General features: G+C 45.9%; 3 protein-coding genes across 3 annotated transcripts; 1 reads left to right on the top strand and 2 right to left on the bottom strand.

Moving 5' to 3' along the window:
• Positions 1–30,417: 30,417 nt before the first annotated feature.
• Golph3 (golgi phosphoprotein 3) lies at positions 30,418–58,416 on the top strand. Its single transcript, XM_032898762.1, has 4 exons — positions 30,418–30,911; positions 47,132–47,263; positions 50,998–51,112; positions 56,487–58,416. The coding sequence occupies exons 1-4, from the start codon at positions 30,687–30,689 to the stop codon at positions 56,909–56,911; spliced, it is 897 nt and encodes a 298-aa protein (XP_032754653.1). The 5' UTR covers positions 30,418–30,686; the 3' UTR covers positions 56,912–58,416.
• Positions 58,417–68,260: 9,844 nt separating this feature from the next.
• Pdzd2 (PDZ domain containing 2) lies at positions 68,261–299,365 on the bottom strand. Its single transcript, XM_032898761.1, has 24 exons — positions 298,736–299,365; positions 169,745–170,246; positions 158,109–158,251; positions 155,116–155,248; positions 149,736–149,891; positions 128,341–128,452; positions 120,250–120,395; positions 116,678–116,797; positions 115,786–115,900; positions 111,434–111,507; positions 111,100–111,331; positions 109,990–110,107; positions 107,807–107,939; positions 100,660–100,741; positions 99,239–99,273; positions 98,192–98,348; positions 95,850–96,625; positions 92,331–92,475; positions 81,067–85,051; positions 80,212–80,329; positions 77,112–77,213; positions 76,288–76,558; positions 74,592–74,726; positions 68,261–70,870 (listed from the first exon to the last, which is right to left on the bottom strand). Exons 1-24 carry the CDS (start codon positions 299,209–299,211, stop codon positions 70,707–70,709), a joined length of 8,430 nt encoding a protein of 2,809 aa, XP_032754652.1. The 5' UTR covers positions 299,212–299,365; the 3' UTR covers positions 68,261–70,706.
• A 25-nt stretch (positions 299,366–299,390) lies between these two features.
• On the bottom strand, positions 299,391–447,911 carry LOC116895999 (translation initiation factor IF-2-like). Its single transcript, XM_032897023.1, has 2 exons — positions 447,356–447,911; positions 299,391–299,569 (listed from the first exon to the last, which is right to left on the bottom strand). Exons 1-2 carry the CDS (start codon positions 447,909–447,911, stop codon positions 299,430–299,432), a joined length of 696 nt encoding a protein of 231 aa, XP_032752914.1. The 3' UTR covers positions 299,391–299,429.
• Positions 447,912–495,333: the final 47,422 nt, after the last annotated feature.

The raw sequence follows: 495,333 nt of genomic DNA, 5'->3' as shown, positions 1-495,333 counted from the left end.
TCAGGTATATTATTTCCAGGTATCATTGTGATGTTCTTTTCTTTAAAAAATTTTTTAGATTATAATATAATTACATTTCTCCTTTCCATTTTCTTCTTCTAAACCCTCCCACACACTCCCGTTCTTCTTCAAATTTGTGGCCTTTTTTCCCACTAATTGCTATTGCATGAATATATGTCTGTGCACACACACATATATCCCTAAATATATATATATAGGCCTGTTCAGTCTATATAATGTCATTTGTAGCTGTGTTTTCAGGGCTGACTTTGGGCACTGGACAACCAGTTGGTGAGCTCTTCCCTAGAGAAGACCACCTCCCTTACTACCCTATTTCCTCAGTTGCCCATGGGTCTTTGTGTAGGGTTGGTGCTTCTTGGGTTTTTCCTCGTTCACTTTGGCACACCCGTTGGTGTTGTCCTTGCTCAGCTCCCATTTGGCCAGTCGTGTTGGTGACTCTGTGAGTATAACATGTGACATTGCTAGGACACACATTCTCACAGAAAACTCCCCAATCCTCTGGCTTTTACAGTCTGCCTGCCTCCTCTTCCTCAATGCTCCCTAAACTATAGATGCAGGGGTGTTTTTGTTTTTCTAGATGTATCTGTTGGGACTGGGCCCTACAACTCTGCATTTTGATTAGTTTTGGTTTTCTATAATAGTCTCCATCCATTCCAAAGAGAAGTTCCGTTGATGAGGAATGAGAACAACGCTTATCTGTGGGTGTAAGGACATTTTGCTATAGATTATCTGTGGGTATAAGGGCATCTTGATAGGGATTCTGAGAAGATACATTTTCAAAGGAAGCCACCAGAGCAGAGAGGAGAGAGAGAGAGAGAGAGAGAGAGAGAGAGAGAGAGAGAGAGAGAGAGAGATCATCAGTTTAACAGCTCACATAATGTGCTACAGACTTCCTGATTACTTTCAAGGTAGAGCTATGAGGTCTCTTTGCCTTCACCCCTAGTCTTCACATATTGGAAGCAATGCCTGAAAAAGTCTTGAGAAAGGCTCCCAGGACAGATGTTATCTATGTGCTGCTTGACTACCAATCATGAGTTGTATAGACTGGGGCCTCCTGGGAAGGCAATTTGGGTAGCCAGGGTAGATACATCACCTTAACTTTATATTAACATAATACTAATATAAATATTATATACATAATATAAAATATATTTTATATAATGTGTTAATAATTATAATAATATATCAAAGCAATACAAATAAAATTGACATAATAAAAATAATATAAAAATAGAAAACTAATGTAACATAATTCATAAATACTCATTTACTGTGAACACCTACCCACAATTATACTGGTGTCTTTTCTTTTACCGTATCAATAAGAGACTTAGAAATAGCCATTTGTTAACTTAGTATTACATATGAATAGTTGAGTACTTTTAAAGGAGCCTTCTATGTAAGGTATACAGCCAAGTGCCTGTCACAGGGTTGCTTAGCAATATTGGTATTTCCTTCTAGAATGACTTTCTTCTGTTTGGTTAATTGGTGAAGGAGAATGAAAACACTGGCTTTTACCAGTCATATACATTTCCCAAGAAAACTATGTTATACAAGGTCTTTTTCTCTCTCCCATTTGGCTGAGCTCAATGCTGCCTTTCCATATTGACCAACTTTCTCCTTTCTAGTAATTGTATCACAGATCTTATCCTTAGAAATGGACGCAAGTGGAATCATTCCTTTCACTCATGTAGTTGGATCCACTTATTAAAATATCAAAGACATTAATTGTCATGGGTAATTGTGGTGGCTTGAATAGGTTTGGCCCCCATACATTCATGCGTTTGAATGGTTGGCACTATTAGGAGGTGTGGCCTGCTGGAGTGGGTGTGGCCTTGTTGGAGGAAGTGTGTCATTGTAGGAGTGGGCTTTGAGGTCTCTATGCTCAGGCTCTGCCCAGTGTGGAGAGAACCTCCTCCTGGCTGCCTTCAGACCAAGGATGTAGAACTCTTGGCTCCTCCTCTAGCACCAAGTCTGCCAACAAGATACCAAGCTTCCCACCATGATAGTAACAGACTGAACCTCTGACCTGTAAGCCAACCCCAACTAAAAGTTTGCCTTGGTCATGGTGTTACAGTAGTAAACCCTGAGACAGGAATAATTACATTTTGAAGGATGTAACATAGAAATGCCTGTGGTATAATCTGTAGGCGATAAAGGTATAGGCTTGAAAACACACCAAAAACCATGATTTAATTTATATAGAGATGTAGAAAAGAAGTACAAGGAAAAAATTTCAAAATGTCAAGAGATGTTCTGGGAAAGCAAAGTAATAGAGTCTCACTATGTACGATGCCTGTTTAGAAAAATGACTTCGTTACTTCATTTTTTTTCCTGCCTGTAGGTGTTTTGCCTGCGTGTGTAGTCTGTGCATCACTTGTTGACGACCAGAGGAGGGGATTGGGTCCCTTGGAACTGGAGTTACAGATGGTTGTGAGCCACCATGTGGGTGCTAAGCATTGGACTTGGCTCTGCTGAGAGAGCATCTCCTAACCCCGTCAGCAATCCCTTCATACAGTTTTGAAACTGGTCTTTTTTCTACAGTGAACTCAAAAGTTACTCACTTTTCCCACTACTACTTTGTAAGCAGGAGACAGAAACCCAGTGCAGTTCTGTCCCCCCCACACCCCACACCCCAAAGGAGGAAACCATGGAACTTAAAGAGAAAACAGTAGTTACTGGAAACACATGCAAATGGCACCGATGCTCCTACCTCCACTCAGGGTCCTTTGTCTTCGGGCTTTCTTGGTTCGTCAACTTAAGCAGACTTTCTCAACTCTCCTGGAACTGTGACACTTTAATACAATTCCTTGTGTCATGTTGACCCCAGCCATGAAATTATTTTCACTGCTACTTCATAACTGTAATTTTGCTACTGTTGTGAATCCGAATGAAAATACCTCAGATCCCCATGAGAGGCTCATTCAACTCCAAAGGGATCACAACCCACAGGTTGAGGCCCATTTTTATTGCTGTGGGTGAAGAAAACCCTGTACTGACAGACTCTTACTCTGTAATTTTCAGTTCTGAGACTAACATAGACTCAGTTTCACCTGTTCCCAGATCCAAGGCATCAGGGTAAGGTTTGAGAATGGCCCAGGCTTAGTCCTGTTGCCAGCCAACAGCATTAGGAAGCTAGTCAGATATTAGCAGGTCAAAGGAAATACCATTCCTTCAACAGCAGCAGCTTGCAAAACCAGTTCTGAACCTGCAGGACTTCCATTACTGGTCAAAAAGAATGGACCTGAGTCATCTTTCTGGTCCTAGATGGAGACATGATATCTAAACTGCCCAGAGAGCACAAAAGTATCCAGCTGGAGGCCTTCTGGTAAGGAAAAAAGATGAACTGTCAGGCCCCTTAAGAACGAGTCCTGAGGGACCTGGGTGTGGTACAGCACACCCGGAATCCCATCACTTGGGAGGTAGAGCCAGGAGTGTTAGCTGTGGGCCATTGTGGGCTAAAGAGAGGTCAAGTCAGCCAGGGACAGGGCAAACAAATAAAGAATGCAGTCTGGGCTGGGGAGATATCCCAGAGGGTAGAAGTACTTCCGAGCAAGCAGGAGGCTCTGAGTTCTAGTCTTTCATTAAACAATCAACCCAACTGTGGTGATGCACACGCTTAATCCCAACACTCAGGAGTCGGAGGCAGGAGGATCTCTGTGAGCTTGAGGCCAGCTTGGTCTACAGAGTGAGTTCCAGGACAGCCAGAGCTATACAGAGTAACCCTGTCTCAAAGAGAGACAGGGAGAGAGAAGTGAGGAGGCTTTAGAACACAACAGCACACACCCAAGACAAAGAGTCACACACACATCGACAAAAGAGCTAAAGAGAGGATTTAGAGGGTTGCAAAGAGCCATTGCTTAAAGAACATAATTTATAACCAGGCGTCAAGATTTCGTGAAGTTCTTTTTTTTTTTTTGTTAATAAGCCCTTTTTAAAAAGATTTATTTATTTATTACATATAAGTACACCGTAGCTGTCATCCGACACACCAGAAGAGGGCATCAGATCCCATTACAGATGGTTGTGAGCCACCATGTGGTTGCTGGGAATTGAACTCAGGACCTCTGGAAGAGCAGTCAGTGCTCTTAACCACTGAGCCATCTCTCTAGCCCAGCTCTCCTTTCTTAATGAATTTTTCTTTTGTAAATAACATTATAAAATATAATGAGGAGCACCGTTTAGGTTTAGGGAAGAGGGAAGAGTGGGGACAGGATTAACTGAAGATTGCAAGCACCCTTGCTCCTAGTAAGCAAGCTTAGCTAGAAGTAAGGAGATGTGGAGGCTAACAGTTTGTGAGTTAAAACTGAAAAGGAGACAGACTCCATCGTGCTGCTAGAAAGACTCCGCCCCAAGGGAGGGACGTCTGGGAAGGAGTAGTGGATTACCACATTGAGGGAATAATTATTCTATCCTTTCCTTAGCATGTCTTCAGGTTAAGTAGCTTTGTTGGGGGTGGGGTGAGGATGGACTCCTGCCCAAGTGATTGACAGGCCTCATTGTATTGACTCTTAAAAGGAAGAGGCAATAGTACTTATTGTTTTGTGAAGCTCACAACCTCAGGTCTCTCTACTCAAGGCCAGAGGTTGAACTTAGATTCTATTTTTTTGACTAGAAGGAAGTAGCTTTGCCTTAAAGGGCCTCCACAAGGCCCCGATACTTCTACCATTTTCTGTGGTGATTTAAATGCTAAGAGATGGACTGAAAAGGTAGCTCAGTGGGTAAGAACTCTGTACTGCTTTTGCAGAGGACCTGAATTTCAGTTGCAGCTCCCAACCACCATAACTTCAGCTCCATGGGCACAAACACCGCCCACACACACACACACACACACACACACACACACACACACACACACACACACACAAATATACATATATAAACATAATTAAAAATAAAAATAAAATCTAAAATGCTAAGGACTGGCTAAGGAAATGGCAGGTGGGCTCCAAATCTGGGAGAAGAATTCTCTGATAAGTCCCTTTTTATAATCACTTCATAATAAGAGCATGAGAGACTGGGAGTAGTAGTGAGAGCAGGGGTGTTTCCTTTATGACTTTTACACAGCCAGGTGTCAGCCCAGAATGGCAGGCCGTGCTGGTTGAGTACAGAGGAGAGTTTTAAAGCCCTTCCTTGCTCATAGGGAAGGGACAGTCACGCAGATTGTCTCTCAATTGTTGTGATAAAAACACCATGACTGGAGGCAACTTGGGAGGGAAAGAGTTTCATCGAGCTTGTAACTCTCGGTTCACACTCTGTCACTGAGTGGTGTCCAGAAGGAACTCAAAGCAGAAGAGTGGAGGCAGGGACTGAAGTGGGAGCTATGGAAGAGTGTTCCTGCCTTGCTCCTATGGCTTGTTCATCCTGCTTTCTTACACCAGCTCAGGGATGGCGGCTGCCTGCAATAGGTTGGGCCCTCCCACATAAATCAGTAACCATGAAAATATTCCACAGGCTTGCCTACAGGGCAATCAGGTGGGCACATTCCCAGTGGAGGTTTCCTCTAGCTTGTGTCTTCACTGGCAAAGCACCCAACCAACCCAATGGCTTCACCTCTGTTTGTTTTAAAGCTTGTCAGGCACATAATCATGGCGTATCTTCTCCTCAGGTTGTTAGGCAAGCTTGTCTCTAATAACTTTTTACTCTAGACACCTAGGGTTCTCCCCCCACCCCCTCTGCCCTGGGGTGTAGCTAGACTACCAAGAGTTTGATGGGGTTGTTTTCTATTTATCTGTATTTAGACCAAAGCCGACTTAGGATACTTTACTTTGAGAATGAGTATCAAATTTTATTTCTTACAAAGCCAACCATAGGGGTCTACATCTCTGTAACCAAGTCTGAGAAGGCAGACACGGACTTTTACAAGGATCTAGATCATGTACATGGGATACCATGCTTCATCTGTTGGAGATAACAGGGCAGTCAGTGTGTTAAACACTTAACAGGTGTCTTCACTCCTGTGACACGCTTTTCCTCTTATCTGTCAGGAAGGCCACTGTAAATGTTCAGAGCAGGCATCAGGGCCCCTTTCTCTACCACTACTCTTCTGTCTTAGTTAGGGTTTCCGTTGCTGTGAACAGACACCATGGCCAAGGCAACTCTTATGAAGGCAAACATTTCATTGACGCTGGCTACAGTTTCAGAGGTTTGGTCCATTATCATCATGGCGGGCAAAAATGACAGCTTGCAGTCAGACATGGTGATGGAAGAGCCAAGAGTTCTACATCTTGATCCGAAAGCAGCCAGGAGGAGACTGGATTTCACACTGCACAAGCCTTAGTATAGGAGACCTCAAAGTCCACCCACACAGTGATGCTCTTCCCCCAACAAAGCCACACCTCTTCCAATAAGGCTACGAGTCCTAATAGTGCCACTCCCTGTGGCCCAGCATTCAAACACAGAAATCTCTGAGGGCCAAACCTATTTAAACCACCACATCTAGATGAAAAATCCTCAGTCTAGGCCTGTAGTGTAGTTGACAGAATGCTTGCCTAGTACGCATGAGGCCCTGGCACCACATAAACTGGGTATGATGGCACACGGCTGTGATCCCAGGACTCAGACGGTGGAGGCAGAAGGAAAAGAGATTCAAAGTCATTGTTGGCTTTATATCTAGTTCAAGGAAAGCTTGGGATGCATGAGAGCCTATCTTAAAAAGAGAAAAGGCAAATAAAGAAACGAGGAGTGGAGAGGAGTGGAGAGGGAGGGGAGGGGAGGGGAGGGGAGGGGAGCGGAGAGATCTATCCACTGAGAACAAGATGTTGGGATAGGGAGCAAAGACAGAGTCTGGCTCCTACTCTCTCTGCTCCCAGAGTTCCAAGAGTGAACTCTACAGTTCATAGAACTTATTTGAGGAATCCGAGAATAGAGAGGGTCATTGTCATAATGGGCTCCTGGCTTTTGTAGGCCCCCCAGACTTCAGCACAACCGACTCCATGATGCAGTACCATTCAGGCCATAAAACTCAGTATGTAGACAGCACCACCGGCCAAAACAAAAACAAAGACCCAATCCATCAATGCCCATAGATCTTGGAAAGTCCCTAAATGTACTAATCTTGCTTTTTTGGCTTCTGTAGTTCCGCTTCTAGCTAACTGTTCTTGTTAACTGAAGTATGTCGAGCCAAGATATGGACTTTGTTCTTTAAAGCTCGCCCTGAGAAAGACTCAGTGCTACACTGGGATCCTGACCAGGTACAGTTGCCAGAAGCTAACAAAGACTTCCTATTGGCTTAACTCCAAGTCCAAACAATATTCTATGGTGGATACCCTGTAACCATTGGCTCCCCTTTCCTTTGTGGCCCAAGGACAAGAGGTGCTAGAACAGGTGGTGAGGTGGGCTGTGAGGGGAAGATGTTCTGTGGTGGAAGAAGAAAGCAAGAAGAAAGCAACCAGGTCATCTCCGTACCCTCACAATGCTCTGAGGGAGTCCAAGGAGTCTGGGAGTCGTGTGTAAAAGACACACAGTTTTGAAGGCCAAGGAAGAGCCTTCTTGTCAACAAAATTTTCTCAGTTCAACCTTGAGGTCTCTCTGGAGTAGCCCTGGCTCTGGCAGGTTTCTGGGGGAGTTCCATGATGTTTGTGATGTCTCTTTTAGGGTATCATTTTGATTGGTTGGGTGGAATACTGGGATCCAAACCAAGGCCTTGATTATGTTAGGTAAGCACGATTCTACTGAGATCATATCCAACCCTTTACAACATTCTTATTTTGAAGCAGGATCTTATTAAGTTTATGACCCAGCTAGCCCCAACCTTCCGTTTGCTATGGCTCATGTATGTGTCACCATAGGAATAATTCTTTTCTTTTTGTTTATGGCTTGTGTTTGTTTTCAAGACAGTGTTTCTATGTTAGCCTCGACTGTCCTGGAATTCACTCTAACTCACTCAGGCTGGCCTTGAGCTCACAGAGGTCTGCCTGCTTCTGCCTCCCAAGTGCTGGGATTCAAGGGGTGCCTTTTTCACTCCCTGTCTTTTAAAATGACATTTCAATTTATTTATTGTATTATGGGGAGGAGGTCACTCGTGTACCATAGTGTCTGCTTGGAGGTCAGAGGTCAGCTCGCAGGAGTGAGTGTCCTCATTCTAGCCTGTGTAAATCAGGTTGTCAAGCTTGGCAGAGGGTGCCTTTACCCTCAGAGCCATCAGTGTAAGTAGGTTGTATATAGCCGTCCCATAGGAAGGAGGCTGCCAGGAGATTTATTTACGTATGGCAGACGTGGGCTGACACATGAAGAATCCAGAGGAGGCAGAATGGACTGCATGCAAGGATGACCAAATTCTGTTGCCAGGGTGAAGAAAGTTCAACTTACATTTAATTGTTAATTGTCTGTTTGATTTTGGAAGTGTTGAGGATTCAGCTCTTCAGGATTTTGCACAGGCTAGGCAAGTGTTCTTCCACTGAAATTTATACCTATTACATTTAATATACCAAATTACACTTAAAATACATGTGGAGGTATAAAATTACAGGAACTCCCTACAGTTCTCCTGCCCATGGCTATCTCTTAGTAGGTCTTGAGCCTTTCTCCCTCTACAGAAGTCAAAGAGAGAGAGAGTGAGAGAAAAAAAAAACAACAACCCTAAATCAAGTAAATTGGCAGTTCTGCCCCAAAATAGAGATTATGTTTTCAGACAAAGGCAGAAGGAAGGCTTTAGATGGCCATTAAGTCCAATTATACTTGGCGAGCATATGTTTTTGCACTGCAAAGTTTGTATTTTATATAATAAACCAGCAAGCGTTACTTAGTCATACAAATTAAAATGTGGTTGAAAAGTCATAAAATTACACCACAAAGATTTCATGACATTAGAGGTTAAACTCAGATTAGGAGCTGGGGAGCTAGGTAAAGTGCTAGCCCTGTAAAGTGTAAGGACCTGAGTAGGGTCCCTAGCACCTACTGAAAAGCTGGGTGTGGTGGCCCTTACAATCCCAGTGCAGAGGAGGCAGAGACAGTGGATCCTTGGTCCTCATTGGCCAGCCAGCCTCCTTGCACACATCCAAGCCAATGAGAGACTCGGTTTCAAAACACAAGAAGGATCACACACACACACACACACACACACACACACACACACACACACACACACACACACACACACACACACACACGCCAGCACACACACGCCACACACACACACACACACACACACACGCACACACACGATAAGATTGTCTTCTCTAGGCAACTCCTTTTTTTTTTTTTTTTTTTTTTATTAACTTGAGTATTTCTTATTTACATTTCAATGTTATTCCCTTTCCGGTTTTCCAGGCAAACGTCCCCCTAACCCTTCTCCCTCCCCTTCTATATGCGTGTTCCCCTCCCAGCTCTCCTCCCATTACCACCCTCCCCAACAATCATGTTCACTGAGGGTTCAGTCTTAGCAGGACCCAAGGCTTCCCTTCCACTGGTGCTCTTACTAGGATATTCATTGCTACCTATGAGGTCAGAGTCCAGGGTCAGTCCATGTATAGTCTTTAGGTAGTGGCTTAGTCCCTGGAAGCTCTGGTTGCTTGGCATTGTTGTACATATGGGGTCTCGAGCCCCTTCAAGCTCTTCCAGTTCTTTCTCTGATTCCTTCAACGGGGGTCCTATTCTCAGTTCAGTGGTTTGCTGCTGGCATTCGCCTCTGTATTTGCTGTATTCTGGCTGTGTCTCTCAGGAGCGATCTACACTTCTGCACTTCTTTGCTTCATCCATCTTGTCTAATTGGGTGGTTGTATATGTATGGGCCACATGTGGGGCAGGTCCTGAATGGGTGTTTCTAGGCAACTCCTAAATCGGCCATGTGTGGGATTCTGCAAGGCTGGGCTGGTAGAGAGTGCTTGGAAGTGTCACCAGTATTTTTAACTTCGCATGCAGGCAGTAATTGGCCTTTTCTGCACTGATCTCTCTCTGTTGGACTAACGTCAGCACTCATGACACAAACACAAAGCTGGAGGACAAATGTATGCTGACTGGGGGGCTGGAGAGATGGCTCAGTGGTTAAGAGCACCAGCTCTTCTTCCAGAGGACCCACATTCAATTCCCAACATCCACATGACAGCTCATAATTGTCTGTAACTCCAATTCCAGGGGATCCAACACCCTCACACCAAAGCACATAAAATTAAATAAATAAAAAAATTAAATGTATAGATATACATATATGCTGATTGTCTTAGTTACTGTTCTATTGATGTGAAGAGACATGGTAACCAAGGCAACTTGTAGAAGCATTTAATTGGGAGCTTGCTTATAGTTTCAGATGGTTAGTCTGCGATCATCACGGTTGGGAGCGTGGCAGCAGGTACATGCTGCTGGAGAGGCAGCTAAAAACTCATAGCTGATCCTCAAGCTGTAAGCCAAGGAAGAGAGCCTGGGCCTGACTTAAGCTTTTGAAACCTCAAAGTCCATCCCTAGTGACACACCTTCTCCAACAAAGCCACGCCCACCCCCAAAAGGCCACACCCACCCAACAAGGCCACACCCACTCCAACAAGGCCACACCCACTCCAACAAGGCCACACCTCCTATCTCCAAACAGTTCCTACTGTTGGGACCAAACATTCAAATGTGAGCCTGCGGGGGTCATTCTCATTCAAATCACGCTAATGAAAAGAAATTATTCAAATCTGACTCAAGATGCCAATTATTTCATTTTCACTCGGATTATCCTGCATACTTTAATCAAGAATTTTCCCTGCCCAGTTTTTTTTTTTTTTCCTTCCCCCAGCACTAAGGACTGAACCCAGAGCCTTGTGATACTAGACGCAGCCTGGCCAGTGAGATCCCCTACCTTACATAAAAGCAAATTATATCCTTACTTTTCCTCTCCACATCCCCCTAGGTCTTCCAGTTCAGCAGGACTGGGGAGAGAGCTCAGCAGGTGAAAGAAAACACGCGCAAGTATGAGAACCCAGGTTCAAATCCCAAACCCATGCAAAAAGCCAGGCGAGACAACGCAACCCTGCAGCTCTGGTGCTGTGGTGCGGCTGAGACAGACAGGTTTCCTGAGATTTTCTGGTAGTTGGCCTAGCTCCAGGGTCAGAAGGAGACCCAGTCTCGTGGAAATGAAAGCAGGACACAGGGTGTCTCTCCTCTGGCCTCTGTGTATAAGGGTACATGCCCATACCACACAGATGTACGCTACAGGCTTCCAGATGTACACATACACCCCTCCTCCCCCCCCACAGAACCCATTCATTCATGCTGTTAGGTGAATTCACAGAGGTGAAGGGGAAGACGTGCAGGTCAGTGAGGAAAAGATAGACTGAAACACTTGCAATCTCCACAGTTAAAAAAAAAACAAAAAACAAAAAACAAAAAAACAAAAAACTTGGAAGCAGTGGTCGCTGAATCTAGAGATAATGTCTGCTAAGGGACAGGTATTTCCTCAGTCCGTTTGTGTTTCTCAGGAGACAGCTTTGCCATTTGCAAGGAGAAAATTATAGGTATTTAGTGGAGAAACCAGATAACACGTGGATCAGGTGATCATCTATCTTTAACCGCTCCAGGGGCCAACTGCCGGGACACCTCCAGCTAAGATGCGGAAAGAAGCCATTGTGTGGGCACCACTTGGCTTACCTCCTCCCAGGGGACCCCAGACCCCCATCAAGGCATGAGGAAGCACCAGGCTGCAACAGCTGGGGAACAGTCCTCAAACCAACTGACCCCGGTTCTTTAAACTGCAGTGTGGGGATAGAGATGATGAAGAACTGCTTCGGGTTGAGAAGATGAGGGCGTGTGAGATGGCAGGCGCAGTGTATGAAGGCCCCTGGTGGAAGAAGAGAACCCTGGCTTCCTGCATGGTGTCCTCTGTCATAGGCTTCATGTCTGTGCACCACATGAATGTCTCAGACCCACAGAAGCCAAAAGAAGGGATCGGATTATCTAGGATTGGAATTATAGGTGGTTTATGTGCTGCCTGGTGGGAGAATTGAAGCCAGGTCCCCTGGAAGATGAACTGCTGAAAGAGCTCTCCAGGCCCTGATTCCTGATCTCTTCTGTGTGAGAGTGGGGTGGGGCAGGTCCTGAAGTACATACAGAGGCCAACCCCAGGTATCATTCCTTTGGAGCCATCCACCCCTTTCTCTCTTTCTCCCTTCCTCCCTCCTCCCTCCCTCCCTCTCTCCTTCCTCCTTTCCTTTCCTCCTCCCTTTCATCACTATGTGTGTACATGTGTACCTGTGTGCACACATGTTGGAGGTCAGAGAATGACTTCAGGGTGAGTGCCTGCTCTCTATCTTGTTTGAAACAGGCTCTCCTGTTCCCCTCTTTGCTCAATCTGTAATGGACATGAGCAGTCAGTTGGGATAGCTCATTGCTTTGGGCCCGGTGTTTGTTCGTGTGTATTTTTATGCCTCTAAGCCCCGCGAGGACCCTCTTGTCTTTATTCCCCCACCTCCCAGTAGGAACTCTGGGTTTTATGTGGATTCTGAGGATCTGAACTCTGATCCTTAAGCTTCCACTGCAAGTGCCTAATTCACTGAGCCATTACCCCAGTCCTCATCTTGTTTTGGGGGACAGGATCTCTCTTTAGGTCCTGGGGCTGGCCAGTGAGCCTCAGAGATCTGCCTGCCTCAGCCTCCCCAGAACTGGGATTACAAGTGCTGGGCTATTCTTCCCAGTTTCTTGTCTATGGGTTCTGGGTACTGAACTTGGATGTCCATGCCATCCCTCCAGCGACTGCAACTACCACTCTAGTGAATATCGTCCTCTCAGCCTGATGGCTCTTGTCCCTGGTGTCACCTGAGGATTTTTTTCCTAAAGTATCCAGCATAAAAAATAAGCTATGGTGTCCACTCTTGCTGAGTTACCTAACTGGATAAAGAAAGCGGGTGGGGGAGTTCCGAGTCCTAGAGTGAGTTTCTACCACTGATAGGGAGTAACTTCCAGAGGAAGGAAATAATGTAGACATACTAGTCATAAAGATGGGCCACAGTGATTTTACGGATAGTCCCCTGAGAGAATATTTCCTGTGGGCATCTTGGCTTTACCTGCGTGCACACCGTGATGGTTGCACAGAGGTGGAATCACTTGAGACACTGCTCTCACCTGAGAACTGCCTCTGTGATCCCAGCCCTTTGGAGGTGGAGGATCAGCATTTCAAGGCCATTCGTATACACGGCCATACACAGAGAGTTTAAGGCCAGCCTGAGCTATACCAGACCCAAACTAACCCCCTTCCAAACAAGACATTTTCCTCAGAACACTCCTGTAGTCTCAGGGAGTTAAGTAGTGTGTGAGTGCAGTGTCAGATCCTGCTCTGAAGGAGGCTGAAAACTTTTTCTCCTCTCTTGATTCAATTATTTGTTTTGGTTGTTTTTTCTTTTTTTAAAGATTTATTTCTTTATTTCATGTATTGAGTACACTGTAGCTGTCTTTAGAAACACCAGACGAGGGCATCGGATTCCATTACAGATGGTTGTGAGCCACCCTGTGGTTGCTGGGACTTGAACTCAGGACCTCTGGAGGAGCAGTCAGTGCTCTTAACTGCTGAGCCATCTCTCCAGGCCCCTTGCTTAGTTTTTTTTTTTTTTCAAGACAGGCTTTCTCTGTGTAGCCCTGGAACCTGCTCTGTAGGCCAGGCTAGCATTGAACTCAGAGATCTGTGTGCCTCTGCCTCCTGCATTGATTCAGTTCCTTCTACGTATTTTACCCATTTTGCATGCCCGGGGATCAGACTCTTCGCCTGTGCACATAGCAAGCACTCCACACAGAGCTAGATCTCTAGCACCAACAGCCGATTTCTGGTAAGTCTTTCAGTTCTCTATTCCTCATGACTCAGTGGTCACAAGTGCCCCACAGGGCATTGGCAGAGATAACCCAGGGCTAAAGGCTCCTTTTCAAGATAGGTTCCATACACGGCCAGTTGCCTGAAAGAGTTGCCAGTTGCCAGCGAGAGTTATGGTACACAGCCCTCACTCCCTGTCCACATGAGCTTCCCACAGGGCACTGCATTGCCTTACAACTTGTTGGCTGTCGTCCTAGAGTCAGCATCCTGAGAGAACAAAGCAGACTGGTGTGTGTTTTCATAGTCTAACCCCACACATTGTGTAGCCAATTTTCCTTACACTGCCACAGCTTGAGGCAGTCTCAGGGGCTGCTATGGCTTCAAAAAAAACGGGAAATAGAAATCACACCTGTTGATTTGGGAAGGACATAAGGGAGTGAAAGAGTCTAAGCATATAGACTCCGTCACAAGTCTTTGGTTTTGAGAAATAGCATAGACAGATCTGGTTAACAGGCTTCAAGTTGAATACAGGCACATACAGTTGACTCTCTGCCTTTGCAGGTTTTGAATCTGCAAATTTAGCCATTGTCCAACTAAAGAGCATGGGAAAGAAATTAAGTTCTTATCATTATTCCCTAGCAATGCATTATGGCAGGTTTGTACTTGGCGTTGACATTTTATTAGGTACTAGAAGTAACCAGAGGGCTGGGGAGATGACTCAGCAGGGAAAAGCTGTGGCCACCCAACCCTGAAAACTTGAGTTATATCTGTAGATCTCATGATGAAAAGAGAGAGCCGTCTCTCCAAAGTTGTCCTCTGACCTCCACACATGTATCATAGCATATACACAGGGAGGGAGAGGGACACACACACACACACACACACACACACACACACACACACACACACAGAAAGACAGCCGGATACAGAGAGAGACAGACAGTTGCCCTAGGATTGTACCCTTTGAAGAGGAGTGCTGCCCTGTGGCGGGTAATGCATGGGGAGAAACAGAGAGCTGGAGAGGATACAGCAGAAAACTAGTGATGTCAGCTAAGGACAGTGGCCATGGGAAGTTGGCAGATATCATTTGTTCCTGCCATAGCACATTTATAGAAATGAGGCTAAATAAAGTATGGCGACAGTTGGAGATGTTTGCACTGCTGCAGAGTAAGCAGAAGTAGCTGTAAGGGAACACGTGGATTACATTTGTACAGGAAGACAGTCGACAGGAAGAGAAAACAGGAGCCAACACCTCACTCAACAGGCAGATCCACGGGGGCAGGAAGTAGAAGACGGTGTGCTGGGGTGGGTGGGGGAAACATCTGCTAGTGGACATGCATTTGGGGAGAAAGGGGATGATGAAAGTGGTCTAATTGTTGGGGTGATGGCTTATAATTTTGTGACTATACCAAGAGCCACTTGTACCATTTGGAGGAACTCTGCGGTATGTGGGTAATGTCTCAGTAGAGCTGACATTTCAAAAGGCAAACATGGGACTGAATACAAATGCAAATACACACCCATATAAATTAAAAACAATCTGCTTCGTAGAACAAATAACATATGACCGCAGTGTTAATCTACATCCCTGTGCTAATTCCCACATCCTGTGACTCCTGCGGATTTCTGCTGTGTCTTTCTGTGCCTCATCCAGCTTGACTCCAGGGGTGGGCCTGGCTGAGTTGAGAGAATGTAGAAAAGACAACCATATAAACACAGAGAAAAGCTGCAATCAGGTGGGGACTGGGCTCCCTAAGATGAAGACCTCTCAAGAGTCCACAGTCTCGGTGTGCTTATTATACACAGGCGAACAGGGAGCTGAGGAGACTGCAGACAGCTGAACACGGAAGGCGGCAGGTGTGGCCAGCCTCGGTAGGAGCAGTCTCTGTTGGGGAGCAGTCTTAAAACCACAGGGCTGAGAGGTGAGGGGCTGGGGAAGAAAGCCACCGTGGACATTTTCTGCACGCATTATCTACATCTGCAGTTGGACCAGGAAGGAAGGCCTTGCCATTTTTTTTTTCTTTTTTTCTTTCTTTCTTTTTTTTTTTTTTTTTCCGGGGCTGGGGGGCGGACCCAGGGCCTTGCACTTCCCAGGCAAGCGCTCTACCACTGAGCTAAATCCCCAACCCCAGCCTTGCCATTTCTTATAGTTCTGAGGCATTGGGGACCATGGCATGGCTGTGGCCTTGTCACCAACACACTTCAAATAGCCATCACAGGTGTTTACCCCATGATCTGTCTCTCAGCTGATTCCAGATCCACTTACGGGGACAATGAAGATTAGACATCATAGTTTTTTAAAAACTCACCTTGAGTAAGTTACAATTACAAGGCCATATTAATGTATTACCTTATAACATGTCATTTGTATTTATTTTTTGGTATTGATTACATTTATTAAAGGCATCTGCAGCTTTAATCCTGCAATCCTAAGCACCCCTTGGTATCCTATGGTCTGACAGCTTCAGTGAACAGTGCCCCTTACAACAACGGCAGACGCTGAGATGTTCTGCTGTTCTTTTTTGTTACTTGGTATTCCCCTTCATTAAAAATAGATTTTTTTTCCCACAAAATATATCCAGATTACCGTTTTTCCCCTCCTTCTACTCCTCTCAGTTCCTCCCGCACCTCCCCTCCAATCCACATCCACTCGCTTTCTTCGTCTCTCTAGAAAAGAGCAGGTTTCAAAGAGATAACAACAAATCATAATAGAAAATAGAATAAGATAAAACAACAACGACAAAAATCAACAACAAATCATGTCGAAGTAACGAGACATGACGAGATAATCATGACGAGATAACCCAGCAGAAGAAATAGATTCCCAAGAGAAGGCACAAGAATCGGAGATCCCCTCCGAGGGGATCTTTACACACCGAGGAGTCTCAGAAAAATACTCAGCCGAAAACTCTAATGCGTACGCGGAGGACCTGGCTGTGCACACCCGCGTCAGCCTTTGCTGTGGCTTCAGTCTGTGTGCGTTCACTTGAGCCTTGCTCACTTGATTCAGAGGGCCTCTGTCCCCTCTGGTTCTGACACTCTTTCTGCCTCCTTTGCCATGGGCCTCCCTGAGCTCCGAGGGGAGGGATTTGATAGATGGATGCCATTTAGAGCTGTGTGTTACAAGCTCGCTCTCCTTTTCTCTCTGCACAGTGTGGCTCCCTGTATTTGCTCCCGTCTGCTGCAGGAGAAAGCATCTCTGATAATTATCTCCAGCCTTTTACTCCCTCAAACAGTGCTGAGGCGTTAAACACCTTTATACGCCGTCTCACACATAGGCAGATCGGTCCAGGGTATGTGTACGAGGAGAGGAAGTGCAATGTTTTATATTTCTACCTGAAATGGATAACAGTTCTGATTTCCTGCCCTTTTTTTTTTTGAAAAGAAAATGCCTCCATGACATGAGGCTGTACTGGGGCTGGAGAGATGGCTCAGAATTAAGAGCACTGGTTGCACTTCTGGAGGACCTGGGTTCAATTCCCAGCACCCACATGGCGGCTCACAACTGTCTGTAACTCCAGGATCCAACACCCTCACACAGACATACATATAGACAAAACACCAATGTGCATAAAAACAATTAGAACTTAAAAACAAATCAGGCTGTACACAACCCTGTATGACATTTCCTTAATTAGTGATGGATTGGCGAGGGCCCAGCCCATTGTGGGTGGTGCCATCCCTGGGCTGGAGGTCCTGGGTTCTATGAGAAAACAGGCTGAGCAAGCCAGGAGAAGCAAGACAGTAAGCAGCACCCCTCCATGGCCTCTGTTTCAGCTCCTGCCTCCAGGTTCCTGCCCAGTTTGAGTTCCTGTCTTAATTTCCTTTAATGAGGAGTAATGATGTGGAAGTGTAAGGCAGATAAACCCGTTCCTCTCAAGTTGTTTTGGTCATGGTTGCATGGTCACAGCAATAAAAACCTTGACTAAGACAAGACAGTTGGTTAATATCCTACTTGCCACATGTTGGCTTTGTGACTTTCTCCATGTTAGAGTTACTGCTTTGTATAAAATCAGACATATTATTATAGACGTTAGTTGTTCTGGATTTTGAGTAATGTCTCTGTCCGTGATGTGACGTGCACGCATGCCAGGTGCTCCTGTGTAGGGCAGAGGGACAACCTTGTGGAGTCTGTTCTGTCTGCCTTTGCATAGGTAGTGGGTCCCTTTGACTCACCGAATCAGCTCACTAGACCAAGACTTCATCTCTAAGGCCATAAAACAATCCAATCACAGCGTTCTATGCCACATTTATGACTTTCTTACCAAGAACTTTGAAATATTTATTAAAATTAAAAGTTGAACTGGGCAGTGGTGGCACATGCCTTTAGTCCCAGCACTCAGGAGTCAGAGACAGGCAGTTCTTTGTGAGTTTGAGGCCAGCTTTGTCTACAGAGCGAGTTCCAGAGCAGCCAGAGATACGCAGAGAAAACTTGTCTCAAAAAACAAAACCAAAAAATTCAAACTGTAACCAATGAAACAAAAAAAAAAAAAAAAATTTGAGATAGGATATGGCCCCATGCCTGCAGTCACTCTAGGGAAACTGTGTTGATTAGCTTTACTAATTATTGCAACAAAACATTTGAAAAAAACAGCCTAGGAAAGAGGGGAAGGTTTATTTTCACCTACAGTTCTAGCTGAAAGTCCATCCTGGCAGGGACAGCATGCCAACAGGGTTGTGAGGCAGCTGGTCCCACAGCGGCCACAGTCAGGAAGCAGAGGAGGGAATGCTGAAGTCAGCACACGTTGTCCTTCTTACTGAGGTATTTCCACCTCAGGGAGCTTAATCCGGAAACTCCTTCAAAGACATGCCCAGAGGTTTGCCTGCTGGGCCATTCCTGTCAAATCAAAATCAAACACCACAGAGGCTAGGGCAGATCACCGTATGAGGCTAGCTGAACCATACAGCAAGATCCGTATTTTTTAAAAAAGTAGGAAAAAAAAAAAAAAAAGGAAAACAGCTAGCAGTATTTCAGGTAAATACTGAGGTCGAGTTGGTTTCCTGTTGTAATCCTTAGCAGTAGGAAGGAGGTTTGTTTTGGTTTATACTTCTGGAGCCTGGGAGGTTTGAGATTCGTTGCCTGAATCTGCATCAGGTGACAGAAGCAGTCCTGACAGTGAGGAAGAGACAAAGAGACAAAGGGTCAGACATTTTACAGCTCATTCTTGGAAACTCTGAAAAGTTCTTGTAAAAAAAAAAAAAACTAATTATCACAAGGAACACATCAATTTCTCAAGACCCTGCCTCCCAACTCTATTATGTCACTAAAACAAATTTCAACATGAATTTTGCTGAGGACAAACCATTCCGAGCCCCAGCAGCTTATTGGGAATATGTCTAGCAATATTTAACACTAGCATGTGAAGACTTTCATAGATAGCAGGCACTGCATACAAGCAAAGCGTAAACAGCTCCTTTAAAATATTTGACATACAATCATGGGGATGTGTGGATCCCCAGTGTCTAGAATGATGGCCTGCCTATAATCCCAGCACTCAGACGGTAGAGACAGGAGAGCGCTAGAGCAAGCCGGCCTAGGCAGGCTAGCCAGACCAGTGAGGTCTGGGCTCAAGTGAAGAAGAATTGAAGAAGACACCTGATATCAGTCCCTGGCCTTCACTGAGCTTGCTCTCATGTGTATGCACAGGAGCCTGCATATACACATGTGTGCACTCGAGCGCGCATGCACACACACACACACACACACACATACACATACACATATACACACATGCAAAAATAAGTGTTAAACACTTTTAAACCTTTAACAAGTTATCTTGTATATTAGGATTAATATTTTTGTGCTATCAGGTGATTTTTGGGGTGGGATGGGGCTGGAATTCATTATGACACCTAGGCTGGTCTTGAACTTATGGCAGTCCTCCTGTCTCAGCTCTAAAATCCAGAATACAGACATGAGTTACCACACCCAGCTTGCTGTCAGGTAAATCCTGAAATGTTTGAAGATTTGAATTTGGGCAGTCTTAGAAAGGAAAAGAGGAGTTCCTCTGGTTTCCACTCAGTGCATCTGGACTCACCCTGGGGTCTGTTTTGATGAATAAAATGTAGCAGCCTGGGGTCTGTTTTGATGGATAAAATGTAGCGGCAGCAATTACTTCTAGACAACTTTTGAGCCTTGCGAGTTCTCTTCTGGGAACTCAAATGAGGGCAACCTACTCTAGGCATAAGGGTTAGCCTACAGCCATCATCATTCTATCTGTGGGTGAGGTCAAGTTCATATCAAGGTCAAGCAAAACGCAGCTGTGTGCGTGACTCTATCAGACCCCAGCAAGCTGCCTGGTTGATTCCAGCCCAAGCTACCAAACCACAGAAGAGCAAGCAACTAAAATAAGCGTTATGAACCACTAATTTAAAATATGGTTTGCAGTAAATAAGTCCATAACATTTTCTAGGGAGTTATTGAATTAAAAAGAAAAAAGAAAATAAAAGGAAAGTCCATGATATGATGGAAGAGGAAGTTTATTGTAGATAAGTGAGAGAGCGTAGCCGGAGGCAGACACATCTGGAGGGGACCAGGAGTGGACGTGACCCTGAGCCATGTGGGGAGAGGGGGAGGGGAAGGGAGAGGGGGAAGGGAAGTAGTAGCCCGGAGGCCTAAATGTATAGAGGTTAGCCAAAATGGTTGGGTTAGATAAGGAAGAGGAGCCATGCCCCCTGGGCTGGAGAGTTCAGGGTAGTGGGCAATGTTTGCAACCGGGAGAGCCCTGTAACAGGTAGGAACTGAGGGACAGAGGGAGAACCTCGCAGCCAGTGTCCACTTTGATATGTAAAATAGGCATCTCAGCCATTGTCCCAGGTTTGAAACCCAAAAGTTATGAAGAAGGAAAAGTAGCCAAAAACGCTGAGACATAAGTTTTGTCCCATTCACGTGTTGTCCATCTCCGTTCTGTAAGATTCCTGCTTGCTGTGGTCGGCAGACCCTAAGCTGAGTCCCCATGGGTGTGCCTGCCTTTGTATCCCACCCTTCCCTTGAATGTGATTTAACACTAAGGTGTGTTTGTGACCAACAGAGTACAGTTGAGGATATCTGTGATCACGGCAGTCAGGTAGCTGAGGCAGGAGGATCTTGAATTCTAGGTCATCCTCGGCTACATAATGAGACCTTGTGGGGAGAAACTTTACCAATAGATTATGGCAGCAGTGTTGGGGTGCCCTCCCTTTGTTTATGCTTCGTTATATAGAGTGTGGTGCCGGCAGGCTCTCCCTGGTAGCGCAAGTCAATGTGTTGAGGAAGGTCACGTGGCAAGAAACGCTCCTCAGACCGGAAGTTCCCTTCCAGCTCAGGATCGGCAGGCAGCAGCAGCCCTTCTTTCTATAGCCTTGAGGTAAATAAAGCAAGCTGAAGTTAGTTTTTTAAATTTTTGTTTTTGTTTTTAACTCAATGGAGCCTGCACATAGAAGACAATGCAGATCAGCTTGGCAGTCCTGTGAGTTCCACAGAAGGACATCTAGGTGCGTAGATAGGTGTCTGACCAGCACGACTGTGACAAGCTAAATCAAGGAGGGTGGGGGGACTGGAGAGATTTCTCAGCGGTTAAGAGCACTATCTTCCAGATAGTCCTGAGTTCAATTCCCAGCAACCACATGGTGGCTCACAACCATTTGTAATGGGATCCCATGTCTTCTCTGCTGAAGAGAGAGACAGTGCACTCACATACATAAAATAAATCTTCTTTTTTCCTAAATAATAGTAATAGGTGCTGCCAGACCAAAGCAGACTTCAGGTGAGTCCAGATGTGATGGGTGGAAATAGGTAGACTCCATCTCTTTTTTTCCTTCTAAAATGGCACAAAATTCAAATGTGGAAAACACTTCAGGATTTACCTGACAGCAAAGTGGGTGGTCCATGTCTGTAATCAGAATTTTAGAGCTGAGGCAAGCCTGGGTTTCATAGGGAGTTCCTGGAAACCAAACCAAACCGAATCGAACCGAACCAAACTTTTAGCACCCATCCTCTGCTGCTCACAGACGCACACGAATGCACACGCATACAAGAATAGCAGCAGGATTCTAGAGTTCCAGCATTCTGGTATTTGAGGCAAGAGAATTGACTGTGAATTCGAGGCTCTCCTGAGCTACGTGGAGCTTTTCCAGTCATCTTGGCCTATATATGGAGAACCAAAACAAGCAGAAGAGAAGAACAGAATAGCGTGTAGCTGAGTTGAAAGGGCCTGGGGCTCAATCCCTGGGCCATGTGAGGCCATGGGGTGGGGGTGGGGGACCCACTCTGTATAACACTGCAGATAAATTACTACAGCTGCTCAGAAACAGCAGCATTTGACCCAGTGACCTGGAAGCAACCTTTACTCCTAGAACAAAAACAGGTGGAGTGTGAGGAAAGGGAGATGGACATCTTCGCTACAGAGGGTAGTTTCTTCCTTATCACATCCTGATTTCCCTAAAACCCTGGGCAAGAGGTTTTTTGGTTGTTTTTTTTTTTATTTTTGTTTTTAAAAAAAAGGTTGACTTGAGAACCTGAAAATCATTCATTCTGAGAAGGTGGGCAAGGAAAAATGCAAAAACAAAACCAAAAAACCACTATGTATATAGATTATGCGAGAGCCTGTTTTCCTGGGCAGTGAGGACATTTCTGCTGAGCTGTGTAGCAGAGATACAGAGAGCAACATAAAGAAGGCTTTACCCATTGCTGGAGAGATGGTTCAGAGGTGAAGAGCACTGACTGCTCTTCCAGAGGTCCTGAGTTCAATTCCCAGCAACCACATGGTGGCTCACAACCATCTGTGGGGGGATCCGATGCCCTCTTTTGGCGTGTCTGAAGACAGCGATGGTGTACTCATATAAATAAAATAAATAAATAAATCCTAAAGAAAAAAGGCTTTACCCAAACCTGAAGGTGAGTTCCAGAAGATTGCTCAGCAGGATGACAGAAAGGTCTTGCTTGGACTGATAACTGTGCGTCTCTCTAGGTCCCATCTCTACCTCACGTAGAGCAGAGTCAGCCTAGACATCAGAAGGCTCTCTGATGATCTCAGTAGAAAGAGACCGAACTTCACTTGGTGAAGTGACATGTCACCTCTAGACTTCCAGGAATAATAAGTAGGCTGTCAGAAATGCTTCAGCATGGTGGCCGACCTCCCCGGAGTCCTTTAAATCATGTAATTCTGCAAATGTGTGACAAACTGCTGTGAAGCTCAGCTGTTTTTCTATTGTAGCCATTCTGTATCCCTGTGCTGTCTATAGTATTTATTTCTGCAACATAATCTTCAGTGCTGGGTTCTATACTGGTTCCAAACTTTAAAACCTACTCCAAGTTTATTGGCTCAAAACCAAGAAAGAATAATAATAAAAGAAGACAAAGTGCTTGTTAATGAGTTCGTATGTAGAGTGTGCTGCCTGTAAGTCCTTTGAATGTGCTCTCAGGGTACATTCTCAGCGCAAGGTAAATCCTTAAATAGGAACCACATGTGATTCCCAAGAGCAACCCAAACCTTACCCAGGCACCACAATATATTGATTGGTTGATTGATTGATTGATTTGCTTCTTGAGAATAGGTTTTTCTGTTTAGCCCTGGTTCTTCTGGCTCTGTAGACCAGGCTGGTCTGGAATTCACAGAGATCCACCTGACCCTGCCTCTTGAATGCTGGGATTAAGGGTAGGTACAACTGCCATGCAGCAAGACACCTCAATTTTAAACTATGTTTTTCACTGGATAGTCTTACAGACTAAGTACTAAAGCTGGTATATTTTAGTCTTTAAACAAGATATTTAGCTATTTAAATTAAAACGTGTAAAGATGGTTTGAAGTATGTTTAAAATATCATAATTTTAGCCAGGCATGGTGGCACATGCCTTTAATCCGAGTATTTGGGAAGCAGATGCAGGTGGATCTTGAAGAATTTAAGGCCAGTCTGGTCCACACAGTGAGTTCTAAGACAGCCAGAGCTACATAATAGAGAGACCTTCTCCCAAATAAACATGGATGTGTAGGTTAGAGGACAACTTGTGGGAGTAGTTCCTCCCCCTCTGTGTGAGTCCCACAGATTGAACTGGGGTAGTGGGGCTTGTCAGCAAGCATCTTTAAACACTGCCCCATCTTACTAACCCCAACAGTCACTAACTCTCAATGATTTGATGAGTTATGAGTCTGCATTGACACTGCTGTCTACTTTAAAACACAGCCTCTCTGACCAAGGTTGAAAGCAGCATTAGTCTATGGATAGAAACGCATTTATTTTGTAATTTATCAAAAATTATACAATTTAGAATTATAACACACAGCAGGGCCAAGAGAATAATAACAAGAAGTTTTCAAATTCCTGGCATGTTTCATTTTGAGATTCAGGGGCAATTGAGCAGGTATTCTCATGTATTCTTTGTGTTTTCAAAATTAGAGTGTTTGCTTGTGCGCACACACCCATACAGGTGTCCACTCCAAAAAATGACAGCCAAGCTCTCAGGTTCCAAATAAGACAACTTCATCAACCTCCTTAAGGCTCTGGGCCTAGCTCAGAGGCCAGGTTGGAGATAACGTGAGAGCTGGAACATGTGCAGGAGAGCTCTAATATGTCGTAGTCTGGATATGACATGGCCATTGCTCTCATGAACTTATTGTAGCTGTGATCACCTGCACACGACAGACACAAGATCGAGCCAGTCAGCATTCCGGCAGGTTCCAGGAGGGACTCTTCAGCCTCCACGTCTAGCCGAGTAGTTGTTGGCAATAGTTAGCTTCTAGAGGAGAGGAGTCATCTTTTGTGGTGCGACTGCAGGTACATTGCTCATGTTCCTGTGAATGGCCTCCCGTGCATGAGTACAGCACTAATTAGACTCAGTTGGCTATTTTTTATTAAGGAAGGGAAAGGGAAGATGGAAGGGAGAGCGGTCAGGAAATCAGGGGGATTAGGATGGATGAGTTGGGGGTGAATACGATCAAAGCACATTGTGCGCATGTATGAAATTGTCAAGACATAAATAAAATTTTAAAAGATTGCAAGCAGAAGAAAAGAACAATAAGGGAAAACACATTCCATATATATATATATATATATATTATTTCACATATTCCATCAATTATATATTATCTTGGAACACACTACTACTCAAACCTAATCCAGGTGCTGGAGAGATGGCTCAGCGGTTAAGAGCACTGACTGCTCTACCAGAGGTCCTGAATTCAATTCCCAGCAACCACATGGTGGCTCACAACCATCCGTATTGAAATCCGATGCCCTCTTCTGGCCTGCAGGCATCCATGCAGGCAGAAAACTGTATGATGTATACATAATAAATATTTTAAAAAAATAAATTTTACATACTGCAAATTTTATCCCCTTCAAACAGAATTTAAACATATTCAAATACATCACTGTGATCAATTTTAGGACTTTCTTTAACCCCTAAAAGAAACCCATACTCCTTAGCGTTGTCACCCATTCTGACACGCTAGGCCAATATTTACTTTCTATTTGTACAGATGTGCTTAATTCAGGATATTTCACAGAGCCCACAATATATAACCGTGACTGTTTTCCCCCTGCTTAGCATGTCTATAAGGGTTACTCGTGACAGCATGTTCCTTATGCATTTTTACAGCTAGTGATATTCTTTTTTTAAAAATAGATATATTTTATGTATATGATTACACTGTAGCTGTCTTCAGACACACCAGAAGAGGGCATCGGATCCCATTACAGGTGGCTGTGAGCCACCATGCGGTTGCTGGGATTTGAACTCAGGACCTCAGGAAGAGCAGACAATTTTCTTAACCACTGAGCCATCCCTCCAGCCCACAGCTAGCACTATTCTTTTTTTTTTTTTTTTTTTTTTTTTTTTTTTTTCCCCGGGGCTGGGGACCGAACCCAGGACCTTGCACTTCCTAGGCAAGCACTCTACCACTGAGCCAAATCCTCAACCCCAGCACTATTCTGTGGTATGGATATACTATGGTATTTGCCCATCTGTCAGCTGATGAACGTAGTTGTTGTCATTGTTCGTTATTCCAAACAGTTCTGTTGTGAGCATGTACATGTGCTTTTATGTAAACAAGGTTTTCACTCGTCTGGGTATTTATCTTAACTGGAAGGATTGGGTTGCGTGGAAACTGTTTAATGTTATGAAAGACTGACAAACTGTTTTCCAAAGTGTCTTCACTTTTTGAATCCCTACAAATACTAAATAAAGGTTTATATTTCTTTACATCCTTGACAATGTTATCATAATTTTTATTAAAGTCGGGTTTAAACCCAGGTCCCTGCATGAGCATCTACTCTATGAAGGGCTGGAGTATTCCTCAGGGATTAAGAGCACCAGCTGCTCTTCCAAAGGTCCTGGGTTCAGTTCCCAACACTCACATAGCAGCTTACAACCGTCTCTAGCTGCAGCCGCACAGTATCTGATGCTCTCCTCTATGGTGCAGATATATGTAGACAAGCAATGCATATACATAAAAAAATGACTCTTTAATAGGAAAACGTCCTTTAACAGTGAACTAACGGGCTGGAGAGATGGCTCATCGGTTAAGAGCACTGACTGCTCTTCCAGAGGTCCTGAGTTCAATCCCAGCAACCACATGGTGGTTCACAACCATCTGTAATGGGGTCTGATGCCCTCCTTCTAGTGTGTCTGAAAACAGCTACAATGTACTCATATAAATAAAATAAATAAATCTTTAAAAAAAAAAACACAGTGAACTAACGCCCAGGTCCACTTTACCTATGGTTTTATTTAGTACATCTGTCTCCTTAGCTTCATGAGAACTGTGATCATGTGTCTCCTGGCTCTCGAACATAAACTCACTGCTTGGCACAGTGATTGCCAACAGAAAACAAGTATAAATGCTTGTTTGATGACCTAATAAAAGGTTCTAATCCTTGGTTGCCATTTGCCAGACGTGCTGTGGAGAGCCGATTACTTCATTTTCTAGAAACTCTCTTTTCTCCGGTGAGATGGGTGTTTAGTCTGGATTGCCTAGCAAGCTGAAGCAAAGGCTTCTGGGGCACAGTCCTGCTGGGTAGTATAGTATAACTATAGGAAGGAAGGGTCAGGAATTGGGAAGGGAGACGAAAGCACGGTTGAGCTTCTGAGAAGGCATGGAACCTATTTTTCAATGATCCGTTGGAGAAGGCAGGTGTGGTGGTGGTGCTTTGTCTGAAATCCTAGCTCTGGGGAGCCGAAGGCAGGAGACTGTGAGTTTGAAGCTAGCCTGGGCTACATAGAAAGTTCTCAGCCCAGTCTGGAAACAGAATAACACAAAACTTGTTTGGGGACAGAAGGGAAACTGTTAGGCATCAACACAAATGCTAATTCTTCATGATTCTAGGCCCTCCAGATAGACACAGGTGTGGCTCCCCAGGCTGCAATGTGATGGTTGGAGCCCACATGGAAGTGGCCAGCACAGCAGCAAACTTATCCTGGAAGGGAAGGGGAAGGGGAAGGGGAAGGGGGGGAAGGGGAAGGGAAGGGGAAGGGGGAAGGGGAAGGGGGAGGGGGAGGGGAAGGGAAGGGAAGGGAAGGGAAGGAAGGGGGGAAGGGGAAGGGAAGGGGAGACTAGAAGACATACCTGGCACATATTTGGCGATCAATCAATATAAAAAGTTATGGTCCCTTTAGCAAAAAATATTTCTATTAAAAATTTTTATTGATTGTGAATTTCACATAGTGCCCCTGAAAACCACTCATCTCCCTGTCCCTCCATATCTGATCTCTGCTCTTGCAACATGCCCTCCCCCCAAAGAAAATAAACACAACAAAACCGTCTCGTCGTGGAAGCTGTAGTGTGTCACAGTGTGTCGCACAGCATACTCTTTTGCCCAAATAGCTTTACTTGCCTATGTTCATTTTAATGAGTCGTTGGTCTGGTTTGAGACTTCTGGCTTCTGCTACACTAGCAATACTGGATCCTCACTGGGAACCTCTCAGATAGCCTCTTGTTGCCCTGTGTCATGGAGATCCTGCAGCTTTGGTTTTGAACAGCCAGCTCCTTCATGAACTCCAGCAGTTCATAGATGCGGTAGATGTTGGAGTTGGTCAGCTCAAAGCCCTGGACCTGGGCCTGGCTGGCAGCAGAGCTGCTCAGCCCTCCTGTTCTCCTGCCCCACCATAACCAGCTTACCGGCTTTGTCCAGGCGAGAGGTAGGGACAGCTCTTCTGCCTATAGTAGCAGTCAAGGATCAGGCCTGGCTCTCCTGAGTTCATGCCACTGGGACCTGCTCTCCCGTGCCCACACCACCAGGGCTAGCTCTACCCCATTACCCAGGTGAGCTCCTGGGCCTGCTCTCAAATGCTGTAGCCAGCGAGGGGTGGGGCTGGCTCGCCCTAGAAATATTTGTTTCTTAAGTCTTCCTCTCTTTGCCCCGTCTTTTTCTTCCCTCTTTCCTTTTTCCTTCCTTCTCCTTTTTCTTTCTTTTCTCTTACTGAGGTGCAATATGAAATGTAATTGGTGAGGAGGCTACCTTTGGCAGGCCCATGTCAAAGTGTGCCCCTGAGTAATTCCACCACACAGACCTGGTGCAAAAGAGGTTTTTATTCAGGGAAGAGAGAGGAGTGATAGATAGATAGATAGATAGATAGATAGATAGATACATACATACATACATACATACATACATACATACATACAGTAGCACCTAAGGAATGATCACATAATTTGTTGTTTGTCTTGCTTCTGTCTCCCACATGCTGAGACTAAAGACAAGCACAGTACCACCCAGCCACAGTTGTTTTAAATGTGGGGAAGGGGACCTGGGGAAGGGGACCTGGGGAAGGGGTAGAGAGGCAGGCAAGAGGGTATGTAGACATGTAGACAGATGGGAGCAGACTCGTGAGGGCAGGAAAAAGGGTGGGGTGGGGGGGTCTACATGGTAGAGAAGTACCAGGAACACACAGGAGAAAAAAAAAGGAAGCAAAATTATTATGAAGTCTGAATTGGAAAGTCATGTACTGGCATACGAATAGACAAATCCAGAACATAAGAGTTATGTTTGGGGCTGGGGTAGGGTGGAGAGTGGGAATCAAGACATCTACCGCTTGAAGTTTAAGTCACATTCAAGATGAAGGTGACTGGGATTCACATTTAAAACAACTGTGGCTGGGTGGTGCTGGTGCTGTGCTGGCATCTACCTACCTACCTGTCTGTCTGTCTGTCTGTCTATCTATCAAATCTATCTAGTGTTATATCTGTGTTGCTCTTACCTGTGCATGAACTTGGAGAGGCCGGAGGTTGGCCTCGGGTATCCTCTTTAACTGTTTCACAAGCTTCCAAGATCTGTCTTTCTGAGCTCCCCAGGGCTGCTATTATAGAAATGTACTTGTGCCCATGAATTCTGGGATTTGAACTTTGCTCCTCACGAGAGCGCAGCAAGCAGTTTACTCACTGAGCCCTTCACTGGGCCCTCACAGTTTCTGAGGCAAGGTTTCTTACTGGGGCCTAGGCGCTTGCCCATTTTGCTAGGCTCACTGGCAAGGTAGCCTCCAGGAATCCGACTCTGCCTCCCGGATGCCAGTTTCTAATTTGTCCTCAAGCACTATACCCACTGACCACCTCGGCAACGAAGCTTCACATTTTACCCCATTTAAAAATCTCCATCGGGAGAGGAGCAACTGGCTCAACAGGCCCAGCCTGTATACACAGCTTTGTACTTTTTGGATTTAACCTTATGAGTTAAATAACCAGTTAATTTACAAAGAACATTTAAAGCCAGTTGGCAAAGAATGACCTGAAAGGTGAAGGAACAAAAAGGTGACGTTATTGGAAGAAACTGGCTGAGGACAAAATGTTTTTGCAGGAAAAAGGGTTGAGGGTGGGAGGACCTACTGGGACTTATTGTCCACCTAGGAGTTGAGACAACGTATTTATGGGGGTTGGGGCGGGGGAGTCTGTCTAAACCTGGTTTACTCACTGCCTAAGGTTACTGTTTATTTTAAATAATACTGGATGGATCTACGATACTGTTTTTGGATAATGTTTTCTCACAAGTCCCGCCCTTCTTCTTCTCCAAACCCCTCTCGGGTTTGGCAGCTTTTCCTTTAACTTGATTTGCACAAACTGCCAAGCACGCCAAGAGGATTTAACCTAGTAATTACATCGAAATAGATTTAGGGCTACAAAGACGTGGCATGAAACTCAAGAGGTTTACTGTCGCCATAAAAGGATCCTAAGGTCAGCTGTACAGTTCGCCGTGGCTACTTTACAGCCGCCGTCAGAGGTAGGGAATACAAAGTTTTACAAACGCAATTCGTCAATTTGTTTAACCTCTCTACGCCAGAGCACAGTACATGAACACCTTTTGAAGCCCGAGAGTTAAGTTCCTCAGGCGGAGAGCCAAGCCCTTCCTGTAGGTAGTGGGGACCCGGGGCTACATTGGCTCAGCGCCTCGGAGGACTGATCCCCGGGGATGCTAAGGGCTCAGTAGGGTCCGCCCTCGCCTGGTCAAGACTTCTGGGATCCAGGAGAGGTCTTGCTGGTCGCTGGCGCCAGGATGGACCAGGAGCATGAACTGTGAGGCGGATGAAAGCCGGGGAGGCCACCGATCCCAACCACACTTTTCTAGACCCAGGGTTTGGCTTGCTCAAGAGCTCAAGTGTCCGCTGGGGCCGGAGGCGGCTAGCCACACCCCTCGCTCGCGCCGCTTCCGGCACCCCGGCCCCGCCCCGCGCCGGCGCTGCCACATCCTCCGGTGACGTCAACGCGCGCCGCCATATTGGGAAGTGCCACCGCCGCCGCCTCCGCTCGGGCTCCAGGGCTGTGTGGGGCCACAGCCGCGGGCTGAAGGCTCCCTTGTGTACCCCATCGACGCCTGGCGCGCCCGCTTCGCTCAGACCCGGCTCCTCATGACTGCCTTCGGACCCGCAGCCCACGGACATCGCCCCAGCTCCGAGAATTAACACGGAAGCTCCTGGGGCCGGGACCGTGAGGGAGAGCCGGCCGGTCCCGCGTCCCTGTCGGTCCGGCGCGGCTCTTCGGCTGGAGCCATGACCTCGCTGACCCAGCGGAGCTCGGGCCTGGTGCAGCGGCGCACCGAGGCCTCGCGGAACGCTGCCGACAAGGAGCGGGCGGCGGGCGGCGGCGGCGGCAGCGGCGAGGATGAGGCGCAAAGCCGCCGCGACGAGCAGGACGACGACGACAAGGGCGACTCCAAGGAAACGCGGCTGACCCTGATGGAGGAGGTGCTCCTGCTGGGCCTCAAGGACCGAGAGGTGCGGGCACGACGGGCCGGGCGGGGTGGCGGCGGGGGCGCAGGACCCAGGTGGCTCCAGGTGGGCGCCGGCCGAGGCCTCACCTGTCCCTGGTTGCGGAGCCCCGCGACCCTGATCGCCCTACTTGTCCCAAGGAATGTGGGAGTCAGCCCCTCTCCGGCGGGGCCCTGTGTGTTCCAGATCCTCCCAGTACCGAGTGCTTGGGGTTTTTCCTTCCTCTGTTCACAAGCACTCTTAGTTCCTAAGTCTTGGCAATCTTTGCTTTTCTTTTTCGCTTTCTGCCGCAAATGATTGCAGTTCCAACCCGACACTGTTGAGATCCAAAGACCTGGGGCTACCGCTGCTCTCAAGTGTTGAGTTTTTGCAGCTTTTAAGACCTGGGAGAGGTTCACGGGTCGGTCTACTTGCTTTCGGCCTCTTTCTTATGTAAAACTTGAGTTGCGGCATGCTGTTAAGAATTAGCAAAGTTATTTTACTGAGCATTGTTTTAAAAAGTCAATACCAAGTTGTTGTAAAACCCTGGAAGTAACTTTAGATGAACTTGGTTTGAGTGAGCGAAGAGTTAGTATTATTGTTAGTAGATCTGTTGTCTCAGTTTTGCCATTTTAAGGGAGGGCCTGTGAAGTGCTGGGAAAAAAATACCAAGTTTGAGCTTTGATGAAAGGCTGCAAAGATTTAGGCTTAAGTTGTATTCTGACGTTTGGAACGGTCCCTTGCACCCCAAATATTTAGGAATTTTACACATAGAAGTTGAAAATATGCTAGTGACCGTCTCTTTAATATCTATAATCTATAATCATCTATAAAGGTGATTATTTTTAAAGATAGACTTGCAGGTTTGGATGTTTCATAAATCGCGTACGATGAGTTGGCCCGGAAGTTTGTTTTGTTTCAGTGTGGTAAAACTCTAGACAACACATTTTATGAGTCAGACAGAAAGGTATTAGATCTTGTTTTTAAATGTTTTCAGAATTCAGGAAAGAGGGCAAACAAACAAACAAGCAGAAAACCCAATTCATCCCTGTAAAACAGTTTTCTAGTTCCTCAGACTGAGCAGCGGTAGAAAGATGAGTTTTTCCAGGGACTGTTCGTGATTCCCGGATATTAGATACTACACGGGGAAGTGCTTCTTGATGCCTTAATACCATTCAGCTTGAAGACGCTGAATGGCCCTCTGACTGTAAAAGGGGCACAGTACCTGTTTAATTACAGTTATAATGAGGAAAGCAAGTGTGTGTTTCATTTTTTGTTTTGGGGTGAAAAGCTAGATGTTAGTGCAACTTTAGGAAGTATTAGATTTAGAAAGCAGATTTCTTGTAATACACATTTATCTTTCCCTCCCTTCCCACTTTGGAACAAAACAGATTATGAGACATTTTTACAAAATACAAGAAAAGCTAAGTGAAGGCTACATTCCTGGGTCAGCATTTTGGTTCTGTGCAATAGAACTCGGTAAAGCTACAATGGAACAAAAAATTGGTTTTGGTATTGTCGCATTGAGAAACTGGTGAGAAAGTAAGTACCTTTTATTTTAGAGTCCTTACTCTAACTTTCTAAGATAAAGCTGTCAGCAGTTACTTTCCTGTGATTGGTTCCCATGAAAATAATCTGAAGATTTTTTTTGAAATTTAATGCTACTACAACATTTATCTAGTTTTTTTCAAAGAGTTGAAGTTCTTTGATGCCAGGTAACTGGAACCATCTGTTGGGGTTATTTTGTATAAATAATAAGTATACTTCATAAGTCATGGCCAAGGTTTGGGGGTGAGGTGGGCATTGATTTTTAAAAAATGTAGGCATGACCAAGAAGTGGTGGTGTGGCGGGGGTGGGGTTTGCATTGTCATCTTGGTTTTAGAATTCTCTTGTATGTAATTCTTCTTTCATTAAGTGTTTTATACTAGTGACCAGTTCTTTTTTTTTTTTTAAGATTTATTTATTTATTATGTGTAAGTACACTGTAGCTGTCTTCAGACACACCAGAAGAGGGCATCAGATCCCATTACAGATGGTTGTGAGCCACCATGTGGTTGCTGGGATTTGAACTCAGGACCTTTGGAAGAGCAGTCAGTGCTCTGAACCTCTGAGCCATCTCTCCAGCCCTAGTGACCAGTTCTATAAACGTATCATCTACTTTTTGAGGGAAGTTCCCCCTTGTCTTTTTTTTTTTTTTTTTTTTTTTTTAAAGACTAAGTCTTGGTTTCCTGCCTCTGTTTCCCTATTCACTTAAGCCTGTTTGTTAAATATGTTATGAACTAAAGTTGTAGGGCTGGGAATCTAGCTCAGTTGATAGAGAACTTTGGACGGAGTTCTGAATTTGATACCCTTCCCTGCACAAACTGGATTTGGAAGCTCATGCCTATAATTCCACTTGGAAGGCAAGAATATCAGAAGTTCAGGGTCATCTTCGCCCACATAGAAAGAGGCCAGCCTGGGCTCCCTCCCTCCCTCCATTTACTTTCTTCATCCATTTACTTATTTATTTTTGAATCTCAGGGCTTCTCCAATGTAGTCCTGGCTGTTCTGGAACTCTGTAGACCAGGCTGGCCTTGAATTCACAGAGGTCCTTCTGCTTCTGCCTACAAAGTGCTGGGACTAAATGACATGTGCCACCACTGCCTAATAGGATTGCTTATTTGTTTCTTGTTTTTTTTTATTTTTTTTATTTTTTTATTTATTTATTTTTTTTTTTAAGATAGGGTCTAGGGTTGGGGATTTAGCTCAATGGTAGGCGCTTGCCTAGGAGGCGCAAGGCCCTGGGTTTGGTCCCAGCTCGGAAAAAAGAACAAAAAAAAAAAAAAAAAAAAAAAAAAAAAAAAAAAAAGATAGGGTCTAATGAAGGCCAGCCAGTGAATCCTCTCTGGATCCTCCTGCCTCTCTCTTTCAAATACTAGGGTTACCGACAGCTTCCAGATGGCTTCTTGAAGTATCTCCTTTGTGTGTGTGTGTGTGTGTGTGTGTGTGTGTGTGTGTGTGTGTGTGTGTGTGTGTTACAGTTTTATCCAGTCAGGAAAAAGAGTAGTAGACTGAAAGGGCATTCTGGAGACCTTTTCAGAGCAGCCTTCTTGTGTGTACTGAGTTCTTGAATGTTTTTGTTGTTGTTTTGTTAGTCTGGGTTTTCTTTTTTAGTTTTCTTCCTGTTTTTTTCTAGTGTGTTTTTTTTTTTTAAGCTTTTTTTCAGTCACCTGATTTTCTAAGGTTTAATAGCTTTTAGTAACATCCTCTTTAAAGGTGCATGTCTAATGTTGTTAAGAGCTCTACTGCAGTGAAGCTGAAAAAGTGTGTAGTGATTAAGCTGGGTTTGTTTAGAGAAGAGATGATATTTGGCATGCCTCAGATGTACTGTATAGCCTGGTAGTTCTTGAATTTGAGGTCTTCTTGAATTGGTGACCCTCCCCTCCCCTCCCTGCCTCCTCAGGACTGAGATGATAGGGTGGGTGTGCCCCAGACTTAGGAAGTTTAAACCATGAAACTGACTTTCTTGTTTTCACACTGTCCCCAAAGTCGAGTTCATTTTGAAATTACTTGTAGAACACAGTACTTATCAAGATGTATAACTGTTTTGTAAAAATATTACCACTATATATGAAGTTAATGTAAAATAGTTCTGTTCTCAAATCTGTAAGACAGTTTATTCAGTTCATTTTCAGAATTTCAAGATGTGTTAAAAGTAAAAAAAAATCTTATAAAAGCTTCAGAGTTTTGAATTTTATAATTTCTTTTCTAATAATTATATTCCCTTTATATTTTTGAAGGGTTTGAATTTTCATCTCTTTAAGCCAAATATAAAATTTAGAGCCTATATGAAAAATAAGTTGTAAAGATTGCAACCTGTTGGTGTGCTACAGTATTGCAATGTAACCTTGTGTGCACACTACAGTGTCACAATGTAGCATGCACTAACACTCATGTTAGTGTGCTACAGTATTGCAGTGTGACCTTATGTACACACTACAGTGTTATAATGTAGCATGCACTAACACACACACACACACACACACACACACACACACACACACACAGAGAGACTTGAAAACAGGATAGTTCTCTTCTTGTTTTGTAAGCATTAGATTTATAGGAGTAAAGTGCTGGCTGTGCTGGAGGAGGATCTCAGTTTGGGTAGCCAGAACTCTCATAAGCTGGGTCTGGTCAAGGCCCTTCTGTAATTCCAGTGCTCCTGAATCAATATGGGTGCTGCAGACAGGAGAATCCCTGGAAGCTTCCAGGCTTACTTGCCTGATGTGTGCAGCAGTGAACAACAAAAGAGCCTGTCTTGAGAGGTGGGAAGGGGTCCAGTTGGAGATGGCTTGGCTGAACTGACTCCTGCAAGCTGTGCTCTGACCTACAATGAAATAAATGGTGTGTGTGTGTGTGTGTGTGTGTGTGTGTGTCTGTGTGTGTGTGTGTCTGTGTCTGTGTCTGTGTCTGTGTCTGTGTCTGTGTGCCTGTCTGTCTCTGTCTGTCTCTGTCTGTCTGTGTCTCTGTGTCTGTACGTGTAAATGTGTCCACTGTAAGATACAAACAAATAAATAAATGTAGCAAAATCTGGATGTTAGAAAGCAAGGGCTGAACTTTGAGGTTAGTCCTGTAACTGCCCAAATTGGCACAGCCACATTCACACATGTATATACATGCACACATTCATACATGAGATAGAGCAATAGAAAATAGTAGAATCATATTATTGTCCTTAGTTTTAGTGTTTTGATGGTGCTGGGGATTTAACCCAGGCCTTGAACCTGCTAAATAAGCAGCACTCTAAGCCAAACTACAAATCCATATGTAAGTATTTGGTTTATTTGCTTACTTTATTAGAGAAATTGTTCACTTGGTGTCAATAGATGTAATTAAAATTTTTTGCTTCTATAATTGGCTATCTCACCTTGTACCCCATGACTTAGTACATGTTCTAAGTAAATCATATACTTACTGAAGGTAATATTATTTCCAAGAGAATGAACACTAATTTTGGGGATGGTATTGGAAAAAACGTCTTCTTTTTGTGTATAGAGCGCTTAGACATCCAGCATGTAAATAGTCCATCATACATTCCACAAGGGGGGAGATAATGGGATGGTGATAACTGGTGGAGAGACAGAGGTTTCTTACCACAGAAAGCATTTTTGGTTTCTTTGGTGGAAATCATACTACATTTTGGTGTATGTGGCAATGAGGTTGGTACCCAGGGTTGCAACCCTGCCTACATGGTCTGAACTACATCCCTTCCCTAGAAATTTTCAGTGAAAGGGGGCAGTGGGGCATCCCTTGAGAGGCTGAGGCAGGGGGACTTCTGATCTCAACACTTAGAGGTCAGTCTGCACAACATAGCCCTTTTCTCAAAGAACAACAGACTCTATTGATAGAAATTTTATTTATAACAGAATTTGACTGAGACTAGTATGACTTGTAGAAAGTTACTAGTTAAAATTTTAGTAGTGATTTTTAGAGAGCATGGAAGATAACTTGTATCTGTCCACCCCTGGCTTTTTGAGAAAGACTAGAGATTGAAGAGCTTACAGTCAGTTTCTGGTGGGTGGTTATTGCTCCTTGGGATTCTTTCATGGTCAGGACTGAACTTGGGGCCTTGTGCCTGCTGGATTCTCTAAACCGCCATCCTTGTCCTACCCTAGTTCCCCTTTTCCCTTTTTTCCCTTCTTCCTTTCCCTCCCTCCCTCCCTCCCTCCCTCCCTCCCTCCCTCCCTCCCTTCTCCCTTCTTCCTTTCCCTCCTCCCTCCCTCCCTCCCTCCCTCCTCCTCCCTCCCTCCCCTCCCTTCCTCCCCTCCCTCCCTCCCTCCCTCCTTCCCTCCCTCCTTTCTTCCTTCCCTCTTCCCTTCCTTCCTTCTTTCCTTCCTCCCTCCCTCCTTCCTCCCTCCCTCCTTCCTCCCTTCCTTCTTTCCCTCCCTTCCCTCCTTCCTTCCTTCCTTCCTCCCTCCCTCCCTCCCTCCCTCCCTCCCCACCCTCCCCTCCCCTCCCTCCCTCCCTCCCTCCCCTCCCCTCCCCTCCCTCCCCTCCCCCCTCTCCCTCCTCCCCTCCTCCTCCCCCCTTCCCCCCTGCCCCTCCCTTCCTCCCCCCTCCCTCCCCCTCCTCCTTCCTCCCTCTCCTCCCTCCCTCCCTCCCTCCCTTCCTCCCTCCCTCCCCCCTCCCCTCCCTCCCCTCCCCTCCCTTCCTCCCTCCCCTCCTTCCTCACCCCCCCCCCTCCTCCCTTTCCCCCCCCTCTCCCTTTCTCCCTTCCTTCCCCCTCCTCCCCCTCTTCCCCTCCCCCCCTCCCTCCCTTCCCTCCCCCCCCCCCTCAGATTTATATTATTTTATGTGCAAGAGTGTTTTACCTACGGGTATGCATGTAGCATGTGAATGCCTGGTGCCCTTGGAGATCAAGGCATCCCGGGCTTCAGATCCTCTAAAACTGGAGTTTTGTGGATGGTTAATGAGCCAGCATGTTGGTACTAGGAACTAAACTTGGGTCTTCTGCAAAATCAGGTGCCCTTAACTACTAAGCCATCCCCAACCCCCTAGTTTCAGTGTCTTAAATACAAATGGACCATATTTAAAAAAAAAAACAAACAAAAACAAATTACATGTATTGAGTAGGGTTTGTCAATTTCTGAGACCAAACAAATTTAATCGATAATTTGTTTTCATTTAATCAAAATATGATACTCATGTGTCAGTCTCTTTGCTAGGTGCTGAGGTTTCTAAGGTTTTTAGCTTTTGAGGGACATTCAGTATTCATAGGAGACCGCTCTCCAGATGATTTTTAGTATGATTGGATACTGACTTTAGAGGAAACAGAAGGTGTAGACTAGGGACTAGAGAGGAAGCCTCAGATCAGGAGCCAAGGGACTATTATCCTGGTTATATTTTTATTGCTGTGATTTCAACAAACAAACAAAAAATAACCACTAATGGCAACTTGGACAGGAAAGGGTTTATTTCAGCTTATAGTTGTAGTCTGTCTTGAAGGGAAGTCAAGATAGAAAATGTAGGCAGGAACTGAAGCAGAGCCACAGGGATACTTCCCCCTGGCTTGCTCAGTTTGCTTTCTTAGATATGTAAGAACACCTGCTGGAGACAGTGTCACCCATAGCGGCCTGGGTCCTTCCACATCAATCATCAATCAAGAAAATATCCTACATGCTTGCTTAAAGGATAATCTTACAGGGACTTTTTCTCAATTTAGGTTCTGTGTTGTGGCTGTAGTTTGTGTCAAATTGACAAACCAACCAACGCGAATTACCCCTGGTTTTGACTTCTATCTAGCTTTGTCTTTTTTAACTCCTCCTTGAGAGAACTAGACTAAATGGTTTTGAATTTTTAGACTTCATTGTTTCCTGGTCAAAACAGACCTCTATTTGTGGTCTGTCTAATAACCCGTTATAGAACCTAAGGGCTAAAAAGGACTTAGGCTTAAAAAAAATGCTGTTGGCTGGTGCTTTATATACCCTCTTTACTCTCCCTCTTTCAGTTCGGAGAATCAAACTCCAACCTTGAGCAAACCACAGATCCCAGCTTCCACCATTGCCCTTAGCTCCTGACCATCCTGGTGGACATGAGACCTTAGTGAATATTTACTCATTCAGTTACTTACCCATGCCTTTTCACTGAATCTCTCTCCCTCTGTGTGTGTGTGTGTGTGTGTGTGTGTGTGTGTGTGTGTGTGTCTCTGTCTGTCTGTGAGTGACTGTTATTGTCTCTGAATCTGTGTCTCTCTGTATCTCCCCCCACCCCCAGGTGTAAAAGTATCCTTCCCCCTCGGCTTTTTTGTAATCCCAAACCATCTGGGCTAGGAAATCTGGAAACCTCAAGTATTTTGGTTTCTTTTCCCTAGATGTAAGCCCTAATGGTTGTTTCCATTATTTCTCCTCTCTGGAATACTGTTCTCTCTGGAGGTATCAGAAGCCCCAAACTCACCACTCAGTGACTTCATGGCAGCTGTGTTGTATAAAGTGATGGTGTAGTTGGCAGGCAGGAAGTCTTGTTTCCTTATGTCTTCTGGTCCCCAACAGAAAGCTTGGGAGGTGCTTTGTCTCTTTTGGCCCTTGTAATCAGTCCTTCCCACATTTCGATTATCTTATTTCCTCTTTGTTGGTGTTTTATTTTTTTAGGGGAAGAGAATAATCTTTACTGCTTTCAAGGCCAGAATCTTCACAGAGGTGGCTAAGACAGGATTCTACACTCTTTAAAAATTATTTAGAACATGCCTTCTGTATTTGTGTTGGGTGTGTGGGGTGCTGTGTGGAGGTCAGAGGACAACTTGGGTGAGTTGGCTCTCCCTCCACCGTGTGCGTGGTTTCTGGAGCTCAAACTGGACTTACTAGGTCTTGGGGGTGGCAAGTGCTTTGACACACTGTTTATTGTTGAGACAGGATCTCAGGTGCCCTAGGGTGGCCTCCGGCTCTGTGTGGCTGAGGATGTCCAGGAACTGACGATCCTTCTGCCTCCACTTGTGCAGAGTAATGCCAGGTTGGGGTTGCAGGCACTGTCCACCGTCCTTGGTTTATGTTAATACATTTGGGATAGACAGATATCCCAGTTGAGTTAAATCTCTAGCACTGGTCTACAGCCCTTTAAAGATATTTTTCCTTTTAAAAAATAAAATGTTATATGTAATTATACATAGTGTAAGTAACAATGAAAAACAACCATGAATTCGAAACAGCAAGGTGGGGAGTGTGTGGGATGGCTTGGAGGAAGGAAAAGGAAAGGGGGAAAGATGTAATTGTATTGTAAACTCTAAAATAATTTAAAAAATTAATGTAATTTTATTTGTGTGTGTTGTGGGGAGGGTCATATGCCTATTATCCGGCTGGCAACCAAGCTCCCAGGATCCATTGTGCTAGGGTTACAGGCACGTGTGACCGTCTCTAGCTTTTATGGTCCTAGATGATTGAACTCCAGTCCTGGTGCTTTCACAGCAAGCAGTGTTACCCACTCAGCCATTCCCCAGTCCCTACATTTCCTCCCTCATTTCCATATTTGTAAAAATCTTTACAATGTTGGGGATTGAACCCAGGGCACTAATATGCTAGGCAAGTCCCTGTCAGGGAACTGCATCCTTAGCTCTTCTTCTATGTCTTATTTTGAGACTGTAGCCCAGGCTGGTCCCAGACTTCTTGATTCAAGTGATCCTTCTGTTTCAGGCTCTCAAGGGTTGTTACTTTCAGGCTCCAGGTGCTCTGTGCTCCTGTACTTGGAGATATTTGTGCATAGTGAGGTACAGGCTGTTACTTAACAGACATGAAACAAACGTTTAGACACGACACAACAGTAACGATAGAGATTGTGTATGGGATAGAGTGTGAACAGGAAGTTAAAAGCTGGGTTGATACTGGAAGTGGTGGTAGGTTTTAAAGACAGTGCTTTAAAGAGGACTTTTAGAAGATGTGAGTGTAGAAAGTAGTAGAAACTAGAAAGCAAAGTCACTGGTCTCAGAGTACCAAAAATGTCTATAGTTTACTGCTCTGTGTGCATGCACATGGCATGTTATGTATACTTTTTACAGGTCACATTGCAACTTGTGAAAATGAGTTCTCTCTACCATGTGGGTCTTAGGACATCAAGTTTGTAAACACCTATCTCACTGGCCTGAAATTATTAGAACTTGTAAAATTTGTTGCCAGTCTTGGATGGCGATTAAAAGATACATACTTATTTTTGACCTGTATTTAACTGCACTATATGCATGTGATGCCTCAAAAGATAAATTTTAAAAAATGAATGATTACTAGGATTTCACTGTCCCTATAATTATGGGAGAGATGGGGTTGAGTTTAAGGCACGAGAATAGTAGGAATATGCCTTTTAAACAAAATACAAGGAGTCTGTATATTTAGGAAAGTATAAGCTACCAAAAAATATAAAATAAGGACTGGAAACATGGCTCAGCAGTTAAGGGTGTTTGCTGCTGTTCCAGAGGACTGGAGTTGAGTTTCCAGCTCAATATTGCCTGTAACTCCAGTCCATGGCATATGGTACCCTCTTCTAGTCTTCTTGGGTACCTGTATATACAGATACACACACCCCAAAATCTTGTCTGGGAAGAGTGTCTCCATGATAAAGACTCTTGCTTGGTGTGTGTGACACTGTATTTTCTTAGTACTGGAAGAAATTAAACCAATTAAACAAAAAATGGGAGATATACAGTTCATAATTGACCTTTATTCATTCAAAATTCTGCTTGTGATAATTATTTTATGCTAATTATTGTGCTTAGGAGACAGATACATAAATACACAAAGATGTATGTACATGTGTATAATTACAAACTGTGATAGCTATGCTGAAGAAAACATTAGAGGACTCTGTGTGAAAATTACGTTAGGGGCAGGGCACAGTGGGGTCCTTCCTAAGAAATGCTGTTTGGTGAGATCCAAGGATTGAGAAGGGTCAGGCTTGGTGGTGATAGCCTATATGCAGAGGTTCGTTTTGGCTTTGAGAAACAGAAAGTTGGTTCTTAGGTATATCATTTGAAAATGTTTTAGTGTTTCTAGTGTCTTTATCATGTTACTGATAGCATCTTAATTATTACCGTATAAGTTTGAATAGTCTTCTTGTTTTCTTCCGTTTTTCTCTCAGATCTATGCAGAAAAGTCTAACATGAAGATGGCCACTCAGTCAGTATTACTGCGAATACTGTTCTAACCTACTTTAAAAAGTAGTGTATGTGAAAACATACATATATGCATACTTATATAAAAATGAATTGGTTTTCCCTATAGCCCTGGCTGTCCTAGAACTCCATCTGTAGACCAGGCTGGCCTTGAACTCACAGAGATCTATCCACCTGTCTCTGCCTCCCTAGTGCTGGGATTAAAGCTGTGTGCCACTACTGCCTGGCTAGTTTCCCAATTTTCTAATAATCTTTGCAATGGGATCATTAAAAGATGTTTTTATTTATACCCCTCTTCCTTACTAATACAATGTTTATTGTTTTCTCTTTGTCAAACTTTGAGCCAGCTACTTTTCCCAGACTTGTAGGTGTGGGAGTGGTGTGCAGAAAGAAAAGGACATGCAGGGTAAGGAAGACACAGAAGGCCCATGGGAAGTGGAAGTGGAGACAGCTGCTTCTCCTGGTTAGGAGGATGGCCAAGGCTAACATCAGGCAAAAGGATGACCTATTGTGTCTGAGAAATGAAGTCCAGAGATGAGGACTCCCCAAACCAGCCTCAGAGCCAGCTACCTGACTGGCAGCCCCCATCCCAGTGAACTTGGCTGCTGTGTTGATGGCCTTTGAAATGGCGCTGACTGGTTTGGAAGCTGTGGGTAGGCATGAGTGAGGTTAAAGGACATGGGACTATCAAACTGCTGAGGCTCTTAAGTTGTGAGTGTCTGATCAGTCAGTTCAGTACCACTGCAGACACCAAGGAGACTGCAGGTAAGCCTGGAGTAGGCATACATTTTAGGGGGTGAGGGACCAAGGCAGGAGATCCATTCCTAGAGCAGAGAAGAAAGGCTTCTTATGTTTTGAGAGTCTCACTTTGTAACTCTGGCTGACTTGTAACTTGTTAGTTATATAGACTAGGCTGGTCTCAGAGTCCATGGAGCCACTCTACTCTGCTGGCATAATGCTGTGATTAAAGGCGTGTATCTCACACCTGGCTCTTAGTTTTGAATGTGTGTGTCTGTCTCTGCGTGTTACATACATTGAGTGCAGGAACCTTTGGGAGGCTACAGGTATTTGATACTTTTGGAACTGGAGTTACAGGCAGTTGTGAGTGGGACCAAACTCAAGTTCTCTGAAAAAGAAGCACTTAACCACTGTGCCTTCTCCTCCTCATCTCTTCTCTATTTTGATTTAAAACCTGGTTTCTAGAAAGTTACAATATTTTGTAAGTTGTGTCAAAAAGTTTGGCAAATGCTGAGTTTACTTTTATTTATTTTTAGTTTGGTTTTGTATGTTTTGTTTTACTATAAGTGATAAGATCAGTGTCTTTGGGGTTGGGGATTTAGCTCAGTGGTAGAGCGCTTGCCTAGCAAGCGCAAGGCCCTGGGTTCGGTCCCCAGCTCCGAAAAAAAAAAAAAAAGATCAGTGTCTTTGTGCATACACTTTTCTATGCATGATATTCTGTAATATATCTTAAGGTCTATAGTACTCTGTTGAAGGACTTGAATTTCTTTTTCTTTTGGCCCCATCTCACCTTGTTTAAAATTGAGAGGCTGTCACTGTGTAGACCAGCTGGCCTGTAATTTTCTATGTAGACCAGGTTGGCCTTGCACTCATGGAGATCAGCTTGCTCTGCCTCCTGAGTGCTGGGATTAGGATATGCACACTAAAAAATAGAGACCGTAGGGCTGGAGAGACATTTAGCCCTTGCTGTTTTTGCAGAGGGCCTAGGTCAGGTTTCCAGCACCCACATAGTTATTCACAACCATCTATATTGTCACTTCCAGGACATTCAGTTCCCTCTTCTGGCCTCATCAGGCACAAGGTACACATGGTGTGTACATGTACCTACAGGTGAAAACTCATATACATGAATTAAAACTAAAAATTAAGTATTTACAATACAAACCTGCATTTATGTTTTCATATTATTTTAAATTCAGGTCATATTTCATTTATCATATTTTATATTTCATATAAATTATAGATCAAGGACAATTTTCCATTTTGTATGTATTTGTATACTACATAAAATGTCTTAGAACATCTGATTGTTGTATTCTTTTTACTAAATAGACTAGACCTTCAGAATGTGTTTATACTGTATTTCATTGTGAGTGGCCAACTCGAGTTCCTTCATCTTAAGATCTGAAGTAAGTAGTGTGGTTCTTCACCCTCATGGCGAGTCCTTGTTGGCACTTTTGAGAGCTTCTGTTCCCATTCAAGTCAAGCCACTTGATGAGAGGAAAGAAAGCAGGCAGTTGGAAATCCACACATATGATGGTCATTGCTGAGAACAATTGGGTTGGAGGTTTTCCTAGATGTAGTCTTGTCCTTGAAACTGCCATGGCGAGGGTGATTATGTCTTTGAAATATGTCCCCTTGCCTCATTTGTTACAGTACAGTTATTTCTGCTGCACTCCTTGACTGAATGGTATATAGAATGGGAAAGACAGTTTATTTCACTTGAGTTTTATACAACATTATGAGGTCTGCCCTGAAGATTGACAGTTTGTTTTGACAAGGACCTGAGGACCCACAACAGCAGAAGATTGATCTGCATAAGATGCTGTAGTCCCATTCCTAGCAGCTGGTGTTCTGTTAGAAAAGTTGCTGCCTGTCAGGGAATTAGTAGTTTTTAAAGACAGTTTTTAAAGCTAGACAGTGCAGTGAGCTGCATATGCTGGAACTGGAGTGCATTTCACCTGATCAGTACAGTATAGCCATGCTCTGTTGAATGATTCGGGCTATTTTTGATCCATGCCATGTTTGGATTCTTGTTTGTTGGGGATAGTACTTAACCTGCTTTATCTTGGAATGTCTGTCCTTCCTGATAAAACTTTTTTAGAAAATAGGGACTTTTTTTTTCTTGTTAAACCACACTTTTGAAATAATGCCTCAGATTGTTCTGAGGTGGTCTTCTGATTGAAGGTTGGGGTTGTCGTCTGTGCTGTGAGTGAGGTGAAGGACACTATCTGTAGCCACTGAGCCTTTTGCTTTGTTTTGCTTCCAGGAGTAGTAAGAGTTGGGTACTACCTGGATGCATTATTTATGTATTTGTTTATTTTTTATTCTCTCAGAGCTGTGTATACAAACACAACTAGTTAGTTCTACCTCTTGAACTAAAAATGTAGCTGCTTGGTACTGTCAGTTTTTATTAGTCTTTCCCATAGATTTTAAGTACCTTATTAAAAGTGGCTGACTTGCTTTTGCTAGATAGGAGAGATTTTTGCTGGGGATACACATAAAAATGCTGTGAGTATGTAGTCCTCTAGTAGGCTCTTGTACTAATTTCTTTTAGAGAAACAAGGCCAAGTTTTTCTCTATCTCCTGACTCAGCAGTTTCCCTGCTAACTTGTTTATACCATACTCTGTCATGGATTCACTGGAGAACCAGGCTGGCTGACGTTGATTGCAGTCACTTGGTACAGTCCTGGTCTACATTGCCTCTAAGATACTTAATCCCCTGTAGCATTGTTATCTGGTCAGTTATCTCTCTCTCTCTCTCTCTCTCTCTCTCTCTCTCTCTCTCTCTCTCACACACACACACACACACACACACACACACACACACACACACACACACACACACACACACACACACACACCCCAGTTCTTTTGGGTCAGTTTTCCTCAGCTTAAAAACAAAACCTCAACAACAAAAACTTTCTCTGACAATTCTTGATCATGCTTTTGTAAACTCATGATATGAATTTTACTAGGAGGTTATCAAAACACTGGACTACTCTGTTGCTTGCTTCGTCTCTTGGCTTTATCTATCTTGTCTGTTTCTCATAAGTCCCAGAAACCTTGGCACAAATTTTTTTCCCCCCTTAGGAGCTGAGGACTGAACCCAGGGCCTTGCGCATGCTAGGCAAGTGCTCTACCACTGAGCTAAATCCCCAGCCCTGGCACAAATTTTTTTTAATCTTTTTTTCCTCATCTATTTTGCACATGAGTTATTCAGTTTTTCACTAAATATAACTCTGAACTCTGTAGTAAAGACCTTCTTTTGCCAACACATCTCTGGTTAACGCATGACATGAGAACAGTTGAGACATTTGAATTTAAGCCCTCTTCTATCTGTCATCAAAGATAAACTGCTAAACTCTGTCCAGGTGGATTTTCAGACTTGTATGGCTAACCATACCCATTTTACTTTATGAAGTGTATATTCTGTCTACATTTTGGTGTTTTGAGTTGGAACCACATTTGTGTGTTCAGGCCCCTGAGAAACATAGAGCTGTAACTTAACTTCATGTGGAATCAATTCCCAGACTTCCCACATCTTTAATTGTTCCAGATCTTGATTCCCTCTATGACTGGTTGCTTATTCCCTCTGACTCATTGCTTAGTCTGACAATCTTCATTTTAGCAAATCTCAAAACTAGTCTACTTCCTTGATTTCACATTGAAATCGACCTTTTTGATGAAAAAGAAACCTTTTTTAAAAATTTTATAAGTACACTGTAGCTATCTTCAGACACACCAGAAGAGGGCATTAGAACCCATTATAGATGTTTATGAGCCACCATATGGTCGCCCCAAAAGAAACCCTTTTTTAGACAGGATCTTTTTGTTATGTGCTTCTGGTTATCCTGGATCTCACTGTTTAGAGACCATGTGTATCTATCACAGATATTTACCTGCCTCTGCCTCCTGGGTGCTGAAATTAATAAACATGCCTGACAAAACTAGTTTTGTTTATTCCCTTTAGTTTTCTTTAAATGATCTCCTGCCAAAAGCTCTTGTTAAAAGTGGTATTTTGAACTAGAGAGAAGTCACTGACTGCTCTTCCATAGGACCTGGATTTGATTTCCAGCACCCATATGGCAGCTCACAACTGTCTGTAACTCCACACACAGAGAGATATAATAAATATATAGCCAAAACACCAATGCACATAAAATAAAAATAAATAATTTTAAAAAGTGATATCTTGGGAGTTGCACTAAAGTTCCTGCATCATTAGTGAAGTCCATACTCTAGTGGTCAGTCGTCCTCTTAAATATGGGCTCCTCACTTTGACCTGGGTGAATTCCAGGAAGCCTTCTCTATGTGGTACAGGCTGGCTGTCTGGAAGGCTGGAGGTATAAGCCACCATGCCTGGACTGGATTTTTATTTATTTAAAATTGTTAGTTTATTTTGTGTATATAAATGTGTGTTTTGTTTCTATGTATGTCTGAACTATGTGTATGCCTGGTGCCCAAGGAGCCCAGAAGAGGGCATTGGATCTCTGGGAACTGCAGTTACAGTTTTGAGCCACCATGTGGATGCTAGGCACTCTGGTTCTATGTAGGGGCAGTAAGTACTCTTAATCTCTGAGCCATCTCTCCAGCCCTGACCTTGAACTCTTGAGCCATTAGAATGCCTCCGTATGCCCAGTGCTAGAATTATAGGGTGTACTACCCTGCCCAGCCTGACTTCTATACTTCGTTGTTATCCGTGTGTAAGAATGTGGTTAAAAAGACAACCCTTCCCCAGACCCCAGATTAACAACATGCTAACAGTGCATCTTAGCGTTTTGTTACAAGAAGACATATGTGGCTTTGGCTAAAGATATTTTTACTTTTGACTCAAGGTAAATTAGTTGTTTTGTTTTCTTTGTTCTTTTTAAATAGGGTTACACATCATTTTGGAATGACTGTATATCATCTGGATTACGTGGCTGTATGTTAATTGAATTAGCTTTGAGAGGAAGGTTACAGTTAGAGGCTTGTGGAATGAGAAGAAAAAGTCTTTTAACAAGAAAGGTAAGAGGACTTCTGAATAATACCCTCTTTACAAGAATTGTTTTCTGTTTAAATGATGAATATTTCTAATAGCTTTACAATATTTAAATAGTTTAAAATTGTCGTTATTGGATTGCATTCTTGGTTTTTCTGTCTTTTTGCATATGCAACATGATGCTACTCACTGTTAGGATTGATGACCACTGTGCTTTAGGGAGATACCCAGTTTTATTTGCTTCTGAAAAAGTCGTAAGTTTGAAAACCTTGATATGACTTTTAAAAAAATCCTGTGGAACTGAATTACTCAGGAAATTAATCTTTTTGGAAGACTGATTGATTTTTATTCCTCTTCCTATGGTGAAGGTGTAGGTGGGTACTTTTGTGGTAGAACAGGATATAGTTTTTGGATTTTTTATCTTCAGACTCAATCTCAGAGGTTCACAGTTTCTCTTCCGGTCTGTTTTTTGCTTTGGGCATGGTATTTCAAAACCATTTTTTCTTCTGTAGTTGTATTATATTTGTAAATCTAAAAATTAGGCCAGAACCAAATATCTTGTTATTGTTTAGTTTTGTTGTTCTTTTGTTTTTTTGTTTTAAGACAGTCTTTGCTTTTTAACCAAGGCTGACACTTGCTGGTCTTGATCTAGAGATCCTCCCACCTGCACCTCCAGAGCTCTAAGATGACAAGCCCGTGCCCTCATTTCCTATTCTGAATACTGTCCGACTGATAAAACCAGAGTGGTCATTTTATAAGAAAGCCAGCCAGCCAGCCAGCCATTAATGTGTTAGTGAAAAGAAGTAATGCATGAAGTAATATGACCTAAATAATAGTAGTTGCTGGGTTGTGGTCAGAAGAGACTTGTTTCCTAGCCATATGCGCTTATTAAGTCACTGTAGCTCTGAGTGATGTAGATAATGCTGGAAGAATAGTCTATATGACTTAATAAGCTTTAAAAGTAATTGTTGATTCAATTAAGATAATCCACATAGTCAGAAGACCAAAGGCAGCTGTTTTCCTTGTTCTTTTTTTTTTTTTTAAAGATTTATTTAATGTATGTGAGAACACTATAGCTGTCTTCAGACACACCAGAAGAGGACATCAGATCCCATTACAGATGGTTGTGAGCCACCATGTGGTTGCTGGGAATTGAACTCAGGGCCTCTGGAAGAGCAGTCAGTGCTCTTAACCGCTGAGCCATCTCTCCAGCCCCTTCCTTGTTCTTTAGTTCTCTTCCTGAAAGCCAACAATTGCAATCAGTGGCTTGGGTGTTTTTTTTTTTGTTTGTTTGTTTGTTTTTTTTTTTTTTTGTTTGTTTGTTTTGAGATAGATTTTTTTTTTATGCAGTCCCATCTGAACTGGAGCTTGAGAGATCCTCCTGCCTTTGCCTCCTGAGTGCTGGGATTAAAGGCGTGCACTACCACTTCTGACTGTCTTCAGTTCATTTTAAAGCCATCTTAACAAATGACCACAGCCTTAGTGGTTTTCTCCTTCGGAGGCCAGTTAGGAAATGTACTCGTGTTATGTTTTCTTGAAGGCTCTAAGGGAGAGTCTGTCTGTGGCCTCTCAGTTTTGGTTATTTTATTCTTGCTCCTTAGCTTCTGTCCATATGTCCTTATGGCCTGCCTTGTGTCACATCACTGCTGCATAACTGACCTTGAGCCTCTCATAAAAGATTGCAGCTCCCACAGCATTTCTCGTTTTATGAATCTAATGTTTTCTGTTAAATCCCTGAGGCCTTTTTTAAATTCTTTTATCTATTTAATGCAATTCCTCAGAGGTCTTGTTTTATCTTGTTTCCATTTCTTCTGTGTTGGGGTAGCAAGAATTTATTGAAGCAGAGTATACTTATTTGGAAGCCACATATATTCTTGAAATCTTTAAAGGAATTAGAACTTGTTTGAATTTTTTTTTTTTTTTAATTTGAGCAAGAACAATGAAATGTAGTAAGATTTGGCTCCTGGAGAGCTCAGTGTGCAGCTAGGACTGAAGGGACCATAAGTGTTGCACTTAAGACTCAACTGCGCACTGTAGAAAGTGAAGCTCTGTGGCACCCCAGTGTGGAGTGCAGAGGTCTCATGAGGCTCCATCCCTAGCTGAGGAGCAACTGATGGCTGCTGGGGGAGGTTGGCCACTGGTTGGCTGCTGCACTCTGATGGATGGCCTCACACAGGCAACACTGCTAAGAGACAGTGGGTTATTAAGTGTGCGTGTGGGCATGGAGGTGAGAGAACTGTCGGGAGAAGGGAATGTGGAGGATTTGGGTTGCATATGAACAAGTTACAGTGTATCTATGCTATGAAATCGTCAAAGAATAAAGGAAAGTATTCCTAAAACATTAACGTTCAAGGCCTCTAGTCAAGAGACCAACTATTACAAGAGAAAGATGGTCAGACTTGACTAAAATCCTGGCAGGGACAATGGAGAACATGAATCGTGAGAAGGGCTTAGAGCAGAACTTAGGTTCAGTCATGGTGCATGAGGGAGGTGGATGATGAGGCTAGATATTGGCCACAGAGGAGGGAGGGGAGAGAGGGAGGAAGGGAAGAAAGCAGGTCACATGGTCACATCACAGACACAGGATTCATTTTTCCTGAAGATCTTTTTCTCCCCTATAAAACCTGGTCTAGGGCTGGAGAGATGGCTCAGCGGTTAAGAGCACTGACTGCTCTTCCAGAGGCCCTGAGTTCAATTCCCAGCAACCACATGGTGGCTCACAACCATCTGTAATGAGATCTGGTGCCCTCTTCTGGCCTGCAGTCACATATGCAGGCAGAATGCTGTATATAAAATAAAAACAAAACAAAACAAAACAAAACAAAACAAAACAAAACAAAACAAAACACCCGGTCTAACTAATCACCATGGAGCGACTGTTCTGAATGATGTTTCTGAATCTGTACTGCCCAGTATATTAATCATGCCACTTTTATAAATTAAGCTATGCTGTAAAAACACCTGGGGTTTTTAAAAACAGTATTGGTGAAAACTGAAGAGGGCAATCATGAGCTACTGAGTGCATGCTGGGAACAAACCTGACTCCTGGGAGAGCAGCCAGCATGCCTAACTGCTGAGCTTTTTCTCCGTAAAGGTTTTAATTTCAGATTGAGAGTCTGTCCTTGCCTCCCCACCCACAACCCCTGTATCTCTGATCCTCTTGGTGCTAGAGACTGAGTAACTTTACATAATCAAACCTGTTGATGGTTTCATTAAGGCTTCTGCTAGCAATGACAGTATAAAAAAATCTTTGTTGTTCCTAAAACTATATTCCCCCTTTATATCTTTTATTGAGCATAAGTTCAAGGGAGCTAGTTCTAGGCAGGGTTTCTATGTGTAGACCTAGGTGTCCTGGAACTCACTCTGTAGACCAGGCTGTAGATCTGCCTGCCTCTGCCTTCTGAGTGCTAGGACTAAAGGTATTCGCTACCATGCCTAACTCAGGGGGAGCTATTTCTTAATTTTTTTCTTTTTGCTTTAATTTGTCAAAATTTTCTTAATAACATTTATTGAGAAAATTAGCTTTTTTAAAAACTTCTATGAAATGCCTTTAGTATGTTGAATTCTTCCATATAGTTATGTCTTTCTTTGTCCAAGACTTTAAAGATGAATGAATTTCTATATTAAATGGCTCAAGGTTAAGCATCAAATGAAATGATAGTAAATGTACAGTCTTTGAGCATGAGATGTTTACTTGCTTTTCATGTAGTGGTAGAGGAAGAATGTCCCAGTGGATCATTTCTGAACCATTGTGTTTCAGGTGATCTGTAAATCGGATGCTCCAACAGGAGATGTTCTTCTTGATGAAGCTCTAAAGCATGTTAAGGAGACTCAGCCTCCAGAGACAGTCCAGAACTGGATCGAGTTACTTAGTGGTAAGCTGATGTGTTAAAAAGTAAACATTGAGGGGTTGGGGATTTAGCTTGGTGGTAGAGCGCTTGCCTAGCAAGCACAGGGGCCTGGGTTCGGTCCCCAGCTCCGAAAAAAAAGAAAAGAAAAGAAAAAAAAGTAAACATTGAATTCTGTTTAGAGAAGTTTGTATCCTTACTTATGGAAACGTGGTGGTGGTGGTGAGGATGATAATTCTTTAAAAATTTTATCTCCATTTGCAGGAGAGAGCAGATATTGAATAAAGTGGATACTCTTTCTTCAAGCTCTCATGTTTGTTTGTTTGTTTGTTTTGATTCGCAGTCTCCTTACTGTGTAGCTCTGACTGAACTCCAACTCAGATCTACCTGCCTGTGCCGCCTAAATGCTAGGATTAAAGGCCTGCACCACCATGCCCGTCTCCAGTCATTCTTTACCTAAATTAATTGGTACAGTTTACTCTGTTCAGAGTGGGCCATGCTGTGAGGAAATCTTATGAACTATAAATTCTTTCTTGACCTTATGTTTTATGTACCAGTGGGTCATTTGGCTTGTTCAATCTGGTTATCAGTGTCTTGATCACCTGATTTCCTTTGACAGGGCATATACCCCAAACCAGTATTGGCCTAGGGGTTGGGTTGATAAGTTAAGGTAGTTGTATACTTAACTAGTGAACACTGCATAGCTGCTGACTGACTAAATCTTACTAGTGTGAGTGTTGACTGAACCTGGTTCAGCTTGAGTTGCTATTGTATCCTTCTCACTGGAGTGAGCATTGAAGAGATATAGAGCATATCCATTGGATTAGGCCAGAATTCATTAGGCAAATATTTAGAAATATCCTGTACTTTTTAGATTGGCTACAAATGCCACCTGCTTCCTATTTAGCAGACGATGCCAGTTAGTAACTTAGGATTTTTATCAGGGGTCATGGTTGTGGTGGGGTGATCATGACCTGGCAGATCAAATATGCAAGAGTCCGTTCTCTCCTTCACCATGTGCGCCCAGGCCAGAATCGAGACCATCAGGCTTGGCTGTAGGTGGCTTTGTTCGCTGAGCCTTCAAGGTGCTTCCCGACCTTTATGACCTTTTAAGTATATAGGACTGTAGCCAACTTGGAGGGTAACTCATCTTTTTTTTTTTTTCTTTTTCTTTTTCCTTTTTTAAAATTTTAGTTGTTTTAAAACTGTCTTCATTAATGGTGAGTCCTTGAGGATCTAGATATACAGAGCTCTGGATTTGATTCCTACCCTGCACTGTAGATATATCGTCAACAGAAAGTGTGCGGTGTACTGTCGGAATGCTGTGTTACATGGTACTGACACAGGTCTATGAACCCAGAGATACTTGTAGCTCAAAGGGCTCTTAAACCTGTGTGCCTAATAATTTAATATTTATGATTCTAAAATTTTGGTAGTTCAGAAAAAACTGAGGAAACTTTTAGAAGTTGAAGGAGGAAGTAGACCTTGGATTAGATCTTTACAGGCAACAATTGCACACACCAAAAGGAAATGTACCTTTTCAGGAGGATTAGAAAGGGCCAGTGAGAAGGCTCAGCATCAGCAGATAAAGGCAGTTGCTGCCAGCTTGGTTACCTGAGTTCAGTAGATGGCCGAGATGTTGCCTGAGTGTAAGACCTGTCCTGTCTGACAGACTGTTGAGACACAGTTGTGTTAGACGTAATTCTGTGAAAATGTAAATGTATTCAGACAGTAATACCTAGTTAGTTAGTGTTGCTAGGGGATAGTACATTAATAACTTACAGATTAGTGTATGCATAGTTAATTGTAGAAGTAAAGGAGATTGGCTATCATCCTAAGTTGTATTAGTTGATTTCTCCAAAGTCAGCTAATACATCTTGTCTGATTCTAGCTTGGGGTTGTTTGCCTTCCTGACAGTGGTTCTGGGAAACAGTTAAAACCCAAACCCCAAACTGTCAGGGGATTAAGTAGGCACTTCGGTAGTGGATTGGTACAGTTGAAAGTTGGAAGTCATCCACCTTTGAAGTCATCAGTGCTATGCACCTATGCTGTTTCTCCTATTCTTACTTAGGATGTTTGGTTTTTCTGGAAGTCTAGGTGTAACTTGTGAGGCCCTTCCCCTATAACTTTCTTAGAGATAACTCTTAATATTAAATCATTTCTAATGCCTCATTTTGTTCTTAGGACCACATTTTCATTTTATTCTAGTCGATAAATTAAATTATGAAGACTTCTCTCACTAATTGTAAATTATAGAGAATAAGAAGTAAGTCTTAAGATGTTTACACACTTGGTATTATGATTTCTAAGAACATAAACCTTATCAGGTAACTTGCTTTTGTGTCTTTGTGTATGTTCGAGTACACACACACACACACACACACACACACACACACACACACACACACACACGTCCACACACATGCTCACCCACCGCCACTGATATTTTATTTGAAATGTTTCTTCAGATACTTAAAATGGCCGTAATTACTAGTAATTCATAGTACCAGCCTTTTATCATATTCTTTAATTTCTTTTCCAAAGTAAATTGCAAAATTTTAATGGTTGTTCCACAGGCCAAGGAAATGGCCCAGAGGGTAAAGGTACTTGCTGACAGGCACGAGGACCTGAAGTTGACTTTGATTCCACATGATGGAAAAAGAACCAACTTCTGCAAATTGTCCCTCTAACCTGCATACTTGTAGCATGAGTCTCATACATGTGCACACACATACATACAGAATAATGTAATGAAAAGCTGTCCCAGATAATTTATTCTTTATAGCTCCTACTTGTCTCTTTGTGCACATTTCTTTTAAGTTCTGTAAATGTTATACTAGCCCTCTTCAAAATCCTTGTATGCTGGTTTTCTCATCTTTGCTGTTTCTTCTTGTTCTTGACTGATTTGGTCGGCTATTTCCATTCCCCATTAGTTTGGGAGCACATTTTCTTCTTTGCAAATCTAATGTGTTTTGTTGCTATTGTTGTCTTAAATTGAATACTCAGCATTGTGAATACTAGGTTAAGTGCTGAACCTTGAGTCTTTGTCTAAAGAATGTTAAAATTTTAGGGTGCCTGCCTGGCATGTGGGTTCTGAGTTCAACTTCAGTGTTGTCTGCCTTCCACTCTGGGGGAAATCATGTTGGCTTTTGCTTTGGTAGATAGACGTTTAAGATACTTGTGGATCAACATGCTTTAAAGCTTGGATAGAGTAAGTAGTTTTCACTTGAGACTAGTTCAGCCTTGTTTTTACAATGTGGCCTTTCTGGGTCCCCTATGTCTCAGGTATTTAGTCAGGGCTTTTCACCTCAAGCTCAGATTTTCCTCATCTTGCTAAAAGCTCTTGGCATTGTCCAGTTTTTTTGATATTTGTCTTTTTGCTTAGCTTTGCAGTTTCTCACTTCACCTTGTGTGGTGTAGTATTCTGAGACTAAAGAATACTGTGCAGGAGCTGGAGAGATGAGCACTGACTGCTCTTCCAGAGGTCCTGAGTTCAATTCCCAGCCACATGGAGGCTAACAACCATCTGTAGTGAGATCCGGTTATCCCTCTTCTGTGTGTCTGAAGAGAGCAACAGTTGGTTTGTTTTTAAAAAGACTACTGTGCAGGTCTCTAGACCTCCAGTTTCTGCCTTGCACCTTTCGGTTACTTCAGTTCCTGATATCTGACCTCAGACTTGGGCAGGGTGACTGAGTCAAGGGTGACTGCTGTGCTTGGAATTGTCTCTGTTCCCTAGGATGTGCCTCCACCCCGGGGGTCATTAGGTTTTGCCTGAGCATCATAGTTTTAGTATTCTTTATGACCAGTATCTGAAAAGTCACTTTCAGTTTTTCTTATATTTCTAATAACAGTGAGAATTCTTGCTGTCTAGGATAGTCTCTGTTTTTATTTTATGTCTCTGAGTGCCCCAGAATGAATGTATGTGTACCTTGTGCCTGCAGAGGTCAGTGGCCATTGTTTTCCCCTGGAAATTGGAGTTAGAGGCGGTTTTGAGGCACTTGATATGGGTACTGGGAATTGAACTCTGATCCTGTGTGTGAACATCATGTACTCTTAACCCACTGAGCTCCTATCAAGGATATTTTTTACTGTTAGATAACAAGTAAAATTGTTTCTGTGGCCATCTGAACAGTAACATATCCCAGGGTGTCAGAGACTACTAGTTCTGCCTGGATGCTGACAGTGTTCTGTGCCGTGTAGGAAGAAATTACTAGCCAGCCACTTATGGGTGTTACTACTTAAAATGGGGCTCGTAAAGCTGAAGGACTGAAGATTGAAGTACATTTTAGGTTTATATTGCTCCATGTTACTGGGTTCAGTAATTCCACCCAGCTTAGTTTTAGGTTGACTGTCTTAGTGTTCCAAAGTTCAGCCTTAAGTCTTTACTATACTATACTGACTATAGGTGCTTGTGGTTGATTTTGATTTTCTACATGCTCTAGTTTAGAAAAGTACTTTGGGATTTTTTTCCCCCCAAATTGCAAAAATAGTTGTCATTGGTGATTATTTGGAAGATACAGTTAAACTTGATAATGCTTAGTTTAACTAAATATTTGTCTCAAAAAAAGAAGTGTTTATAGATAACAGGCTTCAGAACTGTGAAAAGAATGCTGGGCAGTAGTGGCGCACACCTTTAGTCTGCACTCGGGAGGCAGAGGCAGGTAGGTCTCTGGGTTCTAGGCCAGCCTGGTATATAAGTGAGTTCCTGGACAGAAAGGGCTACACAGAGAAATCCTGTCTTCAAAACAAAACGAAAAAATGTGAAAATGTTTTGTTCTCTTCAGGAGTCAACTTTATATAACTTTTTATCATTGTCCACACAAACTTTGCTAAATACCCTGTCTTTGTGCAGTTTTAAGAGTAGCTTGTAACCAGAGAGCTGTGTTTCCCTTTAGTCTGTTGAAGATTGGTATTTGTAGAGACTTGACTTTCTGCTTTTATAGTGTAGAGGGTTTTTGTTTGTTGTTTTGTTGTTTTTCGTGTTACTGAGCATTGAGTTTGGGGCCCTGTGGTGCTTTCATACTGTAGAACCGTCTCCCACCACACTTGAGATCCTCCTGCCTCTTCCTGGTGCATGTGTGCCCTACCACACATGCTTTATCGCATGCCTTTTGATAACAGCCAGCGCAGGCAGGAACAAAATTTAATATTTGGTTCATTCCCTTGTAGAATAAGGGTGACTGAGGCTTGAAGACTACTTTCAGTTCAGACCTTTGAGTGGCTGCTGTGCCTAAGAATGTGTGGACTGCCTAGATCCCAAAGGTCTGGACTCCATGATTTAGTGTGGAAGGGGCAAGAAGAAAAGGTCTTTACTTATCTAATAATGTGTGTGTGATTTGCTGCTGTTGTAATTTAGCAAATATTACCCACCATTTCTAACTTCTGCAATGTTCTTATTTAGGTGAGACGTGGAATCCATTAAAATTGCATTATCAGTTAAGAAATGTACGGGAACGATTAGCTAAAAACCTGGTAGAAAAGGGTGTGCTGACGACAGAGAAACAGAACTTCCTCCTGTTTGACATGACGACACATCCTCTCACCAACAACAACATTAAGCAGCGCCTCATCAAGAAGGTACAAGAAGCTGTTCTTGACAAATGGGTAAATGACCCTCACCGGATGGACAAGCGCTTGCTGGCCCTCATTTACCTAGCCCATGCCTCGGATGTTTTGGAAAATGCTTTTGCGCCTCTTCTGGACGAGCAGTATGATTTAGCCACCAAAAGAGTACGGCAGCTTCTCGACTTAGACCCAGAAGTGGAGTGTCTGAAGGCCAACACCAACGAAGTTCTCTGGGCCGTGGTTGCTGCGTTTACCAAGTAACTGTCAGAATGCAATGTTTCCTTTCTCTCATGTGAACCAGTAGCTTTTCTTCTATTGACTCTGGTTTTCTGCAGTTTGTACTTTCCCACACTAATAATTGGCTTTTGTTCTACAAAACGGTGGGTGGCTATTTCTTTTTGTATGTACGCAGGATTCTGCTGGTACGAGAGGCCTTCCTCTTTCTGTTTGTAACCAACCTTATTGCCATATTGGCACTTCATTCCCTGCTCATTCTCACTGTTTCCTGTTCTGGGTCTCTGGTGTACTTTGACTTTCAGAGTACCTCTAGTCACCCGCCTCATGCACAGCGCTTGGATTACCTCAGCTTGCGTTTTCCCACATGTGCTTACTCACCTGGCCTTCTGCCTACAGTTCACACAAGTCACAACCAGGCCTTCAACTCACCAAAGGTAAATATCTGTATCTATTAGGACATTTTATACATAGACCTCAGTTGAGATGTATACTTAGCAAAATTATTTTTAAATTGAAACAGCACAGTAAATACATAATATAAAATGCCCCTTGAACTTTTGCTTCCTATGTAAATCTGTTGTATGATTACAGTTGTTATAATTTTAGCTATTAAATCATAAAGGTCCAATTGTTTCACAAAGCCAGTTTGGAATGGGCTGCATTCCACTTATGCTGTATATAGTTTGAATTATATATGAATCGCCCCTTCTTCTGGCCACCTCTGCCTCGTTTTAGTATTTGAAAAATTTAATTGTGCATCTGGTGCCCCTCACTTGCTTCATTCTTTGTTATTTGATGGCAAAATAGACCTCTCATCATTGAAGGAGAGAGAAGATGTGTGACTCCTTCAGGGCTCTTTGTGAGCTGTGTTCCTCATGATAGTCTGCCTGTGCATCTCTTTTGGGACTTTTTTTTTCTTTAACTTTTCCTGTTTTATGATTTCTATAGGAAAGAGGCTTGTGACCAGTACTAATCTTGAGTACAGTTTTTTTTTTTTTGTTGTTGTTGTTTTGTTTTTCCACTTTTCTGTCCTTAAGTAAATTAATGTCTGCTCTGAAATACCGTTTACCTACTCATCTTTTCTTGGAGAAAAGAAAATCAAATATCAGTCCTAGCAGATGTGCATGTAATTTGGTAGCAAGTAACGACTACGACTTGACGATTAAGAATTCGTAACAGAAAGCTCTGCTGTGTTTTAATTTTTATATGCAATTATGATAATTAGCACACCTTAAGACTATCAACCTTTGTGTTTTAATGTTGATTTTATTCATTATCACTGTTTATTTACTATCAGTTTCATAATGTAAATATTATACATTGAACAAATTAAATGTCAAATTTTTATTACTATAGTTCATGTTAATAGTGGGGCTTTCAGGTGTCTAGAAACTTTTGGTGAACATTTGATGCAAAAAGACTAGATGCGTATAACTTTAGAGTTGAATTTTAAGGGAGTCCTAATATGTATACTATCTTTTTATCTGGAGTAATAAATAAACTATGATCTTGAAAGTGCCTGAATCAGAGCAAGCATGTCATTGGATTTTTGTGTTATTTGCTTTGCTTTAGGTGAAGTTTTACTTAGTATGGCACGGTAACATTTCAACTGCACGTCTTGGGTAAACTGTGTTGAAAGAGCCAGCTAGGAAATGCTTACACTTGGCATGCCACATACGGTGTTTGCTGCAGAAACTCAATTCTGCTGAATGAAAGCTGTCACTGACAATACAAATAAAAGGCGGTAAAACACTAAGAAAGCAGGCAGTTTTTGCCACTAAATGGGTTTGCCATCCCCTTTATAATGATATGTAGGGAAAGATATTAAAATAGCCTGTTTCCTTCCTAAAATGATACTACCATTGGCAATAAATAAAGATTTTTTCTTTTTTCTTTCTTTTTTTTTTTTTTTTACAAAAAGCAGAAAACTGACACTAGTACACTGAAATTAAAGAATAAATTAAGAAAATTAATTTTGTTATTTTATGAGTATGAGTGTTTTTTTTGCATGCTATGTATGTGTACTTGGGGAGTGCCTGCCAGAGGCCAGAAAAGTGCATCTGGTGTGAGGCATGTGGTGCAGGGAACTATACCCAGGTAGGTCCTCTGCAAGAGCAGTGAGTGCGATTAACTGCTGAGCCATCTCTCCAGCCCTCCTCCCCCCTCTTTGTTTTTGAGACAGGGCTTCTCTGTGTAGCTTTGGCTGTCTTGGAACTCACTCTGTATATCAGGCTGTCCTTGAACTCAAGAGATCTGCCTGCCTCTTCCTCCTGAGTCCTGCTGGGATTAAAGAGGTATGCCACCAGCACCCAGCTGTACTGACATTTCTTTATTTGGTGAAGCTTTTACTGTTTTTCTTTTGCAGGAGTTTAGAAGTAAAGTAACAGGAAGAATAGATGTTTGTAACAGACTTACTTAGACAGTGATATATAGGCACTGGGGTTCTGGCCTGCACCTCTCTGTATTTCAGGATGGCGTGTACACTTGACTCAGCCTCTGAGTGGCTCCAGTACCAGAGGAGAAACTTCTACCTGTCTGCCTGGCTCTCTGTTTCTGTATCTCTTAACTCATCTCATCTTTATCTTTTTGTCTCAGTGTCTTGGAACTCACCATGTAGACCAGGCTAACCTCAAACTCACAGACACCCACCCACCTGTGCCTCCCAAATGTTGGGTTTAAAGGAGTGCACCACCGTGTCTGGCAGGAGCCTCTTAAAAGCAAGAATGATGGCTCTAATGGAAATCATTTTTCTGTGTGCTAGCACTAGTATTTCTTTCTGCTCATGTCACAGTTAAAAGCTGTTACCCAAGGTGGCAGAGGCAGTGGATTTTTATAAGGTCCGTGTGGGTGCTTGCTGTGTCTGAGAATGAACAGTTACTCTTTTTTTTTGGCTTCTTTGTGCAGTGTTTAATTGATGAGCTTTCTGTTAGAAACCACACCAAACCTGAGCTAGTGCAGTGGTCTGTCAGAAGCTGTGTGGAGACATTCTGTGTGCCTGCGAAGTCCTGCGACTTCTCATTCCTAGTCGGCTCAGATTCCCACGTCTAGGAGCTACCGAAACCCTGATCCCAGAGTGACTGAGTAAACAGGGATGGCATCCACTTACACTTTTTCCTTTCCTACTCGGGCACCAGGAGGGGGCTATTTTCTTGAGAGACAACCAGAGCAGCAGATATGCAAAAAGTTCTTCAGGCAATTTAGAGGATATACTGGTGTAATTTATTTAAATGATAGGGATGTGAGAGATTGGCTTCTTTTAGAAGAAGCATAAATATGTTTAAGGGCCTAGAATACTACCACTCTGAGGCAGAACTGACTAGGAACTTCTGATTTAGTCCATCATTAGGCTTTTTTATTTTATTTTTTTATTTTAAGTACACTCATTTACTTGTACATATGTCTGTGTGAGGATATCAGTCCCCTGGAACTGAAGTTACAGACAGCTGTGAGCTGCCATGTGGGTGCTCGGAATTGAACTCCAGGTCCTCTGAAAGAGCAGCCAGTGCTCTTCACTGCCAAGCCATCTCAGGCCCCAGGAGGGCATATAACTCTAAGTGCCCTAACTGATCACTCAACAAAGAAGCATGGATCTGGTGAGTGGTACCCTTCAGCCTATTGATCCCAGGGTTCATGCCTGTCAGGGGCGGCTGGGAAGTAGGAGCCATGCATTTGTGTGAGATATTTATGAAGTTCATTTAACCTAAACGTGTGGCCTCCACGGTGGATGTTAGAGCTGCTGCCAGTTACGGCACTCCGTCCTTCTCTCGTCTTGTCGCATAGGACTGACAAACGAGTCCTGGACAAGTCTTGTAAGGTCATTGTGCCATGCATCGAGCAACCCTGGCAGAGTGTTGTGTCTTAACCTTGAAGTGTTCTTCAGGGAGCTGTGGGTGGTAACATGGTTTTAATTATGCACTCACCCTCAGCCTGACCTGGGTGTGCATTTACACCCAGAGTGGATAGACACCAAGGACCGCTGAAGTGTAGTGTGCTTAAAGTAAACAGTGTCTTTTTGAGTGGTTCCGTTGTATAGTTTAGCTCCCGACGGGATTCCTCTTTCATACTCGGTTACTGGAAGTAGTGTTGAGAATACAACTTTATATTCTCTGATTTTTGTAGGGAAAACTCACAGTTGAAAATAACCAGTGATGACCAGCTGGTTTCTAGGGTCTGTGCTGACTTAGTTACCTCTACCAGTAACATGGATATTGGCCTCCGCACTCATGGAGATGGCATGGTCAGGGTTGGCTTTTGCTCAGCTCGTGTGGCAGCACCAGCAGGTTGTTAGTGTTTAGTATCTTTTTAAAAAATTTTTTTTATTAATTTTTATTTATATGAGTACAGTGTAGCTGTCTTCAGACACACCAGAAGAGGGCATCAAATTCCATTACAGATGGTTGTGAGCCACCATGTGGTTGCTGGGATTTGAACTCAGGACCTCTGGAAGAGCAGTCAGTGCTCTTAACCACTGAGCCATCTCTCCAGCCCCTAGTGTTTAGTATCTTTACTGGTGATTTGCATTTTGGTTGCAGACTTTGATTTGTTCTTCTCTCATATTTTGTAATGAGCCTTATGTATTCATTTTCAGGACTTATGCCTGTGTTTGCAGTGTGACTGGTTTTCTCAGTCGGAAGCATTGGCATGTTGTTTGCTTTTTTTCCTTAATATCAGGAAGGTAGAACATACAGTGCTTGAATGTGGAACCAATGGAGTGGTTTCTTTTTTAACTGAATTTTATGCATATCACGTATATGAATGTTTTGCTTGCCTGTGTGTTGTACCATGTGTGTGCCTGGTGCCACAGGCCAGAGGAGGACGTCATGCCTCCTGGGACATGAGCTACAGATGGTAGTTGAGTTGCCATGCGGGTACAGCGAATTGAACTTGGGCCTCTGCAAGAGCAGTGGATGCTCTGAATCTGAGCTGTCTCTCTGCACCCAGTGAGTGGGACTCTTAATTGTCGTGCTAAAGATACTTGCCTGGGGGTTAGAGTATAGACTAGCTATTCTTTTCCAGGAGATATGATTAATAATTGGAAAAACCAAATATGGGTTATAGATATACCTACATACGAATATTTTACTAAAAGTAAGGTTAAAATAAAAAAAAAATAGGTTAATGAGTTCAGGCAGATATACTTAAAGCTGCTGTTAGGGTCACAAGAGAGCCTTGGGAGAAGCTGCTCAGGGGTACCCTCCAGCTCCAGCCTTCCTGTCCGGGTGTGTCTTTGATTTCCCTTTTTCTACTCAGGTCTTTCATTTCTTTAAATCTGTAGGTTCTCTCGGAATGCTTCCTTTTTTTCTTCTTGTGAAATGGTTGTTCACGTCACTGGAATGTTTGTCCTATGGAATTCAGACTTTTCTGACTGCATGGTGTAACTTAATGAGTTTTTTTGTGTTTTGTTTTTTTAATCTCTCAGGAACTGGGAATTGACTCTGGAGGGTGTCCAGGGTTTGGTTTCCTGTGTCAGCGAGACTCTTTTCTAGTGGTGGTGTGCACTTTCATAAGGAGACACATACATACAACCTTTGTGCCATTATCCACCTGGTGATGAATTCTCATTCTGGTTTCTGGTTGTCTTCCTCTGCACTTTCCCCTTGCCCCTATTCTCGGTTCCTCTCCCTTTTGAGACAGGGCTGCCTTGAAACTCAGGGTAGCCTGGGTGTCCTGGAATTACAGCTATGAGCCTATGTCCCCAGATAATCCTCGAGTTTACGGGGATGGTGGAGTGGCATCTTATGCCCTATAAGGCTTGTTATCTCCAGTACCTTCCTGCACATTTCACAGGGGAAGGGTAGGATACATTCTTAGAGCTTACTTGCCTGTTTTCAAAGAAGAGTTAACTTCCTGATCCTGCCTAAAGAATTTATGACATCAGCAGCTGGAGAGATGGCTCAGCTTGCAGAAGACCAGAGTTGGGTACTTGTTTACAGTCACCTATAACTTCAGCTCTGGCTTCCATGGCTTCCTGCACACACATGTACATGAAAGGCAGTTGTTTATATGTCTAAATAAATATATATATTTATAGTTGTTTAATAGCTGTATACCTAGTTGTGTACATCATATATTGCCATAGACATTTTATATATTCTATTATCCACATTAATACTCAAACTTCCTATCTTTGGACAATTCTCTTCAAAGATCTTTCTAAAAGACATTTTCTGAGGGACTGGAGAGATGGCTCGGCAGTTAAAAGCACTAGCTGCTCTTTCAGAGGATCTGAGTTCAATTCCTATCGCCTACGTAGCAGCTCACAACTGTCTGTTAACTCCTGTTCTGGTGGGATCTGACACCCTCATACAGACATTCGTGCAGGCAAAAAGCTAATGCACATAAAAAGAAATTAAAAAGAAAATGCTTTCTGTCTGGATGAATACAGTTCTGCTAGTGAGAGAGAGGGAGGGGGAGGGAGAGAGAGACAGACAGACAGACAGACAGACAGACAGACACCGAGACCTTTTAAGAGTTTCTTCTTCCACCTTGGGTTCTGGGGATCAGAATCAGGTCAACTGGCTTTAGAGATAAATGTTGCCACCCACAGAGCCATCTCTGAAGCCTGGTTCTTCTGATTTATCTTATTACATAGTTCCAGTAGTCTTTTGATGACCTCTTGGTGTGCGGCAAGAGATTCTAGGTTTACTTTGTACATTCCTACCCCATACTTGGAATCATCAATGTCTCCAGTGAGCCAGATTGTTTTCCATGACATAGTGCTTCAAGGCTACACTTTGTTCTCCTACTTGGTGTACTGCTTCTACTTCGAGTGTTGCTTTTAGAGAAAAAAACCTGAATATGTGTTTTCATGAATAAAGACGATGACCATCTGGAGATGGCAGTGGCGATACACTCAGATACAATTAATGTTCTGAACTGTACTCTTCTAACATTTTATGTATTTTACTATATTGACCAAAAAATTTAAAGTACTTCATGGCTTTCTGTTGATCCTTCAGATTCACATGTAGAGCTGTGAGGCTTCTCCTTGTCTTGTCCATATCAACAATCTAGTTGTCAAGATTGGTGGGGAGCAAATTAAAATACTGTATTTGTTTCTTCTCTTTATACTCACAACATCCTTAGAGCAGAGTTTGTTTATTGGCAGTCTTGGATTGAACCTGAGACTTATGTGCTGGTCAAGTGCTGAGCTGTGCTGCAGTTTACCCTCACCCCTCACTTTTGGTAATATCTGCACTGTAAGAGCATCCCCTTTGTGCCCTACTACTGTTTTAATCTTTGGCACTCCTCAGGTGCATACACTTACTGCTCATCGAGAACTGTCCCTGATTGTGCTCATGTCTCCTCAGAGCTGTGGCCCTCTAATACACAGTCTTCATAATACAGTTGTGACCTCCAATCATAAAACTACATCCCAACTAATTTTGCTACTGTTCTGAGTTGTAAAACCCGTGTTAGCCCACAGGTTTGAAGACCACTGTCCAAGAGCTTCCTGTCTGTGAGAATGTATCCCAAGCTTTTGTATGCTGAGCATAGTCTGTGGCCTTTCCTTGGAAGTCAGTTGGGTTAAAATTTTTCAGTCACATTTGGTTTCTTTTCTGTTTTGAACGTTCTTTTTGGTATAAAGCATTCTCCTGGTACTTGTGATATTCTATCTCTTGTGAATATGTTCTTGTCTGTATGCCTTCTGGATATTTCTCCCAGTATTAATACAGAGTGTTCTGGTGCTGGCTGAAAGTGGTAAATTCTTTTAAGTGGTGTCTCAATTTTTTTTTTTTCTCGTTAATTTCAGGCAAGTTGGCTTTTAGTATTCTGCAGTCCCACCATTGCATCTTCTATTCTTTACATGTGTAGGTATGTGCATCTGTTGTGTGCATGTGTGTGAAGGACATGCTGATGTAGGGTGTTTTCCTCAGTCATTCTTCACCATATATGTTGAAGCAAGATCTTCCATTTGAGCCCAGAGCTTGTCTCTGTGACTGGTGTAGCTTTGCTTGTGGTTCTCCCTCAGGTTTATTTTGTATTGGCTTCTAGACATTTCCCCCTTTTGTTCTCTTGTCTTTCTAAGGTATTGGTTTGCTATTTCATTAGGAACGGGTGTTTCTAATGACTCTTCTGACCCCCCCCCTACCCCCAGTTGTATGGGTTTATTTTGTTGTTGTTTTAATGTTCATGTTGGTCATTCTCAGGAACATCACCTTTACTTTTGGTGTCTCATTGGTCTGATGCTCACTATTTAGGTAGGTACTGGGTAAGGGACCCTTCACCCCGTTTCCATGTCTTCAGAGCTGTGGTTCCAAATATACACCATACCTGGCTTTTTTTTTTTTTTTTTTTTTTTTTTTCCCAGAGCTGGGGACCGAACCCAGGGCCTTGCGCTTGCTAGGCAAGCGCCCTACCACTGAGCTAAATCCCCAACCCGATACCTGGCTTTTTAAATGGGTTCTGAGCCTACATAGCACAAGCACTTTGGACTGTGCTCTCTTCACTTGTTTTCTATACAGGATGTTGCCATGCAGTGTGGGCTAGCCTTGGACTTGGAAGTGATGAGCCTCCTGCCTCTGTCTCCCAGGTGCTGGAATTACAGATTTGTATCACTGTGCCTGGCTGCCTCCCAAGTAAACATTGGTCTTGTGCATATTTCTAGTTTCATGTGGTCATTTTATGTCATTCTTATGTATTTGAGCTCATTTTGAGGTTTAAAGTCACAAAGCTGGAGAGATGGCTCACTGGTTAAGATGGCTCTGTGGTTAAGAGCACTGACTGCTCTTCCAGAGGTCCTAAGTTCAATTCCCAGCAACCACATGGTGACTCACGAACATCTGTAATGAGATCTGATGCCCTCTTCTGGTGTGTCTGAAGACTGTACTCAGATAAATAAAATAAATTAAAAAAACAAAAAACAAAAAACAAAAAAGCTCACACAGTTCTTTTCCTGGGCATATCTCCTTTGCACAGGATTTAACAGACTTTAACTTCTCTCTTATCAACATGAATTCTTTGTCTTCTGAAGGATAAGGATGGAGGGCATTTGCCTCTAGGTATGACTTTACCTGAACTATCTTACTCATTTTGGTTTTTTTGCTGTCCGTTTTATTTACTTATGTATTATTTATGGTTTCTCGAGAGAGGGTTTCTCTGTAGAACAGCCCTGGCTGTCCTGGAGCTAGCTCTGTAATCCAGGCTGGCCTTGAACTCGGAGATCCACCTGCCTCTGCCTCCGAGTGCTGGGATTGCTGGGATTAACGCTGTAGTTTTGTTCTTTTGGAGACAGGAGCGCAGTACCTCAGGCTACCTTGAAGTATGGGTGTGCTCCAGAGCGGTGCCTGCTTGTCACCACACCCAGTTGGTTTACATCTCGTGACCCCCAGGGGCTCATATACTCTGGAGGCTTGGCCGCCGTGTGGCCCTGGTGGGAGGTGGTGGCTCTTTAGGAGGGTCGCACACCCCCAACCCCCGGTGGAATTCTGGAGCCTGTCCCTTTTCTCTCTCATCTTTGCCTCCTACCTACCGTGCCCATCATTCTTGGCCATGGTTTGTGCTGCTGTAGAGCTAAGATGGCGGAGTCAAGTGACTTGTACATTTGTTTGATCAAATGTTTATCAGTTGTGTTTCTGTCCGTTTTATTGTTCCATCCCACTCACACATTCGTATTGCTGGATTTAACAGAGTTCTAAGCCTACCATGTGCCCAGGACTTGTCAGCATTACATTCTCTGCATCTTGTGGTGCTCATCCCTTAGGCCAGGAGAGAGGCGTCTGCATGCTGGCTGGCTCGGTGCTGCACGTCACATGGATGGGGAGGAAGGATCAGGAACGTCGTGGAATGATGGCACCTGTGGCCTTTCTGAGCTACGTGATAGGCTGGATCTTACCTGGTGGCTTCACGTGAGCTCACTCTTTGCCTGTTACTCTCTGACCTGCCTAGACTGCCACTTGCTGTGTGGGACAGGAAAAGTTATCCACCACCCCCACCTTCAGCTTCCCCTCCCCCACTGTCCCGAGGCATGATGGGGATTCCAATTTGAGCACATCCTGTTTCAAGTCTGGAGCTTTCTCCAAGGGTTTCGATGGCATTTTTCAGAGCCCTCACTTCAGAACTGCCACCTGTTGTGCCTTTTCTCATTTAGAGAGAAAGGTGTCCTGTACCGTTCTCTTTAGTTTGGTCTTAGATCTTACTGTACACGCTGATATAATTTTCCAAATTCATAAGACAAGCTGGTGTTTTTTCCATGCTGTTTCATTAGTTTCTCTTGTTTATTTCAATGGGCTACAGAGGGAATTGCACTCCAAGTGTTCTCTCTGATAAGACAGTCAGACCCTTACTCTTTTTTTTTTTTTTTTTTTTTTTTTTTTGGTTCTTTTTTTGGAGCTGGGGATCGAACCCAGGGCCTTGCGCTTCCCTAGGCAAGCGCTCTACCACTGAGCTAAATCCCCAACCCCAGACCCTTACTCTTTTAACATATTTATTTCATGTGCATTGGTGTTTTACCTACATATATATCTATGTGAGGGTGTCAGATCCTCTGGAACAGATGGTTGTGAGTTTCCATGTGGGTGCGGGGATTGAACCCAGGTCCTCTGGAAGAACAACCAGTGCTCGTTCTCCAGCCCTGAGAATGTATATTGTTGTTGTTGTTGTTGTTTTTTTAAGATTTATTTATTTATTTCATATATGTGAGTACCCCATCGCTGTCTTCACACACACCAGAAGAGGGCATTGCATTCCATTACAGATGGTTTCGAGCCACCTTGTGGTTGCTGGGAATTGAACTAGGATCTCTGGAAGAGCAGTCAGTGCCCTTAACCACTGAGCCATCTCTCCAGCCCCAAGAATGTATATTCTTGCCTCCTTTGTAGTATTTGTCTCTTCAGAGCCTTAATAGAGAAGATGGTTTTTATTTTACCCTGTGAAGCAGGACCCCAGAGCAAGGATGAGGAGGAAGATAGGCTTTTCTCTGAGGAAGAGAAAACTTTCGTGAACAATGAGAGGAAAACCTGGCAAATAATTGCTTAGTGGCAAAGAGGGTCGGGTGGAAGTTGGAAATCGGGAATTTATAGTGGCATTCTTCATTGTGGGTGTGGGATGTGTCAGTAATAGCAGACATAGGTTCCAAGACTCTGGCCAGGATCCAGGCCTAGCTAGCAAGATAGGCCAGTCCAGCGCGCGCGTGTGTGTGTGTGTGTGTGTTGTCTGTTGTGAGAGGAAGTGTGAATGGATCAGGCTTAAATGGGAGAAAGCAGCAGTTGCTAGTGTTGTTAAGATGTAGTGCTCAGGGATCTGTGAGAGCCAGATGGACACATGTTAGAGGTGTGCTGCTTCCCCTCGCCTCTTACCTGTATAGGTGATACGGAATAAACAGCACAGTAAAAAGAGCCTTGGTATTACTCATCGCATAAAAACGAGGCAAAGCCAAGTAGTAAGCAGTGTTTATTTTTTGAAAATTATTTAAAAAATTGTTTACAGAGAGGTGGATTTACATAACTTGGCAACATTTTTAAAATGTACAGGCCATTTCATATTTATTGCACTTACTCTTTAATATATAAGGCATTTTATCTTACATAAATAATGTATAATGTACAAGTGTGGTGCCAATTAAAGTCAACCCTACAATGTAATGCGATATGTGTGGGAGGGTGGGAATGAAACCCAGCCTACGTGAGCCTTCACGATATTGTCTTACAACTACGATTTGTATAACACATTTTACCTCATAGCTTACTGTGAATGACTGACCACATACAAAGAAAGAAAAAGGGTTAGAACAATACCATTAGTGTTCACTGCAGGAAGTGTGGGGATTTATTAGACTAATCAGCAATACTAGTCATGCCTTGAACACTGAACACAAATAAATAGCTTTCTATCTCAGGGTCAGAGACAGGGCTAGCTCTTGCTTCTTCCCTTACATTCCCAGTTAGCTGGGGAGACCTGGAAAAGATCCAGGCCAAATGCTTGATGACTTAACATGGTATAGTAAGTCCTCCGTGTACTCTTCAGATAGGAGCTCTGGGGACACTTGGAAAGAGGCCATTGCTCCCGGAAGTCCTGTCTGTTCACAAAGGACTTAATAGGCATGACTGTAAAGGAGTAGAGGCAAACAAAAAGGAAAGAAAAAAATGGTTTTCCGTGCTGACTTAAAATTATCATTCAAGTAAGAAAGCAGAAAACTGACCCTTGAGACTTAAACGACAACCTAGCATGCACCTTGCACTGACGTCTTAAGAGTATCCTACTTGTAACTGTAAGGAAAAGTAGATGCTAAGCCAGTTTTCCTAGCTAACTCCTGGACTGTAGTTTTCTCTGTGAGACCTGTTGAAAATGAGCCAGGTATATAGCGTCCGCCTACGGGCCCTCTCTTGGGTCCTCTGCAGGCGGCCAGCAGGATCGGGCTCAGATGATGATGTACGAAGGCAACAGCAGCTCAAGCACCTCAGCCGTCTTTCCCCTAGACCCAGCTGTTAACCAGATCGGCGAAACCATAGCATTGCGCATGCGTGGTTTGAAAACGAGGTTTCCACCCAAGACCCCAGGACCCAGCACTGGGTGGCACCACCTGAGGAGAGGGTGGTGAACACTGTGCAGTCCTTTTCCTTGAGAATGACTCACCCTGTTTTTCCATTTTCCTTGTTTGGTAAAGGAAGCTGGCGAGGCTTTGGGATTTAAGAAAATGATGGTCAGTGCAAAGGGAGGAAAAGCCAGCTTGTGGGGAGGAAGGGCTTCGAAGAAGTTCACGGCAGCCAAGCCGGAGGAGTTTTACAAGCAGCTTGAGTCAGAATGATCTGTGGGACCCTAGTTTTAGAAGAGGAAGAGTTTGCAAAACAGGAAAAACCAAAATAGCAAGAAGTTGAACCACCGCAGATCTCTGTCAGGGAAGAGAGCTGGACTGTAGTCCAGCTTCTTTAGGTCTGGAGGGGAAAGGAGAAAAGCTAACAAGAAAATTTCCCCGAGGAGGATGCTCAGAGGCTCCTCAGTCTGGACCACAGAATGCCTATGTTTGCAAGTCGAAGGATTGAACTCTCAAATTCCTTTCCGGTGGTAGTGGTGGTGGTGGTGGTGGTGGTGGTGGTGGTGGTAGTGGTGGTGGTGCATGTATGTGTGTGGAAACAGAAACACGCTGACAACTTTGCCTGCTTTTGTGTTGATCAGCCTTGAATTCGACCATGTACTCAAGTTTGAAAACTAGATGCAAGGTGCTTTCAGGCTAGAACTTCCTCCCAGGAAGGGAAGCTCCCAGCGACTTATTGCAACTCGTCAGAACTGTCGCTCTGGAACAGCCTTATGACTTACACTCTGAAACAGAAAACCATCAGAACTTCCTAGTTCGTATCATACATTACGTTCATTAAAAAATAGCACTTTTTCTTTTTCACTGTTGGGTGATTCCTGAGCTCTGCCTAACAATTAGGTCATAAATTCATTTTCTTTACGTCTCATTTTCCTTTTCAAGGTAACATACGTAGCTCTGCCTTCCACTGCATGTACCTAAAAGCACTGTCATTTACTTACAAAATTATATAAATCTACATACATATATCATTTTCGCTGGGGCATTTGTGTTATCCTCTGGTCCCTACTCACCAGGACTGATGCTGGGAGAGGTGGCAGGAGGGAGGTGAGGGTGCAGCTAGGTGTTCCAGATGAAGAGCACGTCCGCTCTTGATCCGAGGCACTGAATGAAATGATGCCCTCCCAGCCCTGACGGTCCAGGTAGGTGGTTTCCAGAGTTTGGGCTTCATTGTAAAAGTACAATCATGGAATCTGTCTAAGCTGTTTGTTGATTTAAGAACCCATCGTTTAGAGAAGTCGTTCTGGTAAAGAAGTAAATCTAGGGAAGGAGATCCCTGTGAAAAATTCACGAATCCCTGTGCTTTCTGATCACTAGCTGCACGGGCCCTTCTGGAACAGACTTCATGATGTTCCAGGCATCGAAGTGCACCAGTCCGACCAAGGGCTTCCCATTAATGGCTAGGATCTCATCACCCGCTTCTATTGTTCCAGCTCGTTCGGCCGCACCGCCTGTCAGAACAAACGCAGAACCCACTGTTAACACCTGCATCTTTAAAAAGGCAGCTAAAAGTTTAAATGGGAAATATTCCTCAATGATGTTTCTGTAGTCTTAAGCTAGGGGACTATTTTCCTTTTCTCTCTTTTAAACAGACATTCTCTCTTTATTTTGTATTATTTAACAGTCCCTCCAATATAAACAAGTCCCAAGCCCACAATTCACAAAGGGAAGACAATGTATTTTATACTAAAGAACCACAAATTCGGGGCTGGGGATTTAGCTCAGTGGTAGAGCGCTTACCTAGGAAGCGCAAGGCCCTGGGTTTGGTCCCCAGGCTCCGAAAAAAAAAACCAAAAAAAAAAAAAAAAAAAAAGAACCACAAATTCCTTTTTTGCCACTGGACCACTGCCGTCGTGAGTCACATGCACATTCCAGGGAAGGGCTTGTCTCAGGGTTCTCTACTAGCTCTAGCACATCCCCACCTGGCTGGAGTTGATGTCTGACTATGAAAGAACAGATGTATGAACTGGCCAAGAAAGGTCTGACCCCCTCACAAACTGGTATGCTCCACAGGGGCTTTGTTTTTCCTAACAGTGTCATTTGGTTGAAAAAGTCGTTCATAAGCATCTTGAGACACACAAAGGATACAGATTTTAAATTCTGCCTGATTCGCCTGGAGTAGTGTTTACCAGCCAGTATGTTATAAAACTTAGCGGTGGGTCCTCCCACTCCAGTCTGAATCATTTGCAGCCTCTGTAACGGTGGTGTAAAGTCTGTGTACTCAAACAGTAAAATCACTTTAAATTAAAAACACAGCCTCATTAGCAAATACAGAGTTGGTCAAAGGAAACCAGGAAGGAATGAACACCAACAAACATCCAACAAGCTCTTAGAAACGATATCATCCAAAATGTCAGCTGTCTGGCTTTGAGTATCACAGATTACCTGCTCATCAGGTCGTGGGGACTGTGGTGACAACGTTACCAACGTACAGAGCTTCCCACACTCCTGTATTACAGCTTTGTAGAAGCTAAAACACATTTACGAGCTCTCATCAATCAAGCCCTCCTCTCTCTCCTCCCTGCTACTGTATACAGACCTAAAGTGCATTGGGGAAGAAAATGTTACCGCAGAAAAGATGCATTGAAATAGAAAGTTCTGAAGGCTGGAGAGGGGAAGGTAACTTTCTTAGAAATCTCAGATCTCAAAAAGCCGAGCAGATGCATGTTTCTGAAGCCCATTTTAGGTATTTAGGGCTGACAAGATGGCTCAGTGGGTAAAGGTGAAAGGCTGATTCCTGAAGTTTGTCCTCTGACCGCCATGGCCAGACACAAGATAATAAAAATGCTAAGAAGGTGCTGGAGAGATGGCTCAGCAGTTAGGAGTGCTGTTGCTTTTTGAGAGGACCCGGGTTCAGACCCAGCTTCACTTCCCAGCACCCATATCTGGTGGCTTATGATCACCAATAACTCTGGTATTGGGGGCGTCCAACATCTGGCCCTCTGGGCAACTGCCCTTGCATGGTGTATACCGTACACATTTTTTTTGAATCAGAAAAAGTGCTATTTACGTACCTGTGATTGCGGTTGATTACAAAAGAAGGTAAGAGCCTGAGAGAGAAAGGACTAGAGATGAATGCCTACCTGTTGGGCTGGCAAGGCTCTCTGGGCTCCCATTCTGTACCCTGCACTGCTCTGCCTGAAGCCGGGACTCTGGGTAGCCTGCCTTTAGCTTCTAATGGGCTCTCAGGGGACCTTGCCTCCTTCTTCTGCGAGCTGATACTTGTGTGAGTACGCTTACATGAATCGCTTCATGCTTCCCTTACGCCATTCTCTGTTCTGCCTCTCTTAGTTTAATGAGTGAGTATGGGGGATCTCCTCTCCTAGTACTGCTTTGACTATGTATTGCACACAGCATGCCTGGCTCCAGATTTGTGCCTGTTTTCTGCTAGCATGTGGGGCCATAAACAGAGACAGCCTGTCTTGGATGCTAGTGTAAGCTACCACACAAGCTGTCTTGCTTCTAGTTCCTGTCAGGGGAGGGTCCAGTCCTTCCCATTACTGGATACCTACCTTTGGCAGTCCCACAGAGTCAGGAGGTGCTCAGCCCCTACACTTGGGTGGGCCTGTAAGCTTCGGTTCTGATTGAACATTTCTGAGCCAACACTACCATGGGCTTTGTTTCTCCTTTCTACAGAGATTTGATTTTGTTTTGTTTTCAGACATGGTCTTCCTGTGTAGCTCTTCCTGGCCACAATCCTGCCCCTGTCTCCTGAGTGCTGGGACTGCAGGCGTAAGCCACTCTGCCCAGGTGGAAAGGTTTTATAATTGCCTAAGACGCGAGAAATTTATTGTTCACATGTATTTGGCAGAGACGGAAGACAGACCTAGAATGATGAGATGTGACAGGTTCAGGGAAGGGCCAAGGATGGCTTTAGTTTGGGAAGGTGAATCTTTCAGAGATGGTCTTGTGATAAAGGCTCTACCCACTGGGAAATCCTAGAGCACACCACTTCGGCCTAGGCCGGCATCTGCTGCTTATTCTTGGTCCCGTGGCTTCTTGGGGTGTACAAGTTGACAGTTTTAGCCTCTCTTCCCTAATTTATTTTTATTTCTTTAAAGCATAGCTCATATTAACATTGTGTCTGGAGTGGAGAGATGTTTCAGAGTAGCCATGTAATTACAGAAAGAGACTACAAGTTCAGAAACTTGATCAAAGCAGATTAGTGAGGCAAAAGCAATTAGATCTCTATGAGTTCCAAGCCAGGCTACATGGTGAGACCCTGTCTGACAACACACACACACACACACACACACACACACACACACACACACACACACACACACACACAATCTTAAGCTAAGAACAACCAGTTTCATGTCTACATCCTCTAACCATAAATGAGTTTTGGGGGCTGGAGAGATGGCTCAGCAGTTAAAACACTGGCTGTTCTTCCAGAGAACCCTGGGCTATTGCAATGTTTAGCACCCACATGTCAGCTTAGAACTGTCTGTGACTCAGCTCCAGAGGATCTGACATTCTTATACATCTGACCTGTTGTGAGTTTCAGGTCTATTTGTGTTTTATGGGCTGACATCAGCCATATAATTACACAATTCCTGACTGCTTAGGCATCTGAACACTGTAAGGGCTCCCTCATGGAACAGGGATGGCTCAGTTGATCACAAGTGTGAGGACCAGAGTTCGGATCTCCGGAACCCACACGTGTGAATCCCCTGTAAGCCCAAGCACTCTGAAGTGAAGGGATCCCAACTGGCAATCTAGACATTTCGCCACAGAAAGAAAGTGGAGAGCGATCGAGGAAGATACTTGATAGCAACATTGGTCTTTCACATGTGCACACATGTGAACATGCATACACATATGCATACCATACACACTTGTAAAAAAAAAAAAAGTCCTCTAGCCCAGTTTCCCAAGATCATAAAATGAGAATTCCAAGTTCATGGAGAAACCATTCAACATCGTTTCCCTCCCTTTTCTTGCAGTCCAGTGTTTGAAATCACCGGACTCCGGGTTGACAGTAAGTGCTCCTGCTGGTATAGCTGACCATACTGCTGTCCTTGGTACCCACCTGGGCCTTGGGAGTTTTAATACATGCAAAACACGCCTGGAGATTATGCAGCCACAAAAAGCACTTTAGCTCTCCATAAACCAACCATATTTAGTTCTCAAACAGGAGGGATGGCTTTTCATGGAGATAAACTTTACCTTTGTACACCTTTTTAATCACCAGTGGCCCATCTCCGGATACAGACGATTTTCCTCCATCCAGACTCAATCCCAGCCCAGCAGAGGTTTTCAGCACTTCAACACACAGCGCATCGTGAGCAGCTCCGTTTCTCCCTGCGGCAAAGGTGTTTGCTTGTCAAGATAAAAATGGCTGGCTGTGCAACGTGCCACCTGTCCAGTGCCCCTCAAATGCATTGCCTCTGGCACCATGGACTCTGCTCATCCCTGAGTCTTGTCCTTTGATCCCGACGTCAGGGCTGACCTCCCAGGAGGGAGCCTACTGGGCTCAACGCTTGCTTGCCGTACATTCCTGCAAGTGCAGAGAATGCTTCTCTCCCGGGCTGAACCGCCAGGAGACAAACTGCTCTTGTCAAGCTTCACATTCTGGTAGCACACATCCTGCTGAGGATGGAAGTCACCCTCGGTGAATCAAATTCCGTTTCCTGCCAACCCTGGCTACCATAGCAACAGAATGTCACCATCTGCTATTGAGAGCAAAGGCGTTGAAGTGCTTGGGTCATGAGAGACTGTCATAATTGATTGGGAAGCTCCCTGGAATCGGGTGGGGGCTTCCTTCCTTGCCCTGTGCCTTTTGTGCTTCTGAGGGGAAACCCTGAGTGCTTGGAGCCTGGTTGCCCCCCTCACACTGGCATCCTTCATTGGCATCTGGCTCTTGTGTGGGGAGAGTGTTTCCATGGTGATATTGGCTCTACGGCTTGTTTGGGAAGGCCAGGCTGGGGATGGAATAGGAATTGTACGCTTGTCCTTTAGTTCTCTTAAGTCTGTACTAAGAAGCTGAATGGAAAGGTGTACTTCGCTGCTTGGAAGGCAAGAAAGGGACCATGAGTGAATGAAACTGCCTACTACCTGATATAATTCTTAGGACTACAGTTGAACCAACAGGAAGCCAGGTCCTTGCTACAGTTTACAGCCAATCTGCGTGGCCTGAAAGACATTTGCTACTATTGGGAGTGGCATAATTTTTTTAGTGGGGCGACTTGCTGTTAAAAAGGGGAAAGGAACCATTCACAGTGGTTACCAACTTGCGCTCCCTCCTGTAGTCACCTGACAGCGTTGTTAGACAGACTCATGTCTGCTTTAGTTGAGCAGGGAACTTTCTGGTTGTCGGGGTTTTAAACATCTTTCCGGGTTAGGCCCACATTAGACACCCTCTGCAGCCTGGCAAAGTATAACTGCAGACTGGAAGGAGATCTCTCTCAGGGAGAACTCAGGCCGCTGGGCAGAGGCGTCCGGTCACCCTGCCTTGAACTGTGAGGGGCTGCTGAGGGAATCTACAGGGCTTTTATCTGAAGGCTGTAGGAGCCTGGGCTTGGAACAGAACTAGTTCTTAGTGTGGATGTTGTCAGGTGAGACCATCCTGAGCCCCTTCTAAGCTCCTGGCACATAAAGGCTGTAGTCTCGATTTTCAAACACAAAACCACGTTTTATCCCTTCATTTTCTTATATTCTAATAAAACAGGAAACAGAAATCTTGATGTCTCTCAAGGACACGCCTTGTTCGGAAACCTCCTTTAACCCCAATCCCATTACAAAAGCCGTTTTATTTCACTAGCCTGCTTTAGCTTTTCAGGACGGTCTAGTGCCAGCACAGACCAGCACGGCACACTTTATCAACCTGCTCACACACCCTGCTCACTATCTGGGGACAACTTACCAGCTCCAGGCTCCAGCGGCAAGGTCCTTCTGGGGAAAGGGCCTTTCCCATTGGCTGAGGGAGGCTCCTGCTTGAAGGAGGGCCCGGGCTGGTCATTCCCTTTCTTGATAATCATGAGGGCGTGTTTGTGCAGCTCTGCCTGGTGCAGAACCTTCGTGACCTCACTGTGGGCTAAGCCAGCTAAGGAGGTGCCATTGACGGAGAGAAGGAAGTCCCCTCGGCTCACAGTCCCTTCCTGAGAAGCCACACCCTGAGAAAACACCCTGTGGACCTAGGACAGAAAGGAAAAAAACAAATTCATCCATAGGTCTGTTAACTGTTAGAGAAGAGAGTAACTGTAAATTGGTCAAGGAGCTTCCTCACAGCAAACTTCCTAAGGAGAAAGCGCCCGCTTTGTCAGTGTGCGGGGTAGACTGGTTTCTGCAGCACAGGGCCGCTCATTTCTTACATCCCCGGAACAGCGAGAGAGACAGATGAACGGCTTGCCCAGTGAATGTGGCCTGGAGGTCGCCAAGTGATTTCAAAGTGCTACTGTTTGCAAGTGTGGCCTCTTGACTCCCCTTTTCCTGTGCCTAAACATAAATGACCACGATACAGGTAATTACACTGACAGATACCACATCTGCCCTCTACGTCACGTTAGCTGTCTGTAAACACACTCATCTTTGACAGTGGAGTTACAGTGTACTGCTCTCCTCATGCTCTGATTTTCATGTTGCTAACGGGGACCAACACTCAGCCATCTCTGATTAGAGTTTCTGTCCCTACCAAATTCTGCTGCTTATGTTGGGACGCCCCGAGAGCCCTGTGACACTGTGGCTTACCATGACTGATTTTGGCTCCACGTCGGCCCCTCCTGCCACACTGAATCCCAGACCCGAGCCTTCTTTTTTATTCAAGACTATGAAGCAGATATCTTCTTTAGTCTAGTGAAGAGAAACAGACAGTAGTTTACTCTCTGCTCCTTGGACCCAGAGTGAGAAACTCTTAAGTGCTTGACACACACCCTTACTAATTCTTGATTTAACCCAGAAACGTGAAGGAGCCCAACTTAGCCTCCTTGTGCTTAGCCTTCCTGTACTTCTATATTTGCCCCAGGTGATTTATATGCAAAGTTTTTTTTTTTAAGAACATTTATTTTATGTATATGAGTACACTGTCGCTGTCTTCAGACACACCAGAAGAGGGCATCAGATCCCATTACAGATGCTTGTGAGCCACCATGCAGTTGCTGGGAATTGAACTCAGGACCTTTGGAAGAGCTATCAGTGCTCTTAACCACTGAGCCATCTCTGCAGTTGTGGAACCCTGGAAAGGTGAACATGAATGAGGATGGAGCTTTCCTGGGTCCCCAAGTTTTCAGGCCATTTGAGGAAAATTGCTGCGTTTTTAGATTCAAGCACGGTACTTGCTTCTACTGTGTAGGGATCTCTTTGTGCCTACTTCTCTATGTCTATATTTTTTGTGTATTGTTATTTTGAGACAGGGTCCATGTAGCCTCAAACTTGCTATGTTCCCAAGAGCAATCATTTACTCCTGACCTTTGCTTGAAAATCGGAAGTAGATTTTTAAGCATAGTTTATTCTGATTATGGTACGATCTCACTTCCATCTTGCAAGGACGAGGATTACAGAATGTACTATCATGCCTAGTTTCATGCAATCCTGGGGTTCGAACCCAGAGCCTTGTGCATGCTAGGCAGGCACTCTTATCAATTGAGCTATACTCCCTAAGTCCACAGTTATTAGCAAACCTGGGTTTCTACAACAGAAAGATAAGAGCAGGATACAGGCGTTGTGCTACAGACATGTTTTATACATCAGTGTTTCCATGTTTGGGTTCCTGAGTTATCTGCAGGTACAGTTGATTAACTGTAGTCATAAAGTGGGTGAAATTGTCAACCATGAGAGACTAGAGCATTCTTAGTAGTGTTTTAGAACATTCTTAGCATTCTTGGGTTTTATGACCTGAGGCTGTCTTGCTTCAAGCATCAGTCAAAGGATATCTTGAAATAGAAGGTTAAACACAACTGGTTAAGCAGTCTGGGATTTGACGTCACCCCCCATTTTAGAGACGATTCAACATTTAAGCTCCAGCATTGCTTGGTTTTGCATGAAGTAACCATCAATGGCTTCAAGGTGGTCAAAGACACTGTTACTAGAGATAGCTAATAACACTCTGAGGATTGATTCGTTGAGAGCAAAGGAAGCAGAAAACCACAGTTGATCAGGACATTTGATGGAACAACATTTAGTCCTATGGGTAAGTCATGAAGACTTGGGCACCTTCAGTCATCCAGAGGAGTGGACAGAAAAGGAGACGCTGACCACTAGGCTCTCTAAACAAGCGCAGGAGCACGTGGCTTAGTGAATGGTTTTTGCACAACTTCTGGAAGGCGGTCAGATGCTGAAAGGCGAATACTTCCTAGAGCTGTGACAGTGTTATTTTAAAACAGGCATACTGCCATCGAAAATTCCATGTATTTTAATTAATTTCTGGGGGGGGCATTTGGGGGAAACAAGTGTATCAGCAGCTGAGGATGAGGTCTGCTTTTGGCTGGGAAGTTTGGTACAGCATTGGAATGCCAGGTGAACAGGGCACTCCCTTCAAGGCTTGGGTGTATGGTAGTCAGAAAACCAGGCTGGATTTTGGCCTCTTATTGGTTTGTGCTGGTACGGTTTTAGTGTACCGTTCTCTCTGGGGAAAAGCAGAGAAACGCAGCACAAAGATAGCAGGGTCAGGGGGTTGGGGATTTAGCTCAGTGGTAGAGCGTTTGCCTAGAAAGCACAAGGCCCTGGGTTCGGTCCTCAGCTCCGGGGGAAGGAAAAAAAATGATAGCAGGGTCAGGGTAGTTTTGAGCTCTCTCCTTTCTCAAATCTACTGACCACAAAAGAGAGGAAAAAAAAGAAATAAAACTGTGGGAACGGTCCCTGACCCAGAACTGCACACTTGCTCAGGGTATCGATCTAATAGCAGCACCTGACCTTCTGTCTGCACTCCGGTTCTAAGAATGCAGATCTTATGCATGTGTCTGGTCGAGCCTTTCTTGGCTCCTTGTACATTTCATCTGTTATCACACCTTTGGAGCGAAGAGACCCGGGAAAGAACGAGACTATGTCCCAGAGCGAGCCTGTGGCCTGTGACTCTGCCTACTACTGAAGGAGGCTGCAATCTGATGAACAGTCCCTTTCACTCCAAATGAAAGCACGTGGCTCCTCGAAGGCTGTCCTGACTGTACAGTCCAGTGGGCTGAGAGTCTGAAAGGACTGGGAACTGATAGGTGTCTGTTTCCGGTCCCTACCCCACCCCCATATCCGCACCAGCCCAGCCCATGAGAAGCCAAGGCTGCTCTTTAACTGAGAAACCTCAAACCTCCCAGGAGGATAAGGGGTATTGGGACAATGTTTGTAAATGCGATGTCAATGTTAGTATCTTATCATTCATCCCTATCTGCCTTTTTCTCAATAAATATTCATCTGTCGAGGTTCGATTTCAGCTGTCCCCCGAGGAACATTCTAGATGGGAACCCATGCTCTCTGTTGTTCCTACTGTTTACTGTCACATACGGTTCATTTACATTCTGAATCTTTGACCTTATAGGCGAGGGTTTAAGAGCTCTTACGTGGGAGGGGGGGGGAGGAAATAACAGTGTGCGCCTCTCACCAGCAGGTGGCTCCACCTACTAGTTTATGTCCACACTGAAAGGGACAGAGGTTCGTGATCATTCAGCACCGTGAACAGTTGCTGCAGGGGACTTAGGATAGCAGTGACACGAATCCAACATTTCCCACCGCAGCAAGGGCCAGCCACTCAGGCCCCTGGCAGTGATTGAAGTGACAGACTGAGCCCAGCACCCGCCCCTTCCCCATGCCCTGCACCAATGCCTCAGTTTTTCCATACCTCAGTTTTGTGTACCCCGCTTACCTCTGATTGCGCCTTCGCTTCCTGAATGAGCGTGAGGATGGGGGATTTAGACCCCACTAATGATAAAATGGCCTGCAATCTCTGCTGGTTCCCCACTGAGGCAAGGAGTCGATCCAAACTAAGGAAAAAAAAATACATTGGACAAAGATCAACAAACAAACAAACAGCAGCCTCTCCATTTCCTAAGGATTCGTCTGGAAGGTCTTCCTCTGCCATGCTGTGGGCACTTTCCGACCTATCTGCCTCCTGTTGGGCATAGGTTCTGTTCCACAGTTAACTAGAGAACCCTTTAAGGCCAGCATGAATATCTTTCACTGACTGTGGGAGATGAGCCTGAGAACCCCTCTGGGATATTTAGGGACCAGCAGAGGAGTTTAGCAGACAACTTGTGGCATGTTTAGAAATTGGAGGCCCCAGTGAAACATTTTAAAACATTAAGAGTTTCCCGCTTAGGTCTAGCTGCTTTTGGAGTTCCAAAGACTCCCTGAGGCACCGCCCTTCCCCCACATTGTTACTCTTGTCTCCAGAGCCACGCACTGGCAAGCATATGTGGCTTCCATGACTTAGACCGACTGAAATGCAGTCTGGTGTCTGGATCTGATCCTAGAACCGAAAAGGACACTGGTAGAATCTATTGAGCGAGATCTGAAGTTTGTGGGTTTGTGCATTGGGCTGGTGGTTTGGGGTCAAATCCTCACTTCTCACTAATGGACCTGGGTTGTGTAAGATAAGGGGTTAGAAGAGCTGGTGAGAGGTCGTTCTGGGCTCCCCTCATCAGCTTTGCAACTGTTTTATAAACCTGAACGTGTTCCCAAAGGACACAGGCCTGTTTGAGTAAGAGGGGAGGGCACTTACCTCACCGACCAGCTTTTCCCAGAAGGCGTGGCCCACACAGATTCACCCTCTTCCCTGGATCCAGTGGCTATGGCAGGCTCCCTGGCTGGAGGGCTGTTTTCTTTTGTGTAGGCTCTGGTCCCACCATTCACAGGACATGAAAGGAAGGTTGAACCATTGAAATCTGCATGGCCTCTAGCCGGGGAGCCAGCTGGAGAAGTAGCCTGGGAGCCTTTCGACCTTCTGGGGGTGATCTCCAGCTGGGTTTTAAAGAGCACAGCCCCTGGGCTGGCAGAGTCATCCTCACCACTACACAGCTTGTCCAGGTCTGGCATGCTTAAGGTTCTCAGCTCCTGGAGCTTGGATCGGGACACTGGAGAGGGCTGGGCATGGCGCACAGAGGACTTGTTCCTCTTGCTGGGTGAGGCTGGGCTCACTGTGGAGGTGGGAATTCCCACAGGGACAAGTGATTTCTTTGGGTCTGGACTGGGGCCCTTGTTACTAGTGTCTGGTGGATTCTGCCTGGAGACAGTCAGCGTCATGCTGGAGGGGGACTTCGTCATCTGTGGGAGAAGGCTGCTGGCCTCACTCTGGCTTTCACTGCAGGAACTCAAGCTGCGCCTCAGCGACCTCGAGGTCATATCGCTGGGGCTCCCTGAAGGGATGCTGCCAGACGACCGTCTGTTAATGGGAGGCTTGGAGCTTACGGATAAGAACGGGGATGTGGCACACTTGGCCGTGGGCCGGTCAGAATTGGCCAAGTTCTCAAAAGACTTGATTCTCTGCTTCACAGAGAAAAACGAGGTAGATTCATGGGGCCAACTCTGCTCACAGCAGTACTGTCTCCTGGTGACTTTGACCTTGTCTGGGATGAGGCAGCTCGTCTCCGGGGCTGCACTGACATCCCGTCCATCCACTGGTGACAGGTTCTTCGCTGTTTCCAGCAGAGGCTTCACACTGTATACGCCCTGTCCATTAGTCACGCCCTTGGCTGTCTTCTCAGAGAGGTTACCACCCATCGCAGGGACCTGCGGGTCCTGAGGCGAGTGACTTGGGCTGTGTGGGGAAGGACCTTCTCGTCCAAAGTGGCTCGAGAACTGGGCTGGCATGGAATAGGTCCTGGTGGCTGGCCTCGGTGTGAAGTAGGGGCTCTCTTCTCCGGCCAGGCCTATGGGTACACCATTCTTGGGCACCCCAACGGAGGCTGGCATTTGGCTTGATTTGCCCTGGGAGGAGTCTGGCATTTTGGCAGGCAGCTGCAGGGAGGAGGAGGAAGAGGTGGCCGGTTTGGCCATGCTGAAAGACCAGCGCATTTCCCGTTCCACTTGGGAGGCCTGAGAGGGAGGGAAGGGTGTATGCTTTGGGGACGATTCCTCTGACTGCCGGAGTCTGATTGCACTCTTCTCCTGACAGTTGTTCTGGGTCAAGAACCCTCCCTTTCTGTCACTTTCAGGTGGCCTGTCACCACATGCATTCTTTGGCATTCTTTCAGAAGAAATCTCAACTATTTTTAGCTGGTTTGTCCTTTGTGGAGGATCACTAACCTTTTTTTCAGCTCCTTTCTCACGGATGCCCTGGGGCTGGGTTGCTTCTGATACTAACAAGTCTGCTCGGCCTGGTGTGAACTGCTTGCTCTGCCTGATCCCTGCCAAGGCTAGGCTGGCCCTCGATGCTGAGGGACTCGCTGACCCAGAGTTAGCATGGGGCGCCTTGCCCTCCGGTCCACTCCTAGGGGACCTGGAGGTGGTTGGACAGCTCGTGTCAGATTCCAAGTAGACAGCCATGTGGAACCTACTGTTTGCACCCTGCTCAGGGAGAAGCTTGGGGGAGGTCAGGGGCGAGGTAAAGGTTCTAATGCTTGTGTCGGATGCGGAGGTCCTCAGCGACCCTGAGGCAGCCGGGGGTGGCTTGGAGGTGTCCCCAGCAGTGTTCTTAGGTTCTTCCTGGTCAGCTATGTGGAGCCTGTGTGACACTGCCTTAGAAAACATTTTATGGGAGGCCTGGGGTGAAGGCAAGGTCTTCCTGTGGTCGTTCCTGCTGCCCTTAGTGGAAATGGCCACGGGTACCTCAGGACTGGCTTTGCCTTTGCTGTTCAGTCTCTTCAGTTTAGGGCTGCACTTGGCTTTCTGACAGTTACCTAGTGTTTCCACTGGACTTTTGGGGGGCAGGTCTTTATTTTCCTGACTCTTCTGCCATGAAGGAGGACTCTTAGGCACAGTCACCCCCTTTCTGTGGCTGGTGTTCACCATGTTAGCTTTCCAGCCAGGACCCAGAGCCAGCATCGAGGACTGTTCCTTCTCAGATGTGCTCCGCAAATGTGGGCCTTGGCTGTCCTTATTTATTTCTTTAAACCAGGACAGGATAGGCCTCCTGGAGATTGTTTTTGGTTTCTGTAGCAAGTCATCCAGGTTGCCGCGCTCGGCAATGTGTAGATCTGCCAAGACCGCCTCTCCGTTCTTAGGGCCCTCGGCCCCCAGGGCAAACACACTGCGCATCACACTCGCAGCAGCTGCTCCTTCCTTTGGGGTTCCCTCATCCAGCAGGTCACGTCCCAAACCATTTACCATATCTGGGTTCCCAAGCACGAATGGTGCGTTTCGACAAGGTCTGGTCATTTGGGAAGACTGGCTGTCTCCCATGTTTGAGCTTGTGCCAGTGACGTCCATGATTCCTGCTGTGCACACGGGCATGTGGTTCTGTGAAGCATTGATGCTGGCCCATGTCTCCGGCTCCTCAGAGCTTACATCCAGGAAGGAAAATGGCTGAGAAGAGTCCGGGATGGAAGTGCGTGCGGCTCCTGGCACGAAGCAGGCTCTCTCACAGATGTCCCCTACTGGCTCGCACACCGCCCTCTGCTGCACTGGCAGAACTGGGCAGAGTGCAACCTGGGTAGGAGGAGGGGCAGTCACTGGGGCCTCAGGGCAGCCACCTGTGGCACAGATTTCTATTCGCTCGTCCTCAGACTCGCTGCTACCTTCCTTAGGGGAGGACTCAGGAGACGGAGGAGGTGACCAGTTGTTCCTGGCAGCTGCTCCTGGGTCTTCAGCAAGAGACTCAGGGTCTGACGATGAGTCTTCAGCATTACCATACATGGATGAGGGCGACGGCTCTGAACTGCCGCCCGGGCCTGAAAGGGAAATACTGTCTTCGTGGAAATTGCTAAAATTTCTAGAGTAGTTGTTCAAGAAGTTTTTGTTCACAGCCAAATGTTTGTCAGGATGGATGGAATCCAGGACGGAAGGCTGGAGGGCCCACTGCTGGGGTGGGGGCGAGCCTGGGCCTCCAGTCTTCCTTGGGGAGGATGTCTGGTCACTCCTGACCATCTGAGCACGGTGGGAACTGCTGCTCCCAGCGCCACCTGGTGGCTGACTTTCAGAAGTGTCCCCGTGAGCCCTGCAGTCTGCTCTCTGGGGAGCCTGAGGAAGCCTGGCCTCAGACGCCTCCTCGATGAAGTTGTCGATGTCTGTCACGGGGTTCTCTGGGCTTCCTGACAGGGTCCTGTCAGTAGCCACTGGCCCAGAGGGGCTGCTGGCGTGTGACATCTTTCCAGATGCAGGAGCCGTGTCTTCGAGCAGAGCACCGTCCGTCAAGCTGTTAGGTATGCAGAGTTCTTTAGTTCCCAGGCCCTTGCTGGGACCTGAGGGGCCTCCGCTCCTTTCCTGGGACACAAGGGAGGCCTGTGGGATGGCAGTAGCTGATGCTGCTCCTGTGCTCATGGGGACAGCTACTCTCCTAGCGCTGGGAGAGCTGTCCCCAGGAGCGGCCCAAGCCCTGCTGGAGTTGGGAGGAGTGGAGGCCTTCTCCCTGGGAGACACACTTCTCTGGCTGGGTGGCTTCATTTTAGATATGCCCTGGGACTCAGGCTCTGCGGTTCTGGGAGACACTGGCTGGCTGAGGCGCTCAGGCTGGCGGACTTGCTCGGTGACTGTAGGAGTCTCGCTGGGGTCAGGATGAACCTCCCAGCTCTTCCCTGGGGAACGGAGATGCTCTGAGGACCCGTCCCATCCTGTATAGGGGAGATGGAAGGGAAAACGTAAGCAAAAAGAAACCCTCTAGAGTTCTGTAAATGCATAAATAATCTCAATATTGTTCTCCGATGTTCCACGGCCGACATATAGACCTTGTCTGCTTCGGGCTCTAATTGTAGAGTGCGCACATCTAACAACCACCACTCTGTTTTAATCAACTTAAAATAACTGACAAACAGGATGAACATTTAAACTCGCCCGGTTTCCTTTCTGTTTGCTTTCAGATAGGAGACATCAGAAATGTCCTGCCTGGATTTCTTTACCCAAGCACCTCCAGCAGACATTCTGGGAAGACAGACGCGGTCGCTCATATTCCTTAGCTTTGGCCTAGACCGGGCGGAGGCTCCATGTCTTATCTCGTTCCAGCATCTGTTTATCGGGCCGTGAGTGACTCAGACTGTACCAAGAAACAGTTCAACCTCCAAGAGGCTTCCCTTTCTTTCTATTTGATTTCTGAGATGGTCTCTCCGTAAAGCCCTGGTTGACCTCATACCCTTTGACTCTCGGCCTCCATGACAGGCCTCTGCGTGCACACTTGGCCGAGGAGGCCTGCTTTTGTTTTTGTTTTTGTGTTTTGCACAGTAGACAGAGCTAACGGTCCGGGTGGAGTCCACACTCACACAGAACTCTAGCTCAGCCCTGAAGTGGCTTGGCGAAACAGGAGATCTGAAAACCAGTTCTTCTAGGAAACTTCAATGGTGGAGGAAGCTTGAGGCTCCTGAGGGACAGTTTGCTCGTTTGCTCCAAGTGGTCAGGAGAACGACATGTTGAAAGCAGAGAGGCTCAAAAGAGCACACAGCTTGAGAAGCAGGGATGGTTAGGGGACTTGTTACTCAGAGCGGGTGCTGAGAACTGCTCTGTCCTTCCAGGTTCTCCTCAGAAAGCCCAGTAGCATGCACTGCACTGGGGATAGTATCACTTTGACACGCGACCCACAAAAGGTCTTGGTTTGAGCAGTGTTACCCCAAATGTTTACTCCCTCTCACCTATCTCCTATGAAATCAATTAATTTTTTTTCTTCTTCTTTCTTTTTTTTCAGAGCTGGGGACTGAACCCAGGGCCTTGCGGTTGCTAGGCAAGCGCTCTACCACTGAGCTAAATCCCCAACCCCATCAATTGATTTTTTAAAAATATTTACTTATGTATATGAGTGCTCTATCTGCATATACACCTCTGTGCCAGAAAAGGGCATCAGACTCTATTACAGATGGTTGTGAGCCACCATAGGGTTGCTGGGATTTGAACTTAGGACCTCTGGAAGAGCAGTCAGTGCTCTTAACCGCTGAGCCATCTCTCCAGCCCACATTAATTGAGTTTTGTTTGTTTTTGAGACGGTCAGGTTCAGGCTGGCCTTGAACTTACTAGGTAGCTGATAACTGGTCACTTCTGGTCTTGATACTCCCTGCTCTGAAAGGCTGAGATGACAGGACCGCACCACTGTGCCCAGTTTACATGGTGCTTGGGATCAAGCCTAGGTCCCTGTAGGCAAGCACGGTAGGCAAGCACTCTACTAACCTTTCAGCTACATGATGAATGACAGGCTGCTAACACAACCTTTTTTTCTTTTGGTGTTACCGAGCGTTTGAACTTGGCCTTCCACATGCAAGCAAGCACCCCACCACCGACCGAGCTCTATCCTCAGCTCTTTCTTTCCTTCAGTCAGGCTCTCACTATGTAGCCTTGGCTAGCCTGGAACTCACAGTGTAGGCCAGGCTAGCCTCAAACTCAAGTTCACCCATATTTCTGTCTCCTGAGTGTTGAGACTCTTTAAAATTAAAAATTACAAAAACCCATCTATTTAGCTGGTGGTGGTGCAAGTCTTTAATCCCAGGACTCAGGAGGCAGAGGTGGGCAGATTTCTGAGTTCTAGGCCAGCATGGTCTACAGAGAGAGTTCATAGACAGCCAAAGCTACACAGAGAAACCCTGTCTCAAAAATAAAAAAATTCTATTATTATATATGTTTATATATGTACTCGTACACACAAACCATCTTCTACATGTGGGGGTCAGAGGAACAACTTGTAGGTGCTGATTCTCTCCTTCTATCATATACGTACTGGGAATTAAACTCAGGAAGTCAAGTTCAGTGGGAAGCACCTTACCCGTACTTGTGAGCTCTCAAGTACAACATCCTTACTTTAGGTGACGCCAGAATCCAGGGGAGAGTGGCGGTTTGACAATGGGACTCAACGGCCATTTTGAAAAGAACATTTCTTGTGGGTTGTGTACGTGAGGGTCAGAGGACAACTCGTGGGAGTGTGTTCTCTCTAGCAACGGAGCCATTTCTCTGACTGCCAAAGGCCTTTTAACGGGTTTCACGTTCACTTATTAAACACTCTCTGACAAGCAAATTTCTGTGCAGTCTTTGTCAGAGAGCTGGATTACCACAATGAGTATATCTTCAAAGCTTTATAATTATTAATTAATCAATTTTAAAGATAGTCTTGAATATCCCAGACCAACCTTGAACTCACTATATAGCAGAGGATGACCTTGTGATGACCGCTAACTGTCTTACTGGCCCCAGCTCACATGACACTTTGATACTGGGTTTCTGCAAGTTGCTGAGACAGGCCACTTGCCACCCTCCTATCTTGGCTCCAGGACTGGTTGGGATTATAGGCTTGTGTCACTAGGCTTGGCTTTAATTCCATCTTTTGTCCCTTCCTGTTGTCCTTTTATGAATAATTACAAAGTAATTATTAGCCAATAACGAAGTCTTAGCACCGTGTTAGGAGATTTCCACACAGTTAATTTCCCTCCCAGCAATGGGAGGTGGGTGGATGCTGTGCTGAGAGAACGGGGACGGGAGTCACTAAGTGGTGGGGCAATGTGCTCAAGCTCACAGTTCACAGGTGGGAGAGCCGGGATTTGCCCCACAGCCTGTGCTTGGCTAACCCTGAACCCTGTGGCCTCCATGTGGAGCGTGTGGCAATAACAAGGGCGGTTCATCAGGACGCCCATGGAGGTGGCAATGAACTACCCAGACCTGCTGTGGAAGGCCAGATGCTGCCAGGGATACCTGCTGATCCAGATGTTGTTCTCTGTTCAACTATTGAACTCTCAGGCATAGCATTCCTGCCTCTGCTGGCACCAAATACAGGAGGGAGTGGCAGTGTGACCAGAGGACGGGACTCAAAGGCTACTTACTCTGTGTGTGTGTGTGTGTGTGTGTGTGTGTGTGTGTGTGTGTAGGTCAGAGGACAACTTGTAAGAGTGTGTTCTGTCCCTTCACCATGTGGGCTCGGGGATCTAACCCACTGAGCCATGTCTCTGGCTGCCAAAGGCCGTTTAACACTTTCAGAGTTGCTCGCTAAACTAAACATTCTCAATCAGGCAAAATTTTCTGCAGTTTTCACTAGTGATCTGAGTTACTGCAAAGTGAGTACCTTCAGTGGTTTGTTTGGTATTTGAGGCAGGGTCTCTTGTATCCCAGGCTAACCTTGAATTCCCTATGTACCAGAGGATGACCTTGAGTCCCTAATCCTCTTCTTTCTACCTCTTAAGTGCTCAAATCCTAAGTGTAAGCCACTCCAACCAATGCATGTGACCCTGGCGGTTCAACCCAGGGCTTCATGCATCTCAGAAAAATGCTCCACCATCCCTAGCCCCTGCGGAGGGTTTTATTTGAGGGAGATGAAGTTACCTGGAGGCAGCCTTTCAAAATAATGCTTCATTATTGGGAAGCATTAATGGGACATCCCCAGGGTGGAAGGCCCAATCAGCCTTGATTACTTGTGATGTAGGGGTGTGGAAGGCTCTGGGACACAGGTGCCGCCGAGTCACCAGGGCTTGGCATGACGTGCTACATCACACCTGTCGTGCAGGGTCACTGTTACCACAGTAGCCACTTGAATACTGTTGTCTGTGGCCATCTGAGGCTAAAGAGTATGTCGGGCGCCATACCGAGGAAAGAAAAGGCTGTTGTACAGACAACAGGACCAACAGGACACAGAGAATAACAACAGAGAGCCCTCAAAGGGCTCTGGCAACTTCAAAATCTCCTTCTCAGTTGGGTCACACACATAAAAAATAACTTCCTAATTTTTATAATATATACCCCTGTATTCATTACAGAGATAGCAAGCAGCGGCTACCCTCACACACCTCTCCGGGGCTTTTCTCACGGTTGTTCTAAAGGATCCTCGGAGGCTTTTGACCCTGCTCCTGGTTTTAAGAGTGGCCAACTAAGAGAAGAAGTCATAGGGCCTGGCCAGAGGTCAGCCCTCACTGGCAGCATAGCTATAATCAGGTGGCCATGCTCCTGCGTACAAGGACAGATCAATCTTTTTTTTTGAAAGTCTTCTTGGTAAAATTGTGTGTGCCTACACATGTCAAATAACATATCAAGTCATATAACAATGACTATTTGTTAGGGACATACGTTCATACATTCATAGTTTTCTATGCTCACACACATAAGGCTGTTTACTGGACAGTGATTGGAACAGCACATGGAACCCACACAGATACCTCAGATCAAGCACAGGAGGCAGGCCACTGAGGGCTTGAGTGACCGGCCTTCGCCATAGCTTGTGCTTGGACCTAGCCTGGGTATGATACCCACATGCTGCCTGCCTGGTAACATTTTTAGACATTTTCTAAGAAGCAGGATTTTAAAAAATTATTATGTGTGTATATGTGTGGGCCCATGGTGCCGTGGCACATATATGGAGGTCAGAGGTCACCTGTAGGAGTCAGTTCTCTCTTACCATGTGAGTCCCGGGGACTGAACTCAAGTCTTCAGGCTTGGCAGCAAGCAACTTTGCCTGCCGAGCCATCTCAGGGGCCCAAAAAGCAAACTTTTTTTTTTTTTTAAGTTAAGAAAGAATTCTTTTTTATCAATGATGTGTTTGGGGATCTTCTCTTTCAAAAAAAGTTAGATTTTTGAAGAATATCTTTGTGAACACTGGAAAGCAGTTGAGCCATTTGTGATAAAACTAAGAGGAGGAAAGGCCATGTCCAATAGTCAAGGTCTCTGCTGGCCCTTTTAGCTGAGAAAGAGAACAGAAACGTCCCAAAAAGACAGGCACTAAAATCTGTGGGTCACACACTGGATGTATACCTCCAAAGCCCTAGAGGGCGCCAGAGCACCATCACTCCAACCTGCTCGGGCTCCTTGCATGTAAGAACTCAGCGATAACAGGCACATTAGGCTTTAAGGTTATTTATGTATATTAAATATAGCATATGTATTGTTATATATTAAACGTCATTAGTTCCCAGTATTCGTATTTACCAGTTGCTTTTTTCTCCAAGGCTTATTACTCGTGGGAAATCCAGAGAGGACAAACACCTGCAGTGGGTTGGGATTGGAGATGCAAAAGGTAGAAAGTACGGGAAACACAGAGGCTATGTTTTTTCTTTGGCTCTGGGGTTGGGAGAGTAAATGCTTCTTGGTCTAAAGAGCTTGCCTGTGTAAACACTTCCTGGAGGTAGAAACCCCCCAGGACTAGGAAAATTAGGGTGTATAGAATAATTCCTTGAGTGGATAGGTTGAGTGTTTTCTACATTGTTTCAAATAAGGAGATTGGTTCTGGTGAGAAAAGAAAGTAATCCCTTTTCTGTTCTTCAATTCTGAGGGCCGCATGGGTCCCAGGAGAACGTCCTGAGAATCACTCTGCAGAACGAGCCCTCTTGGGATGTACATAGGCTTTGGGCTCCAATGCAGGCCATTTTGAAGATGACATCCCTCAACTTCATGGAACCCCATTTAAGTTAACACATTTCACTGTGAAGTCAAATTTCTAATGGAAATTGTCCTTTAACGTTGATTCAGTAGCGAATGCTTGTGAACTGAACTTGAATGACGGAGCAGAAACCATGGTAATGGACTCGCCACAGACTGAGGAACAAGGCATTATGTGTGCTTTGTGGTGGTGTGCCCGTGATTCAAGCACCTAGGACCGCCCAAGGTAGGGAGCTCACAAGGTCCAGGTCAGTGTGGGCTACAAAATGAGATTTTGCTTCAAAAGTTGCCTGGGGTGGATATTCTACAGTTTCAAAATTTTTTAAAAATATCTTTTATTTATCTATTCATTTAATGTATGTGAGTACACTGTTTCTGTCTTCAGACACACCAGAAGAGGGCATTGGATCCCCATTACATGGTGGCTGTGAGCCACCATGTGGTTGCTGGGATTTGAACTCAGGACCTCTGGAAGAGCGAACAGTGTTCTTAACCACTGGGCCATCTCTCCAGCCCTACAGTTCCAAATTTTAAGGACATCCCCTGGTCTGGTGAGGTTGCTCAGTGGGTAACACATCTGCTGTCAGCCTTCACATCTGAGTTCAATCCTCTAGAGAGAGCTGAGTGTGGGAAATTGTCCTGTGACTTTGATATGTGTGCAGGAGCACATAGACACACACACACACACACACACACACACACACACACACACACCACCCCACAGGTATGCACAGACACACACATGTATGCAGACACACACACACACACACACACGTATGCCCACGCACAAACACATACACACCACACGTATGCACACACATATGTACATACACATCTATATATACACACACTAAATAAATAAGATATAATAACAATTTATGGGACTGCCTTGACAAGGGAGCTATCTCATTTTTCCATTACCAAAGATCATCAACCCCTCAGGGGCTCTCGAGCTATTACAGTAATTACCAGCCGCGAAGAAAACTTTCTCCTTCCACTGAGAAGGCAGCAGAACCAGTCAATTCAGCTTGACTTAAAACAAAACAAAACAAAACAAAACAAAAAAACACTTCAAGCTGTAAGTAGCCATGATTTCTGCTTCTATGCCATCTGTCCGTCTCTCATCGTGCTTAGGTAATTTCCACCATGCTATTACTTATTTAGTTTTTACTTTTCCTTGTGGAGGTTTTTACTGCCACTTCTCCATGCACTTGATTTCATATAAGCACATTACGGAGATTCCGAGGAGGAAAAAAAAATCCCATTTCTTACGTCTTGTCTGTGTCACAGAATGAAAAGCAAACATGGATGCACTCAACATGGAATGCACGTGAGGTCTAAGCATGGGGCGGGGGCGGGGCAGGGGAGGGTCTAAGCACAGTGATGGGGCGGGGTGGGGGGAGGGGTCTAAGCAGAGTGATCAAGGATAGCGATTGCGTCAACATCTAAATATTGGTTTCCCTACGTGGTTTTTCTTCCCTCCTCAAAAATTGTCTTCTTGTGATACTTTTCTTAGGATTCGTGTTTCCCTGTCTCTCAATGAAACCAACAAGAACGCAGTCTTACCAGTCCCAGGGTGTGGCCCGCACTCTGGTGCAGCTCCCTGCGGGTTCTCTGTGGGGAGTCCAGTGTTTGGGTAGCATGGGGTACTGGCTGGTCCACAGTTGGTGGGGACAGAGCTGTCCCCCGGGGTGGGATTTCCCCGAAGTTCCTGGCACAATGAGAAGCAGAAACCATGTTAATAGCTTTTCAGGGTTTCTGCATCTTTGGCAGCATCGTCCGGAGAGGAGAACAGGGTTGGGAGCTGGCCGATCCAGGCTCTGTACCTCATCTCTAAGCCTCAGGGTTTTCAACTTTCATATGGGGACTAAAAAGACTTGCTGGATCTCAGAAGTTTTAAGGAAAAGATGGTTAAGTGAGTAAGGTTTCGGTAGGTGGGAGGTGCTGTCTGACATTTTGTAAGGATAGCCAAGATTGTAAAATCAATTCCTAGGTCTGAGAGTGAGGAAGAGGGTAAACGGAGAAACGAGAAACGAGGCCAGTGTTGGTGCTGCAAGGTTTCCCTTAGGTCAAGTGTCAATCACTTTGTCTTCCTTTCTTCTACGGAAAGCTCAGCACAAAAACAAATTTCAACCACTAGAAAGTCCAATCGCATTTATTTAAAATTAATCCACCGAGTTGGTGCGTCATAAAGTGGCCCAAAGGGGGCAGCAGAAGAGGCGGGTGAAACGTAAGGTGTCTTTCACAACTCTTGTTAAAACTCACTCCAAGAAGTGTTGTCAGCCGAGGGAAGCGAGTGCTTAACTCGGTTAAGTTGTTGTTTTTCCAATAAGGGAAATGAAACGGAAAAGCCCAGAAGAGTGGGCGGAGGTGGGTGTGGGAAGCGCCCCTGGGCTGCACATTTTAAAATAGCTAATTTTCCACCAAGAACAAGTTTACCTTAATATACAGTGCTAACTTGTACTGGGGAGAAGGTTCAGGAAGACTGTGTGCTGTGCACACCCAAGGGTCTAAGCCCCAGCACCCAAGTAGCAATCCAAGTAGCGAAGTGTGGCACCCATTGAAGAGAGGTGTTCTTGCCTACAGCCCCGGCTTGGGGGCCGCGGGTATTCACTGTTGCTCACTTAGCTGAAAACCAGTATGCTCCAGTTTAGCTAGAGACCCTGTCTCAAAGGAATAAGGCAGACAGCAAAGGAGACATGATACCTGTATGCGCCACACACATGCACATCATCCATGTACACGCACACACACACACACACACACACACACACACACACACACACGCCACCACCACTACCACCATTACCACCATCACCACCATCACCACCATCTCCACCACCACCACCACCACCACATCACACATTTTTTTAAAGGTGCTGTACAGCAAAGGGGAACACTAAAAGTGAAGACGTTTACTTTGGTTTTCTGCTTCTCCTCCCCGAGTGCCTGACATTCTACTCTCTCTGTCCTAGAAGTCACATTTCAGAGCTAAAATTTTTATGACGAAAACATTTCATTGTTCAAACCCACCCCACTTTAAAAAGTGCATTTAACATTCATTTATTTTTGGTTTTTCGAGATGGGGTTTCTCTGGGTAGCCCTGGCTGTCCTGGGACTTGCGCTATAAACTAAGGCTGGCCTTGAACTCACAGAGTTCTGCTTGCCTCTGTCTCCTGGGCGCAGGGATTAAAGGCATCTCCCATCACTGCCCTCCTTCCCCCACCCCCATTTTAAAAGGTTTTATTTATTTTTAGTTTATGTGTATGAGTATTTGTCTGAATGCACGTCTGTGTGCCTCGTGCCCTTGGAAGCTAGACCAGGGCATCGGATCCCCTGTGACTAAACTTATAGAAGGTTGTTAGTTGACACGGTGATGGGAACTGAGCCCAGGTCCCTTGGAAGAGTGCCCAGTGCTCTTAGTGCTAAGCCATCTCTCCAGCCACCCAAAAAGTTCTTACTGCAAATATCTCAAAACTATTAAATCTCAGGTCGGGATGGTAAAGCACTTGTCTCTAAGCCCAACGACCTCAGTTTGATCCTTGGGCTCTACATGGTAACAGGAGAAAACTGATTCCTTCAAGCTAGCCTCTGACTACTGCACTTGCAGCTTGGGATGTGTGGAGAGAGAGAGAGAGAGAGAGAGAGAGAGAGAGAGAGAGAGAGAGAGAGAGAGAGAGAGAGAGAGAGAGAGAGAATATGCACACACTAAATACAATTTAAAATACACAAACCTCTCCCTTGTTGACAAAGGTCTCACCGATCAGAACTTGTCCGATCAGAACTACTAGTGATACCACATCTGGCAAGAGCTATTTTTTTTTTTTCTTTTCTTTTTTTAGGAGCTGGGGACTGAACCCAGGGCCTTGCGCTTGCTAGGCAAGCGCTCTACCACTGAGCTAAATCCCCAACCCCCCAAGAGTTATTTTTAATACATGTGACTGGTTAGGAATAAAAACCCTGGTCTGGCCTCCTCTGCTGTCTAAACCTTGATGGTGAGCCTGTGTGTGTACAGGGGAGAGGCAGGGTACTGGGGATCGAACCAGAGCTGTGTGTGAGCGTATATGCTGGACCAGCACTGTGCTATTGAGCTAGGATACTTTCTGAAAGGAAAGAACCCACCCACTGACTGCATGTACTGTAAGGCATGAGCTGCTTGGAGGCGAATATCATTTTTGAGGAGGGGAGAAAATGGGACTGCAGAAGATTAAGAGAGAACGACTTCTACCTTATTCGGATTCTATGAATGTATTAACGTATCCACTTTAAATGACAATAAACTATCTTCATTAATATGGCCTTAAAAATCATCTCAGATTCTTTGCTCAGAGATTGGAGACTTTCCTTTTTTGCTAGAGAAGAGATATACTGAAAAGATTACGTGAACAATTAGATAACAACTAGCATGCAAACACTTAGTATCAGCTAACTTGCACTCCGCGTGGTGTGCTGTGAATTTTGAGTGGATTCAGCCCTGTTATTTGGCGTGACGGTGTCTTAGTTTCTTTTCCCTTTCATCGAGACAGAGTAGCTTAAAGTCATCAATCCTCCTGCATCTCCTAAGTGCTGGGACCATAGGCAGGTGCTTGTTGCACCTGAGGGTTCAATGTGGCTCTAATCACTCAGAATTCCTGTAGGGATCTTGAAAGTAGTCAAGGTTCCCTCCTAAGTTCATTGGCTCGAGGGGATGGCAGTCAACATCTGCCAGTCACCCCCCTCAGCCAACCAAGGCAGACAGCAATCCTCTGCCCTACAGCCCCGAGAATGAAGGCTCAGAAAGGCTCAATGACTTGTCCATGTTATTGCTCAGCTTGTGCCAGCCGGTCTGTGAGTTGGCCCCAGGCCCAGGGCTTCACTCCCCCTGACTCCACAATGCCTTCCCATCACCACCACTGGCCCTGTGCCCTGTGAAGGGAGTGAGTACTGAGTGACCTCATGACTGCCACCATAGGAATGGGCACCCACTAAATGACTGTCAAAAGAACCCTCCAGTCAACACCCTTTCCCCCAGGTTACCCTGCGTCTTACAAAGCATAGTCATCCCACAACGGTCAAACGTAATAGTCAGAAAAGTGAGTCGGCTACCTTCTCTGTGGTTCCACCTGGCTGACGGCCAGTGACAGGATCTTTCACGGGAGACGCCTGGACTTTCAAGTCTTGAGCACACGGTCCATTGGCTGTTCCACCTGGGGCCTCCTCTGCATCAGACCTCTTGTAGTGTGGGCTGATCCTGGCCACGGGCTTGTGCCTGGACACCAGATTTTCACTCTTCTGTGGTGGGGAGGTATGGTTTTCCGGGCTCCTTGGGCTCTGGGTGTCTGTAGGGACTCTGTATTCCAGCTTTGGTGAGCTTCTTGACCCTGACATTTCCTTTCTCCCAGAGCCTCTGGGCCCATTCTTGGGGGTTTCTCCAGAACCTGGCAGGCTGGCTACCTTGGGAGGGGTACCCCCTGTTCCATCGAGGATGCTGTGCTCTGAGTCCATCGAGTTGCCGAGGAGAGGCACGGAGCAGGCCTTGCTGACCAGTGGTTTCTGGAGTCTTTCCTCCTGCTTGTTCACATCAATACTTTTGGAAGAGGTTGTCAAGGCAGGCCTAGTGTCATCTTCTACCAGAGGCCTGCCGGGACCTGGGAGCACTCCCGGGAGGGAGATGCAGTCCCCTTCACCATCGAAGTCTTCATCGTCGCTGCCACCATTGCTGTCATAGCAACGCACCCTCCTCTGGCGGAGAAGAGGGTTCCTGAGGACCTGGGGGCTTCCGGGGAGACTGGCTTGCCTGGCAACTGTCACCTGCTTGTGTAAGAGCCCAGAAGTCCTCTGGCTTCCAAGGGTCACAAGGCTGTTGGCCCTGGCTTTGTGAGCTGCAAAGGATGGAGAGAGAAGAATTAGACAAAACGTAAGTTTCTAATCTGGCCTGGCTTTATAACCTTAATGAAATAAATCCCAGTGCTTGCTCTTACAACGGTGCCCTCTTGCTCAAGGGTAAAGTCTGCCTTGTCCAGCCACTTGACAAAACCAATCCTGTGAAGGAACATGAGCACTTCTGAATTCAACATGCCAGGCACGACCTCCAGCCCCTGGACATCCGCATAAACAATATGGCTTCTTGTGCTCCACACAGCATGGGCAACCAGCCTATTGCTTCTCTTTTTCTTTGCCACCCCCCTTTATTTTTATACACGTAGACATATTGACACATATCCACACAGGCATGTCTTTGTGTGTTGGGAGGCACATGGTTATAACATGGGCAGAGGATGGAGCACAACCTTGGGAGTCTGTCTTTGCCTTCCGCCTTGTTTGAGACAGAGTCTCCTGGCTTTTGCTATTACATATGGCAGGCTAGCTGAGCTGACAACACCCAAGGATACTTCTGTCTGCCTCCCATCTCGCTGTACTGCGACTACTGATTTCTGCCTTTCCACGGCGTCTAGGATCCAAACCTGCCCTGACATTTTGCTTTACCCACTGAGCCATCTTCTCGCCCTCAAGAGCCCCAACGGAAACCAACTCTAGGTTACTTAACTTGAAAGTCGTGCTTTCTAGAGATGGGGAATTTATAGTTCGGCTTCATTTTGCCTCCCAAGTTGTTGGGGGGTGGGGGTTCCACCTAAATGCTGATGCAGAGAACTCCTCTCTACCAGGTAACCCGGGGAACATGGCACTCACACCTTTGTTCTTATCACCCGAGGTCCCTCCCTATCTTTAGCAAAAGGGCATGGCACACAGCCCAAGCTGACTACTTCTCGAGATAAAGGGCATCTTTGAGGCATGGCATGTACACCAGCGGCTCTGCAAATCTTCTGCAAGCTTTCTGTCCATACTATGGTGTACAGGTGTACAGGTTTGCTGTGTGGCTCCCCTGAGTCTGCCATCGTCTGCCCCTCTGAAGCTCAAACAGTGGAGACGAAAAGGGAACCCTTGACAGTAGAAATCCGAGAGCTCAATGCAGTTCACACCAGATGATGTCATTTGGGCAGAGGCTGGAGGACTCTTGAACAGAAGTGACCTTTTGCTAACAGTGCTTCTCACAGACGCACTTCTCAAACTCACTGTTTTCTAAGAATTCAGCTCAGAGCCTAGTGAGGGAAGAGAACTGGAATTCCCTCAATCGTGAACGCCTTGGGTTGCCCACCCTGATTTGATGCCAGGAAACTCAAGATGATACGTTGTAAATGGTGTGTAGAGGGTGCCCGAATAAGCCACCTTCACCCCTGGTCCTAGAATGGGTGTCCAGCCACTCACTGTTGCATGAACAGTTGGTCACCATGGCCAAGAGTAGATCCTGTCTCTGCTCATGGTTTCCAGCTTTCTCTCCTTGTTGTCCTGGGCAAGGCAGACCCCAGAGGCCTCCAGCAGGGATGGGGGAACTACTAATGATTTATTGTACTGTTAAGTCTGGGGTACCCTGGAGTTCTCCTGCTCACCTGAGGGGACAGGAAGCAGGCTGCCATCCTCCGAGGTCTCATATCCACTTCCGGGGTGATCCTCGTCCTCAGAGCCAGCCACCACGAAGTCTGACAGGGAGCCCTGGCCATCATGGACAAAGTATTGGGAGAGCTCAGATTCAGAGAGGAGTGAGTCCTGTTGGAGAAGAACATGCTGGAGTATAGGGAGACACACCAGAGCAGTACACCAACACTAATGATTTCTCAGGGACAGCATGCCCTAATTCCTGATCACTGGGAACAGCTGTAACAGTGACTGCCCATCTCCTTTTCCTGTAGGGTGACTAAAGCCACATCAATACAGCAAAACATGGGCCAGATACTGCTTTTAGATGGGGTGGAGGCACATTTTGCGATGACCAGATAAACCTACGACAGTCTTATCTGTTTGTTCATCTGTTTGCTTTATGTGCATTGGTGTTTTGCTTGCATGTAGGTCTGTGTGTGTGAGTGTCTTGGATCCCCTGGAAGTGGCGTTACAGACTGGTGCGCTGTCATGTGCGTCCTAGAATTGAACTCAGGTCCTCTGGTACAACCGTCCACCTCTTAACCGCTGAGCCATCTCTCCGGCTCCTGCAACTGTCAACTATCTCAGCCAAACCAAAACAAAGCCACTTCAAGGAAGGAGAGGAAAGGAGAGTAAATCATAAATAAGCAAGTCTAAGCAACTGATGAACTGCTGGGCGGTGGGATGGGATGGGGGTTGTCCAGCCTGAATCCCACGCTAGTGGAACTGAGGAACGCCCAGAGTTCTCATAGCTTCAGGCTCTCTGGAACCCAGGCTACCTTTATTTCAAAGTGAGAGGCTCAAAAGGCTCGGGGCCTTTTCTCTTCTGTGCTGATCCTTTCCTGGATGAACTAGGAGAAGCACACCTTTGTGTGTCTGCTTTCACACTGGTATGGCTGCCACTTCCTTGTATAAAGTGGCCGAAAGGATTCATGGGCAGAACTATGGACTGGGGTTTGTGACTTGACTGAGAGGCTCCTGAAAATTGGTTTGTGGTCTCCGAATGCATTTTGACTCACCTTTTTGGCCAGAGAGGGGCTCTTCAAGGGGGTACCTGTGTGGAAGGAATTCGTAAAACGGTTAATGTGGTGAAGCTCACACATTATGAACAAGCAGGCTCATAGAATTCACCAACCAAAAGGAGGGACCAAGCATATTCAACAGAACTGTCCTTTGCCTGAGTGCCACTAATGAGTTGCATGCATAGGCAGATGCACGCATACAGTCTCTCTGAGTAGCCACCCCTATTACCTATCTACCTGGGTACCCCTCTCCCCCTTCCCATTCCATCCACTTCCCTCCCTCAAGACCCTGCTCATGGCTCTGATGCTTCCCCCTGCAATCCTGCTGAGCATTCTATCTGATGGGACAGTTTAATGGTGCCTGGATCTCTGCATCTCCCCTTCTCTGTGCAGCAAACCCCAGAGCACCTGCTGTCTGCTAAGGACCCAGCCATGCTTGCTGAATGGCTGGAAGGATGAATGAACCAATGAACCCCATCCAAGGAACTCATGAAAGAACCAGGGAAGTGGTGGGGATGCCGGTTTTCCTCTTTAGCAGACGGGTGAGGAGCTCAGCCTGTAGACTTTAAATTACATGTCACAGGCAAAAGAGATTTAGGGCATGAGAATTCCGGCTTAAAAAAAATAAAAAGTCTTTGCTGCCTGATCAAGTAAAGATGTTGGGATGAAGAGAACCCAGCGTTCAGGCTGAATAAAGAGCCTTTTATGGCCGAGTCCACTTTAAATATATTAATTATGGATGCAAATCACCAGGGATTTCATGGCTGTCCCCAATCCTGTTCCTTTTCCTCTGACATCCAGTAACTCATATCTCCCAGTTCCTTTTCCTGCAGGGCATCAATCCGAACGTCAGAGAAGTCTCTAGCCAAGTGAGCAATGGCTGCAGAATCCCTCCGAGGTTTCCACACTAAGGAGACTGTTTATACGATGCTTTAAGTGAAGAAGAAACGCCGAGGAGAACTGCAGCCTTTCCTGCCCCAGCATTTCCACACAAGGAGGAAAACTGAAGAACATTTTCTGCCTCCAGCAGCACTGGAGGTGCTTTGTACTGAAACTTCCAAGTCCGTATAGGGAAACCTCAGCGTTTCGAATGAATAACACTCTGTATTACTACATGACTCTTGTTTGGGTGTCAAGTATCATTGACCTATGTATTTCAAATGAGTCATGAAGATTCATGAATGGCTGTGAGCTTTCTTTCTCAAATTATTTGAAGGCCATATAGGCAGCATGCGTGATTGGACCTTTAATGAAGCACATTAAATAACTGTAGAAATCAAAAGAGGGAACCAAGACAGAGTATAGGCCCTGTCAGCAACTGTCACCGGCAATTACAGAGAACCGCGTGCCCCTGCTAGGGAGTACCCGTGGGTGAACCTGACGAGAACCGTGTCTCAGCGGTGAACAAGCCGCCATACCGAGGCCAGGGGAGGAGTTGGCTTCTCTGCTTTCCTGGTAAGTGCTGCGTGCTATCACTTCGTCCATTTCCTGCTCCGAGACCTGAGTTTCAGCAGAAAGCGCAAATTAGACGTTGGTTTGTATTTATTTCTCCTCAATAAAAAAAGACTGGGAACACCTTAGAAGCAGTAACTCAGACCGCCTAAGTCCAGTTGAATGGTGGGTGGCTTCAAGGTATAAACAACAAGACCACCAACTGCACCTCACTGACTCTGCCCCTCTTCAGAACACTTAGTTCTTAAAGAACTCACAGTCAGGCCAGTGAGATGGCTCAGACAGTGAAGGGTGCTTGCTGCCAAGCCTGACGACCTGAGTTCAAATCATGGACTCCTGACCTCTCCCCATGTACCTTGCTGGCACATGCCAACACATAACACACATGCATATGTACATACAAAATAAATAGATAACAATTAAAAAATTAAGAACATTAGCCAGGTGGTAGTGTTGGCACGCACCTTCAATCCCAGCACTTGGGAGACAGAGGCAGGTGTCTTGAATTCGAAACCAGCCTGATCTACAGAGTTCCAGGCTAGCCAGGACTACAGGGAATCCCTGTCTCCAAAGATCAAAACAAACAAACAAATAAATAAAAATAAAAATTAAGAATATTAAGAAACAAACCAAAACGACCCTTGGGGGTGGCAAGATCGCTTAGAGATAAGGGAGCTACCACAAGCCTGAGAGTATGGCTGCACTCTGGGGAGCAGTGCGGTAGAATCAATCCCTATCTGTTGCCCTCTGACCTCCACACGTGCACTGTGGCACATGTACCAACAACGCAAACACACCTATGCAAAAATAAAAATGTAAGCTAAACATTTTTATTCTAACGAAAACCTATACACTATGCCAGAACAGTAAAAGACTGCACTATTTGTCTAAATTCACTATTTCTTAAGGTATATTTTATGCACATGGACGTTTTGCCTGAATGGGTGCACATGCCTTACTGCCCTCAAGGCAGAAGAGGGCATTGGCTACCTTGGAACTGGAGTCGCAGTCGTGAAACTTGTGCACTGAAACGAAACCTGGGTCCTTTGCAAGAGCAACCAATACTCTAACCACTGAGCCATCTCTTCAGCGTCCTCAATTCATTAACTTCTCACCTCATTTACAGTATTCCTTCTTATTTTTTGCTAAATCATTTGCAGATTGCAGACACTATGGTCTTTGGCGTATAAATATTTAACTATGACTGTGCTGAAAACAAAGCCTCTCCATCGCCGCGGTGCCTTTGGGAGACACAGGAACTAAAGCGCCATTGACTGTCTAGCACACATTTCCTATTCCGGTGTTGGCTGCTGTTCCGACACCGCTCTACAGCTGCGACCGGTTCCCAGTGTGTGTGACCAGCCTGTGCAGAGGCAAAGAATTCCCTCCGAAAGGCAAATTAGTGTGCAACTTCCTCCTGAGCTAGTGTGAAGATAATTTGAGGGTTTATATTACGGTGCCATATCGGTGAACTTCCTTTAGACCTGCTGTGAATCCTTACATCCCAGTTTCTTTATTTTATAGGAGGATTGACTCTGACCATCCAGGACCTGGCTGCCGTGTCTTTAGTGTGTTCCTCCCACTTCCCCCGCTCCCCAGACAAGCCTTACTGTGTAGCTCTGGTTATCCAATAACTCTCTACGTAGACCAGGCTGGCCCTGAACTCACGGAGATCTACCTGCCTCTGCCTCTGCCTCCCAAGTTCTTCCACCTTCTGAAATCTGACCCTGTAGAGAGTCTTTTGTCTTTCCAGATACTGGTGTGCACAAGGAGCCCAGGGCGGTCGAAGCGTTCTATTAGGATCTCTGACAGCTGCTTCACATGTAGCTTTATTTCTGTTTTGTTTATTCAGAAAGGCTACTACAGAAGTGGTTTCCCCCGTCACCCAGGCAGGGGCCGTCTGTGTACTCCACATCTGGATGCTCTGAACTTAGAGACACCGGAATGAGCCAGATTTCCTTGTTGGGATTTTTGTCCTCCGTGAGAGTGTATAGAGAGAGTCTGAGAGTGCGGAAGTCTCCTGCACCCATGTGCGTGTGTGACTGTGTTTGTACGTTCAGTTTTTTAGGCTAGCAGATGAAGTACTGGGCCTCGCCATGGCAAGTTTGGCTTTAGCCTTACTAATTGCTTTTGCTGAGATAATCATTACTAGGAAAGTTTATAAAAAATGATTTATTTTATTTCTTCTATTCTTTCTCTATTTAGCAATACAGTGGTACATCTACAGAATTCTTTCCCCATTGTTATTCTGTTCTTTAAAAAATGTTAATTTATTCCGATTTAAAAGCATTTCTGTGAGTATGCACATGTGTGCTCACATGTGGAGGCCAGATGTTGACACTACGGGTCTTCTTCTATTGCTCTGTCTTGTTTTCGAGACAGGGTCTCTCGCCGGATCCAGAGCTCAATGATTGGCTAGGCTGAATGACCGCATTACAGGGCCCATCTACACCTCTCTCTCAGCACTGGGTTTACAGAAGTGCACTGCTGTCCCTGGCTTCTATGTGGGTGGCGGGACTCTGAAAGCAGGTGCTTGTGATTGTACAGCCAGCATCTTACCCGCTGAGTTAGCCTTGGTCCCCAAGCATTATCCTTAACTGTCACTATTCATGGGAAATTTTCTTTAGAAAGCTCGTGATTTACCAAACGATGATCCTGACTCAAAAGGTAATCAGAACACTTAGTTTACGTTTCAAAAGTGAGACTATTTTAAACTTGGGATGGTAATTTTGTATACTAAAATAATACTTAACATAAATCCTGTTGGGATAAGAATGCGGATTTGTCTCAATAAATAAATACAGGGTTTACTGTGATAGACGAATCGAGATCATGCCACGGCTTTTCTGTAATACTTTAGAGTGGGCCTCGCAGGAAATAAAATATACACACTTATGCACGAGGGCTGGCACATGCATATACTCTCCAGAAAGCAAACTGTAACTGTGCAAAGGAGACAGGGAAAATGTCAGCATCAACAACAGTGTTACTTTTGAAAATAGACTTTCGATATTTGCAACTGCTCTTCTGAGTGGGAGAAGCCAGTTTCCCTACCCCCACTCCAACCCCTTTCACTTTCTACTCCACGCAAGCGAGGAGCTGCGCTCCTAACGAGTCCACATCCTAGCTGTCTAGACCTAGGAGGTCTGAATGTCCCAGCTGGGCAGCCGCTGCTCCACACATGAGAAACAGGAGAAGGGAAACTGTTGTGGTGTTTCTCTTGGAACGGCACGAAAACCAAGGCGGCACATATATCCTGTATCAAAACGTCCTCCTGGCACGGGACGCTGAATTAAGTGGTACGAAAAAACATTAAATCTAAGATGGAATCTTGACCAGAAGGAAAATATAGTATCACATGACAACCAAGAACATCATGTTTACCTAGGGAGAAACATGAAGGTCGGTCCACTACTGGAGCGCAGTTGTGTTGGGCACATTTCCAGCGAATCACAGACCATTTGACTGTGGTTGGAAAAACGAATCCATTTGTGTGTTCAACGGGGTCTCGGACCACCCGTCTATACGGGGTGATTAGGCTCCACACTGAAATGTTGTTTTGATATGGGTCATGTCGGCAAAAAACCTTTTGGGCGGAGATGAAGCACTCTGAACAGATCTCCACCCTGGAAGCCAGCTACGCCTCCAGGTCTGTGGCTTACGCGTCTGAAGGTCACTGGGGTCGGGGGCATTAGGTCAAGTGCAGCGTGCTGGATGGTGTGTGGGGGTGAAAGGTGAATGCTGGAGTCTGAGTGGGGGAAGGAGCTGGGAACTGCTCTCACTTGCAGGAATCACAGAGCATATGGTGTTAAATGTTAAATGGGACCCAGCAAGAACCGTAGTAGGGACAGGGGCAGAAAGAGTCTACAAAGCACAACAGAGTCTAAATCAACATCTTTTTTTAAATAAGTGTGTTGGGGAGGATATTCCTAAGTATGCGTGTAGATAAAATAATCTGGAAACAAACGCAAACAAACAAGCAGCAAGCAGTCTGTTACAGCATCTTCTGTCTTACACCGCTAGACCAAGTCACAGACTGTTGTCGATGCTTATCTGCATGGGACAGGACCAATGGTATAAAGGAACACCACTCAGCGCACACCTGGCCCCAGCACTCAGGAGGCAGAGGCAGTGGATCTCTGACTTTTAGGCCAGCCTGGTCTACAGAGTGAGATTCAGGACAGCAGGGGCTGTACAGAGAAACCCTGTCTTGAAAAATGAAAATGAACAAACAAACAAACGACAACAAAGAAGCTGTCGATGTGGCCCTTCACAGGCATAGAATCCTCACAGGAGCCTGGACCACTCAGGAAATAATAAAAACAATACCACATCCCAAGTGCTGTGCATCCAGAAGTGCCCATGTTTTGAACCTTTTGAGTTTCAGGGCAATCTGGTCATAATTTTGGAAACAAACTAATTTCTTAAATGGAGTAATATATTCAGCAAAAATCATTTTATGCAGTGGGTTGAACTGAACTTGTTGAGGTTTACTTAAAACATTTAAAAGTAACTGTACAGGGAGGAGATGACCAAATAGTTTTTATGGGTTGACGGCGGAAAAAATTGATTTTTTTTAATTAGTGAGCTCTTAGGTTTTAATTACAGAAGCATGTGTTGGGGTCAGAAGAGGCTATCTCTAAACTAGTTCAGTTCTACCTGTGTCTAAAGCCCTCATCCTTCACACAACAGTTGCCTTTTGGGGGGCATGGGAGACTGAAAGTTTGATATAAATGACTGTCACCCACAAACACAAATGTGCTCCCAAATTGGCATAATCTGTGAAGTCTGCATAGGACTCCATGGACGTCATATTAAGAAGTCTCAGGAGACTGCGGTCTCATCCACCTGTGCAGCTCTGGGATGCGACCATGGCCTTCTACCTGGCGGAAGCTCTATGAGCCATGGGGTAATGAATTTCATGTAGGATGGGGCTGTGATCCAAACATGGACTGGTGGGATACATGGAAGGGCAGGCTCCCCAACCCAGGTGATGCCCATGAGCCTGCCTCTTTCCCAACTTCAACACTCATGTTCCCCAAAGAACTCTCTTTCCTTCATTAGTAGGTTCACAAAGGCTGGTAGTACCTGGGGCTGAGCTACCAACAAACATCAGCCTAGAAAGATCCTTCTTCTCTCTTGCCAAGTCAAACATGAAGCCAAAAAATGTGGCTTACTCGTTCATTCTCAGCTGAGGGCATACACATGCACGTCTTCACAACCAGAAAATGGGTTGAGCTTCAGGGAGCTTTATGACACAAAGTTGTCACACCTTAAGACTGTGTCTTTGCAGAACAAACAAAACCAGTTCCGGACAAAGTGAGTACAACCTCCAAGACTGGGGATTGGAGTTAGGATTGGGGAGGTGGGGCAGTGGGAGTGGTTGGGTTGGGGAGGTGGGGCAGGAGAGGGGTTGGGTTGGGGAGGTGGGGCAGGAGAGGGGTTGGGGGGAGGTGGGGCAGTGGGAGGGGTGGGGCCTTCAGTATGTGTTTATGCTGTTGGGGAGTGTGGAGAATAGTTGTGCAAGTAGTTGGAGGAAAAGATCCTAGCATGGGTTAAGAAATTCAGCCTTAAAAAAAAAAGAAATTAGCCTTGAGGATTTGGCCCATGAGACAGAAAAATAGGATCCTTTATGATATCTAATGATATCTAATAAAATTAATTTGTTATAGTTTCTTTGAAATGTTGGCCTATATTTTCCTCAACTTTGATGAAAGCAAAATCCAGAGTAGCATTTGCAAATGAGGAAGTGGTTTACACACCTAGATTTCAGCTTATTTTTATTTATTTAAATTGTATGAGCTGAGAACCCTCCAATAAGACGAATAGTTTTGTTTTGTTTTGAACAATGAAACACAAAGAAATCCTTCCTTCTCAGAGCTGGAGACACCTGCTCCTTGGGGGACAAAGAACTGTCCCCAAAATTTCTATACTCTAGACCTTTGATAGGAAGGCATCAACAGTCAGCGGGAAGTGAATTAAATATATGAACCAAATTTGTTTTAATTGGTTAATTGTTTTACTTTTATGGCTTTGAGCATATCAGGCAATGACTCTATCACTCAACTACATATTTTTATCTTTTTCTTAAAAAAAGTATTTATTTTTATTTTATGTATATGAGTGATTGTGCCTCATACCCTCAAAGACCGGAACAGGGCATTAGATCCCTAGTATTTCAGGTCAGTAGTTCTAAGCCACACGTGGGTGCTGGGAACTGAACGCTGGCCCTTTGCAAGAACAGCAAGTACATTTAAGTGCTAAGCATCTCTCCTGCCACACCTTTTTATTTCTTACCTGAATAAAGTTTAAAATTCTCACAATTCGCTTTAAATTTTAAATTAGCATTAAATTTAAAGAGGATAGAGTTGCTATCACATGGGCAAACAAAAGCCTGGCTCAAAAGAGACTTTTTTTCTTTTCTTTTTAGCGTGTATATGTGTGTACTGTGTATGTGTGCAAGTGTGTAAGTCAGAGGACAACTTGGGGTGTCTCTTCTCATCTTCTACCTTGAGGCAGGGTTACCTATTCCCTGTTCCACACACAGTTAGCTGGTCCACAAGCTTCCAGAGTGTCATGGCTCTGCCTCCTATCTCCCCATAGGCTTTCTGGGATTACAGATGTGAACTACCACATCCAGCTGTGCGTAGGTTCTGGAGATCCGAACTCTGATTCTTATGCTTCCATGACAGTCATTTTATTCACTGATCCCTCTCCTAGGTGCACCACCCCTAAGATTTCTTATCTCAGAGTGCAACAGGCTGCAGAGACTATCTAGAGTGGCACGATCAGGTTTTCTTCACGTAGGTATTCAGTATCTCGCCAGCGGCCAGCCAGCCACGGCGGTTATTAGAGTTCTACTTTCCATGAGATCAGATTTTAAATTCACCAAATAACCCTGACAACATTTTCCAATAAAGTTTTTAGATCGTGAAGATGAAGAAATCCAGATCCAAGATTCATTTCCCACATGCTTCAGTCACAGGCTGATACCCAGTTCTGGCCAAATGACCTCTCTCACTGAAGTAGAGGGGTTCATGTAGGAATGCTGTCACTGGCCAAACAAGCAGCCAAACCACTGTCCCATATTCAAAACAGGGTGAAATACCTTACCTTTGGATTAGGGTGTCGGCCGATGACCAGGCGAACAGGCCCCGGGGGACATTTACTTAAGATGGCATGCACTTTGCTTAAAGCCGCATGACGCACGTTCACAGAATTCACTTCCAGGATTTGGTCTCCCCGGCTAGAGAGACATAACAACACATTGTAGCAACAGTCGGATTTTTAAAAGCTAAGACAACTTTCTTTCAGGAAAGGGTTTAGAATAAGAAATCTTTTTCTGAGTACTTCAAAGAAGCAAATGACATTCTTTCATCTTTATAACACCCATAAGAAAGGCAATACATTCATATAAATATCATGTTTTAAGTTGACTGAGGAGGCCATTATCAGAAATAGTAAATGTAAATAAAACAGATAAAAAGACAACGAGGGAAGGTAGCAGTTATTGAGCACCTACTGTATAAGAGATCCTATACAGAGGAGGTTACTTAATAACACTTCAGATACGTTTAAGTATGCCTTTCAAATAGGAGGCCTATAGAGGCCACTCAAATCTGGTGCACCTGAGTTGTCTAAGGTCTGTGTGATTTAATTATCACACGCTAGCCTCTTGATCACCATCAGTTTCTTCTTTCTTCCTACCATCTTGAAATGATTACTGTAATAGAGTCAAAGGAGGAAATATCTGGCGCTCCAAGGTTACCTAAGAATTTATAAAAATATTTCAAATTTGAACAAATGAGAAACTTAGGACAAGTTGCCTCTTTTGACTTGAAATTATCGGGAGAGTGCCCAGCAGGAAAGAACAAAGACCCTTTACATGGGATTTGAGGAATGTTCATTTGGCTGGCCCCAGGCATATGGAACCATTCAAGAAAGAAACATCAACTTGGGATGTCATTAAGGGATTTTTTTCCCTGGGGTTCTAAAAGTATATTTTCTTTAATGTACTTTGGATGATTTGCTAGTTTTTTTCATATGGAAATTGACTCTGATGATTAACAAAAAATGTAATATAATCTATTAACACAGCCTCCAAGATGGCAACCTCAACGAATGCTGTTTTGACAATTCAACTGCCAAAGGACTCTGACGCTTATGGGGAGAAAGGTGATATTATTTGTACAGAGTGCTTTGTGTAATATGTGCACATTTTTGTGAGATTTAGGGGGGCACAGACCACTGCAATTGCTGTAGGAGAGAATATTAAGATTTCTTGTGTATACGCAGAATGCTGAGGATACAAATCCACTGTCTACATCAAGAAATCAGATGGTCCGTGACCTTAGACAACAGTGACTTTAGTCACAATCACAGTGAAAGCAATTGACTAATAGGACCTCCCACACGCACATGGTTTCAGGGTCTTTTGCATCTAGTCACTGAACCCATACATGCAGTTCCACCTTATAGGACCAAGTTTACATAAATGAATAAAAAGTGAAAGAGTATATTGAAATAACCACAGATAATCTGCATAGAGTTCTATGTCGTCAAAATTCTGACACTGAACTTCTGAGTCCAAACACAACAAAGCAGGTAGGAAGGCTGTCTAAATTTTGTTTTCTCTCGCCGTGATAAAATACCATGACATAAACAATGTATGACAAAGGAGGTATGTAGCTCACAATCCCAGGTTGTATTCTGTGACTCTGGGGAAGTTGAAGGCTCTGGCCATATTTATAGTTGAGAGCATACACTTGATTTGCTAACTCCACTCTTCTCCAATTCAGAATCCTTTTCTTAGAGAATGGTGGCACCCACAGTGGGCAGACTTCCCAGAACAGTTAAGGCCATAGGCCAACCTGGTCTAGACAGTCCCTCACTGAGACTTTCAGGTGATTCTAGATTGTGCCGTGTTAATAATTAAAATCATCACAGAAAACAAGATTCAAAGTCCTGTGATTCAACCAAATTTGATTCATATGAATCTTTTATCTTTGGAGAAACTATTAATGTCAGGCTTGGCTATATTATTAGAAAGAAAGTCGAAGATGTAGAATTCCATAGCATACCTACAATCCCAGCATTAGGGAAGCAGAGGTGTGTGTGTGTGTGTGTGTGTGTGTGTGTGTGTGTGTGTGTGTGTGTGTGTGTGTGTGTGTTCAAAAGCCAGCCTAGGCAATATGTCTTTGTCTCTCTGTCTGTGTCTGTCTAAGCAGATATTAACGGGTGTGTCTTCACAACTCAGGACCACACCAGGACTCTATAACACCAGGCATGTAACTAACCTCAGGTTGCTCTCCATCTTGGCCACGGATCCAGGGGCAAGGCTGTGAATGTATATACCTGGAGGGCTGTTTTCCAAGGCCAAGCAGCAGGCACCAATGCCCAATCCAACTCTTGGCTCTGTGAGAAGCAAGGACAAGACAAGAGCAAACATCACACAGTAACCAGAAAATGTGCAAGGAATTTAAACAGGCGTCATAGATATTCAGACCAATAAGCTTTCAGTTTGGTCCCAGGTACAGAATGTAAATCCTGCTTTTTTTTTTTTTTTTTTTTTTGTGTCATCTAATGCTCTACCCTCTTTTTATTCTAAAGAGCTTCCTCAAATCCATCTCTGGGAATAGCTGGAGAATGACTAATATTTTTATCCTGAATATAAAGCCTGGGCTGGAGAGATGGCTCAGTGGCTAAGAGCACTGACTGCTCTTCCAGAGGTCCTGAGTTCAAATCCTAGCAACCACATGGTGGCTCACAGCCATCTGTAATGGGATCTGATGCCTTCTTCTGGTGTGTCGGAAGACAGCTACAGTGTACTCACATAAGTAACAAATAAATCTTTTTTTGTTTTAAAGAAAAGAATATAAAGCCTTTTTGATTTCTTTGGCCTTCAACTAATATCTTGGTTCTTTATAATTGTTATCATCTGAGTCCTAGAGGGGGATGGGGAGAACTGTGAAACAGCAGCAGGATTTGCTGAGAACTCCCCCAATTGGAAGTTACTGGTGCTAACTTATTCTTGACTGTCTTCCTTAATTCTTGACGATTTTAAGAATACTAGACCTGAGCCACTCATTTTAATACGAGTCTCTGGTGCACAGCGATTCATCCCCAAGAGCTTTAAAGACTGTGTTACTGGTGACTTTCCCTCACTTTTGTAAAAACTGATTAAACATCTCTCTCCTTTGATTACCCCAGCCACTTAGAGAAAAGCATCTGTCGCTGACAGCAGGTGGTTCCAAAGGACTGAATTAAAGACAAACTACAACCACCACCATCACCACCACCACCACCACCACCACCACCACCACCACCACCACCACCACCACCACCCACCACAGACCCAGCCTGTTATCCAGGAGAAAGGAAGGGGAGTGAGGAAGAGTTAGCTTTACCTTTGTTGAGTGTGACTTCCATGACAATCCTGTCTTTGGGCCCGGGAGCCTTCCGACCCAGGGATGAAGAACCACCTTCCTCTTGGCCTCCTCCTGCTGGGGTTCCCCCACTGTTGGTGTTGAAGCTTGGGGAGCTCGATCTGCTCATGTGCGTGGGAGTGGAGCAGGGCGTGAGGCTGGGGCTCAGGAGCTTGGTGCGCACGGTGAGGACAAACAGCCCACTTCGGATTTGCTAGAAAACAAGCAGGCGGATGGGTGCAAACGGTCAGATTGCTCTTCCAGCCGGGGAGGCCAAACCCAGAAGGGAAGAAGAGGACAAACGGAGACTCCTTACCTTGAAGGTGTGAATAGCCTCTTGAAACGTCAAGCCCTTGATTGGTATTCCATTTACATCCAGGATTTCATCTCCTGGTGGCCAAACGTGAGAAGTACGTTAAACTTTAATTTACCAGACTCTTCTTGGCTAGCGCTAAAGTGGCGTAACTATCTACAGTCCCTGGACTACTACTGTCAAAATATAAGTTTTATGGTTTTGATCCATTTTAAATAACTTAGTCCTTAAGAATGTCCCCTAAATAAGATAATATATTCAAGTTTAAAAACCCATATTCTTCAGCAGTAATTCTATAATTAACATTTAATAAAAACAAAGGTGGGGCTGGATTTGGTGGGGCACACCTGGATCCCAGCTTTTGACGGGCTGGGGCAGGAGGATCAGGGCTAGCTGAGATGGCAAAGTGAATTCAAAGCCAGCCTGGGCTACAAAATAAGATAGAGCTAAAACTCCACCAAAACCAAATGATAACTGACTAACCAAACCTCACCACCATCACCCTAAAATCCCAAACCAACTAACAAGTCAATCAACAAAAACACACACCAATAGAAAACAGGCATAAAATACCAACCAACTAAGCAACCACTACCACCACCAAAAGCCAAAAACAACTGTGGGAAATTTGAAGACCTGAGATTATTATTATTTTTTTTTAAAGATTTATTTCTTATATATAAGTACACTGTAGCTGTCTTCAGACACACCAGAAAAGGGCATCAGATCTCATTATAGATGGCTGTGAGCCACCATGTGGTTGCTGGGATTTGAACTCAGAACCTCTGGAAGAGCAGTCAGTGCTCTTAACCACTAAGCCATCTCTCCAGCCCAAGACCTGAGATTATTAACCACTGGTGTCTTTGATAAGAAATACCTTCTGCTTAGAGACTGAACTGCAGACAGGGTTTCAGGTTTTAAATTGTCTTCTATAGAATCATAAGGAAACACAGACATAGATACACTTGGGAAGCCGCTCCCCTAGAAAGACAAGCTATACAATCCAACATGATGCAGAATAGGGCTTCAGGAGTAGAGAGAGAATCTTGCTGAGATGCGACCGAGAACTGACAGCCCCACCTCTAGAAACGGTCTGGATGCCTGGTCTCGGGGCTCCATCTTTAGGCTGGCGAGACTATAGGCTCACTGCGGGTTGATGCCAAAGCAGTGCAGGGGCTGAGTTCTGAGGAGTGTGTGTGCACGGAGCTCACTAGCTTCTCCCAGACTAGCTCACTAGCTTCTCGTCTCCAACCCTGTGAAGTTCCCATCTCGCCATTTTCTATGCTGCTACAGTGCCTTCTGGGAATGTCAGAGGATGTGGCCTTCCTGTTGCCTCCTGGGAACTCGATTCTCATTTGCACTCTTGTGACATGGGCTGTGTTTTGGAATAACAGGTCCACAAATACCAAAAGATGGCCCAGAAAAAACAGATTGCCTGGCAGTGCAGGGGAGAGCGACTGTATGACAAGACAGTGCAAGTTGGCAGAAAACTTTGTGCAGCCAACCCCTGGCATGCTGTGCATACGGGAACCCTCGAGGTGAGGTATAGAAATGTGGCAATGCCACATGCATTTCCCTTTATGCAACTGCACAAGCCCTACTGTAAGCGCCGTGATCTCCTTTTAAAAACCACCCACCATCACCAACTATTCAATTATGGCTGCAGGTTGTATCTACAAGGACAGAAACACTGAAGTGATAATTCATGAGCTTATAATTTATAGGAGCGCTTTTAAGGTATATCGTTCAACAGGCTGGAAATCCAGTTCAGCGACTTACATTTCTCATAAATGAACACATATGAAAAAATAGTATTTAGGAGAATCATCCACTATTAACCTTTCATAATGATTGATTTCCCCGCCTCTATTTTGCTTCATTCTAGCAACCTCACAGGATGAATTTCAATCAAGTGAACACATGGTCCATCCATTCTAAGACCACTCTGCTGGGCTTTTTACACTGCTCTGAAACCAGACACCAACAGCACCTGGGGGTTAACTTTTCCTCAGAGAGACAGAGATAAATATTTTGCCCAAGAAGTATTATGCCTGGTCAAGTCACACTGTTACACGAAGGCTTCTACGTGCTCTGCTTAAAACCAGGACACTTCGATTCACTCTACCAGTTTTAAAAAAGGTAAGTAAACCTGTATAACCCAGTGGACACTACACTTTGAGCCAACAGGACTGGACAGTTGTATCATTTCTAAAGGTAACTAGAAATATCCTGATATAAGCACCTCATGGAAGACATATGGTGGGCCAGTGGAATGGCTCCATGGGTGAGAGAGCTTGCCGCCAAGCCTAATGACATGAGTTTGAATCCTGGGACACACATGTGAGAAAGAACTTTGTTTTCTGACCTCCACACACGTACTATGACCCAACTGTACATGCACACATATGTACCAAAGTAAATAATTGTAACCTAAAAAGGAGGGGGAAAAGGTATATTAAAAGGGAGGGGAAAAAGAAAAACAGGATTCATGCCTTGTTAGTGTTATGTCAAGTTATGTTCACAATTTACTGACAATTTTGAGTCATGAAAATTAAAAGTCTTAGAATCCAGATAAATATTTTGTAAGATATGTAACCATACACATTGAGAAGAATTTCTTTTTTTTTTTTTTTTTTTTTGGTTTTTTTTTTCCGAGCTGGGGACCGAATCAGGGCCTTAAGCTAGGCAAGCGCTCTACCACTGAGCTAAATCCCCAACCCTCAAGAATTTCTTTATTATAAGAAACTACTACGTCTGGGCGTGGTGATGCATACATTTAATCCCGGCAACATTTAACCCATGAAGGCAAAGGCCAGCAGATCTTTGTGAGTTAGAGGCCAGCCTGGTCTACATAGGAAGTTGTAGGCTAGCCAGGGCTACACACAGAGTGAAGCAGATTTCCAGTTGCTGAACTTTTCTGAGTGCTGGTTTGCTCATCTATAAAAGAATCACTCTAAAATATCTACTCAACAGGCTTGTGATGCCATTAATGAAATAACTAAAATACCAGACACGCTTTATAAATGTTTAAAGCACCATAAAAGACAAGGTGTACTTAAACATTTGAAAACTTTACTTGAAAGGTATAACTTAAAAATCTCAGGGTTACTTTAATCTGCACCCCGAACCACTTGTCTGCTGTGTTTCTTTCTGATAACGTGGTAAGGACTATGGAGAATGGGAAAGTACTAAATTAGCTACATTGTATTGACTTTAACAACAAGACATTCCATAGCTACTCAAGTATTCTGCCCTCCCATCAGCATTAAAGACTGGACTGTCACATTCTCAGGAAGTTTTGGCAGAGAAGCTGAGCAAGGAGCCAGTAGTGAGGGCAAACACCTACTGTAGCTGGGCTTTGGTTACTTTGTGGGTTCTTCTTTCTTCTGCCCTCCTCCACCCCCTTTCCACCCTTTTAACCCCTAACACTACATAGGAGAGAAAAGTGGATAGAGGGGAAACGGGTGTGTTATCATTAGACTGCTTCCTGTTGGTTAGGGGTATCTAATTTCTTCTTGTTTCTTCTTTGTGCTACTTTGTGACTACTGAAGGAACTGTGAGCCGACAGCAGCATTTATTTATATACTCTCTCAGGAGTCCCAGAATTCCAAACATCACGGAAACTATCTGTTGCCAGCAAAATCACATCCCTGCTAGAGCATGAGGCAACTCACAGTCAGCTGCTATGGACAACCTGAAGCAGCCTCATATCCCACACCACATATCACCGTTTCCTACTGAAGAACCAAATGACTCTTCAAAACCATTTACCCCTTGCAGGTGCCATGTTTGTTTCAATGTTTCTATTTTGTAAGATGTCAGTAATACATAATAGCACTTATCTGTACATTTGTATAATGGCAAAGCCCTGACTGTTACTCTGATGGTGGACCACTCTCTAAGGGTGCTGGTATTGTATTTCTTTTTCTTTTTTTTTCTTTTTTTATGGAGCTGGGGACCGAACCCAGGGATTAAAAGGAAAACATATTCTTAAAAGATTTCTGTGTTTTTTTGTTTTTGTTTTTTTAAGAAACCAAAATTCCAAAATCATCACTACAACCTACAGTTGGCAACAGAAATATCAAGCTACTTCCCATACATGATCTCGATTAATCGCCACAAAAACATGCTTCAAGGTAGGCATTAACATTCCAAGTTTGTTCCAAGCACCCCAGGAGAGTGAAGCTTGGGTCACATGGTCTGCCCAGGATCATGATTCACTGCTGGATTCAGCACACATCTAGGGCACTCTCAAAACCATGACCTCAGCTGCCATGCCGTCACATCTTGCCAGGGGACAGACTCTCAAGGACCCAGGCTGTCACTAAAGATTACACCAAGAGACTCTTGCCTACCTTCTTTGAGCCTGCCGTCCTCTGCGGCTGATCCGTTTGGGAAAATGGTCTTGACAAAAATTCCCATCTGGCCTCGAATGCAGTCTCGCCCTCCAGCAATGCTAAAGCCAAGGCCCTGTGTTCAAAGTAGACGACAGTTTAAAGTGGACGAGTCCAGGCTGGCACGGCAGAATTTAGCTACAAAAATCCCTTCCACTGTTGTATCTGACTGGGGCACCTTTTCTCCTCGGGTTTGGAGTTTAGGTAGGCGACTAGTTTAAAATTCAAGTTTCCTTTCCCTCTCTCCCTCCTCAGATCTAGTTGTAGTGTACTGGGCCTGTGTCATATTAAGGAAGGGATTTAGAAGGCACATTGGAAATTTCTAATATTTGACAGTCTTTGACTCCAAGAGTCACCGTTTCCTACTGAAGAACCAAATGACTCTTCAAAACCATTTACCCCTTGCAGGTGCCATGTTTGTTTCAATGTTTCTATTTTGTAAGATGTCAGTAATACATAATAGCACTTATCTGTACATTTGTATAATGGCAAAGCCCTGACTGTTACTCTGATGGTGGACCACTCTCTAAGGGTGCTGGTATTGTATTTCTTTTTCTTTTTTTTTTCTTTTTTTATGGAGCTGGGGACCGAACCCAGGGCCTTGCACTTGCTAGGCAAGCGCTCTACCACTGAGCTAAATCCCCAACCCTTATTGTATTTCTTTCAAAGGGGGAAAAGGCTCAGGAACAGAACCAAAAAGGTTGGGGGATCATTTCTTCCACCCTAGTATCTACCGAGGGCCTGGAAACTCCCTATATCAACAGGGCAGAGAGTGGAAGCCAGCCTCTCCCTGTGAGGCGAGAAGGAAGGCCAGGGAAGTCATAGTGTCCCTTTTTAGTAGGAAATCGCTCACCTTGCCTTTCTCTTTGTATAGCCCGATGATGGAAATGACAGAGGGTCGGATGAGCCTCCACGGTGATTCCACGTGGGTGGTGCTCAGGGAGCGGGTAGACTTCTTCACGATGTGGTATTCCTGAAAGCCAGAACAAGCAAGACCAGATAGTCTCATTTATCCCGCTGTGGGCTCTGGCCTACACAGAGACTGAAAAATCTCAGCTGCCTTTTGTGTGAGCACTTTCCCCCTGGTCCACCTGTGGTCCACTTGCTTAAGGAAAGTTTACTCTAAATTCTTGGGGAGCGGGGTCTCCCACTGCGGTGCCTTGCTAGCCATACCTGCCCGTCACAGAGGGCTGCTTAGTGACCCCAAGCACCTGCGTCACTTTGTCCTTAACCATGTGTCACAGATCCTACTGGAATGGAGTCAGGAGAACAAAGACGACCACCCTGGGGTTGAGCTGCTCTTGAAGCTCTCTTTCAAGGCGACTCCAGGTTCCAAATCATGTTTAAGCTTAATTTACTCATTCAAAAAAACCCCCAGCAAGCCCATGCAAACCACAAACCCAGACAACTGTTTTTCCACATAAAATACCCTGCTGAGAGTCGGCAACCACTTCAGCTCTAATCCCTCCTATTTGGAAAAATCAAATACTTTCCCATAAGCCACACTTTCCCCTTCTGGCCAGCAGCTCCGACCCCAAGCCCCCTTTCGTGCCCGCGCACCCATGACATTCAAGTGTATCAGCAGAATGCATCCTGACAACATAATCAACAGACTGACGACTGTTTAAGTATGCTAACTCTCTCTTAGAATAATAAATGTCTTCTGTGGTATGGAGATCATAGCACAAGTGGGGAAAAAAAATCATTTCATGTTTAATATGAGGAGAGAAGAACCATCACGAAAATAGTTTCTAATCCCTGATTGTGTCTGCTTCATTCACATGCAGGAATGAGATGTTCTCTCCTGCCAGGGGTGTCTTGCGTCCCCTGGCAGCTTCCAAGTTACACTGTGCAGTTTGACAGAATAGCTGCCAGGAGCGTGGACCGCCCAGACTTGGTCTCATGAAATAAATGATGTGGGCTTGGCAGGGTTACTACCCATTTACTGAAACCGCTGCGGAGAGCGCCAGACACAGCCTGTGGTTTGCTAACGCTCAAGAACACAGGGGTTCGGGGTTGGGGATTTAGCTCAGTGGTAGAGCGCTTGCCTAGGAAGCGCAAGGCCCTGGGTTCGATCCCCAGCTCGAAAAAAAAAAAAAGAACCAAAAAAAAAAAAAAAAAAAAAAAAAAAAAAAAGAACACAGGGGTTCACATATGACCCCCTTGGGGAACCCTTCCTTGACCACCAGTCTCCAACCCTGCTTCATGGTCACCCCTCGCTGGGAAACAAGTGGAAGCCAAAGGCCTGAGTGCTTCGTGTGGCCGTTGAGGGGACTAAAGGGTCCTTCTGTACCTGGTAGACCTGTACTATCTAATTCACTACCCACTGACCACCAGTGGCTATGTGTTTGGAATAAGGCTCACTAACATTAAAATCCACTTCTCAGCTGCATTCACAGGCCGAGACACATGTAGCTGCCATCTTGAATGGTGCTGACACACCCACTTATCCCTACACACAAAGTATTATTGGATAGCTCTACATGGGGCAGCACTTTTAGTGGAGGGAAAAAAAATGTCGGGTAGGAGAGGTCCCACCAGCGTGAAAAGGAAAAGGTCTGAAGAGAAGAGGGAGGACAATCTAAAGAAGGGAAAACTCTCTGTTAAGACTTTCTACCCCCGCATGAGCTTCCTGATCTCTAAGGCCTGGCTAGAAGTGGGTGACTGTGGATATAAACATGGACAAGCTTCCTAGTCGACACAAGAGAAGTTGCCACACGCTTGTGAGGAGGACCTCGGCCTTGAAGAAAGTAGACCCTGGCTTCTCTCTCACCCTGAAGCAGACAATGAGGTTCTCCAACCACTTCCTGGCCTTCTCCCATTCCTCTGAGTCCTGTTGGGCTAGTCTGAGGAGGACGCAGGCCTGACTGTCTCCTCCTGTTGCTGGTCCAGATGAGTTTTGATAGACTCAAATCTCTATCCTGATGTTTTCTGAGCACTTCCCTTACCTCAATCTGCCTTGGAGTGAACACAAAATAACCTGATCGGCATCTGCTTTGGAACGCGGCTCCCCTCCCCCAAGGTAAAGTGCAACAGAAAAAACAAAAACAAACTCCACAAATACTTGATCTTGACATTAGGGACTATAACCTTTCCCCCTCAGATTCTGACATATAACTCCCAGTAAAATATTTCAGCCATTTTGAGCCTCGGTTGTTCCACCTGCAAAGTGGCTGACACATTAAAAGTAAGGTTCAATAGCCTTAGGGCCCCATCTCCTACGAATCCCCAAGTATGGCACTTACGGACACCACTACTGCTGTAACCTCCTCTTCTGGCCCTGCTTTTCTGATAGGCCTAGAGGAAAACGCCAGTGATTCTCCGTATGACAATCACTTGAACTCAAGGGACTCTAAGTTCCCTGGAGGCTGAGCTTACGTCTAGGTTGGTTGTAAGCCTGCTGCCTAATTTCTTGTGGGCCAGGGACAAGGTAACAGGAGGAACTCCTATTCAGAGTTGGAGAGCCAGAGTTCCTGACAGGAACAGGCTCTGAAGTGCTAACCGCTTCCTTCACTCCTCCACGATGCCCTCCATCCTCCATGTTTGCCTCATTACTGGAGAGCCGGTCGGACCGCAGCCATGGCATAGGCACATGTGCTCACAATGAACCACATAGGATGCTCCAAGTAAATAAGCAATGCTGGTTTGCCACAGGAGACGTGTGAAACGCCATTGTCTCCTGGCAGTGAGTGTAATAGTTCCAAAGCACACAGCATGAGTCGAGTCCGGAGATCCAGTAAGAGATTATTTCCTAACTTTCTTCAACTATTGAGCTGGCTCCTTCTAATCTGTCTGGGTAGCTACCCCACACTCTCTGTGGTTCTGGCTCTACTCTCTCCAGATCTAAATACACATGGTGCTTATCAGTGGTCAGCTCTTCTGAACAAGGGTTTATAGCAGGCTTTGAAAAGAAAATGCACACACACACGCACACACACACACACACACACTCATACACACACTCACATACAAGCACACATGCACATACACACATATTTATACACACACACACTCACACACACACTCCTACAGACACACACACAAGCACACACGCACATACACACATACTTATACACACACAAGCACACATGCACATACACACATATTTATACACGCACACTCACACACACACACACTCATACACATATTTATACATGAACACTCACACACACTCATACACACACACAAGCACACATGCACATACACACATATTTATACACGCACACTCACACACACACACACTCATACACACACAAGCACACATGCACATACACACATACTTATACACGCACATTCACACACACACACATACTCACACCCACATACACACACTCACACACAATCACGGAGACATGGGGATTTGAAATCTGTGTTTTCCTCTCTAACCAAGCAATGTTGGCTCTGAGTGAACCAGAGGCCCCATACCTGTGATGTCCCAGTAGAGTCCAGCAGCTGCGGAAGAGAGTGCTTCCGGCCATCTCGGGAAACCTCCAGCATCCTGATCCGGGGGTCCCCATTTCGTACCATCAGTTCATTATATTCTTCAACAGACTCCAGGCGGTGGACACCTCCTGCAAGGAAAGATGGTGGAGGCATGGCTTGATAAGGGATGGGCAGAGTTAGCAGAGCGGACAGCCTAAACACAGTGTCCACAATCACGGATGGGGTTAGAAGGTCTGGAGGCGATGCACAAAGGATCACGTTTGACGGTCCCAGCACCAGGTCCTGCATATCCCTGTTGTGTTCAAAGAAACCGATGCTGAGCTACAAAGAAGCCAGGAGTTTCTGGAGTGACAAAGTAGCCTAAGGAGCATTGTATGCATTAAGTGAGATGCCAGGTGCTGGGGACAGCAATAAACTAGGGAGCGGGACACGGGAACGAGGGCTTGTAGTAATGGCAGAACACCATTTTATATTTGCATGGCTTCACTGCTGGATGGGTGTTTTTATTCCATATACAATTATAATAGTGATTTTTTTTTTTTTTTGAGAGGTACAGTTGACCTATCTATATAGCCTGGCTGCTATGCGGCCAGGCTGGCCTGGAATTCAGAATTCTCTTGTATTGTGTGACGCCAACCTCTGAGTGCTGAAATAACCATGCCTGGCTTAGTAATGACTTCCTAAATAACATTTTTATTAGTGTTTATTAAGTGTAACTTAAACAAGCACAAAAGTGCCCGAGTGAGATTTCACACCATCTCTATCGCACAGATCAGAAGGCATTAACCACAGTCTCAACCCCCCTTCGTTTATGTACTCCTCACCCAATGATAACAGATCTTCAAACATCACTGACCGCGTCTACCTAGTTTTGAACTCTATATGAATGAATATGTTCTCTTTGTGTATAGAGCTCCTTGTTCTTAACATACATCTTTATTTATTGTGGGGGCACCTGTGCCATGGTGTGTATGTTAGAGGACAACATGGAAGGGTCTAAGGATCGGTTTGCTCCTCCCACTATGTGGGCCCTGGGAATAGAACTCTGGTCATCAGGGTCAGGGGTAGGAACTTTTACCTACCGAGCCATCTTGCCTACCCTTAACAGATTTAATTTGTGAGACTCCACCTTGCTGTGCGTGTGCTGACATACACAATACATGTTTTTGTCCTCTGTGGGCTGGAGCTTGCTGATTCCTGATCAGGACTACAGCTATTGTATCCTCATGCATGCTTCCTGTGAGCATGAGATATCCCAATGAGATGTCATTGTGGAGGCGCTGGCTCCTGGTGTCTCTTCCTTCTGCAGCACTGTCACTGCAAGGTGAACTCTATCCCCCCATCATCCTTCTCTCTGTCAGTCAGTGCACAAGGATCTTACCATGGCTTCCAACTTTCATTCCACTGACAACCAATGAGGTCACACTTGGGTGTATATAGCCACTGGCTGCTCCCTTTTGTAAAGTATCTGTTTAATTTTCCTGTCCATTCTTTTATTAAATTTTCTTTCTGAATTCTAGGAAGCTTTCTTTATTTTAATATGTGAGATTATGAATTCTTTGTGGAATCTATGAATTACAAAGATTTTTCTCCACATCTGTGCCTTACATTGTCTAGTGTTATTTTCTGGCGAAAACAAGGAAGCCATAATTTTAACAGTAGGATGCAGTCACGTATGGCTTAGTGACAGGATGTTGTGAGGAGTGCGGAGTGTGTTTACACAAAACAAAAGGTGTCATAGTTTCTTTTCTAACATTTCAGGTATGACATAGTCTCTATTTAGTTGCCTTAAAAAGACACCCTGACAACTCTGAGGGAAAGACTTTGTTCTGTTTATGTTCATCACAGCAGGGAAGTCGCAGGGCACACAATGTCCTTTGACATTTACAGTCAGGAAGCAGAGAGCAAGCACTCAGCTCCCTCCCTTTCAGTCCGCAACCCAGCCTATGAAATGACCGCACCATGCAGGATGGCTCATCCTACCTGAGTTGGTATGAACCCGATAAAGCAAATCTCTCACGCGCATGCCCCCAGCCCAACCTTATCTAGATAATCACTCATTTAGAACCCCTCCAGATGATTCCAGATTGTGTCAAGTTGACAATTCAATCTAACTGTTGTGGGTGGCCACAATATTACTATGGGATATAATTATATGGGACCACACCTGTAGATGCTGCCCATTGTGGACCAAAATGTAATTTTGCAAGCATGACGGCAGATCGACTTTTACTTTTGTAACTGATGCTTTTGTATCCTACTTAAGAAACTTTTGTAATAATTATATATGTGTGTGTATTATGCATATGCGTCTGTGTCTGTCTGTCTGTCTGTCTATGTATGGGGTGTTTGCAGCCCAGGCACTCTACCACTGACCTATGTTCACAAAATCTGCGATGATTTAAAAATACCTAATTTAGACTATATACTATCTGAAGTGATAGATCAATTACATATGACTAAAGCCATAATCACTATTTCTATATTAAATTCTACATATTACATATGTGCTTGCAAAAATACACATATGAATTCTTTCCTTGATTTATTTTGAATGGTGTTTACTTGGGTGTGTCTGTGTGGGTATATGCATGCCAGTGTAGGTGACTGAAGAGACAGAGATGTTAGATCCTTGGAGCTGGAGTTATGGAATTATGGACTGTTACAAATCTCCCTGTATGGGTTCTTGGAACTGAACTGAAGCCTTTTGTAAGAGCAATAAGTACTATCAATCTCTCCGGTTCCCCATACATTGATTCTTTAGGGAACTGATTTCTCCTGGGCTATGTAATGAGTCATTGGATGAGGGTCCAATTTCCACCTGGAAATTTCTCTAAAAAAATTTTTTTTTCTTTCTTTTTTTTTTTTTCCCCCGGAGCTGGGGACCAAACCCAGGGCCTTGCGCTTGCTAGGCAAGCGCTCTTCCACTGAGCTAAATCCCCAACCCTCTCTAAAAATTTTTAAGGAATAAGGCATGATAACAGTTTTAACAGTCACACGGTACTGGGTTTTTAACAACGATATGGTGCTGATACAGTTAACGGATGTCACTTAAGGCTTAGCTTTTCAAATGCTAGATATTCACTCTGTGAAAGTAGGTTTCCAAACACCTGAAATCCCTTTGCAACTGAGGAAAGTTTTGCATCTGAAAAGATCACAAACTTGAGAGGTTAACACAGATAAATCAAAAGTACTGAAATTAAAGGAGGTCCCTGCTGGCAAGAGAGGCAGGCAGGAAGGAAAACCTGGGCTAGAAGATTAGAAAAATGTTCTGTGAGATGAAAGATGGTGTTGCTTTAGTCGTTTTGGAGCCAGACTGGGTAAAACCCACATGGAAATGGCTGGAACAATAACTCATAACTTAGTAATTCATGGGCCAGATTAATCTTTCTTGGCATGCTTACTCATCGGAAAAAGATTTATTAGAAGAAAATTCCTTTTGAGTTGACAGGGAGGCGCTTGTCATCATCCAGAGAGAACCCACATACGGTAGCATCCACTGATAATAGCCTGATATGCAGAACCACAGTGACTCATGCAAAAGGAACACGAAACAAACATCCAGATCTGCAAGACGGACCCGTGAGGATCCCATGGCAGCAAAACCTCCCAGACAGAGCTGGAGAGAGGGCTCACTGGTTGAGAGCACATACTGTTCTTGCAGACAACCTGGTTGGTTTCCAGCACCGACATCAAGCAGCTCCCAGCTTTCTGGAACTCCAGCTTCAGAGGGCCCACACCCCTCTCACCTCTCTAGGCAGATACACATGTATTCATATGAAAAATAAACAAACTGGGTGATGGTGACACACATTTAATCCCAGCATTTGGGAGGCAAAGGCGAGCAGAACTCTGAGTTCAAGGCCAGCCTGTGTACAGAGTGAGTTCCGGGATAGCCATGGCTACACAGAGAAACCCTATCCCAAAAAACCCAAGACCAAACAGACTCCTATATGCAAAGGTGAAACTGTTTACAGCGCTGTCAAAGCCTACTTCTCCAAGCTCCTTTCGCACGTCTCCAGGTTAAGCTGCCAGTCAGTCTCCAGGAATGCTATCTATCCTGCTAACTGCCAAGGATGTGTCCTTCCCCCCCACCCCCGTACTAATCTCCAGAGCTGAGAATATAAATATCACGGGGTTCCCAACTTCGTGCCCACCACCATCACATCCTGCCACAATAGCCTGCAGTCCTTCCCCTATGGCATTTGCCAAGCTTGTCTGGACCGAATCATCGTTGTCTCTCAAATAAGAGAGGATTAAAAACAGTTGCCTAAAAATCTTTCTTTCACTTTGCCTGGAAAAAAATCCCCCACTCTTCTCCTCCACGTCTAGACGACTGGTCTCCAGTCTCTACCAGGGCCTCCTTTATCCTCTGTTTCTGAAAGCATCCACCAGCACACAGACCAGAGAGACTCCCGGTGGCTCTGCTGCTTGAATGCGCATGTGCAACGTCTAAGCCATCACCATGCGAAAGTGTGGGTTGCCTTCCCAGGGGACTAAGAGTTCTCACGAAGGCCTTCCTGTCTGAAGCCATTCAAACATTATTTTCCTCTCTTGAGTGGGAAAGGAGGCAAGGACAGTAAGAATGAAAATGGAAATCATGACCATAGTAGTATTAATGGCTTCGACAATACAAACAATGGGTGCTTCTGAGGGAAGGGCCCATTGCCGTCAGGCTTTGGAACAGCAGCACCGAAGACATTCTCCCATGAGTCTTCCAATAGGGTGGGCTCATGGATGACTCGCCCATAGACTGGAAAAACATATGAATTAATAAAGCTGAGGTCTGGGGTTGGGGATTTAGCTCAGTGGTAGAGCGCTTGCCTAGCAAACGCAAGGCCCTGGGTTTGATCCCCAGCTCCAAAAATAAATAAATAAATAAATAAAGCTGAGGTCTGTAGAAGACACTGGTCCCAGGTCCCTTGTCTCTGGGGCAAAGCTGGAAACAGAGCCCAGTTCTAGCTGATGCCTGTGCATACTTCTTCCCCTATTCCTTATTTCTTAACCACAGGCCTGGATGGCTTAGGAAGGTGAGACCCCTTGAATGCCACTGGATGGCAAACAGTGACCCAGCCCTGGACTGGCCATCAGCTAAAGGTGTCGCTGGTTCCAAATTGACAAAATGGGCACAGTTTGAAAAACCAGACATCTAGAAGGTCTCTGAGATGCATGCCCACCCCCATCTGAATCCAGAAAGCCTTCGACACGGGAAGCGGTAGGAAGAACTGTTTGGAGCACAGGTCCTTTTCCTGGCTCCAATCCAGTGACCTTTGGGATTTCCTTAGCTGCTCGAATGTCACCTATAAAATAAGGAATGTGACCACGGAGGTTTCAAAGGTCCTTGTGTCTGTCTCTCTAGAACTCCCTGGGGACTGACCATACAGGGTTGATGAACTCTGACAGGCTGATGACTGCCTCCTTTCTGCCCTTGTACACACGGTGTAAAGGGGCCTCTCCCCGAGCTTCTGGGGGGTGGGGGGGACAGAGCTGCTTGCTACCCCAAGGTGAGAGCCTTCAGGAAGTCTCTGTAGGCCTCTCCACCTGATGCCATCCCTTCCTGCCAAAAGTCAACCTCTACTGCTCATTTAAACACGATGCTGACTAATCACTCCTATTTGTCAATACAAAATAACTCATTTCTGCAAATAGAGCTTTAAGGCACTGCACTTCATGGTCCCATGCTATTTATCTTCTCTGAGAATAAAGACAGCGGAGGGCCAGGTGATGGGGACAGGTACTCTTGGCTCCCCCTATCTCTCCAGGGATCTGGGTGCAGAAGAAAATGATGTATGGGGGATGTTACCAGATGATGCATTGTGTTGGGTGACTTTCTATGAGTTAAAATAAGATGGGGGGAGGGGCAGCAAGATAGCTCTGTGGATTAAGCACTCGATGTTCAATCCTGATGATCTGAGCTCTCTTAAAAGTGGAAGGAACTAACCAAGTCCAAATTGGCCTGTGGCCTCTATACTTGTGCCACAGTGTACACAAGTCTACACTCATTACTTATGAAGGACATATACACACAATCTGCAGAAATAAATAAGAAAATAAATAAATGATAAAATAAAAATATTACCCAATCTCTCAAAGACAGGGTAGCAATTCTTTTGGGCAGCTGTTGAAACGGAAGTTGAGGGAGGTTTAACACAGGCTAAGCATGCAAGGTTACCAACCGCTAAGGGATCAAAGCTAAGTTTTGCCTCCCTTTCCAGATGAGTGGGTAGCTAGAGCCAAGTTAACTACTCGGCCAGTAGGTACTGTGCCGGGAAGGAGCCCATGACACATTTGCAGACCATAAAAAGGCTTTAATACATCTTTAAATGCAGGAAGAGCTGAGCATGATAGTAATGAGCAGACAGTAATGAATTCAGTCTGTATCTTAAGTGTGTGTGTGCTATATGCATGTGAACACACATGTGGGGAGTATGCAAGTCCACACAGTGTGTACAGAGGCTAGAGGTTGACAGTAGGTGCCTTCCTCGATTATTCTGCACCATTTATTTAATTTACTGTGTGCGGTATCCGTGCACGTGGATGCAGTGTATGCAAGTGCAGATGGGGCCAGTCAGATGAATGCTGTCAGATGTTTGCTGTCTACACATTATTTTGGTACAGTGTGTACAGTGTTTTCATGTGTATGTGTGTGTGTGTATGTGCGTGCGTGCATGTGTACGCATGTGTGCATCTACACTTGTTAGCATTTTGCCTAAGCTCTACCTCACAGTTACCTGGTAACATCCAAATCTGCTCCGCCCCACAGTTACCTGGCAATAGCCAGGTGTACCTGACTCACTATCAAGGGGCTGCTTGCCCCCTCCTCACTCTCTTGCTCCTGCTCTGTCCTCTCATCCCTCCCCCCTGGCTGGCCTCTACTCTCTCTCTGCCTTTCTCTGCCCCTACTACCCTCTCAACTCCCCTCCCCATGTCTTGAATAAACTCCATTCTATACTATACTGAAGTGTAGTTGGTCCCTTGGGGGAAGGCCCTGCAGAGGCCCCCCCTTTCCCCACACCTCACCACACCTCCATAAAACATATTCCCTCTCTTTATCTTTTTATAAAACACAACAACACTCACATTTGCATACAGTCTAGAAGACCAGAAGTTGATGGCATATGACTTCCTTTTGGGTCTTTGCCTGTTTTAAGACCGGGTCTCTTACTAAACCGAGTTTGCTGTTTCAGGTAGACTGGCAAGGCCCTGGGGATTCGCCTGTCTCTGCCCAGGGCTAGAGTTACACAAGTGTGCTGTACCTGGCTTTTGCATGGGTACTGAGGATCCGAACTCAGTTCTTGACCCACTGAGCCATCTCCCCAGTCCTCCAAGTGTACTTTTGTATGAACACAATCATAAAATTTTATTTTTGATGGAGACAAAGTATTCAACAAAACAGAAGTGCCAAGGACCTCTGAGAGTCACAGGTGTCTTGGGCTGTCTCCCCAGAGCATAGGCCAAGTTGTCTAAGGAAATACCCAGGGCATGGAGAACTCCATCAGTTCTGAAAGCTGCAACCTCTTTCCCTATTTCTCCTGCTTAGCTGAGATGCAAACTTGATGTGAGAGAAATTCCTCTGCCACTTGTTCTAGTTGGCTGAGGATTGGGGGTGGGGGGAACGTGTGTATGTTGAGAATACGGGCTACCTGAGAGTCAACCCTGAAAGGGTCACCTGAAACCTCATTACGATAAATGAACCAAACATTCAGGAAATTGAAGTTTCAACAGACAACACACACGCTGACATGCACTTTGTAATGGTTCAAAAAAACAGTCACTTGGGCAGCGAGGCTTAACGGAGCTGCTCTGCCCGGGCCTGCCTCACTGGTGGAAAAACGGTTGTGAGGTTTTGAGGAGATAAAGAGCTCATCTCCCCAGGTGCAAGTCTGTTAACTCTCTACTTGAGGCAGGAGGATTCTGAGTTCAGGCCAGCCTGGGAACCATCACAAACTGAAGGCCCAGATCTCCCACCAAAGTGTTCATCCTGTTAATGGGGTCATTCCTCCCCCAACTCCCAACCCCATTCCCGGGGCTGCAAGCCTGTCTCATTCTCCACAGGCAAAGGGGGGTTCTTACCTGAGAGTCGGCTCTTGAGTTTCGTCTTACTGTTGCCCTGTTTGGGACTTTCCAAGTTCCCTTTGGATTCCTCAGAGCTGCCTACGTCCTGGGATTCTTCTGACCCGGGCATCTAGAAGGCAGAGCAAAGAGCTGATGGGAGAGGCGAGGCCTCCACAGAGTTATCTCAGACAGGCTGGAGAAGCAGCCATACAGATGTCATGTGAGAGAAAAGCTTCCCGGGATCAAAGTCCCACCCTTTAGATTACCAGTGTGCAAGGAACAGGCAAGTTCCACCAGGGAGGTTTCAAACCGGAAAGGACCCTGGGGCTGTTTCCACTCCTATTTTACCTGGGAAGAACCTGGTCAAGGTCACTTCAGGGTAGTCAGAGGTGAGGCTAGACTGAGAGTCCAGGTCTCCTGGCTTACCGCTCAGGGACTTGATGCAAATTGCCACAGATAAATCAGAAATCCAAACCTGTTTCTAAGACATCCGTTTATGTCAGTGATAGACAGTGATATGTTCTTGAAATGTGGTTTTCAGGGCAATTCTGCCATTATGGAAATAGCGAAGAGTATAGTGTGAGGAAGACCAAGATGATGTAGACCAATCACTGGGTGGGGGTGGGGTGCTCCGGAGTCAGGAGACCAGCACACGGTACAATGGTTTACATTTGCCTTTTAATAAAGACACTAACTCTAGCTGGCGGTGGCAGGGCGTGTCTTTAACCCAGCCCCTGGGGGTCAGAGGCAGGCAGATCTGAGATTGATGCTCTAAAACAAGGACAAAAGTGTAGTATAGGAAATACACGAATGAGTAATATGGTCCGTTATTGTCAGGCACTATGTGGTTTAGTGACATACGTTGGATGCTTACATCGGTATCAACATACGTTGCACTGCAATGTCACTAAGCTGGAGTTTTCAGTGCTGTTATGATCGTCTGCATGACATGCTCACCTCTGCATACGTAGCCCACCGAGGACTGAAATGTTACATGCTACATGTCCTATGCGAGTATATTTCCTTCAGTCGGCCCGCACTGTTCTGTGTGCTACACTCCTGATTCTGAACTGTCCAGGTCCCGGGGAAGCGTCCGTTAACCCAAATGTCTGGTCTGTAGGCTGTGTTTGGCATCTGATTCCAGGAAGTGATTGGGAGAAGATCGTCCCAAAGGCCACGGTGCCAGGTGTCCCAGAGATGCCAGCCATGCTACAATGTACTCTAGTAGACTGGACAGGAGACTTGGGTACTAGAGAGATGGCTCAGTCAGTGAAGGGCCTCTCACACAAGCCCTGGGACTTGAGTTCCGATCTCCAGAACCCATGTAGAGAGCAGAGGGCGGTGGTCCGAGTCTATGTCCAGCATAAAAGGGTAGGAGGCAGGGGCTAGGGATTTGAACAAGGGTCAGGGTGTGCAGAGATGGACGGGTCTCTGGAGCTTTTTGAGAAACGGTGTCTCAAATATTAATATGAATGAGAAACCACTCAGTAGTCAGGGCACTTCCCCTTCCTCCAGATGACCCGAGTTTCATTCCTAGCACCTACGTTTGTGGTCTCATAGCCTGTAACTCCAGATCCAGTGAAACCAGTACCATCTTCTGGCCTCTGTATATACACATGCATACAACAGGTAATAAGAATAAGAATAAATCCTGACAACCCTGCCCCCCAAAAAGGCAGAGCTATATTGAGGAAGACACCCAACATCAATCTCTGGCCTCTACAAGCATGCACACATGTATGAACCTTCATGTATGCACACATGTGTGAGCTTGCATGCATCCATACATGTGTAAGCCTGCAAGCATGCACTCATGTATAAGCCTTCATGTATGCACATGTACACACACTTGCATGAAATTTACATCCCCCACTAAATTCAAGGAAGGATAAATTTAAAGGTTATTAACTATATCAAATAATATGTTCCCCTTTAGAATTTTATTTTCCTTTTGGTAATATTGATACGAGGGGGGAAAAGCCTCCCATTAAAATAGATAAGCTTCATGCTAAGAACTGTACACAAAGTTGCAAAGGACATGTCTAATGCAGTGTATAAATTACAAAAGGCATTTAGAGCTATACCCCAAGTGAGTTATCTTTTATGAGGTGATTATTTATATCAGCTTTACATATTATCTGTATGTTTGAAAATTCCCTTTCTTCTTTAAAGTATCTTCTCAGATAAGAACGAGGAATAAAGGGTCAGAGAATAAAGAGATGTTGGCGAAGTTTTGGAAGGGGCACTGGGAAGGAAAATGAATCCTGTTGTGGTCAACAGTGATAACACATTTGGCTCACTAATTTACAATGTCTGGGACTGGTGGGTGTTCAGGGTTAGATCATGAAGGGAATCCTGAGGGTTATTTTATAGGTTCTTCTGGCCTCAATGAAAACCCAGTAAAAAGAACCATCTAGAGGGCTGGAGAGATGGCTCAGCGGTTAGGAGCACTGACTGCTCTTCCCCAGAGGTCCTGAGTTCAAATCCCAGCAACCACTTGGTGGCTCACAACCATGTGTAATGAGATCTGATGCCCTCTTCTGGTGTGTCTGAAGACAGATACAGTGTACTTGTATATTTAAAATAAATAAATCTTAAAAAAAAAAAAAAAAAAAAGAGTTGCCTTGGTCATGGTGTCTGTTCACAGCAGTAAAACCCTAAGATACTAGGAAACTGCTTCTTCCACCCTAAGACACTATAGCTAAAGCAATGATTGAGATACACACACACACACACACACACACACACACACACACACACACACATGAACAGTCAACAAGTACAAGTGTGTGTGTGTCTCACTCACTATCATTTTTTCTTACCATCATTTTTACCGGTGGCTAAAACAAGAATGGTTCTAGACACACCACAAAGCACTTTAAAGGCTGAACCATTGAGATGAAGACAGGAGTGAAGACATGTCAGAACTTCCTGGAAGTGTTCGCATAGGTATGTTAGCTCCTTTTGAGTTACCAAGACAGGATGCTACAGGGCTGGTCTGTATAAAGCAAACCTTGCTGGGTGTGGGAGTTACATAGCTATAATCCCAGCACTCCCTAGGCAGAGACAGGGGGACCAGAGTTCAAGGTCCTCCTCGGTTATGTAGTTATATTTCTTGTATTTTGGATGCTGGAGAATCCAATGTTGGGAGCTGATACCTGGTGAAGGTGCCTTGCTGTGTCACTCCCAGGGCAAAAGACCTAAAAAAACCTACCCCTCTGAAGGTCCATTCATAGTAAACATCCTGGTGCAAATGACAAGGTCCTGGAAGGTTTAAGTACCTCTCCTCTGGACTGCCCTCTCAAACCACACAGGGCGCTAAGTCTCCAACACAGGCTTTATTTAAATCAAAGCAAAGTGGTTCTGTATCCACAGGACCGTTTCCTCCCCCAACAGAAAATGGGTTTGTTACAGTACATGGCTCGGAACTCAGTGATCAGGAAGTGGGCTGTGGAGACATTAGCTGCAGGTTCTAGCAGGAAGCAGTGCACAAAGTGCACTTTTGACTACAATGAGCCTCCCCTCAGTCCTGTGCAACGGTCAATAGACAATAGTCTGGAAATGCCTGTGCTAAGAGAATCCTTGTGCTGGGCCCATTCCCTCCCCCAAATTCGCAGAACAAAGGACCCTGATCTGAAAATAACATTCGTAGCTGTTCTAGAAGGAAATGAGCTTCTCCTGTTCTTCTGGAAGGCCTCGGTTCAGCCCAGCAGTGAATAGGGTCTATCATCATGAGCAGTTACTAATGCAAGGCCATGCTACTACACTCTTGGAATCTAATAGAACTTTCCAGACCCTACTCCAGACCTTCGTCTATCCTACAGTCTGTGAAATTCTCTCCTAGTGAAAATGCAGCTTTAGCTTCAGGTTTTGCAGGAATGAAGGGGGGCAGCTATGAGGCACACATCCTGGTTGCGGCATTTTAGTAGTGATATATGCCAACTCCTTGTGAGCCTCAGTGCTCCTATCTGAGATATGGGGCCACAGGGGAGATTTCTGATTTATGGAGGCAGCATGCCAAATCCTAAATGAGGATTAGAGAAGGCTGAGCAGCAACCCACTTTGCATAGAGACCCCGCCCTCTAGCTCAAGGTGCGCATGGAAGATCTGTGGTCCTGAGCACACAGGGAAAGGCTGAACTGAGGGACAGATTCACGGGGCAAAGTGAGGGTTGCAGGCGTCCGCTGTGGCCTGATTCTGAGGGAGATTCCTATGGGCGAGAGATGACTAAGTCAAACTTGGTGTGAGTCAGAGTCACTGGATAGCTCGCACAGTGCTAAAGACCCAGGCTTAAGGAGGCAATGCAGGGGCCCCTCTGGAATGAGCCACTGCCCTACCTTAAAGGGAAGCGGCTTGGAAGGTGGCTGGACCCAGCGGCCTCCTGTGCCCTCCACCCCCCATCCCCCAATTCTCCTGAGATAGAAAGGAGGAAAACAGAAGCTTCTCGGGTGCCTACCAGACAAAAGGGAGGTTCATTAGTGTGCATGTGACTTTAGGAATATATATCTTTTAATCGGCAGTTCTGGAACCCGTCCCACTCAATAGATAACTACACACACAGGAAACGTGTGCCAAATACTGCGAGTGACAGCATATGTTGTGCCCATGATACATTAATGGAGTGCTGATGTCTGAGGCTGTCCTTTCGTTATGGAAGTGGAAATAACTGCATTTACTTTGAAGGGGATAAGATTAGTTTGTAACAGTCGTCTAGGGGTAACGTGAGGACTCAGTGAATGTACTAGCAGGGGCCTAATGGGGATCTCGAGGGTGGTGGAGGGAAGGTTTCCTTGAAAGAACAAAACAAAACACACACAGTTCAGGCTCCTCCTCTCAAGGTAGGCTTCAGGGTATCTCTACATTTGACGGCTCACGTTGGCATGGCAAGGTCTAGGCTCTAGGCTCGGCTTAGTCTCATGCCCACAGAAAGTTAGCAGGTTTAATTCGAGAATAAGTAGAGACAGAGGAGTCCAAAGAGAAGCCGCCATGTTTGGGGATTGAATGTGGGGGTGGGGCTTGTTTTGTTTTGTTTTTTTTTAACAAAACCTCAATTGTTCAATTTTAACAATGAAGACTCGGGAGCCAGATGCTGGGGTGAAGCCCGCTAGCTCAGAGAGGCAGAGAAAGCACCCAGCTGACCGTCCTCCTCAGCTGGTGTCCCAGAAGCAATCAATGCCCATCTCTCACACAATCTCAAAAAAACCCCAACAACAATAACAATAACAATAACAATAACAATAACAATAACAACAAACTCCTTCAAACCGAATGTCCCTCCCTCCTACTTCTGGGGTCTCTCCCTCCACTCTCCTGCCCTTCTCTTACCCTCTGTTATTTTTTCCTTAATAATCCTATACTCATTTCTTGTCAACTGGTTGTTTTGCTCGACCTCTTAACCTATAGTTGACATTATTTACTCCTGTTTACAATATTCAAGCAGAAAGCTCTTGGATTAAACCAAGGCTGAGCCACACCACAACGAGAAACAGGTTTTTCCAGTAAATAGCATAATTTCAGGGTTCACAGTCTGATCAACTACCATAAACCTAAAGCTAAGAAGGCTGAGGTCATTGTAAGTGAATTCCTGAAACACATAGGTAGAACAGGCAGGCTTCCATTCCATGACCTGAAAATGCACTGTGGACTTCCGTCAGAGTAGTGGCAGAAGAGAAGAAAAACCAAAAGAAGACATGAGGATTAGCTACCGGAAAGAGGACATTTTCTTTGAAGACAAGGTGAGCTCTGAGAGAACAGACTGAATTGTTGTGAGAGGAAGTTTGGGCTAAGGGACTGGGGTGCTCCAGTGCCAATCTAAGGGAGGAGGTGCTCCAGTGCCAGTCTGAGGGAGGAGGTGCTTCAGTGCATCTTAAGCCCTGGGACACTCACTCCAGTAATTCCTAGGTTTGAGAAAAATCAAGATCTAAGGAGTCTAACGGAGGGCTGGTAGTGTTTCCTGGTGAAGCACTGTCCTGGGTTCTATCTCTAGCACTTTCAAAACAAAACAAAACAAAACAAACAATAGAGAAGAAAGAATGGGATCCCAGACCCAGAAATGAGGCGATTTTCCAAAAGTAGAGGTGAAGGGCTTTTAGGAGGAGGCTTTGGGAAAAGCATATCAGGGCTCGGAAAGTGTAGATTTGCAGGTGTGTTACGAAGATGACTGGAAAACCACCTCTTGAGAAAATTGGGAAGAGACAGTTACTTGACACTGGAAACAGCCCAAGAATGGCACGAAACCATAACTTCAAAGGTAGTAACAGGATAGGGGGAGCCAGCAGGACGCCTCTGGGGCAGAACCTTAGGTTGGTAGACAGGGACTATTTCCTGGGTGGTGGCTGCCTCTCAACTGATTGTGATGTTAAAAAAAAAAAAAATTTGAACAATGGCTACTTTATCAAAGAGTGGGCTCATTCATTCCTTCTCCACAAAAACGGGCCCTACAGGACAGAAAACCAGAAAACCAAAAATCAGAAGTAATATTTGAAGAGGCATCTCAATTTGGGCAAAGTAGGGCTGTGAAAGAAGAAAAGAATTTGAAGCAGAAGGTTTAAAAAAAAAAAAAAAGAAGGAAAGAAAAGAAAAGAAAAATAAGGGCAAGGATATGAGACTCCAGAGGTAGCCGATTCCTGGCTAAAAAACTTAGAGCAGAAAGCGATTCTGTCCAACCTTTGTGATATTTAAATCCAAGGCAAGGTGAAGAACCTCAGGGTGATGGGGGAGGGGCGCTGAGGGGGGGGACTGAAGGACAGTCAGAGCAGGTCCAGCTCAGGACACTGCAGTCCCAGCTGAGATGAGGCAGGTGGGGCTAGGAGGAGACCTTCCATCTTCCAGTCTCATTAACTGAAGACCAAGTGGCTGTCAGTGTGGAAAATATGGCCCAGGCCTGAAAATCTGTGCTTCTCAGAACATGCAGGATCCATCAGAGGCACAGTCCACACTGGATGCAGGACACAGAGAAACTTACAATTTGGTTTCAAAGTGTAAAACGCAAATACAAGAGCTTCAGGATTCAGACTAAAAGCATCTTATGAGAGACCAGGCTGATTCCTGCCAGCCTCACCTGGGAGGATATTCCACAGGGCTACAAACTCCAGACAACTCTACACTTACTGGCAGCTTTAAGAGAAGTCCACAACATTTTCATTTAAAAAATAATACTTATTTTTATCTTGATCTTACATGTTAGTGTTTTGTCTGTAAGTAGGAAGTGTGCCACATGGATGCCTGGTACCTTCTGGGGCAGGGAGAGAGCAATGGATTCCTTGATCCACCCCAGATGGCTGTTAGCTGCCATGTAGGTGCTGGGAACTGAACCCAGGACCTCTGGAGGAGCAGTGGATATATTTAACCACTGAGCTATTTCTCCAACCCCCTTGTACATTTTCATCCTCAACATTTCCTTACACGGTATTACTAAACCTCTCTTCCAACCAAAAGGGACGTAATTCTCCACTGGTCTTTTGAATTCTTGTAAGGCTTGTGAACAGAGCCATAGACTGGGTTTTACCCTGGGTGAACCGACTAGAAATTGGAGATAGTGTCCCAAGAGGAAGATGTAGGTTTGTTTACTATGCAGTAAAAGAAAGGTAATGTCTCTCACTCCACATGGGCTATCAGACTTGCTTCAAGCCCATAATGAAAGACTGCAGTTGCCTGTGTTCAGGACCCATTGGGGTGATGAGAGTCTGTAGTGTGTCCATCTCTCTAAGCCCTTCTGAGCTATAGGATTTAGAGAGGGGAAGGGAACTGATACAACTAGAAAACCCTGACCTGCGACTGAATCCTACACCCTAGGCCGGAGAAAGCCAAAAACCGAGCTGTGCTACCTTTAGAGAGAGTCAAAATTCAGCAAAATCGCTTGATTTCTGAAGAAAACACTTCCAAGACGAAGAAGAACATGTCAGACATTTTAACAGTTCTTGAAATCGTCCTGGGAAAAACAAAGTCCCAGGAACAAGATTTTATCTGGAACAAACACCATCTATAGGTTAGAGTTTGTCCCCCATTTAAATGTCAAGGTGCAGGACCGATAACAGGAAGCAGTTATCAGCTCGTTGACATCTCACTGGAAAGTTATGAACACGTGAGATCTGGTGTCACATCCGATGTCGGTGGAACTGAAGAAGCCCGAGTGTTTCAGTGGGAAGCAATCTAGTGCATAGATGTTAGAAAACTCATCTTTTTTTCCCCTGACCACCGCATCAAGAATCTTATTAGCTAGGATGGAGCAAAATAAGACATAGGAGAAAACAAGGAAGGCCATTAATTAAAAACAAAACAAAACAAAAAACCTCAAAAGGTCAAGGAAGTTTAAATTTAGATGGCAATAACTTTCAATGGATTCTTAATTTTCTTAGGTTACAACCTGAAGGGATTTAGGTAAGCTGGCGCTCACTTGGTTATTATGATTGCATTGACAGTTTTCCTCACCGTGGAACTGCTAAAAAGCATTACTTTGAATAAGCCAGTCCATGGATGCCGAGATGTCATTTGTGGGAGCAGAGGAAGCGACTCAGTGTTACCCGGGAGTTGGCTCCGGAGCCCATGCTAATGTCTGTTATTTCGTGGTGCTCTGTAGCTGCCGTTCAAAGCACTCAAGAGATCGCCTGAAACACACTATGATTCATCTAACATTTGGCTCCTGCGGCCCCACAAACAAACAGTATGACCTTTATCTCTGACTTTCCCACTGCACAAGCATATCTGGTCCCAAGGAAAACCTCAGGAAGAATGGTCACGCTTAGTCCACACTGGGCGTTTTACTGTTCCCAACACTTAGAAAAAAAGAAGGAAAAAAAAAGCAAAAGGAATCTGCAGATGTGACAGAGCACAGCTCAGCTCGCATCCCCGGGGAAGCTGGGCTGGTCACCCACTGGTCAGGCTCCACAGGACAGAGCAATGTGACTCCCTTTCATGCTTCAGTCACAGGAAGATGGCTTTTAGGCTGCTAAATGAAGCCCATTTTTCCAAATCTCTGGGGCAGATGTGTGAGTGACTGAAAGAGAACCAGATGGCCTTCAGAGAGGGAGAGACCAGGGCTAGAAATGAATAACTATTCATACAGAGAGAGTCAGAGCAACTACACACACACACACACACACACACACACACACACACACACACACACAAGTGCATGCACAAACATACACACACAGAGGCACACATACACAGATACAGACATATGCAATCAGACACGCATATACACACAGACACACACAAATGAATGCACACACATGGATCAATACATGCACATAAATGCATGCACATACACAGATGCACACAATCAGAAACATGTACACACACAAATGTATGCACATACATAAACACATGCACAGATACATACATACATACACACACATATAGACACATGAATACACATATGCATGCACATATACACACTGACACACAACAGACACAAACACACATGAATGCACACACACACACACACATCACACACACATCACACACACTCACTCACAATTTAATCAGCACCAAGTGGCACGGAGCCTGTGACTTGCATGCAGAGATTACAAACTCTGCCACACTGCTGGGCGGCTGCTTTCCCAAGAGAATAGCTTGGGACTAAAGAGAAAAGCAGTAGGCATGGAGAGACCAATTTGTTATCTCTGCGTGCTTTGGTCCATGCAGAGGATAGGAAGTGTACACAGCTCAGAAACCCTCAGAGGCATCAGGGGGAGGGGCCGATGTCCTCGGAGACATCCAGGCTGTGACTCTGCACGTGAAATAACACTGCCCTTGTTCTGTCTGAGCCTGTTTGCAGTTTCCACCCATTCATCACCCCCTTTCTCCCACACCACACTGGAAAGTCTAAAGGGGTTTGAAGGATTGTGTTGGGCATTATTTAGATGATTTTATACATACAAATTAAGGAAGTTTCTTGGTCCCACAGAAAGCTGTTGTGATATACCTTTCGGACCCCTGGAATGTCATCAGTCATTAGCCTCTGCGTGACCTGCTCGAAAAGAGGAGTATCCTCAGGGACACTGAATTCTTTAAGTACAAATGTGAGTGTGTGGATGGCAGGAGGACTTGCACGTCCCTTAGTGCAGAATTCAAACGGTGACAGACAAGCATGCAACATACTCAACCAAAAAAGCTCTGCTCACGGCCTGCAGTGTCCCTAGGACCTGGTGGGTGAGAAAGCCATGGGGTCTAGAGCTCTTCTCTAGATTTACAGACTGGGAAGAGAAGGGGGTCACTAAGGGTCACTCCTCAGCTGGAGCTGGTGGGCAGCTCTGGCCTGACAGATCCCTGACAGCACAACGGAGATAGCTTTACTCAGAACAATAGAACAGTGTGAGTCTGTTTCTCTCTCTCTCTCTCTCTCTGTTATATATACACAGAAAAATCTCAAGAAGGTCAAAAAGTATGATAGAAGGGCTGAATTAAGAAAAGATAAGAAAAGAAAGAATAGACTAGGCAGAAGATGGGCCCTGGATTCAATCCTTAGCATTGCAAAGTAAGTAAACAAAGAAAACCAATATATCAGCAAATGGCCTGTGAGGGGGGCAAGCAGGAGGTGTGGGAGGGGCAAGCAGGAGATGTGGGAGGGGCAAGCAGGAGATGTGGGAGGGGCAAGCAAGGATGTGGGAGGGGCAGGCAGGGGGTGTGGGAGGGGCAAGCAGGAGGTGTGGCAGGAAAATTGTGGATGAAGCTGTGAAAGGTCTCTAAGCCAGCAGTATGGGTTCATGTAAAACACTCCCTTGGATTGTGATACTAGACAAAACTTGTTCTGACTGGCCATGATCCCAGGAAGGCTTAGGTAAAGAGAAGAGCATCATTGTGGTTGGCTCTGGTTTACTGTTAAGTTCTACACATAGTATCCTGAGGGTCTTCAGCTGATCAACATGAGCTCTGAATTCTTTGTTTCTGGGAGTTCCGAGTTCACATGGCTTACTTAGGCCTCATAGTCCTAAAGGCGTATCTTTATGAATCTGACAAGAAACTATAGATGTGCTTGGCAGAGCCCACAGGAAACAGCAGGAGAGGCAGGCACCAGCCCATCAACTATCACCCACGGAGGGGCTCAAACTTCTGCTGGAGGCTGAACGTTGTTCAACACTGGATCCTTGGTTTCTCGGAGCACTGGCAAGACCTTTGGCTTGCTTACTGCCCATGGTTGCTTTAACACTACAAGGGCAGAGCTGAGGAACAGAGACTGGTCATCAAAGCTGGAAGCAGCAGCCACGTGGCCTTCATCATTGCTGACCCTTCATCTCAAGGCCTAGTCATACTCTGCTCCCCTCCCCCATCTCTTCACCTAAAGTTGTAAAGAAACTTGAGCATCTGTCGGAAACGTGCCTCGGCAAGTAGAGGCAGGAAGCGATGAGTAGAGATAGCCAAGGACTCATCTACACCGCCTGCTTTTACCATTTGAAAACAGCACCAAGGAGAGCCACGTGAAATAACCGAGTCTGTGCATCTTAAAGAGGGGTGCTTGCTATGCATTAGGGGGCTTTTCGGCAACGTGACGGTTGGTGTCAGGCCAGGCTGCTTTACCAACAAGCATGTTGGAAAGAATGGAGAGGACCCTTCTTGGTCCCTTATGTTAACCCTGGTGGTGACGAAAGGAAAGAAAATGGCTTAGGGACAAAGGAAGGAGAGGTAGCCTGGAGTTTCTTGGGAGGTGGAGGGTTCACAGGGGAGTCCCCAGGAGGGAGTATGGAGCAGTTGAGAGTAGTCATTCAAGGATAGGAAGCAGCCAATGAGAAAGAGGCCACGACTGGAGGGGTCAAAGGCGAACAGGACCCTGTTTACAAAACCATTCGGGAGGGGCCCTGCCTTCAGAAGCAGCATCAACCAAGGAAAGGAAACTCCATCCTCCCTCTCTCTCTCTCTCTCTCTCCAAGGGACCGCTGCATTAAGAACTCAGCCACTCACATGGCAGGCTCGCTCCTCCCACTGACCACCTTTCCTGGCTTCAGTCTCTACCTTCCTGGTTTCTTGGCATGGGCTCTTGTTACTTCTCAGCAGGACCACCAAAGAGCTCCACACCTATCTGCCTACCTCCAAATTTTTCCTCTCCCTCAATGCCCAAGGATCCCAACAAGGAAACTGTGTCTGTCACTCAACTACAAAGCCAGCTACAATTCTCATAAAAGAAGTCCTAGTTCCTTAGTCTGGTTAAAGGCCCAGCCCGAGCATCTGGCTCAGTTGACTTCGTGTTACTCTTTGAACACTGTGTGCTGTGCTTTTACGCTGGAACGCCACCCATTTCTGTGGGTGACTTTGTGGAAATCCCATGAAATAATCAAATACTATTCCACCTACCATGAAAACCTTTTGTGTCATGCTGGGCATGGTGGCATATACCTTTAATTCCAGCTCTCAGAGGGCAGAGGTCTCCGTGAGTTTGAGGCCAGCCTGGTCTATATAATGAGTTCCGGGACAGCCAGAGCTACAACCTGAGACCCTGTTTCAAAAACCAAAACCAAAAACAAGACAACAAACAAGCATCCCCCAAAACAAAAGTTGCATCTGTCTCTCAATATAGCATATGGTTCCATATATCTTATTTCTCACTCAGCAGGGGAGATTTTTAAATGTACAGAAATAACAGTAATTCATGCTGGGCTATGATAAACGCTGTAAGAGGAGAGGAACACTCTAGAAAAATGTTCACTGTGCTGATGGGGATGGGGAGCTGGCTGCAGAGCAGGCTGACTCATACGTTGGCTTGGCTGTGGGCACCTGCAAGGCCATGTGATAAATGTCTGGGTCTGGACATAGTATCGGTGGGAGGAATGTTATGAAGAATTAGAGATGTCTGCCCAGGGAGCTAAGACCGCTGGTGGGGCAAGAACATGGGCAAAAGATAATGCCACAAATATTTATTAAGAAAATAGCTATCTTTCAGGGGAAACAAAGACATAATTTCAAACATATGAGAGAGAGAGAGAGAGAGAGAGAGAGAGAGAGAGAGAGAGAGAGAGAACGAACAAGCACTTTGCTGCAAGCCATGAATCAGAGGTTGACTTCCTGACCCTGAGTGCTGAAAGGCCAAGAAAACGCTCAAAATGAGGAACCAGAGAAGGCAGAGGTGATGAAAGGCTTGAGTGAAAAGAATAAGATCTCCCAAGAAGGGAACTGTAGAGTCTTGGTAGGCAAGAGATAGAAGGCTGGGCACTTTAAGTAAAATATGGTCCAAGGACCAGGGTCTTCTTTCTCTGCAAATGTCACCTAGGGAGCTAAACTACCACTTATGTAAACAGCAAGGCAAGAAAAACAAGCCAACAAAGCAAACACAAGACAAGGCAGGCTTACAGGCCACCAGGGGGTGGGGTGGGAGAACTCTATTGGTCCAGAGCCTCTTTGTTTCTTTGAGAAATTTCTGCCCTGAATTCCACAGCAGAACTCCGACCTCTTCTATTTTGCTTTTGTTTTGATTTCCCAGGCTTTGTGCTCCCTGTTGCATAAGATGGGGCTGGAATAGAGAAAGCCCGTTCTACCTCTTGGTGCCCAGAAATGCTTTTGTTAAAGTGTGTGTCTCCAGGACCAGTTATCATTCACCTAAGGCATCCGAGCACCGTCAACGGTGATTTGGTCACCCGAAGGATATTTTTGTTGCACAGATTTATTTTGTGAGCTGCATGTGTGATGCCTGCACACCTGCGCACAGGTGGATGCTGGGAAACAGCCCGCAGACTCACTTCTTTCCACCGTGGGAGTACCAGGGTGGCAGCAAGGCCCTTTACTCACTGAGCCATCTTGCTGGCCCAAGACTTTCTTAAGCCATCACAGTGAGTGGAAGGGAGGCTTAGAGCGGACCTCTTGTCTTGGGATAAGATCCGACTATGGCGGTATGAATTCAAACACATTTCAAGGGCCTCTCGAAGCTCCAGTGAGTCACGTTGTCCTTTGCTTCCACTTCTATTGATTGCTACTGCTTTGCCTACAGCAGAAAACATTTTCTATTTCAGAACCACCCCGCCCTGATTTTTCCTTTTTTACTCTCTATAGTCCCATTTACCTTGCGATATATGGACATACACTTTAATCCCCAGGGGGCTTAAATTCAGCAGACCCTAATTAAGAGAGCAGGGAGTGGCACTGATGGTAAAAAGGTGTGTAATTAAGGACAACAGTGAAGGGTGTCTTTAGAACAAAGTACTAGACACGCGAAGACAGGAAGCCACTTATCGAGGGATAAAAATCGCACAACATTTACAATGTAATTTTCACAAAAGACATTAACAGAAGGGCAAGGGCACTGTATTACTGCTCTAGTGGCCCATTATGTTATTTGATATATTAGTATGTAATAAGTAATATATAGTACGTGGTCTATTATATTACTTTATATATTAGTATGCAATGAGTACAATATAGTAATGCTCTAGTGGTCCATTATGTTACTTTATATATTAGTATGTAATAAATAATATATATTGCATGCTCTAGTGGCCCACTATGTCACTTTATATATTAGTATGTAATAAGTCATATAGTACATGGTCTATTATACTACTTTATATATTAGTATGTGATAAGTAATAAAGAGCTGACTGTATACAGATGAAGTTTCTTTAACAGTACTTCACACACACACACATACACAAATAGAATGTAAAGAAAAATTTCCAAAAATAAAGTAAATTGAAGGCTGAGCATAGTGGTGCACGCCTTTAATCCCAGGACTTGGGAGGCAGAGTCTGATCTACACAGCAAGTCCCAGAACAGCCAGGGCTACATAGTGAGGTCCTGTCTCAAAACATCAAAACAAAATAAATCCCACCCGCACAACAAAACCCCAAATATAATACTCAATAAAGTGAGATGCATTCTATAATCACCCTAATATTCTCCTTCCACACCCCAGAAATCAGGGGCCTCCCTTCAATTGCATCCACTCCCCTTTGGAGACCCCTTTATTGTAAGCCCCCGTTTACAGGGCTCCCATTTACTTTTTCTATGCAACAGCCCAGATGTTTACTTCCCTGGGAACTGCAAACTGCACAGACAGGGGAAGGAGGCACGGAGCCAGGCAGCAAGTTGCAGCAAGTTCCTGCAAATGTTGCTACAAGAGTTAAGTCTAATTCAAACCTCAGCGGCTTTCCTGGGCAAATAATTATTCTTATCTCTGTTCTCCTCCACAAATCGCTTCATCTCCTTAAGTATGAAACCAAACCAAATCAAAGCCACCCCCAGATTTAAATCTCAGTTTCTTAGGCCAGTGTTAATGGCAGCCTCCTTATCCTTATCCTGCACTGGCAGTTCTGCATGATGCCTTGAGCTTCACGCAGCCTCTTAGCCATGCTCCCTGCCAGTGGAAGCACAGCCTGAAATGTGTAAGGAAAGCGAGACCCACCAGGGAAAAGTCCAGGATTGCAAGGAAAGGCAGGGACATAGCTGGGGACAGAGGAGAGAAAAATACACAGTCTGGGGTAGCTGTGCGTCCACTCATGTGGGAGCTGGTGTGGGACCTTCCACAAGCACAGCACCAGTTTATCTGCAGGAAGAGGTACACGGAAAGGCGAGAACACAATGTGCGAGCCCTGAAGGACCCTAGGCTTCCAAGTTTCCCACGTGCACAGCGAACATCCCTACTTCCTGACCCCTAAAGGAAGGAATGGGGCAGTTTGAGTATAAAATCTCTCCTTGCCTCGAGGCTGTGCCCTGCCCAGGGAGGTGCTGGGGTGGGGAGCTCCTACTAGCCTACTGGGTGATTGGTAGAGTCCTGTTCTTTCTGCTTTCTACAGTCTTGCTGAGTACCAGAGGCCCACGGGGGTTTCAAAAAGCCCAGACTCCTGGACCCCACCTTGCACTCGGAGACCTGAATCCAACCTCCTATAAGCCACACCCTCCTGCAGGGGCAATGACCTCTCTGTATCACGCCTGCGTGTCTGTAGAGTATTCGAACCCTTGGTGTACCACTTTTGTTTTCCCTCATGGCTGCCTGAGCTGGGGGTGTGTGAAAGGCAGGGTCAGGGGTCAAGCTTGTTATCCGTGGATCTCAGTGGCCTCTCTCATCAAGGATTTCTAGCCTAAAACATGAGAAGCTCAGCTCATCTCCGGGTTCCTCAGAGGTCTGCCATGTTACCGTTCTCTTTATCTGAGTCCGTGTCCTCTACCTCTGTGAGTTTGGGCTCTTACCCTGGTGCCATGTTTCTGTCCACATGTCACTTGTCCTATACCCATTCCTGTTGAGATATTTAATCCTTTGTCACTACAGTTGATTTGTTAAAAATGAGGTCCTATATCATCTACCTGCTTCCTCTACTCTCAACCAAACAGAAAGAAAGGCCCCTATTTATTTGTTACCGAGCACTACCTCTTTTAAAGGAAGGTATGCTCGAATGATTTCCATTTTCACCTACAATCTTGTTCCAGGAAGAAATTCCCAGAACAGAGAAAAATATTCTAGTCTCAGGACACAAACAAACAAATGTTCACTGTACCGTTGTCCATTTAAATTCATAGGTGGTGGGGGAAGAAGGCAAAGCCAGTGGGGTTGACCAGTTGTTTGTTTGTTGGTTAGAGGTTTGCAGAGGGCGTTGTTAGAACTCCTGCTATCATGTGAGACTGGCCATGGGACTGCCGTCTCTCCACCCATCCAGGTCCTCTCTACCTGTGGAAGGCCTAAAGTGAACATGCAAGATGGACAAAGGACAAACCCAGCCCAGACACTTCCCAGATCTACCACTAAAGAGAGACACTAAGAAAACTGTCCCACGCATGAATAAGTGTGTCGTGATAATCCATATATAATCCACAGTAAGGCTCGTGAAAGATTATGTGGGCATACAGCATGCCAGAGTTCCAGGCAGCCATGACTTGTGTGCCTTGAAAGACTTCCTAGAAGAGGTGAATCCCAAAGCAAGAGGAAGTGGACACCCAGGAAGAAGAGCTGGGTGGGAGTTGCTAAACATTAACCACAGGTGCCACGGGTTCAGAGGGATTCAGAGACCAGAACACCTCCTGCTGCTGCCCATGGGAGAGCCAAATCTTTAATATGACCCTTGAGGCTGCAGGGAGAGGACATTGCCTTCCGTTATAGGAACTCAGAGAGCCTGGACTGAGTTTTCCCACGGTTCCAGACCTATTCTGTGAAGATCTGATTTCCAGTTCAGCAACATGTTTTAATGGTACTAAGTTCAGCCTCGTGCACACGGTGCTCACCATTCTCTGTACAGACTCCAGACTCATCCAGAAAGAACTCCAGCTTGTGTCCCAAAGATGAAACGGTTTGTCAGCTAGGGCAACCAGAGTCAATGGGGAATGACACTTTGAGATGTTCCGGTAAGTTCTCCATGTCCAGACATGTCAGGGACATGGGGAGCAGCCTCTCCCCGGATATCCAGCGCAAGCAAATAAGAGTGGCCCAATCCTTTCTTGGCAGAGAAACAATTACCTAGGACACAGAATCTTAGGATCTCATCCCTGTGGCTGTCCAACTAACAAAAGGAGTCAAAGACCTGCGTCGGACTCACAGGTCGTCAGGCCCAACTCTGCTCTCCACTCTTTTTTGCTAGGCAAGGTTTTTTATTCTTCTCAAGTCCTGAGCAGCCCAGTGATCTCTAAGATCTTCCAAACGTACCATCCCAGAAACATTAGAACCAACTCCCTGGACGCCAAGGAAAGCCAGACACAGGCTTCCTGATCAACAGGCTGAATAGAACCCTCCCAGCTGAGCTGAGACAGAGATTGCTTGCATTAAAACTTTTGCCGTTAGCACACACACACACACACACACACACACACACACACACACACACACACACACACACACACACACACACACACACACGGAGACAAGTTCTCCATTATAGACGAGTGACCACTTCGCCCAAGCCCTGACCTGCGGATACTCTTCCTTTTCCCTTGATTCCAGGAGGAGCCACTCTATTGGAAGGCTCAAGCCTGGACTTCCTCTACTTCTAGATCTCCTTTTCCAGATGAGCTGTAATTACTTCTACTAATATAATAGTCGTCATAGCAACAAGGGCGTGTCCTCATGTCACTGGAGAGCTGTGTGGCAGAGGTTCTGACACCTCAGCCGAAGTCTAAAGCAGTGGGAGTTTTACACGGGGTTCCTGGGGGGCTGGCCAGCTTCATGGTGGAGTGCCTGATTAATGCTGGCCCCTGGGATGTGTATTTGTAACAAGGTCCCAGATCCTGCTCACACTGCTGTATGAGTCTGCTAAGCAGTTTATGATCAAGAAATAAGTACCGAGTGCTGACTACAAGGTTCCTTGTTGCACAGAGGAAACCTCAGGGGCTCTACCCCTGGCTTAAAAATAAGGGAAAAGTTGCCTTTCTCTCCTTCCCTAGAGACATAAGCAGCCAATAAAATAAATGATACATGTATCAAGTGCTTGGGGGCTGGGCTCAGTAGGCCCATAGAAAGATGACTGCGGATGCTCCCAAAGTGGGTGGGGGGGGGAGGGAGGAGAGGGAGAGGTGTGTGTGTGTGTGTGTGTGTGTGTGTGTGTGTGTGTGTGTGTCTTCCTGCATGACTTCTGGTCCCTGAAAGACAACTGAGCTAGAATAACCCACAAGGAGACCACAAGTGCTGTGCCTCAAGGCAAAGCCGTCCTGGCTCTTCTCCACCCATGCTTTCTTTTCCACAGCTCTCAGCATATGCCAGAGCACCGCCAGCCCCATCTCCGGTTACATTTTTCTTAATGTGTGTGTTGTGGCTATGGAAAAGCCTGTGATTTGGCAATATCTGCTATGAGCTATTTAAGAAACGATCATAAAAACATGTGCGGACCTGTGTAGGTAAATATACCCCGTATTGATTTCTTCATCATGTTTAAAAACTGTACGTGAAGCTGGGCCTGGTCGTGCAGGCCTTAATCCCAGCAGTCAGAGGCAAAGGGGAGAGGATCCAGGTGAGTTTAAGGCCAGCCCAGGGATGAGTTTACATAGTGTGAGCCAATCTTGAAAACTAAACTAAATTAAATACTATGCACAGGAGAGGTGTGAATTGAATATGACATGCCCATATTTTTGGAATATCTGCTATTACGAGCTATACAATGAAATCCTATCTTGATAATCAGAAAAATCCATATAAATCACATACAGTGATTTAAATCATAATACATTTATAAGCACACATCTATGGACATTGCAATGTTAAATAATAATTTAAAAATATATAACATAATATATTGAATATAAATAATAGTTCACTTATCAGAGCAATATTTACTATAAAAATTTCAAAAATAATTCCTTGGAGCTTTCTGTGAGGAAATATAACCGAGAATATTTAAGGGAGTCAGTATAACTGTGACCTCCCACACCGAGGTCACAGTGGCTGGGCTTTATCTGAAGGCAATGTGTGCAGCGTTGGCAAGCCCTCCCGTGTTTCCTAGGCTGTGAGCCCGCTGGGTCCCCATAAAGCTGGCTGAGATGCCCCTGGGTACCTGATAAGCAGGGGCTGATGTCTAGACTGTGGACCTGGGAGGAGAGAGTGTGGGGGAAGTTGTCTAGATGAAAGCATACAGTTCAAACTGGTCAGCGTGGAGCTGGGCTGGAAAGTCTCCCAGCTGGACGGCCATATACGCTATTCCCTATACACTATAATAACAAGGGGGAAGGGGAGTGCACAGCAGGGAGGGGCACACAGAGGGGGTTGGGGAGAGAAACCTGGGGTTTGAGGGTGGGAGCACTGGACAGAGACAAGGTGTGGGATTCTCGGGTTCCATGCTTATACCCATCCCTGCCGCCAGTGACACCAAATGTTATATGAAGGCCCTGTGAGGCTTCTGTGCTGGAGTCAGCTGTGGGAACAAACATACAACTTAATGGTAGATAAAACTAGCTAAATCTTGCTTTAATTTTTTTCTTACACAGAGTGTCGGGTACTCAGTCCTTTGTTGTGCCATGGAGCCTGCCAGCAGGATTTGGGCTTTCCCTGGTGCTGTAATTTATCTCATGTTGTTTTTGAGAAGGGTCTCAGGTAGCCCAGGCTAGCCTCAAATTCACCATATGCTCCAGGATGACCTTGAACTGATGACCTAAGCGCTGAGATAATAGGTGTGTGTGGGGCACAGGTGCCTGGTTTATGTGGTTCTGGGGATCCAATTGAGGGCTTTACACACGATAGGCAAGCAGCCTACCAGTGGAGCCACACCCCCAGATTCCCACCTAAAGCTTTATTTAATGTTTCAGAGCTCAGAAACAAGATACAAGGTCTACAGGTATGCCAGACCAGTTGTGAGGATCCCTTGCCTCATGCAGCTGACGACGCCTTGGGAGAAACAGTGAGCAAACCTGGGGCCAGCAGTTCAGAGGATGCACATGGACAGCTAGTGTGAGCTAGGAGGGTCAATACAGTATGCTTAGTTCATCTGAGGAAGTCAGATTACAGGGTCTTAAGATGAGCCCCAGCCACACACAGGCCTCCACAGAAAGAAGAGCATCTGCAAAGGTCCTGAAGCCGGAAAACAGGAAGCCACCATGCAGGGATATGGGAAAGTGAAGCAGCTGCTTAGAATTAGTAGTGAGCTTGGTGCAAGGAGAGGTCTGACAGGCAGGCAGAGGGGACGTGAAGGCTGTGAAAATTAGTTCAGTTTCCACTCTTGCTGAAAGCCAAAGGGAAGCCACGGGAAGACACCGTTCTGCGTAGAGAAAGGAACAGCCACAGGGTTGCTTAACCTGCCCCTTTCCACCCTGGTCCTTCACGGCAGGCTCACCCACTTGCCTGGGTGGGGCCTTCTGAGAAAGCTGGCCTCTGACAGAAAAACAATTTTCCCCTTCTTCCCTCAAAAGTACCAGCATTTTCTAGGAACAGTGTTGAAGAATGCAGGTGTTTGCTTTGCGTTTGAAGTCCTCAGGGGTGGAAAGAACTCGTTTTCCAAAGCTTAGCCATGCTACATAAGTTCAAGGCCCAGAGACAGGAATGCAGGGTTCTGAGTTGCAGAAATAAGGTTGGTGCAAGAGCGGACCAGCGAGAGAGAGAAAGAGACCAGGAACCCACATCGCTTCCTTGTAGTAGGACACCTTCCTGCGTGTGTCGGTGGGTAGCAGAGCGGATCCCTCGTGCAGAGAAGCGTTGTAAGCTACCCGATGACCACGCCAGCTCAGTGATGTACTCTACCACTAATTTGCCTATGTGGTTTCCCTTCCACTTTCAAGTAGAAGTTTGGACGCCTGTACCAAGGCCCTCACTTGTTTTCAAGCATCCTTAAGAAGGTAGCGAGAGTGTCTTCATGCACGTGAAAGTGCGTTCTAGAGAGTGATATTTATGCACAGAACCCAACAGCCTGTGGTTTCCGGTCTCAATTTTCTTAAATGAAATGCAAATCCCTTTCAGAAGTTTCCAGAATGTTCTGAGAGAAATATAAAAAGGAAGGCGCCGCATTCTTCTCGGATTCTGTCACCAGCGTCTTCAGAAAAGCATCATCCTAGCGAGCGCTGGAAGCAGCCAGAGGCTCACTTACCGTGACCCGGACAGCAGCTGAGCCCGACCCCTCTTCATCTTCCCCGGCTGCCTCCTGGTCTTCATTGTCCGTCCAGGAGGACATGTCCTCCACTGAACTAGTCAGGTCAGGTAAGCTCTTCGACGTTAACTTCAGAAGGTCCTCCGCTGAGCTCTCCTAAGAGGACACACGAAAGGCCCAGGAATTACCCCCTGGGTACCAGCAGCAGCTGATGGAAATCAGCCTTTGCTGAGGCCAGCCACAAGCTCTGACCCAGAGAACACGTGAAGTTTATGGTCCACCATTAATGTCACCGGGAGCCTGGCACACGTCCTAGAAAGGCCACTAGACACCAAGGCCAGGGATGGGAGCTGGGCTAAGAGCTGAGCTAAGGAAAGACTGCCATATTTTCTCTTTATCTCCTCAGCCTAGCCACTCCACAGGGAGCAGAACGTTCCACAAAGCTTGAGCCATCAAACTGTTTGACGGTCGGCAGGATACAGAAGCCAAAACCAACTCACAAGTTGTAACAGACACGACAAACTTTTAGTGATCTGGCATCTAAAGTCAGCAACACTTGTCACCTGCTTGGTGCCATCCGTAACCCCAAGGAATGTGAAGAACATTCGCTCTAGGCAAACACTTCATCAACTGGGGTACACTCCAGGCCTAGAAGAACCACTCTGCACTAGTAACTGTGAATGAATACCGTACTGTTTGTCTCTGTCTAAGGAAATAAGCTATTACGCAAGACGTGAGTCTACTTCTGTGTTGTCTACTCTGTTGGACCTTCAACAAGAAAGAATTTGTTTAAATAAAAAAAAAAAAAAAGAAAGAAAGAAAATGAAGGTCCTAACCAGTGAGTAAATTACAAAGCAGCCATGAAGTAGAATATGCCATGGCTTTGAGATGAAGTTCTTGAGGGAAAGGGTCTCACAGCCTTCTACTCGGTGAACAGGCAGATCAGAAGCACGTGTTACAGCATGATATCATCCCATGTGTCGTTACAATACATGTGTTCATTGTATGACAAAGAGGGAGGTAATCTCTCCACTGCTCCCTCTGGCAAGCCACACGGCTCAGTGGCTTGGCTGCCTCCTTCAAGCTTTGTGACGTCCTCAGAGGCGGTTCCTGAGTCCCGAGTCTCGCTGCGCAGAAAGGAAGCTGGGATTTAAACATGTAATGGCTTGCCCAGAATTTAAGTCCTTGTGGGTTGGCCTCCAAGCTGTCTTCTGTCTCTGTGTTTGATGCATTGAAAATGAAAACATGGGTATGCATACTACACACACACACACACACACACACACACACACACACACAACGTGTTTCTGAGTGGAAGGACATAAGAGTTAGTGGTCGGTCCTGTTAGCAGCACACGCAAAGTTTAATTATCATCCGTGTGTTTTTTATGTAAGAATCAATAAACACTTCCTGCTTCACAGTTTATTGCTTAATAAAACCAAGAGTGGGAATAAAGAGAGTGAAAGAGACCTTTCAGTTTGCACAGTGCTACTGAGAATATCAAAACCCAGCTGCGGGGACGGCCAGCCATTTAGAAGACATAGTGCTCCTTCAGAGGATCTGAGTTCAGTTCCCAGAGCCCGCATAGGTAGCTCGTAACTGTCTATAATGTCAGTTCCAGGGCACGCTCGCACGCGCTATCAGGATGGGATGATAGAGCCCAGGGCAGGGACTTGGAAGTAGGAACTAGAGCAGAGGCTGTAGAGGAAGGCTGTTTCCGGCTTTGCTCTCCATGGCCTGCTTGCTCAGTTTGTTTTTATAGAACTTCAGACCACCTGTTCAGGGGTGATACTACCACAGTGTGCCGGGCACCCCCACGTCAACCAGGAAATGTTCTCACAGACTTGCCTATGGGCTAAACTTACAGAAGCTCTCTTTTCCCAGAGAACCCTGATTTTCATCAAGTTGACAAAAAAACAAAACAAAACAAAACAAAAAAAACAAAAAAAAACTATCTAGCACACCGGCAAGTCTGCTTTCACAACACAGACTCCCAAGCTCTTACTAGGATATGGGCTAACAACTTGTTTCTGTGGAAGCATCGATCGGATTGGCATCCTCTCCATGAGGTAACTATACTTCCGGACAATGCCTTAAAGTTTTGGGACAAGCGTCCTAGGTCTAGAATCGTAAGATTTTACATTTTTGTTATTCTTTATAGTTGGAAGTTGGAAACTCTCCCATCCTCCACACCCCAGGTATAAAGACAAAACAAAGCCTATGGATATCCTATTCTGGTTAGATAAAGAGGAGGAATGGCTGAACGCCAGGAGGAGCCCACTGATGATGCTCCTCTTCCTCTCGCATGGGTGAGCACCCAGACAGCTGGGAACAAGGTTAGGAACCAGCAGCAGGCTGGACAGCTCGCAGCCTGAGTGTCAACAGGACACACAGCAGGAACTGAAAGGTGTTATCCTCTGAGGTCCGGGGTGGGTGCCCAGGATCTCATGGTGTGAGAACTGGTTCCCGGATGCTGCCCCGCCATATGAAGATCCCAGCCTCTGGGAGGAACGTGCTATCTTTTCCTGACACCCTGCTCTGTTACACTTTCTATCTTCTTTACCTCTAGGGCGGCTGAGTGGATGGCAGCAACAGACATTTCACAATCCATTGGACTTGGCAGAAAACCTGCTTTTGTCTACTGCCGTCAGCCCCCAAGGAAGTTAAATAACTGCTGGGATTTAAATGGAAACCTTTGAATAAGAAGAACATCCACTCGCTTCGGGGGATTGGTCTAGCATCTAGTGAGATGATTCTAGTGTCTGGCAACTGTTATATACGCTACCTTTTACCTTTTAAGGTGCCGGGTAGGTAGGGGAGCTTAGCATTACTCAGAACCTTCTTTGAGGTCCTGTGAGCGTCCCTCATATGACAACAGCGTAGCTCTGCAGAGCTGTGTGTGGCCTTACACAGATTCTTCTGGCCAGCCAGTAGTGGCCCGAGTCTCCACACATTGACAGCTTAGCATGGGAAAGACATCCCCCTATTCCTCCTCCGAACGTAGCAGGTTAAAGCAAGCTGTATAGGCATGGGACTGTGATGGCGCATGCCATAATCCTGGGCAGACACTGACACTTTGTGTTGCTCCTTGGATGGAGGAGGCTGTGCAAATGAGAAAGGCCTGCTGCAAACACAGGACTCTGTGCAAGACCCAGGGGTGCTGTCAAACTCCTGGTCTGCTGGGCAATGTGAGGAGGTGATCTTTCTTCCCTTGAACCATGTCCCCCTGCATGGAGTGGTCAGCATGGGGACAGAGAAAACCCCCAGGACCTCTGCTCTTCCTTGTCCCTGTTGAGAGATGCAGACAAACCTCTGGTATGAAAGACTCAGGAGAAGTTCCTGGGCCCCCAGGACCTCTGTAGGGAGCAAAGGGCTACCAGGAAGAGGGGGCTCAGATCTGCCTCAGGTGCTTCCAACATTCACCAAAGAGGTACCTTGGCAAACCCAATGTTCTAGTCAAAGGTTTGGGGTAAAAGATGGAAAGAAAGGCAGAGTTTTTTAAGATAATCTATTTGTTATTATTATTTTTTTTTCCGGAGCTGGGGACTGAACCCAGGGCCTTGCGCTTGCTAGGCAAGCGCTCTACCACTGAGCTAAATCCCTAACCCCTATTTGCTATTATATATAGTTATCTTTTGTTACCTGTGAGAGGCTTCCTACAGACACCAGAGCTTAAGGATGCTTAAATCCTTCCTACAACATGGTATAATATTTGTATAAAAGCTATACATATCTTTCTGTATAACTTAAATAATTCCCAGGTTGCCATACAATGTGCATGCTCTATAAATAGCTACTGGATTATTTAAGGATCAACAATGGGAGGGGAGTCTGTGTTCAGTAAAAATACAAGTGTTACTTTAAGGACTTCCCATCTGAGGTTGGTTGAGCCTCCAGATGGAGCCTCACAGATATGGAGAACCAACTGCATTCTTCAAACTGGCACTAGAGCTTGTACTTTAAGAAGAAAAAATACAGGAAAACCTACAGATGCCAAGGTCCAAAATAAAAATTCGGAAGATGGAAAGGGAATAGAAGCCCTGGCAACAGCCTCTATGCAGAGCTGAGCTCCGTGTAGCCTCACACAGATTCTCCTAGTTAGCCAGACAGCGGAGAAACAGCGTGTGGTTCTAGCTTACTCACTCCTCAGTCACAGGACCTCTTTAATGGTCTCAACAGCACAACCAGAAGACATGGCAGGAGAACAGTCATTGTCTCCTGGCCCCCTCTGAGCTGTGGCATCAGCAGCCTTTCTCCAGGGGTTGTTGAATGCAGATCCTCAGAGCCCATGATGGAGTCATTACATTAACACGTGCCAGTGAAAGAGCCCAGACTGGGGTTCATGACTCCATGAAGATAAGTGAAAACCAGGAGGGAGAGATGGCGGCAGAATGGGACAGAAGGTGGTATGCCAAGCGTTGGCCATCTGTACTGTTGATGGCACCATAACCTTTGCAAGACGGTAGCCACCATGGATGCTCTGCTATACTATCTTTATTTGTATAGTTGGGGAAGAAGGGAAAGTGGAGGTGGTTGGACAAAGGAGGCATAGAGCTTCTTCCAGCTCTAACATTGTAAGGGTGATTAGACTAGGGCCCCGGGCCTGTCCCCAGACAGCCCTGAGACTTTCCTCATTCTGGCCTCAGAAGATGCATTCCTTACCGTGGTGGTTTGGATGTGAAGTGCCCACCCCCCATGACCTCCAGCTATGTTGAAGGCCTGGTCCTTGGTACAATGCTTGGAGGGGAGACTTAGGGAAGTGGTTGGACCCTGAATGTTCTTAGCTAATAGATGGATGGGTCCATTAATGGATTCATAATTGGAGTATTGGGAAGTGGTAGAAACAGAAAGATGCGGCCTGGTTGGACTAAGTGGGTCTTTGAAGGGTCTCTCCATGTCTCAATGTCTTTGTTTCTTGACTGCATGGGGCAAACAGCTTTCCTTTACTCACCATACTCTTGTCATGATGTTTTTGCCTGGTCGTAGGCCCAGCAAAGAATCCAGTGGGTCACACACTGAAGTCATGAGCCCTAATAACCTTTCTTCTTCTTTAAGTTGCGTATCTCAGGCATTTTATCATAGTGACAAAAAAAAAAAAAAATCCACCCAGTCTTCTTCCCTCCTATCATGCGTCTGTGTCCCCTATTCCTTACCTTCTCCTTCATTTTGCTATGACTTTTCAAACAGTCAACCATCTTTAATAACTGAAATAACTGAGTGCATTTCAGATGAGAGACTTCACATGTGCACGTCCTGTGGAGTCACAGCTACTGCATACAAGGTAAGCTGTAAACAGGCACATACCTGTGTAGCATGGGGAAGGCTCACGTCCAGACTCACACTACCATCATAAATACTGAGAATGACAAAAACTACCTACCTTGCTGGCCACTACCAGCTGTACCATCCCAGTGGCTGAGCGCAGAATGGCCACAGCTTCCTCGTGGGACAGCCCGACCAGTAAGTGACCATTGATCACCAGCAGTTCGTCTCCTAAGGACAGCCTGCCATCCCTGAAGAAAGGGAGATGGGAAAAAAAGACCCCTTGTCAAGACATTCTGAGGTAGAGAAGAAGCTTCATCTTCTAGGAGCAAAGTCATGAGAAGGGACAATGTTAAGGTGGAAGAGGAAGGAAAGAGGACAAAAGATGGCTTTGATGCTAGTACCCAGACTCACGGGAGAGGAGTGAGTATCTCTAGGACCCTTGTCAGTCAGTCACTCTTAAGCTAAGCAGATCTGACAACAATGTCAATGACACTTCATCTGGATGATTAGTGTGATAGACCAACGAAGACCCTCAGGTTTTGGGAGAGTCAAGTCATTCTTTCCCTAATCCTCCCTGTCATCAGCTCGGGGCTATTGCTAAGCCGAACACAGACAGTGCCAAGACACGTCAAGCCCACCTGCAGCCCTTCACCGGTCTATCACCCACACACACGCCCAATCAGACAGAGGCAGGGTTCTTTCTGGGAAACTGAGGACTGGGTGGGGCTCTGTGGTAAGTGTTGGTAGCTCAGCACCCCACCACAGAGCTACATGATGATAAAGCTTTTCAAGGCTTAGCTCACTCTTGGGTCCCCATGGAGGCCAAACTACGGGAGCAGAAGGACCAATCACGGCAATGAAGTGTTGAGCTTGCTATTGTTATGGGTTTGCGATTTGATTCATTTCCAAGGTTGCAAAAACCTGGTCCTTTTCCACTTAAGTTAGGGCTGACTCTGCAATTCTGTCTCACTAGCGGACAGGAGACTCTGCTGTCACTGGGGCTGTCTCCTCAGGGCAGGTCACCGCCTTCACTGCACACAACCCTAGAAACTGGCTTCTCAGGGGACTCCACTGAGCTGGCCATGGTCTAAAAGGTGTCTAACACTCAGACAGTAAATCTGGTAAATCGTGGGCCTCAGGGTCCATCCTTGTCACCCTTGCCATCACCACCAGGTCCTACTGTGGAAGCTGTGCACACCTTGCGCCCTCCCGGGTCCACACAGCTCTCTCTTCTGTGCTCCTCCCAGTCAATCAACCAACGTCTCCCCTTCCACCTTTTCGTCCTCCTTTCTGCCTTCAACACATCTCTCTCATCTCCTTCTTCTTGGACTTAAAATCTTTCTATGAGTTTAGGCTCTAATAGGAGATAAAGGGCACAAGGGTCTTCCAAAAGCCTCTGCCTTCTGTTTTCAAAACTCCCTACAGTAGAGAAATGCTAAGGGCCCCACCAGTTACTTAGCATGGCGAGAGAGGGGGAATGGGAATGTCAGGAGGGAAGGACACCCTGGAGCCTCACCTCATGGAGGTGTGGGGGTCGGGGCTGATCCTATGGGAGGAGGGGACCTGGCTATGGCTGGTGGGCTTACTCCCACCACCACCAAGACATCCCAGCCCATCCCTTCGCTTCTTCTGCTCCTAAGTCCATCTCTCATCTCCTGTCATAGACTCGAATGCCCCGCTGATGAGTCATATACCACAGGGAAGACACACACACACACACACACACACACACACACACACACACACACACACACACACCACTCCAGGCTAAGCGTGAGAAGAAAAACGATGGGACTGATTTAGCCCCAGCTCTGACAGGAAAACAACAAGAGCATCATCTCTACGTGAAGCTTATCTCTGAGCACAGGAGTTTCCCAATTGCCAACCTGCTAGACCGACCAGAACGGAAGACACACCATTAATGGGAAAACCGCTAGCTGCTGAGTTCCTCGGGGCATATCAGGGACGCCACTCAGGAAGTTTAATGATGCTCATCTGGGTTCAAACCATCTAAAGTCTTAATCTCTTAATCCTGTCCCTTGGATAATTGACCGTTGGAATTAATCTTACTGCTAGTTTGGTTTTTAGCATCCTGCTATGTGAGGATGAAGATCCAGAAGCGGTCGGCTAGTTTGCCTGGTCCTCTCCTTAGTTTTCTGTTATCCAGAAACCTAGCTCCTTCGACTCTACCGTATGAGTTAGATTTTTCTTTCTTGGTCTTGGAGAGGCTGACATTGCTGTGGCCTGCCGTATCCCTTTTAGGATCTGGCTCCCCTGCCTGAAGAAATCTCAGACTAGATAAAAGACAATCACTTCCCTATCATCGCCATTCTCCGTGTACTGTGATTGGAGTCATGTGGGCGTGGCAGCACGCATACATACCCTACTGCACCCGGTAAGTAGCAGACGCTCCGCACAAGGGGGAGCAGGTAGTACAGCGAAGACCAGGCTTGGCATTAGGGGACACTCAGGCACCCTTTTTCATACATGCTCCAGCTAAACACAGTCCCTCTCGCCACTTCACGCAGTTGTTCAGATCAAAAGAAAATATGCTTTCAAGTGCTGCTTTTTAGGTTACACAGAGATTTACATTTATTTTCCCCTTCTCATGTGCAATAGAGACATGTGACCTCAAGCACGTGTGTGCGTGTGCTTAATTCTGATAGATCTGACACATTTGCACAGTGGCCACCTTTGAAGACAGTGTCACTTCCCTGGATCATTAGTCACTGACTCACAGGACTTCAGATGTCAGGATTGTGAGGTGTTGGGGGGCACTTTCTTGATAAATAAGCATGTATTCCTCCAGTCAGTGCCAGCATGCCAAGAGCTAGGATAAGTGAGCAATCTAATAGGGAGCACAAAGAAGTCAAATTTCTGCCCCATGGTTTAGCATATCCTAAGCATCCTTCCTAATGAGCCACTTCCTGTGTTCAGAGGCAGGCTCGGTGAGAACAGCTCTTGTCTGTTTTCATCCCGTGCTCCTACAAATCTTTATGAACCATAATATAATTACCGAGTTTCAGTCAAGTGAAAGAGCACCCAGCGCCCAAGGGAAGGGAGGAGAGAGACAAGGGACAGAGGGATAGGGGAGAGTTATCTAGTCACCTGTGAGCGGCACCTCCTTCCTTCACTTGGGTGACAACGATAGCGTGAGGTGAGCGCTTTGATCCTCGGCCTCCACTAACCTGAATTCCCAGCCCATCTGATTCTTTGAGCAGCTCCATCTTCCATATCCGGCCAACTTCCTCCTTGGAAGAAAAAGTGAGCATGCGTGAAGGATGCTGACAGACACACAGTACTGACATGGGAGAGTAGCACCGTCACGTTAGGCCAGGCATCCATCACTTGTCACCAAATGTCACAAATCAGCATGGGAGAAAAGGTCTCTGTTAGCTGGACCAAAGTCTGGCTGTCGGTGCCGTCCCATAGAACTTTCTAGAATAACGGAAATGTTCTGTCTGTGTCATACTATAGGGAATCACTGTCCACATGTGTGGGCGGCAGCCGAGTATCTAATTTTTGTCTATTTGTGTCCTGTGGGTAACGCATCCTCCGCTTGGGATGCAGGTGCCACTGTGTAGGCAAACACTGGTTTACTCTGGGACCCTTTTACTTCTGTACAGCTGCTAATACACACAGGAAGGTGAAAGAGGAAAGCTCAGCTCAGGTTTGGGTACCAAGAAACCTCTCCTAGTTTACGGGACACTCTGCCATTTATAACTTAGAGGGCCACCTAATCAGAGATGCCTTCCCTTGCTTCTAACGTGACAGCCGTTATTACTGTTTCGAGGTTTGTTGGAGGTCTCGGTGCAGCATCCATAGAAACAGGCGGCGGCAGCACAAGGCTGAGCAGATGTTGACGGGAACCATATAGTCTTTGCTGAGTTTCCCTCATGAGAGGCTTGGGACCAAAGTGCTTCAGGTTTCTTACCCTTTTGGAATAGTTATGCATGCACACTGAGATATTTTGGGGATAGAGCACAAAGTTAAATATGAAGTTCATTTATTTCATATGCAGCTTATATAAACTCGTAGTAGTGTTAGTCAATTCTTCAGTCCACTTGTTATCTCGACTATGAGTCATCTCAAAGGTCATAGCGTGGAATCTTCCACTTACAGCATCATAACAACGTTTAGATTTTGAGTATTTTGGAGTTTTGATGTTCAGATCAGGATCACTCAATCAATTACGGAAAAAAAACCAACTAAGCATGTAAAACCAAATCGAGCTGAATCTTATACTTCCTTAAAATATGTACATGAGAAACCCAAATGAAAAATTGATGAATTTGATATTAAGAGATGTATGTGTGTCTGACTGTGTGCACATGTGTATGTCTAAGTGCCCACAAAGATCAGAAGAAGGCATCATACCTTGGAGTTACAGGCAGTTGTAAATTACGTGATGTGGACTCTGAAAACTGACCTCTGTCCCTCCTAACCACTGCACAATCTCTCCAGTCCCATAAAAATCGTTAAAAGTGATTCTTCTTACAAGTTTAGGCTGAGTTCTGTAATACTATTTTTTTTTTTTTAAAACACCAGGATGTGGCCATGAGTCAAAGAACACTCCCCAGCATCTGCCTTCTTAATCCCTAGTGGTCCTAGGGGAACCACTAGGATCCTGTAGGAATGAAGCTTCCATCTCCCTGGAAACAGGCAACCTGCCCACTAGAGCTGCTTACAAAACAGGGCGAATGTGAAGCCTTTAGAAAGCCCAAGGTACGCTCTGTCAGAAACTGAAATGAAACCGCATGAAGAGTAACAGACCCAGATGTAGAGCAGCCATTGACGTGCACCAACTGCAGTGGCTGGAGAGATTATTACTGGGCAGAGACCTGGTGGGTCCTACACTTCTGTACAGCGCCGCTCTGTGGGGCTCCACCATTCCAGCGGTGCCAGCTGTCTCCTCCATCCACTGACCACAGGCGAAGGCAGCCTGTCTGGCCAAATGCAACTTCAGAAGTCACTGGCTTACCGCAGCAGTTCGTGAACTTGTCAACAGGCTCTACTTCATCCAGTCGTCTGGCTCTGAACTCCACAGCTCTGGTTTGCTGCCTCTGACCTCCGGGTCACCTTCCTCTTCTCCATTCGGAAACACCCTCCCTGGCTTTCACAGCCCTCAGAGCTCTATTATTTCCAAAAGCCATCCTTGGGAATCAGAGCGGCTGCCAACGGGGCGGCTTGCAATAGATCCAACACAGGAAACCAAGTCCTAGCTCACACTGCTGGAAGGAACGGACTCGGGATACGCCGGTCAGGTTCCATGCGCTCAGGAGTGTCCCCCACGCCAGCATCCCCATGAGTTCCCTGGGTTCAGGAGAGTAAAGCAGCCGTTTGCCTTTTCTACCCCTGGGTTCTAGCAGCTAAGACATGGCTCCTTCTCCCCCAGCCTAGGAGATCTTTGGCTCTCCTTTCAAAGAGCAGTAGTGTCCATTACTGGAGTAATAGACTCAAAGAAAATTCATTTGGTCTTACCTCCAAGTATTAAAAATCTATCCCCATTATTAGTTCAGGTAACTCCCCTCCTCTGTTTTGCTGTCCTTGTGTTAAGCAGAATATGTAGGTATGGTTCACAGAGAGGGAAATACTAAATTTACTCCTTCTCACTTTTAAATGCTTTAAAAAATAGGACCTGTGATTTAAACAACAACAACAAACCAAAAACTGCAAACCAAAACAAAACTATGCCCATAGAGGTAGAAAAGGCCTTAATGTATATTGTGAAGTTTGTGTGAAGAACATCCTCGTACTTCATAGGTTCCTGAGCCCAACACACAGCTACTTAAAAACACCAAAGGACAAGGGGTAGCCCAGCAGGTGACAGCGCTTGCCTTCCATGGAAGCCCAGTTTGGATCCTTGGAATCCATGTTAAAAAAAAAAATAGGTGTTGTGGCACGCATCTGTAATTCCTGCGCTGCTGTGGTGAGATGGGGGGCAGAGACAGGAGAATCCCATGGAAGCTCATGTGTCATGTGACCTGGAGCAGGCAGTGGAGAGACAGTGCCTCAGAGCAAACGGGGAGGCCCAGAATTATCCTCTGAGTTCCACATGCACGCTGTGCCTACACACACACACACACACACACACACACACACACACACACACACACACACAGACACACACACATTAAAGTACTACACACATTTGTAATACAAATGGCTTCACAGGGTATAAATTAGAGTCTGTAAGATAGGCCACCGCCAACTGTTCTTTTCTTGCTTCCATTTCGACTAGTTTAGTTAGAAACCAGACTTCTTCACTTTGTGTGTGTGTGTGTGTGTGTGTGTGTGTGTGTGTGTGTGTGTGTGTGTGTGATGTTATTGTTGGGGGCGGGGAGATGTGCATTATTTATGCACATGGGGGTGGAAGGTTAATAATGTTGGGTGTCTTCTTGGCTTGTACACTGGATAAGGTCTCACTGAACCTGGAGCCACTGGCTTGGCTGGATTGACTGACCTGTGAGCCCTGGGATCGCCTGTGCCACCAGCACTGGGTTAGAGACATGTATGTGCCTGCCTTTACATATGGATCTAAACCTGAGTCTTCACGTGGTCCAGCTTTACCAACAGAGCCATGTTAGCCCCTCCCTTGTCTTTACTTGTATGCAACAAGATGGCAGTCAAATGCAGAGATTATAAGGGGATGTCCAATGAGACTAATGAGATAATAACATTGCTTAGAATGTCATAGTCTATTGGAGGAGTTTAAATGAAGACATAGCAACAGAAGAAAATGCTGGGCTGGAGAGATGGCTCAGTGGTTAGGAGCACTGACAGATCTTTCAGAGGTCCTGAGTTCAATTCCCAGCAACCACTAACTAGGTGGCTCACAAAATGGGATCTGAGGCTCGATTCTGGTGTGTCTGATGACAGTGTCAGTGTACTCATACATAAAATAAATACATAAATCTTTTAAAAAAAGAAAAGAAAAAGAAAATGCTATCAGCTTAACTGTATAATCATTGCTGTGAAATTAAGCTACTCAGGGCTAAAGCAATGCTTCCTTAAAAATAAAATAGATATTTCAAATTTACTAGGCTAGAGTCAGTACTGGTCAAAAGGAAATAGGCTCCCTTAAACAAATAGGGACTGTAGTTCAACTGCCTGCTTACAACTCCACTCTGGTATCTAATTCAGACCTCAACTCCTGGATTTCTCACCTCAGGAGGAAAAGGCCAGAGTGCAGAGGATGCGTCAGCTTCAAATCCATGTCTGATGGAGAGATCTGTGGGGTCTGCGGCCTCAATAGATCCCATATCTTACTTCTCATCTTCTCCACTACCACTCTCACCAAAGCCACTAGCGTCTTTGGCTTGAGTGCTCATAAGAGCCTGTAATCTGGTCTCTTTGTTTACTAGTCCATTCTACAGGATGCTTGCTACTAAAAGGGAAACGCCTTAGAAACAGGCTAGCGCATTCCCTGCTTCTGACCCTCGAGGGCTTAAACTAGCCGTGGGCTGAGAACAGGACCCAGACTCTGGTCTGTGGACACGTCTTTCCATCCACTATGAACATTCATGGGTTGTTTGAGTTTATTGAGATGCTAGCTCTTGAACAGGACTTGTGCTCCCCTATTTCAGAACCAGGTTTGTCTCCAAGTTCCCTGTCTGGGGATGGGATGGCCACCCTAACACTGTAACAGGGAAGGCCAAAAAGCACAAGAATAAAAGCACTGCAGCCTTCAGAAAAGGCAGAGGGTGACCAATTCCAACAGACATTAACACTGTGTATCGGCGGGGTAAAAATGTCTATGGAGGGGAGGGGAAGCTGGAAGCTCAGCCGTGGAGAGAAGGCTTGGTCAGGACTGCAGCTGACTGTGTCAAGCCAGTTTCTGCTGGGTACTGTGAGCTCCATTTTGATGGTGTTATCTGTCTCTCCGCTGACATTCATTCTTTTACTTGAAGCCTCACTGGAGGGGTCCTTTTGATCTGCCTGGGATTCTCTTAATTGGGAATTCTAGCTGGCTGTCTTAAGAGGGGCTTCCCCATTTGATTTCTGCTGGGTGTTTTGAGTCCCTGGTTTAATGCTATTTGGATAGTTACCTATCTAATTTGCTGTGTACTCTTGTACCCTGACTTGCTACACACTTAATCAACCCCCTGGAAAAGTATGGACTACGGTTATATAGATCATCCTCTGGACTGTACAAAACAACTTTCCAAGCTAGCCTGTCCTCTCCTAGGCTGCTTCTTATTCCTGGAACACCCTCTTGCTCCTGCTGCTTGCAATGGCTTTTGCTGGTTCTCCTGAGACCTTCTCGCAGGACAAGGCTCAGCTTACACAGCACCTCTTTAGGGAGCTTGCCTTTGCCGACACCTGGTATCAACTATCCCTGCGGGGGACAGTCCTGCCATCTCCCTGTCCACTTTGGTTTAGGTCACTAATGGCACTTGTCATTATCTGATATTTTATAGGCTCCTTTATTGCTTATAACCCCTTCTAGGTTACAAATGACATTGAGCCACTTACCAAATGAATTCTCTCGCAACTAGAACATAACATAACTATATTCCATAAGTGTGGAGGAATTAACCAGCATAGAATGCTTATCCACAAATCTTATGGTTCTCCGGGCACCACTGAGAGGGACATTAAGAGGCTCTTCCAGAAGGGAGACCTGTGTGTTTGCCAGTGACCGGCATGTGGACACAGATCTAGCAGTAGAGACAACTGGATTCCAAGACAGGCCCTGTCTAGACAGATGGCTTGAGCATTAGTTTCCTATTAGAATGGCTTAAAGGGCAACGAGACGCCTGTGTGTTTGTGGAGAAAAAGCCAAATGATTAAAAACAGGCGGCTACGGACTTCTGTACTAACAGCAGAGCGTTAGCCTTTCCTGTAAGCCGTGACTACTGTGTGAGTTCACACGTGCAATACTTCACTGAAGCCAGCACGGGGATTTATTTACTAAAACAGGGCGGCGCACGAGAGAGTTGCCAGGCAGCATTTAAATGACCTCATTTCTGCCGGGAGCCAAAAGAGCATTTTATAATAGCATCTTTGTTCCAAATGTGAGAAGACACATCACTGAAACAGAATTTCACTGCAGTAAATGTTTGGCCCTCGCTGCGAACCTATTCTGAAAGCATTTGCTTATCCCTTCTTATTTAGAATGATCCCTAAGATTGGAAAAGTGCACAGTCGCAACGTCAGGGTTTAAAGTCCCTTAGTCACCAGATCACAACGCTCAGTTTACAGGCAAGAGATCACACCAGAGAAAAGCCAAGGCGGTTTAGAGGCCACCGTGATGGGGACAGAGGACCTGAGGTTGGAATCTATTGTCCCATCTATTCTTGGTGTCTTGGGGCATCTTCGTTAATAAGGATATACAAAGCACTTCAGGTACAAGGCCCTGAGCTAGAGCTGGTGACAAGAACACATATGCATGGGGACGGAGAGATGGCTCAGCTGTTAAGAGCACTGGATGCTCTTCCAGAGGACCCAGGTTCAATTCCCAGCACCCACATGGCAGCTCACAACTGTCATACATGTAGACAAAATAATACACATGAAAATTTAAAAAAAAATAAATAAAAGAAGACATATAAGGCCCCACCCTTTAGGGTAAAATAGAGACACAGAGATAGCATGTGGTCATTAATATGGTCATGTTACATGTCATGTCCCAATGGGCAGGCAGTGAGGCAACGCAGGAGCCCAGAGTGCAGCGGCCTGAACAGGTTTCCAGAAGGCCACAGAGGTCCCTTTCAGACATGCATCAGGATGGCTGATGTCCCAGGAAGGTGGGAACTAAGAGACAGTGGAAAGAGGAAGAGCTGTCGGGCAGAGTGCCGCGTCCACACGGCTCAAGAGCAAACCCCAGCTCCTCTGGTGAAAGTTTTAGCCAACACAGTGGTGGCTGCACTAAGGAACCCTTGCTACCTTCAGCAGAAGTCTGGCCCCACAGCACTAGGAGCTTGGAACTTGGGTCCCACCCCATCCTCTGGGAGGAGTGGAAGTTTGAATCAATGAGATTACACTTTCCAAGATGAAGCCTCTGTGCAAACTGGAGATCCTGTGCATGGGCCTTGAGTGTCTCTGGCTTTGGGAATGCAGCCCCAGGAAGGAATACATCCCAACTCTTGTGTTGGGGGTGGGGCTTTGGACCTCACTCTTTCAGTTAGCTGTGCATGTGAATCCTTTATCATATCTTTTAAAATTCACTAAATATAAAGCAGTCTGAGGCGGAAACTTAAGTATAGAATCAGAATAGACAGCCTTGAACGAAATATCAAGGTATGTAGACTCATCCAAAGGGCTTAACTATAGTGTGTGTGTGTGTGTGGGTGCGTGCGTGCGTGCGTGCGTGCGTGCGTGCGTGCGTGTGTGTGTGTATGGGAATGAGCAACCTTCAGAATGGTCCATCAAAGATACAGTGGATGACTGGGAGGAAGGACAGTGGCTGAGGAACCATGGGTAGGAGACAACTTTTTACACCTGCCCCACCTCATGTTCTGGCATTGGGGGATAAAAGATAGCTGGGGCTGTGAAGGCTTACCGGGAGACAGCACTGCCAGGACTTGGTAAAAGTATAGATGTGAGGTAAGGGAGAGGGGAGTGGCTCAGCAAACTTTACCAAGAGGGCTTTGCTAGCACGCTCAGTGACAAATAGGGAAGTCTCAGACAACCCTGAATAGGTGATCACCCAAACTTGGAGAGGACCAAGCAAGACTAGAACAGTGGGGTGAGCTCACTATTCAGGAAAGGCTTGCACTGACTCTTAGGCACTAGATGAAGTGTCTACGATAGGTACTGTCATGGTTTGTATATGCTTGGCCCAAGGAGTGGCACTATTAGGAGGTGTGGCCTTGTCAGAGTAGGTGTGTCACTGTGGGCGTGGGCTTAAGACACTGTTCTAGCTGCCTGAAGATCAGTCTTCCACTAGCAGCCTTCAGATGAAGATGTAGAACTCTCAGTTCCTCCTTCACCATGGCTGCTTAGATGCTGCCCTGCTTCTACCTTGATGACGATGGACTGAACCTCTAAAGCCCTAAGCTAGCTCCAATTAAATGTATGCCTTTATATGCCTTGGTCATGGTATCTGTTCACAGAAGTAAAACCTTAACTAATACAGGTAGGCAGTTGGTATAAATGTTAGAGAAGAAGAAGAGAGGTGAGGAGCAGATCGGGACCCAGGAGATATGCCCACAGGGGGCGATGTGTTCCCCCAGCGTTAGTGGGGTCTTCTTAGAAGAGAATCCTCCTTACCCTGCTGCCCTTAGTCAAATCAGTGGCCATGTGGGAGATGTCCCACCCTTTCTTGCAGATTCAGATCTAGGGTACCTGTCTGAGGTCCCCAGTGAATCACATTAAGGGAAAAGGTCTGATGCTGTATGGGGTGAACTGTGATTACTGGGGCTAGATACCACTGCACCCACGACACATCCAGCAGTCAGAAGTACACTGTCTGGCCTGGTGGGATTTCCCCCTGCCCGCAACTGGCTGTGTGCATTTTTGATATTTTACAAAAAGACACATTCTAGGTCAACATACAGAGACGCCGTCTTCTTGGATGGTAAAATCACCCTGAGGCCATCTCTAAAACTGCTCATCTATGCACTGAGGTATTCTTGTGATTTAGAAGATGGACCCAAGTTTTACATTTTAAAAGGAGTAATCTCCTCATACCTTTATTGTTTCAACTACCGTTTTACATAAACATATCAATTTAAAAGACAATATTTGATCTCTGGAGAAATGGCTGAGCAGTTAAGAATGCTTACTGCTCTCTCAGAGGAACTGGGTTTGCTTCCCGACACCCATACAGCAGCTCCTAACTGCATGTAACTCCAGCTCTGGGGGGATCTCAACACCCTCTTCTGGCCTCTGAGGGCTCCTGCACACATGTGGTGCCCGTCAACTCACACAGGCTCACACAGGTACATATTAAAATATATTCTTTAAAGAAAATATCTGCGGCCTGGCATGGTGGCTCACAGGTAACGTCAGCCCCGGAGAGGCTGAGGAAGGACTGTTGTAAGTTCATGGCTAACCTGAGCTACATAGGGACCAGGCCAACGAGAAGTGTGTGACAAGCGCTGTTTCAACAACAAAACGAAATCATTAGGAAGAAATATATTTCTCGTTGCTGTGCTAAGGGAGAGCGGTGTGTGGAAACAATAACCTGGGATTTATTTTAGTGTAGTGTTTTCTCAGAACAAAGAAGTCGATAATAAAGGGGAACCGGCTGAGCGAAACGGTCTGGCTGGGCCTTCTAGGTCTTTCCTGTAACTTATTACATCTCCGTGGATGATGTTAAATCATTAGTAAAGCAGAAACGGAATCACACGTGACATGTTAAATCTCCTATTACTCAAACAGAAAGGAATCCCTCTCCCCAAAGACTTCAGAGGCAAAGAGCTGTTTGCTGGGAATTCCATTTTAAGCATGACCTTGGTCTCAACTGCTCTGGTGTGAAAATAAATTTAAAAAATTCACTCACAGCAGCCCCTGAAGCCAACTAGTCTTCATGGAGGGTACGTCAAGGCTACTGTTGAAAAGTGGAGGGAGCCATGAGTAGCTCATCGGCCTCTATCCTGAGCGAACGCACCGGGGAGGAAGCCTCTGGGTTGGTGGGTAAAGCCCAGACATGTGGTCCGTTCTCACTTTCTAACACCTACAGCAGGACTGGGGCCAGCCATCAGTCTGTGGGTCATGGAGACACAGGAACAACACCACTGCAGGTGACAGATCCCCCTCTTCTAGAAGAAATGTGGCTATAAAAAATTTCCCCCAGGAGTTGAAGGGATGATGGATGCCTCTGTGGGTGAAGGTGCTTGCTGCCAACCTGAGTTCAATCCATGGGACCACGTGGTGGAACAAGAGAGCTGGCTCCTTCAAACTCTGACCTGACGCATGCGCTGTGGGAGGCACAGCCCCGCCCCAAATACAAATGTGCAAAACGTAATTTTAAAATATTTTAAAATTATCCCCACAGCAACAGACTAGAGGTTGCATTTCTTAAATCTTTATACTTTCTGGGTCATTTTGACCCTGTGCACATAAGGTAGGCAGTAGGGACTTATGGCATCTTCACAGTCTATGCCAGAAATTTAATTTTATGAGCTGATTTTTTTAGACTGTGAGAATCAACCTCCTTTGGCACCAAACGCTTAACATGACCAAGGAAGCCAAAGCTATCCACTTAAAAGTTTCACTGTGAAGCCACAGGCTAACCATGATGGGGGTTAAAGACTCTAACCAAGTTAGAACAGCCAGAATACAGAATATTAGGCCTTTTAGGTTTTTGTTTTTGTTTTTGTTTTTTTTTCCCCCAAGACAGTAACTTTGGCTGTCCTGGAACTCACTCTGTAGACCAGCCTGGTCTCAAACTCAGAGATCCGCCTGCCTCTGCTTCCTGAGTGCTGGGACTGAAGGTGTATCCTTGTTTAATCTTTAAACCACCTAGGGAAAGGTCATAAAATTAAGAGAAAGCACTGACAGAAACATGGCCTTGCTCCCTATTTGTTCCTCCATTTGTCCACAGAGAATGTTGTCTCTGTAGAGGGCTTTCTGCTGAAGAGAGTGTTTTTTTTTTTTTTTCATACCTTCGAAATCCTGTTTGGACTGGTTAAGTGTATAGACATCCCACTCACTCCCAAGGGTGCACTTTCTCAGCAGCAAACCCAAGCGTGGTGCTTTCCCTCCTCGTTCCGCCTTTGCCTTTCACCCCTAGAGGTGTCTTCCCTGTCAGAGAAACTGGTCAGTACCCACTCAGGAAGCTATTGTTTCCACAGCATACTCCGCCCAGAGGACTCCTGTCACAGACATGCCACTAAGACAGGATGCCGGGGAGACAACCTGTGGTGAAGGTTATTCTGCCGCTAGTCTCTCACTTCCACAGGACCAGCCTTGACTTGACAGGGAAACCAATTCTATGAGCTTTAGGCAAGACGCTCCTGTATGTCACTGGAATCTGCCAGTGTAACAACATGATCTCTTAAAAATAGCGCTGGCTTTGAACTGTTAAAAATAAAAGCAGATGCTTCCCTGTGTCGGCCGCCTTTCCTGTGTCACACTGAGCATGGATGTTTGTATGACGGCTACCACCGGGAATCTCTGGCCTTGAAGTAGCAATTTCTCTGAGACAGTGGTGATGAATACCAAGGCTGCTTGATGCTTTATCTGGGCCTCGGAGGGCTCAAATTTTGCCACAGAAGGCTTCAATTTTCCACTTAGGACCACTTCACTGGCTCTGTAAGTGGGATTCAACAACTTGGACTTCCCTGCTATTGTTACCGCCTCTAATCTTTTATCTCGATGTTTGGCTTCAAAGAACAAGGCAATCTGAGGTGTATTTTCTAAACTTGAAAAGCAATGTCAACAGTATTCATGTTAAAATTCAGATTCTAGGGCCAAGAGAATGGCTGTTCAGAGAGTGGAGAGCTTGCCTTGTAAGCACGAGGACCCAAATTCAATGCCAGGAATCCATAGAAAAAGCCAGAAAGAGAGCATGGGTATTAGGCAGATCCTAGGGCCTTTCCAGCCAGTTGGCTTAAGCTGTCTGGTGAGTTTCAGGCTGGGGAGAGACCTCGTCTCAAAAGACAAGGTGGAGGGCACCTGAGGGATAGTATCTTTGATTGTCCACATACATGTGCACATGTGCCCACACACCGACGGACAGACAAGCAGTCACACACACACCCTCACACACAAGCATGTGCACACACACTCATTTATTTAGAAGAAAGTTTAAAAAAAAAAATAGATCAGATTCTATAGTCCCGACTGCACCTTACCCGCGCCAGACAGTCACTGGACTGGAAGTCGGTCTTCCCAGTTTTTGAGAAGCGGCGTTTGTCATTGCTGTCACTCAGAGGGGCTTCTGTCTTTGGAACTCTGAGCTCTACCTCACTGTCCGCTTCTGACCTCTCCAGATGGGGTCCAGCCACATCCTTGAGAGAATGCGGGCCATTTTCTAGCTCAAAGGCATGGCCATTTCCAAGTTCGGGGTCTGCGCCGTTCTCCAACTCCGAATTGGGATCATCGACTGTGTCACAGCCACTGCTGCTCTTGGAGTCTTCAGGGGTCTTGCTGATAGAGGGTCTGGAAATGACCCCAAACTTTCTTGTTCTTTTTCCCTTTTTTGAAGTCTGGTCGCCCAGCTCCAAGGTCGGTGTCTCTCCGGGTTCTGAGCTGTTGCCGCTGTTGCCATTGTAAGTCACGTGGGCTTTCTGCTTGAAGCGCCGCAGCATGATCAGGTAGATGAAGCCGCCATTCCAGCACTGCTCAGCGAGGTAACTGCAACACACAGACATGCGCATTAGACGCCATCCCTTCCCGGACACAGTGCTCAGTGTCCAGCTAGGGCCGGGACCGAAACCCGGGCCGATGCACTGAGGCTCATCAGCCAGCTCCCTCTTTTAATAAATTCAGTTGTTGAAGTGATTGATCCCCAATTCCTCAAGCGAACAGAAGACCCTACAGACTCAAAAATTCTTATTTATTTCTCTTAGAAACAGGAGCTTCAAGCAGGGTTTCCCCACAACAGTCAATCCCAACATACTATTATTTTGAGGTTTCTTTTTGTGTTTGCTTTGCAGTCCTGATGATTGGACCCAAGGGCCTCATATCTGCTCCGTGAGCTCTCTACCTCTGTGCTCCACTTCCAGTCCCTAAAAAGCAAAGCAAAACAAAACTAAACAAAACTCCTGGGGCTACACAGATGCTTAGTTAGCACTGGCTGCTCTTCCAGAGGACCTGGATCCAATTCCCAGTACCCACATGGTGGCTCCCAACTGCCTATAACACCAGCCTGGGGGATCTGACTGCCTCACACAGACAATCAGGCAGAACACCAATTCAGATAAAAAAAATAATAACAAATCAAAAGGAAATCATCGTCGGAGAAGAAAATTCTACTATTTTATAGCATAAAGATGTAGCTATTTAGTTGTTTGACAACATTTAGCTATATATTTCAAAATAACCCGGAGAAGATTTTGAATGTTCCTAAAAACAAAGAAATGGTCAGTAACGGAGGTGACGGGTATCAGTCACCTTGACCTGATCACTGTGATGCACCTTTGAAAACGTCGGACTTTATATCCCACGAGCACACATAATTGTGAATATGTAAACAGGTGAAGGGATTAAACCAAAACAACGCTTCACTCCTTCAACAGCGGCTTGAACCGGAATTACGCAAGACTCCCACTTGTGTGTGAACGATGAATAATACAATTCCCCAAGGAAAGAACAGATAAATTGGGGGACGGCTGGAGAGTGGCTCAAGAGCACTTGTGTTTGCAGAGGACCTGGGTTCAGTTACCAGCGCCTGCCTGGTGACTCACAGCCATCTGTACATCTTCTGACTCCCCAAGGTACCAGGCGTGTATGATACAATACATACATACATACATACATACATACATACATACATACAACTCATCTACATAAAAAAAAGAATGGATAAAAGCAGACTGGACAAAGTATAAATTCTGATTTAAGGATGAAAAGAAGCGGCCATGAGAGTAAGAACTGCCTGGAGGCAAAGTGACAACAGAACCAGCAGTGAGCTGGACAGGACATGAACCTGTCGCTGTCTCAGGTGGCACATGTGCTTTTTTCCTTGATAGTAGTTCTAGCTTGGGCTTTTCCTAGCACACTTGGACTGCCACTTCTGGGGACGTGATCCCACTTTGAAGAGAAAAAGACGTTGATGAAGTTGACCAGGAAAAAGCCTGTTGGGAGCTGTGTATCAGGAACTGTTGGAGGAGGGAGTGTCAAAATGGAGAGGGCGGCTCACAGCCAGTTGCTTTTGCATATCCCTGCAAAGAAGCCCAAGAATAAAACCAGGAGAAGGCACGTGGAGGACGACGTAGTGTCTGTGCCAGAGCTTTGAGAATACAAAGGAACAAGTCAGTAAAGGTCGGTATTTAGGATCTGAGATCATTAACGCGCCAATACAGATGTGCTCAAAGGCAGGAAATGAACACAGACTAGACCCTCCACTCCCCGAGGAGACAAAGATGTACAGATTCCCCAAGGAATCCTGGGGAGTGCCTATGCCCCCCATGCATCACAGGTTTTCAAGCACAGAGTGTCAACAATTAAATCCTTCATACACCCAACCTGCTTCCGGCTTTCCCGAGCTTACAAAAACAAAAACAAAAACAAAAACAGAAGGCTCAGCAGACTGGGCCAAGTCACTGCCTTCCCTCTAGGCACAATGCTGCCGTCTAACAGAAGAGGATGATGGGTAAACTGACTTTAAGATGCCCTTCTGTGGTTCTGTCACCAGGGAAAATCAGATGGGGAAGCTGAGCTGTCAGCATTTGGGAAGGAGGGCGGGTCACCTTTCCTCTCCTGTCACCATGAGTTTCCATGTCAGCAACACGCTGGTGACAGAAAGGAAAGATGTAGTAACCAGCTTGCTTGAGTCTGGCCCAAAGGATTCCTCACACCTAATTAGCCAGATCAGTGCCATGAGAGCTGGGGATATGGTTCAATGGTAGAATACTTGCCGAGCATGTGCACACACACACACACACATATGTACATGAATATGTGTGCGCACGTACGCATGTATGTGCCTGCATGAGTGCATGTGTAGGAGTTATTTACAGACAATTTCTTTACCCTGGCCTATGACCTAAACTCTCTTTTTCCACATGTGCTCTCATGGAAGCTGCAAGAACCTTGAAAGGTGCCTGTGTGGGAGATGGTATTTCACTTTTTCTACAGGGTCTATGCAGCCCAAAATAGTTTATCTTTAGTTCAATACCACCTCTTTGCCTTCCTCTGGCTTCTTAGCAATAAATAACACCCCGATACCATAAAGAAACTGTGAGACAAGGATGTTTTATTCCTTCCTAGACTCTGGATTTTATAAGGTCATCTTAAAGACAATGGATAATTAGTGAATTATGGACCTGTAATAAGCCAGTGAGAAAGACACTTTGGCTAGGGAGGGGGTCATTTCCTTAGAACCCTTAAATCACCTTCTAGCTAACGGACCTGTATTCTCTACCCATATGTATCCAACTGATTTACCAAGTCTTTTCAGTCATTTCTGGTTTCATGCACCCAAGCCCCCTTTTATGTTTAGTGGGATTCTTATCTAGCATTAGAGGTGTGTGTGTGTGTGTGTGTGTGTGTGTGTGTGTGTGTGTGTGTGTGTGTATTCATGTGCACGTGAAGGCCACAGGACAACCTTGAGTGTCATTCCTTTTTCGACAAGATGTCTCACTGGCCTGGAACTCATGACGTAGACCAGGCTAGGCAGGCAGTAAGACCTATCTGTGAGTGTCACCGTGCCTGTTTCCTTCTTTGCTTTGTCCTGCTGCTGTCCCATGATTTCACAGCAAGCACTTTGCTGACATTACCCCTCCCCGCCATCTTTCCACCTCAAGCATTAGAAACCTTACGCTGAACTTCAAAACCAGTGGGTCTTAGCTTTTGGTTGTTTTAACAGAAACCTGAGCCCTGGCTATTCGTAAAAGAAAGAGGTTTACTTTGGCACACGATGCTAATGGCGGGGAAGTTCTAGCTTGGTTGGGCACATCTCACAAGGGCCTTGTGCTGCTATAACCTATGGCAGGAGGAGGGAGGGCAAGTGAGTGCACACAGGAGGGGGAGACAGCAAAGGGCGGCCTCACTTCACAGTAGTCAGCAATGGGGGTGCCTGAGCCAGTCCGGGGAGAATAAACTCGTATAGCAGTGGCAGGAATCCATTCACAGCTCAAGCACATCGCAGCAGACCGTGCCTCCGAGCACATCTGTGTGAGGTATCGGCCTTAGTGAGCCTCGCTGAGAATGAATCAACAGCATGGAGGTTGAGAAAGGATACACGGAACGCAATGAGTGCCCTGTGAGGTTTAGAAAACTAGAAGGCTTCCTCTTCGCAAAGCAAGGTTCACTTGGAACTCAGGAACTTCTCTATGACAGCACTTCAAACTCCACCTCACTCCTACTTTCAGATTTGTATTTGGCAAATAACATTATTACTTCAATTAACGTTTCACTTTAGCCCTCCTAGGATGATTTTAAAATGAAGAACTAGCCGATCGGGAGGTTTAATTATCTTTTTAAATGACCTTAAATTGTGTGTGTATGTGTGCATCTGTGTGTGAACACACCTGTGTATAGGTTTAGGGTGTGGGCGGAGGCGTCTGTGAGGGGCAGGAGAGAGCATCGGACCCCCTGAAGATGGAGTCGCAGGCAGCTGTGAGCCTCTTAACAAGGGAGCTGAACTGAACTTGGGCCCTCCATAAGACCTGAAATGTCTCCAGCTACCTTGCCACAGAGGTTCTGACTATAGCCTAGAACGTTCCCTTTTGATTGTTCTGTATTTCAAAGTAACGTGGATGTTCAGCACTGGAAACTGTTCATGAAACCTCCATAACTTAAGAACTCTAAAGCACAAAATAGCAATTCCTGCTTCGTCTCAGAAGGGCGACATTCAGTGTACATGCAAACAAGCCCTGACCAAAGAGGGTGTTCACACGTGAGTTGCGAGCACAGGGTCATTTTTGTGTTTTGGAGCAGGGTGATGAAACCCAGGCCCATTCACATGCTAAGGATGCACTCACTCTGTCACGGGGCCAAATCCTCAGCATTGCCTCCGAGTTACACAGAACGGCAGCGGAAACCTGAAGTGGTGGCTCACACATGTAATCCTAGGCTCTGGGAAGCCACGACAGGAGGATGGGCGCAAGCTCTGAGCCAGCCTGAGCTACAAAGTGAGTCCCAGGCTAGCCTGGGATACAGAGTAAGACAACACACACACACACACACACACACACACACACACACGCGCGCGCGCGCGCGCGTGCGCGCACGCTAACAGCTTCTCTGTTTAACATTGGAAAATTGGAGATGAACAATTTTGCCTATGATTGTTCTTTTCCAGAGAAGCAAAGGAGGAGGAGCCCTCAGTCTATGGTTTCTGTGCTAAGCCTGGGCATTCCAGAGCACTCGTTCAGGCTGTTGAGAGGTTCTGAAGAGACGTGGGTTGGGAGGAAATATTAAATCCACGGAGATTAACTTCCCAGGGAAGATTTGGCTGGGAGACAGAGGTTAGCAAGTTCAAGTTCAGACAGATGCGCAGGGGGAAAGGGACCGGGTACTCGTGGGCAGTCTGGGAGGTGCTGCAGGGTAAGATGTCCACAACCTTCTCTAAGAAAACCTGTGAGCATCACACAGTTCCAAAGCAAAAATTAAATGCTAAATACAGATGAGGTGCATGCTGTAGGGAACCAGGGCCTGGAGAAATGGTGGGGATGCGCCAATACTCTGGCTACAGGAATCCAGATTTATCTGTGGGAATATATTCCAAGACCTCCCAGTGGATGCTTGACTACGGGATGGCACCTATCCCGTATATTGATTTTCTTTCCATATACGTTTTCAGCTTTTCACGTTGGTTTCTCTTTGGCAAATCTGCATTCTCATTAATACTGCTACGACTGAGGAAGACTGGGGTTATCTGAACACAGTCAGTTGTTTAGCACAACAGTTGACCTACTAACCAAGTCAGCTAAGTGACTAGCAAGTAGGCAATGCTTTACATCCTGGATGAAGCAGAGTGAGATGACCCTGGTGTCCCTTGTGCTACTGAGGACAGCACACAATTTACAATCATTAATTACGTCTGAAACCTTCCATTTCCTATCTTCAGAACGAGTGGCCGTGGGTAACAACGCACAACAAACGAGACTGAGTGAAGACACAGTAAGAATTAGTTGCTATTATTCCTGTGAACAATGAACTGCCCGTCATCCTTGACCCAGAGACCTCATTTCTTTGCCATCATCCCCAGTATCCCAGCAGTCGGGCAAAATGACTGCTCTTCACTTACAGCAGAACAATACACAGAAGAGCTGGTTTGTAATTAGTGTTGTTCCTTAACCCCAGGCTTATAAGAGGCGCTCAACATTTTATGGGCTCCTAAGTGTAAATCAATGTATATTTGAAGTCTAGATAATATGCGGTGTCTACCGTATCCTGATTAAATACGGAGTGTCAGCCTTCAGGAGAGCTAAGGCATGTGAGCCTCTCAGCATTACGTGTAGACACGTTCTTTTTTGCTTCAACCTGATCTCCCATAACCTCTGAGATGTTGTAACATCTTTTCTGTTCTGAAGCAGACTTTGTGCTCTCTCAATTCCCTTCTAAGATCTTCTGGGAATAAGGGGGCACTGCAGAGAAACGACCAGATAAAAGCAGCAAGGTCCTGGGGTTGATGGGAAACTCATGTTGACTTCCACTCCACGAGGTCACCATCAACGAGGTCACCACCAGTCTTTATCTCAGAAGCTCAGAACTCACAGCAATAGGGTTGACTTCACAACCTCTCCAGCAAGTACTATCACTAAGATACCTTCTGCATTTGTGATGCAGGAGGGAAATGGAGGCCTGGCCCTTTCTAGCATCCCATGAGCTCCTGTGGAGACAACTTTCCTCAAAGCTTTCATACAGTCTGCAGTCCTGAGAGGTGACGTACTGTGCCAGTTCCTAGGCTTTCCACATAGGTAGCCCCTGATCTTCCATTGCAAGAGGCTGCTATCATCAGTGCCTTAGAATAAAGTTTTCAGAGATTATATTCAATTTATCTCTAAAATAGAGCCGCCGCCACCTATGCTCCCTGCTAATCTCTCAAGTTTCTCCCATAGTCAAAGCCGCTGGAAGCTCTGGGAGAGAGAGCCATTCTCCCTTTCTCCTCTGCTTTCCCCAAACAAGCCACAGCCAGCAGATCACAACCAGCAGGCAACCTCCCAAGTCCACACGATGCTCCTCTCCCTTCTTCAGAGGTAACAGAGAGAAGATGGGACCCCCGTGAGCCTCAGGGGGCATATAAGGCTTCTCACACACTAATTCAGACATTGACGAAATGTCTACACCCTCGGGTTCTCTGACTTTCAAGTGGATCCAGACCCATCTTGAAACAATTTCTTTAGCTTGCCGCCATCCTTCCAGGGTCGGTTCCATGGGTTTGGCCTGAGTCTGCCCTCTGCTTGTGCCAAGCCTGGTTTCACTTATGTCAAAAGAGCTTCCATCAAAAACTGTGGGTTCCTTTTCAGAATTGCTTTCACTGTTTTGAAGTCAGAAAAGATCCTGAGAGAAACAGCAAAACTACTCTCCCTGTCTACGCGTTCTGGCTGATGTCCTGCCCAATCCAAAATCCCTTCTATACACACTGAAGCTTCCTTTCCCCTTTTTATTTTGTCTCTGGCAGGCACAGCTAGACTGACAGGTCACATAATCTACTAAGGCGCATGCAGACGGACTGCTAGCTTGTGATCCCCCTCCCTGAGCAAAGGGTGCTACTATGAAGCCGGAGGGAATGCTGGATCCTTTTGCCATGGGCCATCCATCTTTGTGATCCGTCAGGGCCCTTGCTGGTTTGGTAGCTTTTGATTACAAGAAAACCAAGTCAACAGAACCCCCAGCCTAGAAAAACAGACAAAGCATGTCTTTTTACGAATGTGGGGAGTACGAGGGTAAATTCTTGGCATCTGCTGAGTAGCTGTAACTGTGTTCTAATAGTGTGTGGTCTGGGAAGCCTCTGGTTCTTAGTTTTGTTCAGATATTATGAATGTCTTTGCATTTTCCCTCTTTATCAGGGTTGTAAAAGTAACTGCATGTGAAGCATTAAAAAAAAAGCTTTCAATTCAGGATGTACGGGTACAAATGTTAAAGATCCAAAGTTTGCTTTTAACAGTGTTTACATTAGAAGTGTTCTAAACCAGTGAGTTTTACCATAGAAACCAAGGATAGGGACCAATACTGATTAACATCGAACAGCATGCCATGTTAAGTCCATGAACACAGAACCTCAGATCAACCTAAAACAATCTCGTCAGGTGAAAACCATGACTCACTTTTCCAATGTGAGAATGCCAAAGCTTCTAAGATCAGTAGGGCCGTTGAGTTGTTTAGGGTGGAGTCACATCCATCGAATCCCAAACAAACCATGAAAATGAACCTGGGATTCGTGGCAAACCCCTGTTGAGATGTTGCTTGCTATACCAGGTGTAGAACCAGAAGAAAGGCTGCCAACTTTTAGCAGCCAAAAGAGGCCTCTTGGCATCACCAGGAGTTCTATTTCAGTGACAAGTAAACACCCCAACTATGTCTCACACCCATAAACAAGGGCTGTAAGGGAAGCAGGGGGCATTTTCAGGCATGTCCACTTGGCAGGGAGGAAGTAAAATGGTTTCTTAGAGTGTATGTGTGTTGGGGGGAGTGGCTAAACTTCTCCATTTCATCTCTGAGGTGTGAGCTTGCATGAATCCCCAAGAATGCTGGGAAAATGGAGGCAATATTTGCTCAACCTTCTTAAAAAGCACTAAGGAGCCATCCTGGCCAGCAAAGGCAGACCAAAATGGTGAATTTGGGACACCTCTGCAATGCTAGTGTCTCTCAGGGGTACCTTGCCCTCAATAATTCTCTCCCCAACTCTCAGCCCTTTTCAAGATGGAGACCTCACTGTCTAATGAGGGCTCTTTCTGATGAGTGAATGTGGTCTAGCTGCCAGTCTTTGCTGCATGGTCACTGCTCCTGTGGATTCACGTGGAGGAGAGCATGCATAGAAGAGAGCACGAAGAGAGCATAGATCGGCCAAGGAGGGACAGGCAAAGTGCAGGGCCATGTGACTGACAGAGCCTCACCATGGAGACTGCCTTCAGGTAGGACCTTGATGATGGCCAGTGTGACTAAGCTCATGACCTCTGCTTCTTGGGTCAAAGTTCCTCTCTTCTGGGGTATGTCCTGGCCTGGGCAAAGTAGAACATGAGTCTTCTTAGACCTGACTCCCCTGTCATCCCCTTTGGCCAGAGCTCCTCCCTGGTCTGGAAGACCTCTGGTTTGGTCAGGTGAACTGGCTCCCCTCTTCCACCTGCTCTGCTTCTTTCTTTCCAGGCTTTGACCCCACTCACAGTTTAACACTCTTCTCTCTGACAACCTCTGCCTCCTGGAGAACCTACCCAGTGAGGATAATCATGAGTATGATTTCCCACAAGCATGGGGTGGGAAATAATAGAAAAAGACTCAGCTAATCTGGGCGTATAGGAAACCAGCAGGACAGCTTTGTGAAAAGTCTGAGCCCACCTTTAACCCGGAAGCTATTGGCAGTAGATGGCTTCTGTGAGAGGGTCACTTATCTTTGGGGGGAGTGATGGCTGGTGGGATGCCCACGTCCCATACTCAGGTATTTATGGGCAGCTTGAACTGGATTCAGTGGGCTATTATTTTTTAATTATTTATTTTTATTTAATGTGCATTGGTGTTTTGCCTTCGTATATGTCTGTGTGAGGGTGTCAGATCTAGGAGTTACGGACAGTTGTAAGCTGCCATTTGAGTGCTGGGAGTTGAACCTGGGTCCACTGGAAGAACAGCCAGTGCTCTTAACTGCTGAGCCATCTCTCTAGCCCTCAGTGGGTTATTCTTTTAAGACTAACTTACTTCATGTGTATGGATATTTTGCTTGTATGTATGTCTGTAGTATGTGTATACTTGGTAACCATGTTGGCTAAAGAGGGTATTGGATATCCTGGAACTGAAGTTACAGATGGTTGTGAGCCACTATATGGGCGGTGGGAATTGAACCCAGGTCCTCTGGAGGAGCAGTAACCCTCCTAACTGATGGGTGGGGAGGAGTTGGTAGGAGTCAGGTGGATGAGATTAAGATATAATGTACAAGATATGTGACCATTTTCAAAGAATAATAAAGTTTGGAAAAATTAAAAAAAAAACTAAAAATAAAACTTGCTTATTTCTTAACAAAATTAGCGTATATATGGATGGGTTTCACTGTGACATTTCCGTAGACCATTGTCTTTGACTGCACTCACCTTCCTAACTACCCTATCCCTTCTATACCCCACCCTCATATATCCCGTTATCCTGTCTGTAGCAGCCTGACTACTACTTTCTGATTTATTTTAAAAAAAACAAACAACCAGGTTCTATGTTTGTGTTAAAACAAACAATATGTGTGTCTAGCTTGCTCTGCTTACCGTGACAACCTTTAGTTTCATTCATTTTCCTGAAAACGTCATTCATTCTTCTTGAGGGCTGGTGTCCCACGTGAACACCGCGCTCTCTGTGCACAGGCTGACCCCACACCTTGCCTACTGTGAGTGGTGAGGCAAAGCGCACGTGCAGAGTCATCTCCCGGGGGTGGCTGGTTACTCAGGAGTGCGATGGCTGGGCACACCGAGAACCCTGCATACCGATTTCCACAGTGGCTGGGTTAAGTGACATTCCCCAGCACTGTATAAAGGTTTCCCCCGAGCGACCTCAGCCGCAGTAGAGGCATTCTTGAGAAGTTGGATGAATGCCATTCACAAAAATTGCCTTCACTAGCTTAGTAGCCAGAAAAACCAAGAGCAAGGGGCTACTTCAGCCTGGAGCTATACTTTACTCCTAAAGAGCTTAAAAAGCTGGTGCTTTAGCCCTGAGGGAGATGGCTTACCCCGCATATATGAGGGCCCAGATCTGATCTCCAGAGCCACACAGGAAAGGTCAGTTTTATGAAAATTTATCAGAATAGCCACATCTGGACCAAGATGGCGCTTGGCTCAGGCCTCAGCAATGTCACTGGATCTTGAGCAACACCTTCACCCCGGAGACCAGTGTTTAGCAATGGAGCTGTTGGAAAAATTAGCCCGGATGCTGAACCTGATGGTTGTTCCCTTGTGTGGCACAGGAGCGGCCGATAAACACGACCCTTCCCTCGGAAATGTGGTAGATAATCATGGGTCAGCAAGTTGAGTGAGCTGCTATTTCTGCCCAGGCTGGAACCTCCCAGAAGATGAATTTACGAAAGGGAGTGGTCAGACTGAAACTATACCAAGAATCTGGCAAAGGGAAGTAGCTACGTCTCAGGAAAAGGAAAAATCAAGTTCACCTGGGCAGACAGAGCATCAGAAGAAACTGGACCCTTGAAAAGGAATGCACCCTAAGGCAGAGACGTGACAGTGCACTTGAAGCCCAGCAGTAGAGCACTGACAGCTGCCTGAACCCTGGCGCTGCTGTGCTCAGAACGCCAGGGGTGGTGTGCACACTTGGGGTGGATGGCGAGTGTAGATGGCTACACCGAGTACAGCTGGTTGCAGGCCCTGCTCTGTACCAGTTGGGGATGAGACCAACAGTGACCTTTGCTCTTGCTTCTGTGTACATCTGGCCAGAGGTCGGTTCCCTAGCTCTCAGAGCCACTGTAAGCTTTCTGGCCTCACTTGAACTCTGAAGTTGGTCCTAGACATTTCAGAATTGGCCCAGAACCAAGGTGGAATCGGGGAGGTTGGCCATCCTGAACAGGACACTAGATCATCTGGCCCCTTTGTATTTTATAACATATGTCCACAGTTCACACTTACAGAGGGGACTGCTGCAAACCAGCGAGAGGTGTGTGTGTGTGTGTGTGTGTGTGTGTGTGTTCGTGTGTGCGCAGAACTACTGCCTCTGCTGATCTGCTCACCTCTGACCTAGAGTGAGAACTACTTTTCCCTGATCTTGTTACAGACTTGTTACAAACACTTGCATGATAGAGTCTTGCCTGGAGTGACTCACCTCGCTCTCGAAAGGGCCTTTCCCAAACATTCTGACTAAGGGTTCCTAACACCCGGTTGTTCTCACGTTAAATGCTTCAGTATACTACAATAGACAGATAGCACAATGTTTTCAGAGAAGGCTGTTACAGACGTGTGATAATATTTCAGCTCTAGAAGAAAAAACATGATGGCATGGATAGCGAATGCCTCTGCTTTCAGAGGGCCTGGCTTCACAGGTATGAGCGCCTGAGTCACCACAGCACGGCTCAATAGAGACGACTTACAGAACCAGCCCCAGGTGCCTGTCAGTGGTGGAACAGGTAAACAAAGCGTGGTGGCATCTACCATGGAGCATTATTTGTGCCATACAAAAGATTGAAATTAATACTTTACAGGAAAACCGCCGGAACTGGAGATCATCACGTTAAGCAAAATGAGCCAGACTCCAGAGAGAAGACTATTTTGTATGTTCTAGTTTTTTGAGGAAAAAAGACAGGAAAAGAGAATGAGGGGGATTACTAGGAGGCACGGTGGGGCCAGCAGGAATGGGGGAAGAGGACAAGAGACTACAAACAGGGTAAAGATGACTGAAGTGTATACCTGGTGTGCAGGTGTGAAAATGTCACGATAAAAACTGCTATTTTTAATAAATAGCATTTGCAAAAAAGAATGAGTTGGAGGCTCAGGCTCTACAGTTGATATTAAGGATTAATTACAACAATTTTATCAATTATTACATATATTAATCATATTAATACATGCAATATTAGATTCAGATGGACTCTCAATGCAAAGAGTGTCCTTCAGGGAGACACAAAGAGGAAAAGGAGGAGGTCGGAAGGTTTGTCCGTTACCCAAGCACAAAGACTCCCCCCAACGTCCAGGCACTGGGGCAGGAGGAGGTCCCTCCCGAAGAACTTCTAGAAGAACTCAATTCCGTGATCAGAAAGAAACACGTTGTCTATACCATCCAGGGTGTGATGATTCTGTGGACATTCACCATGTCTCCCTTGTTAGTTTCCCAAACGTTTGTGACCTAGTGCTTACGTAGCAAGATGTCCAACTTCTAAGACCCACTTAAGATGACTCTGTCCTGTTTTATGTGGAAATAAAACCATTTTAAATGTACTACTCTGTGAATATGCTTTACACTGGCTTTAATACTTCTTAGACATCAGAACAATTTCCCCCTTTCATGAGTGACGTAACTGCTTCAGTTAGCTGGGATTACTGCATAAGGGCGAGATGATGTATGGGATGGGATTTAAATACATGCCATGTGAACTTATTAGAAGTATGTATTTTATAATGGAAAAAAAAGATTACTTGGCTATTATAATATGAACAGCAGAAAACCCAACCCCGCTGTCATAATTCTCCCATGTTAGGAATTTTTGAACTTTAATTATGTAAGATTTTCTGGTCTGTTTTTAAAACGGTCATGTTGAATGTCTACATGACAAGATGAGAGGGAAGGTTCCCAGCTGTGAGGTGTAATCACTTCTCAAAGCACACAGTGGTCCCCCTTATCTGGGGTTTCTCTTCCCATGATCTAGCTCCTCACATTCAACTAAGGTCCAAAAATGAAATGGAAAATTCTAGAAACGAACAGATTGTCCTAACGATCACTGTCCCGAGTAACACAATCTCCATCCGCCCTGCTCTGCTCTGGATGCCGATGGCCCCTCTGGTGTATCTCTGCGGTGTGTCACCCGCCCGCTGACGACTTACTTAGCCACCTCCACTATTAGATGTGCCATTGCGTTTGAACAGCACTTACTTTAATTAACAGAGGCTCCAAAGTGTTCAAGGAACGTCTGGAAATCCAGCAATTCCAAAGGAAAGCTGCAGCGTGCATTCTTAGATTTAAAACACGAACATTCTCACTTTAAGGAACGTGAGGGAAAAAAATGTGCTTAGGATCCTGATGAGGGGAGAATCTTTTGTCTCTGAAGTCACGGAGACTGAATGAGACAGCTGTGCTGCTTTGCGGTCACTCCTGGAATGGGGAGAGTGAAAGGCCAGTGTGTGTGATGGAAAACACTGAATGTATAGATGTCCACTGCATGCCCAGGGATTGGTGCTGCCTGTGGCTTCATCCCCTGGGGGTCCCGAAGCATTTCCTCACTAGGGGAGGGGCATCTCAGTCCTGCACAGAGACAGCATCTCCACTACCAACCAGCAGCTCTACAGAGCAGAACGAGAGACGCGCGGTACAGAACAGTTAAACTCCTATTCCCGGTTTTGTGTTCAGTGTGGGTGCCTTTACCCACTGAGCCGTCCCACTGGCCTCAGGGTAAAACTTGAACTAGACGAGTCTAACGTAAACAGATGTGTAGAGGTACTGTCTGTCTGAGACAGGGTTTCAGGTACCTGAGGTTGCTCTCCAACTTCTGATTCTATTGCCTCCACCTCCTAAGTATTAGGATGGTGTGAGTGCCCTCCTGGGTGTGGCTGGGGCCGGGATGGGGTGGAGACTCTTGAGAGAGACACAGAGACCCTCATTGCTATGCTCCTCAATCACTTCAATCATGAGCATTTCCTCTGCTTCCGGTCTAACCACTGATCATCCCCCACCTGCTCATTAGATGGACTCGTTTCTAAGTGGATGGGGTTAAGATCACAGAGTGAGTGACACCCTCCCACCCCAGGGACAGAGCTGATCATCTGATAGAATCTACACATCTGACTCATAAGCCCATCCCTCTGCTCTCTCATCCATTCAGCCCTTGCTTCCGAACCACTCTGTTTCAGAAGAAAATCTTTAAGCCATTATATCACTTGCTGGTTTTCATTCACATGACGAAGGTGTGACCCATTATCACCTCTAACAATATCACGAACCTCTGGAAGGTCTTGGTTAAGCCCTTGCTTGCCCACTGAGGCAAAGGTAGGAGCCTGAGGTGGTATAGGCTGCCCAGGGCTCCTAAGTGATTGGTGATGGCTTCTGAGTCAGGAGTCAGGAGGTAGCAAGGGTGCTGTTATCTTACCCCATCTCCTCACCAAGCACACAGAACACACTGCTGAAGAACAATGCAGGTGAGAAGAAAGTCCATCTCCTACCTTTACAGACCACTGAGGGAGCTAGCCTGTGCTGCTACTGTTCTATCTTTACAGACTACTGAGGAAGCTAGCCTGTGCTGACTGTTCTTTCTTTGTCCATTGTCTTCCCATAGTTGACAAGTTATCAGAGCACCTGTTAATGTGGTGACAACTCCCTCATGTCTCATGACATCTGGAATGCTAATCTTGCTAGCTAGGCACGGCAGACATGTCAAGAACATGACTGGAGACTCTGGCATTTGCCCTGCCCGGACCTCACCTGAAAGCCTTATGAGTGTCACTATTAGCAGCATCATTGTCTGACCACTAACATCTGTGAGATAGAGCAGGAAGCTGCTAGTCTACACCTAGTCTGCCAGTGGAACACCAAGAGGAGGCAGCCCTTGAGGGAGCCAGCCTTCTGTGCTCCTGGTCCACAAGACGCCCTTGGAGGGGACGTTCAAAGAGAGGAAGCTGCAACTTCAGGAACTTGCTGAACCCTTGACGAAAGAATTGCCTTTGTAGGATGGGAAGTGTGTGTGATTTTCCCCCAGGCCATGGGCAGGTGAGATTCCCACCAGCAGAGTGGACAGAAGGCAGGCTGTGGAACTAGCAGACCCGTCCTCTCATTTACTCACTGAGCGATGGCAGAGTCAATGACCTTTGCCCTCCTTTTATTCTGCGATTCATCTTTGCTATTTTTCTTTATCGAGACAAGATTAATAAAGAGTGTGTTTCCCTGTAAACAGTGTGAAGTGCGGGCGTTCACACTGCGAAATCAGAAATGAAGTAGTCCATTGCGCTGCACGCTTTTCTCGGTAGCAGAAGGCATTTAAGGTCTATTATCTGTGCAATCTCCATCTACAAAGCACATCGACGGTACTCACGGTGTAAAACAGATGTCCCACAGAAATTCTGCACTTTTCTATCAGCGTCTCCCCAGCTTTTCTTCCAGCAGCCCTTGGCAACCCCATTACAGCCTCTGCAGCTTTGAGCTGGGAATTGAACTTGGGTCCTTTGGAAGAGCAGTCAGTGTCCTTAACCACTGGGCCATCTCTGCAGCCAACTTCTTAAGTGAGATCGTGAGCTACTTGTTTTTTGTATCTGGCTCAGTTCCTTTAGAATAGCCTGCTCCAAGTTCATCCGCGTCATAAACGAGTTTACTTTCTTTTGAAAGGGCGAGTACTATTCCGTTGTATACAGATGTAGCACCTTGGCTTTATCTCACTTGGGTGAGATTCCTTATCTTTGTGATAATGATTTAATTTCCAATTTGTTAACAGAATTGTTCATAGACTCTTAAAGCACAGATTTATTTATTTTTACTTGTTTGAGTGCATAGTCAACATGTATGTATGTCCATTGTTTATGTGCCTGGTAACAGGAAGCCAGGAGGCACTGGAAATGCCTTCCCTTGGAAATGCAGTTGAGAATGGTTGTAAGCCACCATATATGTGCTTGGAACTGACCCTCCCAATCCCTGGAAAAGTAACCAAGTCCTCTTAACGACTGAGCCATCTCTCCAGCCTGCCTCTGTTCGCAGACACTTGATACTTTATTTCTGTGGTGTCAATGATGACTCCTCTTTCATTTATAGTCTTACTTGTTGGAATCTTTTACCTCTTTTCTGTTATATCTCCCTCTCTTCCTCCCAACCCCTGAGACAAGGTCTCACTTTGTAGTCTTGACTGACCTGGAACTCGATATGTAAACCAGGCTGGCCTTGAACTCACAAGATGAGCTCCACCTGTCTCTGTCTCCCCAGTGCTGGGGTTAAATGCATGAACCACCATACCTGGCTTTGTTTTCTGTCTTTTTCTAGTCTTGCTAAATGTTCATCCTTTAAGAAAATCAACACCTGCTCTTTTCTACTGGTTTTTGACCCAATACTGGAGCATATGCTATATAAAGTAAATATTAGCTGATCTGAAGGGAGAAACAATTGTTTTACGGCAGAGGCCTTCCATGGGTCATTTCCAACCAGAGACAGATCATTCAGAGAAAATCAGAAAATAGCAGATCTGAACACAACTACGGGCCAAACAAGCCCAACCAATTATACAGCATGAACCCTTCAACAGCATGCATATTCTCCAAGAACCTGGGGACCAGTCTCCAGAAACAAATGTCAGACCACTTAATACACTTGTGAAGACTAAAAGCAGATCAAGTATCTTTTCCAAGTATACTGGGACGAGTCCAAATTTTGATAGAGAAGAAACAGGAAATTCACAAATGCATGGGAAGAGAGAAAGAGAGGAAGAGGAAGAGGGAGAGGGAGAGGAAGAGGGAGAGGGAGAGGGAGAGAGAGAGAGAGACAGAGACAGAGATGCAGAGACAGAGAGAGACTGAGACAGAGACAGAGAGTCAGAGAGACAGAGACACACAGAGAGAGACAGAGAGAGAGAGAGGTCAAAGAGAAATTAATCTCAATCTATCCAAACTCATGGAAGCATCAGAACAGTACTAAGAGGGGGCTTCCGGCAATAATGCCAATCCAGAAGAAGAAGTTCTCATCCTAAGAGAGCCGTAAGGAACCATGAAAAGAATAAGCTGTTTGGCATCAGAGGAAGGAAGGAAATAACAACAACCAAACAGAGATACTTAAAGGCCGATTGGGAAGACAACAGAAACAAACGCAGACACATTGTGCTTCTCTCTGGCCTTAGTTTCTTCGTCTGATAATGAGATGTTAGACAGACATAAAGAGTGAGATACAAAGTTGCATTGCTTAAAAACAGTTGGCAATGACTTCATCCCAACCTACTGCTGCGCACATGGAGAGGAGGCAAATACCAATAAAAATCCCTACCCAGAAGAGAAAGGATTGAGAGCCCGTAGGGTATGCATGAGATGCTGGGTAGCTGGGAACTAGCCACAGGGCCCTGGACCACATGGTGGAGAGCAGCCACTCCATGGTAGTGCCCAGAAAATCCAGGTACCCATCAAGCAAGTCATTCTGTGAGGTGGCATCCTGTAGGATTATCTGTGAGCCAACCCCACGCCAGAGCACTAGCTCAGCAAGCGTTTCCACAAAGATCTGTGCAGCACGGCTGGGCTCCCGTGTCTACCTGCTCCTGATGACTGTGGAGATGGTACCTCTCCGGCATTCCTGGTGCTTGGTCCTGATGCTGGACTCTTCCCATTGAGCTGCACACGGGTTTTATTCATGCTAATCAAGATCGAGAATACCTCAAGGAGGGTCCTTTGGGAACCTCCAGTCTGTGCTGCAGGCCACATTCTCCCTGGAATGATGTGTGCTTCTAAGGCATTCTGTAAGTTAATGGTCATTTGTCATCTAAAACCAGAACCAGCTCCTTTGCCTTCTACCCTGGGCAGTAATTAGAAACGACAGGAAAACAAACTCAGAGTATCCTCAATAGCAAAGAGGCAACACTTTTCGAAACATAGAGCATCTCGCAAAAACATTTAGATATGGGGTTACAGTTTCCAAATGCAAATCACAGCGAGAAACAGGGTTTTAAAAATAATTGTGGCCGCTATATTGCATGTGCTTACCATAGCATGGCGAGCACACTGGAAAACCACACAGCCTGGGAACCACTCTTATAAACATGTCCACATGTGTGGTAAGTATATGGAGTCCCACTGCCCCAAACCGTCCTGATCTCACACGTTCACTGCCATGCATTTACAGCTTCTCTGTCTGCCTCCCTCCTGCTTCCTGTACTTCCAGTCTCTCTTCACACTACCCAGCCCTTGAAAATAAAATACGTGCCTATCTCTTACTACCACTTCTACAGACTGCTTCAATGTTTAGCCGTTCTTCGCATCTGGAGTTTCTCGCTCTGCGGGCTATAAGACAGTATTGAACTTTATACTCCTGCCCGGAAGACTTTTACAACTAATTATTTCAGCAACACTTACTCATTACTCCGTCACTTAGACCCGATCCAAAACGTGAAATTTCCATATGTGAAACTTCCTGCTATGCACGGGACTGTCTTGACTCGCTCCCCTGTTCCGTGGGTCTGTCCGTTGAGTCATGCGCCATACTATCTTAATTACTAGAGCGTTAAAGCCTAACTCGCAGACTGGAGAGAACGCACCCTGCCCTGCTTTGAGTTCGCAAAAAAAATTTCTGAGCTCTTCCCTCACTCTCCCCCCTCCCAGATGAATGTTAGCTCTCGTAAGTCCCCAAATGATTCTTTTCAGATGTTTTTGCTGTGAATTTAAAACCAATTAAAATATTTTGATGAGATGTCACTTATTTATGGGAAGCAAAGGAATATAATAGAATCTGGTATTCTTAAAAGAATGCTGGGCCAGTGGGATGGCTCCAAGGGGGAAAAGCTAGGATGTGTAAATCTGACAGCCTGATATTGGTCCCTGGAACCTATAATGGTAAGAAAGAGCTAACTCCTGAAAGGTGTCCTCTGATCCCTACACGCATGCCACGACACCTGAACCTGCGCACGAGCAAACACACACACACACACACACACACACACACACACACACACACACACACACGCAGAGGGAGTAAGAGAATAATAATAAGCTTTTTAAAAAAGTCTACAGAGTCCATTCACCAGTTGCAAGAACTATGACTGAACTGTTGTTCTTTGATTACGGTTGCGGTAAAGTAAAGCTTTCCTCAGGAAAAAGAGCAGCAGCCAATTTGCTTCACCAGCCCTGGCGATCATCATTGTCTTCAGAACAGATCTCCGTACTCTGATCAGCATCTCACAAGCCTGCCACTGAGGTCGTGAGTCCGAGGCTTTCTTTAATGCTATTTCTATGAGATCATAAATCAAAGGGGATAAATCCAGACACTTCCATCCCACGACTATTTCTAATCTCTCTCTTTCATGACATCCCGTCTTCACTTTAACCTGAATTTCTGAGTTCTACGCTCATGATACAATTAAGTACGGGCATCGGTGTCTCAAAATCATTACCACAGACTTTCAACGGGATACGTCCAACTTTAAACTGAAGGCTGTTTAAAAAGATTTTTAAATTCTGGCACCTCTGTGTGTAGAATTACAATTTAATAAAGAGGCATAATGTTTGAAAAGTGGCTGATTTCCTTTAAAGATGCTGGCTAGAGATTTTGTTTTGTTTGAATTTTTTTTTCCAGAGCTGAGGATCGAACCCAGGGCCTTGCGGTTGCTAGGCAAGCGCTCTACCACTGAGCTAAATCCCCAACCCCTTGTTTTGTTTTTTAAAGAACAACAAAAATCAAGAAGAGTATAACTTGGTTCAAAATGTAGTCAAGAGATGGAAATAAAAACTCCAAGAGGTTCCCAGGACCCAAGTGGGATGAGATAGCTGAAGTATGCAACAAGGGGGAGAGAGAACCTGTAGGGACCATATTCAGAGGGTAGGCATGGCCTCCAGTTGAGGGATGGGGCCACCCAACCATCTCAAAAATTTAACCCAGAACTGCTCCTGTCTAAAGGAAATACAGGGACAAACAGTGGAGCAGAGACTGAAGGAAAAGCCATCCAGAGACTGTCCCACCTGGAGATCCATCCCATCTGTTGACATGAAACCCAGTCACTAATGCTGACACCAAGAAGTGCTTGCTGACAGGAGCCTGATATGGATGTGTCCTGAGAGCCTGGGCCAGAGCCTTACTGATACAGATGAGGATGCTTGCAGCTAACCATCGGACTGAGCACAGGGACCCCAATGGAGGAGTTAGGGGAAGGACTGAAGAAGCTGAAGGAGTTTGCAACCCCATAGTAAGAACAACAATATCAACCAACCAGACCCCCCACCCCCAAGAGCACCAACCAAAGAGTACACATGGAGGGACCCATGGCTCCAGACGCATATGTAGCAGACGATAGTCTTGTTGAACATCAGTGGGAGGGGAGGCCCTTGGTCTTGGGAAGGCTCGATGCCCCAGTGTAGGGGAATGCCAGGGCAGGGAGGCAGGAGGGAGTGGGTGGGGGAGCACCCTCATAGAAGTGGGGGTGGGGTGGGATAAGGGGTTTTCGGAGGGAAAACAGGAAAGGGGATAACATTTGAAATGTCAATAAATAAAATAACCAATTTTAAAAAAGAAATAAAACCAAATTCAAAATAGACAAAAACCCAATGGTAATGCTTGCAGGCCAAGCAAACAAGCAAACAAATAAAAAGCCATATTCACCTAAATACTTTACATATATTTCTGTGTTTGGAACTATTAACAACTAACAATCTAGAATAATTAAGTGTAGAGACCACAAAAGAAAGAAAGAAAGAAAGAAAGAAAGAAAGAAAGAAAGAAGGAAAGAAAGAAAGAAAACCTTTCTTTATCCAAGAGCAAAAGAAGAGAAAAGGCTTTGGAATATCTTCTTCATAATCACACAGATCTCTCTATGGTGTCACCACAGATTCAAGGAATCAATGAACAAACCCACTGTAGCACACACACTCAGGATTGCCATTCATCAGTACAAGCAACAGCCTCTTGATACACATAACCGTGTAGGTGAATCCCAAATGCATTTCATCCTGTCTGTGCTAGTTAAGTTTTAAAAACTGCCATGTCCTTACACATGGTCCTTGGCCACCAAAATCTCCCTTGCTTTTTGTCCCTAAGCCAAGAGCTCTACACTTCCATTGCCTTCTATGGGCTTCCAAATTCCTGCCAATCTGTAATATTTAGCATTAATTTTTGCTTAACTGCTTGATGTTTGTAACTTCAAAGCTGTCGTGCTATGACCTGGTGTTTTATGTTGTACTTCAGTTACACGTGAGGGTGAAACTGTAAGAAGGTCACGTCTTCGGGATTGGTTCCTCTTAGTGTGCTTTTGTTGTTATTGTTTTTTTAATTGGATAAGCCAAACCTCACACAAACACTGGGTGAGCCTCCCTAAAATTTCAGCCCTGGATGGCAGAGACAGAGTGTGGCAATTTAAATGATAAATGTTCCCCAAGTGTCAGGCATCTGGACACTTGGTTCCTAATGGATGCTGCTGTTTGAGGATGTTTAGGAGGTGTGGCTTTGTTGGAGGAAATACGTCACTGGGGCGGCGGGGGGGGGGGCAGGCTCGGAGGTTCCCAAGTCTTATGCTATTCATTCCCTGCCTACTGGAAGTTCAGCTTGTGAGCCACCAGATTTCTGCTCCTTGACTCCACCATCATGAACTCTAACCCTCTGGAGCTGTTAGCCCGAATAAACTCTTTTGTAAGGTGCCTTGGCCATGGTGTTTCAGAACAGCAATAGAAAAATAACCGCATACACAGGGGGATTCCCCAGAGCAAGCTGGCTGGTAGGACTAGCTGTATCAGTAAGCTCTGACTTTGATTGAGAGAGTCTGGGGGCTGGCTCCTGATATTAACCTTGGGGCTGCATACACAAACATGTGCCCCCCCACATACATGCTTGCCCACACGTCTCACATACACACACACACACACACACACACACACACACACACACACACACACACACACACACACACACAGAGTAAAGAAGGAAGCAAGGTTATCGCTGAACTAACGAAACAGCCAGAACAGGCTTGTCTCCCTCATCAAGTCTCTAGGTAATTCTACCACAGGAGGCGGAACAGCCGTGGTAAACAGGTATAGAGTCACTGAGAATGACTGAAACCACAAGTCTCCTGTGCTAACGTTTTAATAAAGTCTTTTGTTTGCTTCTGCTAAAGTCTTTTCAGTCTCCCCTTCTACCCCTTTAGGCCACACCTGGCCAACCCGTGAGTGCTGGCCTGTCAGGACACACTCTTCCCAGCCCCCTTCTCCTCAGCGCTGAGGCTCACAGAACTCTTGTAGCCCTAGTCCCATGTTGGCACACTTTTACACTGGCCCTCCCCCCATTTTCCCAACCTACAGCTGTGTATATCGGGTGACTTCTGCTGTGGAAGCACATACAGCTATCATCGTGTGGTGAATTCACATATTCTTTTAGACTTAATTCTTTATATTTTTATGTACATTTTCTCTTTGTGCCTTCTTTCTCTAAACCCGTGCAGTTCTGAGGAGACACTTGGTGGATGCCCAACACTGAGGCTATTACCGTGAACTATGTATCTCTTCCTGGCCAGGCAGGACCATTTCCTGGGGAGAGGAATAAAGCTTTACTATAGGGGGAATCTGTATGTTGAACATCTGCAGCAGATTTTTCACGCATATTAAAAGCTGTCTGGTTTCAAATCAGACTTGGAACACAAAGGTCAAACCTCTGTCCTTCTGAAAAGGCTAGATCTGGTAGCTTTTTGTAGGTCAACAGAAGAGGTGGGGAGGCAGGCAGCCACTGCCTTCTGCACACAGAACAACATCCAGGGCTTGTATGTACTTGCTCACCCTACAGTGTGGTGGGAAAGTGACTGCAAAAAGAGCGGAGGGCGTGAAATGACTCACCAGTGGCTGACAGAGCCACCGTAGTCAGGAAATGAGAAATTAGTGCTTTCATGGGAATCCTGATTCCTTCTCCCTGCCCCCAGTAGGCTGTTAATCTTAAGAAAGAGTTGCTTCTGCATATAGAGAATCCATACAGAGCAGTGGTTCTCAACCTTCCTAGTGCTGGGACCTCCTAACCGTAACTTTGCTACTGCTGTGAATTGTAATATAAATATCCGATATGCAGGATACCTAATATGTGACCCCTGGGACAGGGTCATTTAACCCCCAAAGGGTTTGCAACCCACAGGTTCAGAACCATTGGTTGGGAGTCACTGAGCAGAGAGGGTGTCCTGGCAGCTTTTGCTTTGTTTTGCCTTTGTCAACTTGACACAAGTTAGTTATTTGGGAAGAGCAACATCAATTGAGAAAATGACTCTGTAAGACTGGCCTATAGGCAGGTCTGTAGGGGATTTTCTGGTCTAATGATTGGTGTGGGGGGACCCAGCCCCCGGGGCTGTGGTCCTGGGTGGTACAAGGCTGAGCAAGCCAGAAAGCGGTGTTCCTTCACGGCTTCTGCGTCAGTTCCTGCCTCTAGGTTCCTGCCTGGAGTTCCCCTCTTGACTTTCTCAATGGTGGGCTGTGATGTTGACTTATAAACCAAACAAACCCTTTCCTCTTCCAAGCTGATTTTGATCCTAATGTTTTAATTGCATCAATGGAAACCCTAACTAAGACACAGGGTAAGTGTCTGGGGATAATGTATCAACCCTGATACTGCCAAGACTACCGAACAACGATTAAGGACTCCGTGTGTTTCTCCCAAAAGCCCTTTTGGTGCCGGCATTTGACTTTCACATTCACTTTTATGGGAGGTAGTGCAGATCTATCCATCCCTCCCCTTCTCCCTTGAGCAAGTTAGGTAGTAAAGAGTAAAACAGTCAAATAAGAGCCCAATGGGTATTCCAAGTGTCACAGTCTGCCGGCTGTGGAAACGTCAGGTGGTTCATGTCTCTAAGTTTGAGTCTAGGATGGAGGGCTAAGCTTAGGTTGAATTTATTCCAGTGACCCATATGTGTGGGCATTTGACCACCACAAATCTACTACAATACACCAGAAATAAGATGGCCCAGCCTAGAAGATGAGACAAGGAACCAGCTCTTCCTGTATTAACCCATCCGTCTCCAGTCTGTGTATGATAGCCAGGCAGTTTACTTTCAAAGCCCCAGTTTTCTCACTCATAAAAGCAGGGATCTGGATCTGGGCTAATGAGTCTGCAGGAATAGTTTCCAAATTTGGCTAAATAAAAAAAATAATTTGGCAAGCTTTGTTTGTAGAAAATGAAGACATTGCTTTGTACAATCGTGCATCTTCATCGTGTAAAAACGTTTAAGCAAAACAGAAAGGTATAGTTAAGACATGAGATCTCCATTGAACCCATTACTCACTGGGGACAAACTGACCATGCCACAAAGACATTCTGTGATGACCTCATGCGGAACTCCTCTGCACAACCAGGGCTCTAAGCCCACCCAGACCCATAGAGCCAGCAAACAGAGCCAGCAAACTATCTTGTGAACAGTCTATTAAGGGCACCCATACCTAGAACAGTTCTTGGGAACCAGGGACAACTACAAGCTAGTCCTAAAGATTGTATAGATCATACAATTGAGAACTGCTGGGGCCAATGAGAGTGTCAAAGGGTAAAACTGCCTTCTCTAAGCCAGTTGCGACTGCTGTGTTTGATCTGATCCCCAGAACCCACTTGGAGGAAGAAGTGATGAGATCTCTTGACAGTTGACCTCTCATCTTCATACATACACATATAACCACATATATAAATAAATGTTAAAAAAGAAAGGACCACCTAACATGCCTTTGTCCTGAGTAGTATGTCATTTCACGACATTGCCTTTGGATGGACATTGTAGTGCTTATTCAAAGGGGGCTGTGCTGTTACTGGGCCATAGGCTCATATGTATGGTCAGTCACTGACTGAAGCATGGCTATGTGGCACACGACTACAAAACAACACATATATCAAGGGGAATCTGCTCAGTAATGAGGCCTCCTGTGTTTCTCAAAATGGCAGGGAATCTTAGGGATATATGGAATTGTCCCACAGTGGGAAGGTCAACAGTATGGCCCCATCTCCCCAATTCCTCCCCTCAGAAACAATCCTCAGTGAAGGAATAAGTAAGGAACTGAGCAAATAAGGGTGCTCAGGAAAAACCAGATCCCACCGAGGAGAGCAATCAACATGGAAGGAAAAACAAGCGAGAGGAGTGGGTTGGGATATGGTGGTTTGTAATGCTAGGCCCTGGAAGTGGCACTATTAGAAGGTGTGGCCCTGTTGAAGTGGGTGTGGCCCTTTTGGAGTAGTTGTGACTGTGTGTATGTGGGCCTTAAGACCCTCATCCTAGCTGCCTGGAAGTCATTCTTCCACTAGCAGCCTTCAGATGAAGATGTAGAACTCTCAGCTCCTCCTGCACCATACCTGCCCTGGATGCTGCCATGCTCCCGCCTTGATGATAATGGACTGAACCTCTGAACCTGTAAGCCAGCCCCGATTAAATGTTGTCCTTAGAAGAGTTGCCTTGGTCATGGTGCCTGTTCACAGGAGTAAAACCCTAACTAAGATAGGACAGGAGGAAGGGGCAGCAAGAAGCTAGTAAAGGCTGTGCACACACTGAGATCCTGATGTGATTCTCAGCCCCATATACACCAAACAAACGGACGTGAAGCCTTGCTTTCTGGAATATCCCTCATGACCTTTCCAGGAGGAGTCCTCATTGTTAAGGAGCTCTCTCTGGAGAAGACAAGATTAAAGACGACAGAAACAACAACAAGAAAGAAAAGGAAGAAAAGAAAGATGGCAGAAACATGAAGCCACAGGGAAGATTTTTGTCCTTTATTGGGACTCTGTAATAAGCCTGGCTGAGGTTTGCTGGTGCCAGAGTCTGTGGGACCTGACTAGTGTCAGTCGGTCTCCAGGCAACTGATTACTTCCAGTGTGCAGAGTGCAGGCAAAATTGGATTTCTGGATCTCTGTAGCCGCACTGTGAAACCACAGTTGACTGTGACCTAAGAAGTTTCACCAAAGCCACTGGCACACCCCAAGGGAGATGGCCCGTCCTTTCTGGGGGCTCTGAGGTAATATCATTAGAGAGATCTGCTTGGGTTGTGGAAGGTCAGCCCACCCCCTGAACCAAATGACTTTATCTTTAAATATCTGTAAACATCTTACAGAGATATACAATTGTATCATCGAATGATAAGCTTAATCAAATGCCCCTGAGGGAAGGAGCCACACACCACGCTCCTCTGTGTGAAGCATCTGGCCGGCCACACATGCAGCCGTTTTAGTGATAAAGCTGCCTTCTTCCAGGCATGTGGGTGGAGGTAATCAGCTACAGACCGGTGTTGCTTCGTGGTTCATGGCTCATGTGGTGCACACCTGCCTGGAAAGCTCCGGAAGCCACCCTCTGAGGTTGGAGCTGTAGGGAGGAGTGTAGGTTTCGTCGGTCACATGGGGTGACACGTGTGCACACCTTACAAACTCTGCACCATCACCCTGTTAGTGTCTCAAGCTGGCCGTGGCTCTGGGCTCTAAATGAGGCAACATGTGCCCTCTGAAGTAGGTGAAGACAGCTGCAGGGCTTTGTCCAGTATGTCCCTATGTTGGGCCACCTGCACTTGTAGCCATGAACTAAGGCAGGTAAGCTAGTAACCACACTGATGTATCTTAAAGTTATAGGAAGTGAGTTTGAGGAAATCAAGCCCTCATTTGGACTGCTGTAGACCATAGCCAGAGTACTCTATACTTGTCAGAAAAGCAGAAATGTCCGGCCTCACCCTAGACTTACTAGACAAATCTCCATTCTTCAAGGTCCTCTGGTGATGTAGGCTAAAAGACTCCACAGTGTCCTTTGTTCATTTTTTTCCTTGCCCTGCAAATGAAATTCTAAGCATACACCAAGTAGTGGAGCATTTAAGATAGGGGGAGAGGGGCTTCATCTTCTTCTCCTGGTTAGTAAAGTCTCAAAACAGTATTTTAAAAAATCATGTGAGTGTGTGTATGTGAGAGAATGTGTGTACCAAAGGAGGTGGTGTCTGAGCCCGGGGAGCTGGGATTAACAGGTGGTTTCTGAGTCACCCAATGTGGTGCTAGGACCCAAACTCAGGTCATCCGGAAGAGCAGCAAGTGCTCTTAACTGCTGAGTCATCTTTTCAGTTCAATCAAAATGATAACACACACACACACACACACACACACACACACACACACACACGGCTATTTAAAAGTGTATAATATTGTAACCCAGATGTGTGGCTTTGCTCACACATTAAATCTGAAAATATGGGTTGGGGATTTAGCTCAGTGGTAGGCGCTTGCCTAGGAGGCGCAAGGCCCTGGGTTCAGTCCCCAGCTCGGGGAAAAAAAAAAAAAAAAAAAAAAATCTGAAAATATGGCAGCAAGTTAATTATTAGACTCCCCTGCCCCACCCCTGGTGAAACAGGGTTCCAGACCAGTCTCAAACTTGAGATCCTTCTGCCTCAGCCTTCAGAATGCTGGGGTCACAGGTGTCCCGGCCTAGTTGACGATTAAAGCAGGGAGGCACACAGAGGACACTGAGACACTTGCCTCGGATACCATGTTTCAGTTCTACTAGTGGCAAAGAAGTGGCTCCTTCCGATGCTACTGTACTATTTTGCCTGCCCCACCCCCACCCCCACACACTCAGGCTGGCCTCAGGCTCAGAGATCTATGTGCCTCTGCCTCAGGAAACATTACATTTGAGCTACATTTTGGAGCCAGTAAACATTAAATATTCCCCTTCTAGGTTCCGGCCACTTCCCACCCTTGCTCCCCTAAATCTCTTCATAGAATCTAGGTTAAAGAAGGATGCTTCACTTCTCTGCAGGATTAGGCACATGACGCACCAGGGTGAGGGGATGGAGGGAACTGCATTCTCGGAGGCAAAGGGGGGGCATAGGAACTCTGTGGGGGGGGGAAGGAGGGAGGGCAACACTTGGGACGTAAATAAATAAATACATACATACATAAGTAAATAAATAAGGATAAGGATGCTTCAGGATCTTGTACAAAAAGAAAGAAGGGGGGAGGGAAAGAAAGCAAATGCTACCACCACTGGTATCCTGTCATTCACTAATCACTTCCATTGTGATTTGAATGCAAATGGCTCTCATAGGACTGGCACTATTAGGAGGTGTGGCCTTGCTGAAGTGGGTGTGGCTTTGTTAGAGGAACTGTGTCACTCACTTGGGGTGGACTTTGAGGTCTCAGATGCTCAAGCCAGGCTTAGATTCTCCTCTCCCTCTTCTCTCTCCCTCTCCCTCTTCCTCTCTTTCTCCCGCCTGCTGATCCAGATGTAGAACTCTTAGCTCCTTCTCCAGTACCATGTCTGCCTAAAGGTCACCATGCTTCCTGTCATCCAGTACCAATTAAATGGTTCCTTATAAGAGTTGCAGGGGTCATGTGTCTCTTCAAAGCAAGAGAGCCCTACCTAAGACACCCATCTGTCAGTTCATCCAATTGTTTCCTCGGATAGCTGCACCTTTACCCTGTAGGCTTAGGTCACCTGGCTTCCTCCTCATGACCCTAATACAGACAAGCACTTGTGTGTTAATGAGCACAGAGGATCCAACCCTCAAGTTGGCCTCTAACACTCCTGAACAGAGATGTCACGCTGCACTCAGAACACCATTGCACAGAACAGCCCAAGTAATCCCACTTCAAAGGGACTGCGCTGTTCCTCAGGCATAGCCGCTTTCAAACAAATGTAGCATTAGAGCAATGGCTGACACTGAGCTCTTAACTGTCCCTTCTGGGACAGGCTCCCAGTCTCTTAGACCATAAGCATCTTTTCTGGGTGGTTTTCTCACCAAGAGAAAGTGACACTCCCTCCAGCCATGTCAACTGTGCTTCTCAAAATAAGATTCATTATCAGGAAAAGCCAAATCGATTTGTCTCTGCATTTCAAAACCATCTACCCACAGCATCTAAAACGGCTCTGCGGGCCATTTCCCCTGCACCCAAAGTGCCGAGAAAGCAATGGTGAGCTAAGCATCCCCCCACCCCCGAAAGGAGCCTCTGACATGTGATGTGAAGTCCTACAAAGCTAGCCATAGCTACAGAAAGACTCTTGGAAAAAGAATGTCACAGGAGTGCTTGAGCAATGTGTTTAAAGAGAATTGAGAATTGGATACCGCCATATGTAACAATTTGTACACACAATTAACAGCCCTGTTCCAGGTCTATGGGAGTACTGTGAAAAAGCTACTGCCTGCATTTCAACACACATACACACACTCAACACACATACACACACACACACACACACACACACACACACACACACACACACACACACGTGGGGGGGGGATAACACTCACATTAGCTTTTTCTTACTCAAGTTTGTTCACCTGAAAGAACTTCTAAACCATATCATATGATTGCCTATATGGGCTCATTGTAAAATGAATCCTTCTCTAGGTTGCTACTGATCAGTGTTCCAGGGCTCATAGCCTGCGGTGGTGAATTTGGGTCATCACATTTGGCTTCAGGGTTACCTCAAGAATCAGTGAAGTGTGTGTAGCAAGTGTCTATGAGGGTTTCCAGGGAAGACTGATGGGGTGGGGGTCAGCAAATGAGTGGAAAGGACATCTAGGATTTGGGTACACCCCTTCACCTGTAATGACGGACGTGGGGTGTGAGGTGGTAGAGGTGGTGTACAACAAAAGGACACTTGTTTGTGCCTCTCTTCCAGAGCAACTGTTTTCTTTCTGCTGCACTGCCATGGATTCCAGATCCCAGCTTCTGATGTGGGCTTACACAGCAGCACTGTTGGGGCTTCTGGGCTGGGTTATCGAACTCTGTACTTCATATGAAGGTTCCCCTGGCTCTCTGCTGCAGATGGCTACCATGGCTGATCATGTGAGCCCATCTCATGAATTCACTCTTAAAATTACACACGCTCTTGGTTGTTCCTCTAGAGAACCATAGGATATAAACCTTAGCAAAAGCCAGAGTTGGAGTGACTGGAGAATCAGCCTGCATATAACAAGAACCTGTCATAGTAAACCACTCTACAGCAATTAGCACTGGGATGGCCACTGTCACTGGCTCAGAAAGGTGACTATTTGCAAGGCATGGTACCTTGACTTTGAGACTTCTCAGATTGTAGCGTGACCTAGAGGCTGCTTTTGGGATGGATGAAGAGCCCATAGGGGAAAGAACTAAAATTGATAATACACTCTCCTCCCCTTTGGGAGTCCCAGCGACAACAACTGTATGTCACTCAAAGTGTACGTGTGTGTGGGTGCAGCTGAGACAGTGTCTCATTCTGCAGCTCAGACAGTCCTGGAACTCTGTATTCCTGTAGCTCCTGATGGCTTTGGACCCATGACAATCCTCCTGCCTCAGGTCCCTAGGTGCCGGAGTTATAGGTATGAGCCACTAGGCCTGACTTATTTCTCCTCTTAAGAGTAAAATAACGGACTCTACTCAAATTTAAGATGTGATGCTCGGTGACTGCCAACCTAACAAACTCATTCAGAATATCAATTTAAAGGCCAGTGTGATGGTGGCACATTCATGTAATCCTAGCACTGGGGAGGTAGAGTCAGAAGAACCAGGAATTCAAGTTTATCCTCAGCTACATTGGAAGCTTGAGGCTAGCCTGAGCTACATCACACTCTGTCTCAAAAACAAAACGATCAGTCAAACAAACTAATAAAGAAGAATTTCTTATATCAGTGTGTGTGTGTGTGTGTGTGTGTGTGTGTGTGTGTGTGTGTGTGGCGGAGGTGGGGGATTAAGTTTGGAAGAGAAACATACTGGGCAATCCAGGAGAAGTTGGAGCAGGGGGTAGGGTGGAAATGCTTATGGTATAATCTGTCTTAAGGTTTCTATTGCTGGGACAAGACACCATGATCAAAACGCAAGTTGAAGGGGAAAGGGTTTCTGCTTACACTTCTACAGCACTGCCCATCATTGAAGGAAGTCAAGACAAGAACTTGAACAAGGTAGGAACCTGGGTGCAGGAACAGATGCTGAGGACTTGGAGGGGTGCTGCTTACTGGCTTGCTCATCATGGCTTGCTCAGCCTGCTTTCTTAGGGAATCTAGGACCTCTAACCCAGGAATGGCACCACCCACAACGGGCTGGGCCCTCTCCCATCAATTGCTAATTTAAAAAAATGCCTTATAGTCAGGTCTCACAGAGGCATTTTCTCAGTTATATATATAAAATTTCTCAGTTTCACATATATATATATATATATATATGTATATGAAAGTGGCAGGATTTATGATGAAATTGATCAGTCAGATGTACCCAGGTATGTTTCTCAGCTTTTATGTTCCATTCTCTCTTGGATCGTTGGTTCACTTGAGCGACAGACTGAAGTTAAGCAAGCTCTGGCCTGTGCCTTAGAATCTGAACTGAATCCTTTCTTGTTACCACCTTCTCTGCAGTAATTAGAAGTAACCTTTTCTGTTTCCTTTCCAGGTCTTTATTGCTCTTCTGCCAACACTGTCACACATCTGTTACAATAAGATACATGTGGTATTTTCCAACTCCAGGTGCTGGGCCGGCAGTCAGTACTCTACCCCACAGGCAGCCAACTGGCTAAACTTAAGTCTAAAATGGTGTTAAGCTGAAGGCAAGGTGGAATTTGGCTAGTCAAACAAGAGTGGTTTGGAAGGCTGACCCTTCTCTAGGTGACGGGTGAACACTTCCCCCCGGGAAGGGGCAGAAATAGAAGGAAAGGGCAAAAGTGAAAGATAGCTGTCCCATGAAGAATATAACCACAGACTCTGAGACGAGTGTCACTCAAGGGGAGGTCGTTTGCTCTCCTTGCATCATCACCTTTTGCTCCTCTGCCTCAGGGGCTTCCACCCGTTTCTGATTTGGATAGAGATCCTCAACTGTTAACTGTAGAAGGAAGGTAGAGTGTTTGTAAAACTCATTTGGGGGGGGGGTTGTTGTGAGATAAAGTCTTGAGAAGATACAATGCAAGAATAGGCCTATCCGGTCCCTTAAAATCAGCCTACAACTGTGTTCTGTCTGTCCCCACCGTCCATCCAAATCTAACTGAAACAGAGAGACTTCTGAACAAATGGGTTCTACAGGCCACCCTGTATCTTTCTCCAAGTCACTTTCTGCTAACTTGCAATTTGGTTTCCCTCTCCTACGCTGGGAGAGGAGGGAAGTCAGTGTTGAAATTAGAAGGGCAGAGAAATGGGTCCTCCTGTATCCCATGTTAAATCTAGCCAATAGAATCTAAACCAGTGGTTCTCAACCTTCCTAATGCTGCAACTCTTCAATACAAGTTGTGGTGACCCCAACTATAAAATTAGTTTGTTGCTACTTCCTAACTGTAATTTTGCTAGGATTATGAATCATAATGTAAGTATATCTAGGTTTTCTGAAGGTGACCCCCGTGAAAGGGTCATTCAATCTCCAAAGGGATCGTGACTCTCAGACTGAGAAGCAATGCTCTAAACCCCGCTATTACTAAAAATGTGGGCTCTGGGTTGGTTCTTCTGTTAAGACAAGGAGTCACTTTCGGTACGGTCATGAAAAATGTAGGTGAACCGATTGCTCAGGGAGAAATCATGACAGGAAAAGCAGATCCAGAGACCCAGGCCACCTGCTTTCAGGGCCTACACCTCACTCTAGAGGGAATGGCAATATGTCCTCACGATCAGCCACACGTGAAACCTGGGGCAGACAAACCTGTGCGGGCCACAAAGCCACACAAAGGTCTATCCTGTGGTGTACCACACAGTGCCTTCTCCTCCGTGCCATGGCGAAGATGCCAGGTGGGCAGGAAGGCCAGCATTGTGCTCTCCACGCCTCAAGAGAAACAAGGCAGAGCTGTCATGGAAGGATCTTCCATTGAATCATCCCTACTGCAGGAAATACAATGGGAGGCCTTCATCTTAAAGGTGGCAACAAGTATTTGGGGGATACAAAGTCAGTCAAATCTATTCTGCAGGCCACAGGGATGTGACATTGTTGATTCCCTTTCTATTGCAAATGTTCACATACTGAAAATCATCTATTGTATTTGGCTTGGCTGTTCCTCTCCTGTAGGTTTACAAAGCTTTATTTAAAAAGGATTTAAATAAAAAGCTGGAGAGATGGCTCAGCGGTTAAGAGCACTGACAGCCCTTCCAGAGGTCCTGAGTTCAATTCCCAGCAACTACATGGTGGCTCACAACCATCTGTAATGAGATCTGATGCCCTCTTCTGGTGTGTCTGAAGACAGCTACAGTGTACTCATATATATAAAATAAATAAAACTTTAAAAAAAAGGATATCTATCTATCTGTCTAAATCTGTCTATCTCTATAGAGGTAGATACAGGATATATATGATATATATATATATATATTTATATATGGATTATACACACACATAGATGGATATATATAAAGATATATATGTGTGTGTGTGTGTGTGTATCTCATTGTCAGAAAAAAAAAGGGAAAAGAAACAATAAATAAATGTCAGATTTCAGCCCTGTTTAAATAGCCAAAGAGAGAAGGCAGATGCCCTAGCCAAACATTTAATGCTGTGAAGTCTGCATAAATGAGTTGGCTCAATAAAGCTGCTCAAGGCTTTAGGACCTACCTGTATCTGTATCTTTAAGACAGGAGTTGAAAAGACTCCTCTGACCCTGAGATTTCAGGCAGACCAAGGCTCTGACACTTTGTGTCATTCATACAAAGGAAGCCCCCTGGGAACAGGAGCTGACCCATCCTCTTGCCCCACCAAGAATGGCCACACAACAGGGCTCCAGCCTTTGGGGCAAGCTCCTCCAACGCCCTCCCGTGGCCCAGTTTAGTGGGTTGGCGTCCAGTAGGATTGCAACAGTTATGCAAAATAGGTCTCTGAAGGTCTGAAATTCCGGTGCCTACAGGAACAGCAGGTTGCTTAATCTCCAGACTCAGAGCCAACCCCTTTGCTAACATAGGCGAGGCTCTGCAGCTCCCATGGCAGATTAATGAGCCGCCCGGCCTGGCTCCACCAACCTGCCTCCTCAGGGGTTACAGACGCCATCTTGTTGCCAGGCTTTGCCTCCTGTGAGGGACTGGACTGTTCACATTTTCACCCCTCCTCTCTTTTTTTCATCAAGCTAAGCTCCACTCCCATCCTTCTTTACTGACAACATTCAGTCTTCAAATACGGGGGTTGGGGAGGAGGATGGATGATTGAAACATCCTGGTGAAAAAAAAAACTTAATCTCGGGCTTTTCATTTTCCTTCTCAAACCCGGCCCTCCCTATGAAAGACTTCCTGGGTGTCTGCAGTAGACAACAAGCGCCTTACAGAAGCCAGCCCTGCTTCCAGGCCTGCAGTTTTGACACAAGTTGAACATAAGCAAGGTCATCGGATTTTTTTCCCCTTATTAGACGCGACAGTAACAATGAGAAACTGTGTGATGTAGAGACCTGGGTGTTCATGGGAAGGCTAGCAAGCTTCCACTAAGTACGCTTCGGGATCCATAAGGAAACTTTGTTCTAAATGAGATACCATATTTAGTTAACTTCCGACACATAGTGTGTACATAGAGACATATATTACTATAAGAAGCATCTTTTGTTTTTGAAGTGGCAGTGTCGAATAATGAGGCGGCAGAAGTCTGGCCAGCACTGACTTGGTGGAAGAAGTGATGCTAGTCTAGTCAACGTGTGGCTGCTTCCGTGGCTCACAAACCAGGAGAGATGAGAACCAACCAGTCACATACTCCACTGGCATGCTGGTATGCTTTGCCATCGACTAGACCCGCTACATATATTCAACTGCCTGGTCCCTGAACCTACAACACAACCCTTTCGGAGGCAGTGGTGCCATTGAACACAGACCGAGACATGGCTTTCAAAACCACAGCCTATACAAACTGTCGGACACACAATGAGCTGTGCCCATCAGCTGGACACACTTTCCAAGAATACGGAGAAACAGTTTTTATTCTTTTTTTTTTTTTTTTTTTTTCGGAGCTGGGAACCGAACCCAGGGCCTTGCACTTGCTAGGCAAGCACTCTACCACTGAGCCAAATCCCCAACCTGAGAAACAGTTTTTAAAAGACAGACTTTCTGCTAAGGGGTCAGAGAGTAAATCCGTGTTGTGAGCTATAAGTCTCTACCTTTGTTTCTCCAACTCTTTAAAATGTACAAGCACATTCTTAGCTCCCAGGCCATATAAAAAACAGGCTAGAACAAGCTGGATTTGGCCCTTGGGCCATAATTTGTTGACCTAACTGCTTCCATAATGGGCCCTGTGGAAAGGGTGGTTCCTTAGCTCAGATGGAGTCACTGAAGTCACTGTACTCGCTAACTGGGGCAGGAGCAGTCTGAAGGAAGGGGGGGAGATAATAAACCTTGGCTCAACAGAGCAAGGAGGGTAGGAGCTAGAGGTATCCTAAAAGCCTCCAAAGTGTTCCCTCTCTGTATAAGTTGGCTGTGGAATGCTGAGACACAGGAACGGAACAGCGGTAAGGTGTGGCTTGGGTGACTACCCAGCTCCCTTGGACCTAAAATCAAAACTAAAACATGGGCCATTATTGACCATAGTAAATAGCCCACCAGTCAGCAGTCCCCAAAGCAGCTCCTATGGCTGCCTTCTCAGACACAGCTCTGCAGCTCACAGGCTTTCAAAGTTGCAAGCAAAGAACTCCCAAATCCAGGCTGCAGCTCGGTCACTACCTACCTCCGAGGCTCACCTCAGAGCAACCATGCATGTTATCCCTCACCCGCCCCAGGGTCAGCTCAATTTCACAGCATTCTGGCTTCTTCACTGGAGGGGAAGATCTCCGTCAGGTCAGCCCTGACACAAGGAGAAGCAAGGTCTGAATGGTTCTGAAAACCAGGCTGGGCTGGGCTCTATTTCTGTTCTGTTTCTCTTTATCACCGGAGTCCCGTTTCCCCACCACAGAGAGGATGTTCTGAGATTGGATACAACCACAGGAGACACAAATGTTTTAATTTTCTCCCTGTGTGGGTACAGCCAAGGCTGGCCCCAATAGAACATTCCCTGGTTCGGGGGTAAGGACATTATTGTGATAGCTTCCAGCCCTCCATGCACCCCTCTGCTGACAAATGTTCAGGATCCATACCATATCTTCTCCCTGATTTCTCTTTCTGACTTAGAGGCTAGGCAGAGGCAGACAGCCTCCCCGGAGAAAACACCAGCACACTGGAGTTCCACTCTGGATCCCAGTCAATTTCTGGATATTCCCCAGCTGTGCGCCAAACGCCAAATTAGCAAGCCCCTCTTTGGGTCTGAACTATTAAAATGTAACGATTGTTTTTTTTTTTTTGAAACTTGAAAAATCAATTTCTGGTCAACTATCTTCCAAGTATTTGTTCTAAAACAGTGCCTGCTATTTATCATCTGCCGATTTAAAACCTGGTTTTAACTTACAGTCTGCCTGGTTTTACATGACTCGCTTTTAAAAGTTACCCTCAGACGATCAAACTACTAACAAAGTAGTAACAGAAACACTTTCCTGACCAGCATCTCATGTCCTTTCTTGTTCATTTCTTGAATACTTAATTTTAAAAAAAGAAAAAGCCGCTAGGAGTCAAAAGTTGTGGCTAGAGAGGAAATAGGACTGAGAATGGCTCGTCTGCTTCCTACCTGCATCGTAAGCTGCTCAGGTGAACACTCTCCACTGGGCTCCAGCAGCAACTTGTACAGGCCAGTTGCCAAACTTTGCTGTGTTTTCTTTCCCTTCTCCATTCAGATCTTCACAGAGGGTTACTAACTATCAACAAAAAAATGCGAGCCAGACCATTGCGTGCTCCAACTTCCAACTTCCTGCCAGCGCGCTCTGCGCTCCGCTCTGCTCGGCTGAGCACAGAAAGAGATTCTCCTCCAGCTTCACCTGCTGAGCTCGGCCCCACCCACTCGAAGCACTCAGATCATTTTTCATTTATGAGTGCGTCCAGCTAAACGGTGTATGTGAGGGGACCAGCCACACACAGCTCTGCCAGTGTGTGAAATTCCAGACTGCTAAAAAACCACTTTAATTTTGGGGGAGCGAAGAGGGAAGCCAGCCCCTGGCAGCAGTCATGGGAGGTGTCCTTTTGACGGCATCTGTAGGTCAGCTCTGCCCTCGGTGAAGGACAGCTCATGATGTGGACACAGACCACAGAGGTAGACTCCAGATTTCAGGCATGAACCAACAAAAATATACCAACAAAAATACACCAAGTGTGTCTTTTACATTTACTAAAAAAAGGGACGCCAGGAAACAAGCTGAGAATTTTTCCACCCAGTGACTCCTTCACAAGGAGCTAAGTATATTTTGATCTTTAAATGGCCAAGGTCTGTGGGTTGGATGTTTGCTGTGTAAGCATGGGAGCTGAGTTGGGATTGGCAGCAGCCATGTCAAAGCCAGTGCACATCTGTAACTGCTGGAGCTGGAGTGGGAGGCAGAGACAGGTGGCTCTTGGGGCTCAGAGCCAGCTAGCGTTGCTGGCCCTAGACCTTAAGTGTATATGTACACATATACACTCATACATGAAACCGGCATTCAAATGGATATAAAAATGGGAGTTTATTTTATAATGAAATTCATTGGTACAGAAGGGCTACTTGTCTCCATGACAACAAAGCTCCACTTTTCTAATCCGGCTAATCCCATCTTCTATTTCAGACTATCAAATACAGAGAGGGCTGATTGGAGCACACGCTCCTTCCTGAACCTCAGCAAAGATGATTTGGTCTCTCGCCCCGACGTTATCAGGAAGTACAACTTTAAAAAAGAGGCTCCCCCAAAGCAGTACACGTACAACCCTGTTTCTACTCTATGGAAATAGCTTTGCTTTGCAGTAAAGTGAGGGGGTCTCTGGAAGTCCAGCCAGAGCCAAAGGAATTGGTAGCCCCAAGGCCTTGGCAGCAGGTTTGAAAAAGTGTGCATGAACGACTCAAAAGAAAATGGCTTATTGTTACCACAATATTAACAAAATTCTCATCAGACACAATCCAGGAAAATTATCTTTGTTTACTAGCTGTTCTCAGGCTACACATCCAGAAAGTCATCTTCTTTAATTTATCCATTTATTTTAGATTTTTATTCAGTATAGTCACATCCCCCCATACAAATTACAAGGTGTCATAACATATGTTTAGTCACCATAGAAATTCGATTTTCAAAACTATTTTATTATATTGGGGCTGGAGAGATGGCTTGGTGGTTAAGAGCACCAGCTGCTCTCCTAAAGGGCCAGGGTTCAATTCTTGGAACTCACAAGGCAGCTCGCCCCTGTCTTTAATTTCAGTTCCTGGGGACCCAATGCCCTCTTCTGGCCTTTGCAGGCACAGATATACACGCAGGTGAAACATGTGCACAGTTAAATAAAAATTTTAAAAGTTGTTTTTAGTAACAGCAACAATAACAACAAATGACAAAGGCAGGTAGATTTTGCTGAGTTTGAGTCCAGCCTGGTTAGTCTACATAGTGATTTCTAGGACAGCCAGAGCTACAAAACAGAGAAACCAGGTCACTCAGTCAGTCAGTCTGTCTCTCTGTCTCTCTCTCTCTGTCTCTCTGTCTCTGTCTCTCTGTCTCTCTCTCTGTCTCTCTCTCTGTCTCTCTCTCTCTCTCTCTCTCTCTCTCTCACACACACACACACACACACACTATCTCTCCAAAGGAAACTACACGGTCCTCCTCATAGCCCACACATCTGTGAGGAATCTCCGGGTGGCTTCCCTTTACAGTCAGGCCCACCTGTGCTGTTTCCCTGGTGGGTCAGATAGAAAGGAACACTAGAGGACAAGCACTCAATTCAATGAGTGACATGCAGCCCAGAGGCTAGACTGGATGGTGGACTTTCCTCCCCGCTTTGGGAAAGCTCACTCTCCTACACTGAATTTACCATTAGAAGGAAGCCTGGTCCTTATACTAATTTATTTATTTTTACTTTTTTTTTTTTTCTTTTTTTAAGGAGTGGAGGAAACAGGGTCAACATGTTCTTCTTGGCCCATGAGAAAACTCCAGTTGTGGTGACACGCAGTTGTGTCTACTGAACATTCTATCCGTTTGTGAGGGCTGCCAAAAATCTATAGCAAAACCAGTTTTCCCACCTCTCTGTCACATTTTCTCATCAGAGGCTGGGCAATGCACAGCACCGAGCTTCGCTTCAAGGGCACTGCTGCTGTGTTCACTGACAACACCACCTGGTAGCAATTTACTGACAACATCACCCCGTAGCAAGTGCAAGAACCAGCCATCAGCCACCATTTCATCCCTGGTTTCTGAATTGAGTCCTCGCTGACTTCCTGTTACCACAGGAAGTAGTCGTGCGGAACTCACCTTGGTTCCTGAAATCAGACACTCCTGTATGCTCACCTCCTACTGGATTCACACCTTCTGTGACCTGGGAGGGACCCTAAGAACCACTTCCTCATACCTCCTCACCATGTGGATGTGACAGTAGGCCCAGGGAGGGAAGAAAGCTTCCCTGGTGGAAATGCGGAGATTAGAAGGCAGGCCTGACTTTAAGGTCTGGACTGGGAAAGTTGCTATGTGGTTCTGTCTCCTAGAAATGACAGGGAAGCTTCACCCGTGATACCTCAACAATATGGCTGCCTAAACATGACCGGAAGAGCCACAAACAACACTGACAGTCACGTTAACATGGGGGTAGGGGGGTGGGGATGACTGTCATAGTGCTTTGCTCATATTTAAAGAATTAGAGCAACTAAGGGTTTCACAGGGATTAGCCCCCTAATTGGTTATCTATTACCAAATGATCAACCCTGAAATCATATATATGCAACACTAAGCAAATTGAGCAGGTTGTATTTATATATTTATGAACACATATAAACACATACACACACACACACACACACACACACACACCTAGGTGGTTGGTATCTGAAAAATTGGGGTTTTCTAACCTTCATATGGCACAAGCATGTATGTGCACATATATCTGCACCTACACTAGCCACCCCCCTACTCCATACATACGAGTAGCACTGACCACAATAGTCAAACGGTGGAAACATGGAAGATATCCATCTCTGGATGAATGGATAAACAAGATGTACTATGTACAGACAACAAATTCGCCATTCTCCATCCTCTGCTTCCCAGGTGCTGGGATCCTAGCCCTGTACCTTCATGTCCCGCCCAGAGTTTCAGTCTTGAAAATCCAAGTTCTGGAGACAGCTGCTACAAGTGTTTGTGCAACATCGTGAATATGCTTAAAACCACAACTCTGGAAACGAGAAGAGGTTGAAACGGCAACATAGTCAGACTTTTCAGAAAGCCAATGGAAACTGACTTTTCCTGCCTCTTCTCCTTAGCTTTTCCGTGGCTGCCCTTCCCGGTTCTAGAACTGTCATGCTTATTATGAAAATCGAAAAATGAAAAGGCGATCACGTGTTACAAGTTAAAACTTACAAACAGCCTTGAAAACAACCTGTTCCCTATCCCTCAACCCAGTGTAACCCAAACAAGGTGCTGTTTCCCTGTGCCGAGATGAGAGGTAATAATGTAGACGCTGCTGGGGAACACCCTGAATTGTGCAAGCCAGGAGAGCTTTGGCCTGCAAACTCGGGAGGCTCGGCTCCCTTCTAACTACTGCCTGATGCAGTGTTTACAAGTCAGCGAATTCCACATGTCCACAGTCTGTTCTTCTTCTCCTTCAGCCCGCGTGTAGCGGCAGCCCTGGTGCCTACCTCACATCATGCAAACGGACATCAGCATCCCACTGGTCCTTCACTGGACACTCAGCTGTGGGGTCTGTCCAGTTCTTGACCAGCGCTCGCAGCCCGATTTCTAGCTGCCCTGCTGCCTGGTATCTGGGTTCTAGCTCTTTTATCACCATAGTTAGTTACAGCACCTAAGAGTGAGCTGACTCTCGGTGGACAGCTCTCCTCTGAGCTCTGACCAGCCTCTGCCGGCTGCCCATCTCTCATGGGATGTTCAATAAATACAAAAACCCATGATACCCTCAAATAAAACCTAGCATGCTCTTCCTCAAACACATTCCCGCTCTTCCAATCATTGCTACTCCTGCCACTCACCTGAGTCTTCTTCCCTCTCTATTTCTGGCCACCTACCCCTTCACAGGTGAAGGCCTTGATTCCTAACTATTTCTCACTTAAGTGCCCACCCCCACCCCTCCATCCCATCTTGTACACAGATACTCGAGTGCACATGTAGATCAGTTGGTCATGCTCTACCGATGTACCACTGCCCATAGAATAAAACCTCCCCTCCTTCATACAGCATCTAAGACCATCCTTGAGCTAGTCTAATGCCTTGTGAAGAAACATGCATACTGAGACTGGTGAGAGAGAGAGAGAGAGAGAGAGAGAGAGAGAGAGAGAGCGTGAGCGCTCGAGAGCTCGAGAGCTCGCTCAGGGATTAAGAGCATGTACCACTCTTCCAGAGGGCCTGGGCTTGTTTCCTAGAACCCACATCGAGACTACCTGTAACTCCAGCTCTCGGGGATTCAGTGTGTGTGTAGGGTCCCCCACATACCAAGCAAGTGTTCTATCGCTGAATTATTCCATCAGACACACATTTTTTTAGTTGTTATAACTGGGATGGAGGGAGGGGTTGCTTCTGGTATCTAGTGGTAGGAACCAGAGACGCTGCTAAAATCTGTAGCATGCAGGACAGCCTCCTACAACAAGACTCATCCACAGCATGCGCCTCGTGGGTTCTTGGGACACTGCTGTACACTGTACTGTGACTGCTTCTAGCTCTGGGGGTCTAAATGTTGGTAGGGTACAGAAAATTAAATGAATGAGCGAGAAACTGGTCAGATAAACGTGACAGACATCACCAGGGAAAGTAGGCGGTAAAGGCTTTCTAACAAACACAGACAAACTCCCCAAACGCGGCTCTGAGTCACACGATGTGTGACAGGTTCACATCTTCTACAAGCCTTCTGGGCTATGGTGGGAAGTGATTTCCTCTCTGGTGCTTATTCCTGTTTAAAATTTTAAATTACAGTTGTTTTTATTACACACACATATATGTCTGACACACATACGCACACACACACACACACACACACACACACACACAGTATGAATGTGGAGGTCAGAGTCGGTTCTTTCCTTCCAACATGTAAGTCAGGTTTGGTGGTGGCATTCAGGTTTGGCGAGAAGCACCGTTACTGGCTTAGCTCTCTCACGGGCTACCTGGCACTCGTTCTAATGATAAGGCCGGGACGATACTGAAGTAACATTCCTCCTATTTCCCTTCAGGATCCTGCATGCTCCTAATGTCTAATAAAGAAATGAGAAAATAGGACAAAACATTATCTGCTTTTTAAAAGAATGAATTTTAGTGTGTGTGTGTGTGTGTGTGTGTGTGTGTGTGTGTGCGTGCTTGCACACACTGGTAGGAACACAGTTGAGTCTCTGTAATGTGTACCTGGGTACATACAAGGAGCATTTATGGAGGCAGAGGACAGCTTTGTGGAGTCGGTTTCCTCCTTTCACCTTTATATGAGTTCCAGGGATGGAACTTGGGTCACCATGCTTAGTGGCAAGTGCTTCCAGCCACCAAGCCATCTCACAGGCCCTGGTTTTGCTGTCGTTTTCAATTTCCTTCTTAAGGGCTCTTTCTTGGTTTCCTAATGATCTTAATCTAGTTTTTCTAAAAATAGATTCTATAAAATATCATCTGAGGGAGAGAGAGGCTCTGTGCAAGGAAGACTCCAGAGAAATGCGTTTAGAACGTGCTGCTACCTGACTCCTCCGTTATCTGCTGTGTCCAAACCCCCTTTCTGGAGTTCCCACCCATGCCTGTTTGTACCACATTTATTAATATTCCTGGAACAAGCACTTTGAGAGCTTTCCGAAATGTTCCTCCATATCCTCGTCTGTCGTCGACGTCTTCCTTTGGCATGGGGTACTTGGTGTAGATTCCCAACTACGCACTAGAAAGCTCCACGCGAGGCTCAGCTCTCTCGTTCTTAGCCTCCTCTCTTCATCTAACGAGTGACCAGGGTGAACATGGGAGATGGTGACGAGGGTCATGCTAGGTACAGGGAAGGCAAACGATGAGGAAACACATAGTGACCTGTGCACCTTGGTCCTCAACAAAGACAGCCATGCTCAGGGCTACTGGTCATCCTTTAGGTGGCTTCTCAGAATCAAGGCCCAGTCATGAGGATTGAATCATTCCATGATAGGCACCCTTCCTTCAGACGTGGCTGAAAAGGACTAATCTCTTTTGGGTAAAGACAAGTCTAACTTCAGAAGAACAGAGTCCTCAGGCCTTACCCCACCCATCCCTACCCGGCAAATGTACACCTGAGCGCCTAAGTGGAGCAGGTGGAGGGTGCTGGAGGAACCACATAGCACATGGTTAGTGCTAAGCAGTAGAGAGGGAACCTGGGCAGAGCCCGTATTTAACAAAGGTCCCTCTCCCTTGTTACTCTGCTGCAAACGTGTGGTAAAAATGCGAGAAACCTCTGTGAATTAAAACAGTAACTTGTTTCTGTGGCTATTCAGCCCCTCCCCCATGCTCTTCCTCAAGCCCAACAGAGGCAACACATGACTCCTGGCTGTCAGCTTTCTGAGTTTACCACAGCATCAGTATGATCAAAAGGTATCCGAGTGTTTCTTTTTCAAGTGGAGAAGCGTTGCGGGAGCCCTTGGAAGAAGTCGTTCTAAAGCCACATACAATTCAGTGACATGTTTCGGCTCAGAGCTATACGATCGAGGTACTTATCACCTTTACCCTGAAGAATCTCCTAGAATCACAGATGTGTCTGTGGTTGTGGGAACTTAATTCATAAACCTGCAGCTCTCTGATGCCGCTGAGGAAGTTGGGCCGTGTACGTAAACTTCTTTCCCGAGGCCTCCAAACAATCAGGTTTTTGTTTCTCCCCTTTCCTTCCCACAAGAAGAATTTCTAGAAATAATTGGAGGCGATTTCCCATGGGAATAAGGCGAGAGTGACTTCCAGGCCTTAAACCTTATCTAAAGCAGCTAGAAAACAAAGGGCCCAGCAGTGTGCGGGCTGCCCAGAAACAATACAAAGGCTGCCAATTAAAGGCTGCCAAGGCATGAAACTTCCGAGACTCCTAATATTTGAGAGAACTGTGGGCACTAGGATCAAGCCACTCTGGTTTGTGATCAACTAAGAAAGAGGGTAGCCCGGTATGATGAGGCACCATTGCAATGCCAGCCATCCTTGAGGCTGACCAGGAAGGACCAAGCTCAGTAGCAGCCTGGGCAAGGCAGTGAATGCAAGGCCAGCAGAAGCTACATAGCAACAGTGTCTCCAAAAGGAACAAAATAACAACCAAAGAAACATGTGGGCCTTGAGCAGCTATCAACGCTCCAGGCATTGCAAATGTAGAAACAAATAACTCTCTGGTGGGGGGGGTTGTTTGTGAAGGAGCGGTAAGCAGCATTAAGGAAGGGCGTATATTAAAAATATGTGCTTTATTTCATTGTGACTCTGTAACTTCTCTAGAAAAAAAAAAAGAGTAAGCATTACCAAATGGCTACACGAGACTGCGGCAACCGGGGCTTATTAGTAACTATGACGCCTCCTCAGACAGAGGACAGTGTATTTGCCAAGCTTGGGCTCCAGTACTGTACTAACATGGTCGTGGCCCCAAGGTGTGCATTGATGAACTGACACTATAGTGGTGTGGACTGTCCACATCTCAGTCTCCTCTCTGCCATTTCAGTGTACGGACATCACTAGCCCAGACTACACATGGCTCTCCTGGGCTCCAGAAGATCCTGGTTTAATTGAAAGTGACAACAGGGAAACGGGGAAAGAGAAACGGAACTCTGAGTGCATAGCGGTGTTAAAGGACTCAGAAGTCAGTGTTGAGCGGTTTCCAGAGGGGCTGCCAGCTCCAATCAGGCCACTGGGTACTTGATGAGGGCGGAACAGAATCACACATCGCCGGGGATCTCCCCGGAAGAGAGACGTGAAAACACCAGTCATCTCCTGGGTCAGTCCATCATCAAGAGCTGGGCTGGAAAAGAGCTGCAACTTCCTTCTCGGGAGTAAAATCATCTTCAGCTTTTAAAATGTCTGGATTAATTCCTGGTTAGGCACGAACCAGGTCCTACTTCCTCTTTTACTGATAAAGGCAAAGAAGAAAAAGAGGTGTAAAGAATAAGGTGGCTGTAAAATTAAGAACGTAAGCCCAAGCTAGCAGAATTTGCTTCTACTTAAAAAAACTAGTTCAGGGGTGGAGAGGTGGCTCAGTGGTTAAGAGTGCTTGCTGCTCTCGCAGAGGACCTGGGTTTGGTTCCCAGTACCCATACCGGGCAGTTCACAAGTGCTTTTAAGTCCAGTTCCAGGGGATCAGAGACCCTCTCCTGGCCTCTGGGGGCACCAGCACACACACGTGGTGAGCATGCATACACGTAAGCACTTACACATCTACCGCCTCTAAGCCTCTAAGCACTAGAGAAGCGTGGGGGTTGTGTATATGCTGTTATATATGAGGGTGAATTCTAAAACCACCAGAAAGATGCCCATGGGCATCAGATGCTTCTTTCTCTGTCTTGACGTCCTTTGCTTCTCAGCCAGATGACCATGGGAAGCTGGCCTTTCCACCTGAGTGTACTAGTGACAATTCAGCTCAATGTTGCCTTTCCTTTCTTTCCTCCAAGGACCCCCTACCCCTCCTGGACACCTTTACTCTAAGCTCTTAAGAAAACTTACTACCATATCTCTTTTCTTTCTGTATGTTCTCCAGTGGGAGTGAGGGAATTTCCTGTCTTTCCTAACTCCCAATGGCCATGGGTTTATAATATGCCCACTGCCAGGCACAGTCGCACACATCCCCACTCCAGTCCCGTGGCCCTGTGGCTTTCCTTGGATGCTAAGTGACTCTGACTATGGCTACCCAGTGTTTGGACCCCTAGCCACCTCCGCCTAGTATCCTCTGCTTTCCACAGAGGCTGCGGTGCCCCTCCACATCCGAGTGCTGGCACCAGTCTTCATTAGTGCCCTCAAACCCTTGCTAGCACATGGCACCTATGTCTGCCAACAATGCTGTGCAGTTTACAAACACACATGAGACCACATGTCTGCTATGGTGCCGATCCACATGGAGCCATCTGTAAATTCTGATAAACACTCTGATACTTACATCTCTCTCCTTTTTCACACTCCGTAAGCCATCCACATCAAACCTGCAGCCCTCTGCTCCTCAAGCCCCTGGATACAAACTTTTAACCCCTTCCCCCTGCACCGCCCCCGCAGTCCCCAAGACAGGAGTGCTCCTTATATCCTGGAACCCATAGACCAGTCTGGCCTTGAACTCACAGAGATACACCTGCGTCTCCTTCCAGACTGCAGTCATTAAAGGCATGCACTGCCACTACCACCCAGCTGAATGATATCTTTAATCCACCAACACCCAGAGATCCTTCAGGAAAACAATTGAGCACGTGCAGGTCACGGTCTTGCAAAAGTGACCCTCTAATCACAACAAGCCCAGCCTAAAAATAGACGCACCTGGCTTAGGACACCCAAAGGTCTCAGGAGGCAAACGCCACCACACCTAGCTCACATGGCCTTGATTGCTGAGATGGGACAGCCTGTGCCCCCAGGGTATGAGGCAACACCAGGAAAAACAGGTGTGCATACTCACCTCTGACTCTAAGACAACTGGGGACCCGGTGGGAGGAGAAGTTGGGCCTCTTCACCTGACTGAGGACACACAAAGGCATTCTCCCAGGACTGATAAGACAGTGTCATTTATACCAAGGTAAGTGACACAGAGAAGTAAGGCCTTGCACATGGCCGCCTATCTCTGAGTAACACCAAACGTTGTGGTACTGCTCTGCAGGGCACCCACAGCCCCCATATAGACAGATACAGCATTCTGCTCTAGGACAAATGATTAAGGCCTTATATTTTGCAACCCAGGATTCTACACCTGAAAAACACCCAAGGCAAAACCAATGCTAGACAGACAAACAGATAAACCTAGACACACAGATTCCAACACGAAAAGCTCCAGTTACCTGGATTCAGTCTTTGGAGTTCATGGACAGTTATCATCAGTGGGAGTACACGAGGCCCAAATTTCACATTTCTTTTTCCATAGCTCCCCAACGTATGTTTCTGATCATCACAGCCCCTGTAAACCAACCTCCAACAAACATCCCTTAAAAACAGAACGCTGGGCTAGGGGCATAGCTTATTTGGTAGAGCATTCACTCAGCATGAGTTCAAATCCCCCAGAGCTCACTACATTGGACATGGCGGTGTACACCTGAAATCCCAGCACTAGGAGGCAGAAACAGGATCAGTGAAGTTCAAAATCATTCTCAGCTCCACAGTAAATCAGAGGCCAGCCTGGCACATGTAGATAGATACCCATCCTACAAACTGAACCCCAGCAGCTGTGTTTAGGAGTATCTGGACATAGCTGTGAGCTGAAGGGGCACTGTAAAAACTTGTTTTCCCTCAAGACAAAGTACAGACGGGAACCAGCTCTGAGAAGGCCTAAGTCCCCACTAATTTGTCTGTAGACTGATAGGTTCCTATCTAGAAGTCAAAGCGTTATCTGTAGGGCTAGAAAGATGGCTCAGAGGATAGAGGGCTTACAGTGCAAGCATGAAGACCAGAGATGGAATCCCAGATCCATATAAAGACCCAGGTGGGTATGGTGGCCTGCTTATATCCCGAGCACGCAGGCAGTGGAGACAGGAAATCCCCAGAACAACCAGGCTAGCCAGACTGGCTGCAATGCAAGCTCAGTCTCTGCCTCAGTATATAAGGTGTTGAGCAATCAGTGTCAACTTTGGACGCCTGAGCTTACCTGTGCACGTGCACAAGTGCCTCGGCAGCGACGATCAATTAAAAATTAAAAATTCGAGCACTGACTGCTCTTCGAGAGGTCCTGAGTTCAACTCCCAGCAACCACATGGTGGCTCACAACCATCTGTAATGGGATTTGATGCTCTCTTCTGGTGTCTGAAGACAGCTACAGTGTATATAATAAATAAATAAATTAAAAAAAAAAAAAAAGAAAGTGTTAAAAATTTAAAATTCAAACAAGACATGTTTACCCAGAACACGGGTATCACTGCAGAGTTCTACCAACGCCCAGCACCTTTTCAGCTTTTTACAAATTTATTTGTAAAGAAAGGGGTCTTAGTAATGCACCCCCTCCATCAAGTTTGTCTAACACCACAACACAATGCTGTCATCTGCAAAGTTCCAACTGAGATCCAGGAAGAGGAATCATCAAAAGATAAGCAGAACTGTGTCTGTGTTTACAATTTTGTATTGGGCCGAATTCATATCCAAACCTGGGTACGTGTATCCCACGTATGTGTGTTTGCAGACTGCAGAGTGGACACGTCTACTAGAGCTTCTAAAAGAAACAGCAGTTCTCTCTGAAACGGTGACTCTTAGGGACAACTAGGTAAGTATTCACTACTCAAGGCCTTCTCCATGCCCTACATTCTGCAGATCTCAACCTCCAGGTCTGCCAATTCCCACCAGGCCTATCATAAATATTTCATGCTGCCCCACTCCCTACAAGCACAGTAATGTCAGAATCACTGAGGCCGCTAGCCTGAATTCTGGCTTGCTTCACCAGCTTTCTGTGTCAACTCTGTGAACAGGAAGTCATCACGTCGCAGTGCAGCCTTGATTTCAACAGGACCCCAGCTAAACTACTGCCTGGTTTCTTCATCTAGGAAAATGGTACCTATTCCACCCCATCCGCCTCTATCACGCTTTAGTCTGTCCTTCCAAAGTCTCATAGCTGTCCCGAGACATGAGCCCCCTTCTTGTGAATTTTCCTTTTCAAAGCAGGAACCTTGTGTAAAGAGGAATTGTGAGGAATGGCTCACTGGAAAGGACTATACAATAAAGTCTTATGGTTAGTGATTGAAAAAAAAAGAAAGAAAGAAACCCAGTTTCTACTGGGGCTGCTTGGACAGATGACACTTGAACTGGGAATTCCCTCAGCTTTTTAATTCAGTGGTCTTGTGGTTTGGTAGCCACCGGAAAAGTTACAGAACATTGGCATTCCAGTCACCCAGATGCAGCGACAACATCTGCCTCCAGCTCTCAGAAGCACAGAGAAGCTCCAAGGTGGGGGGAGGGGATGGAGAATGACCCAATTAAAATGCAAATGAGCCTGCAGATTGTGGCTGCTAAATGGACCCTGAAGGAAAATTAATACACATATTGCAAGCCCTTGGCAAAATCAAGAATTGAAGGCACCCAGAAAATGCAAATTGAAATCCTGTCGATGGCTTTATTTCTAACAATACATAACCTCTAAATTCTAGTCCTAGCCACCAAAGGTGTTAAAGAAACAGATATGTTTCCTCCCCTACCTCCCACGTCCACCAACCCATTCTGACTTATTTAAAACTTTAATTTGCTTATTGACCTGATGATGTAAAATGACCACATAATGGCCAAAGTAAGAGAGGCAGAAACCTTCATTGGCAGCCAAGAGCTGTGTGGGGATGGGAGGCAGATGGAAACAGCCCCACCCAGGGGAGCCGTGGTTCCTCAAAGGGATAGGAGGCTAACACTGTAAGATTATGCAGCAGGCACCACATCCAAAGTTCGAGCATTTATTTCTTACAGGTTCCTGGTCTCTTCACTTTTACAGACTAGAGAACTAGTTGGGCAGATTCATTTAGTGAGCAGAACACTAGCTTTGCCAACTTTTAGCTTCAGCTTCCCTTCCTTTACTCCAGTATCCTAACAAATATATTTTCCCCAGGTCTCTTATTACTTTTTGGACCACACACCTACCTATGATGCTTTGTTTAAAAAACAACTGAGAAGCTGAAGTCTAAAGGACACAATGTATTTCTTATGACTAAGAAAGATGCTGTCCCATCTCTCACTAGCTCCTTTTCTTCTCTTCAAACTCAAAATTTGAGACCCAGAGAACAAAAGTTTGAATTTCAGAAAGAGAGTTAGAAATGGAAGATTGAAGCCAACTGGTATACCTCAGAGGCAAGGCTCCTTCCATGGAAACAAAACAATTGCAGAAAATTATGCATTGCTAGAGCCGTGCTTCCACATGGTGAAGTTCCTTCGAGTAGATGAGTAACTTCCCACATAGGGCATCAGTTCCAAGGAGAGAAGCTGAACCACGAGAATCTAGCCTAGCATGAAAACTGTGGGGTCTAGTGCTTGCTTTTAGGACAAGTGCACTCAAACTCGGTACTTCGGTCTCTATCTGCCAGGGACAAAACAGAGGCACAGATACTACCTGCCTCCTAGGACCTAAACTCTGTGGTTTTGTCTCTCCTGAAATGAAGATATTGATATTCTAGCCCTCATAGTGAACGGTGCTGGGAAAAGAGATTTGGGGAGGTGACTAGGTATCAGGGATCAAACCCTCATAAATGGATGGAGTAGGGTAGGGTATCTTGAAAAATGGCTGCCTTGCCTTTTTCACCATCAACGAGAAGGTACCATCTCTGAAACAGGAGTAGGCCTTTCCTAAACACTAAACTGTACCATGTAGTTTCTACTACCCTGCTTTAAGCTCCAGGCAGACCTGTGCTACCAGCTACTGCCCTGTTTCCCTTGATCTGCAGATGGAAGACACACATTAGCTTTCATTTTTAAAATGCTTTTTAGCTCAATGGCTGGGGACGTCTAAACCTCCCATAGTTAATGTGCCCTAACCTTCACTCTTAGCTCACACTAAGCTGCCCTGCTACCCCAGGCCCAGTAATGGAAGCAGCCAATGGCCACTCCACCCTAGATCTCACATGGCTGGTGGCTCCTTCTCCCTCAGAGCCATGGCAAAGTCGTTTTCTCTTCTCTTCATCTGCTGCCTGCCTGGGTTGGGGATGGAAGTCCCACCTATTCCTCCTAGGGCATTGGCTGCTAGCCTCTCTATTAATTGATCAAGAACCAATTGGGGAACAGGACCTTCAGTGTTCACATTCAGATTCCTGAACAGAGCATCAGAACCACCCGCTACACTAAACCCCCTGGGACCTTAGTTTGCAGGCCTCCTAGATTCTAAAGCTTTTGAGAAATAAAAGGCTGATTTGTTAGAGCAGCTCAGAGTAAGACCGCATCTGGCTTCCTGGAATGAGGACTGGGGTGAATTAAGTGTGGCTGAGGCTGTAAATTGGCTCAACTCAATCCCACTTAGCAAAAATCCCAACCCCCCACATATCCCATATTCCTTTGCAGCCATAACACAGGCAGGGAAACTCCTTTTTGCCAATTCAGTATGACTTGAATGTAACACATAGTGAGCAAAGATGGTGCCCACTGTGATCCAGGCCTTTTCTAACAGTTGTAGATAAAGGCCTAGTTTAGCCATCTCTCCATGAAGTCCCCAGGACAGAGCAGAGAACAGATTGATGCTTTGCCTGCTAGAATGGTGTAATTTGGCTCCTTGTGGTGGTGTGAATAGGAATGCTCCCCCCAACCCCCAACTAATGTGAATGGTTGGCCCTTAGAAGGAGGCACTATTAGGAGGTGTAGCCTTGTTGGAGCAGGTGTGGTTTTGTGGGAGGAAGTGGGTCACTGTGGATGTGAGCTTCAAGATCATATATGCTCAAGCTGTGCTTATTGTGTTGCACAGTTTCCTCCTCCTGCCTGCAGATCAAGATACAGAACTCTCAGCTCCTCCTGCAAAACCAGGTTTGCCTGGCCACTGCCATGCTTCTCACCATGATGATAATGGACTGAACCTCTGAAACTGTAAGCCAGCCCCAATTAAATGTTGTCCTTTATAAGAGTTATCTTAGAAGGGGCTGGGGAGATGGCTCAGTGGTTTAGAGCACTGGCTGCTCTTCCAGAGGTCCAGAGTTCAATTCCCAGCAACCACATGGTGGCTCACAACCATCTGTAATGGGGTCTGATGCCCTCTTCTGGCACAGAGGTGTACACACAGATAGAGCACTCCTGTGCATAAAAAGTAAACAAAAATAATTAAAGAAAAAAAAAAAAAAAAGAGTTGCCTTGGTCATGATGTTACTTCCCAGGATTGAAATGCTAACTAGGATACTCCACTTCTGGTTTCTCGATATGCCAGCCTAATCTGTGGTCCTTCCCAGAAATTCTGTGAAGCACCTGGCATCCTTTAATACAAGCTTTTCTGCTTAAACTGGCTCTAGGAATTTCTGTCATTAGCAGCTGAAAGCTGGCTGGCCTTAAAGAGCGCAGAGAAGTAAAAGGGAACTGAAGATTGGTACACAGCAGCTGGAGACATGGTGTCCACACAGAGTCCATCAGGGGCTCCCAGATTCTACACTTTCAGCCCAGCAGGCCACATGTGCACAAGCTTCAGGGCTGGCCACACAGAGGTTAACTCTTACTGCTGCTGGGTAAGTTCTGTATTGGGTAGGACAAGTTTCTCAGACCCCGACTTGAAGATCCTCATTCTTAGGCGGGGGCCTTACTGGTTTCCCTATAGGGTGTACAGAGAATGAAACCAGATAATATAGACAGCCTAGTATAATGTCTAGGAGCCAGAAGTTGTCCCAGAAACAGAACCTACCTGGATCTGATTGCCCAACTATTATCTCAGCTCTTGGTAGGCTGAGAGAGCCAGGTTACACAGGGTGTTTCAGGCCAGCCTGGGCTATCAGAGTGAGACTGTGTCTCAAAAAAGAAAGCTCTTCATCATGGCATCTCCTTGGCTGTTGGCTGTGTCAAGATAAAGCTGGACATCTCCTTCCCAGCCACTCACTGTCAGAAACTCACTGAAGTGACGATGACTGCGAGTTTTACACTTTTTACAGGAAGCTATTGATGCTCTGGGTGAAGAGTGGAAGGGTTATGTGGTCCCAGTCAGTGGAGGGAATGACACCCAAGCAAGGTTCTCCCATGAAGCAAGCATCTTGACCCACAGCAGAATGTGCCTGCTGTTGAGTTAGGGGTGTTCTTGTTCTAGGCCAAGAACTGGAAAGAGGGAGCACACGTCTGTTTGTGGATGCCAATCTGAATGCTCCCAGCTTGGTTACTGTTTTTTTTTTTTTTTTTTTTTTTTTTAAAAGGGAGATAATGATATTACTAAACTGAGAGATACTGTTTTGCCTTGGTGGATGGGGCACAAAAGATCTAGCAGAACGCTAAAGCTTTTCCTTCTTTCTAAAGGAAATGATGCTTGCTAATATGTTGTCAGAAAGCCCTTGAACAAGGAAGTAAGAAACCTAGGACCTGGCTGAGTACTGCAACACATGCTTTCAATCCTTTTTAATGCTTTTAATGCACAGGAGACAGAGGCGGGCAGATCTCTGAGTTCAAGGCCAGCCTGGTCAACATAGCAAGTTCTAAGACAGCCAGGGCTGCACAGTAAAATCCTATCTTTAAAAAAAAGAAAAGAAAAGAGGGCTGGAGAGATGGCTCAGTGATTAAGAGCACTGACTGCCCTTCCAGAGGTCCTGAGTTCAATTCCCAGCAACCACATGGTGACTCACAACCATCTGTAATGGGATCCATTGCCCTCTTCTGGTGTGTCTGAAGTCAGCGGCAGTGTACTCACATATATGAAAGAAAGAAAGAAAGAAAAAGAAAGAAAGAAAGAAAGAAAGAAAGAAAGAAAGAAAGAAAGAAAGAAAGAAAGAAAAGAAAAGAAAAACAAAAAAGCAGCAGCAGCAGTCCGGATCAAAGCACCCACGGTTTGGCATCTCGTTAACTCTGCTTTCCTTGTAACAAAACACTGATGTGCTGCTCTTCAGAAACAATACATTAAGCAAACCACAGAGGCGCTGCAGGGTATACTAAGCTTTTGGCCACAAGAATGAAAGAAGCCAATCAAAAAGCCAGGAACAGATTGCCAAGTCGTGTCGTCTGAGAGTTTCTACTTCCATGTCTGGGTCCAGTCACAGTTGAGTTTTTAAGAGTGAGAAGTGGACCTAGCGGTGGTGGCACACGCCTTTAATCCCAAGCCAGAGGGAGGTGGATCTCTGAGCTCGAGGCCAGCCTGGTCTACAGAGTGAGTTCCAACAACAGCCTAGGCTAAAAGGAGAAACTCTGTCTTGAAAAAGAACAGGAGGAGGAGGAGGAGGAGGAGGAGGAGGAGGAGGAGGAGGAGGAGGAGGAGGAGGAGGAGGAGGAGGAGGAGGAGGAGGAGGAGGAGGAGGAGGAGGAGGAGGAGGAGGAGGAGGAGGAGGATAATAAGAAGTGATGAGACCCTCCTGAATCTTAAAAAGAAAGACAGGCAGGCAGACAGACTAAGAAAGAACATATATAATGGCAGCTATCCCATCCAATGTTCACCAACTGACTGGGCTTATGTACTGGGGTAAACAAAATAAAAGGTTACATTACTTTTCCTTCCCTAAAATTACCCCCACAGAGAGGAAACTGCTGTGTTGGAGAGCAAGGGACAAGCTTCTCTCTGATGGCTGTGGGCGATAAATTAACGACGAGGCTTCTGCTGCAATGCAGATGGAGACATTTAGGCAGGCCTAGATTACAGAAGGAGAAGAAATGTGTGAGATGTAAGAATTATTTACAGGGAAATGGTCGCATACCCTCACCGGCTGGTTTCCTGGGGACACTGAAGCCTGCTGGTTAACGTCAGAGACCATGGAGCTCTGGAACTAAGTCGGAATCCTGACCCGCCCTCTCCTGAGCTCACCACTTATTAAGGAAGTTTCCTAACCTTTCTGGTCACTAGTTCCCTCCATAAAGTGAGATAAGGGATCTGTCTCACAGGGTCACATAAGGAGTGGTGAGGTCTATTGACGGCACCTTCAACAATACACAGATGAAGGTCATTCTCAATCAGAAGATGAATGGATGGCGAACCACACAGGGTTACGTCAGAGTACTCTGTGGACTTGGATAAAAAGCCCGAGACAGAACATGCAAAGACATAAAACTGCCATCTTTTAAATAAGGAGGATGGACGTGAGCTCACAACTCATGAAAAAACTGACTTGTGGAATTTAAAAACGCAATTCTGAGTTTGAATACATTTGTTCTATAAGCTATACGGATAGGGAAAGAAATACTCGAAATTAATGACATTTAAAGCTCCGATGAGGTCTTAAAGATAGGCTGAGTTTTATTTTATGTGCGTGTGCTTACATAGTCCCGCACGTGTGGGCAAACGCCAGTGGGAGCCATTAGCAGGTGTCGGGTCTCCTGGAGCTGGAGTTACAGTTTGTAAGCTGCCTAACCTGGGTGGGTGCTGGGACCTGAGCTTCAGTGTTTGTGACTGAGCAGCAGGACCGAGCCATCTCCCCATCCCCTCAATGTGACTTTAAATATGTGACTTCAATTAATAAACTAAGTACTAATGGATATTTCACATATTAAAACGTTATTAGTAGCACAGCAGACCTCATCCCATTAGGATGTTAACTAGGCTATTTCCTGTAGCAGTATGTTGCCAAAGCTTTTTCCAGCTCGTACTCTGGTAGCGGGCTTATATATCCTAGTACATATGGCAAGGGAAATATGTCCTTGTTCACCTTTTAATAGGCACAGAAATTTCAACCTGATATCAAGAAGTCATCTTAAACCGCATGCCTCTGATCCTTAAATTAATACCCTTATAGTTCCTATTCCTGGTACTTGCCTAGGTTTAAGTGGAAATAAGGATCATAGCAAAGTAGAATAAAGTGGGAGGAAATATAGAGTATCTTCACGTGTTATAAATATATATCTAATGGAAGGAATAAGGAAACCACCCAGTTATAGTTACAGAATGCCTTCCTTAGGCCTTCAACTCAGAGAGTCTGGAGGTTCGCCTAGAGAAACCCTCATCTGTTACAAACAGAACTTAATGGCTGATTCTGGCTGACAGGCACCCAGAACAGCAGTAGGCTCATAGCACGGAGCTCTGAAAGAAACGCTTTGGGTAGGGTGCTGAATGGAGACCTGGGCTGCTAGCGACTCTCGAAGGGAAATCCAAAACACAGTGCTGCAGGCTCCACCCTCATCTCAGGGTGAAGGTATTCAGGGAGGACCTCTGAGAGGCGATTAGGTTTAGATGAGGGTGTGGAGGTGGACCTTTGAGAGGAGCTTGGTTCCTTGTGAGAACTGATGCGGAGAGGGCCCAGCAGGGCACAGAGAGGAGGTAAGCATCCGTCCACAAGCAAGAAGGAAGCCCAGAGGATAAACGGCCATGTGGGCACCTTCATCCTAGACTCCCCAGATAAGTAACTGTCTGTGGTTTCATCCATACATCCTACAGCACTTCGCTCGGGCCACTGAAGCTATGCTGGGTGGAGAGCAAGGTCGTGGTCTAACGAAGCCCAGTCACTGCTCGTGCTGGGGGCAGACCTGGCCATTGCTCATGGGATGCTGAGAAAGTCACCCTGATGCATTCACACACTCCCTGCCCAAGCAGCCTCGCTCCTCTAACCCCACGTTTGCAAGGCCGGCAGCAGCATTTATTCAGGTGGGCCATTTCTTCCTACCGCTTAAGCAAAACTTTGCTTTATTCAGTGCGTTTGTCCCCAGAACTCACGTCTGCACCTTTCTGGTGATGAGTGCCGCCAGCTGTGCTGTATGAAATGATCTGGACTCTGGTTTCCACATCTCAGCTACTAAGCCATAAAAGTGATGCCTACTGTTTTCTCGGGCACTGAATTAAATTACAGATTTAAGCCCATTTTAAAGGCTCCAAAAAGACAGGTTCAATTTTATTGTCTTAGCCGTAACCAAGATCAGGCTTACCCACGCACAGCAAGCACTCTATGAAAGTGTCCATACTGACCAAAATGTTTTTTTTTTTTTTTCAAGAGAGGGTTTCTCTCTGTAACAGTCCTGGCTATCCTAGACTCACTTTGTAGACCAGGCTGGCCTCGAACTCACAGAGACCAACCTGCCTCTGTCTCCTGACTGCTGGGATTAAAGGCATGTGCCCCCGACACCCAGCTTCATGTTTATTTTTAAAACAGGGTCTCAAGTAGCCCAGGCTGGCCTCAAACTTGCTCTGTAGTCACAGATATTTAATTTCTGTTCCACATGCTTTTACCTCCAGACTTCAGAAGGAACAGGCCAGGCTGTGTGGCAGAAGTCTTGCTGAACATGTATGAGGTCTTGGGGATCCCCAGCCAACTCCTAGACTCTCCCCAGGAATTAAATGCTTAGGGGTACTCTACAGCAAAATGCTTGCCTAGGATCCATGAGCTCTCTGGTTGTGTCCCAGCAGAGAGCGGGGTGGGGGTGGGGAGAGAGGTGTTTGTTTAATCTATTCCTGTCTCTGTAAATGGGGCTCTTTCCACAGTGGGTTTCAACAGGGTTTATTTGAATGGATGAACTCATCTCGGGGAAAGTGCTGTGTAAAATCCAACATATACAATAAGGTTGAGTCAGGCAAGTCTAAGCAGGTGCAAAACTGACTTGAGGCAGTTGGGTTTAAGAAAGAAGCGAATGTGGGTATCGCCTAGGAATATGATGAGGCCATAAAGCTCACAGGCTAGGCTCAGATGGCCTTCAGGGAACTAGCTGAGTCCAGCTATCAAGTCCTTCCATTTTCTATAGATGCCACTCTCTCCAAAATACACTACTGCTTCCGTTCTTAAGAAGAGGATGGTTACTTATTCATACTTCTCACCTTTCCTCACAGTTCCCAGCAGGCGACAGAGGGTCAGACCAATAGAAAAGGGCAGTTTTGAACACCCCCAGCACTGAGTCCGGGGCCTTGAGCATGGTCTTATATTTCACCTAGGCATCTCATTGGTAGAACAGAACCAACCTCTGCCTCACTGGACTGCTCAGTGCCCTGGTGAGTGAATGTATGCAGATACCCTTGACACCCAGCTGGTCAACAGAGCTGTCTCCCTGGCAGAGGCCTGAAAAGGGTACCTATGATCCAGAGCAATGGAGAAAGGAGAAAGTCGGTGTTAAAAAAAAACAGCTCTCAACCAGGCCTTGTCAAACAGCAGTCATGTGGGAGGAAGAGAGCAGACATTTCTCACAGTGCTGGAGCTGTAAAGTCCAAGATAGCAGTGTCTGGGGAGGACCCTCTGACCTGGTTTCTGTTGCTGTGATAAGATACCCTGAGAAAAGTAACTTAGAGGAGAACGGGTCCGTTTCAGCTCCAATTTCAGGCCACAGTCATGACTCCTGGAAGACAAGGCGGGAACTGGTAGCAACCAGTCACACCACAGTCGTGAGCACAGAGAAAGAGATGGATGTTAAATACTCTAGTGGCTTTCTTACATGGCCCAGGACCTCAAACAGGGTATGTACTGCCTGCTTTCCAACATCAATTAAGATAGCCAAGACAACCCCCTGTGGACATCCCCATGGTCAACTGCTGTAGTCAATCCCTCATTGAGACACTCTTTCCAGATGAGTTTAAGTTATGTCTAGTTGACAAATAAAACTGACCTTAAAAATGTCATAACAGGGGTTGGGGATTTAGCTCAGTGGTAGAGTGCTTGCCTAGCAAGTGCAAGGCCCTGGGTTCGGTCCCCAGCTCCGAAAAAAAGAAAAAAGAGAAAGAAGAAAAAAAAATGTCATAACAAATAACTTTTGGGGGGAGGGGACGAGAGAGTGAGACAGTGTATCCTGTATGTGGGCTAGCCTCAAACTGTATGTAGCTGGGGATGACCCTGGACTCCTGATCCTTGTGCCTCTACCTCCCAAATGCTAATTGCTATATCATAACAGGGAGAGGGGGAGGTCTCTCACCAGCTGTCCTGTGAGTACCAGTCCACTCAGGGCTTTAGCACTTTCGCGAAGTCCTCTTTTTCTTTAAAGACTGGAGTTCTGTGTTTAGCCTCACTGCTCTCAGCAGAACAAAGGCAGGACAGTGAGGTAATGTGCTCCAGAAAGGCACTGAGCATTCTAGTAATTCTAAGACTCTCGATACACTTTCTGGGACATTTCTCTCAAACATCGTTACAGAGCCATTGGGCTGAGGATAAAACCACATGAAGAAATCATTCTTCACTGCTTTGAGGCTCACTAGCTCACTCCAAACTTAATACCAGGCTATGGAAAAGCCAGGACAACATAAAAATCAGAATACACTATAATTACCATGTTATTATAAGTGAGCAGGCAGACAGGGGTCTGGAAAGCTTGGAAGAGCAAAGTACAGTTAATATGCATTGGGTGGTGGGACCGAGGGGAATTTTCCCCTTCCAATTATTTTAAAATTATTATGACCCCTATTACTGCTGCACATGAAAACCAAAACCGAGATAGGAAAACATAAGTCAGGCTGGCCTAATCTTATCCTTGCATCTTGGCCTCAGAGAATTTGGCCAGAGACCACTGTTGAAATCACACTCTACACCACGCCTGGCTTCTGACCTACTCAAGAGTGAGACAGACGTAGCTGCAGGCCACAGAGTCCAGCGCGTTGGAGAATGAAAGGCTAGTCAAAACTGTCTCAAATTCCAGTCTCAGGGAGCACCTTTAAAATACACTGCGCATCTCTCAAACTGGGTCTGAGAATTAGGGTCTAAATGACAACTTCATGAGGCAAATGCCTAAGGCTGGAGTGAGGGCGGCTTGGTCCTGTTGTATAATTTTGCAGCAGATAGGCAGGCGGGTGTGTCACACATCTGCAGAGGATGGCAACCAGTTTTAGTGTGAGGGAGAGGACAGGGTAAGGGCAGACACAACCCGGCTCACGTCTGGACCCTTTAAGAGAGTGCTGGATAAGCCCACTGACAGAGTTCTAGCCCCAAGTCCCGGAAGCTGTCCTCTGGCCTCCACGTGCGCGACACGATGCGCGCGCTTGTACTTATACGATAATATTGCAATCAATTTTTAAAAAGTTAAACTTTATTTACCTACTTAGAGTTCCCTTTTCCCTATCCCCATGATGCTTGGTCCACATTAAGCCCAAGCACGGTGTGGCTACAGGAAGACGTCATCTATATAATATTCCAATATTTGACCCAACCTCAACTCAAAAAAGGAGTCCTCCCTAGCCAGTGAATCCAAAGGTAAGATCTCCAAGGTCAATTTCCTTTGGCAAAACCTTCCCTTCTCTATCCCCCTCGAGCATCTCGTTTATATCTGTTTCCTCATTCAGGCAATGCAGATGCTCCAAGCAGATGCACCAGGCTATGAGTCCCCTTGACAGGCAATGTGGAGCCCCCTTCACCTCGGCCTCCAACTCGAGCGCATGGGCAATGCTCACCTCGATGTTCTTTGAGCACCTCAAATTAGACCAGTTATCCTCGTGTAATTATCGGTGGCTCCTTTCGCCCCCAGGCGTGCCCTGGTGCCCATGATAAACTAGTAGCCACTCGTGAGTAAGTAGTGAATAAAGCTTGGCCTCTGTTCCTTCAGATTTGTCTTGAAGGTCACGCTTCCATTACTCGCTGCGGTTCTGGTAGGTAGTAGGGTCACTGGGTCGATTCTGAGGACTAATCTGGAAGTCGGTTTTGTCAAGAATTTTAAAGGCTGGCAAGTAACCTCCCATTTTCCTCCTAATTATCTGGTCTGCTCATTAACTGCACATCACTTTTGCCCGTCTTTGGCTCCGTTGAGCATATTGGCATGACCTGGACCCAGGGTGGGGTTGGCAATGACTGGAGGCAGAGACGAAAGCCAACATGGCATTAAATCCACACATGAGTTCCCAAGAACCGATGATACTGGTTAATGGTCATTATTCCAAACCAGATCTTACTGCTCCAGTAACCTGCCCACAAAGTGCAGGTGCACCTCAGAAATGGGAAACTCACACAGCTCTTCTCACAATTCTCAGACATGAGATGGGACAGCAAAAAATGAGAGAGGGTGAGGAGAGGGCTGGAACCAATTAGAGCCCTTGAGGTTGAGGTTCTGGTCTGCACCGCAGCGGTAGCAGCAAGAGGCACCCTAACGCAGCTGCCAGAGGCACCGATAAAACGACGATTATCCAAGTGTATGGCATGTGGCCTGGGCTCTGGTCTTTTTACAGCGCATTAGGGATAGGAAAGTGGAACCACACGTCTGCCTCTGCTCGTAACTGCCATAGATGGGGCCACACGACTGAGGCCAGAGGGGAGGAGACTTGCTCCACCTGTCTGGCCCACTTCCTCCGGCTCCTGAGAAACCCCTCCTTGGATTTAAGGGCCCAGAGGGATTTCCCAACTCTTGCTGCTCATTAAGCCTGTTTGATTTTAATGCAGAAGATTAAATATATGGCCCACTGCCAAGATTCCAGATGTTAGGCAAGCTTCCCTTTGTGGATGGGGTCCCCCCCTCAACCCCAGTAGTATTTCCAATTAACATGTAAAGCCAGCTCAGAGAGGCTGTAAGAGGTGGGACTAGGGTAAGGGGGACCCTGCTCTGCTCCTGTCTTTGCTGTTCTTATCGGTCTATGTTCTGAGCCATTCCTTTTACTTCTCTGGGGCCCTGTTTCCCTAATAGGAGCAGACCACTTGGCAAACATTCATCCTTCATGAGCAGGCTTTGAAAATCAAAGGGTTGTCACAGAGGTCTTTAGAGAGAGCACGACCCTCTAAAAGCCATCTTGGTTGATACAGTGATCGATAACCAGCAAATGTGGTTTCTAAACTAGAATTTAGAATTCAGTCCTCAGGCTGGGATGTAGATGGGTAGTCATGTTTCTAGAGTCCTCGAATGAGGTGGCCTACATTCAGGGATGCCTCTCCTAGAGGACCTTCTCAGACAGCAAGGCAGAGACCAGCAGTGTACTTGTCTAGCACCCATGAGGCCCTGGGTTTGAATCCCAGCACAAAATTAAATTTGGTAGTCATGTGAGTTCTATTCCCATTACACATGGGTCTAGTGGTTGTCTTATTGGCTACCTCAGGAGAGAACAGAACACTCTTTTGGAAAGTTCTACTGAATGATGATGCCATTCGAAAATTCCCCTTGGATTTTTGCCCTCAAATTCTTGAATGTAAACTGGGTGTGGTAGTACAAGTCAGTTGTGGTAGAACACACACCTAGAATCCCAGCACTTGGCAGACTGAGCCAGGAGAACCTGTGTGAGGCCAGTTGGACAATATAGGGCGATGCCATTGGAACAGACAGACAGACAGACAGACAGACAAATGGAGCAGGAGGCAGAGGAGAGAGGGAGGGAGGGAGGGAGAGAAGGAGGGAGAGAGGGAGGGAGAAAGGGGGAGAGGGAAAGATAGGAGTGGGCAGGAATGAGAGAGGGAGGGGGAGAAAGAGGGAGGGAGGGAGGGAGGGAGTGGGAAAGAAGAGGTAATGTTCCTTGTGTGTTTCCAGGTCCACAGAGAAAAAAAGCCCTTCACAGTACCTGCATGAATTACAACCAGGCCTCCTTCCAAATTCTCAAAAGCGGTAATTTTTCCTTCTAATATATAAGACGATGTAGGCAAGTGAGGAGGGGGACTTTTCTCCCTCAGCTCTCACAGTCTGTGGTACTCGGCTCTGCCTTGCAGACCTGAGTCCTGTTTTTTAAGAAGATGCATTTTCTCCATGGCATTGTTAGGCCCACACACAGCAGCTCCCAGGACAACCTAACTCCTTCCCCCATGCTGGCCTAACAGGCCATTCTGCACTACCACCACCCCCACAAGCTTGAACATTTAACAGAAGGACATAATCCTCTCAGGGCCAAGTGTTAAAAGCATTCCAAAAGAAAATGACCCCAAACAGAAGCCCCTCCCCCTCCAATCTGTTCATCTGCCCAAGGATTTATTGGCTCTTGAGGTAAATTTATCAATGGCCAAAAAGAGTTAGAACTGTGGCTCCAATGTAAACACTTGTTGGTAACAATCTCTCAGCGTGACACTTCAGATTTCAAGTGGCTGGGTGGCCTTCTAAACGCCCCATTAAATGGCAACTTTATAGCAGTAAGAGGAAAAGGCTTTGGGATTTCTCTGGACAGATGCATAAATCAATCGTTTTAAAGACAAACAGTGGAACAGCTCGCAGAATCTGCACGACTTGGGGAAATTAGGGGAGGGGGGTCACATCAGCCAAGGAAGGAGAAATGGAAACACTTGGAGGTCAGTCTAAAGTTTCTCTAGTTCGGGGCATGAAGGCCTCAGTTCTCGACCTTTCAGCTCAGTCTGTCAGGTGTTTACCCATCAGTGAGCAATGACCACTCTCCTGAGTGGCGAGGAGCTGGGCACTGTGACAGATCACTCTACGTTGGCTTCCTATTCCTCGTGGAGATTTCCAGGGAGCGGGTAGTCAGGATGAGCTCAATGGCTTCTCTTGGTGTTTAGTGTTGAGAAAAGCCACCTCATCAGCAGTTCTGACAGACGACTTGCTGTGTGGAAGGCTGAGAGTGATGGTCTCACTTTAGCCTTTAGCCCGCCCACCTCTCCAAGTTAAATTTCATGTCACTTGCAGGGTACAAAACCATCACATTCACAGCTAAGCCCACAAAGAGCCCACTACCTCACACATGCTGATACATTGTCCTGACCAGCCCACACCCATATTCCTATCCAGAGAAGCTTCCACGGGCTTCCTCTGTTCAGTTCAAATCCTACTGTTCTCAATGGGCAAAAACAACTGCCCCCCTGCATCCCAGGCTTGTGGACACGCCTCTTTCTGACATACTCCCAAACACCCAGCATGTGTCTGAAGCTAAGGATGCTGGATAACCCCTTCCAACTTCACCACCTGTCAGCTAAGCAACTCTTTAAAGCCATGCTTGGCCCTCCATGGGCCAATGGTTCTGAGGCAGAGCATGCACAGGCAACCCTCTTCACGTCAAGCTCTGGCAGCCTCGACTCTGTCCCCGAACTGGAAGTTCTTTGTAAAACTCCTCAATTACATTTTGCCAGACTCCTACTGAAAAATCACCTCCATTGTTCGCAAAGAACAATGCTCAACTGATAGCAAGGACGAAGTGGGGAGGGAAGCAGCCTCTGCCAATCTCAGGAGCGGGGTTTTCCAGTTGCCAAAGCCCTTCCTATTGGAAACATGGCCATCCTCCCAGTCTGCCATCCCAGCAAAGACAAGACACGTCTAAATGGTGTAAGTGTGCATCAGCTTGGAAGCTACAGAGAATCTCATGGTAGCCTCTGCCGACACCGAGTCTCTCTTTAGAGAGGGATTCTGGGCAGCTAATACTCCATGCATTTCTGAAGGTCGAGTCACCCTCCCTAACACAATCCCTACTCTGTCAGTGCCTCTCCCTGCATGCCATCATCTATGTATAGTTTCTTTGACTATTTAGATCATTTAGACTCTGCCAAGTCCATGCTTAGAACCCTTGCAGGGTTTTCAGAGCTCATGAGTGTGACTATTATACAGAGGTCCCCATTAAGAAAGAGCCTGGCCCACACCAACACATTAAGGATTCAAGCACAGAAGGGAGGCATGGTTCTGGGTATTCGAGAGGCGGCAACCATGGGGTCTTACATCCAGGAAGCATGCAGCAGATGTCCCCATGGTCTACTCGGTGCAGAAAATACCTTTGGGGTCTCCTGGGGAATCGTTTGGTTCTGACCTGAGATCGGAAGTCCATGGCTGTACCAGAAGTCCACAGGGAAGCCCTGGGATGTGGCAGAGGGCCCGAATTTCTCAGCAACCTTCACAGGAGATGACCTTGGAGCACTAAACGGACCCTTGCCAACCCACAGCTTCCAGAAGGTTGGGAGAGCAATGGGAGGAATGTTTCCTGCTGGCAGATCCCCCACTGAAGGAGGAGAGAGGAAGGGAGGAGAGAGGAAGGGAGAAGGGGTGACTGGCTCTGTGCTGGAGGAAGGAAGATTGTCAGGGGAGGAAGGGACCACTGCGGGCACACAAACATCTGACAATCAATTCTCTGGGTCTACCAGTCTTAAAGCTTGGGGAGTGCACATGCATTAAGCAAACATTTCGTTAATTGCTTAAGATATATGTCCCCATCCGGATGCTTCCTTTTCAACTGACTGTATTCTCCTCTCCACGTCTGTTCTGTTTTCTGCATAGAGTGTGTGAGAAAACCCATGCCGCCCGTTATCGAGGGGTCTCGGATTCCACTGAGCTTTTCTTTCCACTTCTGAGGATCCCATCAGGGGAACCCACTTCGGATTTTGTAAACTGCCACACGGCATTCTGAAATGCAGGCTTAGCATATTTTATTTATTCCTTCGCTGATAAATGTTTCATTTTCATGTTGCCCCTTCCGGAGGGAATGTGTTCAGATGTGAGCATTTAACTAGCATGCATCTAGAGAGGTGAACGTCGGGTCAAAGGCTGTGTGTAATTTTAATACATACTGACAAAATACCTGTGAGAAATTTTACTCTCACTGATGACATGTAGATTCCCATTCTATCACCTTTCTGTTTCTCCACCTAGAGTTAACAACAACACTGCTCACCAGGGCTGGTGCGGAGATGTGGTAGAATAAAGACGGTATGATTGGCATTGCCCTAATTACAGAGGGCTCTAGCCTTTCTTTTTATTTTGCTATCTGCACATTCTCGTCTCTGCTTTGCCATTTCCCATGCTTGCCATTAGCCCTCCACATCCACAGGTTCTACATCCACGGATTCTGTAAACTACGGATCAAAAATGGTCAGGGAGCTCCCCAGCTGAAGAGCTACTGGCCGTTAATGTCTGCTGGGAGGCGGTAGCCATTTTTCTTTCCAGGGATGTGGTTGCTATAGGTTGTCTTTGCTTGGATGGATAGCCCCATACCTATGCACATGCCAGCAACACTAAGTGGACTGAGGTGGTTCTGATGAAGAGGAGACAGAAGGGGGGAGGAGGAGGAGGAGGAGGAGGAGGAGGAGGAGGAGGAGGAGGAGGAGGAGGAGGAGGAGGAGGAGGAGGAGGAGAGGAAATGAGCTTAGCTCAATTCTAATTTGACATCGCTTGGCACTTCATCATCAGATCTGTGCACTTTTATCCTACTAAAGAAGAAAGCAACATAAATAAATGGATAATTCCATTCAAAAACACGTTCAATAAGCATTCATCACCATGGCTCAATTATTTATTAACACATTAATTCTTTGTTTCTCCAAGCAAGAATTTAAATAAACAAGAGCAGGAAACCCTTGACAGGTTGCCCTCTTGTATTCCTGAGACCCAGAGTTTCAGAAACGTTTGCTCTGGGGAGACAAACAAGCCTCTATCTGATAGGGTACCTGTGACAAGCCCAAGGACAATCCTATCAAAGTCCAACTCGGAGCTTAGTGCGATTAGGTGCAGAGTATCAATGAGGGGTTACTTACAGGAGTGTGGGTGACCCCAAATCAGCAGCACCACCAAAAAGTCATAGCATAGATGAAAACTCCTTAAATTAGCTTTCCATGGTTTATATATTCTAGCAACTCCCGAGACCACTAGGCCATGTGTAATCAGGCAAAACACATACATTTGTCTAGGAGGCAAAGTGGATGGCTGAAAGCTCAGGTGACATTCCTGTGACCCTCACTGGCACCTTCTACATGGGACATCAATGGCCACTGAACCTAATCTGGGGTGTCTCATCCAAGCAGTCACAGTTTTGCTGATGAAGGTGGCGGAAGTTATGTTTGGACAATAATGTCTACAACAAGCCCGGCCTGCTGTGACGGGTCTCAGTAATTGTTTTTGAATAATATTGTTTAATTGTCACCTCCAATACCACTCACTTCAGCAAAAACCAGGTGGCAAATGACTCAATTTCGTTTTTAAAAACTCCACTGTGCTCACCAGTGTTGCTTTGCTAAATCAACCGTCTATTGTACTGGGAGGTGGTCTAAAAATGGGTGGGGGACTAAGGGAGACAAGAATGCTAAGGACACTTGGCTGCCTCTGCTCCTCCTATATGTACTCCCTGGGTTTCTGCTGGTGATGGCTGAGCATCCCAGGAACCTGGCACTTGAGGTCCCCTGGGCAAAACCTCCACATGAGATGAGGCATCCTGTGGTGGTTTGAGTGAAAATGGTCCCCAAAGGTCCACAGGAGTGGAACTATTAGGTGTGGCCTTGTTGAAGAAACTGCTAGGGGGTGGGCTCTGAGGTTTCGGAATTTCAAGCCAGGCCCACTGTCATTCACTCTTCCTGGTGCCTCTTGGCTCCTTCTCCAGCACCAGGTCTGCCTGCATGCAGCCATGATGGTATTGGACTAAATCTCTGAACCCATCAGCCATCCCCAGCTAAATGTTTTCCTTTTGCTGTGGTCGTGGTGTCTCCTCACAGCAGTAGAAACCCTGAGACACATACTGAGTCTGTTTTGTTTCTGCCTTACCTGCTAGAATACAAACTTCAACTGCAGGGCTTTAGTAACCGTGGGCTTTAGTTTCAAGGTCTGCTTCCTGCTCTGTAGAGTGGATTCGATAGCAAACTCTAATCCCAAAGAGCAGAGAGAATGAGTGTGAACATGCGTGTGCTCCTCTGCATAAGGCCACTGGAGAGAAACCACTGGAGTTTGTTTATTGATCACGGTTGCCTGCAGAGTGGGCATCTCTTAGGGTCAGCATTTGTCCATCCGCAGTGAAGGGACAGACCCAGACCAAGAACTATTAAATATGAGGCGATGGGAGGATATGACCAGCATTGTAAAAAATGCATTCTCGAGAGAATGACCCTCATGTACAAAGCAAGCTAAGTCCAATCCTGAGGATGATGCTTGATGGACCACAGAGCTACAGGGAATCTCCAGCGATGTGCCAGCAAGCCACCTACCTGCTGCTGTCTCTGAGACTATGGGAGCTTGCATTTATTCAGTCTGTCACCAGGACATTCACACTTCTAATTTGGCCTCTTGAAGCCCTAAAGACCATGTTCTGGCCCAGGTCCACCACTCCAGGGAACAATAACCATTTAGTTACAGAGCTATGGGGGAGGGGGTCCAACAGCCAATCAAATTACGGTTCCCGCTGATCAGCTTTGGATCTTTGCAAATGAGGATACAAGCTCAAGCCATTCTGGAAAAGTACAGAAGAGAAAGCAACATGTGTTTGAAGTTTTGAGCAACTTTTGCTTTCATCTGGGATGAACTAAATGACAGGCAGAAAGCTGAGGCAAAAGCAACAGGTAACACAGAGATTCTAACTAAAAAAGATGGGAGTTTTTTGATTGTTTGTTTTTTGTTTAGTTGTTTGTTTTTGTAGGCATTGTTTTTGTAATTCTATTATGTGGACTTGACCCTTGGGCTTACTTCATAGATGACAATCATGTCACTTGTTAAGAAGTTGGACATGTCTGCCCAAGGCTGACTTTAAGGTCCTACCTCCTCATACCAAGGGCTAGAATTCTGTATTTGACCATGCATTTGACATGGCTTCGCCATTCTGTTTGTTTTGTTTTGGTGACAGCCTAGGACCTCATATATGCTGGTTAAATGCTCTAGCAATGAGCTACATCCCCCAGTAGTTGACCATTCTTAAGAACAATGGCTCTTTGGCATTTCCTGCTAAGAAGAGAGGCAAAAGAAAGTGACCAAAAGGAGCAGGCCATCTTGGAGAACTGTGAATTCTCAATACACATTCAGGCAGTCCAGCACTGACAGAAATTGAAATATAAATGAAGCTGCCATGAGTGAACGACCACATATGTGGTACATTCCAACCACAGGCCCGCAGACATTGCCAGAGAGCGCCATGTCTATATAGTAGGCCAACAGGGTAGTGCTTTGCTTAATAATATAGACTTAAATACCAAGTTCCAATCAAATTGACCAAGTTCCAATAAAACAAAGACTCTCAACTATAGAGGACAAGATGTTTAGATTTCTAAGCACTTCATTCCCTTCCCTCACCACAGCACCCCTTCATAAGTTACTCTGCCAGGGTCTTGAGATGATTTATATTTTTTTCAAGGCCAAAATAGGAGAACTATGCTTTTAAAGCTAAATTCTTAAAAAGCAGGCTGGGTGATAGGGGACACTGGGAAGAGATGAAGCCAGTTGTTTGGGAGGGAGGCAGGAGGCAGAGTACTTTCAGCAAATGAAGACTGGGCCAGGGCATCACTCCCAGGATCTCACTGCAGTCCACACAGGAGCCCTCCGTGTGGGAGGTTCTGGGACACTTGTCAAGCTCACACATCACAGTCATGGTATTTTTCTCTCTGACTCAAAACCCAAGATACAAACCAGTTCAGTTGGCTAGGGTGGGTTAATATACAGCTGTAAGATCTCACAGTATCAAAAGAGGCTTTCCAGCAATGTTTGCAAAGCAAGTTTCTCGGAAGCAATTTTCCTTTTATCTGGAGAAAGATTACTAGGCAGGATCTGACCAGAATCAGTGATTACACCGCACAAAAGGCAGCGCTATAAGTATTATGATAAGGAGGACTGGAATTCTGATAAAGCAACAACGTCTCTAAACTGGCACAACCCTACACTATGGATAAGAGACATTTCGAAATGGCAGAAATGTATACATGAAATAGCGTGTGCTACAGTAGTAGCTAACACCCACTGAAAACTTCAGCTGGGCCAAATACATGTAACAAGTCACTGAGAGCCGAGTCCCCACCCCCATCCCATCCCACCTCACCCAGACCCTCCGTTTACCAGCATCCACCATAATTTGCTACTTTATCCTTTTGCCTTTTATCCAACAGAGGGAGGCATGGAACATTTCACCCACATAGGTAAAAACACTGGAACCAGCAGCAGTCTGGCAGCAGAACCCAGTGAGAATCTGTCTTAGAGAAAGGAAAGGGAAAGAAGAAGAAGGGGAAGGGAAAGGGGAAGGGGAGAACAGGTAGATGAGTGGATGGGTGGATGAATGAATGAATGAATGAATGAATGAGTCTGTACCTGGTCACTCTCCATGACTAAAGCCATCACTTGGTTTGCTTTCCTGAGCCCTGGAACACAGCCAGCCTCTGGAGGCAAAACTCTTACTTTCTGTTCTAGGAAATCTGTTCAATTGCAGATGACAATAAAATTGGAATTTATCATTTGGAGCAGTGGTTTTCAACCTCTCTAATGCTGCGCGACCCTTTAAAACAATTCTTCATGTTGTGGTGACCCCAACCATAAAATTATTGCATTGCTACTTTGTAACTGTAATTTTGCTACTGGGATGAGTGGCAATGTAAGTATCTGATATGCAGAGGATCTGTTATGCGACCTCCAAAGCACAGTTGTAACCCACAGGTTGAGAGCCACTGATTTAGCAGGTACTGAAGGCCTGCAGTCAGTTATTTACAATAATTATCAAGACCAACCTCTAAACAATTAGTATTAGTCCAAGGATGCCACAGCGTTGCTGGAAACAAAAGGCCCGGGTTTGGAGATCGACTGCTACAGACACCCAAAGTACTTGTATGCAGGTACAAGTCAAAACTCTCCTGGTGAGAAATGGCAGGACTTCACTCACAGCAGACCTGGATTGCTGGGGTGAGAGGCCATGCTTGATGATATCGAAGCAGGAAGAAGCAAACTACAACACTGGACCAGTAAATTATCACCGGATCCAAAATGTTTTCCATAGGCTTACTGTTGGGATGGGTGGTCTCCAATTAATGGCAACACTTTTTAGGAGGCTGTGGAATTTGGGGGCGGGGCTTGCTGGAGGACATTTGAAGGTGTCCTGTTCTGAGATTCTCTGGGATGCAGCATGCTGTGTGCTGAGCTCCCACTGTCTCCGGGAGCCCCAGCCCCCATGCCTTCTATGCCATATGGACTGGCCTTTTAAACCATGAGCCAAAGCAAGGCTCTCTTCCCTCAGAAATTGTTCTATTTGGTCAGAGCAACAGGGCAACTGCACAGGGACCTAATTCTTTGGTGATTATGCGTGTGGGTAAGAAGAACGTGCTACTGGCTGACATGACTTTTAATGTACTTAAATTTACTTTTTGGGACACCTCCAAGTTTTCTCTAGAGTGAAGTAAAGATCTAATTATGTGCTTTCTACCTGAAAGGAAAACAACAAAAGCAAGCAAACAAACAAAAAAAGTAATCGACAGGAATGAAACTATTAACATTTCCAGATCCAAAAAGAAAAGAGATATACCAGGAAAAACAAAATTCGGTATGGTATGATACACATTTGTGTCAACTAAAAATGCACAAAACAATGTGTGTTTATGTTTAAGTAGTGTATCCATCCAAGCCACCTGTAACCTAGATGGAAAGGTGGCGTGCTTGGTGGGGGTGAGGTGGGGCAGAGTTTCCAGAATAGAGGACTTTAGTTAAAGCTAGCATTTTCCATTTGAGCAAACAGAGCTATAAGCAAACACAACGGAAGGGGAATGTCACAGCTGTGCTGATTAACGTTATAAGCAGCATGGTTAGGCTATGGAGTCCAGGTGTTTAGTCCACCCAGTCTGATGCTGCTACCAAGGCACACTGTGGATAAGATACAATGTTGTTGACTTATTGATACAGATACAGATACTCGCTATGAACTCAGGCTAGCACAGAGCCCACCACGTAGTCCAGACTGGCAGAGAATCAACACTCTGCTTCAGCCTCCCAAACCCTGGGATTACAGAAAATGTAGTACTCCCTTGGCTGAGATTAACACGTAAATTAATGCTGCCTCCCCCTCCCTCACTCTGCCCAGAATGTGGGCAGACCTCAAAGTGGGTGAAGATCTTAAAGAAAGGATTAAGACTTCCCAATGGAGATGGCGCTGTCCTTGAAACCCTACTAAGTTTCCAGCCTGCCCTGTCTGCCCTGTCTGCAGAACTTCGCCCGAGGACTATGCTATCTATGCTCACCGACATTCTTAGCTTCTGTTCTGCTCTAAAGATGGTGGAGTTTCTACTCACTGCAACTGTGTGATATGATTTCCTAAATCTGTCTTCCTCTGTCTCCCCAGTGCCCACAGGCACATAAAATGTATCCATGTGCGTTACAGAACCTGAAGTTCTTTATATCCATAACCCTCTCCCTCTGCTTCTAGAGAATTCTGACTTACACACCTTTATCACAAGCTTCGGGGCAGCCACAGTCTCTCTGTATAGTTAAACACAACCCCAAATTTTATAACACCCATGCAAGGAAGACGATGATAAGTTAGTTGAGACTGACACGTTGGAATTTAATGCATCTTGAGTTTTATCTATGAGAGAACACATTTCAGGAGAAAATAAAATTCTCCAGTGGGGTGACTTCTTTCTGGACATTTTTCCCCCTCAGTTGAAATTTCTCTGCCTGACTATGATGACTCGTTGGCAGGATGCCCCATGGGGAGGTCAGACACCCACATTCCCGTGTCGGAGAGGAAGAAGAGCTAAAGTGTGCTCTGTCCTTAAACGTTTGTTTCCTCGGAGAAAATCTCTACTAGCTGCACTGAAAGCATAGGTCGACAGAATGAGACTGAGCTGTCTCCACAGAGGATTTCTGCATCTCGGTGGCAGGGCTCTGCTCATGCTGTGACCAGCAGCCTCCGGTCTGGGCTGGCCACATACAACAGTAACGGAAACAATACATCTCCAAACACAGCACAGGCCCGGGGACAAGGTGACCTCAGATATCAAGTCCTCCTAGTGCAGAGTCCCTCACCAATTTCAGAGACAATTTATTTGAAGTATTTTAATTTGCTACTTTTCTGTTCATTTTATTTTGCTTTGGCTCTTGCAAAGTTCAGACGAGAAACAAGAATAAAAATCACTGAAGCAGTGGTCTAAACCAGTAATACATCACAAAAATATTTCTTGACATTTCCCCTGGATCAGAATGTGACTCGAAGTGTAAGTGATCGTCTATTGGCCCATTTGAAAGACAGCCATTAAAGTTTGGGGGATAAATACAGATAAATGAGGGAAATGCAAGGACATCATTGGGTATAGGCGTTCTATTACGGCACATTATGGTATATATAAGGAAGTAATATTAATCTCTTTACATAGCAACACACAAAACTACATGCATACAGAATACACGCACAGATATGTCAACATGGAAATTAACACCAACCGAGATGCCAGTGTCCCCGGTCTCTGGCTCTCACTCTATAGGATGCTCACTTCATCCTGTGATGACCCTTCCATTCTGAGCTTCTCAAGACACACCCTCTTCACTTTGATCTAAGTTACTTAAATAAGGCTCTCAACTTGTTCCATTTTTAAATGATCTTTAAAAGTCCTGTTTACTAAGAAATCTAATACTTGTTGCTATGAGGTCAGAGGCCCTGAAATATTCCTAGATTTTTTGAAACCACCCTCCAACCTTAAAAATACTATGACCTCAGTTGACCTCCTTTAGCATCCAAAACAGCAATGACTAAGGCCACTTCAGATTAATGTGTTCCCGAAATAATTCTTTGGTGTTCAAAATGAAATAAGCGAAGCTCTCCTCATAGGAGGGGGAGTCTGTAAAGACTTAAATGCAGGACAATGCTCTTTTTTCCCAAGGTAACTTTTCTTTTTTTAAGATTTATTTATGAGTACACTGTAGCTATCTTCAGACACACCAGAAGGGGGCATCAGATCTCATTACAGATGGTTGTGAGCCACCATGTGGTTGCTGGAATTTGAACTCAGGAATTTGAACTCAGGACCTCTGGAAGAGCAGTCAGTGCTCTTAACCGCTGAGCCATCTCTCCAGCCCCCATGATAAGCTTCTTATGAGGCAAAGCCATTATGTCTAGGCATGTGGTAACTGGTTTAACTGCATCTCACACGGTTCCTGTCTCCTGCCTTTCTCCCTTAGCAGGCAGCCCTGGCAACATGGCACAGGATTGTCTGTAAGCTTTCTCAGGGTGGTTCTGGAGGACCCTAGAGGAATCCAAACTATTGGGTGCTGAAGACCCAGCCAAGGTACACCTGGTAAGGCAGATGCTACTCACATTGAAGACACTGAGAGCTGCCAGCTTTCTCCTTTCTTCTAAAAAATAACCTGTACAAGCCAGACATGGTGGTATATACCTTTAAATCCAGCACTTGGGAGACTAGAGGCAGGTGGATCTCTGAGAGTTCAAGGTTAGCCTGGTCTACAGAGTGAGTTTCAGGACATCTGGGTCTGCACAGAAAAACCCTGTCTTGGAAAAAACAAAAACTAGAGTGAAACAAACGAGCAAAAAAGCCTGTGCGGAGCGCCATGAAGCTGTTGATGGTAGCGGAATATTTCCTGAGAGCATACCTCTGGGAAACCATGTGGCCTACCCAGCCATCACTGCTCTCTAAAGGGCTCACACACACCCAACTCTACCCTCAGATATCCCAGAACATAGCACGAGAGCAGGAGTCTGAAATCAGTTCCATCACTGCTACAGGGTGCCACCAGTATAAATGTAAGCTGGAAAGGGCCTCGTGCAGGAAAGTTGGAGACTCTTCTAGAAGGTTCTAAAGACCGCCCTCTTATCTCAGGAGCTTCAGCAGGACTCATTCCCTGCATATCTGACTGGAGAGAAATGAAACAGTGAGCCGTACTCTAAGCTGTACAGGATGCTCAGAACACTCAGTAACTTCCTGCCTGAAGGGATGAGGAAAGGGGGGAGAGAGGGGAGATACTTGTGATGGCAAAAGTTCGTGTATGCATCAGGAAGCAGAAGAGCCCTAGGTGCTAAGAACTAAGGACAGTGGATGATGTAACTAATGCTACAGTTTCTACATGATGGTCCCTGACAGAACTCAGCGGAAGCAGGATTCCCAGGCTTAGGGGCTTGGGGCAGGTGTTTTGATCTTGAAAGCTCAGTCCTCGATGATGGATGTTTTCTCTCTCATACACGTGCCCACTGGACCCTCCCCATCCCACCAGAAGTTAAAGCTCCTTCAAGACCTTAGTTTGATGTAGCCACCCAATCTTGAACTTCACAGCCCCTAAAATTGTAAACCCCAAACAACCAACCCAACCCCAAACTTCTTTCCTTTATAAACGTTCTAATCTATAGGAAAAAACGTCCTGAAGGGCAAATGACGAGTCTGTACTCTCACCAAAAGAAATGAACGAATGTAAGGCTGGAGACACAGCTCAGCAGTAGAACACCTACCTAGTGTGCAAGGTCTTAGTTCAGTCTCCGATACAGAAATAATGAACACATAAATAAAATAGCATACACACTAAGAATATTGGAAGTTTAAGAATTAATGAAAGCAGAAAAATAGAAATGTGGGGCTAGAGACAGCTCAGCAGTTAAGAGCACCGTTACTTTTACAGAGGACCCAGGTTCTGTTTCCAGTGTCCACACTGTGGCTCACAACCATCGGTAACTCCAATTCCAGGGGATCCAACATCTTATTCTGACCTCCAAGGTCACCAGGATATATGTGGTATATATGTATGCAGGCAAAACACTTGGGCTCAGGAGTCACACACATTCAGAAAGCCACGAGCCCAGCACTGTACTGAAGACTTCACATGCTGTGTCCCATTTGGTCCTAGTGTTAACCCGTGAGGGTGTGGCTGACCTCATCTTTGCTCTACACTTGAGAAAACCAAGCAGGACTGTCACACGACTTCCTCCAAAGTCTACCAGGACAGCTAGGTTAGGAACTCATGGCTTCGGAGTCTCACACGGCTCATATGAGTGTCCCATGGGGACAGTATATCGCCCTGCCTTATACTACCTGCGTCCTATGCAGACAGTTCCTTTGCAATGTGTCACCTCATCCTACGCTACCTTGTAATTGTGCAAGCAGTCCCTCTGAGCCTGTCCTCTGGATCTATAAAGTAAAGTTGACACCAAGTTATGCACAAATGGGATCCTTACTACATTCCTGTCTATCTCTCCTTCCTAGGCTCAGGATTTGCCCGTGTTGGGCAAGGCTGCATCAGGCCTCCCGTTGACCTCCTGCTGACTTCCACAAAGGAAGGCTGCAGCACGCTGGACCTAGATATAATCTTCTCTTTGCAAACACGGGCTTTCCTATAATGGAAGTATAGTTTACTTTGTTTCTGGTTCATTAGGGAAAGGTATTTCTTGTCTACCTTTAACTTGAAGCAATGAATTTCACAGTCAAAGGTTTGGTTTTATAGAGAATATGACTCTTATGGTTTCTGGACCCATAAAAACCCATTGTTCTTTCACAGAGCTGGTATGTGTGTGTGTGTGTGTGTGTGTGTGTGTGTGTGTGTGTGTGTGTGTGTGTGTGTGTGTATACACGAGTTCCCCCACCCCATGCAAATGCCCCTAGGGGTAGCCTCAGCCAGCAGCCCTGGCCTAGCTCAAAGAAGTCACATCTCCTGCAGGGGAGTCTGGCTCCCCTACCCAGAGCCTGTAACTAATTCACCCAGACCAATCGTTGCACCTCATACGCCCACATAAACCGTGATTCCAAGTTTAACATTGGTGGAGAGCTATGTCCAAGAGTTGTATCAGTTTGAGTCTTCTCCCAGCAGTGTGGAGGTGACACTGATGCAGGAGCCTGGCTGACATCTATGGTCTGTATCCCATTAGGCCCTTTTATGAGCTTAGAGAATGACTGCCTGGCTTGCATTTGTAGCACAAAGGGAAGCAATAAAGGGCCCCAGCAGGGTTTTCTTAAGGACACCTGATGCAGGTCAACTGCAGCAGCAGAAACACAGAGGAGATAACCGGGCTGTGTGACTGGAAGAAGGTGGGGAAAGACTAGTACAGAGGTTCTTGACCTGTAGGTCACAACCCCTTTGGAGGGGGTCACATATTAGATATCCTGCATATCAGATATTTACATTATGATTCATAACGGTAGCAAAACTATGTTATGACGTAGCAGTGAAATAATTTCAGGGTTATGGGTCACCACAACTATATTAAAGGGTCGTAGCACTCGGAAGGCTGAGAACCCCTGCCCTAGCAGGACAGTTGGGATACACAATCTGGCCATACCCCTGCATTTACTAATGTGCTCCAGACAAAAGTTCTGAACTTCTCAACAGGAACTTCACCTCAGAAGGAAGTCGGGTTAGATACTCTCTAGGATCCCTTCTTCTTGGATATTCTAGTACTTCAGTCCTTTAAAAGACCCTTGTCTGTGAAGGACATGAGCCCCAGTACCTAACACAGTGCATTACTTCTAACTAACGGAGCATTGGTGACTGCATAGTGAGCCAACGCCTGTAGGCACACACACGGATATGAAACCATTAATACAGACAGATGATATCCCCAAGTCACGCACTTGTCTACGTACATCATTGGACCTCAGGAGTCATCAATCACTATGATTTCTATGCCAAACACAGAAGAACATAATATAGAAGTACTAGATATACTTCTCTATATAATTCTCTCCAATCCCCCCAACCTGGGACTTGGAGTTTAATAAAGAATAATAGAAATTAGATGATGCTAAACAACTCTCAGAAAAGATACAGTTCCTTTCCGATGTGGTCAAGCCAATGATTTCAGTGTCTTAAGAGCCAAATTTGCTAACTAACATTACATCGGGGCCCAGTGCAGACGCAGGTGCCTTTAATTCTAACACCTGGAGGGCAGAGCCAGGCGGTCTCCATGAGTTCAGGGCCAGGCTGATTTCACAGTGAGTTTTAGCTAGACAAGACTACACAGGGAAACCCTGTCTTTAAAAAATGAAAAAAAAAAAAAAAAGACTGTGTCAGGAAGAGAGTTGTGCCCATCAATGTCCAAGCACACTAAAGGGTTGGATTTAAAGAATTTGATACCAGGATGGTTTACGGAATGGTCAGCAGGGCACAGCGCTCGGAGTTTAGCATCTCCAAAGCTGAAAGGCAAGGAGAGAAGGAAGCGGCATAACCAGACACATGGGAGCTGGGGCCGTGAGCTCGAGCTGCCCCTCAAGGCCTTGGGAGAAATTAGCTGCTGTCAGAACCTCACCGAGTCTGAGAAGTCTGAGTGGGTAACGGAGAGGAGACTTCAACTCTCTCTTCTCTCGCTTCCTATCTTCTGCCAGTTGGATTCCTATTGGTTGGATCCAGTTAGAAGCAAAAGGCAAAGGAACCCAATGTCAAAGATCATAAACTTGACTCTCCTGGTACAGAGGAAGGCAGAATATGAATTAAGGATCAGCAGAGGAGCAGGAAAGCCAAAAATGTGTGCTATATGGATAATGCATACTTCATATGTATTTAGGACACATGTGTATGTGTGTGGGATGCACTGTGTGTGGGTGGATACAGGTGAGTGTACATGCATGTACAAGCACGTGCATCCATGCACAGGGATGGTGACAAGAACAGGTGTTGGGTGTCTTCCTTTATTGGTCCCTCCTTACTGAGTTCTGCATTCGGACAGGGTCTCTCACAGAACTAGAAACTCAGTGTTTCTGTAAAGCTGACTGGCCTCAGAGCTCTGGGGAATACTCCTGTCTACTCTCCAGGGCTAGGGTTACAAGTTCACAGTCATGTTCAGATTTTTATATGGGTGCTGTGGATTTGAACTTGGGTCCTCATACTTTCAGGGCAAGTGCTCGTATTCATGGAGCCACGTTTCTAACCCAGGATGATAGTATTTTTGATTTTTTCAAATATTACACACTGTGTGAAAGGACTGTACCATACAATGAACCTAAATGGAAAGATCAAGGTCTTCTTGATGTGCAAGGTCAAAGATGCACCCACTTTCTAAAATGAGAACTTGAAGTGTAAGTAACTTGAGAGCATTTTTATAGTCTAAGGCACAGTGAATTTGTTTATAAATGACCAAAAAAGGGAAACTGTCAGGGCACCCACTAACCAGACAAAATCATCTTATTATTTTCCTTTACCCTCTAGCCCTACGAGGCCCCCAATTCCAAAGATATCAAACTTCAAAGTTTGTACACGAACGCATTTTTTCCATTTGTATTTTCTATCGACCGGCAATTAAAAAAAAAAAAAAAAAAGAATCTCAGAGGTCAGCCAAAAGTCTCAGATAATGAATGAGTTTGATACAGTATCTGTATTGGAGAGTGTAATAAGACATGTTATGAGAAAACACCTGGAAAATGGCCCTTGGCAGGCCACATTTCAGGGATCTATATTTTAAACAAGGACTCTCTGCCAACTAATACTTAACTTTCAGCAGAGACCCCTGGAAACAGTTCCAAAAAATATTTGTGTCTCCCAGACGCCACAGGCTTTTATGCAGGGTTGGTTCTAGTGCGAGCAAAGGGAATCTGGATCTCAGATCTCAGATGAAGAGGGAGTCGTCTCCTAGGGGTGGCCTATGGGGAGGTGGAGAGAAGCCTGAAGGATAAAACGATTCCATACCTGGAATCCCAGCACGTGACTGGGGAAGGCAGGAGGGGCGTCACAAGCTGGGAAACATTCTGGCTACCAGAGACCCGATCCCCAAAAACAACTCAATCAACAAAATGTTTCATGGTCACTCTCAAGTAGGAAGCACATGTCTGAGACGTCTCAGATATTAGAACCCATACTATAATTCTGTATGATTCTCGGGAAGAGCTAGATAAATTATGGCCTTTGGCTCTATCGGGAAATACGCCGCCATTAAAAATCAATGAGTTTATAATACTCTGAGAAATCCTGTTTATTCATTCACAACAATGTCTTAATTCCTGCTGAACACCACAGAGGGCACATGGGTGTTTAGAGAATTACAGTGTAAAGCATACGTGTGCTTTAGTATGCAATGGGCTCTGAATGAGGTTAGTAACGGAACCGCAGTCCCTTGGTTGAAAAGTTGGCCACCTTGGACCGCTTCTTTAACTAGCGCAGCTCCAGGAGAGTGCACTGAGAAATGGGGATAAGCCTATCCTCAGAAGAGCATGACCCTGGGCCAGCAAGATGGCTCTGTGCTAAAGAGTTCTTGAGGATTTGAGTTCCATCCCTAGAACCCACTTTAAAAAGTCAGATACAACAGCATGCAATCCCAGGGTTCCTGCGGCCAAACCCTAAACCGTGTGGGAGTGAACCTACCCCCCAAAATTGCCCTCTAACCTCTACATGTGTTCTACAACATGTGTGTGCTCCCCAAGCCCCCTACATACAGACAAGTTAAATGAAAAAAAGAAACCAAAACATTAAGATCCTTGCGTAGATGAGACTGAGTTCCAGCAGGTGACATTGTAACCGTGCTAGGCAGGGACAAAGTATTCGGTAAATCTTAGCTGAATTACAGTATAAAGCAGTCTTCCATAGTCTCGACTGAATGAGACACTCAGATATCAAGAGGACAATGGTGAGAGTGCAGTGAGGGGCATTCACCTTCAGGCTGTGGTTAAATCAGGAATGGAACCGCCCAGACAGGCCTTTCATTCATAAAGACAGAGAGCATCCCCACCACTGGAGCCAAACCGGAAAACACAGAATGACGGCCTATTTTCTCCTACATTCAGCCTTCCCAGCACCGGTTTATTTCATCTTTAAAGTGTCCTGCAAGTGGCAGTGAATGGTGTGAAGCCAGGGGGGAGTTAAAGCTAGCACTTGGTTTTTCTAGGTGGGACTGCTCTAGGTTTCTTCATTGCAAATCATTTAAACTTGGGTTTACTGAAATCTGCAAGTGTCTCTCCCCGACCCCCAAATAGCTCACTCGTTATTGTGACCTTTGGAGCAAGGAAAAAAATTAGGTTCTTCTCCTCTGCCTACAAAACAGGCTGAGTTGAAAGGAATCCTACTTGGAATCAATATAATAATCAAACAAGGAGGCAGGCGGCTCCAATCTGAGCCAGGCTGCGGTTTCCCTGATGCCTTTCAGAGATAAGGGGATGCCTGAATAAATCTCCACCTGGATCACTTTGGTGACAAGTGACACCAAACCTTGACTCAACGTGGCTTAAATAGAGGTCAGGATGTGAGGAGAGGGCAGGGCTCCAGTCAAGCTTTTCTGCTCTCTGCAATGGCCTTATCTCTTACATTGCCCTCTCATTTAGGCCTAGAGGCTGGTGTTTCCAGAGAGTAGCAAGCGGAAGAAGTCAAAAGAGCGCTATTTTGTATCTTTCTCTAAGAAATAAGCGAACCCTTTCTAAAACCTCCTCATGGCCCAGGCCCAGGGTGCCGCTTCCTTTATCTGATGCTGGGTTGTGGAATGAGGTACCTGACAGACTAGGCTGAGCACCTGAGAGAAAAGCACTTTCAGGTCCACACAATTGTTTTTTCCCAACACCCACCAGGCAGCAGGCAAAGATGGATGATGCAAATGACCAGGAACATACCTCACAGAAGTCAACAGGCTGTGCCGCTATTCACAAACACGGAACTGTGTAGGCCAGAGCATCGAGTATTTAGAAATACCCTCTGCTCCATGCTCATAAAGAGCAGTAGCTTCTTGCACAACGGACTTAACAAGCTACATCCAGTCACTGCCTAATCAGTTCCAAATTGCTCAGCTTAAGCCCAATAACCGAGCCATCCAGAGCCTCAGGCACCTCACAGGACTGCTGCTGGGTACAACGGCAGTGTGGCCTGTTTGCGTGTGTGTCTGCAGCAGGTCACTGTAGTGCTGGGGCAGAAATACAGGAGGAAGAAGGGAGGAAAATCTCAGGACAAAGCTGGGAGAACCAGGCAGGGACTACACAGGACTGGCTGACAGATCAGGAACGTTTAAAGAGTTTGCAAAACGCTGGGTTGGCGAGCAAGCTGAACAAAGACAAAGCAAACAGGAGAAGCAGCGCCTGCACCAAGCTTTGGGAAGCTGACAGACACATAAACCAGCAGTAATAAACTAGTAGTGCCTGACTTCCAGATGAGGACGAGCAGATCCTGGTACAGAGGGGGTGGGGGGCTGGGGTTAGGGGGGTTGAGGGTGGGGCTGGAAGCCCACTTACTGTCCTTCATCCCCAGTACCCCAGAGAGCCCTGGGAATTAGGAATACCATGTATCCATCAGACAAGGGTGTCCCCAAATGCAGGTAGGCTGAGGGTCAGTGTACACAGCCATCAGACGCCCATGCCACCGTCTCCTTTCGTCTTAGATTACAGGTGAAGGCTTGCAGTCTGTTACCTCTTTTCTCTGCTGTGTCAGAGCAGCTCTAGACCGGGAAATGCCAGTTATAGCTGGCATTGGGGGACCAGCAACAAAACAGGGGAAGAGAAGGTCTCCAAGAGCAAATGTTACTGCTTTTCTCATTCCCTTCCCATTCACCCTTTGAATCTAATGCTAAGAGATTCTCCTCCCATGACACTTCTCTCCACTGGGACAGTTGTCCCAGGGAGGAAACTATGTCTGCTGATGGGAGTTCCCCACTGATGCCACCAGTGAGTCAGTCTTCAGCGGAAGCCCTGGGATGCACTTGCAAGTTACTTAACAGTCACTGCCATACCAACTAAATAAATAGCGTGCTCAATAAAGCGCCATTCAAAACCAAAACCAAGGACCAATCACTGCCACCTGGCCTTGGCAAGCTCCTCTGGCATTCAGGTGCTGCGCAGGCGCATATGGAAAGTGTACCGTGCGCCAGGCATCGAGTGCTCAGAGACCCGGCCCTGGGTCTCCTTCATAAAAAGGAAACGTTCCTCAGAATCAGCCCTATCCGTTTGGACTTTCCAATTAGCATTTCAGGAATGGGTCAAGGGTCATCAAGCATGTTGGGAAAGCCTCCATCGTGGAAGAGATTAAAAAATCAGAACAAACAGCCAGGGGGAAATCAGAGGAAACAGACACAATGCAGGGAGGAGAGAGGTACTTCAAAGACAGTCTTGAGGACTGCAACGTGGAGACACTTTCCATCCCTGAAACAATGGCAGGAGATTATAAGACAACCCAGAGCCGTAACTCCTGGGATTTAGAGATATGACTGGCAGACATATAACTGTGATATAGCGTCTGCAGGGAGGATACGTTGAGGAAATTTCCCATGAAGTAGGGTTTTTAAAAGGGAAACCGGAAATGTAATAGAATAGGTAAGAGTTTAGTGATTCAGGCGATAAAAACTTCCTTCAAATTAATGGTGCTCCAGAAGAAAGGAGGGGATTTTGATTTTTTTTAAAAACCTCTAGAAAAAAACTGTTCAGAGGCAAGAGGCAGATTTACAAGGCTGAGATAGCTTGTCAAAAGGCTAGCAAAACACAAGGACGAAGATTCCCATCCAAAGTATATCATAATAAATCTTCATTACAAAGAAAAAGAATATTAAGAGACAGGGGGAAAAAAATCTATTCCTCCAGAGATGAGGGGATAGATTCCAAACACCAGGAATCAGAATGTCAGACTAGGAAGAGAGAGCGCATCGCTTTTCCTGATTCAAATGGAAGAGATTTCAGAGTTCAACCCTAGTTCAACCTGACAGTCAGGCCTGGAGGCTCTCAAAACACTGATGTCATGTGCGTGTTTTCTCGGGCAGAAAAGGCAAGACTTGGGGAGGGGGGGTTCGGATGATAAAGGATGTCCCATGAACAAGACGCAACAAACGCATCCCCAGTTCGGTGACACACAGACAGCTGGGATGGAGGTCTTTGAGGGTTTAGTTTCTCTTCCAAACTTAAAACATTCCCTCACTCCTTCGCCTATGGCAAGTGACTCTCCCTGCGTGATGCACCCAGCTTTGCTGGAGGGCAACAAACCCAGAGTGCAATCAGAAAGGGTAGGCTCCGTAAGAACCAACCACAGGGCAGGATGCAATGCACTTAACCATTTAAAAATGAGTAGGCGATGTTCAAGTGGCTGTCCTTGGGGCTGCTGAGGGGTAAGGGAATGATTGCTGTCTCTTGTTAAAGGTCTTTCAAAAATAAGTGACTCTCGAGCTACGCCTTTAATACCAGCACTTGGTGGGCAGAAGTCAGTCTGGTCTATACAGCAAGTATGAGACCAGCCAAGGTGACACAGTGACACCCAATCCTAATTAGTCGGTGACTTAAAATTATTTGCTTCCATGAAGAAGGATACCTCAAGCTTCCAACTGGATTTCAGAAAAAGAATCAGAAGCTACACAAGAATCAGGAAGAGCCCAACCAACACCCTGGAGCGTCCACTGAAGAAGGCAGGACCCACATGTAGGGCCACCGCTCTGGAGAAATAATACCTCAGGGAAGGCAGGGCTGAAGAGCATGTCCCAGGAGACAGGGAGGAATGGGAACCCCCCTTCAACGACTCTTTGGTATGAGGCTCCTGGAGTATCCAGACATTGGCAGCTATGGGGTAGACTCTCTTCTGAAGAGAATCTACCATGTGTGATGCAGTGCTGGGTGAATTATGGGAATGGGAAATAGAAAGGAAGTACTTAGCACACTGCCACTCCTGTGCTAGCCACCTTTTACTGTGGATGAGGGGGAGGCTGTCTAAATAGGCCTTCCAACCATCACAGTTAAACCCAGCAGAGCAGGCTGAGAGATTTGGGCAAGCCTTAGGAACTGAGTTCATATCGGTTCCCCCTGATACTTTCCCCTCAACAACCTATTTCAGCTTCTGGCTATGGTCATCTAGGAACTCTTTGGGGGTGGGGGATAGGGTGTGTGTGGTGGTGGTGGGGTGAGACAGGGTTTCTCTGTGTAGCCCTGGCTGTCCTAGAACTTTCTCTGTAGATCAGACTGGCCTCAAACTCCCTGAGATCCACCTGCCTCTCTGCCTTTCAAGTACTGAGATCAAAACACCACTGCCTGGCTAACTCTTTCCTATAGAACCCAACAGAGCCTCCATCCACAAAGCTCTGAATGTCACCTGGGTGGGGGAGGAGGTCCCACAGCTCTTCCTGGAGCCTGTCTAGGTATAACTGGAGAGCTGAGAATTTTGTATCCCAACTTAATTTGTAATTCATCTATAATATGAGTTTAGAATAGCAAAGTTACAGCACTGTATTTTATAGACTATGCTCCCTGTCATACTCAGGTATTTTGTGGGGAAAAAAAGATGTTTATATTCTTAGGAACTTTTCTCTCTGGAGCTAGAGAGATGGCTCAGTGGTTAAGAGCACTGGTTACTTTTGTAGAGGCCCCGAGTTCATTCCCAGCACCCACATGGTAGCTCACATCCTCCTGTGTGGAATCTGATTCCCTCTTCTGTTTCCAATGGAGATGAGCACTTGTATACATAAAATATGTAAATAAACCATAAAAAAGAAACTTCTCTGAAGATGACACAGTTGCCTCTATTTTTTTATTCTTATCACTTGAAGTCACTTCACTCTTTCTACTTCTAAGCTGCCCACTAAAGCAGGCCTGGGTGATACAAAATGCTGTCTTTGGCCAGAGACAGTTCACAACTATAACCCAGAACTGAAGACAGGTAGGAGAATCACAAGTTGAAGGCCAGCCTGGGCTACATACTGAGGGAGAAAAGAAGAAAGAAAGAAAGAAAGAGAGAAAGAAAGAAAGAAAGAAAGAAAGAAAGAAAGAAAGGGAGGGGGAGAAAGAAAAGAAAAGAGAAGAGGGGGTGGGGGACAAACACCCAAAAATAGCATAAAAAAGCTATCCTCTTTTTAAGCATCTTCATTAAAAAAAAATTTTTTTTTTGCTTCTGGCTAATCTAATCAAAAAAGTTTGCATAATCAGTGAATAGGGCTGTTGTTCAAGTACACTGTTTAGTAATTTGGGGCAAAGATCTGTCTCCAGAGTACATGGCAGCCTTGTATGTGGAAACATCCAAACTCTCCCTTTGGGAGAGCTGTACCAAAGCTAACCAGAAGCTAATCAAAGGCCAGGAGAAAGGGGTACACACACACACACACACACACACACACACACACACACACACACACACACACACACACACACACACACGTTACCTCTTCACATCCAGTTATTGACAAACCAGTTCCAAATCGCTCCTCCCAGTGAATACAAACTACATTTTTTTTTTTTTTACTTCCCAGGCAGGCAAACCCCCAATAGAAAGTCACAAGCTGTCAGGTAGCCGCTCATTTCTGAGGAGCTGTGGTTAAAATCTCACATTGGTGGATCCAGCCTCCGTACGCACCTCAATCAGATCGAAAGGCCTGGGCGTCCCCTCACTTCCACCCTCGTTAGATTCTTACCTCCAGTTTCGAAGTCACCTCCAGAAGCTTTCTCTCAGACCTAGAATCTCAGCTCCTCCGGGAGCCTTGTGGGCAGGAGCAGCTGGCCTCTGGGTAATCCGTTGGAGCTGAGCCGAGCGAGCCCCTGAGACCTGTCATTAGCCGGAGCACCTGCTGGCAGCCCCCAGCACAGGGCAGGGCGGGGCGGGGCGGGGTAGGCTTCGCGGGGACACTGACCTCCCCAGGTCCCCCGGGCTGTCCTGCAGTCCCAAGCCCCAGCTCCTGCAGGACGTCGCCAATGCTCCTCTCCGCGGGCTACGGATGTGCGGGAGGACCCCTCCCTGCTCGGCGGGTGGAGGGGGTTATGAAAAGGCTGTAATGCAATCCTAGCCCGACTCTCACTTGTCAAAACTCCACGGCATTCCAGAGACCTTCCCCCTTCACCCCGTCCTCTGCAGGGAAAAGGAAACCGCGCCCGGAGGGTAGCACTGGAGTTTGGGGTTTCTCTTTCAGACACTTTTGTTTACATCTAGTGCGCGGGAGTTTCCTGCGGTGTACTGGAAAAACGCTCCCCCCACCCCTCAGCATCTAGATACCCCCACCCTGGCTGGAGTTCTCCTATACTCTAAGACGCTGCACCTCCTAACATCATTCATTTCGTGACTGCTCCGCTTCACCATCAGCAGAAGCCTGACTTCTTGTGAGGGCGCATGAACCCCCAACTAAAATCACAACTATCCTACCCGGCGGGATGTCGGGGAACTTTCCAGAAACTCCAAATCAGATTCCTTCTGCTGGAATAACCAAACTCACCACCCCTGAATTACAATCACCAGTGACTGCACGGCTAAAGCATTTCCTTTATACCTTCTCCGCTCGCCTGCCCCTCCCACCTTCTGCGGGGCTCAGTCAACAAGTCATCCCCCGAGAGGCCCGAATGGGCTTGGGCAGCTCAGCCATTTCTCCAGCTGCAAACTGATGAGGAAGCCCGACCCATGAGGGCCAACTTGTTTATGTCACACCCACCGAAGGCTTCCTGTCTTAAATTAATGAGAATGCAAGAAGGCTTAGGAAAACAATGTTTGCTTTTCTTTTAAGTAGGAGAGAAAGCTGAGGGGAGCCACCTCCCCCCCACCCCGCCCCATCATTCCATTGCTTTTCAAAACTTCAATTGTATTTTATTCTGTTTCCATTCCTAACACTTGTTGAAACGTAAAAGCACTTGCTGTGCCAAACCTCAAATCATTAAGGAACTTCTGCTCAAACAAAACACGTTTCACCTGGCTCTGAAGGGCTCCAACTTAGTGCTCTAGGCAGGAGTAGAGCTAGGGCTATAGAGAGCTCCTGGGGTTAAACGCAGGAATGTCAGCACAAAGAAGCTCACTGCAGCCCAATGCCTCCCTCCTGGGGCTTGCACAGACAGGCACACTCCCTCCCAGCTCCTTGGATTTGTATCAAAACCTTGTAGAGTTCCGCTTCACCCTGTATCTTCAGCTATCACACTCTTCCTGGACATCCCGCAGCCCACGAGAGTAAATGAGCTTTGCAAAGGACAACTCTTTTGGAATTCGACACAATTAATTATAATGGTGGAAGCCAAAGAAGGCCGCAATTCCCAGTACCATTACTGCCACTGGAATGGGTAGTTAGAGAATGGGAGAGGCCAGCCCATGTCAAGTCAGGGCTGGAAGTCTGCCCACTCCCAGAAGCTGCCCGGGTGCACACGGTAAATAATTATCGAAATTACCAATTACCAGCCCTCGGATTACCCCCGGTTGCTTCATTCAGACCTGCATAAGAGCAAACCAGAAACAGGTAGGAATGCCAGGCTGAGGCATTCCTTCTTTGACAGTTTAATCTCAAAATGTGAGTCCCTGTAGCCAACACCACCTGGTGGAGGTCCCAGGAACGCTGTGTGTCCAGAGGCTAGCTTTGTGAGCCAATTCCCCAAGAGACTTCTGTGATTTCAGAAAAGGCTACTGCATCTCCACTCTTAAGAGAAAAGCATCTGGCTTCCAGACAATAAAACTTTGTAAACATTTCTTTGCATTTGCAACTCCTTTTATCCTGAGAAACTGTTCCTCAACCTTGGGTATGTAGGTGTATAAATTAGATATGCAAGTCGAACATCTACTGATAATACGGCATAAAGAAGTTGATGAAAATAATTCTTTGATGAACAGGTAATTTTGCCTTTATTAAAGGTGAAAGCAAAGCTGTATGCTAACAAGATGGATGAGCTTGTTCATTTTTTACATAAAGAATCAAATCTTGGGTGAAAAAAATGGTTATTGCAGGATACAGGGTACCGTCGGCATTTTCCAGAGTTGTCTGATATGTTACAGTCAGTGCTGACAGTGCTGTTCCACATAAAGAGCAGGCCAGGTGAGGAGCACAGAGCACACCTTTAATCCCAGCATGTGGAAGGCAGAGGCAGGCAGAGCTCTATGTGTTTGTGGCTAGCCTGATCTACACAGTGAATTTCAGGCCAGCCAAGGCTATGCGGTGAGACCCTATCTCTAGAAAGGTCAAACCAAAGAACGTAGTACAAGGTGGCAGAAGTTTCTGGACATTCTGTCCTAATTCCAAGCCATTATTTATTTAATTTATTTTCATGAAACTCGACTTTGCAGGTTAAACGATACACTTTAGAATCAAACATTCTAACAGAATCCAATCTAAAAACACACTACTAATTTGATAATTACATTCTAAGAAATGATTGTAGGAAATTCTTGTCTGTTTTCTATAATTGAACCATTATGGGTCTAGACAAGCAGGAAGCTTTGTATAGTCAAAACACTGCAGTTCCTAACATAAATAGTCTGAGTGAAGGTGTTTCAGCAGAGACGTCATTGTGAGGTATGAACACACACACACACACACACACACACACACACACACACAGAGTGCTTGTGTTACCATGTTGTTTGATGTGTACTGAGAATACAGGTCAGTTTGTAATGTGCTTGTCGTCCAAGAAAGGGACCCTGAGTTTGACCTCCAGCACCTATGTTAAAAAAACAAAAACAAAAACAATAAAACCAAAAACCAAAACCCAGACATGGTAGGATGGTGGGACTGCAGACTGAGACAGGAGGATTCCTGGCTTGCTGGCTGGCCAGTCTAGCCTAATTGGCAAGCACAGGTCCCAGGAAAAGACCCCTCAAAAAAACCAAGTTGGACAGCTCCAGAAGAACAACATCTGGCTTGTCCTCTGACGTCCACATGCAGGAACACACACACACACACACACACACACACACACACACACACACATACTCTCACACACACACACACACACACACACACACACACACACACACACACACTCACACACACACACACACACACACACACACACACACATACACCCACACACACACACACACACACACCCACCCCCCTCACACACACACACACACACACACACACACACATACACACACACACACACACACACCCACACACACACACACACACGCATACACACTCCCACACACATAATCACACACTCACACACACACATACACACCTTCACACACACACACCCACACATACATCCATACTCTCACACACACATACACACATAGAGTCACATACACACACACACACAGTGGGGATGACGAGGGATAGCATTGGAGAACACCAAGAATACACTGAGGTTGAAAGATGCAGCACAGACAACCACCTCAAATTCTTTGATTTTGAATTCATTTTCCACACTGGGCATTAAGAAACCTTTTACTATTTCTAAGTTTTCCATCCCCCTGCATTGTCTTATGATGAGGCCATGATCCTCGGTTTAATAAAATTGGGGTAGCATGGCCACTAACATCCCTTCCCTTCCTTTTTCCAGCGCTTCTACCTCAGGTGGACATTTTTGTGGATACTCCAGTATCTTTCCACAGGACATGTCTGTATCCTACGAGTTCCACAGGAGCTAAGCTCAACCTGAATGATTTTCTAATAATAATTCCCGTAGTGCCTTTTCCTTTTTGACTGTCTTTCTGGTTGGGTTTCACATGTTAGCATCTAGCTTTCTCCATGCCTTCAATCCGGTACAGAATTATGCTGGGTAAATCCGGGCTGTTTATAGTAATCTACAGTTTTTCAAGGATAATGCAAATAAATATCCCTCTTCCCCACTGAAGATCAGTGTAGGGTGCGCTCGAGCTGGGGGATTAGCATTTGGTCCACATCTGCATAATGTCTTAATGTCAGGAGAGCTTTGGAAAACATATGACATTCTCATCAGCCTGACAGAAAGATAGGAACTGGGATGTCTTTTCCTCCCCAGGCTCCACTCCTGACTGGAAAAGAGATCAACTCAACAGTTCAGTAAACAAAGGAGGACTTCAAGTGTGCACCATAATTTTATCCTGGATCTGGTTTCAATAATACTTGAAATCGGGGAGTGTGTGTGTGTGTGTGTGTGTGTGTGTGTGTGTGTGTGTGTGTGTGTGTGTGTGCAGAGACTACAAATAACATGAATCCAAGAGGGATTCACTGATACGTTAAGAAAAATCCAAAGTAGCTTCAACACATTAAGGAAATGGCTCATTAAAGACAGTTTGGGGTTCAGCATGACGGCTGATTACCAGATTGTATCCTCAGGGGTGATAATCAGCAGGGACAGGCACAAATGCGCTTAGTGTCTTGATTCAAGAGAAACCTTAAGAGTAACGAGATCAAAGCAGGTCCTGCATTGACTAAGAATTCGCCTAGGAGATTGACAGGAACCAGGCACACTGTATTAGAATGTTCACAACGGTGGAGAGGCTCCATACAACGAAGTGTGCCATGACTCCCTACCTCTCGATAACAAAGTTGACAGCAGACACACTCTTCCAAGGGAATACATTCAGTCTGAGGTCCTTTATTTAAAAAGAGAACTGAAATGATTAAGGAGAGAGGAAAATAGAACCTATGAGGCAAGGTTAAAGGACCTGGAGTTGTTTAGTCTGTGCGGAATGAGTGCCCCACGCAAACTTAACAGAATTCCCCTAGAAAGAGGATGTGGACCAGCTGTTCCTCATCTCTACAGAAGACAGGAGAGGTAAGAGACTAAATACACCATTAACATTTGGGGTAGATATAAAGAAGACATGCTTATCCTAATACATGCCAGCTTAACATGAGAACAGCCTCTCATTACATCCCTGATAATCTTCACTTAGCAGCAGTCATTCGGACTGAGTCTTGCATGATTAGGCAGAAGCTACAAGCTATGTTGAAGAACTGACCCGATTCCCTGCTAGGATTGTCAGAACTGAAGTTTCTCAGTTACTCCGTCCCATGTGAGAGCAAAGGTCAAATGTCCTGCTGGCCTTCCACGGTTGCTATGAACTCAAGAGAAAAATGCCCTGATTTATTTACCTTTGCATTTGGGTGGGTACCTCTAAGAATACCCCCTCGATGACTGTATATTTAACATAGGTATATTTCATGGATTCACTCATAAGTAAACTGTTTAAACATGAAGGAGGCATAGCTTCATCAACCTAGTAGTTGATGATAGCCATGAGTTATTAAAGCTCTTACTGTATCTTGTTGGCACCATGCCCATCCCATTTTATCTCATTCACATTCTGCAGTATCTCTGTGAAGTGGGAGTAATTGCTGGTTTTATGTAACACAAAGAAACTGAGTCACAAAGAGTTTAGGTAACAGAGCTAGTAAATGCTGGTGTCCCAATTCAAACCCATTTAGCGTGACTCAGAAGGGAGTGCTTAATTACCCCACCTCTTCTTCTCATCATTATGCGCTCCTCCCCTTCAGTGGGAGGAGAGATTGACAACACAAACAAAGTACCCCAAGGTAAGTGGAGACCAAATCTAGAGAATGAAATGGTCTCTCCCCTACAACCACCAAAGTGGAAGGGAAGGATAGTCATTCCAAGACAAAGAAGGTGCCTGATTATCCAAACGAGGAAGCATTAGCATTATGTCTAAGCTCCATTTACCTGGCAATAGCCAAGTATGCCTGACTCACCTATAAAAAGGGGTCTTGCCCCCTCCTCTCTCTCTTGCCTTCTTGCTCTCAGCTCTGTTCATCCCCCCATTCCAGTCCTCCCTCTCTCTCCACATGCTCATGGCTAACCTCTACCTTCTTCTCCCTCTCCCTCTCCTCTACCCCCCCTTTCTCTGTCTCTACTACCCTCCCAACTCCTCATGCCTATTCATGTGGCTGGTCCCTCAGAGGGAAGGCCCATGGAGGCACCCCCTCCCCCCATACCTGACTGCACAATCACCAAACACATTCCTTCTCTTATCTTTTTATAAAATACAACAAGAAAAACAAAACTGAAGAATCCAAACAAAATAAAACAAACCCAAGCCAAAAACCTAGGGGCTGAGAGATGAATCGGCTGTTAAATTTGCTGCTCTTGCAAGAAGACTGGAGTTCAGTTCCCAGCACCCACACGGTGCCTTGCAGCTGTCTGTTAGCTTTAGTTCCAGAGAAGCTATGCTCCCTTCTGGTCTCCATGGGTACCACACTGTGCATGCATGCATGAGCATACACACATAGTGTACAGATATGCATGTAGGCAAAACAGTCATACACAATAAAATAACATCTCTAAAACTGGTACTCATTCATTTAGGAGCTAAGCTTCCATAACTGAATAAATACTAATGTATTGTGTTCTGAGGCCGGAAGACAACTTAGAAAGAGATTCCCAGGATGCTGGTGGGCAAGGCTCTTGACAGTCATTTCCTAGGTTTATCTCACATTCTCTATGAATTATCAAACCCAGTGGAGTCTTTCGGTTTAGCATCCATGAGAACACACAAGGCTGGGTCACGTATTTCCCAGTGGCAGCTACTTTTAGATCAAAACAGGCTTTGTAAGGAGGTTTATTGAGTCCTGGTGTTTATCAACAAGGGATGAGTCACACGAACGAAACAGACATCAGAATGATTTTTAAAAAGGCAGATGAACTGCACTCAAACACAAAATAAAAAGCCTTGATCCCAAATCACTGCTAAAGGCAGATAGTTCCCATTAGGACAATTTATCCTGAGTCTATAAAGAGAGAGAAGCATCATTGTACGAGTGTTTGCTAGCAGATCTAAGCCTTATGTAACTATAAAAAGCCCGAGAGAAACAGCAAGCGGAAATTCCCAGGAGAAGATCCCCAAGATCCCCAGCCACATCCAGGCCTTGAGCTCTCCACAGATACAGGCAGTGGCTGACACTGAGGCTGAGCCCTGGACAGAGAACCCATTAATAACAATGCTAATCCTCCCCAGTCAGCTGACACAGCAGGAAAGAGTGGTGACCCAGATGGAGTGGGCAGGGGCATGAATGAAAACGGTCTCCAGTTATTGTGACTCTCTGGATAGATTCATGAGTGGCATCTCAAGAGATGGGCTGGAGAGATGGGCTCAGTGGTTAAGAGCACTGACTGCTCTTCCAAAGGTCTTTAGTTCAAATCCCAGTAACCACATGGTGGCTCACAACCATCTGTAATGAGATCTGAAGCCCTCTTCTGGTGTGTCTGAAGACAGCTACAGTGTACTCATATATAATAAATAAAAAAGGGGGGAGGTTGGGGATTTAGCTCAGTGATAGAGCGTTTGCTAGGCAAGGGCCTGGGTTTGGTCTCCAGCTCCGAAAAAAAAGAAAAGAAAAGAAAAAAAAAAAAAAGAGATGCCTACACTGTCTCTTTCTCCCTTTGAAACCTTCCTGGGAAGATGGCATCAACACGACTCCTTGCTGTTCCCACAGAGGCACTCAACCATTTGCGATGGTAACTGACCCAAAGATAACAACTTGTGATCTTTCCATACATACAGTAAGGGAAAGTGTGGGTGCCTACAGGACACCTTGCAGGCTTTCATTCGAAAGCTGTTATTTACGGCAAGAATTCTAATCTCTAGTGAAAGTAGGACAGAATCAAACACTACCAACCCACCCTTCACCGTCTACGATCATTTCCACTTGCACTTTACGACTGATTTTCCAATAAACTCGGTGTAACTTATTTGGCTCTTACGTCTCTCCAACACTCATCTCTGAGGCCTCTATGTCTGTTCAGAGACTTTATGGATTGATAAAGTATAAATCCCACGACTATTACCCACAGGGCTTTGGTGAGTCACTTAACATTTCCGACGCCATAGTCAAGCTCCTCTATTTAGGCTTCTCAAAGAAGGAAGATTAAACACAAAAGTGCGTATGGAGCATCTGGGATGACATCTGAGAATGTAAGCCCAGGGTCTGCATGCAGGACCCACTTGGCATCTCCCCCTCACTGTATAAAAGACACGTGCAAGATCTGGAGATGTTTCTGTAGTCATAACTGCAGGGAGGAGTGCTTCTGGCGTGTAGTGGGGTCAGGGGTCTGGGATGCATATCCTCCAAACACAGAGCAGATTCCCTCAATGACTTCCCATTTCAAAGCATGAAGAGTGCTCCAGCTGAGAAATGATGTCGTTCGTGCATGAGCCCTTAAAAAGCCAGGAAGAACCTAAGCTTTCCGCCTCTTTCTTTCTTTTGCTCCTTGTGCTAACACAAGGAGCTCCGTCAGGCTGTGCTATGTGTGCATAGACACGTAGATACACGAGCTCTGCTTTGCTGCTGATACCCAAGCTGGGGGCAAAGGCCTTGCCTCAATAGAGGCTTTATGGAATCAGATGACCGCTCTATGCTGAGTCCCCAATATTTGAGCCCAGGGAAAGTAGCCCTGATGAGGGGCCAATTTGGTGTGGGAAGCAGTTAAAGGAAGTCTGCGCTGACCTTAGGGCCACTGAAGCACTAAGACAAAGGGTACTTCCCCCTGGGGCTTCCTTAAGTCACTGCCTATTGTGTTGTGGTCGCTCCCTCAGCAATAGTCTGCCCATTCCAGAGCACCAATACAAGAGCCAGGAGGCCATGGAAGGATCTGTCCCCATCTCTCATCCACCGCCCCCTATAACCACCTAACCTGGAATCCCGGTCAGCCTCAACCAAACGAATACTTGCAAGATGACAGATGAAAAACAGGGTGGGAGAGGAAAGGACACACAGCTGTGACTTGAGACTTAATTGGTTCAGACAAAAGAAACAGCTACACTCCTAGATAGCACATAAATCCATTAACAGAAACCAGGGGAGAGGGAGATTCCCACACACACACACACACACACACACACACACACACACACACACACACACACACACACACACACACACCACACACTGCACCCGTACTCCAGGCCTGATGACAACATTTTCTATTTCTGCCTTTTGCATCCAAAGGCAAACATGGGTGGTTTGTTTCTGTGTAGCTGGCTAGATGAGAACGTGTGAAACGTAACGGTCTCCAGTCATCTTCAGGCGCCTGGGGGGAAATGATGAACACCTGCCCAGAACTATGCAGACGCAAGACTTCTCTTACCACAGTCCCAAACGCACAGTCACTGGCGGTGTTTTGTCCCCAGCTGTTGTCACCTGGGTAATTCCTACTCAACTCCCAGGGCTTAGTGTAGATACCTTTTCTCCAGGAAACCCACCCCTAGAATCTTTATAGGGCCTTCCTTGGTTCCTCATTGGTGGCCTCCCTGTCAATCATCGATCTGCTCACTCTGTAGACTGTATGTTCTTTCAAGGAAGGTCAGCCACCCTTGTTTATTGTTTTATTCCAGGACCTACCTCTGAGCCTGGTGCAAACAGGTACCTGATGACTACTGGTTGAATGAGTGTCATCCATTTTGGGTTAATACTCATTCCTGAATTTATTGAACGCCTATTATGAAAAGGGCACAGGGATAGGCACGCATCATGGTTCTTAACAGGCACTTAATAGACTCACAAATGGATATTGACCCGAAATGGTTGACACTCACTTATTTAACCAATATTCAGCAGGCACCCGTATGCAACAGGCACAGAGATGGGTCCTGGGAAAATGACTACTAGTTTCCCAACATTGACAATATTGACACTAAAAAGAACTATGGCTATGCTGGCAAGATGGCTCAGTGGGTAAGGATACCAAACCTGACGACCTGAGTTCAATCCCCAGGACTTGTACGGTGGAGGGGGAGAACCGATTCCCTCAAGTTATTCTCCGACCTCCACAGTCAATCTATGGCACAGGCATGCCACGCCCCCTTCTCCATCCCACACCAAATGAATAAATGTGATTAGTTTCCTGTTAGACTCTCCTGTGCATTCTCTACTTGTTCGTCTGTTTACTATTGAGACAAGTAACTCAAGTTGGCCTTAGACTTGCTATGTAGCCCAGGATGACCTTGAACTCCTAATCCTCCTGCCTCCTCTTTCCATGTGCTGGTATTATAGGTAAGCAGTCTACCAACAGAGTTTCATATATACCCAGTCCCTATGTTTTCTTTTTAACCATCCCCAAACCATGATTCTTGAAATAGAGATGAAGAAAGAAATCAAGTCACTCAGAAACTTCAACACAAAAGAATCTCTGAAATTTAACTTTCTAGAGTCTATTTAAACAGGCTTACTGCTTACCGACTAAGCAAAGGTTACCTGTATGCTCACCCCTGAGCCTGCTGATGGCCTGGAGTGTCCTACAGTCTTCCTCTCAGCTGGAATTTACTTTAAAACATTTGGGGACAGACTGATTTCAAGCAATGCTAACCACATCCTGTGCTTTAGAGACAATGAGTTAACGTTTGAAGGACACTTACGAGGACTCAGCCCTCTCTAGCTGCATCAAGCACTTGAAATATCATTATCGGACTCTGCGGCAGAAGGTTCTGCAGTTACCAAACTAGAAGTCGGAAGTCTTCTCTTCATCTGTCTAATTTGAGATTGTCAAGAGCCGTGGTGAGAAAGGTCTGTAAACATCCCTAATGTTCTACCTGGGCTGTATGAGTCATCTCTACCAGCTCCTGCAAGTCGGCTTTAGTTACATAGACAGACCAGGCTCTCCCAGTGATTCTGTTACTGGGACTGATGACCAAGTCTGGCGAGGTTTCCTTCAGAGCACAGCTGAGAGTGTTGCAGGATGAAACCTGCTGAGGAGAGAGGTCCATTGGAGATGACACTAAACTAAGAAAGGTGGATCCTGGGACTGGCCGGTTCTGCACCTGCTTGCGGATACCCACTGCATCTGGCAGGCATCCACACTTGACTTTCACACCAATTCACCACCTGGTCCTGGAGCCCCAGGTCAGTGATGCACAGTTCTCAACCTTTCCTGATAATTTCAAGCTATTAATGTTGAATGATGACTAGCTAATCCGCTCAGGCGGGTATGCGACAGGCATTGTCCTACCTTGGTGTCTTGGAAAAAACTCATTTATGTTTCAACACACTCAGCTCAGAGACCCACCTCTACCCCCTGCACTGGAAAGGTTTTCTTGATCCCCTGCCCCAGACCTTTAAGAGTTGCAGGTAAGCTGAAATCCTGGAAAGACAGACCATACATGGAGGTGGGATTCACCTCTCGCCTCAGTGGCCACACGTGGTGAGCACTCAGTAATTGTATACTGGGTGACAGGGTGACAGGGTGACAGGATTCCCCGTGTACCAAAGTGACTTCCCTTTGCTACTTCCTGGTCACAGGTCCCCTATGCCCACCACACCTCTTCCACGTCTTCTCTGCCTAAACATTCTCTTTCCTCTGTTCCTTCCACACCAAGGCCTCCTTCTGGTATCAGTAGCTCTTAAATACCATACTCCACTCCTTTCTCCCGCTATGGCCCGGCTCACTTTACTACTCCATCTTATCAAAGCTTGAGATGGGCTCCAACCTCCAGAATGCCCGCCCCCCGATACACCTTGGAACTTTTCCAGGAATTATTTTACTTGTGAGGAGTGTTCAACCACTCCAACCAGATGTCCTAAATCCACTTAATTATTTACTAAGTCTACAATGAGAGAGTCCCCTGACTGAAAGGAATCTTTAGTGATTCCTTTAGTTAGTGAACTCTGACTAACCTGACAGACTCTGTTTTGTTTGTTTGAGACAGGCTCTCACGATGTTATCCACACGTAATCTTTTATTATTATTATTATTTTTCCCCCTTTTTGAGACAGGATCTCACTATGTAGCTCATGGCCTCCAAGTTGTGATCTGCCTAGCCCAGTCTCCCAAGTGCTGGAATTACAGATGTGAGCCATCACACCTGGCCTCATGCAAAATCTCACTCAAACTTAAGCCCATGAATAAGTGTTCCCGTCAGTTGGCGATGGTTTGATTTTTCCCTTCAGAGACAGAACACCTGGGCAATGTGGAGATCTGCCCTTGTCTACCTCCCTTGCTTGAACTGCACACTCAAGCTCCTCTTGTGCTGGGCCAAAACCAAGCCAGAACAAAAAAGCCCCTGAGAATTGTCTCTGGACAGAGAATTGTCAGATGAACCCACTGCACTGCTGTGTGACCTGTAGGCCTGGCCCACGCCTGGTCTTTCCAGGTGTCTCTAATAGCGAGCACCGCACCATTGAGAAGGGTCTACTATAAACTCTTAAGTAGATCCAAAGTTACAGAGTATGCCAGAGGCTGTCCTAGTTCCCTACAGACATATCTAGCATGTCGGGTGCCTCCCTTCCCAAATGGGTTCATGTGCTGGCAGATAAAATACAAGAGACTCAGGTAAATTTAAATTACAGATTCAAATACATACATTTGTATTCCAGCTCCTAAATATTAAACAGGGGATCTTTTTTGTCATTGACTACTCTGGTAATATTAGTTTGTACCTGCTTTTTGGGTTTTTTTTTTTTTTTTTTAAATAAAAAGCTCTTTTACAGTCAATAGGTGAGTAATCTTATACATGCACACGCGTGTACACACACACACACACACACACACACACACACAATGCCTTGTTAAAAATCAGAGCCTCGAGAATAGCCTTTGTGGTATGTATCTTTCACTGATGTCTCCCTACAAGGAGAGGGTTAATCGCTTTCTTTACATGGAGTCAAAGCCCCTCACCTCTGCCTCACCTTCCTCACTCAGTCTCTAATTCTCTCTCCATGACCATACCTTTTGCATCGTTAAGCTCAACCACCATGACCCTCCTTCTCTTCCCAAGCAATTACCATTTGATTGTGTGCTTCACCTTGACTTGCTCTCTTACGATGATATATCAAAACATCTCCTGGGACAAGTCAGTGAACCACCTTAAGGAAATAGTGAACAGGTATGGAACGCCCCCAGTCCTTCTGAATTGACCTTAAGAACCAGATTCCGGTTCCTAATCACTCCGTGCTCTCTAGCTCCAAGATATCTGATCACACCTCCCATTACTCTCCATCCACTCGAGAGCTTCCTTCTTGGAGAGAGCAAGGGACTAGGTGAAGCTGATTTCAAAGGACCAGGTTATTTCTATGAAAAACCCAGGTTTTTCTTGAAGCCTCAGGAAGTACCTCAATCTATTGAAGCCATGTTGTTGACCAATAGCACTGTACAAAGGACCCACCTAACTCCACCTAAAGGATGATGAACCCACCTATAGAAGCACCTATAGAAGGGAAAGGGTCTAGAGGGGGCCATATACGGTTACTAGGGTTGCAAGAGAGAGCTCTGAACATAGAAGGGGCCGGGGAGCAAGCAACAGCTGGTGGAGTTCTACATGGAGAACTGGGGAGGGAGGACATCAGTGAGAGCAGGAAAAGTTGTTATTGTGCCAGGGAGGGGGAAGCACGTTGAATCATCCGTCATGAAAACACTATTAAAAGCAGTCATGGTAGTAAAACCTTAAGTGATAGCATTGGTATTAGTAAGACGTGGTAATTGGTGGTAAAAGTAGAGTGAGCAGCATTCATTAGGTATCCTAATAAAGGGTCCCTATCATGATATGAGTATCATCACTCATCTTTTCATCCATAAGGAAGGAGCAGCACATGTCATTAAACCCACTCCTCAACGTGATGGAAACGCAATGACAGAGATGGAACTTCTGGGGCTACTGAGATGGCTCAACGGGTAAAAGTGCTTGTCTCGCCACATACCTACTGACCTGAGTTGGGGCCCCAGAGCCCACGTAAAGGTGAAAGGAGAAACTCCACAAAGTTGCCCTCTGACCTACACATGGGCACTGTGACCTGTGTGCCCAACCCCCCCCACCCCCGCTCTTCAGAAACCCAGGGTTTCTGACTTGGATTCAGGGTACCTCCCTTGTCCACGTGGGAACCAGCAGAGCCTGGTCAGGAAGTTGCTTCTGGACTTGTCACCATACCCTGGAAGGAAGTGCTACTGATCCGGTGCTGGGCTGTCAGGGCAGCTTGGGTTTCTGACCTCCTTTGCTGGTCTGCACTCTCTCTTTTATACCCGAAAACACCGAAATTACCTTGTAGAGGGGTCCTGAGCTCCGATGCGCTGGCAAGCTTAGCATGCCGCCACCTAACTATAAACGTGCATAAGCGTTTGTTGAAACAATGAGTATAATGGTGGGTTCAGAACTCACTTGTGTAAAGGATTCAAAGATATGCAAATACGCACTACAACAGGAAGGAGAGGAAGGAAAACTGGTTGTCTTCCAAAGCTACCACAAGGCGTACCAAGTTACATGTTTTCAGAAGTGACAAGAGAATGTTACAAGTTAATAACAGCTCCCTTTTGCTGTGTTCACTGTGTGTCAGGCCCTGTGATGAGTCTTCACATACACATCCTCCTTTAACTCTAGATAGTGTTCCCTTTCATACAGGGAAACTTTGGAGTTAAGAAGTTGCACGAAGTCACACGTTTCCTCTGTGCTGGGGACAAGGTTCGTCAAGTCCATGAAGTGTATAGAGACCACCAAACTCTATCTGTAGATAGATGTATAAATACTGTGTGTTATTTGTCACCATACAGGCGCCCAATTTAGAAGACTATTCACCCAGCACATCATCATGGTGGGATGATATTCTTTTTTTGATGCTTTCCTGGATTGAATACACACTACTTCATAACTGAAAATGTCTGTTGGTTGCTAAGCATGGTAGGCCACACCTGTAATCCCCGTACTCAAGAGGCTGAGGTAGGAAGATTGCTATAAATTTGAAACCAGCCTGGGCTATGTAAAGAATGTCAGGCCAATGTTTGAGATCCTGTCTCAACAGTAACCTAAAAAACAAACAAACAAATCTACAAAACATTTCTAGTTTTGACAGCAAAATTTAACAATTGAACCAAAATGGGGTCTCAAAAAATAGGAACATAAGAACTGAAGAGTGGTTCTTGCAGAGGACCCCCCAGTTAGCCTCCTGGCACTCATACCAGATGGCTTATAACAGCCTGCAATTCTAGTACCAGAGGACCTGACACCCATTTCTGGACTCAGTGGGCGCCTGCACCCACATGAGTATGCACCCCATGCTGACACACACTTCTTAAAAAATAGGAAAATGACTATTCTTTGGATGCATAGAGGAGGGTGAAGAAAGCTATAAATAATCCCAGCATAAAAAACAAAACAAAACAAAAAATAATCCCAGCATAGCCGAGCTTTCTTATAATTAAGCCCTCAGGGATCACCACCCCTCAGGAAACCATCACAACCAAATGAACTTTTTAAAAGTAAAAACTCTATTTCTCTTTGTAGTCTAAGAGCTCAGGTTCTGTGGCTCTGTCTTTGGGGCAGTAGAGCTGAGTTCTCAACCTCAAACTTGCTCACGATTGCAGCATCAATATTAACCCAACGGACTGCCAATCATAAGCCTCATAATACCAGCCACGGGTTCTTAAAGCCGGTGGCCTTTGTTTACAGAATCTTCCCTTTGCACTATTATTTATAACTTAAGAGCAGAACGTCTCTCTTCTCTGGCCATGGCTGAGGTCAACATCACGGAAGTGCACAGTGGCAAACATCCGACTTCACTGTTCCAAACTCCCAAGTCTCCTTCGAGGAGAGTTGTGGTGATAAATGGAGACTCCAACAGCCTTGTGAATGGAATGAGTCTTCCGAGATGACCTCTGCGGGAAGGCAAGGAAATGGAAGCGAGTGGAAGAAAGTCAAATGTGATGACTTCTTCCTGTTTTTCTGCAGCTGGTAATGACTTTGGACAAGGTGCAGGAAGTCCTGTCCCCAGAGCAGTGCCCCAACCTCTTTCTGCTGGGAACTCTCAAGGGTCCTTTCAGGTGAAGTGAGCCCGGGTGGCTAGAGACAGGTGTTTGGAGAAGCCAGGTAAGACACCGAGGCTATGGAAGCTTCGGTTCCTGCCTTCCCACACTGCAGACGATGAAGCTATGCTTTTGAAAGGTCAAATAAACCAGGCGTCCGGGTATTCACAGCCTAACCTTTCTTACAGCTGGCCTCTCTGGGACAGGGATGCTCTGACTGCTGGGACATAAAGGCAGCAGGGGTCTTCTAGTCAGTTCATCAGTATTGGAATTCTATGTCCATGAAAGTCCACTGCTGAGAACCCTGGGTTGTGAGGGACAGAGATACACCTTGAGCCCTTTTGCCTTTGCTTTCAGTTGATTTTGAGAGGACAGTGCCTCCAGACAAGTCACTGCGCATTTGAGGGCCAGTTTAGCTCTTTGAACTTTGTTTTTCCTTTTGTTATTGTTTTTCTTTTTAAAATTACATTTACATTGTGTGTGTGTGTGTGTGTGTGTGTGTGTGACATGCATGTGGAGATCTGGGAACACTTTGCAGAAGTTGGTTCCCTCCTTCTACTATGTAAGGTCCTGAGGATCAAACTCAGGCCCAGGTTTAGTATCAAGCACCTTGACCCACTGAGCCACCTCATTGGCCCTTGTTGACTTTCAAAGTAAATAAAAAGGAGTTAATTTTTTAAAGATCTGTTTATATATGAGTACACTGTAGCTGTCTTCAGACACACCAGAAGAGGGCATCAGATCCCATTACAGGTGATTGTGAGCCACTATGTGGTTGCTAGGAATTGAACTCAGAGCCCCTGGGGGAGCAGTTAGGATTCTTAACCGCTGGGCCATCTCTCCAGCCCCAGGAGTTAATTTTGAAAGCGTTCTGGACTCTGATTCCAGAGTTGTGAGGCTGGCTCTGCTATTGGGTCGGAGTGTTGTACAGTGCGCTGTGGACAGTGCTTCTCGTTCACAGTGACCATGAGCTAGCTAAGTGGCTTATTTCTAGCTAAGGATGGCCTTGAACTCATGGTCCTCCTGCTTCCATCCCAAAAGTGCTGGGATCACAGGATGTGTGGCCATGCTGAACCCTATGAGCACGTAGTCTCGTTTTCTTCTCTATCTTAATACTTCCTCCTACAGTTTCTAGTCCTACTTGGTTTATTCTGAAAGATTTTTTTTTTTTTTTTTTTTTTTTTTTTTTTAGTCAGTTGGGTTTGGTGAGAGCAGCAGAACCACTGGGTGCAATGAACTTGGGACAGGGATCCTCACACAACTGTGGGAACTAAGTAAAAGGTCAACATCAGGGTACTGCTTCTAGGGTCAGTGGGCCAGGCACCCAGGAAAGAAATAAAAGAAAAATGGAGGAGAGCCACGAGTATCCAGCATGTGTGAGGACAGGGCTGGTATTCCACGGAAAGGCCAGGAGCTCTATTCCCTGCCTCAGTCTCTGGCCCCACTGATTTTGTAGAGCTGCGGTTAGTGTCCTTCATCAGCACAGACACCCTCTGGGCTTCCAGAACGTTCTGAGCAGCTTCAGGAGCCAGGAGGACAAAGAAGCTATAGCCCAGGTCCTGGGTCTCCATGCCTTGCCCTGGCTCAGGGGCCATAAGAGCTCAGGAGAAGACAGAGAAGTGGCTTAGATAACTCTAGCCCCACTCCACAGAGGTGAGTCAGCAGACACTGGTGCCCTGGGTCTAGATGGCTCTCCTGAGCAAAAAAGAAGATGGCTGCTATTTCCCTCACACAGCCAAAGTCTCTCCAGTGGCTGCATGAGGGCCTCTTGGAAATCATGGACTATCTTGTTTAATTCAACCAAAAACAAATCTTCCTCTCAGCCTCTATCTTCATGTTCAGACTTCTTGCAGTTGAGGGCTCTCAGGGCACCCAGAGGGAAGTTATAAAAGCCTGTCTAATCGCTTATGCATTCAGGGTAGGGGGTGTCAAACTTTCCTGTTAAAGGGCCAGGACAATAAGCATCATGGCCCACTAGGCCACATGTGGTTTCTGCCTCAGTTTTCAGTGACCGTTTAAAATGTAAAAACCATACCAGTTGGCGGATGGTAGCTTGTTATCATCTGGCAATAAGACCCCGGATGGAGTCTGGGGGTCTGGCTACTCCTACTGGCTTTGACATTAGTTCTCCGGCACCCAGAGGGAGCCCTTCATCTGCTGAGCTATGATGTCTAATCAGCAAACTGTGAGGTAGACTGGTTCACTCTTAAGAGCACACACCAAGCCAGGCAGTCGGGGCACACGCCTTTAATCCCAGCACTAGGGAAGCAGAGGCAGGTGGATCTCTGTGAATTCAAGGCTAGCTTGGTCTACAGAGTGAGTGCCATTCAGCCAGGGTGGTGACACAGAGGAAGCTGTGAACAGATGTCAGCACAGGGTGTCTGGAGTCTATGCAGAGGGCTCCAGGCGCAGTATTCTGTTTCAAAATCAACCCAGATCCATACTACTCATGGCAATGGAGGCCAGAGGGTTCCTCTTTCCACAGTGGATTAGGTATATGATTTGTTTTAATAATTTTCGGCAGACTAGGCTACACTTTGTAAACAGAATTCCTCCAAGTAGCCTTTGCCTACACCTTCTCTTTGCCATCAGACTGCCATTTTAGTAAAAAGGCATTGAGAACTTATAAAAATTATGTAAAGTTCCCCACTCCTCCCAAAACTCAATAAAATGACTACTAGTTTGTACAGAACATGGGACGGAGTGTCCATGAGGACCACCAGGATGTGTGATACTCTATTTCAAGACATACAAGTCAGACCGGAGAGTTAGGAGTGCCGGGGATGAACTCTCTTTGTCAACCCAGCAGATGAGGACTCACTTAACACAGTATTTCTATTTATTTTGAGGTGGACAATACGGATATGCCTGTCAAACTAGGATCCAGGAAGGTTTATGACAACACTCTCAATGACTGATGGCGCCTGACAAAAATATCGACCAAATATAGATGGTGCACTGGCTGCCTAGGCACAGTGTTGCCCAGTTCATCCAGGATTTTTTTTTTTTTTTGAGACAATATCTAATTTAGTCTAGCCTGTCCTCAGACTCACTATGTTGCTCAGGATAGCCCTGGACTCCTTATCTTCCCGTCTCTACTTCCTAACTTCTGACATTGCAGTGTGTGCCGCCGTATTCACCACCTGATGATTAAAACAAATCACACCTACCACTCCACACCGGGAAGACGAAGCAAAGTATACTGGACTTGATTCTTATGGTGTAATAAAAATTTAGCATGGCACTACTATGAAATCGCTCTCTCTCTCTCTCTCTCTCTCTCTCTCTCTCTCTCTCCCCCCCAGCCCCCCAAGCCCCCATCCCCAGTCATGAGATGATTGTTTTTTCTCTGACACAGGCTCTCATCAAGACAATCATGGGATCAAACTATGACCCAAAGCAGTATGGCCTGTCGATTAAAGGCGACCTTTCAGATGTTTATTATAGTAACAGGAAGATAACATGCTTCCACTGAAGAAGGGACATTTAGTGGGGGAGCGGCAGCATGTGTCTTTAATCCCAATACTTGGGAGGCAGAGGCAGGTGACTCTCTGAGTTCCAGGCCAGCCTGGCTACAGAGCCAGTCCCAAGACAGCCAAGGTTACAAACAGAGAAACTCTGTCTTGAAAACCAAAACAAGAAGGAGGAGGAGGAAGAGGAAGAGGAGGAAGAGGAAGGGGAGGGAAAGGAGGAGGAAATGATGATGATGATGATGAAGAAACATTTATCTTCCTCTTCTTGAAGGGGGGTGGTGGCTCCCTGTGTAGCCCTGGCAATCCTGTAACTTGTCATGTAGACCATGATAGCCTTGAACTCGCAGAGATCTCCTGCCTCTGCCCACTGAGGGCCAGGCCTTGTGACTTCTTTACCTATTAGGTGTAGCTTCTTAAAGATGGTAGCCCAAGCCAAGACCATGCAGTTCTTGTTTCTCTAGCATCACTGATAAAACGTTAAACACTCGCTCCTGAAGGTAGAGGAGGAGATGGTTGCAGAACTGTCCCTACATGAGCTCTTCTTTCCCTAGTCAGTGACACAGGCTCTGAGAGGCTAAAACACAAACATTTGAGGACACCAAACAGATAGTGGATGATGGCTAACTATGAGTGTCAACAACACTGCATCTCTGGATTAGTCAGACCTGCCTAAAGGTATTAAGGAAGCAGCTGATATATGGAAGAAGATCTCCCAGAGGCTAATGATACATATAGTCCCCAGAGGCTTTGGTGACCTGTGACCTCTGACCTGTCCTCACACGACCAGGTTTGTACTTTTATTTTGAAATAGAGGTTTCACTATATAGAAATTCTGGCAATCCTCTTGCCTCAGTCTCCAGAATGCCTGGGTCACAGGTATGAACTACCCTGGGTCTATGCTTACCCTATTTGCTGAAATGCACATATCATAACATGTGCCACTCAAAGTTTACAGTTCAGTGGCAATACATGCATGCCCATTGCTGTGTAGCCCTCACATGCCATCTCCAGATCTTTTCCATCACGCCTGTGAGACAGCAAATCCCCAGTGCAGCCCATCTCTGCCTCCAAATCCTTCCTTATGTGAAACCATACAGTATTTGTCTTGGATTTCTAGGTTAACACACACTTGTGTGTACACATATACATACGCTTATATAAGAACAGGGAGAAGGTGGTTGTCTGTCTTAGTCAGGGTTTCTATTCCTACACAAACATCATGACCAAGAAGCATGAAGGGGAAAGGGTTTATTCAGCTTACACTTCCACATTGCTGTTCATCACCAAAGGAAGTCAGGACTGGAACTCAAGCAGGTCAGGAAGCAGGAGCTGATGCAGAGGCCATGGGGGATGTTACTTACTGGCTTGCTTCCCCTGGCTTGCTCAGCTTGCTTTCTTATAGAACCCATGACTGCCAGCCCAGGGGTGGCACCACCCACAATGGGCTGGCCCCTCCCACCCTTGATCACTAATTGAGGAAATACCTTACAGCTGGGTCTCATGGAGGCATCTCTTCAATGGAGGCTCCTTTCTCTGTGATAACTCCAGGTTGTGCCAAGTTGACACACAAAACCAGCCAGTACAGCATCTGTAAGCTTAGGAGAGAGGCCTTGGAAGAAACACACAATGCTACAGGTGGCTTTTAGACTCCTAGCCACAGAACTGAGGAAAATTTAATTTCTGTTTAAAATGCGTGATGATTTGTATATGCTCGGCCCAGGCAGTGGCACTATTAGGAGGTGTGGCCGTGTTGGAGTGGGTGTGGCCTGGTTAGAGGAAGTGTGTCACTGTGGGGATGGACTTTGAGACCTTCTTCCTGGCTTCCTGGAAGTCAGTCTACTCCTAGCTACCTTCACAACAAGAGGTAGAACTCTCAGTTCCTCCAGTGCCATGCCTTCCTGGGTGCTGCCATGTTCCTGCCATGATGATAATGGACTGAACCTCTGAACCTGTAAGCCAGCCCTGACTAAATGTTGTCCTCTAAAAGAGTTGCTGGTCATGGTGTCTCCTCTTAGCAATGAAACCCTAACTAAGACAGAAAGCCACCCATTCTGTGGTAATCAGAAGCCCGAGCAAGCTATCATGGTTTTAAGAAACAGGAATACACACTAGTACTTTTATCTTTGCTATGGGAAAACATCTAAAAAATCATTGAAGAAAGGGAGAATTCCTTTTGGCTCATGGTTTGGAACACACAGTCCACTGTGGCTGGAAAACCACAATGGTTCCGGTAGTACTTTCTGTGGCATTGGGAACATGTAGCCAGGTTCCTTGAATGTGGATCAGGAAGTGGGACTGGAAACAGGCTGGGCTACATCCTCAAGGCATGGCCTTACTGGTTAGTGCTCAACAGTGAGGTCCTCCCTTATGTTGCGAAGGTTCCACAACCCCTCAAGGCAGAGTTATCAGGTCAACACATGGACCTATATCAAACATTCAAACCACAGTGGAATGTCTACACACATTCTGACTACGCATCCATCCATAGATATTTAGGGTGTTTTCTACCCTTTGACAATTGTGAGTCATTCTGCTACAAATATGGGTGTGCAACTGCCTAGCCAATCCTCGGGTTTCAGTTCTTTAGGGAATATGCTTTAGGGAATTGATGGATCACATAGGTTTTTTTAAGTCTACATCTATTTTCTGAAGAACCATTACATTAATTTTCATCATCCCAATAAATTACAGAAATATAAAAGACAATGAGTAAGAACTAAAATATAGAAAAAAAAAAGCATGCATGGATTGGATTCTAATCTTGTCTTCTATTATAAAGAAATAATCCTTAAAAAAACAAAACCAAAACCAACCAAATAACAACAACGATAACAACAACAACAACAACAACAAAAAACGGGATCAACCAGGTAAGATCAGACTATATTGTATAAAAACGTATTTTCAATAAAAATTGAAGTTATTTTTCAGAAAATAATTTTTGCTCATTTTTATTAATTATTTTGAGCACCTTATCTTTGTCCAAACCTTTCATTCCATTTTCAGTTTTCCCATCCTTTGGTTATTCTTGGTACCATTAAATTCAAAGCCTTTGACCCTCCCTCCCTGCTTCCCAGGCAGTCACGATGGACTGACTGTGTCAGCATCACATCCTCTCTCCAGGGTCACCCTCCCTGGAACATCTCTACCACTGGTTAATGAGCTGTGACCAGGAAAAGCACAGGGAGGGAGCAGCTCGCACCTCATAAAGCACCAGGGAAGGCCTATACCCCTGGGAGAATTCCTCAGGAGATGCAACTTCAGGATCAACCCACTCAGCTGGGCTGGGGCATCCACAGCTGAGTCTCTGTGAGGCTTGTGAGGACAAACACTGAGTCTCCACAGAAGGCCAGTGCTTCGCCCTCAGCCCTCAGATCAGTAGGGCTAGGACAGTTAGGTCCTGGGCAGATGCCTTGTGACAGACTACATGGCTTCATCCTAGTGGTTTCCAGCCTGCTGAGCCAATGTCTGGAGTCTGGGAGAAACAGAGTGAACTGTGGTCACTGCTCCAGGGCTGGGCGTAATGACAGAGGGATTCTTGGAGGGAACAATGGGTGTCCCAAATAGGTGAATTAATAGGGCAGGTGGGGTTTAGAATGCCTTTAATCCCAGCACCCGGGTGGCAAAGGCAGGCAGATTTCTGTGAGTTCCATGTCTATCTGGTTTACATAGTGAGTTACAGGACAGTCGGGACTACATAGAGAGACCCTGCCTCTCTCAAAACAAAACGAAACAACAAAATTCTTTAAATTTTTAAATTAAAAAAAAAAAAACTTGAGAAGTAAAAAAGCCATCAGACCACTGGAGTAAATGTCTTAAGAGAATAATTTGATGGAAAATTGAACAACTAGAGTCAGACAGATACATGAGAAGAAAATCCATGTTGGCACTCGACAAGAGAGCACAGCTTTCAGGAGCGCGTCCCTGTGGTAATTGGAGTGAACTAGAATGGGGCCATAGGGAAGGACAGGATGCAGAGTTCTGTTTCCTGCTGTGTGTGTGTGTGTGTGTGTGTGTGTGTGTGTGTGTGTGTGTGTGTACACTTTAGTCACTTGGAACGTGTTTCTGCAATGGTAAGATCAAGGCCTCTAAAACAATCCACCTCACCAGAAAGGCAACAAAAACACTGGGTAAAATGAGTGAAATCAACTTCCTGTTTGAAAACATCTGATATCAGCCCAAGGTCTAAAGCATTCACTAACCATCAGTAAGGCACACCAAGGTGGGGGCCCAGGCCCACCCATCCCTAGAGAAGAGTGACTCTGATGTCCCACCTGCCTGCTGGCTCTCTGGAAGCATCATCTTCAGAGATGACCCTTCCGATTGGATAGTAAGCTGACTCTATAAGAACAGCTTTATCCCAGGTCGACGAGATGGCTCAAAGGCAAAGCCACTTGCCACTAAGCCTGACAATCTAAGTCTGATCCCCAGAGCCCATGTGATAGGAGATGAGAGCTAACTCCCACAAGTTGTCCTCTGATTCCTACTGTCCCCACAAATAAATAAACCAGTGGATACCTTGTCCCTTGGTGACTGTCGAATGCAATCAGTGGCAAATGTTTAACATCTGCAGACACCTGAGACAAGATCATAAATTATACATCTGATGGAATTCTTTCAACTGAGCAACAAAGATCAAGGTAACTAACCTCATTTAAAAACTGGGCTAAAACGCATATTACCATTTCTCCAAAGACATGGCCTTAAGAGTCCAAAGCTCATCTACTGTTCAGCATCACTAGGCATCAGAACCGGAGTGGGGTCCACTCCACTGTGGCTAGAATAGCCAGAGAGGTATCAGTGAAGCTAAGGGTGGTAGCACAGTGCCTTGACCCTAGCAAGCATTTGGGAACCTTACAGGGGAGGGTTGTGAGTTCAAGGCCAGCCTGTGCTACATTAGCAGCAAGACCTTGCCTTAAGACACCCGCTGTGCCCCCACAAAGACATGATAATAAGTTTGGGCAGGAATGTGAGGAAAGAGAATGTTTATGTGCTGCTGGTGGGAGTGTAAAATGGTGCAGTTATTCGACATTCCCCGAAAGGTGACCCCTTGGGTTACCATCTCACTGCTGATGCCATTCCTGTTTATCTTATATTTGTGCAGGAGAACTGAAGTCGGATTTGTACAAGAAAACCCTGTGTGTTCTTAGTCAAGCTGTGTTACCTATAACACTAACCCTATAGTCACCGAGGTGGCTCTGCTTGGAAAGGTTTGCTGCCAAGCCTGACAGCCTGGAGCATCTCTGGAGCTAGAGGCACAGAGGGACCCATCTCCTGAATCCAAAAGAAGCTATTTCCTGACTGCCACATGTGCACTGTGACACGTGCACTGCGATACATGCACTGTGACATGTACAGTGTGGCCTGTGCACTGTGACAAGTGCACTGTGACATGGGCACTGTGGCATGTACAGTGTGGCCTGTGTACTGTGACAAGTGCACTGTGACATGGGCACTGTGACGTGCACTGTGACATATGTACTGTGAATATACACTGTGACATATACACTGTGACATGTACACTATGCATGTACATCGTGACATGGGCACTGTGGCATGTGCACTGTGATGTACATTGTGACATGTGCACTATGACATATATACTGACATGGGCACTGTGACATGTACACTGTGACATGGGCACTGTGGCATGTACAGTGTGGCTTGTGCACTGTGACATGTGCATTGTGACATGGGCACTGTGGCATGTGCAGTGTGGCCTGTGCACTGTGACATGTACACTATGACATATATACTGACATGTGCACTGTGACATGTACACTGTGACATGGGCACTGTGGCATGTGCACTGTGATATACACTGTGACATATACACTGTGACATGCACATTGTGACATGGGCACTGTGGCATGTACAGTGTGGCCTGTGTACTGTGACATGTGCATTGTGACATGGGCACTGTGGCATGTACACTGTGGCCTGTGCACTGTGACATGTACACTATGACATATATACTGACATGTGCACTGTGACATGTACATTGTGACATGGGCACTGTGGCATGTACAGTGTGGCACTGTGACATGTGCAGGTTAGCCGCTGCACTGTGGTATGTGCACTGTGTTTCACTCTTAATATAAATGAAATAAAAAAGAAAAGCAAAAACATGGGATGACCCAAATACCCAAGCATCCATCAGCTGCTGGCTGAGTGGACAAATGTGCTTCCGTCTCCCAAAGATCTGTTGAAACGCAAAGGGAGAGGAGGTCAGAAACACCTCAGAGTGGAGGAACACAGAAGGCAATAAACTGAGTGAGAGCTGGGTTATGGCAGATCCCATACCCAAAAAGTCCAGAACAGACTGCAGATGGATAGGGACAAATGGTAGATGGTGGTTTCCAGGGGCCCAGAGGGAACTGGGGAGGAGGACTGGTGTGTGAGTGTGTGTGTATGTGTGTGTGTGATTGTGTGAGTGTGTGTGTATGATTGTGTGAGTGTGTGTGAGTGTGTGTATGAGTGTGTGAATGTGTGTGTGAGTGTGTGATTGTGTGAGTGTGTGTGTGAGTGTGTGTATGAGTGTGTGAATGTGTGTGAGTGTGTGTGAATGTGTGTGTGAGTGATTGTGTGAGTGTGTATGAGTGTGTGATTGTGTGTGTGTATGTGTGTGTGTGAGAGAGTGTGTGTGTGTGTAATTGTGTGTGTGTGAATATGTGTGTGTGAGAGAGTGTGTGTGAGTATGTGTGTCTGTGTGTGTGTGAAGGTGTGTGTGTGAGTGTGTGAGGGTGTGTTTGAGGAAGTATGAAAATGCCCTAAAATTAGACATAGTGACTCGCTCTTCTGTGAATGAATATTATAAAGGAAATATTTTCCAGAAAGTGAAATATGCCTCCATAAAGCTAGTGTACAATGAAAGCTTACTCCTAAAATGCCTTCATATTACTGATTGCAATTATTTCTGAAATGGGAAGGCAGTTTTCCAAGGCATGTCCCAGGAAATCAAGAAGTCCGTGTACCAGGAATACCAGTACAGTCTAATGTGTTGATCCAAAGCTAGAATACAGTAAGGAGCCGGTAAATGCCCTTGCACGGATTGAAACGATAAAGATTAAGAGGCTGACCATCGGGGGTGGGGGTGGGGGAGACAATGCAGTCAGTGGAATGATTGCAGCACAGGCGTGAGGACCTGAGTTTGATCTCCAGAGTCTATGTAAAAGGCTGGTGTGGCACCTCTAATCCTAGTGATGACAGGGCAACACAGGAGGGCCCCAGGGGCCGGCTGGCCGGCAAACCTTGCATTAGATCACAAGCGTAGCTTTTTACTCAAATATATTATAAAAGAAAGAAAAGGGAGCGTCTGAGAGGAACAGGGAAAGGGATGGAGGGAGGGGAAGAGGGAGCTGGGTCTTTTAGGATTAGTGAAGAACTGTCACTTAAGAGTGCCGGGGACCCTCACTCCTGCCTTTTCGCCTTGGTGGCAGTGAAGAGATAGAAAAAGCACACTTTCCTCCTTTGCTCTGGCCCAACTGGAAACCAACACAACACCCTGCAGAATTGAGTGGTGTGTGTGTGTGTGTGTGTGTGTGTGTGTGTGTGTGTGTGTGTGTGCGCGTGTGCATGCGAGCGTGTCCATCCACATAATTATCTCATGGAAACTGAACACTTTTTCAACACTTCTCCTTTCTGTTTATACCCGTGCTCCATTATTTTGTATCTTCCTAATTAAAAAGGAATACATGTTCCCCAAAACCTAAAAATTACGTCTCCCTCCACTGAATAATTGAAGGCCAACTGAATTTGAACCGCTTCCTTTCATAAGCTGTAACCTCACGTCTCTCCATTCACTGAAACTAAAAGGAAGGAAAAGCTTCCGGTTTGTTCGGCACCTGTTAAAAAACACGGCTGTAGAAACTAGAACAATCTTGTTCTAAAAAGCAATCTACACGTGCCAGACGGCAGAGGGACGCCATTGTTTAATGTACAACAGCCACGGCGCAGCCTCTTCCCCTAGCTGACTCAGTGTTGCAGGGTCTCACCAAAAGGTAGGCAGCATCATTACAAACCACATTTCTAACCACATTTGATTGGTGCCCTGCACACCGCCATGAAATAAACAATTAAACAGTGCCCTCCAGAGGCCACTGGGAATTTAACTGTACTGACAGATTCTGGAAAAAGTCCAAAGAAAAGGCAATTTAATTTTCTTCTGTGTTTATGTGGACTCAGCACTTGGGCGTGGTGTCCCTCAGTGGATGAGAACCAGCTCTGCCTCCATAGTGGACCTCTGACAGGGATTAATCTGTTTACAAAACATCCTTTATGAGGATATGGAAATGTCATGGAACACAGGCCAGCCGGGCATGGTGGGAACTGGTGTGTCTACCCCTGTCTTCCTGGGACCCATCTCAGCCTGCATGCCCATGATGTGAAGGAGCTGGCTTTCTCTCTCCTTCTGTGAGGGCTGTGTGCTTTGCTCCAGCTGCTTCTAAAACCTGATTCCAGGGGTCTTCCATGAGACCTTTTCAGTCTGTTTATGCCTCTGAGCAGCCTGGTCTCACCCGCTCAACTTCAAACTCCCAGGAGACCAATCTAGCTGCCAATCAAGTCTCCAGGCGGGACCTGATTGAGGCTAACTCTCCACGTGGAATGGCCGAAAGGTAGGGGTTGGAATGGGGATTTGCCGGTAGAGGGAGAAAGGGCCAGAATCCCGAGGCACAAAACAAACTAGAATACCCAGAACTTCATGCAGGAAGGGGACAAGTGCTCCAAAGGATGTTTTCCTACTACCCATGAGCCACTGTTTCTAGAGGGTGCCCTGCACCACTGTCCATGATCCCCCTACGCATCACTTTGCCTAACCCCTGCAGACGTCGCACGGGTTCCGTCCTGTATCAGCTTTATCTTCACAAGGAGCTACTGGCAACAATGTCTGTATGTTTAGCTTTCTTCCCCCCAAGGCTGATTTTCATTTAAAAGTGTGATCCAACGCTTAGAGAGGTTGAGCCAAGGTCTAAACCAAAGCTTCTGATGCTAATGCTGGGCCGTTAGCATTAGCCACCTTCTTTCCCCTGACGCAGCTACACTGAAAAACCCCACCAGAATGGATCTCATTCTCAGGGAGATGCAATCATGAGGAAGGTGTGATTCCCTCGTGGAGAACAGTGAGCAGAGACTGGAAGGGGACTGCTACTGAACTGCTCACAATCCTTTTCTCCTACTGTGCAACAAATGCCACCCACGCAGAGGCTTTGGGGAAACACCCATCATTCAGATGTTCAATATGTTATCTGTTTTGTTTGTTTGAAGGTGCATGGATGGATGAAGGTCTGCACCCATGTCCTGTAGCCTCAGAGGCCAGAAGAGGGCGCTGGATCCCTGGTACTAGAGTTATAGGTGGTTGTGAGCCTCCGTGGCCGTGTTAGGAATGGAACTTGGGTTCTCTGGGAGAAGAGGCCGTTCTCTTAACAGCAAGCCATCTCTTCAGCCCTTACTATGGTTCTTAGAGGAGAAGTCAAGACACAGGGTAGCTCTGCTCAGCATGGCATAAGGCTGGCATGGGATGCTGGCTGGAACTGTCTCATCTACAGCTCAGGTCCTCCAAGAGCCCCGGTGGCTGGCAGAATCCAGTTGTTCACAGTTCTTGACTCTTCGCTTGGGTATCTGATTTCCTTTGGCCAGACGGGAACATTCTCCCTATACCTTCTGCTTCTGGCTAAACTGCTGTGAGAGTGTTCATGCGATTCGGTGAGACCCACTCTGACCATTTCACTTTCTTAAAGTCACCTACCTAGGCTAGGAACTACGACCTCATCATGATATCAAGCTCAGGTTCAGTCTCAGGGGGTATGAGGGCACGGACATGACAGGAGGGGGAGAATCTCAGGACATTTTAGAAACCTGTCTATCTCCTCCCTCCTGAATTAAATATATGACATTTACAGGACTGGGGAGAGTAAGCTTTCTGGAGGAGCTTGAACTTAACCTAGAAGGATGGAGCACAGTGGAAAAGACAGCATCTCCAAGATGGTCTAGATACTCAACATCATCACTTAGGAGCTGAATGTGGAAAACGTGAAGGGTAAACATTTCAGAAAGTGTCACGGGAAGATTCAGAGTCAGGTGGAAGAGGGGACTGGTTGGTACAGGAGACAGTGCTACTTGACCAGCACAACAGTAGACAAGTAAAGGACATGTGGGCAGGACATATGCAGCCACAATAAACCAGGCCACAGAAACTCCGTCAGGTAAAAAGATTACTGGTGGGTGGGGTTTTTATAGTCACACTGAAGTTTAGGAAGAGTTATGATATAATACTGGTTCAAAGAATCCCTAGTTTTAAAGTTTAAAATCACAGAGATGAATTTTAAAAATATAATCTTGCAAATTGGTGTGTGTGTGTGTGTGTGTGTGTGTGTGTGTGTCAGGTCTTTGGGAAGATGGCATCGGTGTAAGGTGTGAATCAGACAAAGGTTGTTAGAAAAGAAGCAAACGGAGGTTGGGGAAGTCAGTCAGTGTTAGAGGCTCGTCTGGAATGCTCGTGACTCTGGGTTCCACCCCTAGCACCACAAACACAAATGACAGGCCGACCAAAGCAAACCCCGGCAATTCTCATCTATAAAAACACTTAAAACTCCAAGACAGCAGTGACGTCCACTTTTAAAAGATTGAGGGAAAATTTAATCATCTAGGATAAAAGGATTAAAATGAGTAGCTTCTGAATGCCGGTGTTCGGTTGGGGATTTAGCTCAGTGGTAGAGCGCTTGCCTAGGAAGCACAAGGCCCTGGGTTCGGTCCCCAGCTCCAAAAAGAAGAACAAAAAAAAAAAAAAGAGGTGGTTTTCTGGTTGGAACCCTTCATCCGCTGAATGCCGGTGTTCAGGGCCCTCACTTGGGGGACAGGACAGTAGGTCAGTTAGGTGGCCTGTTAGACAAACAGATAAACAAAACAGGACATTAAAGGATTCTAGTGGTAATAACAGTTACAACCACAAGGCTGGCGCCATGGTGCGTGCCTGTAAACCTAGCATTAGCTAGGCAGGAGTTAGTAAATTCAAGGGAGCCTAGGCTACAGAGCAAAACTCACCTCAAAACTCCACACATACACAAACACACACACACACACACACACACACACACATACACACACACACACACACCACACACACATACACACACACACACACACACACATACACACACACACACACACACACACACACACACACACACACACACACACACACACACACACACACACACACACACACACACACACACACACACACACACACACACACACACACACACACACACACACACATACACACACACACACACACACACACACACACACCACACACACACACACACACACACACACACATACCACACACACATACACACACACACACACCACACACACACACACACACACACACACACACACACACATACACACACACACACACACACACACACACACACACACACACACACACACACACACCACACACACACACACACACACACATGCACACACATATACACACACATACAAACACACACACACACACACAAAAAACCCACCCACACACACAAAAAAACACACACACACACACAACACACACATGTCACACACACACACCTACACTACACACACCACACACACATACCACACCACACCCCATTCCCTCCCCCCCTCTCAAACAAGCCACATGTCTAGGAAGTAAACGTCCACGTATGCCAGGGTGCCCAACCTAAACATGTTTGTGGCACACTGTCAAGCATACATTATTTGTAGCAGAATGAGTAAACGATTCATGGAAGTAATTTAGTGAAAATATCCTTAGACACAATATGTTCATTCCAAAGAATATGACCAAAGAGGCTGGCTCGAAAGCATTTCAAATGAAATGCTAGCACAGCACTGAAACCTGTCAGCAAATTTAACATACGCTCACCAAAATCATCATTGCCCACTCACTATGTGTGAGACAAAGGGGGTGTTGTGGTACGTGCCTGCCATCCCAGGACTTAGGAGGCTGAGGCAGGAGGTACACCTCGAGTTCAAAACCAGCTTAAAATATAGTATGAAACTCTGTGTCAAAAACAGCCAAACTCAGAGGCACACAGATCTCTGTGACTGGCGATAAGGCCTGCCTGGTCTACATAGTGAGCTGTAAGACGTCCAGAGCTACACAGCGAGACCCTGTCTGAAAACAGAAGAAGGAGAGACTAGTTCATAAAGAGGAACGCATTTACATGTGTTCGGTGAGAGCAGAGGCGACCCAGAGTCCTTTGCACAGTCAGTATTTTGCAAGCGTTTCTGCGCTGGAAGCTGTGAAGAAAACAAACCAAACCCAAACTAAACCGAAACAACACTTTTTCCTCCTGTTAGTGGGGGACCAGTTAGTATCACTTCCTGTGGGAGGCACTCTGCCACAGGAGTAGCAAATTTAACATCCGCTCTTGCCGTTGTTCTGAGGCACAGCCTTGCTATATAATCTAGCCACACATTCTTCCTGCACGCGACTCCAAGTTACATATGTGTGTAAGCACATACACTTACACGTACACATTGAGCAACATGTAGGTTACAGATGGATTGCGGACTTGCTGAAATAATGAAGACACAACAATAACAACAACGAAACACCTAGCAATTGACGACTGCTTAAGTAAATGAGCTAAGAAAACCCTGGTGCAGTTACATAGTTACTAAAGAGGAGAAGGCAAAGAGCCTGGTCTGATTGGAATCAATCTCTAAATCTCCCGTGTGTGTGTGTGTGTGTGTGTGTGTGTGTGTGTGTGTGTGTGTGTGTGTGTGTGTGTGTGTGTGATACTGCAGGAGCCTATAGGGGGCAGAAGAAAGTGTGACATCTCCTGGGGCTGGCAGTTCAGGTTGTGAGTCACCTGACATGGGTGCTGGGAACTGAATTCAGGCCTTCTGGAAGAGCAACATGTGCTCTCAACCCTGGAGTCATTTTTCCAGCCGCTCTCAAGCAGGTTTATAAAGGGGAGAGGGTTAAAACACGCAGTGGTATGAGAGGAAGGTGCCTTCACTAAAGGCCATAAGGAGGGTGTCCGATCCCCTGGAACCAGAGTTCCAGACAGTTGTGAGCTATCTTGTGGGTACTGGGAATCAAAGCCAGATCTTCTGGAAGAACTGCCTGAACTCTTAGCCCCAGAGCCATCTCTCCAGCCCTCTTCAAGAATTCTTGGGAAGACAGTCCAAGAATGGTAAGAGCGGGGCTCTGGCTGGTCGTGGTGATGAGGGAATAGGGTTTGGATCCAGGAGGCTTCTCCCTTGCCACCTCAATAGCTCATTGTGAGCATGAAGAGCTTTCCAATGCAAACGGTGTTGAGAAAGGTAGTTGGAAATGCATGCACTGCAGAAGACAGATGAGCCCAGCAGAGAAGCATTGAGTGATCAGGGTAGAGGAGCCCTATGTTGTTCTGGTCTTTAACTTCTGTCTCAATGCTGCTGCTGAAATAAAAACCCATGACTTGGGGAAGGACCGGGTATCTAGGAATGAATTAACAACTTTATCAACCTGTTGTCCTAGAACAGTGGTTCTTGACCTTCCCGATGCTGTTACCAGTTAGTTCAGTTCCTCATGCTGGGGTGAGCCCCTACCATAAAATTATTTCATTCCTACCTGTGTGAATCGTAATGTAAACACCCGGCATGCAGGATATCTGACATGCCACTCCCACAGGGGTTTTAACCCACAGGTTGAGAACAGCTACTCTAGAATAAATGAACAGGACTCTTAGCGAAAAAAATTTTTAAGAATTACGAGCTCCCCTGAGAGATGTTCAGGGGTTAAGAGTAGTTGCTGCACTTCCAGAGAACCCAAGCTCGGTTCCAAGGAGCCAGGCAGCTACAACTCCAGCTCCGTGGCCTTTCTCGTACCTGCACACACCTGGCATTTTTACATACAGATGCAGAGATACGGAAGCACTGTGATGCTTGCTTTAATCCTAGCACTTGGAAGCAGAGGCAGGTGGGTTTCTGTGAGTCCAGCCTGATCTCCGTAGGGTGTTTCAGGCTAGACAGGGCAATATGGTGAAGTCCGTCTTCCTGAGAGTCCACAGCTTATGAAACAAAGGACTAGAACAGCAGGCTTTGACGGCTCCTGGAGAATTGGAAGCAGAGTCCTCTCTGTGGTCCTGGAAGGAGGAGGAACATTCTGACCTGCATGCCAGGAGGTCATTAATGGATAGCCATCTACCGGGGCTCCTGGAGTCCTGAACCTTACACAACTATCGTAAAGCAGGAGGCTTTCTGGTAAAGAACAATGACATACTGTTGTTCCCTCTGCAAGAGACAATCTAAACAGGCCTGTCAATCGTCTGAGAAGCACAAAGTCCCTCAGAAAAGCTGCTGGTGAGAGTCTAGAAGGAGCTGGGGGAGGGGAAGAATATGCTTAAAACATATTATATATATATGTATATATATATATATATGATAAAATTAAATAATATAGGCTAGGTATGATGGTGTTTGCTTTCAATCCCAGCATCTGGGAGGAAAACAGCAAGTGGATCTCTGTGAGTTCGAGGCTAGTCTTGTCTACATCATGAGTTCCAGGCCAGCAGGGGCTGCATAGCCAGACCCTTTCTCAAACATAAACAAGTTAATTAATAGTAAAAGGCCTGCTTGAAATGTCTCAGGAGAGCTACATTATCCCTTGAGAGTGAGCTTTGTCCCACAATAGACTGTCTATCTTCTTCCTTAACCTCCGTGTGCCTTGTCTGAATTCTTGCCAGGGAGGCCACAAGGACTGGGGTGCCTTGTGTTTGCTCGTTTGTGTGGTTTTTCCTTCAGGGCATCTTGTCTGTCTTGAGTCATCCCCATCTCTGTTCATTCTTAAGCCAGGACTTTGCGGGAGTGCATACCTGGACTGCCGTGGCTCACCCTGAGGTGTGACAGAGACTGGTTCTTTAAGGGTTGGGTCTTTAAGGATACCTGCTCCTCGATCCTCCCTCACGGCTGCCCGTGTGTCTTTCAGGACATTTGTGAATAGACACCGACGACGGCGAAGGCCAAGGCTTTTCTCATAAACCCCAATCCCTTCAGCCTGTCTAACCTCATACCCAGCCTGATTGAAAGGGCGCCTTAGCGGTGAAAGCCTCAGCCTCCTTCATCTCCTCCCTCCTCCCCAAAGGGAGAAAACCAAGTTTAAGTTCAGGAGATGATGTGAAGGAGAGATCATCATCCCGCTGTCGTGGAGATGGAGGATTGGACTATCATGGCAGGTCTTGTCTACCCATCTCTCTGAGTCCTGGAGAACCCCACATCCCCACTCCCCTCTCCCCCATTATTTTCAACAGTGTTAGGCTACCAAAAAAGTCACCAGTAGTCATTTTTTTTAATAAAAAAATTTAAGTAACATAAGTCAAACTCATATAGTCGAAATCTATGGAGAAATCCATATAACTATATAAAATGTGTTTTGTTTTATTTTATTTATTTGTTTTTACAGTGGTAGGGATTTGGATCCAGGGTCTTAACACATGCTAGGAAAGTGAGCTACCCCTGGGGTACAGCCTCTAATTGTGTTTGAGGCTGTCCAGCTGTCTTGGAACAGTCTGTAGGCCAGCCCTCAAACTCTGAGATCCACTTGCTTCTGCCTCCCAAATTCTGGGATTAAAGGTGTGTGCCACCATGCCTGGCTGGTTTTACTTTAAATTGTACACGTCTGGGTCCTTAAAATACTTGGTGCTTCTTGAAGTCCCCCAAAGTGAATAGGGGAAGATGGCTGCCTTGGCTTTCTATTTCTGTGAGGGCCAGATTGCGTGGTGTCTGGCCTCCTTTCAGAAATCTCTAAGAGAGGGTCAGAGGTAATCTGGGTATCAAAGCTTGGATTTCAAAGACCCTCTGGTGGAAAAAAAAAAGTGCAAGTCACTTGGGGACATTTAGTACCAAAACACGAGAGAGCATAAATGCTCGAACATGTTCAATACCCAAGTATGAAAGGTGAAGCAGAAGTCAGCACTCCTGCGAAAGGCTCAGAGGTGCCCACGAGGGAGGCTATGAAGCCAGACAGTGACACTTTAATCACACCAGATGCCTCTCTCCTTATGCTTCCCGAAGACAACAATTCCTAGAAGTACTTCTAAGTGAGTATTTTGAGTGAGACGTTGGGGTTTTTTTCTTCCTGGGTGGGACTGTACGGCTGCGCTGGCATTCAGTTCCAAGTCAGGTATCAGGGAAGCAGATTGTTGGAAGGAAAGGAAGCGCGTCTGCGTGGAGCACTGCGTCACAGGCGACTGGATGGAGCGCAGTATCGTGGCTGTCTGGATGGAGCCCTCTATGACAGGTGTCTGCATAGCGCAGTGTAGATCACAGGTGTCTGGATGGAGTGCTGCATCATGGTGTCTGCACAGAGCAGTGTATCATGGCTGTCTACACAGAGCAGTATGTATCACGGGTGTCTGGACAGAGCACTGTACCACAGGCATCTGGATGGAGCGCTGCATCATGGGAAGTCTCCCCTTTCAGGTCATCTCTTCCTTCCAAAAGCAAGTGGATCCAGGGCTGGGGATGGAACAGGCATGAAAGCCTGGGTTCAGTCCCCAGCACCACATAGAGCAGGAGCAGCAGTACCTGCCTGGGACCCCAGCACTCAGGAGGTAGAAGCAAGAGTATCTGAAGTTAGAGGGCAGCCCGTTACGTGGTGAGTTTGTGGTCAGCATGGGCCTGTCTCACAAAACAAAGAAGTCACTCATAAATGCCTGTTGATGAGGGGTGAGGGATGAGGGATGAGGGATGAGGGTGTACACTGCCAGCTTTCTCCAAGAACTCACTCTACTAGTCAGTAGGGTACTAGAGACTTAGTTTCTTGATTTACCTTAAAAGAAATTTCTGGTCTAGGCAGTAGTGGCACACACCTTTAATCCCAACGCTCAGGAGCAGAGACAGACTGAGTTTGAGGCCAGCCTGGTCTACAGAGTGAGTTTCAGGACAGCCAGGGCTACACAGAGAAACTAGAGGCTGGAGTTAGAGACACTGGGAACCCCCTCTTTATTCATCTTGAAGAGCTCAGCAAGGTGGGTCATGCAACTCTCACTGTCTCATCTTCTGTGGGAACCTGGGGGCCAGGAATGAAAGTTGGGGACGCAGCGTCCTGTTCACATTCTGGTGAGTCGGTGTGGCTTAGGAGGGGCGACTCAGCAGAGAGCGCAGCCATAACCGGCTCCTGAATAGCACAGCTGTGAAGCACACCGCCTCCAGGGACAGACAGCTCCCAGCACGTTCTCTCACAGTGCTTGATTTCAACCACAAGGTGGCAGACAACGGCGCTCAGATTCTCCACTGCCTTGGCCAGCGCTTAGAAGCCAAGGGAGGGCAAGTTCAGTGCTCCTTTCCAACAGGAGCAAAGATTCTGGTCATGCAGTTGCTACACTCTCATGAGATGGAAGATTCTTAACATGAAACATGTAGAAACACTTAATTTTCGATTTGTTTTGATCATGGATCATAGACTATAGAAACTGGTCCAATGTCATTTGTTATTATTTATAGAATTGAAAAAAAAAGTTATTGAATCTGAATCAAAGGGAATAAACTTGATCTCTGGGAAGATAGATAACCTCAGGAAAGAACTCCCCCGAGTCTCAGTTTCTTCGTGATACAAGATAGTAGGACTTGAATGAGCTTGAGGGGATTCCAGAAACCTCGCCATGAGAACGAACTTGCAGAAGGCCGCAGGGTGAAAAGAATGGAGCTGGGCACTGGTGTGGGTCATGGGCTGCTTCTTTCACACTACATCCTAGGGGGATGGGCTGTTCCACAAGGCGAATTTTCCACATAATTGAATTTTAAATGCTGAAATTTGTTTCCCTTTTAACTTTCTGCAATGGAAATCTTTCTAAAGTGCATTACATGCTTCTCCAGCTTCTTAAAGAGCGTGGCGAGTATAATTTAACCTTTCCCTAATACCTCTAGGTCATCAGGATGGCCACCTCTTACTATATATATAGTCCTGCGTGGAGCACTAGGTGCCTCTGGGCACACGTGCAGGGAGACAAGACCCTGTGCTAAGTGGCCCCAGGGACCATATTATAAAGCTATAATTGGAGAATCTTCCTTTCTCTCTGTCTCTTACTACATCACCACCTGCAGTCATTTCTCCACGTAACACCTTCTCATACCCTCTTGACACTCTGCCTAAATCTGCTTTAATCCAGACAGAACTCAAGGTTGCCATGGGTAACCAGAGTCTAAGATTATACCAACCCTAAATTTATTTTTACACATGATTTTGAGGCAGAGGGGACTGAAGGCTGCTGCTGGCTAGGGCTGATACTCAGCTAGTCTTTACTATATGACATGTCCCTGTGTCACTTGGCCAGTCACCCTGAGTATGTCAGGGCCATATTTGCTCAATGAGATTTTCTTCTGGGATCATACAGACTCCTCACACTCCAGGAACTCACAGGCACTGTCTGGCTGAGGCACGGAGGACCCTGTGCCTGCATGTGTCAGTGTCTCTGATAAGTGGCCAGCACCCAGACCATTGCAGGTACAGAGGACAATAGCTCACCGCTTATCCGTAGTTTCAGTTATTTGTGGTCAAGATGCTCAGAAAACAAAACAAAACAAAGCAAAAAAAACAAAAAAAAAACAAAACCAACAACAACAACAACAACAAAAAACAAAACAAAAACAAAAACCCCTACAGGACTGTGAGATATTTTGAGATACCACATCCACGTAACTTATAGTAATTTGTTATGACCATTCTATTTACATATCACTTATAGTAGCTAACCTTTCCCTGTACTTAATACACACTAACCTTTGCCATAAATATATGTGTCTAGGAAATAGCCCATCAGTACAGGGTCAGGGACTGTCTGTGGATAAAGGGGACCACTGTCACTACTGTCTCTTTTGTGGCTGGGAAGCTGCCAGGGTTTGAGGTTCTTTCTTTCCAACTCAAAGGCCTATTCTCTGTTGTGAGATGTGCTGTGGGTTCAGGTTGCCCAAGGCTGAACGGGTGAGGTGCTAAAAGGTCCTCTGGACTGAGTATCTTCCTTGTGCCAGCTACATAGTCACCGTGTACATAAATCATCTTCTCTCACCCACCACACAGCTCTTATTAGGAAAACAGAGTCAGTCTCCTGTGCCAAGGGAACTCGCCCACAGTCACAGGCTTCTGGAAGCCAGAACGACTCCCTTGAAGACCTGTGCCCTCTGTACTGTGCTATGTTCACGTTTATTAACCTATAAAAATCTCCAAAGTCCACATTCTGAGAAAAAAAAATTTAAAAATGAAACGTGGGCCCCTTTACTTTTCAGAAAGGCCCATTTGTTTTTGTTTGGGTACGTGGGCTCCCTCTTAATTAATTCCACATTTTGTTACCAATTTGGAATAATCTGTCTCCAGGGAACAGATCTGGTTTACTTATAGAGAGCTAGTAGAGGGGGTGACTAGAGTTACAAAATAGTCCTTGTAGGAACTAATCTAAAAACCTTCCCCATTTCTTCCCGCACCAAACAGAAGTAAACGGAACATTTCGGAAAATCCCATTTTTTCCAGAATGGGGGCCAAGGATTTTATAAACAGAGGCTTTTGCCATGTAAGGGGGGAGGTGACCTCACGTGTGACTGATATCCCTTGCTCTTCCAGAATGTTCTCTAAAGTTCACAGAAGAAGGAAGAAGCTGTGGTCCCTCAGAAACCTCTTAGGGCACTAGAAGGAGACTGCACCATACGAGCACCAGCTGTGCGGGAGGCTCCTATAGGCCTGGGTTCCATGGATGTGTGGTTCTATACAGGAGGGCTGTCAAAGCCACCCATAGCTGTGCTCGAAATTTTGAAATAAGCAACCATGATCTCATCTTCTACATTTTGCACCTGGTCCTCCCACACTCAACACAGGCAACTCTTGAAGCATCTTCCTCCTAAACCCACACAGTCCTTTAAAGTTATCACAGGGCTTTACAGAAGACGGTGAAGGTCAGAGTACACCTATGTTAGTTCCCAAGGGTGTGTTAATAAACTACCACAAACTGACTGGCTTAAGAAACAGAAACTTATAGTCTCACAGCTCTAGAGACTAGGGGTCTAGATCAAGAGGTGAGCAGAGCCGGTTTCCTCTGGTGCCATGGACAAATCTGCTTCAGTCCTCTCTCCTGGCAGTTCTTTGCTATGTGATAGCATAACTTGTCTTGACATGTTATTTTCCTTGTGTATCTGTGTCCAAATTAGCTTTTGATAAGGACAACAATCATATTGCATTATCCACCTGGACTTCAGTATGACCTCATCTTAACTACATAGGCAATGGTCTTACTTCTGAACAAGTTTGTGTTCTGAGGCACTGCAAGTTAGGATTTCAACATTTGAGTTGTGGGGAGGAGGATGTAAGTCAACCTATTATACCACAAAAGACAATTTTGAATTCAGAAGCAAACTTGAGAGGTAGACCAGATGCCCCAAAGAATTTCTTATATTAGATATGATTCAGAGGTATGTTGTGTGTGTCTTGGTAGAATACTAGTTCCTACTCAATACTTGTTAGGACAAATCTTCATATATCCAAGTAGAAATTGCCAATAATGAGTGGGAAAACATCTTGAAAACACTCAAAACTCTAAAATGCCAGTAATAGTCAGCTTTCCACATTCTCAGGCTCTACATCTGTAGACTAAATGAACTGTGGACTAACTGAAAAAACATTTCACATTTGTGCTGAGCACTTTCCTTGCTACTATTTCTTAAGCAGCACACAATAATACAGATACCAACACAGACAACAACTATTTACATTGTGTTAGGTATTGTAGACAGTCTAGAGATAGTAGTACACAGAAGGCTACGCATATTATAGAGACAAATATTACATCACTTATATAAAGGACTTGAGCACTCTTAGACTTCAGGATCTGGGGATCCTGCAAACAATCCTCTCAGATCCCAAGAAACCCCTATACCAAGATACCCAGTCTACTCTCCAAGTTGCAATAGCACCTAGGGTGGCCAAAGGAATTCTGCAATGGCTTGGGTATGGTCTGTCTCCCAAAGGCTTGTATGTTGAAAGCCTGGTCCTTGGTGTGGCAATATTGGCTGGTGCTATGGACCAAAGGATAAGGCCAAGTGGGAGGTCCTTAGGTCAACTGGGGAGACTGATATGTAAAGAGAAGATGGGACCTCTGTCCCTAGCTTCTTGTCTATTGACAAACATGTTCCTGTGTTTCAGACTATACCACCCTAAATTTATTTTTACACATGATTTTGAGGCAGAGGGGACTTAAGGCTGCTGCTGGCTAGGGCTGATACTCAGCTAGTCTTTACTGCATGGCATGCCCCTGTATCATTTGGCCAGCCACCTTGAATATGTCAGGGTCATATTTACTCAGTGAGATTGAGTCACCATTAGGTTTTTACAGGAGTCTAAACCTACAGGGCTTCCTGGTCTTAAACTTCCAGGACTATGATCTAAGTAAATTCTTTCATTCATAAGTAGCCCCAATCAGGTATTTTATTATTATAATGCAAAACCAGTCTAATCTATGTCATTCCTTTTACAAGATGAGGCAAAAGGCCTGTTTCCTAGATGGTTACGTAGAAAGAAGCCTCATTGTTCTATGTTTCCCCTGCTGTTTGTGGTTATACTAAAGAGGAGTTTTGTGCAGCCATAAACCATCCATGAAATTATGCACCAGACTACAAAACTCCAGATGTAATTCCAGGGTAAGGTGGAAAAAATCGTGAAGGTACCTGGGTTCAAATCCCAGTTCTGTCTTCTCTTACTTGGGTAATCTTGGGCAAGATGAACATGGTAGAGCTCTCCCATTTAAGCTTCTCATATAGACAAGTAATTAGGAACTGAGTGAAGTGCCCAGAGTGTGTGTGTGTGTGTGTGTGTGTGTGTGTGTGTGTGTGTGTGTGTGTGTACAGATGTTCACTCTGGTAGAGGCTACTTAGTAAGTGGTGTGTCTTTTAATCGTTCAAAAAGGACCAGGAAGTGCACCTTATAAAAAAAAAAATCAAGCTAGTCTTCCGATCCTCTCCTGCTAACTTCTGGGTTGTTATGAGGCAGAGGGTGCCTAGGACTCCAGGTGCATAGGAGACCGTGAGCTCGGAAAGTCTGAAGCGTCCAACTCACACACATTCCAAAGGAAGGCTCACTTCTGACCAGCCCTGGAAGGCAACAGGCCTTGAAGTATCCCATGCAAGGATAGCATCTCTGGGTGTCTAGGGGGAGCTTAGCTCTGTTACATAGCTTATATTAACCATATGGCTTATGTGGGAGCTTTTGGTCATGTGGTATTAATTTACTACTAGAGGGACTAGAGACTAGGTGACTAAGGTCAGGCCCGCATGATGAACCCCATAAAAGCCCTGGATACCATTCCTTGTATGAACTTTCCTGCTCAAAACACTACATGCAGGAACCTCTGAATACCGTGTACACTGCTAAGACTAGGCGGCAACGAAAAACAGGCATGGGGTCGCTCCTAGACTCCACCCTGTGACTTTCACCATGGTTGGCTTCAGTCTTCATCTTCTTTCTTTTTTTCTTTTTAAAGAAGACTTAAAAAAAAAGGGTTTATTTACTTAATGTATGTGAAGATACTGTAGCTGTCTTCAGACACACCAGAAGAGGGCATTGGATCCCACTACAGATGGTTGTGAGCCACCACGTGGTTGCTGGGGATTGAACTCAGGACTTCTGGAAGAGCAGTCAGCGCTCTTAACCGCTGAGCCATCTCTCCAGCCTGGCCTTCACCTTTTCAACAGGATGAACTGTAACCATAGCAGCTGTTCTCAGCACGGTGAGCCCACCTGGCCTATCTCTGAACTGACAGAGTTTCTGGGAAGCCTGGTTCACCAGAGAAACAACCCAACTGCCCTGTTTTAACTTCCTGCAGTATTGGGGATGGGGATGCGGATGGGAGTGGGGGTGGGGATGGGGGTGGTTAGAACATATAAGCATGTTGATGTGTTTATAAAGATAAGGAGAGGGGTGATATGTTCTATGGAGGTCTGAGAAAAGGGGATGCCTTGGCGGGCCCATGCTGAGACACCCCTTCCCCCTGAGGGACCAGCCACAGGACTATAGTATAGAATAGAGTTTATTCAGGGCATAGGGAGGGGAGTTAAGAGAGTAGTAGGGCAGAGAAAGAGAGATAAGTAGAGAAATAGAAGAGGAGAGGAGAAGGAGGAGAGGAGGAGAGTAGAGGTCGGCCATGAGCACCTGGAGAGAAGGGGGGAGGGGAACAGGGCAAGAGGGGACAAAAGGGAAAGAGGGTAAGAGCTAGAGAGTGAGGACATGGGAGCAGCCCCTTTTATAGTGTCAGGCACACCTGGCTGTTGCCAGGTAACTGTGGGGGTGGAGCTTAGATAGAATGCTAACACAGGTCAGGATGGGTGTCCGAGCTTAGAGTCTCTGGAAGTCCTATGCCTGTTGTAGGTGAAGTGATGGGCAAGCCACTCAGGACCACAGCCTTGGGTTTGATTGTCAGTGAGATGCTGGGCTGAACGATATAGTCAAGGTCAGTGGGACAGTTCTTATATTATAGTTTCACATGGTATTTGCTTTCTTTTTACCCCAAGTTTCAGGGAAAGGGAAATGCTTTGAGTCTACATGTTCTTAATGGATAGAACAACAACTACAACAACAACAACTCACAAAAAAACAATAGAACAGAACAACCAGGTATTCAGTGAGCTACTGGCTGACCAATGTCCACTTCAATAGGTGCTGCTCAATCCATGCTTATTTCTAGGAAGTGAGCTTTGAAAAATCAAGTCTCATCTCCTTTAACTCCTGGCATCTTATGAGACAACGGGAGCCTAGGGCTCAGTGTGTTTTCCTGTGGGGCACAAAAGTCACCGGTTTCTTGCCAGGGGAACCAGAACTCTAAAGGTATAGCCCCAAGTAAGATACAGGTAAATCACAGGCTGGGTGCTAATCCCCTTGCTTACCTGGCCCCAGTGACATCAACTCCGACCATCAGCTGTCCATTCAGGGAAAGGATCTCATCCCGGAGCCGAACTTTTCCGCTCTTCCCCGCTGGGCTGTTCTTCCTCAGCTCTGTCACCCAGATGCAGCCCACGTCCAGCACTGGCCCCTGGTGGGTTTTCCTCTTCTTACCCCCTCGACGCTTTTCGCCGTAGTCCCCGAAAACAGGGATGTTGCCAAAACTGAGCCCCACAGTCTCAGTGTCCCCCAGCTGCTTGGTGAGATACACCGTACAGATCTCCATCTCTGGGGGACTGTGATCAGGGGGAACTGTACCCTCATCCACAGCCAAGTTCAGTTGGATGTACTCCTGCAGCTTCTGGATGGCCGCCTGGCAGAGCCGCTGCTCCGGACTGTCCCCACCCTCCCTCAGGCTGTTCTGCAGCCACTCGTAGAGGAGGGGCAGGTGCAGCAAGGCATTGTCCTGGGTGATGGGCATGGTGCTCACTCCCAGACACCAGCATCATGAGAGGTTCTGCTTCAGGAGACTGGACCCCGTGGGGACCCACGTCCCTTGGGAAGGCTCCCAATCATCAGCTTTGCCTATGTTCATGTTCAGGCCAGCAGAGGAGCTTCAGGGATGCCTCTTGTGAGCCTGGGATGTTTGCCTTGGCAAGAGAAGGACAGGACACAATTAAACCACTCTGGAACAAAGGCTCAGGAGTGCTCAGCAAGGGAAGGGAGGAAGTAGCTAACAAGTCCTTGCTTGGTTCGTTTCACAGCGGGGTTCATGCAAATGACATGGAAATCGGCTGTTTCTTCTGCAGTGGCAGCATCTTCCCTGGGCTCATTCACACCTGGAAGGGGAAAACAAAGACTTGGAGTTACAACACCCAGCCTGGTGAGAAGGGACTATGTACTCTTGCCAGATACAGGCACATTTTAGGAACCAAATAACTCCTTTCTCCCTGCCAGTCTCCAGTATAGCTCCTTCCATGTTGAACGTACAGATCGAAAACACGCACAATGCACACACACACACACACACACACACACACACACACACACGCACGCACGCACGCACGCTCACACCAGAAGCCTCTGGAACCCTTCTTTCTCCAGGAAATTTCCTTGACCAGCAGGGAAGTGAAACTCCACTTCTCCCGTCAATAGAGCATCAAACCAGGAGGCTGCATGAAAAGGCCCCGTGAAAGGATAAGAAGGTTCTGGACTACTTCTCATCCATTTCTAAATATGTCACCTCTGCATGATTTAAATTAAAGGGGATCCCTGAGAGGTGGCAGCTCCCAGCACCATGTAAATAAATTACTTCCGTAACAAAAGCATTTATTTTCATGCTAGGGCTGTCAGCTTCAAGCTACTCAAAATTAATTTAAATTATCATGGCTATTTGCTTGAGATGGGAATCTAATTGGAGACCTATATATATAACAGACAAAAAATGGATCGGGCTGTTGTGATAATACGGACTCTGTGTTCACAAAGTCTGATGGCTCAACTGTTCTTAGGAAAGTAAGGTTTTGAAGCTTGGAAAGATCGACAGCCCGGGGCTGGAGAGGTGGCTCAGTGGTTAGGAGCACTGACTGCTCTTCTGGATGTCTTGAGTTCAAATCCCAGCAACCACATGGTGGCTCACAACTGACTGTAATGAGATCTGATGCCCTCTTCTGGTGTGTCTGAAGGCAGCGACCCCATACTTATATGTAATAAATAAACAAATCTTTGAAACAAAGCGGCCCTCGAGGGGTGATAGTGCTTATTCTTATAGTGGATGATTCCTGGTCTCTGTCTCTTTAGGATCCACACTTTTGTTCGCTGTAGTGTTTTACTGCTGTATGCTGTAGGAGAACTATTCTTAATAGCCACATAGAACATGCTGAACAGCCCCACACAAGATGCTTGCTATCAAGGTATCTTGGATTTGAGATGAGTTTGAAACATTTGCATATCCATAGTATCTTAGGATAGGATCTGCATCTCGCCATACAGCTGATTGGAGGTTTCCATATGTCTTCTACATATGATAGTAACTGCATATGATATTTCAAACTATTTTGACACAAAATCAAGATTCATGGCATGAAGTTTTCCACCTGTGAACAAAACATTTCATTCTCTGGACCAATTCAAATTTCAGATTTCAGGATTCTTAACATGTATTGCAAAACTGTCCAACCTCTGTTTTGAGTCATCTCGAATAATTGCCAAGTGGCTGAGAACGCCTTTGACTTGCTGGTTAGAGAAAGATCACAGAAAATGAGTGCTCATAGGAAAACCATGACTTAAGGGATAGCTGAAGAATTCTCAACGACAGGAACGAACTTAAAAGATCGTGTAGCAAGACAAAGTGTCTTTAGTGGGAGCACACCTTTAATCCCAGCCCTTGAGAGACATAAGCAAGTGGTTCTCTAGGAGTTTTGAGGCCCTATGTGGTATGAATGGTGAGTTCCAGGCCATCCAAGAATAATGTGAGACTCTGCCTACAAAAAAGGAAGAAAGGGAGAAGGAGAAAAGAATAAGAGAAGGAGGAAGAGGAAGAGGAAGAAGGGATGAAAGGAAGAAGGAAAGAAAGAAGAAAGAGAGAGAGAGAAAGAAAGAAAGAAAGAAAGAAAGAAAGAAAGAAAGAAAGAAAGAAAGAAAGAGACCTTTCTGAATGTGTCCCCACTTTTGCAATAACTTTTCTTCCTCTGACAACTGCTGTTACACCCTACCACGTGTCAGGGTGAGAGGGTAAGTTGGGCTTCGGGAGTCATTTAGTCTTTGACCCCAACCCCATGGCCAGAATCAAGTGGATACAGATGGGCAAATGACCCAAAATGAGCAACAAACTTGGTCATCTCCAAATATTTACAACTCCTGAGTTGCAAAAGAGAAGAAAACAACTAGACTCATTGTCTGTCCTTGTTGAAAGTCTTGTTCTCTCTCCTTTGTGCCTTCTGTTAGGTCTTGGGATGTCCATATATCCAGAAATGAGCTCAAGCTGCACTACAGAAGCTAGATAAAAGCCTGCGTTCCTCAGGAACTTGTAAGGAACTGGATTTTCATCTCCTAAAGGAGTCGTTTCCCTTGGTTATCCATTGACACATACCTGTGGCAGCTATCAGAATATCAAAGCCCATGCTGGCGCCCAGCCTCCCGCAGTATCACAAGTACCTGTTATACATTTCAAAGTCCAGAGAAGCATGCTGGCCCTTCCCTCCCCCAGTTACTGAGCCTCATAATGCACAGGACGGTCCACCCCACATTTGCTATCTTTTTCTATTCTCTTTCTCCTCTCTCCCTCCCTCCCTGTCTTTCCCCATGCATCTGTCTCTCTGTCTGTCTGTCTGTCTCCCTTCCTCTGTCTCCCTCCCTCTGTCCCTTCCTCCCTCCCCCCTCCTCTGTCTCCCTCCCTCTCCTTTCCTTCCTCTCTCCCTCCATCTGTCTGTCTCTCCCTCCATCCTTTCTCTCCCTCCCTCTCTGTCCCCCCCCCTCTGTCTCTCCCTGTCTCTCTCTGTCTCTCCCTGTCTCTCTCTGTCTCTCCCTCCCTCCCTGTCTCTCTCTGTCTCTCCCTCCATCCGCCCATCTGTCCATCCATCCATCCATCCATCTGTCCGTCTATCTCTCTCCTTATGCCTTATTCTCCATCTCCTGCTGTCTCCCTATCTCCACTGCTCTCCCACTCTGCCCTTCCCTAGCCCTGGGCTAGGTCCAGTCTGCTTCCCTTTCCTCTGCTCCGGACTCTCCCAGATGCCTTTGATTCTCTCTCTCTCTCTCTCTCTCTCTCTCTCTCTCTCTCTCTCTCTCTCTCACACACACACACACACACACACACACACACACACACACACACAAAACCTTGTCCCTGATAATGGAGCAGCGATGCCAGTAGTTTCTTTGCCGAGCCTTTTTGTTTGTTTTGGTACTGGGGATTGGGTCCAGGGCCAAGGGTAGGTTTTGCATCTCCAGCTCTTGTTTCCTCTTTTTGTTTGTTTGGATTGTTGTTGTTTGGGGGATGGGGACAAGGCAACCCAGGCAGGTCTCAACATGGTGAGCTTCCTGATCCTGCTCCAAGTCCTAGGATTTCAAGTGTGGACCACTCCACTTGGCCTAAGTAGCTAAACTTAATGCAATGTATTTTGTTTATTAGTTTTGGTACATCTGTGCACACGCTGCATGTGTGCCCGTATGTCTCTGTGCATACATACATACATACATACATACATACATACATACATACATACGTGAAAGTCAGGGGACAACTTTAGGGAGCCACAGAAAAGTGTGGGTTCTGGGGATTGAACTCAGGACAACAGCTCAGGCTCAGGCAGCAAGTGCTTTATCCTTGGTAGCCATCTCCAATGCCATTTACTTGCTTGGTAGTGCAAACCTTTAGTTCCAGGACTAGGTGGGAAGGAGGGGCAGAAAGACTGCCGGAGTACAGACTACAGAGTGCTATACTATACCAGCCAGAGCTATACTGTAAGATGCTGTGGGGGGAGGGACGGGGAGGGGGAGGGAAGAACTGATTGGGGAAGGGCAGGAATACAGGCTTGAAAAGGAGAAGAGGGATGCCGTGGAGAGCCCTGTCTTCTCTCCTGGTTCTGCCTTTGTTCGAGGGATCAACTCCTTCCAGAGGCAATGTGACTTCTTCCACACAGCAGGTGGAATGTTGGCATTTGGAGTCCTAACTCCAAATTGATCCTTTTTTGTTTCTGTTAGAGAGTGGGACCCCACCTCTCCTGGCTCAGGTCGGGGCTCAGTTTTCAGGGAAAACCTCTGTGCCTTCTTTGCTGAGGAGCCATGGTTTGGATTAGAGGGTGGTTTATTTTGTGAACTCAGCTGCCAGCAAACCTCTGTCGATTCTGTTACTCAAGTATCATAGATTTATGTAATACCAATCCCCACTCATTCTGGGATGGCTTTGGGAGGGGGTTTAACCCCACGACTTGTATATGCTGACCCTTTGTCTTCCTACTGTGCTGTACCCCCCAGGCCCTAACAACTCTGCGATTCCTCTACTACTGTGATGTTAACTTTGCCTTATTGAAGAGTATATTTCCAGTGCCAAGTTCAAGGCCTGATTGGGTCAATTAATTCTTTCATGATTCTTTAAGAAACATTCAGAAATGAAAGGTGGTGATGCATGAGTCAGGCACATTCAATAAAGGACTCTATAATGACTTAAAAACCTGGTTCTTAATAAATATTCAGCAAATACTTCCAGAGTGAATGGATGGATGCAAATTGACACCAGGAAAAAAAAAAAAACATGCCTGTACTCCTGAGTTTGGCCTGCCTCAATCAGACATTTAAAGAGCATCTTGCTGATGACACTTAGTCTATTTTTATATATGGGATCATCAGAACTGTGACTAACACCTTGAATCATACGCCATTGAAATTTAATTTAAAGAATCTTTACAACTATTTTTCTTAGTGATTGAGTCTACAGTGTGGCGGAGGTACGTCTCTGTTGAGATGGAGAGAACTTGAGAGAAATTTAGCTTAACTTACCCATTTATACAACGAGGAGAGGAAAACCATGGAAACTGGTAGGGTAGAAGAGCTTTGATTTATTCATAGGACGCTAATTTGCCTGTGAGAAGCAGGGAAAGGCATTACTTACTTTGGCCAAAAGAGAGTCTCAGTCTTTGTACATGGATGGATGATCTTTGATCTTACGTCTCCTTTTAATAGCCATGTGATTATGTAGATGGTATTTGCTAAGCTTTTGATTTATTTGGAACCAATTAATAGCCTACACTCAAGTTCTTTGGAAGCTCAAAGTACACGATATTGGAAATCTCTTTTAGGGGACCGAGTAATAAGGTCGTTTATTACTGACACCATCTCCTATTTGTCATTATTCCCTGTTAGGTCACTTCCCGTGAAGGCTGGAGAATGTTTTCCACCCTAGATGGCATGGTTTTTATTGACTTTCTCTGGGAGAAAATGAAGTTCAGAGGAAAGAGTGAAAGGGATCATTTTTCTATATTTATGGGGAATGGAGGTGAGAATTTTCTTTGATGGAGAAGGCCAGTTGGCAATTGCATTTGATTAACCTTCCCCAGGAGACCTGTTATGTGCCAAGAACCATGCATAACTCTGAGGGGGTAAGGCCCTACCCGATCAGGAAAGTGCAGATGTCGCCTCTGGCGACACTGTATCATGTGGTCAGCAAAGGATGGGCCCCATCTTCTCACTCAGCTTAGAAAATGTTTTTCTAGAGAAGACACCTTTGGGATTGGCCTAAAATATGGTTGGTTTCAAGAGTCTTCCAAGGGAACAAGATAGAGGACACACCGTTAGAACTGGCATAGATTCAGGATTCTCTGTGACTCTACACAATACAGATAAAACCAATAGCCAAGCTTAGAACAGAGGACCAATAGCCAAGCTTAGAACAGAGGACCAATAGCCAAGCTTAGAACAGAGGACCAATAGCCAAGCTTAGGTCAGAGGTGAGTGTCTCAGCGCTGTCGACTGTCTCTGTCTCCTTTCAGCAGCACCGCTATGACTTCTAGCATGGTGAGCCCTACTGTGTGTACAGTTACGCTCATCAGGGCACATGAATGTAGGTCTCAACTTCAGGAATGCGCTCTTAAATATGTCCGGAACCTCTCTACCACTTTGTTGTGACCTGATGGAATAGTGGTGGGGTGGGGGTGGGGCAGTTCCGGGCTTACTCTGTGTCTGTCAGCCTGCCTCTTGCTTCTGACAGTCCACCCTCCTCACCCAGGTCAGCACCCGGCCTGGGGATGCACACCTGTTCCGTGGCCACCAACAGAGAAACATGAAATTGTGGCGCTCCATCTGACATCCATCCTCTCTCCCTTTACTTCGTGGGAGGAGCAAGGTGTTAAACTGAAACACAGCCATGTTTGTGGGTATAGAGAGCTATGTAGCATAAACCTGATGGTTGAAACAAGTAGAAATTATTGGGTGTGGCTGATGCTTAGAAAGATAAACAGAAGAGAAAAGGGAAGTATAAAACTACCAGGTTTTGAAAGTTGCCTTCATCCGGCTTTATCTGGTACCCAGGAGTGGATGAACTAGAAGTAGCAGAGCCTAAAGGCGGGTTGACAAGAGTCCAGGAAGCGGGTGTCAGGAACCTGGAGGCTGCAGGTCGGATAGTGCTGGGCTTACCTATAGAATGTGAACTATTTGAACAAACTTTCAGCTGTTGTGCCTAGATGGCCATTTCTGTGCTGACAGGAGTTATGGACAATAGTAGGAACAAAATTAGATCATTGTAAAGTGCTTTCTTTTATGTTGCAAAATTGAGGGAATGTCGGTTCCATGTGGAGGTAATAAAGAGTGGACAGAAACGTTGCTTTGCCTCGGAAGACACGCTGGACATTCAGCCTGCAGCATAAACAGCCGAGGATGCCCATACTGTCGATCCTTACAGTGATGAAAACCAGTTCTGCTGGAGAGGGGTGAGCAGGGCCCTACTAGCCAAGAGTTTTACTTGTATTTGAAAAAAAAAAAAAGAGATTCCAGATCAGAAGTCACTGTTTCAACTGCCCAAGGCATACACACTAGGCAGCTCAGTATGATGGTCCCACTGACAGAGCTGGGCACAAACCTTGAGTCAGAAAGGAAGGACACAGCCTATCAGCACTGACCAGAAATAGACAGAAGAGACACTGACACAAAGATGGAATCATTTCACTTCAAACATCTCACATCTGGTTTATAACAACTGGGAATAATTGGATTCCTATAGGTGTATGTGTGTAGTTTTGTGTAGTGCAGCGCAGTGCAGTGTATGGGTGGTATGTGATGTGTATGTATGTGTGTGTGTGTGTGTATATGTATGTCCACATATGTGTTTCTGAGGTGTGTATATGTGGTGCATGCGTGTGTGTATGTAGTATACATGCACGTATGTGTTGTGTGTAAAGGTGTGATATGTGTGGATATATGTGGACATGTGGTATGTGTGGTGTGTGTGTTTATGTGGCCTGTGTATATATGTATGTGCATGTACATATGTGTATGTGTACTATTTGTGTATGTGTGTGTGTAGTGTATGTGTTTTGTATATATGTGGTGGGTTTATTATACATATACATATACATATACATATACATATACACATACATATACATATACATATACATATACATTATATATGTTGTGGGTGTGTGATGATTCACAGAGTACCCAAAGGTTTAGTTTTGAAACTTATTCTTTAAATTTGTTTTAGATTTATGTTATGCGTATGTTTTGCTTACATCTAAGTATGTAAACCACACTCATGCCTGATGCCACAGAAGTCAGAAGCATCAGATCCCCTCGAATTGGTATGGGTGGTTGTGAACCACCATGTAGGTGTGGAGAACTCAACCCAGGTTCTTTACAAGAACAGTGAACGCTCGTAACCTCTGCCATCTTTCCAGCACCTCTGTAGTAGCTTTGAATCTCTTTGTCTCCTTGAAACTTAGATTTGAAAAAAAACAGACTTAGGGAATATGTGGTCCCCAGAGTGTCCTCCCGATGGTCCCAAAAAGAGGCCTAAAGGATAAGAAACAGAAATGACTTCCAGATGGAGATGAGGGCCATGAAGGTCCATCCACCTTCCCAAGATGTGACTTCCCTCCAGAGAAGGAAGCGGCCACCTGGACGGTAGGTGAGCTCTTGCTCCACCTGCCCAGGCCGGTCTGCTCATTGCTGCGGACTACAGCCCTTACAATTTCTGTCTTTTCTTTCATAAATTGAAGTTTTATGGCAATGGTGTTGTACCTTCCCCGGGAGTGTCTAAGCCTGGTAGGTCACTTCAGGAAATCATACACAGAATGAATGAAGAGAACAGGATACTCAGGGCTTTGATATCTGTTTTCTTTTTTTTTCTTTTTTTTTTTTTTGACTGGGGACCAACCCAGGGCCTTAAGGCCTGCTAGGCAAGCGCTCTACCACTGAGCTAAATCCCCAACCCCAGGACTTTGATATCTGAATGAGGCTTGGATCCCAACTCCTTTGGGGATGAGACATCTCTCCCACACATAAAAAGAAAGGTTTGTCTGAGTGACAAAAGACAGGGGCTAGTGGCTGGAGCATTGGCTGCTCTTGCAGGGGATCAGTGTTTGAGTCCCGGCACCCACGTGGTGGCTCACAGCCAACAGTAACTACGGTTCTATGGGAGTCTGACACCCTTTTCCTCAGGTGCACTATACACATGTGGTGCACAGACACACATGCAGGCAAAACACTCACACACATAAGATAAAGTAGGTTAAAAAAAATGCTAGATGTGGTAGTGCATGCTCCTAGTTGCAGCACTCAGGAGGCAGGGGCAGGAGGATCTCTTTGAGTTCAAGGCCAGCCTAGTCTACATGGTAAGTTCTAGGATAGTGAGGGCTACACAGAGAGACCCTGTCTCAAACAAACCAAGCCAAACCAAACCAGACCAGACCAGACCAAACCAAACCAGACACTACGGCAGAGTATGCTAATGCTGACACGTATGCTAATGCTGACACGTTGTCCTTTCTCCCTCCTTTCTGTCAGACTCACTGGTGTTTGAAGAGAAAGCCAGCCCAAAAGCTACCTTCAAACTTCATACTACATAGGTCTCCATGTACTACATGTTACAGACTACATTGTCTAAGCTTCATTAATTAAACACCCTGCTATACTTCAGTAAGATTTCTGCAAGGCTATGCGGCTTGCAGCCACTTGTGACCCTCACATTTGAGGCCTAGACTGTGACCCTGAACCTTTCAACTTCACCTCTGCTTCGCTGTTGGTGAGCAGCCACAGAGTGACTGCCTTGACTGGAGAACATTGGGGAAGAAAGTAAGGAGGGCTTTAGTTCTGCCACTGGTCTGTTAACATCCTTGGGTGATCTTGAAATGTATAGACAGGGCTATAATGAATGAAGAAACTTGCCCAAAAGCAACTACCCAGACACCCCTAAACCTGCTTATGGGCAGAGCAGGCTACTACCCAACTATTATCAGTCAGCAGGGCTGCATGGAGACAGGCTATGGGCTGTGCCCTCTAGACCAAAGAATTCAATGTAGTCTTCATCTTATGGGACAAGCGTTGACTCTTGCACCTCATGTTGGCATGGAGGGATGGAGCTCCTTGGCTCCATTGGAGAAAGAGACCATAAAATAAATTGCAACCATAAAGTGAGTCACATAAGATGCAAAGGAGGGCAGTGGGAAGGAAGATTCTGAGAAGCCAGGCTTTCTACCCTCCATGCTGGGGGATGAGCGAGGTCTTCCCATAGAGACCATAGAAAGAGGGGATCTTGAAGATGCCTAAGTGATGACCTTACCCAGTGTCCATTCTACAGACTTGTCTAAGTTCCTTCAGTTTCTAAGTGTGATCACCCTCAAAGAACACGAAAATAAAATGAAGAACTATAATCTGGGAGCTAATTTGACACTCTCATAGTTGGAAATCCCATGTGTCCCAAAAGGTGGGCTCTGTCCAAACAACAAAATAGTTTGAATGGATGGAAAATCAGGTACAGTCATGAAAGTTTTATCTCTAGGTTGAGTGTAAGAAAGCAGTGTGTGTGTGTGTGTGTGTGTGTGTGAGAGAGAGAGAGAGAGAGAGAGAGAGAGAGAGAGAGAGAGAGAGAGAAGAGAAATGGGTCAGTGGATTAAGAGTTAGGGTTTCTATTACTGTGATAAAGCACTATGACCAAAAAGCAATCTGGGAGGGAAAAGGTTTATTTTGCAAACACTTCCACATCATAGCTGGAAAGAAGTCAGAGCAAGAACTCAAGGCAGGCACCTGGAGCTGGAATTGAGAGCAGAAGCCACGGAACTGTACTAGTTAGTGCCTTGCTCTTCATGGCTTGCTCAGTCTGCCCTCTTATAGCATGGGGGCACCACTCGCAAAGAGCTGGCTTTTCCATATCATTGACTAACTGAGAAACTGATGCACCACAGTCTTGCTCATAGTCCAATCTGGTCAGAGAATTTTCTCAGTTGAAGGTCCCTCTTCCAAAATGAGCTTGAGCCAAGTTGACACTCAACTAGCCAGCTAGCACGTTGCTATCCTAGAGGACCAGGGTTTAATTCCCAGCACCCACAGAACAGCTCACATTGGCTGTAACTCCAGGCCCAGGGGATACAGTGTCTTTTGTTGTCCTCCTCAGTTACTGCATTCATGTGGTTCATAGCCACACAAGCAGGCACAACATCCATTTACATAAAAATAAATAATGGATCAAAATGAAGATCAGGAATAATTACTGTTCCCCATCTTCTTCTAAAATATATTTGCCATGACTTTGAGAATTGAAAACAAGTTTCCGCCTTGTCCAAAGAACATAAAGACTAGGAAAGAGGAAAATACATGATATCATACCCATGGCTCTGCAGTAGTAATTCCACACTTTGGAATAGTGTCTCTTTGTTGAACGGGCATTTGACCTAGGGTAGTTCCAGCTTCCATGTTGATAGCTAGACATCCTTGAGGGCACTATGAGCGTGCATTACAATCAGACCACCCTGTCCTCATTGTGTGGCCTGGACAGCCCTGGTGCCACCAACCCACTGCGGATCACACCCTCAGCTCATAGTACACATCCATCAGCTCCATTTACCACACCAGAGTGGTTTCTTCACTTTAAGGGATAGTTCCTTTATAAGTTCCTTCTGAACAACCAGCTATCTTGGTTTTTCATCTTTATTCCAGTTTGGGTGAGTGCAAATGGGGTATATGTATGTTCTTGTTCACATGTATGGGCGTGTGTGTGTGTGTGTGTGTGTGAACATGTGTGTGAGAGAGCACACATATAAGTTCAAGGCTGATGTTAATAGTCTTCCTTAATCATTCTTCCCTGGAGTCTCTTAAATGAACGTAGAGCTTCACAGATACAACTAGTCTAGCTGGGCATCTTGTTTCAGGGATGCCCTGTCTGTCTTCCAGACACTAGGGAATTGACGTGGGCTGCCACTCCCACATGATATTTGCACAGACTCTTGGGATATGAACCACAGTCCTTACAGGTACACAGCAAGCATGTTTTCCACTGAGCAGACTTCTCAACCATATTTGAGATACTTTTTTTTCTTCAAGACAGTGTTTCTCTGTGTAGCCCAGACTTTCCCAGAAGACCAGGCTGGCCCCGAACTCAGAGATCCATCTGACTGTGCCTCTACCTACCTGGTGCTGGGATTAAAGTTGCGCTTGGCTTTTGAGACATTTCTTATCCTTAGATCTTGAGTATATAACCTGTTTACTATATTTAAATTCTTAGCATATAACTGCACAGGATCTGACCTCATCAGTAATTAACAGCATAAATATTCCTAATAGCTGGTAATGCATTCTGCTATTAGCTAACCATAGTCTCCAGGCAAGTCATTTAAAATCTTTGAGCCTCAGTCTCCTAATCTGCCAAACGAGGTGGTTCGGTGATGTTTACTCCTAGCCACCCCATTCTCCAGGATGGTGGGGCTGACTTAGCGAGTCAGGAGTGGGGAGTGGCTAGCCTCATTAAGAAGCTTATACACAACACATGGAAGTTTTAAACTCCAGAGGAGATGGGCCAAATTGCTTTATCAGACTTTGACTATCTGCCAAGAGAGAGGGAGGAGGGAGCCCCAGGGGTGGTTTTACATCCATGTGCGTACAACCCCAGCCCAGTTCTCTCAGAAGACAAGAAGAAATATATCCGACGGAATAAAAAGCTCTTTGGAGCGGCAGAAAGGATGAAGGTTTCAAGAAGTGGGGAAGAGCTCGCCTGAGGGTTGGTCCACAGGAAATCCTGTTTCTACCGAGGCCCCATGGACTCTGCAACTTGGCATGAGCTTAAAGTGCAATGGAAACCGGCTCTCCTCTCCCGCTCCTTACTCTTCCCAGACACTTGCAGAGTCAGGCCATAAGGCCTGGTGCAGGGAGAATCCTCAGAGGAAACCCAAAGATCACGGAGCAGAAAGAGTTGGCTGAGTAGCTCTCTGGGAAGCAACCCCCCACTTTCCCGGGCCTTCCTGTGGGAAAGGCCTCCGATGAAGAGAAGGCAAGTCAGAGTCCATGGGAGTGAGTGCAGACTGAATCCCCATCTGACCCCAGTCAGTGGTGAACTCGGGATTCAGAAGGAACAGCCCTGAAGGACTGTGGTATTCTAGCCCCGACTCTCTCAGCCGCCTCCAGGGAATACCCCTGTTATCTTGGCCTTTAACAGAGAGTATAGAGAAACGGACAAGAGAGGACATGAAACAGGAGAGCCTATAAACAGAGGGGCAAGGCTGCAAGCCACCCAAGTAGAGTCTACATGGAGCATTCCCAGTGACCCTCGGGAGGTGAGTGGGAGTGAGAAGGGTGACCACCCCTGCCAAGGCATGTAGACATACACATATGCACAAGAAAAAAGATGCAACTGAAGAAGACCATGGATGGGCCCAGGACATGCCATTAAGACAACCTTTGCCTAGTGACTTTCCTACACCCATGCATTCAGAACCCTAGATGTCAAATCCCACATTCTCTGAGCACACCGAAAGGCTCCCCATCTATTCTGTGTAGACAGTTCCCAGCACGAAAGCTCACTCATTGATTTTTTTCTATTGGAAATACAATTACCAAGTAGACAGACTATTTGCATTGACCCAGTGAGTGCAAGCTTTCCCCTGAGGGTTGGGTGTAGAGCAGGCAAACCTCAGAGTAAGTAGCTTCGGAAGGGCCCCAGCCCAGGCAGCCTCTGCAGCCTGTACTGTGTGGAGGAACCGATCTGCATGGTGGAGACCTCGCTCAACAAGACACCACTGAGAAAAGCTTTGCCTCCTGCCGGGTTCTTTCCTGTTTCGCTCGAACCATCCCCTTTGGTTCAGCCCACTTTCTCCAAACCACATATGCAGTCACATCAGTGAAGACTGGTTTTTACCTCTTATAGGAACAATCACGTTCCAGCTCTTATCCCTACCTGCAAGATGACTATGATTCCCGTTTTAGATTCTATATTTTTTTGTGAGCATTTTTCTTTATCTTGGGTATTCTGAGGTGGTATAGTTTGTTTGTTTGTTTGTTTATCATGGGTCATATTTACAGTTTAATTTTAATATTAAAATGTTTGCTTTATTTCCAAGTTCAGATTTGTGAGGAGGGAGTCTTGTGCATGCTTCTAAGTATTAAGGACATGGTCACAGGTCCCTTCAAGTTCCTATGTTAATCTTGAACCTGAATCTTGATTGGGGTGAAGTTCATTTACCCCATTCATAACCATTCATGAATGGACGGGTGCCTTGTGAAGGACAGGATGGAACGAGGTTATGACTATTGTTCTTGCAGCACAGATCATAGCATTCACCTCCGCCTGAGGCTGAGGAAACAGAGCCTAGCACTCTTCTGGCACCTGACCTTGTACTTGAACCTCCCAGTGAACCTAACCACAATGAAAACATTTCTTCACAGGTAACCCAGGGTCCAGTCTTTTGTTATAGCACACATGGGCTTAGCCTGACCCCTTCCAGGTTTGGCGTAACTATAGGAGACAACTGAGTGCTCACGTTGTGGGGAGTCACCATAGGTCTGACTTACAGTAATGCATGGGATTGCAAAGGGAGCAAGGGCACGAGTGACAGAACCAAAGTCACAAAGTAAAAAAAAATCAAAGGAAACTTCATTTGCTTTCTCCACTCTTGACCCGGAGTCCCACCGAGGAGCCTTATGCTGCAGAAATTCTAGAAAGCACCAGCATTTTCCAGAGCCCTGCAGTCCTGTGGCAGCCTCCTCAGCTACACAGATGAGAGAACAGATTGAGAGGAGACCTGTTCCCCAGTGAATGATCAGAGCCCGTTACCCATGACATCATTCTTTCATGAGAGAAAGTGTATCCCCCCGGGTGTATCTTTAAGGAGGAGATAGAGGTGGCCTAGCACCTTCTTGGTTTAAGTTCATGGACAGAAGGCTATCCTGCACATTGCTGAGCCCTCTGGGGAGAGGAGCTAACGGGGAGTTGAGGTTCTCAGATCCACCAGTGATCTGGGAAATTACTGAGCTTACTAAAGCTGGCCATTACCTGCCACCCACCAAGTTCTGCCGAAGCATTTCCAGTGCCTTAGGCACCTGGTTGGAGGATTCCAAGTTCAGCCTCATTCTCCTTAAGATTCTGAACAAACAGACCATGCCAAGACAGAGTCCAAAGGAATCATGTGAAAATACCTGAAGACTTGTTCTCAACTTGAAATCTCAGGTCTTTTTGCCTGAGGAGGTGATTAAGAACTTGGCTTCCTCCCCAGTATGGTAGAGAGGCTCCTGGCCCTGTGTGGCAGGCTCAGATGCTCTCTTCCTTATTTGGTCCTGCCATTTTCCTGTCTCCCCTGTTTTCTCCAAGACTCTCTGTCAGATCTTCCACTCAGGGCCTTTCCCACGAGGCTCAGGACTAAAAAGAAGATGGAAACAAACACCACCTCCACTCCTACTCTTTCCGAGTTCCACAAGATAAACACTGGTTAAGAGAGGGGGGGGAAGCATCCCTTCTCTCAACAAATATTTATTAACCGCAATAAACAGAGCAATGTCCTCATTCTCAGGAATTTAAAACCTAGAGTGGTCTTTAGAAGCCTGGCTAGGCCTCAGAATCACCTGGACCTCTTTGTCTCGCAGTGGCCAGATCAAATTGGTAGGGATTCTGGCTAACAAGAAATACAACTGTGAAGGCACACAGACATCTGTCTTAATGAGATATTTGGATAATTGATGTGGTACGTAGTTTGTCCAAAAATACTACTGGTTGGGCAGAGCAAGTGTGGCTGACTGCTCCGTGTGAGACCGGGAGCACAGGACAGAATCATTGCCGACGCCATAACATCTCAGCAGATCCTCCTTGACCAACTGTGTGGGTGTGTGTGTGTGTGTGAGAGAGAGAGAGAGAGAGAGAGAGAGAGAGAGAGAGAGAGAGAGAGAGAGAGAGAGAGTTACCAAATAAATACAGCACGAAGCTTGGTGAGACGGTCCAGTGAGTAAAAATGTTTGTCTAACAATCCCAATGACAAGGGTTTAATTCCTAGAATCCATGAGTATTATGTAATTTTTGTTGTCATGATAAAACATCAGGACCAGAAGCCACCTATAAAAGTTTAGTTTGGCTTATGGATCTAAAAGGCTAGAGAGAGTTCAAATGGTGGGAATGGCGAAGCCACAGGCAGCTGGGGCAGGAAACTGGCTGGTCATATTCCGTCAGCACACGAGGAACAAGCAAAGTGGAAATGGGGTGAGACCATAAGTTCTCAAAAGCCCTCCCCTGGCGACATACTGCCTCCAGCAAAGCCCTCCCATAATGACGTACTTCCTCCAGCAAAGCACCCCTGCCCATAGTGACGTACTTCCTTCGGCAAGGCTCCCCATTTCTAAAAAGTCCATAACCTTCCCAGACAGCACCACCACCAATTGGGAACCATGCATTCGAATATAAGAACCCACGTGGGGGGCACTTCTCATTTAAGTTACCACTGTACCTAAGATGGAAAGAGAGAACTCACTCCACAGAGGGAGTCCACACACAGGTCATGGCACACATGCCATACCCACTGGCAAAAAAATATTAAAAAATAGTGTTCCATTAAATGTGAATCTCAGACAAAAAACAAGGACTTTATGCCTTATACCTACCTCGATGCATACTTACCATAGGTAGTATGTATGCCTTAGTCTATTTGCGGCAAGAAAAGCACAGTTATATTGAAACGTTATTCATTTATCTGAAATCCAAATTTAACCTTGTGCCCAGCAATTCAGGCGTCATACCTATAATCATCCCTGTCCAAAAAGAAGCTCCTAGAACCTTTGACCTACATGCTTTGTCTGCCCTTTGGGATCCACGTAATCTGACCCAGCAGCACCTTTGCCTTGCTACAGTGGGCTTTTATTTCCTCCTAGATGCCAATATCACCCAAGTACGAAGCCACCAAGGTCAGCCCTGGATCACAGCTCCTCATGCTCGGTTTCTTGTCACCTCAGCCTCTTCTCCATGAGCCTAACTGCTAGTCTCAGAATCTTTGCCTTCCCTGGATTCCTGGTTTGTCCAAACTCTCCAAGTACTGGTCCCCTCTTGCTAGTTGACTTCCTGGAGTTGTCTTCGATACACAGAGATATTGGTCTCACGTAAGACAATTGTATCAAGTCAAGAGGTGCTCAGGAATAGAAAATGTGGAGGTAACCAAATAGGTTTTCCATCTGATGGCTTCAAACCGTGAACTGGGACAACCTTCTATGGGCTTTCTGACAGGGCCTATGACTTTGATCATTCCATTTGCTTATTCTTCTAGTGAGATATTATTCGAATGAAGTTAAGCAGCTAACCATTGTTTGAAGACTATTAGGATTATCCAAGGAACAACCAGTTCTGTGAACAGCTCCCGTGCTGTACAGCACACTGGGTTGTCTGGCAAGTGCACACTCAGATCTTTGTACCCTCCTCTGGGATTTTTCTCTGAGGAAGTCAACTGTCTTCCTTCAACCTTTTGATCAGTGGTCACGAATGGCTTACTGCCCTGGTTGTCAGTGCTCTTCAGAGTGAGCAGGCGACACGGCACAGCCAGTGAGTTGGGGAGAGCCTGTAGGGTCTTCGGGAGAGCCTCCCCCATTCTTAGTGACACCAGGATGCACAGGACCCTTCTGTACCTCTGATGTCATCAGTGTGCGTAAGATGTCTGCTGCCATCAGGTACCAGTCTGTGTTGGACCTTAATGTAAGAAGTGACAGCGCGAAGAGGGACTTTGATGATGTGTGGACACCAAGGAGACGCTTGGTATTTTTTCTGCTGAAGCTTATTAAGATTACATTTCTCTAACTTGGATCTGGAAACACCTGGTTACCAGCACTGATCTCTATTAAAGGGTGTTCTTAAAGGAGAACATCCACGTTGGGCACAGAAATTCAAACTACGGTGTAAAGGCCCTGTAGCTGGGTCTACCTGCTAATAGTTCCACCCCAGAGGGTAGAAGCAAGGTGCTGACTCCTAGTCTCCCTTTTCTTTGAGTTTATATCAAAACAGCCCTGCTTTAATGTTTGTTGATGAGAAACGGAAAATAAATGTACCCGTTCCTTGGTTGAAATTCCACATTTACATATGTTCCGCACCATAATAACCAGTGTGTGCTATCTGGAGCTGCCCTCCTCCCCCTTTTTTGTGAAACATGGCCAGAGGCAGAGGCCAGAATCCCTCAGGCATCCTCCACACCCAGAATCACTGGTCTGTGGGCAGAATGGTGGGCAAACCACACCCACACCCGCCCATACACGTCCTATCCACATGTGCTTGACTTGCCCTGCCCCCTCTCTTCCTAGACCTGCTGAGTTTGTCCCTGGCTCTTCTGCTGGAACTATTACTCTGAAACCCTCCTCGATGCTGCCTTCTTTGGCTCCAAACATTTCCAAACACCTATGTCACCTTTTGAGCTGACAGATGGCGGTTTATCTCTACCATACTGATTCTGGGAAAGTGAGCCCACGTCTCGAGGTCCTAAACAGAGCGGCAAAGCCATTAGAAACCAATGACATCTTCAATCCACCAACGAAGGCACAGTGCAAGTAGTGGTCAGCCCTAAACTGTGGACTTTTATTCTAGTACAGTTCTTATTACAATAAAGGAAGACAGGCAAATAGTATAGATTAATCACAGATACTGTGGAAACAAACACACATGGCTGGCAAGGGGATGAAACGGACATACCAAATGGAGGCCAATTCACCCTATAAACATTTGCTGGGTGCCTACTACCTTGTGCCAGGCATGACCACAACCTACTGAAAAGTCCAGACTCAGTAGGTTTACTTATATCTTCAAGAGAGACCTAGGCACATAAAGAATGTGTAACTTGGCTGCTGAAGAGTTGGCTCGGATGACTGTTCTTTTAGAGGTCCCAAGTTCAATTCCCAGCAACCACACAGTGGCTTACAACCATCTATAATGGGATCCAACATCTTCTGGTGTGTAGACGTATATTCAGGCAAAGTGCCCATATGGATAAAATACATACTCTAATAACTATATTTTTTTAAAAAATGTGTAACTTAAAGAACCTCACGGATGAAACCTCAGGCATGATGTAGAGAATGGAGTCACTGCTTGAGCTGAGGGTACGGGATTCTTAGGGTGAGCCTGCGGGCAGCTGGCAGAGAGAGTGGGGAAGATCTCTGGCTGTGAAGGGTTAGGTGGGGGCAGGTTATAGCTGCATTTAGATGTCCTTACATAGACAAGAGAATAGACGGAACCTAATTTGGGCCTTTGTCTTAGGAAAGCAAAATAAGGAAATGCTCACCTCATCAACTTTGGTTATGTAATCATTCTGTTTAAAAATGTAAGCACTCTCTTTGAACAATACTCACTAATACGACTTTTCACTTCAGGGAAGTTCATCGATAGCTTTTTACTTTGTTTCTGGATTTTCTAGATGCATATGAACATATGTTATTTTACTGACTCAAAACTGGGATGCCCCAAGCCTGCTGGGAGACTCACTTCAGGGCTCAGGGGCACATACTGCTAAGCTGAGGGTGTGGTGGTATCAAGGGCAAAGGGACAGGGTAGCTTCCTAGGCCACTTCAGAGATCCTACAACCCCACCCCCTACACACACACACACACACACACACACACACACACACACACACACACACACACACACATCGAGTCACCCTCCCTTCCTCTCTCTCAGCAAAACTCCAGGTGAGTTTCGCCTGCATGTAATGTCTGTTCACCACATATGTGCCTGATACCTGTAGGACCGGAAGAGGGTGTGGAACCCCTAGAAATGGAGCTACAGATTTTGCCCCGGGATTCAAACCTGAGTCTTCCAGAAGAGCAGACAGTACTCATGGCTGCTTAGCCATCTCCCCAGCTCCTTTTTCTTTTTTCCAAAGTGGGGAGATTCTTCAGTGGGAAGAGTGCTTACCATGTAAGTATGAGAACCGGGTTCAAGTCCCTAGCGCTCATGTAAGATCTAGGCCTGGTGGCACAAGCCTATCTCCCCTGCTCTGGCTGGCAGGCCAGCAAATCTAACAGAAACGGCAGGCTCCAGGTTCAGCGAGAGACCCAGGCAACAACCAACAGCATAGATACTAATAGTGGAAGATATTCAAAGTCGATCATGTGTTGCTACACGTACACACATATACATGTATACACAATGTCACACACACACGTAAGCATACTCCCTCAGATTCATGTACAAACACGTATACATGTTCCCCCCACACAGATTTTAATGTACATTTAATTATAGGCATAATTAAATGTGGCAACTAATTATAGGCATAATAAAAAGACAGATATACACACCCTAGAGTGTGCGTGGGGCTCTAAAGCATTTCTAAGTTGACCATTCAATTGGTGACCTCTTGGAACTAATGTTTAATAGGAGAGGACACAAAGAAAATCAGTGCAAGATGATCCAAGGTACTGAGAGGCCTAGGGGTGCACACAGTAGAGAGGTTCCTTACGAATGCTGGCTCAGCCCTTTCTCTGATAACCCAAATATCCAAATTAGACTTCGCGCCCTTTTCTGTGCACACTGGCTAAACTAGCGGAGGGAACGGCCAAGTCTGTCTTTATGTGGCAATGGACCACCCTCTCCCTGACGCCTGCCCAGGGCACGCTGCTCCCTACATTCACGAAGCTTGAGTCAGCTGCTTCTGTCTGAGGATACTGGCCCTGGGAGAGCCAGGCTTGTTATCAGGAGCCCACACAAAGCTCAGCTCAGAGGCCAATTAAAAAGCCCAGCGTGGGAGACCTTTGGCATGGATGACTTCTCCACCTAAGGACCACAGATGAGCTAGTCCACCAGCTTTGTTAAGGCCAACAGCTCACACCACAGCCAAGAGGAGGTGACTCCACACGGCTGCTCTGTGGGTGATTTTCATGTTCCCTCTTCTGATTCCCACCTCCCCTTAGACCAAGAAAATGTGGATCTAATTAGGAAGCTTAACTTGGGCCAAACAGTTGTAGTCGTGGTCTCATTGGACAAACCTGAGAGGAAGACAGATTCCCTCAGGAAAGACAGAGGGACAACTGACGTGCTTAGGCTAGAAGAAGCAGCCATGAGAGAGAAGTGTCTTTAGTGAGTCACACATCCGCAGACGATGGACCCAAGGATTGGTTCCAGGTCACCACAGTCTTTCTCGCTGGAACACATCCGTCTGTCGTTTGTTTAGTTTTAAAGTATAATTCTACTACTGCCACCTATTAAAAATGTGTAGGTCCCTCCCCAAGTGTGCAAAGACCTATGGAACGGAGCATGAAAAAATACCTCTCTTCTGATTAAAATATATTTACACTCATTTGAATAGAATATGACACAGTCCCAAATTCCCAAAAGAAAACAAATTTCGACTTAAAAAAAAAAAGTCGTTTGCAAGAGACAACTCTCAAAGTTTAGACACAAAGATTTTTGCAAGAGAGGAAGGCTAATTAGGGAGGGAATTCAGTTGGCAGTTTGCTGGAGTTGGCTCCTGCTGGCTCCCAAGAGCTGACTGAAATTTGCAGGAAGTCTCCAAGCTGGTTGACATCATTTTGGTAGTCTGAAATCAGCAACGATGGGAGTCTTTACACTGGGGAAATTGGCAAACTATTTGAGTCAGGAGCACCGGTAACCATTTGCTAAAACACGTGACGGCATGCAGCCGAGGAGGGTCCGTTTCCACTTTTAAGTATCTATGTGTATAAATTTTGACGTGTGTCTAAAGGCAGGAAGCAAAGCAGCAAAAAACATTAATTCTGGGAGGTGAGGCCAACAAGTAGTTTTTTAAAATCTCCTTTTCCTGTATTTTTTTTTTCCTACAGGTCTGTGTACTCTTTGTATAGGAGTCAATTCTTTGAGCCAGAGAGACAGCTCAGTTCAGTTCTTGCTTCAAAAGCATGGGAGCCTGAGTTCAGTCCTCAGAACCTGTGGGAGAGAGTGGGGTGTGTTGGTGTGCCCTTAAAGCCCTAGTTCTGCGGAAGTGGGGACAGGAGGGTCACTGGGGCACAGTAGCCAGCCAGCTTAGTTTAATTGGGAAGCCTGGGCCTGTGAGAGAACATGACTTGGTAGACTATGTTTCTGACAGAGAGAGAGAGAGAGAGAGAGAGAGAGAGAGAGAGAGACAGAGACAGAGAGACAGAGACAGAGAGACAGAGAGACAGAGACAGAGAGACAGAGACAGAGACAGAGAGACAGTGACAGACAGAGACAGAGATAGATACAGAGAGACAGAGATAGATAGATAGATACAGAGAGACAGAGACATAGATAGAATAGAGATACAGAGAGACAGAGAGACAGAGATAGATACAGAGAGACAGAGAGACAGAGATAGATACAGAGATACAGAGAGACACAGAGACAGAGACAGGGACAGAGACAGAGATATATACAGAGAGACAGAGATAGATACAGAGATACAGAGAGACACAGAGACAGAGACAGAGACAGAGACAGAGAGAGCTCTTTCTCTCCAGGTCTGTAACTCACATCTTTCCCGCCTCTGCTTTTCCTTTCTCTTGCTGTCCTGGTCTCCAGGTTTGTCTTGTTTTAAGACAAGGTCTTACTAGGTAGTCCTGGCTAGCCTGGAGCTTGCTGTACAGACTAGGAGGGGAGTGCTGGGATGAAAGGCATGTGCCACCACACCTGGCACTTCCCAGGATTTCATTTTCTGAGCAGGGTAGTGCTGAAATTCAAACTCCTCGGCCACTGTAAGGCTGTCACTGTAAGAATGTCAGGCTGGAAAAATGGCCGCTCACCTGTTGAGAGCTTGCTACTCTTCCAGAGCATCTAAGTTCAGTTTCCAGCACTCACATCCGGTGGTTCAGAACCACCTGCAGCTCCAGCTCCAGACAATCATGGGCTCCTTTATGGACTCTGCCAGCACCTGCCCTCACATGTGCCCATACCCCCTTCCCCTATTGGCACATAACTAAAAATATAAGAATTCCAGGAGTCTGGAGAAGGAGAGCAGGCGAACAGTCAGTCTCCAGGCTCCAGACACACAAAGCCCCAGCAGCTCATAGTAGGTCAGCAGCTGAGAGGAGCTCACTGTGACCCTCTGCCTAGACATAGAGCCATAGAGGGATTTAACCAAAGGCTACTGAGCAAACCAGGAGTCTCAACACAGGCAATCCCACAGCCCTATCCTTACCCCTTTCCCCAGGAGGAGTCTGGTCTTCCCTGTTGTTTGTCTGGCTGATGACCACTCTCCACCTTTACACAGCATTCTCACTATACGCTCACCATGGTTAGATGTGCTCGACACTAACAGACACGGTGATGCTTTGTATGTGCTCGGCCCAGGGACTGGCACTATAAGAAGGTGTGGCCCTGTTTGAGTAGCCTGTTTGAGTAGGTGTGCCACTGTGGGCGTAGGCTTTAAGACCCTCCTCCTAGCTGCCTGGAAGCCAGTACTCTGCTAGCTGCCTTCAGATGAAGATGTAGAACTCTCAGCTCCCCCTGCACCATGCCTGCCTGGATGCTGCCATGTTCCTGCCTTGATGATAATGGACTGAACCTCTGAACCTGTAAGCCAGCCCCAATTAAATGTTGTCTTTATAAGACTTGCCTTGGTCATGGTGTCTGTTCATAGCAGTAAAACCCTAACTAAGACAGACATGTAAACCCAGGCATGGAAATCCCAAATGACTTATCCAAAGCTATGGATTGAGGGGTAGAGCTGAAACATTAATACTGAATTCCTGAGTTCTGTTTATTCTAGGCCAGACTGTACCTCTGGTCTCACACATTCAGGGCAAGTGCTCTACCACTCAACTAGAACCTTAGTCCTTTTTGCACGCTGCATTTTGAGAAATGGTTTTTCTGAATTGCCCAGACTGGCTTTGAATTTGCTCATTCCTATCTCAACCTCTTGAAAAACTGGGGTCACAGCCTTGTGCCACCTGGTATGCCAAATTTCAGGATTAATCTTCTTCAATGGACTGCACAGAACACTCCATGAGACCTCAGATTTGCCACTGTGTAGCTAGGATTAGGTGAGAGACCCTGGCGCCCTGTGATCCAGGAAGCCCAGGACAACCTTTGTGATTAAAGGAAAGGCTTCTAACCTCAGCTTGACTTGCTTTTGAAAGCTGATGATCTCTGCAGGAAGAAGGTGAAAATCCTACCTCCCTTTTCCTCTACTTCCTACGAAGTCCTTGTACGAGGGACATTGGGGTATAGAGTGAATGCTGGCATTCCTGCTATGCCAGTGCTATGCAGTGGTTTTCTAACCCAGAGACTGAATCTCAAGTCCACCTGACACCACCAAGTCCTCTGTCATTGAACACGATGGAGCTGGGCCAGAAGACGTTACCAACTCAATGCCTTCTCAAGCAGACCGTGGATAATGCACTATCTGTAGTATGGGCCACTTTTGTTGGCGGGTTCCTAGCTCTGCTTATGTAGCTGCCCTGGTTCACTGGTGACCTGACTCTACAGATATGAGGATTCTGAAAAACTTGAAGGGAGACCCTTTGAGAAAACGTGGGAACTGGGGGAAAGGGCAACACTAATTCCAAAGGCTTGTTTGTCAATCTTCTGAGACAGGTAGGGGTCTAACATGTTGTCCAATCCAGTATCTTCTAGTGTTGTTCCTGTGATGTCAAAATTCACCTCGATGTGTAATTCAGAAACCAAGAAGTTAGGGGTCTTAGTTCCAACCCTACTCCTCCTCCTAAGAACAAAGTGCCACCACCTGCATTGATTGAGACGCTGCGTTTCTTTATCACCGTGCTCCTTAAGAAGGACTCTGGTGTCTTTAAAATAGTGCATTTGAGAGACATCCATACACTCTAACATCATTACTAAAAGACTGAAAAAACTTGAGGCAGAGTGTGGGATGCAAAGATCACACAGACGAAGAGTGACCAGCCTTCCTTTAAACCGGTGGCTCCCAACCTTCCCAATGTGGTGACCCTTCAAGACAGTTCCTCATGCCGAGGTGACCTGCCACCATCAAACTGCTTTCAGCGCTACTTCATAACTGTAATTTTGTTATGACTCATAATGTAAATAACTGTGTTTTCTGATGGTGTTAGGTGACCCCTATGAAAGGGTTGTTCAACTCCCAAAGGGGCTGCAACCCCCAGGTTGAGAACTGCCGCTTTAATCACATGGTCCCTCCTGTTTCAGCTGACCTTTAGCTTGGCACGCAGTTCACCTTGCCTGGAGAAATGTTCCCCTCACCCTTTTATTTGGTTTACTCCTGCTCACGATGGTGAGGAAATGATGTAATACTTTTCGGCCTTGGAGCTGGCTCCACTACCTGTGCTCGCCCACTTGTTGAGTAAGATTTACTGTCTGTGGACCCTGGCCAGTTCGACAACGGACCTGCCAGGTCTGGTGACTTAACTCCGCATCCTCTGCGTCTTCTCACCATGCAAATTCACATCGACTCTGGTGGCCCCCGGAATCTGCCAACACCTCCCTCGCCGTGAGTCTAGGATGTAACAGGCTAATCACTTCTCGCCCCCCCAACCCCCAGTAGTTTGCACGCACAGGTTCAGTGTTGCTAATGATCCTACTGATGAGTTAGGGATGACGTTTAGCTATGTGGAGGACAAACCAGCAGACACACGGCAGCATCCTTACAGACTGAGACCCTGCTGAAGCTCTCGGCAGTCGTACGAATGTTAAAATAGTAACAGTCTCTGTAGCACTGTTTCCTCTTTTGTCAGACGCAGAGACATAGAGCTACAGACTATCTCGAAGGCACTCCATGTATAAACAGCAAATAGGTTAGACGCATCCCGAGCATAACAGAAGATCCTGCTTATTTGCACAACTGAGCGATTCTTCCTCTTACAAATTGCATCACTGCAGTGTTTCCATAAATAGCCGGCCTCCCTAATGACTCAATCACATGCTCTTCTTAAAAAAAAAATGCATTTTTTTCAAGACCACAACTCTCATAAAAAAAAAAAAAATGAGGTGCAATTAAAAATGAAAAAAATAATTGAAAGTAAGTGAAAAGACAAGAAAAAAACCCTAGAGCGGAGCAAACTCAGGGTATCTCGATGGTTTTTGCTAAAGCTGCTGAGAAATCACCCTGGCTTCGTGCTCTGCAAGCCAAGCATCCCTCGGACACCACGTGTAGACAGTGCTCCAAGCTGCTGGGCTCTGGTAGGGCAGGTTAATCTGTCATTATCATTGCTTATTCTCCCTCAGGATGGCCTAGTCCAAGAAATCCCATGACCCCCACATCAAGGGGAGTGAGAGTCCACTTTGGACTCCTTGTGAATTCTAGTTGCTGTTTGTTCTCGATCCTCTTCCACAGTCCACATCAGCCAATGAATGGGACACTCTAACTGGGGTCGGGGAAGTCTACGGTTACCTGGACAGAAGCTTCTTACAGTTCTCCTGCCCCAGACAGACAAGCCTCCAGATCCTTTCTTCCATTACAGAAGCCTGTCTTAGTGGCAACGGAAATTCTTTTTGAGGGGAAACCCAGGGAATCCTATTCAACCTGCTGTATTAGTACCCATTGTGTGACAGTCTCTGAGCCAGGCTTAGGAAGGTTTGCTATAAACCTGTGAGAGGCCAGAGAGCCTCCATGGTGTCAGACGCCATGCCCGTGACACTATCAGGTTGGCTTTAGAAGCTTTGATAAAACCGAATTCTCAGACGTTTTCTTCTTCATCCTCTCTGACTTCCACAAACAGAACGGGCTCCCACTCCCATCGTGACCTACTTTCCCTTGCTTTGTGCTTATGCAGAACTCACAGAGCTTTTTCTCCAGCCCAATACTACCAATGACATGCTTTTCATCTTTGGGAAAAGAAAGGCCTGCGTTCATCTGCCAGAGCTCATAAGTGTCAGCGAAAAGACCAACCAAGACTGAGGACTTACGGCGACTTCACTGGGAGACTCACACGAGACACTGTGAGGAAAAACAAAACAAAACAAAGCAAACAAAACAGCAACAGAATCTCGATCCCGCCCCTTGGAGAGAGCTCACATTTAGTTGAAAGTGTTCAACAAGAACCCAGATGTTATTAATGAACTAAGTGACTGCAAGCTTCCTCTAAGAGCCTAAGACCTCTTCCTCCAGTAGCCATGGCTGGGCCTGGAGTCCTGCCACACTGTGACCCGCTCTGCTCTTCCAAACTCTGCATTGTGCATTAAAAATTAATTGCCCTCTTCCAAATCTTCAGAGACTCAGAACACGGCTGGGTTTTAAAGGACAAGGAAGAAAGCTATAAAAGTAAGACTCAAGTGCTCCGTTTGGACAGAAACCTGCTATTAGTCAAAATTAAGTTGGTATTGACTTTGCCTTCTATTTTTACCTTGGAGGTTGTGTGCCTTTCAGTGTTTGATCTGTGTCCCTCTCCAACACCGAGACTCCAAATTACAAGCGGTAACTGAGAAGCACTCACTGGCGATGTTGGAAATGTCACTGTTGGCCTGAAACCCTGGCACTCCGTGGGGGCTCAGAGCTTCTCTTTTATCCTCGAGGAGGAGAACAGAGCCAGCTCCATGTTTACCAGACAGACTTCAAAGGAGACACACCTGTAGCCTTGAGAGCCATTTGCATTTACTTCTAGCCTGGTTGGTTCAGCCACACAATATCCAGGCTGTTCAGCTGGGTCAGCGTATTAATGCTGTGAGGAAGGGGCTCAGCGGCTTCATTACCCACAGGGATGTAAGATACGCATCTCGAGGCTTCCATGAAAACTTCGTTCCATCCCCCTGCTGGTAAATAGGTCATCCTTGTACTTGTTCATGCAGTGTTTACCAATACCTTGGGGATAGCATTGTGCTCAGCACATGCTGTACCCAGATGAGCTGAACGATGTCCCCGTGTTAGGGGCTCAGTGGAAGCATCGATCAACATAAGGACTTCCTTGGGTGGAGGAAGTATAGGGTGTGTTCATGTCTCAGCCATCTTTTCTCCCTGTACAGGGCCCACTGAGCCCCTAAGCCTGCATCATCAGGAGCACTTTGGTGCAACTGTGACATTAGGTGGGAAGGGTGGAAGAACCATTCCATCATACCCTTTAATTCAGCTCCAATTTACTCTCATCACTGCTGCTGGCCTGGCCCCAGTTCTAACTGCCCAGGCCTCATCTGGCTTAGGCAAGCCTCACAGAAGCATCTGGGAATGTCACCTGTCTCCTGTGCCAATCAGTGGTTGGGCTGTGCTGCGAACTTCCTTGCTGGCCTTTCCTTCTGACTTTTGCCAGCCTCTGGAGGTCTGGCACTCTTCATCTAAACTATGTGCTGGAGACAGACCCTGTACTTTAAACATTCCCACCTCACCTATACAGAGACCTAACACCCGGCTAGGTCTGGGTTCTGTGGAGTTGGCACTGCCCCCTATCCCTTTGCCTTTGATTGGGCTAAGCTTCTGAGCATGGTGGCACCAGGTGAAAACAGAGGCTTGCAAAGAAGGAGGTCAACAGCAGTGGTCTGCTGGCTCCCAATTTATTGCCTTGATTTCAAATACAGTAGTAAAACAGCAGCAGCAGCAACACAACAAAAAAGACTGTCAGTGAACCTCACTACTTAAAAATGGACAAAGTAAAACTGTCAAAAGCTTAAGAGGCCTAGACAAATTCCCCCTTAAGAAACACAGATTAAGTCAGGTGTACTGGCATACACACACACACACACACACACACACACACACACACACACACACACACACGAAGCTAAGAAGGAAGGAAGGAAGGAAGGAAGGAAGGAAGGAAGGAAGGAAAGAAAGAAAGACAGATTAAAGGGAGCTGGAGAGGTGGCTCAGTGGTTAGGAGCACTGACTGCTCTTCCAGAGGACCCAGGTTCAGTTCCCACACCCACATGGCAACTCACAACTGCCTGTAACTCCAAGATCTGACACCCTCGCACAGACATGCAGGCAAAAGACTAACTCATATAAACTAAAACGAATAAAATACTTAAAAAACAAAACTGAGGCACAAAGAGTAGCACCCTAGATTAACAGATGACAAAGCAAGCCCCGGAAGAAGGACACTGAGTTAGCCCACTCGAACCCTGCTGCCTGACTCAGGCTGGCACTGACTGGCCAGCCACGTGATCACCAACACTTGCTTCATGTCTTTGGGCCTCGGCTTCCTCATCATTAGTACTGCAGAGAATAAGGCCATCTAAAAGCTCTACAGGATCCTCACCTCTTTCTGGAGGGTGGGTATATAGACATGATTCAAATGAGTCCATTTAAAAAAAAAATCAAACAGAGAAATGGATACAAAACAGGGAGGGAGTCGTTCGTTTTGAAAGATCAGTAGAAAGTAAGTCAGCTCACACGCCTGTAATCCCAGCACCCAGGAGGTAAGAGGATGGAAGACTAGGAAGACAGCAATTTTGAGGCTAACCTGGGCTATGTGGAGTCCTGCCTCAATTTAAAAAAGGAAAGAGAAGAAAAGGGAAGGAGGGAAAAGGCGAGGAAGAAAAGTATCGAAGTGTGGGAACAGGAACACATCAGACAACACCAAAAGAGTTTCTACTTGACAACGTTGCAAGGGGCTTACTGAGTAAGGATGAAGGGCTCCCAGTGCCAGGTTTTTGAGAATGGCTCTCTCTTGCACGTCTCCTTGAAGCCATCATTCCGAGGGACGACTCTGGGAAGTCCTGTGCTGTAGAAAGCCACTTAAGGCTTAAACTATTACAGTGGAGCCTCCGAGATTTATTTGCATACAGAACTCTGCTTCTCATATCTACCCATTAGCATCTCTCAGATGTACACATCGAGTTTCACATTGTGGGAGACGATGCCGTTAACAAAGTTTAGTTATGTTTGCATTTTAAACAAAAAACAAGGTCCAGCAAAAAACCCAAGCGGGCAGAATGCTAACTTCCTGTTTTAAGCCCGAGTCACAGCTCACATAGGCACACATTCCCGTCCCAGCCCACCTCGAGCTTCTCAGTCTTACTCACCGACCGAGGGTCACCACAAAGGCAAGCGGTGGCCCCTGCCTTTGCCAGCCACCTCTCCGGGGACTCCAGGACACACAGTGTGCTGTCAGCAAACCACCCAACACGGAACTAAATCACACCGCTGCCTTCTCACCTCAGGGATTGAGTCTCTGCCTGCTTGGAGACTGCTCCAGGACAACTAATTGCTTTTCAGCCCAGGCTACACAGCTTTCTCACATCCAGTATTCCCTCGGGCCACATTTACTCAAGCTGTATCACAGAGCAGGATGGAGGGAAAGGGGATGGAGGGGAGGGAGGGAGAGAGAGAGAGCACACAGTGGTGGGCAGGAAATTGTTTTTCATCTTCATTATAAGTTACGTTGCCATTTTTAAAGCCTCTCACTTAAAAAAAAGTAAGAAGCGCTCTTCCAGTTGTGTCTTTGGAAATTCATGCTGAAGGCTGAGACTGAGGGAGACACATGCCCACCACTGCCTGCCTGCGAGTCGGAAAGGGCACCGTCCACGGAGGAACAAGTACAGGTCTCCTCTCCAGTCACCATCAGCAGCACCGTGGCAGGAAGGCCAGTGGGTCCGAGATGGTTTGGATGGATGCCGGATGTACCTAGTGAGGGTTGCTTGAAGAGAGAGCCATCAGAGATGGGCCAGGGGAGACCGGCCCAGGCCCTGCCTGCTTCCTTTGGGCAATTCTGAGGCAACGATGGCAATCTCATTAAGAGATGCTGAAAGTAGGGTACCAGCACACCGGGGCACTGGAAAGATGCACGGCGAAACGCGGCAGGAGGTGGAACAATCTAGAATGTGGGTCAGGTGGACATGTGCAGGTTTTTTTTTTATTGCATCTGTGTACTTGGTGTACTTATGTGCTGTGGCATGCAAATGGAAGTTAGAACTGTGACAACTTGTGGGAATCTGTTCTCTCTTTGGACTATGTGGGTCCTGAAGATCAAACTCAGGTCAGCAGGCATGGTGGCCAGTGCCTTTATTAGCTGAAACTTTATTAGCACACACACACACACACACACACACACACATGCACATAGACACACAGACACACAGACACACACACACACACACACACTCTCACACACACAGACACAGACACACACATGCACATACAGGCATGCATGCACATACTCACTCTCACACACAGACACAAATACACACATACACACGCACATGCTCACTCTCACACATGCGTGTATACACACAGACACAGACACACACATGCACACACACATGCATGCACATGCACACACACACACACACACACACACACACACACACACACACACACACACACACATGCACGGGCACACAGTTGTTTAAGTGAGAAGGAAACAAAGCTTCCTTCCAGAACCTTCAGGTTCCCTGAATGTGTATAAACCAAAAAACTTGAAGCTACCCTCTCCCCCTGAGGCAAGCATCCCAGAAGCTCCAGGAGGAGTTTTGGACATCTGGTCTAGAGAAATAACCCTTGACCTCAATCCTCAGGGCTTATTTCCCACGCCCCAGACCTGAAGGGTTGGAAGGGGAAGGAGGAGATGAAAAGGGGCAAGAGTGGACAGCAACAAGAGCTTGCGATCTGAAGCCGCACTTAGAAACAGTGACCCAGAGTCCCCAAGCCATTTTCAAATCTTAATGAAGGGGAGTGTGACGCAAACAGTGCCGGTTTTGTTGTCCCCCCACCCCCACCCCACTTCCTTTCTTGTAAAAACAAAGCAGCAGAGCTGAAGAGACGGCTTACTGGTTGAGAGCATTTGCGAGGACTAGAGTTCAGTTCCCGGCACCTGCATCAGGTGGCTCACAACTGTAACTGCAGCTCTGATGCCCTCTTCTGGCCTCCACAGGCAGTGCCACACATGTTCATACACTTGCACACAGACAAGAACATGTAAATGAACTAAAAATAAGAAGTCAGTATCATTCTTTGCTACTTTTTCATAAGCAATGTGAACCTAGCTCGGGAGGCCAGCAAGCAGGAATGTGTGGTGGATTATCATTAGGTCACTTCCTCATTGCTATGATACAGTACCTGACAGAAACAACCTAAAAGTAAGGGTGTTGTCTTGGCTCTCAGTGTGAGGGTGTGGCTCATGTGACACAGTTAGGCGCAGTGCATCTGCAGTTACAAACTAAAGTGAGAGGAGTGCTCGGGCTCAGGTCACGCCCTTTAGATTCGGTCTGGTCTTCAGCCCACAGTTTGGGTAATTCTTTCTACTTCAACTCTCCTAATTTACAATCCCCTTCGTAGAGGTGCCAAGAGGTTTGTCTTCTAGGTGACTGTGGTGGTTTGACTACACATGTCCCCTATAAGATCATGTATTTGAATGCTTGGCTCCCAGTTGGTGGAACTATTTGGGAAGGATTAGGAGGTGTGGCCTTATGAGAGGAGGTGTGTCATTGGGGGGGGGATGTTGAGGTTTCAAAAGTCCACACCATTCTCAGTTACCACCCCCCTTCCCTTCTTCCCTCCTTCCCTCCTTTCCTCCCCCTGATGTCTGTGGATCAGGAGATGTAAGCTCTCAGCTATTGCTGCAGTGCCACACCTGCTCCCTGCTGCTATATTCCCTGCTATAACAAATCATGGAACCATGAGCCTCGGTAAACATTTTCTTTACAAGTTGCCTTGGTCATAGTGATAGAAAAGCCACTAAGGCCGTGATAATAGATCCTATCAAGTTGACAATCACTATGAACGGCCACAGGTGGACAGTGGGGAAGACCCTGGGTTTTGTGAATCCAGAGCAGAAGTTGGTTGACATTTACTATGGCATACAGGTATTCCTCTCTGTGATGTTCCACAGTCAGACTGCCCCCAAAGACCTTCTGAGCCCACCTATTTTGATGCCTTTGATCTAGCGAGAGCTTGAGGTTACAGCTTAGAGCTTCATGCCATCTAACACCTGCCACACACCAGGCTTACATTGCTATCAGAAGACTTCCTTGTCTCTATTAGCTGCGAATGCCAGAAACTAGCTTCTTCCACCTTGTGCCTAATGTGGTTGGATGCAACTAGTTAAGTGCTTGTCTGAGCTATACTCCTTTGCTGGTTTCTGATTCTCTTGCACGAGGCATTGGTCTACGGATTGCTGGATCAAGGTCTCCATTGGCTGGAGGTGCATCTCCAACTACCTATTCTGTTTTCTTGTTGACATCCTTCCTTCCCTGCCTCTGCTTCTCAGAGTTTCCAGGTTTCTAAGTCCAAGTTGTATTTAAGAACATACACATGTCATTAAAACTTATGTGAAGAATTCGCCAAAGTGGGTTCCTTCTAAATTCTTTCCTTCCAGTGTGGCGCCTACAGACTATTTACTCTTTGTGGTCAGTTGTTGTTTTGTTGAGGTTCATGAGTCCCACCCCCACCCCGCCCACTTTCTTTTTGTCTATTCTAATCAAGAAACTGCATAGCCATTAAGCACAGCACTCTGTGGCAGAAAGACACAGCAGGCAGTACGCTGGGTACTGCCTTGGGTAAACATAGAAAGCACCAGCCTGCATATCTGGTACCAGAGTCAAGAGCTGCAACCCCTAGCACAAAGGGACTCAGTGGGGACATGCTGAAGCTGGCAAGGTTCGTTCTGAGCTACTAAAGGCTATCCTCAGAGCCCCCTCAGCTTCCAAGAACAAGGAGAACGGTGCCTCAGTCACTGCCCTTGTATACCAGTACAACTCTCATTTGAACAAAATAGACGTTCGGATTTCAAATAACCCCTAGGCACTGTTTAAAAATCATATCCTTAATTATCCATTCTGCTGGGCTCCGCCCTGACTTCAAGTCAAATTATTCCCAGTTTGATCATCACTGAGGGGAAGTGGTGGGGGCTGGGCAGAAAAGAGGGCTAAAAGTGCCTGTACGTGTCAGGCCAAGTATCAACATCTGGAGGGAGCCGCCATCTCAATATGGAGCTTGAGAGAAGCCTAGGTTAGCTCTCAGATTTAATGTTCCATTTAAAATCTCCTCCTTTCCCAGCCATGATACCATCTAGTGCTCCCATCTGATAACTTTTGATTTATGGCTCAGCCAGTTGTCCTTGGCAGCCGTGTGACACGCGGCATCTGTCAAAGTTGATGGACACCAGTGATTCGGTATTGATTGGTTGCAGTGAAAGGGAAGGAAAGGTCTATGCTGGCATGAGAAGTATCCGAATCCTTCGCTTGCTCGCAGTTTTCAAGCCTTTAGATGGTACGCTGGGCAAGAGAAAAATAAATGCGGGCAAGCATGAGGAGAAACCGAACTCCTCCCACGTCACTAGTGGGCATGTGATGTGGTGCAGCCACTGTGGAAAAAGCTGACAATTCTTCCAGAAGTTAAACAGAATCACCACACAGCCCTGCAATTCCATTCCTTGGCTCCATACTCCAAGAGTGGAAAACACGTGAAAAGCCACAGCTCTGTACACTAAGTCCCTAGCAACACTCCTCACAGCAGCTGGAAGGTGGAAACAACTCAGAAGAGCCATCGGCTAATGAATGGATGACGGAAATACTGTGCATGTGTACAGTGGGATTTCCCTTTTGAGGCAGTTTCTATATCCCAGGCTTGCATCAATATTGATATCCAGCAGGGATGAGCCTGGGCCTCTGATCTTCCCACAGCCACTCCTTGGTACTGAGACCATGGGTATGTACCGCCATGCCCGAGTTAGATAATGCAGGAGACCAAAGGCATGCGAGGCAAGCCCTCTACTAACTGAAGTACATACCTAGTCTTTAGGGGACCGCTATTTGACCATGAAAGATAGGTTATAATTGGTATATACTACAAATACAACTGGATGGACTCTGAAACAACATATGCTGTGAAAAGAACAGACAGGGAGGCAAACGTGTTGTACGACCCCACCCATAGGAAGTACTTAAAATGAGCGAATCTACAGAACAGTGAGCAAATCAGTGGTTGCCAATAGCTGCAGATGGGGACAGGGAGAGAGTGTTTAACAACGGTGGTGTGTGTGTGTGTAAGATGGTGAAACCGTTCTGGAAACAGACATACGATTACAGAAGGGGAAGCTACTTCAAGCCACTGAACTGGACAGATTAAAATGATAAATCTTGGGCTTCATTTATGTTACCACATACACCACAGGAAAATTTGTTCTGTTCAGTTTACATCTGCCCTGTCTCTAGTGCCTTCCCTTTTTGCCTGTGCCCGCTAGGGGTAACTTCTCATATTTAAACATGGCCGGAATGATTATTTTTTAATGATTAGTGTTACTGTGTGTTAACTATGTGTATATGTGAGTATGTACATGTGAATGCAGGTGTCCATGGAACCCCTCAGGGCTGAAGTTACACACCATTGTGATCTGCCCAAGGTGGGTGCTAGGTACCTCTGCGAGAACAATGCTCTTAACAGCTGAACCCCTGCCTGGGCTTCACAGACACTACATAACTAATCAAGATGTTGGGCAGGGATGTTTCCCATGGTTGGGAGTGACAACTGTGACTTCCCAGTCTGTTCATACTCATGTTACAGCCTTTAGCTGATGATCTCAGTCCAACACACCCAAAGGAACATGCTTATCTCTTCTGTCTAAGAATCACCAAATCCATTCGGTCTTCACAAGTACTCAGCTCATGACCTTAAAATGTAAAGCCAGTACATCATACAGAAAACAACTTTAAGTTAATAGGTTGTACAGTAGACAGCCACCCAGCTGCTTTGTCTGAACAGGAATGAACTGTGGTGCTTTGGAATATCTACTCTTAACATTCTAGTTACTGCCATGAACTTGAAGATTACTAATCTAGCCACTTGTAGGAAGTAAGAAGCTACATGTGGGACCTGAAAGCATGAATTACCAAATTCATATTCAGTGGGATTTCCTTTACAACATTTAACCAAGCATGAGACCTGTATAGCAAAGAACTAGACGCTCTGGCCAGTGCACACAGAGTCCCATGAGGTGCCCATTAATTCAGAAGTCTAGACTCCCAGAAGTCTGAGTCAGAAACTTTCCAGGATGTCACTTAGGTCCTACACTTGATCCCTTAATTTTGGCTTCATTGGACCACACTGGACAAAGAGTACATTATTGTCTTCCTCAAACATTCCCATGGTAAATTGTAACCTGTCCGTGAACTTGGCCTACAGCTTTTGCAGAACTTCAGACCTGGCTGATCCACATTATCTCAATGCATGGACGAACGTCCCAGGGCAACCCACCACTTTAGCCTCCCTCTAAGGCTTCACGCCCAGACGTCGACATATTGTTTCCAGTAGTCACCTTTAGGAAGGGGGTTCAGTCATCAGTGCTAATTAACATGAGCACGATAACACCAAAACCTGGACTTTCAGACACGCCTTCCCATCCTGCACATAGTGAAGTTCTCCTGAGTCTTGCTATCACTGGCATTTGCCTCTGCTACAAACTCTGCTTGGCAGAGACCACTTACGTTTCTCTGCTCGCACTGTTAACACACCACAGGGACAAGTGTGGCACTCTCATCCCACACCGATCGCAGGGCCAATAATCAGAGCTGAACCACTGCTGACGTGGCCATTTCTCCATCTCAGTGTCTCTTCATTGTGTTCTCATGCTATCTCCTAAATTAAGAGCCTGCAATACCACATCTGAGGTTTGCATCCTCTTAGTCAAGGCTTTTACCATTCGATCCCACTTTTCTGCCCTATAGTGCCTAGACTACCACCATCCCCATCCTCACCCATGACCACTCATCCTACCACTGAGGACCAGCACAGCCCTCCCCCCCAAATCCTGCTGGTCTCCAGTCCACTTCCGGAACGCTGTCTCTCTCTTCTACTCTGCCATCTACTCAGCGCATGTTGTGGCTACTTTGTGCAGAGAGCTAAACGCTTAGGAATGTGTGTGGACACAGCACAGCATGAAACCTTCCATGGGGCACTCTCACACTATCCGGGTACAACCAGGGTCACTTCTACCCCATACCTAACTCTCTCCTAAATATCTATACAACCCTAGGCAAGTCCACCTTTTCCTTACATCTACTGTTCAGTGTTACTTGTTGGCTTTCCATTGCCTCGAATCACTCTGCCCATGTAGGCTTGGCCTCATGAATCCCTGAAGCATGCCCGGGACTGAACTCAGGCACCTAGCACGCAGCATGCACATCGCCTAGGAAGCACACTGAGCGCACTGCGGTTGCCCAGTAAATCTATGTTGTCAGGCATATATTAGAGCCACTAACCCCATCGTCCTTTATGCACTGAGGGTGACATTTCTGCCATTACTCTTTGGTTTCTCTACAGAGGGGCCCAGCAATAGCATCCTTTTCCTCCCTGCACTGATTCATCCAGAATAGGAAGCACTCAGGCCCCATGGGAGACAGGCACTTCGAGTGTGGCATCCTAAGATGCTGTGGGAAGCTCTTTCATAAATCATTTTACTTTTTAAATCCTTTAGGGGCTGCAGAGATGGCTGAGCGGTTAAGAACATCAATTCTTCTTGCAGAGGACAAATTCTTTCCAGAGCATCCACATCAGCTGGCTTCCAACTACCCATCTCTCCAGTGCCAAGATACCTGACAGTCTCTTCTGGCCCCCACAGGCATTGCGCTCATGTTTATGTATCTGTGTACAAGCAGACACAAAGATACGTGATTGAAAATAAAAACAAATATGAAAAAATATTTTCCTTTCAAACTTTGGGATAAGCAACAGTCACATAGCCCCCGCCCTCACCAAACTCATCCAGTTAGCATTCTCTCAGTGAAAAACACATCGAGTTCCAAAGTCATACCTACCCATCCCCCACTTTCTGGCGGTGCCTCCCACATGGTAAGTACATGCTATCCCACTGAGCTGTACTTGTAGCCCTCACGCTCTCTTCTGAGAACCACCTACTAATTATTCATAGACTCAGCTCCAACCAGAGGGCCGGCAAATCAGGCTGCAGTAAAGTTTTAGAGGAAGGCATAAAGAACTGATCTTTTCATGTCCCACCGGGAAGCTTCCGTCCCGCCCCAGCCTCTCCAAAGACTGTGCGTGTGACGACAGCTGTTGCTGCGGTTGTGAGGAGGGTGGTCACAGTGCACTGTCACTCGGCAGCAGCTTGCTCACGCTGTTCCCTCCCAGGCATCTAGAAATAACAACGGTGGCAAAGGCAGAGCACAAAGGTGGGGGAGCGGGTGGGCACAGACAAAGGGAGGTGGGCACCGCTGCTGATGCGAGTGTGGGGGTGTGTGCCGCGTGGGTTCTTAGCGTATTGCTAATAGGGTTACAATGGGGGCAAAGCTAATGGCTCATCATGGGTGAGCACCTGTTGGGGATGACGTGGAGGGGAAGAGGAGGGAGGAGTGGGACCAGGACTGATGGGATGTGGGGAGGCAGGAGCAGTAACACTTTTTTTTTTCTAACATTTTCTCACTCTGTCTTTTGGCTTTTAAGGTAGAGGCCATACACTGCCCAGGCCCTGGGAGACACTGAGAGGGTATGCATGCACTGTCTATGCTGTTCTACCTCAAGACTGAAGACAAAAGGTCAAGATGGAGGGAGGAAGGAAGGAAGGAAGGAAGAAAGGAAGGAAAGAGGAGGATCGGAGGGGAAAGAACATACTAGAAAACTCCAAATTAGAATTTCCCCATTTGAATGCAACATGATTATGGGCTGATAACAGACAGGACTGTCCAGGGCCCAACTGTGAGGGTAAACTCTTCCAAGCCCCACATCTCTCTCTTCTTAGACCCGGAGCATATGCAGACGCTACAAGTATATCAGTTGTGACTTGAGCCTCCCCAATGCTAAGTGATGGCTGACATCCATTTTGGGAGGGTACAGCATAGACCGTCTTGGGCTAAAGGACCCTAGCTGTATGTCTCTGTGCTGGGATGATGGCAAGCCTGCTCTTTCTAATGTTGGCTGGCATGGCTTATGACGGGCAGCCTTCCAAGATATACTGAATCATTCATAGACTGAATAGTTTGATGAGCCTGTGCTAAGTGTCACAGAAGCTACAAAGCACCGGGCAGTGAAGGGACAGGAAGTTTAGAAGCCAGAAGGTTGAAAGGAAGGGAGGCCACCCTGATTCTCTGGCACCTAAGAGTTTTAAGAGATCTCCCATGGAGCTGCTGACACTGGGAAGCAAAGAACAGCAGAGGACTCCTGGCCACTGCAGAGAGGTCCTGACATGTGGAATGAATTAGGGAGACAGGCAGAAGCTAGTTAAGAGCACAATAGAAACAAGAACTAATTCTGCCCCTAGAACCCAGAGAGTTTCACAGGGTAGAAGGCTGGGCTAACAGTCCCGGACGACTCCTCCCCCTGACCTCAGAACCTCAGGAAAATGACTACTCAGAACAGCTGACCGGTGGACAGGAAAATGGACATGGTTGGTGCGGCCCCACCCGACGGCCACCAGCAGAATTCTGGCTGGAGCTGATAATAAAACTACCCTGGCCATTCTCTTTTATATTGTAAGACTTCCTTCCTCTCATGGCAAGGAACTTCAGAGTGCCACCTAAGCCACTAAGCTATCTTGGGCCCTGGATACCTCTGTATAATCTCTGTACACTGTAACCTACCAGCCTGCTCCACTGTGATTGGATAGAAAAAATGAAAGTAAGATGTGGGCTGGTGAGATGGCTCACTGGGTAAGGCACTTGTCACCAAGCCTGACAACCTGAGCTCCATCCCAGAACATACCTGGTGGAAGGTAGGTTCCTGCAAGATGTCCTCTGACCTCCATGTATACTTTTAAGGCATGCTCACCTGAAACACACACACACACACACACACACACACACACACACACACACACACACACACACACGCTCCCCTTAATAGAGAATGCTAAAGGGCATGTATGTAAAGTGTTTTGATTTTGTTCCTTTCTTTGGATTTGCTTGATGAGACTACCCATGGCTCCAGGGGATGCCTGTCTTTCCTTTGCCCATTCCCCAGGCTTCAGGTGGGAGGGAGGAGGGGCCCTGTGTATGAGGCAGCACCTGGTTGTGGTAACCCAGCAACACTGCAGATGCTGGGTCAGCACGGTGCTCCCCAGGCCATCCTTGTGAACGACACGGTCGTCCTTTGCGTGCCAATGCTCTTCAGCTCTACCTTCTTATGTGCAGACTCTGGCCCTGCGGACACAGTACCCATCTGCCACATCCTTCCGTGACCATTCAGAGCTGCTCTGTGAGCGAGTGCCTCCCAGGGTTACCCACGCCAACACCTTCGCAGCAGCCACAGGTTCTGCACGGACTCAGGGGCAAGGCTGGCCTGCACAGACATGAGATCTTCCAAACTCCCCACCCCCCTTCTTCAGTTTCACCAGACATCCGTGAGTGGGAGCATTCACTGACAGGTGCTGGAGAGCTGCCGATAAACACTCCGGAAACGGCCCAATCAAAAAGGGGCAGCCTTGAACTCTTTCTCACGAGGTAAACTTGACCTTCAGAAAACTCCTTAGATACTTTCAGCCTTGTCTTCCCTGCAGACTTCATTCCCAGGGGACTCTTAGGACAAGGTTAAATTTACACCGCGGCTACAAGCTGGCAAACCCCTAGAAGTATCAGACATGTGATGCCTTACCCAAACCCATCCTCTGTAAAAGCCGTTTCTGCCGTTCTGCCTCACGACCACCCTTCTGGAGATGTCTGAAGGACTGGGAATGTAGAGGTTTGTAGAGAACTTGCCTAAGATGCACAAAGCCCCGAGTTCGGTCCCCGGCACTGCATAAACTAGATGTGGTTACACACACCTGTAATCCTAGAACTTAGAAGGTAGAGGCAGGCGGATTAGAAAGTCAAAGTTGTTCCTAGTCATTAAGTAAATTTGACACCAGCCTGGGTGTCATGAGATTCTGGAAAAAAATTATATATATATATATACACACACATATATACATATATACACACACACATATACATACATGTACACAACACACACATATATATATACATATATATATACACATACATACACACACATATATACATATATACTCATATACACACATACACACACACACATATATATATACATATATAATATATACACATATACACATATACACACACATATATACATATATACACATACACACACATATATACATATATATATACACATACATACACACATATATATACATACATACACACACACACACATATGGTCTTCTATGGCTATGACCTAGACCTTTCTTTTCAGACGCTGTGTCCCCGTGGGCAGTTAGCTAGAATCAATTCTAACTCTCACAGGTAGTAAACACAAAACCTCTGTTTCAGGTTGCAGGTCCGACCCACCCCCACCCTGAGTCTGTCCGTCACAGCCAAGCCACCTTCATCAGCTACAGATAATCTGCCATTTAGGAGCTGTGATGGTATCTCAGAGAGGACTGGGCAGAGTTTCTGGAAAAAGAGCCATGGTTTTCTGTCCTGACGAACCTGACACTACGGCACATCCCACCCTTCTTATGGATGTTTAGAGGACAACTTTGCCAGCATCTGCTGCTCATTTACCCATGGAAAATATACCACACGTGCCTAGCGGGTAACAAGCAAACAAAACTCCACAAATGAGACCTGGTAGGGAAGTGTAGCTGGGGGCTTTCAGGAACGAAGCATGCGTACCAGACGGACGGAACAAAGGAGGAGCTCAACTTGAAGCCACATTTGTGTGACATGGATATACGTGTTATACCTTGGAGTGCTATCTTCAAACTCTACGACTCCTGTTCCCCCCGTAATGCCGGGCATCGGAGCTGCCAGACTTCCAAGCCCACAGACACGTCTCCAGGCTCATTGTCTCTGTGTTGACGGCCATTCATTCTTCCCATGTGATAATTTACCCCTATTTACAACAGAAACAAAAAAGCCATCCAGAAACACAGAGGAGCCAAAGGCAGGCAAGGCAGGCGGGACCTAAACCAATGAGGAGCTGCTCATCTTCCCTAAAGAACCAGACGTGCAGTTCTGAACGGTCGTGGTTTGCCTGAGGGAAGGCTTGGCAAGCCAACAGCGGGCAGCCCCCAGTGAGCCAGCGCACCACCGCCCTGTCGTTGCTTCTGCTGCCTGTAATTTTCAGCAAGAGACCCCACATCACACAGCATCCACATCCTTCGATGTGCTTTTTATAACATGAACGCTGCATTTTCGCTGAACAAGCCCTTGCTCATCCAAGCCTTGGTTGGTCTGTTGTGTCACACATGTAGGATGGCGATTTGACTTCTGAGATTGGTCATTTGACCTGCCGAAGGTCCTCGGAGGATTTAAGGTCACTTCACAGAGACATTTAAGTCATCCACGGAGAGCGCTGGGAGGGACTTTTGTGGTCACTTAACCTACTCCTCTACCTGGCGAAGAAAGGAGGTGAGTGAATGTAAGATCAACCCAGAAAGACCACAACCAGAATCCAGGCTCTGATTTCAAACCCAGAGCTCTTTGCACTCAGAGGGACTGAAGAACGAGATTCAATCTCTTAAAGGCATGCTCTACTGGCCATAGGAAGAGAAAATGAGAAAAAGTTCCCTAAAATACAGAAAACAGCCAGAAGCCTGATGATAACCAATTAAGTTAATACACTCTCCCAATTAAATCTTCTGCCCAGAAAGTGCATCGTGGAATTTGTAGATCCTCCGCTCAGCTTCCTGTGGAATTCCTAATGAGCTGTGGGAAGCCCAGAGCGAGAGAAAGAGAGGTCGAAGGCAACCCCAAACCCCAAATATCCCACCAGCCCAGGGCACACCTCCTTGTCCAGTGGTCCAGGGCTAAGGGAGGTATCTGGCCCCTTCTCCCTGCGGTTCTATCCTAGCATGGAGCAGGATGGACTTGGGTCCTGCAGCTGTCCCCTCCTAAGGAGAGCACTGGGATCAATGAGTTGCTGGCTGCCAAGGACAGCAAGCCGAGGCTGAGAGGCAGCATTAAGTCCAACATCATCATTATTAAACCTACCATTTAAAACCAATTATACTTAGCAGAAAACTGCAGCCTCCATTTAAACCACTCCTCAAGGAAACGGAAAAAAAAAAAAAAGCCCGAGATACAGAGTTCAAGGCAAGCTACAGAGGTGCTTCTGCCTCACGATGCTGGCAACATGGACATGCACTGATAACAGGACCCCGTGGCTCCCGCTCAACTGGAAGCAGGGCAGTGAGACGCTGAGGCCGGTGGATGAAAAACAAAACGATGTAACACCCTCCTCTTACGACAAAGCACCTGGACGGATTTCACAATGAATTTGCTTCGATTTCTCCCCTGTGTAAGCCAGAGATCGACAATTGGTAGATGGGTTCTCCCCGTGCTGCTGTTCATAGGGGTGGCAGGTAGAAGATGGAGTCACGGGTTAGCGCCAAGAAATAAGGACTTTCCATGGAAGACACTCAATTTGCAGCTTCTTTTGGCAAAGCAACTGTCCTAACCATGGCAAGGATCGGAAGTAAGACTATTCATCTCCACACGAATAAATGTGCTACCTGAGCCTCCACCATTGTCTCCTGACACAGGAGATGCCCTTCTCGGCCACACTTGAACTGTGCTACGTGGCATAAAGAATATTTGGCTGACACAGGAAATATGTAAAGAGTATTTGGAATGGGCTTCACAGAAGGGGTGGTATTTTGATAAAAAAAGCAAGCAAGCAAGAGAGGTCTGTTGGGGAGAGGCTGGGAGAATGCATCAGAGGGAGAGGCACGGGGCATGCAGGGAGCAGTGAGTAACTGAACAGTGTGGTTGAGAAGGGAGGAGTGAAGCGCTTGAATGTGCTGCGACTGCCGCCTCCTCGGCAACCTGCTTCAGGTAAGCAGAGGTGGCATCTTAACTACTCCATGACAGATGCCTCGTGAGGACCACCCTCACAAAGCTCTTAGGCACTAGAGTACCCAAACCATTCCCAGGGATGCTGGCCTCACGGAGGGGGTCATCACAATGCTGATGCATGGCGCTGGCTGCTGGGGGCCCAGCATCCCCCCATGCTAGGAATACACTGGAAAAGTGGCTTCTCTGCTTTTTACTTATTTATTAGGTAAGACAATAGCTCAGGCTTATTTTGAATTTGTTACATAGCCTAGGCTGGCCTCAAACTCACCTCCTGAGAGCTGGAGTTCTAGGAATATACTAAGATACCTGGCTCCTTGTCCTTTCTTGAATGCAGCCACACGGAGCTCCCCGTCACTCACTCAGGCCTTGCCAAGCACACTGCCACAAATGTCACCCCTTACCAGTGAGCTCCTCACCCTGCTTTGGTTTGCATCCCTCCTTAGAAAAGCCTGTCCTTCAGAGATTTCCTGTCTGTCTTCCTCACTAGAATGTGAGTTTCATGGAGACAAGGAATGGCCTTACTTTGCTAGCTGAGCATCCCTGCATCTCAGTGAATGCTTCAAAGATCCCAACTGTTCACCCCTCTTGATTGACACCAGGGTGATCTGCAGGTTCTGTACAAAGGAGTCAGAGGATCGGGATTGGGGTGTGCATGGGTGAGTTAAGGGAGCCCGGGGGGAAGGAACAGGGTGAGTGAGGTGTCTGGTGCCATTGGTGGTAGTGCTCCAACAAGAGCAGAACTTTCTTCATAGGAGAGACAAGCCATGCCTGCAAATGCAAAGCTGGAATTGGTGTAATGCGGGCTGAAGGGGGCGAACTGGTCCAAGTGACCCAAAGGTCAGTTCCTGGGGTCTGTTAGCAAGCAGTGACATTGTAATAGAAAGGGCAGGACAACTTTTCCTGGTTCCCAATGGCAGATTGCTTAGGGTGACCCTTTATCCTGAGCAAACCAGGTGCACTTGGATGACCACATCAGGTTGGAGAGCCACAGAGCAAGTGATGGATGTTGCACAGCCAGACAGTTGGACAATCATTCTTTTATTGATATCCCCTGCCTTGTGTGTAGGGTGGGGATAGGGTGTCTGTGTGCATGTGGGATTGCAGGTACAGACGCATATATGCTTGCATGACTGTGGAGCTACGAGGTTGGCATGAAGTGTTGTCCTCCCCCTCCTCCAAGACAGGGTTTCTCTCTGTAGTCCTGGGTGTCCTGAAACTCACTCTGTGGAACAGGCTGGCCTCGAACTCGAGAGATCCTCCTGACAGTGCCTCATACATGTTGGGATTAGAAGGCATACACCATCATGCCTGGCTTGACATGTCTTCCTTGATCTCTTTTTACATTACCTTTTTGTACACGTTAGTAGGCACACACGTTAGTATATGTAACCATGAAGTTCAGAAGAGAGCACTAGGTCCCATGAAACTGGAGCCATAGATTGTGAGTCACCTGACATGGGTACCAAAAGGCAAAGTCAGGTCCTCTGAAAGAGCAGTGGCTTAATCCCTGAGCCATTTCCCTAGCCCCTCCACCTTTTGGGGAAGGGACTCTCACTGAGCTGGGCTACGCTGGCTTGGGTTGGCTGGCCAGTCGATGAGTTCTAGTGATATACCTGTCTCCTCTCAGTTTCCAGCATGCCTGGGGTTACAGATACTCACTACCGAGGTCCTGGCTTTTCATGTGGGTGGTGAAGACCCCGGGTCTACTTTGCAGACTGAGCTATGTATGTTCCAACGTCCATGACAACAATTACCTAACCAGTGCTGAATTCCTCCAGGTGAGAATCTCATTGAGGAGAAGGAGCTCAGGACAGCTCAGCTGGGTTCTGAGGGTAGGATAAGCCTACAGGGCACGCTAGAAAACCTGGGACACAGGTGATGCTGGCAAACACTTCCAGAAGGAGGATGACATTAGGGTCACACTGCTATCCTCTTTGTTCTGGAATTATCTGGGCAGGATGGAAAGGTGTCTATCCCAGACTTAGCACTAAGTGAATCACTCATTCCTCTAAGCTTCATGGTCTCATCTGCTAGTTAAGCTAACCCTTGAAAACTAAGCTACTATGAGCCTATTATGGTCTCTGTGCACCAGTGATCTAGTTCACACATCATTGCTGGTACCGAAAGGTACAGTCAGTTCCACCAGGAGACAAATAAGCAAGTGAACATCTTCAAAATTATAAACCCTTCCTCCCAGGGTGTTGCAGGGATTAAAGACGTGACTAGAAATTAAGAGAGCCAGATAAAGTAACAATTCGATGAAGTCACCCTGTCTTGATTACTAGCTCAGGGCTGCTTCTAATTTTAATAAGTGCTGACAAGGGACTGGTGCATCTCAAGATCAGGGTTATTCCAAGTGCTATTTCAAGGCCCGGGAACCACTGCCCTGGAGAATCAGGGCTGGGGAGGACCAAGACTGAAGCAGATCACCCACTCTACATACTTCTAGGAGCAATGAAGCCAGCCCAGCAGAACTGTAAAGCTCAGGGAACCTACAATCTGTCCCTGCACTTGGAGATAACCTAACACCTGGTCCCGCAATGCGCCGATAAGCACACCTGGAACTGCATGCCGTGCACGGATAACCTAAAACCTTCTCCGAGTCTTTGGTTTCAGCTCCTGCCCCAGCCAAGCATGCGCTCAGAGTTGCTGACGAGCAGCAAACTGGAAAGACTTAAATTTCATCTCCTAATGTTTCTACCCACCACCCCTTGCTGGGACTGCCTACCCTCAGGGGCCTTCTCAGAAAGACGGCCAGGAGGCTGAGCGCAGGAAAAGAGGATCTATAGGCAGTGCTGGGAGAGTCTAAAAGACCCATTATGCCACCTCTGGAGAGGTGCTCTGAGCAGGTCTCAGAGCATCTGAACCATGGATGTTGCAATTCCTTGCTACATTCTGAAAATGGAGCTCTTCTGGGACAGACAGCTTGAGGACCATTTCATGGTCTACCCAGCCACTCTGCAGAAGAATAGAGTGTGAGTAGAGCTGATGAAGGTCAGATAATGTGTGAGGTCGGTCTCTGCATGAAGCCTCCTGACCCAGACACTCTCATCTCAACATGGCAGTCAGATCAAGCCAACACAACGAAGAGCCATAGGTCAAAGGTCTTGCTGCTGCCCTGTCAGGGGAACACGGTAATGTTCTCAGCTGGCCCATCTGAACAAGACCAACACACTTTCCAGGAATACTGCCAACAAGCCATCTCCAGAAGGAATTCCTGCCGTCTGGGGTTCGCCAGCAATGATTGCATCATTTTTAATTGGTGACTTCAGTCCTGCAATGCCCGAGCCTACTCCTTGTAGTTGGAGGACTTTCCTGGCAAGGGGAGTTGACCCAGTGTTTTAAAATTGTAAGAGGGCAATCACAAGTTGTCCAAATTCAGTCAACAGGTCTCTGAGGCCGCTCACGCTTCTGGTGCTCATCATTACCCTGGGGAGCAGAGGCTGACAGGGCTCAGGACACATTACTCTGCAATATGGTCCTTTAGTATCTGAGAAATCATACTTAGACCCAAGGCCATGCTCACTTTCCCTCCCACTTCTGTCCCGAGAGCTTCCTTCCAGAGGTGACCTGCAAAGCAACACTCTTATCTCTTCAAACACAGGAACGGATCTGGATAAACAGGCCTCTGACTACCACCCGTCACTAAAGCTAGGCAGACTTTCTCTGTCCACTCATCTGTGGGCTGACATCTTGCCTGGCTGCCATTAGCAAGAGTGCGGCACCAACACAGGTGCACAGGCACTTTCTGTGGGAGCATCCAGCATCCTCTGGGTCTGTACACAGAGGGGCAGCACTTTTGTGGCAGCATTCAGAATCCCCTGGATCCGTACATAGGGTTTTATGGTAGTTCTACTTTTAGTTTAGTTTTTTTTTTTTTTTGAGAATTCTCCATTCTTTCTACAGTGGCCACACTAGTTTGCACCACCCCCCACACCCTGTTAAGCAGTGAATAAGGGTTCTTCTTTCTCTCAACTCTTAATAGTATTTGTGCGCGCGCTCTCTCTCTCTGTCTCTCTCTTAAATACAGGGTCTCACTCTGTAGCTCTAGCTGGTTTAGAACTCTGTATGTAAAGCAGGCTGGCCTCAGACTCACTGAGATTAAAGGTGTGCATCACCACTGTCAGTTTAAAGTAATTTTTTCTACAATTTTAGATATTTAAAAAGTGTTTAACATCCTTAGTCCATCTGAAAAATGCAACTTAAAACAACTTTGACATTCCATCTTGTCCAAGTCAGGTGTTCTAACATTGAGAAAACAAATGGCGGCTGGGTATATTGGCGCACACCTTTGATCCCAGCACTTAGGAGGCAGAGGCAAGATCTCTGTGATCCTGCTTCAAGACTAGCCTGGCCAATATAATGAGTTCCAGGCTAGGCAAGGCTATGTACTGAGACCTTGTCTCAAAAGGAATGTGGCGTTCTAATCTAATGAAAAACCCTATCAGTGTATCCTGTTTCACAGAGGTGAACATTTAAGAGATTCTCTGAGCACAGTTTCCAATGTACAGAAAGGACAACAGCTCACGTCCATGCTCACAGCAGACATTACTGCACAAATCACCTATTCATTGATCTTAGTCAAAGCCAAAGTATCTTCTGGAAATACTTCCCTTAACAGTTGAGACAAACACTCCGGTCAATGCTGATTAACCCTTACTAGTCTACACATCATCCAAGTCACTTGGGAAGACTGCAACGAAGTCCTGAGGACAGGAGGGCAAAGCCATAAAAATCCTGTCCTCACTGCACCTAGACATCTGTCTTAGCCAAAACTATAAAGATCATCCTCACATTTCTCTGGGGATTGGCAGCAATGCCTGCCTGGGATGCCCAGAAGCCAACAGCAGCCTCTGACTTGCAATCCGACCAAACCAGCGAAAGCGCACAGCTCTACTTAGAGCCCTATATTTGGCTGTTTGTGCTTCTGTGAGAACAGTCTCTGCGGCAGCTTGCTTAATTCTGGGCCCTCTGCTTGGCTCGATGCATCAAATTTCACTGGTTTTTCTCTTCTCTCAGACTTTGGCAGTGCTAGGAGACACAACTGAGAAAAAATTCTACTGAAGTATAGCTGCTGATTCCTAGACTGTATTTTCTGATAGGGAGATTCATTTGCATGGTTAGGGACACCCTATTACAAAACGTAGCAGGAACACCATTCGACCATGGTGACATGGTTTATAACTCGGAACAGAACACAACCCTTCCACTCTTAAAAAAGCAAAACAAAGCAAAATACCCTTTCCTCCAAACAGGAGAGAGTGCTCACACAGGAAAACTAAAGGGTCATGAGCATGCGTTTCTAGAAATGGAAGTGACACTAAGAAGTATGCTAAAGTAGCAAGCTGAGAGGGAGAAGAACACAAGGATGAACGAATAGAGAGTTCCCTGGGGAAGGGAACTCTGGGATACGTGAAAGCTTCCAGTGGAATACTTCCAGTGTTGCCAGGAATCCATCTTTACTTTTTGAACAAACTTTTATTGAGCACATATTGTTTATAACTTACAATTCTGGAAGCTGGAAATAGAACAATGAGCAAAATAAACGGCACTAAAACATTCTCTCCTCTGCCCCGACTCTGTCACAGTTACATGTGATTGGGCATTAATCGTGTTTATATCTAATGGTGGTATTAATTATGTTTAAATATGATGGGGTATTAATATGTTTATATGTGATGGGGTAGTAATTATGCCTTTTATCTTGACACAGGGATTATTGATCTTCATCGGCCCCTTGAAGTCCATCATGTTTTTAAACTTTTTCTGTAACAAATTTGAATGTCTTTATTAATCAAAAATATGACTTATCAAAGTAAAATATTTGGGCCAGTAAGAAAGTTCAGCTGATAAAAGCAAAGCTTGCTCTGTAAGCCTGATGCCCTGGAATCCACCCCGTAGTAGGAGGGCAGACTCCTGAAATGTGTCCTGTTATCTCCTCACCTACACCACTGCACAAGACCCAGATGGCTAAAGGCCAGCATAAGAACACAAGTAACAAGAGTCAGGGCAATATGGGACCACAGAATCCAGTCTTCTCTTCATGATGACAAGCCTGGGATGTCTTACACAGCTGAAGCACGAGAAAATGACCTTAAATCCAATCTCATGAAGACGATTGAGGCCTTTAAACAGGACATGAATGAATCCCATAAAGAAATAAAGGAAAATGCAATCAAATGAGTGAAGGAAAAGAATAAAACGGTTCAAGACTTCAAAATGAAAATAGAAACAATAAAGAAAACACAAACTGAGGAATCCTGGAGATGGAAAACCTAGGGAAGAGAACAGGAACAACAGATGCAAGAGATGGAAGAGAGAAACGCAGGTGTAGAAGGTACAATAGAAGAAATCGATACATAAGTCAAAGAAAATGTTATATCTAGAAAGTTTCTGACACAAAACATCCAGGAAATCTGGTACACTAGAAAAAGACCAAACCTAAGAGTAAGTGGAATGGAAGAAGAAGATTTCCAGCTTAAAAGCCCAGAAGATAGTTTTAACAAAAGTCATAGAAGAAAATTTCTCTAAATAAAAGAAGGAGCTGCCTATAAATGTACAAGAAACTTACAGAACACCAAACGGATTGGATCAGAAAAGAAAATCCTTCCACCACATAGTAGTCAAAACACTAAATTTACAGAACAAAGAAAGAAATTAAAAGCTGCAAGGGAAAAATGCCAAATAACATATAAAGGCAGCCTTATTAAGATTACACTCAACTTCTCATCAGAGACTCTAAAAGTCAGAAGGGCCTGGGCAGATGTCTTCCAGACACTGAGAGACCACGATGTCTCAGCCCAGACTATTAAATCCAGCAAAACACTCAATTATCATAGATGGAGAAAATAAGATATTGCATGACAAAACCAAATTTAGACAATATTTATCCACAAATCCAGCCCTATAGAAGATACTAGAAGGAAAACTCTAACCCAAGGAGGTTAACTATGCCCAAGAAAACACAGGAAATAAATAATTTCACACCAACAAAATGAAAAGAAGGGACACACACACACACACACACACACACACACACACACACTGCCACCACCAACATAAAAATAACTGGAGTTAACATTCATTGGTCATTGATATCTTTAAACATCAATGGAATCAATTTCCCAATAAAGACACAGACTATTAGAATGGATAGGAAAACAAGATCCATCATTCTGCTGCATATAAGAAACACACTTGAACATCACAATAGATATTACCTCAGAGTAAAGAGTTAGACAAAAGATTTTCTAAGCAAATAGACCCAAGAAGCAAGCTGGAGTAGCCATTCTAATACCTAATAAAATAGACTCCCAATCAAAATAAAGCAGAAGACATGGGAAGACAGTTCATACTCACCAAAAGAAAAAATCCACTGTCTCAATTCTGAATATCTATGCCCCCAATACAAGGGCATTCACATTTGTAAAAGAAACATTACTAAAGCTTAAATTACACAATGAACCCCACACATTAACAGTGGGAGACTTCAGTACTCGACTCTTACCAATGAACAGGTCATCAAGACAGAAACTAAACAGAGAAATAATGGAACTAATAGGTGTTATGACTTAAATGAAACTAACAGATATCTACAGAACATTTCACCCAAACACAAAGGGATATACCTTCTTCTCAGCATCTCACAGAACCTTCTCCAAAATTGACCATATACTCAGACATAATGCAAGTCTCAACAGATACAAGCAACTTGAAGTAACCCCTGTATCTTAACAGAGCACCATGGATTAAAGCTGGACTTCAACAACAGAAACAACATGAAGCCTACAAACTCATAGAAACTAAACTACTATCTATTCAGTGACCACTGGGTCAAGGAAGGAAGAAAGAAAGAAATTAAAGACTTTTTAGAATTCAGTGAAATTGAAGGCACAACATACCCAACCTTACAGGACACAGTGAAGGTAGCACTAAGAGGAAAGTTCATTGCACTAAGTGCCTACATAAAGAAATTAGTGAGATCTCATATTAGCAATTAAACAGTACATCTGAAAACTCTAAACAAAAAGGACACAAACACACCCAAGAGGAGTATACATCAGGAAATCATCAAATTCAGAGCTGTACTCAATAAAATAGAAACAAAAAGAACAATACAAAGAATCAATGAAACAAAGTGTTGGTTCTTTGAGAAAATCAATAGGACGAACAGACCCTTAGCCAAACTAACCAAAAGACAGAGAGGGAATTTCCAAATGAACAAAATCGGAAATAAAAAAGGGGAGATAGCAACAGACAACAAGGAAATCCAAAGAGTCACTAGGTCTTACTTCAAAAACCTGTCCTCCATAAAAATCTAAATAAAATGAACAATTTTCTTGATAGATACCATTACCAAAGTTAAATCAAGACCAGGTAAACAATTTAAATAGATCTATAACCCCTAAGGAAATAGAAGCAGTCATTAAAAGTCTCAAAAAAAAGATAGTTTTAGTGCAGAATTCTATCAGACCTTCAAAGAAGTGCTAATACCAATACTCCTCAAATTATTCCACAAAATGGAAACAGAAGGAACATTAACAAATTGATTTTATAAGACCACACTCACCCTGACTTCTAAACTACATAAAGACTCAACCAAATAAGAGAATTTCAGACCAATGCTCTTTACAAACATTGATGAAAAAATACTCAGTAAATACTTGTAAACTGAATCCAAGAACACATCAAAAACATCATCTACCGTGATCAAGTAGGCTTCATCCCAGAGATGCAGGGATAGTTCAACATACAAAAATCTATCAACATAATCCACCATATAAACAAACTTCAAAGAAAAAAAAAAACACATGATCATCTCATATGTTGAAAAGGCTTTGACAAAATCCAACACCCCTTGATGTTAAAAGTCTTAGAGAAATCAGGGATACAAAGCACATATTGAAACACAATAAGGGCAATATCCAACGAGCCAATAGCCAACACAAAATTGAATGTTAAAGCAGCTCCCCTAAAATCAGGGACAAGGTAAAGCTGTCCACTCTCTCTGTATCTATTCAATATAGTACTTGAAGTTTTAGCCAAATAACTAAAGGAGATCAAGGGGATACAAATTGGAAAGGAAGAAGTCAAAGTATTGATACTTGCAGATGACATGATACTATAGACAACTGAGCCCTAAAATTCTACCAGGGAACTTCTACAGCTGATAAACACCTTCAGCAAAGTGGCTGGAAATAAAGTTAACTAAAAAAGGAGGAAAATCAATAACCTTTTTTTTTTCTTTTTCTTTTTTTTAGGAGCTGGGGACCAAACCCAGGGCCTTGTGCTTGCTAGGCAAGCGCTCTACCACTGAGCTAAATACCCAACCCCTAACCTTTTTTTATATAATCAATAAATGGGTGAAGAATGAAATTAGGGAAACAACACCCTTCACAATAGCCACAAATAATATCTTAGTGTAACTCTAACCAATCAAGTAAAAGACCTATATAACAAGAACTTTGAATCTTTGAGGAAAGAAATTGAAGAAGATATCAGAAGATGGAAGGATCTCCCATGCAGATGGATTCACAGGATTAACATAGCAAAACATAGCCACTTTACCAAAAGCAATCTACATATTCAATGCAATTCCCATCAAAATTCCAACGCAATTCTTTACAGACCTTGAAAGAGCAATACCCAACTTCATATGGAAAAACAAACCACCCAGAATAGCTAAAACAATTCTTAAAATAAAAGAACTTCCAGAGGGATCCCCACTCCTGATTCAAGCTGCACTGCAGAGCAATTGTAATAAAAACCTCATGATACAAGCATCAAAAAAACAGGTTGATCAGTGGAATCAAATTGAAGAACCAGAAATAAACCCACATATTGTGGACACTTGATTTTTGACAGTGAAGCCAAAACTACATAATGAAAAAAATGAAAGCATCTTCAACAAATGGTGCTGGTCCAACTGGAAATCTGCATGTAGAAGAATGCAAATAGACCTATATTTATCACCCTGCACAGAAGTCCAAGTGGATCAAAGACCTCAACATAAAACCAGATCTGATAGAAGAGAAAGTGGAGAATAGTCTTGAATACATTGGCACGGAAGACAACTTCCTGGGCAAAACATCAACAGCTCAGGCACTAAGATCAACAATTCATGAATGAGGCCTCATGAAACTGAAGAGCTTCTGTAAGGCAAAGGACACCTTCAGTAGAATAAACTGCAGGCTACAGAACAGGAAAAGAGTTTCACCAACTTCATATCTGACAGAGGACTGATATCCAAAATATATAAAGAACTCAAGAAACTAGACATCAACAAACCAAATAACCCAATTAAAAAATAGGATAAAGATCTAAACAGGGAATTCTTGACAGAGGGATCTCTACCGGCTGAGAAGCACTTACAGAAATGTTCAACGTCCTTTGTCGTCAGGGAAATGCAAATCAAACAACTCTGAGATTCTACTTTATACCAATCAGAATGTCTAAGACCAAAAACTCGAGACATAGCATATGCTGGCGAGGATGTGGAGTAAGGGGAACACTCCTCCATTGCTGGTGGGAGTTCAAACATATATAACCTTTTTGGAGATGAATTTAGCATTTTCTCAGAAAATTGGGAATAGCTCTACCTGAAGACCCAGCTATACTATTCCTGAGTATGTACTCAAGAGATGTTCCACCATACCACAAGGACACTTGCGCAACTGTGTTCATAGCAGCTTTATTCATAATAGCCAGAAACCGGAAACAGTCCAGATGTCCCTCAACTGAAGAACGGATAAAGAAAATGTGGTTCATTTGCACGGTGGAGTATCACTCAGCCATTAAAAACAATGACATTATGACATTGCTAGGCAAATGAATGGAACTAGAAAAGACCATCCTGAGTCAAGCATGGTATGTATCCGCTTTTAAGTAGATATTAGTCATCATGTATAGGATAACCATGCTACAAACTACAGACTCAAAGAAGCTAAGTAACAAGGAGGGCCTAAGAAGACTCACTTGAATCTCACAGAGAAAGGGAAATAAATTTTACATCAGGGGTAGATGGAGTGAGGGGACTGGGCAGGGGAGATGGTGAGGTTGGGAACAGGAGAGATGAGGTGGGGGGGGACAGAGGGAGAGAATACTGGAAGAGACAATTGGATTGGGGGTGGGGCATGTCTGGGATGAGCTAGGAAACTGGGACAATGAGAACGTCCAGGAATCAGGAGTCTGTGAGGGTGACCCTAGCTTAAGCTCCCAGCTATGGGGGATATGGAGCCAGAAAGGTCCGTATAACCTTAACTATACGGTTAACTATAACTATAACTTAACTATAACTATAACCAGGCAAGCCTTCCAGTGGAAGGACTGAGACACCAACCCAGGCACAGAACCTTAGACACACAATTTGTCCTATGTACAAGGTATGTAGGAGTAAACAACGGAGTAGAATTTGAGGGAAGGGTCAACACTGACCAGCCCAGTTTGAGACCCATGCCATGAGAGAGAGCCCACCCCTTACTGATCTTCCGTATACTTATAGACGGGAGCCTAGCACAACCGTCATCAGAGAGGCTTCACCCAGAAACTGATGGAGACCGATGCAGAGACCCACAGCCAAACATTACGTGGAGTTTGGGGGATCCTGTGGAAAGGGGCAGAAGGACTGGAGAAGCCAGAAGGGCCAAAGACACCACAAGGAAACATACAGAGTCAACTAACCTAGACTGAAACGCCAACCAGAGAGCATGCGTGCGACAGACTTAGCCCTCTGCACGTATGTGACAGTTGTGCAGCTAGGTCTTCATGTGGGACTCCTAAAGCGGGAGCTGGGGCTATCTCTGACCACACTGCCTGACTTTGGATCCCTTTCCCCTGACTAGACTGCCTTGTTTAGCCTTCACAGAAGAGGAGGACCCTGATCTTGTTGCAACTTGATATGCCACGTTGATATCCATGGGAGGGCTGCTCCTCTTTTCTGAGAAGGGAAGGATGGGGAGGGGGTGGAGACGGACAGACAGACTTCGAGGGAAAAAGGAAGGGGAAGCTGTGATCAGGATATGAAGTAAATAAATAACCTAATCAATTAAAAATGATTCTTTCCTATGCAAATTACAGAAAACTCTTTCCTTTTTTTCCCCTTTAGAATTAACATCGCAATAATTGGAAAAGATATTAAATGTCAAAAGCAAAAGACTATGTGACTCATTCAAATGAGCTCGATATCAAAACATACTCATTAGGTAAGTTATTCTCTTTCCTTTATCTTTGTTAATGAATTAACACCCTCTCTTGAGCACTTGTGTCAGGAAGGATATTATAATTGTTCCTGTTCACCCAGCAATATGACAGACCCCACGCTCCCTCTCCACTGTCACTAGCCAGGACACATTAAGGACGTAAGTCGCATCCCAGTTTGATTAGTTAATTTTTTAATCTTTAGTTTTTATGGAAGACTGGGAAGCCATGACGACAAACCAAGCAGTCAAGTTCCCCACATTTTTGGCTATCGCAGAGGTCAGACTGCTATGGATGTGCCTTGCTTGGGGACATTACAGAGGTCAGCCTACTATGATGCCTTGCCTAGGAGAACCACCTCTGTGATCATAGTCTCTCCTCTTCTAGGTAGTTTGAAAAGAACCCAAACCACCAGATCTCAGGAAACTTACCAAGTTTTCCCTGCATGGGCTTGACTTGAAATACTGGTACTGTATAGACTCTAAGAGAGCACACACCATGGCTTAACTGGGGCAAGGCAAAAGCACTGGAAAATCTACACCAGAGAGCTACCCCCAGAGAGCCCCGGGCCAAGCTAGATCCATTTTGGAGACCAGCCCTGAGGCTCCAATCTTCCAAGGCATTACAGGTGCTTGGGTTCACAGTTATAAACAGGCACACTCAAAGGGAAAAGGGAAAAGATTAGGAAAGCACATGCGCACACTCACACACATGTGCACACATATACACAAGCCTGTACACACATGTGATGTTGCTTAGCCTAGTTATGGAATCTAGAAGTATTTATTTTATTTTCTTACCCACCAACCTCTTAAAATGCAGAGATGTCTAGACAAAGGCAAATGCTATTCCTGTAAGTTGTTGTCCTCTAAGAACACAGATGGAACTGGCTGGACTCCCTACTCATTTCCAAGAGTCACTTTTTCTAGCAACAACCTTAGCTATTCATCCAATGAATGACAGATCAATTATCTCCAATAGACTACACATCATGCGGAATATAAAAACAGAAGAATACAGCAACATTCACACTGGTTAAAAAGATAGCCAACAAGGGGCAGGAGGGTGTAACCAAATAGGAACTTCATTATAGAGTCAATGCTAAAGGGGGCGAATAGGTAAAGATCAATGGACCTAAGAGGGAGTTCACCAAGGGGAAAGGCTGCTCATTGCCTCTTGAGAAAAGATGGACTAGGTAGGCTAAAGGCACCTTTGGAAGAGTTTCTGGATTCATTAAGAATCTTACTTTTGGCTGTGCATTGTGGTGCACACCTTTAATCACAGCACTCCCGAGGCAGAGGCCAATTGGATCTGTCAAGGTCAGCCTAGTCTACATAAGGAGTTCCAAGACATCCAGGTTACACAGTGAGACACTATCTAAACACACACACACACACACACACACACACACACGGAGGGGGGGATGGGAGGGAGGGAGGGGGAGAGAGAGAGGGAGGGGAAAGGGGAAGAGAGGGGAAGGGAGAAAAGGAGATTGATTTCCCATCTAGGACTACTAAATGCCAAATAGTAGAGTAATTACTAAATGAATGGAGGCACAGATGGATAGACAGAGAGACAGATAAACAGAAGCAACAGCCATCATTTGATTCAGCTCGACTCTTCCAGCTAGAACCTAGACAGCCAATGCCTTCAGAGACCAGAAGAAAACTCCAATTAGACACCTCTGCCAATTCTCTCCTAAGTGTATCACATGCACTCCTCCACCCTTGGTTCTTGTCCAAGTCCTCTGAGAAGATTGTACAAATGAAGAAACAGAGGCCTCTCAGCAAGTTACGGCTTTGCAAATTCTTACAGTTTGCACAGAAAATGTCTCCCCACGGGGTTAATGTTCAAACACCCATCTGTGCCTTAGGTGGTGGCATTGCTTAGGGGAGGTTGTGGAACCTTTAAGAGGTAGAACCTAGCTGGATGACGGTTAGGGGAGGGAAAGCTGAGGACTACAGTCAGCCCTGTTTCCTGTCCTGTCTGTCTCTGTGGATATGCTCCATCCAGTGCAGCCTCACGCTCCTGGAGGCACAGCTATGAGCTAGTCCTGCAGCCATTCCTTCCCCTCAATGAGGGACGGCACCCTACACCACAACCCAAAACAAACCCCTCCCTCCTGTAGCTGCCGCCACTCGAGTATGTGATCATAACAAAGGAAATTCAGTATACACTAATTTAGCGGATTGATCAAAGTCATACAGCCGCCTCCAATGACAGAACAAGGACTCGGAGTAGGCAATTCTGGCTTCGGAGCCAGGCGTCCTCCCACTGCCTGGAGTAGAAATTGGTTAGAAGCACATGGTTCTCAGATCTGGGCTCCCTGGAGACTGAGCAGCCACTACTGGGTTCTAGCAAACTGGTGCTATGCCAGAATACCAGGACCCAGGGAAATTAAGAAAATTCTTCTAAAGAAAACTAGGCTGTTAGGGATAGGAAAATGGTTCAGGCGGTAGAGAACTTGCTACGCAAGCCTGAGTACCTAAGCTCAGATCTCCAGCACAAACAGCAAAAACCAGGAACGGTAGTATGTGACTACAATCCTAGGACTAGAGAGGCAGGGTCAGCAGGGTCCCAGGGGCCAGCACGCACCCACAAACACATATTCGTGTGTGTGCATATGCATCCCATGCCTGTGCAACTACTTGATTCTTGAGTATAACAAAGGCTTTTTTTTTTTTTCAAAAGAAAGAAAGAAAAAGTTAACACTGTATAACCCTGTACAACAGCCCAGACTTCTGAAGAGCAACCCCTGCCTGGCACGTGGCCAAGGATCACTTCCTCTGCGTCCTCGAAGGAAACTATATTGAGTCTGGTGGACAGATGTTGGGATGAGCAGTCACGAGGGCTCAGAGGAAATAGGTGGCTTTGCACCTGCTTTTAGAAGAGCTTTGATTCAGTCTCGGTCCTCAGGAGCTCCCTGGAGCCTTGCTCCTACCCAGTCGTGGGCCCCAGCTTTGTAGTTATTAGAGGGAGAGCTGACCTTTGACCTACAAGTCATTTCCTCCTCCGTTGGAAGATGCAGCAATCTCTGGGCAGGGCTAAAGCTTCAGTATTCATTAGTCAACGCACCATGTGTTTAGTGACGGTGTGTTTGAAAGAATGACCCAGTCCTTTGTAAACTGACAGTTTTCCTTGGGAAACTTGTGCATGAGAATGTGGGGGGGGGTTTGGGGAGATGGGAAGGGGCGGCAAGCCTTAAAAGGGAAGCTCTGAAGATCTGCCCAGAGATAAAAACAGTAGATCTACCCCTTTTCTAAGGGACCCTACAAACGGAGGTACCAGGACCAGCTAAAGTGTTTTATACAGCTCTACCACAGGAGGAAGGTTTGCCTGAGAAGTCTGCTTTTCTGAGGCCAGACATCTTTCATTGCATGTGGGTGGGTTCCTCCTCTGCTACAAGTATACCTCACACCTGTCTCTGACCCTGCCAGAGCTGTTTGACTTCACTGTGGAGCTATGGATGCCCAAGTACAAGACACTAAGAAAATCCTGAGATTAGTTTTTCTTCCAAAGACAAAAAGAACCCTCCCGACTAAGTCAATTTTCATTGTTGAACAAAGGAAGGAGAAAGGAAGGGAAGAGGGAATGATCGGGATGAAGGGGTTGGAGGGAAGGAGGGAAGGAAGGAGAGGGGGATGGGAGTGGAAGAGAGGAAGGGTGGGGGGGAAGGAGAGAAACTAGATGCAAAATAAAGTCAGCCTCGAGCTCATCAACCAAAAGAAAAATCACGATTTTAGATTTCCTTAATCTCAGCTGGAATTTACACACGTTTGGCTGCGTTTCATACATTTAATTATACACACAATTTTTAAATAAAAATGTCTTGTGCATATATGTGTGTGAACATGCATGCATGCATGTGTGTGCATGTGCGATACATATTCAGGTGGCTGGGGAGGCCAGAAGAGGGTGGGTTTTAGGTGGGTGTGAGTCACTTGACCGTGGGTGCTGGGAACTTTACTCAGGTCCTCTGGAAGAGCATCAAGTGCTCTTAACTGCTGAGCTATCTCAGCCCTGCTGAGGTTATTTTTAAGCATGCATTTTCACTTCTTTTATCTTCAACATTTTTATAATATCATAATTAATTCTTCAAGATTTTAGTAACTATATAAAGTACATCGATCACGCCACCGTATTATTTATTTTACTAATTCTGTTGCTGGGATTTTGGGTTATAGTCCATTTTGTAATATCATAAAGGTGTTGATGAATATAAAACTATATTTTCACTTGGCTCTTCAAGGTTTATTCATAGACATGAGATTGGGGGCAACAATGCGTGCACTTTAAGTTTCCTCGTGTATATTGTAAATGTGCTCTCCAAAAAAAAAAAAATTCACAGCAATTTACATAAAATCGTACGGCTTCAAAAAACTATTTGTCTTTTCTTCTTCAATTTTGGAACAAGTCTGTCTTCTGGAGGGACAGGGGTCCTTCCCCTTTTGTGTGGTGAATAGAGCTTGGGCAGCCGCTGAGGTATCTGCTTTCCAACAAAGCTTTTATTCCATTCCACTTTCGATGAGCAAAGTAAACAACACTCGCTGAAAGATGTAAAAATCCACTTTATTGGTTTTGAAGGACTTTTCGTGATAGGCTACCGGGAACTTCCACGGAACGGCTGAGTTTGTCTGTCCGACTCGTATAAATCAAAAGGAGCAGGCCTGAAGAAGTGTTCCACTCGAAACGGCAGCAGTGGTTTCAAGCTGTTCGGCCAAAACGCCCATTAGCTGTTGTCAGGAATATTTTTAGAAAGTGCTAGAACAAGGTTTGTAAGGTGAACTAGAGCTACAGGGTCGCCCTCTCCCCAGGAATACGCCTGCCGCCTTCAGAAGCCACCAGGGCCTCCCTGTGTTCTTCACGCCAACAGACCCCAAGTGTCAAGTAACACAAAATGTATAACTCCACACGGTCACAGCTGTCCCGGTACCCTCTGAGGAACGCCAGTGTCTTTCACTTCAGGTAAATTATTCCTGTCATCAGGTTCAAGTGGAGCGCTCCATCTGAGCTGAGAGGGCGTGGTGGTTTGAATGAGAATGTCCCCCACAGACTCATGTATTATAATGCAGGTGCCTGGCAGGTGAGGACATTTAGGTGGCAGAACTGTACTGGAGGAAAGATGGCACCAAGGGGCGGGCTTTGCGAAAGGCTAAGCCTGCTCCACTTCCGGTTCTCTTTCTTTGCTGCGGAAGTTGCGATCTCTCAGCTCCCTGCTCCTACCACCCTGTCCACTGCTTGCTGCCACACACCCCATCACGATGGACATTTAGCCCTCTGGAACCATAAACTGAAATAAGCTGTTCCATCAGTTGTTTTTCATCGCGGTGTTTTTTCAGAGCAACAGAAAACTAATACACATGGACTATTATTTCTCACTGGAAAGAAGAGATTGGGAAAATTTCCCACGATCTAAACTCATTGTGGATGTTATGCCTTGTCATTTCCAGCTCTGTAACCTTGAGGAATGTCATCTCTGGATTGTTATTATTTATGTTAATTGAAATAGTCCTTGCAGACCTGGGTGACCCTAAGCTAGCTACTTGACCTCACAGAACCTCAATGTGATGGCTAACCTTGATTCTCCACTTGACAGGAATTAGAATCACTATGGAAACAAACATATCTGTGAATGATTTTCTAGGTTGAGTGGGAAGATTCACTCTAAATATGGGCAGTATCATTCTAGGGCTGAGGTCCTAGGCTGAATAAACAGAGAAGACTGGGCTAGGAAGATGGCTTACCAGGTAAGGACACTTGTTACCAAGCCTGATACTATGAATTCAATACCCAGAACCAATATGGTGGAAAGATAGAGAACTGACTGTCACAAGCTATCCTCTCTCTCTCTCTCTCTCTCTCTCTCTCTCTCTCTCTCTTTCACACACACACACACACACACACACACACACACACAGAGAGAGAGAAAGAGAGAGAGAGACAAACACGCACACGCACACACACGCATACATGCACACACATGAAATAAATATAAAAGTAAAGATGATAATAAATATAAAAGTGAAGTGAGAGGCCACATTTAGTGCTCCCTGCTTCCTGACTGAGGCCCGCCTTCGTTATTACTCTTTATCACTACAACGAGACACAATGACCAAGGCGACTTATGAATGAAAGCATTTAATTGGGGCTGGCTTACAGTTACAGAGGAATAGTCCATGATCATCATGGCAGGAAGCATCAGCTGGCAGGCATAGCGCTGGAACAATAACTGAAAGCTTAAATCTTTAAATCCCAGATAAAGGCATAGAGAGAGACTGGGCCTGTCGTGGGCTTCTGAAACCTCCACTTGGTAGCACACCTCCCCCAGCAAGGCCACACCTCTAAATCTATCCTAAAGAGTCCACCAACTGTGAAGCAAACATTCAAATATACGAGCCTATGGGGGACATTCTCATTTAAATCACCACAGGGACCAGTGGGACCAGCCGCCTCCTGCTCCTGCTCTACCTCAGTAGACTATCTGGCCTTCTGTAAGCTGCTTGCGGCAGCCATTTTGTCAAGTAACTAATACATAATACATGCTTCCTCTTCAGAAAAGTGGGTCCCGTTGCAATGCCTGCCCCACCCGTGTTGGTGAGAATTTAATAAGGGGATCTACATAGAGTACCTGGTGTGGAAAGAGCCTCGAGCAAATGCTCATTTTTAACTCTATTGGTCAGGGTATCTAGTTCAAAAGCAAATTTATCCAGCTATAAATTATTGGCACTCTTTTCTTTTGAATTCCACACTGCTTTCTAGCCACCTGCCAGAGGAAATGGAAAGAAAGAGATAAAAACCTAAAAATGGTCCCATCCATGTTACATTCTTATAAGCCACACAGGGCGGAGGAATTTGAAACCCTAGCTGAACATAACATTACTGAATGACCTGTGGCAGTTCCAGTCTATGCTTGGCGTCTCTCGGAGGACATGAAGAGACCAAGACATCCATGCTAGTAAACCCAGTGTTGCAGGAGGACCTTCCTCACATTTGACCCTGCCTGGAGGTTCAGTGAAACAGCAGAGACCATCCCAAACCCGAGCTGTATGTGTGTACCTTCTGCATCCCAGACTGGGTGCAGCCCCACTCTACCCCTGCGTAAGAGAGTTACTTCTATGTCACATGAAATAAGGTGCCCGGATCAGGGTCATGTTCTTCTTAGTCACACAAGATTACGTGGCCCTGGCCTCAGAGCAACGTTAAGATCTAAGCTATTTTTCCTCCCTGCCAGTCTGGTAGAAGTCCCCTCCTTGTCACATTACACTTGCTCCTATCGGGCTGAGCACACCAGTCAAAGAAGTCTGGACAGTAAGTTGAAACAAGGTCACAGAGCTGCTGGCGGACTTGTGGGATTCAGCACAAAAACTCTACCTGGAACTAGGTCAGGTCACTGGCAGCCAAGAATTCACACAGGTCCTCGAACAATATACAGCAGTGCCCTCAGCTCTGTGCAGCGACAGCAGGACAAGCCAAACATGGGCAATATTGATTATTCTAAGGATATCCCCTATGTTTGCTTACCGACTGCTCACAAATCACCAAGTGTTTTACTGAAGACTTTCCCATCCAGTAAATAGCTGAACATCCATACAGCAAGACGAGTGCTTCCGTTACCCTTACTTCTATCTACGTTAGCGTGATTTAGCATCTCTGATGACCAGAGCAGTCCATCCCAATAATAGCTTACCCCTAACTTAACCTTCTTTGAGCAACTTTGCGTATGCCACTGCAGGGAGCTTTTTAATGCAGAGGTCACATGGTATGAGTTGTGGAAGGTCACAGCTAGGTCCTTCCTGATGACCACCAATAGGCTGCTGAGTGAGCACCCAGCAGGCTCTGCGTGCTTACCACTTACCCTCTGTATTGCAGATTTAAAAAAGAAACAAGATTTAAGTGCCAGGAGAATGGGAGAGAGCAGTTGCCCAATGAATGTCCCCAGCACCTGCCACTATTATTCCAAACAAACACTCAAACAGTGTGTGAGCTGTGTCAGCACAACTTGAAAGCTGGTCCCTTCAGACCAACTTTCCAAATGGTCTGAAAGTAGTGGTCACTCTGAAAACCCTCTCTTCCCCTTCCCCTCCACTTGCTTCCCACATTTAGCTGTATCCATGTCCATCCAGCAGGACTCACGGAGAGACTTAGCTACCTTTGAGTATATCCAAAGGTTCCAACTGACCTGATCATACCAGCACAACAAACATTACTATCAACAAAACAAGCCCTTGGAGGCAAGGAATAGAAATTCTACCCTAAGAGCAGAGGAGAAAGGGTGCTACCCACAGGTGTACTTGGAAAGACTGTGAGGGTGTATTAGTTACTTCGCACATTGCTGGCAAGGGAAACCCAATAAAAACAGTTTATGGAAGGCTTCTTTAGGCTCGAAATTTGAAGATGAAATCTATCAGGGTAGAGAAGCCAAGGGGACAAAGCTTTGCATCTGCAACCAGGGAACAGCACATTATTAGGGGTGTTATGCTCAGTGCAGTTGGATCTACATGCCCTGTATCCAGGATTCTAATCCTAGACCTAACCCTAACCTCTAACTCCTAACCCCTAACCCCTAACCCCTAACCTTTCTGCTCAGCTAGCTCTCAGCATATGGTGGCAAAGGCAGCTGCGTAACTCCTATCCTACCCCTGTGGAAAACCCATTGGAAGTGAGTGTCTCGTTCCCATTGGTTCTTTCTGTCTGACTTTAATCATGTACTCATTCCTTCGCCACTCCCTGACTTATGTACCTGCTTCCGGAGGGAGAGGGTCTGCAGACAGACCCCCCACAGCACATGGACTGACTGTGAACAAGGGCAAATACAAACAAAAGAACAGGGAGCGGATGCTGAGGAGATCTACACCAAAGCCATTTGCAAACACAATGCTTGGCTGACTCCATGGCTTCAAGCCCTCAGGTTTTCCTCTCTCAAAGAGAGACATAAATAATACTGCCGATTTAGTAAATTTACAAAGAGTTGTTTTAAATCAAGAATCAGAACATGGCAGTACCTCATGGAGAGCCCTTGTGTCTGCCTCCCTTCCAGTCACTGCCCACCTAAAGGGAACCAATATCCTGATTCCTAAACCCACAGGTAAAGTTTGCCTCTTGTTATGTTTCACATGAGGTCCTAGTTTGTGACTTGCACATTTATATATTACTTCGTGAATTTTTTTAATTTAATTTTTTAATTTTTTTTAATTTAATTTTTTTAAACTCCTGGTTTATTTTTCCCACCCTAACAATATCATAATTTATGAAACTTTCAAGGGCTTTCTCAGCTCCCTCATGAAATGGCCTCCTCCCCAAACCAAATGCTCTTGAGATAGCAAATTCTCCTGGCAGCTACAGTTAACTACAGATGCCCAAGATGAAGGGCAAGTAGGGTCACTGAGAGTGATCTGCCATCTTTCTTTGCTCCCCACCTCTTTCCAGCCTCAGCTCTGTCTTCTCATAGGTTAACAGTGGGAATCATGGCCTTTCCTGGTCTTGGTACCTGGGTTTCTGCAGTATGCAGAAGGTAGCCCCTAAGTGATGATGCTTCCAGCAAATCTCCAAAGGTTCAGTGGGCAGAAGAAAGAAAAGTCACCATTGGGTCACTCTAGAATTTTAAAGAGCTAATAGAAAAAGTTACAAACTCTTCCTTGACTTTGAAACTCAGCTGTGAATTAATCCCCAAAAGCTATAGACTTCAGGTACAAACTTCTCAGTAGGGCAGGGATGGCATAAACCATCAGATGGGACTGCCTATTGGTGCGCTGGCCATCCATGGGAAGCAGGCAAACTTCTGTGCTAGAACCGTGTGGAGAGAATGGAGGGTTTCTCAGGGTGTGTTTCAGGCAAGTGTAAGGAGAGGAAAGGTCCTTCCCAGCATCCACAATTCAGGATTCCAACAAACCCTGTCTCAGAGTCCTAACAGCAGACCAAAGTCTAAGCCATGAACACCAGCCCCGAGTCCTCATGAAGCTAAGGCACAGAACTGCCGTGGAGCTGAACAATTTTACTCCTAAGTACGTACCCGAAGAATTAAGACCAGGGGCCAAGCAAGGGTCTGTACTGGGATGCTCACAGTAGCTCTATCACAGTCTGACGTGGGAACAATGAAGCATCAGGCAACAAATGAATGTAAGAACGGACTTACAAAAATGGGCTTTATCCATACAACAATACAACTGGGTCAAAAGGGGAGTGAAGGTCCAACAGACGCTGCACAACAGATGAAGACCCTGTGCTGAGGAAAGGAAGCCAGACGCAGGTCATGTATTCCATGCATGGAAGTAGCCAGACAATTTGAATCCACAGAGCTAGAGCAGATTAGAGCCACTTGTGTCTATGCAGAGCACCCAACCAGGGTGACTACTTCAGTGGGTACATTGTTTCCCTTGGGGTATGATGACCATGTCCTGGAATCAGACAGGACAACAGTTACGTGACGCTGTGGAAGAACTAAGCACCATTGAACATATACTTTAAAGTGTTCATTTCATTTCAAGGAGAAAAAAAATACCAACCAATCAACCAACCAACCAACCAAACAAACAAAAACCATAAAGCCAGTCCTGATTGGGTAGGCTGTATGCTGTCGTGGGCATCCAATTTGCCCAGCAATTAAGGAGTCCTATTAATTTAGAAATGTTAAACAAAACAAACAGCAACTGTAATAAAAGCCACCCTGAGAAGACATTTCAGCCTCTGAATACCAACCTACAATTAATTCAGTGCTGTCGATGGAGACATAGCAACAGCCTCCAAGCCAAAAGGCCAAGCAAATTTAGGCTAGAAAATATCTTGGGAGCTCAAGCAGGTGAGAGCAGTCATTTTCTTTTAAAAGTAGAAATAAAGCAAAGGAATTCGCTTTTGACCATTTATGATACACACAACCTTAAGAAGACACAACATCTCTTGAAGTTTATCTAATCAACTACTTGAGCAGACTCAGCAAGGCGAGCTGTTACCCAAACACTCTCTTCTTTGTTCTTTGCCTCAAAGCTTCATTCCCCTTTAGAGTAAGAACACATGGAATGTTTCCAAATATACATAACCCCCCCATCCAACCCACGATACAGCTTTCTCACTCCTAAAAATGTTGATTGTGAGAACCCCCATTTACCAGGTAGAGACCTCCGACAAGAACCTCTCTCTCTCTCTCTCTCTCTCTCTCTCTCTCTCTCTCTCTCTCCTCTCCTCCCTCCCTCCTCCTCTTTCTCCCCTCCCCCACACACACACACACACATGTGCACACACACACATACATGTACACACACATGCACACATGCAATATGCGTGTGTCTCCCACTTACACTCTCCATATTCATACGAACACCCATTTCCTGAAGTAGATATTTCTTCATCCTTACAGCAGCATGGCACATTGACCCTTTCCTGAGATCCAGCTCAGGAAGGACACTCATCATATCAAAATCATACACTAACATAGTTATGCCCTGCAGAGAGAAAGCACCAGTACGACTTGAGCCCCCTCTCTACACTGCTACTCCTAGGGTCTAAAATTAGAGGGCAAGGAATAATTCATCCTTAGAGTTAAACTGTAGGGTGGACTTTCCATTCCTTAAGAGGCATGGAGAGTTTCACCCCTCTTCAAACACTGAATCCTGCCAGAAGCACGCTGGAGACAAAGGAAGTCAAACAGCAGATAGATATTAAGCTCCAACTCCGTGTATCACACTTGAGGTGCAAAGGGTTAGAAGATTCTCTGAGTAGCTCTGGGTGAAGCCAGATATATTAAAAAACAAATGTGTCTAGTCCCTCTAAACAATGTTCCGAGGAAAAGATTGTTCCTAAACTGACAGATGGGACCAAACGATCGAGACCCTAATAATTCTGTATTGGCCTGAAGGCTTAATGAGTTGAGATCTAACATCATTCCTGTGCAGGCTGTGTGACCCGGGAAAGATGCTAACCCTTTCCAAACATCACTTTTTCCCATCTGTAAAATGGGTGTCATACCATCTATCTCATGGTCACCCATGAAATGTGTAAAATGTGAAATTTTAAATGCACAAATAACCATATATCAATTAATATTTAAATATGCCTGATGTGGGATGGCTCAATCAGTAGAGATTGTAAGGACTTGAGTTTGATCCCTAGCCTCTATGTGAAAATGGCAGATCTAACATCACGAACTTATAACCCCAGTGCTAGGGGGCAGAGACAGGCAGGCCCTTGGTGCTTACTGGCCACTAAGTCTAGACTACTTAGTGAGCTTTAAGCCAATGAGAGACTGTCTCAGAGATGACGACGGGGGTTCTTCTCTGGCCTCCACATGCATGCACACACGTGCATGCAAACCTTTCTACTGCACGTCTCTCACACATACACCATATGCACATACATATATGCATAAAATAAATATGCAGCAGTGTATATTAAAATACATAAGTCAAGTAAGATCTGTAACATCAAATGCGACAGACACATAAATAGAGCATAGACAAGCCACACTGTATAGCGGCTACAATATAAATACCATATGACATAGAAATCAATGAATAGCTAACAGTTCTCCTGTCACTCCTATTATAAACACAGCCTAACTGGGGAGCACGTTGCTCTCAGAGTTTGTCAGGCTAGAGCATCGGTATTAAGTGTGGCTCCAATCTGCTTTACTACAGTCAAGCAATGGGCAGAGGCATGGGCTCTTCTGCAGTAGGGCACGCCAGGGATTTGCATAAGTGTGTTTGTGCTGTGCCTAGCTTCCAGCACCCCAGTTTCTTCCCTAACTCTATCCACCTATTCTATGAACTATTTCCCTTAGGTCAGTGTTTCTCCACAGGCATATACACAGGGTTGGAGGGAGAGTTTGTACTCAGGCGCACTGTCTGAAGATACACTCAGTATCACACATGAGAGCTGGGGGGAGGGGGGAGGGTTGGAGGGAATTTTTTGAGGGTAAAGGCCAGAAGACATTGTCAAATGTCCTACAATGTACAAGTCCTCTTCCTCACAACAAAAACAAAGAAAAAAACATTACCATCTTACTCAAATGTCACTGGTTTTGAGCTTAAAAAAACCCTGCCTTAGGGACAAAGAGGAGGTCTTAGATTTTTTTGACCCATGTGTGACCAACCACTATGTCTCAGCTGCTCTTGAAACAAGAACCCAGGTTCACTCGCAGGCTGGCATTTTTGCAAAGGGTAATAGCCTTGGGAAAGAAGAATTTCTCAGCAGCCACTGTCTCGCAGCGGCTCGGAAGCCATCTCACAGAGTGAGCAGGCAGAGTCAAGGCCGGCTTTCTGCAATGTCAGCTCTCCCTCAGCTCACTGTTGAATGGGGGTTCTTTTAGGGTCAAACCTGGGCTGTAGACCAGAGGAGAGTCCAGGCCCCATCCTGGACCCACTCCACAGACCCCAGGAATCTATGGTCTGCTGGGGAGTGCAGAAATTATGTCTAGGCAACTTTATTGATCTGGCCATCTCATCTCCATGGCAGCCAATCTTCCCAAATGAAGACAAGGTATGCCTCCGGGCGCTATACTTCCAGAACAAATAGCTGGCCCCCGGCAGACACGAATTTCACTGGCACAGTCCTGTCAGATAACTTAGCGCAGAGATCACCCCTCACATTCTACAGGTGAGGAAAGGGAGGCTGCTCAAGGTTTCACATGTAAGGGAAGGAAGCAGGGCTCCAACACTGTGCTCCTACCTCAGAGGTCAGCACCTTTTCTGCTCCGTTAGACATTTACAGGAGAGACCGAGGAAAGCCTGCTTGCTCTTCTACCATCATGCAGCGCAGAGCAGAGCCCTCACCACTGGAAGATGGAGCTGGAGAGACAGGCTGGCTTTGCTGACACACACAAGATGAAAGGTATCATCCTTTACTGGGGATACACCATAGCCGAGTGTAGACAGGCAAGGCTCATACTCTAAGCATCCTCAGAGGCCGCTGCAGGCAGGATAGCCTGGGCTAAGTTTGAGGTCAGTGGTAGCCTCCTGTCTTAGTCAGGGTTTCTATTCCTGTACAAACATCATGACCAAGAAGCAAGTTGGGGAGGAAAGGGTTTATTCAGCTTACACCTCCCCCATTGCTGTTCATCACCAAAGGAAGTCAGGACTGAAACTCAAGCAGGCCAGGAAGCAGGAGCTGATGCAGAGGCCATGGAGGGATGTTACTTACTGGCTTGCTTCCCCTGGCTTGCTCAGTTTGCTTTCTTATAGAACCCAAGACTAACAGCTCAGGGATGGCACCACCCACAATGGGCCCTCCCACCCTTGATCACTAATTGAGAAAATACCTTACAGCTGGATCTCACAGAGGCATTTCCTCAAGGGAGGCTCCTTTCTCTGTGATAACTCCAGCTTCTGTCTAGTTGATACATAAACCAGCGAGTACACCTTCCTAGGTAGGCAAAGCACTTCTAAAAGGGGAGCAGAGTTCTAGCTGGGGGCTAAACTGCTCTGTTCCTTCAGGAAACATTATTGTATGCTTTTAGGACTGATGTGATAGGACTGATCAAATCTATACCTCCTCAGAATCAGATTCTATAAGGGATGTGGTGTGTGTGTGTGTGTGCCTGCCTGACGCATATAGACTATTGTGGGAAGGGGTAGAAGATAAATCAACAGGAAAGTACACAGAGAAGGTAGGATGTGTGCGGATAACAACATGAATCTCTCAGAGCATGATGTGACATTTAAGTTGAGGCCTTACAGTTAAGAACAACCATCAGTGTGAGGGTAGGCTCTCCACCCAGGCCTGGGGCTTGTGTGCATAGAGTCACACTCAAGGGACAGCTGGAAGCTCGCGGTGCTGTGACAAGGAGGAGTCCACTGTGCAATGTCAAGGCTGCTCGGCAAGGCTGAGGTCTGCGCACCAGCTGTGCTTGAAGCCTCACTTGGTCTCTGTCAGTGAGGAGCAGTAAGGGGTTTATTCTGGCTGCGGGACCAAAGCTCAGGAAGACACAAAGGGATGGAGGTAAGAACCAGCATTCCAACTCCCTCAGCCTTAAAATATTCTCACCTTTAGCCTTATTAATACTAACTAGTGATTGGCCAAACGTCATTTCAAAGCACTGCTCTGAACACTCATTCTCTAAGACAAGGAAAGGGGAGAAGCTTCCAAAGTACGGGGCAAACATGGCTGCACTTGAGGTCACGTTTGAAAGACAGCACAGAAATGCCGAGGCGCTCACTGTAGAGAGGTTGCTAGTCTCGATTTCATACTTTATACTTTCATAATATCATTCCCTTAGAAACCAAAAGAGGGGTTCTAGGGAGATGGCTCATTCAGAAAGGCAGCACAGGAGCCTGAGGGCCAGAGTCTGATCCCTGGGACCCACATGAAACGCAGGGTGAAGCAGCGTGTCTGTGATACCAACGCTGAGGAGGTGAGGTGGGAAGACTGCTGCAGCTAAGCTGGTGAGTTCCAGGTTCAGTGATCTTGTCTCAAGATCAATAAATTATATAATCTATATCTATAGATACACAGGAAAGCAGGAGAGATGGCTCAGGAGTAAAGGCATCTGCTGCCAAGTGTGAGGGCCTGAGTTCTATCCCCAGGACCCACATGAGAGAGAACACTAGTTACTGAAAGCTGTCCTCTGACTTCTACACATGTGCAACATGGCATGTGCATGCATCACTACATGAAAACATACATACATACATACATACATATATACATATGTATAATTAAAAATAAGATGAATATTTAAGGAAAATGCCCAATATCAACTTCTGGCTTTCATATATACATATATATATACATACACACATACACATACACCACATACACATACACATGCATATATATATGCATATACATATACGCAAACGTATTTAGAGAGAGAGAAAGAGATATAAATATACACAAACACATACAAATTGTTCCATCCACCAAGATGAATAGTCATCAATCATCTCCTCCAGGAAGGCTTCCTTGGTTACCCCAAAGCCTTAGCAACTCTATTCTGTTTCCTTCCAATATACATGTCTGTCTGTCTGTCTGTCTGTCTGTCTGGGCCAGGGTCTCATATAGCCCAAACTGGCCCTGTACTTGCTGTGTGGCTGAGATGACTTTAAACTTCTTATCCTCCTGACTCTGTATCCTGAGTTCTGAGATCACAGCCATGAGCCACCACACTGGTTTAATGGGGTGCTGGGACTTGGACTTGGAGCTTTGTGCTAGTGTAGGTAAGGAGTCTACTAATAGAGCTACATCCTGAACCCCAAGTCTTCTTTAAAAAAATGTCTTCATAATGGTATTTTCCCAGTATACTACACTCTGAAGAGAGACACACGCTTCTTCCATCAGACTAGATGCTGAGATCAGGTCCCTGCAATGCTCTTTGTCCTCAATACCTTTTAACACTGTTGGCAAAATTCTCCTTCTTCTGATGCCACACAACTTTTGGCAGAAGCCAGAAACTTACTTTCCCATCTTCCTTTGCTGCCCAACTACAGTCATGTGACGCAGGCTCTGCCAATCAAAGTGAATGGCGCGATGCAGCTGGCTCTTCAAAGTCATTTTCACAAGGTGGATCCATACATGCAATTTCAGAGACAACAGTGGCTCTTCCTATGGTTTCTCCTCACTGAACCCCTATCAAGGTTTAATCGGAGCAGCAGGGGATGGCATTTCATTACCATCATGGGGCAGAGCTCTAACGAACAAATCAATGTGGTCACGCAGGGAAGACTAATTCCACTTACGGTGGAAAAACAGCACGCGGACGTTTTATGCAAGCAAGATGCTTCTGTTTCTAAATCTCACTTGGCCACACTGAGAGGAATGACCTAGAAAAGGACAGTAATGGGGTGGTTCGGCCTGGGAAGGGTGGGCTGTTGTCATGCTAACTCAGTATCCGTGGTGGTCTCTCATTTCCTCTCTCATCTTGCTACCTCTTGGTTCACTGGCCTTCTGCTCTCCGACTAGTTAGAAGCAGCAAGAGATCCTCATCAGAAGCAGTAAGATGCTGGAGCCATGCTTCTAGAAATCTAAAGGCATGAGCCAAACAAACCCTCACACTTACCTACCTCAGGTAAGTCACAGCAAGAGAAAACAGAGCAAGCCATCACAAACCAGTGTCTTGTGCTTATGAACACTGGTGCCCATGGAAACAGGGGTCAGGGATGGAGGAAGGTACCCTGAATTGGGGCCAGTCATGTTAATTTGATTTTCATCATTAAAACAAAACGCCTGGGATAAATTAACTTAAAAAGAGAAAAGTTTTTTTCCTAGACCACCATTTCGGAGGTTTCAATCCACGTGGAGTTGACTCACGGGCTTTGGGTTTGGGGTGAGGCAGAATATCCTGATGGGAACTGCGGGATGTGGTAGAGCAGAGCTGCTCACCTCGGGGCACTCAGGAAGCCAAAAAGGAAGGAAAGGTAGCAGTCCCAGAATCCTCTCTGTGATTGTTCCTTTCCTGTTGCTAAGATAAAAGTACCATGATCAAAAAATGACTTATGGAATAAAGAGTCCATTCTGGCTCGTGGTTTCAGTGAGATGAGAAGAGTCCATCACAGCAGCTAACTGCAGGCACAGTGACAGGATCAGGAGGCTGAGAGCTCTCACATCTTGAGCTACAAGCATGAAGCAGCAGAGAGCAAAATGGAAGTGGAGGAAGGGTTTTAACCTCAAAGCCCATCTTCAGTGACATACATCCACCAAAGTGGTGGTTTAAATATGCTTGGCCCAGGGAGTGGCACTATTAGGAGGTATGGCCTTGTTGGAGTGGGTGTGGCCTTGTTGGAGTGGGTGTGGCCTTGTCGGAGTGGGTGTGGCCTTGTTAGAGTGGGTGTGGCCTTGTTGGAGTGGGTGTGGCCTTGTTGGAGTGGGTGTGGCCTTGTTAGAGGAAGTGTGTCACTGTGGGTGTGGGTTTTAAGACCCTCATCCTAGCTACCTGGAAGCCAGTCTTCTTCAGATGAAGATGTAGAACTCTCATCTTCTTCAACCCCATGTCTGCTTCAATGCTGCTATTCCCGCTCCCCACCTTGATGATAATGGACTGAATCTCTGAACCTATAAGCCTGCCCCAATTAAATGTCATCCTTTATAAGAGTTGCCTGTGTCATGGTGTCTCTTCACAACAATAACACCTGAACTAAGACAGCCAACAAGGCCCCATCATCTAAAGTTCCCCCAACAGTGCTACCGTTTGGGAACCTGGTGTTCAAATGCCCAAGACTATGGGGGACATTTTTCATTCAAGCCACCACACCTTTCATGGGCATCTTCCCATTTACCTAATGCTCTCTGGCTCTACTCCACCCCCTAATAGTGTTATGGGCTGGGTCCAAGCCTTCAATACAGGGTCCTTTAGGGCACATTCAAGATTCAGACTGTAGCAGCTGTGCCTTTACTGGAGTCTTTCTGCTTGAACAGCTAGAGAGTATTCTGTGGTTTGTAACTTCCTTTCTCCCTCCTGCTCCCCATCTTCCTCCACCTCTCTCTTGATGTAGTTGGTAGAGGCACCAGGGATCGAACCTGGGGCCTTGAACACTAGTATAAGCTACATCTCCAGTCCCTTAGCCAGTTTTTTAAACTAATCACTCAGTACCTTAAACAGGAACAGAATCCCACTAATTTCAGGACCACTTATGCCTGGCAGAGTGCTATGCATGTTTGAAGACACGTGATCTATTAGGGTGAAAATGAATGTCTTGTCTCAGGATTTCTATTGCTGTGAAGAGACTTCTGTGACCACGGCAAATTTACTATAAAGGAAAATATTTAATTGGGACTGGCTTACAGTTGAGAGGCTCGGTCCATTGTCATGGCAGGAAACATGGTGAAACACAGGAAGATGTGGTGCTGAAAAAGTAGCTGAGAGTTCTACATCTGGATCCACAGGCAGCAGGAAGGAACAGTGACACACTGGCTAGGCTTAGGCTTCTGAGACCTCAAAGCCCACCCCCTAGTGACACACCTACTCCAAAAAGCCACACCCACTCCAACAAAGCCACACCCACTCCAACAAAGCCACACCCACTCCAATCAGGCCACATCCCCTAAGAGTGTCACTTCCTTTAGGCCTATGGGGGCCATTTTAGTCAAACCACCACAATGAATAAATGGGAAAATAAAGGCAGAAGAAAGGCTGTAAATGCCCAGCCTCTCACATCCTCTCTGTCACCTTCCTAAAGTCTCTGGTTAATTAGAGAAAGTCTAGAGACACGGCTTTGCCCAGTGCTTCTCGAACTATGTTTCCCTGGAACACTGTGGTCTTTCCATGGTTAAGACAGAGCAGTTTCCTCAAATACACGGAGAAATGGGTTTAATAGAAAGACTGTGTCAGCTCCGTGTTTCAACCCAGAAACTTGTAAAATAAAACAACAGTGGCACCTGCTATTCGTCAGCAAGAGCAGTGAAGGGCAACTGTGCAAGCAAACAGTGTTGAAGCAAAGGCTGTAGCAAAAAAACACATGCTGCTAGACGGGTCTGCTTTGGCCCAGCTCCCCTTCCCTGAGCTGTTCGCTGACTGGAATTTCAGATGGCAAGATAATTTCCTATTCTCTACTAGCAGATTTGCTCCCTGCTTGTCTAAAGGGACCCATTGAGTGTACGTTTACTGCATGGACACCAGTCCCTCATACATTCCTGGCCACCTGAACTATCATTTTAGTGAAAATGATGGGGGGGGAAGTCTACAAAATAATGCTTTTATGATGTTTTTATACACACGCTCCATTGTTCTTTATTCACATGTCCCTCGATCACCTTACTCCTCCCTACCATAAGTCCTCTTCCTCCTTTAAATAGTCCATCATCTGGAGAGTGTGTGTGTGTGTGTGTGTGTGTGTGTGTGTGTGTGTGTGTGTGTGCCAAATGGATGCTATTCTGTTCTGGCTGAATTGGTGCTCTCCCCTCACTAAAACAAACAAACCAACCAATAAATGAAATTATACTGGACCTCAAGCTCCAGTTCCATACATATTGGAGTCAAGGCCTTCACAGGGTAATTTAGTGTAAGTCAGCCTGTCAGAGTGTACCAGCCAGCCAGTGTCCACAGAGTAATTTAGTGTAAATCAGCCTGTCAGAGTGTACCAGCCAGCCAGTGTCCTTAGAAGGGGAATGTGGACACAGATAGAGAGGATAGGTTCTGAAGACACATGGAGAAGGAGGTCATTTAAAGCCAAGAAAGGCAGTCTCAAACAAACAAACAATCAACCAACCAACCAAACACAAATCCAGACACCTTGGTCTTGGGCTTTTAACCTCTGGAACATGAGAAAAATGTTTTCCAGTAAGCAATGCAGACTGAGATAGTGGCTATACCCATCAAGGCCTTCCTGCCTCTCAACAGCCTGACCCACAACTTCCACCAAACCTTGCAAGGGGGCCATGTTCTAGCTCCTGCAAGCAGCAGAACTCAGCAGCTTCAGCCACGTGTCTCTGGCTGTATATTCAAGAGAAGGAGACCACTGGGACAATTGGTGCTGGTTGGCTGGAGCTAAGAAAGAGATCAGCATCACTGAGGTGAAATCTTCTGGGAAGTGTTTTTTTGAAAGCCCTGTTCCAGAGATGCCAAGGTTGTACCTGGTGCTGTGGCTGGGCTTGGTATTGTCTAAGAGTCACCCAGGTGGTACTGGTTTTGAAGGCTTGAAGGGGTCATGAAGAACATCTGAGGCTGGGCACTGGGAGAGACCATGGAAAGCCATTGGTGAAGGTGCAGCCTCAGTTGCAATTGATGGCCCAGGACTGAAGGGGTCATGCAAAGGAGTTGAGGCTTGGCATCATGAAGGGAGCCTGTGAAAGGCTATTGGTGAAGCCTAGATACAACACAAGACCCCAGTGTATTGGAGACGCCAGTACCATGGGATGATCACCACAACAACAGCAACAATGTAGTGTGGATCAACCTGAAGTTAAACTGCACAGAGGGCAAGCTGGAGAAGTGAAGCCAGCCCTTTGAGGATAGTGTGTGGATCCCAGACATTGAAACAAGCTGTAACATTGAAGCTGCCATGGAAACCAAAAGACGTTAAAGATGCCAGAGTCACTGGCTATCTGCTGAGGAAAGCAGCTAACAGGGAGTGGAATCAGCTCGGCAGAAAGAAATTTATTGTAGTCACTCAACAAAGATGAAAAAGGAATTGAAGATCTGAAGACCGCTTTGACATCAGACTTGGAAATGGCTGAGTTTGACATTTGTCCAGCTGGTTGCCTGTCTTAATTCGGGGATTACAGATAAGTGATTTGACGGATCTTAGAAGAGACTTTGAACTTTGGACTTTTAACATTGTTGATTCTGCTATAGACTATGGGGACTTTGGAAGTTGAACTAAATGTATTTTTTTATTATGCAAAATTTAGGTATGGCCTCCATAGACTCATGTGTTTAAACAATCCTGTGGAGGCCAGGGAGTGGAATGTGATGGTTTGCATATGCTTGGCCCAGGGAGTGGCACTATTAGAAGGTGTGGCCTTGTTGGAGGAAGTGTATCACTGTGCGGGTGGGCTTGGAGACCCTCCTCCTAGCTGCCTGGGGATGCTCAGTCTGTTCCTGGTTTCCTTTGGGTCAAGATGTAAAACTCAGCTCTTCCTGCACCAAGCCTTCCTGGATGCTGCCATGTTCCTGCCTTGATGATAATGGACAGAACCTCTGAACCTGTAAGCCAGCCCCAATTAAATGTTGTCCTTTATAACACTTACTTTGGTCATGGTGTCTGTTCACAGCAATAAGACCCTAACTAAGACAAATGGTGACCCTGAAATTCTGGTAATGTGATAGAGAGGCTGCCACTCAGCCAGTGGGCACCGGCTGCCTTTAGAAAGCCTGATGGGAAATTAAAAGTGAAAGGCACATAGGAGGTGGGAGGAGCCAAGAGGAGACAGGGCGCTCAACCTCGGAATTGTATTGGGCCTGTGCTGACTCTGGCCCCTTGCTGAGACAGTGGTTTCTAGAGAAATGAGAGCTTTTGAAAGGGGCTCTCTGGGTGGCTTAGCCCCTTGGAGGGCTCCTGCCTTATTCAGCCAAGCATCCCTCCCACGATGTTCCCCCCTAGAAGCCCACCAGTAGCTGGGATACAGCTGCTCTGAATTAACACCCAGAGTTCTGTTGGGTATAGAGGATAAAAGACACGCCATTAAGAAAGACCCCTTGGGCGGCGGGGAGGCCTTGGCTTTCCTGAAGAGAAGCCAGGGGAGATGGAAGGGAACAAACCGGCCTTCGCTAGATTAGGTAGAAAGTACTGGACTTGTAACTCCTAAATCTAGGGGGAAAGGAAGATCTGCATCGATTAGCCACGCCCCTCCGAAGCTTCACCGGTCACAGGCCTAAGCCTATCAGAGTTCAGAAATCCCAGCATGCAACAGCCCCAGGGTTGGGCCAGAGAATAGAATTGGCTCATTTGTCTGTCAGTTGTTGTGGATCTCCGATCTCAGTTTCCCCAGAGAGAGTGTTGGATTAAAGGATAATTCACCGGAAATCTGTCTCAATGCACCACCTCTTTATTGAACCTGAAAAGAATAGGATTTAAGACATCCATGGCAGCGAGGGATGGGGAGCTCTCAGGCTTCGATGGCCATGGAGACCAGAACCATTCTCTGCAACAGGGAATGGGCCTAGGGGATGATCGCGGGCTTACAGCGGCAACTGTCAAGCAATAATCAATACATTTAACCATTTTTCTCAGCCTAAAGGTTCTCCTTATGGAAAACTGTTCCGAGCACGTGTCTGGGTTCAGCATGATGCATAAACAGAGGACCTAGAATAAATAGTTCATGACTGGACCAAGAGTTGCAAAGGCCAGGACTCAACATACATTCTAAGCAAGCTTACGGTCTCCTGGGCAGACATTTCTAAAGCAGTGGGTATCAACCTTCCTAATATTCCTAATGCTGCAACTTTTCAATACAGTCCTTCACGCTGTGTTAACCCCCGAGCATAAAGTTATTTTCATTGCTACTTCACAACGGTGATTGTGTCACTGTTATGTGACCCCTGTGAAAGGGTCGTTCCATCCCCAAAGGAGTCTACACCCACAGCTTGAGAACCGTTCTTTTAAAGGATGGTTTCTTAGTGCTACTTACCGAAGCAAAGTAGAAAGATGGGGAAAATTCTGAGGACATAGGAGATAAAGGAGCCCCTCATCCTGGAATTACTGAAGCCTCTCACCAGCTGAGAAACTCAACCGTTAATAGCACTGACTGTGAAGGTCACCAACAGAAAGATAATATTCGCTTCATACATAGATATTTTGTTATTATAGCAATGGCCAGGTTTAAGGCCAGCCCACATATGACCTTGGGTCGGGCCTCATTCCTTTTCTCAGGCATATTCTGAGAATTGCAAATAAGAAGTTAGCTGTTTACAGTCGAGATCTCCTGCCTTCCAGCGTCCCTGGGATCTAGGCTTTCACCTTATCAATTGTGATCCTGTCAGGACCCACCCTGTGATCTCCCTCAGGTTCCTCAGCAGCCTTTTCGTCATAATAGCAGCAAACCCCACAAAGAAGCTCATCTCTCAGCAAGAAGCCTAAAACCCCGGTCTCAGGTGTGTCTTGTTTCTTCCCAAGTGCCTTTTTCTCAATCTCTGTGCTTAAAATCTGCATTAAAAATGTTTTTCTAAAATATCTTTTAAATGAACTGCAACTCAAGGCAGGAGATGCCCCAGCAGTTAAATGTGCTGCTCTTTCAAAAGACCCAAGTTCTGTTCCCCACATGGGCCGCTCCCAACTGCCTGCCGCTCCAGCTCCCAGGGATCAGACCTGCTCTCTCACCTCTAATGGTACCTGCACTCTCCTACAAGCCGGGGATCCAGTTTTGCCTTAGTGAAGATCCCTAACGGAGTAAGGAAACTTCTCCAGCCCTTGGTGTGACAAGACAGCTTGTCTCTGCCCTGGGACCTTCTCAGTTCTCACAGATCTTAAACCACTAGCCTGCAGCGTCTCTTTCTTCTCTAAGGTGAGCAGTCAATTGGACATAACCCCTCTCACTGTTCAACTCTCACTGTCACTTCCTGCACTGCTCACTTACAGGAACAGATACTAGGGGTCGCCCAATACCCCCTTCTCCTGAGCCCAGTGCTCCCCCAGGGCTTTCCATAAAGCCAATAATGCCATTTCCCCTTCACCATCCTTCTGCTTCCTGACCAACCATGGCACTTCCCATATAGACCTGAGTGACATGCTGTGCCTCTTGTTTCCAGGGAACTGGATGTAGATTTCCTGTTTCGGCAGACATCTTTGTATCTACAGGTTGTATGACTCCTGATTCATATAAACCCTAGGGAGGTTTAAAGTGGATGGATGTGAATAAGCACAGGTAACTGTAAGCTTACCACTAACTAACTGCACGGCATCTTCAAAGGGACGGAGGTGTTGGCTCTGTCAGTGTGTGTGTGTGTGTGTGTGTGTGTGTGTGTGTGTGAGAGAGAGAGAGAGAGAGAGAGAGAATGAGTGTGTGTGTGAGAGAGAGAGAGAGAATGAGTGTGTGTGTGTGTGTGAGAGTGTGTGTGTGAGTATGTGTGTATGAGGGAGAGAGTATGTGTGAGTATGTGTGTGTGTGGGAGAGAGTGTGCGTGTGTGTGAGTATGTGTGTATAAGGGATAGAGTGTATGTGAGTGTGTGTGTGTCTGTGTGTGAGAGAGAGAGAGAGATAGAGAATGAGTGTGTGTGTGTGTGAGAGAGAGAGAATGAGTGTGTTTGTGTGTGAGTTTGTGTGTGTGTGAGAGTGTGTGTGTGAGTATATGTGTATGAGGGAGAGAGTGTATGTGAGTGTGTGTGTGAGTGTGTGTGTGAGAGAGTGTGTTTGTGTGTGAATGTGTGTGTCTGTGAGAAAGTGTGTATTTGTAATGCCAGAGAGTGTGAGTGTGTTTGTGTGTGTGTGTGTTTGAGTGTGTGTGAGTGACTGTGTGAGAGAGTGTGTGTGTGTGAGCGTGTTTATGTGTGAGTGTGTGTTTGAGAGTGTGTGTGAGTTTGTGTGTGTGTCTGTGAGAGAGAGTGTGTGTGAGAGTGTGAGTGTGTTTGTGTGTGAGTGTGTATGTGTTTGAGAGTATGTGTGAGTGTGTGTGTGTGAGAGTATGTGTGTGTATGAGAGTGAGAGAATGTGTGTGTATGTGTGGGGTGTGTGTGTGTGTGAGAGAGAGAGAGAAAGATGAGAGTGTGTGTGTGCATGTGTGTGTGTGTGTGTGTGTGTGTGTGTGTGTGTGTGTTTAAAGTAAAGATAAGTGAGAGAAGAACGCAGTTTTCTGGGATGAGCCAAGCATATATACAGGCAGTCCCCAGTCGTGTGTTTAGGGTAAGAGTAAGGAATAAAGGGAGTACAGGAGAGTCTTCTTCCTATATGTGTGTGTGTGTGGGGGGGGTTTGCCCAGGCCAGGACTGGAAGATTGGTTCCATTAAATCCATGCAAACCAACGGAACAAAGAGGTGAAGGGAACATCCCTCTCATGTATTTTCTTCATGATGCCATCAGAAGTTCTCATTAGTCCAGGATGCTGAGGTGAGATCCCAGGTGCACAAAGCAGTGCTGCCCTGTGTCCGTGAACACTCAACGAAGTGTGTGAGTTATGGTCGCTGTCCTCAGCAAGTGGTAAGCAGATTCTCTAAGAGGCTTTTCACAACTGTTAGGTGACGGATTATAAGAAGTCAGTAAAATGAAATTCAGGCCACATTATGGCTGGGCTATATATAAATAAGTTCATCTTCCTTGGATGATTAGGGCACATTTTAAGATGCTGTATAGCTTCCGCTGTTATGGGTAACCTTAATTGCTTCTGTGTCTTAATGATTATAAAGTATATTCTGATTATAATTTGGATCTTGGGTGTACACAAGGCGATACTGCCGAGACTCGGTGACCCACTGAGTGTTAAACCAGGACAAAGCATGGCATATCTATGGGGCATCCAAAGAACTATGACCCTTCCCAGATGTATCAACCGTGTGCATGTTAATCTCCAGGGGAGAACTGATTTGATCTTGAGCTGATGCTATCAATCCTCTCCTGCTAGAGATCTGGTTTGGTTTGGTTTTTAAGACAGGCTCTCCCATATTTCAGACAAGCCCTACACTAGCAGAGGATGACCATGAACTTCTCCTCCTCCTTCTTCCACCAAGAGCTGGAAACACAGGCTTGTGCCATCACACCCTGTTACGCAATGCTAGCTAGCTAGAAATTGAAGCCTAATGCTAAGGCAAGTAGACCAGGACATGAGAGTTGCTACAGAAGGCAGGTATCCACAGCCCTACCCTGAACTGTCTTTCTTCCCCTACCCCACATGGAGCTATGCAGGTTCCACAGCATCATTCATTTCTGTTATTAGAGATCATATAAACTGCGATGTCTATTTCTTCATATTCTCCTCTGGGGATTGTATATGCCCAAAGGGACAAACCTTGTCCAGCAATGCATGGCCTGAAAGAATACTGCCAAGTCTACGTTCCCAGTTCTGAGTTCCAGATATATGAGTGTGGGTACCCAGGAAGTAGTTGCCTTCCGGAGGCAAGAAGAAACAAAGTCTTTCCTTTGGAAGTATGAGGTTGGAAATATGGCTACTCAGTCAACTTTTGAGACCTTCAGAGTTTCTTCTGCTACCCCAATCATACTATTTCCTTCTCTGATGGCTTTAAGCCTCTAGAGATATTGATAGCATATTGATTTAATACTAGAATGTTGATTTAAGCATTTTCAAGTGGCAGTTCAAAACATGAAGAAAAAAAAGATCGTGTAAATCTGGACAGGCCACCAGAAGTACAGCATCAGGAATTACACATTCCCAATGGCCACCCAACAACCTTAGCCAGAACCAGTACCCAGGGACCTGATCTACCATAGGTATCCATCCTCATTTCTATTCCAGGCAAACACTCCTGGCAGCATCCATAGAGCCAATGGGTATAAACCTCTTTCATGGTGTTGATACTCATGGGGTCCTACATCATGGTCCTGATGGTCATGGGGTCCTACATCATGGTCCTGATACTCATGGGGTCTTACATCATGGACCTGATGATCATGGAGTCCTTCATCATGGTCCTGATGCTCATGGGGTCTTACATCATGGTGGTGATGCTCAAGGGGTCTTACATCATGGTGGTGATGCTCATGGGGTCTTATATCATGGTGGTGATGCTTATAGTGTCTTGCATCATGGTCCTGATTCTCATGGAATCTTATACCATGGTGGTGATGCTCATAGGGTCTTAAATCATGATGTAATATTCATAGGGTTTTACATCATGGTGCTGGTGTTCACAGGATTAATTGCAATGACAATGCTCACTAGACCTCAGAGACTCTCTAGCCACTGTGTCATTGGCAGCCACAACTAGTCAGTCAGCACTCATGACAAAAATCACCCGGCTCCCCCTGAGAGAGAATGAAGCCTAGGATAGGTGAAGAACTCTGGAACTGGACATGCCCACATTACTTCCTGGGAAGGAGGAGCAGAGTTCACAGGGCTGTATCTTACCCATGAATCGGTAGAATAGTTTGTGGGCTAACACTCCTGCACTGCCTAAGTTACTTTTCTATTGCTGTGATAAACACAGGACCAAGGCAACTTATAAAAGAAAGCATTTAATTTGGGGGTTCACAGTTCCAGAGGGCTAGAGTCCATGACCACCATGGCAGAGAATATGGCAATGGGCACATAGCCATGACACTGGAACAGAAGCTAAAAGCTTACATATGACACAAAAGCACAAGGCTCAGAGAGAGAGAGAGAGAGAGAGAGAGAGAGAGAGAGAGAGAGAGAGAGAGAGAGAGACAGACACAGAGAGAGACAGAGACAGACAGACAGACAGACAGACAGACAGAATGGCATTGGCTTTTGAAAATTCAAAGCCCATCCCTAGTAACATATCTCTTCCAACAATGCCACACACGCTTCATCTTTCCCATCCAGTTCCACCAGTTCAACCAGTCAAATATAATGAGACTATGGGGATCATTCCCTTCAAACTGCCACATCCACCCACAAAGACACAAGGGCATCATCATTACTTTTGATGTGACCACTGGCTCCAATTTTCTCATCTTTCATGGCCCAGTAGTGCCTCACTGTCAAAGATGGCTGCCTTTAGTACTTCAGTCCTCCCTTGACTGTGAAAACCTGCTTTTCTGTCCCTTTGAGGCTGAGCTGCTCTATGACAGCTACATCCATAGGGTGAAGTAGAAGTGACCCCATCTTTCTATTAAGCCCTGGATCTGCCATGGAAGTCATGGTGACCTTGCTAAGAAGACCACATGGAGAAAGAAAACCCCAAAGGAAGAGGTCCTGTGGCCACAGGGAGAAAGAGAGAAGAGGTTTAGCCACCTTTGTGACCCAGCTAAACTCACCCTTCCCACTGCTCTCTGACAGGACCTCTCACTTAATAACAGAGCCTTCCTATACCCTCTAGACCAGCCCAGTCACAAGCCGAATCCCACTTAGAGACCCAACAATCCCACATCAAGCAAAACGTTGCTCAGCCAAACTCTACCAAGATATCATGAACCACAGAATCATGAGCTTATATAAAATGGCTGTTATAACCCATACATTTGAGATAAGGCTCTCTGAGATCAGCTGTGCTTAGGCCCCATTCTCACCACCACAGGAACACTTCTCAGGGCTCTGGGTTCCCCATGCAAATCCTCTGGAGTCTTACCATATCCAGGACAGGACTGGACCCCCGATTTGGAACGATAAACCACAGTTCTGCTATCCCACAACCATGGCCTCTGCTCACTGCCAACCTCTCTCCTAGGCTGACGGCTACAAGTCCTCAGGAACTCAAGTTAATTACTGACTTTAAGACTCAAAGGTTCTAAGTATTGTCTGTTTATTGTTCTATTTTTAAGGGCTACAAAGGGCAAACACCCCCTCCTTCTGAGACTGGTGCCTTTGAGAGCGGCAGCCAGGGCCTGAGCTACAGGCTGCCTTAGATAAGACAGCCCCCAACCCCACTCCAGCCATAGTCACGCTTGGTCTGCTAAAGCCAAGTGTGGTTCTGAAGCTTAAAGGGCCTAACTACTACATTTGGCTTATATATATAAGATGTGACGGCTCAGGGTCACGGGAAACAGTGACAAGTGTAGGCAGCCTCTCACCTTGAGGGCCGGTTTAGGAGTGGTCTGCTTCCTCCTCCTCCCTCCCCGCATGGACAGTGGAGGTGGGGAATACCGGGAAAGCACTGTCTCCTGTCTCCTGCTGCTTGTGCATTTCCTTGAGGATCCCCTCGGTTTGGACACATATACCGTCAATGGTGGTGCTTTTTCTCTGAATCTTCTCTTCCGTTTATGTGTAGGGAATGTTCTAGTCTCAGGAAGCAGTATGAGAGATGCCGTGGACTTCAGAGAAATGGGGCCTAATGGGGCTCTCTTCTCTCAGTCTCTCTTTACAGCACAGGTTTACATGTGATTGTGTGTCTGCTCACATACGCCTGCCACTGCTGTCTGATTCCTCACCAGAGGCCCAAACCAACGGACACCACTCCATCTCAGATCTGAGCCTCCAGAATTGCAAGATCAGTAAATTATCGCTGGGGCCAGTGAGATGGCTCACCAGGAGAAAGGGACCTGCTGTGCAAGTTGACCACCTGCCTTCCAGCCCCAGGACCTACAGGGTGGAAGGGAAAAATAAACGTGCAGATTGTCTTTCTGATCCATGAGAATGTCCCCCACCACACATAAAATATTTAAATGTAATTCTCAGGACATTTAAAAATAAATGGTTTATCTCTACTCGGTCATCTCAGGTATTTTATTGTAACATTAAGCTAACTAATGCAGGTTTCTAGGGGACACTTCTTCCTAAGAAAGCTAATGTGGTCACTCCTCTACTTTAAACCTTCCCACCCGTGACACACACACACACACACACACACACACACACACACTCACACATACTCACACACACACACTCACATACACACATTCACATACACTCACATATACAGTCACATACACTCATACACACGCACACACACATGCACAAACACATTCACATACACTCATACACACACACACATACATTCACATACACACACTCACACACACTTACATTCACATACACTCACATTCACATACACTCACATACATACACTCACATACACATACACTCGCACACATACATTCACACACACACATACATTCACATACATTCACATACACACACTCACAATACATTCACATACACACACATACATTCACACACACACATTCACACACACACACACTCACACACACTCACACACACATACACACACACACACACTCATACACACACACACACACACACACACACACACTCACACACACACACACACACACCCTCACACACACACACACACACTACACACACACACACACATTCACACACACACACTCACACACACACATTCACATACACACACTCACACACACACACACATACACACACACACATTCACAGACTCACACACACTCACACACACACATTCACATACACACACACATACATTCACACACACACACTCACACACAGTAGCTTAGCAATTGTACATTTTCTGGTTTAGTGGAGCGCCCTTTAATTAGGCAGAATAGCATGTTCTGCTGCAAAACCACAAGGCGTGGGGCTTACTGGGTTTGTTTCAGCAAAAAGGACAGTCCAGATCTCTCCGCCAAGATCTGTCACAGATGAACAGCTGCCTAGTCCCCGGCATCTGGAGAGGCCTCCTGGGCTGTGACCTCTGCTTGAATATCCAAGGGGACATCAAATAGCTCCTTTGACAACAGCTAATCCCATAGGCTGTATCCTGGGAAAAGGCTTCCACGTGTACTTTTCATTACAAATGCTAATTCCCCGTGTGCTCTACCAGAAGCACTGCAAATACCCGTGGTAGTTTGAATAAAAATGGTCCCCATGTTTAGGGGACGGCCCATAGGGAATGGCATTATTAGGAGGCGTGGTCTTGTTGGAGGAAGTGTGTATCATTCTCTCAAGGACCATGTCTGCCTTTGTGCCACCTTGCTTCTTGCATTGACAGTAATGAACTAAACCTGTAGCTAAAACTGTAAGCCCGCCCCAATGAAATGCTCTCCTTTATAAGAGTTGCCAAGGTCACGGTGCCTCTTCACAGCAATGAAAACCTAGCTGAGACACAAGCTGTCTCCTTAACCACGGCAGTGATGTGGTGGAGGGAGGTTCACAGACCTTCTGTACTTATACACGAGGGAACTTGGGGGTCAGAGACATTTAGAAAGGGAGTTCAACTGAGAACACCAAACTGGGGGCTTCCCTTAATGCTTTATTTTCATAGTGGGAGAATGAAATTACTTATGAATGAGAGGTTCCAGATTGATCTCCGCCTGATACCAGGTTGCAAGTCCGGACTCGGTTCAGCCACCATGCTGAGCACTAGTACCCGGGTCTGACTGTGCGGTAGGCTTGGTGAGTCTCAGTCCCCTAATCTGATGGACGCACCCACTGCACCTGCAGCCTGGCTTTAGAAATGACTTTCAGAGAAGAGTTTTCGTCACGCCATGGAACCAAAACATTACTTGTCCCTTTAAAATATCTTGAAGGGTTCTAGAAGTCTGAAGGGGGTGGGGGAACCAAGCATAGCCAGGCCTAGAAAACAGCCAAGGAGAAGCAAACGCCCAGGCTCCTGCCACGCAGCCCTTCCCATGGCCCAGGGGAATTCATGGTTGGATCTGGATACCAAAAGTAAAGGGTATCCAGGGAACATGATTGTTCCCCTACCATCCACTCCCATGCTATGCAATTCTGATTCGCAATTGTGGGTGAATGGTATCTGAGATCAGAGTGGAGCAGGGCCAGGCAAGGCAGGGCCAGGGATTTAGATAAAAAGGTTGCAAAAGATAGGGTGGAAAAAGCCAGACCAAAATTGAAGAGATTGAACACAATCGGTACAATCTATACGGGCATGGCCTTCCCTGCCACCGGATTCTGGCAGCTTTCCACCCATCTGAGAATGAGGGCCTCTGAGCTGCTGCCACTACTGGGAAGAGGTGAGACGGGGCCAGCGCATAGGGGACTGAGCAGGTTTCGAGTCAGTTAAGAACGAACAGCGCTGAGATGCTTCAGGCTTCTGGGACCAAATGTGAACTGGCAGTGGTCTCCTGTCTTCCTGCAGAGTGTAGGCTGGGTGCTTTTGCCACAGTTCCTGAGGCTAGAAGTCACAGTGTCAGGGCCCCATGCTTCTCCTCAGTGTGCACACGTGTGCCGCAGAACGGGGTACCCCGGTGTCTTTCTTTACCACAAGGATCCCAGTCCTGTTGGATCAGGGTCCCACCCTTCTGACCTCCAAATCCAGTCAGACTGAGGGTAGAGCGTCATCACATGAACCTGGCAAACAGCAGGCTAGAACTCAGTTCTTTAACAGCGGGAACAGGAGGAGAAGGAGTGTGAAGGTTGTTCTGCTTCTTAGTCAGCTTTCTCACTATGCTCTCTCCAGAGGTTTTTGCCATGTACTCTGCCTTGCCAGGAGCTGCTCCTGATCCCCAACATGCCCATCTGCCAAATGGGTCACCAGGTTGGTTCTTCTCAGTACTGCTCCTTCCAATGGAATATAACTTCAGTCCAGTCCTTGAGCTAGAGCCCCACTGAGAGACAAGCAGGTCAAATTCTGTGCCTACTGCCATTTCTTATTTATAGACTGAGATGATTTCTATCCTTAATATTTTAAACTACATTCGTTTGTCTATTTGTGTGTGCATACATGTGTGCCATGGAGCACACATGGAGATCACGTGACTCAGATTTGGGTCTGTTTTAGGCTTTGTGGCAAGTGCATTGACTTGCTGAGCCAACCATCTGTTTTCACTCCCCCCAGTCCCCTCTCTCCCTCTCTCTTTCAGAGGTTTTTGCCCTGCTCTGATTGACTTGCAACTTACTAAGTAGACTAGGCTGGCCTTGAACTTATGAAGAATCACTTGCTTCTGCCTCCTTAAGTCCAGAATAAAGGCTTGTGCTTCCACACTCAGATAATTGAGGTTATTTCTTAATACGTTACACTATGTGCTTTCTCCTAAAGGCAACTGAGAATCAGAACTGTGTCTGCTCTTCTCAAATACTCCAGAGCATATGGGAAATACACTGGTCAATCTATCCATCCGTCCATCGGTCCATCCATCCATGCATGCATCCATTCTTCTTGCACGAAATATTTGCAGAACACTTGCTACATGAAGTCATTCCTCAGCTACGTGGGACTGACCTGCTTGGGAGCAAACGCAGCCGAGGTTCTCTCATGGAACATTTACACTTCTACTCTTACCTTCCTGACCATATTTTCCCTTTGCTCTGATAATTTCATTTAAAAGATACCTACTGTCTTTTTTCCCCCTCCCAAACATATGAAGCTCACAAGGTTTCTTTGAGACAGGGTCTTACAGTGTAGTCCAGGCAGATCTAGAAATGACTATCTAGTCTGGGCTGACTCCACACTTACCAGCAACCCACATGCTTCAGACTCCCAAGTGCTGAGATTTTAGGCACGAGACACAATACTCAGTGTTCCAGTCTTGCTAAGTTATAATCTTATTAAACTATATGCTTTTATAAGAGCCAAATTTACTTTTTAAATTTTTTAGGGGGCCGGTAAAATAGCTTAGCTCAACGGTTCTCAAACTGTGGTCATGACTTTTTTTGGCAAGCACTGTCTCCAGAAAATATTTACATTACGATTCCTAACAGTAGCAAAATTACAGTTATAAAGTAGCAACATGAAAATAATTTTATGGTAGGGGTCACCACACCATAAGGAACTGTATTAAAGGGTCACAGCATTAGGAAGGTTGAGAAACACTGCCTTAGCTGCTAAAGGCACTTGAAGACCTGAGTTCAATGCTTGCAACTTGACCTGGTAGAAGCAGAGAACCGAGTCCTGCGATTCGGCCTCAGACCTATGCATGTGTGTTGTGACACATGCGTAGCCATGGAGGGGTGTTTCTTATTGGCTTGCTCAGCCTGCTTTCTTATAGAACCCAGGGCCACCAGCCCAGTGTTGGCCCCACCCACAGTGGGTGGGGCCTTCCCCATCAATCACTCATTAAGAACAGTCAAGCAACTGGGAGGACACAGGCCATCCTTCCCACTTCCTCTCTGTCCTAGCAGGCTGGGAACGGAATTCATAGCTGCTCCGCGGCACCCACCAGAGTCCTAGCCAGCATCCACGTGGGTATTTTTAAGACAGGCTTATTGTAAGGAAATTTTAATTGATATTTGTAATATACTAACCACATCCCTGGGTCAATACAAGGTAATTTCTATCTTCCCAAATCCCAGATAGTCTTTTAAAACAGCTTCTTTTTCTGTCTCCTCTTAGTGCACGTTCGTCAGCCGCCTAGTTTGTGGTATTCCTCCATGCGCTACACTTTCATGCTTCCTTACAGGGCAGAGAGTAAACTTCCGGAAGGGATGGGGCTGACAGACAGCGAATATTCCTCATCCACAGGCTACAATCCAGGTTTATTTATGTCCAAGGTGATGTACTAGGCAGACATTCTCTCCCGTTCTCACTTGCTTTTTACCTTTTAAATTCAGCCCTGTTTATAAAAACATGTGTTTTTTTCCCTTTAACTAGTGTGAATGGAATTCTTCTGTAGTCAAAAGAAATGTGATTTATGTTGCTAGAACATGCCCGTCTTTTAACATAGGGGAAAGCAGCTATAATTCAAACAGAAGAAGCGCTTCACATAATCAGAAGCAAAGGAGAAGGCTATTATGATACTTTCTATAACAGGAAGAATTTGCAGACGGAATATTTGTGTCAAGCGTTTGACATACAAAACCGTCCAGTGCATATCCTGAGCTGAGTTAAAACTCACTGTTTAGCCAAAGACAACCTTGAGCTTCTTGTCACAAGTGAGTGCCAGGATGCCCAGTGTATGTGGCACTGGGATCAAACCCAGGCCCTCAGGCATGCTAGTCAAGTGCTCTACCCACCGAGCTACATCTCCAGCCCCTCGTTCTTTTTTTAAAAGACATCTTTCAAAGGCTCCTTTGTGAAATGGGAAGATGCATGTAATATTCTGGAGAAAAAGCAGTATACGAATTATAGAACATGGCCATAATTTTATAAGCATTGCATTTATAGGCCCACACCCAATACATAGGGAAAAGATTAACAAGAGATAGCTTGATATCAATAGCATCTACACGTGGTAAAATTAAATTTACTTCGTTTTTTTTTTTTTTTTTTTTCTGCAATCTACACAGAGTGTGTAAAATGGACCCCTTTGGCGACATGAGCTGCACCCATTACTGCGGGGTCTGGCCCTTACCCCTCCTGTTCCTAGTGTTCAGAAAATATCCCGTTAAGTCATAATAAAGGCTGCATATCTTTAAAGAACCCTGTAATTCGGGCTTTCCGCAGAGTCCAACGGACGCTCTCCCCAATTACAGCAAAAGCTTGTCTGGAAGTGAAAAATGGATATTCCGTCATCCTGTTGAGAGAGGAGGGAGCCCTTCACCGCTCCAACATAGGGGTGGGCTGGGGAGCTCGGCTGGGGAGCTCGGCTGGGGACCAGTTGTCATTTCCAAGGAGAACAGCGCGGGCTGTACACAGTCAAGCAACTGGGAGGGCATGGGCCATCCTTCCCACTTCCTCTCTGTCCCAGCAGGCTGGGAACGGAATTCACAGCCACTCCGCGGCACCCACCAGAGTCCTAGCCAGCATCCATGTGGGTATTTTTAACAAGGCATAAAACTTGCAATTCTATTAAAAACACATGTCTCTTGTTTCAAAGCACAGTTAGCAACAGACACTGCATATGGGCAAACATACCACCAACCAGGGGGACACTCTCATTCAATTCTGTTCTCCCATTCTGCAGTTTTGGGGACTTTGTATCTTCCTTTATTTCCTGAAGAAATGCATTTCTTTTGGTGGTAATAAACCTGGAGAATTCCTCGTGTTTTTTTTTCCTCCGAAATCCGGAAGAGATTGTACTACTGCTGACAAACACTCCCTGGGCCCATTTGTGCTATTACTTCTCAGAATGAAGGCAAAGATTGATGGGGTAAAGTCTGAACTGTGAGAGGAATGGGGGAAGAGACAGCTGATGAGCCAGAGAGAGGACAAACCGGAACCCCAGACGCTGGAAGATCGGTTCTTGTTGCTATGCTGACTAGTTTTATGTCAACTTGACACAAGGTAGAGTCGTCAGAGAGAAGGGAGCCTCAATTGAGAAAATGCCTCTAAAAGATTGCGTGAAAGAAAGCCTGCAGGACATTTTCTTAATGCGTGATTGACGGGGAAGGCCCCACCCATTGTGGGTGGGGCCAACACTGGGCTGGTGGTCCTGGGTTCTATAAGAAAGCAGGCTGAGCAAACCATGGCGAGCAAGCCAATAAGAAACACCCCTCCACGGCTTCTGTATCAGCTCTTGCCTCTGAGTTCCTGCCCTGACTTCCTTCGATGATGGACAACCATGTGGAAGTGTCGGCCAAAAAATGCCTTTCCTCCCCAACTTGCTTTGGTCATGGTGCTTCATCATAGCAATAGTAACCCTAACAAGACAGTTGTCCAAGCATCCAACTCAAGTCCATCTCATGCCAGTGTCTGGGCTAGGGGTCCTGAGATGTGTCAGGGAAGTGTCCTTGGTCTCTTTAAAATAAGGGAAGTAGACAGGGAATATAGCTCAATGTAGAATGCTTGCCTAGCATGCGCAGGGCCCTAGAGCTCATGTGAACACAAGTAAAGATTTGGCTTGTCTTAAACTGTAAAGTGCATTCAGTGATAAAGACCCTGAGCCTGCTGTTAGACAGACCCAGCTGTAAACACAGTATTTACAGCTTAACTTATCTAGACCTTAATTTTCCCATCTGTACAATGGAAAAACATTGCTGCTGACTGGTTTGTTCCTGGTATTTGCCTTTTCTGCCTCTGCATGGATGCAGGGGTGGGGCAGGGTGGGGCGGGGATCTTTATCCACCACTCCTCTATTAGTGGTACACTTATCTCCTGTAATCATCAAGAGATCCTGCAAGAGGGTAGCGATAATCACCTAGCATCTTAGCGTTGCTAAGAATGGCCTCCATGTCCAAGAGCCAATGTGTCATCCAGAACACAGGCTGTGTGGGAAGCCAGTTCCCCCTCACACAAATTACTAGGCACTTAAAAGCTTCCTCTCAAATCCTGATGCTCAGGATAGAGGAAAAGGCAGGGAAGGAACCTCCAGATCTGGTATTTTAGGCTGCAGAGAGGGAAACAGAAAGCTTTATTTATCTGGGCTCCCCAGCTTGCTAATTAACTTTCGGACTGGAAACTATTCTCGTGTCGGCGCCTGCACATCTTCTCATTATTAGAAAAACATCTGCTCGTCATCTCCATGGTTTCCGACAGCCAGAGAGGACCAGAGTTCCATTCCCAGATGCAAATGTGTGACATCAAAGCTGCCTAGAGCACTAGACCCACCCCTCCTCGTCTCTTACCCTAGAGGGCACAGGCTTTGGGAGATTAGAAAAGTTATTGGATTTTCTAAATAAAATCAAGTGAAGCTACAAGAAGCTTGAGCAGACACCTCTTTCTCTCTCTCTCTCTCTCTCTCTCTCTCTCTCTCTCTCCCTCCCTCTGTGTGTGTGTGTGTGTATGTGTGTGTGTGTGTGTGTGTGTGTGTGTGTGTGTGCGCGTGTGTGACACACACACTAGAGGCATGCTGCTGTTGAATGGGTCGGGAGAAAGTACTTACCCATGCTTCAATTTGGTCACATAAAGTTTAGGCCACTGGATAGACATTTATGGGAGCATCCACCAGATGCTCAGAGGTTCATCATGGAGGACAGAGAATTCATGTCCTGGACAGCAAGTGGTTCTCGAAGGACAACCATACCCGTTGACTCAACCATACCTGTTGTTGAGGCACAGTCAAGGGTTACTGCGTAGAACCTGGCAATTGTGTCTCTAAGATAGAGGGGAGCCTGTGACACAGCAGTCCCTGGGAAACGGGGACACGAGCTCAGAGCAGTCTCAGCTCGCAGCACATCAGGATGACTCGTCTTCTCCCAGCTGGGTCTAGGTGATCAACGGTACCTCTACCCAAGGCTGAAGGCTGTCCTAGCATTGAGGACGTCAGTGCTAAACCCAGGCCAACCTGGCAGACTACGAGGAGCTGACTGTGCTGCCTTCTTTCCCTTCTCCTCTTCTTTGTCCACCTTTTGCCACGAATATTAAACAGGTCAAATAGTTTTGCCTCGTCTTCCTGTTTATAAAGTGTGAAGAAAGCCAGTCGGTCTCTCCCACAGGTGGTGAGATAGCCATGGAGCATGGCAAGGTGGATGCGCTGGTACAAGGATCAGGGACACCGTGGGAGAACAAGGAAGGGGAGGCACATTTGAGCAGAGCCTTCAAATTCTACACTGACAGCCAGCGGAAACCATTTAACTCAGGGGCTCCTTCCCTCATCCGTCAAGGGCCCCCTCCTTTACAAACCCTTCCTTGGCTCCAACCCCTCCTCTGTTTCCTTCCCCTCTGCCCCATCACTGTCTGAAGTTTGGCAGCAGCTTTACTTCCTGGCTGTCTTACTCCCTCGGGGCCCATCCCCCATCCCAGTGTGGAATGTTGGCTCACATCACATCCCCTCAAGTCTCATCCCCTCCTACCTCATGCAGCTATCCCTCAGCTTCAATAAGTCCCTCCTCCATTGCTGTAGCCTCATCTTCAACTCCTTGAAAGTCAAAAGATGTTTTTTCTATCACAGGGAACTGACTGGTAAAACGTTGTACAGCGTTTCTCCAAGCTTTTGGGGTGACATCTATATCAGCTTACCTGTGGGTAATTCCCACCCAAACTCCCAGTGAATGCTCAACACTGGGTGAGTACCAAGCCCTGTACAGAGCATGCTTTTCCCAATAGCTCCTTCCCCATGGTTGTACTCTATGCTCCCATTTTATGACTTTGGCATATTTGCCCTGCCAGCCTCATTACTTTTATGTTTGGGGCCTTGTTGTGTGACAAAACTTCTCCTGGGGAGACACAACACACACATCTCACTCCAGGTAGGGGGCCCATGATAGACAAAGGACAAAGACCACCAGAGTCCAACTTGGTAAAGCATGAGTTTTACTGGAGTTACTTTTTGAGCAGAAATTGCTCAAAAGCCCACTCCAGCATGGGTGACAGTTCACAAAGCTGGGAAGCTAGGGCACACCACAGCCTGCAGACAGCTCAACACATTGAAGTGTCCTTTCCAGGTGCCTGGGTTGATCTAAACCTCTTTCAGTCAACGGGTCTGGTCTTGGAATCTTCTTTGCAGCTCGGCTTGCCTGAGACTCTTCTTGCTTTGCTAGTCTGAGAAGACTCTCACCTCAAATGCAGAGAGTCCCTCTCAGACAAACCAAGCTACAAGAATGCCAAGCTGTAAAGAAGACTCCAAGACTCTAAGGTTAGACCAGTGCCTAGGAAAGGTTCACCCACCAAGTCACTTAGAGCAGACAGTCTTCACCCTGCTGAGTGGTCCTGTAGGTTGAGCAGTGCACTCCATGTTCCCAGCTTTGTGAGTTATCACCCATGCTGGGGGGACTTTGGTGATACAGCCGTCTTTAAGTAACTTCTGCTCCTGTAAATAACCCCTCACCCATACTCTTTTAAGTCACCCCAATAGAACTCATTGGTTCACCAAGTTGAACTTTGGTGGTATCCATACTTTGGTCTGTTGTGGGCTCCCTATTTGGGGTGTGTAACATCTCCCCAGGAAAAGTTTTGTAACACAACAGACCTATTATTTTAAAAAATATTTTATTAAATATTTACACTACATGCAAATAATGTGTTTTAATCAAGTCCATCCCCCATTCCCACCCTTCCTTACCCATTCCTGCTACTACGTTTCCTTCCCACTTTCATGTGCTTCCTTCTTTTTAATTTAACACCTACTGTGTCTACTTAGTGCCACCTGTATGTGCGTGGGTATGGGAACATCCACAGGAACATGGATAGTGCCTGCATCCTGGGATAAAATAATTCTCCCTCTTCAAGCAGCCACCAACTGCCAATCATGTTTCAGATAGGGTGGATTTTATAAGCTCCTCCCTTTTTAGAGAAAGAATCTCACAGTGCAGTCTCAGCTGGCCTGGAACTTACTAAGTAGACTAGGCTGGCCTCTGCCTCCCAAATGCTAGGACTAAATGCAAGCACTCTCCCATCCCACCCATTATTCAGTAGTACTAGTGACTTTACACAAGTACTGCAATATGGAGACTGTGGATCTGAGAACTGAAACGAACCAGGAAAACACGGGCAGTGTGCACACCATGGATACACTGGACTAATGTGCATAGCAGCAGGGATACACTGGACTAATGTGCACAGCATGGATACACTGGACTAATGTGCACAGCATGGATACACTGGACTAATGTGCACAGCATGGATACACTGGACTAATGTGCACAGCATGGATACACTGGACTATTGTGCACAGCATGGATACACTGGACTATTGTGCACAGCATGGATACACTGGACTAATGTACACAGCATGGATGCACTGGACTAATGAGCACAGCATGGATGCACTGGACTAATGTGCACACCATGGATACACTGGACTAATGTGCACAGCATGGATACACTGGACTAATGTACACAGCAGGGATACACTGGACTAATGTGCACAGCATGGATGCACTGGACTAATGTGCACAGCATGGATATACCGGACTAATGTGCACAGCAGCAGGGATACACTGGACTAATGTGCACAGCATGGATGCACTGGACTAATGTGCACACCATGGATACACTGGACTAATGTACACAGCAGCAGGGATACACTGGACTAATGTGCACAGCATGGATACACTGGACTAATGTGCACACCATGGATACACTGGACTAATGTGCACAGCATGGATACACTGGACTAATGTGCACAGCATGGATACACTGGACTAATGTGCACAGCATGGATACACTGGACTAATGTGCACAGCATGGATACACTGGACTAATGTGGACACGGCATGGATACACTGGACTAATGTGCACGGCATGGATACACTGGACTAATGAGCACAGCATGGATACACTGGACTAATGTGCACACCATGGACGCACTGGACTAATGTGCACAGCAGCAGGGATACACTGGACTAATGTGCACGGCATGGATACACTGGACTAATGAGCACAGCATGGATACACTGGACTAATGTGCACACCATGGACGCACTGGACTAATGTGCACAGCAGCAGGGATACACTGGACTAATGTGCACAGCAGGGATACACTGGACTAATGTGCACACCATGGATGCACTGGACTAATGTGCACAGCATGGATACACTGGACTAATGTACACAGCAGGGATACACTGGACTAATGTGCACAGCAGGGATACACTGGACTAAGAGATGGTTCAGGTTTGGAGCAAGACAGTGTACGTTTTCATCACTGTATTCAGAACAAAGTACAACATAAACTTTATGATTCACTTCTCCATTGCTGCAGGCTCATCTCCCACCCAGGCTGTTCTCTACTCAGAAGCCAAGAGGTGGTTTTTCTATCACGCGCAGCTGATCTCAAAATCCTACCGTGGGTCCTCTAAGCTGCTGTGACAGCAGAAAACGCCTTTCCGAAATTTTCCATTTAATCATTTCTGAACAGATGTGACTGGAGGTAACGAAAACTGCCAAACACTGGTCTGGATATGCAGGGGAGGGATTACCCAGTCTTCATTCTCACCGGGCACACATCTGAGCTCTCCGCTCTGCCCTTTGCCCCTAGATCATAGCTATCGTGAACCATGTGAATTCCCGCACACTTCATGCTATTTCACGCCTCTCTGCCCTCCAACTCCAGCTCAAAACCTGCCATCTCTGAAAAGCATTTCTGAACTGACCCCTCACCCACCCATCGTCCTTCCTCAGTTCTGGATTTCTCCCGTGTCCCTTCCGCTGCACTCTTAACACAGCGAGAAGTATGACTTATATGCACATGTTACTCTCTTACCAAGATATAAATCCTCTGCACAGCATGTGCAGCACTCCATACTACCTAACACAATCTAAACTCACCTCGGAGGCAAGCCTCGGGCGCTTGTCTGTGGTAGACTCTCTAGATTAGGTGAATGGGGGTAGAAAGGCCTACTCTGAATGTGGGCAGCACCATTCCATGGGCTGCATGGCCCCAGACAGCATAGAAAGAAGCGAGGTGGGCACCAGCATTCATCTTCCCCCTCATCCTGACTACAGAGACAGTGTGGTCAGCTGCCTCCAGCCCCACTGGCCAAGACATCCCCATCACCATGGACTGTGCCCTTGGAGCCATGAGCCAAAACAAACCCTTCCTTAAGTTCCGTTTGTCAGGGCACTGTATCGCACAAGCAGGAAATGAAACTCATGAACGCTACTTCCGTTCCCATGGGCAGCACACTTCGATGTGCATGGCGCGAATAAACACCAAACAGCACCAAGCTCCAAACAGCTCAGGTTTGAGCTGAAAGCAGTCCAAGCAAACACAACCATCCCCTCTGACCTCAGACCTACTGCAAACCAAAGCCTGAACCCTGGAAGCAGAAGGCTCGGGGCTGCAGGTGTTCTTGGTGGTGGAGCAAGCTCCTAGCTTCCTAGGCCCTGGTCTCTCAACCTTAATAAGGGGTTAATAATGACTCACACTATTATGTCATGAGGAATAAATGGAATTATTATGTAAAACTGTGAGTATTTAGTGGATGGTTTCCACCCAATCCCACTCTCCCTTTCTCCCTGTGGTGCCAAAATAGTCAATCTGATAAAATCTGGATTCACATCAAACGCTGACAGCTCCCATCTCCTGCAAGGCCTTCTTAGGAAGGAGAAAGGAGACAAAGGCTGGCCCTGGATTGTGACCCTGGAGTGACACCAGTGTCCAGAGAATCCTCACTAGGTCCCCAGGTCAACAGGCTCTTTGGCTTGGAACACAGGCATCCCAGAGGTCTCCCTGTACCACGAAGCAGCTTCAGGGACTTCATTCCGTTACCACCCAGCATCCAGTATTGGCTCAGTGGCAGAGGAACAGTCTAGAAAGTAGACTAGAAACATACTCCCCAACTCAAAACAACATTTTTCTGCAAAGGCACACGGGCAAAAGTCTGACAAGACCAAGAGGATGCCTGCCTCCTTAAAGAAAACTGATGTCCTTCTTCCCCCAGAAGTTAGCAACTGTCAATCACGTTTCAAATATGGGTGGGATTTCATAAGACCCTCCATGATGAATAAGACAGGTTTTTTGAGATAGGATCTCACTATGTAGACTTAGCTGGCCTGAAACTAACTCACTATGCAGACCAGCTGGCCTCTGGGTCTAAATACATGAGCTACCCAGCCCAGCCCATTAGTAAGAGTGACTTAACACAAGCACTGCCTGACTTAGCCTAGGCTATGTCAGAGAGCAAGAATTCCAGGTGATTTAGCATTCTACTAAGCATTTCCCCAGCTTCGTACAACACGATACTTCTGTTGTCTGACAGCATTTCCAATGCCCGTTCCATTCTGTTTTTAATTTTTGAAAGTTAGTTTTAATTATTTCATAATATCTATTTCGAGATAGGAAGGATCTTGTGTGTGTATGTTAGAGGTGGGAGTGGTTCAGGTCATTCTTAATAAAAGACCAGTTTCATGCAAGGAGAAGATTAGACCTCAGGTGAGTTATGCTCAGTGCAGTAGTTTAAATGGGAATGCTCATAGGTTAGAATACTTGGTCCTCAGTTGGTAGAACTGTTTGGGAAGGATTGGGAGGTGTGGCCTTGTCAGAGGAAGTGTTGGACTGGAAGCAGGCTTTGAGATTTCAAAAGCCCATGCTATTGTTAACTAGTGATCCATGCTTGTGAACCATATGTGAGTTCTCAGTGATTGCTTCAGTGTCATGCCTGCCTGCCTGCCTGCCTGCCTGCTGCCAGGCTCCCCACCACGCTGTCATGAACCCAAACCCTTTGGAACGAAGAGTTCCTCCATGTTAAACCCTTTCTTTTATAAGTTGCCTCAGTATTTGGTGGTTTATGATGGCAATAGGAAAAAACAAAAACAAACAAACAAACAACAAAAACTAAGACACTCAGTATTGGGCTCAAGTTGTAACCTCCAGCCATGTTCTGCAAACTGATGCAGTGAGGTCAGATCTGTGACCTGGGGTTCAAGGATGCTATGGTGACAACGGGACCTTCAGGTCATCAAGGACATCATGACCGTTTGTGAGAGATGGGTAGAAGTCCCCATCACCACTACCACCACAGGATAGAAGGGTATTCGTTGATTCTGAAACCATTAGGTGTTCTATTGGCCAGCACTCATGGGTCAGGGGAGTCCAGAATTTATGGGTCTGGAGATGAAAGGTACTTTGGGTTCAGTTAAGAAGCGCGAGGAAGCTAAGGTCCCAATATTTGGGAGGCTGGGGCAGGAGGATCATGAATTTGAGACCAATCTGAGCCACGTAGCAAGTCCCTATTTTAAAGTGACAAACAACAGGTGCTGTGGAAGAACACCTGCCTCTCCCAAGCATCCCCTCCAATTCGTTCAGGCTTCACCTTTCATTAATTCTGTCATCCACCATTTACACTCTAAGGCCCTCTAGGGGGCAGTATTGATCCCTTGGGGCAGTGTAATGAACTAAGTCCACCCTCCCATGACTGCTATAGAGCTGGCACCTTTCAGGAATTTTAAGGAGTAACGGCAGGTGGACATTTGCTTGGCTCAGAGGCTGTACAAATCCAGGGCAGCACTGGAATGCTGAGTTTTCCTCCTCTTTTTTTCTGTCTTAAGAGGCTGTGGAAATGAGAAGGATGGGGGGAGATAAGAGCAGCTGGCAGGAATATAGAACTCTGGGCAAGAGAATCAAAAACCGTTTCCAGTAGGATTCTGAGGAAGCTGTGCTCCTGTCTTCCTCCATGAAATTGTCAGTAAAATACGCATCCTTCAGCAAATGCTTCTCATGCCTGCCTGGGCAGAAATCAGTGAAGTGCTATTTCTGTTCTCAACATGAGGAGGAGGTAGGAACAAAACCTGGGCCTGGAGACCCTGCACAAATAAAAAGAGGTTCTCCCTGCCCGCACAGTGCATGGTGTAGTGGGAGGGAGACTTTGCAAATAAATAAACACCTATGGTTGTGTTTGCCAAGTCCAGCACTGAAAGAGATCTTGGGGGGAAAGTTGAAGGAAAACAAAATAAATAAATATGTACATACATATGTATGTATGTATGTATGTATGTATGTATGTATGTATGTATGTATATATTGGCTGGAGAGATGGATCAGTGATTTAACTGCTGCTCTTTCAGAAGACCTGGGTTTGGCTCCCAGCACCCCTATGGCAGCTCACAAGCATCTGTTCCACAGGATCCAATGTCCCCTTTTGGCCTTCTCAGCGACCAGCCACACACATGACACACGTATGTACACACAGGCAAACACTCGTATACATAAAATAAAAAATAAATAAATCTTAAGTTTATACATTTTTGTTTTTCATTTTATTTGAGACAGGCTCTCGATTTAGCGCAAGGTAGACTCGAACTCACCTCATAACTGAGGATAATTCCAAGATTCTGATCTTTCTGCCTCAACCGCCATATAAGTGAAGGGAAGGCAACCGAATCAGACCACAGTCTGCACTTCTCTGGGTTCCACCTCTGAAGACGACCTGTCAGAACCATGGATGTGCCCGCACTTCTGCCCTGTGTTGTCTTGTCTTCCCAGAGTGACCACCATGGTCATAGAGACAGTATTTACCTCATAGGCTTGGCTGGATGGTGCTTCCCATACATCCACGTCTTCATTGCTAGAACCTGTGAATGTCATATTATTTGGAAGAAGGGTCTTTGCAGATGCAATGACATTAAGGACCACGAGAGCAGATTCTTAGCTTGTATCATCCAGGTTTTCCTGCAATGCTACACACACTTTCGAGAACCAGACAGGAGTGAGGCAGAGGCGGCAGCAGACAGCCATAGTGACAGATATCTAAGGAACGTGTGTGTTCCCTGCAGCTGGGCAAGGGAGAAAGAGGTCTCTCCAGTTCCTTCAAGCGCCAGAGTGGCCCTGCTGGCTCTTTGCTTTGGGGTTCAGGGCCTTCAGAATTGGGAAAAAATGAATGTCAATTTATTTAGAACCAGCAGTGGTTTGTTAAGAGGGTAGCGCACTGACCGTCCTTAACAATGGCAGGACAGCGAGCCTCCCTGAAGCAGATCCAGGCACTGTGCAGGCATCCAAAACCCCATGCACTATTTCCATTTATCAGATGAGCAAACTGATACTGAGTGAGGAAAGTTAGCCAAGGTGGGTTGGGATGGAGGGAACATAACCCTACATGGACTGCTCTCTCCACTAGAAGACCAGAACCTCCTGGACAGTGTCCTACTTCTGTGCAGCTGGCTCAGGAATTTGCGCATTGGAGCTGAACTTATTTTTGATCCCAAATGATATTTTTACCAGATTTATCTCTGAGGTTTGGCTTCTTCTAAAAGTCAGGGGATGACTAATTGTGGGGACAAAAAGACAAGATCTCAGATGACCTGAGTGGTGTTTCTGATGGATTTGCCAGCACTTAAATAGCCCTGATGTGCCTGTGAGGAGTATTTCTCATTCTTTGTGAGGAAAGCCTTGGAAGCCAAGGCACAACCCAGAGATGCCTCAGCATTGACTATAGGATAGATAGATAGATAATAGATAGATAGATAGATAGATAGATAGATAGATGATAGATAGATAATAGATAGATAATAGATAGATAGATATAGATAGATGATCGATAGGTAGGTAGATAGATGATTGATAGATAGATGATAGATAGATAGATGATAGATGACAAATAGATAGATAATAGATAGATGATCGATAGATAGATAGATAGATAGATAGATAGATATAGATAGATGATCGATAGGTAGGTAGATAGATGATTGATAGATGATAGATAGATAGATGATAGATGATAAATAGATAGATAGATAATAGATAGATGATCGATAGATAGGTAGATGATTGAAAGATAGATAGGTGATAGATGATTGATAGATGATAGATAGATAGATAGATAGATAGATAGATAGACAGAGACAGACAGATAGATACACAATCTCTCCCTGTTTTGAACAAAGACTATGATAAACTAGATTGACAAGGAAGTATAACATCCCGGAAATCTGCCAGAGATCAGTATACCAGAAACAAATTTCTAAAGTTTTTCTGGGAACCTCCTCAGGGAAAAGTCAGTTGGTTGTGCCCAGGAATCTGTAAGTCCAATTCACCATAATAGTGCTCTGCAGACTCCAGTAAGAGAGGAGAAGCTGAGGACTAAAAGGAACTCCTATGTTAACACATCAGATGTTCCCTATAGTTAGGCACGGCCTGGACCCACTTGAACAGCAATACACTTTGTAGCTACATGTGACTTTATCACGAGGCAGGGCCTGGACAAATCCATCCTAAAACCCATGGATTTCCAGGTCCCAGCAGCCCTCAAGAATAAGAAACAATTTGCTGATGCCTTTAACACCACTGCTTGGGTAACTGAAAATACTAATTGCCCCCAAGGAGGCTTGTAAACCCAACACAAAGCTCTCAAAGAGTAGCGTTGTCCCATTGTGATCTGGTTAATCACCTCCTGCCGAAAGAAATCCAGTTCTCTCAAGCAAAGCAAATATTCAGTCAATGTGGCCATGTATTTATTCAATCTCCACAGAGAAGAAAACAGAGAAGGCCCCTAGGAGGTCCCTTGAAATACTTTTCTTTAGCTTTTTTTTTTGAGGTGGTCTGCTGGGCCACCAAATCTCATCTCAAGGGCTCAGCCTGTGTGGTCTCAAATGTAGTCAGTTCTTTGTCCTGTGTCACCTGGGAGCAAAGAAGGATAAGTAGAAAAGAGGCTTAGCATGGGACTTGCTGGGTTCTGCCACAAGGAAGGTGGGGGTGTAGCGAGGAACATGGGTCAATTTTAGGTGCAAGGTGCTGTTTATTCTCTAAGTGGATAACCTCAAGGACACACACACACACACACACACAGACACACAGACACACACACACACACACACACACACACACACGCACACATGCCAGTGGATAGGAGGAGGACAGTCCTGCTTGATTCTCCCACCCCTACTTCTCGGAGATCTGTTCAGAGTCACCAAGGCCTTTGCTAAGGCAGGTCCACAAATTTGCTTCTAACTCCACAATCCAGATAGCTTTGGCCCAGGAGTTTGCTCTACAAGGCATGAGGCAGCCATGTTTTGCCTGATCTGAACTGAACTGCCGGGCCGCTTGAGCTTTCTCTATCTGGTCCTTACAATAGTCTTACTCTGGGCTGCTGCAGTGACAATTTACTTGAAGACAAGGGGTTATACCAAACCCCACTGGAAGTACTTCCTGACACAGTACAGCTAGCACACGCTCTTTCTAAAGATCCCTCAAAGGCTGAGCTCTAAACCACATCTGGCTCTGAGGGTTCCCAATAAAGAACCACGGGTTTGCCATTCCAAGAATGGGTGATTAAAACATTTCCATCCCATGTTCATAGGCTGAGCTCCCAGTACTGCCTCTCACTCTCTGCTTACCATGTGACAGCAGGAAGACAGAGGAGTTAGGGCACTGAAGGGGAAGTACTTGCTGTGCAAGCCTGAGAACCTACATCTCATGTAAAAGCCAAGTATGGCTGCTCTCTTCTGCAACCTTGGGGCTGGGTGGATAGAGAAGATAGAAAGATCCCTGGAGCTCACTGGCCTGTTGGTCTAGATAAGATGACAAGCTCCACACTCAGTGAGAAACCCCAGCTCAAAAATAAGGTGAAGAGAGATGGAGAATCCCTACACTGGATTCTACATGGGCACACACAGGTGAAAGATAGAGGGGCCCACATGTGGTGGTTTGGATAGGTTTAGCCCACATAGACTCGTGTGTTTGAATGCTTGGCCATAGGGAGTGGCACTAGGAGGTATGGCCTTGTTGGATGAAGGGCGTCACTGCGTAGGTGGATGTTGAGGTCTCCTATGCTCAAGCTCCACCGCGTTTGGGAGATAGCCTCTTCCTTGCTGCATTCGGATCAAGAAGTAGAACTCTGGGCTCCTCTAGCACCATGTCTGCCTGCACGCTGCCATGCTTCCCACCATGATGATGATGGACTGAACCTCCAAAACTGTAAGCCAGCCCCAATGAAATGTTTTTATTTATGAGTTGCCTTGGTCATGGTGTCTCTTCACAGCAATGGAACCCTCGCTAAGATAGCACATGTGAGAGACAGAGAGTGCTTACATTGAGTCCCACATGTGCATGCACATAAAGTTGGGGGGTTTTAAGGAACAGATTCCCGTCCCCTTCTCTCTAGCGCTACTCCCTTCCTGTCCCACTCGGCCATGTGAAGATGAAAAAGGAACTCCACAAGCCAGGAAGGCAGCCCTCACCAGAATCAGCCATGCTGTTGCCCTGATTTCAGCTTTCTAGCCTCTTTTAAGTCTCTAAACCCTTGGTGTTTTGTTATAGTGGCTTTAGCAGATTGATACTAATGAGTGCTGCTTCGGCAAATAACTAAAGATGTGGAAGTATTTTTGGAGCTAGTATTTTGGGACAGAGATTGTAAGAATTTTAAGGAGCATGGTCACCAGAAAAAGCACAGGTTGACACAAATAGACTGTTGGTAACGTATTAAAAATAATAATAAAAAAAAAACACTGTGGCAATTTGACTGAGAATCCCCTCCCCCATAGGTTCATCTATTTGAATACTTGGTCCTCAGTTGTTGGAATTGTCTGAGAAGGATTAGGAGGCGTGGCCTTGTTGGAGGTGGTGTGTCACTTGGGATGAGCTTGATGTTTAATAGACACATATCCGGTATACTCTTTGCCTCCTGCTTGTGAGGTGTGGACTCTCAGATGTTCCTATCACTGCACTATCATGGACTCTAGTCCTCTGAACTGCAAGCCTGACTAAACACTTTCTTTTATAAGTTGCCTTAGGCATGGTGTTTTACCTCAGACAAGGAACAGTAACAACTACAGACACTAAACAGATCCCCTGGTCAGGTCACAGATACGCTGAAAAATGAAGGAAAGAGAATTCTCATCAGAGAGAAGCCAGGAACCTGGCTGAGCTCATGCTCTGGAATTTCTCTACCAGGCATCCCCTCGAGGAAGCCTTCAATGGCCAACCTGACCTTGCTATGAACAGTCGATTCTTTCTCATCGGTAAAGGCTTCACAATGGCCGATTCTGATTGTTAATCTGACTACATCTAGAATCAACTAAAACCCAAGCTGCACTTAGCCGCCTAAGTGTTTGCCTTAAAGGCATGAAACACAACTCCCAGAGCGAATATAATTTTATACCATTATTTATCTATTAAATTGACACTTTTTACAAATTGTCTAATCTGTGACTTATTGACTTTTCATGAGATACAAAATATTATAGCCCTTACAGCTGTATAGAATTTCCTTATTTGGATTTTTTTTTTTTTTTTTGAGTCAGAAAGATCTGTGCTAAATCTGGGCCTTGCCTTCTGGAGGCTAAAAAGACATGGAAGAAGAAAGCTTTTGCCTTTTGCCTTCACTCTCACTGGCAAGTTCATCTACCCAGCTCCCGAGGCATCCTTCACTGTCATTAGAACCTGCTTCTTAGGGATTCCAAGATCAGCAGCTCTCCTGGACTCCTCTAGGATGCTAGCACCAGGAAGTGCTGAAACATCCAACCTTGCTGAACGAAGACCAGATGCTTGGTCTCTCTACCGTGAGCCTGTTGGATTACCTGGACTACAGCCTGTACACCAGCCAAATATATATATATATATATATATATATATATATGTATATAAATGTGTATATATATGTATATATGTGTATATATATATGTATATATATTCATAATATATTGTGAAAATTCAACAAGTCGCAGATTATACAATTTGTAAAAATTACCAATTCTTATATATGCATAATGATATAAAACTCTTAGAGGCTCTGGGAGTGGTGGTTCGTGCCTTTAAGGAACGCAGTTTGGAAGCTCAGGCAGGAGAACTGCCATCTTTCTTGGTCCCAGATGAAAAGTTTAAGTTAGGAAAAAGGTCTGGTTTGCTTTTAGACTGAACACTTGAAGTGTGGTATCTCAGGCCTAAATACTAAATCCTCAGTGTCTAGGAAGCTAAAGTGAAGAGATCGCCGCAAGTTCAAGGTCCACCCAGGCGACAGAGTGAGTTCTAGGCCAACCTGAACTGAGACAGGTTGATCTCTGTGAATTTGCGACACCTGGTCCATAGAGTAAGCTTGAGGCCAGGCCGGGCTACATCGTGAGACCCTGTCTCAAAAAAAGAAAGAAAGAAAATAGAAAAAATAAAGAAAAGCAAAAAACACAAAACTAAACTAAACTAAATGTGACTGATTTCCCTTCTGTAAATTCAACATGAATCCAATTAAAATGCCAACAAGGAGTGCTTTTAGAAAAATCCTCTAGGAAAAGAAATATAATAGCCGTAGAAATTATGAAAGAGGGGTTTGTGAAAGAGAAAGCCGGGTCTTGTATGCATTAAAGCTTTCCTCAAGCTATAACAATAGAAGGAATTTAGAGAAGGAGAGCAGACAGGCAGGACGCAGTGCAAAGTAAGATTCCTAAAGTTAGCTCAAGTGTGTACTGTGTGGCAGGCACCGTTCAAGACGCTGACCGGAGGACACCGAGCCAAACGGACAAAGGTCTTGCTGTTTTTTTCCGTGTTTTCATCGCTGCAACCAAAACACCGGAGACGGGCCGGCTGGTTCCCAACCCTTCCAAAACCCACAAGTTCTAGGACAGCAGTGCTTCTCAACCTTCCTAAGGCTGCGAGTCTTTAGTACAGTTCCTCATAATGTGGGGGTGACCCACAGCCATAAAATTATTTTTGTTGCTAATCCTAAATGGTATTTTTGCTACTGTTACGAATCGCAATGTAGATATCAGATATGCAGGATACCTGATATGTGACCCCCACAAAGGGGTTGTGACCCACGGACTGAGAGCCGCTTCTCTAGAATCAGGAAGAGACTTCGTCAAAGAATAAGGTCAAGAGGACACATGATGTCCCCCTATGATCCCCTTCTCTCTACCCCCAACAGCGCTGAGATTACAGGCGCACACAGGCCCACAGGTGATTCAACCCCATGTTCACGGCTGTACATTAAGTGCACTTAATCACCAAGCTATCTTTTTGCCATGTATAAGTCTTCAAAAACCATCCCCCTAAGTACCATTAAAAGGAAGAAAACAACTTCAAAGAGAGAGTACAGTCCTACCCCATTAGACTCCGCACAACTCACTTTAACTCCGCATGAAAATCTAATGACCTTCTTTTCAGTGTTTCGCTTGTTTGTTTTTGAATGTTCTGAGATTTTCGTACCTTCAGGCTCTGTGGGAAGCAGCTTGTGCCCAAGGCCAAGCTGTAAAAGTTGCAGGGAAGCCACAGGGCTGCCAACGAGGGTGTTTAATGAGCAAAAGGTAAGGGCTGAATGCAAATAACTAGTAAACACCAGATGGCAGGGGTCAGGCAGGAGATCCCTCAAAGAGAGAAAGTCAGAGCCTTGCTCAGGCCCAGAGAAAGATAAATGACTCCCATCTGATGGGGGTAGGAGAGTGTCAGGGGGTTCAAGTAGCTGGTCCACGAAGGAAAAGATCTGAGGACAGAGAAGGAAGAGTTTGTGGTGGAAATGGATGTTGGGTCCAATGTGAACTCATCGGTAGGTTTCCAATGTTTAGCTGTCCTGCAGTCTCCAAATGTGTGAATCATGAACACAAACACACGGGCACAAACAAAACTCAATTACGTTGTTGCCTACAATTTTAAACAGGAAAGGGAGGTTCCCAATTAGCCCTTATTTGTACTTTTTTTAAGTCTTTAAAAGTTTATGCCTTATTTAAATACAAAGTTAATAGCACCAGTTAGTGCTAGCTTCATTTGCTGTAATAAAGCCTTGCTTTTAATTGGAAGCAAGAGTCTACCGTTCCACCTCTCCTAATTAACTTTATGAGAAGCCAGGCTTCTGGAAACACAAAGCTATCATGAGGTGTTGATATTTTCCCTGGGTGTGTTTTTTTCCTAACTCTAGACATAGTGCCTTAGAACAAATCAAATCAATAGCATTGGCCTTACACATTCAAACTTAAAACTGGGGGTTGGGGATTTGGCTCAGCGGTAGAGCACTTGCCTAGGAAGCGCAAAGGCCCTGGGTTGGTCCCCAGCTCGAAAAAAAGAACCAAAAAAAAAAAAAAAACAAACTTAAAACTGATCACAGACTTGAAAGCTTTTCAAATAAAGGCTGGCCTCTGTCACGATCAGGACTAACCAAGATACTGGTGACACTGTGTAGGTATCCCTCCCCGCCTCTTCATCTACAGCAGTGGGTCTCAAAATGTGGGCCACGACCCCTTTAGGAATCAAACGACCCTTTCACAGGGGTCACATATCAGATCTCCTATTTATCAGGTATGTATATTATGATTCATAACAGTAGCAAAATTAATTATGAAGTAGCAATAAAAATAGCTTTATGGTTGGGGGTCACCACAACATGAGGAACTGTATTAAAGGGCCGCAGCATTAGGAAGGCTGAGAAGCCCTGATGCACATGGAAGGGCAGGCCACCCTCTCGCCCCTTGCTCTCCTCTCTGGTGTAGCCAGTCTTGCTTCCTTTAAACTTCCCTCCTGGGAATCATTTTCCAATCATATAATTATCTCTGTGGGCCTTCGAAAAAAGAATGTGGTGTTTTGAAAAAAAATTATACCCTTCTTTTGGTCCTATATTAAGCATTTTCTACATCTGGTAAAGGAATCTAAACTATGTTACTACAATATATTTAGTTGGTGTGAACACCTCTCTACCGTGCTCTCCCTTAAATTTATTTTTCTTTAGATAAGCTAGCTTGGGCAAGCTGAGGTTTTTACATAAAGAGGCCTCTAGTCCTCAAAAACATGACCCAACAACACTGGGGATAAGAACAGCTGCTAAAATCAGCTCGCAAATATCCTAAAATGACGTCTGACCTAGCTTTCCTATAGGTAAACTTTGATCCCAGTGATTAGCATGTGAAGAGCTCTCCGTGTCTGAAAAACCATATGGCATTTTGCGATTCAATATGGCAGAAAAGGCAAGTACAGACAGACGTGGAGACACCGGTACACATAGACACATGTGCATCTATGTCAGAAACCTGAAATGTTCATGTGTGAGAAACAGATACACTAGGCAAGAAGCAAAATGCAAGAGTTTTAGGTTTTGAGGGCATAAAGTTAATACCCAGAAGTGGCTGCATCAAAACGGTCGTTGGACAATTAGTCCAATGGGAAAGTCAACGGCTGCTCAAAATGAGAAGCTGCGATCCAGTCACTCTGTGTTGTCTTTTTAGTGGCCTGAGGTAAGAAACTCTGAGATTAAGCTGTAAAGCTACAAAGAGCTCTGTGGGATCCTGGATTGGATCCTAGAACAGTTAAAGGGCAGTCAAGCAATCTGCACGAAGTATGGGATTTCGTTTAGAAAAATGCACCAAGACCAGCCTTCAGCTCTGACAACTACACCATGCCTGTGTAACAGATTAACCACAGTGGAAACTCCTTAGAGGGTCACTCAGTGGCACAGCGCTAAGCCTGCTGCCATGATAGAGCCTCGGGTCTGATCCCCTGTACTACAAAGATCGGGATATAAATAACTAAACAGAATGGGACCAAGACCAACTTTTGATATCTGTAAATCTAAAATAATTCCAGAATAAAAAATTCATGACAAATAAAACAGCTGTCATTAAGTATCAATAAACCAACATCCCCAAGCCTTTAATGTTTATCACACGGTAAAGGAAACAGAACTAATTTCCCACCCAAGGAGCAGCTTCGTTTATTGATAATATGGGAGCAGCTTCCATTCGTGGAAAAGGCAAAGCCATTTGCGTATACAGTAGCAAATTTTTTTTACAGGGGTCGACCTTGAGGATAAGAAGGCTCAGAGCCCAAGGAAGGAATTCAGATTTGGCCAGTCCCCCAAGGGGGCACCAACGGTCAAACATTATCTGAGAAGCCCAGGCTGGTAAAAGAGGCACAAGCAAGACCAGTCGCTCTGTTGAATCTCTTAGACTGGCAGGGGACAAGCCACCCAACTGGGCCCTGCCAAACTGTACCTACAATGGGAGGGAGGCATTTACAAACTCAGCAGGGCCTGGCTCCTGCTCAGAGATTTCAAGGTCGAGCCGGCATCACTCCCAGAGAGCAGCAAAGTAATTAAGCTCACATGTCCAGGCAGAAAGCTGGCAGGCCAGACTGAGGAGCCCCATAACTTTTCCTGACTGGCATGTGTTCACCACTAGGGTCTGGCCACACACTCAGGAGCAGAATGCAGGTTGGTCCCAGCCCCTCCCTCCGCAGCACAGGGAGACATAGCTTCTGGAGGCTGGTTTGTCTCCGAAAAATAACCTTCCAAATACCAAGTTTCCCCCCCAAAGGTCTCAGGTGACCGGATCCCACCCTTAGCTCAGGCCTAACTCCCAGCAGAGAGATTTTTATTTGGACCCAGAACTATTTTTTTCTCTGATCTGAAAGACGGATAGCGGCCTTTCTCTTACAATGTCTACAAAACAAATCGCCTCCCCACACATGCTGGCCCTATTTCGAATCTGACAAGAACCTTTCCTGGAAAGGGAAGCTGATGTCACCATCAGAGTGGCCCCCTACGAGTGGTCAGATGGCGGTGGAGATGACAGAGTGCTGCCAATTTAAAGGTGGTTTTGTCCCTCATAGGTTCGCATGCTGGGAGCTTAGTTCTCAGGGTGGTGCTGTTGGAGATGCTTAGTTAGGGCACCAAGAATGCTGTCCCTGGACGGGATTAAGGACGTGCCCAAGGGCTCCTGGTTTCCTGACTTAATTTTTCTTAGTGCAAGTTGTTCTAAAAGAGTAAAACTGGCTGCAGGGTCATGCCTGGCTTCCTCTCTCGCCGTTCAGTCATTCCTTCCCTGGAGCACTGTCACTGTAGTGATGCCGTAAAGTCCACACCAGAGCAGAGCCCATGCCAGTGCCCTACCCTTCAAAAGTGGGGGCTGCATGAAGCTCTTTTCTGTAGAAAAACCAGCTTCAGATATTTCATCATACTGACAGACCACAGACCTCCATGGGCAAGCACCTTGGGGCCCCTTTCTTCCCAGCCCACCTCCGTTGGGATCCTGTTCCCCGTTCTTCCCAGTCCACCTCCTTTGGTTTTTCAGAGACAGCTACTCTTCACGCTGTACCCAAGGAAGACTAAATGGAAGAATGGGGGCTTCCTTAGCTTTCTAAATCATTTCTAAACACGAAGCGCATGAGAAACATACAATGACCCTATATCCGGTACCTGAGGCAGAGGGAAAACACATTTAAAACTTTTGGAGCTGAACATTTGGGGAAATCATGCTACTCAAAGACTTGACAAACTTGGACAAACCCCATGCTCATCTATAAGTGTAGGTTTTCCCTAGACACCTTGAGGATAAATTTAATGATCCTAAGTTTGTGCAGGTTTGATATTATAAGAGCTGCGACAATCAGAAGGGAGCCTTCAAAACTCTGATATTCATCCCTGAAGGTAGATTAAAGATGGCTAAGTGTGTATAAGCGTCTGATTCTCTGAGTCCATGAGTCAGAGGTTGTATTTGCTCATTTCTTCAAAGATATTTATTCCATACATGCTTACTGGAAATACTAAGTCAAATGAGCTAGTATGGGGCTGGAGAAATGGCTCAGTGGTTAAGAGCACCGGCTGCTCTTCCAGGGGTCCTGAGTTCAATTCCCAGCAACCACATGGTGGCTCACAACCATCTGGGATCTGATGTTCTCTTCTGGTGTGTCTGACAGCTACAGTGTACTCATATAAAAATTAATAAATCTTTTTAAAAAACGAGCTAGTATGTTTGAGACCCAGGGTTCAATGCCTGGCACATGGTAATCACCACCTAAGTGCTTGGTACATAAAAATACAACTGGATGCCAGACAAGCCAGTAGAGTGTCGAGCATCTTTCAAGGTCATAGCACCCACAGGATGCTGGAGAGCCTTGGAGTGCTGCTCAGAGATAACATCTCACCGTGAAAGCCCAGCTGCCTTAGCCTACTTTCTAAAACCCCGTTTCTAAGAGGGAAACTTTTGAAAGCACGCACTGCTGGAAATGTCTCCAAGCATAAGCTGCTTTGCAAAAATGAAAACAAACAGTTTGTTTTCCACCAGAAATTCTGGAATCTGTGCCAGTCTATTGTAGACTTTCAGTTAAGAAAGAGGAGAGGTACCTGCCCCATCTTAACAGTAAGTCTGCACCGTGAGAAGTGTAGTCGTTTCCTGAATCTACAAGTCGCCCTTTCCTTGGAGCTGGTACCAGTTAATATACTTTCCTATACATACACACATACATACATACATACCTACATACATACATACATTCTCTCTCTCCCCCTCCTCCTCCCTCCCACCCACCCAAAAGAGCCAAGATAACTAATATTATGCTCAGTAAGAAGTTGACTGTGAATAACTGAAATCACAGAGGGTGAAATTTGATAAAGGGGTACCAAGCCTGCTCTCACATCCCTTCTCCCCCTCTCACTCCTGCACGAGAGAGAGAGAGAGAGAGAGAGAGAGAGAGAGAGAGAGAGAGAGAGAGAGAGAGCTTCTTGGCTAGCTCAATGAAAAATGGCTCAGAAGTCAACACAGCCACCTTTCCCATGTTGCCCTTTCCCAAATAGTCTGGGAGGGCAACATTTATGGATATCACCAAGTGACTAACAGGGAGTTGTGAGATTCACGCAGTGGGAATGGACCCCAGCTAATCCCTCTGATAAAATAAAAAGAACAGAAGTAAGAGATACAGCTCTGTCTGGACTCCAGAGAGTGTTGTGAAGACCCACTCAGACCGTGTTCCAACTGATACCCTCAGCCCAGAAATACCACAACACACACAGACTTTAGCCACAGTCCTGAGCAGTCCTCAGTAGCTGCTCTAGCGTAGGAGGATAGATGGGAGGCACCTGACCACAACTCAGGACAATTCTTAAGGCTGCCCTAGCCTAGAGAGCCTGGGGATTTTCTGCCCCATCCTGTGGATGGTCTGTGATGTGGAAGTTTAAGCAAAATAAACCCTTCCCTCCCCACATCGCTTTTCCTGCTGCCCAGCCTCTCCTCCCACCCTCCAGGCCTCTGCACGTGTAACCCCTCAGAATCCAAACATGAATGCCCAGTAGGTCCTGGGGGAATGCCCACTGAACCTCTTTCCCTTGTGTTTGGAGTTTTATAAGGCACTCTATTGAAGTGCCATTGGTGTGCAAAAAGTGAACTTGGACCACACAATTTGATGTGTGTTCTTTTTCTTCCCTTTACACATTAATGGGTTGAAGGGTCATGTGTAACCTAGGCCAAGTATTCTACTCCTGAATCCTTCCCTCAGTTTCTGTGCTGGCTGATTTTTAGGTCAGTTTGAAATAGTCTAGAGTCATTTTAGAAGAGGGAACCTCAACTGAGACAATACTCCACCAGACTGTCTTGTGGGCAACCCTGTTGTACATTTTCTTAGTTACTAATAGGTATGGGGGTGCTGCTGCAGTCCATTGTGAGTAACATCACCCCTAGGGAGGTAGACCTGCATGGTATAAGTCCTGGGGTTGGGGATTTAGCTCAGTGGTAGAGCGCTTGCCTAGGAAGCGCAAGGCCCTGGGTTGGGTCCCCAGCTCGGGGACACGACTAAAAAAGTCCTTAGTAAGCCACAGGAGTAAAAGCCAAAAAGCAGTGTTCCTTCATGGTCTCTGCTTCAACTCCTGCCTCCAGGTTCCTGCCCTGACTTTCTTCTATGATGGAGCGATGCAGAAGTGTAAGTGAAATAAACCCTTTCCTCCCCAGGTTGCTTTTTGGTGTTTTATCACAACACTAGAAACCCTAACGAGGACAGCTTCTTCCTGTACTTTCCCCTTCTTACTTCCCTTTTTATTTCTTTCAGACTCTCACTAAGCTGCCCTGGCTGGCCTTGAACTTGCAATCCTCCTTTCTCAGCCTTCCAGAGCTGGGATTACAGACAGATGTGCACCAGCATAGTCCACTGTGTGTGTGTGTGTGTGTGTGTGTGTGTGTGTGTGTGTGGTATGTGTGTGTGGTATGTGTGTGTGAGTGTGTGTTGTATGTGTGTGTGTGGTGTGTGTGGGTATGTGTGTGGGAGTGTGTGTGGTGTGTGTGTGAGTGTGTGTGTGGGTGGGTGTGTGTGTGTGTCTGGGGGGCTGTGTGTGGTGTGGTATGTCTGTGTGTGTCTGTGTGTGTGTTTCTGTGTGTGGTATATTGTGGGGTGTGTGTGTGTATGTGTGTGTGGTGTGGTGTGTGTGGTGTGTGTGTGTGTGTGGTGTGTGGTGTGTGTGGGTGTGGTGGTGTGTGTGTGTGTGTGGTGTGTGTGTGTGTGTGTGGTGTGTGTGTGTGTGTGTGGTGTGTGTGTGGTGTGGTGTGTGTGTGTGTGTGTGTGTGTGTGTGTGTGGTGTGGTGTGGTGTGTGGTGTGTGTGTGTGTGTGTGGGTGGTGTGTGTGTGTGTGTGTGTGTGTGGTGTGGGTGTGTGTGTGTGTGTGTATGTGTGTGTGTGGTGTGGTGTGGTGTGTATGTGTGTGGTATGTGTGTGTGTGTATGTGTGTGGTATGTGTGTGTATATGTGTATGTGTGTTGACGCTGATCCCAGGATGCCCAATGAGATAAGGAACCTACATTGAAACTGTGTCCTCTGGTTAGTCAGTGCTCTCTGCTTTTATCTTTGAGGAGATTGTCTGGTAGGTGACAAGGTATTGGGGCAGCGGGTGTCTGAAGACTCTAACTAAATACTTTTAGTCTTTGCCCTATATTGGGCTGGAACTGCTGCTCACTCCCACCCCCCCAATCCCATGCGCAAACTAGGAAACTCCTTCTACCCTCCTTCCCCCAACTCTGCCCACCCAGAGAAAACTCTGGGCTCCTCATTCTCCGAAATCGACCCAAAAGTGACTCCCTCCCCCAAAGAGTCTCAGGTTTTGGCCATTTACAGACATAGTGCCAGCTTCTAGATCAAACATCTTCAGCATGCGCCCAGAACCCATAAAACACCCTCGTTTTTAGCCTGGATGTGTGACTCCACTAACCACTACCTGTAAGATCGGTGAACCCACCTGAGAGCTGCCTCCTAATAAACCTAACTTTATGCACTTTTAATCTGCTCTAATCTGGCCTATATCTGTGTTACCAAGGGACAGGACAAAGTCTATCACCCTACTCCCTCTTTCTATTTCTGTCACAGACAGATATCACTCAAGCCCAGAATCAAGTTCTCCCACAGACAGTGACCTAACAGAATGATGAACTAGTCCCTCTCAAGTTTTAGGTTCTCATATGCCTCTCACCCACATCTGCCTTGCTCAATGAGAGGACACTGTCACCTTAGTTCTTTCTGGCCTCATTTGTAACCCGGCACCGACAACCTCAAAGGGCTGCCACACTGAATAAATGAGCTCTTAGGGCTGGGGCTCATAGTGCCCTCGACAGTACGCAGCCATGAATGCTATGATTACGGCTCCCAAATGTTCCATCTGTCACCAGCTCCACTCCTTCCACAACTTGTACACTTTCTAAAATTCCTGTCATCACTGGGATGCCCATGCTCAGAGGCAGCCACAAAGAGCCTGACACAAAACCTATCCTTCCCTCCTTCTGGACCTTTCCTTCCTGCTGGTAACCCCCAAGTCCACATTCCCCTTATCTCTCCCGTCCAGTTTTCTAATTCCCCAGTGCCAAGGTTTTGACACAGCTGGATTTTGCAAGCCAATAAATTTTTTTTATGAATTATTGTTGGAATAAGACTATTTCAAAGTTTATTTTTTTTTGTAATAAAGATACAAAGTGAATATAACTGATTGACAGCGTTCTTTCATCATCTAATATCCTGAGCAGGAAAACAGGGCCCACAGCATTGCTTTAAACACTTATGTAGCATTAAGAAAAAGTTCATTGCATTAGTTTTCTTTTCGTCATTTCTCATCAGACTAACACGAACACTGGCTAGTACCTATTAGCTGGCATTTAGAAGCCCAAAGACTGTCTTCCTCCTGCCTGTCTTAATCAGTCCATAGAAGTCGCTATCACAGAGCAGTCCCACAGACTGGGTCACGGGAGAACAACAGAGTCAGCTCTTCCAGTTCTGGTTCTTGGTAAAAAGCTGCTTGCCTCTTCAGTACGTCCACACTGGTGGAGAAGGAAACATTTTCCTGTGTCTTCACTTATGATCAACGATGACTTCCTGTGGACTCTGCCCTCCTGTCATACTCATGTCCTGGTCCTGGTCCTCCCAAAGACCTTACCTCTAAATATCATCATGTTGGGGAGTAGGTTTCAACACAGGAAACAGGTGTTCGATTCTCAGTACCAACCAATCTCCTTCCTGTCCGTCCATCCCATCCAAACATTCTTAGAACTCACCTTCTGCACCCTTCCTAATGGATAGCTGAGGGGTCTTATTCTTCTTGTGTGGAGGGCTCATGAGATACAGAACCCCAAGTCTGGCTAACAGGAGTCCTCAAAACACCAATGTGCAGGCTGAAATTTGGATACACTGTTCCATAGAAACAGTAAGGAGGAAGTGCCCTCCATCTACCAACACATACTGTGTTACATGGAGCACAGTCCACAGAACCAGTGACCACAGGTATGAGTCAGCCCCAGTCAGAGACCTGGCCACTCATCTTTGAGACTAGGTCCTCTTCACTCCCCACACCAGCGAGCTTTCTTGTGGGACTTCCTCGGAACAGTAGCCACTTCTTTTTCTCCACACTATCTCAAACCTTCTTGCTAAAGCACCCAGAAATGGTCTCCCAAGAATGCTCGCTGTTCCTAACAATAGGAAACAGACAATGGCTAAAAATAACAATGGGCAAAGTGACAGCATTTCTAGAAGGCTGAAAAGAGTTCCATTAGCAGAATTCCTGGGGTTCAGTGGTATGTAAAAGGGGCCCTCCCCTCCTGTCCCATCTGCTTCAAGCCTTCCCCATTCTGTTGCATAATTGTGGCTGCTCCTCTGGCTTTCCCAATGCTCTCCACCTTCACAGAGACTCTCTAGACCTCCCCAGAGCTCAGGCCAAACACCTGTGCTTCTCCTCTTCCTCAAGGAAGCTCCTTCCTATATTCCCCTTTAATAAAACAAACAAAACAAAACAAAGCAAAACAAAAAGACCAGAAAACAGAAAACACAAAAAGAAAAAGACGAGAAAGACAAAGAAAGACTCAAAAGAGTCAATAGGGCTTCCAGGAGACTCAGAGGGTCCTAGTGAGATCCTTAAGGGCATCAAAGGAAAACAGATGTACTGTCACTCCTCCTGGGGGAAAGCTTACCCCTCCCATGTCAAGGAGGAGGCACCCAGACGGAGCTGTGCCAACAGAATCGGAGAGAACTGCCTCAGATGTGCTCCATCTGGGGAAGTTGGAGGGAACCTAGGGGACTAAACAAGTTATCAGTTCTTTGAGCCTCAGACCCTGCAAACAATGTCCACTTACTAATGTTAGCCTCTCGGAGCATGAATCAACCAACCTGTAGTGCCAGCATTCAACAGATATGGACTCAGACTCTCCCTGGATCTACTGAATTCCTGTCTGCATTTGAACAAGGCTCTCAGCTGAGTCCTGGTGGGCAGAGCCCAGGGCAAGGCACAGGCAACTCTGCAATGGTATATTGGTTCATGTTTATAAGCCTGGTGCTCAGGATCCTGAAGCAGAACGATTGCATGCAAATCTAAGGCTAGCTTAAGATATACAAGACAGTGGTGTTTTAATGAGAATGGCCCCTGTAGGATTATGGAGTTGAAAACTTGTTCCCTAGATGGTAAACTGTTTGGGAAGGATTAGGAGGTGTGGCCTTTTTAGAAAAAGTGTGTCCCGAAAAAAAGAACAAAAAAAAAGAAAAAGTGTGTCACTAGAGTGGGCCTTGAGGTTTCAAAAGACTCCTAGTGAGCGTGTTCTCTCTCTCTCTCTCTCTCTCTCTCTCTCTCTCTCTCTCTCTCTCTCTCTCTCTCTTTCTCTCTCTGCCTACTGGCTGCGGATTAAGCTGTTCCTATATTCCACCACCATGGACTCTAGCCCTCCGAAGCCATAAGTCACTTTAAACCCTTGGTTTATTTAAGTTGTCTTGGTCATGGTGTCTTCTTAACACAACAGAAAAGTGATTAATACCGATCCTATCTCAAAAGACCAAGGGATCAGGGGAGCAATGATCTGCCCCAGAGATCAGTATAGTCTAGGGGAAAAATGACAAGTGGTCCCAGAGCCTTACTACTCCACATGAGGGCTGAAAAATAGCAGCCCCCCCCCCAAAAGGAATGCACATGACCTACAACTGCAAGACTAGAACCTCCCAGTCATCCCCAGAATCCTGGGTGAACTGCATGTGTGCCTTTGTTCTTCTAGGCTTTTAGAAGCATTGGTATGAGCCACCAGTGCCTGTCCATGGATGGCTGTCAGGAAGCCTAGGCTTGGCCAGGTTTCACCAGCGACAGCTGCCATCCAGATCGGAAGAAGAGCAGGCTCCGGTGGACATGGAACTGACACAAGACTCTTGGCTACGTAAGTATAAAATTGATGGATTGAGGGAGGGGGATGCTGCTGGGAGCACAGCACTCTGGGCTCAGGTCCTCATGCTGACTGCAAGAGAACTGGGCATGATGACCCCCGGGAAGAAAAGAACTTACACAACACTCCACAGTATTTTGTATGCCATCCTAGAAGAGGGATGGGAGATCCCGGTGGCAGGGATCTGTCTATCTCTTCTTGGTCCTTCAATGGCACCTCCTCCGGAAGGCCTTTAACTTTCCCTTACCGAGCCACTATCTTTTTATTTTCCTTCTGCATTCCTTGTACTTTGTTCCTTTCTGTCCCACTGATCTGTGGGGTTTTCAGTCTTTCCCTTGCTACATGATTGCAAGTCCAGGACTGTAGCAGAAATGGTGGATCTTAGCCTCTCTTCTGAAGATCACCAGAACATAGTTACCAAACATGATCTGGGGTTCTTTATTCTCTCCAGGGAACTCTGCAGCTTGGGGGTGGGGTGTCAGAGTGAATGCCCCCCACCCCTGCAGCAGTGTGCACCCAGTGAGGAATGAGGGTGAGACTCAGTGGCTGTATAACCTGGAGTTCATGCATCGTGGTAGGGCAATTCTGAGGTATGTTTCAGACCTGTCTCCTCTCTCTCTACCTCACCTCCCATTTCTCACGGTTCCTGTCCCAGAGCCTTGACTACTCTGCTGTCAGCAATCAGAGGAAGACGAGCATATCACTCACTGTTAAAAACCCAGTGCTCAAGGTGGGGGGTGGCTGCACGCGCCTTTAATCGTAGCACTCGGGAGGCAGAGGCAGGCAGATCTCTATGAGTTCAAGGCCAGCCTGATCCACGGAGCTAATTCCATGACAGCCAGGACTACATAGAGAAACCCTGTCTCAAAAAACAAACAAACAAACAATAACAAAACAAAAACAAACAACAAAACCCAGTGTTTCGCCACACACACATTCTGCACAGTGAATGCTCATACACACCAAGCGTTTATAGAAGTTAGAAGTCCCTCTGTGCCTTGAAAATCCAAATACAACCGCCATCAGCCAAACTAGTAAAGCCCGTTACAACCTCGGTGACAGAAGAGGCCAGAAGAACACATCTTATGTCTTTTCCTTGATTTATGATTAAAACAGCCTAGTCTTGTACCCGCACTAACAATTAAATTTCTAATTTTCATTCAGAAGAGCTCAGGGGCTAGGGCACCGGCTCTGGAGTCTAGTAGGCCAAGGCATGAAGTCCAGCCTGGTGTCTCCTTGGTATCCCAGAGTTTCCGACTCATTACCTGGAAAATCAGGCCTTCAATGTTCTGGGGAGGTTTTAATGACACTGGACTTATTAGAGGATTTAACCCAGTCCCATCTATGAATAAGGCTACAACAAGTGGTTTTTAACATTATCGCTATTGTTACTTCATTGCCCATATTAGGCAATCTCCATGCTTATTGGGGTGATTGATGGATGCTTAGCTCCAGCTACGTAAAAGACACAAAGCAACCAGTTCCTGTACGCATGATGGAATTCTCCAAAAGTAGGGTGCAAAGAGGTTTATGCCTTACCATGAGCATGTGTGCATGTGTGTGTGTGTATGTGCATGTGTGTGTGTACATGTGTGTGTGTTGCCTGCGTGCATGCATGCATGTGTATTTGCACACACTTGTCTACTAACACACACACACACACACACACACACACACACACACACACACACACACACACAGAGGCCAGATATCAACCTTGAGTGCTGTTTATTGGGAATCGTCCATCTAGCTTTGTAAGACAGTCTCCCATTGGCCTGGAGCTTACCAAGTAAGCTAGGTGGGCCAGCCAGCAAGGCTTAGGCACCCTCCTATCTCCTCCTCCCCAGCACCGGGATCAGACAGGCACCACACACAGCTTTGTACGTAGGTTCTGAATTTAAACTCTGGTTCTCAGGCTTGTGCTGCACGCACTATGCCAACTGAGCCTTCTCCCTAGTTTCCCCCTCCCTTTTGGCAAATGTTCTTACCTATATCTTTTCCAGTTCATTCAGCCTACACTGTGACTAAAACGCAACGCGGACTTGGGAAAGTCACCTCCTCTATGCAGGCCTCCCTGTGATGTTTGAGTGAGTAGCAGGCCATTTCTTAGGCCCTCACAGTTCTCCCTCATGAAAGGAGAGAAGTCTGCACTGAAGGGAAACAGGGCATGATGAGCAGTGTGCAGTCTCCCTACCGCTGACAAAGCATGGTGGGTTATTTGGGCTCAAGGCAGCCATCTTGTATACTGTCAGAGAGCCAGTAGCATATTTGGCCTCTACTCATAACTACCTCAGCACAGCCAATACTGATGTCTCCAGATATCATCAAATGTCTTCTGGGGCAAAAACCGTCAAGTGGATGTTTGATTCCTTAGTGGCCCGCAGACAAGGGCAGGCCATGTGATCGAGCCCTAGGCCCATATCAGGGAGGAGTCGTACTGCCCATTTGCCTTGGTTGGCCTGATTTTGGTTTTCTTAGGCTACCAATACTGACGAGAATATTAGCTCTCTCAGCCATGTCTACCTTTTCTCTAGCGAGCTCTTGCCTTTCTCGCTCATCCTTCACTCCCTACTACACTTCATTAAGGAGCAGGCCGGAGGAAACAAGCAAGCATTTGCCGCAGAGCTAGGATTATTTCTGTTTTCCCTGGTCTATCATTAGCCACATCTGCCTGCAGATAGGATTGATGTTTTCAAAGCTCATCTACTCACAGCTCCAGAACATAACCCTCGCCACGGTCATCACTATCTCTTTATGACAGTAGAAACAGCAGGAGATCCAGACTCAGATGATCCTGACATGCAAATGCGCCATAGAGTCCCAACAAAGGCAAACGGCTTCCACAGATTTATTAACAACAGTGCTGCTCTCAACTAGAAAAAAAATCGGCTTTTCTGGGCAATGGTCAAGGTTGCTGTACAATTGGACATGAACTCCAACTGATCTAATGAACGTCAGAGCACCCCCATGAGCAGACCATGCATGGGGTGGGCAGCACCCAGGGTTTGAAGGAACAGAGGATGGTCTGATGCTCTGCCGGCTTCCAAATAGCTGTCTGTAAACATGGCTCAGGGTTGGGTGTGGCCATCAAGGCTGGTTGGGCTCATCGATTCTCCCTTTATATCAAAAACAAATTCCAGGGAAAGACCGGACAGCAGACCTCCAGAGCTACATGTGTTAGAGCAATGAGAAAGTCAATTTGCTAGACAACGCAAATCGTTCCACAGTCTTCCATTTTATCTTCCAAACCAGAGCAGTGCCACATAAGTACCTCTAACTCACAGCTCCTGCCTTCTAGGGATATACTACCCACCCTTCAAGAATGAGCACACTGACAGGGCAGGACCAACAGCATGATAGGGAGGACTACCGTAGTGATGGGGAGGACTGCATGGGAGGATCATAGAGATAGGGAGGACCAATGGGGTGAGTAGAAAGATGGATGGAGTGTCAGGGAGGACTGTTGTGGTGATGGGGAGGAGTGATACAATGACTTCTGCGGTAACTAGAAAGAATGATGGAATTATGGGGAGGACTACCATCAGGAAGGGGAGGACTGCTATGGTGATGAAGAGGCCTGCTTCTATGAAAGAGAAGACTGGGGAGGACAACTGTAGTTCAGATGAAGGAATATTCTATCCTTTCCCCCGAGCCTTAGTCCTTGAGTTTTTATCCTTACTCTCTGGCTCTCCCTCCCCAGCAATCAGTGCCTATCTGACTCCTCATTGTCCCAGCCTCTGCACCAATGTCCCCTTCTCAGAGTTGCCTTCCCTCACAGCAGCCCCTCCATGCTACCTGGTCCTTGACATGTTTTGGTGATCCCTAAGAAGCCTTTGGTTCGCCTAATTTTACTGCCAATGCTTTCATTGGCTTCATGTCCACACCCCAAATGTGACTACCACGAGGGCCAGAAGCTTGGAGTCTGAACCCCCAAGGCACACAGTAGAGACTCTGTCAATATTTAGCACATCAATGAAGGTGCCTGGACTGCCTGGGTGGCCAAGAGACTGAAGGTTTGCAAATGGTGCTACCAAGAATGGTTCGACATGCTCAACCTTAAAGATTTACCTCATAGCTCTGATGTTTTGTTTGCCCTTGATGGCATCTGTGATTGTCTTCATAGCAAGACTGATCTCTTCTGGTACAACCAGACAGCGGCTCCGGAGAGCCAAGCCTTCAGGCTGCGGAGAGCCAATGGCAAAGTCCCTGCCTCCTTCCAAATGGTTTCTGCCAAGTTTTTTGAGCACAGTTCACTGGTCTATTTTTAGGTAACTCCAGTGGTAACCTAACCAGTAAAAGCAGCCACCACCTTGTAAATGCAGGATCAGCAGGCACTTGCGTGTATGAACTTGTCAAAATAACTGCAAAAAGCACTTTTCCTGAAAATCACTAAAAATAATTAGAAGAAGAGAGTTTTTGAGTAAGGGGATAAGTTTGGCTGCAGAATCATATTCATTTCTTATATCCCACATGAAAACCTTTGCAATGTTTGGAACATGAAGATACATTCCAAGATCACCTTGGCCCTGAAGGCTTCTGTACTTTGCCCTTCAACTTCAATGCCAGACTGAGGCTGGCTGGGTAAATAACTCCTTCTGGCCCCTAAGCTGAGAACACACTACAGAACAGCTCTCCCCAGCCCCCCATGGAAACACTGAATTCCTTAACCAGCATACACAAAATCTCCTGTTTTACTCTCTAGCCTTCCCAGCCGACTCATGAAGCCCAGGACTAGAAGTGTTGGCTCACGAATGCAAGTAGCCTGCTCTCCCTCAGAGGTCTGCACAGCTCCCCTCCCACGGGCTGGAAGGTGCAAGGCCATTCTTCCCCATGACCTTAAGGCTTTCTTGCCTCTGTCTTCTGAGTGCTGAAGTTTACGACGCATAAAATTTCCATTTGATAAGCGCAAGAAATTACAGTTTGTCTTGAGAGATGACTAGAACATGCAACTGTGAACCGGTCCAAGAAAGGATTCTGGAATAAATTTATCCCTAATGAGATGACTGCTGGGTTTGCAGAGGAGGGACAGGTGGTGTGGTGTTTTGGAGAGGAAAGCCGCCCCTCCCCCACCCCGTAGACTCTTATGTTTGAATGCTTGGCCCACAGGGAGTGTGGTCTTGTTGTTAGGAGGTGTGGCCTTGTTGGAGTAGGTGTGTCACTGTGGAGGCAGGCTTTGAGGTCATAATTGCTCAAGCTATGCCCAATATGACTCACAGTCCCCTTCTGCTGCCTGTGGATCAGGATGTAGAACTCTCAGCTCCTTCTCCAACACCATGTCAGCCAGAAACGCTGCCATGCTTCCCATCATGATGATAACGGACTAAACCTCTGAAGCTCTCAGTCAGCCCCAATCAAATGTTTTCTTTGTAAGAGTTGCCTTGGTCATGGTGTCTCTTCACATCAATGGAAACCCTAAGACAGGTGGGATGGGAGGAAGGCCAAAGACCCAAGGAGGTGGGTACTATAGCGAAGTGGACACGAAGAAGCATCCTAGAGAACTGAAATCAAGTCCAGGAAGGACCAAGTGCTAACGCCCCTGCAGACCCTCCTGAGGTTCCTCTCTTCAGTGTAAGTAGTGCCTCAAGTACCTCACAGGAGCCCAACGGCAAAACCAGCAAATTCCACATGGTCCTGAGGTCCAGATGTCCCTTCTATACAGCACTGACAGACCTACCACAGACCACATTTCCTATCCTGCTTGCATCTAAGCAGGGCCATTTCCGGGGTGGCAGCTCCAAGCCAAGGCAGCTCAGAGACAGGTGTGACATCACACCACCATCTCTCGTTCCTTCCAACAGCTAGAGGCTGCAAAAGATTTGCAACCCTGGTAAGGAAGACAGACAAAAGACCCCAGTCTTTGAATTGCCATGCAGGGAGAATCCATGTGCCAACCTGAGCTCCTGCACAAGTTACTGTGTGAAAGAGAAATCATTGTTGCTAGGTTCGACGAACATAAACCGCACTGAAACTTGGTGGTTGCATGGTCACCACACCTATCGATACCCTAACACAACAGAGTAGGTACTGTTTACTGGTTTAATGTGGGTAGGAGTTGCTCAAATGTTTCAACACTGAGAAGCACATTCATTAAATGACAGTGGGGGTGGGGTGTATATATATGCTCACGTCCGTTTGTACACATACGTTTTTGAGCATGTGGAGGCCAGAGGTTGGGTGTTTCCTAACTCATCTCCACCTTAGTTTTTGAGACAAGGTCTCTCGTTTCGCCTGCCTCAGCTAGACTGACTGACCAGTGGGCCCTTGGTGTCCCCATCTCTGCTCCCAGCCCTAGGATCACATGTGTGTCTCTCCACCGAGCTTTTTAATAGTACTGAGATTTCAAGTCAGATCCTCATGCTTTTCCAGTAAGCATTTTACACAGAGGCATCTCACTGGTCCTTAAATGAGTGTTTGTTGAATAAGAACAGTCCATTTTATCAGAAGGACTCAAATCCCAGAAAACAATTCACACAAATTCATCACCATACATACACGCACGCACATGAATGAATGCATGTATGCACCCACCCCACATGCACATGTACCCTTAAGGTCCTGCACCAAAATCACACAGGGTCCTGGCCAAGCCTACTCCAGCTAGCTCTGATTCATAGGACAGCAGAAACCATCCTAGAAACTGTCCCTCCAAGGCTCCGCTGCCCAGCATGGGTATCACACACCGCCAATACCGAAAAAGAAAATTGGAAAAGGAAAGAAAAAGTCATCAAGAAAAAGAGTCCAGATTTCTCATGATCTCACCCATGAGTCAGATCGGCATTTGGGATAAGAAGTAACCAGTGCCGACCAGAACAGTTTGTCTGCGAGATGCCTGCCTGCCAGTTTCAACAGCAAAGAAGGCACACTTTTTAAATTGGCTTAAAAGGACAAACCAAGAGAGCACTTGTTTATTTTTCTTTCTCCTTAAAAAAAAAAAATTCCAAGGTGAATGAATTTCTTGCTTAAAAATAGCCCCCTTGGAAATGAAACTATAATTTTCTTGTAGACGCTGAGTGCCAAGTATCTTGCCATCAGGGCAGTGGGGAAACATCTCGCAGGATGTCTTTGCTCTGTGACCCTTGGGAAGCTGCCTCACCTTCCTGGAGTTGTTCACCTATAACATGTACAGTTAGAATAGATAACTTCTGAAGTCCAAGAGAGACAGCTTTAGTGAAAAGGAACTGATTATTCTTTGCACATCTTGTAACTCTTTTACTATCCATAGAACTTATTCCTAACAGAAATGGGGGTATTTTTGTGAGCAGTTTAGTTTAGAGGAATTTATTTATCCAGGACTGATGAAGTCCAAGACACTACCCATGTGGCTGAATCTTTAGTCATGAGACGCGCAAGATGTGGACCCTCTCCAACAAATGGCAGTATGGAGGTCCGAATGCCTGTGTTTCTCCCCTAAGTCATTCCCGAAATAGTTCTCAACCTGTGGGTCGTGACCTCGTAAGGAGTCACATATCACATTACATCTTATAATAGTAATAAAGTTACAGTTATGGAATAGCAACAAAATGACTTTATGGTTGGGGGTCAGCATACCATGAGGAGCTGAATTAAAGGGTTGTAAGCAACAGGAAGGTTGAGAAACACTGCCTTATGGGAAAACCCAGCCCCATGGGGCCGATAGGAGTGGACCTTTTGGAGGTGACTGGGTTCTAACAGCTAAATACTCCCAATCACCACAGCTCTTTCCTAAAAGATCCGGGGAGCAGGCTAGCCCCTTCTATGTTCTGAGAACAAGTAAACCAATGCCTCCATCCATGAGCCGGCATGAACAACTGAGTCTAGTGGCAATGATCTGAATGTCTCAGGGACCAGAACAGCAAGAATTACATATTTGTGTTGGTTATAAGCCACATCGTTTATACTTTGACAAAGAAGCCCAAAAGGACTCAGGCAGGCAGTGTGAAGATTATGGCAAAACAAATTTTATCTTGTTGTTGTTTGAGACAGAGCAGTCCAGACTCAGCTCACACTCCTTATGCAACTGAAAGCTGGTCTGGAATTCCTGATCCTCCGCCTCCTTTCAAGTGCTGAGATTGCAGGCAAGTGCATCCAGGCCCGGCTTATTTAGGTTTTGTTGTTGTTTGGACACAGGGTCTTGAACTCCTGCCCGAGCCTCTCGCATGCAGGAGTTACAGCTGTGTATGCTACCACTCCTGGCCGGGACATTTTCTTCTCTTATTCTAGTTTTGAAACAAAAGTGCATTTTCAACCCAGGCTGGCCTCAAACACTCCATAGTTATGAATAACCTTGAACTCCTGGTTTTCCTCAAGCCTACGTGTGTGGCCACACCCAGCTGTTGTCTACCCTCGCTCCTTCCTTTTTAATCCAGAAAAGAAGCTTTGGGAATTACTAATGACCATCGATTCCTTCTGAAAGTGAGGTAAGTAGGGCCTCACCCAACTCTAGAGAGACGAGGAGAGAGAGAGAGAGGGAGAGAGAGAGAGAGAGAGAGAGAGAGAGAGAGAGAGAGAGAGAGAGAGAGAGAGAACGTGTGTCTAGATGAGAGACCAGGGTTGCTGCTATCCACTCCAGACTTTTGTCCCTGTTCCCACCCAGTTCCTCCGCCAGCCCCCTCTGCCCACCGAACCCCCACTCCACTTGACACTTTTCACCTGGGCTTCGGAGAAAAGGAGAAACGGGAGAGCTAGCTATTTCTATCTATCTTTAGGGTGAGGAATTATTGCGAACTTTAATTACTTGGGCCGCGGCAGTCCCTCAGGCCCACCGGCTGAGCGAGCTCTCTGCACACTACAACAGTAATGTTAGGATCTGGTGAAGGAAGCAGAGTGACTGCATACTCGGGGTCTGTGAAAGGATAGGTTCTCCTTGAGTGCTGAGAACACCGCTAATGAGGGTTATGGAAATAGCTACTCATAGCTGACCCGTGAGAGTCGAGCCTCGACAGCCTTGATTTCAGGGCCAGACTGCCCCCCTGTCCTTTCGCCTGGTTGCTGTCCTTTGCTGTCTCCAAGGTTGCTGTTTAAATCAGGCTTCTGTGTCCTACCAGTACAGTGTCTGGTCAAAAAAAAAAAATGTCTACAGGCAAAAAATTAAAAGGAGGCAAATATTTGTATGTGTATGTACATGCATGTGTATGCATGTGTGTATGTGTGTATGTATGTGCACATATATATTCCTTTCTATACTTGAAGTCTTTCCAGTATACACTATCATTTTCCTTTTTTGCCAGCTTATAAAGGAACCGCGTCAATATCACCACAGACTGTGTAGCCACAGCCAGAATCCTCTGAGGCTAGGACCTGCATTTAATTAAAACCCTTTTTCTTTAAGTAAAGCAAGAGTTAACCAATCCCCTCCTCGCGTTTCTTCATTGCCTCTGGAAAATAGATGTGGTTGTCTATAAAGAAAACTGCACCGAGTGTTTATAGAAGTGGGGGAAAGAGTAACATACAGTCACCACAGGGCCCCCTTCAAGGAAAACTTAGGTTCCAAATTTAAGCTTCAAATCATGAAATGGCTTCTTTCTATTATCCTCAGAGGCTTAATTGTACCAAGGAGGAAGCACAACCAACTGCATTCAATTGAACTGAAGTTTATGTCTACAAGCAAATGGAAACCAGTGGCTTCCTAAGAGGAGGCCGCCTTGGGAATAGCAGGTCTCGGGTGGCAGGCTATCTACTCGGTCGGATCGACTTAGAAAAAGTTCTTGTCTCTAAGCCTGTGACTCTTCGTCTGTTAAGAAGTCTGGCAATCCTTTAGGAAACCAGGATAAAGCGGTATATAGAGACAAACTTGGGAGAGGGGGATGATTTGGTGCCGGGGTGAGTTACAAGGTAGAGGAGCCTCTGGATGCTAGAGAGTCTAATCCTGGGACATGAGTTCACCGATCCCTGCTTGGTGGCTACAGGAAAAGGCAGCAGCCAAGCTCTCTGTGTCTTTTGGAAGACAGAATAGAAAGGAAAGAATTCCTGACATAGGACTGCTTCTCCAGTCATGAACTTCAATGCTCTGACCCCTGTTCTCTCTTTTAAACCCAGAACAAGTCTTATACACTAAAGCCACTGCAACACTTTATTATCACACAGTGGATTATAGCCTCAAATCAGTCAACTCAAAGTATGGGGAGTAATAAAGAGGTGAGTCTAGACTTCTCATTCAGAGGGGTGTTGGCCAACCTGGGGGGACAGGGGAAGAGGAACAGATTTGTGGGTGGAATGTGATAAATGGAGTTTGGGTCCCATTGCTTTAGAAGAGTCGGGGTTGCCCAGATGGAGACAACAAGTAGGTCAGAGCTTAGCGACTGTGTGGATGGCACAGATTTTGGAGTGACTAGTCCATAGATTGTGGATATGGTTTAAAGATTAGCCTCAGATTGCTGGGGTTGTAGGAGGAAGGCAGAGAGAGAGAGAGAGAGAGAGAGAGAGAGAGAGAGAGAGAGAGAATGTGTGGGGGTATTGTTCTAAAGCAAAGCACAGAATTCAATCAAAACAAGGAATGGAGGCCAGGCATGGTGGTACGTGCCAATAATCTCAGGAAGTAGGAGGTTGAGGAAGAGGGTTATGAGTTTGAGGCTATCTTGGACTACATAATAAGACCCTATCTCCAACAATGCACTGGGCTCTAAAGGCTGTTGCAAACACTCACTGAGACCTTTGTTGGAAAGGGCTTAGGCAGAGGTGGAGGAGACCAAAGAAGTTCCAGAGACAAGAGTGACATAGGTGAATCCTAGAGAATGGAGACTCATGGCGGATGGTGGTGTTGAGAGGCTGTAGTACATGAGGGGTTGGTTCCCACAGGTTGAGATGGTGAGGGCATTTCACAAATGTGTGGGCTGGAAATCAGGCCTTGTAGAGTACCGAGGAATTAATGAGACTGGGGACTCAGGGACAGCCAAGGGAGACCAACTTTTCAAGTGACTTGGGGATTATGAATACAGGGCAAAGCAGTCTTAATTAAAGAGTGGTGGCCAAGGAAACTCCCATCAATACAGAAAGGCTAAAAAGATACTCCTCATCGGTGATCCTGAGTGAAGCCAGAGGAGACAGTCCCCCAACCCTGTCCCCGCCCAAACCATGATCTAGTGCAAGGAGATAGGAAAGCAGGCACTTGGGCTGGGTGTGGAAGTGCACTGTCTGTGATGTGGAGGTGTGGGGAAGGGGGAGGGGGAAGGGAGAGGGAGGGGGAGGGAAGTAGATTTGTATTGCTTCTCTCTCTAGAGACCACACTACCACTCTTTTCTAAAAGGCAAGGTAGGAGGTGAAGGGGAGGGCAAGAGTAAGGGTGGATGCTCAAGGGTAACTGGTGTGGTCCAGGTGCAGACTGTCCAGTTACAACAGCAGCCTGTACATCTGATGAGTTCAGAGATTTACGCTACAGCAGTTATACCAGTACAAGTCACTGGGTGGGTGGATCTAGCTTTAGTTTGGATTTCTGGTGTCTGGAGACCAGGCTAGCCTGGAACCTGTTGGCATCCTCCTGCCTCTGCCTCTCAAGTGCTGGGATGTCAGGCACACACCCCAGTAACCAACTTAGGTGGCGCTGGTTCGTTTGCTTGCTTGCTTTGTTTTTCTTCCATAGGAATGCTTAGCGGTCAGACCGGAAGGGCAGCAAATGCAGTGGCTAGACTTAGTGTAGAGACATTGGAGGACCTGAGAAGGGGAGAGCAAACTTGAGACACCAGCCAAGAAGCTGATGAAGTGACAGTTCCCGGGGGCACAGGCTGAGAAGGGGCAAGGAGCTGGAAGACAGCCAGCTTCTCTCCTGGAATTCTCTCCCACTGGGCTCCTCTACTTTGGGCCCTTTGTCTGGATATGTTGCCTTCTACCTCAGGCCTCCCCGGGCAGCACAGGGTGGATATAGAATACTACAGTAGAACTCCATGCTGTGTTCCTGGCCCCACACACCTAGGACTGACCTCATTTAAGAGGCACACCACACTGGCTGCTGTTCAGACAGGCTCCTGGACATCCCATAATAAATGCAGTTGGTCTTCTCAGCCCGAGTGTAGGATCTTCACCCGAGCCTTTGGCTGACTTCGGTGAGGCTTGGCCTCCATTTCCATTCCAGAGTGAAATGAGGTCACTGTGCTTCTCGGATCTGGGTCATGAGCAAATGGGATAAACATGTCACCCACGCCTTTTTTCAGGTTGTTGGTGAAAATGTGGGAAGAGGAGGAGGGTGACACCAGTGCCAGAGCTGCGCCTGGGTCTCGTTCTCTGGAACCCTCTCTCTGGGTGGATGCCAATCCTTCCATCCTTTTGGGTACACAGCTGGTCACCTAAAGATCTCCCCCTGCCTCTGTGGCTACTGCTGGCCAGGCCCTGTTGCTGCATTCTGCCTGTGAAGCTATCCCAAAGGCTGGGTACAGTGACACATGCTTGTGATCCAAGTACTCCAATAGGAGAGGCAGGAGGATGGCAAGCTTGAGACTAACCTAGGTTACACAGCAAGGCCCTGTCTTAGACAAAACAATGAAAAGATAAAGGTATCGGCCATTCAAACCCTAGCTGAAAAGTCTGGACCAACAGCACCCCTGGGATGAGCTGGTCTGCTAACCTTTCCCCTTGGTAAGATACAATTCCCCTTTCTTTGCCATTTCTTATTCATTCACTTCCAAACAAATGGAGATTGCTTTACGGCATTTCATAGCTTTGTAACATTTCCTGTCTTCACCAAGATATCACTTTCTCTTAAACCAGGGCTTCAAAAGGACTTAAAGGTGTTAAGGGCTTAGTTTCAGACCTTCCTCCTACCCTAGTATATCAGGTTACTTACTCTCCCAGGCTATTGAAATGAAGAATGTCACCCGGATAATGTGGCTCTAGTTGAAAAGTAACCCAGGAGGTGGGAGAGATTGTTCTGTGCTTGAGAGCACTAGCTGCTCTTCCAGAGGTCTTGGGTTCGATGCCCAGCACCCCCATAGTGGCTCACAACCATCTACAACTATAGTTCCATGGGTCCTCTTTTGGTTTGCAGACATACATGCAGACAAAACGCTCACATACATAAAATAAATATAAATCTTAAAGCATGCGGCATAAAAAAAAAAAAAAAAAAGGAAAGAAAGCTGCTTAGACTAGATGGATGGCCTAACAATGCCTCCATTAAGCTGTTTAGCAGAATCTTCTTAGCGGATCTACAGTGCAATTACAGTTCTATCCCTCTGCATCTGATTTTGGAATTGAGGCCAAATGTGATGCTGTTTGAGCTTTCTTGAGTAGATTTTCAGACACTGAAGTCCTGAGGTCTGAAATGTATGTGTATACACATTACATGTATGTTTAGATACATATACTATGTATATACATATAGTTCCTTTTGCCTGCTCTCGGGACCCTCTTCCTCCTACTGGGTTGCCTTGCCCAGCCTTGATATGAAGGCTTGTGCCCAGTCTTATTGCATCCTGTTACACCGTGTTTGTTTGATATCCCTGGGAGGCCTGCTCTTTTCTGAAGGGAAATGGAGGAGCAGTGGATCTAGGGCAGAGGGGTGGTGCCAGGTGGGTTGGGGGTGGGGTTGGGGACTGGGAGGAGCAGAGAGAGAGGAGGCTGCAGTTGGGATGTATTGTATGAGAGAGGAATAATCTTTTTTAAAAAATGATAAAATTAGAATAATGTAGCTCAATGATGAACCAGAGTGGAAAATGGCAGGGTGCTAATGAAGGGGATAATCCCTCATCATGAAGGATGTGGCATCCTTTCCCCCAGGTAACCTTCCTCAGATAATGCTGTCCATCCAGTAAACAGGAATAGTTAAGCAATCCATCAGCATCTACTTCCTGCCCACCACCAGGGACTCAAAAAGGTCCAACAAAATGGCCTGGTATCCCTAGAGAAAATACGGTCTAGTCTGAGAGGAAGAAGGAAAGGGAACAACAGAAGACAAGATGTGGGGACTCACCTGCTGGACAGTGGGTACCATGTGATGATGCCAATCACACTACAAGGAGCTGCCAGGCAGGGAAGAAAGGAAGAGGAGCCTTCTCCTGAGCCTCGAGAGAGTGACAGAACTTAGGCAGTGGGCAGGTGGACATGGGGTAGGGGCTGAAAATGTGGGGAGCTCACTCGGGCAAACGGAGTTTATAAATAGCCAGCATCAATTCCCTTCTCTTAAAAAAAAAGTCCAAGCTTAAGTTGGAAAGCTCCCTGAAAACACTGTGATATAGGGCCCGTTCCTCCCAGCCCAAGTTCAGCCAAGGTTATACAGGGATGGATGTGCAAAACACTCACTTTAATAGGACGCTCCAATTAAAACCCTAATATGCTACCTTACACAGCGCCAGTTTTATTAGAACCACTCACTGCAATTTACGTTTCGAGATGAATGGATTTTCTAAGAATATAGCAGCATATGTCACAGACGTAAAACTCCAAGAAGGAGAAACAAAAGGAGTTCAGATCACAAAAGTAGTTGGCAACCCGGGCTCCATATTGGAATCACCTAGGGAGCCTTGAAGGAAGATCAGGGCTTGGGTTGTACCTTGTGCCAATTAAATCACAGTCCCCGGAGCACCAGTATTTAAATTAAAAACACCACTGATTCTAATTCACCCTTTCATTATTTCCTGAGTGCCTGCTCCTAGCCAAGCATCTTCCTAAAGGTTGGTGATGTAGCAGTGAGGGAAACAGAACCCCCCCCTCCAAAAATATAACATCATCGGTCTTCCGTTGCAACCAGTAGGCAGAAAAGGCAATTAAGTCAGAAGCCTATAAAGGAAATGAAGGCCAGGCAACCTCACAACAACACTGAGTGGGTACAAAAGACTTCAACAATGGATATCTGTATCAACCTGGAGAAATCGAGGGAGAACTCAGCTATACACTAGAAGAACATGCTAGAGAGAACAGCATCATAGCCCTAAGGCACAATCCTGCGAGTGAGGCTAGAGCTGGCAGAAAGAGTTAACAGGTAAAGCCAGAGAGGGGAGGGACATAGTGGGGAAGCACCAGCGAGGGCCTGGTGGCCCTGTAGTGAGTAGGCTTTTACTCTGAGCACAGCAGTGACACGGAATGATTTATATTTTTACTAGAATCATTCTGGATGCTTCATTGAGAATAGACTATGGGGAGGGGGGAGTAGCAGCGACTGGGAGTCTCCTAAAATAGCCCAGTTGAGAGATAAGGAGAACTTGGATGAGAAAAGTGCTGAGAGCTGGTTAGCTTCCAGATAGACTTTAGACAACCAAGTGTAGAAATATCATGAGCTGAGCATGGTGGCATATGCCTCTAATTCCAGTCTGAAGCAGGAGAATCCTGAGTTTAAGCCAGCCTGGGCTCGTGTCAGAGAGAGAGAGAGAGAGAGAGAGAGAGAGAGAGAGAGAGAGAGAGAGAGAGAGAGAGACAGAGAGAGACAGAGAGAGACAGAGAGACAGAGAGAGAGAGAGAGACAGAGAGACAGAGAGAGGAAGGGCTGGGAATTCAGCTCAGTTGGTAGAGAGCTTATCTAAAGGCAAAGCCCCGTCTTTGATCCCTGGTACCACAGTTAACAAGCACAGAAGAACACACCTAAAATCCCAGTACTGGGCAGGTAGAGGGAAGAGGACCAAGAGTTCAGAGGTTACATAGACTGTCTCGAGACAATGAAAAAGGGAGGGAGGGGAGAAAAGAAAGGGGATGGAAGAGGAAGGAGAAGGTGGAGGTCCTAGGGGAGAGGATGGGTCATATGGATTAAGTAAGTAGTTACATATGGAAGCAGGACAAGATGGAGGATGTACTGGTGGGCATTCTTGACTCCTGGGTGCCCTTTAGAGCTGTCAAATGGAAGACAGAAACCCCAAATGTTCAGTCTTGGACTGCCCTGCATTACCAGAGGGATAAGGGTGGGGTGAGGAGGCAACCTTGACAATGAAAACCAATGCTGGCTGGCTCGCAAAGAGGAACGCCTGCAAACGGTGCCATTCAGAGCCAGAGCACCTCGGGGAGAGCAGAGGCTACACTGGTCATGTCAAATGTGTCGAGCGGTCAAGCACCGGGCTCAGAGCTATCTCTGGATTTAGCAAATGTGGCATCATTAGCAACTTCCGGAAGAGCGGATTAGATGCATCTGGAGATGTGCTTCAATGGGAAAACACACGGCCTTCTGGACTCAGCTTATGGGATGCCAGTCTTTCTTACTGCAACTTAAGGGGTTCACACATACTAGATCTCAAAGAGATAATTGATGTAGTGACTAAGTAAACAGAACCGTGCACGTATCTGTGTAGGGCATTCAGAATACCATCTACAATAGATAGCATAGAAAATGGGACCTGCCCCACTTAAAGTGGCTGCTGACAACAGCGTAGCTTCTCTGGCACATTTATCAGAAGGCTCATCAGCTGGGATATCAGAGCAGTGCCACTTCGGACTACAGCACCCTCATGGCCCAGCTGTGAGCATCGACCCGGTTCTTCTCTACCACCCTAGACATGACAGCCGACACTAATTTCATTCTGCTTAAAAGAAGCTTCATAAAGAGTGAATGACAGCTCAGTATTGACGCATGCTTGTGTCTTAGCAACGCCATGCAAATAGTCTGGGTTCTTTTGTCTTTCTTAATTAGGTTTTGAGTGTGCATGCATGTGTACGTGTGTGGGGGGTGTGTGCTTGTGCAGCCGTGAATGTGCCCTGGTGCGCCCGTTGAAACCAGAGGGCAGTTATGTTGAAGCCAGTTCTCTCCTTTCATCAGGTGGGTTCTGGGAACCAAACTTGCATTATCAGGCTCAGTGGCAAGTGCCTTTACTGCCAAGCCATCTGACTGGACTTACGGTCAATGTTTTGATGAGCTTTCCGCTCTACTCTTTTGACCAATGCTGACCAACAGTGGCTGCACTGTAGACTACAGTTTACATCCAGGTCAAACCACGCGGATTTCACTGATGTCTACATATGCATTGCGAAATGGCAAGGAGGATCTTTGTGTGGAGAATGGGTGAACACTATATCCTTCTTGTCAGTCTGAGCCTTACTTTTTGAGAAGTCTCTCACTGAGCTTGGAAACCATCATTTTAGCTAAACTGGATAGCCAGTGAGCCCCAGGGACTCTTCCTGTCTCTGCTTACCCAGTGTTGGAATTACAGCACTCACAGTTATGCTTAGCGTTTATGTGGGCACTGGGGGATCGAACTCAGGTCCCCATGTCTGCACAGCAAGCACTTCACCCACTGAGTCATCTTCCCAGCCCCTACCCAGAAGGATCCTAACCAGCTTCAAGTCCCCAGAAAATAAGGTTTTGGGGACTCACTATACTCTTTAAAAAAAAAAAAAAAGACAGGGTCTGATGCAATCCAGCTCAGCCTCAAAATCAGTAGCTGAGGATAACCTTTAACCCTTCATTTTTATGCCTCCTTCTCCTCCCACATGCAGGGATTATAGGGATGCAGACCTACACAGGAAGTCATACTATGTTCTTGATGCATTTTCTTTTCTCCTTCTAGACCAGGCGGGATACAAGGGCAACAAAAAACTTACTTGGTATAGAAAGTTTGGGGTATGAAGGCAGGGAAAGACACAGGGAGTGGACAGTACTAGTTAGGCATCAGAGGAAGTGATGGTCCAGGGAGCAAGTGCAGGCCGTAAGGGAAGGAAGGGCCTGAACAGCACCACTTTCTCTCCTGCCAATCTTTCCAGGAGGCTGAGTACTTTAACATATTCGATAATTCAAAGAAATCTGACTTCCATTTATTTCGTCCATGTACAGAACGGGAGGCATATGTAACATTTCTTTATGTGTCATGCATTAAATAAATATTAGCCGAATGAAAAGAAAGTAGAAAAAGTTGGCTTGAGGGCATCAAGGACAAGAAGGTAAGCCCTAAGAGAAAACTGGGCATCATGTTGAGAGGGAAAATGCTACCTCCTCCAAATGTTTGCTGTGCTTTCCCAGCGTTCAATGATTTTATGGGCAGCTACCCTCCTCCTAGCTGCAGGACCGCGGCGGTTATAAAATTGGCATGCTGTGCCAAGACGCAGATCGGGAACAGCAGTTGAGAACATGTTATTAAAAAAACAAAAAAAACAAAAAAATAGTAAGTCCAACTATCCTAGCCTGCAGGTTCCAGCGAGGATCTGAACCAACGGAATTCCAGAAGCACACCGCGATCCACCAAGTGAGAACTGTGGTAGGCGGTACCATTCCACATGAGAACAGCACATGAAATTCATCCTGGCTCCGCTGTGCCTACCCACCTGCCTGTTAACAGGAACAATGAGCAGCTCTTCTTTGGTCGATGCTAAAAATAAAGGGTCCTACCAATGAGTGGCACTTTACATGCACAACCCTCAGGCAAGCTCTGGTTACCATAGCAAATCCTACTTCCGACAGCAGAGGTGGGGTGCATGATGTATCCAGGAGCCAGGGTTCTGCCTTCCCACAGGAAAGCAGTTATATCTGCCACAAGTCCTGATCCGCTGCTGTAGCCCTCTCCATGAGGAAAGCCCAACCAATACTTATGGGTCTTGGACATGCTTACAATTACAGTTACTGTTTGCCTGAAAGAGTAGGGTTTCCTCCCCACTCCCAGTGTTGATGTTTACTTACTGGCATGCTGATGTAATTTTCAAGATTGGCCTTGTTTTTAAGTGGAAGTCTAAACTGAGCACAGCAGGTCAGGCCTGTTATCCTAGCAACTCACAAGGCTGGGGCAACAAGCACTTGAGCCTAAGAGTTCAAAACCAGCTTTGGCAGCAAGGCAAGACTCTGTGGAAGGAAGGAAGGAAGGAAGAAAGGAAGGAAGGAAGGAAGGAAGGAAGGAAGGAAGGAAGAAAGGAAGGAAGGAGAGAAGCTGAGAGGAAAGAAAGGAAGGAAGGGAAAAGGGGAGAAAGAAAGGAGAGAGAAAGAGTCAACAAAAAAGGGGGTGAGGGTAACTGCTTTCTTACCTGGTAAGAATGTGTTGTTCTTGGCTTCTTCCATGACTAGTCCAAAGCTGATGAAAGAGGGACCAGCCTTGTAGCAAGGCTCCACAAAGTAAGTTGTCCTTGTCTACCAACCTACAGGTGAAGTCTACGCAATCACCTAGGGGCTCCCTCATCTGGGAAGAGATATAGGGACCGCAAAACTCCAAAAATACAGAAAAATGCTGATGCGTAAGGAAAACCAGACCAACGAAGTCCTCCAACCAGACCAACGAAGACCTCTGAGCCTCTTCTAAATCAACTGTCACCTAAGCCCAAGTTCTCATCCATGGTCTACACGGAGCCTCTGAGAAACTGGGACAGCCCAGATTCCAACACCCACCCCCCACTCCGCCCCGCCAGGCTTCTGAGCTCTCCAGCTCCTTTGCAGCCTCATGAGCTCAGGATGCTGACGGGCAACACCGCTGGATGTAAGGATCCCTCCTGGTCATCTCTCCCTTCCCAGTAAGGCTTCAAGGAAGGCCTTTTAATCCATCAAGCCTCACAATGGCTCAGAAAAAAGTCTTGAGCCCAAAAGTCTTGAGAGAAAGCAAAATTAACTTCTCTGCTTCTGGGGCTTACGTTTCGGGCCAACTTCTCAGAGAAGCTGAGAATCTGAGCTTGAGACTTCTTCCCTGTGTATTAACCATCTGTGAGAGGAAATGAACTTTTAGGAAACTCAGAAGTCTGGAGGGACTGCCAGGATCCTGGGCCATCCCTACTTCTCAGAGACTTATGTGTAGAATATGGCTGAGGCCTCTGGCTTAGGAGACACGGGGATCTAGATGGCAATCTAAGAGGACACGTCTGTGGTCTCCTGTCACTTAACCTTCCTGAGACTGAGGACGCTTAAGTGTTTCACGTGTTCGACAATTGAGAGCGTGCTAAGGATGGAAAGACAGCTCCAATTGGCATAAATGTCTCTATGACAGGACTGCTGCTGGCACTTAGGATTCATGAACAAAGAAAGGTCTTTGCTTTAAGGAAGTTTGTACTCCAAGAGGTGATACAGAAAATAAGCAGAAAAAAAAAATCAAGGCTATGTTTCAAACAGGAATCATGTATGGAGCCCCGGGAGCTCCCATCTTATACAACAGACTTATGAAGATCTTAGGGAAGAAGCTTTGAAAAGTAGAAGGGCACAGTGCATGATGGGACATGGTAGGTTCCAGAACTGAAAGGACAGAAGTTAGGCATAGACGGAAGACAATGGGTGGTAACAGTCATTACCACTGATCCTGTTCAAACAGTGAGAAATCCCCAGTCTTCAGCTGGGAAGTGACATGATTTGATGATGTGTCAAAGATTATCTTTTTAGTTTTTATTATTTGATGCATATATATGAGTGTTTTGTCTATACATGTATGCCCCTGTGCCATGTGCATACATGTATGCCCCTGTGCCATGTGCATGCCTGGTGCCCTGAGAGGCCAGAGAAGGACATCAGATCCCTTGAAACTGGAGTTACAGATGGTTCTGAGCTCATGGAGAAGCCCATGCTAACATTCCTTTGCTGATATCAGAAGCTAGCCCTTCCTGGTTTCCAGTGTGGACTGAAGATGGCCAGCGGCTCTTCAGTGATCCTCCAGACACTCCCACTAGGTTGGGACCGTTAAGGCATCCAGCTTTGTGGACTGAATAGCCATTGGATCTCAATAGTCCTCAACCTCTCCATTGCAAAGACAGCCATCGATAGACTACCAGGTTGTGGTGTTGTATAAGCCAATCTAAGAAACATACTACACACACACACACACACACACACACACACACACACACACACACACAGAGTTCTGTTCCCCTATGGAATCTTAACTAATACAATCTGATTGTCACCAAATTCAATCTCAAGTGTCCTTGGAAAAGACACAAACACACACACAGGAGGTTGCCATGTGGTGACAGTGGCAGATAATGGGGTAACGCAGCCTTAAGGGATGTCAACAGAAGCTGGAAGAGGTGAGGCGTTCTCCCAACTTGAAGCCTTTGGCAGGAACACAACCCTGCCAAGAAGCTTGATCTCAGACTTCTAACCCCCAGAACCACGAGAGAATGTGTCTCTGCTGTTTTAAGGCACCAAGCTTGTGTTAATTTGTGCTGGCAACCCTCAGAGCAGTAAAAGGATACACCTCACTGGATTAGTATGAATTGAATAAGTCAAAATGTTATAACATGTCTATCACAGGGCTTGCCAAAAGTGAACATTAGAATCACCTTAATTTTTACCATGCCAGATCCTGAAGAGCAGGATCACAGCTCGTCTTAGGATATGCTCATGCTCAAGGTAAAGATGTCGTCCAAAAAACTGGGCAGGTGAGGGACCAGATGGTAGAGGAGCGTTCATGCACCAGGTGTGTCTCTCTGGTGCCAAAACTTGCTGACTGCTGCCCCACAGCAGTCGCCAATAGAGCAATCAATCAGCTTTACATCTGCCCAGGGTTTCTGCCATCAGTATTAGATCCAGAGAGGGGTGAATACAATCTTTTCCGGCACATTCCTCTCTTCACGCTGTCTTACTGCCTGCTCTCTCATGAGAACCCATGCTGATGAAGACGCTCAGAGCATATTTTCCAGGGACAGTGGGGACAGCTGTTTCTTCTTTTAGCCTAATGATATTGGGAATAACAATGGCCAGGGCAGGGTAGGAGTGGAGAATGGGTTGAGGAAACCGTGGGGGGAGAGCCGGGTCGATTCGGCATGCTGAGTGACTTTGTAATAATATCTGCATGGCTGCTTTAGCCTTGAAAGTTAATTTCCTCACCCAGAGACCCATATAGCACAATCTAGTTTTACCCAAATCTCTATAAAATAGACTGTGCCAAATGGGACAGGGCACAGGGACGTGGTGGAGAGGGCATTGGGAATGAACTGAAACACAGCTGGAATCAGATATGTCATTAAGTGTCTATTGGCCAACACACAGAGGCAGAGTTTATTGCCGTCTTGTCTCATTAACCTTGGCTCCATTTTGATCTTCTTGGGCGCGGAGACGGTAGTGCTGGAACACTTGGGAAGAGTTGCTGATTGGGTGTGTTCACTTTCCTGCCAACCTGAATCCCGTGAGGAGACACCTACTGTTCGCTATACAGAGGGGCAGCTTGTGAAGACACTTCTGGTGGCCGCGTCACTGGAACTCTTCAAGGGAGGCTGCGTTATTGGGTATTCAAACATGCTCATGCCAGTCCAAGATGTTACAGTTAACTTAAAAGGCACTTGTCAGTCTGCTCTCCAGGAAGAGCATTGTGTAGAACATCAGAATCACGGTAATAACCCAGCATATTTAAACAGGCTGAGCCAGGCTGGCCTTTGGTGGAGAGTCACGAGTCGCTGTTTATTCTGTCTCCCTGCTGAGGAATTCTTACATCTCCTAGGGCAACTGTAGTTGAGCAGGTCCCCTCCCGTGAGCGTCCTCCTGATGCCCAGAAACTGCCCCTACACAGAAGCCCGATTCCCCGCCTTCCTTTCCCTCACTGAGAATATCGGCCTCCAAAATTGACCTCTTGCTTACCTCCTCCCAGCTCAATTCACTGCCTTAGTGAGCAGGTGCCAGCCAGGAACTGACTTTGGATTTACACAGCATTGAGTATGTCCCTGCTCACGGTAGGAATTCCCTTTGGCATGATCCGAACGCCATCTTTATTTTTAGCAAAGCAGGACAATCACTCTTCCGAGGTCAGAACGACAGGGGACTCGTGTTTTAGTTTGGATGGTTCTGTTGAGGTAACAGTGAAGCCAGCCAGTACTTCCAAAGTCCAGGTCCTAGAGATGCCCAAGCACTGATAAAAATGAGCCCAGGAACAGATCTGCTCGACTCCATTCCCACTCCTGCTAAACACCTCAGAGGACCCGGTCTGGGATCCTCTGTAAAGGACAAACATGCCACAGAGGCTTCCTGCCCAGGAAGCTGTCAACCCAGCACAGATCCTACCCGAGAAGGCCTCATATGTCAACCTTTAGGCAAGGGAGCGGCAGATTATCCTGTTCAAGGATTTGTGGAGTTTGTGATTCGTTTTTATCCTTCTGGAGAGATGCAGCCACTTCCAGCTGCTCCTGACGAATTTCGCCACATTTTTACTATCATTCCACTCAAAACTTGTGGAAATTATCTGTGCGAAATAAGTTCACATTGTACACAGTGGGCCCCATCCCTGCTTCCCCCAAACCTCCATGTTCTAAAAGTACTTTTGAGTCACAGAGAGAAAAAGATCACCTCCAAACAAACAACCTGAGAAAGGCTTCTGGGGCCAGATGTTCACTACTCTCTGATTTCGTTCGACTGTTAGAAAGAGTTAGGAATCTTACGGGGTTTGTTTTGTTTTGTTTTGTTTTGTTTTGTTTTGTTTTTTATTGTCTGCAAGTTTCTAGCCAGCTACTCACTCTTGATGTATTCAAAGAGGTAGCAAAAGCAGGGACCATCCAGGACCTGATGGGGTGGGGGCTGGGTCAGATGCAGACGGTGTTGCCTGACATCTGAGAGAGATACAACCCCCAGGTTGGTCTCTTCCCAGGGCAACAGAGACTTCGTAGGCACCTATGTCTTGTTTGCACACCTGCACCTAAGCCAGCCGATTCCTTAGCACAGCGCAAGGAGCCTCTGCGACCATTGAGTGGGGTCAGGCTGTAAACACATGGTGTTCTCTGAGAGCACATTTGTCAACAGATAATAGACCCCTTTAGTTCAGTCAGACTAAATCACATGACCTGCCTGGCTTCAAACGTCTATCAACCCAGAACCGAACTCTAACCCCACCCCACCCCCGCCTCATTTCACCAATCCAAGGATTTTAAAGTTTTAAAATATCACAAAATACATATCTTTTAATGTACAACTAATGCATAAGCCCAAAGGGCAACATGAGCCAGGCATGAACAATCCAGGTAGAAAATAAAGAATGAGAGAAAAAAAAATCAAGGCTTCTATTTCCTTAAGAAGCACTCTTCACATTTCTCCCAGAGTTAAATTAGTTCGGCGTACATCTTGGGAGTGTTTAGTAAATAAAGTTAAGTGCTCCATTCCTCCCCGTCTTCACTAATCACTAAGAATATTTATTTCATCTCTCTGTGTGCAGTCAGAGATCCATTACTAAAAGCGAGGTGTGCGACGCTTGCTTACTTCTCCATCTCCCTGCATCTGGCCCACTGGCTTTGGAATTGACAAGAGTTCTCTGATCAAGCAAGGGTGTGCTCTGGCTGGGGGACGGAGGGCACTACTCTTTCTTTCCTGGGCCCCAGGCACTGGGAGGGATGCATCATCTCCCCCCCCCACCAGATCACAGGGGACAGGGCAGATCACCCTTGCTTAAGCCCAGCAGCTGGACCTTTGCTCAAGGGGGACATCATGGAGCCACTGCTGTAAGGCGGCAGATAAAAAGGCAGGCATCCCAAATGGTTCCTTAAGACCAGGACATTGGGAGGGCAGACAGCTCCTCCAGGGAGGCTGGAGAGATTAGCGGTTAAGACTACTGAGTGGTCCACCAGAGGTCCTGAGTTCAATTCGCAGCAACCACACGGTGGCTCACAACCATCTGTAATGGGATCTGATGCCCTCTTCTGGTGTGTCTGAAGACAGCTACAGTGCACTTATATAAATAAAAATAAATAAATAAATAAATAAATAAATAAATAAATAAATCTTTCAAAACAAAAACAGAAAACCTCCTCCGAATCCGTTCAGTGGGAATGGAGAGGACTTTGGAGAGAGATGTATTCCCCTCTAACCAAGCTGTTCCAAAGGGCCCAGTGCGTACCGGAGGCCACCATCTGGGGACTTGCACACCTCAGTACTTCTTTGTACACCTCTTGAAAACAGCTGTGAAGGAGCTACTCCAAAATTCCAATGGTGTGGAGTTCTCTGCATTGCTGAAATTCCAGCCAAGCCCCCTCCAATTTAGGATTCCTTCTCCTTAGCTGCCTCAGAGAGAACCAGGCTCACCTCCCAGGGCTGGCTGTGGTAGCACACACAGTCCCTCCCTTTCAAGCCCTCTCGGCCTAACCAGGTGTCATAGCAGCTCTCAGCATCCCTCCAGCATCACTGAGAATTGATTCCACTATTCCCCGGGCTGGGGCACTGCAACCCGTTCTTTCCAGTGCTCTCCCAACCTCTGCCTCTCTCCTCACAGAGAAGACAGATGATAGCCATTTTCTTTCTTTGTACATGTTCTCGATTGTCTCCAGACTCATCCTCCCCAAACATCCCTTCTTTGTGTTTTCCATTCTCTCCCAGTTTTTGGTTGCTTTCCAAACATGCTTGGGGGGGGGGGCGGACCTGGGACCTCGTCCTGCATATACCTTCCTTAAGTACCACTACCTGCGCCAAGCTCACCTCAGTGAAACTGACACTTGGTAGGCCTACTTTCACTACCTATCAATCATATTCTTTTGCAAGCTCAGTGACCATTCTGTACATCAGCGGCTCTCAATCTTCCTAATGCTGCAACCCATTAATACAGTTCCTCATGTTATGGTGACCCCGCCCCCAACCATAAAATTATTTTTGCTGCTACTTCATAACTGTAATTTTGCTACTGTTATGAATGTTAATGTAAGTATCTGTGTTTTCTGATGGTCTCAGGGGGCCCTTAGGAAAAGGTCATTCAACCCCCACAGGGTTTGCGACTCTCTCAGCCTCTGTGGTGGCCTTTCCTTTCCATGTCTCTGGGCATTGGCTTCCCTCACATAGGCTCTTCCAATACCAGCAACATGCTGTGCTCAGCCTCCTACTGGGCGCTCTGGGGACACTGCTAAAGCCAGAAGAAAATCTCCAAGAGATTCAGCCTCCTCTTGGGTTTGGCTGTGATCTTCAGTGGGCCCTTCTTTGAGATACTTTTTCCCCTTGTGATTGGTGGACCCAGACCTGGGCCACCTTTAGATGAGGATGCCCCCTCCACCAAGATATGACTCACCCAGGCTCATGTGATCTAGGTCAAGGGAGCATTTATGCCATTCTCTTGCCAGCCCACTAGGAGCTCCCACTCAGGGTTTAGAGACCCTAGACTGTATTCAGCCTGGGGTAGTTCCCCTGGATTCTTTCATTGTCTAGCCTGAGGCCACTGTTCCAGGTCTAGTGTGGGAGGTCTTAGAGAAACAGCAGGGCAGCCTGATGAACAGATCCTCAGGCTCTGCAGAGAGCAGGCAGAGAAGGAAGAAGCACCATGAGGTCTCCCAGGAATGGTGGCAGAGTCACAGAGGAGGCCCTGTAGCTCGATCTTAATGAAGAAGAGGTTTGTCAGGATCATCAGAGAAGAAAGGATATTCCAGGATTCACCACCCAGAGAAAACAGCTTTGAAAGGCAGCCACCATAGCAGTGAAGGAAAGACTATTCCTGGACTCATCTGTGTGTGTGTGTGTGTGTGTGTGTGTGTGTGTGTGTGTGTGTGTGTGCGCGCACGCGCGCACGCGTGCATGTCTTTGTGTGTCTACATGTCTTTCTCTGTGTGTATGGTTTTGTGTGTCTATAGGTGTGTGTGTGTGTCTCTCTCTGTGAGTCTCTCTCTTTCTTTCCATGTCTCTGTGTATGTCTCTCTCTTCTGTGTGTATGTGTCTTTGTATGTGTATGTGACCTTCTCTGAATCTGTGTATGTTCTTCGTGTGTATCTCTCTGTGTGTCTGTGTATGTCTGTCTCTTTCTCTCTGTGTCTCTGTGTATGTCTCTTTCTTGTGCATGTATGTGACTCTGATGGTTCATAAATGCTTGGCCCAAGAAATGGCTCTGTTGGAGTGGGTGTGGCCTTGTTGGAGTAGGTGTGGCCTTGTTGGAGTAGGTGTGTCACTGTGGGCGTGGGCTTTAAGACCCTCATCCTAGCTGCCTGGAAGTCAGTCTTCCCCTAGCCACCTTCAGATGAAGATGCAGAACTCTCAGCTCTTCCTGCACCATGTCTGCCTGGATGCTGCCATGTTCCCGCCTTGATGATAATGGACTGAACCTCTGAACCTAATTAAATGTTATCCTTATGAGTTGCCTTGGTCATGGTGTCTATTCATAGCAGTAAAACCCTAACTAAGACAGACCCTCTTTGTATCTCTCTGTGTGTTTGTTCTTTGTGTGTCTATGCGTATGTCTGTCTTTTTCTCTCTATGTGTGTCTCTGTGTGTATGTCTCATTGTGTGTCTGTCTCTCTCTTGTGTGTGTAGGTATATGTACTGGATAACATGACAAGAGAGAAATGTACAGTTGGTTAGGTTTGAAGCTTACTCCATAAGTCCATAAGACAAGTTTTACAGGAAGTAGTGAGAAAAAGAAGGCTGGGGGCTGGCTAGGTGGCTGGCTTGGTAAGGGCCCTTGCTCTGCAAGCCTGTCCACCTGAGGTTAGTCCCAGGAACCTGTGGCCAAAGTAAAGAACTGACTCCACAGAATGGTCCTCTACTTCTACACCTGAGTCATACACTCACCCACATGTGCCTACACACGCACACACACACACACACACACACACACACACACACACACACACACACACACACACGTAAAGTCTGGAAGGTTTTTCCAGACTGCTGTCTTGTCAGATGTTAAACCCCAGCCTCCCTAACTTGGCTCACCTACTTGTAGTTAGAACCAGCATGCGGGCTTTGTCTCTGCTCTCTGAGTCCCACCCATCCCCCACAGTGGATGACTCTTTCCTTTCTACCTCACAAACTACCATCCACCAGCTTGGACCTTCACTGCCTCCCCTACCATCACCCTACAAGAATCTTCTCATTAGACTCGCCGTCTCTCCTCTCTCCCATCTCAGTTCTTTCTACAAGAATTGCCTGGAAGCACATACCTGATCATGATAGACCCTTGCTCAAAAGTCCCAAATATTTCCCAACTGTCTGGAAAACTAGATTCATGTGGGTCAAAGCTCAGCCTCTGATGCCACAGAAGAGTCCTAAGACAGGATCCACCTTTCAGCACACATTTCCTCCCCTAGGTGCTCCTCCACAAAGCTCTCTGATCCCCACAGTGATAAGGGGGCTTTGTTCTCCTCCATACCCCTAAGACATTTCATTTGGAACATACTTAAATTAGTCATTTAATTATGCCTTTATTCCTTCACCCACTAAACATCGGGAATTTACATTAAGGCCAGAAAGGCACTAGCTTGTATCATCGCTTTCCAGAGAGGGCTTTCCTGCTACACTGAAACGCTGGACAGCAAGGACAGATCCTCTACGCACTTCTCCCTGGAACCCCTAGACCCAGCAAACCACAGGTGCTCCAAATGACTGAAATGAATAGAGGAATTATCATACGTTTCCTTAAATAGTAAACTGCTGTAAGTGCATCCAAAATCAATTTCAGTGATGGATTTAAAGCGTGATTCAATATTTTTCCAGGCGCTTATTAACTGTGCCAAGGGGGACGCATTTATATACCTCACATGGTTCCGACTCTCCTCTCCTAACACCTACCACCCCATGACTCCTACCCCGAAACACAGTGCACAAGCTCACACCGTGGTGTAGCTTTTATAGTAGCAGCAGTTCCTGGCTCATGCTAGTGGAAGAAGGAATTCATGTAGCCAGAACAACCACCCACAGCCAGGGGTGTGCTCTGAGATATTTAATTCCACCCTCACAAGCAGCCCTCCCACACCACACCTGCCAGCATGTACCTACCTGGCTCCCACCCAGAAGCCACGGGCCAGAAAAAGCTGACCCAGTAGAAACAGTGGAGACCTACCCCCCAAGCCTGGAGCAGAGATGAGTGTGGGAGACCCCCCTCCCAGTCAGAGAAGTGCCCTGAAGATTCAGGGGTGTGTCTGCAAGAGAAGCTCACTTTCTTTGGTCACTCCGCAATCACTTACCTGCAGGAGCTTCATCGTGACTTAAGCAAAAGACGTGGAAGAGGGAAGACCCAGCTCAGGCCTCCACAATGCTCAACCTCCTGTCCCAGTATATGCCTGGACTCTGGAATGCCCCGGTGTCTGTCTTTCCAGTGTCTGCCACCAGCACATGCCAGACCTGGTGTGACTTCAGTGTTCCTTATCAAGATCTATGCATAGAGCAGGGCTGCCAAAGGTAGGCAGCAGGTAAACTTCTGTCCAGGGTCCTAGATCCTTCGTCACCCCCCCCGCCCCCCAATTCAGTCTTAGGCTTCATGGGGAAGGCGGGCAGGGGGCTGAAGGGGAGTGGACTTCAGGAAGAAATACTTTCCTACTGGAACATCCCTTATCTCCCTAGCAGATGACATTAAAACCCCAAAGATGCCCTTACTCTTCATGCAGACTCTTTCTCGCGCCTCTTAGTGGGTAGGGGGTTAGCGAGAGACGAAGCGCAGGAGGATGGTCCTTAAAACAGTGGCTAAGGTAGGGAGACAAACCAACACACTAGGTTAAGGACTCTTGGCCCGATTTAGGCGTCCGAGGCAATGAGCCTCCGGTTTTTCCTATCTCTTGTCTCGCTCCGCCCAACCTCTCTCCTCCACTGTGCCCCTCTTACCTCCCACCAGAAGGAGTTTGTGCCACCCAACGCGGGATCCCACTTGGGTGCCCTCACTCACCGCTTTGCTTGGACTGGGATTCCCGCACCCGATTGTCACTGAACTTTCTCCAGAGCACACCGTCCTGGGGTTACGAGCTCCGCTACCCCGAGAGCCCACCCGAAGCCCCACCCCCGTGGCGACTGCAGCGCCAGGTCTCTTCACCTGTTCGTGGATCGGCGGAGGCTCGAGCCGCTCCTGGCGCGTCCAGACTCAGGCGCCGCCCGGCGGTGCCGGCGCAGCTACCGCCGCCCCTTCCACCACCGGTGCCGCCGCCGCGCCTGCCCGGAGAAGCTGCGCCGCAGGGGTTCGCCGGTTGCCGCGGTAGGCGCAATCCCGAGCGTCTTGCGATCGGTCGGGCGCTTGGAGGGCGCCCGCAGCAGCCGCCCCGCCGCGTCCCACTGCCCGCCGCCAGCACGCTCTGGCGCTGGGAGTGAGCTCCTCGCTGCGCAGCGCAGCGCAGGGATGCTCCGAGCCTCCAGAATGGGCGGGGATTCCTTCCCTCTGCTGGATTCGAGGGGCGGGAACTACCTTCCCGGAGTGACAGGCCCAGGGGGCGGGGATTCCCCTGCAGGAATGACAAGGTGGGCGGGGATTCCCCCCGAGCAAGCCCCTGAGCCGGGAGGACCGCTCTCCCAGGGAAACAGCAGTCCTGGTGCGCCCGCTTCCTGGGGATCCTGGGAGGAACCGATCCAGGGAGACTGCGGCTCAGAACTGCCATGTAGGCAGGGCTTGGGGCGCCATCTAGGTGGAAGAACCAGAGCTAGGAGGCTTAATTTGCTTTTGCATAGCACGTAGTAGCACATAGCGGAGAAAAATGTCTATTGCCTTATCAGGGCCTGGGGAGGCCCAGGGAGACTGGAGAAGAGCCACCATCCACCCCAACCTTCCCTGGCCTCTAGCCCTTAGGATACCAATACTTAATATAGTATTGGTCTGAGCATTCCTTGGGAGAGAGAACCTCTTTGCAGAGCTGTTAATCCTTCAATTAAGCCGCTAGAGGAAATTCCATGGGCCCCAGGATGGAGGATTTGGATCTTATGGACCTCCTGCTGAGTGGACCTCAAGAGCTAAGGCCAACTGCCCTCCGTTTTATTCCAGGTCACTGGGAGAACGGGAGCCTCTGGCTTTTTGGATGCGTCATCCCACGGATTTCAGGAAGCCTTCAAATATTTTTGGTTCCTTTTTTTGTCATCCTTGTCATTCTGCCTACCACAGGGAGAGGATGATAAGAACATAATAGGGAGACTGCACGGCTCTGCAAATTAAGCTCTCTTGAGAGGAAAAGGCTGGTCTTTTTCAAGTGCTGGCAGATAAGGGTAAAAACATACGAAAAATTACAAACCTCGGGATCATGAGTTGTTGAATAAATGCTTTTGACATTTTCTGCAGAGCGGTAATTGGAAATCTTTGCTTTGAGGGAGATGGGGATATGGTGGAGCGTGGCTGGGCTCTAGATTTGTTCAGCAAAGCGTTAAGATCTGCTCTCTTGGAAGAGCAGATAGACATACGTCACCTACAGCCCTCGCAGAGCGTCCCTCAGCACCAGTGACCAGAGTAGACCCAAAGCGTTTCTAGAGAGCATTTTCAACAAGTTGTCGGGGTTCTTTTCCTCGGCTTTTATAATTCCCAATCTTCAGAGATCAATGTCTGTACAAATCGAGGCCTGCAGTATTACAGACTGCACAGCCTTCACCACCTGCAAGCTTCTCTTCTGTCTACAGAGAAAACACTCGCCGGGCGGAACGGAGCAAGGATCAGCGGTAGGTTGTTCCGTGTAGCACTACGGAGGTGTTCAATGAGACAGGCCTAGAAAGGTGTTATTAGGACGCCACGAAGAATTCTTCCCCAATTATGCAGTGCTATCTGTTTGTTCAGCGATCCTAGCCTCAGCTGCCACCGCCCCCTCCCGATCTCCGGAGCCTTGAAGAGGCCACCTGTGTCTCCGAAGCCTCTGTGCTCAGCACCTGGCACAGCCAGCACGCCACTGAATATGCAAATGGTCACCGCTCCAAAGGTTCTCCTTGCTCCCTCTCACCCAGCCGGTTCCAGTCCTTTCAGCCCAGCCCTGTGCTCCAACCTGGAGAGTCTGTTGCTTTTGTCAGAAGGACATTCTCCCTCCCCAGGCTCTACTGAGATCCCAGAGTTGAACAGTGGCAAAGGTAGCACTGCGTTCGTAATGATAACAGAGCCCTTCCCAGGTGTGCGAAGTCGAGGAGCCGGTAATGTTTGTCTCCTGTATTTCCAGCTTGTGAGCTCATGGAAGTAAAGAAAACAACATAAAAGATCTTATGGCGTTTATAAAGTTCAGTGCATTAGGGTGTCCAGTCAAATAGCCAGCCTCTCAAAAAAATATGAACGAAAGCCAAATGAGCTGCTAGGGTGCTGGGGAGACCATTCAGTGGGTAAAGCACTTGCTGGGCAATCATAAGGATCTGAGTTTGAATCTCCGGACCCCAACTAAAGCCAGGGATGGTAATGCTTCATTAATCCAAGTGTTCCTCCAGGGAGATTAGAAGCACCACTAGGGAAATGCTAGGAATCTCAGAGCCCCATCTTGGCATACATACGAAATAGTAAGCAGCAACAACAATCAAAAAGAGACAGGTCGTAGACAAGGTGGAAGGTGAAAACTAATACAACACCTCAGGTTGTCCCCTGGCCTCCACAGGTGTGCACAGGCACGCGCGCGCACGCGCACACACACACACGCACACACACTCACACACACATGCACACACTCACACACACACACACGTAAATGCATAAAGGTAGGTGAGTTATTATTAAATGTATGTGTGACTCATGCTACACATAATACATGCAGTTGGATGCTTTTGTTATCTGCCCCATTCAGCCGTGGCCCCGCTGACCTGGTTAAAATGCTTCCGGTCCCCATCAGTCTTCACCTGCCATTTTTCAGGAATGTTCTCATGAGTTCTTGCTCCTTGTCAACAGCAGTTCAACTCCCGTGAGGTCAATCAAATGCATGGAGCTTTTGTTTTGCCCTTGTAGCCTGGTCGATTTGAAAAACCGGCAAGTGAAGTCATTTCAGTTCCGGTGTTTGAAGATCAACATGTAAATCCTCTCTGCCCTCTTGTCAAATATTGAGTCAACAGATTAATATGTCCATCTAAGTTGCCACTTTAATTTATCGTTCAAAACATGTGCAGTGTGAAGGAGAAAGTGGGGTGCAGAAAAACTACAGACTGTGATGCCGGGGCTAGTTTTATGCCAACTTGATACAAGCTAGAGTTATCTGAAAGGAGGAAGCCTCAATTGAGACAATGCCTTCCTAAGATCAGACTGGAGGGCATTTTCCTAGTGATTGATGGGGGAGAGCCTAGTCCATCATGGGTGGTGCCATCCCTGAGTTCCTGGTCCTGGGTTCTATAAGAAAGCAGGCTGAGTAAGCCAACGGGAAGCAAGCCAGTAAGCAGCATCCCTTCCCAGCCTCTGCATCAGCTCCTGCCTCCAGGTTCCTGCCCTGTTTGAGTTCCTGTCTGACTTCCTTCAATAATGAATGGCAATGTGGAAGTGTAAGCCAAATAAACCCTTTCTTCTCCAAGCTGCTTTAGTCATGGTGTTCCATCACAGCAATAGTGACCCTAACTAACTCAGACAGCAGGTAATGATAATGAACAGAGAAAGGAATCTACTGTCTCATTTGTTACGTAGGTGACAGGTTAAGGCATGCCCTTTCGGAGCAGTACGCAGACTGCAGTGGTTTGGTCCATCTCTGAGCATTTTCCTAGTGATTGATGGAGGAGAGCCTAGTCCATCATGGGTGGTGCCATCCCTGAGTTCTTGGTCCTGGGTTCTATAAGATTTCTTCTGAGGAAGCAGAATCTACCCACCAGATTGCTTTTTCACCTATTTCTGCAACAGACACTGGATGTTTCAACACTTTCCATTGCTCCTCCTCCACCGCTTGTCCAAGTTCATTTCCAGAGAGGAAAAAGAGCTTTAATCAACTGCTCGTGGGTTCCCTCTCTCTTCTCAAGCTCCGTGGATTCACTTCATCCTCAAACCAGATTCTAGTTTTCTACTTACTTAGCCAATGTAATGTGCTATCCCGGGCCAAGAAAGGGCTTAAAGAGGACGGTAACTGCTGGATCCCCAACAGACGATGTTTAAGAATTCCTATGAGATGGGAAACTTCTATCCTTAGACTCCTCAACCCCTGAGATCATCACGCTCTGGGTCTGAGTAAGTTGGCTATGCCAGGGGTAGGGGTGGGATCTTGTATCTTTCATTCTTAACCCAAAGCCCCTGGCTGGTATTTGGGTGAACCATGATGCAGGCTTGGAGAAACTCTGAAGCTACCAGACAAGAAGCAGTCCGGGTTCACACATTCCAACACATGACCACAGTACTAATAGATTTTATTTTAAACCTTGATGAAAATTTTGTAGTATTTATTGGTCTCAGACCAAATCTTTTATTAGCCAGTATACAGTTTATTAGCCAGACCTACAGCTGATGAACGCTCTTTAAATGATGTGTCCAGGGAAAGATTTAAGGACTTCCCATCTTACACAGATCAAGAATGCTGTTTTGTGGGAGGCATGAGCATGATATTGGAACCTGGACCGGGATGCTTTGTCTTTTCAGAGTTTTCTAATTTTTCCACATATGCGGATGCTTTGACTTTCTCCTGGGTTAACAATAACAAAGCACACTCTGGTTTATTAAGACAGCCAAGCCAATCTATTATTTTATTACTTTGATTCTCTTATGGCAACATTGATTACTGTACTAATTCTTTCTTCATGCATTTTGGCAAGAAAAGTCAATTAAACACCGGCGAGCGCAGCTCAGCGCGCATTATTCATTATGCTCGCAATCCATGCCGGTGAGTCCATCTTTTTTCCAAACGGGTTCCAGAAGGTAGTGCGAATCCAATAGATTCTGTTGTGTTTTTTTCAAAACAAGATTTCACGCATCAGGGCCTGACCTTCAACTCCTCACCCTCCTGCTTCTACCCCCTGCACACTGGGATTCCAGGTGTGCACTACACATCCGGTTCTAGAGATTTCTAGAGTCAAACCCAGGGCCTCATTCATGCTACAAGAGCACTTCGTTATTTGAGCGACTCCCCCACAGAGTCCAGTAGGTTCCTGTGGGTGGTGACGCATTTGGCTTGCTTCTGAGCTTACTTGATCCTCAGGATTAGGGCACCAGCAAAACAGATCTACTAAAACTTAAAAGAGAAGAGAAAGGGGTTTTGACTAGCATAGCCTGTCCTTAGCAATCAGCCTCTCTAAAAGAAGCTGCTGTCGTAGCTAGACAGGCACCTCGGCGTTTTGTTTTGTTTGTTTGATGTTTTGTATTCTTTTCTTCTGATTATATAAACCAGAGAGATGGGACTTGTCAGCGAGTCTTCTCTGGGCCTGTGGCTTCTGCTGAACTAGCAGTTGTTGTATTCTCCAAACTTGAGACAATTTGGTCAAATCATTGCGTATCCAAATGTGTGTGTCCTTAGGTAAGCTACACAGCCCATCCTCAGCCCTGCCCCCGCCCTGCTGCCCCCGCCCTGCTGCCCCCGCCCTGCTGCCCCCGCCCTGCTGCCCCCGCCCTGCTGCCCCCGCCCTGCTGCTGATCGTCTTCACTCTGTTCTGCACAGCTTAGGGAAAAGGCATCACTTTAAGTCACTCACACACTAATTTTACTTCTAAGCAGCTTCGCTGAATCATCTGAAAAAAGGTAATTACACAGAGAAATATTTCGCTCATGTGCGATGTTTTCTTTCTTTTAAATCTATTTCTTCACTCCGTATCTCTCTTGCCAATCTTAGCATCTGTCTTTACCGATGCTCCGAACGCGAAGGCAGAAATGACAGTTCATCTGGGAAAACAACAAAGAGTAAGCACGGCGCTCTGAGACCAGTCGCCACCACGCAAAGAAGCGTGGACAAACTGGGGTGCGTGTCTCTAAAGTGACGGTCATGCTACTGACCACTAAAGGTCTCATTAGAATCTTAGGTCCCTAAAGTAGATATGGGAGTCCTTTGAAAGAAATTAAAGTTCTGCTCAAATGAGAAACATGTGTGGACAACAGCCACTTGAACGCCAGTTTCAGCTCGTCAAGAAGTATGAACAGGTAAGGTGCATTATATTTCGCCTCAGTAGTGAACATCACCAGGCACATATGAGAGGTAGCCTCTCCGCATGGTGCATCAATTAGTGGGACATTAAAATTTCATTTTGCATCTTTGCTGTCTGCAAGAGTGCCAGTCAATGACACCCGCAGAAATCAAAACCCTGGATGAAATGCTAAGGTGAACTTGAAAGTCAAAGACTGGGGCTGGAGAGATGGCTCAGTGGTTAAGAGCACTGACTGCTTTTCCAGAGGTCCTGAGTTCAAATCCCAACAATCACATGGTGGCTCACAACCATCTGTAATAAGATCTGATGCTGTCTTCTGGTGTGTCTGAAGACAGCTACAGTGTATTTATGTATAATAAATAAATCTTTAAAAAGAAAAGTTGCTTTATGAAGGAGCCCAGATGACCATGACCTTGGCAGGATTTTACTTAACTGTTTGGTTTCAGACCCCAGACAAGGGACTGAAGTGCATATTTTACAGATCAAAGCGGACCTGGTCTTCAGGTTCTCCAGGCATCCCTCAGTCCCTACCTGATATACCCTGTCCCCAACCCTAAACTTTCCAGCCCAGAGTCTGGGCTGTCCTCCTCCTAGAGGCTTTCCTTGTATAATCCAGACATTTTAGTCACGCTTCTTTTCCTCTTCTTTCTCTGCCTGTGTATGCACTTTCTCTTTCTCCCCTCCTTCCTCCTCCCCATGGTGATTCCTCTAGCTTCAATCCTTGGGGCCAGTGAACTCACCCCAAAAACCTGCCTTTAATCTAATCTAACCTGGCTTGAATTGGCTCATTTTACTGGTGGAAAAATAACCTTTCACCTTTCTCAAGGGGTTTGTCTCATTCTGGCTAATAGGAGAATATACAAATTCTTGAGTGTTAAAAAATTTTAGGACTGGGGGGAAAAAAACGAATCATTTTTTTTCCTTCTCCTTATTATGTGCTTATCAATAAAGCAAATAACAAGCTAGATTTATTTATTTGTTTGTTTTCTTTTTTCCTGAGACAAAAATTTCACTCTGTAGCTCTACTACTGGTCCTAAGATTCCCTGTGTAAACGGGATTGACCTTAGATTAGTTACTTTTCTGTGGCTGTGACAAAATAGCTGGTGAAAGAAACATTGTGTCTTCTGACTCATAGGTGAAGGTTGCAGTCTACGGGGACAGAGGAAGCATGGCGGCACAAGCATGGGACAGGTGGCTGCGTTGCATTTGAAGGCAGGTAGAGATGAAGGCGGGTGCTTAGCTCACTTTCTCCCTTCTATTCAGTTTGGAACCCCAGCCTGAGGACTGGTGCCACCTACATTCAGGATGGGCCTTGCCTTCTTTAGAAACACCTTCCTAGACGGACCCAGGAGTGTGTGTTTCTATGGTGATCCTAAATCCTATCAAATTGATAATGAAGTTTAATCATCACAGACCTCAAATTTGTAGTGATCCATCAATCTCTGCCTCCCTAGTGGTGAGATTACAAGGGTATGTCACTATACATGGTTTAGACTACCTTTAAATAAATAGTTTGCTATTGTGGCTTGAATGATTAGATCACATAGAAATAAAGTAAGAAAAAAACCAAAGACAAAAAGCTAATGGCTTTCACAGTACTGAAATTTGCTATTCCGACTACTAGAGGAAGGGGGATTTCAACGTCTTACTCAGATGTGAACCAAGTAAAGTACAATAGCAAACCGCATGACAAGATATGCCTATGGGTACTACAGTGGCACACACGTTATGGAAGTAACCAACCACTTGCTGATTGGTTTTAAGGTCTACTCCACAGGAGGGAGCAAATGCTTGGTACTGAAAATCTGGTTGAGAACCCGTGGTTGGGGAGAATTCGCAAGCTCCAGGGGTGAACCTATTAACTATCATCCTGCTAAATGAATATAGCATAATTCTTATCTCTCTATCCATATACTAGAAACGTGTGTTTCTTTTCACGGTGGATGGTGTCTAGTGCAGAAACTCACAGTTGGTGCAAGTACAGAGAATAAGTATTACTGCAATACTCAACTATAGATATAGGACATCTGTATCACACACAGATCTGAGGCTCAGGGACCATTTCAAAAGAAGGGATGGAAAGATTGTAAGAGCCAGAAGTTGGGGAGGACCAAAGCAAAATGCCATCTGGACTTAATAGAATGTCTGCACACATGAACTTGCATCACACAAGATGGGGTCAGTCAACATTCTAGCATAGAGTGGAAAGAGGTTCATGAGTCCACATACTGTGGTGGTTTGAATAAACTTGGCCCATAGAGAGTGGTACTGTTAGGAGGTGTGGCCTTGTTCAAGGAAGTGTGTCACTGTGGGGATGGGCTTTGGAGGTGTCCTCCTATGCTCAAGCTCTACCCCTTGCAGAAGAGGATTTCCTTCTAGCTGCCTGAGGAGGCCAGTCTCTCCTGGTTGCCTTTGAGTCAGGATGCAGAACTCTCAGCTTCTTCTCCAGCGCCATGTCTGTCTGCATGCTGCCATGCTTCCTGCTATGATGATCATGGACTAAACCTCTGAAACTATAAGCCAGCCCCAAGTAAATTTTGTCCTTTATAAGAGTTCCCTTAGTCACGGTGTCTCTTCATAGCAATGGAAACCCTAACTAAGACACCTACTGAATAGCAACAGACAGTTGATGGTTTGGGAATGAGGGAGAGTTGGTTTTAAGAGCATGGTTCCTAGTGAATTGACTGCACTCCAAATTGGTGGTCCCACTGTGGGAGTTTATGGGCAGTTCAAATTGACTCAAGAGAAAGAGAGAGAGAGAGAGAGGGAGAGAGAGAACATGAAGTTGGGAGGTAGAGAGATGGGGAAACTAGGAGGAAATTATAGAGAGTAGTTGGAGGATATAGATATGATCAGAATATACTTTTTGGTATTCTCAAATAATTAATAAACAAAGTTAAAAAATACAAGTAGGTATTAACAATCAACAAGATCCCAGAATTCTAGAGTCCAAACAAGGTCTCCTTTATTTTTAAAGATTTATTTTAGGGGTTGGGGATTTAGCTCAGTGGTAGAGCGCTTGCCTAGCAAGTGCAAGGCCCTGGGTTCAGTCCCCAGCTCCAAAAAAAAAGGAAAAGGAAAAAAAAAAGGAAAAAAAAAGATTTATTTTAATTTTATGTATGCATGTGAATGCTTACATGTATGTATGTGTATCATGCGTATATCTGGTGCCTAATTGGATCCCTTGGAATTGGAATTATGGACAGTTGTGAGCCATCTAGTGTTGCCCTTGGGAACTGAACTCAGGTCCCCTAGGAAGGGCAGTGAGCGTTCATTAACTGCTTCTTAACTGTTGAGCCATCCCTCAGCGTCTCTCCAGGGTCCCAAGAGGAGACTTCTTCAGTATGATTCTGTTAATTACCTAGGATGAATCTTTTTTTCTCTTTCTTTCTCTCACTTTTTTCTCCCTCTCTGTCTCTCCATTTCCCCCCCTTTCTCCCCTCCCGCACCTCTCTATCCCTCCCCCCTCTTCCCCTCCTCTCTCCTCTTTAACCCTTACCCCTTCCTCCCCTCCCCTTCCCCTTATCCTCCTCACCTTACTCCCTTTTCTTCCCCTCCCTCTCTCCTTACCCCTCTTCCTTTCTTCCTCTCCCCCTATCCTTCTTCAATTCAAAATGGATGGCCTCAAACTAGATAGGTAAACCTGATTGACCACAAATTCTTATTCTTCCTGCCTCAGCCTTCGGAGTGCTCGAGTGCTGTGGACTGTGTGTTCTGGGCCTTGGAAACCTGACTGGGGCAGTGAAGAAATGACAGAGCCATGTATAGAAAATCTTAGATCAGGTGGGCTCTAATGGAGATGCAGCAGCAACAAGGAGACTCATCAGATTTAGTATATACTGCAGATGGAGGAGGTGGGGTTGTTATGCACGGGTAAATGAGGAGGCCGATTTAGCTAATCTCAGGAGGAGGTTTCTATAGGGGATCAGTCTCAGACAGAAAGAAGCTGCAGTCCATACTTTTATTTTAATGTTTATTTATTTATTGTATATGGGTACACTGCAGCTGTCCTCAGACGCACCAGAAGAGGGCATCGATTTCCATTACAGATGGTTGTGAGCCATCATGTGGTTGCTGGGAATTGAACTCAAGACCTCTGGAAGAGCAGTCAGTGCTCTTAACCAAGGAGCCATCCCTCCAGCCCCAGTCCATACTTTCTGAATACCCTGTCAAGATTTATACACGGCCCAAAGGAAGGCTTTGCCATTTCTCTGAGCCTGACCTAGGGAGGGCTTTGCCATTTCCCTGAGCCTGGCATGAAGAAGGCCTTGCCGTTCCCGTTGGTCTGAGGCATTGAGTGCCTTGGCACAGTTATGTGCATGTCGACAGCACACACTCACTCAGGACTTCATCCCCCTCACACACACACACACTGTGGACCGGCTTCAAAAACTAAGGTCATTCACGTCCCAGTACAGATGAGTAGTTACACACCTCTGTTCCATGGCCCCAAGAGACAGAATCATCTCCAGTGAGGGCAGCACACTTATACATTCATTCCTTGTGATAAATTACAGATGCTCCTCAAAGGGGGTTACTTTTCTTATTACCGTCTTTTGATATGTCTGCTATCAGTCAGACTGTCAAGCAGCCCATCAATATTGTATCTCCAGCACGAAACTGAAAAAAAAAAATCAAACGGTTTAACACATGTAATTCTGCGTGGGTCACAGAGTGAAGTCTCCCAAACTGGCCTTACTGTAGGTGCGTACAATATTGTCTTTTGTTTTCCTAGCAAACTAATACTCTATTCCAAAAGCAAACCTGATTTTTCATGAAGTTGTTAATTGGAATCTTCATTCAGATGTGAAGCAAATGGTCCCAAAGGCAGTTCTAACTTGCTGGGTGCTGGAGTCATGAGTTCTCTGGATGGGGCATGGCCCTGCAGAGATGGGATGCTAGGAGTGTTCTAATGTCTTTTTCTTTACCCTAGTTTTAAGCTTTTATTTATTTATTTTACACCCCAAACATAGTTTCCCTTCCTTCCTCTCCTCCCAGTTCCTCATTTCCCCTTCTCAAATCTGCTCCTCCTCTATTTCTCTTCAGAAAAAGGTAGGCCTCCCACGGATAGCAACCAGCATACCAAGTTAGTAAGACAGGCACCTCCTCTCCTACTGTGGCTAGACAAGGCAACACATAAAAAAGGCAAAGCATAAAAAAGGCAGGCCCCAGAGTCAGAGACAGCTCCTGCTCCCACTGTTAGGAGCCTCACAAGGAGACCAAGCAACACAACAATGACATGCGTGGAGGGTCTAGGTCAGTCCCATGCAGGCTCCCTATTTGTCTGTTTAGTCTCTGTGAGCCCCTATGGGCCCAGGGTGGTTGATTCTGTGGGTTTTCTTGGCGGTGTCCTTGACCCCTCTGACTCCTCCTCTGCTGGACTCCCCAAGCTCCACTTGATATTTGGCTGTGGGTCTCTGCATCTGTTTCCATCCATTGCTGGGTGAAGCCTCTCTGATGACAGTTATACTAGGTGCTTGTCTGCAAGTAGAGCAGAATGTCATCAGCAATGTTGGGGGTGAGCTCCTTCTCATGGCATAGATCTCGAGCCGGACCAGCCATTGATTGGCCATTCCCTCAATTTCCACTCCATCCTTACCCTAGCTTTGATTCTGGATCTTACAGAACATGTAGAACGCAGAGGCCTGAACGCAGAAGGCTGAGAAGCTTGGACACCAACTGGCCAGAAGCTCTATGACTGTGACTAGTGGCCTGAATTGGAGACAAGTTTATGATCTGTTAATGACTGTGGAGGTGACCTTGGGAAAGCTGAGTCCAGATGCAATTCCATGGCGCAACACTTCAGCTCTCTGCCTTGCCCACACCCTCCTGCATTCCCCACTGAATGACCACACACGTTCTGAGAGCACAACTGTCAACACTTGGCAGACGACGGTCACCAGAGGCTGCTCTGGCCCGGCAGATCCACGTTTTCTATTTTTTGCACATTAACTAAATTCTGTTGCTTGAGCCCTCAGAGCCTGTCGGAGGTGTGGGAAGTGTAAGTGTGCACACGTCCACTTTTCCATGGGTCCATGCCCCCTGTCAGCCTTTGGTTGTCCCCACTTACCACGGACTTGTTGCTCTAACGCCCTGTCTAGACCCTGATGTGTTTCCCTCTTCTGCGTTCCCAAACCACTGTGGCAACTAGCACCCCCCATCCCCACAGCCACCCAGTGTCCTCGTGTCCTCAGCTGCTCCTCTTAGCATTCCTCCCCACTCCAGACTTCCACTGAAGAGCCAGGCTTCCCAGCAGCTGTCTCTAGTGGAGTCTGTTTATTTGGTCACAACACATGTAAGCTCATAGCTCACTGTCAGGAAAAGTGTGAAGAACTCTATGTCCTGTCGCTCTAACACTTGCTTATCTAAACACTCTTGTCCCTGGGTGGTAACTCAGGGAAAACTCCAATCCAGCATGAAGGCTGCTCTGCCCTGGGTTTATACTGTCCACTGAAATGCCCAAGGGAAGGATAGAGAAATCTCGGTAGATGGCGGATTTTCCCATCTTACCTGACTTGTAACAATGTCCAATATTTATTTCTCCGGCCCACCTAATCTACTATTTATTGTCAAATTTCTGACTTCTTTGTCTTATCCAGAAAGAACCTTCCTTATTAATTCTCCAGATTGATAGGATTTCTCTGAATCAGACCTAGGCTCCTCAAGCTCCTTAACTACAAACTGAATTCACCATCTCTTCCCTAAAACGTCTCTGACGGCCATCCCCAGGGAACAGAACACAAGTATCCCCTGCTGTCTAAACCAAAGCTCTGCAAGTCCCTTGCCTCTCAAGTCTCAGAATTATGTCTGCCCAGTTATTTCTCAAGTACTTAGAGCTGTGACCACTCTGTTCTAAATAGAGATTGGCAAATAAAATATTCTCGACCACAGCCGTAGCTGCTTGTACGTCAGGGGCAGAATTGAACATGACCATTTGACATGGTATGACAGGATCATAAAGCTGAAAATTTTTGCTACCTATTCCTTGACAAGAAAGTTTTGTCCATTCAGCCCTAGATCTATTCTACAATCTCCTCAACGTGCCCTACATTCAGCTTCCCAGACACGACCTCTATAGAACAGATGATCATCTATTTCAAAAACGGCCATGTTTTTGAACCTTTGAACCCTTGAAAATGGGAAGCATGTGTCCCTAGCCCCAATCCTTTTGGCCCGCTCTCACTTTCATTTTATCTTATTTATCTGTTGCTGTGATAAAACCCATGACCAAGGCAATTTAGAAAAGAAAGAGTTACACTGGTTCCGGAAGTTTAGAGTTCATGAAACACTGGGCTTATGGTCCATGATGACGGACTGGGCATGGTGGCAGGAAGAGCTGAGAGCTCACATCTTGAACCACAAACAGAACACACTGGAAATGGCAGGAGTCTTTTGAAAGCTCAAAACCCCCAGTGACACACCTCCTTATCCTTCTAGACCTGTCCACCACCTGGGAACTAAACAGTTAAAAATATGAGCCAATAGGAGCCATTCTCAGCCAAACAGCCATATCGTAATGCACTCTAGCCCTAACCTCCCAGCATCAGAAGTGTTCTTTGCCTTTCTGTCCTTCCAAAGTACAGTGATGCTGGTTGACTCCACAGAGCTTGGGGGATTTTGTTTCCCTTGCCGTGAGGGGAGTCCTCCCCTTTCCCTAGTTACTTCTCGTTCCTGAGGACTCTGATTAAGCCTCATTTCCTCCAGGAACACATATAGGTTTGGCTAGATGCCCTAGTCTATGACACTACTTCTAAAGTAAAACTCCTATCTGAACTGTTTTTAATTCTCAGTTAAATTATCCATTTAATATTTGCTTTCTTTTTTCAAGGCTAAGAAGCATGCTTCGCGATAGGAAATGTTTTATTTATCTGGTTGAGAGAAATAACTTTCAGGGCCTGGCACATGGTGGCTACTTAGGAAATATTTGTTGAAGAAATTGGTGATTAGCAGTAATCTCCTAGGGCTGTGGTGGGGATAACGGGAGGAAAAACACACACCATTTAGTTAATTGCCTGGTACCTGTAAAAGTTAGATACCATTGAAAAAAATAATTATTGTGCTCTTTGAATTAGTTCTAGGCTCCTTGTTTTGTGGGGAGAAAGGCATCTCGACAGCATTTTGCTCTTCCCATACGTGGCATGAATTGTTCTTTAGTTGATTTTTTTTTTCCTGCTTGGCAGTCTGTAGCAAGCATCCTTAGTTATTCATAAGGCGAGCTCTTTAAAAAGCCAATATGTCAATCTCTAGAAGCCTGAAATCATGCTCGTGTGTGGATCCTGGGTTAGACTATCCCTGTTTGCCCTCCATTGGCTCCCACCATTGTCTTCCCAGCTTCAGGCTCCTGGAGAACATGGTTGGGAATTCATGTTCTGTCTCTTCGACTTCACTTTCCATCTGGGTTTGAGCAGTGCATACCACTGGCCAGTGACTGGAGGCAGGAGAGCAAGGAGAAGGTATCTGACCTGCCCTCCCCTCCTCTGGGTTGTGGATGGAGAGTGTTTCTGCTTTCCTCCCTGAGGTCATAGTTCCTATGAGAATCCTTTCTAACCTGCTGTTGTCATGCACCCTGCTTTGTTGCTCTTCTTTTGTATTTTGAGGCAGGGTCTGGCTATGTAACCTAGGCTGGATCCAAACTTTTCCTCCTCCTCCTCCTCCTCCTCCTCCTCCTCCTCCTCCTCCTCCTCCTCCTCCTCCCCCCTCCTCCTCCTCCTTCTCCTCCTCTCTCCTCCTCCTCCTCCTCCTCTTCCTCTTCTTCCTCCTCCTCTTCTTCCTCCTCCTCCTTCTCCTCTTCCTCTTCTTCCTCTTCCTTCCCCTCTTCTTCCTCTTCCTCCTTCTCCTCCTCCTCCTCTTCTTCCTCCTCCTCCTTCTCCTCCTCCTCCTCCTCTTCCTCCTCTTCTCCTCTTCCTCCTCCTCCTTTTCCTCTTCCTCCCCTCCTCCTCCTCTTTTCCTCTTCTCTTCCTCCTCCTCCCTCTTCCTCCTCCTCCCCTCCTCCCCCTCCCCTCCTCCTCCTTCTCCATCTGCAGTGTGAGGATTACAGGTTTGCCTTAGCAGGCCCACCTGACTTCTCACGGACCCTGTCTCTATAGACACGACTTCCTCATGCTTATTTGGACCCAAGGTAGCCACAGTTCCCTGTTCTTGCTAGCTCTGGCAAATGTCTTCATTATTTCTCTCAGCTCTTCTGTCAATTACATTCTTTTTAGTTCCTTTTCCTTAGGTTATGCTTTTGCTCTCTGATAGGATCCTGACTTGTGCAATTCTATTGCCTAAATGAAGAGTGTTGAAGTGGTTCTCACGTGTCCCTGTGCTTCCTCTAAGCAGGTCAGAAGTTGGGTTGATGTCCTCTGAGCATAGGTTCCCATTATTCCCATCGCTCGAGTAGGCAACACGCGTCTGGAAGCAATGAAAGTGAGGGACGTACCCAGACATCTAGAGGCCGGCAGTGTCAGAGCCAAGGAGCCCCTCAGCTCTAAGCCTCACCGCTGAACGGATAGCTGCCCTCAGCAGCTTCCCTCCCCGTCGCTCGTCAGAAGCTGGACAGCTGGAACCCTAGATAAATCATTTTTGGCAATAAAGCCCTCTGCAGTGAGCCTGATCCAGGTAATCTCTGAAGCTCGTGAGTGCACAGCTGGCTCTGCGCCCCAGTTTAGAGCAGGTTCAGGAGGCATTCCCAGATGGCTCCTGGATGCCACGGCTTTTTCTGGCTGCATTCCTGGGGTAGATGGGAAAACATGCGGTCTCCTAGCTGCAAACCCAAGCAAAGAGTCCACCGTCATATCTTTAGCATATGACAACAGGCAAAACACGCATGTCCAAAGGACTGGCTGAAATAATTCCCTCTTTACAACCAGCGTGCAAGATCCTAATCTACTCAAGAGTCCGTGGCCCTTAAATATGGCGTCCCAGGGGTCTAGCAAGTCACAGATGCTCCCATATTTCGATTTATATCCCAACTTTTCACTCGGGGAAAAATGAAGTTTTACCCACTGGTAAGAAGAAAAGCAGTCACTCATTAGAGCGAGCCACGACAAAACAAGAACAAGAACAAAAATAAAAAGAAACAAACAAAACAAAACTCGCTGGGAGATTACTCGGTGGGGAAGAGCCCCTTTATGCCATCCTGAGAACCTGAGCTTGGTTCCTGAGGCCCCAGGGAAGAATTGACCCAGTGCAGACATCCTCTGATGCCTGCTTCCCTCCCATGCACACGTCATACACACACATACCCACAATAATAAACATAAAAATAAAATAAGCAAAAAAGGCAGCCAAACAATCAATAAAAACAAAACAAAACAAAAAACCTCTGTAAGTCTTAATTGATTTACCTCAAATGCAAAAGTAGTAGTGACTGAGGGCAGAAGGCAGCTCCTATGGAGACACAGGACAGAGTCAGACGGCCCGGACTGAATTCCAGCTCTGCACAACATGGCTACAGCATCTTGGAAAAGGAACTCAAGTGCTGCTGTGCCTGTGTTTCCTCAGCTGTAAAGTGGGACGATGATAGAGTGGACCTGTGCTTGCTGGCGAGTTTCAGGTGAACTTTACACAAACCGTAGTCATCTGAGGGAACTTCAACTGAGACAATACCTCCATAAGATCAGGCTGCAGGCAAGGCATTAATTTTTTAAATTAATGATTGATAGGGGAGGGACCAGCCCATTGTAGGTGGGGCCATCCCTGGGATGGTGCTCTGAGGTTCTATAAGAAAACAGGCTGAACAGGCCATGAGTGTGAAGATTAAACTCAGGCTGTAAGCTTGGCGGCCAGGGCCTTACTCACTGTACTGTCTCATTACACTTGGTGGGGGAGGGACTAGACCATTGTAGGTGGGCCCATCCCTGGGATGGTGCTCTGAGGTTCTATGAAAAAGCAAGCTTATGGCCTCTGCATCAGCTCCTGCCTCTATGGTTCTGCTCTGTTTGAGTTCCGGTCCTGACTTCCTTCCGTCATGAACATATTAAAGTGTAAGCCAAATAAAAATAAACCCTTTCTCCCCAAGTTGCTTTGGTCATTTTTTTGTTTTATTTTGTTCTTTACAATAATATTTATTTTTAGTCTTTTAAAATTATGTATATTGTATTGTGTGTGTGGTGGGAAGGGGTTGTGTCTTCGTGGTTTAAACTACGGCAAAGAACCCTAGGTCAGTTCCCAGCACCAATATCAGGCAGCTCGTAACCACCCTTAACTCCAGCTGTGGGGGCTCTAACATCTTCTATTGTTCATACCCATGTGCATGCGCGTGCGCACCGCCCCCCCCCCACAAACTCACATACTCATACACACAGGTGAGCACACACACACACAGATGAGCACACACACTCACACACACAATTAAAAATAAAAGAGACCTTTTGAAAAAAGAAATGAGGAATGAAATAAGGAAAAAATGTGGGTGGGAGAAATGGCTCATCTGTTAAAGGCAAATTACCAAAGAAGGGAAAGAAAGTCAAATGACTGCAAAGTACCTTTGAGATTATTTCAAAAGATGCAGAGTTGGTGAAAGTAATGAGGTGTTACTGATGTGTGTGAGCAACCGTTACACACTGGGTGAAACAGTTAATGTTTGCAGAAGAAAACTCAAAGGATCGTAAGGATGGTAAGACTGGGTGGGTGGCTTTCAAAAGTGATAACCTAATGTCAATGGGTTTTAAGAAAGCCCTGAGAAAATGAATGATACTGTGTTTGCCAAAACCGCACCCAGTCAAAACTACTGTGTCGTGCAATGTCAAAGAATTTTAGTTTAAATATTATGCCTGAAAATCCATGAGATTTATTCTTTTTCATTCTAAGAATGAGCACAGTTTGAATTATAACCTATGTTCTATTGGATGGAATACTTTTTAAATAATTTATAGCTTCATTTTTCATTAAAAATAACCGTTCCCGAAATGTTAATCTGTCTCAAGTGACTTGGGTGTAATGTAAAGTGATCTGGATGTGACGTTCCAGCCTCAATGATAGGAAGAGGCAGGACTCAAACCCAAGCCATCAAACCCTCAGGGGGGGGCTTTTACCATTACCTTGTGGGGTGTTCCAACATGGTGGCTTTCTTTGTTTCCTGATCAAACATCCTCTGATTATTCCAAACAAAATCCATACCCTTCATGACAATAAGAATGTAGTGTGTGTATGTGTGATGTATGTGTTCCTGTGTGATACACACATGTTCATGTGTGTACATGTATGTGTGTGATGTGTGTGTTCCTGAGTGTGTGTGTGATGGTTTGTGCTATGTGTATGTGTGTGAACATGTGTGCATGTTTGGGTGTATGTATGTGTGCATATGTGTATATGTGTGTGCATGTGCTTGATGACATTGATGTTGTCTTCCTCTCTCTCTCTCTCTCTCTCTCTCTCTCTCTCTCTCTCTTTCTCTTTCTCTCTGAGAGTGTCTCTCACTGAACCCATTGCTCACTGATTTAACTAGATTGTCTGGCCAGCAAACTCCAGGAGTCTACCTGTTTACCCATTTCTGCTTAAGCATCAGCCTCATATAGGGGTTCTGGGACTCTGAACTCTGGTCCTTGTAACTTTGTTGGGGAATGGGCAACATTGTAAAACAATGGGAGACAAGAAGAAAGGAATTGAATGAGCTTGGGAACCACATCAGTCCCACTTGTATGCCAGGTATGAAATATCTACCATCCTCTGGCCTGCCAAGACTCATTGCAACTGCAATTGACCTTCATTCTTCAATAAATTCATTGCTTTTAGCTCAAAAACCAAACCTACAGCCAATGAAATAACTCAGGAATGTCCAAAGTGTTCAAATAGTGGTCTGTGACTTTTTAAAAAGTAAATACTTGGGCTGGAGAGATGGTTCAGCGGTTAAAAGCACCCGACTACTCTTCCAGAGGTCCTGAGTTCAATTCCCAGCAACCACATGGTGGCTCACAGCCATCTGTAATGGGATCCAATGCCCTCTTCTGGTGTGTCTGAACAGCTACAGTGTACTTATATATAATAAATGAATAAATCTTTAAAAAAAAGTAAATACTCTGTTTTCTTTAATGACTCCCATCTCCCTGGGTGGGTACTGACAGCTAGACAACAGCAAGAGATGCTCAGTTGAAGCTCATGCCTTGATTGAAGGTTTTGCCCATGTGCTGAAAAAGAATGAAGTAGAATCAGGGTCTCCTTGCTGTCAGAACTCATTTGCACTGTGGATGTGACTTTCTCTGGATGCACTATGGATGTAGTTTCTCTGCCGATCTGAACCCCAGGCACCTCAAGATGCAAGCTTCGGAAATGATGCCAGCATTGTGGGTCCAAAGAGGATGGCACTGGAAAAGCTATATTTCTTCAGCTTGTGTAATCACTGGAAGACGCCAGTGATGAGGTTGTGACTTCTGTGGGTCTGGGAGAGCTCCTCAGGAAGCGATACTCACCACACTGGGAGCCAGCCATCTTTGCCAAAGTGCTCTCCAAGTATGGCAGTGCCAATGAGGGTATCTCCATTGGTATACCCATGCTTTTATTGATCCAACCAAAGGCATTCTTGGGCAACTGAGCAAAGGGTCCTTGGCCTAGGGCTCAGCAACTGGTGTCTACTTTGTCATGTCCTCTGGAGCGTGCGTGTACACACACACACATGCGCGCACACACACACACACACACACTTCAAATTTAAATATGTTAGAGTGTCCATTACTGTGATAAAACACCATAGCTAAAAGTACCTTGGGAAGGAAAGGGTTTATTTTATTTTATTTTATTTTATTTTATTTTAAAGCTTGTAGTCCAGCATTCTGGGAAATCAGGGCAGGAACCTAGGGACAGGAACTGACACAGAGGCCATAGCAGAGTGGGGCTTGCTCAGCCTACTTTATTATACATCCCAGGACTACCAGTCCAAGAGTGGCACCACCTACAATTGACTGGAGCCCCTAACATCAATTTCTAATTATGAAAATACTCACATTGGCTTGCCTACAGGCTGGTCTTCTTGAGACATTTTCTCAGGTGTGGTTCCCTCTTCTCGGATAACTCTGGTTCATGTTAATTTGACAAAAAACCTGGCCAGCAGAGATCAGTGGGGAGGATGGATAACATGCATCATGCTATCAGTCTAGCCCGACACACCTTTGCTAACATGCATCATGCTATCAGTCTAGCCCTGACACACCTTTGAAGCAAAGGGGAGCAGAACGGGGAATGACGATTTATCTCTACATTTACACCCATGGACAGGATGTCTGGGTTGTACCAGGGTTCATTCGGGTTCATCTATATCCCAGAATGACCCTCAAGTAACTGGACAGCAGGCCATCTTCTAGTCAGCTGTGATGCTGATAGTTAGAGAACTGGTACACTGGGGCCAAGGCCACACCAGGGAGCTGGGCAGTAGGGTGTAGCCCCTTATTGACTTATTATAAGGACTAAACTTTTGTGATCAATTTGCTCTTTTCCCTGAGAGATGTAAGAGAAGCTGATCCCAGAGAGGCTAAAACCCTGGAGGATCCCTCTCCAGTCAGCCACATCACCACCGCCACAGTTACCGATGAAAACAGAGGCTATGCCAGGACACAGAGACCTTTTGCCTGGCTGGGTTCCAACAGTCCTTGTAGCTCTCCGCTAATTCCTCACAGTCCCGCTGGAATGTTCTTTCGTTTGAGTGCCCTGGCTGTGCTATCTCACATTCTGACATCCACTGAACACCGGGTTGCACTGCTTGCTAAAAATGTGCTTTCAAGGGTATCAATCAGCTATTGGCACTCTGGGAACTGGCTCAGCTAAAAGGAGCTGCCTGGCCCAAGGGCACACCAGCTTCCCGAGGCAGAATAAGGATCCGGAACCTTTGCTCCAATTTAGAACAACACTGGAGTTAACCCAGCTTCCCTGGGTTGGCTAGGGCCTCTGCTGAGACCACCCCACACCAGCTCCTCCCTCTGCACAGCTCTGCATCCTCTCTCTGCCTCCACAGCGACTGATTTTGGCAGCATTCACTGAGCAGCTCTGGGCATGCAGATCTTCATGTAAAAGTCTCCTTCTCTCCCTTCCCTCCCATATCTCTCCTTCATCTTTCCTCCTTGAGATTGGATCTTGCTATGTAGCCTTGGCTAGCATTGTACTCCATAACCCAAACTGATGTCAAATTATGGCAATCCTCCTGTCCCAGCCTCTTGCGAGCTTGGGTGACAGGCTTTTGCCACATTTGATGAGAATCTGCTTCTTGGAGGACTCGACTTTTTCGTTCTTGTGGAAGGCCCTCTTTGTCTTGACACTCTGAGAGAACCGGCCCTGGATTCCTTGTCGATTTTATCTGCAATCCTCAGGAAACCATTCCCTTCTTTCTGTGGAATTAAGGGTCCTCTGAGAATTCTTCCTGAGAAAGTCATAAGGACCAGTGCAGCTTCTTTGCCAGTCCCATGCCTGTGAACAGCTCAGGAGGGTCTTCCTCACAATCCTCTTCCACCAAGACCAAGGAATTAGATTCACTCACACACACACACACACACACACACACACACACACACACACACACTCAAACACTCACTCAGTCACACACAAACACCTATACACACACACACACATACTCCACACACAAATATCCATACTCACACACACTCACACATACAAATGCCAAATACCCATAAACACTCATATATACACACACTCACACACACACAAACAGCCATACACACATACACACACATATACTTACTCACACTCAAACACTCACTCATACAAACACACATACACACACATATACACACATAGACACAGTCATGCATACTCATACACACATATACACACACTCATTAACATTCACACATTCACACACACACATACTCACACACTCATACATACAAATACTCATAAACACACACACATATACACACACACACATACAAACCCCCATACACATATATACACATACACACTCATACACAAACACCCATACACTCACACATACACACACTCGCACACAATTACCCCCCCCCCCCACTTTTCTTGGTCTCTCAAGGAAAATCCTTTGGTAGAAAGATAGACAAGTATTAGCCCCAGAACTAAGGCTTAGTGGGCTTCCTGAGCCAAGGCCAGCCCTGTAGTTTCATCTCTCAGTCTTGTCTGGCCACACCACTGGGCAGGGAGGCTGACCTCACAATGCACCGGATTTTGCTATTTTTGTGGGCAGGCGTGATGAGCCACTCATTCTACCAAGTGGAGGAAGGGCTCAGTCATTTGTCACCACACCGGTGCATCCTATCTCCACTAGGAGCTTCTCAAGGGCCTGGCAGAGCCGCGTGGGATCTGGGAAGGAAGATGCAAGGGCCTTATACTTCCACAACTAACTAGAAGGTGCAGCATCCTGACGTCAGGGTTTTGAGGCCATAGTCTGCTGCAGCTCCCATTGTATGGTGTTGGTCATGATGCTCTGCCATCCACCTGGCAACAGAGTTTTGCAAGTACAATAAGCCAAAGACACCAATCTGTAGTATTCATCTCCATATGGAGAAAAAGACAGATGCTGATACCTGGAGAGGCAGCAGAGTAGACATCCGTTGAACACAGGGGAGGGGCTGGCAGGGCAAGCACTGAGTCTTTGTGCTAATGTGGTAAGCTATGGAACAGAGAGGAAGGTGGAGGGGGAGCACGAGCAAAAAGGGGAGGAAAGGTCAGCTATTGAGCCAAGAGGCTGGGAAAGGTGAACAGCCCTTGGGAGATAGGGTAAAGTGAGAAAGCTCAGTAAACAAAGCCACAATGTTTGTGCCGAGAAGTATTTTTCTCTCACGCTCTCCCGTTCTCAGGAATTCTCCTAGCTACAAGCAACTCCTCCAAGGCACCCTAAAAACAAAGGCCTTCCCAATTCTGAAAATTGTCTATTATTAGTAGACTTGGCACAATGCTGACTTCCCATGGCACCAGAGTGACAGGGCTACCGAGAGTTTCACCCAGTATCTGATAGCAATGAGCTGTGTCGTTGCTCACAATGGAGAGTGGCTCATAATCCTCACCGGGATCAGAGGTTAAGAATTCTTCCTGAGAGAGGCACAAGGACAAGTGTGGTTTCCTTGCCAGTCCCACACCTGTGAACTGCACACTGTCACAGCTCTCGAGAGTTTTCCTTTCAATTTCCCACCAAGACCAAGGAATAAGGTTCATCAAGATCTCTCTCTCTCTCTCTCTCTCTCTCTCTCTCTCTCTCTCTCTCTCTCTCTCCTCCCTCCCTCCCCTCCCTCCCTCCCTCCTCTCTCTCCTCTCTCTCTCTCTCTCTCTCTCTCTCTCTCTCTCTCTCCCTCTCTCTCTCTCCTTCTTCTCCCTCTCCTCTAAAAAAATCCTTTGGTAGAAAAGTAACAGGCCCAGAACTAAAATTTAGTAAGCTGCCTGGGCTTACTAAGGGCCTGCACTGAAGACATGTAACTCCCTCTGGTCTGGCCACATCACCAGAAAGGGAGACTGACCTTCCCGGTGCACGAGGTTTTGTCATTTCTGTAGCCAGGTGCCTGACAATGGACCCTATATGCTCTAAGAGCATCAGCCAAGAGAATATGTTTTCTTTTCTTTGTATGTGTGTGTGTGTGTGTGTGTGTGTGTGTGTGTGTGTGTGTCTAGTATATGTATGTGTTCATGTGTAATATGCATTTTTGTGGGTGTGAACATGTGTGGAAGTCAGAAGTCAAAAATCTAGAGTTTTCTTCTACTGCTTTCCACATTATTGTTTGAGGCAGAATTTTTCACTGAATGCAGAGCTCAGGATCCCTGAGATCCACCTTTTTGCACCGCCTCAGATGCCCCCATCCCTAGTCCCAGGGTTACAGGTACACGGCATTTCTCCAGGCTTTCCCACACGTCTGGAGATCTGAATTCATGTCCTCATGCTTGGGTAGCAGGAGTCTACACAACTGCCCTTTTCTCTAGCCCACTTATGCCTTTCCTATTAATTAAACACTCAAAGCTCCCTGAAGGCATTCCTGACCTGGAAATTAAGACGCACAGAGAAATGGGGGAAGGGCTGGGGGAGGGGAGCATGCTTTCTCCTTCATCCTCACCTGCTTGTTTTCTTCAGTCTTCTCAGTAATGCTTTTCACACCCACGGAATCCCCTGAGGAATTCCAGTAGGGCTTGGGGCAGAGGGGCACGCTGTCTGCTGGAGTGACGAATCAGTCCTCACCAGCACCAGAAAGCCCCAAGAATCTTTGCAGTTTGAAGACCCAAATAGCAAAGCCTCGACAACCTGCATGATTTATAGAATCATCATTGCTTCAAAAAAACTGTGAGCTGCTTGCTTGAAAGGGGGGTAAGACTGTCAAAGCCCTCTTTGCATCCTGGGAATTATCCGTATGCCATCCTCTCTTCCTGAGTAACTGCACACGCAGAGGTAAGGCTGCTTGCATGGAGCTGGATGAATGTCTCAGCTTTGTTGGATCGAGAACCTTAGATAGCAGTCAGGCAAGTAGGTGGTAGTGTAGAGTGAGTGGCAAGGTAAAGAGATGCCCCTTGTGGTGTGGGGTGGACAATTCTCCACAGAAAGTGAACTCTTTTTTCAAGGAGACCAACATCCCTTTCTGAGTAGTGTTAGTAGAGCCCAGTGCAGAAGCCTTCAGAGTCTTCCCCAAGGCAGCTGGGGAGGGCTGACTCCCAGGCCTAACCTTAAACACAGAGGCAGTCTGCTGTAAATCAAATAACTTCCTGGAGGGCCTTGCCCTCACAGTAGGACCCTTGGGACTTTCTAAACAAAGCCAAATTTCAAGTGAATGAAAACTTCATGGCTGGCCTCCCTTTCCCACATGGCTGCCAGTACTTGCGCAGTGAGCAGACCAATCAAAATAACTTTCATCTGGCTAATCAGAAAAACAACTCTCCTTCCCTCCCCAGTCAGGAAGACCTCTTGAGATGAAAAAACAGGGTAGGTCTCCCATGGCTCATTAACATCTAAGGCCTACAATTGTGGGGAGTCCAGCTGTTACTCTCTCTCTCTCTCTCTCTCTCTCTCTCTCTCTCTCTCTCTCTCTCATACTCTAGAGGCCTTTCAAAGTCTCTGCTGGAATATTATAGCACGTCCCAGACACTGCACCACAAACTTGAGTACACACCCTAAGTCCTGACTGCACAAGAGTGCCCATGAGCACAAGTGGAACCCTCCTACACCCATAGGTGCTCCCCTACTTGGACTGTTCTGGAAACATTTGCTTTGTAGAACAAGGCACAAGTAGAGGCCTGAGGGAAAGCAGTCTGTTCTCAGCTCCACGCTGAGCACGTGCTGAGCACGTGACGATGGGGGAAATCGCTAAACCTCCTCCCGTACGCTCTCTGTCTATAAAAAGAGGGTAAAGCTATCCTGGGATGCGTACCAAGATCGTATGTGAGAGAGTTTGGAAAGCAGATCTGTGAGTGTGATACAACTACAGCTTCACACAGCGCTAAATCCATCCCTTGCATAGAGACTCTCGTTTAATGCCTAACTGGTCCCTGGACAAGCACATTTTGGGGGCATTTCCTACAAAGGGCAACTATCAAGGGCGACGGGTCAGAGAGCCTCATTTCTAGAGTTTTAAATATCTCTCCTTGCTCATCTATTAATGGGGTCTGAGCTGGCTAACAGGACCCAAAATGAGGGCACGCACTTATGTGACGTTTCACCCGACCTAGCAGAGAGCTAAACTCGCAGGCCAAGAAAGAGTACGTCTTACGTTTGTAAATCAGCTATTAATGTGTCTGTCCTTGCCCAAGATAGAAAATTACATGTTTTCAGTTCTTCCCGTGTTTTATTTTGTCATAGTTTAGTGCTTACATTTAAATGCCCCTTAACAGTATCACAATGTTAAGTGACTGCCAGTGCCTGTGATTGCTTAGACTCTGTGTGGTTTGAAGAGACAAACAGTAATGTCTCAATAACCAATATACAAATAGTAATGCCTCGATAACTAATATGACGTGTAAAATTTTGATTTTTTTTCATTTCTAGGGTTGTACACAGAGCTTAAAAGAAAGGTGTTTGCATTTTCAGATACAGTCTTTCCACAGTTTATTAACTCAAGACCTATCACATGTTCCTCTTTATTATAAATAGTAATTTCTTATCAGGCCATAACTTATATATCCAAATGCATCTCTTCCTCCCAGAAATAGCTAAAGGAAAAAAAAAATCTTAAGGTTGTGTTTTTTTTTTTTTTTAAATGTACTGATGAAGATTGATCCAAGAAAACTATTTTAAAGTTTGTTGGCTGAAAAGTATGAATTTGACTGTTTTATTTTGTCTGTACCACGCTTGGATAGTCATTCTTAATACAACTCAGTTTGTTCAAAACAGTCACTACTTTGAGTGTAGGCAGTACTATCTATCCACCAGAATTCACCCAGTTTAAATGTGTCAGGGCATGCTGGAACATAAGACAGATGGCAGGGATTGGGCAAGCGAATCCTAAGTCTTGTATCCTAGGCCAGCACTGTCCTACTGAGCAACATTCCTAGCCCTTGGTTTTCTGAGTCAGGGTCTTGATCTTGCTATGAGCTGAGGTTGGCATCAAACGTCTCTCAGCTCCCTGAGTGTTGAGGTTATAGGTGTGCAGCACCACACTCACTTAGAGCTCAACCGAGAACTCTTGTTGTTGTTGTTTAAAATTTATTTTCTGTATATGAGTACACTGTCTTCAGACACACCAGAATTGGGCATTGGATCCCAATACAGATGGTTGTGAGCCACCATGTGGTTGCTGGGAATTGCACTCAGGACCTCTGGAAGAGCAGCCAGTGCTCTTAACTGCGGAATCATCTCTCCAGCCCTCAGCTGAGAACTCTTAAACCACTTGATAAAAAGAACTGGAACAGAGGTAGGCTGGATCACTGAGGGGACAAATACTTCTCACTTCCTGCTTTCTAGGTAAGAAAAGCAGAATCGTTCCAGCTTTTTATCCTCCCAGGAATAATAGTTTACAATTATACTTGATTGATGCCACTGTTTTTCAGATCATCAATTAAAAAGAGAACTTTTTACCGGTAGCCAGGCCCGGCCCTCATAAATAATGTCATAAAACAATTCACCCAAAATGTATGGTTTTGCCAGTATTTCTTTAATTCCGTATGTGTAGACTCAAGTGGATCTCATTGTATTTGTTGCTGTCCCACATCACAGCTCCTCAACATTAACCAGTTTCCTACTTGCTGTTATGACAGACAGACAGACAGACAAAGTGTACTAGAAAGTTCCAGACATTCTGGGACCTGAGGTTCTTTGCTTTTCCAAGTTGCCCAATATCACTGACCTTCTCCTCACCCAAAATAACAGACTCATTTATGTAGTGTTTAGATCCCACACTCTAGGTTAGGAAGATCTATTCTTTTATTAACTATGGTGCTGGCTGGCCTTATGTCAACCTGACACAAGCTAGAGTTATCTGAAAGGAGGGAGACTCAACTGAGAAAAGGCCTCCATAAGGTCCAGCTGTAAGGCATTTTCTCAATCATGATTGACAGGGGAGGGCCCAGCCTTTTGTGGGTGGTGCCATTCCTGGGCTGGTGGTCCCAGGTTCTATTAAGAAAGCAGGCTGAGCAAGCTATGGAGAGCAAGCCAGTAAGCAGCATCCCTCTACAGCCTCTGGGACAGCTCCTGCCTCCTCGGACTCCTGCTGACCCTGGACTCCTGGTCTTTCTACCTTGCCTGTGCGGTGTTAGGGTTGCAAGTGTGCACTATTGTGCTCAGCCTGGACACTCTTCAGTCTCATCACTCATTGGCTCTGTGGTAACAAAAGGGAGGAGACTTTCCACAGTCTCAACCTGTCCATTGTTCCCTCAATTTTATAGGTCTTTATACTTCTCTTCAGAAATATGATTTCTTCAAGAGCAGGATTTATGAGGGTTTTTTTTTCTTTTGGTTTTGTTTTGTGTGTGTGTGTGTGTGTGTGTGTGTGTGTGTGTGTGTGTGTGTGTGTTACACACAGCATGGGTGTGGAGGTCACAGAACTTGCAGAAGTCAGTTCTCTCCTTTTCCCAGGTGGGACTCAGATTATTAGGCTAGGCCCTGGGTACCTCATCCACTGAGCCATCTCGCTAGTCCCAGTGCGTGTGCATGTGCGTGTACGTATGCATGCACGCCAGAGTGCACACACATGATGTATGTACGAGGGACATCCTCTTTTGTAAGTCACTCTTGTTCCTTTTATAGTGCAAGATTTCACTGATGATAAGGAGTCAACAGACCTGGCTGACATTTACATACAGGAAATAGCTCCTACTGTGAGATAAGACTAAGATAACCAAGATTTCTAAAATAAAAGGAGTGGATCAGTGAAATCCCTGGAAGAAAGCCGCTGTGTAGAAGTGCTTAACGCCACCAGACACATCAACCGCTACTGAGGAAAGGAATTAGAGTATTCGCTTATTACAGCTTCCTTCTTTCCCAAAGCAATGCCCACCTTTCTTTTATCCTCACAGCCACACCGAGACTACTTAATACCCAATTACATGTATGCTGCAGACAGAACTGTTAACTTGTAAGGCCATTTTCAAGTTTAATCCTCATGTCTCTAGGTGATTTATTAACTGCTTATGACTGGGGAGTGGAAGTGGGCATCATGGCTCCCGTCCTGTAACATCATCTTCACTTCTCACCCCATGGCTGACCACCCTTAGCACAGTCTTGCCCTAGCCAGGTCCACCGTCAAATTCCTTCACATTAACCATCTCAACATCATCTAACAAAAGGAATTGGTGCATTTTTTTTTTCAAATCTAAAACTCTGCCTCTTAAACGTAGATCCTCTCTGCCCAAGAGTCTAGATTTTTATGCAAACAAATTTCCCAGTGTTCAACTCCCCCTGCCCTCACCAGAGACAGAGGCTCAGCACTAGTCAAAGAGGACAAACCACTGAAGGATGCTTGGCCCCACATAGAACATCCGTATCATCCCTTTCACCCCAGGCTCAGGGAATATCACAAAAGAGAAACCAGAAAGGTTATCGTCAGGGTTAGGGAGAATCGTCATAAAATAGTCTCATAGCAGTGTGGCGTCTACACAGGATCAAAGTGAGCAACAGTCCAGGTTGGATGAGGAGAGGCTTATGGGGACCTACCTCAAGCTGAGTGCTCTTGGCAGTTGGGTTCTGCTAGGGGAGGAGTTAGTTTTCTTCAGGGGTGTGGCCTCTTGTAGGTGGCCATGCACCAGGGGATGCTCCACACCACTGCTATGGGTAACTCTAATTGAGCACAGGCGGTTCATAAGAGAGGAAACCAAAGAGAATATGATGTTGGAAGGTAGGGGTGGGCATGAGTCTAGAAAAAGTTGAGGGAGGAGGAGCTGTATGATCATTTAGACATACATTGTAGTTTGTCATACCTTTTTTTTTTTTTTTTAATACTTTAGCTAGGGGACTGGGGAGATGGCTCAGCGGTTAAGAGCACTGACTGCTCTTCCAGAGGTCCTGAGTTCAACTCCCAGCAACCACATGGTGGCTCACAACCATCTGTAATGGGATCTGATGCCCTCTTCTGGTGTGTCTGAAGAGAGGGACAGTGTACTCACATACATAAGATAAATAAACAAATCTTAAAAAAAAAAAAAAAAAGACTTTTGCTAGAACATGCCTGAATTTGATGAAAACAAACAAAGAAGCAAAGAAACTGAAAGAACACACCTCTGATTCTTCTGCTAAGCACAGTGGGCTTCACCAGATATTTGACACAGAAAAAAAGTATGTTAGCAGATGCTTCAGGTTATTTCAGTGTGGTTATTCAAATTCAGTTACTGGAAAACCAGCCCCTAAAGGGAGCCTCAGGTAATTCAGGTTTGATATTGGAAGGAAGACATTTCTCTTCACTGTGGTTTTCAGAAACACACACACACACACACACACACACACACACACACACACACACACAGCCAACAAACATAAAATCGGTTTTACTATCAAGCATGCACAGAAACACCAAATGCCAAACGTAGAATTGGTTTTACTATTAAATTGAATGTCCTAACTCAAAAGGATGGGAGATTTATTTCAAAATCAGGCTGAAATCCTGAGTTCCAGGCTAGCTTGAGCCACATAATAAGACCTTGACTTACAACAGAGCAGAACAAACAAAACAAAAACCTCAAAGGCAGGGTTTGTGGGAAACAAGCATCCACGTATGGGGAATCGAGGCAGCTGGGGTAAACCTAACCAAGACAATGAATTCAAGATTCAAATCTTTCAAAAGTTTACCCTTGACCACGTAGCCCAAAGCCCTTGATTGCTGGGGTTCTTTCTGTCTTTCTGGAGCCTTTGATCCAATGAAAGCAGTGGGGCAAGAGGGTAGACATATTTGTAGACTGGGGCAGACTGCCATGTAGATGCTGTTCTAGTGGGATGGGTCAGATGATCTCTACTAGGTAGAGTCAGGTTCCACATGTGGACGTGGTTGTGTCAAGACTCACAAGACTCCATACTCTGAGAAGAGAGTACACTCAGCTATTAACCACCTGGCTTCCCTTTCCTTCCCTCTTAACGATTGAGCTCCATTACAGATACTGAATAGCATGTCATAACCTGGTGATGGCTATTATATTTAAGTAAAATTCCATATAATTAAAAGAGAAATGTAGGCTTGGAAACTAAAACATTTCAACATACCTGGGAAGATAACTCTTGGAAGCTACCCAAGACTATCTTTTTTTTTTTTTTTTTAAACCTTACTTGAATAATTTAAAACACCAAGGGAAAGTGCTTGGCATTTAGAAAGTACTAGATCAACAGTGGTCCAATGATTGCACAAATACCTTTCCATTAAAAAAAGAAAAAGCCTCTCTACCTACTAATTAATTTGCATTCAAGTAAGCATCTCTCTTAGTGGGCATAAGCCCATGCGGCCAGTTTTGAAATGTTATATTCTGTATTAATTATTGCTACTCCCTGTAAATACCAGAGCCCCATACGAATGGCTTCAAAGGTCTTTGAAGCTCTCTTCACCTTTCTATGTATTCTCTATACTTGGGCTGCCCGGCAGGTCTGGCTTTAGTGTTGGAGATTTATACCCTCGTAGAGCACATTAGTAGCTTCTGTTCATCCATGGTGATTAACACTTGAAGTGTGGCTACCTCAGCTATGTCTTTAATACTGGGAATTAAAAGTCAGGGCTTCATATATACTGGACAAGTCCTTCAACACAGAAACACATCATTGGACCTTGTCTAAAGTTAAGTGTCTACATGTGGCAAATGGTCATCAATTAGAAAGCCCAGAAGAGAAAAAAGAATCTAAGAATGGCGATGTGTATACTGGGAGAATCCCAGCACTTGGAAGGTGGAAGCAAGAGGACCATGAGCTCAAGACAAGGCTGGGCTAGACAGTGAGGGAAGCCATATCTCAGAAAGCAAGATGAACAAAAGGATGATGGGAGAGAGTTGGTTTAAGGCACGCCCACAAACCTGAACAGTGTTTGTTCTCCTTTGACATCTTCTGCTCTGCCAGCTGAGTTTCAGAGTTGTCCATGGTGACGGCTGTTCACCAGATAGTCCTTGCTCTCCTGCGTCTTCAACCTGGCTGTGCATCGACGTCCCATAGGAGACTCCACTCAGCACGTCTGGAGGGGACTGGGCATCTGTGTTTCCTCAGCTCCACAGATGATTCTGATCTGCAGCCAGGCTTGGGAAGGAACGACTCCTTTACAGAGAGACCCAAACCAACAGCCCCTGGGCCAAATACACCCTCAAAACATATGTTCACCCCACGCGCTGTTTTAAAATGTTTTTAAGTAGTTGCCAACTTCTACAAATTGTATTTTTTTTTTTAATCTAAAAAGTGAAGTCTAGTAAAGGGTGCCCCCTTCAGACACAGAGAAATTGCCTTTGATACCACGTTCCTGTCTTCTGTGAGTTCCAGTTCCCAACAGGTTTTTGCGTTTGAGACCTTTTCCTTACTCCATCTATATAAATCTTTGCTATGCCACAAAATACCTATATACCATGTAGACTATGCACACTATCAACATCGCTTAGAGCCACCTTGGCAGGCTGGAGAATATGATCTTATCATCATGTGAAAACCCTGGAAAAGTGTGAGGAAAGTCTTGTTGAAAGAATGGGTCATTTCCAGATCACGAGACCAATCACACTTAGAGATAAGTCATTGTATTCTGGGAAATAATATTGTCACATATTTTACTTTTATATCCCAAACTCTCTCACCTTGAAACATAATGCTACCCACTAAGACTATCAGGATAGCAGATACAGAACCCATAGCCAAGCATTAGGCTGAGCTCAGGGAAGCCTACAGAAGAGGGGGTAGAAGGATTATAGGAGCCAGAGGGTCGGAGGACACCAGGAGAACAGAACCCACAGAATCAACTAAGCCAGGTTCATATTGGTTCACAGAGCCTGCACAGGTCTGGTCAGAGCTAGGGTTTCTGCATATATGTTATGGATGCTAACTTGGTGTTTTTGTGAGATTCCTAACCAAGTGAGTGGGGGTGTCTCTGAGTCTTTCGCCTGCTCTTGGGGCCCTTTTTCTCCTACTGGGTTGCCTTGCCCAGCCTTGATATGAGGGTTTGTGCCCAGTCTTACTGCATCTTGTTAGCCAGTGTTTGGTTGATATCCCTGAGAGGCCGAAGAGAAACAGAAGAACAGTGGAGCTGGGGGAGAGGGGAAGTGAGAGAGATACTGAATGGAAAGAAAAGGGGGAGGGTGTGGTCAGGATGTATTATATGACAAGAATAAAGAAAAAGACTATCAGGAGAGCATAGTTTTTCATTATGTATTTTATTCTATGTTTTTGTGTGTTTGTGGAGGCAGTATATGTATACACACATTTTTTGTGTGGTACAGGTGCACAGGCAGGGTGTGCGAGTATGACTGTACATGTAGAGGCCAAGGGGCAACCTTAGGTGTTATTCCTCAATAGCTGTCTACCTCAATTTTTGAAACACAGTCTCTCGCTGGGACCTGGAGTTCACTGACTGGGCGAGACTGCGTGAGCAGCTAACTCTGGGAATCTGTTTGTCTCAGCTAACACTGAGCTGGCATTACAAGTGCACACACAAGTGCACACCTCTCTCTTAGTTTTGTTTCTTCATGCTATGATAAAATGCCCTGATAAAAGCATCTTAAAGGACAAGGGCTTATTTGAGTCCCAATTCCTGGCTACTGTCCATCATTGCAAGTAAGTCAAGGCACAGAACTCCAGCTGGGCAATGGCTTTCACAGTTAGGAGTAGAGAACAATGGATTGAGGCATGCATGCTAGTGTTCAACTGGCCTCCTCCAGTCCCTAGGGAATGGCGCCACCCGAATTGGGTGGGTATTCCTACTTCATAATCCCCATAGACATGGCCACGGGCCAACCTGATTTAGATAGTTCTTCATTAAGATTCCCTTCCCAGGTGATTCTGGATGACGTCAAATAGACAATTAAAACTAACTTGCACTGCCACCATGCTTGGCTTTGTACACTGTGCTGGGGACTGAACTCAGGTCCTCATGCTTGACCAAAAGGTACCTTACTGACTGTGCTAAATAACACCCCCCCTTTCATGTTCTAAAACCAGAAAATTATTAGTTCTCTCATCCTTCACCCATGTCTTCCTTCAGAAACAGTACAAACACACACAACACACACACACACACACACACACACACACACACAGAGCCTTGGTCTCCAACATTAAAATGGCTGGCCACACTTGCTTATCTGTACTGCCTTGAGATTTTTCTGTGATAGCTAATGAATAAATAATGTATAAGCTGAAATGATTAACTAGGAGATGAAAGGGTCATCCGGGGGTGAAGACTGGATGGTGCTGATGGATAAGGTGGCTGAGGAAGGTAGCGCTCTTAGGGATTTATGGGAATAGTAGATCTTCTCAGCCAAATGCGTTCATGCCCAACGTCTTACAATAACGTTTCACAGTCCTCTGAACTCTGTGAATTAATTCTTGGCAGAAGAAGGTGCAGCCTGAAATAAGACACAACACTTAGTTGTAGGCCAGAGCACAAGCACATCCGCTATAGCGGAGTGGGACTTAACGCCCTGGTGAGACACTGTACTAAGGCCTTTCTTGTCAACAAAGGAGTCAAACGCTGGGAATAAATTGTCCTTCCAGGGTCGTTTCAAGTGTCAGCTAGAATGTATGACTGAAGGCACCATGGATTTCTTAGCACACATGAAATAAATCTGCAGCATTTGAATTTTTTATGCAAATCCTTACAGGCGTCTATGACAGCCCTGAGACGTCTTGAAACTGCCCCACTCACACACTGCCAACAATTGCTTACTCCCTCAGCCCTGTCAGTTTCAGACCTGGCTATTTTCCTCTTTTTTTTTTTTTTTTTTTGTCTTGTTTTGTTTTAGTTTTTTTGTTTTTCTCTCTCCCTCAAGGGGCAGTTGGTCTCACCATTAAGTCAATAAGCCAGGATTAACTTTAAAGCATGAAACAGGCAATACGAAACAATCTTATTTATAACTGGAAAGTTCCATTCTCATCTATGTGTACATAGGACAGACATCAAGAGTAAGACAATAACATTTCCTCACAGGGAGGCGTTGGCTTTCGGTCTCCGTCTCTATATAATGGAATGACTATGCATAGACTTTTCACCCATCTTGCCTCTCCCTGAGTGTATCACAGCTTTCTACAATCATCACACATCCCTGGCTCTCCTTTCATCCCTACATTTGGTCTTTAGCCCTTACCAGGGTTGCACAAGAGAGGACGGTGGTGGATTGGATGTCCCCAAGTTCCCTTGACAACTGGCTTCCCTCCAGTACCTCTGTGGAGCTACAGCAGAGGATGGGGGCGAGAGAAGAGCGATTACACTGGGCTTCTTCCCCCTCTGTTCCCCTCTAACACAGCTGCATCCCTCCCCAGCCACAGACTGCTTGATGCCCTTCTCTACCTTTTCTTATTCACTGGGCTCAGTATTCTGTTTCCTCCTTTGTCCTCTTTGCTTGATATGGTAATGGCTGTCCTCAGTTGCTAGCCTTGGTATCTTCACTACCCTTTGTTCCCATCCACACATCTGAAAGGAGTATTTCACTAAAGTCTCTTCTTTGGGATGAGTTGAAGTGAAGTCAGCGTCCTGCTGGGACCTTGGCTAATGGGCCTCTTTTCAAAAGAGTAAGGCTGGTGAAGCAGAAAGAGGAAGAAGAAAAAGGTGGGCATAGGTGTGGGTGTGGGGCATGGAGGTGGGGGTGGGCATGGGTATGGGTGTGGGATAGGGGTGGTAGGCATAGGGGGGTGGGTGTGGGTATGGGAGTGGAGTTCAGTCTCTCTTTTTTTCTTTTTTTAAGATTGACTTATTTTATGTGAAGGTAACCTGTTGCTATCTTCAGACACACCGGAATGGGGAGTCGGATCCCATTATAGATAACTGTGAGCCACCGTGTGGTTGCTGGGAATTGAACTCAGGACCTCTAGAAGAGCAGTTAGTGCTCTTAACCGCTGAGCCATCAAGGTTAAGCCACCAGCCCTTTAAGGAAATTTTTTATACTTATTGACTGGATGTAACTCATCAAGTAGTTGCCACCACATACCATAGACAGACAACCTCAGTGGGCTTCCTCCTGTTGACTCCCTACCCAGACTTTTTTTCTAGATAGAAGTCTCAGCCTTGGTTGCTTGTCTCAGCACCCACTGACATAACAAAGAGGTCCACAATCCCATACCGCACAGGAAAAGGTAGCCATTCGGGCTCTCCCTGTGGTTGCTCTACTCATAGGCTCAGTTTTGGCATGCCTTGCTACCAGGACATTGCATAGCCAGGGCCATGTAATTATTCCTTCCAAAATTCATATTTGGTTCTGTCTGTCCTAGTTTTGTTATATAGTGCTATTCCTAGGGAGACAAACAAATGTCTACTCATCCCAGATAAAGAACCAATGATAGGCCAATGAATTGATACCACCAAAGTCCAACTTGGTGAGCCAATGAGTTTTACTGGTGTTACTTAACAGGAGTAAGAGTGAAGGGTTATATATGGGAACACAAATGACTTGAAGACAGCTGCATTATCAAAAGCTCATGACAGCATGGGTGACGGCTCATAGGAGCTGGAAACCCTGGAGCACACTGCATGGCCTGTAGGTAGCTCAGACAGGAGAGTGTCCTTTCCTGGGCGTTCTGTTGGCTCGAGAGTCTTTAGGTACCTTGAATGGTCTCTGTCTCTTTCTTGGGTAGCTCAGCTGACTTGAGAGTCTTGACCAGCATCCTTACTGCTCATAATATGTTTAGAGAGGGAGGGGCCTAGAGTTTCTGTCAGTTCAGGAAGCTTTTGAGTTGTTTACATCCAGAGTTGAAGAAGTTTCCCTGCAGAGTGTAATGCTTTACCTCTTCTTGGAGCATCCGATGTCACCAGTCATGGTGGCAAATGACTTCATCCAGAACTTGGGAGGTAGAGACAGGCAGATCTCTGAGTTCAGAGCCAGCGTGGTCTACAGCGTGAGTTCCAAAACAGCCAGGAGTATACAGAGAAACCCTGTTTTGAAAAAAAAAGAAACATTCTATGTCTTAACAAGCACACCATCCAAGATGCCATCCAAGACGGCGTGTGTCTCAAAGGAACATGGCCGAGTTTGCTTTGCTCTTGCAGGGGACCAGTGTTCAATTCCTAGCACCCATGTCAGGCCTAGGTAGAGCTGAAGGTTAGGCCAGTGACCCAATGTATTGATACCACCAAAGTCCAACTGCATCTGTGATGGGATCTGATGCCCTCTTCTGGTGTGTCTGAAGACAGCTACAGTGTACTTATATATATGAAATCTATAAAAAAAAACAACAAAAACAAAACAAACAAACAAACAACAAAAAAAAACAACTTCACAGCCACCATGGCATCAAATAAAATTTTTTCCTTAAAATGTTTAAAAGTTTAGAACAAAAATTGCAATCCTCAAGAGTAGTATGTAAGGGACAAAAACATCAACAGGTGCCACAGAGGTTGTGCAGCCATGGCTACCTATAATTAAAATATGTCTAAGGCTGAGATTCCTATTTTGTGGGAACTTGCTTGTGTAAGAGAGGATGAGGTAGAGAAGCTGCCATACTGCTTTTTACCGTTAGCAAATGTTACCACATTTGTATGAAAATGGCCCCTACAGGCTCATTGGGAGTGGTACTATTAGGAGGTGTGACTCATTGGAGGAAATGTATCACTGGGGGCAGGCTTTGAGGTCTTGGACACTAAAGCCAGGCCCAAAGTCACTCTCTCTTCCCGCTGCCAATTCAGATGTGGAGCTCTCAGATCCCTCTCCAGCACCATGTCTGCCTGCATGCCGCCATGTGTCCATCAAGACAATAATGGGGACTGGAGAGATGGCTCAGCGGTTAAGAGCACCCGACTGCTCTCCCAGAGGTTTTGAGTTCAAATCCCAGCAACCACATGGTGGCTCACAACCATCTGTAAAGAGATCCGTTGCCCTCTTCTGGTGTATCTGAAGACAGCGACAGTGTACTTATATATAATAAATGAATAAATCTTAAAAAAAAAAAAGACAATAATGGACTAAACCTCTGAACTGTAAGCCAGCCCCAGCTAAATGTTTTCTTTTATAAAGAGTTGCTGTGGTCATGGTGTCTCTTCACAGCAACAGAAACTCTAACTAAGACAGAAGATACAAGGAACATATGTTAAATCTGTGCTAAAAAGCTGATCCTGGGATCCAAAAGCTTGGAACCCATGGAAAGAGAAAGATGTTGAAAAAGAGGAAGACAAGGCAAAAAAAAAGAATACTAAAAGAGCTAAATATTTTTTAAAAGGAAGGTTTGCTATTCTGAGAATCATTTCAGGGTTAAAAGGTCAATTTGTCATCATCCTGGGGCCTAGGATAGAGCTTTAATGACTGTGATGAGTGAGTCCCATGGAAGGACATGGTGCTTGTAAAGTAAGAAAGGCATTGGAGAGCATCACTACCCTCAGTGAGCATGCGAACTGGGCCCACAGAGTGTTGAAATGCACAAAAACAAATCAAAAGAAAGAATGCCAAACAAAGGGACCTCTCCATGTCACCCGGAGGCAAATGTGGGTAAAGTCACATCAAGCCAGAATCCCTAGATAGAAATGTGATAGAAGACCAAATTTGGTGTTGGAGAGCCCTTAGAAGGCTCAACAGTTCACCACAGGGATTGAAAAGAGAAGCAGAGAGGTACAAAGGGTTTCTTCAGCACCCTCCATTGTGGAGAAACCAGGTCTCCGGGAATGGGAACCTCCCCTAAAGGAATGACCATGGGTACCTGTAGGTGAGGGCTCTGTACCGAAAGCCCCCTGATAAATTATGTTAATTACTCTATTAATGTGAAAAATGTCTGTATTAGGTAGATGTTAGAAGCAGATATGCGGGCTGGAGAGATGGCTCAGTGGTTAAGAGCACTGACTGCTCTTCCAGAGGTCCTGAGTTCAATTCCCAGCAACCACATGGTGGCTCACAACCATCTGTAACGGATTCTGGTGTATCTGAAGACAATTACAGTGTACTCATATACATTAAATAAATAAAATATCTTTAAAAAAAAAAAAAGAAGCAGATATGCTTTGGTTCCTCGTGACCCCGAGAATAGATACAAATCAATATTGATTAAAGGAATTAAGTTTGACTGAGGGCAGACAGCTGTTTTCCCTGAGTAAACAATGTTCATTTTCACCTGGGTACAGAGATTGTTAATCCAGCCCAGGAGGCAGGGGCAGACACAGCTTGTGTCTTAGTTAGAAGTACTATGCTGTGCTAAAATAAAGCACCATGGCCAAATGTAAGTTGGGGAGGAAAGAGGGTTTTGTGGCTTACACTTCCACATTGCTGTTCACCACCAAAGGAAGCCAGGGCAGAAACTCAAACAGAGTGGAAACCTGGAGGCAGGAGCTGAGGCAGAGGCCATGGAGGGTGCTGCTTACTGGTTCACTCCCCATGGCTTGCTCAGCCTGCTTTCTTACAGAACCTAGGCCCTCCATCCCAGGGTGCTCCCTCCCACAGTGGACCAGGCCCTCCCACATCAATCACTAACTAAGAAAACGCTCACGGGATTGCCTGTAGCCCAATCTGATAAAGGCATTTTCTCAGTTCAGGGTCCCTCCTCTCAAATGACTATAGTTTGTGTCAAATTGACATAAAACTAGCTAGCACAGGCTGGGAGGGAGATTCAGGCATAGTCTAGGAAGTGGGAAAAGTCATAGCCTAAGAGGTGGTTGGTTGACTATGCCTCCACTAGCTCTAGGATAGGCTAATCATGTAGAGATCCCCGCCGAGTTCACAGGGGACGAGTGTACAGCCATAAAGGCCTACCAGCATGAGACAGCCAGCTCACCTATACAAATGCACAAACACCACGCAGTACTCAACCTTGCTAATGGCTTAGTTCCGTGTCTTCTTGGTTGTGAACGTCTGAGATCACCTGACGCTTGCTCAGAGTGGATGACAGGGTCTCCTCCACATAGGTTATCCCTGTAACCCTTCTATTATTTATTGTGGGATGGTGGTTCAGGACTATGAGCTGATAAGCCACCCATCCTCTGTAAAAAGATCTTGTTGTATATAGATTACATAATGCTAATCCTTAAGTGTTTGACAGACTTACGGACCCATCTGAGAGACATGTGGGTGCTCCTGGAGGACTGCAGATGACAAATCACTTCACAAACAGTAAACGAATTTCCCGTGCTAGTAAAAGCGGAGGTTCCTGGAAGCCATAAAGTTGTGAAAATATACTAGTGCTGTGGCTGGATTACTTCTGGAGGGGATGCTGGCCAGAGGCCCCTAAAACAATAAAAGCTATTGCCATTGATGTAGATTACATTCCTGAATTAGGCGGTAAGACCCTACTGCCTACCGTGTCACATGCTTTGATCACAGGACTTGGAGAAATGAGGTTAGGATTGAGCTAGACATGTTCCCTCCCTGCCAGGTAGCTCCTGGAATGCCAGGTACTGTTAAGGTTTCTTGGGGGAATTATGGCCGGAGTCCTTTTCAACTGTGGCTTCTTCATTCCTTATAATGTAAAGGCCAGACAAGACGTGTCAAGCAGCACAATAAGGCAAAGTGGTTATATTTATAACCAATTTTATGGTTGGACTTAAGGTCCACTCCACATAGAGAAATTCAGACCTGGTACTGAGAAATGAGGAGAGCCTGTGTGGCCAGGGAGGTCATAGGGTCATAGTGGAAGAACACCTGCTAGTAAATAAGTATGATGTACTGGCTAAAGCTACGTCCCTAACCTTTAACTATGACCATAGGTCATTCTTGCTGCCAGTCTTCATTTGGTAATTTCGGACCTTCTCCTCAGCTGTTTTTTTTTTTTTTTTAAATTATTTTATTTATTTACATTCCAAATGTTGCCTTCTTCCTGGTCTCCCCTCCCTTTTGCATCTGAGAGGGTGTTTCCCCCTCCCACCCTCATCCCCTAATCTCACCCACCCCAGGGATCCTCCTGCCCCAAGGCATCAAGTCTCTACAGGATTAGGTACTCAAGGATTAGCTGCTCTCAAAGAAGCTAGACAAGGCAGTCCTCTGCTACATATGTGCTGGGAGCCACAAACCAGACCATGTATGCTCTTTGGTTGGTGGCTTAGTCTCTGGGAGCCCCCAGGGGTCCTGGTTAGTTGATACTATTGTTCTTCCTATTGGGTTGCCATCCTCTTCAGCTTCCTCAGTCCTTTCCCTAACTCTTCCATAAGAGTCCCCAACCTCAGTCCAATGGTTGGCTGTGAGTATCTGCATCTGTCTCAGTCAGCTGCTGGTAGAGCCTCTCAGAAGAAAGCCAGGCTAGGCTCCTCTCTGCAAGCACAACATAGTGTCGGTAATAGTGTCAGGGTTTGGTGCCCATCACTAAGATGAATCCCAAGTTGGGCCAGTCACTGGATGGCCTTTCCTTCTGTCTCTGTTTCATTTTTGTCCCTGCATTTCTTTTAGACAGGAACAATTTTGGGTCAAAAATTTTGAAGATAGGTGGGCGGTCCCATTCCTCCACGGGGGGCTCTATCTACAGGAGGTGGTCTCAACTTCAGGTTCCGTCTCTCCACTGTTAGGCATTTCTGCTAAGGTCATCCCCATTGAGTCCTGGGAGCCTCTCACATCCCAGGTCTCTGGAACTTTTTAGAGGTTCCCCAACTCCCTATAACTGCATATTTCCATTCATTCTCCTGGCCCTCTGGGTTTCTCTCCTGTCTCCCCTGATACCTGCCCCTGCCCCCTTTCCCCTCCGCTTCCTCTCTCCCACCCAGGTAACTCCCTCCCTCTGCCTCCCATGATTATTTTGCTACCCATTCTAAGTGGGATTGAAGCATCCTCACTTGGACCTTCCTTCTTGTTAAACTTCTTATGATGTGTGGGGTGTATCATGGGTATTCTGTTCTTTTTGGCTAATATCCACTTATCAGCGAGTACATACCATGCATGTCCTTCTGGGTCAGCTGTGTTTGGTAGGGAAACCCCACCAAAGCTTGCAGCAAGCTACACTCTGAGAACAGAGAGAAAAATAAAAAGACATGAGATTCTCCCAACTAGAATTAGACCACAGTCAGACTTCCATGACACTTCTTCCAGGGTTTAGGAGGAGGGGGCAGAGAGAACGTAAGAGTCAGAGGAGAAGTTGGTCTTTCTTCCTTCCACGTAGTCATCTGACTTACACTTTCTTTTTATAGTTTCCTCCCAACACATTTATTGAGCATTTTATGTTTGTGAAATAGTCTGCTACATTTCCACAGTATCAAGGAAACATAAGAAATGACATTATCTTTGCAGAACTTGGGCTCAATAATAAATGGTTATATAAAATGTTCATACTATCACTACAGAAATATCTCAAACAAAGTAAGCAAGGAGTGTGTAGCAGTGGGGGAGGGAGACCTGGAGGTAGCCACTAGAAAGCCCCAGATGCCAGGGATCCAAGAGGTTCCCAGGATCCAACAGGGAGGACTTTAGCCGAAATACCCAACAAAGGGGAGATAGACCCATATCCAGTGGATAGGCGCAGCCCCTGGTTGAGGGATGGGGCCATCCACCCACGTCAAAAATATTAATCCAGAATTCCCCCTGTCAAAAGGAAATGCAAGGACAAAGAGTGGAGCAGAGACTGAAGGAAAGGCCATCCAGAGACTGCCCCACCTAGGGATCCATCCCATCTGCAGACACCAAACCCAGACACTATTGCTGATGCTAAGACGTGCTTACTGACAGGAGCGCGGTCAGTATAGCTGTGCCCTGAGAGGTTCTGTCAGAGCCGGCCCAATACAGGTGCAGATGTACACAGCCAAACATTGGACTGAGTGTGGGTACCCCAATGGGGAAGTTAGGGCTGTAGGAGCTGAAGGAGTTTGCAACCTCATAGGGAGAACAACAATATCAACCAACCAGATGCTCTAGTGCTCCCAGGGACTGAACCACCCACCAAAGAATACACAAGGAGTGCCCATGGTTCCACCTGGATATGTAGCAGAGGATGGCCTTATCTGGCATCACTGGGAGGGGAGCCCCTTGGTCCTGTGGAGGCTCAATGACCCAGGGTAGGGGAATGCTAGGCCGCTAAGGCAGCAGTGGGTGGGTAAGTGGGTGGGGAGCACCCTAATAGAGTCAGGGGGAGGGAGGAGGAGATAGGGGGATTGTGGAGGGGAAACTGGGAAGGGGGATAACATTCAAAATGTAAATAAATAAAATACTAATAAAAATAATCTAAAACACAAAAACAAAAGTGAACAAGGAGAGAGACCCTTGGTTTCTGAAGATTCCCACTTCCAATATACCTTGGCCCACTCTCAGTTAACCTGTGGCACCATACCAGCAAGATTAGACAAATATGGATCCTAGAATCAATGAGTCATCAAACACAGACTCCAGTGACAATTGCAGGACCCTGTGTAGGAACTGTTGGTTAAAAGAGCCCCAAGGGACTCGCAAATAATACAGGATCGTGAGATTGTTCTTGCTTGTTCACCAGAACTCGTGAGCAGGACCACACTGCTGTAGACACCACACTGCTTTGATGTAAGATACAGAGATGAGTCTGGAACTGGGCTGGACGGTTCTTCCCGGATGACTGGCTCTCATGGTGCCCCATGGTGCTGTGCAGGCTGCTGTGAGGTAAAGATTTCAACAGTCTCCCCAGCTGTGAACCCTGTGAGCTCTAACACCAACCTGCCAGGCCAGATGTGTGTGTTGGTGCAATGATGTCATGCCTGTTATATGGGTAACAGCTCACTAATAGCAGCTCACTAATTAGATTTGGGGCCTCCTTTATAAGAGGGGGCTCATTCCTAGGGAGCTATAAACCCATGAATTAGATCCTGGGAACCCAAGACAATTACTTAGCTGAATTGACTTAGTACCCCCACCTCCTTGGCTGGAAAACTATGTGTACCTACAGACAAATGCTACTCTTAGCTTTAAACAGAAAAGCCTCTCTTTGCAGTAGATGGAGGTGGGGTAAAGAGCCATTACTCCACAAGACGCTGAGGATAAAGACTGAGCTGACTGAGCTCAGTCACAGATGAGACATTTACGCCACTCCCAGAAGGCTCAGGGAATGTTGTGAAGGAGGGGGCAGAGAGAATTCGAGAGCCTTAGAATAAGGAGAGAGGTTGTGATATTCAAGCTGCCAAGCAGGACAGTGACATGAGAACCATGGACTCACAAGAGCCACGCCTACTGGCACTGGGTCAAAGAAGCTGAGCTTTCTAATAGTCAGCTACCGAGGAGAGGACCCTGGGACCCCTACCACACACTATTGATCTGTTAATAACCAACAGATTCTGGCAGACAGGGAGGCAGAGTATCAAGTTGTATAACCCACTGGGAAGCCCACAATGTTCTGAATGTTAGTTCCAAACCCAGGATCACACAGACAGCCCCATTAAACTCCACAGTGTACTATGCAAAACCAAAACTAGTCAGTAGAGGAAAGAGATTTATGTCAGGGGTGTCAGGGTTTCGAGAGACAGGAGGGGAACGGGAGAGGGACAAAATACATAATGTATATTTATGAGAGAACAAAATTGACTATTAAAAAAATTAAATGAACAACAATAGCAAAAATCCACTTTGATAACAGGGGCAAACCTGGAACTATGCAAAAAAAAAAAAATGAAGAGTAGGAATGTTCTTGAAAGTATGCAAACATAAAAGATTTTTCCTTTTGTTTTTAATTTTATTTAGAGAAGATTTGATTATGTAAAGCATGAAGCAGTCACAATGTCATAGGCTCTACCGTGGAGCTATCATGACAGTAACCCAAAGAACAAAAGGGAGGAAATTAAAGTGTAATTACATTTTAGGTAGCGGTGTTATGTGAAGGTAGACTGGCACAGGTTAGAGACTAAGTACTGTAAACCCTAGAGCAGTCGGTCGCTACGGAGGGTGAAGCAAAGAGGACACAAACAGCGGGGAAGGTGAAATGGGATATTAAAGGTCCTCAGCCAAGAGAATGAGAGAAACAGCTTCTGAAGGTTCTTCTCCAATCTCTATGTGCAGTCTGGCAAGCACACGGAAACCACCTCATACCACATGCACCCCACACACACACACACACATCACATGCACACACACACACACACACACCACACACACACACACACACACACACACACACACACACCACTAAATACATACATTTTAAAAGGTCACTAGGACTGAGACTGTAGCTTAGCATACTGTGTCCTCCCTCATCTATCCCTTCAGCAGGTTGTCCCAGGGTTGACAAATGCCACAACACAGCTTCCAAACAGACATGGAACATGGTAACAGATCCCAAGATGGTGAGCAGGCTCTTTAAAAGCATAAACAGGCTGGAGAGATGGCCCAGTGTTTAAGGACACTTAGTGCTCTTGCAGGAGATATAGGTTGATTTCTGGCACCCACACGGGATGGGTTACTACTACTTAGGACTACATTTTCCAGGGCATCTGAAGCTCTCTTTTCTCCACCATCAGTAGCTGAATGCATGTGGTGTGCCTAACTACACTCCTGTAGGCACACACACAATAGATAGGTAGATAGATAATAGATAGGTAGATAGATAGATAGATAGATAGATAGATAGATGGATGGATGGATGGATGGATGGATGGATAGATAGATAGATAGATAGATAGATAGATAGATAGATAGATAGATAGATAGATAGGTCAGAAACCAGCCTGAGCTCTATAGGCTTTTACTGAGACAAAGAGTAAGAAAATAAATGTAGGGCAAGAATATATCCCATTTATATTCATAGGATGCTCATAAGCTTTGTAATGTTTTTTGTTTGTTTGGTTGGTTGGTATTTTGTTTGTTTGATTTGGTTTTACTCATAAAGCTGCTGTCATGTTGGATAAACCAGAAGAGATGTAGTTTGAAAAGAAAGAAGTCTCTGGAGTCCCGCCTTTCTCTAGCTGGAGAACAGACTGAGAAAGCTGTGCAGCTGCATAAAACAGGCCATTTCTTACCTTTTAAAAACGTATCAGAGGGTGGAAGGAAGATTTCAGGGAATGGGTTCGTGACCAGTGAGTTGGAAACCACTTTTGGAGACCAGACATTGACCCCAGTCAAGGGAATCGCTGAGGTCCTGACCGCACGTACCTGAGTAGATTTCCAACCTGCTTAGAGTAGTGCCTGGTCCACGCTTCCTGTGTTTGTTCTTCTAAGTGGAAGTTTGTGTTATGTTGTCCTGCTTGCACTCGTGATATACTGAGTACTTGAAGGATGGGTATCGTGTCTCTGTTACAATTACTGTGGGCAAAGGGACCCACAGCAGAGGCAGTGCACCTAAGGAGCTGTATGCATGGTTGGACCTGATCAACAGATGCTGGATTTTGATTCTACAACCATACTTGAATAACAGTTTTGACACTGGCATGTTTTGTAAGTTACAAGGAACAGTGCCTGGAGTCACAGTCATTCTTGACACCCACTACAAATTGAAAGCCTCCTTACAGTTGATAATTCACACTGAAAGACCTTTGTGAAGTCACTAAAGCTGATATGCCTATGTTTTTAGTAGACATTTTGAATCTATCTATCTATCTATCTATCTATCTATCTATCTATCTATCTATCTATCTATCATCTACATCCATCATCTATCTATCTATCTATCTATCTATCTATCTATCTATCTATCTATCTATCTATCTATCTATCTATCTATCTATCTATCATCTACATCCATCATCTATCTATCTATCTATCTATCTATCTATCTATCTATCTATCTATCTATCTATCTATCTATCTATCTATCTATCTACCTACCTACCTACCTACTGATAACACAGACTGGCCACATTCCTGCTTCAGTCCAAATGCTGGGAATGCAAATGTGAGTCCTTGTCCTCAGCTTGGCCTCCAATTTCCTCCTGCCTTAGTCTCCTGAGAGCCTGTATTACAAGTGTGTGCCACCATGCCCAGCCACCTCCTCCTCTGTCCACCCCCATACAAGTCTCTTGCTCATCTGAGGCAGGTAAGAAGTAATGGGGCCATGCTGTTAGGATTCTTAGAGATACCTTTACCCAGCTGAGAGGCTCTCGAAGGTTCCACTTACATTTCCCTGGCAGCTTCCAAAGGGGTCTTACAGTCAGTCTCACACTTGGTTTTAACCTTATGTCAACCTTATCATTACTTGGAGACGCTTCTGCCAGTTTGGAAGATCGGAAGTGAAAAACAGTTTAAATTTATAACCCACCGTTCCTAGGGTGCTCGGGACTTTTTGGAATTCTGCTTGCCAACTGCTGTTTATTTAGTCCAGCCTCTCTATATTTTGTCATATGCATTTAAAATGCTGACTTTGTTTGATGTTCTTCCTAGAAATAATAGGGTGTTACCTCGTTTGGACTGCTGCTTTAAAATGTCCCCATACACTGAGTGGCTTAAACAATGAAAACGTTCCACCCAAACTCTGCTATGCAGAAGTCAAAAATCAAAGTGCGGTTGGTGTTGGTCAAGGGCTCTTGCTTATCAGCAAAGGGCTTTCTTCTCACCGTGTCCTGATGCTTCTTTCACATATGTATGTGCATAGGACAGACAGACAGACACTGTTGGTGTCTTTCTTCCTAAAGGGGCATCAATCCTATCAGAAAAACATTCCACTCTGATAATTCCTTTCACAGTACCCTTCCAGGAGCCTTAGTCTCTGCATATATAAAATTGGAGAGGGTTGCTTCAAGACATGACTTCTGAGAGGATGCAGTTTAGTCTTTAATAGTTAGGCATACATTTTCATTAGTGTTTCAACTCTCTGCTACTATATAAAAGTTCCCCCAAGTCTGTCTCAGTGCAACAAGCCTTCATCATTTCCCAGTGATCTATGGGTTGGCCATGTGGTTCTTTGGCTGTGTGTGGTGTTGCTCGAAGGAGTTATCGTTCTTGTTGCTGTGACAAAGCACCTGGTAACACCCCTTAAAGAAGAAATACTTGTTTTCAGCTCACAGTTTGAGGGTCCAGTTTATCATGGTGGGAAAGCCAGGGTAGTTGCAGCTTGAGGCAGCTGACCACAGTGCATCGTTAGGAAACCGAGAGATGACTGCTCGTTTACTTATTTTTTTTTAAAGATTTTTATTTATTATATAAGAGTACACTGTAGCTGTCTTCAGACACACCAGAAGAGGGCATCAGATCTCATTACAGATGGTTGTGAGCCACCATGTGGTTGCTGGGAATTGAACTCAGGACCTCTGGAAGAGCAGTCAGTGCTCTTAACCACTGAGCCATCTCTCCAGCCCCCGTTCACTTATTTTATCCTTGTTATTTACTCTTGGGCTAGAGGCATCACAGCCAAGATAGGGTCCCCCACCTCAGCCAAACCTTTCTGCGAACACCCACATAGACTCAGCCGGAGGTGTGTTTTCATGGTGACTCTAAACTCAGTCAAGCTGACGAGGAAGATGAGCCAACACAGCTGTGCTGTTAGGACAGCTGGGAGGTTCCGATTGGAAGTGGGTGTTGCATGGGCCGTCTTCCTTTCTGTGCGTACCTCTCTGCACTACCACTGAATTCCTCAAGGCCTGGTGGCTGGGTTCCCAGCAGCATTCGGAAGGAAAAGTGCACAGTATGCAGGACTCTGTCAAGCCTTTGCACGTGTCCTGTCTGCTAGAGTCAAAGCAGGAAAAAAACTGGTGGGAGCGCAGGCCTGGGGAGGAGTTTAATTGGGCGCTGACTCACACATTCAA

This window comes from Rattus rattus, chromosome 3 (assembly GCF_011064425.1).
Source record: "Rattus rattus isolate New Zealand chromosome 3, Rrattus_CSIRO_v1, whole genome shotgun sequence".
NCBI classification, from domain to species: Eukaryota; Metazoa; Chordata; class Mammalia; order Rodentia; family Muridae; genus Rattus; species Rattus rattus.
The sequence above is the reverse complement of the archived record's forward strand: the minus strand, read 5'-3'. Positions and strand labels throughout refer to the sequence as shown.

Coding starts and splice junctions, on each gene's coding strand:
- Golph3 (XM_032898762.1), top strand. CDS start 30,687: ATGACCTCGCTGACCCAGCGGAGCTCGGGCCTGGTGCAGCGGCGCACC. Junction 47,264..50,997: donor AAAGTCTTTTAACAAGAAAG/GTAAGAGGACTT, acceptor ATTGTGTTTCAG/GTGATCTGTAAATCGGATGC. Junction 51,113..56,486: donor CTGGATCGAGTTACTTAGTG/GTAAGCTGATGT, acceptor GTTCTTATTTAG/GTGAGACGTGGAATCCATTA.
- Pdzd2 (XM_032898761.1), bottom strand. CDS start 299,211: ATGCCCATCACCCAGGACAATGCCTTGCTGCACCTGCCCCTCCTCTAC. Junction 149,892..155,115: donor AGCTGGTAGTGGCCAGCAAG/GTAGGTAGTTTT, acceptor GTGTCCTCTTAG/GAGAGCTCAGCGGAGGACCT. Junction 74,727..76,287: donor GCCGCTGGAGCCTGGAGCTG/GTAAGTTGTCCC, acceptor CCTTTGCCGCAG/GGAGAAACGGAGCTGCTCAC.
- LOC116895999 (XM_032897023.1), bottom strand. CDS start 447,911: ATGGCAGTTCTGAGCCGCAGTCTCCCTGGATCGGTTCCTCCCAGGATC. Junction 299,570..447,355: donor CTCCGCCGATCCACGAACAG/GTGAAGAGACCT, acceptor TTCCCCTTCCAG/GTGTGAATGAGCCCAGGGAA.